This window comes from Petromyzon marinus, chromosome 37, assembly GCF_048934315.1.
Source record: "Petromyzon marinus isolate PM22_M1 ecotype Great Lakes invasive population chromosome 37, UKy_Petmar_22M1.pri1.0, whole genome shotgun sequence".
Classification (NCBI taxonomy): Eukaryota; Metazoa; Chordata; class Hyperoartia; order Petromyzontiformes; family Petromyzontidae; genus Petromyzon; species Petromyzon marinus.
The window spans coordinates 12,663,247-13,232,548 of record NC_133703.1 but is presented as its reverse complement, the minus strand read 5'-3'; the positions used below and the strand labels follow the sequence as shown (position 1 = coordinate 13,232,548).

The 569,302-nt window shown below is 50.3% G+C and overlaps 9 protein-coding genes across 23 annotated transcripts in view; 1 reads left to right on the top strand and 8 right to left on the bottom strand.

Moving 5' to 3' along the window:
- Window positions 1-2,593: 2,593 nt before the first annotated feature.
- Window positions 2,594-37,382, bottom strand: LOC116949738 (uncharacterized). 2 transcript variants are annotated; one of them, XM_032967369.2, is made up of 5 exons: window positions 36,765-37,382; window positions 14,015-14,581; window positions 10,372-10,533; window positions 8,629-8,793; window positions 2,594-7,302 (listed from the first exon to the last, which is right to left on the bottom strand). In XM_032967369.2, the coding sequence occupies exons 2-5, from the start codon at window positions 14,541-14,543 to the stop codon at window positions 6,485-6,487; spliced, it is 1,674 nt and encodes a 557-aa protein (XP_032823260.2). In that variant the 5' UTR covers window positions 14,544-14,581; window positions 36,765-37,382; the 3' UTR covers window positions 2,594-6,484. The 2 variants fall into 2 exon arrangements, with proteins under 2 accessions (XP_032823260.2, XP_075928424.1); XM_076072309.1 differs by lacking the exon at window positions 36,765-37,382 and adding an exon at window positions 22,186-23,915.
- A 17,019-nt stretch (window positions 37,383-54,401) lies between these two features.
- On the bottom strand, window positions 54,402-72,615 carry PIGQ (phosphatidylinositol glycan anchor biosynthesis class Q). 4 transcript variants are annotated; one of them, XM_032967372.2, is made up of 12 exons: window positions 72,513-72,615; window positions 70,406-70,751; window positions 67,665-68,570; window positions 66,805-66,936; window positions 65,634-65,754; window positions 64,732-64,858; window positions 63,466-63,619; window positions 62,306-62,417; window positions 61,108-61,188; window positions 60,230-60,344; window positions 57,379-57,440; window positions 54,402-56,338 (listed from the first exon to the last, which is right to left on the bottom strand). In XM_032967372.2, exons 2-12 carry the CDS (start codon window positions 70,705-70,707, stop codon window positions 56,186-56,188), a joined length of 2,265 nt encoding a protein of 754 aa, XP_032823263.2. In that variant the 5' UTR covers window positions 70,708-70,751; window positions 72,513-72,615; the 3' UTR covers window positions 54,402-56,185. The 4 variants fall into 4 exon arrangements, with proteins under 4 accessions (XP_032823263.2, XP_032823261.2, XP_032823262.2 ...); XM_032967370.2 differs by having other exon boundaries at window positions 72,393-72,608; XM_032967371.2 differs by having other exon boundaries at window positions 70,406-70,748; window positions 72,393-72,608.
- A 9,313-nt stretch (window positions 72,616-81,928) lies between these two features.
- Window positions 81,929-102,607, bottom strand: LOC116949742 (meteorin-like). Of its 2 annotated transcripts, XM_076072307.1 has the most exons (5): window positions 100,713-100,792; window positions 96,934-97,284; window positions 92,787-93,214; window positions 89,541-89,600; window positions 81,929-86,702 (listed from the first exon to the last, which is right to left on the bottom strand). In XM_076072307.1, exons 2-5 carry the CDS (start codon window positions 97,008-97,010, stop codon window positions 86,335-86,337), a joined length of 933 nt encoding a protein of 310 aa, XP_075928422.1. In that variant the 5' UTR covers window positions 97,011-97,284; window positions 100,713-100,792; the 3' UTR covers window positions 81,929-86,334. The 2 variants fall into 2 exon arrangements, with proteins under 2 accessions (XP_075928422.1, XP_032823265.2); XM_032967374.2 differs by lacking the exon at window positions 96,934-97,284 and having other exon boundaries at window positions 100,713-102,607.
- A 17,996-nt stretch (window positions 102,608-120,603) lies between these two features.
- Window positions 120,604-177,437, bottom strand: WDR90 (WD repeat domain 90). 3 transcript variants are annotated; one of them, XM_076072304.1, is made up of 43 exons: window positions 176,389-177,437; window positions 172,159-172,250; window positions 170,643-170,819; window positions 169,966-170,104; window positions 169,305-169,475; window positions 168,759-168,882; window positions 167,816-167,868; window positions 166,952-167,058; window positions 164,762-165,127; window positions 163,968-164,027; window positions 163,540-163,608; window positions 160,213-160,323; window positions 159,115-159,260; window positions 158,082-158,139; window positions 157,758-157,876; window positions 157,216-157,377; window positions 155,834-155,967; window positions 154,518-154,634; window positions 152,242-152,486; window positions 151,266-151,405; window positions 150,403-150,533; window positions 149,546-149,709; window positions 148,122-148,292; window positions 146,573-146,701; window positions 145,797-145,915; window positions 145,024-145,079; window positions 143,198-143,353; window positions 141,107-141,307; window positions 139,802-139,893; window positions 138,359-138,467; window positions 137,438-137,559; window positions 136,144-136,282; window positions 134,664-134,857; window positions 133,667-133,835; window positions 133,436-133,550; window positions 132,807-132,978; window positions 131,890-132,012; window positions 129,612-129,789; window positions 127,566-127,696; window positions 126,700-126,837; window positions 126,362-126,481; window positions 124,185-124,269; window positions 120,604-123,201 (listed from the first exon to the last, which is right to left on the bottom strand). In XM_076072304.1, the coding sequence occupies exons 1-43, from the start codon at window positions 176,396-176,398 to the stop codon at window positions 123,041-123,043; spliced, it is 5,775 nt and encodes a 1,924-aa protein (XP_075928419.1). In that variant the 5' UTR covers window positions 176,399-177,437; the 3' UTR covers window positions 120,604-123,040. The 3 variants fall into 3 exon arrangements, with proteins under 3 accessions (XP_075928419.1, XP_075928421.1, XP_075928420.1); XM_076072306.1 differs by having other exon boundaries at window positions 138,359-138,464; XM_076072305.1 differs by having other exon boundaries at window positions 166,952-167,055; window positions 176,389-177,436.
- Window positions 177,438-207,394: 29,957 nt separating this feature from the next.
- Window positions 207,395-214,322, bottom strand: LOC116949564 (noggin-2-like). Its single transcript, XM_032966988.2, has one exon. It carries the CDS (start codon window positions 214,255-214,257, stop codon window positions 213,517-213,519), a length of 741 nt encoding a protein of 246 aa, XP_032822879.1. The 5' UTR covers window positions 214,258-214,322; the 3' UTR covers window positions 207,395-213,516.
- Window positions 214,323-244,008: 29,686 nt separating this feature from the next.
- On the bottom strand, window positions 244,009-255,046 carry LOC116949510 (uncharacterized). Its single transcript, XM_076072452.1, has 3 exons — window positions 254,917-255,046; window positions 253,199-254,139; window positions 244,009-251,752 (listed from the first exon to the last, which is right to left on the bottom strand). The coding sequence occupies exons 1-3, from the start codon at window positions 255,044-255,046 to the stop codon at window positions 251,393-251,395; spliced, it is 1,431 nt and encodes a 476-aa protein (XP_075928567.1). The 3' UTR covers window positions 244,009-251,392.
- On the bottom strand, window positions 254,211-508,229 carry ANKFN1 (ankyrin repeat and fibronectin type III domain containing 1). 4 transcript variants are annotated; one of them, XM_076072300.1, is made up of 24 exons: window positions 507,464-508,229; window positions 487,707-487,800; window positions 486,169-486,292; window positions 484,563-484,754; window positions 470,168-470,358; window positions 456,645-456,976; window positions 396,984-397,024; window positions 326,160-326,279; window positions 305,176-305,497; window positions 304,426-304,672; window positions 302,497-302,691; window positions 297,060-297,173; window positions 278,878-278,978; window positions 272,112-272,202; window positions 269,992-270,099; window positions 266,790-266,889; window positions 266,507-266,639; window positions 265,321-265,440; window positions 264,640-264,861; window positions 263,772-263,938; window positions 259,387-259,540; window positions 258,180-258,345; window positions 256,384-256,550; window positions 254,211-256,047 (listed from the first exon to the last, which is right to left on the bottom strand). In XM_076072300.1, exons 3-24 carry the CDS (start codon window positions 486,279-486,281, stop codon window positions 255,517-255,519), a joined length of 3,927 nt encoding a protein of 1,308 aa, XP_075928415.1. In that variant the 5' UTR covers window positions 486,282-486,292; window positions 487,707-487,800; window positions 507,464-508,229; the 3' UTR covers window positions 254,211-255,516. The 4 variants fall into 4 exon arrangements, with proteins under 4 accessions (XP_075928415.1, XP_075928413.1, XP_075928414.1 ...); XM_076072298.1 differs by lacking the exon at window positions 487,707-487,800 and having other exon boundaries at window positions 507,464-508,228; XM_076072299.1 differs by lacking the exon at window positions 487,707-487,800 and having other exon boundaries at window positions 304,459-304,672; window positions 507,464-508,228.
- A 15,610-nt stretch (window positions 508,230-523,839) lies between these two features.
- TEDC2 (tubulin epsilon and delta complex 2) lies at window positions 523,840-556,853 on the top strand. 4 transcript variants are annotated; one of them, XM_032967380.2, is made up of 11 exons: window positions 523,840-524,312; window positions 525,415-525,513; window positions 526,774-526,838; window positions 530,479-531,044; window positions 534,945-535,057; window positions 535,744-535,797; window positions 538,129-538,207; window positions 541,554-541,680; window positions 549,680-549,781; window positions 551,672-551,830; window positions 552,490-552,632. In XM_032967380.2, exons 1-11 carry the CDS (start codon window positions 524,293-524,295, stop codon window positions 552,501-552,503), a joined length of 1,398 nt encoding a protein of 465 aa, XP_032823271.1. In that variant the 5' UTR covers window positions 523,840-524,292; the 3' UTR covers window positions 552,504-552,632. The 4 variants fall into 4 exon arrangements, with proteins under 4 accessions (XP_032823271.1, XP_032823269.1, XP_032823270.1 ...); XM_032967378.2 differs by having other exon boundaries at window positions 523,842-524,312; window positions 551,634-551,830; window positions 552,490-556,853; XM_032967379.2 differs by lacking the exon at window positions 523,840-524,312 and adding an exon at window positions 524,727-524,806 and having other exon boundaries at window positions 551,634-551,830; window positions 552,490-556,853.
- Window positions 556,854-561,302: 4,449 nt separating this feature from the next.
- The window catches only part of PCTP (phosphatidylcholine transfer protein), a 23,119-nt gene continuing 15,119 nt past the window's right edge, over window positions 561,303-569,302 (bottom strand). The window contains exons 5-6 of one of the 2 annotated variants that reach the window (XM_032967381.2): window positions 569,037-569,104; window positions 561,303-563,053 (exon numbers count right to left, since the gene is read on the bottom strand). In XM_032967381.2, the coding sequence (XP_032823272.1) occupies window positions 562,967-563,053; window positions 569,037-569,104 (155 nt within the window). In that variant the 3' untranslated portion in view covers window positions 561,303-562,966. Of the gene's footprint in view, window positions 563,054-569,036; window positions 569,105-569,302 lie in introns of those variants that run through there. The other variant, XM_076072295.1, reaches the window with a different exon arrangement.

The window sequence follows — 569,302 nt, the reverse complement described above, 5'->3', positions numbered from 1 at the left end:
AGCCCCGGGCTCGCGTGAACTTATCCAACTCTGTCACCTTGCACCACCACCAACACCACCACCCCTGGTGTCGGTCCACTGCTGGACGAGGGCCTCCCCCACCCCCCCCTCGTCTCGGTGGAGCGCGGCCCGGGGGGAGCGACTTGGCCGCACCGCTTCGTCGTGGCGGAGGTTCCCCGTGGCGGAGGTTCCCCGTGGCGGAGGTTCCTCGTGGCGGAGGCTCCCCGTGGCGGAGGTTCCCCGTGGCGGAGGAGGTTCGCGGCTTCGACACCAGAGAGGCCGTCCTGGTTATTCCTGTGGGCGGAACGACCGCGGGACTACGCGCCGTCTTGCTTCACCGTGGACGCGACGGATCGCTTCCACCTTGGCAGGACCCTCCTCCTGTTGGGATCGCCGAGCCGCCCGGTCGGGCCAAGAGAAACTTGGACGCAGTGGCCCACGTTTTGGCTTTTGTCAGTGACATAATAATGATGATAATAATTGTCATCGGTGACCACTTTCACGACGCATGGGCGCGCCTTTCACAAAAGCGCCCCGCGGCATTGCAGGGTGCAGCGGTTATCTGTGGGACCCTTTTTGCCATGATCCAAAATGATGACGAGACAATGCGTATATTAATTATAATCAGAGCATGTTTGTTTACGTGTTTTTTTTTACCACAAGTCCGTGTGGTGAATGCAGACTTCTTGATGCCTTGCAAAAGGTTTCTATTTGGTGTGAACATCCTAACACCCATATTCTTGGTTCTTTCGGTAAAGTCACATAGAAGGGAAAACAATAAAATAATAAAAATATAAAACAATAAAATTCTCACGACGTTTCGACTACAACACAAGCAATCATCATCAGGTGTGAAAATCACAAGAAAATTTGAAACGTCGTGAGAATTGTATTGTTTTATATTTTTATTATTTTATTGTTTCCCTTCTACGTGACTTTACCGAAAGAAACAAGTATATGAATCCCTGCAATCACGAAAGCTTTAAATCAAAAATCCTAACACCCGTTTTATTGCCATAAATGGGAAAACCTATTCTTCTTTTTCGTCAGAGTGCAGGAGGTTCCAAACTGCCACCTTGCTGCCAATGTTTATAATGCGCATTGAACTAAACTACTGGGACAATACCCGCAGCGGCAATTATTGCCTCTCTACTGGCAGACTAATGCCCCCCAGGGCACTCTTGCAAATGAGACTCATCCTGTTGTCTTGAGTCCTGGCCTGGTTAAACTTCTGAGTGGAACGCCCAACGGAGGACTATGATTTGGGTTTTGGGTTATTCCACGAAGCGCATTTATGGTCCACCCTAAACCGAATCCGCTGCACAAACCATGGCAGCAGATGCGGATACATGATGCACAAATGTAAAATTAAAAGCTCTCTCCAGGAGTGTGCGACTGTGGTCATCCAGAACAGACCGTACCACGTATAATGACGTAAAGCCCCGATCCACAAATACGAAGGAGACATCACAGCGATGATGATGATGCTGCTGCTGCACGACTCCGCTTGCCCCTGACGCGGTTGTCTGTGGCTTGACCACCTTGAATGTGAAGTCGTAGTCGTTACTCTGCATCGACATCAGCCGTACGAAAGTAGAAGACCTGGTTACGCAAAATCAAATCGCAAGATAGCAGGGCCGTTGTGAAGGTAACTAGATGACTCGGCAGGTGAATGTCAGCCCGGACTAAAACACAACGCCAACACTAAGAGAACACTTCAGACCTGCGCTGTGCCCGTACGCAGCGCTCAGACCACGAGGAGCCGTTTCCACTGCCGAGAAGCCCAAATGGGATGGGGCTTGGCGCGGACCCACATTTTACCCCACCGCGGCGATTCCACGAATTGTCGCCCTTTCAGGTTCGCGAGGCCGGAATGTTTGACACCGAGATGGGTGTATCTGCCTCGAGTGGCCGGCAGGGCTCACGTGATCTCATTGCATCGAACATTTACGAATAGAAAAACGTCGATCCTCACTGCACAGCTTGTATTATAATCGACATCAATGAATCAAAGCATGTTCACAGCTACGGTGTGCACGGTGCGACGCTCGCAAAGGGTGGAGGGATTCGTCGCCAAGTGACGATTGTCTCATCATCATCAGCCGTGATCTACCCACTGCTGGAATGGTGGCCTCCACAAGAATCTGGAGCCGTGAGGTCAGCTGGTGACGCGCATAACTTGGACGGATTCGAGTCCGCTGCACCAGTTGCTGGGGGAAACGCGAATCTGACCATCGTGTTCCGTGTTGCATGGAGACATTCACAGTGCACCACCGTGGCGAGGAGACGTGAACTTTCCTTGGTATACAACAGGTCGTGGGTTCGATCCCGACCCTGACGCCTGCACATTTGGAGTTTGCGTGTCTTTCTCACCCCGTGGTCGCGTAAAATGTTCTCTGGGCCCTCCGGGTTTAGAAACACGCGTTTAAATTATTTGGCTGCTGTACATTTCCACATGTGAGGCCACTTGCTTGGGCTATCATTTGTGGCCAGATCGTTTCTAAAGAAAATAGCTACAAAGCTCAGTGGGTCTCACACCTGGTAAAATAACATTTAAATAAAAGCATGCACACCAGATTAAAAAAAAACAGCCTCCGTTTTTGTTGATTTATTACAAACGTTTGGTACACCATGCAAATATAATTTAAAAACTGCAAAAAACGTATCAAGCTTGCTGTCCATAACTTACGCAAAATGCGCAGTGCTGCATTTCGAGTGACAAACACGGTGACGCGGCCGAAACGGGGGGGGGGGGGGGATCGTGAGGATCGCGGTGCCAGGCCCAACGGGAGGGGCGCTTCGACCAAGTCACCGACGACAACTTAATCGTGGCCAGACAGCGCGCGCGCTGGAGCACACAGTCACACACAGTCACACAGGACCACACATTCACACACAGGACCACAGTCACACACAGTCACACACAGTCACACACACAGTCACACACAGAGTCACACACAGTCACACACACAGTCACACAGGACCACACAGTCACAGTCAGTCACACAGGACCACAGTCACACACACAGTCACACAGGACCACACAGTCACACACACACAGTCACACACAGTCACACAGTCACACAGGACCACACAGTCACACAGTCACACAGGACCACACAGTCACACACACAGTCACACAGGACCACACAGTTACACAGTCACACACAGTTACACAGGACCACAGTCACACACACAGTCACACAGGACCACACAGTCACACACACAGTCACATAGGACCAAACACAGTCACACACAGCCACACAGGACCACACACAGTCACACAGGACCACACAGGACCACACAGTCACACAGGACCACACAGTCACACACAGTCACACACAATCACACAGGATCACACACAGTCACACAGTCGCACAGGACCACACAGTCACACACACAGTCACACAGGACCACACAGTCACACAGGACCACAGTCACACACACAGTCACACAGGACCACACAGTCACACAGGACCACAGTCACACACAGTCACACACACAGTCACACAGGACCACACAGTCACACAGTCACACAGTCACAGTCACGCAGGACCTAAACAGTCACACAATCACACACAGTCACATACAGTCACACAGGACCACACAGGACCATACAGTCACACACAGGACCACAGTCACACACAGTCACACACAGTCACACAGCCACACAGGAGCACACAAAGTCACACAGTCACACACAGTCACACACAGCCACACAGTCACAAAGCCACACAGCCACACAGTCACACAGCAACACAGCCACACACAGTCACACAGCAACACAGCCACACAGTCACACACAGTCACACAGAAGCACACAGTTGCACAGTCACACACAGTCACACAGCAGCACACAGCAGCACACAGTCACACACGGTCACACAAGGTCACAAAGTCACACACAGTCACACACAGTCACACACAGTCACAAAGTCGCACAGTCGCACACAGTCACACACAGTCGCACAGCCACACAGACTTGCAGAGGCATCAGCACGTGCGGCGTTCGCCCGTGAGCACCCAATGAGCCCATCACGGAGTCGCGTCAACCTACGCATGACTTGACTCGTTCGTCGGTGTGCAACTTCAGCAAACACGGCGCTGGCTCCGCTTCTGCAGTGGCGGGGTAAAAACCCAAAAACAAAACTACATGCCGCCTCCCGAGTCACGTTGGGCTGGCTCAGCGCAGCCCAGAGCGCGGCTCGCCTGTTGTTATTGTTGCGCAGTGGAACAAAGAGGTAATTTTGCTACGAGTGCATGCCATCATCACCAGCGATCGAAACGGAACCGGGGTACACTTGCAGTACGCCACGCCGGCACTTCTCACGAAAGCCGGACTCGCGCGCACGCGTGTGCGTGTGTATGTGTGTGTGCGTGTGCGTGTGTGTGCATGTGTGTGTGTGTGTGTGCAGGGGCGCTTAGCGGAACGGCTCCCCCGTCCCCGACGCTGCGATGTTCCACGCAGAGGGGAAAGGGAAATCAGAGCGTGCCGCAGGGCGATTAGGTTTCATCACCCGGCGGCGGGGATTCTACATTTCCATTTCGACCACTGGTCATCACTGCGAACAAGTTCAAGCACTGGGTCCATTGATTGTCAGCATTAATCGCAGCAAAAGCATCATATGCATTGCATGGCCAAACAGTGCAAATATCTAAGTAACATTCAGTGCCTATGGTATTTTTTTACTTCTTATCAATCTTTGGAATAACGTAATAAAAACAGTCTTGCTTGGGCGCCTGGAATAAATGAATGCGAGAGATTATATATTTGAATTGAACAGGCAAAACAAAAACACACACACACACACGGTTAATTTGTTGTTGTAAAGTTCAAAAAGAAAATGGACAACCACGATTAAGTTCAAACGAAGCCACCAGACGCAAGGTGAGCGGGCGGCCATAGCCATGCCGCGCGGCGCACAGAGGCGCACCTTTGACAAACCCGGCGACGAAACCAACGAACCGCGCGTTCCGTTAGTTTTTTTTGGGCCATTTGTGTGGCGCGAAAAAAACGAAATAAAATCGAGAAGCGAAGCTTTTCCCCGTAACGAAATCGACGGAACAAACCCCGCGCACCGGATCGGCTTCGACGGCACCGGCACAACGCCAATGTGCCGGTGCGCAAGTGCCGGGGAGCGTGCTCGCCCACCGCTATCGTCCAGGATAGTAAAACTGCTCTCCTCCCTCCTCCTGCCTCCACCTTCTCATCCCTCCTCGCAAAGGCGCAACTGCTGCCTACCAAAAAGAAAAACGGATCTTACACAGCGCGGAGAAATCCCTACGCAGTGCTGACGGATCCGCCTCACGGTAAAAAAAAAAAGCCCGCTTATTCAACAGCCGTTAAAAAAACGCTATTTATATCGATATGGGAGAAGAAAAAACGCAAAGGAGATTCACTGCAGTGCACAAGGCAGTACAGAAACTAGATTTCTTATCTACCTCGATTCGGGAGTTTGAGTGTTTCCCACTCAAGTTTTTTTCCATGAGATTTTGTTCATGGGAACTCCGTTTCCTTCCCACGGATAAAATCTCTCGAGGACATGGCTGAGCATCCCAAGAGAGGCCTTCATAGGTAAATAGTCACGTCTATTATACATCCTCAAGATGGCTGTTAACAGGCGACACGCAAACTCGGAAACCCGCACGCCAACACTCAGCGAGTCCATTTTTCTTTTGACACGACCCGGGTCGCCGGTCGCCTGGAGCAGGCGGCTCGTGAGAGCTAATCGCAGCCACAGCGAGAAATATACTGGATGCGGTGTGCCGCATGCGGAAATATTTTCCGAGCCACTAAACCAGGGCAGGCCTGGTTGAGATGAGGCCTTGCGTAGGCAACGCCGTTTCAGACTGGGCGCAGCGAAAAACACAACCAACGACTCTTTGGCACAATAGAGGTTTTTTTGGGTGAGATCGCGTAAACAAATAAATGTGTCATTAAACCCGCCACCACCCGACACAGCCAATAAGGTTTGTCACGTAAACAGAACATGCCAATTCGTCACTGGTACAGCACACCGGTGTGTTGGTGTGCTGTACTAGTAATGGCATGTTCTGTTAGCGTGACAAACCTTGCGAATTGGCTGTCAGGTGGTGACGGGTTTAACGACACATTTACATTTTTACGCGATCTAACCCAAAATAACCTGTATTATGGATGATATTGGTCGCGAAAGCCTACGTGTTAAACTAACTGCGTGGCACTGGACGTTTCAAAAGTCAGCCCTTTCTCCCTCGCTCGCTCATTCACTCATCCAGAATGCGGCTCACTCACTAGCCCACTCGTCCGCTCACAGGTTACTCGCTCGCTCAGCCACTCATTTACCTATTCATCACGAATCCCTCTTACTCACTTCCCACTCACTTGTTTGCCCGCTAACTGACTAATCCACTCACTCATCCTCTGACCCACTGGCTCACACCCTCTCATCCACGCCCTCAACCCATCCACCGGCTCGCTCGCTCCTCTCGCTTGCGAGACCGCTCACGGCGGACAGATGGGTGACTGGCTCGGAAAGGGCTGCGCATCGCCGGGGCCGTCGGGCACGCCGCCTCCGCCGCCTCCGCCGGCGCCGCCGTAGCCCATGACGGCGGTGAAGTCCTGTGCGAGGCGCTCGTGCGTGCGCCGGTGCCGCGCCAGGCTACAGGTGCGCGAAAAGCGCTTTCCGCACTCGTGGCACTCGAACGGCTTCTCGCCCGTGTGCCGCCGCTTGTGCCGGATCAGCACGTGCGAGTGCGTGAAGCGCATGCCGCACTGGTCGCACCAGAACCGTCGCGCCATCGCGTCCTCCGCCGAGCCCTCGGCCGCCATGGCCCCGAGCTGTGCCAGCTGCATGGCGGACACGTAGCTGCCGGGCGAGTAGCGCCCGTGCTCCTCCGCGTACGGCCTCTGGCCGCCGCCCCCGCCGGCGAGGCCGTAGGCCGGGTCACGCAGGCCGTACGCCGCCGTGTCCCCGCCCCCGGCCGCGGCCGCCTTGACGCCGGGCTCCGTCTCGGCCGCGACTTCCTCGCCGGGGGAACCGGCGAGACGCTGCGCCTCTCTCTTGTAGGGCTCGGGGGTCTCCCGGTGGGAGTACGCGGCTGGGTCGAGGCCGTTCCCGACGGCCCCCTGCGCCGCGGCCTCCTGGGCCTCACCCCAGGGGGCCTCGCCGTTCTTGTCGAGCGGCCTGTACTCGGCGGACGGCTGCTCGTAGGCGTCGTGCGCCGCCGGGGCTTTCCGATAGACGCCGCCGGCGGTGGCGCCGGCGATGGGAGGAGCGTGCTGCTGCTCGCCGGATTCGGGGAACCTCGCGCCGTGGTCGACTGCCGGGACACAGGGAGGAAGACTGAGCGCAGGCGGGCGCTTTGCGCCACGACGACGGGGGGTCGGTGCAGCTATGGGTTTGTGGGTAATTTATAAATGGTTTTAGTTACCGCGCTTGGCACGCGGTTGAATTACAGACCATGCAGCACAGATATAAAAACATTCACTTTTCCAGTACGAGTTGTCACAGGGCAACGTGGTGGGCAGTGGAGCGCAGAGCAAAACAACCCGACGTCGTACTGTACTGCCATACTACCACATTTAACCACCACACCTTCACCAACCCGCGCTGACGATGAAGCATGGTCAAATAACCCCCCACAGCCTGTACAGACATGAAGAGGAGGCCCTCAACCAGCAGTGGAGTGATAACAAAGGGGCCGTGCGCAGCTCTCCGATGCGTTTTCGGGTTGGAGCACGCGCGTCGCTGTTCTGCACGACGCTCCTCTCCCGAAGAAGGCCTCAAAGGCACGCGGAGCGAAACAACGCAAGGGACATCACGGACGAGAACAACACGCCGAACGACCCGAACGCACGCCGCGGAGAGGCGCGTGAATCACGGGCGGCCACGACGCTCGCAGGGCCTCGCCCGGGGGTTCCCCGTCGCTGCGCTGACCTCTCGTCTCTTTTCCCGATTTGTAAAGTAACACCCCGATTTACGCCGTCTCTCCTGCCGTGGGTACCTTCGCTGTAACGTCAACTCGTTGATGCCCAGTCTCATACTGCGTACCGTGGTACCACGCCACCACGTACTCGAGATTTTACGAACTTTACCATTAAGAGACGTTGGTTAACTGAGCATCAACTGTTTAGGTTCTGTAACCACGTTACGATCCACCATCCCATCTCTAGTAGTAGTAGTAGGCGTAGGTTCTGTACCACGTTACGATCCACCATCCCATCTCTAGTAGTAGTAGTAGGCGTAGGTTCTGTACCACGTTACGATCCACCATCCCATCTCTAGTAGTAGTAGTAGGCGTAGGTTCTGTACCACGTTACCATCCACCATTCCATCTGTCGTAGTACTAGTGATACTACTACCAGTCGTAGTAGGTCCTGTACCATGCTACTATCCGCCATCCCAACTTTCTGCTGCGATTTTAGTACTTTACAATAACGTTCTGGTTTCAGGAGAGCATCCTGGGCCTACACACCGGGGTACACATCTGCGCATTCACATTTTTCAGACGAACACAAAAGAGAAATCCGGCCCCACATCCCCCCCCAGCGGCGGATCTGTGCAGCGACGGAGGAGGAGACGCGCGGGGAGACGTGCGGGGAGACGCGCGGGGAGACGGCGGGGAGACGCGCGGGGAGACTCTCACCCGCGGCCTTGGCCCGGCGCTTGTTGGGGCTGGGCCCCTTCCACACGCGGCTCAGGTCGACCGACTCGTCTTCGCCGAAGGCGGCGGCCCTCCCCGCAGGGGACGCGCGGTGCCGCTCCCCCAACGCCGCCGCCGCCGCGTGCCGCGCCGAGCGGCTCGCCGGGTCTGCGAGGGGGACGAACGCAAAGTTCCACGCTTGGCACGGGCACCGTCGCGTTCTTTTGGCAGCGGGTGAATTGTGAATCGGTGATTTTTGCCGTGACGTCTGTCGCTCGTCGGCCCCATCGGCTTAAGAGAAGTGCTGGCGGATGACCCGCCAAACTGGCAAATGATTTGGTGATAACAAGAAAAGCAAAGCTTCACACTTTCCGGCATGAACACAGGTGTTGAGATGTTCACACGCCAAATATACACCTGTGACACCTCTTACAAATGAACCACACATACTTGTGCTAAAAAGAATGCAAACCATATATGATTTTATACTGTACTCACTGTCCTTGAAACTGTTAGGCCTGCACCAGACACTGCCTTTATATGGCTTTGCCTCACCAGTGCTATAGACCACCAAAAGGTGAATGTTATAAGGACAATGCAAACACCACAGTATTAACGTTTCATCATTGGACCTCCTTTGCCAGTACCAAAATATAATAATAGGGTTTTCCCCCGTTTTTTCCCCCTATTATTATATTTTGGTACTGGCAAAGGAGGTCCAATGATGTAGATGCTTAACCCGAGCCCTCATTACTTTGATAGTGCATTGTCTTTGAGCTGTACGCCTTTTGGCGTCATCTGGTCTAGCACCAATTGAGACCAGGCTCTAAAGAAAGCCGTCTCTGGTGTGGACCAATCAGTTTCAAGGACAATGCCACATATATTATCAGTGTGTGTTTTTTGTTTGCATTTTGACTGCTAGTATTGTGGTTAATGCAGTAACATGAATCCTTGTAAAAAATGTTTCAGTTTTGTTGCAAGAAAAAAGGGGAAAAACCCTATTATCATAGTATTAACGTTGATAACTGCTTCACCCAATCTATTAAAGCTTTGGTGTTTGAACATCTAAACATCGGTATTTATGCCAGAAATGGTAAAACGCCTTTTTTAACATTCGATATCTTGATAGTGGGAAAAGGGTCCCACAGATAAGCCAAATAGTTATCACGCGAACCATGCATGCTGAACTGTCGCACCGTACGTAGCCAGCCGTGCTAATCGGAGGGGTGGGGGAAGGACAACAAACTAAACACAAAAAGCAGTTTGAAAGAAATGTGAGTATACAATCTAGATTTAACAGTGCATAGCTGCAGTGGCTTCCTAATAGCACAGCTGATAGTTAATAATAATTCTGCAAACATCACAGTTGTCTATTATATAAATAATGTGCCGTTGATGTTGTAAACCATTCCAGTGAATTATAGTGGTTTTACGGTTACGGTATACGATACCATTCTTCCGAAGAGATCGGACCCAGTCCCAGAGATCGGACCAGACGCGTGCACGACGAACACAACAACTGCTTACTCGACACAACGCAACGCGCTCAGGGTCAAGGGTTACGGCCGGCGCGTGGGGGGCCCTGCTGGGCTCGCTCGATTCGGCGTAGGGTGGCCGTGGCCCGGCCGGCTAGCGTGCGGCGGCACGACCCCACCAGGGCTCTTTAGCTTCTCGCTCGTGGCCTTTTAGAGTTCGGCTCTCTCGGGACCCCCCACCCCCCACCCCGTCTCTCGCTCTGCCCCCTACCTTCGGGGGGATGTTCCGTCTTGACGTGCACGTGGTCCCACGGCCGTGCGGGCCGCCGCTTCTCCCGCCGCTCCGCCGCCGCCGCCGGCTCCAACGCCGCCACCTCCAGAAGTGTCACGTCCGGAGCGGCCTTGTACCCCCCCGGGGGGCCCTCGTCGGCTTCTGCAACCGGCACGGCGCGCATGGGTGGGGGGAGTGGGGGATCAACAAAGCGTTGCCTAATGGAAATAACAGCGTACTGTGAATATCAAGATGACATCGCCATTGTTGCGCACACTCTGCAGACAAGGTCGTGACGGCTACCAGCTGCAAAGCTAAACTAAATCGCTGTATAAACCATTTTTATTTACCAGGTAAGGACCACTGATGAAAGACAAAGCTCTTTTTCAGAAGCGACCTGACCACAAATGGTAGCTCAAGCAAGTGGCTTATCACGTTGGAGATTCAGAGCAGCCGAAGATCTCTAAACGCATCGTTTCTAAACATTAGCGTTGGGGGGGGGGGGATTTGGTCCCGGGCGTGACATTAAACCGCACTGAGCGATGGTGTCGCCAGCAAACCACCGCCGTTGAGGAAGGCACGGAGGGCAACCCCAACTCCCATCGTCGCTCCCCTCCTCCGGTGACAGCTCAAGAGCTCTCGGACACAAGAGGGGGGGGGGGCGTTGAGATGAGATGGCCCTCGGAGGTAGCTTGAGCTACGGTCCTGCCCTCGGGCGGGGAACTCGTTGGGGAAGAGGAGGGCGCCTTTGTGTCACGAACGCGTGAAGACAACCCGTTGGACTTAAAGGCGGCCGTGGCGTTTGCCGAGGCGCGTTTGCCGGGAGCGTAGAGGCTCTCCGTCTGGTTTCTAACCGGCATGGCCGTTGGGGACGGCGGCGTGTGGTGAGATGTATACGTGGTGATTGTTTTTTAATGCGCTGCTTGCTCTGGAACAATAAAAAAGGGGTCAAACAATTACAGTGCTATGGAAAACTCAAAATCCACAAGGATGGGAAGATTCATTCGAATTGAAAAACACTTTTAGACTTCCGCGATGTTGATTGCATTTAATTTCGTGGACCTTAGGGGGCGCCAATGTCCTGTCCAGACACTGCCCGGATTCGCCCGCACTCAGTCGCAGCGTCTTCACATTCACGCTGCACCCTCACGCTGCACGCTAACGCTGCACTCGCATACTGCACAATGCACTCTGCATTGCACACGCACGCTGCACATGCACGCTGCCCAGTGCAAAATCACTCAGCGTTGCACGCTAATGCTGCACGCATACACTACAAATGCACGTTGCACACGCACGCTGCACAGGCAGGCTGCACACTCACGCACGCTGCACTCTCACGCTGCACCCTGCACACTCACGCTGCACATTCACGCTGCACACGCACACTGTGCACTCACTCTGTACACTCAGCGGTGCACACTCACGCCGCACTCATGTATACCCAGCATTGCATATTCACGCTGCACTCACGCTGCACATTCAGCGTTGCGCACTCATGCTGCACACGCACGCTGCACTGGCACCCTGCACACTCACGCTGCATATGGATCATTACACACGCATGCTGCACCCGCAAGCTGCACCCTCACGCTGCACATGCACGCTGCCACTCAGCCGTCCATTAGCGGCGGCAAGCCAGCCGGGCCCGTCTCCCCGTGCGACAGGATTTATCGATCTCCCGCAAAAGCCGAGGGGAGAGACGCTGGGCTGAGCTGACCTCTGACCACAATTTGACCTCTGCCACATTGCGACTTTGAGGCAGGCACACGGCTACCGCACCAGTGTCCAGTCAGCAGACGGAAAGCTTGTTAAACAAATCTGGCTCCGACATGAGAAACGTCATTCTGAAAACAAAAATGTTGGTAAGACTCCCACGGGGTACGGCGCAGACTCCAAATATTAGTCACTCGCTCTCTCTGGACTGTCTCTCTCTACAATGCAGAGGGACTACTGCCCAAAATGTCACCTGTTATATATGTATTGTTTTTTTTAATCCTTTTAGGGCCACCGTGTTATTGACAGAAGTGTTGTTGACTCCTTGGTTCGGGCACTGGCACACGCCGGACACGGTCCGGTAGAGTTTGTGCCTCAGACGTAACAATAAACAACACAACGAGCGGAGGAGGAGCAATGTCCGCCCTGCGCAGGGGAAGACCGGTCGTGTCGCCGGCGCGATGCTGGCGGCTCGCCGCCTGGGGGTGGGGGTCTCCGAACAACTCCTCGGCCTCGACGCTGGGAGCCTGGCGGCGGACGTGGCCAGGCCACAAACCCGGCCCCGCTGCGACGGCTTCAGGGGCGGTTTGTGGTTCGCTAAAATGGTGCGGTGCAGCCAAATGGAAAAATGTTTCGTGGTCACCCACCGCATTTTCTGCCATTTCGAGCGCTCCACCTGAACCCCCCACCACCCCCCCCCCCGACTGCCATTAGCTGAAACCCGCGGCCCCCATTTGGAGGTTGCAGTCCGTTTGCAACCTCGGCTCGATCGCGGACGGCTGCGTTATTTGCGACTTCATTTTATTGAAACAAATACGTAACGACGTAAGTTTGTGGATGCCGGGAGTTAGGTGACACGCGCGTTTTAACATTTGCAACACTTTTAAATTTGCAACACTCAATTTGCAAATAGTGCCGGCTTACTCTTCCAACACACACGGTCACATGGCAGAGAGAAAGTCCAACCATCCACGGCACACCTCCAAAGATGTACGTTACACGTGCCCGAATTGCTTCATAATAACGGTAGATTCCCGTGACATAGCCAACTGCCGTACACCATCGGGCACGGTAATTCTGGAAAATCGCCTGACGAAACCTCACGGTACTCGAATGGTAAATGTTGTAGTGGGTTTACTCTCCAATACACCGGGTGGTGCTGAACCAGGAACGAATTTCCACGTTTTGTTTACGTGACAAACCTTACTCGTTGGCTGTGTCAGATGGTGGTGGGCTAACGACACATTTATACTCATGCAATCTAACCCAAAATAGCCTTGATTGTGATTGTGCAACACTTCACACGAACGCGCAAGGTGTCAAAGTTGCCAGATTGGTCGGTTCTGTCGCCCGAATCCGGTGCTCTCTGCGCCCAGAATTCCCTGCACTCAGATGCACCCTTCCCCACAACGCACAACACTTTACCGATGAGATCAAAATCCGAGCGGAAGAGCGCGATGACGATACCGCAGAGATTGCATCCGACCTCGTCACGCCTCACGAGGTTCGCTGGGCCGAGCTTTAACAACGCTTGGGTGGGCGACTATCCTTTGCGTAGCACGGGTGACGCAAAGCGGTTGTGGGGCTACGTTTTGGGGAGTGCGGCAAAAATCCATTGATGTACTCTGATTCTAAGCCCCGAGGTCTATGCTCCCTGCCTTCACCAACCGACCCTGACGAGCGAGGTGAAGTACGGGTAAGGGGAGGCCCTCATCCAGCAGTGGATTGACACACGGGCTGCCCGTGTCCATACAACGGTGGCACTTCAACCAATTTTAACCTCGCGTGACCGAGCGGCGGCAGGTGGCGGCACCGCGTCGTGCGACGGGCATTGTATCGGTCAACACCGTTTCGGGAAAAATTAACCGAGGTTCGATTCCGGGGAAGCGCGGTGAACACTGCGTCGCTCGGCCACTCGCTCCCGCACCTGAGCAGGCGGACTCCCGCGCGCCGCCGTCTCCATCGCCGTGCGCCGTCTCTCCTCCGTCATCCAGCAGCGGATAGAGCGCGGGCTCCAGGCAGCTGAACCTCTCGGCCGACTGGAGCAGCTCGTGACTCAGGCTGTTGAGCGTGAGGACGATGGCGTCCAGGAGGCCGCCGAGAAACGGCTGGAAGGCCGCGATGGCGGCGGCGACCTGCAGGCCCCCCCCGCCGGCGCCCCCCACCCCCGCCCCGTCGTGGCGCTTGGGGGACGAGGCCTCGGTGACGCGGCGCAGCACGGCGTAGAAGGCGAAGGGCAGCCGCTCCCTGGCGGCGGCGAACATCTCGGCCCTGACGTGGGGCTGCTCGGCGCACGCCAGGAAGGCCTCGTAGTCGCCAATGCCCAGCTCCCTGTCCACGGCCTCGGCCACGCTGAGGCTCACGCCGTGGGCGGCCAGCCACGCGGGGAAATCCTGCCGCGGGTCCACGCCGGGCAAGGCCACCGGCGCCGCCGCCGTCACTGCCGCGGCGGCCATAGCTGTGACGTCTGTTCAGATGTTGTCTCCGCGCGCACCTGGGAAGGGGAGAAAAATGGGCAAAACAAACAGAGATGTGAGCACTTCCCTCTTCTCCGCGGCGAGGCGGGAGGTCGACACCGTGGACCCCGTTATCAGCGAGGCTTTCTGCGAATTCGCTCCGCTCGTCCGCAAGTGGATTATTGAAATGGGGCGGGGGAAAATAGCGGCGCGCGCGCGTGTGTGCGCGCGTGCGTGTGGACCCTGTAGCTGTCGCGGAAAACAGGAGTCGCACACGGGATGATACAGTGAGGGAAAAAAGTATTTGAGCCCCTGCTGATTTTGTACGTTTGCCCACTGACAAAGAAATTATCAGTCTATAATTTTAATGGTAGGTTTATTTGAACAATGAGAGACAGAATAACAACAAAAAATCCAGAAAAACGCATGTAAAAAATGTTATAAATTGATTTGCATTTTAATGAGGGAAATAAGTATTTGACCCCTCTGCAAAACATGACTTAGTACTTGGTGGCAAAACCCTTATTGGCAATCACAGAGGTCAGACGTTTCTTGTAGTTGGCCACCAGGTTTGCACACATCTCAGGAGGGATTTTGTCCCACTCCTCTCTGCAAATTCTCTCCAAAGTCATTAAGGTTTCGAGGCTGACGTTTGGCAACTCGAACCTTCAGCTCCCTCCACAGATTTTCTATGGGATTAAGGTCTGGAGACTGGCTAGGCCACTCCAGGACCTTAATGTGCTTCTTCTTGAGCCACTCCTTTGTTGCCTTGGCCGTGTGTCTTGGGTCATTGTCATGCTGGAATACCCATCCACGACCCATTTTCAATGCCCTGGCTGAGGGAAGGAGGTTCTCACCCAAGATTTGACGGTACATGGCCCCGCCCATCGTCCCTTTGATGCGGTGAAGTTGTCCTGTCCCCTTAGCAGAAAAACACCCCCAAAGCATAATGTTTCCACCTCCATGTTTGACGGTGGGGATGGTGTTCTTGGGGTCATAGGCAGCATTCCTCCTCCTCCAAACACGGCGAGTTGAGTTGATGCCAGAGCTCCATTTTGGTCTCATCTGACCACAACACTTTCACCCAGTTGTCCTCTGAATCATTCAGATGTTAATTGGCAAACTTCAGACGGGCATGTATATGTGCTTTCTTGAGCAGGGGGACCTTGCGGGCGCTGCAGGATTTCAGTCCTTCACGGTGTAATGTGTTACCAATTGTTTTCATGGTGACTATGGTCCCAGCTGCCTTGAGATCCTTGACAAGATCATCCCGTGTAGTTCTGGGCTGATTCCTCACCGTTCTCATGATCATTGCAACTCCACGAGGTGAGATCTTGCATGGAGCCCCAGGCCGAGGGAGATTGACAGTTCTTTTGTGTTTCTTCCATTTGCGAATAATCGCACCACCTGTTGTCACCTTCTCACCAAGCTGCTTGGCAATGGTCTTGTAGCCCATTCCAGCCTTGTGTAGGTCTACAATCTTGTCCCTGACATCCTTTGAGAGCTCTTTGGTCTTGGCCATGGTGGAGAGTTTGGAATCTGATTGATTGCTTCTGTGGACAGGTGCCTTTTATACAGGTAACAAGCTGAGATTAGGAGCACTCCCTTTAAGAGTGTGCTCCTAATCTCAGCTCGTTACCTGTATAAAAGACACCTAGGAGCCAGAAATCTTTGTGATTGAGAGGGGGTCAAATACTTATTTCCCTCATTAAAATGCAAATCAATTTATAACATTTTCGACATGCTTTTTCTGGATTTTGTGGTTGTTATTCTGTCTCTCACTGTTCAAATAAACCTACCATTAAAATTATAGACTGATCATTTCTTTGTTAGTGGGCAAACGTACAAAATCAGCAGGGGATCAAATACTTTTTTTCCCTCACTGTAATTGCAAGGATAAGGGGAGTTCTCCTGCAGGGCGCGACGCTCTTTGCCCGTAGGGGGGAACGACGCGAATGCTACGCCGGTGCTACCGGAGCGAGCGGAACGCCGCCGGTTTTCAACCAGATTTACCGCACAACCCAATGTCGAAGCAAAAACCGCAGCAAATTTTTGTTCCACAAAATAGTATGGAGAGTGAACACTTAGTGGCGCAGAACACAGCAACAGGGTTTAGAGCTAACATCAATTCTCTCTTTGCACTGAGAAAACTTTCCAGTGGGCAATACAGTGGGTATCCAATGGGTCTTTATTGGTATGCTATTGAGTTTGTGATGAGTATGAAAAGGGTATGCAATGGATATGTGATGGTATGTAATGGTTACGTGATAAATATGCAACGAGTTTGTAATGCTTATACAATGAGTATATCTCGTAAAGCAGCATAAACCATCGAACAAAGACGGTCACTGCATCGCGCGCTTTCAGATGCCGCTCTGGGCCGTCTGGAATGCTCTTCCTTCCGATACCGGGAAGCCACTGGGAGTTATGCACTTTAAAACATCATCTAGATTGGCAAACTGATTTCTTTAGAGCTGCTTTTTGTGTTTAGTTTGTCCTCTCCCTCGCATTTCCGCGAAAGTAGTTCAACGTACATATGTATAACGAGTAAGCAATGTTATATTATGGGTATGTGATGAGTATATAATGGGTACATAATGGGTTTGTAATGAAATGTAATAAGTATATAATGGACATGTAATGGCAAATTGGAATTGTCGCTGGGAGATTGTCAATTTAACACATTTGGACTGTGCCCCATTCCACAGATAAACCGCATATCTTACGAACAAAGATATATATTTATGACCATTGTATTATTCAGACTGTTCATCTGTTTAGTATTAATGTACTGTGTATTGTTGTGTTGCTGTTATTCGATATTCGTACTTAATTCCTGGTTATTGATGTATGTACGTATGTCGAATGTCTTTCGCATACTAAATGCCTCTGTTGATGTGTAAACTTTGACTTTAACATAGCTATTTCCGTGACCAGTCACATGCTAATCCCTCACATTAACATCATGCTAATCTCCCAGTTACATGCTAATTTCTGACTTTAACACCCTGCTGATCCAACACTTTAACACAGCTATTTAAATGCTAAATTCTCCTGTTTGATATGTAAACTCCTTTGTCAAGGTGCTTTACCTCTCCCACCTAGCCTAAAAGACGCTGCGAATCTTAGCCGCGTTCATTGAAGTGCTCAGCTGATTGGAGAGTTTATAGAGTTTATTGATAACATTGATGTAGTTTATATTTTAGTTTTTTATTAGTTTACTATATGGCATTCATTATATACTGTAGTGTATACCCAGTTACTTTATGTTTATAGCTCAACTTATTGAAGAATATATTGAGTACATTTATTATATTGATGTAGTTTATACTTAGTTTTTTCACATCGGTTTATTGTATGATAGTTGGGTAGTTGCAGTCCTTTAGCGTCCATATACTAAATGCCTCTGTTGATATGTAAACTTTGACTTTAACAGAGCTATTTCTGTGACCAACACTTTATCACAGCTATTTCAATGCTAAATTCTCCTGTTTGATATGTAAACTCCTTTGTCAAAGCGCTTTACCTCTCCCACCTAGCTTAAAAGACGCTGCGAATCTTAGCAGTGTTCATTGAAGCGCTGTCGTCCCGACAGTTCTGTTCCTTCACCTGAAGAAGGCTACTTGTGTTGTGGCCGAAACGTCGTGAGAATTTTATTTTATTATGTTTTATTTTTATTATTTTATTTCCATTCTACGTGACTTTACCAAAAGAACCAAGAAGATGAATCCTTGCAGTCACGAAAGCTTTAAATCGAAATTTAACGGCACCTTATTTATATAATAGACAACTGCGATATTTACAGAGTTATTATTATTATTAACGATCAGCTGTGCTATTAGGAAGCCACTGGAGTTATGCACTGTGTTAAATCTAGATTGAAAACTCATTTCATTCAAAATGCTTTGTGCGTTTAGTTTGTTATCCTTCCCCCGCACCTCCGATTAGCACGGTTGGCTATGTATGATGCGAAAGAAGTTCAGCATACATACACAAACATAACCACACGTCCTCTTGAGTCACACACTTTGGTCACAAAGTGTTCTATATCGCTCTGCATCTTTGGCCAGTAAAGTCTGTCTCGGGTGAGGCGTAGTGTCTGCTCTTCCTCCAGGTGTCCCGTTTCTTGGTGAAGTTCTTAGAGCAGCGGTGAGTGGCACGGCCTCGGGCAGGGCTAGCTGGTCTCTACACGCGGCCTTCCGATACAATATCCCCCACCTTCGTCACGCAGGTGCAGTTTCTCCCATTGCCTCAGCAGTCCTATTATATTAATCATGCACGTTCAACCCCAATGAAGTTTGGAGAGGATGAATAGAGTTCAAAAGAAATCACAAACAAACACCTTGTAAAAGACCCAACGCAGAAAGTACCCAAATTTGTTTCTTCCAAGAGGCTCATGATCCACCCAAAACCACATCCACTGGACAAACCATGGCAGCAGATGCGGATACCCGATGTACAAATGGAAAATTCTAAACTCTCCAGTGTGCGACTGTGGTCATCCAGAACAGACCGTACAACGTATAACGGCGCAATGCCCCAATCTACAAAGACATCACAGTGATGATACGCTCCGCTTGCTCCTGACACGGTTATCTGGCTTGACCACCTGGAAGTGCATCTACATCTGCCGTACGACTCAAGCAGATCATGGCGTTCTCCACTTTGGAGAGTTCTGAATGGCCGTTGGTCCCTTGCCTTCTACTGTTGGACTTTCCCTATTATTGGGTCGTCCTCTTAAGCTCCCTCAATATGTTCTGGGGTCAGGGAGCGGCCTCGTGTTTTCGGAAGTTCCTTCTCCACCAGCTCCAACTCCTTCAGGTACATATAGGTCCTCTGAGCTGGTGCCCCATAGTTCAGTGTAATGTGCATGTTCGGAGATGCCGATGCGCCCGACATCAATGGCATCCCAGCTCTCTCTTGATCTCCAGCATGTCCCTGAGGGGCAGTCCTGGGCTCATAGCCTCGATTATTTCTTCCACAATTCTTGACTCCGAGTAGCCCTTCTGGAGTCCAGCTTCCATATGGTGGACCAAGCGTGTTCAGGTCAGTTTGTCTTTCTGTCCCCCTTCCCCAAACTGTCCACAGATCTGGAACTCTTTCCGGAGCGTTACTTCATTGAGCCTGGGCTGGCGGCGCGTTGTGGTCGGTTCTACTTCTCTCCCAGCCTTGCCAAGTGCGGCTTATACTTTGTCTTCGAGGGCTTTGATCTCTGCTTCAAGCACCCTGCTAGCTTCCTCTTGCTGTCCCCGCAGTTGGAGGTACTGGTCCTTGAGCTGCTTCAGCTGGGCGAGCCTTTCCAAGGGGGTCGCTGCGTTAGCGCCACCCTGCTCCGCTTCACTCATGAGCGACAGAAGGCTACGCAGAGATCTCGGCAGTCCCCCCGGCAGTCCTCAATTTCCTCCAGCACCTGCTCAGCTGACCGTATTACAGCTCCCCGGCTTCTTCCTGCAGACTTCTATGAGATGAGCCTTCTCCAGCTGCAGCCAGTCTCCTGGCTGATCCCATCGTGCAAGCGCACCATCTCTTCGCTCACTTTGGGTGTTTATCTTGGGCAGTTATTTTGAGTAGAAATGCTTTAGGCTCGTCTCCGTTTGAGCAGCTGCGCTTTCTTCAGTCGCGCTTGACTCTCCTGCCAGGTTCGGCAAAAAAATATGTAGCACTTCCGAACTGTAGAGCTTTTGTCGCTGCACGTTAGTTTTAAAGATGGTCTTATTTGATCACAACGTTGCTTTATACGGTCACTGTATAATTGTGAAAACATAATGCTTAATAATCGTTTGCAGTCGTTACAGGGCATTATTTTACTAATAAATCTATTTGCATAAAATATGAATAAATAACCATATACGCTATCGAATTCGTAACATATGCAATGAGATAATACAGTTATCCCTAGATTTATGAATGGGATGCACTCTTTAAAAAACACGCGTAAAACTAAAATTCGTAAATCTGAATGGCTTTTCCCATTGCTTTAACGCTAAACATTAGGGGTGTGTTTCGGACAGTCATAATAATAACGATGAACACAAATATTAAAATCGATTGAATAATTAATTTAAAACCAAAATATATTTTTTTCAGGGAACTCAACAAAACATCTGCTGCATGTTGGAATGACTGGCAAGGCCATGTGCAGGCGTTTCTGTTGCACTGCAGGGACACCGTGACGCTGTGGCGGATGGATGACGACACAGCGTCCCGGGTGGCTGCTTGTTTGATCTCACGGCGCGTGCCGCGTGAAATTTCATTGATGCGGAAATTCGATTTCGTCAATCGAAAAGCGTTCATAATTTGTCAATTGCGTCCACGTGAAATTTCGTAAACCGAACGTTCGTTTAATCGAGGGATGCCTGCAATTCTAAAATCTATTTGTGGATCTGGTCCAATCTCTTCAGAGGCACGGTAAAATCTCTTCATTCAGGGATTTTCCTTTCGCGAAATTTGACGATGCGCAATGTAATATTTGTATACCAGTTTAACTTCACACCTTCTTCCTTCAACTATCCAAATCGTGAATTGGCAACATCGCATCAGGGTGGACCGGGACTGTCCGTGCACTGTACAGCAGTGGATTGTGGGCCGTGTGTCGCCATCCACATGCTGAAGCTTTTCCTCTTTGACGTAACAATAGTTTTCAACGAAGTGCTTGACAAGTGTAAATGCTTTTTGAAGGTTCTTGAATTCAGAATTGGTTATATGTGTACATTGTGTATTGTACGGTATAGTACGGGTACTGCACATGTACAGTGCCTGGTTTTGGCTGCTAGGTATGAAACAGATCATTGCCCTAAGCTACGCTCCCTATCCCTACCTTATTCCATTGTTTCTTATGGGACAAATTGCCCTGCTTTGCGTCGCACTGGCAATGTTTACGCTGTTACGGTCCCAATCCCACCCCTATTGGCATGGAATTCTATGGGGGGGAAAAGTCCCCACTGGACATCTTTTCCTTATAAGTTGAAAATTTCCGGTCCCTAACCCCGTGGTATATCGAGGACCCCCCCGTATAAAAATGGTGATTGATTGACTTTCGCAAAAGAGAAATCCACGAATGAATACGTTTTACTGTATCTACATTCGCGAATTCTACTTTCGTGGAGATTTTCAAAAGCAGAGCCCTCGCGGATGTCGAGGAGTTACCGTACGTAATACAGTAACTGTGAAACCACTGTAATTCACTGTAATGCTTTACAACATTAACGGTACATTATTTATTGAATATACAATTGCATAGTTTACAACAATTTTTTAACACTCATCTGTGGTTTTGCTCATAACCACACTGTGAGAATATTCCTAGTTATGTAGCTGCATTACTCTAAAAACTGAAATATACATTAAATTAGTAAAGCATGATTTGAACCTTTCGTGACTGCAGGAATCCATACTCGTTGGTTCTTTCGGTAAAGTCATGTAGGTAGAAAATAAAATAAATCAAGACGTTTCGGTCACAACACAAGCGTCCATCATCAGGTGGCAAAGCACGGCCTGCTGCTGCTGCTGATGGATGCTTGTGTTGCGCCCGAAACATCGTTTTATTTTATTTTATACCTACGTGACTTTACCGAAAGAACCAAAGAGTATAGTGAAGCACGGGTTGGCTACGTACAGTGCAAAATACGTTAAACATACATACGTTATGTTTTTCCAACTTTTATCACCATGCAGCCGCCACCTTGACCGCGTAGGGGGGTTAACTCAGGTTAACGTCTAAATCGTGCCGCCTGAAACAAGATGGCGGCGGCGGCAGCAGCAGCAGCGCCACACAAGGTGGCAGCAGCAGCAGCCATCTGCTAGATCCCTACTCACCCTCTTCCATCCCTTACCTCCCCTATCTCGCTCGTTTCTCTCTCTTCCCATCCTTCACCACTATTATTTAGGAATAGGTGTTACCCTTTTAACTGGCACAAAAACTGACACCTTTATTCAAGGCATCATGTTTGCAAAAAACCACAATACAAGCAGTCAGAATGCAAACAAAAAAGACAACTCTGATAATAATATGCACTGTCCTTGAATTTGATTGGTCCACACCCGAGACAGCTTTTCTTAGAGCCTAGACTCCATTGGTGTTTTGTGCCAGTTAAAAGGGTAAAACCTATTCCTATATCTTGTTTCTGGCAAAGGAGGTCTCATAACGTAAATGCTCACCCCGAGCCCTCAATACTCTGATGGTGCGCTGTTTTTGAGTTGTACGCCTTTTGCCGTCTTCTGGTCCAACACCAATGGAGACTAGGCTCTAAGAAAAGCTGTCTCGGGTGTGGAACAATCAAATTCAAGGACAGTGCATATTATCAGAGTTGTCTTTTTTGTTTGCATTCTGACTGCTTGTGTTGTGGTTTTTGCAAACATGATGCCTTGAATAAAGGTGTCAGTTTTTGTGCCAGTTAAAAGGGTAAAACCTATTCCTATATCTTGTTTCTGGCAAAGGAGGTCTCATAATGTAAATGCTCACTCCGAGCCCTCAATACTCTGATGGTGCGCTGTTTTTGAGTTGTACGCCTTTTGGCGTCTTCTGGTCCAACACCAATGGAGACTAGGCTCTAAGAAAAGCTGTCTCGGGTGTGGACCAATCAAATTCAAGGACAGTGCATATTATCAGAGTTGTCTTTTTTGTTTGCATTCTGACTGCTTGTGTTGTGGTTTTTGCAAACATGATGCCTTGAATAAAGGTGTCAGTTTTTGTGCCAGTTAAAAGGGTAAAACCTATTCCTATATCTTGTTTCTGGCAAAGGAGGTCTCATAATGTAAACACTATTATTTGTTTTAGTTATTATTTTGGCGACCCGTTAGCTTTGTTGGCGGCGCCACTCCACAATGCCTGACTGCTCCTGCACCAATTGGGCATCTTCTCGGCAACCTGGCTGCCGGCGGTTCCTCGCCGAGCCGCACAGTCGCCCGCTTTGCGCGGCTTCCTCGCTGCTCCTTACAATCGGCGCTGTTCCCCTCCCGCGTCTCCTGCCTGCCCCCGTGACCACCGGGCGTCCTCTCAGTGGACCGTCTGCCGGCAGTTGGTCGCTGGGCGGCACCATCACCGGCGCCGTGCGACCTCCTCGTCGTCCCGTGTGACCGGTGGGCCGCTCCGTCACCCGCGTCGGGCGGCTCCTTTTCGGGGCCACGTGGCCGTCGAGGCATCGGCAGCACCAGGATATCGGCGCTGTGTGCGGTCCCCAGGATGGGAGGTCGAGCTTCTGCCCCTGGGGGAGTCTTCACCGTGTCAGCATGCCGGGAACAGACGGAAGCTTCGCGTCCCGTGGCAAGCGAGCCGGGCCAAGGCTTCGCATTCTTCCTCGTCGCGGGCCCGCCCGAGACTCCGCTGCACTGCGCGGACGTTGCGGGAACATCGTCGGTGGTGCGGGAAACTCGATCGCGGTGGTCCCCTTCTCCCTCCTGGCTCCAGCCCCTCGACGTCCCCCTTTGTCTTCCCAATGCAATGATGCCTCATTACTTTTCAGCCCCCCCCAGATTCCTGTCGCCCCCCAAATATGACCAGGCCTATCCCAACCCCTTCTTATCAATCCCTCTTGTTTTACTGCATCAAAACTACACCACCACTTACAATAATCTAATTATTCACTTCAAATTATTATCATGTTATGTACAATGTTAGAATTGATGTAAAGCGCCTTGGTAAAGGCGCTTTATAAATTTCATTTAGATAAGATAATAACCTAACTCGCTCGATAAATCTCTAAACCTTATCCTATCGATCCCTAACATCATAGGCACATCCATCCAATGCACACTACCAGCAACTTAATTTCACGTATCTGTACACAAGGAGCATGACAATAGGCTTCTTTAAAGTTCACGCCATCTACGCACGCGTGTGCACGTCTACCGTGCACCAGCCGCACGGCGGAGACCATGGGACGTGCATGCGCGTGGGGTGGTCAGAGCCTCAGTGTTCAATTGCCTGCATACGGCGTATTGACTCCTGAACAACTATATTGGCTAGGGATGGAACGAATCACACCCTGTGGATATTTAAAAGTGAGAGGAGTGGGGAGGGGGGCTTCTCTCAGACGCTTACCTATTGCCCTGTGCCAGCCAGCCTTACATCTGTAACATCCACATCAACATCCAACTCGGCGAAGTCTTGCGAAGTCTTGTGACTCACTAGCAGGCGGACACTGCTTTGTTGTGATCAGCTACATTCCTGAGCAATGATGCAAACCAACCTCCTCTTCCAACCATCAAAACTGACGGCGGTGTGGCTGTGTGGAAAGCCTCTTCCTCTTAGTTTACCCATTGGAGACTGCGCAATGCGAGGATGGCCCCGGTGGAGGCTAACACGCGCACGCAGCTCGGAAAACGACTCGCAAACGCCTACGACTCTCAGCCTCCGCACTGCGCATGTCGCGATGGTATGACCGACACACGCGCGCACACCGCCGGGGCCGTCGCTCTTGTGGGTGAGGGAGCACACAGGTGGGGTGCGTCTGCCAATCATCTCAGTTAACCCACGGCACCTGGGTCTGTCCCGTGACCTCCTGCCCAGTGAGCCTTTGACAGTGCACGTGGCCTCAGAACGTCACCGCCACTTAATGGCGAACGGTGGTTGTTGTTGCTGTGCATCCTGAAGCGGTGGCGCGGTGGCGCAGTGGTTAGCGTGCTACAAACCCAGCGACCCGGGTTCGATTCCCGCTCATGGCCAACACCAGTGACGAATATCTGAACTGGACCTGGGCCTCCCCTAGATCGACTCAAATGAGCACCTGATGCGGTGTCTAAACATCACCACTCGGGAGACAAAGGCGACCAGATTTGGTTTTTGGCCACCCACCCTCTCGCGTGCCATGCCGGCCATCATTGGTGCTCACTAACAGCACTTGCCCCAACAGTCTGTTAAGGCTATACGGGGGATCTTTATCTTTGTTTTTTTGCTGAAGAGCAATCACAGGGAGACCCAGCGCTGCTGCTGAAGAGGTCGTGCCACTTCTCCAGGTCACATCATGCCCTCTCAGGGGAGAAAATTCTCTGGCTGATTTGGCTGCTTTGGATTCTGGAGCTGTTGTTGGGGGGATGCCAAACGTTTTGCCATCCAACATTTGGTTATCCGTCAAATCAAGTGACCCAAACCAGTATCATTTGCACGAGCTGAATTTATCTCGCGAAAAAATATGCATCTTTCTCAAGAAGTCAAATTTGGCGCTCTTAGCCATTGACAGCGATGGAATTTCCACATTCCTACGACAGGGCCCGGTCTTCTCCGCAAGACAACCACCGTGTTGCCTTCCCACGCATTGGCAGTCACTTTATCAGATGCCCTGGGAGTTGATTGCGAGCTTGGTGCAACCACCCGCCCCACCACGCGTGGAAAAATATAAAAATACTGTGCGCTGCGTCTCAATCTGAAGCGGAGCGGTGACTTCCAACCACCCCACAACCGAACCCAACCACAGACAACAACAAGAAAATAATAAAAAATAAAATCAACACGTGCTGCCATGAACTCACTATGAGCAAACCATGCGACACAGACTACGCGCAATTCACGGTGTAGCTCAGGCTGGATACATTCTCTTCTGCTGTCCTCGTTGTCTCGAACTCCGTCACTTCCTTCCCCCAGACACTCGTGCTATCGACTCCCTGAATCTCCCCACTCCAGCCAAACGTCACGGTGTCTGTTATTTCTCCTCTGCCCATTCCTCTGACCGCCTCTCACTCTATATAATAAATACGCGCAGCGCCTGGAGGTGAGGTGGTATCTATACGACGATATATCCAAGTAGCGGTGCCAACTGTGTTTCACACACAACACTCGGGTGTATGGTGTGTGTGTGTAGAGAGAGGTACATCGTGTGTGTTTAGTGGTACATGGTGTGTGTGTGTTTAGTGGTACGTGGTGCGTGTGTGTGTGTAGGTACACGGCGTGTGTGTAGGTACACGGTGTGTGTGTGTAGTGGTACGTGGTGTGTGTGTGTAGTGGTACGTGGTGTGTGTGTGTAGTGGTACGTGGTGTGTGTGTGTGTTTAGTGGTACGTGGTGCGTGTGTGTAGTGGTACATGGTGTGTGTGTAGTGGTACGTGGTGTGTGTTTAGTGGTACGTGGTGTGTGTGTTTAGTGGTACGTGGTGTGTGTGTGTAGTGGTACGTGGTGTGTGTAGTGGTACGTGGTGCGTGTGTGTAGTGGTACATGGTGTGTGTGTGTGTGTAGGTACACGGTGTGTGTGTAGGTACACGGTATGTGTGTGTGTAGGTACACGGTGTGTGTGTGTGTAGGTACACGGTATGTGTGTGTGTAGGTACACGGTGTGTGTGTAGGTACACGGTGTGTGTGTAGGTACACGGTGTGTGTGTGTGTAGTGGTACACGGTGTGTGTGTGTAGGTACACGGTGTGTGTGTGTAGGTACACGGTATGTGTGTGTGTAGGTACACGGTGTGTGTGTGTAGGTACACGGTATGTGTGTGTGTAGGTACACGGTATGTGTGTGTGTAGGTACACGGTGTGTGTGTGTGTAGGTACACGGTGTGTGTGTAGGTACACGGTGTGTGTAGGTACACGGTGTGTGTGTGTAGGTACACGGTGTGTGTGTGTGTAGGTACACGGTGTGTGTGTGTAGGTACACGGTGTGTGTGTGTAGCTACACGGTGTGTGTGTAGGTACACGGTGTGTGTGTGTAGGTACACGGTGTGTGTGTGTGTAGGTACACGGTGTGTGTGTGTGTGTAGGTACACGGTGTGTGTGTGTAGGTACACGGTGTGTGTGTGTGTAGGTACACGGTGTGTGTATGTAGGTACACGGTGTGTATATGTGTGTGTAGGTACACGGTGTGTGTGTGTGTGTAGGTACTCGGTGTGTGTGTGTGTGTAGGTACACGGTGTGTGTGTGTAGGTACACGGTGTGTGTGTGTAGGTACACGATGTGTGTGTAGGTACACGGTGTGTGTGTGGCTACACGGTGTGTGTGTGTAGGTACACGGTGTGTGTGTGTAGGTACAAGGTGTGTGTGTGTAGGTACACGGTGTGTGTGTGTAGTGGTACACGGTATGTGTGTGTAGGTACACGGTGTGTGTGTGTGTAGTGGTACACGGTGTGTGTAGGTACACGGTGTGTGTGTGTGTAGGTACACGGTGTGTGTGTGTAGGTACACGGTGTGTGTGTGTAGGTACACGGTGTGTGTGTAGGTACACGGTGTGTGTGTGTAGGTACACGGTGTGTGTGTAGTGGTACACGGTGTGTGTGTGTAGGTACACGGTGTGTGTGTGTAGGTACACGGTGTGTGTGTGTGTAGGTACACGGTGTGTGTGTGTGTAGGTACACGGTGTGTGTGTGTAGGTACACGGTGTGTGTGTGTAGGTACACGGTGTGTGTGTGTAGGTACACGGTGTGTGTGTGTAGTGGTACACGGTGTGTGTGTGTAGGTACACGGTGTGTGTGTAGGTACACGGTGTGTGTGTAGGTACACGGTGTGTGTGTGTGTAGGTACACGGTGTGTGTGTGTAGTGGTACACGGGGTGTGTGTGTAGGTACACGGCGTGTGTGTGTAGGTACACGGTGTGTATGTGTAGTGGTACACGGGGTGTGTGTGTAGGTACACGGTGTGTGTGTGTGTGTAGGTACACGGTGTGTGTGTGTGTAGGTACACGGTATGTGTGTGTGTAGGTACATGGTGTGTGTGTAGGTACACGGTGTGTGTGTGTAGGTACACGGTGTGTGTGTGTGTGTAGTGGTACACGGTGTGTGTGTGTAGGTACACGGTGTGTGTGTGTGTAGGTACACGGTATGTGTGTGTGTAGGTACACGGTGTGTGTGTGTAGGTACACGGTATGTGTGTGTGTAGGTACACGGTATGTGTGTGTGTAGGTACACGGTATGTGTGTGTGTAGGTACACGGTGTGTGTGTGTGTAGGTACACGGTGTGTGTGTGTGTGTAGGTACACGGTGTGTGTAGGTACACGGTGTGTGTGTGTGTAGGTACACGGTGTGTGTGTGTGTGTAGGTACACGGTGTGTGTGTGTAGCTACACGGTGTGTGTGTAGGTACACGGTGTGTGTGTGTAGGTACACGGTGTGTGTGTGTGTAGGTACACGGTGTGTGTGTGTGTGTAGGTACACGGTGTGTGTGTGTAGGTACACGGTGTGTGTGTGTGTAGGTACACGGTGTGTGTGTGTAGGTACACGGTGTGTATATGTGTGTGTAGGTACACGGTGTGTGTGTGTGTGTAGGTACTCGGTGTGTGTGTGTGTGTGTAGGTACACGGTGTGTGTGTGTAGGTACACGGTGTGTGTGTGTGTAGGTACACGATGTGTGTGTAGGTACACGGTGTGTGTGTGGCTACACGGTGTGTGTGTGTAGGTACACGGTGTGTGTAGGTACAAGGTGTGTGTGTGTGTAGGTACACGGTGTGTGTGTGTAGTGGTACACGGTATGTGTGTGTAGGTACACGGTGTGTGTGTGTAGTGGTACACGGTATGTGTGTGTAGGTACACGGTGTGTGTGTGTAGTGGTACACGGTGTGTGTAGGTACACGGTGTGTGTGTGTGTAGGTACACGGTGTGTGTGTGTAGGTACACGGTGTGTGTGTGTAGGTACACGGTGTGTGTGTAGGTACACGGTGTGTGTGTAGGTACACGGTGTGTGTGTAGTGGTACACGGGATGTGTGTGTAGGTACACGGTGTGTGTGTGTGTAGGTACACGGTGTGTGTGTGTGTAGGTACACGGTGTGTGTGTGTGTAGGTACACGGTGTGTGTGTGTGTAGGTACACGGTGTGTGTGTAGGTACACGGTGTGTGTGTGTAGGTACACGGTGTGTGTGTGTAGGTACACGGTGTGTGTGTGTAGGTACACGGTGTGTGTGTGTAGGTACACGGTGTGTGTGTGTAGGTACACGGTGTGTGTGTGTAGTGGTACACGGTGTGTGTGTGTAGGTACACGGTGTGTGTGTAGGTACACGGTGTGTGTGTAGGTACACGGTGTGTGTGTAGGTACACGGTGTGTGTGTGTGTAGGTACACGGTGTGTGTGTGTAGTGGTACACGGGGTGTGTGTGTAGGTACACGGGGTGTGTGTGTAGGTACACGGCGTGTGTGTGTAGTGGTACACGGGGTGTGTGTGTAGGTACACGGTGTGTGTGTGTGTGTAGGTACACGGTGTGTGTGTGTGTAGGTACACGGTGTGTGTGTGTGTAGGTACACGGTGTGTGTAGGTACACGGTGTGTGTGTGTGTAGGTACACGGTGTGTGTGTGTAGGTACACGGTGTGTGTGTGTAGCTACACGGTGTGTGTGTAGGTACACGGTGTGTGTGTGTAGGTACACGGTGTGTGTGTGTGTAGGTACACGGTGTGTGTGTGTGTAGGTACACGGTGTGTGTGTGTAGGTACACGGTGTGTGTGTGTAGGTACACGGTGTGAGAGTCAAAAACAACCCCCCCCTGTACCTCCTCGACTGTGCCGGATGGTAATGCTGCCGTGGTTGTGAGCCATGACCTGGGGGAGGGCCAATTCCAATTGGTTGTTCCCCTGAAGGCACTCAAAGCCACCACAGCTGCAAACGGGGGCTCTGTACGGGTGCTAGGGGCTGGTGACCCCTCCACCTTAAATTCAATTACTATTAAACCACGAATTACAAGCACTCCACCCACTCCACAACTAACCCATTGGCCACTGGTCATGGGGTAGTTGTGGAGAGGTTTCCATGCCTGGGCAGTGTGCTTATGACCAGCTTCGGTTTGACAGCAGAGGTCTCACTCCGAATCAATTGAGTGGCATATTTTCATCGGCTGCGTAACGCTGTGTGGAAGCTCCCTTGTATGTCGCTCCACACGAAGCTTTGGGTCTTTTCAGCCATTATCATGCCTTCCCTTTTCTTTGCTGGCGAAACGTGAACCCCCCGGATGGAACATCTTCACCGGTTAGAAACATACTGGCTAGGCTGCCTCAGATCCATCCTGGGTTTAACCAGGATGGATTGTGTAAGGAGCTCACAAATCCTTGAAAGATATGTACAATGTCCCATTGGTGAGCTCCTCTGTCAGGCAAGGCTTCCCAGCCACTGCATGCCCAAACGTTTTTGTTAGGCCAGATAGAGAGGGCTAAACAGACGCAGCATAACCTGGAGAAGAGATGGAGTGCAGGATGATGTGGAGCTGAGTGGACTTGCCGATGACTGGTACCAGCGGTGTTAAGAGCGGCCTCTGTGGAGGAGGCTCGTGAAGGTCGCTACTGGACAGTTGGAGGCAGTCGCCTTCCAAAAATTGCAGAGGCCAGAGGAGCGACGCTCACAACAACGAGTGGAGGGCCGGGCGGCTAAAACACAGAAAGTTGGTACAGTAGGGGGCACAGGTGGTGCATCTGCCAGTAATCTCTGTCAGTCAACCCATGGCACCTGAGTCTTTCCCGTAACCTGCCAACAAGCCTTAGACACTTCATGTAGCCTATAAAGTGCACATGGAGCTGAGTGGACTTGCAGATCACTGGTACCAGCGGTGTCACTTAGTGGAAAATGGCGGTTGTTGTGTGCATAGGTACATTGTATGTGTATGGTACTTGGAATGTGTAGATACATGGTGTGTGTGTGTGTAAATACATGGTGTGTGTCTTTGTACATAGTGTATGAGAAGTCACCTGGTGTGGATGTATATCGTGTGTGGAGACACTATATATACACTTTACATTAAACACTTCACATTAAACCGACCATAATTGCTGTTTTGAGAAAATGCACGTGACAATATTAATTACTGGCCATGGCGACTATTGGATATCAAGATATCACCTGCTGATGAGTCTGCCCTACTTATAATGGTATAATTGTTGTGCGTGCTATGAATAATCAACATAGCCTGGTCCTACATAACCACAGCACACCATGAACCGTCACATACAGACCATGTACCACCACACACCATTTACCATCACACACCCACACCATTTACCATCACACAAACACCATGTACCATCACACACACACACCATGTACCATCACACACACACCATGTACCATCACACATCATGTACCACCACACACAAACACCATGTACCAACACACACAAACACCATGTACCATCACACACACACCATTTACCATCACACACACGCCATGTACCATCACACACACACACAATGTACCATCACACACACCATGTACCATCACACACACACCATCTACCATCACACACACACCATGTACCATCACACACACACCATGTACCATCACACACACCATGTACCATCACACACACCATGTACTATCACACACACATCATGTACCATCACACACACACCATGTACAATCACACACACACCATGTACCATTACACACCCCATGTAACATCACACACACCATGTACCATCACACACACCATGTACCATCACACACACCATGTAACATCACACACACCATGTACCATCACACACACACCATGTAACATCACACACCATGTACCATCACACACACCATGTACTATCACACACACCATGTACTATCACACACACATCATGTACCATCACACACACACCATGTACCATCACACACACACCATGTACCATCACACACACCATGTAACATCACACACACCATGTACCATCACACACACACCATGTACCATCACATACACCATGTACCATCACACACACCATGTACCATCACACACACACCATGTACCATCACACACACACCATGTAACATCACACACCATGCACCATCACACACACCATGTAACATCACACACACACCATGTAACATCACACACACCATGTAACATCACACACATCATGTACCATCACACACACACCATGTAACATCACACACCATGCACCATGTACCATCACACACCATGTAACATCACACACACACCATGTACCATCACACACACACCATGTACCATCACACACACGCCATGCACCATCACACACACACCATGTACCATCACACACATCATGTACCATCACACACACACCATGTACCATCACACACACCATGTAACATCACACACAAACATCATGCACCATCACACACACCATGTACCATCACACACACACCATGTACCATCACACACACACCATGTACCATCACACACACACCATGTACCATCACACACACACCATGTACCATCACACAAACAACATGTACCATCACACAAACATCATGTACCATCACACACACATCATGTGCCATCACACACCATGCACCATCACACACACAACATGTACCATCACACACCATGTAACATCACACACACCATGTAACATCACACACCATGCACCATGTACCATCACACACCATGTACCATCACACAAACACCATGTACCATCACACACATCATGTACCATCACACACACCATGTACCATCACACACACCATGTAACATCACACAAACATCATGTACCATCACATACACCATGTACCATCACACACACCATGTACCATCACACAAACATCATGTACCATCACACACACCATGTACCATCACACACACCATGTACCATCACACAACATCATGTACCATCACACACACCATGTACCATCACACACACACACACCATGTACCATCATACACACACCATGTACCATCACACACACACCATGTACCAACACACACAAACACCATGTACCATCACACACACACCATGTACCATCACACACCATGTAACATCACACACACCATGTACCATCACACACACACCATGTACCATCACATACACCATGTACCATCACACACACCATGTACCATCACACACACACCATGTACCATCACACACCATGTAACATCACACACCATGCACCATCACACACACACACCATGTAACATCACACACACACCATGTACCATCATACACACACCATGTACCATCACACACACATCATGTACCATCACACACACACCATGTAACATCACACACACACCATGTACCATCACACACCATGTAACATCACACACCATGCACCATCACACACACACCATGTAACATCACACACACACCATGTACCATCATACACACACCATGTACCATCACACACACACCATGTACCATCACACACACACCATGTACCATCACACACACACCATGTACCATCACACAAACAACATGTACCATCACACAAACATCATGTACCATCACACACACATCATGTGCCATCACACACCATGCACCATCACACACACAACATGTACCATCACACACCATGTAACATCACACACACCATGTACCATCACACACACACCATGTAACATCACACACCATGCACCATGTACCATCACACACCATGTACCATCACACAAACACCATGTACCATCACACACATCATGTACCATCACACACACCATGTACCATCACACACACCATGTAACATCACACAAACATCATGTACCATCACATACACCATGTACCATCACACACACCATGTACCATCACACAAACATCAGGTACCATCACACACACCATGCACCATCACACACACCATGTACCATCACACAACATCATGTACCATCACACACACCATGTACCATCACACACACACCATGTACCATCATACACACACCATGTACCATCACACACACACCATGTACCAACACACACACACCATGTAACATCACACACACACCATGTACCATCACACACACCATGTAACATCACACACCATGCACCATCACACACACACCATGTAACATCACACACACACCATGTACCATCATACACACACCATGTACCATCACACACACATCATGTACCATCACACACACACCATGTAACATCACACACACACCATGCACCATCACACAAACACCATGTACCATCACACACACACCATGTACCATCACACACACCATGTAACATCACACACACACACCATGTACCATCACACACACAATGTAACATCACACACACACCATGTACCATCACACATCATGTACCATCACACACACACCATGTACCATCACACACACCATGTAACATCACACACACACATCATGTAACATCACACACACACACCATGTACCATCACACACACACCATGTACCATCACACACCATGTAACATCACACACATCATGTACCATCACACACACACCATGTACCATCACACACACCATGTAACATCACACACACACCATGTACCATCACACAAACAACATGTACCATCACACACAACATGTACCATCACACACATCATGTACCATCACACACACCATGTAACATCACACACACACCATGTACCATCACACACACACACCATGTACCATCACACACACACACACCATGTACCATCACACACACACCATGTACCATCACACACACACACACCATGTAACATCACACACACCATGCACCATCACACACACACCATGCACCATCACACACACACCATGTACCATCACACACACACCATGTACCATCACACACAAACACCATGTACCATCATACACATACACCATGTAACATCACACACACACACCATGTACCATCACACACACACACACCATGTACCATCACACACACCATGTACCATAACACACACACCATGTACCATCACACACACACACCATGTAACATCAATGTAAGCTCAATCTTACACTGTATAAGGATCGGGTTGTCCTTTTAAATCCCAGTTCTAGTGAAGAGGCCAGTCTCAATCATTCATTCATTCACTCCCTCAATCACACATTCACTATCCTCATTCAATCACGAACGCATTCACTCCCTCAAATTACTCATCACTCCCTCATTCGTTATATTAGTCAATAATCCACTCACTAATTCACTCCCCTTATTCTTGACATCATTCATTCACTACCTCATTCTAGAAATAACTCATTCACTCCCTCATGCGTTTCCTTCATTCGCTCACTCATTCACTCACTCCCTTATTCCCTAAATCGCTCATTACTACTCCCTCAATCACACAATAAATCCCTCCCTCATTCTCAATCACTCACACCACCTTTCATTCAATCATTCACTCAATCACTCACTCATTCCCTCAATCACTCATTCCCTCAATCACTCACACACCACCTCTCCCTCATGCCTTCATTCACACTCATTCACTAACTCATTCACTCACTCATTCCCTCAATCACTCACTCATTCACTCAATCACTCACTCATTAATTCACTCACTCATTCACTCACTCATTCACTCCCTCATTCACTCACTCATTCCCTCAATCGCTCACTCAATCACTCACTCATTCATTCACTCAATCACTCACTCATTCACTCAATCACTCACTCACTCATTCACTCACACATTCACTCCCTCATTCACTCACACACCACCTCTCACTCATCCCCTCATTCACTCCCTCATTCACTCCCTCATTCACTCACACACCACCTCTCACTCATTCCCTCATTCACTCCCTCATTCACTCACACACCACCTCTCACTCATTCCCTCACTCACCCACTCATTCACTCACACACCACCTCTCACTCATTCCCTCACTCATTCACACACACACCACCTCTCACTCCCTCACTCACTCACACACCACCTCTCACTCATTCCCTCACTCATTCACACACACCACCTCTCACTCATTCCCTCACTCACCCACTCATTCACTCACTCATTCACTCACACACCACCTCTCACTCATTCACTTCCTCATTCACTCCCTCATTCACTCACACACCACCTCTCACTCACCCACTCATTCACTCACACACCACCTCTCACTCATTCCCTCACTCACCCACTCACTCATTCACTCACACACCACCTCTCACTCATTCCCTCACTCACCCACTCATTCACTCACTCATTCACTCACACACCACCTCTCACTCATTCCCTCACTCATTCACACACACACCACCTCTCACTCCCTCACTCACTCACACACCACCTCTCACTCACCCACTCATTCACTCACACACCACCTCTCACTCATTCCCTCACTCACCCACTCATCCACTCATTCACTCACTCACTCACACACCACGTCTCACTCACTCCCTCATTCACTCACTCACCACCTCTCACTCATTCACTCACTCACTCATTCCCTCACTCACCCACTCACTCACCACCTCTCACTCATTCCCTCACTCACCCACTCACTCACCACCTCTCACTCATTCCCTCACTCACTCATTCCCTCACTCACTCACTCATTCCCTCACCCACTCACTCACTCACCACCTCTCACTCATTCCCTCACTCACTCATTCCCTCACTCACCCACTCACTCACTCACCACCTCTCACTCATTCCCTCACTCACCCACTCACTCACTCACCACCTCTCACTCATTCCCTCACTCACCCAGGGCTCGGCAGTCACGGGAGTCGTCGTCGTCGTCTTCGCTCCTGCTGCGTTGTCCACCGAGCGCCGGGGCTGGAACCGGGAAGACAAAGACGGTGGCGCTGCCTCGCAGTGTGTGGGTGGTGAGTGCTGGGTGAGGAGGAGGAGGAGGAGTCGTGGCTGCTGCTGCTGCTACAGGAAGAAGGCTCAGCCACCACCACCACAACCACCACCACACCGCGGCGAGGCGCCCGGAAGCGCGGGACGAGCCGGGCGCGACTGCAGCGAAGACCCGGAGCGGAGTGACTCCACTCCAACACTATCACTACTATTACTATACTATTACTACTATTACTATACTACTATCACTACTACTATGCTACTATCACTACTACCACTCCACTCCAACACTACACCAACACTATCACTACTATTACTATACTATTACTATACTATTACTACTACTATCACTACTATTACTATACTACTATCACTACTACTATACTACTATCACTACTACCACTCCACTCCAACACTATCACTACTATTACTATACTATTACTATACTATTACTACTACTATCACTACTATTACTATACTACTATCACTACTACCACTCCACTCCAACACTATCACTACTATTACTATACTATTACTACTATACTACTATCACTACTACTATACTACTATCACTACTACCACTCCACTCCAACACTATCACTACTATTACTATACTATTACTATACTATTACTACTATTACTATACTACTATCACTACTACTATGCTACTATCACTACTACCACTCCACTCCAACACTACACCAACACTATCACTACTATTACTATACTATTACTATACTATTACTACTACTATCACTACTATTACTATACTACTATCACTACTACTATACTACTATCACTACTACCACACCACTCCAACACTATCACTACTATTACTATACTATTACTATACTATTACTACTATTACTATACTACTATCACTACTACTATGCTACTATCACTACTACCACTCCACTCCAACACTACACCAACACTATCACTACTATTACTATACTATTACTATACTATTACTACTACTATCACTACTATTACTATACTACTATCACTACTACTATACTACTATCACTACTACCACTCCACTCCAACACTATCACTACTATTACTATACTATTACTATACTATTACTACTACTATCACTACTATTACTATACTACTATCACTACTACCACTCCACTCCAACACTAACACTACTATTACTATACTATTACTATTCTATTACTACTATTACTATACTACTATCACTATACTACTATACTACTATCACTACTACCACTCCACTCCAACACTATCACTACTATTACTATACTATTACTACTACTATCACTACTATTACTATACTATTACTACTACTACTATTACTATACTATTACTATACTATTACTATACTACTATCACTACTACCACTCCACTCCAACACTATCACTCCAACACTACACCAACACTATCACTATACTAACACTACTATTACTACTATTACTATACTAACACTACTATTACTATACTACTATCACTACTACCACTCCACTCCAACACTATCACTCCAACACTACACCAACATTATCACTATACTAACACTACTATTACTACTATACTATTACTATACTATTACTATACTAACATTACTATACTACTATCACTACTACCACTCCACTCCAACACTATCACTCCAACACTACACCAACACTATCACTACTATTACTATACTACTATCACTACTACCACTCCACTCCAACACTATCACTACTATTACTATACTATTACTATACTAACACTACTATTACTATACTACTATCACTACTAGTATACTACTATCACTACTACCACTCCACTCCAACACTATCACTACTCTTACTACTATTACTATACTATTACTATACTAACACTACTATTACTATACTACTATCACTACTACCATACTACTATCACTACTACCACTCCACTCCAACACTATCACTACTATTACTATACTATTACTATACTACTGTCACTACTACTAGACTACTATCACTACTATACTACTACCACTACACTACTACCACTCCACTCCAACACTATCACTACTATTACTATACTATTACTATACTAACACTACTATTACTATACTACTATCACTACTACTATACTACTATCACTACTACCACTCCACTCCAACACTACACCAACACTATCACTACTATTACTATACTACTATCACTACTATTACTATACCACTATCACTACTAACACTACTATCACTACTATTATACTACTATCACTACTACTATCACTACTATACTACTACCACTACACTACTACCACTGCACTCCAACACTATCACTACTATTAATACTATTGCTATACTATTACTATACTAACACTACTATTACTATACTACTATCACTACTACTATCACTACTACCACTCCACACCAACACTATCACTACTATTACTATACTACTTTTACTACACTAACACTACTATTACTACTACTATACTACTATCACTACTATTACTACTATTACTACCAATCCAACACTACACCAACACTATCACTACTATTACTATACTACTATTACTACACTAACACTACTATTACTACTACTATACTACTATCACTACTATTACTACTACTACTACCACTCCAACACTACACCAACACTATCACTACTATTACTATACTAACACTACTATACTACTATTACTACTATACTACTACTACCACTCCACTCCAACACTACACCAACACTAACACTACTAAACTACTATTACTATACTACTATCACTACTATTACTACTACTATACTACTACCACTACACTACTACTACCACTCCAACACGACACCAACACTATCACTACTATTACTATACTAACACTACTATTACTATACTACTACTACCACTCCAACACTACACCAACACTGTCACTACTAACACTATACTAACACTACTATTATACTACTATCACTACTACTACTACTATACTATCACTACTATACTACTACCACTACTACTATACTACTACCACTACACTACTACTACCACTCCAACACTACACCAACACTATCACTACTAACACTACTATCACTATACTATTATACTACTACCACTACTACTACCACTCCACTCCAACACTACACCAACACTATCACTACTTACACTACACTAACACTACTATTACTATACTACTATTACTATACTATCACTACCATTATACTACTATCACTATACTACTACCACTACTACTACTACCACTCCACTCCAACACTACACCAACACTATCACTACTAACACTACACTAACACTACTATTACTACTATTATACTACTATCACTACTATACTACCACTCCACTCCAACACTATCACTACTAACACTACACTAACACTACTATTACTATACTACTATCACTACTATTATACTACTATCACTACTATACTACTACTACCACTACTACTACCACTCCACTCCAACACTACACCAACACTATCAATTCTAACACTACACTATCACTACACTAACACTACTATTACTACTACTATCACTACTATAATACTATTATACTACTATCACTACAATACTACTAACACTACTACTACTACCACTCCACTCCAACACTACACCAACACTATCACTACTAACACTACACTAACATGAGGCCATTCACATATACAAGCACAGAGACAATTTCAACCGAGAAGATGGATTCTGGCTTAGTAACCATTGGAAATATGTTTTAAACCATTTCTGTTCTTAATTAATTGTATTTTACGATGACCTTCAGACCGCAGCTCTTTCACCAGCATTGACTCTTAATACCTCTCACACCACGGTTAATGGTATGGTTTACAACATGGAGTATAACAGCGCCTCGCAGCTGTCTCTCTCCCCCTCCTCTGTTCTGACCATGGATGAACTCGTCCGTCTGAACGGGGGCCCGTAGCTATCCGTGTTGCTAAAGTTGAGGGTAAGAATCCACCCATTTTTTCGCCATATAGCATTGTGATATATAACGACTTATTGTTGGTAGCTTAGCTGATTGGAGAATATAGAGTTTATTGATAAAATTAAGGTAATTTATATTTTAGTTTTTTATTGGTTCACTATATAGTACTGTGAATAGCTCAGATGTGTAGGCCTTGACTTCAACATAGTCATTTCTGTGACCAGTCACTAGCTAATCACTCAGTTATTTCAATGCTAAATTCGCCTAGTTATTTCAGTGCTAAATTCTCCTGTTTGATTTGTACTAAGTGCCTCGGTGAATGTGTATGCTCTGACTTTAACGTAGCTATTTCTGTGACCAGTTACAAGCTAATCACTCAGCTATTTCAATGCTAAATTCTATGATAATTCCTTTGTCAAGGGGTGCCTCTGCGGATGTGTATGCTTTAACTTAGCTATTTCAATGCTAAATTCTATGCTAATTCCTTTGTCAAGGGGTGCCTCTGCGGATGTGTATGCTTTAACTTAGCTATTTCAATGCTAAATTCTATGCTAATTCCTTTATCAAGGGGTGCCTCTGCGGATGTGTATGCTTTAACTTTTAACATAGCTATTTCTGTGACTAGTCACAAGCTAATCACTCAGCCATTTCAATGCTAAATTATATGCTAATTCCTTTGTCAAGGCGCTTTGTTTCCTCTCACACAGCTTAAAGGTCGTGATCTGAACGTGGCTCTTTCACTCCAGCGCTGTCCTACCAGACAGTCTCGTCCCTTCACCTGATGAAGGCCGCTTGTGTTGTGGCCGAAACGTCGTGAGAATATTATTGTGTTATTTTATTTTATCAATTTATTATTTTATTCTCATTCTACGTGACTTTACCGAAAGAACCAAAGAAGACTAACACTACTATTACTATACTACCATCACTACTATACTACTATTATACTACTATCACTACTATACTACTACCACTACTACTACTACCACTCCACTCCAACACTACACCAACACTATCACTACTAACACTACACTATCACTACACTAACACTACTATTACTACTACTATCACTACTACCACTACTACTAACACTCCACTCCAACACTACACCAACACTATCACTACTAACACTACACTATCACTACACTAACACTACTATTACTACTACTCTAACTACTACCACTACTACTAACACTCCACTCCAACACTACACCAACACTATCACTACTAACACTACACTAACACTACTATTACTATACTAACACTACTATTACCACTACCACCACTCCACTCCAACACGACACCAACACTATTACTACGAACACTACACTAACACTACTATTACTATACTACTATCACTACTAACACTCCACTCCAACACGACACCAACACTATCACTACTATACTAACACTACTATTACTACTACTATACTACTAACACTACTATTACTATACTACTACCACTCCAACACTACACCAACACTATCACTACTATTACTATACTAACACTACTATTACTATACTACTATTACTACTATACTACTACTACCACTCCACTCCAACACTACACCAACACTAACACTACTAATACTACTAAACTACTATTACTATACTACTATCACTACTATTACTAAAACTATACTACTACCACTACACTACTACTACCACTACAACACTACACCAACACTATCACTACTATTACTATACTAACACTACTATTACTACTACTATACTATTAACACTACTATTACTATACTACTACCACTCCAACACTACACCAACACTATCACTACTATTACTATACTAACACTACTATTACTATACTACTATCACTACTATTACTATACTACTATCACTACTATACTACTACCACTCCACTCCAACACTACACCAACACTATCACTACTAACACTACACTAACACTACTATTACTACTACTATACTACTAACACTACTATTACTATACTACTACCACTCCACTCCAACACTACACCAACACTATCACTACTATTACTATACTAACACTACTATTACTATACTACTATCACTACTATTACTATACTACTATCACTACTATACTACTACCACTACACTACCACTCCACTCCAACACTACACCAACACTATCACTACTAACACTACACTAACACTACTATTACTACTACTATACTACTAACACTACTATTACTATACTACTACCACTCCACTCCAACACTACACCAACACTATCACTACTATTACTATACTAACACTACTATTACTATACTACTATCACTACTATTACTATACTACTATCACTACTATACTACTACCACTACACTACCACTCCACTCCAACACTACACCAACACTATCACTACTAACACTACACTAACACTACTATTACTATACTACTATCACTACTAACACTACTATTACTATACTACTACCACTCCACTCCAACACTACACCAACACTATCACTACTAACACTACACTAACACAATTTTACTATACTACTATCACTACTAACACTACACTAGCACTCCTATTACTACTACTATACTACTATCACTACTATTACTACTACCACTCCACTCCAACACTACACCAACACTATCACTACTATTACTATACTACTATCACTACTATACTACTACCACTACTACTACCACTCCACTCCAACACTACACCAACACTATCACTACTATACTACTATCACTACTATACTACTACCACTACTATTATACTACCACTCCAACACTATCACTACTATACTACTATCACTACTATACTACTACCACTACTATTATACTACCACTCCACTCCAACACTACACCAACACTATCACTACTATCACTATACTACTATCACTACTAACACTACTACTATACTACTATCACTACTACAATACTACTATCACTACTACTACCACTCCACTCCAACACGACACCAACACTATCACTACTAACACTATACTAACACTACTAACACTATACTACTATCACTATACTACTTTCACTACTACTATATTACTACCATTACTACTACTACCAATCCACTCCAACACTACACCAACACTATCACTACTAACACTACACTATCACTACTCTTACTATACTACTATCACTACTAGTATACTACTATCACTACTATACTACTACCACTACTACCACTCCACTCCAACACTACACCAACACTATCACTACTATTACTATACTAACACTACTATTACTATACTACTATCACTACTAACATTACTACTATTACTACTACTATCACTACTATACTACTACCACTACTACTATACTACTACCACTACTACTATACTACTACTATCACTACTATACTACTACTACCACTCCACTCCAACACTACACCAACACTATCACTACTAACACTACACTAACACTACTATTACTATACTACTATCACTACTATACTACTACCACTCCACTCCAACGCTACACCAACACTATCACTACTATTATTATACTAACACTACTATTACTATACTACTATCACTACTAACACTACTACTATTACTACTATACTACTATCACTACTACTATACTACTACTATCACTACTATACTACCACTCCACTCCAACACTACACCACACTATCACTACTAACACTACTACTATACTACTACTATCACAACTATTCTACTGTCACTACTATACTACTATCACTACTACTATACTACTACCACTACTACCACTCCACTCCAACACTACACCAACACTACCACTACTAACACTACACTAACACTACTATTACTATACTACTATACTACTAGTACTACTATACTACTATTACTACTACTATCACTACTATACTACTATCACTACTATACTACTACTATACTACTACCACTCCACTCCAACACTACACCAACACTATCACTACTAAGACTACACTATCACTACTATTACTACTACTATCACTACTAACACTGCTATGACTACTATACTACTACTATACTGCTATCACTACTACTATTACTACTACTATACTACTACTATACTACTACTACCACTCCACTCCAACACTACACCAACACTATCACTACTAACACTACACTAACACTACTATTGCTATACTACTATCATTACTATCACTTCTACTATACTACTATCACTACTATACTACTACCACTCAACTCCAACACTACACCAACCCTATCACTACTAATACTACACTAACACTATTATTACTATACTACTATCACTACTAACACTACAAACACTACTACTATTACTACTATACTACTACCACTACTTCTACTACCACTCCACTCCAACACTACACCAACACTATCACTACTAACACTACACTATCACTACTATTACTATACTACTATCACTACTACTATACTATTACTATACTACTATTACTACTACTATCACTACTATACTATCACTACTATACTACTACCACTCCACTCCAACACTACACCAACACTATAACTACTAACACTACACTAACACTATTATTACTATACTACTATCACTACTAACACTACTACTACTACTATACTACTATCACTACTATACTACTACCACTCCACTCCAACACTAGACCAACACTATCACTACTAATACTACACTAACACTACTATTACTATACTACTATCACTACTAACACTACACTAACACTACTATTACTATACTACTATACTACTAACACTACTATACTACTACTATCACTACTATACTACTATCACTACTATACTACTACTACCACTCCACTCCAACACTACACCAACACTATCACTACTAACACTACACTAACACTACTATTACTACTACTATACTATCACTATACTACTATCACTACTACTATACTACTATCACTACTATACTACTATCACTACTACTATACTACTATTACTACTATACTACTACTACCACTCCAAGACTACACCAACACTATCACTACTAACACTACACTAACACTACTATTACTATACTACTAACACTACAATAACACTACTATTACTATACTACTATACTACTATCACTACTATACTACTATCACTACTATACTACTACCACTCCACTCCAACACTACACCAACACTATCACTACTACACTACTATTACTACTACTATACTACTATCACTACTAACACTACTACTATACTACTACTATACTACTATCACTACTACTATACTACTATTACTACTATCACTACTATACTACTATCACTACTATACTACTATCACTACTACTATACTACTATTACTACTATGCTACTACTACCACTCCACTCCAACACCACCAACACTATCACTACTAACACTACACTAACACTACTACTATACTACTATCACTACTACTATACTACTACTATCACTACTTTACTACTACCATACTACTATCACTACTATACTACTACCACTACTACTACCACTCCACTCCAACACTACACCAACACTATCACTACTAACACTACACTAACACTACTATTACTATACTACTATCACTACTACTATACTACTATTACTACTATACTACTACCACTACCACTACTACCACTCCAACACTACACCAACACTATCACTACTAACACTACTATTACTATACTACTATCACTACTACTATACTATTACTATCACTACTTTACTACTACTATACTCCTATCACTACTATACTACTACCACTACTACTACCACTCCACTCCAACACTACAGTAACACTATCACTACTAACGCTACACTAACACTACTATTACTAATACTATGCTACTATTACTACTATACTACCACGACTACTACCACTCCACTCCAACACTACACCAACACTATCACTACTAACACTACACTAACACTACTATTACTACTACTATACTACTATCACTACTAACACTACTACTATACTACTACTATCACTACTATACTACTACTATACTACTATCACTACTATATACTACTATTACTACTATTATACTACTATCACTACTAACACTACTATACTACTACTATCACTACTATACTACTACTATACTACTATCACTACTACTTTACTACTTTTACTACTACTATCACTACTATACTACTATCACTGCTATACTACTATCACTACTACTATACTACTATTACTACTATGCTACTACTACCACTCCACTCCAACACCACCAACACTATCACTACTAACACTACACTAACACTACTACTATACTACTATCACTACTACTATACTACTATCACTACTTTACTACTACCATACTACTATCACTACTATACTACTACCACTACTATACTACTACCACTACTACTACCACTCCACTCCAACACTACACCAACACTATCACTACTAACACTACTATTACTATACTACTATCACTACTACTATCCTATCACTACTTTACTACTACTATACTACTATCACTACTATACTACTACCACTACTACTACCAATCCACTCCAACACTACACTAACACTACTATTACTACTACTATGCTACTATTACTACTATACTACTACTACTACCACTCCACTCCAACACTACACCAACACTATCACTACTAACACTACACTAACACTACTATTACTACTACTATACTACTATTACTACTACTATCACTGCTATACTGCTACTATCACTACTACTACTATCACTACTACCACTATTACTACTACCACTCCACTCCAACACTACACTACATCAACGCTATCACTACTAACACTACACTAACACTACTATTACTACTACTATGCTACTATCACTACTATTACTACTATCACTACTATTACTACTACTATCACTACACTATACTACTACTATACTACTATCACTACTACCACTACTACTACTACCACTCCACTCCAACACTACACTAACACTATTACTACTACACTAACACTACTATTAAGACTACACTACTATCACTACTATTACTACTATCACTACTACATTACTACTATACTACTACCACTACACTACTACTACCACTCCAAAACGACACTAACACTATCACTACTACTATCACTAACACTACTGCTATCACTGACACTATACTACTACCACTACACTACTACTATACTACTACCACCAACACTACACTAACACTACTATCACTACACTACCACTACTAACACTACACTACTACTATCACTACTACTACCACTACACAATAACAGTCCACTCTAACACAACTAGTACTATTACTACTACACTACCACTACTACCACTACACTACTACTACTCCACCACTACACTAACACTACTAACACTACTACTACCACCACTACACTACCACTATACTACCACTACTACACTCCTACTACCACCACCACCACTGCTGCTATACTCACAGTGCTGTTGACATCAACACCACCATCAACACCACCACTACTACACTCACAGTGCTGCTGACATCAACACCATCATCAACACCAACACCACCACTGTGACACTCACAGTGCTGCTGACATCATCACCACCATCAACACCAACACCACCACTGTTACACTCACACTGCTGCTGACATCAACACCACCATCAACAACAACACCACCACTGCTGCTATACTCACAGTGCTGCTGACATCAACACCACCATCAACACCAACACCACCACTGTGATACTCACAGTGCTGCTGACATCAACACCACCATCAACACCAACACCACCACTACTACACTCACAGTGCTGCTGACATCAACACCACCATCAACACCAACACCACCACTGTGATACTCACAGTGCTGCTGACATCAACACCACCATCAACACCAACACCACCACTGCTACACTCAGTGTTGCTGACATCAACACCACCATCAACACCAACACCACCACTGTTACACTCACAGTGCTGCTGACATCAACACCACCATCAACACCAACACCACCACTACTACACTCACAGTGCTGCTGACATCAACACCACCATCAACACCAACACCACCACTGTGATACTCACAGTGCTGCTGACATCAACACCACCATCAACACCAACACCACCACTGTGACACTCACAGTGCTGCTGACATCATCACCACCATCAACACCAACACCACCACTGTGACACTCACAGTGCTGCTGACATCATCACCACCATCAACATCAACACCACCACTGTTACACTCACAGTGCTGCTGACATCAACACCACCATCAACACCAACACCACCACTGTGACACTCACAGTGCTGCTGACATTAACACCACTATCAACACCAACACCACCACTGTGACACTCACAGTGCTGACATCAACACCACCATCAACACCAACATCAACACCACCACTGTGACACTCACAGTGCTGCTGACATCATCACCACCATCAACACCAACACCACCACTGTGACACTCACAGTGCTGCTGACATCAACACCACCATCAACACCAACACCACCACTGTGACACTCACAGTGCTGCTGACATCATCACCACCATCAACACCAACACCACCACTGTGACACTCACAGTGCTGCTGACATCATCACCACCATCAACACCAACACCACCACTGTTACACTCACAGTGCTGCTGACATCAACACCACCATCAACACCACCACTGTGACACTCACAGTGCTGCTGACATCATCACCACCATCAACACCAACACCACCACTGTGACACTCACAGTGCTGCTGACATCAACACCACCATCAACACCAACACCACCACTGTTACACTCACAGTGCTGCTGACATCAACACCACCATCAACACCAACACCACCACTGCTACACTCAGTGCTGCTGACATCAACACCACCATCAACACCAACACCACCACTGTGACACTCACAGTGCTGCTGACATCATCACCACCATCAACACCAACACCACCACTGCTACACTCGCACTGCTGCTGACATCAACACCACCATCAACACCAACACCACCACTCTGACACTCACTGTGCTGCTGACATCAACACCACCATCAACACCAACACCACCACTCTGACACTCACAGTGCTGCTGACATCAACACCACCATCAACATCAACACCACCACTGCTACACTCACAGTGCTGCTGACATCAACACCACCATCAACACCAACACCACCACTGTGACACTCACAGTGCTGCTGACATCATCACCACCATCAACACCAACACCACTGTGACACTCACAGTGCTGCCATTAACACCACCATCAACACCAACACCACCACTGTGACACTCACAGTGCTGACATCAACACCACCATCAACACCACCATCAACACCACCACTGTTACACTCACAGTGCTGCTGACATCATCACCACCATCAACACCAACACCACCACTGTGACACTCACAGTGGTGGTGACATCAACACCACCATCAACACCACCACTGTGACACTCACAGTGCTGCTGACATCATCACCACCATCAACACCAACACCACCACTGTGACACTCACAGTGCTGCTGACATCAACACCACCATCAACACCACCACCACTGTGACACTCACAGTGCTGCTGACATCAACACCACCATCAACACCAACACCACCACTGTGACACTCACAGTGCTGCTGACATCAACACCACCATCAACATCAACACCACCACTGTGACACTCACAGTGGTGGTGACATCAACACCACCATCAACACCAACACCACCACTGTGACACTCACAGTGCTGCTGACATCAACACCACCATCAACACCAACACCACCACTGTGACACTCACAGTGCTGCTGACATCAACACCACCATCAACATCAACACCACCACTGTGACACTCACAGTGGTGGTGACATCAACACCACCATCAACACCAACACCACCACTGTGACACAGTGCTGCTGACATCAACACCACCATCAACACCAACACCACTGCTGCTACACTCACAGCGCTGTTGACATCAACACCACCATCAACACCAACACCACCACTGTGACACTCACAGTGCTGCTGACATCAACACCACCATCAACACCAACACCACCACTGTGACACTCACAGTGCTGCTGACATCAACACCACCATCAACACCAACACCACCACTGTGACACTCACAGTGCTGCTGACATCAACACCACCATCAACACCAACACCACCACTGCTACACTCAGTGTTGCTGACATCAACACCACCATCAACACCAACACCACCACTGTTACACTCACAGTGCTGCTGACATCAACACCACCATCAACATCAACACCACCACTACTACACTCACAGTGCTGCTGACATCAACACCACCATCAACACCAACACCACCACTGTGATACTCACAGTGCTGCTGACATCAACACCACCATCAACACCAACACCACCACTGTGACACTCACAGTGCTGCTGACATCATCACCACCATCAACACCAACACCACCACTGTGACACTCACAGTGCTGCTGACATCATCACCACCATCAACATCAACACCACCACTGTTACACTCACAGTGCTGCTGACATCAACACCACCATCAACACCAACACCACCACTGTGACACTCACAGTGCTGCTGACATTAACACCACTATCAACACCAACACCACCACTGTGACACTCACAGTGCTGACATCAACACCACCATCAACACCAACATCAACACCACCACTGTGACACTCACAGTGCTGCTGACATCATCACCACCATCAACACCAACACCACCACTGTGACACTCACAGTGCTGCTGACATCAACACCACCATCAACACCAACACCACCACTGTGACACTCACAGTGCTGCTGACATCATCACCACCATCAACACCAACACCACCACTGTGACACTCACAGTGCTGCTGACATCATCACCACCATCAACACCAACACCACCACTGTTACACTCACAGTGCTGCTGACATCAACACCACCATCAACACCACCACTGTGACACTCACAGTGCTGCTGACATCATCACCACCATCAACACCAACACCACCACTGTGACACTCACAGTGCTGCTGACATCAACACCACCATCAACACCAACACCACCACTGTTACACTCACAGTGCTGCTGACATCAACACCACCATCAACACCAACACCACCACTGCTACACTCAGTGCTGCTGACATCAACACCACCATCAACACCAACACCACCACTGTGACACTCACAGTGCTGCTGACATCATCACCACCATCAACACCAACACCACCACTGCTACACTCGCACTGCTGCTGACATCAACACCACCATCAACACCAACACCACCACTCTGACACTCACAGTGCTGCTGACATCAACACCACCATCAACACCAACACCACCACTCTGACACTCACAGTGCTGCTGACATCAACACCACCATCAACATCAACACCACCACTGCTACACTCACAGTGCTGCTGACATCAACACCACCATCAACACCAACACCACCACTGTGACACTCACAGTGCTGCTGACATCATCACCACCATCAACACCAACACCACTGTGACACTCACAGTGCTGCCATTAACACCACCATCAACACCAACACCACCACTGTGACACTCACAGTGCTGACATCAACACCACCATCAACACCACCATCAACACCACCACTTTTACACTCACAGTGCTGCTGACATCATCACCACCATCAACACCAACACCACCACTGTGACACTCACAGTGGTGGTGACATCAACACCACCATCAACACCACCACTGTGACACTCACAGTGCTGCTGACATCATCACCACCATCAACACCAACACCACCACTGTGACACTCACAGTGCTGCTGACATCAACACCACCATCAACACCACCACCACTGTGACACTCACAGTGCTGCTGACATCAACACCACCATCAACACCAACACCACCACTGTGACACTCACAGTGCTGCTGACATCAACACCACCATCAACATCAACACCACCACTGTGACACTCACAGTGGTGGTGACATCAACACCACCATCAACACCAACACCACCACTGTGACACTCACAGTGCTGCTGACATCAACACCACCATCAACACCAACACCACCACTGTGACACTCACAGTGCTGCTGACATCAACACCACCATCAACATCAACACCACCACTGTGACACTCACAGTGGTGGTGACATCAACACCACCATCAACACCAACACCACCACTGTGACACTCACAGTGCTGCTGACATCAACACCACCATCAACACCAACACCACTGCTGCTACACTCACAGCGCTGTTGACATCAACACCACCATCAACACCAACACCACCACTGTGACACTCACAGTGCTGCTGACATCAACACCACCATCAACACCAACACCACCACTGTGACACTCACAGTGCTGCTGACATCAACACCACCATCAACACCAACACCACCACTGTGACACTCACAGTGCTGCTGACATCAACACCACCATCAACACCACTGCTGCTACACTCACAGCGCTGTTGACATCAACACCACCATCAACACCACCACCACCACTGTTACACTCACAGTGCTGTTGACATCAACACCACCATCAACACTGTGTGGTGACGTCACCACGGGGGTTTGTTGTTGGGTGGTAACGCGCTGCACTACTACTGACCTGGCGAGCCGAATTCGATTCCCACTCACGGTCAACACCGGTGACCACTTATCTGAACCGGTCCAGGGCCTCCCCCGAGGTCGACTCGATCTCAAGTGAGTACCTGGTGCGGTGTGTAAGCATCGCCACTAAGGGAGACAAAGGCGGCCGGGCGTGGTAGTGGCTACCCACCCCCTTGTGTGCCGTGACCGGCATGCATTGGTGCTCGCTAACAGCACTTCCCCTAAAAGTCTGTTCAGGCTATACGGGGGATCTTTGTCTGGGGGGGGGGCGGGTCACATTTGGGGGGCTACCTCCCCCTTTGAGCGGAGACAGACATTCGGGGTCTTAAATAACATTCCCTTAAACAGTGGGGTATAACAGCAAGAGACTTCAATTTAAGCGAAAACGTATTATAGGGGAAAAAAATCCTGCTCAAATAAGATCTAAATTACGTAAAAATGTTACATTTATAAATGACATCTTTTAATTTAGTTTATCCCCCCATCAATCCACCCGAACCGACCAGCGTGGTGAAGTATAACCCCTCCCCCCCCACTCTGAACCACATGACACTATTTCACGTTTAAATTAGAAGGGTGTTCACGTGTACAATCAGCACAAACGTGTTCAAAGTCAGTAATTGGACATTTACACATCTATTTGGAAATTCATCATTTTAATGAATTCACGTGGATTCACTGTAATATGTATCTCCACGGAGTGACATTGAACAAATTTAAGCTAAATACACACGTGAACGCCTTCCTAATGTCTGTCATTTTAGACTGGATTGGTTTTGTCTAAACACGGAGTAATGAAGGGCCGTTTAACTCACGGGCACTGACAAACGTTCACCGTTGTAACGAGTGCAAATTCAAGTTGCCTGGTTGGTAGTACAGGACCATGACAAAATACCTGGGGTGAGAAAATAAACCCCCCCCATCATCATCACGTGTGTTCAAATATAAGAATACGCCACGATAATCTGAAAGCATTTACAAATTACAGTAGGGAATTTTTTTTATTCTCTCTCTCTGAAATGTGGTGCGAGACAGAAACCAGGGCCAGTTTGGCTAAATCCAGTTCGTGGTTGAAGGATTTCTCGGCGGTTGTTATCACGTGGTTGCCGAAACCACAAACACGACACTGTTCCTGCGCTAAGCAGGATTTTTAGGATTCTTACGATTTTCAAGCGAGACATCGCTGCGCGCACACACACGAAGAAGATGAAGGAGAAGACGTTGCCACTCGTTTATTATTTTTTGTAAAATACAACATTAGGACGATGCTGTCGACAAAAAAAATCAATATAATAAAATACTGCTTAATTTTCATGCCAAGTCGTACAAACTTGAGAACATTTAAATCACCTAAAGATTGTTCATTTAGAGCGCAGATTTTTTATGTTTTTATACAAATATGTACTCCACACCAAAACAAAACTGGCCTTAAAAACACATTTTTTTTATTAACAGTTACATCGATCTGTTTATTAAGACGAGCACAATAACAGTTAAGGTCATAAACGTGCCATCATCATTATCTCTCCCATGATCTCAAAACGTCACTTTTACAAAATGGTCCCAAAAAGCAGACGAAAAATCAGCACATATACAGGATAGCCCATACTTTACAACGGTGTACAGTATGTATTCATATGCACGAGGCATGTAGAATAATTTTGATCGGGAGGGGGTGGTGGCGGCGGCTTGTGTATGTGTGTGCGCGACGTCTCGCTTCTCATTTTCTCAAGCGAAACGCGGTTCCGCAAAGCAACTACCGATAGGGGGTGGGAGGGCGGCGGGGGTCCCGGACTGGGTCGTGTCCCAAGGGCCCACCACCACCACCACCGCCACCACCCCAACCCCCGCGTCAAAAAAAAGATGCCCATAAGGGCATTATCTAATTTTACAGAGCAGACACGTTGGGTTTCATAAATCACAAGAGTGACACGTGGAACGACCATTTAAACAAGGTTCCGGCGATGGTGCGGGGGGGGCGGCAAAAGTAGGGCACACATCATCAAGGAATTAATAAACAGGAGGGGGAACACACGGGTGTAATAACGGTGACCGCCGCCAATGTGTTCTATCCACGTGTGAGCCCACTGAGAGATCTCTCTTGCAACTAAGACCTGAGTATTAGGGAATTATGTATATTTTTGTTTTGTTTTTGTACCAGCATGGCATCTAGGGAGTCAATGGGCACACAAGGAAGTATCCTTAATGGCAACGACAATCCGCTAGACAGGAGCACGTGGGGGCGGGGGATACGGGGAGAACGCGTAGGGTAAGAGAGGGAGCACAGGCACACGGACAGCGAGGCAAGTGGCCTCGTCCAAACCCAATAAATGCACAGGGGAGACTTAAGACGACACACGTTACTAAAGAAAAACGTCGATGCTGCCGGTGGAGGCTTTTTTATAAATTACGGGGCTCTCAGACACTCGTTCTCATTCCACCAGTCCAAATTGATCCATTTCCTGACAATCTCCACGTAACAATGTAGTAAGCATACTGTGTTGGCATATAACCAAATCACCTGGAATGCATGCCATCTCATCAGCTCAAAGAAGCTAAGCAAGGACGGATTGGCAATCGCCAAGCCAAAACGGGTGTTTTCAGGCACTGTGGGCAGCAGAGGGCAGTGCGGACAAAATACATTGTTGAACTGCATTTCTAAGCTCCCTGCCTTCGCAAACTAGAACTGACGAGCGTGGTGAAGTATGGTCAAATTACCTCCATTGCCTGCGTGGCGTAGGGAGGCAATCATCTAGTGGACCGACAAAAGGGGCTGTATATGTACACACTATGCCCACTTGTTTTAGGAATAAAAAAAAATGTGGACTGCTGCACTGTATGAGAACTAGGACCACAGAGATCCATTCTGCGTCATCATGGGCCCCACGCATCTGCCACCGACGCCACCGACGCCACCGACACCACCACGGCGTAAACTGCCTCCGAGAGACGGGCGGGTGCCCCTCCGTGCACGCTCGAGTGCACGTGACCTCTGGGGCGTCTACTCCACTTTCTCGTCCTTGTGCCGCCACGGGTAGATTAGGTCACCGGCGCACAGTTTGCCAAGCAGTGACAGCCACGAGTGCTGCGCCGAGCTGCTGTACGTCGGCAGGCGGTACCGCCGCAGGACACTCGTCAGTGACAGTGGCTGGATCTGCGAGCACACAAAAAGGTGCGGTGTTTAAATGAGCGGCGCGGTGTTTAAATGAGCGGCGCGGGGATCGGTCTTAGGTCGAAACAAGAACGCATGGGGGTGGCACTGCAACACTGACGGAGCAGGAATAGCGAGGGGTGGGCGAACCCCACCATCGTACTTGGACCATCAAAACACACACTTCGGTCGCTGAAGAAGCTCCCAGCGTGCGGAGGGAAACATCAAACAGCATGCCAAAACAACAAGTGGAAAAAACCCGGCAACAGGACGGAAAGCTACACTGTGAAAAATTAAGTAAAATAGATCAAGCTGAAAATTTAAGCAGTTATTTTGGAGATGTTCAGTTTTCAAAACGTGACTTAAGTGTTTTCAGTTGGGAAAATGTGCAACAGAGTTCGAGATTAAAGAGTGGTTACTCGCTATGGTAAATGCTGCACCGCTGGGTCGCAAACAAACTTGAAATTCTACTTCAGAAAGTTATAATTATGCCCTCATGTTATTTTGATTATCATAGCCTCCAGACAGGGGTGTTGTGTATTAAATACCCACCCACTGAGCTTATCCAGTGCAGTTAGGGAAAGCAACAAAATAAACTAGACAGCCACTACTACGATCTGCAATCAAAGTGGCTGCAATCATCTAAAGAACATAAGAATTAACCTCAATTTAAAGATGGAGTCCCCCCCCCCACCTCCTGCACTGTACAGGCTTAGTGGGGTGGGTGTGTGGTGCTTACGCACACACTGCAGAGACGAGATGAATTCCAACCCTGTGTTTCAGAGTGCCCACTTTGAGGTGTGGTTAAGAGTCATTTACCACATAGAGGAGGAAAAAAAACACAACAACCATTCAGTGTTGCCAAAAACACGGCCGGGACTTTTTATAATGTACGGAAGGGATCGTTGCTTTCCTAGCCGAAAGGGGATTCGATCTGTGCCTCATAGGGGTGCAACCAAAGAGTGCAGAAATTTGTAAACATTTTAGAAGACACATTCAAATGACATAACCATGAAAGAAAAGACGCATGACTCAGTTTTTACCTGCATGTCCAGATGCAGAATCCTGCTCGAGTTCTGTTCCAGAACCTCCATCGTGATACCGTCTGGTGAAAGCCAAAAGTATTTGGTTAATATATTTTATTGCTCAGTCTGTTTGCTCTGCTTCTGCATAAGGTGGCAATCATTGCATGAAAAGGAATGGCAATTATAATGCTTCACCACCCTAAGTCTTACTTGTAAAATATTTCAATGGTCAATCGCTCTGTTCTGAAGCATGCGACTGATTCAAACAGAGTCGGTGCATTATCTTGCTCAATCCAGAGCTCGGTTCGGAGATGCGGGCTACTTGTCCAGGCAGTGCACATCTCCCGGTTGCTTTTAAACTCTTCTGGACTCTTCTGTCCACAGGGCATATTTTGGGTTTCCTTGCCACAGTCGACTGCGCTGCGATAATGCGCACCAATGCATTCTGCATTGGTGCGATAATGCATTGATTCTGTGAACAAAATGCATTCTCACGCTCACGATATGTGTGCATCTATTCATGCCTGTGATAATGTTATAATGGGTCCATGTGACTCCTGCTAGCACTAGAGGCGCTACATTAACCAGCAATTAAAAAAAAAACATATAAAAGTTTATTGAATCAATTCACAACCCTAAATCGTGACAAATCATCGAATTGCAAGATGGCTGAATCGTTATAGGCCGAGTATCCTGTTCATATCATCAGTCATGATCTATTCACTGCTCGATTAAGATCATCGCCATCACGCCTACGATTAGCACGGTTGGCTATGTACGGTCCTAAGATGCGACAATCCATATAGCTCCTGCACGTGAGCTGGTGTCATCGCTCCATCTACACGCGTGTGCTCACTCCTTTGGCTGCCACTCTGTCATTAGTCTTGACCATCGGACATCACCCCATGGAGAGAAGTGGCCACTTTTCACAACATTCAATACGATTGCTATAACTTGTGTATGCAATATGCACACATATACATCACACTGTTAATAACTTTTTTTTTCGATTTAAAGCTTTCGTAACTGCAGGGATTCATCTTCTTGGTTCTTTCGGTAAAGTCACGTAGAAGGGAAATAATAAAATAATACAAACAAAACATAATAAAATACAATTCTCAGACAGCGCTCCGACAGTTCTGTTTCTTCACCTGAGGACGGCTGCTTGTGTTGTGGCCGAAAAGTCGTGAGAATTGTATTATGTTTTGTTTTTATTATTTCCCTTCCACTTTTTTTCTTAGAGCTGTTTAGCTATTTGCCCCAATGACTGTTTACTCCCATATACTTCCAACTGTGCTGGCCCTGTCGTGTTACAAAATGCAGAGGTTTCCATGCAGATATTTCTAGTGTGGGTGCCACGGTGGCGAGATGTTAATTGCTTCGCCTGGTATACAGTAGGTCGTGGGGTTCGATCCAGACCCTGATGCCTATATATTTGGAACTTGCATGTTCTCCCCGTGGATGCGTGGATTTTTCTTCAGATCCTCCGGTTTTTCTGTCCACATTTAGAATCAACATGCGTTTAGAGTATTTGGCTGCTGTAAATTTTCACTCCATAAGCCACTTCGTTGAGCTATTATTTGTGATAGCCAGGTCGTTTCTGAAAAAGATCTAGGTAGCTCAGTGGGCCTTACCTGGCGAAATAAAAAAAATAGTTCATAGTTTAGTTTGAGGGCAGCGTAACAACGTTGTTGTGTCTTTAAATGACGACTGAAGACGTCAGGGAAATTTCTCCCAGTCGCCCAATTTCTCTCAAGTACACCAGAGGGCGCCACCCTGTTCAAGAGAGTATTCAACGCAATAAATTCTGAACGTTATAGAAAAGTGACGCCAGTCATACTATTTACTTGTGCAGTCATTGTTGATCAGGCCGAGGCCCTCAACTTGCCACACTTGACAGCACAGTTTCATCACGGGTGAAAGCCTGCATACAAATCCAGGATCTGAGCTGCGACAGAGGAATTATGAGCGCTTAAGCCACCCAATACATCTCGTATTGTACATCTGTAAAACATCTTGGTGTACAATTTATTAAAGGTATATTACATTTAAAGACCCAGCATAACCAGTTTGAAGTATGCATGAAGCGAAATGAAAGCTAAAGAAAAAAAAACGACTTGATAAGCCAATAGCATAGGACACACCTGGGGACACCGATTCCAAACCTAATCACGCATTTCCATCAGTAAGCAGCTACGTAAGGGTTAAGTTCAACACAGATGCGCTTCTGCGCCCGTCTGGAACGCTCTTCCTTCCAATATTAGGAAGCCACTAGGAGCTATGCACTTTTAAATCATCTAGATTGAAAACTAATTTCTTTTGAACCGATTTTTGCGTTTAGTTTGTCGTCCTTCCACCACACCTCCGATTAGTGTGGTTGGCTACCGACGGTGCGAAAGAAGTTCAACATACATACAACACAGCTTTTTTTGATCAGGATCACAACTCAATAACTGTGGTCGCAAGTAGGACTGTAATGAGTCTCCCCACTTAATATTCGTGATGATTTGTGGCCATAACCATTTTAGTTTATTCACGTTAATATCATAATTTGTCTTGGGAATAGTATTGGTGCGACTGGTATTAAAACTGTGAAGAAAAGCAAATGGGCTTGAGCAGGACACGTTGCAGCAAGGGATGATCGCCGATGGACAAGCATAGTGGCCGAGTTTTTATTGGTTAAACATGACCGAGTTGTAGAGGGCAAGGCCTAACAAGGCTTCAGGTCACTCGTTCAATAACTCTGCAGTTTTATGCACGAGTGTAGTCGAGAGAAGGGGGTTTACCCCGCCGGTAGGACACGCTGGCACCGTCTAGCGTGAAATAACCACGCGAGGCGCTGTCGGTCGTTCACCAGCGAGACACGCACCTGCCAAGCGGTAGCCCCGGCAGATTCGGAGTCCCAGCGCGAAGGTGGGGACCGAATTGATGAGCTCCACCAGCTGGTGCAGGGCGCCCTGGACTACCACCACCGCCAGACGCAGCTGCCACGTGAGCACAGCGTGGGGGTGGAGGAAAGAGAGGGAGGAAGAGAGGTGGGATAGGAAGGATGGAGCGCGAGGGAGGCGGAGCGAGATGGAGGAAGGCGGGGAGAAGGCACGGAAGGGCACCGAGAAAAAGCAACAAGGGTGTAGAAAAACAGCGATAGTGGTGACAGAATGAATAAAAGAAAACACAAACGTTTGAGTTGTGGGGAAACACACGCAAATTAATGTTAATCATAATAATTCACAGCCCCTTGTCAATCTACGGCTAGACGAAGACCTCACGATTCCACGTGGGTCACGAGGGTTATATGACCATACTTCACAGTACTGGTTAGTCTAAACTGGTGAAGGGGGGGGGAGCCCAGAACCAGTTAAGACATACTCGCCACTGATGTTAGCCACGGTTGCGAGTCGAGCTCAGGTTGATGGGTTTAAAGCACTGTGCACGAAGCACTTCGTCACCGCTCACAGCGTACTATAAATTAAAATTCCCAAGTACACACCTTACAAAAATGTGCTATGCATTAATGAAACCACGAGTGTGACCATTTGGTTATCGTGACCGCACTAGGTGAGCAAAGGCAGATCTGAGTCAGAAAAAGCCCAAACCAGCCGCAGTGGACAATTACAACTGCAGATCGAGCGGCGAGAACTGATCCCTGAGGGCACTCAGCAGCCAGCTCTGGCCACGCCCTCAACTGCTCGCCCTGCACGGCCAGAAGAGTGCACACGCGGAGAGAGAGAGAGAGAGGGGCCTCACCAGCGAGAAGACGAGGTAATAAAGCGCCACCGTGGGCAGCAGGAACAGGAGGATTGTGAAGAGCAGGGTACCCAGGAAGAGCTGCACGGACAGAAAAGTGTGAGAAGTCCGTCTTTCTGGCATGTGCTCGATTAATATAAACGAAACAATTTATTTTATTTTATCATATAGCTCTTTTTCAGAAGTGACCTGGCTATCACAAATGATAGCTCAACGAAGTGGCTTTATCATCACGAGGACATTTATAGCAGCCAAATACTCAAAATGCGTAATGTTGATTCTAAAATGTGGAGGGAAAAACCAGAGGACCCAAAGAAAAATCCATGCAACCACGGGAAGAGAGACACGCAAACTCCAAATGTACAGCAGCAGGGGTCAGGGTCAGGATCGAACCCAAGACCTCCTGTATACCAGGCGAGGCAATTAACATCTCACCACCGTGGCACCCACACTAGACATATGGGCACATTACTGTTATGTCCATAGGTTTAAAATATACAAACATCTTTTCAATTAAAATTCACTTGCATAGGGTTATTAAATTACTGGTAATCTATATTCACGCGGTTGGGGCCAGGATTCTCAATAGAATAACCAAACCCGCAAAGTAGCACTCATTTTAACTCCCCTAGTGTATGGGTCACATTGATCCCAGACTTGGATGTGAACCCACATTCTTCTGATCGGCAGGCAAGTGCCCACACCACAGCCCCACCCAGGCCGACCTACACCAAATACCGCGACTTGGACAAATTAACCCTTGCACGTTCCGAGACGTCTGCAAGATGCAGGATGGGGTACCGTTCACCGCTGAATCTCAGAACGCGCGAGCGGCTCAGAGTTAATTTTATTTAGAGCAGCGCCGTTGTTTTTAAAGACAATGCACTGTACTCACCGCAGAGAACCGTAGCGACACGACCGCACTCTATGATAGCTGGCGCCAAACCGTGCCACACTCCCTCCCCCGCATGGCCTTGTGGGAGGATCGGTTCCAATAAAGTAATTTTATTTTAGTATTTCTTCCGGTTTCGTTTTGGTGACGTACACATACGAATGGCAGGAGGGTTTTAACATAATCCCCAGATTGTGGCAACGGAGTGCGGCTCCGCAAGGCTGGTGTAATTCTAAAGGAAAGCAATGGATGCGGCACGTGAAATAAAAACGGACGGACGGCCGTTGTCCCCTGGCCGAGCCCGACCTGATCGACGTCGTAGGAGCACGAGTCGACGCGGCGTCGCAGCACGTTCCACTTCTTGCCTCGGAACAGCCTCCAGAGGGAGGTGAGGCCGTACACCATGAGCTTGTAAAGCCTGGAGACCCGACAAATGCAGACGACGCAAAACAATGTACCTCAAACGATTACGACCGCATATCCTTTTGGCACGGCCGGCTACGTATGGTGCAAAAGAAGTTCAACGTACATCTCAGCACCATGGGTGTGTGCACAGGAAGGTTACTCTCTAAAAAGAGGGGCTTTACAAACAAAGCATTGAACATATCAATAGTAGTGGTGGGATAATGATGATTATCAAAGTATCTTCCAATAAATCAACAGTATCATGATGTCATTTAAAAAATAATTCTGCCATCCACCGATAGGTGTTTCTAGAGAGAAATCACCAAACCGATCTCTCCATTGAAACTGTTTCCCACCATCTCCTGGTCAGGTCACACACGCCTTTAGGGAAGGGGAACCGTTCGTTTGATGTCCGGTTTATTTCCCAACCGAGTAATAACTTTTGGTTAATGAGCCGTAAGTGTGAAGACGTCTAAATAGACCAATCTCGGGTTGGATTATACTGCTTGCTGTCGATAGAATGAGGCCACAGAATTTATGGGCACAGCATGTATCCCAGCTAGTCGTGCGCTTTCAATTCCTAACCTTGGTACTGTGTTAATAGTTGTGGACAATACTTATATTTTTTTGTATGGGAACAGGTGAAAAAAAGCATCTGTTTAACTGAAACATTTTTTTGTGATTGGAAAGCAAAAATCTGTGGGTACAGACTCCTTGAGTGTGACGTTACCTCGTCGTCATACTCATGACGTTAGTAACAGCATCGGTGTGACACTACCAATAACCACAATCTGTTAAACCTGTGAACAGGCACATCATTCATCAAAGTGCCAATTGCTCCCTTACTACTGCCAATGATACGAGGAACGAGGCCACATACGCACGGGTCATTACGTATCAATACAACAGACCCCCCATCTGTCCGAGCACATTGACCGACTGTAAACTGGCAGGCAGGGGACAGCGAGACATGCAGACGAGCGGACAGGCAGATGGCGGACAAGACGGTCAGTCGGACGAGGCGGCTACGTAGCCGCGCAGGCCGCGTGCGGTTAGAACACCTGGCGGCGTAGACGTAGAAGCAGTAGATGTGGAAGGTGAGCAGCGAGAGAATGTCAGACGCCACGGAGAGCAGGATGGAGGCGCCCAGGCAGGCAGAGAGCCCAGCGTGCCACAGCACGGGCCGCACCAGCGGCGCCAGCACTGACAGGTAGCCTGCGCACGCGCGCCGCCCAACGACACGTCCGTGCAGGGTGTGGCTCAAGAGTGCCTAGCAGGAACCGCTGAACGCCGCTTAGAAAGCCGATGGGACTGTCTGTAACTCTCCAGCAAGCATTACAAGTTAATAACGTACGATGTGTTGAGCCGGAAGGTATGGGAGGTGGAAGTTGTGTGTGATGGGGGGGGGGTGGCTTAGAGGGTGGGGGGGGGGTAGCTGCTCCACACCTGTGAGTGGCACGGAAGGTGCATCATAGAAGGAACCCAGAGGTTTTAGCCAATGACAATTGGACCTAATTGTACGTACATTACCTCGTTATTCGCGAGGGACATGTTCCGGAGATGCTCGTGAATAGCACATTTTGCAGGTAATGATACTCGCCTACGCAAACCTATATTTTTAATGAATTACCTTAAATAAATACATAAATAAGCTTTTAAATCATCATGGGACCCCATTTGCCAGTACCAAAATATGAGAATAGGTTTTCCCCTTTTTTCTGTCAAAAAAACAGCTGTGTTAAGACGTTAAAACACCAAACTGAACCTTTTACAAGGAATCATGTCTGCATCAACCACAATACTTGTGGTCAGAATGCAAACAAAAAACACACTCTGATAATGTATTCATTGTCCTTGAAACTGATTGGTCCACACCAGAGACAGCTTTCTTTTGAGCCTAGTCTCAAACAGTGTTAGACGCCAAAAGGCGTCCTCTGGTCTAAGTAAATACAAATACATATTAAAGTATACATTTTTAAAAAATAAATTCACTAACATTAAATTATGTTTGCGCATCATCATTTTCACGCATCGCATTCTCTCTCATCACTTTATCTCATCACTTTATCTCGTCACTCTCTCAATGCAGTCGTGTAGATTTCCAGATGCGATTCGCGGATAGCCAAAATCGCGGATTGCAAGTTTGTGAATGACGAGGGAATACTGTAGAATAATCAAGAGTGTGAGAGGGGCAATTCACACCCGGGGTGCACACACTTGGCACAAAGCCTTCTTGTCTCAGTGTTTACAGCTACATCTCTATTCATTAATGTTAATTCTACATTCTCGTGGTGGGGCCCAGAGTCTGCGTGTGTGCTGCCACTCACTGAGCCAGAGGTGGATGTGGTAGAGGAAGAATCTTCCGAGCGTTTGGTCGAGTGCGTTGTTCAACTTGAGGCCAGCGGGAACTCCCATGAGCCACTGCAGTAGGCTGCGTAGCTCCGAAGCAACATTCTGGGCAAAGGTTGCCTTTGTATTAAAACATTTTTTACATTTCCTGTGAACTAATATTTACTGCCATACTGCTCAAACGAAAGAAAACAACACACTTAAGGACATAAAAAAATTAAATGCTTTCTTAATTGTTTCGATACTTCCCTTGAGGTGTAGCAGGAATTTAAAATGTGGTTAATACGTTGAGAACTTATTGTGCAAGAGCACAGAGCACAACTCATTTATAATGCAGTTCATTCCTCTGGCCAAATCCCAAATGTTACACCTTTAGGAGTGTGTGGTATTTGCCATTTTATTTATAAGCAACATATCGTCCTTGAATTGAAGGCTAACGTTTTGAGGTGGAGCAGTGGTGCAGCAGTTAATGCACTGCCCTGTGAGCCTGGCTACCCGAATTGAATTTCCAATCATGGCCAACACGAGTTGCAAGTGACAAACGAACCAACTCTGTGACCACCCACCCCCCTACTGCCCCACATCACCAAACTTGCACTCACCCGTGTGGTGAAGTGTGGTAAAACAACTCCCATGACAGATAAATAGTGGGGGAGGCATTCACGCAGGAATGGATCATCAAAGGTCTACGGAATTAGTATAAAATATTCTATAGATATTGAAGAGCCACCCTCCCCCCCCCCCCGACCCCCGTTTTAAACAGGGCTCTTACAACAGCGGCAACGGAAGAAAGTATACACGTCCAATGCGCGTGACGCACATGAGGGCCGGGCCGGCCCACGGGGTCGTTTTCACGCGAGCGGCTGTCGGGATTCCTCACCTCCGCAAGGGGCAGAAGGGCATCGGCGATGAGCGAGATGCGGTCCTCCCGGTACAGCAGGGACACGATGAACAGGCCCAGCACAGCGTCGATCAGCAGGGAGCACAGCACGTTGGCTTTTCTGTTCGCATTGGGGCAGCAAGCAACCCCGGACACAACGTGGCCGATTTATCCCACGAGGTCAACGGCGCATCGCGGCGATTTTCAAACGAGGGCGAGGGGGCGCGTCCCTGGCGCAGGGTCACTCGCGGCTCTGATTGCCCATGCGGTGGTCACGTACGACGGGGTACCCACTGCGCGCCCGATCACGAGTCGCACGTCAGGACAGGGCAATGCCACGAGAAATAAACCTGCAACAGCCTAACCAGTTAAATAGATCACCGTTGACAAAGCATTCATCATTTGTCCAGTTAGAGGAATAAAATTGATTATATTTGTGCTAATTTCAGCTTTCTGGCTACTATCAAAACATCATGAGAATGTACATCTGCTCTCGATTATGTATTAGATTCGAGGAATTAAATGGCTCATAGAGAGGGATCATTTATAATCCATTAAGCGCCACATAAAAACATGATTTGGCGATGGCATCTGTTAGTATATTATATAGGACATTCATATGAGATGATTATTTTATTATATAACACTACTAACGGCAGTGGGGCATCAATGAAGGACCTCAATAAAATGAGGCGAGAATAGAATTGCACTGAGAAGCAGGAATGCATGGATCAGTGGACATACGAAAGGAAGAGACTCCGTACGGCCTCCTAGAAAAGGGTGCTTGAGCGGGGCGCGTTGCGAGAAGGGACGATGGCCGATGGTCGAGACTACCGGTGGGGAGTGGCAGCCGCAGAAGGGAACGTGCCCCGAGAATACATCCACCGCAGAGATGGAGCAGCGAGATCAGTTGCGGGTACTAGATGGGTGATTACATCACAAGACGGTGAGATGGCGACGCCTGGGAGAGGCCTTCATCCAACAGTGGATTGATCATGGCTGATGATGATGAGGATGATGACGTGGGGGGCGATTCGAACAACAAACGCACAACAGAGCAAACTAAAGACGCCCGTGCTGCACGGCAACGGGAGCCGTAGCGCAAGGAAGAGCTGCGACAAAGCTGGCGCCACGCTGCGCTCGGCAGTTCCACCCCGTCCCAAAGCTTCACCTCATGAAGGAGACGTGAGTGTCGGCCCTCTCGGTGCTGAAGACCTCCCGTAGGTGTGCGAGGCGGTGCCGCACCTGCAGACTCATGGAGAGCTTGTCCCACAGCCAGGACAGGGGCCAGAACCAGAACATCCTGCGAACACAAGATACAAACGCGTAAACCAACGTGACGAGGACACGGGCCAATGCAAGGGTGAACACAATTGACCTGCTTTACTGTCAAGTAATAACTACATGATTCAACAATCCTGCAGGCCTCCATGGTTCATCAGTCATTTGGTGGTCGGTGCGGTAACATTTATTGGACTGGCTCAGACTACTCTAAGCGTCTGACGAGAAATTTACTTCTCATTTTGTAACATCCACTGATAAGGGTGTTCGCACGTTCCGATAAACACGCTGTATAATACAAACACACCACTTATATCTGAAATGGATTTTCAAGTCACCAAAGTGTTAATTATGCTATAGAACAAGTGGAGGTACCAGGTGTTTAATTCTCCCATGAGTGGGTTAAAAAAGGGCTGATTCTATATAGTTTTTCTGCTATAAATGGCCATATTGTTGAGCTATCATCTGTGGCCAGGTAGCTTCTGATAAAGAGGCTAATAGCTCAGTAAGATGAACAAAATAGTTTAGTTTTATTTGTATATTGTTGTCACTGATGCGTTTAACTTCCCTATGCTCTGCACTCCGATCGTGTTTGTGTATTGTTTTGTTGCTGTAACATTCTGACCTGCCCCCTGCTGGACATCTGTGAAAAAGAGCTTAATAACTCTCATCGGATTCCTGCCATGTAAATAAAAATCCCGATTCCGATTCTGAAGCGCGAGGGGGGGGGTGCCTGCGCGGCGCACGGACCTGCTCCCAAACACGGAGGCGACGCCGGCGAGCAGGTACGTGAGCACGGCGCACGCGGGGCCCGACACGTGCTTCACCAGCTCAACGACGACGCTGCCCTCGCGCCCGCCCGACTGCCAGTGGCTGGTGCGCACGGGGCCCTCGTTGTACTCGTCCAGCTCGTACAGCTCGTGGCACGCCGACGCCGCGCCGAACACAAACGCCAGCTCAGACACCGGCTGCCCCACCGCGTCCCTCCTCCCGGCGCTCTCCGCCGCCACCTCCGCAGCCGCCGCATCTTCGCCGCCTCCGCTTCCGCCGCCGCTTCCGCCGCCGCCGCCGTTGCCGTCGTCGACGTCTTCAAGCGTCGGCTCGGCAGACGGAGTTGGACGAAGACGGGGGTCGTGCTCGCCTGCCTGCAGGTCCTCGGTCGCGTCCTTACGGGTGCCGGAGGATTTGGGATCTGGCCGTCTCAGGTGCAACCCTTCTGCGGTGAGGTTCCTCGAGTTGATTTTATCATCGTGCTTCGACTGTCCGACAACTTCGACTCTCTCCGCATCCCAACTGCCGAGGGAAGCGTTGGAGGTTTGTTCCGGATCGGGATCGGTGCAAGACCTCTCTTCAGGATCCTCGACTTCCGAACCCTCAGCCAGCCACTTGGCGAGCGAAACTTTCCGCTGGTCGTAGCGGATGAAGATGACGCTGCAGGAGTCGCCGTCTTCTGTCCAGGCACCCTCGGCAGGCGGGTAGGGGTGCGTGTCGCGCTCCAAACGGGCGAAGGCTCCCATCGTCACCGGGCCGGCCTTGCGAAACACTTGGCAGGAGCGGGGAAGCTGCTCGCTCGTCTGCTTGAAAATGTGGACCCAGACGTCACGGCCAAACACCTCGCGCAGATCTTTTAGGAAGTTTCCATCTTCTTTGGCCCTCCTGTAGCATTAGGAAATGCAGCCAAATTTACACCAATTTACTCACACTAATATACACATGAACATACTAATGAATTTGTTTTCAAAAAAGAACCAAACCAAAAAAAAATAATCCACAGTTTTAAAAGTTACCAAGTACTCTGGGACTAAGTATGACAAACCTAATTTTTCAATTAGTGGGTACGATCCACGCTGGTCTCAGAAGATGGCGCTCTCAGCTTTGGCCGTGAACTCAATAACGTTGCAGAATGGTGCACAGGGCCCACCCTCGCTTGTTGGAACATTCAACTAATCCACTGGGATCAGGTGAACAATGTAGACAGTAAGGAGCATGTGGCAAGCGCTCGAGCAGAGGTGGAAATCCCCAATTAGAACAAAAGACAGATCATCTCAGTTTTCACTGCAAAGTCAGTGCCTTCCTGATCAAATGGGTTAGGGTAAATGTTCATCTCCAGAAGATGCCAGGTGGACGTTGAGGATCTTCATGGGACCTCTACTGTTGGCCAGGCACAATGTCATGCTCATTTGATCAACTGTTAAGGGCTGGCGATTAGAGTTGTCCCTTGACTAGGATTTGAAATCACGTTCCCACTGCGAGTTTATTTCGGAAAAGTGACACGGGAATGCATACTAAGGTATAATGTTTTTTTTAAAGGCCTTTATGAATCCACTGCTGGATTAAGACCTCACGGCTGTGTTGGCCGCGCGAGTTGTTTGACTATACTTCACTTACACTGCTCAGTGGCAGTTGTTAAAGCGGGCACCCAAGATGGGTTCAGTTTTCACTTTCCACTGACATTAGCCCTGCTGGGGAATCGAATTCATGTTCACAACACAGTGTCACCATGTTCACAGTGCAGCATGCTGGCCATTGACATCACTATCCTACAGACCAGTAATTATTAAAGTCAAATACAGCAGACTCTCGATTATCCACGTGCGGTTTATCCTATTTGCGGATTAACCGTGCACCTGAGATTTTGACATAAATTAATAACTTGTGGAATTTCCCTTAAGGGCTTATTAATAATCAAAAAAGAGTTATACATTCTTATTCTTGGAAATGTTATTACAAGTCACGTGCTTAAACCGAATAAATACATGATCCGGTTAATCAGAAATCCACGTGATTGCCTCTACAGTACAGTAGCTGCATATCTTTACAACAGTGGGTGGCGGAGTTTGATTGATGGTGATTGGCGTGGCTCAGCAATCATTCACTTAGTGTGTCGAGTCTTCTGTGCGGGAGCAGGAAAGTGTTATCACTGCACGCGCATCGATCGGTCGATGGTTAGTGTTCCTTCTAAATCGAAAGGGTAACAATATAAATCATCAGTTGTGCTTCATTTTAATTTACAATGGCAGAAAAACGGAAGTGTGTTGTTTAAACTTTAAATTAGGATTTGTTATAAACCTGTTTGAGTGTGTGTTTTTGTATGGACTTTTGTAATAAAACAAGATCAATACATTCTTTATTACAAATGTTAGTTTTCTTCATGAAGTCAATTGTATTAACTTTAATTTTATTTATATCTACTCTATATTAGTGGTTTTTGGCTTAGTGATCCGTGGAAAATGTATATTATTGGATTATCCGCGATTTCGACTTATCCGAAGCCATCCTCCCCATAATTAGCGCGGATAATCGAGTCTACTATACATTTTCATAATACACATATCTCTACGCAGTGCACTTTCTTCTTAAATCCTGAAGCACATTGTTCTCCTAAGGTGGCCCAGGGCTCGCGCACGCGACATGTTCAACTTCACACCGTACGTAGCCAAACCATGCTAACAGGAGGTGCGGGACGCGAACGCGAACGCGTCGCCACTCACGCCGTGGCCTCGCTCCTGTCCCTGGTGGCGGCACCGGCGGCACCGGCGGCACCGGCGGCGGCGGCACCGGCGGCACCGGCGGCGGCACCGAGGGCCCCGTTGACCCAGGAGCCGAGGACGCGGAGGTCCTTCCCCGAGGAGACATGCAGCCCCTCGAGGTACGCACGCACGCGCGCCGGCACGAACGGGAAATGCAACACGGCGAGCACCAGCACGGAGCCCGATGCGGGGTCTCGGCAACCCAGCAGCAGCCCGCTCTCAGCCAGCAGGCAGCAGCCCGGGAAGTAGACCTTGGTGATCATGCCTGCAGCATCGCCTGCCAGCCCGGCTTCACCTCGCTCGCCTGCTGCAGAATGCAGGTATCAACATTAGCACGATAAGCATTCACGATGGCAACCTTGAACACCATCAACATCACCAATGTCACCATCACAATCATCGCTGTAACTGGACCACGCAGCCTTACACCACACTTCATCAAGAACAACTTCGATTATTCCACTGTCAGGCTGATTTGTGCTTAACGACCTCCAAAGTGCAGGTCTGCAATGTTTTTAATTTGCAGCTAAGCAATGTTTCATCATTAGCAGCAAATGGCAGGACTAGTTGCAAGACACTTTTTCAACCCCATACTTCACTTAAAACTGAGCTACTGCGTTGTAACAACGAGGATTGCGGGAAGAGGACATTATTTTATTGTATCTAATTAACCTGCGTTGCGACCCTTCCAATAATGAAATCGGTGCCTTCTATGTCCCCTTATCCCCCAGTAGGGGGGGAGAACGTTGACGTGACCGTAAAGTTGAGTGGCATGACAATCAAATAAAAATGTTAGGGTGCGCAGAGATTGGAATAAAAACTATTAATGAACAACCCTCTGCCAATGCATTGCTGGACGCAGACTTCTCCCAGGCCGTGCGAGTCACTGGGACTTGCCGAGTGATCATCCAAAACACCGTGGCGTTTGTGCGTTCATTAGCTGCCCGGCCTGAGAACGGTAACCTGTGGCTGGTTTGCATAGGGCACATCTTAAGGAGAAGCGACCATTAAAATATGTTTTGTAAAATAAATTAATGTAAACAACGGGTCGCAATGTCCCTTAAAACCATTGCTTTTAACGCATCAAGTGTCTCCGACAGGGCCGATTATTAAGAGGAGCACAGCAAAGACCCCTGGAGGGGGGGGGGCTTGAACCAAGGATTTGGTTGACAACGCCGCCTCAGCATCCGACACGGTCGCTGTGGCCCTCGAGTCAAGGAGGGTCGCGGGGATCGCCCCCCGTGGCTCGCGGGGATCGCCCCCCGTGGCTCGCGGGGATCGCCCCCCGTGGCTCGCGGGGATCGCCCCCCGTGGCTCGCGGGGATCGCCCCCCGTGGCTCGCGGGGATCGCCCCCCGTGGCTCGCGGGGATCGCCCCCCGTGGCTCGCGGGGATCGCCCCCCGTGGCTCGCGGGGATCGCCCCCCGTGGCTCGCGGGGATCGCCCCCCGTGGCTCGCGGGGATCGCCCCCCGTGGCTCGCGGGGATCGCCCCCCGTGGCTCGCGGGGATCGCCCCCCGTGGCTCGCGGGGATCGCCCCCCGTGGCTCGCGGGGATCGCCCCCCGTGGCTCGCGGGGATCGCCCCCCGTGGCTCGCGGGGATCGCCCCCCGTGGCTCGCGGGGATCGCCCCCCGTGGCTCGCGGGCTCCTGATCAAGGTCCACGACACGGCCATTGCGAAACCGTGGAATGACAACGAAACCAAACCCCTGAACGCCGCCGCGATCTCCGTGGTGCTCTCCTCGGCATTGCCGACACGGCCACCGTGAGCCCCAAGCTCACATGAGAGACACGGAGACAGAGAGACACGGAGACAGAGAGACACGGAGACAGAGAGACACGGAGACAGAGAGACACGGGGCCGTTTGCCTCGACGTTCTGCCCCCCACGACACGGCCATTGCGAGCCCTTGAGGGGGCCTCGCAGCCGCGCGTCGCGAGCGTCTCGCACCTTCCACCGCACTGACGATTCGCAACCACCCGCAGCGCGAGGCGCGAGACGTCGTCGACGACGTCGTCGTCGTCGTCGTCACCGTGAAATGCACACGCGGCACGAGCGTCCCGGGGTCACCTCGTCCACCTCGTCCGCCAACACCACCAACACAGGCGCCGCGTCCTCCTCTCTCCTCTGACCCCACGCGTGGATGGAGCCTCCTCGCCTCCCATTGGCTGAGGGCGGTGCGAAGCACGCGGCGCGGACCAATGGCGCGCGTCCCCCCCACCGTACCCCCCCCCCACCGTACCCCCCCCCACCGTACCCCCCCCCACCGTACCCCCCCCCACCGTACCCCCCCCGCACCGTACCCCCCCCCCCACCTTCCCCTCCAACAGCAATCGCAAATGTCCCCCCCCATTCCCATGCCCCCCGTGGCCCCTCCCACCTCACCCTACCACGGCGATCGCGAATGTCCCCCAGCCCCCATTCCCCCGCCCCCCAAATCCCCCCACCCCCCATTCCTCCACCCCCCATTCCCCCGCCCCCCAATTTCCCCCACCCCCCCAATTCCCCGCCCCCCATTCCCCCCACCCCCCCCCCCCCATTCCCCCACCCCCCAATTCCCCGCCTCCCATTCCTCCACCCCCCATTCCCCCGCCCCCCAATTCCCCCCACTCCCCAATTCCCCGCCCCCCATTCCTCCACCCCCCATTCCCCCCACCCCCCAATTCCCCCCACCCCCCAATTCCCCCCATTCCCCCCACCCCCCATTCCTCCACCCCCCAATTCCCCCGCCCCCCAATTTCCCCCACCCCCCCCAATTCCCCGCCCCCCATTCCCCCGCCCCCCAATTCCCCCCGCCCCCCAATTCCCCCCGCCCCCAATTCCCCCCGCCCCCCATTCCTCCACCCCCCATTCCCCCGCACCCCAATTCCGCCCACTCCCCAATTCCCCGCCCCCCATTCCTCCACCCCCCATTCCCCCCACCCCCAATTCCCCCCACCCCCCAATTCCCCCCATTCCCCCCGCCCTCCATTCCCCCGCCCCCCAATTTCCCCCACCCCCCCAATTCCCCGCCCCCCATTCCCCCCACCCCCCATTCCCCCGCCCCCCAATTCCCCCCGCCCCCCAATTCCCCCCGCCCCCAATTCCCCCCGCCCCCCATTCCTCCACCCCCCATTCCCCCGCCCCCCAATTCCCCCACTCCCCAATTCCCCGCCCCCCATTCCTCCACCCCCCATCCCCCCCATCCCCCATTCCCCCCACCCCCCAATTCCCCCCACCCCCCAATTCCCCCCATTCCCCCACCCCCCATTCCTCCACCCCCCATTCCCCCGCCCCCCAATTTCCCCCACCCCCCCCAATTCCCCGCCCCCCATTCCCCCCGCCCCCCAATTCCCCCCGCCCCCCAATTCCCCATGCCCCAAATTCCCCCCGCCCCCCATTCCTCCACCCCCCATTCCCCCGCCCCCCAATTCCCCCGTACTCCCCAATTCCCCGCCCCCCATTCCTCCACCCCCCATTCCCCCCACCCCCCAATTCCCCCCATTCCCCCCACCCCCCATTCCTCCGCCCCCCATTCCCCCGCCCCCCAATTTCCACCACCCCCCCCAATTCCCCGCCCTCCATTCCTCCCACCCCCCCATTCCCCCGCCCCCCAATTCCCCCCGCCCCCCATTCCTCCACCCCCCCATTCCCCCGCCCCCCAATTCCCCCCACTCCCCAATTCCCCACCCCCCATTCCCACCACCCCCCAATTCCCCCCACCCCCCAATTCCCGCCACCCCCCAATTCCCCCCACCCCCGTTCCCGCCACCCCCCAATTCCCCCCATTCCCCCCACCCCCCATTCCCCCGCCCCCAATTTCCCCCACCCGCCCCAATTCCCCGCCCCCCATTCCCCCCACCCCCCCATTCCCCCGCCCCCCCCCCATTCCCCCCGCCCCCCAATTCCCCCCGCCTCCCAATTCCCCCCGCCCCCAATTCCCCCCGCTCCCCAATTCCCCCCGCCCCCCAATTCCCCCCGCCCCCCAATTCCTCCCGCCCCCCAATTCCCCCGCCCCCTCCACCCGAGCGCGCTGGGAAATATAAACGTAAACAAGTCGCGAGGCGGGGTCCGGGGGGAAACGCGTAGGCCGCGTCGTTAAAAGGTGCCGGGCGAAAATGTTCCGGACTCCACTTTCTCCCCCCCCCCAACACTAGAGGCGCTATAACAACACTATGTAACACAATTTTAGTTCCTGGCTAGTAAGTGTTATTTCCTCATTACTTATGCCTAAAAAGTATAGAAAATGGCTATTATTCCTCACAAACTTCGCTTTTGTGACCAGGACATTGTAATTTTGATATTGACCTATTGTCAATGAGAAAAGGGGACGAATTTGTGTATTTTCGTTCACATAAAGTCAGAAAATAAACATGAATAAAAATGAACATGTATTTATACTAAAGTAATACAAAAATGACTACAAAAGATTTAGGAGTAGTTTTTCGAGAATTACGATTATACCGTAAATCACTTTGACGAATCAGCCCCCAGATGTAGTCTCCCATCGTGTTCTCGTTACAGTGAGGGAAAAAAGTATTTGATCCCCTGCTGATTTTATACGTTTGCCCACTGACAAAAAAATGATCAGTCTATAATTTTAATGGTAGGTTTATTTGAACAGTGAGAGACAGAATAACAACAAAAAAAAGCCAGGAAAACGCATGTCAAAAATGTTATGAATTTATTTGCATTTTAATGAGGGAAATAAGTATTTGACCCCTCTGCAAAACATGACTTAGTACTTGGTGGCAAAACCCTTGTTGGCAATCACAGAGGTCAGACGTTTCTTGTAGTTGGCCACCAGGTTTGCACACATCTCAGGAGGGATTTTGTCCCACTCCTCTTTGCAGATCTTCTCCAAGTTATTAAGGTTTCGAGACTGACGTTTGGCAACTCGAACCTTCAGCTCCCTCCACAGATTTTCTATGGGATTAAGGTCTGGAGACTGGCTAGGACACTCCAGGACCTTAATGTGCTTCTTCTTGAGCCACTCCTTTGTTGCCTTGGCCGTGTGTTTTGGGTCATTGTCATGCTGGAATACCCATCCACGACCCATTTTCAATGCCCTGGCTGAGGGAAGGAGGTTTTCACCCAAGATTTGACAGTACATGGTCTCGTCCATCGTCCCTTTGATGCGGTGAAGTTGTCCTGTCCCCTTAGCAGAAAACCACCCCCAAAGCATAATGTTTCCACCTCCATGTTTGACGGTGGGGATGGTGTTCTTGGGGTCATAGGCAGCATTCCTCCTCCTCCAAACACGGCGAGTTGAGTTGATGCCAAAGAGCTCCATTTTGGTCTCATCTGACCACAACACTTTCACCCAGTTGTCCTCTGAATCATTCAGATGTTCATTGGCAAACTTCAGACGGGCATGTATATGTGCTTTCTTGAGCAGGGGGACCTTGCGGGCGCTGCAGGATTTCAGTCCTTCACGGCGTAGTGTGTTACCAATTGTTTTCTTGGTGACTATGGTCCCAGCTGCCTTGAGATAATTGACAAGATCCTCCCGTGTAGTTCTGGGCTGATTCCTCACCGTTCTCATGATCATTGCAACTCCACGAGGTGAGATCTTACATGGAGCCCCAGGTCGAGGGAGATTGACATTTTTGTGTTTCTTCCATTTGCGAATAATCGCACCAACTGTTGTCACCTTCTCACCAAGCTGTTTGGCAATGGTCTTGTAGCCCATTCCAGCCTTGTGTAGGTCTACAATCTTGTCCCTGACATCCTTGGAGAGCTCTTTGGTCTTGGCCATGGTGGAAAGTTTGGAATCTGATTGATTGATTGATTGCTTCTGTGGACAGGTGTCTTTTATACAGGTAACAAGCTGAGATTAGGAGCACTCCCTTTAAGAGTGTGCTCCTAATCTCAGCTCGTTACCTGTATAAAAGACACATGGGAGCCAGAAATCTTTCTGATTGAGAGGGGGTCAAATACTTATTTCCCTCATTAAAATGCAAATAAATTTATAACATTTTTGACATGCGTTTTTCTGGATTTTGTTGTTGTTATTCTGTCTCTCACTGTTCAAATAAACCTACCATTAAAATTATAGACTGATAATTTCTTTGTCAGTGGGCAAACGTACAAAATCAGTAGGGGATCAAATACTTTTTTCCCTCACTGTATACTGTTATTGGTAGCGGTGCGGGGGCTGCTGCCCCTCGCCTGCACCGAATTGTCGGGGCCGCTGTCCCCCGACTCCCCCGCTACGACCTCGCTACTGTGGGGGCTGCTGCCCCCCGTCTCCACCGTCCTAATCCCACCATCACCAGGCTCCTCCGTCGCAGTTATGCTACTCCTCCCCGACTGCTCGGTCGGGTTCGGGCTATAGACTTCCAAATCCTCGCCCCCCTGTGCTCCCGCCTTTGCTGCTGCCCGCGTGCGCATGGTTCAATTGGTGGGGCCGACTGCTTCACACCTACGGCGCGCTGCGCGGCTCGGCGGCGGACCCGCTGCGGTGAGTACGCCCGTGCAGTAAAACCCCGTCTCGTGCGCGCACGAAAGGGTACAGCGCGCCAACGTGTGACTCCGCAGCCAGCGCTTAGCCCCCGGGATCCGTTCGTACACACGCTCTACGTACCCAGGCGCTAACAAACCCGACGCCGCTACCTGCCCGACTCCGTACACCAATCACACGCGAGGGACTTGGGGTCAGGGGTCAGAGGGCAGGGGCGCCCACCGTGCGTTCGTCGCCGATTGGCGGAGACACCTCTGAGCAGATTTAAAGGCTGTCTAAACAGCCGCACGTGCACGCGGACACTAGGCGCTTCACTCTCCTATTCGCCGTAAACAGCCGTGTATGCCCAGGAACATAAATCACTCTACCCCCCTTTCAACACTCACAGCGACCACACGACACAGTTTTATCCTCTACTGGCGGTTTTATTCCCCGCGAGTAACCCGCTAAACTACGTGTGTATGTGTGAGTCAGCAGACCATAACTGGCCTATACTTCGGGGATCCTGGACTCAATTTATTCTGCCTGGCGCTCCACTTTCTCCCCTCTGATTAATTAGCCCACACTCACCTTACTTCCACTCTGATGCGCCGAAAGCTTTAGAAGGGCGATGCTGTGGGTCGTCTCCATGGAGGATGGTGCCTGGCTGCGTTGAAGCTCCTCACACGGACGACTCGAACGGCTGACTCCAACACCCCGCTGCTCTCGATGTCTTGCAGAACTCCCCTTACTGCCTGAAATCCACCTCCTTATATCCTACCTATAACAAAGGCATTCCGTTGTTTTACCCCCTTGGCCTCCTGTCCAGTCAGAGGCCTGGATTTTCCCGCCCTTTCGATACTCGGATCCTACTCTGGTGACGTCACCGCGGTGGTTCCTTGGACGTCCGCTCTCCGTTCTTCCCGCTATCAGCCCATTGACTCGTGTTTGTGTGTGTGTGGTTCCACTCGCGGTGGTTCAACGGCCCCTGCCGTGACCACGCAACTTTAATATCAGGTCACGGCGCCGCGGTGCATGTCAGCCTCGGGGGTAGATCGCCCAATTTCCCGGCTGCAGGAAACCATGAAGCTTGATCCCATTAGGGGCTCCTGGATAAAAACCTGTCGGCCAGGTGACCTTCCCTCCCGGCTCTACGTGGGGTGTGCGTGCATTCATGTGGGGGGCGGCGAGGGGCGCGCAGCGTCGGCGCCGTCACTCCCCGGCGGCGGCGTCACGGCGGTGGGCACAGCTCCGACGGAGCGGCTCTGCTGTGACGGCACCACAGCGGCGTTTAAAGTCCAGTATATCCTGGTGGAAGCGCTCGCCTTGCTCCTCCGAGTACGCTTCCATGTTCTCCTTGAATTTATCAAGATGAGCATCAAGGATATGAACTTTGAGGGACATCCTCCAGCCCATTGTGCCATAGTTTGTGCACAGACTGCCCTACATGACATCATAACAACAGTCTGAACCACTGGACGGGTTCCGCAGGATTGGAAGGATGCCCTGGTGGTCGCCCTCTTTAAGAAGGGGGACCGCACAGACTGTAACAACTACATGGGAATCTCACTCCTCAGTGTGCCGGGAAAGGTTCCTGGCAAGGATTATTCAACATCACCTTGCCAGGCACATTGAGGAAAGGCTTGCGGAGCCCCAAATGTGGTTTCAGGAAAGGGCGGTCCTGCACAGATGCCATATTTTCCATCCGTCTGCTACAGTAGAGGTGTAGGAAATTCCAACAAGACCTACATCTCTGCTTTATTGACCTGGTCAAGGCACATGATACCTTCAGTAGACTTGGGCTCTGGGTTGTTTTTCATGCTTTTGGAGTCCCTGACCCTCTGCTCACGATCATTAAGGACCTTCATGATGGTGAGCGGGCCCGGGTAAAACGATGTGGCCGGGAGTCAGAGCCATTCTCTGTACACCTTGGGGTGCGACAGAGATCTCCTCTGGCTCCCACATTATTTAACATCTATTTCGACCACGTAGTTCGTGAAGCCTTCAATAGCTGTACCGGATGAATTTCCATCTGGTACAGATACAATGGGAGGTTGATCGATGCCCGAGTGTGGTCAACGGATGGCTCCCTATTGCTCAACCATGTTATGTATGCCGATGATCTGGTAATAGCTGCTTATTCAGAGGAGGAGTTGGAGGCGCTGCTGCTGAACCTGGAGCTTGCCACTAAGAGGTGGGGCCTTACCTTCAGCCCCACCAAAACTAAGCACCTGCCTGGGTATTTTGTACCATTGGACACTCCACCCCCACAACTCCCAATTGGTAGGGCAGTTGTGGAGAGTGGGGAGTGTTTCCCAAACCTGGGCATTGTGCTCATGACCGACTCCGGTTTGACAGCAGAGGTCTCACTCCGAATCAGTTGAGCGGCATTATCTTTTCATCGGTTGCGTAATGCTGTGCCTAAAATATGGCTCTAGATTTTAGTGTTATAATTTATTTATGTAATTTATTTTTAAAAATTCGGTCACAGTCCCTATGATCACTGTTACATTGCTTTTATGGCTTTTATTTTGGTGATTTCGAATACTTTTTTTTTGTTTTGGCCATGTTTTTGTTTATTGTATACGGAGTTAGACTGATGTCCGTTATCTTAGTTGTCTTGTGGTTGTTGTTGTAATTTTGACTTGCATCCCACTGGGATTTTTTGCACACAGCGTTGGTGTACGGTGCTATTTCAGGAATATTTTTGATGTTTTTTCCTGGATTTTCTGTTTGCACAGTCACATAATCACTTTAAGATGTTTTCTTGTTCATGTTTTTTTGTTTGTTGCGGTTGCACCCGATTCAAGAGCCGAATGGCTCACAGGGCTATACCAAATAAATGAACTATGAACTGTGTGGAAGCTACCTGGTCTGTCGCTCCGCACGAAGCTTCAGGTCTTCTCGGCCACAGTTATTCCCTCCCTTCTCTACGCTTGCGAAACGTGAACCCCCCTAATGGAACATCTTCGCCGGTTAGAAACATTTAGGTTGGCCTGCCTACGATCCATCCTGGGTTTAACCAGGCTGGATTGTGTGAGGAGCTCAGAAATCCTTGTAAGATCTGGACAAAGTCCCATCGGTGAGCTCCTCCGGCAGGCGAGGCTGTGTTGGCTGGGTCATATAGCCCGCATGCCCAGCGGAGCGCCGGGTGGCGAAAGCACAGCAAGTTGGCACAGTAGGGGGCACAGGTGGTGCATCAGCCACTCATCTCAAGTCAGTCAACCCGTGGTACCTGTTGGGTCTGTCCCGACACCTGTCAGCGAGCATTCGTCACTTCAAGCGGCCTCAAAGTGCACCTAGCCTGGCACAGGCGCCGTGGTGACGTGATCGTCACTTGGTGGCGAGTGGTGGGTATTGGTATTGGGGAAAGCAAGACACGACACGGGCATAGACGAGGGGGAAAGTGACGTTTCGGGCAAGGGCCCTTCGTCAGGTCAGAGCTTCACCCCACTCCGCACCCGCACTCCCCATCGACGTGAGCCCCCTGGCGGTCAACCCCCTGGGCTACAGCCCCATCGTGCAGGGTCACCCAGTGGCGCGACCCTTTGATGAAGTGCCAACCCATTTTCAGTGCTGCCCTACCTTATTACACACCAAGTGAGACCTTGTTGGTCACCCCGTGACCTTATACATCTCAACGTTCAGCCTACAAAGTCCCATCACGAGGGGAGAAACACAAAGACTTTTTTTGTATTGTTGCCCGCATTGAAACGGCTGTACGTCGTATGGAGCTGAAAACTCAATTTCCCTGTACAAGAATACGGGGTAAACCGTATGGGTTGACAGGTATGTGCCATTGCCTGAAACGTCGTCTATTATATACCCGCGTCCCCTCCCCCCCATTTAAGGTCACATGATGTCTAATTGACGTATCATTGTGTTCAGTATCATCTTCGCCGGATTGCTTTTGCTTTTAAGTTGCTTACGTTAGATTGTCTTCAAATATTCTATGTTTCGACTGTAATATCTGATTAAAAAGCCGTATCTGTGTACAATCTGATACGTCTCTGCTTTGTTGTGTTAACAAGAGACCTCGATTCAACCCATCGTCCCTCCGGGGTCGATAAAATATATACCCACTTTGTGAGGAAGTCAGAGGAGATTGTCCAATGAAAAGACTCGACCCCACCATAGGAATGTGGAATGAGCACCACTGGGCTGGCATGTAATGCTGAATTTAGCACCGCACACAATGGAGTGATGGGCAAACCAACGGGTCCGTAAGTGAAGCTAAAGGCGCAGCCCTGCAGTAGCTTGGGGCACCACGTCAGCGAGATGTTATCCATCTCGCCTGGTATACAGGAGGTCGTGAGTTTGACCCCAACCCCGATGCTTCGAAGTCTGCGTGTCCTCTCCACATTTAGAATCAACATTGTGCGTTCAGAGTATGTTGTCTGCTCTAAAATTCGACATGATGATACGCCACTTCGTTGAGCGAATCACTTGTGGCCAGGTCGCTTCTGAAACACATCTATATAGCCTCGGTTGGCCATACCTGGTAAAATTAAAAACAGTGTTATAGTGTGTGTAGCTTGCTCTTGCCACTGCTGGCTATCGGGGGCTCCACTCGAGGGTCGTTGTCCTCCTGGCCCAGATGTCTTGGAATCGGCGGGGAGTTCCCAAGCTCGACACCACCACGCACCACCTGCCGATGGACTCACCCAGTGGTGCCCCCACTTTCCAGACTGCTGGGTGTAAGAAGGCGCCAGTGCACTGCTCACCATGTGCGGCAGGAGGCAGCGAGCCCCTCAGTCTCCTCTATGGCCCTCAAGCCTGCACCTCCCCCCCCCCCCCAAGCCACCGTGCAATGTACCGTGCTTGTGTTACACTGTGCACGGCGATTTATTTGTAAAGGCCGTGTTCCAGTGATGCGGAGGAATCGCATGTCTCTGGCTGGTTTTCCCTGAAGGCCCAATTGTTTGGTTTTACGAGACCACGATAATAACGAACAAGCGATTTCCTTGTCTAAATATAATGCATGCAAATTAAATAGGTCTACCAGACAAGACCTACACGGTTTAATCAGTGACGGCACACACGTTTACTGCATGTGCAAAAGAAATATTACAAATCAGTTTGTTTTATTTCAACGAGAAGCTGTGTTAAAAAAAGCATATTAAAATACAAGTACGTCTTATTTTTAAAGAATGTATACAATACTTGCGTAACACCGATACCGATCGACATTAAAAAACTGTGGTTATTCTGTTCGCTTATTAGCGGATATACATCAGATGGTGATGACGGGTCAGATGGGCAGTTGAGAAAGACCTTCGCGTTCTGTCAGAAGACATTTACAGATGCCACTTGATCCTCACGTTCATAACCTGCAGGCAGGGGCAACGAAAAAGATCCCAGTTGCCAGAACCCTGCCGTGAGTGATGCTGGAAGGATATCATTCTCGTCGGTCTCGCTCACGAGTGGGGTTGTCATTAACGTTGTCATTCTTTTATTTACAAAAAAAATATTCTATTAGCATTTTTATCACGTGCGCATTTTTTTTTTATCCAGGGCTTTGCAAACTGCTCACCCCGTTCCATGTTCCAAAGTCTACCGGTCACTTTACAAATGCAAGCCGAACGTCGGTTGCTCTGTGAATTGGGGAATGTTATTACTATATATGCGAGTGCTTGTGCACAGCTGCGTTTTGCTGACTTCAGCTGAAGACAGGGCGCAGAATAAGACAAAACAGAGGATGGTGACACGGAGCCTGAGGGTAAATCTGCAGCCCTTCGATTGGTATTGCTCATCAAAGGGCCTCCACTCGAGGGGCATTTGGCCTACCCTTTCACGCTGGCCAGATGTCTTGGGAGTACCTACACTTCACCGCACATACGACCTGCCGAGCGACTAACTGTGGTGCACATAAATATAGAATTGAAGCTTTCGTGACTGCATAAATTACTATACTCATTGCTTTTTTTTCGGTAAAGTCACGTATGTAGAAAATTATATTAAAATAATAAATCACGACGTTTCGAACGCAACACAAGCGATCATCATCAGGTGTTTTACACAGGTGTTTTACACCTGATGATGATCGCTTGTGTTGCGTTCAACTTTACCGAAAAACAACAATGAGTGTGGTGCACATGTTTACTGCTGGGTGGACTAAGGCAAGAGGATATTAAGAAACGGCTCCATTGTTTCAACTGTCGTGCTTGGGAGATCGAACCGGCGACCTCTGGATTGCAAGTCCAGTGTGCTGACATCACACCGTGGCAGCATCCCGAGCATAATTGCAAGCTGACATAAACACATACACACATACACAACAGGTGAGCTTCTCCCACGTGAGAGAGTGCCCCTCATAGGCATCAGTGTTTTCAGGTAATACTGAATTACAAAACGTCCTTTTGACAGCATCGTGCTTGGCGTCACCATCGTCGATGTTGCGATGGCTATCAATATTCGGGTAACGATCAATCAATTCATCAATATCAAGTGGCGACGAAGTGCAGGTTCGTGCGCTGCGTTACGAACCCGACGGCCCCAGTTCGATTGCGTGCCAGGGCAGAACGCCACGCGTGAGGCTCCCTCATTCACTGGGGACAAAAAGACAGCCCCCCCCCTCCCCCCTGGCCCAAATCCCTGGGGGCCCTGGATCTCTCTTTTGGCACTTGCCCCCTCCATGAGCAATGTACCGACAATCATGCGGAAAACGCGGTCAAACAAACTCTTTGGGGACAGTGGTGATGTGTTTTTTGTTGTTGTTGTTGTTGTAGTAGGCACATGCAGAACCTGTTTGCGCACACTTCTAATACCCACACGCATTTATGGCACCAGTCATCGTGTACTTTGGTCCGGCTCAAGTGGATTAATTACTGCCCCAAATGAACTAACAAATGTCTAACAAGACCTAGTGGACTCGCTCACTATTTTACTATTTTTATTTTACCAGGTAAGGCCCGCTGAGCTATACAGCTCTTCAGAAGTGACCTGGCCACAAATGATAGCCCAATTAAGTGGCTTATCACGTGGAAAATTCTAGCAGCCAAATACAGTACTATAAGAACATGTTTCTAAATGTGGAGGGAAAAACCGGAGGACCCCAGAGAAAAATGGACGCAAACACGGGGAGAACATGCAAACTCCAAATATAGAGCAGGCATCAGGGTCGGGATTGAACCCCCAACCTACTGTATACCAGGCGAGGTAGTCAACATCTCGCCACCGCAGCGCCAAGTCGAACTCATATCCAGCAGCCAGCGCACAAGCAGTGTTCTGAATGAAACAACATGCTCGTAAGGTATTGCAGTTGAAATGTGTGATCATAGAGACACGGCGGCTTGGGAGACAATTGGGAAATCCGTCCTCAGAGGAGTGGCACCGTGTCTCCTGAAGTGACACCCACGCAAAAAATTAAGATAATTTCTCATGCCCAAACGACATATCATTGACACGAATGCCCAGCAAAGTGACAAATATGCGGCAAATGGCGAGGAGGCTTTTCTTCCTCCGATCGAGCTGGGAACAGTTCAGAGAATATTTATACTGGAAGAATCCGATGAACTATAAAGCTCTTTTTCACAGACGTCCAGCAGACGAACACGATGATGAAAGATGACACGGGCAGGAAGTAAGCGAGGCGAGGGGTGGTGAGGAGGTGAGGGAGAGGAGGCAATGGCTGGGAGGCACAATGGTGTTGAGGTAGAAGCCAAGAGAGATGCTGCTGCCTGTGGTGAATGTTTGGATCCTTGATTCTGAAGACTTGTTAATGTAACGTCCTGCTCTACATACGACATCATCACCGCTACCACCTTCATCATCATCACTATTGTTCGTCGTCATCACGACTAGGCATGCAACGACGCATTAATTCATAGATCAAAATCGATTGTTATGGTCATTATACATGCGTATGACTGTGCCTGTTTGATATTGGGTATTTTGCATTAATATATTTTTGCGTGTGATCGGCTCGTGGGACCCTTGCAGTCACTGGAGAGGCTACGTTCATTACGCTGTTAAACACATTATTGATTCTCGAATCAAACCGCGACCCTGCATCTGGGCAATTAAATTCGCTGCTGGGGGGAGGCGGGGGGGGGGGGAACGTTTTACTATCATCGCTGTCATCATCGTCATCATCGTCATTGTCTGCACCGCCAGCACTCGTGACACAAGTCCCGTGGTGCCGCCTCGATTCTCAAGAGTTGTACCACATTTTTTACATTCACCAACGCACATTGATTGACAGACCATTGAAAATCGTGGCCCAATTATTGAGTTTTATGTTTCAGATTCCCCATTAAACTCCTCTATCGTTTGTCAGTTATTAATGCCGTCGAAGCTTTCATGGCATTTTTCTTTTTGTGCATTGCTCCATTATGCTGCCGAGCAGGTTTTGCGAAACTTTAAGACGCCGTAACCGCCGCCGCAGCCGCAGCCCGGGTCACCCCTGTAAATAAAAATAAAATATATAGCCAAAACACAATAATCACGGCGCTCTTCTTGGAAAAGCTGTCGCTCGATTCCGATTTCTCCATTCGCTCAAAAATGTCAGCTGCGAGCACGGGCACAGCGCGTTCTTTAGGAGCCCTTCGCGCGCTATAAAAACCCCATCGCTCCCCCCCACAGCTACTCCCGTGGGTGCCCCCCCCCGCCTCCCTTTCTCCCCCCCCCCCCCACCGCCCTCCAACGAATTCGCCCTCTCCTTTGAGCTACTTTCCACCTCGGGGCTGAGCTGGCGATGACCGCAAACCGTCGTGCAGGGCGCGCCCTCTCCATCGCCCGAGTTGTTTGCACGATGCTCATCGCATGTGGCTCAATCATAGTTGGCGGCGGCGGTAGCAGCAGCGGCTTGCAGTCTCGTTTATATTGAATGCCAAGAAGACGCGAGTTGCTTTTGTTCGCGAAGAAAGTTGCATCGGCAGTCCCAATGCTGACCGTACTGTTCACAATGCAAAATAAAGTGAGAGGCGCAGTGTTAAATCGGAAGTTGGGCGATGCTTGCTTGTGTCCACTGATGGTCCCTGGCCAATCGCGGAAAATTCCACATTCCCATTAATGGCACAATCCTGTTATTCTGTCTTCCTCGCTACAAACGGTGTCTCTTTGCCGGGAAGCGTTCACGTTTCCTGCTGGAGCCGTAGCCCGGATATATACACACACACACACACAGGAGACGCCAAACCCATCGCGAACTTTGTCGATGGCAAACTCCGTATGGCGAGTCGGCGATTGCTCGCCACGTCGTGCGGCACGCGCACCGCGGCTCGCGAGCACCCAACGGTTCCGCACGGGCAGCGTCCACCGGGGGGGCGGGCAGCGTCCACCGGGGGGGCGGGCAGCGTCCACCGGGGGGGCGGGCAGCGTCTCGGCGTCGGCGGCAACTCCCCAGCAGGAGACGAGGGGGTGAGGCGCTCCGGTCGGCCGCTCAACAAAACCGAAGCTCACGCGCGGGGCGGACGATTACGAGGAGGAGGGGGGGCGACGGCGGCGACGGCGGCGGCGGCGCCGCGGGTCCTAGCCGACGTCGATCTCGCAGGGGCCGGCGCCGGCGGCGCGCTCGTACGCTCGGCGGAAGTCGGGGAGGCGCGGCGCGCAATCGAGCCGCGGCCGGCCGAAGTGCAGCGAGCCGGCGAGCAGGAACTCGCCGCGGCCGGCTCGCGCCCCGCAGCGCAGCGGGGTCCGCACCAGCAGCAGCGGCGGCGGCTCCCGGGCGCCGGTCGCGTTGCCGACGCCGAGATCTCCGGCGGGGGGGGGGAGGAGGAGACGGCGGAGGCGGTGGTCGACGTCCCCCCGGTGCCGGTAGACGCGCGCCACCCGCACGGCGATGACGGCCTCGTCGGCGTCGCGGTCCGGGTGCACGCTCTGGATGTGGCCCCCGATCACTGCCGGGGAGATGGACAATACCACCGTCGTCATCGTCCTCATCGTCATCATTGGCATTGCCGTGACAGCCATCAACAACAGTTTAAATAATCGTCATCAATAGCTTCAATAATCATTATTGTCATCATTACTGTTGCCGTGACAGCCATCATCAACAGCTTCAATAATCCTCGTCATCATCGTGATCTTCACATGGATTCTGCAGGCAGAATTTCGTCCTTTGACCCCCCCCCCCAGCCAGAGAAGCAACTCTTTCACGACTTGAATATCATCAGAACTTCGTCACCAACATCATGATCACACAGAGGAGGCTGCGGATAGCCCACGCACTCAACACGGAGCCTCACGGACACTCCAAAGTGCCAATGTGGGCGAGCAGCTCCACACGAGGGGCCATCTAGCAGTGGACAACTCTCCGCTGCCGACCCATTACATCTCTGAGATTCACTCCGCAGCTCTCTCTGGCTGGAATAAACTCTCCCGCTGCTATGCCTCTCAATGCGACATCATCGCTCGTACCGTCTTCGTCATCACTAAACTTCATCGTGATCATTAACATGATGAGGCACGCAATGACGCATGAATTCATCGCTTAGAATCCATCCTTATGGCCACGATACGTGCGTGTTAACATTGGTATTGTGTTCACGTTTGTCGCGCGCAATAGGCTCGTGCAGCCCTTGTGCAGCCACGAGAGGGGCTACGTTCATTACGCTGCTAAACAGATCATTGATTCTCGAATCAAACCGCGGCCCTGAATCTGGACAATTCAATTCACTGCTAGGGGGAGGGGGCGTGAACTCTAAACAACCCCGTTCATTACTCAACGTGTCATCGTCATCGTCGTCGTCATCGTCGTCGCCATCGTCGAACGCAGCTCCCGTGTGGCTCACGTGGAGGCCCCCCACTGAAGGTGGGAATTATATTTTTGGAATAAGTGACCTCTGCTCTCTTACTCACATCTCAACCTGACAGATAATCGTCCAAAACTGTCTTTTTGACCCTTTGTAAAAAGGAGTTTAAAAATATATATATATCGAAGAAGAAGAAAAACACAGAAAATGACTGATGACATGTCGAGCAAGCAAAAAAAAACCCCAGCAAATTAGAGGGGCGAGGCCCAGGTGTTGGGCCCCAGGGGGAAAGAACGCGGCCAACACTGCGGACAGCCTGCTCCCTGCGAGTCAACTGGCTCCATGCCCGATCCACCACAATGCACGCCCCCCCCCCCTTCTACTCCTCACTGTCATCGCCTCCTCTCGTTTGGGGCCCGAGAATAGTTTCGGCGGCGCGGGACGGGAGACGGTTCTCTCCGTACCCCTCCACCTCCACCCCCCCCCGCCCTCCTTTCCTCCCCACGTCGCCACCTCCCTCCGGCCACCGCGGGCAAATTATCGTCGGCAGTGAAAACAGCACGGCAATCGTTAACTGCGCTGAAAGCTCTCTCTATTACCGGCCCCCCACCGCCGAGTTATATTTAGTGCCTCGAATTATATCACCGATCTGAACGGCTTGTGCTTATCGGGCCGCTGAGCGCTAAATACTTTCAAATGCTTTCAACCCCCCCCCCCCCATCCTACCATTGCGCTCGACTCAAAACGCATCGACGATTTGGCCCCTGCGGAGCGCGATTTTTGAAGCGCGTTTTTCGAAGCGCGCTTTTTGTGAAGCGCCAAGGTTGCTGTCGGCCTGTCCAGTGTAACTCCTGACTTGCTCGCGCGTTTTGGAGCGTGTGAGCGCGCGAGAGAAAGAGAGGAACGGACTCCCCCCCCCACCTCCCCCCCCACCTCCCCCCACCAGTCCCGGAGCGACGGCGGACGAGCGGCCGGCACTTTCCCACACGTTCGGCGCGCATCGCCGTGACCTTCAAAGGTCGGGAGGGGGGAGGGGGTCGTAGTGGCGCTTCGGGGAGCAATCAAGAGGCTCCTGCCACAAATCCTCCCCCAGCCTCCGCTCCCTCGCGCTCGCTCTGCGAGAGGGAGGGAGCCAGCAGGGGTTAGGACATTAAAGAACCCCGCCGAGGGAGAACCACAGGTGAGAACGCAGGATGGTGACTTGCGATTCTGAACAAAACCATGTTTTTTTATTTTACAAAATAAGGCCCACTGATGCCATACGTCGCTCTTTTTCAGAAGCGACCTAGCCACAGATGAGAGCTCAAACGTAGCCAACCGTGCTGGTTAATGCTCCTTGACTCCAATGTCACGTTTCTAAATGTGGAGGGAATAACTGGAGGATCCGGAGAAAAATCCACGTGACCTCCTGTATACCAGGCAAAGCAGTTAACAACTCGCCATCGTGGCTGCCCCACTTGGCAATTAAACACCAAATAAAATAACTTTATTGGTACCGAGGCTCCCACAAGGCTGTGCGGGAGGGCATGTGGCACAGTTTTTGCGCCAGCTATCGTAGAGTGCTGCGGTCGTGTCGCTACAGCTGCCCGCGGTGAGTAACAATGACGTTAAAAACAATGGCGCGGCGGCTACGCCTCTCTAAATAAAAAAAACGCCGAGCTGCTCGTGCGTCCCGAGATTCAGCGGTGAACGGGACCCCGCCCTGCGATTCGCGGACGTCTCGGAATGGGAAAGGGCTAAAAAGCCTGGTTTAAGATATGGCCTAAACAAATAAAATAACACTTCACAAAATGTACAATGTACACCAATGTTATCAAGACATCATAATTATTTTTTTTCCCATCATAGGAACGTGGATTGTTTGTTTTATATTAATAAAAGGATAAAATAATTTATCGCGTGCTGGACAGAAAAGATTTCGAGCGACGCTCGTGGCGGATCGTGAGAGTGGTGGTGTGGGGGGGGGGCGGGGGATGCGCTCACCAAAGTCGCTGCTGCAAGCCGACCGCAGGATCTCGGCGTCCGTGCAGGGCCGGCACTCGTCTGAAAAATACACGGCGGGAAACAAAGAACAATTAGGGCAGAGATCACTGCGTCGGAGGTGTGCGAGCGTTCGCGAGACGCAAAGTGGGGGGGGTGTCGCTCCCTTCTCTTTTTGATCGACGCAATATTTCGTCCGCTCAGAGAGCCGCTCTCGTGCCAGCGCAAAAGCAACATCGGAATACCAGTGACGGTTTGGAGGCGGTGCTGTGCACCACGCTGGCAGTGAAATATTCAACAGCTGGCACGTGAATACCTCCCATGAGCAGATGTGGGTTACAACGGTCTTCACGAAGGCATTCGCAAAAGCGCAGTGTGTGTGTCAGTAGGCAGTGCGAAAAAATAATAATCCGAGTCAAAACGGCGAGTGCCCGCTATTGTCTGGGAGCGCTCCGGCTCCGCTGTCGACTCGCCGATTATTTGCGAGGCCCCGGCTCAGGCCCCGCCGGAGGAGCCGTCGGAGAGGGGGGGGGGGGGGGGCTGTGCAGTGACGACGCCGCGGAAGGTGGCCGGGGGTCTCCATTGTGCCGTCCTCAAAACATTTTGACTTCTCGTGAGCGACACGCTAATTTACCTCGGCCCGTTTCACCCGAGACGTCGGGAGGCGGTGAAAAATAAGCGCCCTCTTTTTCTATCCGTTTCACCCCCCGCCCCTCCCCCCCGCTCGCTTTGAGAGACAAAACGTCGCAACTGTCACTTGCGCTGGATCACTGCGAGGATTTATCACGGGAGACCCGAATCGGTGTTTTTCACCTCCGAGGCAGCGGAGCGCCATGCGCGGCGTGCCATCGGCGACAGCTTCAGAGGCATTACTGATGAGCGGAGGGGACTAAGGGGGGGGTTGGTGGTGGGAAAGTGGGGAAAAACCAGTTTATGTACCGGGGAAGAGAGCTGCGGCGAGTGATGGCCGCGGGCTGCTGGCGTGGGCGGACGAGCTAACAGAAGGCCGAGCGACGGCCTCAGGTGGGCGAGCGGCGGGCGTCGGCCAGAGAAGGTGACGTCGCTCGGAGATAGCCCGCGGCAACATTGCTCTCGTCGTTGAGGCCCTCGCCTCGAACGGGATTTGAAATTTGCACCCTCGTGACTGCGAGGCGAGGCCGCCGCCCCCCCGCCACGGCGTGCACGTGGCGACGTCACAGGCGGGACACGTTTGGTGTCCGTGAAGGGCAGCCGCCAGGGCGGCCGCCGCGGGAGCCACACTGCGGCCGCGTCCCCACCCACCCGAGTGCTGCCGTGCCGTCTATGCAAATGTGGCGAGATTCTTTTGCTGTTGTTGTTGCTGTTGATGTGGTGGAGGCGGCGGTGTGGCTCGTGGCGAGACCGTGGCAGCGCCGAGACTGAAAGCTTGGCCATGCTGTGAACGTATCGCTGGCAGCGAGGTACGGCGTGTCCAGAGATTAATTCAACTTAGGCTGGAGCCGAGAATGCGTGGAGGGGAGGGAAGTAGAGTGAGACGGGAGGGGAGAGGGAGGAGAGTGTACGGAGTGAGATAGGAGGGGAGAGGTAGGCTGGGACCAGTCCATGGAGGGTATCGAAATCTAGCGAGTGCTGCGATCTTTGAAGTTGATTGGATTGGGGGCCGGTGGAGGGATCGGAGGATCACAGTGATGTGATCTCGTTTTGCGGGTGCTTTATAACTTTAGAAATAACTTTGCTGGGGCAGTGCGAGGCTGAGGGAGGACGTTGGCATAGTGAGTGGGGGGGAAGTGGTGGAGTACTGCCATCGAGGCCACTCGAGCGGCCGAAAACCCAGAGGCATTGCCGATTCTGGCTCAGGGCCAGGTGATGTCGCCGTCCCGGGGAGATGCTTTTGCGCTCACGAGCGGTCTCACCGAATGCATTCGTTGCTTCCCGAGCGCGAGTATATTCACTCGGTAAAAATCCCACGTCTGGAGGATGCGTGCTCTCCGTCGTGCAACGGGGGTAACCCCGGTAGATGTTGCACGTCGGTCTCGCGCCGACCTGGATAAAACGACGGTTCAAAAACGGCGGAGGTTCACCACAAACCCGGGGACGTGAGCAGCAGCTTCCGTTTTTGTGCAGAGGCTGCGAGGCGTCGCGGGGCTGAGTGCAGCAGAGTGTGAATGACCTCAATCCAAAATTATAAAATGATGGGGCACAATTAAAGGGCGGTAATGACAGCCGTGACATCTTTGTCACGACTATTAATGGAAAGTAAGTGGGGCTTGGGAGGGCAAAAACACCACGGCTGGAGGGGATTTTTGTTGGCCCACGGACGGGACCGGCGGGGCGACGGAGCGACGAGATCGGCGCCTGTGCGGGGAAGTAGGACGGATTTCGGCACCGTAGCTCCGATTAGCACGGTTGGCTAAGTACGGGGAGTGAAAGAAGTTAAAAATGCATACGTACATCGCGGGACCGTGAGCGATGGCGAAATCTGTTCATAATTAATAATAATATCTGTTTGGCTTTTTGTGGGAGGAAACCCGAGAACTTGGAGACAAACTCGAGCGCTAATACGAGGAGGTGACCACTCACTGGTATGAACGGAGAGTTGAGTCATTCATCGGTGGACTGTCACCTTCTGGTCACCTCGCAGCCGATGCCTACAAAGAGCTGCGACATTCACCGGCAGTCTCCCATCCAGGTAGCAATCGCACTCGACTCAACCTCCGAAACGTGATGGTATCGGGTGGACTGGGCACCACAGTGGCGAGATGTTAACCACCTCGCCTGCTATACAATACGGGAGGTCGTGGGTTCAATCCCAACCATGTATATTTGGAGTTTGCATGTTTTCCTTATGGTCGTGTGGATTTTTCTCTGGGTCCTCAGGTTTTTACCTCTACATTTTTAAACACGTTGAAAGTATTTGTCTGCTATACATGTCCACATGATAAGCCACTTAGTTGAGCTATAATTTGTGGCCAGGTCGCTTCTGACAAAAAGCTGTGTAAGCTCAGTGGGCCTTACCTGGTCAAAATAAAAACAGTTCAAGATTACTTTGAATAGTTTTGGTCATCACGATTGGGCCCAACGGCTGAGACCCAACGACCCTGCCGACCTGCACCGTGACGCTGAAGCGTGGGGGGGGACCGGCATTGGGACGTGCCGTGCCTTTGTCCCAACTCTCTCGCTCCCCAGGACACACGTGGGCCCCCCCCCCCCGCCGCCGCTCCCCCGCCACTCCCCTCCCCCACCACCCCCCCGCCCTCCACCGCCGCTCACCGCGCCCGGCGTCCACGCCGTTGGCGTCTCCGGCGGCGCGCAGCTCGAAGCGGAAGCGCGCGACGTGGCGGCTGATGTCGGCCTGCGGCGCCGCCTGCACGTAGATCCGGCCCAGGGGCAGCGGCGTGCAGCGCACCCTCCCCGGGGCCTCCGCCTCCGCCAGCAGCAGCTCCAGGCCCCAGGGCCGCTCGGCGAACACGCTGGCGCCGCGGGAGCCTCGCGCCGCCCGCGCGCACAGCGACGCCTCGCCGGCGCCCGGGTCGCCCGGGTCGCCCGGCGCCGTCGCCGGCGCCGTCGCCGCCGGGGAAGGCGGCGGGGGCACGGGTAGCTGGATCTGCAGGGCTCCCTGCGGGTAGAGCCAGTCCACGGAGCCCTGGGTGCAGCGCAGGTAGATCTGCGAGACGGAGCGTGGATTCTGGGAGAGCCCGCTGCGCCACACGCAAAAGACAAAGATCCCCCGTGTCGGCTTAACAGACTGCTGTTGAATGCCGGCACAGCACACGAGGGGGTGGGTGGCCAGCGCCACGCCCGACCGCCTTTGTCTCCCCAGTGGCGATGATTTTACACGCCGCATCAGGTACTCAATTGAAGCCGAGTCGGCCTAGGGGAGGCCCGGGACCGGTTCAAATAATCGCCACTGGTGTTGGCCGTGAGCGGCAATCGAACTCGGGTCGCCGGGTTCATAGCGCAGTGCGCTAACCGGTGCACTGCCGCTCCCCATAGCACACACACGTGGATGCTGTCCGTTATTCAACAGGTTATGCACTGGCCCCCCCCCCCACCCCCCCTCCCGGAGGTGATGCACGCATTGAGCCACGTTCACCGCTGCCCTACAACAAGAGGCGCGGATCGACGCGGCAGAAGAGTTGCGCAGGGTGACCGGGGGGCGTGGGTCCTGGTGCAGGGAATTTAATGCCCCCCTCCCCGACAGTTTCCCCCACCTCTTTGTACCCCACAGCCTGGGCCCCTCTGGGTGTGCAACTGCACCGGGACAGACGCGGCTGTGTCCCAGTGCAGTTGCACCGCCTGCACACTATCGCTGCAGCACCACCGCAGTCGCAGGCAGACGATAAACTCGGGCGACGGGGCCTTCTTCTGGGCCGAGCTGTCATGCCAGTTAAGTTATTCAAGAAAACGCCTTTTACCGAGTCTCAAGACTCGCCTTACAGAGGGCCCTTCCGCACTTGGCGTGTTTGAGCAAATTCCATAACTTAGAACACTCAATTCTTGGCGTCTCAAAAAAATAATCAATGGTCCACGTTTGTTTCCGGGCGTTGGGGCCACACCGTGGCGATAGACCCAAGAGTCTCGTGATGAACCCTCCACCGCCCGGCGGGACTGTCCTGCTTTGGCGTGCCCCACGGATTCATCGAAATTCCGACCGACAAAGCTCCTCTCCTCAGCGGGCGGCAGCTGGAGACTCTTCGCGGTTGCGAATTCGCCATCGGAGAGTACGCACGCGGTGACGTTTCGCTGCTCAAACCTGAGCCCGAGCTTCATTGGGGAGCGAGCACGGGGGGTGTAATCAAAGTTAAAAAAAAAAGTTAAAAACAAAATCGACACCATGTGGCCCAATCCGCGCCTGGTCCTCGTCACCAACATTCCCTAAACCAGGGGGTCGCGATTGCGAATCCGTTCTCACGGGGATGCGACCGCGACCGTCAAATGGTGGGGGCACGGAGGGGGTGGGGGGGGGGGTGGCGAAGGGTAAAGAGAAACGAAGGGCTCTTGTAAGCGCTCCTTTATGAGACGTAATTAATGCAGGAGCCGTGTGGTGCTCGGTGGGAAAGTGCGGGTTGCGCGGTTTCGGGGGAGAAAGGGCGGCCAGTGAAAGGAGCCAGGCGACGCGTCACTGCCCACATTTGCATCTGAATGGGGGGATATTGGTAAACACGGCGACGGAGAGACGGCGGAGGAGAGCGGGGTCGCGCGGGGGCTCGGGCCAGAGCGCCGAGCTGCCGCCTCCCCAGAAACCTCGGCGGCGCGGGGGAGCGGCGGTCCCGCTCCGGACCGCCGGGTCGACGAGTTCGGATCCCCCGGGCCGATCGTCGGCAGGAGTCTCCGGTGTGGGCACATCTACAAGACGACATCGTCATTATCGGAAGGAACTTCCGATAATGACGATGTCGACTTGCGGATGTGCGCGCGTTATGCTCGCTCGCTCTTGCAGGGAGAGCCGCGAGTGGCAACCCACGACCCCCTCGAGTGCCGTGCCGGCCTTCGCGGGTGCTGCTTGCTAACAGCACTTGCCTCAACAGTCTGTTAAGGTTACACGGGGAGATCTTTGTCTTTTGATGTCAGGGTGCGGGCGGGGGTGGAGACACGTGGCACAGAATGTAAACGCACCGAGTCGGGTCCCCGAACCGACACTGCCGAGAGCGTGGGTCAGACTCCGGACAGCCACTCTTGATCAATAATTATAAACAATAATTTCTACTTGCAACGTGCGGCCGCACAGTCGTCACTCTCGCAGAGAGAGAACGACTCAGAGACGCGAGGAATCACAGGCCCAAGCTCTGCGGCCCTCCATGTATAAAGGAGTTGTCGGCCAATAACTCAGCGTTTACATGTGGGAGGAAACCGGAGCACCCGGTGAATATCCACGCATGCGAGGGGGCAACGCTCAATCCCATATAGAAGGGACAGGTGGACTCCACGCTTGCTGTGCCGGTTTCTCCTGGCGAGCCGGGGTATGGCGCCTCCCTTGATGCCCACAGGAAGGAGAGTTTCACAGCATTTCAGAATGGGAATGATATTTATTTACATTGGAGGAATCCGATGAGCTATCAAGCTCTTTTTCACAGATGTCCAGTCAGGGCGGGTCAGAGCGTCCCCGCATGCGGTGAGCCACCGACTGTTGGCTCCACGGCACTGGATTACGGGCAGCAGCAGCAGCAGCCACCTGACTCGTCCGCGTGGATTCTGGGCGCTGTCCCCCTGCTGCCCTCTGGACGCCCTCTGGGGTCTCCGGTTTACTCCCAATTGCAAAGCAATAAAAAAAAACTCATCGAGGAATTGGCTGGCATTGGCGCTCCTCAATCATCACCCCCCCTCCCTCCTCCTCTCCCCCCTTGTGAAATGCCCACCACCCGCCCCCCTCTTCGTAGCCCATTCCTGGGCCCCCTCTGGCACGAGGACCCCCGTGGTGCAGCAGCTGCACCACCTGCACGATCGAGCGCCACGCCACTGGTAGCGCACTCGACGGGACCTCCCGCTGCACAGCTCAAGGGGTTCCAATCTGCGAGTTGCCGAGAAAAACTCATCGCAGCGCAGGGCGGAAACACGACGACGACGACGACGACTCGCATACCCCGTGCTCTGCGTGTGCGCGAGCAGCTCTCGGCCTTGCGCAGGAAACCACTAGCTCCTGTAGAACTGCATTGAAGTTATCATGTCTTACAACCATTGGCGTAATGACTACATTATCAGCTCAGGGTGTGTGGCAATCAGTCAGGTGGGGGCCCCAATATTTGATTCGTCTCGCACGGTCGCACCGTAGGCTATTATGTATCGCGGCTCCTCTTGTCACGCTCACGGTCTCGACCATTCAACTCCGTCGGGGCGCTCCGTTTTAAATAAGTTCTTGTACACTGCTGTGGAAAACAAATCTCATGGTGGTTGTCAAACTCGTAGCTTTGGCCACCAGGGGGGAGGCCAAGGCACCCCCTGCCTGCTCCACGCAGCGAGGCGATGTGCACGCTACGTCGAGAGCAGGAGGGCTGGGACCCATCGCAGAATGAGTGGCGATGAGGTCACCGGAGGCGATGAGGTCACCGGAGGCGATGAGGTCAGTGGTGGCGATGAGGTCACCGGTGGTGATGAGGTCAACGGTGGCGGTGAGGTCAGTGGTGGCGATGAGGTCACCGGAGGCGATGAGGTCACCGGAGGCAATGAGGTCAGTGGTGGCGATGAGGTCACCGGAGGCGATGAGGTGCTGGGTGGCGATGAGGTGCTGGGTGGCGATGATGTGCTGGGTGGCGATGAGGTGCTGGGTGGCGATGAGGTGGTTACCAGTGGCTCAGGAGCCATCGACACAGAGCTGACACTTCTGAGTTCTCGCTCGGTTCCAATCTGAGATTCAGCTTCCCACAATTAAACCTACTTAGAATGAATGAAACCTACTAATTAAACTACTAATTAAACCTACTTCTCAAACGCAGTGCCACGAGGAAGGCTCACAGCCCAAATCGTCACCGGTTGTATTCGCTTTCCTTTAGGGTCCATGCATGCACGCACGCGGTGTCGTTCATTGGTGAACGTGTCCAGTTTTTGTTGTTGTTGTTTTTTGTGCCCGTGCACCGCTGCCCGTGCACAGCAGCAGCAGCATGGGCGGCGGCGGCGGCGTCGTCGCCAGGCAGTTTGTCTCAGCCCAGGCACCAATGACGACCACGCGGAGGCGTCCCATCGCGTGACATTTGGCTCGGCGCTGAATTCGGCTCAAGTCCGTGCAGCCGCTGCACCACCGAGGCCCATGGGCCAGAGGGGGCTCAGGAGGGGGCTACGAAGAGAGGGGGGGGGGGCGGTGGACATTTGACAAAGGGGGGCGGGGGGGGTGATGATTGAGGAGCGCCCATGCCAGCCAACGCTCTCTCTCTGCAGGGCACAAAGCGACCCTCAGACGTAGGTCTGCGACGGCCACTTCCGTGGCCGATCTCTGGCAACGGGGGGGGTGGTGTAACGCTCGCTGCTCGGAGCTCCACAAGTGCTGCCTCTTCCTCTCGCCGCACGGCGTCGATTTCCTCCACGATGCAGCTCTTCGGGAACTGTTGATGGTTGTTGTTGTTGTCGAGTGCATTCCTGAACACGTTCGAATCTCGTGGGGGTTTTCCCGGGACGCACTGCGCCGATTGTTCCGTGACAGTGTCGTGGGTTTCTGCCCATTTACAGGACTCGATGCTGTGGCATTGCAACAAAGCGGAATGCAAATTGGGCAATGAGATGCGGGGAGAGGAAAGTGACGTTACACTCGGCAGGGACGGGATCGTGCCAGGAGCCTCAAATCTGAAACGTGTACTCGGGGCCGCAATTCGCTTGAGGGCGTCTTAAATCGTGAGGATGACGATGAGTGTTCGGGCACAAAGGCAGAGAGACAAAGTTGCCATTGTGTTGGGTGGTTGTCTCCGCAGGAGGGCTGTCAATCCAGCACTGTGGAGGCAGCAGCGAGGGTTGGCGGTTTACCGCACGACGGTTGCAAAACTCCGTTCCCGTGTGCAACGAGGAGGTGCCGTACCCTGGCCCGCCAGGAGAAGGCGGAACAGCAAGCAGACTATTTTCCCATCCGTTTCCATCTGTACGGGGATCGAGCATTTCCCCCTCGTGCGCCTGGGTTTTCTCCGGGCGCTCCGGTTTCCTCCCACACGTATCATGAACACTCGTCAGTAATTACTTGAAAACATCTTAAAATAAAAACCCGAATGTAGGCCACTTCCTGACAAAGAGTCATACAATAAAACAGTGAATGATTGTTATGTTTGTAAGCTCCAACTAATCTCTGAAATTACAGCAGAAGGTGGCCGGCCCGTGTACAGAAGACACAGCAGTAGACAAAGTCGCCCTCATAGCTCTCCCACGCACACTCGAAACAAAGATCCCCCATGTAGCCTTCACAGACTATAGGGGAAAGTGCTGTTAGCGAGCACCTGTGAAGGCCGGCACGGTACACAAGGGGATGGGTGGCCTGAACCACGCCCGACCGCCTTTGTTTCCCAGGTGACGATGTTTACACATCACACCAGGTACTCATTTGAAGGCTGAGTCGACCTAGGGGGAGGCCCGGGTGTTGGCCGTGAGCAGGAATTGAACGCGGGTTGCCAGGTTCGTAGCGCGTAGCGCTAACCACTGCACTCCCGCTCCCCCACACACACTCATAGACACATACACACACATACCCTACACACACACCCTACACACACGCATACCCACATACACTCGCTCATACCCACACACACTCATCCACCCACACATACCCACACATACCCACACACACATACCCACACACACTCACCCTGACACACACTCACCCTGACACACACTCATCCACACATACACACACATATCCTACAAACACATACCCACATACACTCGCTCATACCCACACACGACACGTATCGGAATTAAGTGAACTGCAAACCCTGTCGTTAAAGAAGTGAACAGGACGGGTGCAAACCGCGACTCGCCCTCCGTCCCATAAACTCAACACAACTTGGCCCCAAATAGCGGCGTCCCGGACCCGCGGATCCTGCCCGACCCCAGCCGAGGCCGGCCCGGGTCGTCGCGATTGGGAAAGTCTGTGGAGCTTTATAGCCCATCGGGTGCCTCGGGCTCAAATGAAGAAGATTCTGACTCCCGTCCTGTCTCTCCCTCGCGGCTTCGTGGAAGGCGCGGACCCTTCAGCCTCAACCACGCTGGGGGCCTTAAATGGGGGGCCCGGCCACAGCCCCCCACAGGAACCTGGCGGGGCTGTCCGGGATATCTCCTCGTCTCATCCTCCTCATGTCTCTCTGTGACCGTGTCTATCTCTACGTGTCTCTCCATCCCTCCCTGTGTCTTCACGTATCTCTCTCGTCTCTCTCTCGTCTCTCTCCCCGTCTCCCCGTGCCTCGTGCTATGGGGATGATGCGCTTGGACCTAGGCGAGCTAAGTTGTCACGGCCCATCACACCTCGTGCTCACCGTCACTGACGCAAGCACCCCGGGCACAGAACGGTGGCGATGTTTTAACTACCTCGCCCTGCTGTTTATTTACAGCTTGCGGTGTCTCTCTTCCCGTTGTCGCGTCCTCATTCAGAAACACCGTCACGCGTTTAGCGTCTCTGGCTGCCATCAATGTCCACGCGTTTAGACGAGGACACACTTCACTCACTATTGAGGAGACACTTCGTTCAGCTGTCACTCATGGCCAGAGTCGCGTCTGATAAAGAGCTACGTGGCTCAGTGGGCCTTAAGTGGTAAACTATAAATCAGTTTATTAGTTTAGTTTAGAAGTCATCCATCGACATCCCCACGGTCAGAGACGCAAGTCACCCAAGCGTCAGAACATCAACAACATCAGCAACATCAACATCATGATCACACACAGGCTGCGGATAGCCCACGCACCCAACACGGAGCTTCACGGATACTCCAAAGTGCCAGTGTGGGTGAGCAGCTTCACACGAGGGGCCATCTAGCAGTGGACAACTCTCCGCTGTCGACCCATTACATCTCTGAGATTCACTCCTCAGCTCTCCGGCTGAATATACCACGACTTGCGTTGTGAATAAACCACGACTTGGCGTTGTGAATAAACCACGACTTGGCGTTGTGAATATACCACGACTTGTATTGTGAATAAACCACGACTTGGTGTTGTGACTATACCACGACTTGCGTTGTGAATAAACCACGACTTGCGTTGTGAATAAAACTCTCCCGCTGCTATGCCTCTTCATGCGACACCACCATCACCACCACCGCCATCACCATTCATCACCATTCATCACCAACCATCACCACCACCATTCATCATCACCACCATTCATCATCACTACCATTCATCACCACCATCATCATCACCACCATCATCATCATCACCACCATCACCACCATTCATCACCACCACCATCACCACCACCATCACCACCATTCATCACCACCACCATCACCACCATTCATCACCACCACCATCACCACCATTCATCACCATCCATCACCAACCACCACCATTCATCATCACCACCACCATTCATCATCACCACCACCATTCATCATCACCACCACCATTCATCATCACCACCATCACCACCATTCATCATCATCACCACCATCACCACCACCATCATCATCATCACCAGCACCATCACCACCATTCATCACCACTACCATCACCACCATCACCACCACCATCACCACAACCACCGCCTCCATCACCACGGATTGCGATGCTCACCTGCCTGTCCACGAGCACGGCTCCTCGGAGACGGGAGCCGCCTCGGCGCAGAGCCACGCGGAGCCCAGCAGCAGCAGCAGATCCATCGCTGACGACGACGATGGCTCGAAGCCAGCAGCGGAGAGAGAATGTCAGACACCAGAATCCAACACGGACACCGGCATCAGAGGTCCTCTCTCTCCACCCCGCCGCGTCCCCTTCGCCCTGCTCCGCCTAGGACTTCTCTTCGCGCCCTGCGTGGCCAGCCGTGCACGTCGGGAGGTCGCTCCGCGCTCGACTCCACCGCTTGGCACCAAGGCAGGCTGCTGCTGCTGCTGTGGGCTGGGGGAGGGAGGAGGAGGGAGGAGGAGGAGGGCCACAGCGGCAGCGGCGCCGCCACCAACGCGCGTGGCCCTTAATAGGCGCTCGCCGACAGCAGCTGCTGCTGTAGCTGCTGCGGGAGGATCTCCAATCGCCTGCGCAGAGTGGACCCCGCGACGATTCCTGACCCAGCGAGCAACTCCGCTTGGGGGGTCGTCCGAGACGCCCCGCGCACTGCGAAGTTGTCGGGCGGAGGAGGCGAAGCGCGCTGCGCACCGCGAGGGCAGCAGCGGCGAGGAGCGTCTGGAGGGGGCTGTGGGGATGGAGCTCGCGTCACGGGCGGGGGGAGATGCTGGCTGCTGCTGCCCGCGGCTAGGGAGGAGGAGGAGGCGTGGGGGAGGGGGTGGAGGGGACTGTGGTGGTGGGAGGATAATAAGTGGTAGTGGTGTTGTTCTTGGGAGACTGGGGGGTGGTGGTTGTGTTGGGAGGGATGATGATGAGTGTGTGTGGTTGGTGGTAGCGGTGTTGTTGTGCAGTCTTCATCGGTGATCCTCGCTAACAGCACTTGCCCCAACAGTCGGTTAAGGCTGCACGGGGGTTCTTTGTCTTTGGTTCTGTTGTTGTTGTTGCTCGCGGTTGGAGAATGATGGTGGTGGTGGGAAGGTGATTATAACTTATATAGTTGAGTGGTAACACGGATAAACTAATTACTGTACAAGAATGATGATGATGTTAGGTTGATGGCGATGTTGTTGAGGTGTGGTGGTGGTCGCGTGGGAAGATGATGCTGGTGGGAGGAAGGTGATGGGAGATGGTGATGGTGACTGGATGAAAGGATGATGGAGGATGGTGATGGTGGGGGATGGTGGCTGTGGGGGAGGATGGTGGCTGTGGTGATGGTGGGGGATGGTGAGTGGTGATGGTGGCTGTGGGGGAGGATAGTGAGTGGTGATGGTGAGTGATGGTGGCTGTGATGGAGGATGGTGAGTGGTGATGGTGGCTGTGGTGATAGTGAGTGGTGATAGTGGCTGTGATGGAGGATGGTGGCTGTGGTGATGGTGAGTGGTGATAGTGGCTGTGATGGAGGATGGTGAGTGGTGATGGTGAGTGGTGATAGTGGCTGTGATGGAGGATAGTGAGTGGTGATGGTGAGTGGTGATGGTGGCTGTGGTGATGGTGGGGGATGGTGGCTGTGATGGAGGATGGTGAGTGGTGATGGTGAGTGGTGATGGTGAGTGGTGAGTGGTGAGTGGTGATGGTGAGTGGTGATGGTGAGTGGTGATGGTGAGTGGTGATGGTGGCTGTGGTGATGGTGAGTGGTGATGGTGGCTGTGATGGAGGATGGTGAGTGGTGATGGTGAGTGGTGATGGTGACTGTGGAGGAGGATGGTGAGTGGTGATGGTGGCTGTGATGGAGGATGGTGAGTGGTGATGGTGGCTGTGATGGTGGGGGATGGTGAGTGGTGATGGTGGCTGTGGGGGATGACGGCCTGCGGAGTGGGGGGTGGTGCCGAGACGGAGGATGGTGAGTGGGAGCGAGAGGAATGTCTCCCTCTCGCTCCTTCTTTCTTTCTTCAGTTTTAGAGACAAAGCTCAAAGAATGAGGAGGAGGAGAGGGGTTCTGGGGGAGCGCGCAGCTTTAGAATTCCGAGGTGGCGGGGAGGGGGGTGGTGCTCAAAGCAGAGACGCACATGGCGATAGTGGTGGGGGATGGAGCCACGTGGGGGTTCCCATCGCAGTCTCCCTCGTCGTCGGTGCCGACTGTCGCGGGTTGGGATGGCCGGGCCCGAGGTCCAGGGTGCTGTTGGCGTCACTTTTAATGTCTGTTACCGAGCCATACTTTGGGTTCTGAGCGCGCAAGCCATGAAATACCAAGACAAAGATTCGCTCCCCCGTCCGATCCTGTATAGCCTTTAACAGACTGTTGGGGCAAGTGCTGTGAGCGAGCAATCTATGCCTCGCGAGCGGTAGAGATAACTCGCCACTGTTGTTGATCGCGAGCGGGAATCGAACTCGGGTGGTCCGGAGTTTGCGGCGCAGTGCGCCTACCACGGCGCCGCCGCCGCTCCCCGTGGTGGTGATGGTGATGCACCCAGGCCGGGCTGCACGTTGGTACACGCGGCTCTTGTCCGTGTCTGCACGCAGCGCGAGAGCTACGGGGTTGCAGCAACGAATTCAGACACCGAACTGAGCTCTGGGAGCAAACGCTCAGCGGTCTCGCGCACCGCGCAACGAAACCGGAATTCCTGAGTTCACGTCCCGTCCGCGGCTAACGTGCGTGGCGAGTGATGGGTACATGATGAGCCGGTCCTGATCCTCAACTCTCACACCGCCCCAGTCTACCCGAACCACCTTCACCAACCCGCAGTCACCAGTGCGGTGAAGTATGGCACAATGACCCCCCGCGGGGAGGGAGACCTTCATCCAGCAGTAGATTGACAAAGAGGCTGCGAATGATGAAATGCATCATCACTGTTATCGCATTATGCACGAATGGAAAATAAATAACAACTCTCCTCTAAGCGGTGTGGCTGCGGTCAATCCAGAACAGACCGTACCACGTGTCACGGACGCAATGCCCCGATCCACAAATAACGAAGGAGACATCACAGCGATGATGATGATGATGCACGACTCCGCTTGCTCCTGACGCGGTTGTCTGTGGCTTGACCACCTTGAATGTGAAGTCGTTGCACTGCATCTCCATCAACAGCCATACGACAAGAAGATGATGATGCTGATGATGAAGTCCATTGAGAACTAAGCAGGGCTCTGCGATTCACTTGGACAAAAGTGAAACACCACAAGGAGCACGCCCTCGGAGACACGCGCCCTGTCCAGGCCTCTCTCGGTGTTCATCTCTCGCCGCCGAACGCCTCCTCGAGTCTCGAGGCTCTCCGCTCAGGAGGGTCCTGCCACACTGCGTTGTTCGGCCGACATGAACACGTTTTGGCCTCGTGTGGAAGGAAACCGGAGAGCTCTGAGAAATTATGTTTTTATTTTAATCTTCATTTGAAGCTTTCGTGACTGTAGGGATCCATACTCTTTGGTTCTTTCGGTAAAGTCACGTAGGTAGAAAAATAAAACAAAATAAAAAATAATAAAATATCACGACTATTTTTATTTTGTTTAATTTTTCTACCTGCGTGACTTTACCGAAACAACCAAAGAGTATGTTTTAATTTTATTTAACCAGGTAAGGCTCACTGAGGCTATATATGGAGCTCTAGAAGCGACCTGGTTATCACAAATGATATCTCAACGAAAGTGGCTTATTCTCGCGTGGACATTTATAGCAGCCAAACATTCCAAACGCGATGTTGTTTCTAAATGTGGAGAGACAAAATAACCTGGAGAGGACCTGGAGAAAAATCCACGCGACCACGGGGAGAGAGACACCGCAAACTCCAAATATTACAGCAGCAGGCGTCAGGGTTTAGATCGAACCCACGACCTCCGGTATACAATGGGCGAGGTCGTTAACATCTCCTAGCCACCGTGATGATGATGAGAGAGAGAAACCCGCAGACTCCAAATATACAACAGCAGACGTCAGGGTCAAGATCGAACCCACGACCTCTTGTGTACCGGGCGAGGTAGTTAACATCTCCTAGCTACCGTGATGATGATGATGATGAGAGAGAGACACGCAAACTCCAAATATACAGCAGCATACATCAGAGTCAAGATCGAACCCACGACCTCCTGTATACCAGGCGAGGTAGTTAACATCTCCTAGCCACTGTGATGATGAGAGAGAGAGAAACCCGCAAACTCCAAATAAACAGCAGACGTCAGAGTCGGGATCGAACCCACGACCTCCTGTCTACCAGGCGAGGTCGTTAACATCTCCTAGCCACCTCTATACGGGCACTTCCACCTCCTGGCCGCGCATCCCGAACCCTGCACCTACAACACCTGGCAAGCCTCAGTGGCCACTCGGAGAGTGAGTCACCAGGCCTCCCGCCTGCTTCACCTTCGCCCATCCAGGGTGAGTTGGCGTGAAGACACAGAGGAATAAATGGACAGTCTTTGTTCACCGTCCCTGTGTGTCTACTTGCATCCACTGCTGGCTCGTTCGTGGGGTTGTTTGATCATACTTCACCCTGGAGAAGAGTTTGGGTTGAAGGCAGGTGGGAGGGGGGGGTGGAGAGAGAGGACCCAGTTCAAATATATCTCGACCATCATATTAGCCGCGGGTCGGAATCCAACTCGTGTGGCCGGGTTCATAGTTCACAGCAGAGCCCGAGCACGCTAACCGCTGCGCCACCGCTCCACCCACAGCGCAACCTCCTTCCTCCTCATCGTTACTTGGCGGGACCCTCCTGAAAACGAGACTCAGCGAGGCCTTCCTCGGTCAAACAGGCGGAGTAAATACTAAAAACAACAACAGCAGCAGCAGCTAAACAGGATCGCTCAAAGACCCAACTGACCCCTTTTAGGCTGCGCTCAACTTTGAGGCCACGCGACCTCTGTCACCTCGGCTGGCACCCCCCTCACACGGGGCCTGCGTTTGTCTCCGTGCCTGGGGCCTGACAACCAATGGCCCATCCACACGAAGACAGAGATCTCTCACCCCTCCGCCCCGTATCAGAATGTCTATTTATTCTGGAGGAATCCGATGAGCCACCACAAACGCTCTTCATATCACGGAGGATTCAGATTGTGACGGTCGAAAGTGTTCGCCCCCAGCAGCGTGATCGCTCGCTGCGGCTCCGCAGGTGCCAGGGACGGTGATCAGGAGCGTGACGGCGGTGGCTGTGCAGGATACGACCGTGGGACCGCGTTTCCCCCCAGCTCCTTTACTGAAATAGCTACGGATGTTTTACAACCCCGTCTACACCAGTACGTAGGCTATAACTATACATAACGATATAGATGTATTATTTTAGTTGCACCGTACGTTGGGTTTAGAGGAAGACACGCCTCACAGTGACAGTTTAATAACAAATATATTTGAAGGCACAATACTCACAATGAGGTTATCGCGCCACTTGCTGCTGCTGCTCTTGATGCGATAGCCACAGATGCCGCTAATCACCCAGCTCGGTCCATGTCGTTTTTAACGAGCACATTTATTTAAATATTTTTTCTCAACATTTTTGTTACCTCTTCATCTGTGGATTCTGCCCCCCCCCCCCCAACCTTGTGGCTGACCGGGCCCCTATGCGTCGCATAACGCTGCCACCCCCCCCCCAATCAAAGTTGCGACCTTCACAGTGAGATATCGCTGTCTGCGGGACGGTTGCAAGCGATTGTGCGTCGCGTGAAATGAAGTCGCGGGCCGGGTTTGGCCCGACGGGACCCACGTGGCGTGTCTACCCACGTGTGGTGTCTACCCACGTGGCGTCTACCCGCACGGCGTCTACCCACGTAGTCTACCCACGCGTGGTGTTTACCCACGTGGCGTCTACCCGCACGGCGTCTACCCGCACGGCGTCTACCCACGTAGTCTACCCACGTGGTCTTCCCGTGTAGTCTACCCACGTGGTCTTCCCGTGCAGTCTACCCACGCGGTCTTCCCGTGTAGTCTACCTGCGTGGTCTTCTCGTGTAGTCTACCCACGTGGTCTTCTCGTGTAGTCTACCCACGTGGTCTTCCCACGTAGTCTACCCACGTGGTCTTCCCGTGTAGTCTACCCACGTGGTCTTCCCGTGCAGTCTACCCACGCGGTCTTCCCGTGTTGTCTACCCACGTGGTCTTCCCGTGTAGTCTACCCGCGTGGTCTTCCCGTGTAGTCTACCCACGTGGTCTTCCCGTGTTGTCTACCCACGTGGTCTTCCCGTGTAGTCTACCTGCGCTGTTACTCGGCCGAGAGCGGCGGCGCTCCGTCGACTGACGCCACGACCCTCAAGGGCTGCTTGCACCCCCCCACCCCCAATTGTGGTGGCAATTTGAAGGATTCCGTAAAGCCGGCGTAAGCTCGAATTCCCCCGATAGTAATTATCCGACCTGTTCACGCGGCTTTAGCCTCTAATTGGGACGGTAATCAGGGCAGGGTGATGCATGGTACGGTGATAATAAAAAAAGCCCTTTCATTTTACCCAGGAAAGCCTCATTCAGTCTCAAGACTTCCTTTCAGGAGGGCCTCCGCTACAATTGAGAGTTTGCCTTCGTGCATGTTGCGCGAGGAGACGGGAGAAGCTGGAGGAGACCCACCACGCAATCGAGGGGGTGACCACGTGATGGCTTCTCGCACAGATCCACAGATTCACCCTTCTTGGGTCTCGTCGGCAGCAGAGTGACGCCGGTCAAAACCAAGGAGCTCTAATGTTGACAAAACGTTGTACGTGGGAGCCATACACGCAAGCTATGGGTCATGATAAGGGGCCGTCCATAAATGACGTCACGCACCTGGGGGGGGGTCAGATATTTGTGACGAGGGGGGGGTTTGAGAAATGTGACGTCACATCAAAATGCGCAACTTTAAATGAATATAGACAACACGTTCTACTTAATTAAATAGACTTTTTAATTAATGTTTTCTCCTACAGCATCAGAGTGCAGCGCCACATTAAATACGCACTACAATGACAATAGTTTAAAGCGATTTGAAGCATGTTCTATTTTTGGGGGGGAGGGGGCAGAGCTTTGTGACGTCATATTTGAGGGGGGGGTCTGACTTTTTGTGACGCCGTGTGACGAAGGGGGGGGGGGTCAAAAATCGTCGAAAATCGCGTGACGTCATTTATGGACGGCCCCTAAACACAATCGTGCTTTGAATTTTTGAGTCGATTATTAACTGTCCTTTTAGAGTCGGCTGTACAATTGTGAGTTCCTCCACCACAATCTTATACTCAATAATTCTATAGCATTTAGCCTGTGGGATCTTGTCCCTATTATCTGGGAGCAGCGGGTCACGGGCCGTTATCAGCAATGGTTTTTTTTCATCGTAAGGGGTTGAAGCTGATGCTGCTGCTGCTGCGTAATCCCACTCGAGTAATTTGCAGGTAAATACTCCGCATCTGAGACTCGCATTGTATGGGTTTGTATTTGTTGTTGAGCTACGGCAGGAAAGCGGAGCGACCCCGGAGGAAACACACGAACAAATACTCTGTGATGAAGACGAAACTCGGTGACACTTTGCTATTTCCAGAGCTCGCGACGGGCGGGGCCTGTCCAGGAAGAGGAGTGGGTGGTTGTCACTGTGTGGGTGGTTGTCATTGTGGGGGTGGTTGTCACTGTGTGGGTACGATCCGTGCGGATTGAAGACCCCTGGGGTTGAGTCTCACGGCGGCAGATTTTTGTTGTCGGCAGAAGAATTCGGGCGCCCTCGTCCTCGTCCACGCGCGTTCCCGACCATGGCAGCGGAGTCCACCTCCCCTGGCGTGTGCCCGTCTGGCCTGCAGGTCACGGCCCTAACCCAGGGTGATTCCCATCGCACACAGCCGGGGGGGGGGGGGGACCAGGCACCATGGTGTTCATAATGAGCTAATCATGACCTTTGACATTTGCAAATATCAAAACAAGTACAGACTAAATTTTGATTTAAAGCTTTCGTTACTGCAGTAATTCATATTCTTAGCTCTTTCGGTAAAGTCACGTTGAAGGAAAACAATAAAATAATAATATAATATATATATTTTATTACAATAAAATAATAATAACGTGACTTTACCGAAAGAGCTAAGAATATGAAGTATAAACTACTAATAATAAATTACTCATGCTAATCTAACGCGCTTTTCTCAATGCATGTTCAACTTCTTTTCCACTGTACGTAGTCGACCGCACTTATCGGTGGTGCTGTGGAAGGACAACAAACTAAAAACAAAAAGCGGTTCTACAGAAATGAGTTTGTCAATCTTTAAAACTGCCATAGCTCCCAGTTGCTTCCTAATATCGGAAGGAAGAGCGTTCCAGACGGCCGCAGAAGTGCATCTGAAAGCGCCGCGCGATGCGGTGAGCGTCTCCGTTTGATGGTCGCGTGACTAACGCGACCTGAAAATGCAAATGTGTGAAACTATCTCCTAATTTCGAGAATTTTCGTTGAGTACGGTCGTGGCGAGTTGGGAAAGTTTCCCTTTAATAAAACCACGATAAGAATCCGGGCAACGAGGAGAGGTGGGTGGGTGGGTGGGGGGGATGAACCGAGATATTTCGTGGCCAGTTTTCTGGCTCGTCTCGAGGCGACAACGCTGGAGCCCGCTCCGCTCAAACCCGCGGGCGGTCAAAGTTCATCACCCCGATCGTAAAACATCAGAGCCGTGTGGGGGGAGACGGTGTGGGGGAGATGGTGTGGGGGGAGACGGAGTGGGGGGAGACGGTGTGTGGGGGAGACGGTGTGGGGGGGGGAGACGGTGTGGGGGGGAGACGGTGTGGGGGAGACGGAGTGGGGGGAGACGGAGTGGGGGGAGAGCTGTCTATGTCTGTGTACAGACACAGAGACAGCTGTCTGTATGTGTGTGCACACACACATACAGCTGTCTGTGTCTGTGTACAGACACTGTCTGTGTACAGACACAGACAACTGTCTGCAGACAGCTGTGTCTGTGCAGACACGGGGACACAACGAGGACTCCCCGAGCCCCCGTCTGGAGTGTCACGAAGGCGACTCCCGTCAGCCGCAGCCTCCCTGTCTGCCTGTGTGTGTCAGTCTCTGTCTGTCTGTGTGTGTCAGTCTCTGTCTGCCTGTGTGTGTGTCAGTCTCTGTCTGCCTGTCTCCCTGTCTGTCTGTGTGTGTCAGTCTCTGTCTGCCTGTGTGTGTGTCAGTCTCTGTCTGCCTGTGTGTGTGTCAGTCTCTGTCTGCCTGTGTGTGTCAGTCTCTGTCTGCCTGTGTGTGTGTCAGTCTCTGTCTGCCTGTCTCCCTGTCTGTCTGTGTGTGTCAGTCTCTGTCTGCCTGTGTGTGTGTCAGTCTCTGTCTGCCTGTGTGTGTGTCAGTCTCTGTCTGCCTGTGTGTGTCAGTCTCTGTCTGCCTGTGTGTGCCAGTCTCTGTCTGCCTGTCTGCCTGTGTGTGTCAGTCTCTGTCTGCCTGTGTGTGTGTGTCAGTCTCTGTCTGCCTGTGTGTGTGTGTCTGTGTGTGTGCCGGTCTCTGTCTGCCTGTCTCCCTCCCTGCCTGTGTGTGTCAGTCTCTGTCTGCCTGTCTCCCTCCCTGCCTGTGTGTGTCAGTCTTTGTCTGCCTGTCTCCCTGTCTGCCTGTGTGTCAGTCTCTGTCTGCCTGTGCGTGTGTGTCAGTCTCTGTCTGCCTGTCTCCCTGCCTGCCTGTGTGTGTCAGTCTCTGTCTGCCTGTCTCCCTCCCTGCCTGTGTGTGTCAGTCTCTGTCTGCCTGTCTCCCTCCCTGCCTGTGTGTCAGTCTCTGTCTGCCTGTCTCCCTCCCTGCCTGTGTGTGTCAGTCTCTGTCTGCCTGTCTCCCTCCCTGCCTGTGTGTGTCAGTCTCTGTCTCCCTGTCTCCCTCCCTGCCTGTGTGTGTCAGTCTCTGTCTGCCTGTCTCCCTCCCTGCCTGTGTGTGTCAGTCTCTGTCTGCCTGTGCGTGTGCCGGTATCTGTCTGCATGTGTGTCTGTCTGCTTGTGTGTGTCAGTCTCTGTCTGCTTGTGTGTGTCAGTCTCTGTCTGCTTGTGTGTCAGTCTCTGTCTGCCTGTGCGTGTGTGTGTCTGTGTGTGTGCCAGTCTCTGTCTCCCTGTCTCCCTGCCTGCCTGTGTGTGTCAGTCTCTGTCTGCCTGTGCGTGTGTGTGCCGGTCTCTGTCTCCCTGTCTCCCTCCCTGTCTGTGTGTGTCAGTCTCTGTCTGCCTGTGTGTGTGTCTGTGTGTGTGCCAGTCTCTGTCGGCCTGTCTCCCTCCCTGCCTGTGTGCCAGTCTCTGTCTGCATGTGTGTGTCTGTCTGTCTGTGGGTGTGTGTGTCTGTCTGCCTGTCTCCCCGTCTGCCTGCGTGTGCCTGCCCGTGTCTGTCTGCCTGTCTCCCCGGTCCTGGGCCTCCCCTAAGTGGACTCAGCCTCAAATGAGTACCTGGTGCGATGTGTAAACATCGCCACCGGGGAGACAAAGGCGGTCGGGTGCAGTGCTGGCCCATCCGCTCCTTCGTGTGTAGCTGTGTGTGTAACTTGCTATGTGTGTAGCTGTGTGTGTAGCTTGCTAAGTATCTGCGTGCGTAGCTGTGTGTGTAGCTTGCTATGTGTGTAGCTATGTGTGTAGCTTGCTATGTGTGTAGCTTGCTAAGTATCTGCGTAGCTGTGTGTGTGGCTATGTGTGTAGCTTGCTAAGTATCTGCGTAGCTGCGCGTAGCGGTCAGTGCATCAGTGTGGACCTGCGTCCATAGCCGTGCAGCTGAGCGCGGAGCTTCGGGTGCAGCTGAGCGCATAGCTGCGGGTGTAGCTGAGCGCGGAGCTTCGGGTATAGCTGAGCGCATAGCTGCGTGTGCAGCTGAGCGCGGAGCTGCCGGTGCAGCTGAGCGCGGAGCTGCGGGTGCAGCTGAGCGCGGAGCTTCGGGTGCAGCTGAGCGCGGAGCTTCGGGTGCAGCTGAGCGCGGAGCTGCCGGTGCAGCTGAGCGCATAGCTGCGTGTGCAGCTGAGCGCATAGCTGCGTGTGCAGCTGAGCGCGGAGCTTCGGGTGCAGCTGAGCGCGGAGCTGCCGGTGCAGCTGAGCGCATAGCTGCGTGTGCAGCTGAGCGCGGAGCTGCCGGTGCAGCTGTGATCTATTCCGAGGAGCGGACGCGCGCAGCCGCGAGGCTATTTACGACTGCTTCAGGGAACAATTGAAACAACAAAGGGTGGGTGGGGGGGTGGCGTCACGCGTGTTTGGAGGAAAGGGCCTCTGGCATACTCCAGGCCCCGAGCACGGGGAGTGGGGGTGGAGGGCCGTGAACCGGGCCCTGCCCCAGTTCGACTCCCGGCCACGGCTTACGGTGGTGCAGAGTGATCGTTTCAAACGATCTCCCGAACGCCAACCCGCCCTGACGAGCGTGGCGAAGTTTGGTCACTTGACCGACACTGCGTTGGGGAGGGCGCTCATCCAGTAGTCGAGTGACATGGCAAAAGGTGCTGCGAGTTCGGTCTTTGTTTGGCGTTGATGCGAAAGCTTCAGAGGCTCGTTGTAGATGAACGAGGCTGTCGTTCGGCGATTGTGATATACCCACGTGATGAACCTGTGGTCATTTCAGACACGCATCTGCAGTGAACCACGTGGAGACTGTGCAGTAGGACAAGCGGGTTTTTTGACCACCGGCGTCTCTGTATACCAGGATGGGTGTTCTGTGCGCTCACATCGATACTCCCCACGCGTTCGCCAGGGTGGTGAAGTATGGTCGACGTATAAGCCCCAAGCCGCTCGGCGTGGGCAGGTCACGGCAGCCGGGACGCCACGGGCCCTTGCTGGGCGGTGGCGAGGCCTGACGGTACGCTTCTGCGTTCGCCGCTTGTCGTGCATGGGGAGGGTTCGCGGTTCGAATCCGGCAGGACACCCTGGTTAATACTGCGGGTGTATTCATAACAAAGTACGCGCAACCGGCTGCTTCGGAGGGGACGTTCGAAATCCCCGCGACAGTAATTCGGAAATCAGCAGGCCATCGTGTGCCGGCGTCACGGGCAAAACTTTGTCAACTTATAAAGTCACCGCGCAAATCACTCAGGTGGGATTCCACCTTTAGCAACGTCGTCCGCCTGACATGACCCTCCTGCGGTATGGTGTCTGCGAGAAAAGAAGAAACACGGCGCCTGCGTTTGCAGCCTTACACTGTGAGAATGAGAGCGCCTACACCAGGGTTCTTCAAACAACATAACAAGAAGAGTCATATATATATATTTTTTTAAAATTCAGCAAAAACAAAACCCCCCTCCAATATTTGCGAGAGCCGCGCCACGCAATGCGAGCAACGTCACGAATTGGTTCCATCGAGAGCCGCAATGCGGCAGGTTGCCGATCCCCTGGCCTGCGCCAAACGCGCGTCATTATTTTCGCTAAATGTTGAAGGAGCCGCTCGCCCGCGGAGGGCAAAACCGAAGTTCAGCACCGGTGATGGCCCGCCAGGGGAGATCGGAGCGAAGCAGGCCACCCGCTCTGGCTGCCGCTCTCCTGAAATACAAACATTTTATTTTTTTATTTAAAGCTTTCGTGACTGCAGTGATTCATATTCGTGGTTCTTTCGGTAAAGTCACGTTGAAGGGAAACAATAAATTAATAAAATATATATAAAACAATACAACAATATTATTTTATTGTTTCCCTTCGACGTGACTTTACCGAAAGAACCAAGAATATAAATTTTATTTTACCAAGTAATACCCACTGAGCTATATAAATATTTTTCATGCGTGACCTGGCTATCACAAATGAGAGCTCAACGAAGTGGCTTATCGGGTGGAAATAAAAAAAAACGGCCAAATAAAAATGCGGAGGGAAAAACCGGAGGACCCCGGAGAAAAAATCCACGCGGCCACGGGGAGAGAGGCACGCAAACTCCAAATATACAGCAGCAGCAGGCGTGAAGGTCTGGATTTAACCCATGACCTCCTGTACACCAGGCGAGGTAGTTAACATTTCCTAGCCACCGTGGCACCCCTGGCACGAACGCAAGGGGCGAGCCAACCCACCAGAGGTCTCATGCACAGTGTTACACGTCCACTCCACCGTGCTCCGTGACCTGCAAGGGCAGGAGTGACATCAGAGTGATATACCCCTAGGAGTGGGTCCATTCACTGCTGGTTGAAGGCCTCCACCGTGTCAGCATCGGGGTTGTCTGCTCACTTTTCACTACTCTGCCTCTGACATCACTCTCCAGCGATGTTAGCCGCGGCTGGGAATCAAACGGCTTCGCGTCGCTCACCACGATCCTACCAATCTCACCCCCCGGGGGCTGGGCTAGGATGAGTTCACTGACAAACCGCGTGTTGCATTGAGAAGCTCGGTGGCTAGGAAATGTTAACTACCTCGCCTGGTATGCAGGAGGTTAAGCGTTCGATCCCGACCCTGACGCCTGCTGTGTATTTAGAGTTTGCATGCCTCTGTCGCAGTGGTCACATGGATTTTCCTCAGGGTCCTCCGGTTTTCCCCTCCACATTAGAATCAACATCACCACGCGTTTAGAGTATTTGGCTGCTATACATTTCCACACGATAAGCGACTTCATTGGGCTGTCATTTGTGGCCAGGTCGCCACATAGCTCAGTGGACCTTACCTGGTAACATAAAAAGTTTAGTTTAAATATCCAGAAGTTATTTCGCACCAGATGTAGCCATCCATGCCGAGGCTGAACTACTCCCCCCCCCCCCACGTGACCACACAAATTGTCGGTGCCGCCAATTCCCTCCCACGGTGCGGGCTGCACGCGCGTGGAGCTGCGTTGGTCTCGTTTCGATCTGCGTGTCGCCACTTCAGAGTTCACGTGTAGTCACACTACAGAGTTCACGTGTAGTCACACTACAGAGTTCACGTGTAGTCACACTACAGAGTTCACGTGTAGTCACACTACAGAGTTGTGTTCACGTGTAGTCACACTACAGAGTTCACGTGTAGTCACACTACAGAGTTGTGTTCACACTACAGAGTTGTGTTCACGTATGACCACACTACAGAGTTGTGTTCACGTGTAGTCACACTACAGAGTTCACGTGTAGTCACACTACAGAGTTCACGTGTAGTCACACTACAGAGTTCACGTGTAGTCACACTACAGAGTTGTGTTCACGTATAATCACACTACAGAGTTGTGTTCACGTGTAGTCACACTACAGAGTTGTGTTCACGTGTAATCACACTACGGAGTTGTGTTCACGTGTAACCACACTACGGAGTTGTGTTCACGTGTAATCACGCTACAGAGTTGTGTTCACGTGTAATCACACTTCAGAGTTCACGTGTAATCACACTCCAGAGTTCACGTGTAATCACACTACAGAGTTGTGTTCACGTGAAATCACACTACAGAGTTGTGTTCACGTGTAATCACACTACAGAGTTGTGTTCACGTGTAATCACACTACAGAGTTGTGTTCACGTGTAGTCACACTACAGAGTTCACGTGTAATCACACTACGGAGTTGTAATTCGACCACTACTGAGTCTTGACATCGACAAGGCTCCATCACTGCAACTCACTACTCTACGGAACGTCTGCCAAAAGCATCACCAAGCTGCAGCGTGTACAACATTCTTTAGTGAGCGTCGTGCCGGGTACTGCAAGATGCGACCGTCCGTCCGCCCGGTGCTCGCCGAGACGCATTGGTTTCCGGTTGCCAAACGCATACACGATAAGGTCGCACTCATTTACACACAAAGTACCTGCCGCAAATGAACCACGATACTTTGCTGATCTCATCGAGGAACAAACTATCACGTGAACTCCGGTCATCCTCGCAGCGGCTTTTGGCTAGGAATGCTTTTCCTTACAATTTTCGGAAGCCCACTTTTAAATGAAGACGGAAAAATGATTTCTTTAGAACTGCTTCGTGTTTAGTTTGATGCCGTTCCCCCAACGGTTGGTTAACGCACGGTGCGAAATAAGTTCAACAAACGTGTGTCGATGCGCACTCACGCGCCGCCACCACATCAACTCACGCCCTGCAAGCGGAACGGGAGGGGGGGTGCACGGCTGCCCGTGTCCCTTATTGGAATGTCAGCGACGCCACGACGGCGGCGAGCCTCGCCGAGCCACCCAGGGTCCGTCCCGGACGAGGGTTCAATATTCGGCTGCCTGCACCTGCCGTGGTGCCCACGACAGCGGCACACGCCCACGTGGTCAAGAGGGCGCCCGGCGCGTGCGGCTACGCGCTGACCCCGGCGTCGCGCGCGCCGGGGTCAGCGCGGCACAAGCCACGCGTCACGCAGGGACGTGCGGCTTCTCAAATGGAGTGGACGGCAAGAGTGCCAAAGGCAGGTGCCGTGGTGGAAGAGGCCGCGTCCCTGAAACCCCGGGGAGCCAAGTCCCCCCCGGGGTCGCGCCCCTCTCGAGCGCGGAGCGGGACGGGGGCCCAGGGCGTTCGGCGGCCCCGGCGACGAGGGCGGCCGCGGTGGCGCCACGGTGGCCAGGAGATGTTAACTACCTCGCCTGGTACACAGGAGGTCGTGGTGTGTGCGTCTCTCTCATCATCATCACGGTGGCTAGTAGATGTTAACTACCTCGCCTGGTGTACAGGAGGTCGTGGTGTGTGCGTCTCTCTCTCATCATCATCACGGTGGCCAGGAGATGTTAACTACCTCGCCTGGTGCACAGGAGGTCGTGGTGTGTGCGTCTCTCTCATCATCATCACGGTGGCCAGGAGATGTTAACTACCTCGCCTGGTACACAGGAGGTCGTGGTGTGTGCGTCTCTCTCTCATCATCATCACGGTGGCTAGTAGATGTTAACTACCTCGCCCGGTGTACAGGAGGTCGTGGTGTGTGCGTCTCTCTCATCATCATCACGGTGGCTAGGAGATGTTAACTACCTCGCCTGGTGTACAGGAGGTCGTGGTGTGTGCGTCTCTCTCTCATCATCATCACGGTGGCTAGTAGATGTTAACTACCTCGCCCGGTGTACAGGAGGTCGTGGTGTGTGCGTCTCTCTCATCATCATCACGGTGGCTAGGAGATGTTAACTACCTCGCCTGGTGTACAGGAGGTCGTGGTGTGTGCGTCTCTCTCATCATCATCATGGTGGCTAGGAGATGTTAACTACCTCGCTTGGTGTACAGGAGGTCGTGGGTTCGACCCCGACGCCTGCTGCATATTTGGAGTCTGCGTCTCTCTCTCTCTCATCATCACGGTGGCTAGGAGATGTTAACTACCTCGCCTGGTGTACAGGAGGTCGTGGGTTCGACCCCTACGCCTGCTGTATATTTGGAGTTTGCGTCTCTCTCTCTCTCTCACCATCATTATGGTGGCTAGGAAATGTTAACTACCTCGCCTGGTGTACAGGAGGTCGTGGGTTCGATCCCCACCCTGACGCCTGCTGCTGTATATTTGGAGTTTGCGTGTCTCTCTCTCTCATCATCATCACGGTGGCTAGGAAATGTTAACTACCTCGCCTGGTGTACAGGAGGTCGTGGGTTCGACCTCGACGCCTGCTGTATATTTGGAGTTTGCGTCTCTCTCTCTCATCATCACGGTGGCTAGGAGATGTTAACTACCTCGCCTGGTATACAGGAGGTCGTGGGTTCGACCCCGACGCCTGCTGTATATTTGGAGTTTGCGTCTCTCTCTCATCATCATCATCATGGTGGCTAGGAAATGTTAACTACCTCGCCTGGTGTACAGGAGGTCGTGGGTTCGACCCCTACGCCTGCTGTATATTTGGAGTTTGCGTCTCTCTCTCTCTCACCATCATTATGGTGGCTAGGAAATGTTAACTACCTCGCCTGGTGTACAGGAGGTCGTGGGTTCGATCCCCACCCTGACGCCTGCTGCTGTATATTTGGAGTTTGCGTGTCTCTCTCTCTCATCATCATCACGGTGGCTAGGAAATGTTAACTACCTCGCCTGGTGTACAGGAGGTCGTGGGTCCGACCTCGACGCCTGCTGTATATTTGGAGTTTGCGTCTCTCTCTCTCATCATCACGGTGGCTAGGAGATGTTAACTACCTCGCCTGGTGTACAGGAGGTCGTGGGTTCGACCCCTACGCCTGCTGTATATTTGGAGTTTGCGTCTCTCTCTCTCTCATCATCATCATCACTCTGGCTAGGATATGTTAACTACATCGCCTGGTGTACAGGAGGTCGTGGGTTCGACCCCGACGCCTGCTGTATATTTGGAATTTGCGTGTCTTTCTCGCTCTCTCTCCGTGGCCGTGTGGATTTTTCTCTGGGGTCCTCCAGTTCTTCCCTTCGCATTTTTATTTGTCCGTTTTTTTTTATTTCGCACGACAAGTCGCTTCTTTGAGATATAATTTGTGATCGCCAGGTACGCCCTTGAAAATAACCAGCTACATCGTATCAGTGGGCCTTTACCCGGTAAAATAAAAAAATAGTTGAGTGTTATAGTTTGTAGTTTAAGAAGTTAGCGTCAACCTGGGAGAGACCCAGGCGCGCCGATTGGGTCTTCAGGGCTCCGTCCTGGAGGCGGTCGGCGCTCCCCCGTTGGACCGCTGAGTAGAACGCCGACCGCCCGCTCGACCCAATCGTGGGAGGCCTTAGCAAACAGAAATGTCAAGGCTTCCAAATATTTTTTTTTACCTTTTCCCCAATTTAATTTTCTAATGTGCTTATGTATCCAGGAGAGCCACACCGAGTCGTACAACTCCTTTTGAGGAGGGGCTCCTGCGTTGTTTTTGTTTTTTATTGGACGTGTTCAGCCAATTTACGAGGAGCCTTGCTGCGAGCGGCCGGGCACCGGAGCGCGCGGAGAAAACCCAACCGCCCGAGCGGGCAACGCTCAATCCACCGTACAGATGGAAACAGATTGCGATTAGTCCGCTTGCTGTGCCGCCTTCTCCTGGCGAGCCAGGGCACGGCACCTCGACGCCCACGGGAAGGGAGTTTCACGACATGCGTGTGCGATCTACCAACCCTCGCTGCTGCCTCCACAGCGCTGCATTACAGGGTTTGCGTGGCCACCACCGCCCCACATGGCACAGCATGCTGCACTGTGCACGTATCGTGACAGGATGCCGCTGTATTATTTATATTAAATATAGTTCTACATGATATTATTGTCATCAAGTGATTGGGGCCATAAGTCAGGGCTCGTACGTCGAGGAATAGTGGGGGATTGGGCTTTTATGGAGATTATTTGTGGTGACGAAGGCTAAAAGTGTCAGGTTCAGCTTCACCACTTCAGTCGGTACCGACGCCTGCCCTGGCCCATGAAACTGACGGAGGCAAATCCAAATAACCTGCTGCAGTAGCAGCATCATCATCATCATCAACATTCACCTGGGTTGTTTCAAACTAGAGACCGCTATTCCAGGCTAAATGCCATATCTAAGGACCTTGCGCTGCGTCGATCGATGAAGCCTTCTGCACGCGAGCCGATTTCATCGCTCCGTCTGAACTGCGAGTCGCAATGAGGCGCCGAGTTCAAATCCACGTCTTACGCATCGTCAGACGTGGAATTGTATAAAGCGAGTGCCGCTTTGTGAGATGCCAACGGTGTGTGTACTGTGGCCAGAGACCGGCCGCTTGTCAGAGGAATGCGAGGATTTCCCGCGCTTGGGCTCAGGGCCGGCAATAAAAGGCAACGGCCGCCCCGCCGCAGTCAATTGAAAAGCGAGACGTTTCGCGTCGCCTCTCTTGTTCCGCGCGAACGTTTCTCCCCCTCTCGCTGGAGCCGTAGCGAGTGAACGCAAGCGCGCGCTGCTCACCCGGAGATTAAATTAGGACGGGACAAAGGTTATGGGCGACGTCCCTCTCCAGGTTGTGCCATGCACCTCGCGTGTGCCGATGATCCCCCCCTACACGGCGGCGCACGCACTGCGGCGGCCGCAGTAAAATTCCCGATAGAATCTCTTTCACAGCTGTCCGGTTTGATATACATATATATTTATATATTTTTACTACGGCCGTTTGCGTCGTGACTCCGGAGGGTACGCGGGCACCGGAGCGACCGCCCTCGGCCACAACAGCGGCACGGCCCGACGCGGCCTCCTGTTCCCATGGCTCAACGGGAGGGAGGGGGGCGGGGGGCGGGGGGGCGCCCGCCTCCTTTAGGAACGCCTCGCCGAGACTGCGCCGGGAGCTCGATTGGGAGCACAAGGTCGCGGACGAAGTCGCGCACACCCACCCAGCCATCCATCACCCACACCGCCCCCGTGACCGCACGAGCAGCAGGGACGGACCGCTCCAACGTCGCGAAAACTTCAAACGGCGACGTCGTCGCGATGTCACGCGATGCAGCCCCAAGCCCCGACCCTCCGAAGAAGACGATCTGGGGCTCGCCTGGAGGAATAAGAAGAGAAGTCACAGTACATGGGCGCATTCAGACCTTTTGATACCTTCGGCCGGTCCACTGCTGGATGAGAGCGCCCACATGCCGTGCGAGTCGGCGGGGTCTCTCTGCCCAGACGTGACCGTGCTGCTGGTGAGGGCAGGTTGGCGAAGGCGGGGAGGGGAGACACGGAAGCGTAGAAGTACGGTACGATAGATCTTAACGCGCTACCCTCTTCTGCCCACGTAGCACCGCAGCAGCCTCTGCTGTTTGATCACTGTTGGTCACCCATCCAACCGCTATCCAGGCTCAAAACATGCTTAGCTTCTGACATGTGATGAGATCGGGGATCGTCTGCATGATCTGGTGATAGGATTAGAAGTCGTCGTGGTAGTAGGGGGTGACACTCAGCACTCACAGATTCCCACAACACCTGGCAAGCCCTGGTGGTCACTCATCCTCATTCTATAAGGTTCATTTCTACTCGGCTTCTTAGATCCGGTGGCATTGGTGCATCTCCGGCGATTTTGGTCATGGATGAGTACAGCATGAGTGGGATAATGCACCGGGGAGCACAAATTAACAGCTTAAAGATAATAAACGCGAAAGTTCAAACCGATGATTAATTCCGGTGAAGTGGTCCAGACAAGGATTTTGCGCCAGTTCCACATGCCGCTGAAATTAACGAGGTCACGGTGACTGGCGAGTGTCGGTGCTAACCGCAGTCTAGATTACTTGGCGGGCACGCACACCACACACACGCCACATACACGCCACACACACGCCACATACACACGCCACATACACACGCCACACACGCGCGTGTGCGGTGTCACATTGCCGGTTTTATTGGAATTGTCCTTGTCTTTACAACTCAGGTTTCACTCGATAAGCACGGAGATTCAATATCAAAGGCCTCTCATGGGCTTTCACAAAAAAAAATTCTACACATAGGAAAGACTATAAAACGCATTTACATTTCAATTAATATTGTGACGTTATTGTTTGGCTGTACAATAAACGTACGCTAACAGCCAGAGATACTGGCTAAGCCAGAGATACTGGCCTAAACTTGCTGATGAAACTTGGCAAAATCGAAACCATTGTAAAGTTACTTTACTTTGATTGTGAGACTTCGCTCAAATCGCCTGAGCGTGAATCGTTGCATGCCCGTGTTTAGATTTTGCGTTACCCACACGGCTAATTGAGCTTAAGTTGCCTTGCTGGACATTGCCAATGATGGCTTTAGGGCCTGTATAGTTTTTCTCACGTGCACACCCACCATAAGATGGCATGGGGCGGCCTTCATCCAGCAAAGGATGGATAAATAGCTCGTGATGATGAGGATGACGCCACGATTCGAGGGGATGAGGTGGGACACGGCTAGAATTGAATTTGTAATCGTCAGCAAGCAGCGCAGCAGCCTTGCACAACAGGGTTTTAATCTTCGCGAGCAAAATCAACCAAATGACATTCACATTAAATTAGGACAAACATAAATAAAACGTCAAAATCTACACCAACGCACAAAAGGAATGTTCGCACATTCACAGCTTCCACTTAAGAACAGCAACGTTGCAGCGCAGGATCTTGTTTACATTTTGATAGCACCGTTAATGCGTTTGGGGCAATACCAAACATCTGCTGCACAAGTATGTAATGTGAGAGGTGTATAGAGGAGGGGGAGGTGGGGAGGGGGACGACTTCAAGCTGGGAGAGCTCTCATCCAATTCAACAACAGTCCACGGCACCTTGAAGGCTATTTGGAATGTTTTCGTGCAACGCGACACCACTGCAAAGTGCACACGTCCACACGCTTGGCTCCTCACGCCCCGAGAGTTAACTCTCGGAGGCCTCCGTAGGCACATTAGCGGGGTTGGGGGATTAGCCGCGATTGCCAAAAAAAGACGTATATATACACACACACACACCCACACACGTGCGAAGTTTTACGCGATTGTGATTCAAACCAGTGGGCCGCATGGCCACGAGTGCATCGGCAAGTGAAGCGAGCGCGTTTGAGAAGCGCCGCAAACGAGCGGCGGGATTTCAACGTCTCCGACCCTCCTCTTCGCGCAAGCCGACGCTCCGAACGTTTCTACGGCCAAATTTACGCGTGTAAGTGTTTTGCATTGCCCGCGTTGTTTTGCTTTATCTGGGCTAACCAGATGCGGAGTTTGACTTATATATTTGGAGGGGGGGGGGGGGCAGGGGTTTGCTTTGTCCCTCACATGTATGTGTTGGAGTGATTTGTTTACCGTACTTGTACTTTGCACTACTATCATGTTTTCGTACCATTTGTTGTTGGAACTTTCTTACCCTCGCATACTGAACGTCTGAAAAATAGCTTTATAGCTCATCGGATTCCTCCAGTATAAATATTCTGATTCTGACATTAGGAATCGCGGGTGCATATAATTGTGTTTTAATTGTAAGCTACTGAAAATAAATGAATAAAGGTGCCCAGTTTTGGCTGGGCATCGCCCCCTCCGTGCCCCCCCCCACAAACTCCGCCCATCAGGCCAACCCCTCCGCCCATTAACTCTGACATTTAAGTTGAGCGTAGTTTGAAAAAAATAAACACTTACATCCGTTCAAACGCATACGGACCGTGTTGAATAATTTAGCATACAGGTTATCCCTCGACTCATGCAAGGGATGCGTTCTTCAAAGAAACACGCGCAAAACAACATTACGTGAAATCAGAACGGCTTTTCACCATTAATAAAAAAAATTAGGGACGTGTGTTCCGACAGTCATTCCAACTGTACTTCCAGCCTTCAAAATATACACCTCTATCGCTTGTCACAATGCAAAAAATAATAACAACGAACATACATATTTAAACGATTCAATAATTACGAATAAAAAATATAACATTTTCACGTTGGAATCACTGGCAAGGCCATGATGTGGAGGCGTTGCTGTTGCACTGCAGGAACACCGTGACGCTGTGGCGGATGGATGACGCAGCCTCCCGCGTGCTTGTCGTTCAATCTCACGGCGCGTGCCGTTTGAAATTTCGTTCACGTGCGCAAATTCGATTTCGTTAAGCGAAAAGAGGCCCATAATTTGTCAATTAAGATCACGCGAAATCTCGTAAACAGAACGATTTGTAAATCACGGGGGGGGGGGGGATACCTGTACTCGTAATTTTTTACGTCAATCCCCTTTTGACCCTCCGGTTCACGGTCGCGCGGGCCCACGCCGCTAAGTCTGGGCCGCATCATCATCGGTGGCGGCGGCGGCGGCGGCGCTGTCGTCACGCCGAGTTGCACACCTCCCACACGAAGATGGCACCGTGCGCCGCGGTGAAGAGGCGGCGGCCCGAGGGGGAGAAGCGGCACGCACGCACCGCATCCTCGTGGCCCCAGACACTCCGGAAGCGTCCGGACGCGGGATCCATGAGGCCAACGAGCCGCTCTGAATTAACCGAGCAAAAAAAAAAACGTCAGCAGCTGTAATGGGGCAGTTCGCCACCAGCGGCGATGCAAAGAATTGTCACAATCCGTGGCCACTATTTGATTCAACTAATTTCTTCAGAACTGCTTTTCCTGTTTGGTTTGTTGTCCTTCCCCCGCACCTCCGATTACGAAACGGTTGGCTATGTACAATGCGAAAGAAGCTCAACATACAATGTCTCATTACTATTGTCTTATTTGTATTGTTTTGTCTGGTTCATAATCATAAATGTAACATTAGGATATGATTTGCTAATGTTAGATAATAGCTCGCACAAGAAGGATATCACACTTGTAAACGGCGTGCTGCACTTTCCTACCAGCCATACTGTGGAAATGATCTTCACTTTAGAAATGAAACTGAAAACTTTTTTTAAAGCTAGAATTTATTGCCAAAGTAATAGAGAAACCAAATGTATTACGAGTTTTGCGCTGTCACTTGTTATCGGGCTGAGACAGCAGAAATAATGGTCCAAAATAAGTGCTACCAGCACAAGCCTTTTCTTTAGAACAACCGTTATTTGTGATGTAAAGCATCTTTAAAATGCACATTGTGTCATTAGCTGTATTGCATTTCATCTCAACCATCTCCACCTTGCAAAGATAAATATATTTAAAAAGGGAATAACTTTACTCTATAAGCTAAACTATGTTTTATTTTACACGGTGAGGCCCACTGAGCTAATTCTCTTTTACATAAGCGACCTGGCCACAAAGGATATCCCAACGAAGTGGCTTTTCACGTGGACATTTATAGCAGACAAATACTCCAAACGCGTGTTTCTAAATGTGGAGGGAAAAGCCGGAGGACCCGGACAAAAATCCACGCAACCGCGGTGAGAACATTCAAACTACAAATATACTGCAGGGGTTGAGATTGAACCCACGACCTCCCGTATACCAGGCGAGGTGGTTAACATCTCCTCGCGACCGTGGCGCCCTCACCATAGGTTCCCACTGCAATGAGTTCTCCGTTGCAGGACAGGTCCAGACTCAGGGCCCAGTTGTCGAGGGGCAGCTTACGCACAACCTGCGACAGCAAAGAGATGGACTTGAACGTAGCTCTCACACGCAGCCTCCACCAGTCTCTCCCCCCTTCAATAAAAGTTTCAAGAGTTATTTGGTTTGAGCGGATTGTGAGAACTCAATGAGACCAGGATAGGAGTCTCCTTTGCAAGAGTGACCTGGGTGCTCACCAATATGACAAACGAATACAAAGAAAATTCAAGTGCAGCAATGGAAGTAAATAGAAAACAGGACAAAAACGAATTTTTTTTTGGGTCTGATCGCGTAAATATAAATGTGTTGTTAAACCCGCCAGCACCCAACACAGCCAATTAGTAAGGTTTGTCACGTAAACAAAACATGACAATTAGTTACTAGTTCAGCACACCGCTGCGTTGGAAAGTAAACTCACAACATTTACAATTCGAGTAAGACGTTTTCGCCGGTAATTACAACCATCATCATCAGGTGATAACCAGAGTGGTGGAGAAATCCCCCTCTCTTGTTTCGGTTTTAAATAGAGGGATAAATGTCACATGGCGAATTGAATATATCTCTCGATGTGCCATGTCTTTTCTCAAAGTATTTGGTGATCATAGCCTTCCATTTAGCTCTATCCGTAATATTATTCAAGAACTTTGCATTTGATACTCCCAGTGGCATCCAACCAAATTGCTTCCGTCCTTAATTCGCTGCCAACCCCGGCTTCTTGTGCCTATAATTTTCCCAGCCAAAACACATTTACATCCAGTCAGAATGGAATATTTTGCAAGCATAATTCAACGTGAAATCAACGTTAACAGGATACGACACAGTGAACGACCGGGTTGCACGTTGTTACATGTACAACACTATGCAGATCCACCCCAAGTGCAGCAGCTGAATCTGTTCTGTGAAAAAAAATATATAGCGCCGATGAATTTCTCAACACTTGGCTTCCGGCTACAGCGTGTCAAGAAAATACAGCGTTAAAGAGGTTTTATATCCCGCCGCGTACGCAAGACTGTGTGGTAAATGCGCAGCCGCTCGCAATCAACGCAGCGGGCTGCAATCGTGGACAGGCTTATGGGGGGGGGGGGGGGCTCCCACCGTGAGAACTGACGAGACTCTCAGCGCAAACCGTACAAGTACAGCCCTCTTTGTCAATCCACGCCTGGTTATACTTAACCGTACTTTCAGCACGCTGATCCACACCGTGGGTTTGTGAAGATTGGGAGGATGGTACAGAACGGCACTTAATGTTTACTGCGCTGCCCTATTGCTGATTGCGGAGACCCACGCTGAGCGACGCAATTATTATGCCATACAATGCAAAGCGTTGCACGGCTGTGACTTGCAATTATTCATCTTGTGATGAAGAAGCTTTTACGCCTATATTTATTTTGTATGTATTTATTTTACCACGTAAGGCCCACTGAGAGACCTGGTCACAAATGATAGCTCAACAAAGTGGCTTATATCATCACGTGAACATTTATAGCAGCCATGTACTAAATGTGGAGGGAAAACCCAGAGAACCCGGAGAAAAATCCCAATTACCACAGGGAGAACGTGCAAACTCCAAATATAAAGCAGGAGTCAGGGTCGTGATCGAAAACGTTAACCTCTTGTACACCAAGCGTGATAGTTAACATCTCACCACAGCCCAAGACCCACGACCTAGGGTGGTGACACGTCCCAGTGGTGGCACATTCACCGCTTGTTGCAAAGGTTCATGGTTTGAATCTGGCCGGCCCGCCCTGGATATTACTATGGGTGTATCAACCATGACATACATGCCGTGTGCTTCAGAGTGGACGTTAAAGACCACCTGATTTCATTCATAATAAGTAGGCCACTGTGTGCCAGCATATTTGGTTTCAAATTCGAAAAATTCATCCCGAATCTCTCAAGTAGGATTATGCAGAGCAACATCGCCACCCCACTGTGAACTACTGAAGACTGTGTCTGTGAAACGCAATGCCTTACCTTCGTGATGATAGCCTTGTGCTCTAAACGTGGCTCCAATACCAAATGTACTCTCGTATAACTTTTTTTATGAACCTAAGCCTGCGGTAACAACACTCCCCGCTTTTTTTCGTGGGTTGCACCTTCCCAGAAGAGCGGGGGCCTCTCACCTGCTTGAGTCTCAGGCTGTAGAAGACGATCTCCCGCTGCAAACCGTAGCCCGCGTACACCACCGTGTCCACGTCGCCCGGGCAGAACACGGCCAGGCTCGGGGGTGTGGAGCGGCCAGACTAGAAACCATGGGCGCACGGTGGCAGCAGCAGTGACGACACGATGGATGCGTGCGTGCGCGCGCACACACACACACAAGCACTCGCAAAAGGCGTTCCAGCACGCACAACCCCGGCCGCTCACTGCCGCCGCTGATGCTGCTGCTTTTGATGACGATGGTGATGTCGCAGATGAGGTGGGGGGGGGGGGGGGGGGTAGCAGCGCTGACGCGTTGTACCTGCGTGTCATCGAGGCCGGCAGACAGGGCCGGGAACGTGAGCCAGTCCACCAGGTCGCAGCGATCGCGCAGCCAATCGCAGCTCCAGATGCTGACGCGGCTGTCCCGGCTCGCGGCCAACCACATCTCCCCGCCGTGCTGGGATGTGGGCGCGCCACCACGTTCCAATGGAGCATTGCGAGGGGGGTAGAAGAAGCGAAACTAGAATTATTCAACCGATCCATGGAGGGTTCTCCCCCCGCAGCCGGTCTCTGGAACTTCCTCCCCCCAGCCGTTCATGCAGTCGACTCCCTGCTCCTGTTCAAGAGCTGCCTATGACCAACCTCTCTATGTATGTATGTATGTTGAACTTCTTTCACACCGTGCATAGCCAACCGTGCTAACCGGAGGTGCGGGGGAAGGACAAAACACACAAAAAGCAGTTTTAAAGACATGAGCTTGCAATCTAGATTTTAAAGTGCATAGCTCCAGTGGCTTCCTAATATCGGAAGGAAGAGCGTTCCAGACGACCGCTGAAGCGCATCTGAAAGCACGCAATTGCCAAAAACCCAGCACAAAAATAACATCAATAACACTGTAGCGTTAAAAGGCCCTTCTTCACAGCACATAGAGATGCCAGAGAGGTGGGACTGTACGCGTGAAAAACCATCAACGGTTGAAGGACGTGGTGATTCACTTCACCAGGCTGTGCAGGAGTAGACAGATCATAGACGCGGTGGTGATGACGGTGATTCACTTTACCGGGCTGTGCAACAGTGGACATAGACCGTGGCTGTGATGATGATGATGATGATGATCACGATACGCTTCACCCGTCTGCGCAGCAGTGGATAGATCATGCGTGCGGCGACGGTGAGCCCCTTCACCTGGCTGTGCACGCAGTCGATGGCGGAGATGGGGGAGGGGCGGTGGTCAGTGACGACGCGTGCCGTCGCGCCCGTGTGGAGGCTGCTCACCACTACGAGCCCGTCCCGCGCACCCGACACGAGGAACTCGCCTGCTTGCCGACAGGAATCAACAACGGATGGTGTGGAGTGGGGGGGGGGGCGAGGGTGAAGGAGGGGGGTGGAGAGGGGGGATTTTTTTGCGTGAATTAAAAAAGCCCCCCCCCCATTCGATTTCACCGCAATGCGACGGACATTAATAATAATAATCTATTTTATAAAGCACCTTCCCATATGGAAGTATCTCAAAGCACTGTACGTAAAAATAAAACTTGACTCGAAAATATAGATACAATTTAAGTGAAATAGAAAGCTGCAAATAGAAATTCCAATAAAATTAAGCACTATGTCCATAGCGAATAATAATAATTGCAGAGTAATCCAATCAGACAACAAAATTATTTAAAAAAATATTAAGTTACAGGGGAAGACTGCAAGTACAAATAGGTGAGTTTTAAGACGCGATTTAAAAAGTGACACAGACTCGGAATCCCGAACGGACCGAGGAAAGGGAATTCCACATTACCCTCTGTAAGTTTGAACATTAGAATGTTGATGATCAACACACAGTAAGCTCTTTTTGCAAGAACACCGTTTTAAAGTCTGTTGCACCACTGGCTCAGACTCAGGGGATGGATCCTGAACATCTGCCGGTAACTGGGTCCAGCAATTCGGGCCGGAGACCCTGACAGTGCTGGCCGTGTAGCACAATGTTTGGGCTCGAGTGTAGCAGCAGGATCACTGTGGGCTCCACATCACGCAGTTGGCGTCGATTGGAGTCCGTTAATGCTGAAAAAAGAGCGCCACCTACTGTGCGGACTCGCAGTGACTTGAAGACATCTCACGTGTAATTTTTAAATTCGGAGCCACGTGATCACCTCTCAACCCGGGATTTCAGAGCCACCAGTTAAGTGGCATGACCTGGGTGTTATCCTCCTGTACCACACTTCACAGCTTGCAATCTTGGTTCATACAGGTACACAGTTGTACAAGACTTGGTATATAGGAAGAATAAAGTGTTATAGTTGCTTTGGTAACTGTGTTTCTAAGCTCACGTGTGCCGCTACCTACGTGCGGTGCTCTGTTAAATTGAGCTTCTTCATTCCATCCGACCTTCGGCAACGTTGTAAAATAATTTAATAACGTCAACTTGTAACGCGGCGTGCAGAGCGTCCGCTCGCTCTCGAAGAGACACAAGGAACCGCGGACAAGCGGAAAAGGCAGCCACGTGGTGAGCTTGAACTAAATTTCCTCCCAAGCTCTGCAGTCCTTTATATATATGGTGTTATCGGCCAATTAAGGCGCGCTTACATACGGGAGGAAACTGTAGCAAGGGGGCAACTCTCGATTCCATACAGATGGAACAGGCGGAATCAACATTTTCTGTACTGCCTTCTCCTGGCGAGCCAGGGAAAGGTACCTTCTCTACAGGGAAGGGAGTTTCACAACGTCGGTGTGATCCACCAACCAACACTGCTTCCACAGTGCTGTATTACGGGCGTGCCGAGCCACCACAGCCCATGATCAATGCTTGCGTGAGCGAAGCTTTGATTTCTATCTATCTCATTGTCATTTTATTTTAAGTTTAATTTTGCCATATTGGTGACCCAGGTCACTCTTGCAAGGACACTCAACCTGGTCTCTTAAGTTCTCACCTGGTTACACAAATTAATTTGAAGCTTGAACCTGATCTCAAGTCACACATGACAACAATGATGACGATGATGACAACAATAGGGTTGTTTCAGCAAACGCCATGGCCATATTTTCGTCGTTAAGTTTGTTGCCCTTCCCCCACACCTCCGATTAGCACGGTTGGCTACGTACAGTGCGAAAGAAGTTCAACATACATACATACATCTACTGGACATCTGTTAAAAAGAGCATTATAGCTCATCAGATTCCTCCACTATAAATGCATATTCTGATTCTGATACATACGGTGCCACCATCGGCGGCAGCTCTCACCGTCGGTGGAGAAGGCGAGGGCGGTGACGGCGCTGCCGTGCGACCGCATCTTGAGCACCATCTCCACCGAGCGCAGGCTGAAGAGCCGCACCGCGCCGTCGCCGTAGCCCGCCGCCACGAGCCGGGAGAACCGGCTGCGCCGGGCCGGTACACGGCTCCATGCCACACACTCGCATGTCTGCGCAACAAGGGGTCGCCGTGCCGTGTGCGTGCGCGTGGTACGCTAGTCACACCGCTGCTAGACAAGGGCCTCCCCACGCCACGCGCGAGACTTGGGGATTATTTTGCGAAGGGCGCCGGAGAGTGAAGGCTGGGAGCATCGACATTACAGAGTAAATGTTTAGCTCTGATACACCAAATCAAGCTGTGCACCACTTAAAAATGCAAACTGAAGCATTATGGGTGTAACAATGCGTTGATTCACTTGTGTAACATCAGTTTAGCCCGCCCGATCTACGAGCAGCGCCTCTAACCCCCGCTACACCCAGAGTGGCCCGCAGATGGCGATCGCGCCCCACCGGTGCACGAATGAATGGAGTTGGTGCCCCAAAGGGCCCCTTGCACGAGCTTCGCACCAGCAGCGCCGAACCTGCGTCTGCATCTACGAGCCCAGAGGGACCCCGTGGTCGCGTCGCGTTACCGGGGCGCGAGGATTTCTCACGGTGAGTAGTGGGAGCACAGCGCCGGGCCTTCTGCGTGTCCCTGGGTGTGGTGTCCACACGGGACCGGCGCTACGGTAACCTTTTCCCGTCCCGATGCCGTACGTGTAGGTCATCACAGTTTTCTTTCCAATTCCGAATCGATTCCAAACGGAATCAGAGGTAGAAGGCCGTGCTGGAGGGCGTGTGGCACAGTTTGGCGTCAGCTATCATAGAGTGCGGTTGCATCGCTACAGTTATCTGCGGTGAGGACAGTACAATGTCTTTGAAAACAGCGGTGCTATGCCTCTTTAATAATTAACACGAACCTTTTGCGCATTACGAGATTCACCGACGAACGGGACCCACCCTGCCACTTGCAGTCATCTCAGAACGGTAAAGGGTTAACCTCTCCCGCTTCCAATGTGTCTGCGCCAGCCGGAGCTTGTGGCTTAATCACTGGAGGCACCTGCAGACATCTGTGAGGGTGCCCAATCGCTACCTTACAGCGGTGGATGCTCGCTGGCCTGTCCAGGCAAGGTCCGAGTTGTAGGACTGTGCCACCAGCCTCTCAGGGGACCCAAGCAACAGTCAATCCATTCCACATGGCAGACTGATCCATTTTATGTAAATACAAGGAGGGCAAAAAGGGGCAGCAATGCCCTTTCTCTGCACGGCGGTTTGCACAGGAAAGAGTAGCGAATGTGGAGATGTCCCATCCCGAACGGACGTAGGGCTGGCGTTCAAGCACAGCACCTTCAATTGTGACTTTTATGCCTCTCAGAGATCGGTCGGTTTTACCGGTGTTTTATAGAGTGGCCTGGTTTGATGCTGGAATAGTGTTCCAGACGGTATGAGAACTGTTGATGACATTTATCGTGAAGTGAAATGGCTTCTTCAGCATCGTAGTCGTGGGGTTACATTAATACAGTGACATGCTAATCTCTAATCTCGAGCAATACAATGGCTTCTTCAGCACCGTAGTCGTGGTGTTACATTAACACATTGACATGCTAATCTCTAATCTCGAGCAATACAATGGCTTCTTCAGCACCGTAGTCGTGGTGTTACATTAACACATTGACATGCTCATCTCTAGCAACACAACAGCCGAGGTATACCTAGCTCTGCGATCTTACATTTACTTGCAAATTCCATCTCTAGCCCCGCCCACTTACCCTTGGGTTGTACCCATCTCAAACCAATATAACCTTTGGCTGCAGCAGCTCTCTCGCTAGATTTCCTCCTGCCTCAGCAGCCCGCCTGCTGTATTTTTTCACCTGAAGACGATTGCTTGTGTTGCGATCGAAACGTCGTGATTTTTTTTTCTATCTACGCAACTTTACCGAAAGACCCAAAGAGTATGAAATCTCTTTCCCATTTTTCTACATTGCATGTTTTTTTTTTAATTGCGCGTTCTTAAATGTCATTGTTGTCATAGTGATAAGGGAAGAAATATCGACGTCTGTGTGCTACGGTTGCCCGAGTGAAAAGTGGGCTACGTCCTTCACAAAATCCTGGAGCAGCTGGCTTTTCTGTGGTTATACCTGACGAAAACGGCTGGGCTAGTTACCTGTGGATGGAACGGGGGGCCACGCAGAAAGAACTCGCACGCGGGATTTGAAAATGCATCGACGCACCTGCTGGAGAACTTGGAACTGCACGGAGAGCTCGAGTGAGCGGGCGTCCCACACGCGCAGGCTCCCATCTGCCGCGCTGCTCGCAAACAGCGCCTCGTCCGGGCTGAACGCCAGCCCCGTGACCTACGGGAAGGAGGTCACGCGATAGAGCCGTTGCCCATCAGAGCCGTCGATACGTGATCAGTGTCGTCGTCGTCATCGCCGCCCGCAAATATGTGTGGAGGTAGTGTGCATAAGGCTATACTGGGGATCTTTGTCTTTGTACATAGCGGGGAGCGGTAGTATATCAGTTTTCGCACTGCCCTCCGAACCTGGCCACCTGCGTTTGATTCCCGCTGACGGCCAACACCAGTGACGATTATCTGAACCGGTCCTGGGCCTCCCCTAGGTGCACTCAGCCTTTATTAAGTACTAAGTCCGATGTGTAAAAACGTTGCCACTAGGGAGACAAAGATGGTTGGGCGAAGTGCTGGCCACAAACCCCCTCGTGTGCTGTTCTGGCCTTCATAGGTGCTAACAGCACTTGCCCCAACAGTCTGTTCAGGCTATATGGGGGATCTTTGTCTTTGTACATAGGTAACCTCGCGTTATGGGGGTGGGATTGGTGTCACGTGCCCAGTTGGAGTGATAAATCCATCTTTAACCCTTGCTAGAGTCTGAATCCCACACTAGTAGTCTGAATGGAACTGAAAATCCCAATATCAGTCATCTTTATGAGCTAGCCAAAAAAAATTATAAATGTGACAGCACTACAGTTGGCATGGGACGGCTGCTGTGTGGACTTTGGTAGCGGTGGGGCTGTAGTGGCTGGGTACTGTGGTTGGAAGGGTGCTCTAGCGGCAGAGTGCTGTGGTAGTAGTGGTACTGTAGCGGCAGGGTGCTGTGGTAGCGGCAGGGTGCGGGGCGCGTGTGCTCACCTGCTCGGCGTGACCACTCACGAGCCGCATGCTGCTGCACTCGGCCCAGCCGATGAACCACACGGTGCCGACGGCCGTGCCGACCACCCCCATGTCGAGGTCGTCGTCAAAGGCGGCGCTCACCGCCGACGCATCCAGCCGCAACTCGGCCTCCAGTACCACGCAATCCGCACTGGTGCAGAGGAGAGGTGTAGGGGAGAGGCGCAGGGAGAGGTGCAAGAGGAGATGTGTGGTGGACGCACGATGGTGGCCAGGAGATGTTAACTACCTCGCCTGCTATACAGGAGGCCATGGGTTCGATCCCGACCATGACGCATGTATATTTGGAGTTTGCATGTTCTCCCCGTGGTGGCATGAATTTTTCTCCGGGTCATCCGGTCTTTCCCTCCACATTTAGAAAAGTGCGCTTAGCGTATTTGGCTGCTATACATTTCCATAATGGTGATGAGCCACTTTCGTTGAGCTATCATTTGTGATCAGGTCGCTCCTAAAAAGAGCTATATAGCTCAGTGGGCCTTACCTGGTAAAATATAATATAGTTTTAAATACTTTGTAAGGTGATACGCATGGACGCATGGAGACAAGAGTAGAATAAACAGCCGGCCTGTTTCCAGGGTGTCCACTCCTACCCGCGCGTCCCTCTCTCCTGGACTCGTGCCGCGTCCACGCTGGCCACCGACCACCGGCGGAGCCGCCTTCCGGCGCCGGCAGTCACGAGGCTGTGCCCGCGACACTCGAGCACGCCTGCAACGAGACGTAAGAGGCACTTTCACTCCCGTCGTCTTCTCCTTCCCTCAGCGCGCACACACACGCGCCCCCCCTCTCTCTCTCTCGCCTCCGTGCCGTCCGCGACGTCTCACCGAGGGCGAGCGAGTCAGCCTCCCACGTGAGGAAGCAGCTTTTCCGCTCGCTGTCCCAGGCGCTCACGAGGCCGGAGCTCGTGCCGGCAAACACGACGCCTCCCGCACCGTAGCACACGCACGTCACCTCGGCGCCGCCCAGCTCCGGCGGCACGGCCACCATGTCCAACTGGGGAGGGGCGGGGCGGGGGGGGGGGGAGGCGGCACAGGTGTTGGGAAATGCTCACCCCCACGGCCCCGTAACCCTCAATCACGGTCAGTGTCCTGACCTGCCCCGACTGGTTATCTGTGAAAAAGAGGTTTTTTTGCTCATCGGATTTCTCCAGTTTAATTAAAATATTCGGATACAGTGTAGGGCGATATTTGAGCCAGGTGCCGATTTAACCCTCGGGAACGACACGAAGTGGATGGAGGAGCCTTTGTCCAGCAGTAGACTAACAACGGTGTGCCTCTCATGAGCAACTAACCCGCCAGAGCAGACAGATGTCATCATCCCTGCACCAAGCCTCCCCTCAGTTCGCAGGGAGTGGAGCATTGTGATCCCTTCTTAATTTGCTTGGACGGCTGGGGTCCGATGCGCTGATCCTCGTACAAAGTCAAATCACCCTCAGTTTAACATGCAGCAGGCTTTTGTGACCAATATAAGGATTCACAACTAAATTGTGTGCCATATCACATGGGTAAAATGCGTGTTGTACACCCTCCTCCACCGAACACAGCCAATGAATAACGTTGTTATGTGAACGTTACAATGTATTACTGCTTCAGCATTGCTGTCTGTTGGAGAGCAATCAACATTCAATAATTGGTTACAATTAATTGTTCAATGTTGTGGATTTAATTTGTTCACACGACGACTTTATTAATTGCCTGTGTCGACTGGAGGAGGGTTTTACGACGCAAAAAAAATCAATGACGCTTCACACTCAGCTGTTTAAATCGCTGGCAGGCAGGGGGGGGGGGGGGGGGGAGGGATGGAGAGGAGAGCGAGACTCACGCTGAGCCCAAACTCGCGTCCGCGCTGCTCCACGAGTCCAAACGCGATGTGGCCGCTTGTCGCGCACACAAATTCCCCCGCGCGGCCCGGGCGGAATGCCAGCGCGTGCGCTGGCACAGGGCAGCGCACGCTCGCCAGCAGAGACACGTCCTGCTGCACCGCCCACAGCGCCAGCGAGCCATCGCGCCCGTCTCCTGCCAGGCAGAGGCAGCGGAGCGGAGGGGATGCGATGGGGGGAGGGGCGAGAAGGTCACGACGGGAAGCCGGTAAACGGCATTCACACATTTGGTGGTCAGGACGTTCGGTCAAATGGTGTCCTCTCCAGGTTCACGGCTCAAGAAGAACCCTCGTGTGGAGTGTGCGTGTGTGGTGGTGTGAGGTGAGGAGGAGGAGTGGGATTGTATGGGAAGGAGGGAGCCTGAGCCATGGACCTGCCCTTGAGTGAGGAACTCAAGAAGACCTGTAACTTGTGCAAAACTAATTTTCTAAAACATTACTTCCAAACCACCACATCCAACCAAGTGTTGTGTACACACATGGGATGAGACGTTTTCGTTCTTCTTTCTGCGTGTAATTTGTTGTCCTTACCCTGCACAACCGATTACAATGGTTGGCTATGTACAGTGTGGAAGAAGTTCAACATACATACATACATTCACGCCATTCTGAACAATATTCTCCATGACCATTGATTCCCAGGTGCAATGTTAACAGCATTAACATTGGCAACGCATTTGGTGCCATTTCTCCACTGATACTATTAGTTCCAGAGTTATGCATGTTGAAATTATTTTGCACCGTAGGTAGTGGGATGACAAACACACAGCTTGCAAAAAATCAACAGCAGTGCGATGATAAAACATCGCTAGTCTCTCACTAGCACAAGGACATCACACGGGCGCTGCGCCCATCCCATGCACAAGTGGAAAATAAAGAATAGGTCCCAATTGTGACTGTGGCTCCACGCCACACACTGGACGCCCTTCTTCGCATGGCCGATGTTGCTGAAGAGCACAAGTATAATCTTACATTGAGATGGTTGAGCCAGATAATTGCTTCAAGTGTCGCAGAGTGTATTCTCCGTGGTGCCGCACCTCAGATTAGTGCAGTTGGCTAAGTACGGTGTGAAAAAAGTTCAACATATGTGCATGCCTCTTTCATATTTATCAATCGCGCATCCGGTCGTTATACGTTCCATGTTCTGTTCTGGGTGACCACAGTCGCACACTGCCAGAGCAATTTCAATATTCCATCTTTGCATCAAAGTATCTGCATCTGCTGCTGTCGTGGTTTATGGAGATGTGGATCCTAAACCACTGCCACCCACACAACATCGCTTAACGGAGGAACAGAGGAGCCCCAATGCTCGTTTGTGACTTTATACATTCGGCCGCACGGGAGAAGACGATGACAACGACGTTAATGTCCGTCCCCTGTGCGCACGATTGAGACGCGGCGCTCGCGCGCGGGGAGCACGCACCGAGCGAGAGGAGGAAGCGATCGTCGCGGGAGAAGGCCAGGGCCTGCACGTCGCCGCGGTGATGAGACGGGCCGCTCCGGCAGACGCCGCTGGCCACGTCCCACATGCACATTTGTCCACAGGAGGCGGACACCAGTGTCTGGGGACGAATACGGTGCTTGTCGTTCACACAAAAACAGACAAAGATCCTTCCTAGAGCCTTAACAGACTGTCGGGGGCTGTCAGCGAGGAACTATGAAGGCCGGCACGGCACACTCAAGGGTCAGTGGTCAACACCATCCCCGGCTGCCTTCGTCTCCCCAGTCTTGCTGATGCTAACACACTGCATTAGATACTCATTTAAGGCTGAGTCAACCTAGGGGAGAACCCGTACCAATTAAGATATTTGGCACTGTTATTAGTCGCGAGCGGGAATTTAACTTGCATCCCTGGGTCCGTAGTGCAGTGCGCTATCCACTAATCTACTGCTCCTCTGCTCATAGAAACCCATTCACATATGTGACTGTGTCAGACTGTCAGGCCAAATTAAAGGAATATAATGCAAGTATTAGGCATGTAAAATCAATGCTTACGATAATGATACGTGCATTTCATGTTGAATGTAATGGTTTCATGTGATTCCTACAGCCACTAGAGGCGCTATATTCAATAGGATGATTTTGAGTTTGCACTGAACACACCGATTAAATATTTTTTCAAATTATTTGGTGATACTACATTGGCAGTGAGTGCACAAGTATTGTGACGCACATCTATAATCCAGTACTTTGGAGACAAGGGTTAATGGATCACAAAGATGTGGAACTCCCAATCCTGCTGGGTTATGACGGCAGACAGGAGACAGCTGGCCTCTTACTCTGGGTGCTCTGATTTCCTCCGACATGCAAAACATTCCGACATGGAATAGGCCAAATATCGTTGTGCCGGTGGCAAGATGTTATCTACCTCGCCTGGTATGGAGGAGGTTGTGGGTTCGATCCTGACTCCGACGCCTGTATATTTTAATTTGCATGTCTCTCTCCCCATTGTCAGGTGGATTTTGTTCCGCATCCTCTGGTTTTTCCCTTCACATTTGAAAACACGGGTTTAGAGCATTTGGCTGCTGTAAATTTCCACACGATGAGCCACTTCGAGGCGCTATCAATTGTTGCCAGGTCGCTTCTGATAAAGAGCTATAATGTAGCTCAGTGGGCTTTCCCTGGTAAAATATTTGTAAAAAGTTTAGTTTACGAAGAGAGTCCCGATTGAACTGTTTACGCGTCTGGACAGAGGCTGGAAGAGGCGACTTTGAGACCTGAGCGTCGTGCGAGATGGCCAGAGTGGAGATTTCCCGCTGGTGGCCCAGAAGGTGCCTCTGGTCGCCGGAGCGCAGCTCCTCCACGACGACCACGCACCCGCTCGAGTAAGCCAGCAGACCTGAGAGTGCGCACGCATGCGGGAGAGGTGGACGCCGGTGGACACAGCAGCGGAGGCTTGTGCAGGGCACGAGGGGGGGGGGCCCAATTTGTCACGCGTCGGCGAACGTTGATTTTCATCAAATGTTCGCTGAAAAGAGTGCCGATGCCTCCGCCGCCAATGAAGTGACAAATCGCCGAGGCCAAAGGGGATTTGGCCCCTTTGTGAAGATGAGAATGTGGCACATTAGTAGCTGCTTTCTTAACCAAGTTTGTCTGTTTAGAAGAGTGGCGTTAGTGAACTCTACTGGCGTGAAACAGTGGTGGGGCGGTTAGTGCACTGTGCTATCAATCCAGTGACCGGTCTGACACAAAGATCCCCTATATAGCCTTGCCAGATTGTTGGCGCAAGTACTGTCAGCGAGCACCTATGAAGGCAAGCACCACGCCAGGCTGCCCTTGTCTCCGAGTGACGATGTTTATACACTGCACCAGGGACTCATTTGAGGCTGAGTCGACCAAGAGGAGAGGCCCAGGATTGGTTCAGATATTTGTCACCGATGTTGGTCGTGGACGGGAATCGAACTCGGATCGCAGGGTTTGTAGCCCAGCGTGCGAACCACTATGCTACCGCTCACCCCTAAACATACACAAGCACACACAAATATGCACTAAGTGGTAGTCCTCTAGTAAGGCTCACACCCGCGGCACAATCTCATACAGTGTGTGTATGCGCTCAAAGCGTTTGGCCGTGCAGTAGTCGCCACGGACGTGCGTGCGGACGTCACAGATCAGGGGGGTGCAGATGCCGCCCTCCATACCGTTGTCCGGCCGCCACACCAGGTTTCCGCGCCCGTTGCCGTTGTACCCGACGACAGCCTTCAGCCTCAGGCCTGGCAGTTCGCCAGCAGTTGTGGGCTGCTGCTGCTGCTAAGAGAAAATCCGCAGCGCCCCGATTGCATTTAAACCATTAGAAGTTTGTACAAGTATTTGTCAGGCGTGTTGCGAACCGGAATTGTAAACGCGTGAACTGCATAACACTTTTGTTTGTAGAGGCTTGCCACCTGTACAGGATTCGTAAGGGCAGCACAGATTTTAGATGGGCCCACCCAGCACTCTTTTGCCTCTTTGAATCACTTGTGTGATTGCCACCGTTGTCCCAAACACCTGTTTTCCAGGAAATTTGACTGAAGCAAAACATAATAATAGGGTTTTTCCCCTTTTTTCTAGCAACAAAACTGAAACCTTTTTACAAGGATTCATGTCTGCATTAGCCACTATACCTGCAGTCAAAATGCAAACAAAAAACATACTATGATAATATATGCATTGTCCTTGAAACTGATTTGTCCACACCAAGGGACGGCTTTCTTTTGAGCCTAATGATGTAGATGCTCACCCCGAGCCCTCATTACTTTGATAGTGCATTGTCTTTGAGCTGTACGCCTTTTGGCGTCATCCGGTCGAGCACCAATTGGGTCGAGGCTCAAAAGAAAGCCGTCCCTTGGTGTGGACAAATCAGTTTCAAGCACAATGCATATATTATCATAGTATGTTTTTTGTTTGCATTTTGACTGCAGGTATTGTGGTTAATGCAGACATGAATCCTTGTAAAAAGGTTTCAGTTTTGTTGCCAGAAAAAGGGGGGAAAACCCTATTATTATATTTTGGTACTGGCAAAGGAGGTCTAATGATGAAGCAAAACACTTTCCCGCATTTTCTTTCTACGTATTTTTACAAGTTCAAAGATAGTAACTCCATTTATTTATGCTTAAACCGGTTTGTCATGTATTTGCACAATGCATTTGAGATTGTAGATGTCAAATGAAAGTTTACTCTACAGTGGATCCCCGTTTATCCCGGTACGGATAAATCTGTGGTGCGGATTAATTCTTATGGCAACTTTACCAACTCGCGTCAGCGTGTGACCACAAACACAATCACAAAGATCCCCTGTATAGCTTTTAAAAGACTGTCGGGGCAAGTGCTCTCAGCGAGCACCTACAAAGGCCTGCACACCACACTAGAGGGTGGGTGGCTAGCACCATGTCCGGCAGCCTCGTCTCTCCCTCGTGGCGATATTTACACACTGCACCAATTGAGCCTGAGTCGATCTAGGGGAGGCTCGGGACATGTTCAGATAAATCCTCATTGGTGTAGGCTGCGAGCGGGAATGGAACTCAGGTCGCCGAGTTCGTAGCGCAGCGAGCTAATCGCTACACTACCGCCCCACACACAGACACACACGTAACCGGCTGCCATACCGGGGGGTGCTCGGTGACCCCGCGTCGCGCCTGGAAGTGGCAGTAGGGCAGCGCGGGCCCCCGGCCTTCCCCATCCGACGCTACCGTGACGTCTGTTATCAGACAACATGGCGGAGGGCTTCAGTGACAATGTAGACAGTAAGGGGGCAACAATTAAAGTAAAATAAACAAACATCAGCACCGCAGTTTAACATACTAACTACGATAACCAAACAAATTTGTTGAACCTATGACTGTGTACACAGGTCAAACTTTTGCCTAAATATGGTATCTAGATGTACACAGTGCCTTGTTCCAAGGCGCTTTAGAGCAATTGTAAAATTGTACATAAGATCACAGTGCTTAAGATAAAGACGGTGGTGTAAGTGTTTTTTTCAATATATATTTGAATGAAACTGGTGACAGAATGGGACCCAGAGGGGGGCGGGCGGGGGGATATCCTGAGAGCATGACCCCTGTGGGAATGAATCAACGAGATCAGCTTGTACAGGAGCTGGAGGCATTGTGGCATCGCAAGACCGTGAGAAATGGTGAGTAATGTGGACAGCAGTAAACAGATCATGGTTGATGGACGATGATGATAATGATAATTATGAGAATGATGTGTCTATGTGTGTGTCTCTCTCTGCTTGTGTGTTTGCCTATGTGTCTCCGTGTCTGTCTTTTGTCTCTCTCAAATTTAGCAATCTTTGGAAGAACGTAATCAACCAGGTAGGGTGTTGACTGTTGTGTTAGCCGTCTCTCTGTATTGTATTGCATTATATTTCTAAGTTTCATACTCTTTGTTTTTTTCGGTAAAGTCACATAGGTAAAATAAAATAAATGAAAACAACTAAATTAAATCACGACGTTTCGGAGGCGACACAAGCTTCCGTCTTCAGGTGGAAACCGTCACAGCAAAATTGCTGTATCAAGTGAAGAGAGCTCTTCAAAATTGCTGTATCAAGTGAAGAGCTCTCTTCACTTGATACAGCAATTTTGCTGTGACGGTTTCCACCTGAAGATGGAAGCTTGTGTTGCCTCCGAAACGTCGTGATTTAATTTAGTTGTTTTAATTTATTTTATTTTACCTACGTGATTTTACCGAAAAAAACAAAGAGTATGAATCCTTGCAGTCACGAAAGCTTCAAATCTAGAATTTCTAAGTTTGTTTTCTCATTAATTCTTACCTGATGACGGTTGCTTGTGCTGCATTCGAAGCGTCGTATTCTATTATTATTATTGAATTTATTTTCTTTCTACGTGACTTTACCGAAAGACCCATAGAGTAAAGAATGATGAAGACAATGATATCAAGCAACGGACCCTTGGCACCCTCCTCTTGCTGGGGCTTGCGCTTGCGCGGTGTGGCGATGAGCCGCGTCGCGACGCTGCGGTCGCCCGTCTTCTCGTTGACGATGACGACCGTGCGGCGACCCCCACGGGAGCGACAGCGGCCTCCGCTCCAGTCCATCTCCTCGCCCGACGCGCCCCCTCTCCTGGACACTTCGCCGGGGTGAATCACCACTAAAAGGCACACGCACACAGAATAAGAGTAAAAGGGACAAATATTTGACTTTTCGATATGCGCATTGTTAAATATCAATCTTTCTTTTAGTGCCAATATCGCCCCCAATAAAGGAGGCATCAGTGCATATTACAGCAAGACGGGAACGGTACAGGGGGCACAGAGCAATAAGAATGAGAGAAGAAACCCCTCACAACTCCAGCCTTAATCCTCAGCGGCTAACACATTGTTGTTTAAATAGAGAAAACATATTCTGCCTCAAACTCACGTGCTCCGCCGAGTGTGATTCCAATAATGCATCCTCCCCATGTGTATTTAGACACATCTAAACTTTTGCTTTGATTTGTTTTTGCAGGTTTTTTTTAGAGACATGGTGTTTACCGCAAATAAAAGTGGACTTGTGAAAAGATGCATCTCTAGAAAGGATAATGGCTGGCGCTTGGGGCTAATGATGGGAGTGACAGCCAGAGGAAGGAACACACCGGAGAGAATGTCCCCACTTCAGAGATGACCTTGTGTGTAGGTACGAGACGGATCGTTGCATCGCAAGAAACACGAGAGGTGACGAGGATCATGGCGGCGAGATGTTAACTACCTCGCCTGGTATGCAGAAGGATGGGGGTTTGATCCCGACCCTGACGCCTGTATATTTGGAGTTTGCATGTTCTCCCTGTGGTCGAGTGGATTTTTCTCCGGGTCCTCCGGTTTTACCTCCACATTTAGAAACGCGCGTTTAGTGTATTTGGCTGCTAGAAATATACACATGATAAGCCACTTCTTTGAGCTATCAGTTGTGGCCAGGTCACTTTTGAAAAAGACCTAGCTCAGTGAGCCTTACCTGGTTAAAATTGTTTTATTTTAATATGCGTCTCTATATGTGTATTGGTCTCTATGTGAGTTTACGTGCCTATGGGTCTCTACGTCGACTTGTTGGTCTCTCCGTGAGTTTAGTTTTTAATTCAGCAGTGGGGATTGATCATGGCCGATGATGATGATGACGATGACGGGATGATGAGAGGGATTTCCACAGTCGGGCAGTGCTTGACATCGGAGGAGGCATCGACGCATGGAGCTCATGGGAACGGTGACCTTGTGGGTAGCGATAAAATAGTGACAAGGAATTGCCTGTACGGCAGCGAGAGTGAATAGAGCGAATCAGTGAACGCAGGATCATCAGTTGTCCAATTTGTTTTACTATCAGAGACAAGGAGGAACTGGAAGCTTCCTTGCCAATGTATAGGCAATGTTCAAAGCTCAGCTGACCTTTATCCCTAAGCTCAAATATTTTAGGCGGCTTAAGTATGGACTATGTCTACGCTTAATTGATGTCATTGGTGAATTGTCACAAATATAAAGAAAATGCACAAGGACCAAACAAAGGGAGCGGGAACAATATAAAACATGTTACTTTTACAGACAGGCAGTGGAGTTGCGCAGTGGAAATACTCATGCCACACAGCAAGAAGGGCCTGGGTTTAGTTGTCCAATTTGTATGTTCTCCCCCTGTTCTGCATGAGTTTCCTCCCTTTGCTAAAAAAACATATACAATGTAAACAGTACAAGTCAAATATCCCAATGCTGAAACATTACCTGCACATTACTTAATTGGGATTGCACACAGCGACATCGCCGACTACTGTGAACGCCTGGGCAGGACCCTGCTGAAAAAGACACTTGAGACTGAGCGAGGCTTTCTTGGGTAAAAAAAATAATCAGAAGCTGGTGCAGCGTCAACATGTATGTATGTTGATCTTTTAATCGGAGGTGCAGAGGGAGTGCACCCGCAGCCCATCTTGTGACTACAGCAGCCACCACCTAGTGAGTAATGGCGATGTGTTGGAATGGTCGTTCGCACAAATACGGATCGGGAAGCAAATTGGCGGCGTCACCTTCGCGGCCCTGCGTGCCGTCTGGGCGGCGGGCTGCCCATGGGCTGGAGGCCTTGGTTGCGACGGGCCCTCGTATGGAGCTCACATCCAGGATGGGCAGGCTAGACACCAACGCAGAAGCTCCGGCGGCAACATCAGGGTCCACTCTGTGCACGGCTTGTCACGGAATACCGCACGACGTTCATGCAAATCACGCGCGACCGTATTTAAAAAGCAAACCAGATAACATTCTCCATAATAAAGTTTTTTTTGGGTTAGATCGCGTAAATATATGTCATTAAAACCCGCCCTTCAATAGGTACGGTTATTTTAATACACACAATAGACAGGAAGGACAAGTTGAAAGGGCATAATGTACGTTGCCTCAGTATTCCCTCGCCCCCCCCCCACGTGGCGCAAGAGCGCAGAAGCGTGGTCACCACATCTACGCCTCTATATAAGGAACGAAACAGGTGGACTTCCCACAAATCTGGCTGTCGCCTGATGAAGCTAGTTGTAATTACTGGCGAGACGTCGTACTCAGATTGTAAATGTTGTGGCTTGGCTCTCCAACACACCGGTGTGCTGCACTAGTGACGAATTGGCCACGTTCTGTTTACGTGATAACCCTTACTAGTTGGCTGTGTCGGGTGGTGGCGGGTTTAACGACACATTTATTTATTTCCGCGATCTAACCCAAAAAACCTCTATTATGGATGATATTGATATTGGTCACGAAAGCCTACGTGTTAAACCCGATAACATTCTGTCTAAATTTACCACCTCCCATTGCACTTCCACCGCCATTCCTAATTGTCACCCCTGCCATATTTTTCCCTGGTTTGAGGGATCGCCCTCCAGTTACACACGACTGCAGAATGCATAGTGAAATCTTTTGCACCGTACATAGCCGACCGTGCTAATAGGTGGTGTGGTCGTTGAGATGATGAGTGTCGCACCACTGTTCCATCTGCCCAACTCACACTTTTGTTTTGATCTGTTTTGCGTGTTTGTTTTGTCTAAATGTGCTCGTTTATTATTTATTTTGTCTAAATGTGCTGTTTATGTTTATATGGTCGCCATGTAAAGCGTCCTGTTGCTTTTAGTAACTAGAGGCTAGGAAACATCACGTCATTGCTGCGATAATGCGTATTAAAGTGTCTACCTGCTGCTCAAATTGGCCCTCAAGTCTGGTGCCAGCATTGAGCCATCAGTGGAAATGCCACGTTCTCATGGCAGGACCCTGTCTCTCCATAGGACAAATCCTGTGGGATTTCCACACACACAGATACTAATTTTACTGATCCCAAAGGGATGATGGGTTGGATTTCAATTAGCTACCTTCCATTGGAGAGTATGCTTATTTTACCAAAGGGCTTCCCTGGTTGGATTGATATAGACCCCTTGATGAAAAGGCACTTGTAAACTAAGTGATTATTAAAAAAAAGTATTTAAAACACATTATATTCTGATATCCTGTGATATATCGCTTAGAAAATACTTCTTATGTAATAACACTGAACACGTTTGTAATATAATTTCTCATTGCCATGTATTTTAATAGGATTTTTTTTTTATTTATACACAGGCTTTCTCAACCAACATCATGATTCGTAATTAGATTCCTTTGGGTTAGATCATCGTGTAGGTAAAATGCCAATGTTTATCTCTAACCCTCCACCACCTGACAGAACTGGGCTTTTGTGAACACCTGACCATGCTGGATGTAATATCCAGCGAAACGTCGATCATACGAAATTGTAAACATATTGCTTGGGCATTTCAACATTTTACAGACACAATCTAATCCAAAATAAATTATGAATCAAAAATGCAACACGCTTCACCTCTGCCGTGTAATTTCTTTGGGGATCCTTTAGGAGCTCTTCCATTCATTTTCTCCCTGGGAAAAAAAGCAAAACATAGTCGTTAAACAAAGCACAAACATTCAATTACCTCCGTAACAACACGCAACTGTGTATGTTACTCCGGGGAACCTCTCTTTCCTTGATAGAACACTCCACCAATTTAAACCCATGAGTGTTCATTGGAAAGCTTGTGATACCTAGTTTATGTGCACAAGCTCAATATCGTGAAAAATGATTTACCTTTGACCCAATCAATCGGCTAATTCGGTTTATTATTGGTCCGTGGTGTTGCTTATCCGATGTACCATTTGCAAATCGTAATGTGGGTGCCACTTCAAAACCATACAATGCATTGGTGTGGGCCACTGGGGAGGAAATTGTGAGGGAAGGGGACAGAGCTCGTTTTGGGGGGTTGGGGGGAGAGACCGGCAAGGGCTCAATATAAATTATTGTTGTTGCATCTCAATAAGCTTCATACTGAATTTATTACACAGGATGATCCATTTATAGATACTCCACTAAATACTATGTCTCCCACCAATCTCAAAATACGTATCAAATCTGGTGAAAAAAAAGCGCTCTTGGGTAAGATATCCAGCCATCTCTCGCACAAATATTCGGTCAAACTGTTCACAAGCAAGCAAGAGGGACGACATAATTCAGCGGGGTATCTGTAAATGTATTGCCCTGCGTATGCCACTGATTGAACCGAGCGGCAAGTTGTCACGGTGTATATGGGTTTGGGGCCCCACCTGAACGCGGGCAGAGCCAGGAAATCCCAGATGAGGATGGCGTCGCCCACGCTGACGAGCCCCAGCTGGTCCGGGGTGAACATCACGTGCCGCACGCTCTCCGAGTGCCCGATGAACGTCTGCGGAGACGGCGAGCGTTTCAGCCTCCCTCACTTGATACCGCAATAAGACGCGTAACGTCCACGCAACACACGCAGAGAGTGACTACACGGCTGCGTACGTTATTGTATGCATGTATATTGAACTTCTTTTGCAACGTACGTTCAACATACGCACATACATCATTGTATGCAAGTTGAACGTATTTCGCACCGTACGTAGCTAACTGTGCTAATCAGAGGTGCGGGGGGGGGGGGGAAGGACAACAAACTAAACACAAAAAAGTTGCCTGAAGCAGACCGTCAACCCACATGCACTGTGGCAGCGAGTTGATATGTTTATAGAGCGGCATTCAAATTCGATTCTGTTCTTGCGTATGATGGCAATATGTTCAGGAGCTGCGTACCAATGCTCTGGTCTGCTCGCCACAAGAGGGCTTCAGGAGAGAGCTTGTGTCGCTTTGCTATACTTGTCTACCACCCGCCTGTGCATCACTCACCTGTGTGCCACCCACCTGCCTACCACCCACGATGTGCATCACCCACCTGTGTGCCACCCACCTGCCTGCCACCCACGATGTGCGTGTTTACCCACCTGTGCTCTACAAACATCTATGGCACCCAACCTGCATAACGTGTCACGCAACCATCAGCCACGCGTGCACGAGCGCCTCCCACCTGCGCATCGGTGCGGTGCTGGGCGCGCGCGTCCCACACTTTCACCACGCGGTCTCCGGCCGTGGCGAAGAAGCGGCCGTCCTCGCTCACGTCCGTGGAGACGCAGCGCGTGTGGTGAGCCGCCGAAAGCTGCGCGTCCGGGAACGAGACGGCCAAGAGTGAGCGAGGGCTGTGCGCGTCCACACTCCACCTCCGGAGGAGAGGGGTCACCGTGCTTCTCGAGTGGAGCATGCAACAGCCAGGTGGCAGTTGTGTTGACTCGGAGCCTTACCCCTCAAACGAAAGACGTCACACGTGTTAAGAAGTCACACCTAAACAGAGGGTCACAGAGAGTTACGAGAGACAAAGAGTCAGTGAGCGACGGGTGCATGAGTGGGAGAACAGTTCGATCCTCAATGTGCAGGTACATCTGGAGATACCACGAGTGAAGTCACTGGTTGACTGGCACAGAGACCCGTAGACTTGCATAGAGACACATAGACTCGTAAAGACCCATATACGTCTGCAGATACCACACATGACGTTACAATTGACTCACAAAAAAAATCCAGACTCACAGAGAGACCAACAACTTGACAGAGAACCAATGACACGTCAAACTCGCATAGATAGAGACCAATAAACGTGTAGTGACATAGGGGATGTCACTGTATGGTGCCGGCCCGAGAGGGTCGTGGCGTGCGATGTCCCTACATCGCGGACAGCACCGGGTGGGTTGCTGTGTGAGGCCGGCTCTCGCAGAGCACGGCGTGCGATGCACCGTCATCGCGTACACCCCGTAGGCGGGTGTAGTACCAGCCCAAGCGGGGCTTTGTGTGCGCTGGGATAGCGCAGGCACCACGCATAGTGTGTAGTGCGGGCTCCCACAAGGGGGAGTGGGAGAGTGTCAGCCCAGGGGCAGAGTTGCCCAGGCCATGGCACTCTCGTTGACCCTGTAGACACGTGATCCAGAGTGTCCACAGAGAGAGACCTAGGTGGGGGGGCTTGGGGCTGACCACGTGTCCGGGGAGAGCTCTCGAGAGGGATCGGGAGGGAGCTAGAACGCTCGAGAAGGTGGGTGTTTGTTTTTTATCACTCATTCTTACCTGATGATGGCCGCTTGTGTTGCAACTGAAACGTTGTATTCTATTATTATTTTATTTTCGACGTGACTTTACCGAAAGAACCAAAGAGTAACTCTAAATGCATGTTTCGAAATGTGGAGGGAATAACCGGAGGACCTGGAGTAAAATCCACGCGATCACGGGGAGAACATGCAACTCCGAATATACAGGTGTAAGGGTTGGGATTGAACCCACGACCTCCTGCATACCAGGCGAGGTAGTTAACATCTCGCCACTGTGGTACCCCATATACTTAAGAGACCCACACAGCAAGCCAATCCTGCATGTGCAGGTCCGTCCGCGGACTCCGCAAGCAGAGTCACTGGTTAAGGGTTGTACAGCCTCCCATTTCTCCATGCCTCTCTCTCTGCGGAGCATCAGCTCGCTCACGCTCGGCCCCGCGAGTCCGCGGCCGCATTTCCGGCCGCGTCGTTTGCACGGCGCACCTCTCGGAGGTTGCGGCCCGTCGCCGCGTCGAGGACGACGATCCTGCGGGATCGCATGAGCACCAGCAGCCGGCTCGAGTTGGGAGGCGCGAAGCGGACTGCCAGCGCCCGCTCGGGCCCCGGGTCCTCGTGCCCCGTGGCAGTGCCGGCGCTCACGGAGACTCGCAGCACCTGCGGGCGGGCACCCACGGGGGTCGCGGAGGTGTGTGAGCACGCGCCAGCGGTTCTATACCGGTAGAGAGGAATGACTCTGCTCCGTCATCATAGTCATCAGCAGCAAAAGTCGTGATCAATTCACAGCTGGATGAAGGCCTTCTCCAAGCCGTCGTCACCTATCGTGGTTCGTTGACGCAACGATTCATCTAGTACCTGCGCATGAGCTGAGCTCATTGCTCCTATCTCCACGGTGGACAAACTCTCAGATGTGTTACTAACTCTTGACTACTTTGGCTCACTGAATCAAAAGTGGCTGGTTTGTAATAGGAGTTGCATAACTTATTTTCCCCAAAATGGAATATGTTTCTCGTTAACAGTCATTACTGGCGCCATGTGACAATAATGTTTGCGTATGTTTTAAATGAGTTATCTGATTAAAGCTGGAATTGGTTAGAATCCATCACGTATCCGATTAGCACGGTTGGCTATGTACGGTGCGAAATAAGTTCAACACACATACAAGCGTATACTTTATTAATATTGATATCCACCAGGATCCTCTTTACAGAATGTACACATTAATTCGTAAAGAAAAATGTACAAACCATGAAACCGCGGACTACCAGACTAATAGAGAGAAGTGCCGTGGTCCGGATAGCTTAAATATTCCGGGTTGCTGCGATTTCACTTAAAATCAATGTCGAAAAAGGTGTGCGTGCATCACATTTACACTACACATGGACTACTATACTGTGTACTGTATAGAGTATGCACGCATAAAAAAGTACAGTACTTGTGGTGTGTACCGTATAGTACTGCAATGAAGCTCGTAGGTGTGATGGTGCACAGCTCCATGCAGCACCCCTTCCCCATTCCCCTATCACTCCTCTCCCTGCCATCCTCCACCACTCCTACCTCACCCCCCCCCCCTTCCCCTATCACCCCTCAACACCCTTACCTCACCCTCCTTCTCCTGTCACCCCTCCCTGCCATCCTCCACCACCACTACCTCAACCCCCCTTCCCCTATCACCCCATCCCTGCCACAACCCAACACCCCTACCGCATCCCCCACCCTCTTGAGAATCATTGGTTCTTTCCTGGGTAAACAAACAAGCCTAGTATTAATAATACATTGCCAAGAGATGCTCTTTTTATGGTTTACAGTGAGACATGAGAGACAGGAGGGTGACGAAGTGAAGCTGACGCCGGTGAGAGTGGGGACACGGCAGGCGGAGCACACGAGGTGGGTGGGTAGTATAGCCTCACCTCCTCCAGTGACCGTGCGTCCATCACCGTCACCGCATCCTGGCTGGGCCCCACAAAGGCTAAGCGTCGTCCATCAGTTGACAGGGCCAGGACGCTCGGGGCGTCGTCTCCGTCGTCCTCCTCCTCATCGGCCGCCCGTCTGCCCCTTGTTGCGACAACGTTCCCTGCAGTAGCAGTTCGGAGGAGGTGAGGCCTCTCATCGCTAAAGCCCCTCAACCCGGCACACTCCCCATTAGGAGAGCAGTGTGGGGGGTGGGGGGGGAACTCATGAACTCGAGCGATTGTAAACTTTTCATGGCCACAATTATCATCATGGCCCGTGAGTGAAAAAGTCTAAGAAATGGGAGTCCCACAATCTTGGAACGGCAGGATGATAAGAGCTTTACCAACTTCATGCTGAATAAACACTGCATCAGTAAATAATTGATTACGGAAAAGCTTCACAAGCCTAAGTGAGGCTTTCTTGAAGATCCCGGGCTCTTTTGTCAGATGACAAATCCATTTATGGCACTGCCACCTACTGGCCAGCAACATAGTCGATGGAAAAAAGTAAACATTTATACACTTGAACCTTTTTAACATTAATGGGTGGGGCGAGTCCATGCAGGATCTTGAAGACAAATCCCAGTCGGCCCTTATTTCTATTACTGCCTGTATGTATGCAGAACTTTTTTCGCACATTACGTAGCCAACCGTGCTAATCGGAGATGTGGGGGAAGGACAACAAACTAAACTGCCTGAAACAGATTGTATCTTCCTGGTGGGAAACAAATAATTAAACTATACCTTCATTGACACCAGCGCCTGTGCAACCAGTAGCGAGACAGAGTTAAACACCCATTGGCACGCGGGCTCACCCAGCACCCGGAGCGCGGGCAGGTCGTCGTCGGACGCGTCGTACATCGCGAGGCTTCCGAGCGAGCAGGCGCTGTACATGAATTCTCCACTGCGTGAGAACGCCAGGGCAGTGATCTGGCCCCTGTGCTGCCTGTATCGTGGAAGCGGTGACACACCAAGTACAAAGATCCCGCCTGTACAGCCTTTAACAGACTGTTGGGGCAAGTGCTGTTAAGCGAGTAGCACCTATGAAGGCCGGCACGGCACACGAGGCGGTGGGTGGCCAGCACCATGCCCGGCCGCCTTTGTTTCCCTCACGGTGAAGTTTACACACCGTACTAGGTACTTATTTGAGGCCGAGTCGACTCAGGGGAGGCCCAGGACCGGTTCAGATAAACATCACTGGGGTTGGCCGTGAGCGGGAATCGAACGCGTGTTGCCGGGTTTGTAGTGCAGCGCGCTAACCACTACACCACCGCGGTGACACACCCCAGACGTTTACTACATATACGCAGACACTCACATTTGCAGCATTACCATACACCTCGATACAGTAAATTAGTTTACGGTCCCTTGCCAAGGCCCTGCTGGAAGGTCGTCTCGCCATGGCAGGCGATATGCAGTATATCGCTTGGTCAGTGCGGGAGTAATAAAGTGTGGGTGACACTGGGCACATGGTCAGATATCACTCGACCTCGAAGCCGTCAAGTTCGTAGCACAATGTGCCGTTTGTTATACCGTCACTTCACGGCCTATAAACACCTGACTATTATCAGCAGCAGGCATGCAAAAATGAACGGCACTGATTGAGTAAACTCGTTACACGCGGCCAATCATCATCATCATCATCATCGGTGGTGCACGGGTGTCTCCATCACTTTACTTGTGCTCCGCCAGGAGGGCGGTGCTGGCGACGCTGAACGCGCGCAACGAGCCGTCGCTGAAGCCGCACGCGAGCAGCTGGCGCACAGGGTGGCAGCACACGACACACGGCACCACCGCCAGCGTCGAGAAGTCCAGCAGCTGCCGCGCATGAGCACAGGGCAACAACACGGCGATGACACGGTAGCGACATGGTGATGACACTGCAATGACACGGCTACGACACGGCGACGACAGGATAACGACACTGCAATAAAACGGCCACCGTAACAGCACGGTAAGGACACTGCAAAGACATGGCAACGACACGGTAATGACACGGCAACATGATAACAACGGGGAAACAATACGGCAATGACATGGCAACACGACAATGACACAACAACAACAGAGTAACCACACGGCCATGACATGGTAACAAATCTAAATGAGTAAGCGACTTGCATAGCGCCCGTGTATCTTTATTAGGGTTGTTAGCCAATAACCGGTAACCGTTTTCAGAACTGGTTACCAGTTACGAAAGTCAGGAAGCAGTAAAGTTTTATTTTTTCTAGTGGAATGTGAGTAACGAATGCACTGACTGGTACACGCGTGCGAACAAAACGCATGGCAGCAAGCCACCGCGTGGAACATATGCCTTCTTGGCTAGGTTAAAAAGAAGATATCTTCATATGTTTAGTACTCAAGACATTTCTGTATGTGCGGCGAACTGGTAACCTTCATTTAATCGGTTTGATTCATGCGGTTTCTGATCATGCAAAAACATTGAGAGTGAAAAAGCAGACGTAGAAAATCTTGCTTATTGGGCGAATGGGGGCAAACTGATTAACCAACACAAAGTTAAGTAAACAGGGATGTGTGTGGCGTCCGCACACATTTGGAAGAGAAAGACGATGCTTCCTGCATCACTTCTAAAAAACGCGGCCTTTGGAGGCAACAGAGCTCTGAAAGAGGCAACACGCGAGAAGCACAGGTACCTGCTGGCCGTTGTCCGAGTCCCAAACGCGCACGCTCGCATCGCGCCCCACGGTGACCAGGTGGCGCCGCGCTCCGTCCGCCGAGCAGCCCAGCACGGGTCCAGCGTGCGAGCGCGCCAGCGTGGCGTAGTGCCGCGACGCCACCTCCAGGAAGCCGAGGCTGGCGCCCGCGGGCCCCGCCGTGGCGGCCAGCACACGCCGCCCATCTGCCGAGATCGCCACCGCCGACACCGGGGCCTCGTGCTCTGCATCAAAAGCAAGCAGGCATGGAACGCCATTGGCGTCAAGGGGGATGGCCGAGGGGCTGTCGCCATCACACCGGGCAGACTTGGGGTATGTGTGTATGTTGAACTTCATATTCTTGTGTCTTTTGGAAGCTGATCCCCCCCTTTTCCTGAAGACGACCGCTTGTGTTGCGATCGAAACGTCGTAGTTTTTTGTTATTTTCTTTGAACCTATCTCCGTGACTTTACCGAAAGACACAAGAATATGAATTCCTGCAGTCACGAAAGCTTTAAGTCAAAATATGTTCAACTTCTATCGCACCATAGGCAGCTAACCGTGCTAATCGGAGGTGCGGTGAAGGACAACAAACCAAACACAAAAGCAGTTCTAAACACAAGAAGGGGTGGCGAATAACAGTTTCTGGTACCCACCAATCTTGATTTGAAGCTTTCGTGACTGCAGGAATCCATTCTCTTTGGTTCTTTCGGTAAAGTCACGTAGTAGGTATAAAGAATAAAATAAATCACGACGTTTCGGGCGCAACACAAGCGTCCGTCATCAGGTGGGAAAGCATGGTCTGCTGCTCATGCAGACTGTTTTAAAGGTTTGAAATGGGTGTAGCCCAAGGGTTATAAAGGAGTGGCTGGGTCTAGTGATGTTAAAGTGAGAAATTAGCATGTAACTAGGCACGGAAGTAGCTATGATGTGAGAGATTAGCATGATGTTAACGTGAGGAATTAGCATGAAACTGGGCTATTCTCTCACTTTAACATCATGCTAATCTCTCACATTATCATAGCTACTTCCGTGCCTAGTTACATGATAATTTCTCACTTTAACATCACTAGACCCAGCCACTCCTTTATAACCCTTGGGCTACACCCATTTCAAACCTTTAAAACAGTCTGTATGAGCAGCAGGCCATGCTTTCCCACCTGATGACGGACGCTTGTGTTGCGCCCGAAACGTCGTGATTTATTTTATACCTACTACGTGACTTTACCGAAAGAAACAAAGAGTATGGTACCCACCACTTAAAATATTGCGAGTAAAAGTTTGAATTTGATAAATAAATTGTCACCAACACTGCGTGGGGAGGATATTTTTTTTACTTTTTTCGTGAAATGTACCTTTTACTGTTAAAATAACATTTGTGGCAGTCTCAGCTCCTGACGAAGGACAGATACGCTCGTGTTTAGCTTCTGTCCATAACGTGTAGAGCAATTTTAACCATCTTTTCTCACTGCAGAGGCATCTTGCCGTGCTATTCTTTAATCATATAAAATATGTATGGCTCATTCGGATGCTAACTTTTAAATGGTGTCGCTTATTGCACAATGCTGTAGCCGAGGGGACGGGCAAATTAACACGACTGAACCCACGCTTGCCACATGCCACATGAATCCACCACGTGCCCTATCCCACCGGCTACAGCTCTTCTACTAAACTAAACTTTTTTATTTTACCAGGAAAGGCCCACTGAGCTGTGTAGCTCTTTTTCAGAAGCTACTTGGCCACAAATGATTGTTCCACGAAGTGGCTCATCACGTGGAAATTTATAGCAGCCAAGTTCTGTCAATGCAGGTTTCTAAATGTGGAGAGGAAAAACAGAGGAGAGGAGAAACAGAGGAGAGGAGAAAAATCCACGCAACCACAGGGAGAGAGACATGCACACTCCAAATATACATTAGGTGTCAGGGTCGGAATCGAACCCACGACCTCCTGCATACTAGGCAAGGGAGTTAACGTCTCGCCACCGCGGCGCCCCCTGTGATAGACGCTCTGGTATTCCTATTTAACATCTGCGGCATTGCCTTACTCCTACCCCTCCAGCCTTCACTCCGTTGCCCCACCCCCTTCACAGTTAATTGAACCCTCCCCAACCCCCGCCACCCCCCGACTTGTGACGGCCATATTGAGCGGAGCATCACCTTGTAACTGGGCAATTTTGGGCCTGACGGATGTGCAGATCAGCATGGAGGGGATTGCTCCCAAAGAGCACTCTCTTTATCTTCAGTGCTGCTCCCCCCTCGCCCGTGCGCCAGTCTCACCGGCTTCCAGGAGCATGGTGGAGAAATCCAGCAGCCAGAGCCGCAGGAAGCCGTCGTCGGAGCCCGTTGCACACAGTCCCTCCGACACGGACATGCTGTTTATCCCGATGCCCGGTCCTGATGGGATCGAGTATTCACAGGGAGACAGTGTCATAATCTTTGGGACCTTTTTGGCCAGTATCAAAATGATGAAAAAATATAAGAGGGTTGACCCTTTGTGGTAATTAAACAGGTGTTAAATGTTCAAACACCTATTACAAAGGCATCAAGACTGCATTACCCAACATATACGTGGCAAAACATGCAAACAAACATGCTCGGATAAGAAATGCATTGTCTTTGAAACTGATTGGCCTACACCAGACAGCCTTCTTTGTGGCCTTGTCTCACCAGTTAGACCAGATACAGTGAGGGAAAAAAGTATTTGATCCCCTGCTGATTTTGTACGTTTGCCCACTGACAAATAAATGATCAGTCTATAATTTTAATGGTAGCTTTATTTGAACAGTGAGAGACAGTTGTATGCCCAGTTGCCTGTTCAGACCAAGAGTCGTAAGTTCAACCGCCACGCAATAGTGGTGGTGGCATCTACATCTACAGAAAGTGAACAACCGGTGGCATTTACGTCTACAGGAGATTATACAACTTTTAAAGCCATTCTCCGTGTTTAGTGTACACGCCGTACAACATGTTGGAATCGACAAGTTGGACTTACAAACAAATCTACTTACAAACAGACCTCTGGAACCTAACTCGATCGTAAGCAGAGGAGTCCCTGTATGAAAGTATAAATAGATCGGGACTTTTTTGCCAGTATAAAAATGATGAACAAAATTAGCCTTTTTTTTTGCTTGCCAGTGTCCATTACAGCAAATTACTTCTTGCGGTGACTATCCCACCTGATGACGGAGGCTTGTGTTGCTTCCGAAACGTCGTGATTTGATTAACTTTATTTTATACCTACGTGACTTTACCGAAAGAACCAAAGAGTAAGTGTCCATATAAATTGTCACGACTTATATATGGACACACTCACGACTAAAATATCTGGTTGTGAGCAGCCATGCGAGATGCATAATTTAATCAATTAAACTATCATCACAGTAGGGATACAATCATTGACATGGAGGCTATTTGTACCTATTCCTTCTCTTAAGAGCAAACACAGCCTGTAGTAGAGCAGTAGTGCAGAGGAACAAGGAGGAGCAGGGGGCAGGGAGTGCCAACAGACGCAGGGAAGAGAACGCAGGGGGATGGCCGTAGATGGCTCACGCAAGACACAGGTCATCGTTGGTGGCATAGCGATCCTCGCTCACCGGACGGGGGGGCACGCTTGCCAGCGTCGTAACTGGCCCGCACGCCCGGCGATGGCAGCAGGCGCCGCACATTGCGTATGGTCACGTTCTTGTAGTCGATCTCCAGGATGTGGCCCGACTTGCTGCAGGCAAAGCTGTGGGAGCACAAACGCAGGGGGTCGAGGGTCACCGTGTTTGAACTACGGCGATAATCTAACAAAAACAAGAGATGGGAACTCGTACAATAAATGAGCTGAGACCTGGCCAGGGCCGAGCAAGGGCTCTTTCTGACTGGAAGGGACGATGAACTTATGGTATTAATAATAATGATAAAACACTTCATAGTGAGCACAGATTTTGCAAATCGGCACAACTTTCGATCGAGAACTCGGGAGGCGTAGAGCCAAAGCTCAAAGTCTCTCATGCGATCCTGACCAGGTGAGAGCCTGAACAGGTGAGAAGCTGAACAGGTGAGTGCCTGAACAGGTGAGAGCTTGAACAGGTGAAGGTCTGAAGAGGGCCTGAACAGGTGAGAGCCTCAACTACTGCTTAATGGTGCAGAAAAGGCACAGAATAGAAGTAGACGGAGAAGGAAAACCCGAGCAGCCGACCCGATGCAATAATGGGACGTGTGGTTTAGAATAACTGTTTCTTGAAATGAACGTCGGCTATATAGTATTCCCTCGCTTCCGCAATGGATATGTTCCAGAGATGCTTGTGAAGGGCAAATTTCGCGAATGATATTAGCCTCAAATAAATAACAAAGCTATTAAATATATGACAATTACGTATTTCTCTCATCACTTTCTCTCGAATCACTTTCATCAGTTTATCGCATCACATTGCTCTCATCACTTTATCTCTCATCACTTTATCTCTTATCACTTTATCTGATCACTTTCTGGCATCACATTCTCTTTCATCTCTTCATCTCATCACTTTCTCTCTCTCTCGATGCAGTCATGTAGACTTCCAGATGTCATTCGTGGATAGCTAAAAAGTTCATGTATAACGAAGGAATACCATACAACCTGCCTCCCCCATATCTCTCATACCCCTTTGCCACTGGCACATCCGAGCCCTCACGGTACGGGTGGCTCTCCACTGGCTATTTGCTGAGCCGACTCGCATCCAAATCATCAAACTCTAGCCTCACAAGGCATCTTGAACGTGGCTCGGGGGCCAAGCAGGGCCACGGACATGGTGAATCATTTTCGTAATACGTCATCTCGCGCAATGCATGCGACGTCAGTGGCATGGCTCTGGTTCTGCAGTGGAAAAAATAACCCGGCGCCATCTGAGCCGTGCCGTGCCAGCTCGGCACTTGTGCTGGAGCGGCTCGGTCGTGCGGTGGAAAAAAGGTGCATCGGTGACATTTCGGGTAAAGGTGCGGCCGTGCATACAGCGTGCGGTCGTGTGGCTCGCGGTCGGCAGGCAGGCCCTCCTCGAAGGCCACGTCCGTGAAGTGCGCGGCGTGGAACTCGGCGAGGTCCACGGGGCAGGAGCGTAATGCCGAGCCGCGCACGCGCCATAGCCGCACACTACCCCGGCCACACGACACCATCCTGCGCGCGAAAAGCACGACCCATCAGTGGAGCGCGACGTGCGGTCAGCAACCACAACCTGGGCGTGCTAGGCTGGCATGGCAACTCAGAGGTCAGAGAGCCCAGTCGGCATCGCTGAGATGCTGGGTTACTGGACATCTGTGAAAAAAAGCTTTCGAGCTCATTAGATTCCTCCCATATAAATATACATATTTTGATTCTGTGTTCAAATCCAGGTTGCAGCTGGAACAAACTGTTATCAAAATGGGCTCCTTAAATGTCAAAATAAAGCATCACATTCAATGTTATTCTGCATTTTTGCCAACAACTACACCCCTGGCTCTCTCCATTCATGTGCAAAAAACGGAAGTGAACTGGTAGACTGCCAAGGCGCGTTTTACCTGGTGTCATCGAAGGAGGCGATTTTGATGGTGTGTAGGTCCACGTCGGTGTGCGTTCTGGCAACAACGGACACCAGGCCACCCGTCCGCAACCGAGACGTGTCCCACACCACCACCGTCTAGCTCGCACAAGAAGACACGCACGGGCACACGCATGCACGAGCAACGCAATCAAAACAGAAACCTCGGTTCATCAAACTCTAGGAGGCTTCTTGGTAAAGTGCAGATGCTTTCCATGCCCAAAGAAAGCATTTTCTACGAGTTTCTACACAAACTGTGGCTGCATGTAAACAGTAGGCGGCGAGGTCAATAAAACGGACTTACGTTTTTTTCATGGCTATCTTTCCCCACGCCGCAAAGCACAGCTCCGCTGTGAGAGAAACTGCAAAAAAACATAAACTTGTTCAATCGTGTCATAAAACAAAAACACTGCTGATGAAGGAAAGGGGAAATCATCTCAACTGTCTTACTATAAATACAGGTCAAGAACCCTGGTAGGAGGTGACCGAGTGGCTCAGTGATCAGAACACTCAGAATTCGGACGGCCATCCGTGATTAAACTTGATTCTCCAGCATAGCGAATTAATGGTCTTAGCCGGGTCCCTAAATTTAAATTATAGCTCTCAGAATAAAAAGCATAATTTAGTCTTTCAAACAGAGTACAGCTCTGACACAAGGAACACTATTTCCAACAAGGTTTACAAATGGGTTATTAATACGATGACATGTCAAGAGCACAATTCAAGTAAATTAGAATATAGTAAAAAAAAACCCTAGTAAGGAATTTGTTTTGTTGTGCGATGGGCAGTGGCTAGTGACAGCAGAGAGGATGCTGGGAGCTTGAGCCACAGCCCTGATTTAGGGCACAGCACGCAAGAGGCATATTAACGCTGGCGGTGGTGACGTTACTAAAAGTATAGTGAACGGAGCGGACGTTTGTATTAACCTAGCGCTGATAGCGCTGAGGTGGCACCACCAAGAATTTTGGTTCGAATTCGACTGGTCTTTCACACGAACTCGGCTCATCCTCACGGCGGGTTTTGGCTAGACATTGAACAAAGAAGGTCACTGCATCTCGTGCTTATAGATATGCTTCTGTGGCTGTCTGGAATGCTTTTCCTTTCCGATATTCGGAAGCCACTGGCTATTCGGAAGCCACTGGAGCTATGCACTTTTAAATCTATGTTTATTTAGTTATCCTTCCCTGCACCTCCGATTAGCACAGTTGGCGATGCACGGTGCGAAAGAAGTTCAACATACATACGTACATACCAACCGGGCTCTCAAGTGTAGCAAATCGATGTGTAACCACTGCTAACGTTACAGACAATGCAAACAGAGCAGACACCTGTGTCACCTGAGCGATGATAGAGCGTGCAGGTGCGGGGTGAAGACGGAGAGGCACTCGCCGCTGGAGAAGTCCCACACGCGCAGGAGGCTCACGGCGCCGGCCTGGGCGGAGGCCAGCAGCGTGCTGGCGCCGTTCATCGTCAGCGCCGTCACCTACAACGCACACGAGACCCGGCGATCACGTCCAAGGGCCTTGATGCACGTCTCCCATCTCATGTGACTGTGGGACGTTGCTCGTCTCCATTGATGGCCACGAGGCATTGGTAGATGCGGGAACACGTATGGCAAATGTATCCAGCAATTGTCACGGGCTACGTATTTACTGTAAGCGACCGGAACAAATTGCTATGGCAATGACACAGAGTAACGGAGTGATCTGTGGCTAATAAAAAAAGTATGTTTAAAGTGTGCCTGGTAAAGAAGGCACACTTGCTGATTTTGGTGTTTTTTTCTAATCATCAAGTATGAACAAATACAAATAGGTTTTACCCTAAGACATACTTTGATATTGGCAAAAAGGTCCCATTTTGTAGATGCTCACCCGGAGCTATAAATGCTCTGATAGTGCGTTGTCTTTGTGCTGTTCACCTTTTGGCGTTCTCTGGTCTAACACTAGTTGAGACTAGGCCCTACAGAAGGCTGTCCTATCTCTGGTGTAGGCCAATCAGTTTCAAAGACAATGCCCATAGATTATCAGAGCATGTTTGTCTGCATGTTCACCACAAGTACGTGTGGTTAATGCAGACTTGATTCCTTGCAAAAAAAGGTTTCTATTTGGTGTTTGAACATCTTAACACTTCCTGTTTCATTGCAAGAAAGGGTAAAACCTATTCTTATTTTTTCATACTTTGATATTGACAAAAAAGGTCCAATTTCATTGTCCTACTCTTGGCACTCGGGTTCAAAACAGAATGACGGACAAACATCTTTCAAGAAATCATTAGGAGTGCAGATGCAGTACTGAAACCAGCTCATAGGCAGGAACTGGTTGGTTTGTGCATCGCGAGACCAGGAAAACGACTTGGAGAGGTCCTCATCCAGTATAGATCATGGCTTGGTGATGTTGAAGATGAGTGCAGTGCCGATTCAGGGCAGCCGGACGCACCTTGTCACTGTGTCCCGTGAGGAACCTCTGGTTGCCTGTGGTGATCTCCACGGCAATGATGATGGCATGGCATGGGTACACGATCACATCGCCCTGCCTCGTCCACAACGCCTGAAGGGGAGCACAGTCCATGTGACACACAAGCAATGTGACACAGCCATGCGACACACGAGCCATGAGGACACGAGCCATGGGGACACGAGCCATGGGGACACGAGCCATGGGGACACGAGCAATGGGGACACGAGCCATGGGGACACGAGCCATGTGACACACGAGCCATGGGGACACGAGCCATGGGGACACGAGCCATGTGACACACGAGCCATGGGGACACGAGCCATGGGGACACGAGCCATGGGGACACGAGCCATGGGGACACGAGCCATGGGGACACACGAGCCATGGGGACACGAGCCATGGGGACACGAGCCATGGGGACACACGAGCAATGGGGACACACGAGCCATGGGGACACGAGCCATGGGGACACGAGCCATGGGGACACGAGCCATGAGGACACGAGCCATGGGGACACACGAGCCATGGGGACACACGAGCCATGAGGACACGAGCCATGGGGACACACGAGCCATGGGGACACACGAGCCATGGGGACACGAGCCATGGGGACACGAGCCATGGGGACACGAGCCATGGGGACACACGAGCCATGGGGACACGAGCCATGGGAACACGAGCCATGGGGACACACAAGCCATGGGTACACGAGCAATGGGGACACGAGCCATGGGGACACGAGCCATGGGGACACGAGCCATGGGGACACACGAGCCATGGGGACACGAGCCATGGGGACACGAGCCATGGGGACACACAAGCCATGAGGACACGAGCCATGGGGACACGAGCCATGGGGACACACGAGCCATGGGGACACGAGCCATGGGGACACGAGCCATGGGGACACGAGCAATGGGGACACACGAGCCATGGGGACACGAGCCATGGGGACACGAGCCATGGGGACACACGAGCCATGGGGACACACGAGCCATGGGGACACGAGCCATGGGGACACGAGCCATGGGGACACGAGCCATGTGACACACGAGCATATCACAAACATTATTTTGCTCAACGAATACAAATGATTTGTGTTTTCTTGTCAACCTCCACTGTCAGCAGTGTGGGTGTGTGGAGCGAGGTGCAATGCTTTGATTGGTGTAGACCTACTGCCGGTGTCGGAGCCCTATCCTACATTAATATTAGCTGCCCCGCCCATCTCTAAACCTTTATAAGCAGCTTGCCCTCAAAAGCTAACCTCCCTGTTCCTGATGACGACCGCTTGTGTTGCGATCGAAACGTCGTGATATTTTTTATTCACTTTCTTTTCAATATTTTATTGTTATCATTGTTTCTATCTACGTGACTTTACCGAAAGGACCATAGAATATGAACTCCTGCAGTCACAAAAGTTTTAAGTAAAAAATTTCTCCCCGTGGTCGGATGGATTTTTCTCCGGTGCATCTGGTTTTTTCCCTCCTCATTTAGGAACATGCGTTTAGAGTATTTGGCTACTATAAATGTTTCCAACATCAGCCACTTCGTTGAACTATCATTCGTGGCCAGATCACTTCTGAAAAAGAGCTAAATAGCTAAGTGGGCCTTACCTGGTAAAATAAAAATAGTTGGTTAACTGCAAGTAGCTGCCCGGATCCCAGCGGTGCCAGCTCGGTGATTTGACCGGCAATTAGCAGCCTGGGCCACCGGGCCACATCCGGATTATCTTCCAAAGAAAAGGAGTTTCTACTAACATCATGGACTTTTATACACTTTTTTTTACAACTGCAAAATATTGACCATTTCAATGTCAAATTCTGCAAATGAGCTATGAATATTAAACTCGTCAAACACGAGTAAATTTGTGCCAGACAAAATAATTAAACTGGAATTCATTAAAATACTCTTTGTGAAATGTACCACTTGGCATACACAAACGCTTCCAGCTTTTAACCAACTTTCACTTTGAAAGGGCTTTATAGTCAAATTTATGAATGCATTTAATAATAAAAAAAATGCATTTATAAACTGCCAATATTTTTTTCTCTCCCAACAAAAACTTCCACCAGTTCACATAGCATGTAGTAAAGGTAATACAAATCTAAAGTTCGTCTCCCGTTAGTTTTAAAGCTTCTTTTCACGTTGGAGCAACGTCATCGTGTTTTTTCGTGGCATTTTCCCTCTAATTTGTTTCCTTTTTTTCACATTTCGTTAAAGAGGGTGCCTCCCGTCTCCGTGAGCGAGCCGCTCGGCACAGAGGCACTTACCCTTTCACGTCGGCTCGGCGGAGGCCGCTTTCAAACAACCGTGTCTCCCACTACAAATGCCAGCCAGAGAAGTTTCCATGGAGCCAGCGCTGACTCAGATGCCAAGTTCGCAAGCGCTGCGTGCCACACGTGCCAACTGCCCCCGAAGCCCTGCGCTATTTCTTTCAATTAATACCATTTATTTAATTCGCTCATTTATTTTCCAATCACTTCGCTTTGTTTGTCCACTTGCAGTTGCTTTTTACGTGACCGATGCCAGTTGGGGTGGAGGAGGGGTTTATTTGCGAATGTCAGACGATTCACAGGCTTTGAATAGCGCGAGTGCCGGCGCTTAAAAGTGCGGGGCGCGCAGTTCAGCCGCTTCCTACGTCTTTGCTGTGAGTTTTGTCATTGCGAGCACATGGCTAATTGAGTGCATGAACAATTAATCAACTGTTGGTCTAAGCGATTGGGAATACGCATCCTGTGCTGTTCAGACCGGTTACGCGCTCACAACGACGCGTGTGTTTTTTGTTTAAAGGCCATGGCGGAAAGATCCTGCGAAAATAAATCTTAAACAAAGCCTTTAACCTGCTAGGTTCAGTTACCCTGTTGGGGCTCACTGCAAGTTTTAAACATCCCCTATAACAACCATTTTGCAAGGCCAATCTTTCAGTCCAGGTCACAAATGTCAGGACTATGGCCTAACACGTCATGACAGTAAACCTCAACCGTGTGCAGGTGATTAGGCAACACACGACGACAGCGACTATCGTTTTCCCCAGAGCGAATGCGTGATTGTCGTGGCAGAGAGTCAAAACAAAATTACCAATGCCGCTTTCTCATCTCACTAGCAGAGCCTCTGGGGCACCAAGGGCCGTCAAATGTTTTTGGAGGCCCGGGGCAAAATGTCAGATGAGAACCCCTTCTGCACTTTCTCAAGGCACCCTCAGATCTGAGGCTCACGGAAAAATTGGCACACCTGCACCCCCCTTTGCCTTCCCGTCCCCACTCCCCCCAAAGTCTGTCTCTACGGTCCTGACCACAGCCCACTCACGTGCCGGGTCGTGCCGCCACCGAAGCCAATGACCCTGCGCAGCGCGAGGATGGGGTCAGGCTGCAGAGGCTGGAACACAGAGCAGACACATTTCAAAAGCAAGGCTTGCCTAGTTCCCGCATGCCTGTGTATTCACTACAACTCTAGGCTGCTTCCAACACACACACTCGTACATCTGTTCACTGCAAGGCGAGGCTACTTCCCACTAATGTATTTAACACTCACAGTTTTATTGGCATGACATTTGTAAAAGTGGAATTAACAGAATTGTTTCTCTGTGATTCAGTGCCATATTCCCATTCCACGCATTTTTTGTTGACCAACGAGTCGGGAATAATGTTGAGTAACAAGCCAGGAACAAATTAAGTGTTGGGGAAGGGACTCGAACTGTGAAATTTCACGGATCTCGTTCACTTTGTATTACTCACAGAGCGCTCCTCATCGTAATACTCTGATAGCCTTTCAGGTGAGATGGTCTTGTCTCCAATCTGCAGGACGCAAAGGAAACGTCCATTGAAATAAGCAACACATATAATAAGGCAGCGCTCTCCCAGCTATATTCCTCACATACAAATGCTGAGAGCGAAAGTATAAACACGCACTGAAACGGGGCAAGCTCTTCATGCTGGAACGTTGGACACTACACGCAGCAAAACCCCAAATCCCATTTTGGAGCTACACAGCACACAACCACGATAACCTTCGCAATTGTACTAATTTACACGTGTTTTTCACGATCCATGTTGTGTTTTATCTGGGTAACCAATACCTCCCATTACCCTGCTTAATTTAGAGTTGACTGTTTATAAACTGCACTACATAATCAGTAACCTGCGCTATCGAGCTCTTTTACATTACAAGGTCTCCCGCCATACCTCTCCACCCTTTCTCACTCCAGCGACCACAGCAAACCATCGCGTCCTACGAAGTACACCCAACAAATTGCTCATCGTACCCACAACCAGGGCTGTCTTGGCTGAGTGGCGTTTCTCCGTAGCTGGACCAGCCATCTAGAATCCTCTCCCCACTGCGCATTCGCAGAATCCAAATCACCATCCACCTTCAAGCAACAGCTGCGGTCTCACCTGTTCAGGCTAGCATACGGGAACCTTTTAGCTCCGCACCTCCCGAGTTCTCAATGAAACATTTGCTTCCGATTCGCAAAATACGCGCATGCTATAAAGTGTTTATCATTATTATGATACTTTTCTGCTGACAGCACCTGGGCGAGTCGCTGGCTGTGGCGATGCACGGAAACGTCGCCGCTCCGGCTGGTGACCACATGCACGTCCCCACCACGTGAACGGAACACGCTCAGCTCCCCGGTGTCCTCCGCGGCACTCGAGCCGCCCCCGTCCTCCGCATCGTTACCGTCGCAGCGAGAGGGGGGGCTCCGCTGGGCCCCAGTCTTTCCGTTTGCCAGGCTGAAGCCGCTCTCTGGCCGATCCAGAGTGAGCTGGCTCTCAAATCTACCCATGCCGCCCGTCTCGGTAGCAAAGGTCGTCCCACTGGTGCTAAAAAGTTCTTGTTGTGAATGTGCTGCTGTTGCCGACGGGAAAGGCAGGGGTTTGGTGGGTGCGCGCTGGCCCTGTTGTCAAGGAAAAAAAAGTACAAATTAAGACAACATTTTAGGTAATAACGTAAGGCCTTCTGTCAATCCACCGCTGGATGAAGGCCTCGCCACGCCGCATCGATTGTGAATATTGTTAGGCCACACTTCACGACCTAGTGAGTGTGGTTCGTGAAGGGGAGGTGGCAGAACCAGTTCAGACATCACTCTCTATTGACGTGAACCATGGCCTGGAGTGGAACGCAGGTTCTTCGCTTCACCGCTCCACCCAGCAATTAATTACCATTTAAATAACTGGACGCATGCTTTACTAGTTCTATATGCCAAGCGAATCAGTTTTAGTCCAGATCATGAAGCTTACTTTTCCCGTAAACTCTTGTGTACAATGAAGACTTTAAAAAAAAAAACACCTCCGTGTGAACCCTATCGGTCCCCGTGGATACTTAATGCGCAGCAAGTAGCTGTGAGTGTCGCCGCTGCCGCCACCTCACAAGAGACGCCAGGGACACCCGGGCACAGCGCACGCACCCAGACGCAAGTGCCCGGCTAACGGCACTCCTCCATTGAGCCGCTGAAGGGCCTGAATGACAGGTCCATTTAAAGCAGATATTGGATAATCTCCAAATTCCCAGGGACGAGCATCAAGGCGCCTGTCTGGTTCTTAAGCTCCCTGACCCCTCGGCACCGCCCACTTGCCCTCATCGTAGCGGACGCGCTCCTCCGGAGTGGGCACTTCAGCAAGAGCTCGGCGAGCGGTTTGCTAAAGAGGCCTCCTCGTGGAAACGTCGGCCTCTGTGCTCAAGGGTTGCTCCCGTGGGGCAGCTGCCCTTTTTCCGCATTCCACTTGAGCGTGAATGTCTCCGCGAAACGAGCCCATTTGCATGGAGGGCTCTTACAGCTTCTGGCCCAATAATTGTCGCATGCTCGTCCGCGGGCTTTTGCGTTGACCCCTGGCCATCGTTTGAAGTTACGTAAATGTTAACAATGACGCTAGTGTGCTCACATAACAAACGGCTCACACAGCCGAATGGGCGCAAGCACTCTCTATCGGTGGATAACCTTTTGCAGGCTATTAATCATTCCCGAAGGTTGACTATGGCTCAACGCAGCAAAAGTTTAAATTCTAAAGCCACTCATCTGCATCAACGCTGCCCACTGACCGTGCGTGCGCGCCTCCTCACCGTGCCGTTCCATCAAGCAGCAATTACATCAGGCTGCAGAGTAGCCGTTACTTAGCCTCGATGTCAATCAATGCAACGATGAATACAGGTGACACATCACCAAGAACGATGATTTATTTCGCAAGGGCGATGTTGGTGACCATTTTGAGAAAAATTATTTTTACTGGCCCCTGCTCCCGGAAATGTCATATGGGCTGCAACGTTAACTTTACGTCGGACAGCGGCAAGGTATAGGGGTCAATCACTAGGCGAGGTTAGGAGAAGAAACATCGACTTAAGCGAACCGCCACTGCACAGAGAGTAAAAATCTATTTTCTCGATACTTTGAATCACTTTAACTGTCGATGTAGAATACAAATTTATATCATTGCCAAAGAAGTGAATCTTATAAAGAATCAAATGTAAGGAAACATTACTTACAAATAACAAGGAGCAAAGTATTTGATCATTGCGGGATGTCCTTTGAAACCAAAGATAATTTTGAAAAATTGTCGCCAGATTCAAACCGACTCAGGGTTAAATTTACTCAAGCCAACGACTGATGGTTCACATGACAGTGTGTGGTTAGTTTCTCTATCAAACACTTTTGACAGGTGAACAAAAACAGGTGAACAAGAGTTGCCCCTACGAAACACAACAGCTCACAAACAAAGCGCTTCACCTGGGGTGGGGACGTGAGCTGCTGGACGAGAGAGACTCTGTCTCTAACAGCACGCCTCACGCTCACCGGGCGTGGGAAGCCAGCAGACGTCTCGCTCTCCTCCCCTGCTGACGCACACAGACGGCGCCGTCAATTCCGCTCCACTGCATTGCCATGGCATGTTACGCACACGCTCGCTACAGTCATCCCTTCAAATAGCTTTGAGGCGTCCCGTGCCACCTCAAACATATTTTAGATTTACTTCATCCACATTTCTGATGCAGGGTGAATTCCAATAATAAACGTACAGTCCCGCATTACGGGTTGCAGGCTTCCTTATTTAGAGCTTGTTGTTGGGATTTTATAGGGTTGGATAATTTTTGTTCTTAAAATGAACACACGAGGAGTGGGAAAAGCCAAGGGGGCCGTTGGCGGCTAACACACGGGAGGGATAGGAGGTGCGCCTGTTGGCTGGGGAGGTGCAGCCTCAAATCTTAGCCACACTCATAGTGAAGGCTGTGAAACTCGACTGGTGTCCGTTCACCAGGAGTTCGTGAACCTCTCTTCACAAGGTCAAAAAACCGTGGCCATTTTGTTTGCGTCGGGACCTTGAACTCAATTCTAGATTTAAAGCTTTCGTGACTGCTAGGATCCATACTCTTTGGTTCTATTGGGTAAAGTCACGTAGGTGAAAATAAAATAACAAAAAATCACGACGTTTCGGCCAACTCAGTGGCGTATTGCTCTCTAGCCGGCAGCCAGTATTTTAGAGGAAAAATAAAACCTATTTATTTTAACATAAATTACTGTAAACTGCGTTGTAGATCCTTCAGGGAAATTACTTTTTGAGTTGCATCTTCCCGTAGGGCATTCAATCGCAGATACCTTTTGTTTCAGAAGAGGTTTTCTCTTTGTCTTGAAGACTCAAATCTGGAAATCTAAGGGTAGATGAACAAAAGGTGAGACCACTGGATAGAATTAAACAAAAATAATTCCCTGCCTTCATACAAATCGCTTATCATTTTTTTTCCTCCGCGTCATTCTGAAAAAGAGCTGTATCGCTCAGTGGGCCTTACCTGGTAAAATAAAAGTTTAGTTTAGCTTAGCTTACACTTTTAGTTTAGTTTGCACCAACGTGGCGAGTAGCCTTAAACAGTTGATGCTGTACAACAAGATGAATTTTGCTAGTAGAAAGAAAATGATTGTAAAATTGTGGTTAAAAATCAATGGAAAGATAATAAAGAAGTAAGCAGTTTCGCTACTGCATTCACGAGGATTCGAATGTGCAAATGAATCTGAGGTGGAACAATGACGCCAGCGGTTCGTACCACACCGCGAAATCGGCAATCTGAGTTCCAATTCTCGGCCATAGGTAACGTCAGTGCCGAGTTATATCCGACAAAGCGTGATAAGGCCATCATCCAGCGGTGGATCGTCAAAAGTGATTAAATCAATCGCAACTGTATTAAACAAGGCAGCTCCAATAAGCTGCATACAATACAATTTGGATATTTAAAGGATCTAAATACGACCACATCCCAAGATCCTGCGTAGAAACAGTGGGCATATTAATTTTATAGTGAGAGGTAGTCAGCCATAGGCAAATGAAAAGAGTAAGGTCTTGAGCCTGGACTTGAACAGGGGCAGGGAGTAGACAGCACAGATGGCTGGGGGATGAAAAGAGTTCCAGACAATGCGGGCAGTACAAAAGAATGAGCGAACTGAGCTGGTTGGGGTCTTCGGCAAATTAAGTGTTTGAGGGGTCTGATTTCTGAAACCCTGGGCAACCCTGGGCATAAGGACTGCACCCAAACCAGCGAGGGCGCACCGGATGAAGTCGTACACGTCGTGCCAGCTGGCACCCTTGGGCAGGTAGAACGCCATTTCACGCGGCATGGCACCTAAGCCCTGGGGCAGCTGCCCACTTCGCCCGCATGCCACCACCGGTGCTCCTGCGCAGCACAAAAATAAAGGCAAGTTAATAATTGTATTATTAAACATTAACCGGACGTTGAGTTAAGCTGGCACAGACGGAACGGAAAGCAGTGTTCACAGAGAATGAGCGAAGAGCTTCGAAAGAAAGCCTTGGTTGCTGAAGCAGAGTGCACGTAGAGGGAGGAGTGAAGCGAGCTGAAAGGGGGGAGGGGTAGGCAGGGGCGAGAGAGTTAGAGGAGGATCCTGAAGATGCTGATCGCGATCTTAAAATTGGGATTGGACTGGCAGCCAGTGGAGGGTAGGATCAGAGCAACTGAGGTGATGTGGTCCCGTTAACAATGACAGGGTAACCCCGCTGTCGGCAAAACGCTCGGGAAAACCTCCAAGTGGGACTCGCCGGGGGAAGCGCGGGCCGTGCGAGTCCGTGGCAGACGGGCACCTGGCTGGTAGAGCGTGTCGCTGGTGAAGAGGTTGCGCACGAGCATGCTGCAGCACAGCCTCACAGCCTTCAGGTGTGAGTAACGGCGGTTCAGGTAGATGGACAGGATGTAGTGCAGGTCCAGCACCAGGCACGTCCAGCGAGCGTCCATCGGTACTGGAGCACATTTACCTGCAGAGGACACACGGCTCTCTCAGGGACATGAAGCACTGCGAACATTTTATAGGGCCTATAGTGACCAGAAAAGCATTTACCATGAGCAACTATGGCCACTTGGAGCACCAATTACATAGTGATGGAGTTCTGCCTATAAAACAGCAAATGTTAGAGCTCTATTTCATCATCATCATCATGATCCATAGCGCGTAGGTGTCCACTGCAGGTGTCCATTTCGTAATGTTTCCACTTTCCTCTGCCTTGTGCCAATATGCTCAAGTAGTTGCCACATCTTTCTAGCACCAATCTCTTCTGTAACCATGACAATTCCCAGAGTTGCAAAGGCAGTGCCTTGTTACAAGCTTATTCACTGTAACAATGGCTTTCATCATATTAAAACAAAATGTTTATCTCATTACCGTTAAGATTTTGCGATCAGATGAATATAAACGTCTGGAGTGGTAACCGCAACTGGATGAAGCAACACTGCCAATACTTCGCTTGCCTCGGGTGGTGCTGTGCTCGCTGGGCTCGTGAAGGAGGCCCCTGGCCGAGCCGCAGACAAACGGGAACTGCAGCCACGTGGCTGTCACCTTGAACTCCCTGAAGAGGCTCGAGAAGGAAATGCGAACCACCTGATTTTCCTGTGACAAGACGGGAGCCGCACAAATCAAAACTTAAAATCGTCTGGCGTAATATCCACAACCAACAAGCCAGTGAGTTGGTTGTGAATATTGTGTTTAGTTTGTCCTTCCCCCCGCACCTCCGATAACTATGGTTGGCTATGTATGGTGCGAAAAAAAGTTCAAGATACACACATGCGTTATTTTTCCAAATTGTAAATTTCAGGGAATTGTGTAATGTGCTGGCTATCATATCAGCCCTTTTGGCTTGGTGGCCATCGATGAAGAGCATCTTAGCTTCATGGCCCTTACCCAGAATAGACCGACCAACACAGCTGCGTCGTTAACATAACTTTAAGTTTTTCTGTTGATGCTTTGTTTTTTTAAGTCATATAGTCACAAAAGCTATCGGGCCACTTGTTTGCCAGGGTCAACCAAAAAACATAGGTTTTCAGTATCACCAATTAAAGGCAAATCCATGTTGGCAACCCGCCAATTGATTTCTGCTCAGCGGTCCCAGTCGGAATCAAATGGGCCTTCTGTGGTTGGGGACGGTTACCTCCGTGCTGACGTCCAGGTGAACAATGAAGTGTTTCGTGGGGATGGGCTTGAACAGCAGGTAGAGGTAGCGTCCCGTGAGCCCCAGCGACTGCGTGCTTGTCTTCGGCAGCTGAATGTAGTTCGCCGCCGGAATGTGGCCCACGACCTTGTAGACCGTCGCCTTGATCGTCTTGTCCTGCGCGTTCGCGGGCGGGCGTACGAGGCCAATCTGTCAGGCCACTTCTGGGCGATGGTGCTCATGGATGAACCCTCTCGAAATAACATAATGCCCCGTACTGTATCACTGCAACCATGTCACGCTGAATGCGACCGATCTCATTGGACTTAGAAAATAAGCAGGATTCAGCTTGGTGAGTACTGTGCTTGGATGGGAAGAATACAAGTTTGTTGGAGGCTTCCGCTGGGAGATGGCAGCAGAGGTGTGGATTCGAAAATCTATTTGTGTGCAGCTTTGAGTGTCAAACTCATGTATGTGCGGGTTTTCTCTGGCCACTCTGGCTGCCTCCCACTCATTAATTGAATTGACAAAATCTTGAAATGCACGACACTCAAGAAAAAAAAGTCTTGAGCCTCAGTGAGGCTTTCCTGGGTAAAGGATATTATTATGAAACCATCATGCGAACTCCGGTCATCCTCACAGCGGCTTTTGGCGAGCCATCGAACAAAGACGGTCACTGCATTGTGCGCATTCGGATGCACTTCTGCGGCCGTCTGGAATGCTCTTCCTGCCGATGTTAGGAAGCCACAAGAGCAATGCGCTTTTAAATCATTTAGATTGAAATATATTTTTTTAGAACTGCTTTTTGGATTTAGTTTGTTGTCCTTCTCCCGCACCTCCGATTAGCATAGTTGGCCACTTACGGTGTGAAAGAAGTTCAATATACATACAATTATTATATATGCAATTTTTTTAAAACACTACTTACCGCCTTTTTCAGACCTACCATTGTCATGGCTTTTCAAGTCCACTGCAGCATTTTTCGCTTGTAAAGATGTACAACGATGAATGCTGCGTCATTTCTTACCAAGGAAGTTATCGGTCATCCACTTAGAATGCCAACTGATTTATGGCCAGAGGAAAGAGTTTAACATTTTCTTATGTCTGAGATCAATTCGGGAATGAGCGTCGTCATTCACTTTAACCCATGGATGGTTTTTAGGCGTGAGTGGGCGTCTGTGTGAGGAAGCGCACAGAGCGGTGGTGCAGATTATTATGTTAGCTGGGGGCACGCGTGCTCCTGAGCAGTCGTTTTAGTTCTGTTGAGACTCCTGTTGGGAATGCGCAGCCTACGTGTACCTCAGCAGGTTCCAGTTATGAAAACGGATGTTTCGTTTTGAAGAATTACACTGACAAACTGCCTGTTGAAAGCAATATTTGTTCTTATCCTACCGCTTAATCTCCACTCATACGTAGTTTTTCTAAACGGGCACCATATGAATCGAAAATTATTTTCATATATTATTGTAAGTTCAAAACCAGATAGCTGCAATTTTAGTCACAAGGCACAATTTACCATGGCGGAGGTGACCTCCCCTTCTTTTGACGCTTTTTTCCATTCGTCCACTTTGCAGTGCTTAAACACGTTGACATACGGGTGCTGCCATACTGCATGCACACACAGGCAGACAGCAATCAGGATAACCTAGTCACGTGTCGTGCAGGTCAAGGGGTCATCATGGCCAATGATGCCGATTCAACCTTACTATTGTTTCCATCCTAACCCACCCTCTAGCTTTCAGTCTGTTGGACGCCAACCACTGGATTTTCATTCAATTCGTGATGACGACGATAATCATGATGATAATCAATCAACTGCTGGATTAAAGCCTCCCCACAGGCCACCGCTATCTCCCATGGTTCCGTGTTGCAACATTCCAGCTGTCTCTGCGCCATATCCTCCGGTTTATGCGAACAACTAAAAACACTTATTGATAAACCATTTCAGGTCTTAATTGATTGTTCACGCTTACAGTGGCTTTCAGACAGCATACATTATAAAAAAATTCGTCTCCCCCCTCCTCTTTTCAGAATATAGATGGACTAGTCCTAAATAAACTGCCAAATCGTTGCGCGTGGCGCTAACGTTTTTTATAAATAAATAAATGCGCCGTTTAAAAATACATTTATGCGAACCAACACACCTGAAGACGACCGTTTGAGTTATGGTCGAAACGTCGTGAGAATTTTTTATTGTTTTATATATATTTTATTATTTTGATGTTTCTCTTCAACGAGACTTTACCGAAAAAACTAATAATACAACTAAAAACACATTCGCACCGCACGCACATAGCTGCTCAGTGTGCTTCCCAGTGTGTGTGCCGGCACGGGAAGTGCCTTCCAAAGAGACATTAATGCAGATGCCGTCCGGGGGTGGAGGCGTCCACACGGGAGAAATTGGTGAGGACATGACGCGCCCGGGAATTTCGATTGCCCATGTCTAGATACATTTCATGGGTTGCTCCCACACAGGTGGAACACTGGGACGGAAGCTTCCGATTCGATCGCGGACAGACGTCACGTGGCCATCCCAAGCATTGCCACTTTGGGAGAACACCGGTGATGAATCACACTTTAAGACTCTTTACTTTAATTTCCACGACCGTACCCAGTTGCCAAAGGCGTTCAGTGAATGCATCGGGTGTGACGGACTCTCCCAATGCAAAGTTCCACATTGACTGGGTCCACTTTAGCTTATAGCTTTCTCACGCGGTCAAGAGAATTAGGGGCCGTCCATAAATGACGTCACGCGATTTTGGACGATTTTTGACGCCCCCCCCCCTTCGTCACACGGCGTCACAAAAAGTCAGACCCCCCCCTCGAATATGACGTCACAAAGCTCTGCCCCCCCCCCAAAAAAAAAAAACATGCTTCAAATCGCTTAAAACTATTGTCATTGTAGTGCGTATTTAATGTGGCGCTGCACTCTGATGTTGTAGGATAAAACATTTATTAAAAAGTATATTTAATTAAGTAGAACGTGTTGACATTTCTCAAACCCCCCCCCCTCGTCACACATCGTCACAAATGTCTGACCACCCCTCCTCCCTAGGTGCGTGACGTCATTTATGGACGGCCCCTTATTCATTGGAGGTGTAACAATGATTTACACCCTTAAGGGCATTGAGGATTTAGGTTGCTTGTATGTTGACGCCGATTGACGTGTTATTTAAGCGAGAAGAACCCGACAAGCTATAAAGCTCTTTTTCACAGATGTCCAGCCCAAGCTGGTAGGGGCAATTGTGGTTGTAAACTGAGTGTACCAGTCTGCAATAGATTAATGTGTCCGTCCGTCCGTCCCCTTTCAATACTTTAACGAAGTGAAATCTCGTGCTGTTGGGTGTAAAATCAGCAATAGACAGCGCAGAGACTTGTCCTACCAGCCCACTCTGCAGGGACCTGTTATATAAACCCAATCGCACATAAACTCATGTCACACGTAAATTGTAACAAAACGACGTGCAGTCTGGTGGTGTACTGCACGTGTAGTCTGGTGGTGTACTGCACGTGCAGTCTGGTGGTGTACTGCACGTGCAGTCTGGTGGTGTACTGCACGTGCAGTCTGGTGGTGTACTGCACGTGTAGTCTGGTGGTGTACTGCACGTGTAGTCTGGTGGTGTACTGCACGTGTAGTCTGGTGGTGTACTGCACGTGCAGTCTGGTGGTGTCCTGCACGTGTAGTCTGGTGGTGTACTGCACGTGTAGTGTAGTGGTGTACTGCGCGTGTAGTCTGGTGGTGTACTGCACGTGCAGTCTGGTGGTGTACTGCACGTGTAGTCTGGTGGTGTACTGCACGTGTAGTCTGGTGGTGTACTGCACGTGCAGTCTGGTGGTGTACTGCGCATGTAGTCTAGTGGTGTACTGCACGTGTAGTGTAGTGATGTACTGCACGTGTAGTCTGGTGGTGTACTGCACGTGTAGTGTAGTGGTGTACTGCACGTGTAGTGTAGTGGTGTACTGCACGTGCAGTCTGGTGGTGTACTGCACGTGCAGTCTGGTGGTGTACTGCACGTGTAGTGTAGTGATGTACTGCACGTGTAGTGTAGTGGTGTACTGCACGTGTAGTGTAGTGGTGTACTGCACGTGTAGTCTGGTGGTGTACTGCACGTGTAGTGTAGTGGTGTACTGCACGAGTAGTGTAGTGGTGTACTGCACGTGTAGTCTGGTGGTGTACTGCACGTGTAGTGTAGTGGTGTACTGCACGTGTAGTCTAGTGGTGTACTGCACGTGTAGTCTGGTGGTGTACTGCACGTGTAGTCTAGTGGTGTACTGCACGTGTAGTCTGGTGGTGTACTGCACGTGTAGTCTGGTGGTGTACTGCACGTGTAGTCTGGTGGTGTACTGCACGTGCAGTGTAGTGGTGTACTGCACGTGCAGTCTGGTGGTGTACTGCACGTGTAGTCTGGTGGTGTACTGCACGTGCAGTGTAGTGGTGTACTGCACGTGTAGTCTGGTGGTGTACTGCACGTGCAGTCTGGTGGTGTACTGCACGTGCAGTCTGGTGGTGTACTGCACGTGTAGTGTAGTGGTGTACTGCACGTGTAGTCTGGTGGTGTACTGCACGTGCAGTCTGGTGGTGTACTGCACGTATAGTCTGGTGGTGTACTGCACGTGTAGTGTAGTGGTGTACTGCACGTGTAGTCTGGTGGTGTACTGCACGTGCAGTCTGGTGGTGTACTGCACGTGTAGTGTAGTGGTGTACTGCACGTGTAGTCTGGTGGTGTACTGCGCGTGTAGTCTAGTGGTGTACTGCACGTGTAGTGTAGTGGTGTACTGCACGTGTAGTCTGGTGGTGTACTGCACGTGTAGTCTGGTGGTGTACTGCACGTGTAGTCTGGTGGTGTACTGCACGTGTAGTCTGGTGGTGTACTGCACGCGCAGTCTGGTGGTGTACTGCACGCGCAGTCTGGTGGTGTAGTGCGCGTGCAGTCTGGTGGTGTACTGCACGTGTAGCCTGGTGGTGTACTGCACGTGTAGTCTGGTGGTGTACTGCACGTGCAGTCTGGTGGTGTACTGCACGTGTAGTCTGGTGGTGTACTGCATGTGTAGTGTAGTGGTGTACTGCACGTGTAGTCTGGTGGTGTACTGCACGTGTAGTGTAGTGGTGTACTGCACGTGTAGTGTAGTACTGCACGTGTAGCCTGGTGGTGTACTGCACGTGTAGTCTGGTGGTGTACTGCACGTGCAGTCTGGTGGTGTACTGCACGTGTAGTCTGGTGGTGTACTGCACGTGCAGTCTGGTGGTGTACTGCACGTGCAGTGTAGTGGTGTACTGCACTAGTAGTGTAGTGGTGTACTGCACGTGCAGTCTGGTGGTGTACTGCACGTGCAGTCTGGTGGTGTACTGCACGCGCAGTCTAGTGGTGTACTGCACGTGTAGTCTTGTGGTGTACTGCACGTGCAGTCTGGTGGTGTACTGCACGTGCAGTCTGGTGGTGTACTGCACGTGCAGCCTGGTGGTGTACTGCACGTGCAGTCTGGTGGTGTACTGCACGTGCAGTGTAGTGGTGTACTGCACGTGTAGTGTAGTGATGTACTGCACGTGTAGTGTAGTGGTGTACTGCACGTGCAGTCTGGTGGTGTACTGCACGTGTAGTCTGGTGGTGTACTGCATGTGCAGTGTAGTGGTGTACTGCACGTGTAGTGTAGTGGTGTACTGCACGTGTACTCCGTTAGTAATGAATGAACCGTCCAGGTCTCAACTCATAACAACCGCATGCCAGTAGCAGTCTCGAGTACTCACGGTACGCCATAGCCAGGCGGTAGCTCAGGGCTCGCCTGCCCCTCGTCTATCGCTCTCTAGATGAGGTGGTTACAGCTCTAGATGAGGTGGTTACAACTCTAGATGAGGTGATTACGACTCTAGATGAGGTGATTATGACTCTAGATGAGGTGGTTACGACTCTAGATGAGGTGGTTATGACTCTAGATGAGGTGGTTACAACTCTAGATGAGGTGGTTACAACTCTAGATGAGGTGGTTAGAGATGTGGATGAGGTGATTACAATTCTAGATGAGGTGGTTACAACTCTAGATGAGGTGATTACAACTAGATGAGGTGATTACAACTCTAGATGAGGTGATTGCAACTCTAGATGAGGTGATTACAACTCTAGATGAGGTGGTTACAACTCTAGATGAGGTGGTTACAACTCTAGATGAGGTGGTTACAACTCTAGACGAGGTGATTACAACTCTAGATGAGGTGATTACGACTCTAGATGAGGTGGTTACAGCTCTAGATGAGGTGGTTACAACTCTAGATGAGGTGGTCACAACTCTAGATGAGGTGGTTACAACTCTAGATGAGGTGATTACGACTCTAGATGAGGTGGTTACAACTCTAGATGAGGTGGTTACAACTCTAGATGAGGTGGTTACAACTCTAGATGAGGTGATTACAACTCTAGATGAGGTGATTACAACTCGAGATGAGGTGGTTACGACTCTAGATGAGGTGGTTACAACTCTAGATGAGGTGGTTAGAAATGTGGATGAGGTGATTACAACTCCAGACGAGGTGGTTAAAGTTCTAGACGAGGTGGCAAGAGCTGTGGATGAGGTGATTACAACTCCAGATTATGTTATTACAGCTGGAGATGAGGTGGTGAGAGCTGTGGTTATTACAACTCTAGACGAGGTGGACAGAGCTCTAGATGAGGTGATTACAGCTCCTGACGAGGTGGTTGGGAGCTCTTAACGAGGCCAACGCGATCTCTATGGAGCCGTTGCACGCGCACAGCTGACGAGCGCCGCCGCTTCTCTTTACATTCCCCACTCTGGATGCGCGCCTCCACCGCCGCGGGACCAATGGCAGGGCCCGAACGGTCGACTCGCCAACCAATCCGGAAGGCGCGCGAGCGCGTCGGCCAATCGCGAGGCGGGGATTGGCGCCCGCCGCTCCTAAGCGAGCTAGGGAATTTGACGGCGGGAGATTCCCCGCGCTTCGCCGGGGTGGAGGTAGGGGGTGGGGGAGTGGGGGCGGGGGTTAGGGGGTTCTTGGGTTTCAACCCCCGCCCCCCCCCAGAATAAAGTAAACACTACTACGATAATAGGGTTTCTTCTTATTTCTGGCAACAAAACAGCTGTATTAAGATGTTAAAACTCCAAACTGAAACATTTTACAAGGAACCATGTCTGCATTAACCACAATGCTTGTGGTCAGAATGCAAACAAAAACCATACTCTGATAATATATGTGGCATTGTCCTTGAAACTGATTGGTCCACACCAGAGACGGCTTTCTTTTGAGCCTCGTCTCAAACGGTGTTAGACCAGAGGACGCCAAAAGGCGTAAAATTTATATTCATTGAGAATTTCGGCAAAGTAACGTAGACAGATCTTGACTTAAAGCTTTCGTGACTGCAGGAATTCGAACGCTATCGGTAAAATTTTGATTTAAAGCTTTCGTGACTGCAGTAATTCATATTCTTAGTTCTTTCGGTAAAGTCACGTTGAAGGGAAACAATAAAATAATAAAATATATATAACAATAAATGTATGCAAACCGACACACCTGATGACGACCGTTTGTGTTATGGTCGAAACGAAGCTATCGGTAAATCAACGTAGATAGAAAAATAAATAAATAAATCACGACGTTTCGATCGTAACACAAGCAATCGTCTTCATATTCTTAGTTTTTTCGGTAAAGTCACATTGAAGAGAAACAACAAAAAATATATTATATATATTTTGTTATTTTGTTGTTTCTCTTCAACGTGACTTTACCGAAAAAAACTAAGAATATGAATTACTGCAGTCACGAAAGCTTTAAATCAAAATTCAATCGTCTTCAGTTGAGAACATTTAGCAAGAGAGCTGCTGAAGCAGGGTGTTATATAGGCCTGAGATGGGCGCAGCCCAAGGGTAAGTGGGCGGGGTTAGAGTCGGAAGATCGAGGGCATCCCAAAGCTGTTGGCCTGGCCATTGTATCGTGAGAAAAAAGCAGCGTGTCAATGTAGCCACCGCCACATCGAGGAATGCAACTCAGAGAGTCGGAAATAACTGCTAACATCGGCAGGTATGATGGAAACATCACAGCCAGTTATGACTTAAACTGGTTAATAACGTCCTTCCAATGATTGCTCAGTTTGTAGCCATATTATCGGTTGAAATTTTGTCTGTGTTTATATATCTGGGTGGCTTCATGAACGAATCTTTATTGATAGCCAGTAGGTTTGCAGAGTACCTTCGTCTTGGAGAAATCAATTTCGGGTGTGCCCACAGCGTTAGAACAATGATCAGCTACGGCCGTCATCACGTACACCCCGTAGATGGGTGTAGTACCAGCCCTAGCGGGGCTTGGTGAGCGATGGAATAGCGCGGGCACCACGCACAGCGTGTAGTGCGGGCTCCCACAAGGGGGAGCGGGAGAGTGTCAGCCCAGGGACAGGGTTTCCCTGGGCCATGGCACTCTGGTTGACCCTGTAGACACGTGATCTGGAGTTTCCACAGAGAAGGCCCCAGGTGGGGGGGGGGGGGGGTTAGGGGGTGATCACGTGTCCAGGGAGAGCTCTCAAGAGGGATCGAGAGGAAGCTAGAACACTCACGAAGGTGGGCAGGGCCGAGGCCAGAGCCGGCCACGACCCAGGAGGATATAAGGTGGGTCTCTGAGAGGGACCGGGGTCGCTTCGTTCTACAAGCTGGAAGCTCCACGTCCTACAAGCTGGAAGCTCCACGTCCTACGTCCTACAAGGCATCAACACGTGGCCGGGGACCCGAGTGAGGGTCCGACCTTTCGTAGCTGTAACTCCTACGTATAGTGTAGTTAGCTAGGTGGTCACCACCCCAGGCTGTATCAAATAAAAAAGCAGTTACCCCGTTGTATATACGTGTTATAATAAATGTGTTGCCTCTAAAGAATAACGTCTGCGACTCAGTGGGACTCACTACAGCTGGGTGTCGGAAGTGGCCAACACGCTAGTTTATAGAGCTAGCGGTAGACTATGTCTACCGCTAGCTCTATAAACAGACCACATACCAGGACGTCGGATAGCGAGGAAGAGGACTTCGTGCCACCTACAGCTCCGGAGGATGCGGGGGAGACGCTGCCATCAGTGGAGGCGACCCTCCAGGAGGCGCACGGTCGCCTCGCGGAGCTCCTCCATGCTGCAGCTTCGCTCCTCGTGGAGATCAGTCCCACGGTCGCGCCAGTGAAGGAGGGAGTGGCGATGCCGATGTGGCAACAGGCGGGACGGGCGGTGGTCCGGTCGCATGGGATGCGGTCATCGGCCTGGATTACGAGGAATGGGGACACCTTCAGACGCTTTGCTGCTCAAATTGCGGCGTCGCGTGAGGGAAGCTGATGGGGGCACGGATCGACGCGGCGTCGCCTCGGTCGTTCTGCGGGGTGGCTTACTCATGCATTGGGACGGGGGGCTGCACCGTTATACCAATGTTGTCCCCACTGCCCTGCGAGGCGAGGTTGTTTGGGCTGTGCATAACCATCTCTTGCACCCGGGCGTGCAGAAGACGCTGGCCATGCTCAAACTGGATTTCTATTGACCGGCCATGTCTGCGGATGTGGACAGTTTGCTCAAAGGGTGCGTGCAGTGTGCTCGGCGGAAGCCGCCAGCGAAACCCTGCCAGCCCCCCCCCCCCCCCCCCCTTGCAATCGGTTCAGGTATCGCGCGTCAATGAACTTGTTGCTCTGGACATCCTTGGTTCGTTCCCCACCACCGCTCGAGGGAACAATTACCTGCTTGTGGGGGTCAAGTCATTTTCACGATGGCCTGTCGCCTGGCCGCTCCCTAATCAATCGGCTGTGACTATTACGGAGGCATTCCTCAATGGTTATGTTATGGACAAGGGCGCTCCTAAACGCCTTTTGACCGATCAGGGCAAGAATTTATCTTCTAAATTGTTGCATGAGGTCTGCTCTTTGTTGGGAACAAAGAAGGTGCGCACGTCGCCATGCCTCCCGCAGATGGATGGCGTGGTCGAACGGCTACATAGGACTCTGACCTCCATGTTGAGCCACCAGGTCAGTGAGTCACAACTCGATTTGGACTTAAATATCCCTACAGTCCTCGCCGCTTACAGGATGGCCCCACGCGCGTCCACCGGCTGCTCACCGTTTTTTTATGTATTGATGTGCGGTTACAGGCCACGCCCAAAATGTATAAATCCAAGATTTCTGACTCCGTTCGTTTCACTCTTCTGAAGCTTTCCGAGGCACGGGAAGCTTCTAGGGTTAATTCCGAGTCGTGACAATTGGCCAACGAACGGCTTAAGGGAGTGCGTGCTTCTCTGTATGAATGGACAACTGGGGACAAGGCCTGGTTGCGCTGTCCGCAGGTGCCGGTGGGTACATCGCCTAAGTTATTCCAGCCCTGGCGGGGGCCGGTCGATGTTGTTCGGGTTGTTTGACCACAGTAGTGTGTCCAGATCAACCTGGGTTGGCAGAGTTGGTTCGTGCATCCCTCTCGCCTGAAACCGTTTATCGCGGCATGTGAATTCGTTTCATCTCCATATCGCAGGGGCCGAGCGTCGAATGTGTCCGACGAGCCGGGGTGTGTGCCCGCTGAGGTTGGTCCTCAGCGGAGCGATTCTGTTCCGCCCCCAGTTGCCACGCGACTGACGTCTCCTGAACGGCCACGCATGCGGGCTTCGTAGGCTTCGAGCGTGGAGGACCCGTCGACCCGACCTACTGCTCTCTGTGAGGAGCCGGGTTCGGTGGAACATTTGCACATTCCCCCTGGGACCTCCAAGTTGAGCGAGCCCACCTCCTCTGGGGGCCCGGCATCACGGACTCACTCAAGACTCGTTTTTCGTGATCCCCTTACACACGCTCCCACGCTGTCAGTTGCTTGTCGTGTTCGTTGAGTCGTGGCGGTTATTGGCTGATCCTTGCCGCCATTGAGCTCACGAGCGTCGTTACACGGTGAACGTGGGAGGTGTGGTGGAGGGGATCCCATGGGTTTCCACGTTTTCCTTGTTGTGTGCTTTTTTTGGGTTCGTTAGTTTATACCCTTCTCCATACGGGTTTTGTACATTTGTGGATAGTGTTAATTTTATACAGGTGGGTTAGGGTATTTATTGCTGTTCTTGTTATAGTTGAGGCACACTGTGTTTTTTTTTGCATTTCCTAATTTGTTTGTTTGGAGGGGGAGTTGACAGCCTGGACGGCTGAATGCTACGAAGGGGGGCATGATGTAGTGACATCGGGGATGTCACTGTATGGTGCTGGCCCGGGAGGGCCGTGGCGTGCGATGTCCCTACATCACGGACAGCACCGTGTGGGCTGCTGTGTGAGGCCGGCTCTAGCACAGCACGGCGTGCAATGCACCGTCATCGCGTACACCCCGTAGGTGGGTATAGTACCAGCCCTAGCGGGGCTTGGTGAGCGCTGGGATAGCGCGGGCACCACGCACAGCGTGCAGTGCGGGCTCCAACTCGAGGGAGCGGGAGAGTGTCAGCCCAGGGGCAGGGTTGCCCCGGGCCATGGCACTCTGGTTGACCCTGTAGACACGTGATCTGGAGTTTCCACAGAGAAGGCCCCAGGTGGGGGGGGGGGGGGGGGTTAGGGGGTGATCACGTGTCCAGGGAGAGCTCTCAAGAGGGATCGAGAGGAAGCTAGAACACTCACGAAGGTGGGCAGGGCCGAGGCCAGAGCCGGCCGCGACCCAGGAGGATATAAGGTGGGTCTCTGAGAGGGACCGGGGTCGCTTCGTTCTACAAGCTGGAAGCTCTAAGTCCTATGTCTGAAGAGGTATCAATACGTGGATGGGGACCCGAGTAAGGGTCCGACCTTTCGTAGCTGTAGCCAGGGCTGGAAATGGAGAGGCATTACTGGGTGAACTCATTATTCCCCCATCCTTGCTAGATCTGGACCGTACACTAGATCTGAGGAGGAGGAGGGGGATGTGGAGCGTCGCTCCGTGTGTGGATATCTGTACTCTGCTGTGGATCTCTGAGCGTGTCTGTGGGTATCTATGGGGGTATCTGTGGGGTTATGTGTGTCTCTCTGGGTCTCTGAGTGTGTCTGTGGGTCTCTGAGGGTGTCTGTGGGTCTCTGTGCGTGTGTTTGGGTGGCTGTGTGTGTCTGCGGCTCTCTGTGAGTGTCCGTGGGTCGCTGAGGGTGGCTGTCAGTTTATGAGCATGTCCGTGGGTCTCTGAGAGTGTCTGTGGGTCTCTGACCGTGTCGGTGGGTCTCTGTGCGTGTCTGTGGGTCTCTATGAGTGCCTGTCGGTCTCTGAGCGTGTCGGTGGGTCTCAGCATATGTCTGTGGGTTTATGTGCGTGTCTGTGGTCTTTTATCGTGTCTTGGGTCTCTGAGCGTGTCTGTGGTCTTTTATCGTGTCTTGGGTCTCTGTGCGTGTCTGTGGTCTTTTATCGTGTCTTGGGTCTCTGTGCGTGTCTCTGGGTCTCTGTGCGTGTCTGTGGGTCTCTGTGCATATATGTGGGTCTTTTATCGTGTATGTGGGTTTCTGTGCGTGTCTGTGGGTCTCTGAGCGTGTCTGTGGGTCTCTGACCGTGTCGGTGGGTCTCTGTGCGTGTCTGTGGGTCTCTATGAGTGCCTGTCGGTCTCTGAGCGTGTCGGTGGGTCTCAGCATATGTCTGTGGGTTTATGTGCGTGTCTGTGGTCTTTTATCGTGTCTTGGGTCTCTGAGCGTGTCTGTGGTCTTTTATCGTGTCTTGGGTCTCTGTGCGTGTCTGTGGTCTTTTATCGTGTCTTGGGTCTCTGTGCGTGTCTCTGGGTCTCTGTGCGTGTCTGTGGGTCTCTGTGCGTGTCTGTCGGTCTCTGACCGTGTTGGTGGATCTCTGTGCATGTCTGTGGGTCTTTTATCGTGTATGTGGGTCTTTGAGTGTGTCTGTGGGTCTTTGAGCGTGTCGTTGGGTCTCTGTGCATGCTTGTGGGTCTTTTATCATGTATGTGGGTCTCTAAGCGTGTCGGTGGGTCCCTGAGCGTGTCTGTGGGTCTCTGAGCGTGTCTGTGGGTCTCTGTGTATGTTTGTGGGTCTCTGTGCGTGTCTGTGGGTCTCTGTGCGTGACTCTGGGTCTCTGTGCGTGTCTGTGGATTTCTGTGCGTGTCTGTGGGTCTCTATGCGTGTCTGTGGGTCTCTGACCGTGTCGGTGGGACTCTATGCGTGTCTGTGGGTCTCTATGCGTGCCTGTCGGTCTCTGAGCGTGTCGGTGGGTCTCAGCACATGTCTGTGGGTTTATGTGCGTGTCTGTGGTCTTTTATCGTGTCTTGGGTCTCTGAGCGTGTCTGTGGTCTTTTATCGTGTCTTGGGTCTCTGTGCGTGTCTGTGGTCTTTTATCGTGTCTTGGGTCTCTGTGCGTGTCTCTGGGTCTCTGTGCGTGTCTGTGGGTCTCTGTGAGTGTCTGTCGGTCTCTGACCGTGTTGGTGGATCTCTGTGCATGTCTGTGGGTCTTTTATCGTGTATGTGGGTCTTTGAGTGTGTCTGTGGGTCTTTGAGCGTGTCGTTGGGTCTCTGTGCATGCTTGTGGGTCTTTTATCATGTATGTGGGTCTCTAAGCGTGTCGGTGGGTCCCTGAGCGTGTCTGTGGGTCTCTGAGCGTGTCTGTGGGTCTCTGTGTATGTTTGTGGGTCTCTGTGCGTGTCTGTGGGTCTCTGTGCGTGACTCTGGGTCTCTGTGCGTGTCTGTGGATTTCTGTGCGTGTCTGTGGGTCTCTATGCGTGTCTGTGGGTCTCTGACCGTGTCGGTGGGACTCTATGCGTGTCTGTGGGTCTCTATGCGTGCCTGTCGGTCTCTGAGCGTGTCGGTGGGTCTCAGCACATGTCTGTGGGTTTATGTGCGTGTCTGTGGTCTTTTATCGTGCCTTGGGTCGCTGTGCGTATCTGTGGGTCTCTATGCATGCCTTTGGGTCTCTGAGCATGTCTGTGGGTCTCTGAGCGTGTTGGTGGGTCTCTGTGCATGTCTGTGGGTCTTTTATCGTGTATGTGGGTTTCTGAGCGTATCTGTGGGTCTTTGTGCATGTCTGTGGTTCTCTGTGCGTGACTCTGGGTCTCTGTGCGTGTCTGTGAATTTCTGTGCGTGTCTGTGGGTCTCTATGCGTGTCTGTGGTTCTCTGACCGTGTCTGTGGGTCTCTGTGCGTGTCGGTGGGTCTCTGTGCATGTCTGTGGGTCTTTTATCGTGTATGTGGGTTTCTGAGCGTGTCTGTGGGTCGCTGTGCGTGTCTGTGGGTCTCTGAGCGTGTCGGTGGGTCTCTGATCGTGTCGGTGGGTCTCTAAGCGTGTCGGTGGGTCTCTGAGTGTGTCTGTCGGTCTCTGAGCGTGTCTGTGGGACTCTGACCGTGTCTGTGGATTTCTGTGCGTGTATGTGGGTCTCTATGCGTGTCTGTGGGTCTCAGCACATGTCTGTGGGTTTATGTGCGTGTCTGTGGTCTTTTATCGTGTCGGTGGGTCTCTGTGCGTGTCTCTAGGTCTATATGCATGCCTCTGGGTCTCTGAGCGTGTCGGTGGGTCTCTGTGCATGTTTGTGGGTCTCTGTGCGTGTCTGTGGGTCTCTGTTCGTGACTCTGGGTCTCTGTGCATATCTGTGGGTTTCTGTGCGTGTCTGTGGGTCTCTATGCGTGTCTGTGGGTCTCTGTGCGTGTCTGTCGGTCTCTGTGCGTTTCTGTGGGTCTCGGTGCGTGTGTGTGGGTGTCTGTGCGTGGGTTTGGGTTTCTATGCGTGTCTGTGGGTTTCTGTGCGTGTCTGTGGGTCTCTGAGCGTGTCTGTGGGTCTCTGTGCGTGTCTGTGGGTCTCTGAGCGTGCTTGTCGGTCTCTGTGCGTGTCTGTGGGTCTCTGTGCGTGTCTTTGGGTCTCTGTGCATGTGTCTGTGGGTTTCTGTGCGTGTCTGTGGGTCTCTAAGCGTGTCTATCGGTCTCTGTGCGTGTCTACGGGTTTCTGTGCGTGCTTGTCGGTCTCTGTGCGTGTCTGTGGGTCTCTGTGCGTGTCTGTGGGTCTCTGTGCATGTGTCTGTGGGTTTCTGTGCGTGTCTGTGGGTCTCTAAGCGTGTCTATCGGTCTCTGTGCGTGTCTGCGGGTTTCTGTGCGTGTCTGTCGGTCTCTATGCGTGTCTGGGTCTCTGTGCGTGTCTGTGGGTCCCTATGCGTGTCTGTGGGTCTCTGTGCGTGTCTGTGGGTCTCTGTGTGTGTCTGTGGGTCTCTGTGCGTGTCTGGGTCTTTGTGCGTGTCGGTGGGTCTCTTCGTGTGTGTGTGTGTCTCTGTGCGTGTATGTGGAGCTCTGTGCATGTCTGTGGGTTTCTGTGCGTGTCTGTGGGTCTCTGTGTATGTCTGTGGGTCTCTGTGCGTGTTTGTGGGTCTCTGAGCGTGTCTGTGGGTCTCTGAGCGTGTATGTGGGTCTCTGAGTGTGTCTGTGGGTCTCTGTGCGTGTATGTGGGTCTCTGTGCGTGTCTGTGGGTTTCTGTGCGTGTCTGTGGGTCTTTGAGCGTGTCTGTTGGTCTCTGTGCGTGTCGGTGGGTCTCTGTGCATGTATGTGGGTCTCTGTACGTATCTTTGGGTCTCTATGCGTGAATCTGTGTCTCTGAGCGTGTCTGTGGGTCTCTGTGCGTGTCGGTGGGTCTCTGTGCATGTATGTGGGTCTCTGTGCCTGTCTGTGGGTCTCTATGCGTGAATCTGTGTCTCTTAGCTTGTTGGTGGGTCTCTGTGCGTGTCTGTGGGTCTATGTGCGTGTCTGTGGGTCTTTGTGCGTGTCTCTGGGTCTCCATGCATGACTCTGGTCTCTGGGCGTGTTGGTGGGTATCTGTCCATGTCTTTGGGTCTTTTATTGTGTCGGTGGGTCTCTGAGCGTGTCTGTGGGTCTCTGTACGTGACTCTGGGCCTCTGAGCGTGTCAGTGGGTCTCTGTAGATGGCTGTGGGTCTTTTTTCGTGTATGTGCGTCTCTGAGTGTGTATGTTGGTCTCTGAGTGTGTCTGCGGTCTCTAAATGTGTGTGTGAGTCTTTGTGATTGTCTGTGCGTCTCTGAACGTGTTTATGGGTTTCTGAGTGTGTCTGTGGGTTTCTGAGCATGTCTGTTGATCTGTGACTGTGTCTGTGGTCTCTGAATGTGTGTGTGGGTTTATGTGCGTGTCCGTGGGTTTCTGAGCGTGTTTATGGGTATCTGTGCGTGTCTGTGGGTCTCTATGCGTGAATCTGTGTCTCTGAGCTTGTCGGTGGGTCTCTGTGCGTGTCAGTGGGTCTCTGTACATGTCTGTGGGTCTCTGAGCGTGTCTGTGGGTTTCTGAGCGTGTCTGTGGGTTTCTGTGCGTGTCTGTGGGTCTCTGTCCGTGTCTGTGGGTCTCTGTGCGTGTCGGTGGGTCTCTATGCGTGAATCTGTGTCTCTTAGCTTGTTGGTGGGTCTCTGTGCGTGTCTGTGGGTCTATGTGCGTGTCTGTGGGTCTTTGTGCGTGTCTCTGGGTCTCCATGCATGACTCTGGTCTCTGGGCGTGTTGGTGGGTATCTGTCCATGTCTTTGGGTCTTTTATTGTGTCGGTGGGTCTCTGAGCGTGTCTGTGGGTCTCTGTCCGTGTCTGTGGGTCTCTGTGCGTGTCGGTGGGTCTCTATGCGTGAATCTGTGTCTCTTAGCTTGTTGGTGGGTCTCTGTGCGTGTCTGTGGGTCTATGTGCGTGTCTGTGGGTCTTTGTGCGTGTCTCTGGGTCTCCATGCATGACTCTGGTCTCTGGGCGTGTTGGTGGGTATCTGTCCATGTCTTTGGGTCTTTTATTGTGTCGGTGGGTCTCTGAGCGTGTCTGTGGGTCTCTGTACGTGACTCTGGGCCTCTGAGCGTGTCAGTGGGTCTCTGTAGATGGCTGTGGGTCTTTTTTCGTGTATGTGCGTCTCTGAGTGTGTATGTTGGTCTCTGAGTGTGTCTGCGGTCTCTAAATGTGTGTGTGAGTCTTTGTGATTGTCTGTGCGTCTCTGAACGTGTTTATGGGTTTCTGAGTGTGTCTGTGGGTTTCTGAGCATGTCTGTTGATCTGTGACTGTGTCTGTGGTCTCTGAATGTGTGTGTGGGTTTATGTGCGTGTCCGTGGGTTTCTGAGCGTGTTTATGGGTATCTGTGCGTGTCTGTGGGTCTCTATGCGTGAATCTGTGTCTCTGAGCTTGTCGGTGGGTCTCTGTGCGTGTCAGTGGGTCTCTGTACATGTCTGTGGGTCTCTGAGCGTGTCTGTGGGTTTCTGAGCGTGTCTGTGGGTTTCTGTGCGTGTCTGTGGGTCTCTGTCCGTGTCTGTGGGTCTCTGTGCGTGTCGGTGGGTCTCTGTGCATGTATATGAGTCTCTGTGCGTGTCTGTGGGTCTCTATGCGTTAATCTTTGTCTCTGAGCTTGTCGTTGGGTCTCTGTGCGTGTCGGTGGGTCTTTGTACATGTCTGTGGGTCTCTGAGCGTGTCGATGGGTCTCTGTGCGTGTCTGTGAGTCTCTGTGCGTGTCTGTGGGTCTCTAGGCGTGACTCTGGGTCTCTGGGCGTGTTGGTGGGTCTCTGTACATGTCTGTGGGTCTTTTATTGTGTCGGTGGATCACTGAGTGTGTATGTTGGTCTCTGAGTGTGTCTGTGGTCTCTGAATGTGTGTGTGAGTCTTTGTGAGTATCTGTGCGTCTCTGAACGTGTGTATGGGTATCTGAGTGTGTCTGTGGGTCTCTGAGTGTGTATGTTGGTCTCTGAGTGTGTCTATGGTCTCTGAATGTGTGTGTGGGTTTATGTGCGTGTCCGTGGGTTTCTGAGCGTGTTTGTGGGTCTCTGTGTGTGTCCGTGGGTCTTTTTGCTCGTCTGTGGGTCTCTCTGTTAGAATAAGGATCTATCTCTGACTCAAATAAATACAAAAAGATGAATCCTTGATTCTTTCCGGAATGCAATCTTGTTATAAATGTCACTCCCACCTCGGTGTTCTGGCACATTTCCATCACTGGCAATGACTATGTCATTTTTACACGTTTTTGTGCATTGTTTGGAACGCATTGACGACACTCATTTTACATGTTCCACTTTTAATGAATACAATTTAAAGGAGTGTATGTAGCACATAGGCGTACATTGTGGACATGCACAATAGCGCACGGTGGGGGCATGATTTCTGGATTTTTTTTTTTAACTGCGGGTGTTTGTTTTAATGAGTGATAGGATGTGTTCATGAATGATGCGATCTTGCGTATGGAAATATATGTTTAGGAGGTAATTGCCAATGTCTAGGTCTGCTAGCCACGAGAGGGCTTCAGGAGAGAGTTTGTGTGCTTTTGATAATTCTGCTCCATTGAAGGAGCGCAGACTGCAGTGGTTTACGACATGGTCCATCGTTTTTGGTCACATGGCCACAGTTTCAATGCTGGGGCTTGTCTTAAATGGATCTCTGTGAGTCTCTATGTGTATCTTCGTCTTCACGGGTCCCTGTGTATTTCTAGGTGGCTTATGGTCCATAGTTTGGGTTGCATGGCCCCAGCATATCACTGTGGCTCCTGCTTTAACATTTTCATTTACAAAGGAGATGCGCGCATCAACCTGCAGTGGCGAGGAGATGTTAACGACCTCGTCTGGTATACAGGAGGTTGTGGCTTCGATCACAACCCTGACGATGCCTGCTGAATATTTGGAGTTTGCATGTACTCCCTGTGGTTTGCGTCGATTTTTCTCCAGGTCCTCCGGTTTTTCCCCTACACATTTAGAATCAACATTACGCGATTAGAGTATTTGGCTGCTGTACATTTCCACGTGATGAGCCGTTTCGTTGAGTTATCATTTGTGGCCAGGTCGCTTATGAAAAAAAAGCTACATGGCATCAGTGAAGGCTTTACCTGGTAAAATAAATGAGTTTACACAGCGGGTTAGTTTAGCTTTTGCAGCTGGTAGCCGCCACGACCTTGTCTACAGAGTGTGCTCAAGAATGGCGATGTCCTCTTCATATTCACAGCACGCCGTTATTTAAATTAGGTCACACTTTTGAAGACAATTTGTTTTGTTTTCATTGTTGTTGAATTTACGAGGAAACAAATCAAATCTACGCATATTGGCTGTGCCTCTTGCCCGGCGTAAAATCTTCGGGACTAACGATCGTTACAACATCACGAGCAGTAAACGACACAACGGCCTCGATCATCACCGACCAACTGGAAGCTGGACCGTGCCTCGGACCTTTCCTGCGCGTCCATTGTGACGTCACGCGACACCTCGCGGAGTCCCCCGGCACCGCCCGCCCGGCCGGCCGGCCGGCGGTGGCGACGACAATGCCGGGGAGACGGAGAGCGCCGCCAGCCATTGAGCGCCTATCACGTGGGACGTGTGCCAGCGGCACAATGCTCTGTCTGCCGTGGCCGCAGTAATGAGCGGGCAAGACGGGCGCAGGCGAGGCAATGCAGGCCGTGTGGTTAGGGGCAGCAGGAGAGGACTAGAGGTTAGGGGCAGCAGGAGAGGTCTAGAGGTTAGGGGCCGCAGGAGAGGACTAGAGGTTAGGGGCAGCAGTAGAGGTTTAGAGGTTAGCGGCAGCGGTAGAGGATTAGAGGTTAGGGGCAGCAGGAGAGGTCTAGAGGTTAGGGGCAGCAGGAGAGGTCTAGAGGTTAGGGGCAGTAGAGGACTAGAGGTTAGGGGCAGCGGTAGAGGACTAGAGGTTAGGGGCAGCAGGAGAGGACTAGAGGTTAGGGGCAGCAGGAGAGGTCTAGAGGTTAGGAGCAGCAGGAGAGGTCTAGAGGTTAGGGGCAGTAGAGGACTAGAGGTTAGGGGCAGTAGAGGACTAGAGGTTAGGGGCAGCAGGAGAGGTCTAGAGGTTAGGGGCAGCAGGAGAGGACTAGAGGTTAGGGGCAGTAGAGGACTAGAGGTTAGGGGCAGCAGTAGAGGACTAGAGGTTAGGGGCAGCGGTAGAGGACTAGAGGTTTGGGGCAGCAGGAGAGGACTAGATGTTAGGGGCAGTAGAGGACTAGAGGTTAGGGGCAGCGGTAGAGGACTAGAGGTTAGGGGCAGCAGTAGAGGTCTAGAGGTTAGGGGCAGCAGGAGAGGACTAGAGGTTAGGGGCAGCAGGAGAGGACTAGAGGTTAGGGGCAGCAGGAGAGGACTAGAGGTTAGGGGCAGCAGGAGAGGTCTAGAGGTTAGGGGCAGCAGGAGAGGTCTAGAGGTTAGGGGCAGCAGGAGAGGTCTAGAGGTTAGGGGCAGCAGGAGAGGTCTAGAGGTTAGGGGCAGCAGTAGAGGTCTAGAGGTTAGGGGCAGCAGTAAAGGTCTAGAGGTTAGGGGCAGCAGGAGAGGACTAGAGGTTAGGGGCAGCAGTAGAAGTCTAGAGGTTAGGGGCAGCAGGAGAGGTCTAGAGGTTAGGGGCAGCAGGAGAGGTCTAGAGGTTAGGGGCAGCAGGAGAGGTCTAGAGGTTAGGGGCAGCAGGAGAGGTCTAGAGGTTAGGGGCAGCAGGAGAGGTCTAGAGGTTAGGGGCAGCAGTAGAGGTCTAGAGGTTAGGGGCAGCAGTAGAGGGCTGGAGGTTAGGGGCAGCAGTAGAGGTCTAGAGGTTAGGGGCAGCAGTAGAAGTCTAGAGGTTAGGGGCAGCAGGAGAGGTCTGGGCTGTCTGCGTGCGCCGTGGTGCGTGGCTCTTGTCACCTAGGGGGGTCCCCCCCCCCCTCGATAAAGATCGCCTCTAGACCCCCACCCCCACTCCAGTGGAATGTTCACAACTGAACACCCCCCACGACCGATCTTTTCTCTGACCCGTGGGCGGCTGAGGGGGGGGGGGGGGGGTTGGGGGGGGGGGGGGATCTGCAGACAGAATAGGGGCCCCGGCTTTGTGTGCGGGGACGACTAGAGGCGTGAGGCTGGCCCCTCGGGGGGGCCCAGATTGGACCACCCTGGCCGGTGGCTCCAATTAGCCTCGGGCCGGGTCGCACAGAACCCCGCGTGCCGTGACCGGCGGGGGGGGCGGGGGGGGCAGGGGGGGGGGGGAGCCGCACTCTGCAGGGTGCGCCGCGTACCGGCTGGAGGGGGGGGGCGGGGGGGAAAAGAAATCCGTGAAAGCTTCCGGACGGGACCTTCATTGACACGGTCAGTTTGTTGTGGATGCCGGTGCCAGTCTGCTCATGCGCACGATGGCAGCAAAATATTCAGGAGATGAATGCCAACGTCGACGTTTGATGCCCTCGACAGAGATCCGGTGTAGATGTTTGCTGTGGTGTACTACACGGTACTCCGTTTGCATTCCATGGCCACCATCGCACTATTGTGGCTTGAGTTTAATGTCCATAATAACGGGGTTTTTTTTGGGGGGGGTTACATCGCATCAATATAAATGTGCCGTTAAACCCGCCACCACCCGACTAGTAACTCATTGGCATGTTTTGTTTACGTGACGAACCAAACTAATTGGGTGTCGAATAGTGGCGGATTTAACGACATATTTACGTGATCTAACCCACATTTTTTAAATTCAGGACATTATTGGTCGCCAAAGCCTCCGTGTGAAACTGATTTTAATGTGTCTATATCTCTATGGGTCTCTGTGTATTTATATTGGTCTCTGTGTATCTCTATGGGTCTCTATGTATGTATGTATGTGTCTTTATGGGCCTCTATGGATCTCTATGAGTCTCTGTGTATCTCTATGAGTCTCTGTGTATCTCTATGGGTCTCTATGTATACATGTGTCTTTATGAGTCTCTATGCATCTCTATGAGTCTCTATGCATCTCTATGGGTCTCTGTGTTTCTCTATGGGTCTCTGTGTATCTCTATGGGTCTCTATGTATGTATGTGTCTTCATGAGTCTCTATGCATCTTTATGGGTCTCTGTGTATCTCTATGAGTCTCTGTGTATCTCTATGGGTCTCTATGTATACATATGTCTTCATGAGTCTCTATGCATCTTTATGGGTCTCTGTGTATCTCTACGAGCCTCTGTGTATCTCTATGGGTCTCTATGTATGTATTATGTCTTTATGAGTCTCTATGCATCTCTATGGGTCTCTGTGTATCTCTATGGGTCTCTATATATGTATGTGTCTTCATGAGTCTCTATGCATCTCTATGGGTCTCTGTGTATCTCTATGAGTCTCTGTGTATCTCTATGGGTCTCTATGTATGTATGTGTCTTCATGAGTCTCTATGCATCTCTATGGGTCTCTGTGTATCTCTGAGTCTCTGTGTATCTCTATGGGTCTCTATGTATGTACTTGTCTTCATGAGTCTCTATGCATCTCTATGGGTCTCTGTGATCTCTATGAGTCTCTGTGTATCTCTACGGGTCTCTATGGGTTTACTATACGTTCTGTGGTCTGGGTTGCATGGCTTCAGTCGCACTGCAGTGGCATATCGTTAAATTTTCATTGACAAATGAGGTGGGCGCATCGGCCTGTTGATGTTCTGATGCAGTTGATGGTTACATCACCCACCGGTGTCTTCAATTAATATCAAAGCCAGGAGGAGTGATGTTTGGGTCTGGAGTGAGGTGTTTTTTTTTCTGGACGTCCGCGTTCCTTCGTTCTGTTCAGCAGCGTTCTTCTGGATCTGGGTGAGATTCTAGGATGGTGACAGAAGAGAGGAGATTGAGACTAGAGCCGACGGCGAGGAACATTGTTGAGGTATTGGTTGATGATGGGTCTGTGGCTGTCGTTGGCAATAAAAAGTGCCAACTCCCTTGCAATTTGCGCGATGTCTCTGTGGATATTTGGTGGCAAAATGTTCGCCAGAACAGGGAGCCAGGGGCTTAGTGTCGGTTTCAGGTTTCTGTTTAACTAGTAGGCTTTCGTGACCAATATTATTCATAATTAAGGTTTTTGGGTTAGATCGCGTAAGTATAAATGTGTCGTAATCCTCCACCACCCGACGCAGTTATGATGCGCATTGCGTTATTTTGTGTACGAGCTCCCTGACCAGGCTGGGACACAATCCTCTGCCACTGAGTGGATCAGTGGGAGGGAGGCAGTTCGCAGCACATCAGCTCAGTCGCCCCAGATCCTTCCTGTCATATTCTGTAGCAGGGCGATTCTTATTCTTTGGTTCTTTCGGTAAAGTCACGTAGAATGAGAGGACAGCGCTCCAGCGCTGTCCTCCAGCACTGTCCTCCAGACAGTCTCGTCCCTTCGCCTGATGAAGGCCGCTTGTGTTGTGGCCGAAACGTCGTGAGAATTTTATTGTGTTATTTTATCAATTTATTATTTTATTCTCATTCTACGTGACTTTACCGAAAGAGCCAAAGAATATGAATCATTGCAGTCACGAAAGCTTTAAATCGAAATTTAGGGCGATTCTTGATTTGGTCTTTTCACAGATCTGTTTTGTGTGGGGCTTGAAGGTGAGGCTGCTATCCGTGACAACTTCTAGACATCTTGGAGTGGGGTCATAGCGCACTGGGCTACCACAGGAGGACACATCGAGGTGGCTTTGAGGCAGCGGGGATTTCGGGTGGAGCTGTCAGGCTTCAGGGCCCGTGTGAGTCAATTCCGCATCTGCAGTGACGTCTTCCCAACGTGTTATTCGTGCAGAGCTCAGGGACTCCAGCAGTGCGGTGTCCTAATCTTGGTCACCAGTTCTGATCAACTCTTCTAACAGCTCTTCTATTCTGGTTACCACCGTGGTGCTGGAGGTTTTCCCAATAACTCATTTTTGTGGCAGATGTCAGAATTTGGCTTTAGCTTCCTTAAGTGGGCTTCGGGTTGCTTATCGTCACGGGGCCAGCGAGTCCGATATCGATGGAATAGGTGAATGTTCAGAGACAGACATACGCAAGGAGATGATGCCATTTAGAAGCAGATGAGAGCTCATTGAGCCATGGCATCAGCTCGCGTGCAAGTGGGTCAAGGCGGGTGAATGCTTGCATCGCAGCAACTGCGAGCCTTGGCAGTGCATGAGTGACGACCATGGCTGATGATGACTGATGATGATGATGATCGTGATGCTGACGCGAGCCCATTGAGACCTAACCTATCTCTTGCAAGGGAGACGTGGCTTACACAAAGCAGGTGAACAGGACAAAACTGGTACAATAACCGATTCGCAGTCATCAGCTACGAAATAGCCACTGCTGAACGAGGGCACCTGTGCACACGGTGCACTGTTTAAAGATGCAAAGTGAAAGCGCTTAATGTACATGCTACTAGTAAACGGCAGCTGTGCTACGTGGACTATCAGCATCGCAGAATCGCGAGAGGTGACCTTGGGGAGGTCGTCATCCAGCAGTGGATCGAGCATGGCTGATAACGATGACGATTCAGATTACCCAGTGCAAAGATAAATGCAACGTATTACTATGGCCTTAGCAGACTGTCGGGGCAAATGCTTTCAGTGAGCAGCACCTATGAAGGCCGGCACGGCGCACGACGAGTTGAATGACCAGCGCCACGCCAGACCGCCTTTATCTCCCAAGCGTACACGCTGCACTAGATACTCACTTGAGGCTGAGTCGACCTAGCGGAGGGCCCCAAGGACCGCCTCAAATACCCGCCACCGTCATTGCTTTGCGGAGTCGAACTCGGGTCGCCGGCACCCGCAGCGCAGCGTGAACCGCGAGCGCCACCGCCCCCCCCCCCTTCCTCCTGTCCCCCCTCCCCCTTCCTCCTGTCCCCCCCCCCCCTTCCTCCTGTCGCCCCCCCCCCCCTGCGCTCACACGCGCTCGCCCGCTGGCCCGGAGCGGCTGACCGCGCCCGTGACGGACACTCGCGCGGCTAAGGGCTAATTACGCAGTTTAGCGCACAAAGGGCGATTTCCCCCGTGCGAGGCGCGGCCTGGGGCTCGCTCACAATGGACTGGGATCGCGCATTGTGCTCCACTCCCTTCGTCTGCCTCCGCCTTCCTCGGGGCCCCGTGGCCTTACTCCTTCCCGTGCCCCCGGAGTGGGTCGCGACCTGCCTAACCATGCAACCCACCCCCACCCCCCCCCACAATGTTTAACCCCCCACTCCGCCCCCTACCGCCAGTCCCCCCCCCCCACACACCGTAGCTTACCCCCCCCCCGGAACCCTTTTTGTGGGCAGCACATCCGTAGGGCTGCCGGCTCTGAGTTACAAAAACAAAATCTCCGTGATATATCGTGGGGAGAAGAGGAGTTTCTGGCAACTTCCGAAGGCGGAAGAGCTCGCGTGCATTATGATGCTTCTCTAGTCCCTGAATCATAACGCACTCCGAGAGACACGGATACCCCCCGTACAGCCTTAACAGAGTTCTGGGGCAAGTGCTGTTAGCCAGCATCTCTGAAGGCTGCCACGGCAGACGAAGGGGTGGGTGGCCAAAACCACTACCGACCGCATTTGTCTCCACGGTGTCGATGTTTGCACACCGCACCTGGTACGCATTTAAGGCCTAGTCGACCCTGGGGGAGGCCCAGAACCGGTTCAGATAATCGTCACTAATGTTGGCCGTGATCGGGAGTCGAACTCGGGTGGCCGGGTTCGCAGCGCGATAACCAATGCACGACTGCTCCTTGTTAAGACACTCTGGTCTCACACACACACACCTACGGGATTACAAGACGCACCTCAAATTTGCGGATAATTCGGGGGTAATGCATTGCCCCGTGTGGCGTCTTCTCATCGCGCAAGTGACAAACACCGGGGAGGATTTGGAGATCTTCTCGGGACAGCAGCTGCCCCAACAAGAGGCCGAGCCGGAGAGAAAACGATCACAGGTGGCAACCCGCTCCCATCCCAGAGGCGCTTCGCTCACCAAACTCAGCAGCTCCACGCGAGCACGCGGGTGAACCTGCGGTGGCGTCCACATCATGGGACATGGTCGGCCCACATCAGCGTGGGCTGACCGCTCACATGGCATCGACATACATATGCATTTCGTCAATTGATCAGTCAATCAGCTCATTCATTATTATCCTTGTGTATCCGGTGCTACAACTGTGTAAAAGTCACGCGTAAAAGCATTCGTTTATATAAAATGGACACGGGACATGAGCAGGAATTAGATGCACCCCATCGGTCAAATTACACCATCCCCTTCACAACCCGGAGTGCCGCCCGTGTGTGTGCATGGATATGGGGTCTCTTTGTTAGAGGATACCACCTACCACTTCCTTAAAGGCCACCACCGGGTGCCACGGTGGCTAGGAGATGTTAACTACCTCGCCTGGTTTACAGGAGGTCGTGGGTTCGATCCCGACCCTGACGCCTGTACACTTGGAGTTTGCGTGTCCTTCTCCCCGTGGTCGCGTGGCTTTTTCTCCGGGTGCTCTGGGTTTTCCTTCCACATTTAGAATCAACGTCACCACACGTTTAGAGTATTTGGCTGCTAGACATGTACACGATGATAAGCCACTTCGTTGAGCTGTCATTTATGGCCAGGTCGCTTCTGAAAAATATCTATGCAGCTCAGTGGGCCTTACCTGCTAAAATAAAAATAAAAGTGTAAAGTATCGGCCTGTAGGGGCTGCAGGGATCCCGTGAACCCATGACATACAACACGTGTCAAGCCACTGCTATCCTACGCCGTGTTCGTAATGGGGGGGGGGGTTGTTTGACCATACTTCACCATCAATGCTATGCTAATCCAATGCATCGTTCGTTTATTTTGTGTCGGATCGTCGTGTAGACATGACGTTAAACATTTTTTAATCTAAAAAAACTGCCCCGCCCGAAAGAGCCAATGAAATTAAGTTGCCACATGATGGGTAAATATGCAAATAGATTTTTGGTTTATCATCAAAATATGAGCGTTGAAAAGCAACATTTGTAATTTTTGTTATACTAATTTGTCAACGTGTTTATCAAAAGATTGGTTCTGTCGGGTGGTGGAGGGTTATTGAAAAAATTAGCATCGTACCTTCACGATGACCTAACGCAAAAGACACGAATTAACAATCACGATATTGGTCGTAAAAAACAGAATCACCAAGTACAAAATGAACCATCATAATTACACAACCAACCCTTACACCGGACGTGCGTGGTCGAGAGCAGAGACGCCTCGTGATTGGTGGTTCGATACGCAGCACGTGGAGGGGGGTGGGGGGGGGTGCAACGTCGTTCCATAAATGGAGAAGAAGAAAACAAATCTAAGAATCGCCAAACTGCGACCGGGCCATCCACGCTCGCTCACCCTGGCGACATCGCCGCAAGCCGTACAGCGTCCACCGCCGCCTTGGATTGGTTGGAGGACTTTAACGTTCAACTGTGACGTCATCTACACAAACCGTTGCTCCCCCCCCGCCCCCTCCCCCCCTATGCCATACGACAGAAGAAGAAGATCGCAGTTCGATTGAACGACTGACGTCATCGATGATCCACAGGATCAGGTTGGGGGGGGATCTCTATCGTCCACGGCTCCAGCAGGTGGACTGAGGCCGGACACGTGGCGCGCCTCGGCGGAGACGCGGGAGGCGGAAGGGCCCCAAGTAGGAGGCGGAAGGGCCCCAAGTGGGAGGCGGAAGGGCCCCAAGTGGGAGGCAGAAGGGCCCCAAGTGGGAGGCTGAAGGGCCCCAAGTGAGAGGCGGAAGGGCCCCAAGTGGGAGGCGGAAGGGCCCCAAGTAGGAGGCGGAAGGGCCCCAAGTGGGAGACTGAAGGGCCCCAAGTGGGAGGCGGAAGGGCCCCAAGTAGGAGGCGGAAGGGCCCCAAGTGGGAGGCAGAAGGGCCCCAAGTGGGAGGCGGAAGGGCCCCAAGTGGGAGGCGGAAGGGCCCCAAGTGGGAGGCGGAAGGGCCCCAAGTGGGAGGCGGAAGGGCCCCAAGTGGGAGGCAGAAGGGCCCCAAGTGGGAGGCGGAAGGGCCCCAAGTGGGAGGCGGAAGGGCCCCAAGTGGGCGGTGGAAGGGCCCCAAGTGGGAGGCGGAAGGGCCCCAAGTGGGAGACGGAAGGGCCCCAAGTGGGAGACGGAAGGGCCCCAAGTGGGAGACGGAAGGGCCCCAAGTGGGAGACGGAAGGGCCCCAAGTGGGAGGCAGAAGGGCCCCAAGTGGGAGGCGGAAGGGCCCCAAGTGAGAGACAGAAGGGCCCCAATTGAGAGGCGGAAGGGCCCCAAGTGGGAGGCGGAAGGGCCCTGAGTGGGAGGCGGAAGGGCCCCACGTGGGAGGCGCCCAGCCGAGCTCAGTGGCACTCGAAAGGCAGGCGAGTGGGGTGGGGGGCTTGCAGGAAGGGGTGGCCTTTAAGAAAGAGGTGGCCTTTAAGAAAGAGGTGGCCTTTAAGAAAGAGGTGGCCTTTAAGAAAGAGGTGGCCTTTAAGAAAGAGGTGGCCTTTAAGAAAGAGGTGGCCTTTAAGAAAGAGGGGTTCTTTAAGAAAGAGGACCTTTAAGAAAGAGGTGACCTTTAAGAAAGAGGTGGCCTTTAAGAAAGAGGGGTTCTTTAAGAAAGAGGTGGCCTTTAAGAAAGAGGTGACCTTTAAGAAAGAGGTGGCCTTTAAGAAAGAGGGGTTCGTTAATAAAGAGGTGGCCTTTAAGAAAGAGGTGACCTTTAAGAAAGAGGTGGCCTTTAAGAAAGAGGTGGCCTTTAAGAAAGAGGTGACCTTTAAGAAAGAGGTGTTCTTTAAGAAAGAGGACCTTTAAGAAAGAGGTGACCTTTAAGAAAGAGGTGGCCTTGAAGGAAGAGGTGGCCTTTAAGAAAGAGGTGGCATTTAAGGAAGAGGTGGCATTTAAGAAAGAGGTGGCCTTTAAGAAAGAGGTGGCCTTTAAGAAAGAGGTGACCTTTAAGAAAGAGGTGGCCTTTAAGAAAGAGGTGGCCTTTAAGAAAGAGTTGACCTTTAAGAAAGAGGTGGCATTTAAGGAAGAGGTGGCATTTAAGAAAGAGGTGGCCTTTAAGAAAGAGGTGGCCTTTAAGAAAGAGGTGGCCTTCAAGAAAGAGGTGGCCTTTAAGAAAGAGGTGACCTTTAAGAAAGAGGTGGCCTTGAAGGAAAAGGTGGCCTTTAAGGAAGAGGTGGCCATTAAGAAAGAGGTGGCCTTTAAGAAAGAGGTAGTTAGCCCTTAAGGAAGAGGGTGGTCTTTAATTGTCTCTGAAGGGTCAGTGTAGAGTTCTGCTGTGAGCTGCAGTGGCGGGTTGATGGGAGAGCGCATTGGGGGGGGGGGGGGGGGGGGGACACGGGCTGCCCCCCCCCCCCGTCGCCGACTCGACAGGCGATGGAGGAATCCGGTGAAGGGGAGGAGGAGGGTGGTGGTGCAGAGAGGGAGGCCAGGGAACAATGACGTCTCTCTCTGTCCTCCTGAACACCATCGCTAGTGTTGTGATCGACACGTCGTGGTGTTCATTTCTATTCGCTTCATGATTACAGTATTTTTCTATCTACACGACTTTTACCGAAAAAAAAACAAAGACGGACACGTGGCTTTTTGCTTTGTCCCAGTAAATCTCACTCATCCGCACGCGTGAGGGCCGCGACCTACTTGCTGCGCTGCCTCACAGACAGGCACCGTCCAGATATGGGGGCGGAGCGAGGGACGAGCAGAATTTACGCTCTGCGTGGTTGATGCCAATTCTGGACCCATCTATACTGACGCGTTGGTCACGACGGGGTTTGTTATTGACCATACTTCACCACGATGGGCAGTGCGCGCTTCGCCTCGCCTCTCGCCGAGTACCTGGACCGGTGCGGGTGTCCCTATGGTGGCCCCGCGGTGGTGAGATGTTAACTAGCTCGCCTTATGTACAGGAGGTCGTGAGTTCGATCGCGACCCTGCGCCTGCTGCTGCTGATGATGTATTTTTGTAGTCTGCGTGTTCACATCTCTCGATTTGTCTCTCAGCCCTCCGGTTTTCCCCTCCACATTCAGAATCAACATCACGCGTTTAGAGCATTTGGCTGCTATAAATGTCCACACCATAATCCACTCCGGTGAGCTATCATTTGTGGCCAGGTCGCTTCTGAAGAAGATCGATATAGCATCAGTGGGCCTTACCTGGTAAAATATTTTTTAAAGTTTGTAGTTTTTATCTCAACTATAGCTCCTCAAGTCTCACACGGACCTCAAGATTCTTCGCCTTGGCAAGGCGTTGATGCCCCATTGAAGATGATGATGAAGATGATAATGGTGATGGTGTTGATGATGTTGTTGATGATGGTGATGATGGTGTTGATGATGGTGTATCTATGATGATGGTGTTGATGATGATGATGTGTCTATGATGATGATGGTGTCTATAATGATGGTGTTGATGATGGTGTGTCTATGGTGATGGTGTTGATGATGGTGTGTCTATGATGATGATTTGTCTATGGTGAAGGTGTTGATGATGATGGTGTTGATGATGGTGTGTCTATGGTGATGGTGTGTCAATGATGATGGTGTCGATGATGATGATGGTGTTGATGATGGTGTTGATGATGGTGTGTCTATGATGATGGTGTTGATGGTGATGATGGTGTTGATGATGGTGTATCTATGATGATGGTGTTGATGATGATGATGTGTCTATGATGATGATGGTATCTATGATGATGGTGTGTCTATGGTGATGGTGTTGATGATGGTGTGTCTATGATGATGATTTGTCTATGGTGATGGTGTTGATGATGATGTGTCTATGATGATGGTGTTGATGATGATGTGTCTATGATGATGGTGTATCTATGGTGATGGTGTTGATGATGGTGTATCTATGGTGATGGTGTTGATGATGGTGTGTCTATGATGATGATGTGTCCAAGATGATGGTGTGTCTATGATGATGGTGTTGATGATGATGTGTCCATGATGATGGTGTGTCTATGATGATGGTGTTGATGATGATGACGGTGTTGATGATGATGTGTCTATGATGATGGTGTTGATGATGATAATGGTGTTGATGATGGTGTGTCTATGGTGATGGTGTTGATAATGATGTGTCTATGATGGTGATGTGTCTATGGTGATGATGGTGTTGATGATGGTGTTGATGGTGTTGATGATGATGGTGTTGATGATAGTGTGTCCATGATGATGGTGTTGATGATGATGTGTCTATGATGATGATGATGTGTCTATGATGATGGTGTTGATGATGGTGTGTCCATGATGATGGTGTTGATGATGGTGTTGATGATGGTGTGTCCATGATGATGGTGTTGATGATGGTGTGTCTATGATGATGGTGTGTCTATGATGATGGTGTTGATGATGGTGTGTCTATGATGATGGTGTTGATGATGGTGTTGATGATGATGGTGTTGATGATGGTGCGTCTATGATGATGGTGTTGATGATGATGTGTCTATGATGATGGTGTTGATGATGATGATGGTGTTGATGGTGTTGATGATCATGGTGTTGATGGTGTGTCCATGATGATGGTGTTGATGATGATGTGTCTATGATGATGATGTGTCTATGATGATGGTGTTGATGATCATGTGTCCATGATGATGGTGTTGATGATGATGGTATTGGTGATGGTGTGTCCATGATGATGGTGTTGATGATGGTGTGTCTATGATGATGGTGTGTCTATGATGATGGTGTTGATGATGATGATGGTGTTTATGATGGTGTGCCTATAGTGATGGTGTTGATGATGATGATGTGTCTATGATGATGGTGTTGATGATGGTGCGTCTATGATGATGGTGTTGATGATGATGATGATGGTGTTGATGATGGTGTGCCTATAGTGATGGTGTTGATGATGATGATGTGTCTATGATGATGGTGGTGATGATGATGTGTCTATGATGATGGTGTTGATGATGATGTGTCTATGATGATGGTGTTGATGATGATGTGTCCACGATGATGGTGTGTCCATAATGATGGTGTTGATGATGGTGTTGATGATTATGTGTCTATGATGATGATGTGTCTATGATGATGATGTGTCTATGATGATGATGTATCTATGGTGATGGTGTTGATGATGATGTGTCTACCATGATGGTGTTGATGATGGTGTGTCTATGATGATGGTGTTGATGATGGTATGTCTATGATGATGGTTTGACTATGGTGATGGTGTTGATGAGGATGTGTCTATGATGATGATGTGTCTATGATGATGATGATGGTGTTGATGATGATGTGTCTATGATGATGGTGTTGATGATGATGATGGTGTTGATGATTGTGTGTCTATGGTGATGGTGTTGATGATGATGTGTCTATGATGATGATGTGTCTATCATGATGTATCTATGATGATGGTGTTAATGATGATGTGTCTATGATGATGATGTTGATGATGGTGTATTTGTGGTGACGGTGTTGATGATGATGTGTCTATGATGATGGTATTAATGATGATGTGTCTATGATAATGATGTGTCTATGATGATGATGTGTCTATGATGATGGTGTTGATGACGGTGCGTCTATGATGATGATGTGTCTATGATGATGGTATTAATAATGATGTGTCTATGATGATGATGTGTCTATGATGATGATGTTGATGATGGTATATCTATGGTGATGGTGTTGATGATGGTGTGTCTATGATGGTGTGTCTATGATGATGGTGTGTCTATGATGATGGTGTTGATGATGGTGTGTCTATGATGATGGTGTTGATGATGGTGTGTCTATGATGATGATATGTCTATGATGATGGTGTTGATGATGATGATGGTGTTGATAATGGTGTGTCTATGATGATGATGATATCTATGATGATGGCGTGTCCATGATGATGGTGTTGATGATGATGATGGTGTTGATGATGGTGTTTCTATGGTGATGGTGTGTCTATGATGATGGTATTGCTGATGGTGTGTCTATGATGATGATGTGTTGATGATGTTGATGATGATGGTGTTGATGATGGTGTGTCTATGATGATGATGATGTGTCTATGGTGATGGTGTGTCTATGATGATGGTGTTGATGATGATGGAGTTGATGATGGTGTGTCTATGATGATGATGATGTGTCTATGATGATGGCGTGTCTATGATGATGGTGTTGATGATGATGTGTCTATGATGATGGTGTTGATGATTGTGTGTCCATGATAATGGTATTGATGATGATGTGTCCACGATGATGGTGTGTCCATAATGATGGTGTTGATGATGGTGTTGATGATTATGTGTCTATGATGATGATGTGTCTATGATGATGATGTGTCTATGATGATGATGTATCTATGGTGATGGTGTTGATGATGATGTGTCTACCATGATGGTGTTGATGATGGTGTGTCTATGATGATGGTGTTGATGATGGTATGTCTATGATGATGGTTTGACTATGGTGATGGTGTTGATGAGGATGTGTCTATGATGATGATGTGTCTATGATGATGATGATGGTGTTGATGATGATGTGTCTATGATGATGGTGTTGATGATGATGATGGTGTTGATGATTGTGTGTCTATGGTGATGGTGTTGATGATGATGTGTCTATGATGATGATGTGTCTATCATTATGTATCTATGATGATGGTGTTAATGATGATGTGTCTATGATGATGATGTTGATGATGGTGTATTTGTGGTGACGGTGTTGATGATGATGTGTCTATGATGATGGTATTAATGATGATGTGTCTATGATAATGATGTGTCTATGATGATGATGTGTCTATGATGATGGTGTTGATGACGGTGCGTCTATGATGATGATGTGTCTATGATGATGGTATTAATAATGATGTGTCTATGATGATGATGTGTCTATGATGATGATGTTGATGATGGTATATCTATGGTGATGGTGTTGATGATGGTGTGTCTATGATGGTGTGTCTATGATGATGGTGTGTCTATGATGATGGTGTTGATGATGGTGTGTCTATGATGATGGTGTTGATGATGGTGTGTCTATGATGATGATATGTCTATGATGATGGTGTTGATGATGATGATGGTGTTGATAATGGTGTGTCTATGATGATGATGATGTCTATGATGATGGCGTGTCCATGATGATGGTGTTGATGATGATGATGGTGTTGATGATGGTGTTTCTATGGTGATGGTGTGTCTATGATGATGGTATTGCTGATGGTGTGTCTATGATGATGATGTGTTGATGATGTTGATGATGATGGTGTTGATGATGGTGTGTCTATGATGATGATGATGTGTCTATGGTGATGGTGTGTCTATGATGATGGTGTTGATGATGATGGAGTTGATGATGGTGTGTCTATGATGATGATGATGTGTCTATGATGATGGCGTGTCTATGATGATGGTGTTGATGATGATGTGTCTATGATGATGGTGTTGATGATTGTGTGTCCATGATAATGGTATTGATGATGATGATGGTGTTGATGATGGTGTCTGTGATGATGGTGTTGATGGTGATGTGTCCATGATGATGGCGTGTCTATGATGATGGTGTTGATGATGATGGTGTTGATGATGGTGTGTCTATGGTGATGGTGTTGATGATGGTGTGTCTATGATGATGGTGTTGATGATGATGTGTCTATGATGATGATGTGTCTATGGTGATGGTGTTGATGATGATGTGTCTATGATGATGGTGTTGATGATGGTGTGTCTATGATGATGATGTGTCTATGATGATGGTGTTGATGATGATGGTGTTGATGATGATGATGTGTCTATGATGATGGTGTTGATTGTGTGTCCATGATAATGTTGTTGATGATGATGATGGTGTTGATGATGGTGTCTGTGATGATGGTGTTGATGGTGATGTGTCCATGATGATGGCCTGTCTATAATGATGGCGTTGATGATGATGATGATGGTGTTGATGATGGTGTGTCTATGGTGATGGTGTTGATGATGGTGTGTCTATGATGATAGTGTTGATTATGGTGTATCTATGGTGATGGTGTTGATGATGGTGTGTCTATGATGATGGTGTGTCTATGATGATGGTGTTGATGATGGTGTGCCTATGATGATGGTGTGTCTATGATGATGATGTGTCTATGATGATGGTGTTGATGATGATGGTGTTGATGATAGTGTGTCTATGATGATGATAATGTGTCTATGATGATGGTGTTGATGATGGTGTTGATGATGATGGTGTTCATGATGGTGTTTCTATGGTGTTGATGATGGTGTGTCTATGATGATGGTGTTGATGATGATGATGTGTCTATGATGATGGTGTTGATGATTGTGTGTCCATGATAATGGTGTTGATGATGATGATGGTGTTAATGATGGTGTCTGTGATGATGGTGTTGATGGTGATGTGTCCATGATGATGGCGTGTCTATGATGATGGTGTTGATGATGATGGTGTTGATGATGATGTGTCTATGATGATGTGTCCATGATGATGGTGTTGATGATGATGTGTCCATGATGATGGTGTTGATGATGATGTGTCTATGATGATGGTGTGTCTATGATGATGGTGTTGATGATGATGTGTCTATGATGATGATGTGTCTATGATGATGATGTTGATGATGATGTGTCTATGATGATGGTGTTGATGATGATGATGAGTCTATGATGATGTTGTTGTTGATGATGATGGTGTCTCTATGATGATGGTGTTAATGATGATGTGTCTATGATGATGATGTGTCTATGATAATGATGTTGATGTGTCTATGATGATGATGTGTCTATGATGATGATGATATGTCTATGATGATGGTGTTGATGATGTGTCTATGATGATGATGTGTCTATGATGATGATGTTGATGATGGTGTATCTATGGTGATGGTGTTGATGATGGTGTATCTATGGTGATGGTGTTGATGATGATGTATGTATGATGATGATGTGTCTATGTTGATGGTGTTGATGATGGTGTATCTATGGTGATGGTGTTGATGTGTCGATGATGATGTGTCTATGATGATGATGATGTTGATGATGATGATGATTTGTCTATGATGATGGTGTTGATGATGATGTGTCTATGGTGATGGTGTGTCTATGATGATGATGTGTCTATGATGATGATGATGTTGATGATGATGATGATGATTTGTCTATGATGATGGTGTTGATGATGATGTGTCTATGGTGATGGTGTGTCTATGATGATGATGTGTCTATGATGATGATGTGTCTATGATGATGATGATGGTGTTGATGATGATGATGTGTCTATGATGATGGTGTTGATGATGATGTGTCTATGATTATGGTGTTGATGATGATGTGTCTATGGTGATGGTGTTGATGATGATGTGTCTATGATGATGGTGATGTGTCTATGATGATGATGGTGTTGATGATGATGTGTCTATGATGATGATGGTGTTGATGATGTGTCTATGATGATGTGTCTATGATGATGATGATGTGTATATGATAATTATAATGGTGTTGATGATGATGTGTCTATGATGATGATGTGTCTATGATGATAGTCTTGATGATGATGTGTCTATGATGATGATGTGTCTATGATGATGTGTCTATGATGATGATGGTGTTGATGATGATGTGTCTATGATGATGTGTCTATGATGATGATGATGTGTATATGATGATGGTGTTGATGATGATGTGTCTATGATGATGATGTGTCTATGATGATGATGATGTGTCTATGATGATGGTGTTGATGATGTGTCTATGATGATGATGTGTTTATGATGATGTGTCTATGATGATGATGGTGTTGATGATGATGTGTCTATGATGATGATGTGTCTATGATGATGATGATGTGTATATGATGGTGTTGATGATGATGTGTCTATGATGATGATGGTGTTGATGATGTGTCTATGATGATGGTGTTGATGATGATGTGTCTATGATGATGATGTGTATATGATAATTATAATGGTGTTGATGATGATGTGTCTATGATGATGATGTGTCTATGATGATGGTGTGTCTATAATGATGTGTCTATGATGATGTGTCTATGATGATGATGTGTCTATGATGATGTGTCTATGATGATGATGGTGTTGATGATGATGTTTCTATGATGATGATGATGTGTCTATGATGATGGCGTGTCTGTGCAGGGATAGTCACTCATTCGGCAAGGCTCACACCTTGCTCCGCATTCGCTCACTGACCGTGTCAGAAGAGTCCTCTAAAGCCGAGAGTAGCACACGAGGCAAGCTGCCTTTATTGACTCAGAAAGCTTAGAAGTTCCACTGGTTAATCAAAACAGCGACGTTACGCGTATACAGTCTCTACATTGGTAACGCCATTGTGAAGTTACTATTCTAATAATCATAATAAACAACACACACACAACCAAGGGATTCATTCCTTTCAGCCGGGGTCTGTCTGGGTCGGTGGGTCTGGAAATTACATCCGAGCCCGGAACACCACATCCAGTATATCCCCTCACTGTGAGCTGTGGCCACTATGATTAAGTGACAACACCTACTCAAGCCTTCTACAGAGCGAACCTCAAAAAAATATCCAGCGTGAAATGAAGTCCTCGTCTTGGCATCGTGTGATTCAATCGCACACCGGATGCATTCAATGAACACGCAGAGTCTATTTCACCTTCGTGCCGCTAAACCAGTGGTCGTACGTCCTTAAAACATGTATACAAGCTCTATGCACGTAATAATTCATTTTAATAGAATATAAACACGGACATAAATATTTAGAAAACACATCAAACATTCACGTGTTGTGTAGAGCACATCACCGGCACACACGGATATATTGCTCGAAACTTCATGTTGCTAACGCACGCGCACACGCAGCAGCAACACGTTTTATAATAACACACTTCCAGCGTGTGCGCTGGATGCATCCATCCCAAAGTGATTCATGAAGCCACGTGGTCACAGCGAGAGGCATTGTTATGCCAGGGACAGGTGCCACTCGTATAAGTGCGAGCAGTCAAAACAATGTACATTACCACCTCGCGTGTGTGTGTGCGTGTGTGTGTAGGCGCGTGTGTGTGTACGTGTGTGTGTGTACGTGTGTGTACGTGTGTGTGTAGGCGCGTGTGTGTGCGCGCGCGTGTGTGTATGTGTGTGTGCGTGTGTGTGTACGTGTGTATGTGTGTGTGCGCGCGTGTGTATGGGGAGCGGTGGTGTAGCGGTTAGCGCGCTGCTGTGCTACGAACCTGGCGACCCGGGTTCGATTCCCGCTCACGGCCAACACCGGTGGCGATTATCTTAATCCGTCCTAGGCCTCCTCCCTTAGGTCGACTCAGCCTCAACAAGAGTATCTAGGTGCGGTGTGTAAACATCGCCACTCGGAAGACAAAGGTGGCCGAGCGTGGTGCTGGGCACCCACCCCCTTTGTGTGCCTTTCCGCCTTCATAGGTGTTACGCGCGCATCGTGTGTGTCTTTGTGTGTGTGTGTGCGTGTGCGCGTGTGTGTGCGCTCACGCCTTTGCCAACCAGAGACACCGCAAGGTACACAACCCCAGACGTGTACGTTCCACACAGCGCCGAGATGCCTCTCCGATTGACGCATCACGGCACACGTGACAGACGCGACGCACTGAACCTGCGGGTAGGCGGAGCCTTGCCCCTTTAACTGCGGGCCCAATCAAAGACCTCCAATCCCCCCACCCCTCCCCCTTGCGTGGCCGTCTGGAACGCTCTTTTTTCCGATATTAGGAAGCCACAGCAGCTATGCACTTTGAAATCCTCTCGATTGGAAAGTCAATTATTTAAAACTGTCCTCCTCCCACCCCGCCACACCTCCGATTAGCACCGTTGGCTGGGTACGGTGCGAAAGAAGTTCAACGTGCATCCACCCGCACCTCGGTGGTCACTTCTGCCCCTTTGCTAGAGCGAGGGAGGGCGGCTTGCAGCGGCCCTCTCAAGTGACATTCAAACCCTGCGTCGTTGTGGTCACCTACGGAAGATACGCTCACCATCTAGGTCTCGATCAGTGCGGCTAAGCTGCCTGCGAACGACGGACAGACAGATGGTCGGTTTCCGAGCCGATTCGATCGCGGTGGTGGCGGGTAGTCAGGACCCGTGTCGTCGCGGGCCTGGATAACGCGAAGTCACGGGACGGACGTTCTACACCGCTGCTTGAGCGGAACGTTTCGAAATGCGAGCCCACCAGAATACTACAACGAGGAGCCACTGGCGGAGTGCGTTGATTGGCACACTAATTGGTAGTGCTGTAACACTGACTGGTACACTAATTGGTAGTGCTGTAACAATGACTGGTACACTAATTAGTAGTGCTGTAACACTGGTCCACTAATTAGTAGTGCTGTAACACTGGTACACTAATTAGTAGTGCTGTAACACTGCTGGTACACTAATTGGTAGTGCTGTAACACTGCTGGTACACTAATTGGTAGTGCTGTAACACTGGTACACTAATTGGTAGTGCTGTAACACTGACTGGTACACTTATTGGTAGTGCTGTAACACTGGTACACTAATTGGTAGTGCTGTAACACTGGTACACTAATTGGTAGTGCTGTAACACTGGTACACTAATTAGTAGTGTTGTAACACTGGTACACTAATTGGTAGTGCTGTAACACTGGTACACTAATTGGTAGTGCTGTAACACTGACTGGTACACTAATTAGTAGTGCTGTAACACTGGTACACTAATTGGTAGTGCTGTAATACTAACTGATACACTAATTGGTAGTGCTGTAACACTGGTACACTAATTGGTAGTGCTGTAACACTGACTGGTACACTAATTGGTAGTGCTGTAACACTGGTACACTAATTGGTAGTGCTGTAACACTGGTACACTAATTGGTAGTGCTGTAACACTGGTACACTAATTGGTAGTGCTGTAACATTGGTACACTAATTGGTAGTGCTGTAACACTGGTACACTAATTGCTAGTTGTGTAACACTGGTACACTAATTGGTAGTGCTGTAGCACTGACTGGTACACTAATTGGTAGTGCTGTAACACTGCTGGTACACTAATTGGTAGTGCTGTAACACTGACTGGTACACTAATTGGTAGTTGTGTAACACTGGTACACTAATTGGTAGTGTTGTAGCACTGACTGGTACACTAATTGGTAGTGCTGTAACACTAACTGGTACACTTATTGGTAGTGCTGTAACACTTGTACACTAATTGGTAGTGATGTAACACTGGTACACTAATTGGTAGTGCTGTAACACTGACTGGTACACTAATTAGTAGTGCTGTAACACTGGTACACTAATTGGTAGTGCTGTAACACTGGTACACTAATTGGTAGTGCTGTAACACTGGTACACTAATTGGTAGTGCTGTAACACTGGTACACTAATTGGTAGTGCTGTAACACTGGTACACTAATTTGCTAGTTGTGTAACACTGGTACACTAATTGGTAGTGCTGTAGCACTGACTGGTACACTAATTGGTAGTGCTGTAACACTGCTGGTACACTAATTGGTAGTGCTGTAACACTGACTGGTACACTAATTGGTAGTTGTGTAACACTGGTACACTAATTGGTAGTGCTGTAGCACTGACTGGTACACTAATTGGTAGTGCTGTAACACTAACTGGTACACTTATTGGTAGTGCTGTACCACTGGTACACTAATTGGTAGTGCTGTAACACTGGTACACTAATTGGTAGTGATGTAGCACTGACTGGTACACTAATTGGTAGTGCTGTAACACTAACTGGTACACTAATTGGTAGTGCTGTAACACTTACTGGTACACTAATTGGTAGTGCTGTAACACTGACTGGTACACTAATTGGTAGTGCTGTAACACTGGTACACTAATTTGTAGTGCTGTAACACTGGCACACTAATTGGTAGTGCTGTAACACTGGTATACTAATTGGTAGTGCTGTAACACTGGTACACTTATTAGTAGTGCAGTAACACTGACTGGTACACTAATTAGTAGTGCTGTAACACTGGTACACTAATTGGTAGTGCTGTAACACTGGTACACTAATTGGTAGTGCTGTAACACTTACTGGTACACTAATTGGTAGTGCTGTAACACTGACTGGTACACTAATTAGTAGTGCTGTAACACTGGCACACTAATTGGTAGTGCTGTAACACTGGTACACTAATTAGTAGTGCTGTAACACTGGTACACTAATTAGTAGTGCTGTAACACTGGTACACTAATTAGTAGTGCTGTAACACTGGTACACTAATTAGTAGTGCTGTAACACTGGTACACTAATTAGTAGTGCTGTAACACTGGCACACTAATTGGTAGTGCTGTAACACTGGTACACTAATTGGTAGTGCTGTAACACTGGTACACTATTTGGTAGTGCTGTAACACTGGTACACTAATTAGTAGTGCTGTAACAATGGTACACTAATTAGTAGTGCTGTAACACTGGTACACTAATTAGTAGTGCTGTAACACTGGTACACTAATTAGTAGTGCTGTAACACTGGCACACTAATTGGTAGTGCTGTAACAATGACTGGTACACTAATTGGTAGTGCTGTAACACTGGCACACTAATTGGTAGTGCTGTAACACTGGCACACTAATTGGTAGTGCTGTAACACTGGCACACTAATTGGTAGTGCTGTAACACTGGCACACTAATTGGTAGTGCTGTAACACTGACTGGCACACTAATTAGTAGTGCTGTAACACTGGCACACTAATTGGTAGTGCTGTAACACTGGTACACTAATTAGTAGTGCTGTACCATTGGTACACTAATTAGTAGTGCTGTAACACTGACTGGTACACTAATTGGTAGTGCTGTAACACTGGTACACTAATTAGTAGTGCTGTAACACTGGTACACTAATTGGTAGTGCTGTAACACTGGTACACTAATTGGTAGTGCTGTAACACTGGTACACTAATTGGTAGTGCTGTAACACTGACTGGTACACTAATTGGTAGTGCTGTAACACTGGCACACTAATTGGTAGTGCTGTAACACTGACTGGTACACTAATTGGTAGTGCTGTAACACTGACTGGTACACTAATTGGTAGTGCTGTAACACTGGTACACTAATTGGTAGTGCTGTAACACTGGTACACTAATTGGTAGTGCTGTAACACTGACTGGTACACTAATTGGTAGTGCTGTAACACTGGTACACTAATTGGTAGTGCTGTAACACTGACACACTAATTGGTAGTGCTGTAACACTGGCACACTAATTTGTAGTGCTGTAACACTGACTGGTACACTAATTGGTAGTGCTGTAACACTGGTACACTAATTGGTAGTGCTGTTACACTGGTACACTAATTGGTAGTGCTGTAACACTGACTGGTACACTAATTGGTAGTGCTGTAACACTGACTGGCACACTGTGACGCGTCCCTTTTAGCACACACATCGCCTTAATACTGAAACAATACGGTACTGTTCATGATATATATACAAACTATCTGTATATTTATATATTTCCAAATATATATATAAAACTCAACAGTATCATGTCAAAGCGCGTGTACACTTGTAACGGATTCAAGAGATGTTCATGGGACGCGGCTCACTTTCAATTTGCGGATCGTACACGCGGCGCTCCCCGTTGGCAGATACAAAGTCAAAGATCCCCCATGTAGCCTCAATAGACTGTTGGGGGAAGTGCTGTTCACGAGCACCTATGAAGGCCGGAACGGCGCACGGGGAGGTGGGTTGCCAGCGCCACGCCCGGAGTCGCCTTCTGTCTCCCGAGTGGCGATGTTTACACATCCCATCAGGTACTGAATTGAGACGGAGTCGACCTAAGGGAGGCTCAGATATTCGTCAACGATGTTGGCCGTGAGCGGGAATCGAAATCGGGTCACCGGGGTCGTAGCGCAGCGCGCTAACCGCTGCGCCACCGCTCTGTGTTGGCAGATTAAAGATCCCCCGTGTAGCCTCAACAGACTGTTGGGGCAAGTGCTGTTAGCGAGCACCTATGAAGGCCGGCACGGCACAAGAGGGGGTGGGTTGCCAGCGCCACGCCCGACCGCCTTTGCCTCCCTAGTGGCAATTCTTTTTACACACCGCACCAGGTACCCATTTGAGGCTGAGTCGACCTAGGGGAGGCCCAAGATTGGTTCAAATAGTGGTCACTGGTGTTGGCCGTTCGCGAGAGTCGAACTCGGCTCGCTCCGTGTTGGCAGACATACCACACACGCGCACGGTCGTAAGGGAATGTCCGGGACGACCAAAGCAGAGATGGAGCGACGAGCGAATTCCAGGCGGCATCCGGAGCGCGCGCGCCCGCACGTGCGACGTGGCACCCCGCGAGAGCGCGTGGCGCGGAGAGAGAGAGAGAGAGACGGGGAGATCTTCGTCATCCATTCATCCATCCAGAAGTGGCTCAGCAGGAGCATCTGCACTCGGCTATGATGGGATACTGGATCTTCAGCCACGTGCAGTTCCTGTGCGCGCCCCACCCACGGCAATACCAGCGCAGGATGGCCTTGCTGGTGGAGCGCTGCGCCTTGCAGCTCATGCCCGCGGGGATGGAGCACGAGCGACCGCTCTGGCAGCTGCCCTCGCGCACGTAGCGAGGCCAGAAGCGGCCTCCCAGATCCTTCCACGCGTAGGCCACGGGGCACTGGGTGTAGGCCCACAGGAAGAGCTGCATCTTGCGCCGCGCCTTCCTGCCCAGGGCGCCGGCTCGCGAGCCCCTGGGGTCCGGCCAAGCGGCACGCGCGAAGTCCATGTCCCTGATCTCGCTCGGCATCGCGCGCTCGCGCCGCGCGGCCGCTGCCCCTCGGCCGTGCTGCTCGCCGGGCTCGCTGGCGTTCTTGGCGAGTCCGCGGACTTCGCCCGGAGCCGCCACGGACATGAAGGTCGGATCGAAGTGGCTGCCCAGAAGCCTCCTCAGCACCCTCTCGTCCAGGTCCTTGGTCTTGGGGTCGAGCTCGGGGTCCGGGTACTCGATGAGGTCGGTGAGGGGCAGCTCCTCGCTGGGCACGGGGCGCAGGTGGAGGAAATGTTGCGCGGCGCTGCCCTGGATGCGCAGCAGCAGCAGGGGCAGCAGCAGCAGGGGCAGCAGCAGGAGCAGCGGCGCGCGCGTGGAGGACGCGGACTCCGCGCGCAGGGACTCCGGCATGATGGGCTCGGCGCGCCCATGCGTGACGCTGACGGGCGGTTGGCGACGGGGCTGCGGACGAGTCCCGCGCTCGCTTTTATATTCGCGGTGCGAGGATGGGAGCGCGGCGTGATTCGCGGCCAAAGTTGGTGGAGGCGCGGGTGGAAGGGGGTTGTGGGGGTGGCGGGGGCGGCGAGGCAGCGGGGGGACGAGGGGATGAAAAGGCTGGCCCCGCTGGTCGCATGTCGAGACCCTAATTAGGGCCCATTGTGCCGCGTCGCGTGAAACACACCAAGCTAATTCACTGGCGAAATTCAGAGCGGCCGCGCCGCAGTTTCTATAACAACCGCGGGCCGGCGGCGTCGGCGGCGGCGTCTGCGGGAGGCGCCTCTTGACGTTGGTGGCACGGTGGGGGAGGGAGGAGGAGGAGGGGGGGCCGGGGCCCGGGGCGCCCCGTCTAGACTCGCGGCTCTGCCGAGCGGCCCGCGGAACGGGGCCGCGCCAGCCACCGACCCCGCGCCCAGGCGCCTGGCCGCGGCGGTGGTGTTTTATGGCGGCGCTGGGATCGCATCTGCTGCCCGGTGCCGATCTCTTGCCGAGATGGGAGAGAGAGAGAGAGTGGTGGTGGTGGGGGCAGCTCGTGGGAGGAGGAGGAGGAGGTCAGCCCCTACCCTGTGCACGGGGGTAGAGTGCGAGTGTTGTTGTTGCTGCTGCTGCTGTGTGGGGGAGCGGTAGCGCGGTGGTCAGCGCGCTATACGCAAGCTCCGGGCACACGCGCTGGCCCGGCTTGTGCTGCGCGCATATTTGTGCCGCGTAGGGAGGGTTGCCGCTGGGGGGGGTCCCCCTTCACATTGCCATGGTTTAGATGAGATGCCATGCGTGGAAGGGTTTTAATTTGCCGAGACGTTCAAGCAAGCACCATATACATATCACATCCTTATCCTCATGATCCTGGCGACTCGAGTTCGATATCAGACCACGGCTAACATCAGCGGCACAGTAGGTGATATCTAAAGCGGTCTGCAGCTCAATCAAGCTTTGCGTCATTGCCAGCCGGTGCTGCGTGCACCTGGGATGTGTGCGATGACGCCCGCCCCACAAGAGTGTTGCGAGACGGTGGTACGGCACGTCCACCTCGCCTTAGCTTCGTGTTCACGTTGAACTTCTTTCGCACCGTACGTAGCCAACCGCGCGAATCGGAGGTGCCTCGTCTTCTTGCTACCGGGATCTACAAGGCACTGGCGCTCGTCTCCTGTTTGCAGCAGGGGGTGGACATTCCGCGTTCCTATGACGGGGCGAGTCTATCCATAAGTCCACCACGGTTAACTTCCCCACAAGGTGGTACCTACTTTATCGACCCCAGTGGTATGATGAGTGGACCCCTGGCCAGGATTTAAACTCGCAACAATTCCACTGAGAGCTATTCGCTCTGCCGTCACCTGGCCGGACAACTCAAGTAGGCTCAGCAATGAGACAACTCTCGCTATATAACGTAGGGTCATTACGGATAGGCGTGCCTTGCACTCTCGTGGTAGTGCCTTACGCCGAGGAGAATCCCGACTCCAAGCCGTGGCTCATTCAACGCGCGGCTCATCCATCGCCTGGCTCATTCAACACGCGGCTCATTCAACGCGCGGCTCATTCAACGCGTGGCTCATTCAACACGCGGCTCATTCAACACGCGGCTCATTCAACACGCGGCTCATTCAACACGCGGCTCATTCAACACGCGGCTCATTCAACACGCGGCTCATTCAACGCGTGGCTCATTCAACACGCGGCTCATTCAACGCGTGGCTCATTCAACGCGTGGCTCATTCAACGCGCGGCTCATTCATCGCGTGCCTCATTCATCGCGTGCCTCATTCATCGCCTGGCTCATTCAACGCGCGGCTCATCCATCGCGCGGCTCATTCATCGCGCGGCTCATCCAACGCGTGGCTCATCCATCGTCGTCGCCGCCGTCGTCTCGCCTCGTGTCCGCGGCCAGACCAGGGGCACAATTCCCTTCCCCCGTGGTTACATGCGGGAAGCACCGTGTGGGAAACACGTGCGTGGGGACGGCGTGGGGACGGCGGTCTATCCCCGGGGCCTGGTTTCTTGAGGGGTCTATCCCCGGGGCCTGGTTTCTTGAGGGGTCTATCCCCGGGGCCTGGTTTCTTGAGGGGTCTATCCCCGGGGCCTGGTTTCTTGAGGGGTCTATCCCTGGGGTCTGGTTTCTTGAGGGGTCTATCCCCGGGGTCTGGTTTCTTGAGGGGTCTATCCCTGGGGTCTGGTTTCTTGAGGGGTCTATCCCCGGGGCCTGGTTTCTTGAGGGGTCTATCCCCGGGGCCTGGTTTCTTGAGGGGTCTATCCCCGGGGCCTGGTTTCTTGAGAGGGTCTATCCCCGGGGCCTGGTTTCTTGAGGGGTCTATCCCCGGGGCCTGGTTTCTTGAGGGGTCTATCCCCGGGGCCTGGTTTCTTGAGGGGTCTATCCCTGGGGTCTGGTTTCTTGAGGGGTCTATCCCCGGGGTCTGGTTTCTTGAGGGGTCTATCCCTGGGGTCTGGTTTCTTGAGGGGTCTATCCCCGGGGCCTGGTTTCTTGAGGGGTCTATCCCCGGGGTCTGGTTTCTTGAGGGGTCTATCCCCGGGGTCTGGTTTCTTGAGGGGTCTATCCCCGGGGCCTGGTTTCTTGAGGGGTCTATCCCCGGGGCCTGGTTTCTTGAGGGGTCTATCCCCGGGGTCTGGTTTCTTGAGGGGTCTATCCCCGGGGTCTGGTTTCTTGAGGGGTCTATCCCCGGGGTCTGGTTTCTTGAGGGGTCTATCCCCGGGGTCTGGTTTCTTGAGGGGTCTATCCCCGGGGCCTGGTTTCTTGAGGGGTCTATCCCCGGGGTCTGGTTTCTTGAGGGGTCTATCCCCGGGGGCCTGGTTTCTTGAGGGGTCTATCCCCGGGGCCTGGTTTCTTGAGGGGTCTATCCCCGGGGTCTGGTTTCTTGAGGGGTCTATCCCCGGGGGCCTGGTTTCTTGAGGGGTCTATCACCGGGAGGTCTATCGTCAGGGAGTCTATCCCGAGGGGGTCTATCCTCGGGAGGGGGGTGGGCGGGGGGGGTCTATATTCGGGGGGGTCTATCCCTGCAGAGGCGAGGGCACGAGGCGGCCGTGGTGGCGCGCACGACGCCGCAGCAGTGGCGAGCTAATTGTTCAACAAGATTCCGCTTTGTCGCCGCAGCACTTGTGCGCAGCGAGCTGTCAGCAGGACCCCGGGGCGCCTCGCCACCCACTCCCTCCCTGACCCCCCCCCCCTGCCCCCACCAGGGCAGCGTGCAATGTGAAGTTCGTGGTCGTCTCGCTCGTGGGATCGGAGGTGCGGTCCCACACCGCGTGGGCCCCCAAAGCGCGGGGCCCGAGGCGCCCGACCCGCCCGCCCGCCCGCCGTGTACCCTCGGCACGGCTCTGGGTGTTGCTGCTGCTGCTGCGTTGGACAGGGCCTCGTGGTTTTGAGGCAGAGTGCGCTCGCCAGTAACGTCTCCCGGCAGGCGATGCTTGATGAGGGGGAGGGGGGGTGGGGGGGTTAAGGTGGTGACCCAGGCCCGGTTGGGATCTCTTTATATCACTCCCCACCTGAAATCGTCGCTTCAAGTGCCCAGGTGCGCCGCGGTATTGTCAAAATAACAGCGACGACGGACGCCACCGTTCGCCGGCTGGGACTAGAACAACTCTCTCTCTCTCCGTGCCGTTGTTCAGCGACCGATCCAGCCCCCAACACCCCTCAACATTGGTCTCGCGGTTGCGGTTACGACAGACGACCGCGAACCCGCAACCCGCGGGCCTGTCAACTTCCTCATGCGCTGTCGGGGATGAGCGAGCGATGGTGGATCGCGCGAGCTCGAAAGCGAAATTCCGTGGTGGGCGGACGACGGGATGGGCTGGAGTAGCCGCACCTGGCGCTGCAGGTCGACAAGATTCTCGATTTTGATTTAAAGCTTTCGTGACTGCAGTAATTCATATTCTTAGCTCTTTCGGTAAAGTCACGTTGAAGGGAAATAATAAAATAGTAAAATATATAAAATAATAAAATATAAATAATAAAATATATTTTGATTTAAAGCTTTCGTGACTGCAGTAATTCATATTCTTAGTTCTTTCGGTAAAGTCACGTTGAAGGGAAACAACAAAATAATAAAATATATATAAAACAATAAAAATTCTCACGACGTTTCGACCATAACACAAACGGTAGTCTTCAGGTGTGTTATGGTCGAAACGTCGTGAGAATTTTTATTGTTTTATATATATTTTATTATTTTGTTGTTTCCCTTCAACGTGACTTTACCGAAAGAACTAGAATAAATAAAATAAATAAAATATAAATAAAAAATATATAAGACATATATATTATTATTTTATTGTTCCCCTTCAACGTGACTTTACCGAAAGAGCCAAGAATAAGAGCTCGATTGGCGAGCGCTTCGGCTTCACACGAACCCCGCCCGGGTCCCCGCTCGTCCCGAGGAGGAGGACGACGACGAGGGCGACTCTCGCCTTCGGCATCGTTCTCGCGCGACGGATGGCAGCCGTCGATCAGCACGGGGCGGCTACGTAACGGTGCCAAGGGAATTCGACGGGCGGTACTTGACGTAGCGAGGGGAGGCGCCCCCGTCGGCTGTGTGTCCGGGACCAGTCCTGCGCAACTGCGTCGGCAAGTTTGACATCAGCGCAGTGTGGGGGTCCGGCAGGGGGGGGGGGTCCCTTGCCCGAGTTGGGGGCCCCCCTTGAAAGCCACCGTGAGATTTGTTTTCGACAACGGTGTACAAGAAGAACAACTACAACAACAACAACACTTATTTTGAGGCGCGGTTTAAGTTTTTTTTCTCATGAAAATGCTTTCATTTAAGTTCCACGTTTTGTTGTGACACGTCATATTGCAAGGAGGCATGATGGAGCTCTTTAGTGGCTGCATTATGCGGAGACGGGGGCGCCCCTACAGCGTTAAATGTTCGAGACAGTGAGCAAAAGGAGCCGTGATGTAGAATAGGCGACGGTGCGATAAAAATCAAATATTGGGGCCTCATCTGATCGATTGCCGCACCGCCTGAGCTGATAATGTAGTGACTACGCCACTGATAATGTAGTTACTACGTCACTAATAATGTAGTTACTACACCACTGATAATGTAGTCACTACGTAACTGATAATGTAGTTACTACGTCACTGATAATGTAGTTACTACGTCACTGATAATGTAGTTACTACGCCACTGATAATGTAGTTAGTACACCACTGATAATGTAGTTACTACACCACTGATAATGTAGTTACTACACCACTGATAATGTAGTTACTACACCACTGATAATGTAGTTACTACACCACTGATAATGTAGTTACTACACCACTGATAATGTAGTTACTACACCACTGATAATGTAGTTACTACACCACTGATAATGTGGTTACTACACCAGTGATAATGTAGTTACTACACCACTGATAATGTAGTTACTACACCACTGATAATGTAGTTACTACGCCACTGATAATGTAGTTACTACGCCACTGATAATGTAGTTACTACGCCACTGATAACGTAGTTACTACACCACTGATAATGTAGTTACTACACCACTGATAATGTAGTTACTACACCACTGATAATGTGGTTACTACACCACTGATAATGTAGTTAGTACACCACTGATAATGTAGTTAGTACACCACTGATAATGTAGTCACTACACCACTGATAATGTAGTTAGTACACCACTGATAATGTAGTCACTACGCCACTGATAATGTAGTTACTACGCCACTGATAATGTAGTTACTACACCACTGATAATGTAGTTACTACACCACTGATAATGTAGTTACTACACCACTGATAATGTAGTTACTACACCACTGATAATGTAGTTACTACGCCACTGATAATGTAGTTACTACGCCACTGATAATGTAGTTACTACACCACTGATAATGTAGTTACTACACCACTGATAATGTAGTTACTACACCACTGATAATGTGGTTACTACACCACTGATAATGTAGTTACTACACCACTGATAATGTAGTTACTACACCACTGATAATGTAGTTACTACACCACTGATAATGTAGTTACTACACCACTGATAATGTAGTTACTACACCACTGATAATGTAGTTACTACACCACTGATAATGTAGTTACTACACCACTGATAATGTAGTCACTACACCACTGATAATGTAGTCACTACACCACTGATAATGTAGTTACTACACCACTGATAATGTAGTCACTACGCCACTGATAATGTAGTTACTACACCACTGATAATGTAGTTACGACGCCACTGATAATGTAGTTACTACGTCACTGATAGTGTAGTCACTACACCACTAATAATGTAGTTACTACTCCATTGATAATGTAGTTACTACACCACTGATAATATAGTCACTACGTCACTGATAATGTAGTCACTACACCACTGATAATGTAGTCACTACGCCACTGATACTGTAGTTACTACGCTACTGATAATATAGTTACTACACCACTGTTAATGTAGTTACTACACCACTGATAATGTAGTTACTACACCACTGATAATGTAGTCACTACACCACTGATAATGTAGTCACTACACCATTGATAATGTAGTCACTACACCACTGATAATGTAGTTACTACACCACTGATAATGTAGTTACTACACCACTGATAATGTAGTTACTACACCACTGATAATGTAGTTACTACATCACTGATAATGTAGTTACTACACCACTGATAATGTAGTTACTACAGCACTGATAATGTAGTTACTACAGCACTGATAATGTAGTTACTACGCCACTGATAATGTAGTTACTACGCCACTGATAATGTAGTTACTACACCACTGGTAATGTAGTTTCTACACCACTGATAATGCAGTTACTACACCACTGATAATGTAGTTACTACACCACTGATAATGTAGTCATTACACCACTGATAATGTAGTTACTACACCACTGATAATGTAGTTACTACACCACTGATAATATAGTTACTACAGCACTGATAATGTAGTTACTACAGCACTGATAATGTAGTTACTACGCCACTGATAATGTAGTTACTACGCCACTGATAATGTAGTTACTACACCACTGGTAATGTAGTTTCTACACCACTGATAATGCAGTTACTACACCACTGATAATGTAGTTACTACACCACTGATAATGTAGTTACTACACCACTGATAATGTAGTTACTAGACCACTGATAATGTAGTCACTACGCCACTGATAATGTAGTTACTACGCCACTGATAATGTAGTTACTACACCACTGATAATGTAGTTACTACACCACTGAGAATGTAGTTACTACTCCACTGATAATGTAGTTACTACACCACTGATAATGTAGTCACTACACCACTGATAATGTAGTTACTACGCCACTGATGATGTAGTTACTACAACACTGATAATGTAGTTACTACACCACTGATAATGTAGTAACTACACCACTGATAATGTAGTTACTACACAACTGATAATGTAGTCACTACACCACTGATAATGTAGTTACTACGTCACTGATAATGTAGTTACTTCGTCACTGATAATGTTACTACGTCACTGATAATGTAGTCACTACGTCACTGATAATGTAGTCACTACACCACTGATAATGTAGTTACTACGTCACTGATAATGTAGTCACTACGTCACTGACAATGTAGTTACTACGTCACTGATAATGTAGTTACTACACCACTGGTAATGTAGTTACTACGTCACTGATAATGTAGTTACTTCGTCACTGATAATGTTACTACGTCACTGATAATGTAGTCACTACGTCACTGATAATGTAGTCACTACGTCACTGACAATGTAGTTACTACGTCACTGGCTCAGCATCATGTTCAGCACTTTTCAATTGACTCTTGGTGCAAGGCCTCCCCCATGCCGTGTCGGTCATGGGAATTGCTTGACCATACTTCACCACGCTGGTGAGTGCGGGGTTGGTGGGGGAAAGAGGCCGGTTCAGAAGTTACTCGAATCAAACCGATGCATTCATCGTGTTTCTAGCGCAGTGTGTTGAACTACCGCGCCACCGCTCCTCGCGGTGCTGAGGCGGCGGGGGGGGGGGAGTGCCAATCGTTGCTGGGAATCTATTAAACAAACCGAAGTGCCTCGCTCCCATGCGCTTATTTATCACTGAGAAAGAGGGCCTATAAATATTGCGTTGGTGAGAGACTGCACCGCCTCGCATATGTGCGAATAACCCCCACGACCACCACAACCACACAACAACAACAAAACCACAATCCCCCCGCATCATCATCATCGCATCCCACCCAGCTCAGCCACAGCCCCACTCACTACCCGGGGGAGCTGTGCAGCAGCAGGAGCAGCAGCAGGAGCAGCAGCAGGATCAGCAGCAGCAGGAGCAGCAGGATCAGCAGCAGCAGCAGGAGCAGCAGCAGCAGGATCAGCAGCAGCAGGAGCAGCAGGATCAGCAGCAGCAGCAGGAGCAGCAGCAGCAGGATAAGCAGCAGCAGGATAGGCAGCAGCAGCAGGATAGGCAGCAGCAGCAGGATCAGCAGGATCAGCAGCAGGATCAGCAGCAGCAGCAGGATCAGCAGCAGCAGCAGGATCAGCAGCAGCAGGATCAGCAGCAGCAGCAGGATCAGCAGCAGCAGGATCAGCAGCAGCAGGATCAGCAGCAGGATCAGCAGCAGCAGCAGGATCAGCAGTAGCAGCAGGATCAGCAGCAGCAGCAGGATCAGCAGCAGCAGCAGGATCAGCAGCAGCAGCAGGATCAGCAGCAGCAGCAGGATCAGCAGCAGCAGCAGGATCAGCAGCAGCAGCAGGATCAGCAGCAGCAGCAGGATCAGCAGCAGCAGCAGGATCAGCAGGATCAGCAGCAGCAGCAGGATCAGCAGGATCAGCAGCAAGAGCAGCAGCAGGATCAGCAGCAGCAGCAGGATAAGCAGGAGCAGCAGGATCAGCAGCAGCAACAGGATCAGCAGCAACAGTAGAAGCAGCAGGATCAGCAGCAGCAGGATAAGCAGCAGCAGGATCAGCAGTAGCAGCAGCAGGATCAGCAGCAGCAGGATCAGCAGCAGCAGCAGGAGGGGCGACAGGCCCCTCTCTCTCCGCCCGCCCGCCCTGTTCCCAGGCTGCGTCTCTGCGGCTGGCGCCAGCGCGCCCCGAGCCCGCGCGCCGCTTCAATCGGAGCCCTCCCGGCGGCCCGGCACCGTGCGCCCGCTGACGGCTTTGTCTTCACTCCCCTCCCACCACCACCTTGGCTAAGCGGGGGGTTCCCCCCGTTGCGGGGCCACGGAGGAGGAGGGATGAGAACCCAGGGAAGTCGGGGAGGTGGAGAGAGAGAGGGGGGTGGGTGGTGATAGAATTGGAAGTTGTTTGGGAAGCGTGGTGGTGGTGGTGGGGAGGGCGCGTGATGGTTTGGGAGGTGGTGGCGGCGATGAGGACGAAGGGGAGGGTGACGGTGGCGAGGGGACCGGCGGGCGACTTTGGCCAGCAGTGCCGCACGCGCCACCGGGTTGCCGCGAACGAGCAGGGCACGAACCGCGTGCCGCTGGTGCGAATCGAACTCGGATCTGGTTTCGATCGCCGTGGGGAGTCTGCCGGGATCTTCTCGCTCGCCGAACCAGCGGAGACCTCGCGCTCACTGCTCGCGCGACGGACCGGAGCGTGATCAGTGAACGCGTAAGCGACGTTTCGAGATCAGTCTGCCCGTCATCGCATGGAGATCCGCCACGTCTGGATAATTGTCACTTGAAAAAATAAAATAAAATCTGTCATTTCGGATGCCCGAGGCTAGGCGCGTTCAAAAAAAAAATGAAAATCTGCAGGAAGCCCACATTTCATTCTGCTCGGATTGGTTGTTGTTTCTCTTCTTCTTCTTCCGAAAGACGTGTACGGTACATTATCATTGATCCTGAACTCACAAACAACCACCTTGTTGTGAAAGCCTAACGCAGGAGATTCCCTGGCGTTTGAACTTCCGCGAAGCTGCTCATGGTCCACTCTAGCTCGCCCCCACTGCACAAACCACGGCAGTGGATGTGGATACCTGACGCACAGAAGAACAATTAAGAGCTCTCTCCAGTAGCAGTGCGACCGTGGTCATCCAGGACGGACCGTGCCACGTGTCGCGACGCAATGCCCCGATCCACAAATAACGAAGGAGACATCACACTGATGATGATGATGATGCTGCTGCCACTACTCCTGACGCGGTTGTCTGTGGCTTGACCACCTTGAATGTGAAGCCGTTGCTCTGCATCTACATCAGCAGCCACACGACGAGAATAAGTTGATGCTGTTAATATTCCCACACGCAAAGACAAAGGCACCCCGTCTAGTCATAACAAACTTTCGGGGCAAGTGCTGGAAGCGAGTCGCACCTATGAAGGCCGGCACGGCACGCGAGGGGGTGGGTGGCCACAGCACCACGCCCGGCCGCCTTTGTCTCCCCAGTGGCATTGTTTACACACCACACCGGGTACTCATTTGAGGCCGAGTCGACCTAGGGGAGGCCCGGGACCGGTTCAGATAATCGTCACCGGCTGTTGGCCGTGAGCGGGAATTGAACTCGGGTCGCCGGGTTCGTAGCGCAGCGTAGCGCTAACCGCCGAGCCACCGCTCCCCACACCCCCCACCCCTACCCAACCACCGCATTCTCCCCGTGTCCAGCCTCCTGCCCCCTCCCCTCCCCCCAATCCCATCCTACCACCCCCCACCGCCGGGCCGGCTCCAGCTAACGAGCCCCCCCACGGAGGAGCCCTTTGAGAGCTAAGTAAGCGTGGCCAATGCTCACGGTCCGGTCCGAGCACGACGCGCCACGGCTGACGCCGGCCGCTCAGCGCGGCGCGCGCAGCTCCCTGCTGTCGAGTGTGACTCTCTCACACTCACACTCTCACACTCACACTCTCACACTCACTCTCACACTCACACACTCACTCTCACACTCTCACACTCTCTCTCTCACTCTCACACTCTCTCACTCTCACACTCTCACTCACACTCACACACTCTCTCTCACTCTCACACTCTCACACTCACACACTCACTCTCACACTCTCACACTCACTCTCACACTCTCTCACTCTCACACTCTCACACTCACACTCTCACACTCTCACACTCTCACTCTCTCACACTCTCTCACTCACTCTCACACTCTCATTCTCACACTCTCACACTCTCACACTCTCACTCTCTCTCTCACACTCACTCTCTCACACTCACTCTCACACTCTCAGTCTCACACTCTCACACTCTCATTCTCACACTCTCTCACTCTTACACTCACACTCTCTCTCACACTCTCACACTCTCTCTCTCACTCTCTCACACTCTCACACTCTCACACTCACACACTCTCTCTCACACTCTCACACTCACACTCTCTCTCACACTCTCACACTCACACTCTCTCTCACACTCTCTCACTCTCACACTCTCACACTCACACTCTCACACTCTCACACTCTCACTCTCTCACACTCTCTCACTCTCACACTCTCACACTCTCTCTCTCACACTCTCTCACTCTCACACTCTCACACTCACACTCTCACACTCTCTCACTCTCTCACACTCTCTCACTCTCACACTCTCTCTCTCACACTCTCTCACTCTCACACACTCACACTCTCACTCACTCTCACACTCTCTCACTCTTACACTCTCACACTCACACTCTGTCTCACACTCACACTCTCACACTCTCTCACTCTCACACTCTCACTCTCTCACACTCTCTCACTTTCACACTCACACTCTCTCACACTCTCTCACTCTCACACACTCACACTCTCTCTCTCACTCTCACACTCTCACTCTCTCACACTCTCTCACACTCACACTCTCTCTCTCACACTCTCTCATTCTCACACACTCACACTCACTCTCACACTCTCTCACTCTCACACTCTCTCTCACTCTCACACTCACTCTCACACTCACTCTCACACTCTCTCTCACACTCTCACACTCACACACTCTCTCTCACACTCTCACACTCACACTCTCTCTCTCACACTCTCACACTCTCTCTCACACTCACACTCTCTCTCACACTCTCTCACTCTCACACTCTCACACTCACACTCTCTCACTCACACTCTCACACTCTCACACTCTCTCTCACACTCTCTCTCACACTCTCACACTCACACTCTCACACTCTCTCACACTCACACTCTCACACTCTCTCTCTCTCTCACACTCTCTCTCTCACTCTCTCTCACTCTCTCTCTCTCACACTCTCTCTATCTCACACTCACACTCTCACACTCTCTCTCATACACTCACTCTCACACTCTCTCTCTCACACTCACACACTCTCTCTCTCACACTCTCTCTCACTCTCACACTCACACTCTCTCTCACACTCTCTCACTCTCACACTCACACTCTCTCTCACACTCACACTCTCTCTCTCACACTCTCTCACTCTCACACTCTCACACTCACACTCTCTCACTCACACTCTCACACTCACACTCTCTCTCTCACACTCTCTCTCACACTCTCTCACTCTCACACTCTCACACTCACTCTCACACTCATACACTCACTCTCACACTCTCTCTCACACTCTCTCACACTCTCACACTCTCTCTCACTCTCTCACTCTCACACTCTCACACTCTCTCACACTCTCTCACACTCTCTCTCACACTCTCTCTCTCTCACACTCTCTCACTCTCACACTCTCTCTATCTCACACTCTCACACTCTCACACTCTCTCTCTCAGTCTCACACTCTCTTTCACACACACTCTCACACACTCTCTCTCACACTCTCACTCTCACACTCTATCTCACACTCTCAGTCTCACACACTCTCACTCTCTCTCACTCTCTCACACTCTCTCACATTCTCTCACACGCTCTCTCACACTCTCTCACACACTCTCACACTCTCACTCTCTCTCACACTCTCTCACTCTCTCACACTCTCTCACACTCTTTCTCACACTCTCTTTCTCTCAGTCTCACACTCTCTTTTTTTTGACATGCACATATTTCAGGACACTTTTCCATATTCTTTGTAAAACACGTTTTTTAAGCGAGTGAATCTCATGCCCAATGCGAACATATTTAACCGTTTATACAGAAAGGCGGAATCAACATCACGTGCCTGGCACTTCCCCCACTTTTATTACCAACCTAAACCCTATTTTATTATCAGGTAAAGCCCACTGAGCTTTATAGCAACATTTTTTTGAGAAGCGACACTGGCCACAAATGATAGCTCATCGAAGGTGGATAATCAACGTGGAAATTTATAGCAGTGAAACGTGGAGGGAGAAAAACAAAGCACGGAGGACCCGGAGAAAACTCGAAAATATGCAGGCGTCAGGTTCGGAGATGGAAACCACGCGCTCCTGCATGCGAGGGCGGTAACATCTCGCCCCCGTGGTGCTCCCTTCCCATCGTGTTTTAAAGCGACGGCCGGGTGTGCGTCTTATAATCCGGGAGATGTCTGCGTGACCAGATTCGCCTTTGACAGGCGTCTTGCAATCGGACGAATGTGTTATTGTCAATGCGATGGGTGCCCTGTGCCGCTGCAATTTGGTGTCGCGTCGCTTCAGCAGCGATAACTTACTTGAAATAGATGGGGAAGTTTGTGGAATAACCTTAGAAGAGATTCAATTATCGTTCTCTGGATGCGAACTCTATGCCCGGTTGGTGAAATTTGTATTCACGCTTTAGGGTCACATTGTGAATAGCTATTAGCAATTAGTGGTGTAAATCTTTTGCTGAGTAATTTAACGGCACGTCGATTGCATGTTATGTTCTGACAGGTGTCATGGATTTAAAAGTGCCAATGATAATACTTTTGGCAGGCTTGTGTTGTGTGAAATCCAGTTGAATTCACAGTTAAAACATCTTTATTCATATTTGAAGTACATCAAAGCCCATCGTGACGATATAATTGTGAAATTGAATTACAAAAGGATAATCATATATCGTGAAAACTTTGATCGTTGAGCGAAATCGGCGACAAATCTTAATGCATTCGGTGACGCTGCATTGGTGGTGGTACAAATGCACAAATAACAAACTCAACACGGTCGTCAATAACAGTGGCCTTAAAAAGTAAAAAACAAAATGTAACGGACGATATTTCGGACAATCGCCCTTTTTCAGGATATTTTTTTAAGTTACTCTTTCAGGTACGCATTTATTGGGTTAGGATTTGGTTTCAGGAAAAAACGCAAGCTCTCTCCCGTCAGGGGTCCGGTCTAGTCCCAGTCTTTACCTCTCAACCCATGGTTCGAAAGACCTAAACAATTTCATTAAAACACGATCTATCCACCGTTGGACGAAGGCATTCCCCCCCCAAGTCGTCGCCATCTCTCGCGATGATGCAAACGGCCACACAGTGGCTCTCTTCTATTTTGGGGGTTTGGTGGCCCCCCAATCAATCCGCGCTCCCCAACCGCCCCCTCTCGGGTTACCAAGTCTACGGGGTGGTCCAGATGTCTTGTGAGCACCCCCCCCCCCCCAATTAATTGCTCTCTCTCTCTCACACTCTCTCTCACTCACACTCTATCTGACACTCTCACTATCTCACACTCTCTCTCACACTCCCTCTCACACTCTCACTCACACACTCTCTCTCACACTCTCACACCCTCTCTCTCACACTCTATCTCACACTCTCACACTCTCTCTCTCACTCACACTCTATCTCACACTCTCACTCACACTCTCTCTATCTCACACTCTCACTCACACTCTCTATCTCACACTCTCTCTCACACTCTCACACTCTCTCTCACTCACACTATCTCACACAATCTCTCTCTCATACTCTCTCTCTCACTCACACTCTCTCTCACACACTTTCTCACACTCTCTCGATCTCACCCTCTCTCTCTCTCTCACACTCTCTCTCTCACACTCTCTCTCACTCACACTCTATCTCACACTCTCACTCACACTCTCCCGATCTCACCCTCTCTCTCTCTCACACTCTCTGCCGCTCACCCTCTATCTCACACACTCTCTGTCTATATCTCTCACACTCTATTAAACCCTCTCTCACACTCCCCACCTCTCTCTCTCATACTGCCTCTCTCTCACACTCTATCTCACACTCACACTCTCTCTATCTCACACTCTCTCGATCTCACACTCTCTCTCACACTCTCACTCACACTCTCTCTCACACTCTCTGCCGCTCACCCTCTATCTCACACACTCCCTGTCTATATCTCTCACACTCTATTAAACCCTCTCTCACACTCTCTCACACTCTCTCTCACTCACACTCTATCTCACACTCTCACTCACACTCTCTCTATCTCACACTCTCACTCACACTCTCTCGATCTCACACTCTCTCTTACACTCACACTCTCTCTCACTCACACTCTATCTCACACTCTCACTCACACTCTCTCGATCTCACACTCTCTCTCACACTCTATCACTCTCTCACACTCTCTGCCGCTCACCCTCTATCTCACACACTCTCTGTCTATATCTCTCACACTCTATTAAACCCTCTCTCACACTCTCTCTCACTCTCACACTCTCTCTCACTCACACTCTATCTCACACTCTCACTCACACTCTCTCTATCTCACACTCTCACTCACTCTCTATCTCACGCTCTCTCTCACACTCTCTCTCACTCACACTCTATCTCACGCTCTCTCTCACACTCTCTCTATCTCACACTCTCTCTCACACTCTATCACTCTCTCACACTCTCTGCCGCTCACCCTCTATCTCACACACTCTCTGTCTATATCTCTCACACTCTATTAAACCCTCTCTCACACTCCCCACCTCTCTCTCTCATACTCCCTCTCTTAAACCCTCTTTTTTACCTTCAGAGGAAACAAGAAGATGCTCGGTGTATTCGGCACTTTGTTTTACGTACCCCCCCCCCCTCCCCATTTTTAAATGAAAGATTTAACAAAATATTTTTCGCTCTGCTCTCCTTACCCCTTCCTCCTCTCGCTACCCCCCTCTCTCTACCCCCCTCTCTGCGCCCCCCCTCTCTCTCTACCCCCTCTCTCTACCCCCTTCTCTTCCTACTCCATGTCGCTCTCTCCCTCGCTCACTCTCTCACTCACTCGCTCGCTCTCCCTCTCGCTCTCCTTCTCTCACTATCTCGCTCTTTTTTTTTAACTACGACAAGTGCTGCATCTGCACGCAGCCCTTCTCGCAGTCAACCGGCCTCCGACGGGTAGCTCAGATCTGCACGCAGAGCTCTCCGTCATCTGCCACCGAGCACACGGCCTCCTCCAGCGCCCACGGCTCCTTGAAGGCCGGCACGGCGTGGGTCAGCCGCGCGTGGCGGAACTCCGGCCACACCCTGGCCCCGACCAGAGCGCGGAAGATGCCCAGGCTGCTGGCCGGACGTTTCCCCTCCAGGGCCACCTTAAATCCTCTCTCTCTCACGCAATCTCCTGTCTCTCTCACTCTCAAGCTTCCCCCTCTCCCTCACACACTATGTCACACTCACACACTCATTCGCTCTCTCGCTGTCACTCTACAAACTCACTCGCCTCTGCGCTCCCTCCCTCCCTCACACACTCTCTCACCCTCACTCTAGCAGCACTCTGCCTCCCCCCTCTCTCACACGACTCTTATTAATTAGCCTGGAGACCCCAGAGGAGGAAGGGATGAGGAGAGGGCGTGCGAGAGGGAGACGGAGAAGCACACATAAAGACAAAGACCACCCCCCCGCCCCCGTATAGCCTTATAGACCCTTTGGGGCAAGTGTCATTAGGGAGCACCTATGGAGGCCGGAAAGGCGAACAACCTATATGGTGGGCCACTTCTGTCTCCCCAGTGCTGATGGCAATGCGTAGCACCAGGTACCCATTTAAGTCGACATACGGGAGGCCCAGGGACTAGTGGAGACAGTCGCCACTGATGTTAGCTGTGGGCATTACTCGGGTTGCTGAGTGTGCTGGCCGCTACGACGCCACCGCCCCCCTACACGATAGCCAAAGATCCCCCGTATAGCCTGTAAGTGCTGTCAGCGAGTAACACATTTGAAGGCCCGTGAGGCACACGATGAGGTGGTGTGGTCAGCGCAATGCTCGGTCGCCTTTGTCTCCCCAGTGGCGATGTTCACACACCGCACCAAGTGCTCATTTGAGGCTGAGTCAACCTAGGGGAGGCCCAAGTACCCGTTCATATAATCATCACTGCCGCTTGCCGTGAGCGGGAATCGAACTCGGGGTTTGTAGCGCAGCGTAGCGCTTACCCGCTACACCACCCACAAGACACGCACACAGACACACAGCCATACATGGTGGATCCATGGCAGGCTAGTTTTATGACTACGTATCAATCAAGGGACTTTTAAACAGCGATTCCGTTGATCGTATCCAGAGAGGCCACGTTGAGTCTTGCGCCTCTCTAGCGGGAGCGTCGTTCGTCTTGGGATTTTTGGCAAAATTGCCATACGGGGAGGGGGCCGGGGTATTGGCAGGCAGTGTTGCCAACCAAAGCGCCGACAATTACCAGGCTCAACGGCCCGCTTTAGCTTCCGAGATGAGAAGCGACGATGACTCTGGCGTTCGGGGAGCCTTTTTGGATTTTTTTTTTACTGATTATTCGGGAACTCTTGTGAATCCACCGCTGGTTGAAGGCGCCCACGTGGGTTGTTTGACTATACCTCGCTACACTGGTCAGCGCGTGTTGGCGAAGGTAGCGGGGAGTGAGCGCAGGAATGGTTCCCACCTCCGATTAGCACGATTGGTTACGTATGGTGCAAAAGAAGTTCAACATACGTACATATCGCTCGCCTGTTATATTTGGAGTTTGCGTGTCTCTCTCCCCGTGGTCGCGTGGATTTTTCTCCGGGTCCCCCGGTTTTCCCTCTCCACATTTAGAACCAACGTCATGCGTTCAGAGTCTTTGGCCGCTATAAAATGTCCACGTGATAAGCCACTTCGTTAAGCTACCCATCTGTGGCCAGGTCGCTTCTGAAGAAAGAGCTATATAGCTCAGCGGGGGGGCCTGACCTGGTCGAATAATAAAAGATAAAATAGTTTTATTCGTTGATGAGAATCGGGCTCATGGTGCCGCACGTGCGCTGACCACCGCTCGGGAACACGTGATTTTAGGTAACCTCGAGAGCATGATGCAAACTATTGTTGATGCTGGCTTGGCAGCAGTGCACACGCACAGTGAACAACAACAACAACAACTCATCGCATTCGTGAATATAGCTGCAATTCGTCAACATCACTCGTGTGCTATGAAGATGGGCTATTGCCCGAAACGTCGCCTATTATATATGTTGTTTCCATGAAGGCCACAGTATCGCTAATAACGAGTGTGTCGATTGTTGCATCATAGGGATCACAGTTCGCCGCTTCGGCTACGTCGATGCTGCTACGGATGCTGAAATGGCTCGCAAATGATGCGGTCGGGCGCTTTTGTATCTCTCGCGCTCTGTCTACGCTGAGTCGACTGAGGGAGGTGATCTTGAAATCCCCGTTCGGATGGCGAGTGCGAGAAAGCGCGTGCAGCTTCTCGACGTCAACGATTATTGAGCGAATGCTGTTCACGTGGCTTCCCACAGTGAACACACGAGATACATTTACTAAATATATATTTAGATAAATAAATCGACGTTTTTTGAGTGGACGTCAGCCCACACGGAGACCACAGAGCCACTTTGAAGCCTCATCCTCCTCCTCCAGCATGTGCAGGGCAACCAGTCCGCCCGGCACGAGCCTGGCGCACTGCACAGCCACGGTCTCCCTGGCCCGGCCATGGTCTCCCAGGCCCGACCACGGTCTCCCTGGCACGGCCACGGTCTCCCAGGCCCGGTCACGGTCGCCCAGGCCCGGCCACGGTCTCCCTGGCCCGGCCACGGTCTCCTTGGCCCGGCCACGGTCCCCCTGGCCCGGCCACGGTCTCCCTGGCACGGCCACGGTCTCCCTGGCCCGGCCACGGTCCCCCTGGCCCGGCCACGGTCTCCCTGGCACGGCGACGGTCTCCCTGGCCCGGCTACGGTCTCCCTGGCATGGCCACGGTCTCCCTGGTCAGCCACAGTCTCCCTGGCACGGTCACGGTCTCCCAGGCCCGGCCACGGTCTCCCTGGCATGGCGACGGGCTCCCAGGCCTGGCCACGGTCTCCCTGGCCTGGCCACGGTCTTCCTGGCATGGCGACGGTCTCCCAGGCCTGGCCACGGTCTCCCTGGCCTGGCCACGGTCTCCCTGGCGCGGCCAGGCAGTTTCAATGCTCTTGTTATTTGATTTGGTTTTGGTATTCAATGCGCTGTTGATTTTTGCATCATTGTAATCGTTCATTTGCAGCGCTTCTTTAACATGTTGAATTTCACTTCTCAGACTGTCACCATCTGACAGTTTCTTAGCTCGATGAATGAGAGTCTTGATAAGTTCTAGATTTGATAAGATCAGATTTCTGTGCGGGGTGATGGTGTGACTGCATTCAGATTGGCGTCAGCATGCGTTTTCTTTCGGTAAACACTGTATTATTTTACCGTTTGATCCCCGTCCAAGCAGAATATCCAGAAATGGTAGAGTTCTGTCAGCTTCCACTTCCATGGTGAACTGTATGGATGGGTTTTGCGAGTTGAGATGATTTAGAAATGCGTTCAGTGTATCTTTGCCATGTGGCCAGACCACCAATGTGTCATTCACATATCTAAAACAAGCAGATGGTTTTAGTGTGCTTGAAGCTATTGCTTTTGTTTCAAAATCTTCCATGTACAAATTCGCTATCACGGGATATGAAGGAGAGCCCATTGCTGCTTCTTTCTTTTTTATAGCAGTCACCTTGCCACAAGAAGTAGGTGTTCTTTAGACAGTGTTCCGCTAGTCTTGGGATGTCTTTGGCTAAACCTTTGTTCGTTACCAGAGTGTCGAGTAATTTAATTGACTCGTTGACCAGAACCCTCGTGAACAGAGAGGTCACATCAAAACTTACGAGAATATCATTAGGATTAAGCTTAATATCTTTAATTATATTTACGAGATGTTCAGAGTTTTTTTTTTTATGAACGAATAGGTCCTACCGATGTAGGGCTGTATTTGTTTAATTATGTATTGTGCTAATTTGTACGTGGCAGAGCCTATTGTACTAATTATGGGTCTTAGTGGGACATCAGGTTTGTGAATGTTGGTAGCCCATAAAGTCTTGGTAGTTTTGATGCCCTTGGTTTGATCAGGTATTGCTCTTCCTTGGGAATTGATTACTTGGCAATTATTGCCGATGTTTTTCGCTTCCAAGGTGCTGGTTGGGTCTCGTTTAATATTAAGGTAGGTACCTTCCTCGAGTAAATCTTTGATTTTATTATCGTAGTCCTTACGGGGCATCACAACACTCGATCGACCTTTATCAGCGGCAAGAATTTGGATATCTTTATTTGCTCTCTCTTCTGCCTTACGGCAGGTGTTTGCCTCACGGCAGGTGTGTGGGTGTGTGTACACAGGAATTTCCTGTATGGAGGTTGAGATTGGTCACGTGACCAGGATGTTACGATTTAAGATTCCCTCTCAGCCACGCGGCAGGGTGTCAGCCATTATGCAGAGTACAAAATGGAGGCACAAATAGCGTCGCCGTGAAGACAGGTGTATCTGTTCATTGTGGGACTTCAAGAAGCATCGTCTGTAAGTTCGTTTATGCTCTTGTAATACTGGGAATGCTGTCATAATGTTAGAATGTGACTGAGACAAGTGCGCAGTGCGGGAAAGAGGCGCGGATGGAATTGGTAAATAATAAAATAATAATGGGCGGGCCACGCGCGGACTCACCGCTCTCACCTCCTGCTGCTGTGCGGCCTGGGGGTTGGGGACTGTTGTATATGCCGGGTATTGAAAATTTTGATGAAAATAATGAAAATTAAATGAAATTGAAAAAAAATGTGTAATTATCAAAAATATGCTATTTGATGTAATTGTGTACATAAATTATGCTAATTAGAGAGATAATCGTATTAATTTATGTGAATGTATGCGATTATGCCAATGTGGGCAGTTACGATAATTAGGCTTAGCTTCGATGCCCAGGGTCGTATCATCAATCGGGATAATACAATTAATTGTATCAAGTTATGCAGGTGTGCTGTAAGTATGCTGGATTAAGCTCAGCCTCGTTGTCTAGGTTCGCATTATCGATCGGTATAATACAAATTATTCTCGCTTTAACGTTTACTGATTATGTATTAGTGTGTTATGTCAGGTCTCCAAATTCAAATCTTACCGCAGGATACAGTTCTTATAATTAAGATTATTATGCATGAACTTAGGAAAGAAACACTCAAATACTTCTGTGTTAAGCAATTTTAATTTCTAAGCAAAACCTTAACACTCTAATATGCGAATTCTTATGCTTGAAATTGTCAACACAGTACTCCAGGAGATGTTCCCCTCATTGATCCATACATTTAACCCTCAATGATCACGTTTGTTAACTGGGTAACAGTACAATCGATTATTCCTCAGAGTACGCGAGCATACACGGCGAGAGGAAAAGTCCTTAAAAATTCATGCAACGATATTCAAGCGAAAGGCAATAAAAGCAAATTATTATACCCCAAAGGCAAAGTTTACGTCAATAGATTCATCGGCAAGATTATATAATTAACGAAATGTCTTGGAATAAGGGTGTGCGACGGGGTGCGTGCCCTCCTACGGGAGATTCTTATCTTTGGCTAAGTTTTAATTAATTCGTGGACAAGATTATATGATAACGAAACAGGTTTAACACGATATTCTCTCTGTGAGTGTGTAGATTCGTGACGAATGTTTCAAAAGTTTAGTTTGTATCGATGAATCTATTGGTAATTTATGCGATTGGAAGAAAAATCACATAAAACAAAATCAGAAGAAAAAAAACTATGTACTTATAAACGACGTATTCTTATCACTCGATGAGCCGCGATGCCTTCACGGCTAGCTGATGGTTCATGCACTTTTATTATTAGTCTTCTTATTGTGTGCGTGCTTGGATTGTCTCTTTGGTAAATTCTTGTGTGAGCAGACGCCGGGAGCGTCGTGGGTTTGTGAGGGTGGTGGAGGATATACGAACGACGGCTGGTTCCCCCTCTCTCGCTCGGCGTGTCTGACGTTAGCCGACGGTTCTCTTCGCCGCTGGATGATGAGCTGCGTCGGCACGACGTCCGTCCTGGAGATGCTCGGTCGCTCGTGTGCTGGCAAGCCGCCGGCACCCGTGCTCGGCGGCGTTGGCGGCACGACTGCGCGCCCTCCGGCTCCGGCTCTCTGGCGATGAACGATGCTTTCGCTCGTTGATGGCAGGCTCGGTCGACGTTTGGCGCTTTCCGCCCTCTCTCACGGATGATGCTGGAATTTTCGTCAGCTTAGCTCGAACCGCAGTGGCTCTTGTGAGTCGATGCCCAGAGCGGAATGATTTTCGAGCGACACTTCTTCTGATGGCGCTAAATTTGCACGGCGTAGCATGTCGCTACTCGGCGAGCCTCGCCATCCTGGATGAGTTGCGGATTCTTCTTCTGCTGGCAAGCTTCTTCTGTGTCGGTGGTGATCTCCTGCGTCGGTGGCTGGCTGTTATCTTCGGTAGCTGGTCATCTTCGGTAGCTGATGGTCGCCGTCTTCTGCCGCTGGTAGCTGCGATTGTGTGGTTCTGTCTCTCTTTTTATGCCAAAATTTCTTCCTCTGGCTCGCCTTCTCACAAAGGACCGGAACTTCCTTTGATCTCGCTCTGTGTTGCGGGGGGGGGGGGTTGTACGTGTGTCTGTGTGTGTCATATTTATTGAGTTAATGAGTTTCCTCAAGGCATGGTTCCCTGTCGCCTTCCTGAAGCCATCCCGCCATCAAAAGGAAACCGATGCTCCAGATTTCCCCCGAGTGCGTCCTTCTTTCTCACCCTCTGCACTAATTAATCTGGAAGGAGCGGGGTGCCCCCTGTCCGGTCGAGTCCTCACTCCCCTGCTCTTCCCTCCCGGTGTGACATTCTTTTGCCTCGCACAAAGGGTGTGTTGAGGCTTTTGAAGTTAAACATTTATTTTACCTCATAGTTTGATACCGTACCACTTGTAGTTATGATTATGTACGTGACTCAAGGTATGTTGTAGTAGTGTTGTTTTGATTTTAATTTTTAAGAGGAGATGCCCTCTGCCTGCGTAAGCAAATTCTTATCACGTGCTGCTGGAAGACAAAGGTGGCCGGGAGGCTCTCTTTCTCTCTGGGATACATTTATCTTGGTCACGTGATCGACCCACCTCGCCTCATCTCTTCTGGCTGGCCCCCCGGTTTAATACTGCATAATTATTATTTGGTTTATGTTTCCCCAGATTTGTGATTTAACATTATCATCACCACGTATTTCTTAGGGTTTATAATTTTTTGTTCCACCGCCTGTATCCTGGGTTTGTGCTGTTTGTTCTCGAGTTATTGTTATTTTCTGATATCCCGAGGTTAGAGAATTCGTTTTGGCTTAGGAATAACCCTGACTGCCAGAATTCTTCTTGATGCTTCGGTCAGGTCGCGTAGAAAATTATTTTAAAGGTGAAAATAACATTAGTATTGAATGAATGAATGAGGAGTAATGATCCACTGATGTAGATTGTAGCCGGGTTTTTAATTGGAGTGAGTGTGAGGATCGATAGTTCGCTAAGTTTTGGAATTTTTACCATTTGTTAGAAGACGCATGCAAAAGTTAACCAAAACGAAACGCCTGTTTGTTATCCTTCGTCCGGGGAGGGGGGGGGGTCGTGTGTGTGTGTTTTTTTATTTGACTTTATGAGTGACCCTTTCCGTTGGTGAGAGGGGAGGGTGTCATTATCTTTGTGAGAGTGACAAGGCAGCTGCTCGAAAAGGGGGGGGGGGGTCCGTTTGTTTGTGCTCCCAGCGACCCCGCGAGTGATTTTATATATATAAAAAGGCAAAATCATTAATATAAAAAACAAAAATGGAAAAAGGCCTATATATACAACAGGACCCCTGATTTAGACCATTTGCATTTAATCCTACTTAACACCAAATGTTTGTTTTATAAGCATACTAGCAGTTTTGCCCGTTCTTCGCACGGAAATTAATAGTTTAGACCTAGTTTTAAGTTCATTCAATGAACAAATATAGATGATGTTGCATGGTTCTTTGGCAACTCGGGAAGGGAATGATGTGGCGAGCTGAAAATAGTCGCGTTCACTTAGCAATTCCAGACAGCATCAGCTGTGCAAATTTCATGACGTCAGAGCTCAGCGTTGGAGAGTTTTTGCTGCAGGTTGACGCCACATACTTCATGGTCATTGCCCCCCCCCCCCCCTACAAAATACAAAAGTCTATTTGTATACTTTTTACATTGTGTACAGTATGGGAGCTACCCACATGCCAAATTTCTAGTTTGTAGCATGTTGAAAAGTATGCTAAACATTTCGAACAGACACACATATTCACAAATTCCCCTTTATATATAACGGTATGCATAATATAGTGAAACTGCTCTCTTATCTTCATTATTATTTGTGACTTACCAATGTCTGCAGCCAGGATCAATCGATGACAATCCTGTTACCTGCAGATATTTAACAGATGAGATGCGTTTCACCGTTAATTCCTCCTGTTTGATAATAAGACTTCTCTTGTCCGTATGCATCTGTACAGATAGGGTTTTTTTGTTGTTGCAGTTAAGCCATAGTCCCCACATACCGCTCGTATCAATGCGGATAAGAGGAGCGGCGACCCACTACTCTGTAGAGTAACATTGGTATAAACCAGGGGTGTCCAAACTACGGCCCGCGGGCCAACTGCGGCCCGCCATCCATTTTTAATTGGCCCGTATCAAAGTCTAAAAATATAATGGACTATGGCCCACTGTATTGCACTTGTTAGTTTAAAAACTAGGTGGCGCTATTGTCTTGAACCAGGCAGCGTCTCCACAAAGCAAGCAATCGAAGAAAACATTTGCTCAGGGTCACCAGAAATGCCGGAACCGAAGAGACGCAAGATTGCAAGCGAGTGCAGAAAATTTCAGACTCGGTGGAAAAATGAATATTTTTTCATAGAAATCAAGGGGAAGTGTGTTTGTTTGACTTGTAATGAGTGTTGCCGTGATGAAAGAGTACAATGTTACGACGGCATTATGAAACGAAACATCAGACCTTCACGTCCTACGCTGGCGCCGAGCGGAGAGAGAAGGTAAAGCAAATGGCAAGCTAGCCTGCTAACGCAGCAGCAGGGTTTTTTCCGTGCTAACAAAGCTCAAGAAAATGCAACAATAGCCAGTTATGAAGCAGCTCAACTCATTGCCCTACACGGGAAACTTTTCTCAGACGGTGACTTCATCAAACAGTGCCTCACTAAAGTCGTGGGAATAATGTGCCTGGAGAAAATGCAGGATTTTAACGATGTTAGTATGTCCAGAAATACGGTTGTGCGGCGAATTGAAGACTCGTCGGCTCACTTAAAACAGCAAGTGTCAGATAAAGCTTGTGCTTTCGATTTTTACTCGATTGCATGTGATGAGAGCACAGATGCCACGGACACTGCAAGGCTGTTAATTTTTTTGCGGGGAGTTGATGATAATTTTTGCATGACGGAGGAACTGCTCGATCTTCGGAGTCTAAAGGGGACAACAACTGGGAAGGACATGTTTTGAAGCTGTGTCAGATGCAATTGACCAGGCTGGACTTAAATGGGACAAGCTGTGTGGAATTACAACGGATGGGGCTCCAGCAATGACAGGCGGGCGCAAAGGAATGGCCTCTATGGTGAGTGCCAAGGTGCGGGAGAGCGGAGGTGAGGCTGTCAAAATGGACTGTATCATCCACCAAGAAGCCCTCTGTGCCAAGATAATCCAGCTTGGCGATGTGATGAACACACTTGTGTGAAAACTGTCAAGATAATGCGGGCACGAGGGCTTTACCACAGAGAATTGCAAGCGTTCCTCTCTGATGTCGACGCTGAATACGGGGACCTACTCTACCATTCTCAAGTGCGCTGGCTCAGTCGCGGCTCCGTGCTGCAGCGGTTTTATTCCCTGAGGTCAAATATGGACAAGTTTTTGAAAGAAAAGGGCAGACCTCTCCATGAGATCAGTGACCCTTTATGGTTGGCAGACCTGGCTTTTTTTAGTTGATCTCACTGATCATCTCAACACCCCGAACAAGAGACTACAAGGCAAAGAGCAGCTGGTACCACAGCTGTATTCGCACATGAAAGCATTCCGTGCGAAGCTCCGTCTATTCGAGTCACAACTGCGCAACTTCAATGTAGCGCACTTCCCCACGCAGACCGAAATCAAATGCGCGTTTCCAAATGCCAAGCTCTCTGCAAAAATGGGAGAATGTGTCTGTGATCACATCTCTCATGACAGAATTCAGTCGGCGCTTCCAAGATTTTTCTGTCATTGAGAAGGAAATCACACTGTTTGCGGCTCCGTTTTCAATGGATGCAAAAGAAGTGGAGGAGAGTCTGCAATTAGAACTGATCGAAATTCAGTGTGATGATTCTCTGAAGAATCAGCATCAGCTTCTCTCCCTACCTGACTTCTACCGGAGCTTGGAAAAGGCCAAGTTTCCTCTGATGAGACGCCACGCAAAACGAATGATGAGTTTGTTCGGCTCAACATACATCTGTGAGCAGACATTCTCTCTGTTAACGCTGAACAAAAGCAGGCTGAGAACCAGAACGACCGACAGCCATCTCCGTGACGTCCTTCGCATCTCAACCACCAAACTTACTCCTGACCTGCCAGCTATCCTTCACACCAAAGCGCAGCATCACTGCTCCCACTGAGCGTAACATTCTTCCCATTACAGGTGAGTTAAAATATACACGCGGTTTTCATTTGTCAATAAGCCCAATTACTTAATAAATTCAGTCAATTGAAGTTGATGACAATTTTTTTTAACAAACGTTAGTTGATGTGTTAACAAGTCCAATAATTTATTTGTGTAATAAGCTTGAAATATCCACATCCCCTATTTCTCTTCCTGTCTCTCCCTTCATACAGGACAATGAAGGGGGATCAGTACCCTAAGAACCAATCTGAGGCTGTCACTGAGAGAATGACCTGCCAACCTTTTCGTAAAAAATAAAATTAAAATCTACTAATGGAGAGCTATGATGGAGGCTTTTTTTCTTCAAACATGTTCAATTATCAAACGTAATTTACCTGCATTTGATTGATTTTGCCAATATTAGTGCATGAGAAGTGAGGCAGTATACCTCACGTCTGGTGAGTGGCCCAGTCCATCGTTTATTCTTCTGTATGTGGCCCTCGGGGAAAAAAAAGGTTTGGACACCCCTGGTATAAACGCTTGTTACAATATGAACAGCGCATTGAAAACGCGTCCTATTTTATGTACTGTTTACAAAGTGTGTTCACAAATCCACACTGAGAAACACGAAGATTGACAGAGGGGTGTAAAAAAAAATTTCGATAGTGTATTTAAATAGAGGTACTGCAGGTAAGTAGTTTTCAGTTTTAAAGGCATAGTTTAACAAGACAACACTTGCCACCATCCTTAAAACCCATTGGTGAAAAAGAGCAAAGTTTATGTTTACATTATAATATAATGTTTACAATATATATAATATAATGTTTACATTATAATATAATGTTTATGCGTGAGCCGGGGGCTTATGGGACCCCGGGGTCCCGCCATAAGGTTCATATATCCACAACAACGTGACATGCATGATGTGTGGATGCTCCGATGCCAGAGTTTTGGTGATTACCAGCGAATAGACTGCACAAAAGCCGAGCAGCCTCCTACCGTTGTTATTGAGCTGATCTGGCCCATGCCTACTAATCACTCCAACCCAGGTGCCTTCGGCATGACCCACTCGGGCATTAAAGTCACCCAACAAGATGATTCGAGGGGGAATTTTAGCCAACATCTGGGACAGGAGGTCACAGAAGGCATCTGCTTCATCAGCCTTGCCTGGAACCCTCCACTGATGTTCACCTTCAGTGGAGGCATAAACCACCACCTTCACCACCATTCCTCACCTGTTGATGGGGAGCAAGCTCAAACCTCGCCCCCATGCTCATGTGTGCCCTTCATTCTTTTGTTCAAAATAAGTGCCACTCCATGTTGTCTGGCAGTTTTCTGCCCCAAGTGGAGAACTGTCCACCCATTATCCTATGAGCTATGAAGCTCTTTTTTACACAGATGTCCAGTAGGGGCACAGGGTCAGAACGTGACAACAACAAACAATACACACGATAGGAGTGCAAAGTATAGGAAAGGTAAACAAATCACTTAAACATATGTACAAATACAACCAAACAATTTTTTTTTTAATCTTACTAGGTAAAGCCCACTGAGCTTTTCGCTGATTTTTCAGAACTGATCTGGCCACACATCATAGCTCAACAAAGTCGCGTAGTAGGGAAGCAATAAAATAATAAAAATATAAAACAATACAATTCTCACGACGTTTCTACTGCAACACAAGCAATCATCATCAGGTGTTGCAGTCGAAACGTTGTGAGAATTTTATTGTTTTATATTTTTTTATTATTTTGTTTCCCTTCTACGTGACTTTACCGAAAGAACCAAGAATATGAATCCCTGCAGTCATGAAAGCTTCAAATCAAAAGTGGCTTAGATCGCGTGGAAATTTACTGCAGAGAAATACTTTAAGCAATCTAAACGCACGTTGATTCTAAATGTGGAGGGAAAAACCGGAGGATCCGGAGAAAAAAAATCCATGTGACCAAAGCGAGAGAGAGAGAGACCGCAAACTCCAACATCAATCAGGGCTTGTCCCCGGGGTCATCTTCCATGACCCAATGATATATCTATAGCTCTTTTGCAGAAGCAACCTGGTCAAAACAATGATAGCTCAACGAAGTGGCTTATCACGTGGACTTTCATAGCAGCAGCAGCCAAATACAGTACTCGAAAAGTCTTCTGGCTCTGGCCGTGTCGGACACTGACGGCTCCCCCACCCACCTCCCTCCCCCGCCCGTGCGAGTGCGAACCTCGGCGTGAGCGACGTGCTCGCTCGTGTGAACGCGGAGCGTCCGTCACAGGCCACCACCTTCAGTCGCACGCGTCCAGCATCCGACTCCGCGACGCTGCCATTGGCTGTATCTCCGAGGCATGCAGGAGTAGTACGGGAAGGATGTTACACCGTTGTAGGGGCCGATCTCTGTTGCTGTTGTAACGCTGGAGCGCCGGACGTGTCTGTCGAGCTGTTTCACACTCGCGTGTAATTGAGATTCGTATTCGACAATTCGAGATTTACCTGCTGGTCAGGCACTCCATAAGTAGGGCCGTGTTATCCAATAGGTCACAGTAGCAACTGTGCCTCGGGCCCACGAAAAAAATAGCATGTTTTTTTGGTTTGTATGATAAAAAATGTAACCAAGATATCTTCTTGAATAAATATATTTATATGTATAGCAAGGATAGGCACAGTGTTTAAAATTAATTCTGCTTCTCTGTGGCACACAGCGCACTCCCATCAAATTAGGGCACAGACTCAATAATTAGTGCATCAGTAGTGACATCTGTCCAGCGGCTGGACGAAGTACCGAGTGAAACAAGCGGAGTGACAGCGGCGGTAGTAGTGACATGGGCAGGAGCAGTCGCGACTGAAGAAAGTTATCACTGAAGGCCTACGAAACAGAAGTGTCTAGGGCCGACGAGAACCTTCATCTGGTCCTGCTCATAAGAGCCTGGATTGTCCCATTTACCAAGTCCTTAACCTTTGCACGTGAACCCACAACACACACACAAGTTGATAGGCAAATACGTAAAGCTGGAATGTGAAGTAGTCGATATTGGGTAGAGGGTGAAGAACGCAAATCGAGGACCCACGGATTTCAGAAAACTGTTTTAATGGAGCGACACTTTGTGTTAAATCTGTCAAAGTGAAAAATGCCAAACGTATCTTACAACCGCAAGTGGGATACATTCATAGAACACAGCCCATGCGCGCGCACACACACACACACAAATAACGCATACACACACAGAAAGACGGATACGAACACGCAGACACGCGGACACGGGCGCCCTCGGCGAAGCCGCATTTGAATTTTTTGAGCAGCCAAACGGTGCAGCTACAGACACCATGGGTTCAAGTGATTAGCCATTCACAATCAGCAACGTGAAAGTGAGTAGCCATTCACAGTCAGCAACGTGAAGTGAGTAGCCATTCACAATCAGCAACGTGAAAGTGAGTAGCCATTCACAGTCAGCAACGTGAAGTGAGTAGCCATTCACAGTCAGCAACGTGAAAGTGAGTAGCCATTCACAGTCAGCAACGTGAAAGTGAGTAGCCATTCACAATCAGCAACGTGAAAGTGAGTAGCCATTCACAATCAGCAACGTGAAAGTGAGTAGCCATTCACAATCAGCAACGTGAAAGTGAGTAGCCATTCACAGTCAGCGACGTGAAGTGAGTAGCCATTCACAGTCAGCAACGTGAAGTGAGTAGCCATTCACAGTCAGCGACGTGAAAGTGAGTAGCCATTCACAGTCAGCAACGTGAAAGTGAGTAGCCATTCACAATCAGCAACGTGAAAGTGAGTAGCCATTCACAGTCAGCAACGTGAAGTGAGTAGCCATTCACAATCAGCAACGTGAAGTGAGTAGCCATTCACAATCAGCAACGTGAAAGTGAGTAGCCATTCACAATCAGCAACGTGAAAGTGAGTAGCCATTCACAATCAGCAACGTGAAAGTGAGTAGCCATTCACAATCAGCAACGTGAAAGTGAGTAGCCATTCACAATCAGCAACGTGAAAGTGAGTAGCCATTCACAATCAGCAACGCCGTGCCACAAAGTCAGCCGTGGAATGATCATCATCCTCACCCTCCCCTCGTCCACGAACCCAGGCTGGGTATCTAACTTGTCGGCACCACCCGGGGTGGTTATAACCCTGGCGAATTCGAGTGTCTCCACGTGGCCAATAACAGTGAATTGTGCGATTTAACCGCTTGAAATAAGTGTGGTCACGAAGCCTTTATTTTATTATATGCCGAATGACTAAATCGGGACGACTACATTTGTGTGACCTTGTGTGGTGCCAATGTCTGCCCTGGCCAATGGGCGAACCCTGGCGACTTGTCAAAATTGTCTCAATTGACGATAAACCAGCGCTGGTGGTGAACGGGAGCGCCTCAAGTGGCTGTGGCGGGGGAGAGGAGCGGGGGGAGGACATGGGACCCATTGCATGCAACGTCTGTGACTCGAAATACACCGATGTTCACGATTGGACGCTTGGAACTTGAGCTCGAGTCGATGCCGATCGACGCATCACTCCAGCCCTGTAGGAATTGAAGGAGGGTTGCGGTCACAAACCGGGTGGCACTGTGTGTGTGCACGTGCCGTGCCCTTCACCCTTACGCCGGTGAGGGTCGGGGTTACCCCCTCGCCACGGCGCGTCTCAACACCGCCGCTGGGTGCGGGGCCCTCCTGGCACACGCGGGGGCAGTCGCGCGATCCACCTTGAGGTGGCACTTTGCCTGGGTTTCATGCCGAACCTCGACCGCAGTCGTAAAACACGCCTCGACGTTCCACGCCACCGTGGCGAGGGCTGTAGCCGGCGTGACGCCGGCAGTGCTACCAGTGGGGGTGGGTGGGGGGGGGGGGGGGTGCTACCGATGGTCGCCAGGCCACTCCTAGGAGTCTGGACACATGTGCCCACATGCCACCGGGGGGTTAGGCCCAGCCCTGGTCACGCATGGGCACGGCTGTTTCAAGCGCAACGTACCCGGCGCCTGTGCGGGCGTGCCGTGCATCGCGGCAGAGGCGCGGGTGGGTTGGCACGCTGTTTTGCGAACCTGGAAGATTGGACAAATGAAACAAAAAACTCGACGCATTCGTCAATGACACTGTGGCCCTGAAATGGAGGACCGCCACCGTCTCGTATTCACCGCAGTGCATCGCGGCTCTTTAAATATCGGTTGTTTTTGTTTACCGAATTTTAAACAAAAAAATGGCTCTTCTTGTTACTTTTGGTTGCCGATCCCCTGATATGATAGGTGACGTCTTGCACAGTGGCCCTTCATTTGATAGCGGCCCATCCGCTATCAAATAAAGGGCCACTGCCTAACCTGTCAGCTACTTTTGGCTCTTGTGCACCACTGCAGGGACAATTGGGTTCCTTCCTGGCCACGCACGCTCGTGAGGATGGGCATCTGAACGGTGCGCGGGTGTACACAGTTAGGGTGCGTATCACCTTTACACGGCAAAACACGAGGTCACGTGGTGCCGACTACACCACTACCTCGAGCGCTGTGCCGACCTAAACAGGCGCTCCCTTACAATTCCTTTCCCGATGGGTCCAATTAGGCCGAGCGGATGCGCTGATCCACAACTTGAATATTTCCCCATGCTCGGTAGTGGAGGGTGAGCTACGCACACCAGCCGACGAAGGTTCCCCTTCCCGCTCCGCGGTGCAAGGGGGCGCGCGGCTGTCACAGACGTCACAATACATGGGGGGGGGGGGGCATCGCACGTGCGTCGCACCGTCGCGGGCGGTAGCACTGCGCAGATCCGAGGCACAAACAGGCGACAAAGGCAGGCGACAAACGGCGTCGTTTTCCCAACACCGACGATTCACAGGAAGGCATCCTTGCGAGACGAGCGAGGGGCCATGCGTTTCACCCTCCTCACGTTTATCGCTGCCTACGAGCATGGCGCGGGGGGCTGCATGCAACCGACTCCGCGTGTGGGAGCGCGCGAGAGATCGATGGACGCGAAACGCCGGAGTTGCGGATTGGAGTCCGGGCATCGATTGTCCTATCCTAGGGTATTCATTATTCAGCCCCGGTGTTAGCTCTGGTTGAAAAGACTTAAGTCCCACACCCCCACCCACCACCCCAAAGACGCGATGGCGATTTTTGAGGAAACAACGCGATGGCGGCGGTTCGCGAGTCTGCACGTCGACCGCACGTTGGCACTGCGGGCGCCTGGCTGGCCGAGGGTGAGAGTCGCACCTTTCCCGTTTCGTGGTCCCGCGGAGTTTCGGACCATCGCTCGCCACGGCCGCTGAGAGCGAAAAGGGAGCGCACGGCTCCGTCGCTTGCTACGGCAAAACACGAACGCTTGACTTAAAATGCAGCTCAATGCACATTCACCGTCTTAGTTTGGTCCTCCAGAAATATAAATATAGCATTGGGCAATGGAAATATAAGCGCACTCTCTTTGAAACATATATTATTCTCATTTATGTCTGCACTATATGAACACATTTTCAGGGCTATTTGCTTCTCTCGGCTATTGCTGTAAGGTTCGAGCCAATCCTAAATCCGCCAAAACACACCGGCCAGCTTGTTGATCAAATCAATGGCACGCGTCCGACTGCATGCCAAACGATTTCCTCAACAACCTTTGGCGTCGTAAACATTTGGAGCATTTAGACGCATGGACAATTTCTGACACAACCGTCCTGGAACAGAAATCGTGATCGATTGTGGAAGACCTGTACCCGAAATCATCGCTCCATGTGGACAAAGCCACGGCGCAACGCAGCCGGTGAATGCGGCCAAGTTAACGCGGCCGTGGTAACGCGGCCGTGGTAACGCGGCCGTGGTCACGTGGCCGTGGTGAAGCGGCCATGGTGAAGCGGCCGTGGTGAAGCGGCTATGGTAACGCGGCCGTGGTCATGAGAGCGTAGTAACGCAGCCATGGTCACGTGGCCGTGGTGAAGCGGCCGTTGTAACGCGGCCGTGGTCACGTGGCCGTGGTGAAGCGGCCGTTGTAACACGGCCGTGGTCACGTGGCCGTAGTGAAGCGGCCGTTGTAACGCGGCCGTGGTCACGTGGCCGTGGTGAAGCGGCCGTTGTAACGCGGCCGTGGTCACGTGGCCGTGGTGAAGCGGCCGTTGTAGCGTGGCTGTGGTAACGCGGCCGTGGTAGGGGGGAGCATAACGTGTCAGCGTCCACGCCGACCGCCGCCAAGGAGTTGGCTCGCGTGACCGAACGCACAGCGGCACGGCGCCCCGTGCTGTAATGCCGGCAGGTTGCCTGGGGAAAGTCTGCCTCTGGGTTTAAAAATTAAAACCAAAAATAAGAATAATCTTGTCGTCTACGCGAAACCAGATGGCGGACACTTACCAGATAAATACATCACTGAGCCGACTCCTTCCGCATGCAATCGAACGTGTAGCGTAAACGTTTAGAAAGTGTGTGCCTGAATGCGAGCGTAAAAAAAATACTGTGGTACAATATTTACACAGGCGCTCGCACGCGGAGCATAACAGTCATTCTTTGCATCACATCGATAACTTTTACGCCACTGAAGCGACGGACGATTGTAAATGAACGTGTAAATAAATATCAAAAGGTTACATTTGAACAGAAGCACTTCATGCTTTACACTGTAACAGCTTAGGCTCGGGTTCGTCCGTTGCACGTGCAATGCGAAAAAGCTCACTCGTAATCTCGGCAGGTCGGGCGCGCGTGTCAGGGCATGCCGACGCATTCCGCGCACGCAGCGCCGCTTGATCGGCACGTTCGCGCGAAAGACGCTAAAACCCAGCGAGACGGCCGCATCCACGCGTACGTCGCTCGTCCGCAAGGGGGTCACGCACAAACAAAACGGCTGGCGACGTGCAAGGCGGCGGCAGCGCCGTCTCGTCTCGGCGCGAGACGGACACCGGCGGTGGCGACGGAGCCGCCGTGTCGTGCGACGCTTGCAGGGATGCGAACCGGGCAGCCTCTCCGCACGGGCTGGGCAAGAGACAGGCCATGGCGACCGGAGACCGGGGGCCCCGCGAACACGTCGATCTGGCCGGCAAGCAGAGAGCGCTCTGCAGTGGGCGGGTGACGCTGGTGGATTTGCATGGAAACACGAAGGTCAAAGTAACGCAGCTACTTTACCGCCCCCACCCACTGCCACCGCACCGGTGACTTGGCCCCACTTGTTCTGTAATCCCTGATTTGTCAATGAACGGTATAAATATAAAATTAAACAACGACGACGATGATTCTAGTAGAGAACCGGTCTCTGTCACTGAGGTCGATCTTTTTCCCTTTTGGTAAAATCCACTGTGGCGTTGCGGTGGTTCTTGCGGCGAGCGTAAAAGCCCCTCAACAAAGTCTGCAACGGCAACCCTGCAACGCCACTCCAAGTAGAAAACGGAATCTTCCGGAGGGCGATTCGTCATTAACATCTCGTTCCGGCGCTCGGTCCCGAAAAGCCTCGCCCCCGCGTCATCCACGCATTTAGACAAGCTGGGGGGGGGGGTGGGGGCACGTCGTTAACGAGGGGGGGGAGAAGCCCTGTTGGGGAACGACGCGCGGATAGTGACATCGCAGCGAACGACCGATTTATCACAGTGATCCCGGCCTTGCCCTCGGCAACATCGGTGACGAATATTCTCCGCTTCGAGTGTGGCGACATCCGAAGGAAGGTCCTGCTGGGCCGCCGTGCCATCATGGGCACGCCGCTCCTGGACGATGTCGAGCGTCCACCTGGTGCCCAAGCACCTCGCCCGAAATTGATTTTGCTTGCAAATCGTAACTTGGTGGCAAACAAACAACAACAACAACAACAAAACATGTCCAACGGTGGCGACGGAGAGGCGGCCACCTGACGTGCCCCAACGTGTTCCCCAGGTCGTGACCCCCCTGAGGCGTGACCCCCAGGCCGAGTTCCCACGCGAACCCCGGTCATCGTCCTCGCAGCGGCAGTGGCTTTGGCTGTCCACCGAACAAAGACGGTCACCGCATCGCGCGCGTTCAGACGCGCTTCCGCGGCCGTCCGGAACGCTCCTCTTTCCGATATTAGGAAGCCACTGGGAGCTGTGCACCTTTAAATCATCATCGAGATTGAAAACTCGACTTCTTCAGAGCCGCTTCTTTGTGTTTCGTTTCATGTCCCTTCCCCCCGCACCACCGATCAGCGCGGCCGGCTATGCACGGCGCGATAGAGAAGTTCAACGTCCGTACAAACGTACATCGGAAGGAAAGTTACGGCAGATGGAAAGGACGGACGGCGCTGACAGCGACAGTGTTTCGCGGTGCACGTGCAAGAGGGGATGCTGCCGTAAAGTTACCGTAAGGTTCGCGCGTCTTGAAGATGATGATGCGGCAGAAAGTACGGAGTGGAGCGGATATTTTTTTTATAGTTTACCAGGCAAGGCCCACTGAGCTATGCAGATCTTTTTTTCAGAAAGCGACCTGGCCACAAATGATGACAGGGTGCCACGGAGGCTAGGAGATGTTAACTACCTGGGCTGGTACACAGGAAGTCGTGGGTTCAATCCCGACCCTGATGGCTGCTGCTGTATATTTTGAGTATGCATGGGTTTTCCCTCCATGAACATGCATTTAGTGTTTGGCTGCTATAAATGTCCACATGTCATTGAGCTGTCATTTGTGGCCAGGTCACTTACGTTACTCAGTGCGCCTTACCTGGTAATATATAGTTTCTAGCTCAACAAAGTGGCTAATCATGTGGAAATGCATCGCAGCTGAATACTCCAAACGCACGTTGTTTCTAAGTGTGGATATACACCTCAAAGTGCTCTGTCTTTAGCAGCAGCTGTAGCAGCGGCAGCAGCCGCAGCAGTGGCAGCAGCATCCGCAGCATCAGCTATCTGCACAGTCCACACTGCTGCGTCTTCGTTGAACGCGAGGCTAGACAAATCAAATAAATAAACAATCTCGACCTGTGTCTTGCGAGGTGACCCTTAATAAACGAGAGCCATTGAAATCCCTGCACGTTCAGGTGACCTTTACAAAGGTCATTCACTTCTTTCTAAAGCCTTCGAAAAGGCCTGCAGAGCAACGACGCAACAGGCGCCCGCGGTCAGCCCGTGTTCCAACGTCACGAAGGCCAACATCGAGATTGGAGAAAAAAATATCCGCTGAACACTGAAGCTCTCTCACTCTTCCCTCCCCAGGCAAAGCTTCAAATCTTGCTTCTTTGTTGTCATCGTCGTCTCGTAATTAGGTTTTTGGGGGTGCTCAACAGGCTTGCCAACCGTCCTGGTTCTTCCCACGATCGTCCTGGGACGGCAGCTGCCCTCCCGGAAAATGCTTCGCTCTCCTCAGGAAGACAAAAAAAGGTCCCCCCGCCCTTCGTCCACCGCGTAGTGACGCACCACTCGGGACAACGCGGTGCCACGCGGCTCTGCTCTTCCGGTATCCCGAGATATCCTCTCCCTCCTCCTCCGTCCCTCGACGTGTCCCCGGGCCCGCACCTCGAGAGGTGGCGACCGCCGCCCCCCCCCCCCTGCCCCGCGGGCTCTCACACGCGCGTGATGCGGTTCTGCTGCTCGCCGGCGGCGCCGAACGGCGCGAGCTCCCTGAGGCGCACGGAGAGCCGCCCCCCGCTCCACGGGCCCGGCAGTTCCAGAGGGCGCGCGTCGTCGGGTAGCCACCGCTCGCGACCGCCTGCCGACGCCACCAGCGCGAAGTTGCGCGTCTCCTCGGCGCAGCAGGGGGAGGCGGGGGAAGAGGAGACGCGAGCCGCCCCGGGGGTCCTCGTCGCCTCCGCCGCCGCCGGCGTCGCCGCCGCCGCCGCCGCCGCCGCCGCCGCGGCGCGACTCACCTCCCGCAGCACGAGCTGCGTCACCTCGCCGGCGGTCGTGCGCCGGCTCACCGCCAGCTGTGGGGGAGAGAAGCGCGGTGTCACGTTAAACTAAAACTAGTTTTTTTTATTTCACCAGGCAAGGCCCACTGATGCTGTATGGCTCTTTTTCAGAAGCGACCTGGCCACAAATGAAAGCTCAACGAAGTGGCTTAGCTTCACGTGGACATTTATAGCAGCCAAATACTCTAAACGCGTGTCGTCGACGCTAAATGTGGAGGGGAAAGCCGAAGGACCTGGAGAAAAATCCTTGCGACAAAAGGGAGAGAGACACCGCAAATTCCAAGTGTACAGCAGGTGTCGGTGCATGAGATCGAACCCACAACCTCCTGTATACCGGGCTAAAAAAATACAAAATAGTTAACGTATTCACTGGATGTGGTATCTTCTTCTTGGTTCTTTCGGTAAAGTCACGTAGAATGAGAATAAAACAATAAAACAAAATAAGACAATATGAGTTCTGTTAAATTGCATAGTGAATATACAGCAGTGTGGTATATAGTTGGGTCCATATAATAAGACAGTGTAATTATCACAAGTCAAATAGTTTATAATCTAAAGTATAGGGTAGTGTAAAGTAACGCATTGTATAATTCAAAGGTGGAATTTGTCTATGATATGATGTTATACCATGTAGTTTAGATGTGAAGATATAATATTGTACTGTATAGTAGTCCAGTTTATAGCATAGTCATGAAGCTGCTCAGGACACAACATCGTACCTTGCTGCACCTGCTTACTTTCTTTAGTCTTTTTCTTCCTCTCTGCCTGTGTTCCCAGCCCCCCCCTCCCTCCCCTTCTCTGCAGGTAATTGCTGGTAACGTACAGACTCATGTTTTAACTCCACCCACACAGCTTAATAAACGCTGTCCATACATGACGGCGTCCATTCGAGCTCTGTCTTCCGTACAGAGCTGTCTCTTCACCTGAAGAAGGCTACTTGTGTTGTGGCCGAAACGTCGTGAGAATTTTATTGTCTTATTTTGTTTTATTGTTTTATTCTCATTCTACATGGTGACTTTACCGAAAGAACCAAGAAGATGAATCCTTGCAGTCACGAAAGCTTTAAATCGAAATTGGATGTGGTATGCCGGGAGTTGAACTATTTTCTGGACACACCTGCCTCTGAAACTTAGCCCTGTCAGTGAAAACCTAACTGCTGTGTTCGAACGTATCCAGGTGGCAATGTGATTTGAGTGAATGCAAATGTGAGTCAGTGGTCTATTTAGAGGCCTCTGAGATCTTGCTGGGATTGAAAAAGTGAGTACCATCGGCTTTCACCTTAATTTACTTGCCATCACAACGGACGCGACCGCATGGTGGGGGGGGTGATGAATCGCTCGCAAGCGAGAGCGTGCGCAGAGAGTCAGCTTAACCCCCGTGTGGGCAATGCATTCATCCAGCAGCGGAAATAAGAGATAAAAATCCACTTAGGACGTTCGCATGCGGCTCTACTGTACTCACGTTGACGTAGGCCTCCCTGTGTAGTCCCGTCGGGTACTGGGGGTAGACCCTCAGTACGGTGGCCGCGGGGTTGGGGACCTCGTCCCTCGCCAGCTCCTCCGGCGGGGGCCCGCCAACCCTCGCGCGGTGACCTCCGCCCTCCGGCGACGCTCGAGTCCTGGCCCTGACGCCCCCGTGGGCCGTCGTGTCCGCGTGGGCAGCTCCTGACGCCGACTGCTCTCGAGGGCCCTGCTTGCTTCTGCTGCCCCGTCCCGTGGACCGATCCAAACCGTTGACCGGCTCGGTGACCGACAGGCTCGAGCTCCAGGCCATCCGCTGCCCGCCAGCTCCGCAGTGACCCCTCGACGAGCTCCCGGGCCCTCGGAAGCCGAGGCTTTGGCTTTTGGGGACGCGGTGTCCGCCTCCTGCTCCGCCTCTTCCACCCCACTTGGAACCGGGCGCCTCGGCGGCGGCGGCGGCCTCCACCAGGCCCCGGTCGACGGAGCGGCCCCTCCGGGAGGTCGCGCCGCCGTTGTGGCCCGCGGCCTCGGCGGCGGGCGAGGGGCGCGGCGCGGGGGGCGACGCGTCCCGAGCCGCCCCGGCGGGGCCGCTGCGCGTGCGCGACGGCCTCGGGCCCCCGCTCGGGAACACGCACGAGCGGGGCCGGCGCTCGTGGTCGCGCAGCACGTCCGGGCCTCCGCCGGCGCCGCCGTCTCCGCCGTCGCCGCCGTTCCCGCCGAACCCTCCGGTGCCGGCGACGCTGCCTCCGGCGCCCCCCGCACCGCCGGCACCCCTCCACGCGGCGTCGCCGGCGCCCCCCCCCGTGCCGCCGCCCCCCCCCGGCGAGCACTCGAGCACGAGGTCGAGCTCACGCGGGCTCAGCGCGCTGCTCGACTCGTAGTCGCTGTCCGTGGGGAGGAACACCTCCGAGGAGCTCTCCTCGTCCGAGAACACGTGGCGGTCTGCCGACACAAGCGCGTTCGTCGTTAGAGCGCTCGTCGTTAGAGCGCTCGTCGTTAGCGCGCTCGTCGTTAGAGCGTTCGTCGTTAGAGCGTTCGTCGTTAGAGCGTTCGTCGTTAGAGCGTTCGTAGTTAGAGCGTTCGTCGTTAGAGCGTTCGTCGTTAGAGCGTTCGTCATTAGGGCGTTCGTCGTTAGAGCGTTCATCGTTAGAGCGTTTGTCATTAGAGCGTTCGTCGTTAGAGCGTTCGTCGTTAGAGCGTTCGTCGTTAGAGCGTTCGTCATTAGAGCGTTCGTCGTTAGAGCGTTCGTCGTTAGAGCGCTCGTCGTTAGAGCGTTCGTCGTTAGAGCGTTCGTCGTTAGAGCGCTCGTCGTTAGAGCGTTCGTCATTAGCGCGCTAACGACGTTAGAGACACATTCGTACGCGGTGAGCGTTGCAAAAATTCGTTGCTGTGATTCGCACCAATTGTACGCAAAATTTAAAGTTTAGGATATTGGACCAGGTGAGAGACAAAATGTGTGATTGATTGAAAATGGGTGATTGAATGATGAGGCTCGGACACCGCATCGATCGATGCAACTCCCACCTGTAGATAGTAATCTCACGGTTCCTTCCTGGTCTCTAAACTAAAGACAGCTCATACCTCGGTGAACAAAGTAAATGCGTTCCATGATGTCACTTCGTTATCAGAAACGTCGTTACCAGAGGTGGATATTGCATGGGAGGCATGGGGAAGCGTTCCAGGACTTCAGTGAAGGGGGGGGCGCTACAATATCAAAACATTGGTGCACAGTCGCCTTCACTTTGTCTGCTTGGTTTAAAATTGTCTGCAGGGTGGACTGCGCCAACCCAAACGGAAGCGTCACTTCACTCTTCACCTCTCCCGCCTCTACCCTCCTTACGCTCGGCATTTTCCGTTCGCAAAGAGATTGATTCTACACTGCGCTTCTTGCCCAGTTAGGGCCTCTCGCGCTCGATTTTCGTCGGTTGGATGGCATAATGGGGGAAGTAAAATCACTTTATGATTGCAACAACAACAAAACACGGTAACATTTTACCAACACAAGGAGCTCAAGCAATGGCAGGTGGGAGAGGGAGACTCGAGAAGCTCTTCGCTGATTGTCTGCTGATGGCGTACGGTAAACAAACCCCACTCGGTGGCGTAAACAAATTGCCCTCTTTCTTCGTCATTTTTTTGGGCAAAAATAGTCGTGGCTGAAGGGCCAACATTGTAATAAAGGAGCGTCGTTATAACGGAGCTACGTTATAACGCAGCTTTGTTAAAAAGGAGCTTCGTTATATAGCAGCTTCGTTCCCAGAGGATTAGTCGACCGAGGTATTACTGTACATCATCAATGCTATTGTCATTTCTACGGCGTGACTAAATATCCTGCTCGGGAGTAGAACAAGAAGATGGCATCTCGGCTGCTGTGCTATTGGAGCTTCGACGGAACGAGCGTTGGCAGCCGGGGGAGTGGGGGCTGGGGGGACGGCGGCGGGGAGGAAAGCGTCGCTGTGGCGGCGAAGTGGCGAACGGCGACCGACCCGAGCGCTTGAGCCGACGCAGCGGCTCCGGCGACGGCGCCGGCGACGGCAAGAAGTCGAGGTGGAGCGACGATGAGGAGGAGGAGGAGGGCGGCGGCGGCGGCGGCTTGCCTCCGGGCGGAATCTTGGCGGTCGCCTCCTCCGCGTCGTCCTCGCCGCCGTCGCCGCCGGCCTCGCGGCCGTCTCCGTCGTCGCCGTCGTCCGCCGCGCCGCGGCGCCGCCGGTGCCCGTCCGGGGCGCCGCCGTCGCCAGGCCTGCGCAGCGCGAGCTGCAGGGGGACGCTGCCGCAGCCCGGCGGGTGCTTGTACCGCGCGTGCTGCAGCGCGTCCATCAGCCAGCGTGCCTCCCGCCACACCTCGTCCACCTGCTGCGCGGCCATCGATGACATGCGCACGCGCCAGAAATTCTCGCTCGTTCGCTCGCTCGTTCGTTCGCTCGTCCCACTCGCCTCGTGCGTCGCGAGTTCAAGAAGCTGAGAACCGCTCGCATGAGTCGTACGCGATCCGTCTTACGCGCGCGACTTGACGCGCGCGGAACGAGTAAATGCGTCGGGACGTCAGTTGGGCTGGCACTGACACGTGCATCATACAGACTTGTAGTGGTGGATTAATCATGGTCGACTGCACATATCCGGCACCACACCTCCCGTCCCCCTGCGTGGACCTCACCTGTGTGAGATCCCGTGTCCCCCTGCGGGCCTCACCTGCGTGAAGTCGGCCACCTGCTGCTGCCTCTGCTTGGCGACGAGCAGCTCGTCGTCGGACAGGGCCTCGCGCAGGGCCTGCTGCGACAGCAGCGACTCCAGCTCCAGCCGAGCCGACAGGCGGCAGTAGCGGCCCAGGAACGAGGGCGAGTAGCGCCAGAAGTGCACTGCACACGCAAGCACCGCGGTGGGGAATCGTTGCCCCTCGGGAATATCACGCCACCAAACCCGACCCTCCTGCACCGCCCCCTCCCCTTGCACGCGCAGCCACGCATGCACGCAAAGTTCTGAATGCGCTCCAGGGAAGGGTAGTATTGTTTTCGGTGTTCATATTTTAAACCTTTGCCGTTCCGATGATGTACATGTATGTCATCAGTTTTTTTTTCTTTCGATTCCGGAATAAAACTGAAAGTAAAACAACTATATCGGCACGTCTTCAGACTATCATGCCACGCATTTGAAGGCGTACCGAGACTCCCACAAGGCCATGTGGGAGGGCATGTGGCACGGTTTGGCACCAGCTATCATAGAGTGCAGTCGTATCACTATGGTTCTCTGCGGTGAGTACAATGCCTTTGAAAACAGCGGCGCTACGAAGCCTCTCAATAAAATTAATGCTGAGCCGCTCGCGTGCATTCTGAGATTTGGCAATGAACGGGACACCCACCCTGCAACTTGCAGTTGTCTTGGAACGGGAAAGGGAGTACAGGCTTAACAAGGCCAGCACGTCCGTGCAGTGCGCTTGCTCCAGCACTACATGTTCCAGTTCAGTTCCCGAAGAATCTCCCAGCACGTGGAGAGAAACATCCACACGCTCTACTATCACACCACACACTTCACTATCACGCCACACGCTTCACTATCCAGCCACACACTCCACTATCCAGCCACACACTCCACTATCCAGCCACACGCTCCACTATCCAACCACAGACTCCACTATCCACACACTCCACTATCCAGCCACACACTCCACTACCCAGCTACACACTCCACTATCCAGCCACACACTCCACTATCCAGCCACACACTCCACTATCCAGCCACACACTCCACTACCCAGCCACACGCTCCACTGTCCAGCCACATGCTCCACTATCCAGTCACACACTCCACTATCCAGCCACACACTCCACTATCCACACACTCCACTATCCAGCCACACTCTCCACTATCCAGCCACACGCTCCACTATCCACACACTCTACTATCCCCACACTCCACTATCCAGCCACACTCTCCACTATCCAGCCACACGCTCCACTATCTACACACTCCACTATCCAGCCACACACTTCACTATCCATCCACACGTTCCTCGACTGGGATCTCTGAGATCCACCAATTTTTCCATATTCAGCGTGGTAACCACGCTGCAGGTTTTGACCCTGGGATGACCATGTGCCTTTTGTCTGCACGGTGGCCAGGCTCTGGGATTCCCTGCCCCTACGAGGGACTCGCAGTCGATGGAGACTTCTAAGTCCCGGCTGTGACCCAACCACGTGTCTAACGCGGTGGCCTCCTCTCTCTCTCTAGCTCTCCATCTCTTTCAGTCTTTCTCTCCCCGGCTACGTCTCCATGATATTGCTCCTTTTACATGCACGGCGCTCTGAGATCCATTGTTTACGGGCGTCCCATACATCTGCATCTTGTTTGTTTTATTATCATAAACACGACCTGGACTCGTCCTCGCTCATCGTCCACGGTCTGACGACGTAAAGAAAAATCTGCGGTGTTTCCTCCCCCCTCCCCCCCTCCCCGGGTGGCGGTGAACCGCGGGAGCGAGGGGGTCGTACCGAGCTCGAAGATCTGCAGCGGCAGCGTGAGGAATCCGGCGTGCGGCGTGTACGGGTTCTGGCCCGGCGCGGTGCACACGGCGTGCGCCGGCGGCATGAGCAGCAGGAAGGAGACGCCGTGGCTCAGCTCCAGCACCTCCTGCGTGTAGACGCGGAAGTCCCTCGCCTGCGCAGAACCAACACGGACGCTGCGTTCCCACGACGGGAGAGTCGATTCGGCATCCCCCCGTGCCCAATGGCACAGAGTGATGGGAGTTGTGCCCAGACGGTGATTGTGATTGGAGATGTAAATATATATGTATGTTGAACTTCTTTCACACCGTAAATAGCCAACCGTGCTAATCAGGGGTGCGGGGGATGGACAACAAACTAAACACAGAAAGCAGTTCTCAATGAATCAGTTTTCAATCTAGATACTGATTTTAAAGTGCATAGCTCCCAGGGGCTTCCAAATATCGGAAGGAAGAGCGTTCCAGACGGCCGCAGAAGCGCATCTGAAAGCGCCGTGCGAAGCGGCGGTATTGGTGGAAGTCCGGGCCAGGAAGCTCAGCGGTTGGCCTATGGATAGACTCACTTCTGCCACGGGAAAGTGGAATTTCCACCATTGGCTCTGGAGGGCTGTCAACAGGAGGTGAGCACCACTTGAATCCTCATTTGAGCCGCAAGGAGACTGCTGTGACCTGGCGTGTGAGTGGAAAACTGGCCGTGGTGTTTCGAAGTGGCTGGATGTTAACAATTTCGTCTGGTATGCAGGAGGTCGTGGATTCGATCCCGACCCTGATGCCTGCTGTATATTTGGAGGTTGCGCGTCTCTGTCCCCGTGGTCGCGTGGATTTTTTTCTGGGTCCTCCCTGATTTTTACCTCCACATGTAGAATTAACATCACCACGTGTTCAGAGTATTTGGCTGCTAGAAATTTCCACGTGATAAGCCACTTCGTTGAGCTATCATTTGTGGCTACATAGCTCATTGGGCCTTACCTGGTATAATAAAAACAAATAGTTTAAAAAAAGTAGTTAAAAAGTTAACAGTCGGTGTCATGATTTAGGACTGTCGCTCGAAGCATCGATTTGTTTTCTCCTCTGGTGAAACAGCGGCCTCTGGTGGCGTGGAAGGCGACCATGCGCTCCCATTCACCGAGCAAGGTGCAAGCTCGTCCGAAAAAGCGGCCCCAACAAGGGAGTCTCGACTCGCACACCGCCCTCACCTGCTGCACGGACACGTTGATGCGCGCGAGCAGAGCCTGCACCGCCGCCGTCAGCTGCTGCTGGAAGACGCCCTGCGGACCCTCCTCGTGGCCCGCGGCCCTCCACACCACGGGGCCCGGCCCACCGACGCTGCGCAGCCACGCCCACTCCTCCCTGATTGGTGAACACCGCACGCACGCCCGCCCGCCCGCCCATTATAACGGCAGAGGGAGACGCGAGCCACGGGGGGTGGAAAAACCACTTCTACATTCACTGATCTGACATGATAAATCACTTCTACATTCACTGATCTGACATGATAAATCACTTCTACATTGCTGATCTGACATGATAAACCACTTCTACATTCACTGATCTGACATGATAAACCACTTCTACATTCACTGATCTGACATGATAAACCACTTCTACATTCACTGATCTGACATGATAAACCACTTCTACATTGCTGATCTGACATGATAAATCACTTCTACATTCACTGATCTGACATGATAAATCACTTCTACATTGCTGATCTGACATGATAAACCACTTCTACATTCACTGATCTGACATGATAAACCACTTCTACATTCACTGATCTGACATGATAAACCACTTCTACATTGCTGATCTGACATGATAAATCATTTCTACATTGCTGATCTGACATGATAAATCACTTCTACATTACTGATCTGACATGATAAATCACTTCTACATTCACTGATCTGACATGATAAATCACTTCTACATTGCTGATCTGACATGATAAATCACTTCTACATGGCTGATCTGACATGATAAACCACTTCTACATTACTGATCTGACATGATAAATCACTTCTACATTCACTGATCTGACATGATAAGCCACTTCTACATTCACTGATCTGACATGATAAACCACTTCTACATTCACTGATCTGACATGATAAACCACTTCTACATTCACTGATCTGACATGATAAATCACTTCTACATTCACTGATCTGACATGATAAACCACTTCTACATTCACTGATCTGACATGATAAACCACTTCTACATTCACTGATCTGACATGATAAACCACTTCTACATTCACTGATCTGACATGATAAACCACTTCTACATTCACTGATCTGACATGATAAATCACTTCTACATTCACTGATCTGACATGATAAACCACTTCTACAGTCACTGATCTGACATGATAAATCACTTCTACATTCACTGATCTGACATGATAAGCCACTTCTACATTGCTGATCTGACATGATAAATCACTTCTACATTGCTGATCTTACATGATAAACCACTTCTACATTCACTGATCTGACATGATAAACCACTTCTACATTACTGATCTGACATGATAAATCACTTCTACATTCACTGATCTGACATGATAAACCACTTCTACATTCACTGATCTGACATGATAAATCACTTCTACATTCACTGATCTGACATGATAAACCACTTCTACATTCACTGATCAGACATGATAAATCACTTCTACATTCACTGATCTGATGTGATAAACCACTTATACATTCACTGATCTGACGTGATAAATCACTTCTACATTCACTGATCTGACATGATAAACCACTTCTACATTCACTGATCTGACATGATAAACCACTTCTACATTCACTGATCTGACATGATGAACCACTTCTACATTCACTGATCTGACATGATAAACCACTTCTACATTCACTGATCTGACATGATAAACCACTTCTACATTGCTGATCTGACATGATAAATCACTTCTACATTGCTGATATGACATGATAAATCACTTCTACATTACTGATCTGACATGATAAACCACTTCTACATTCACTGATCTGACATGATAAATCACTTCTACATTGCTGATCTGACATGATAAATCACTTATACATTGCTGATCTGACATGATAAACCACTTCTACATTCACTGATCTGACATGATAAACCACTTCTACATTACTCATCTGACATGATAAATCACTTCTACATTCACTGATCTGACATGATAAGCCACTTCTACATTCACTGAGCTGACATGATAAACCACTTCTACATTCACTGATCTGACATGATAAACCACTTCTACATTACTGATCTGACATGATAAATCACTTCTACATTCACTGATCTGACATGATAAGCCACTTCTACATTCACTGATCTGACATGATAAACCACTTCTACATTCACTGATCTGACATGATAAATCACTTCTACATTCACTGATCTGACATGATGAACCACTTCTACATTCACTGATCTGACATGATAAACCACTTCTACATTCACTGATCTGACATGATAAACCACTTCTACATTGCTGATCTGACATGATAAATCACTTCTACATTGCTGATATGACATGATAAATCACTTCTACATTACTGATCTGACATGATAAACCACTTCTACATTCACTGATCTGACATGATAAATCACTTCTACATTGCTGATCTGACATGATAAATCACTTATACATTGCTGATCTGACATGATAAACCACTTCTACATTCACTGATCTGACATGATAAACCACTTCTACATTACTCATCTGACATGATAAATCACTTCTACATTCACTGATCTGACATGATAAGCCACTTCTACATTCACTGATCTGACATGATAAACCACTTCTACATTCACTGATCTGACATGATAAACCACTTCTACATTACTGATCTGACATGATAAATCACTTCTACATTCACTGATCTGACATGATAAGCCACTTCTACATTCACTGATCTGACATGATAAACCACTTCTACATTCACTGATCTGACATGATAAACCACTTCTACATTCACTGATCTGACATGATAAATCACTTCTACATTCACTGATCTGACATGATAAACCACTTCTACATTCACTGATCTGACATGATAAACCACTTCTACATTCACTGATCTGACATGATAAACCACTTCTACATTCACTGATCTGACGTGATAAACCACTTCTACATTCACTGATCTGACATGATAAACCACTTCTACATTCACTGATCTGACATGATAAATCACTTCTACATTCACTGATCTGACATGATAAACCACTTCTACATTCACTGATCTGACATGATAAATCACTTCTACATTCACTGATCTGACGTGATAAACCACTTCTACATTCACTGATCTGACGTGATAAATCACTTCTACATTCACTGATCTGACATGATAAACCACTTCTACATTCACTGATCTGACATGATAAACCACTTCTACATTCACTGATCTGACATGATGAACCACTTCTACATTCACTGATCTGACATGATAAACCACTTCTACATTCACTGATCTGACATGATAAACCACTTCTACATTGCTGATCTGACATGATAAATCACTTCTACATTGCTGATCTGACATGATAAATCACTTCTACATTGCTGATCTGACATGATAAACCACTTCTACATTCACTGATCTGACATGATAAATCACTTCTACATTGCTGATCTGACATGATAAATCACTTCTACATTGCTGATCTGACATGATAAACCACTTCTACATTCACTGATCTGACATGATAAACCACTTCTACATTCACTGATCTGACATGATAAGCCACTTCTACCTTGCTGATCTGACATGATAAACCACTTCTACCTTGCTGATCTAGTCGAGGAGTATAAACCACCATCACACAAACTCCGGTTATCCTCTCAACAACTTTTGGCGATCCATGGCACAAAGACGGCCACAGCACCGCGTGCTTTCAGCATGCCGCTTCTGCTGCCGTCTGGAACGCTCTTCCTTCCGATATTAGGAACGAATTTCTTCAGAACTCCTCGTTGTGTTTCGTTCTTCCACACCTCCAATTAGAAAAGTTGGCGTACGGAAGGGGACCCCCCCATTTAATTTCTTGCAGCAGGGCCCAGGCCAAACTCGCTACACCACTGCGTGTGAGTGGGAGTGTGCTGGAGGGGGTTCAACCACAGCGGCTGAAGTCTCCACTGCGGCTCAGTGGCGAGATGTTAACTCCCTCACCTGGTATACAGTAGGTCGCGGGTTCAATCCCGACCCTGACGCCTGCTGCTGTACATTTTGGAGGTTACAAGTCTCTCTCCCCGTGGTCGCGTGGATTTTTCTCTGGGTCCTCTGGGTTCATCCCTCCACATTTAGAATCAACATGACGCGTTTAGAGTGTTCGGCTGCTATCAATTTCCACTTCATTGGGCTGTCGTATGTGGCCAGGTCTCTTCTGAACAACAACTATACAGCTCAGTGGGCCTTACCTGGTAAAAAAAAAAACATATTTTTTTAGAATGGGTGAATATTAGCAAGCAATGCCTCACTGCCAGACAAATCCAAAAGCAGAGTGGCTCCCATTGCGGCAAAACGCAGCGCGACTGCACCACCACGCCGAGGTCACCCACCGTGACACGTTGGGGTTGTCGCGGATCTTGGAGTGGCAGAGCATGTTTGGCATCTTCTGCGTCACGAGCACCTTGATCTGCTCCACAGAGCTGCACAGCTTCAGGTAGCCCAGGTAAAGGCCCGGTTCCAGCAGCTGGCTGCTCATGCGCTGGTACGACACCTTCTCCTGTGGACGCATCGACGGGACGGAAGGATGAGTTCAGCTAGCCAAGGCAGACGCACGCTAGGGCTTTCCACAGGGGACTTGTGGCCAAATAGCTTCAAACTTCTCACATTTGCTCACCTGCCAGAGCTCTGCTGTCTCAGGTTAAGCGCTGAGCTCATTTCAAAATGACAGCAATCGGCAAACCCCTTTTCCGTTATGGTCACACACCAAGAGCAGGACGTTTCATGTGAGGTCGGCAGGGACCTGGGTATAAGGTGACAGGGCCCAAGCTATTTTCCTGACTTCACGTTGTCCCAAGACAACCATCATTTTCTCCCGGCTCAGAGAAAGGAAGGCCTGACTGATTCCGCGGCTCATCTCCGTGTAAATTAATATTCGGTTTTCCCAGGGAGGTGAATATTTGTTCCTGCCCACGAACAACCGTTCTGCTCAGTTCTCGTCATGGTAAGGACCCAAATGGTTGGCCAGAAAAAGTAAAATACCATTAAAACAAGCAACTGGGTCACGTAAGTCTATAAAGCGGTTTAAAAATTATGGCTTTTATTCGAAAATTCTTGGGTGTATTCATATACTTATATACACGTGACGAAAGATTACTCTCTTGCCATGCCAAGGTGGGGGGAACGAACGTTCACACCGCTGGGAGAACCGGCGTCGCTTGGCACGGCTAACGTTCCCGTAGCGACGGCGCTGGCGGCTACCTGCAGGGTGATGATGAGGGCCTCAAGCGCGGACGGCTCCTCGGGCGTGGAGAGCGACTTGCGCTGGCTGAGCAGGCGCGACACGGGCTGCCAGCGCAGGCCGCCGGGCGCGTGCTGCAGCGGCTCTGACACCTCGCGCAGCGTCAGCAGCACCGCGTTGCCGTGCCGATCCTTGAGCGGCTCCAAGTAGGCACGCCCGAGGTCGCTCACGCCCAGCGCCGCCTGCGGGGCACGGGCTCTCGCGTGTCAATCCTCAGCCTCCCTTCTCCCGAGCTTTCGCAAACGCGCCGACCGACTGAACCGCGACCGTGGCTGGGCGGTGAGATGCGCGGCCCTCCGTGCATCTCACCGAACACCGTCGGAACGGGATCGGAAGAAAAAACTGACGACGTACACGGGCGCACGTACAGTTGATGATGATTGCTGGTGTTGCAGTCGAAACGTCGTGAGAATTTTATTGTTTTATATTTTTATTATTTTATTGTTTCCCTTCTACGTGACTTTACCGAAAGAACCAAGAATATAGTTCGAAAGAAGTTCAACATAAGTGGTTTTTACTCTAAACAAAGATTTCCCCGTGGAGCCTACACAGACTGTTGGGGCAAGTGACGTTAACGAGCGGCACATACGCTAGCCAGCGATGACCCCTGATCCCACCACCCCCTCGCGCACGCCCCTCACCTGCATGTGCGAGACGGCCACGAGGATCTTCTGCCGTGCCTGCAGGGCGGAGGAGCACGACGAGAGCGACGACATCACCCTGTGGCGGAGCCAGTCCACGTCGTCCCACATGCACGAGACCTGCAAGTGGCACCGAGGCAGCAGGGCCGTGAGCCGAGCGTGAACGGGGTGGTAGGGCGACAGGGTGGCAGGGTGGCAAGGCGGTGGGGTGGCAGGGTGGCAAGGCGGTGGGATGGTGGGATGGCGGGGTGGCAAGGTGGTAAGGCGGCAGGGTGGCAAGGTGGTGCGGTGGAAGGGTGGCGGTGTGGCAGGGTGGCAAGGCAGCGAGGTGGCAGGGTGGCAAGGTGGAAAGGTGGTCAGGCGGCTGGGCGGCCACGCGGCTTGACGGCCGCCGAATTCGCATTCACATACACCGAGAGAGATCCCCCCCCCACGTCCAGCGGCTGAACAGCTTTGTTGTCGGCATAGGCCGTGATCTATCCACTGATGGATGAAGCCATCGGCCCACCTCTCACGGGCCTGCGATGCCGCAATCGATTTAGCGCTCGACGCGTGACCCAGTTTCGTTACTCTTTGTCCGTGGTGGAATCCCTCTTGGGAGCATTCCGCCCCTCCGTGGACTGCCGCTCCGTTTAAGACGGCTCGCCATCGTCCCTCCTAGCGATGTGTTTTTTTCACCCCAAGCTCGTGATCTCTCTACCGTTGAGTCTGTTCTCTATTCCGTGTGTTCCACTTCCACACTCGCTCACCTTTCAGCCTTATGTTCCCCTGTGTGAAGCACAAATTAAATGTGTACGCACGTCACCCGACACCCGTAGCGCAAGCTGGATCATCGATACGAATCGATACGACATTCCGCCCCTAGTGCAACGTTGTGCTTTTCGTTCGTGTTGCCATTTATTAATTTGTTTATTCTTTTGTTGATTTTGCTTGAGAGATGGGTTTTCATTCGCTTGGTAGTGGCTGTATATGAGATTTGGTCCCCTTATATATCAATGTACAGCATTGTGGGATGCTATTGGCATGACACTATATAAAATGAAAGTAGTATTATTATTATTGTTATTTGGACTGAACGATGTGGGGGAGCCATGGGTGAAACTAAGGGACATCTGTGCAAAAGAGCGTTATAGCTCATCGGATTCCTCCAGTATGAATAAATATTCTGACTCTGATTATCTCTCACCTTAGCGAACCAGAGGAAGTCCTGGGAGATGGAGCTGGAGCAGGAGTCGTCCACCTCCAGCACAGGCAGCTGATCCTCCTGGGTGACGAGGACGCTGTCCCCGTCGAAAAACACCGATGCCAGGTACAGCCCTCTGTCACACAGTCACACACACACACACAGACCAGGCACAGCCCTTCACGATCGTGAAGCGTAACTGATCCAGCCTGCTTCATCGCGACGAGACACGGTTAACGAAGAGGTGAGCTGCTGCGCACGCGGAAGAAAATCCTCGCGGCCTCACCTCTTCATGGTCTTCACGAACTTGGTGTTGGAGTGGAAGAGATGCTTGAGGCTCTTGGAGACGGAATGCTTGCGGCCGGCAGCCTGCAGTTTCGGGTTCGCTGTTGCGAGAGGCGGATTGATAAACAAACGGGACCGCAGACAACGACCCCCGCGTCGCCGCTCGAATGTTGTACCCCAGTGGGCGCGTGCCGACTGAAACTCATTCAAGCAGCATGGAGCGCGTGTGAGATCCATCGTATCGTTCAGCCACAGGGGACTGGCTTCGTGGCCGTTATTTATTAAGGAACCCCCGTCTCTCGTATTCACCAGCACAGTGCATCGCGGCTTTTGGAATATTGAAGGTTTTCTTTTTTTGCGAATTAGAAAACGATTATCTGCTTGTTAGTTTGGATGGCCGACCCCTGGTCTGCACTGACTCTGAAGAGACACTTGAAGGTTAACTCTCCTCCCTAAGGGCTACCTGGCGCTTTATTAAAGGCTTGTGAAATATCGAGGCTTTTTTTTGTCACCGAATTCTAAAAAAGTCGCTCTGGTTGTTATGTTGGGTGCTGACCCCTGCTTTAACGTGAAACAGTTTTTTTATTTTTTTTATTGTTAGATCACGTGAATTAAAATGTGTCGTAAACCCACCTCCACCCGACACAACCCATTTGCACAGGTTTGTCACGTGGAACAAAACGTGCCAATCAGTTGCTCCTTCAGCACCGCCGGTTGCGTGTTAGAGGGGTCGGTGTTTACGGCACATTTACAATCACGCGACCTACGTGCCTGTTAAATAGTCCCTTTTAATGGTTCATGCCAATTGGCAGGGGTGTGAGCCCAATCGTGCCCCCTTCCCTCCCCTTACCCCGTGGGTAGCAGGCCACTGTACCTCTCTCCCATACTGCCTGTGCTTCTACATCTTTAGACCTCCTTTGCCAGTACCAAAAAGGAATAATAGGGGTTTTCCCCTTTTTTTCTGGCAACAAAACTGAAACCTTTTTACGAGGATTCATGTTACTGCAATAACCACAATACCTGCAGTCAAAATGCATGAAGTCAAAATGCATAAAGAAAGCCATCCCTTGGTGCGGACCAATCAGTTTCAAGGACAATGCATATATTATCATAGTATGCTTTTTGTTTGCATTTTGACTGCAGGTATTGTGCTTAATGCAGACATGAATCCTCGTAAAAAGGTTTCAGTTTGGTTTCCAGAAAAAAGGGGAAAAACCCTGTTATCATGCCTGCGCTTTGTAATGGATTCTTGTTCAATCACAAACAACAAAAAGACTTCACGCAAATTGAATGAAAATGATATGCTAATGATACATTTAGGCTGCTCCCGAGCACCTATTGAGCTGGGCGTGACACACGCGGTGACTGCTGTACGGCCAGAAGCCACAAGTGGTCATCTTTACTCCGTTGGGGTTACACTGCAGAGCAGTAGCAGCAGCAGCAGCCACGGCTCTCCACTGGCACGCTACAGCCCTGGGTCATGCTCGCAACTGAGATTCATCCCCCACTGAGATTCATCCCGCACCTCTTGATCAGCACGGTTGGCTACGTACGATGCGAAAGAAGTTGGACGTACGTGCGTCCCGGCCTCCCGAGCCATCACGTGGTTCAATAAAGTCAACTTGAACCGCGTCTCCCCGGCGCCGATGCTGACACGGCTGGGTCACACCGAGCCCGGCAAATAGGGGTCGTGACCCCATCATCGCTCACGGGGACGGGCCAACGGGGGCTATAGACAATTGTTGGTGCAGGGAGCCCCCCCCTGTGTGTGTGTGTGTAGTGAGTCCCCTGTGTGTGTGTAGTGAGCCCCCTGTGTGTGTGTGTGTATAGTGAGCCCCCTGTGTGTGTGTGTAGTGTGTCCCCTGTGTGTGTGTGTAGTGAGCCCCCTGTGTGTGTGTGTAGTGAGCCCCCTGTGTGTGTGTAGTGAGTCCCCTGTGTGTGTAGTGAGTCCCCTGTGTGCGTGTGTAGTGTGTCCCCCTGTGTGTGTGTGTAGTGAGTCCCCTGTGTGTGTGTGTAGTGTGTCCCCTGTGTGTGTGTGTAGTGAGCCCCCTGTGTGTGTGTGTAGTGAGCCCCCTGTGTGTGTGTAGTGAGCCCCCTGTGTGTGTGGGGAGCCCCCTGTGTGTGTAGTGTGTAGTGAGCCCCCTGTGTGTGTGTATAGTGAGCCCCCTGTGTGTGTGGGGAGCCCCCTGTGTGTGTAGTGTGTAGTGAGTCACCTGTGTGTGTGGGGAGCCCCCTATGTGTGTGTGTGGGGAGCCCCCTGTGTGTGTAGTGTGTCCCCTGTGTGTGTAGTGAGCCCCCTGTGTGTGTGTGTGTAGTGAGTCCCCTGTGTGTGTGTAGTGAGCCCCCTGTGTGTGTGTGTTTAGTGAGTCCCCTGTGTGTGTAGTGTGTCCCCTGTGTGTGTAGTGAGTCCCCTGTGTGTGTGGGGAGCCCCCTGTGTGTGTAGTGAGTCCCCTGTGTGTGTGTGTAGTGAGCCTCCCTGTGTGTGTGTAGTGAGCCCCCTGTGTGTGTGTGTAGTGAGCTCCCTGTGTGTGTAGTGAGCCCCCTGTGTGTGTGTGTGTGTAGTGAGCCTCCCTGTGTGTGTGTGTAGTGAGTCCCCTGTGTGTGTGTAGTGAGCCCCTGTGTGTGTGTGTAGTGAGTCCCCTGTGTGTGTGTGTAGTGAGCCCCCTGTGTGTGTGTGTAGTGAGCCCCTGTGTGTGTGTGTAGTGAGCCCCCTGTGTGTGTGTGTAGTGAGCCCCCTGTGTGTGTGTGTGTAGTGAGTCCCCCTGTGTGTGTGTGTGTGTAGTGAGCCCCCTGTGTGTGTGTGTGTGTAGTGAGTCCCCCTGTGTGTGTGTGTAGTGTGTCCCCCTGTGTGTGTGTGTGTAGTGAGTCCCCCTGTGTGTGTGTGTAGTGAGCCCCCTGTGTGTAGTGAGTCCCCTGTGTGTGTGTGTAGTGAGTCCCCTGTGTGTGTGTGTAGTGAGCCCCCTGTGTGTGTGTGTGTAGTGAGCCCCCTGTGTGTGTGTGTAGTGAGTCCCCCTGTGTGTGTGTAGTGAGTCCCCTGTGTGTGTGTAGTGAGTCCCCTGTGTGTGTGTAGTGTGTCCCCTGTGTGTGTGTGTGTAGTGAGCCCCCTGTGTGTGTAGTGAGCCCCCTGTGTGTGTAGTGAGCCCCCTGTGTGTGGGGAGCCCCCTACGGCCCCCACTAAAGGGGGGGGGGCGCGTTGTTCTCACCCTGCGTGTCCCCCCACTGCCAGGTGAGCTTCAGCTGCCGCAGGAGCTGGTCCAGAGCTTCCGTGCGGTCCCGGCTTCGCGCCGGCAGGCATTCCAGCTCACGCCAATCTGAGTACAAAAAATATATATACACACGCACGTTAATATATATACACACACACACACGTTAATATACACCCACACACACGTTAATACACACACACACACGCACAGATAGAGATCAGTAAGCAGGGTGCAGTCTATACGCCCGCGCAACACTGGACAAACATTGCCAGCGACGGGCAAAGGTGGAGAGGGTCGACGGCCATTGCGGTTGAGGGATGGATGACGATGCTGAGGCAAGGGTGCAGAATTCTCTTCTCCGCCGCACCTCTGATCACCACGGTTGGCTACGTACGGTGCGAAAGAAAGAAGTTCAACGTCGCGCATCGCGCACGCAACGCGGCGCTGACAATTCCGCGTCCTCGGGCCTCGTCCTCGCGCGAGCGTTATCCCCCGACGGCGGCGTTCCCGGGCGACGGTCGCATCGCTCCGTCACGGCGCTCACCTCGGCGCGATCGTGAATTTCGCGCGACGGTGCGCTCCTCTGGCACGAGTGGAGCCAAGCTCCGCTCGTAAAAAAAAAAAAGTCTGCAATCGATGGCGGTGGAGCCGGGGCAGAGCGGTGACTTGTGTCGTCGCTCTTCCCTCCCGTGAGTCACTTCCGTAGCGACTGCCACAGCTGTCAGGAGAGACCGTCTCTCTCTGACAGGTGAATGCTCCAGCGATGAGCGGTTCACCGTCGCGAGCGGTGACGTGGCCCCCACGTAAGGCAATCGGCTTGAACTCTACTCACACCGGGAGGAAGGTTCCCCCGTTGAGCGCTGTGAGCGAGCGTTATATATTGTTGTTACCAGGGTCCTGCCAAGTTTTTGCAGTAAGGGGGGGCGGGCGATGGTCGCTCGGTCAAATTACCAAATGAGTCATTTGCGGTGTCATTTTTCAAATGTGGAACAATTTGGACCACGACGGCCGGCCCGTAATGGCCTGGCTCTCACATATTCGGTCTCCCCAATGGAACGTCTCCGCACCGACCGCCCCAAACGGGAACGGCACACGCCTGACGCGGTGCGAGCCGAAACCGCGCCCGGCCGCCCTCGCCTCCCCCGCTCGCTAACGCCGTGAGCGTGCGTGACATCGGGCACCCGGAGTCGACCTCGGGGGCATGGCCACGATAGGCATCGGATGGAGCCTACCGACGGGGTGGGTGTGCGTGTGCACCGTGGAATTCGGAAATGAACGCGCGTCGCTCGAACGGAATTGCATTGGGCCGACGCCTCGGCGGCCCCTGCTGCCCCACGCACGCACCGCTGAGGTTCGATCAGATTGACCTTTACAACTGTGCCACACGAAGGTCAGCACGGCAAAGGCCTCCGCTTTTAATTTGCTGTCATTTAAAATGACGGCGGTTAAGAAGGGCCGGAGGTGGTGCCACGGGGTGGGGGGGGAGGGGGGGGCCGGCGTGCGGGGGAGGGGATTGGCGATGTAATTGGAAGACGTGAGCTCAATTGCTCATTGGGCCAGTTTAATTTGACCTGTTTGGGTCAAAGGGCACGAGGTGGCCACTGGGCTAGGCGGCAGCAGGGCAGCCGAACCCAAGTTCCCGTCCCCTGCGTGTCACCCAGCGGGCAGATGAATGCCACGTAGTCACGCTCCGTGACTCAGGACCGGGCCTCGTCCCAGCGAGTGGCTCCGTGATCGCCACCTGCCCCCCCCCCTCCTCCCCCCACCATCATTTCCCTCTCCTCCCTTCCCTCTAAACTAAGCGCAAAAAGCAGTTCCAAAGAAATGGGGTTTCAACTTCGATTTAAAAGTACATGGCTCCCGGTGGCTTCCCAATATCAAAAGGAAGAGCGTTCCAGACGGCCGCATAAAGAGCATACTGAAGGTGCGGCGGTGCGGCGAGCGTCTTTGCTCGACGGCTCGCCAAAAGCCGCCGCGGCTGCAGCGAGGATGACCGGGAGTTGGCGTGACGGTTCGCGTGCCTCGACGAGGCCGTGCGAGGTGTCGTGGTTACGTCCGTGGCAAGCGAGCGGGCGGCGCCGCGATCGAGGCGGAGGGGGAGAGACGCGGGGACTCACTTGAGGGAATGGCGAAGGCGGGGACGGAGCACTGGGGGGGTCCCCAGCCCTTCATGTTGTAGGCAGAGACGCGCACGTAGCACGGGACGCCCTGTTGGGAGGAACGCGAGCGCGCACGGACACGTAAGCGCGTGAAACGTATGTGCGTATGCATGTTGAACTTCTTTCACACCGTACGTAGCCAATCGTGCTAATCGTGGGTGCGTCGGAAGGACAACAAACTAGATACAAAAGTCAGGACTTAATGTTCTATATTTAAAGCTTTCGTGACTGCTAGGATCCATACTCTTTGGTTCTATTGGGTAAAGTCACATAGGTGAAAATAAAATAACAAAAAATCACGACGTTTCGGCCACAACACAAGCGGCCTTCATCAGGTGAAGTGACGAGACTGTCTCCAGCGCTGTCCTCCAGACAGTCTCGTCCCTTCACCTGATGAAGGCCGCTTGTGTTGTGGCCGAAACGTCGTGATTTTTTGTTATTTTATTTTCACCTACGTGACTTTACCCAATAGAACCAAAGAGTATAGGACTTAATGTTGTTTTAATCCCCCAAAATATTGAGCAATAGTCAACTAAACTTTGTTAAAAAATTTTACTAGGTAAGGCTCACTGAGCTATGTAGATATTTTTTTCAGAAGCGACCTGGCCACAAATGATAGCTCAACGAAGTGACGAAGTGGCTTATCACGTGGAAATTTATAGCATCCAAATGCTCTAAACGCGTGTTGATTCTAAATGTGGAGGGAAAAACCGGAGGACCCCGAGGCAAATCCACGCGACCATGGGTAGAGAGACTCACAAACTCCACGGCCCCCTGTATACCAGGCGAGTTAGTTAACATCTCGCCAACGCGGTGATGAGATGTTAGGCGACGATGCAGGGCTCTTTAGTTGGGATCTTGGACCCCGGGGCCATCCCAGATTCTGTCAGTTTGAGGTGGTGATGCTGCAATCTGAGACCATGAATTGAGTTTTTGCTCAAAGACGAGTTGGTGGTCAGCATCGAAGCAAACCGTGCTCATGGGAGGCGCCAAACCACCGCCAGACACGATGGGGAAATGTCCCGGACTGTTTGTCGGCAACGCTGGGACTGAGCACAGAGCGAATTACCGCCACGAGCAATCCGCTCACTGACGCTGCCGAGAATTATCACGGACAAGTAGCCTGGGGTGGGCTCTGCGGGCTCCGTATTGGTGAAGCGTCACTCATCACTCGAGACGAAGAGAAGCTGACAAGTTGAGTTTTACTGCTGGACTGAGCGTCCGTCAAAAACTACAGCTTCAAAAACAAGAATGTCAACAAGTTGCCTGACCATTGTGGGGGGAAGTGGGCACGATATAAGACTCAGGTGTGTGAATATTTATTAGTTGTGTTATCCCCCCCCCCTATATGTAATATGGGGGGGGGGGGGGTAAAGCACAGTCTGTGATGACACGTGAGATTACGCATACAGGCCGAACAAACACTGAGGTTTGTGGGTAGCATCCGTGCAACCGCTTATTCCGACTCACGCGACGTCATTCAGTTCACTCGATTGCATCATATCCAATTCGCATCCGCAATGTATATTTAACAACAAATCCCTAATACATTCATCACATTGTATCCAATTTGCGATATGGAAAGATGCGGCGTTACGGGAGAACAGACTTAGCTGTGGTAAACATCATCTTTCAAGCCCTCTCTGGAGCACCGCTGGGATGTACACGAGATCCATGGAGTCACGCGTGCGTGCGGTGAATATGTATGTGAATCGGCGTTGCGGGGAGCAGTGTGGGATCAGCTGATCCACGGTCTGTGAATCGGCGTTGCGGGGAGCAGTGTGGGATCAGCTGATCCACGGTCTGTGAATCGGCGTTGCGGGGAGCAGTGTGGGATCAGCTGATCCACGGTCTGTGAATCGGCGTTGCGGGGAGCAGTGTGGGATCAGCTGATCCACGGTCTGTGAATCGGCGTTGCGGGGAGCAGTGTGGGATCAGCTGATCCACGGTCTGTGAATCGGCGTTGCGGGGAGCAGTGTGGGATCAGCTGATCCACGGTCTGTGAATCGGCGTTGCGGGGAGCAGTGTGGGATCAGCTGATCCACGGTCTGTGAATTGCCGGTGCAGGGTGCAGTGTGGGATCAGCTGATCCACGGTCTGTGAATTGCCGGTGCAGGGTGCAGTGTGGGATCAGCTGATCCACGGTCTGGCTCTGGTGAACCTCAGTCAGCACAGGTAACTGGAATGATCGTCTCGATTGTCACGTAGTTGCAGAATCCATGCCCTGCAAACTCGGGCACGATTGTAGAGGTGTGAAATGTGATCAGTTCCCCGTGAGTGGACACTGCACTGAGCGGCGATTAACGCCGTTCCCCGGTTGCGTCGCTCAGGGCATCCGCCTTCTCTCCCTGTTTACACATAATTTCCGCTTTGCGGCCGAGTTAATCTTCAAGCGCTACACGTGTATGGCCGACTCAACAGATTTATTTTAATTAACAAATCGCCGCATTGTTACACCTCGGGCGAACACCGCGGCACCGCGTGTACAATACGGCACTCTTATTCAAACGTCTTCGGTAATTTAATGGGTTGTAAAGATGCAAACGCTGGGGAGACGTATCGACCAGCCTCGCTTCAGCTAGCTCCCCGAGGTTTTAAACCATTCGGAGTTCGCCGTGCTGCATTACGACGAGGACGGCAGTGGGAACGTCGCGCTGTCTTCTCGAAATTATAATCCACTAACAGCCGCGGTGGCGAGATGTTATCCCCCTCGCCTGGTATGCAGGACGTCGTGGGTTCGATCCTTACCCTAACGCCTGCTGTATATTTGGAGTTTGCGTGTCTCTCTCTCTCCCCGTGGTCGTGTGGATTTTTCTCCAAGTCGTTCGGTTTTTCCCTCCACATATAGAATCAACATCGCGCGTTTGGAATGTTTCGCTGCATTTCCACGTGATAAGCTACTTCTTTGAGCTATCGTTTGTGGCCAGGTCACTTCTGAAAAACAGCTATATAGCTCAGTGGGCCTTACCTGGTAAAATAAAAAGTTTGTTTTGGTTTTTACATCATAGCCAAGCTGGTAGCTGCCCTAGCCCATAATCTCCAGCGACGTGTGTTTTCGTGTCTACGAGATTATTTTTTTGGTGGAAATTTCCGGAAACAATCGCTGCTACGACCGCCAACTTCTGTGAAACACGAACAAAAATGCAGGGTAATAATCGCGGCCACAGTCTCTAAACTTCTTTCTCACAACCCCCCGGCATCACATGCATTACAGGGTAAAATAAAAATAGCACGTACTTAGTTTAGTGTGCTTGCGTCAGACGTTTCCACTTGATTTTCCAACACAACACGTGACGTAAGAATGCGTCATTCTCATCAGAACCGTGCTTATACAAGGTGCATCACGATTTCGCGCGGGAGGATTCTCTCAGGATCCGCTTCCACTCCTCTACAGCGGTCGTGAGAACCTCCGACGAGCACGTGCGGCTACGTACGGTGCGAAATAATTTCCAACCGTACGTACACATGGCAAAGCAAGCCGGAGGATGTTTGGGGCGCTTGGCAAAACGGAGGGTGACGGCACAAGAGGGCGCTACCGGAGAGCGTGTGCACCGCACCGCTCGCTCTCTCTCCGTAGCTCGCAAGCCACGAGGAGCAGGAATCAAGGCAATTTAACAAATTAGTAGGCTTTCGCGACCAATATTATCCATAATAGTTTTTTTTTTTGGGTGACGCAGCCAATTAGTAAGGTTTGTCACGTAAACAAAACATGCCGATTTGTTACTAGTTCAGGACACCGGTGTGTTGGAGAGTTTGAATTGTAAAATGTTGTGGGTTCACTCAAACCGGTGTGGTGAACTTGTAACGAATTGGCATGTTGTGTTTACGTGACCATATTTACTAGTTGGCTGTGTCGGGTGGTGGTCGGTTTAACGACGCATTTATATTTTACGCGATCTAACCCAAAAACGTCTATTATGAGTAATCAAGGCGTTGCGGAGCGTGTCAGCGGGAGTGCTCTCAGTGTAACCAAGTCAATGAATGGGGAGCGTGGCGCTGGCGGTATAAGCCCACGGTTTCCAGAGCGCATCCAAATGTATGCATGTATGTACTGTACAGTGAGGGAAAAAAGTATTTGATCCCCTGCTGATTTTGTACGTTTGCCCACTGACAAAAGAAATTATCAGTCTATAATTTTAATGGTAGGTTTATTTGTGAACAGTGAGAGACAGAATAACAACAAAAAAATCCAGAAAAACGCATGCCAAATATGTTATAAATTGATTTGCATTTTAATGAGGGAAATAAGTATTTAACCCCCTCTCAATCAGAAAGATTTCTGGCTCCCAGGTGTCTTTTATACAGGTAACGAGCTGAGATTAGGAGCACACTCTTAAAGGGAGTGCTCCTAATTTCAGCTTGTTACCTGTATAAAAGACACCTGTCCACAGAAGCAATCAGTCAATCAGATACCAAACTCTCCACCATGGCCAAGACCAAAGAGCTCTCCAAGGATGTCAGGGACAAGATTGTAGACATACACAAGGCTGGAATGGGCTACACGACCATTGCCAAGCAGCTTGGTGAGAAGGTGACAACAGTTGATGCGATTATTCGCAAATGGAAGAAACACAAAAGAACTAAATTTTGATTTAAAGCTTTCGTGACTGCAGGGATTTATATTCTTGGTTCTTTCGGTAAAGTCACGTAGAAGGGAAACAATAAAATAATAAAAATATAAAACAATAAAATTATCACGAAGTTTCGACTGCAGCACAAGCAATAATCATCAGGTGTGAAAACCACAGCAAGAAAATTTGAAAAAAGTGGCGGTTTTTTTAACGTTAGCACCACGGAGAGCGATTTGGCAGTTATTCAGATGGACGAGTCCATCTATGTTCGGAAAAGAGGAGGGGGGAGACGAAAATAATGGATGCGGTCTGAAAGCCATCGTTAGCGTGAACAATCAATTAAGACCCGAAATGGTTTATCAAATCCTTCCAATGATTGCTAAGCCAGAATCCATTTTCTCGGTTGAAATTGTCTCTGTGTTTGTATATGTGGATAGCCTCATGAACGAATATCTCATGGTAGCCATCTGGATGGGTATTCCAGCATGACAATGACCCAAAACACACGGCCAAGGCAACAAAGGAGTGGCTCAAGAAGAAGCACATTAAGGTCCTGGAGTGGCCTAGCCAGTCTCCAGACCTTAATCCCATAGAAAATCTGTGGAGGGAGCTGAAGGTTCGAGTTGCCAAACGTCAGCCTCGAAACCTTAAAGACTTGGAGAAGATCTGCAAAGAGGAGTGGGACAAAATCCCTCCTGAGATGTGTGCAAACCTGGTGGCCAACTACAAGAAACGTCTGACCTCTGTGAATGCGAACAAGGGTTTTGCCACCAAGTACTAAGTCATGTTTTGCAGAGGGGTCAAATACTTATTTCCCTCATTAAAATGCAAATCAATTCATAACATTTTTGACATGCGTTTTTCTGATTGTGTTGTTGTTATTCTGTCTCTCACTGTTCAAATAAACCTACCATTAAAATTATAGACTGATCATTTCTTTGTCAGTGGGCAAACGTACAAAATCAGCAGGGGATCAAATACTTTTTTTTCCCTCACTGTATGTTGAACTTCTTTCGCACCGTACGTAAAATCAACAGTGCTAATAGGAGGTGCGGGGGAAAGACAACAAACTCCACACACGCGCAACAACAACAACAAAAACCGACAGTAGACTCATTTAAATTCTTGCACGTGGCAATAGACACCAATGTCGCGTAGAAGCGGAAGCGACGCACGGAACATTAGACGTGATGAATACAGCATCTAGATGATTTGTTTCCAAACGGATTTGTGTGCCAAGTTTTTTTTGTCCTTACCCCACACTTCTGATTAGCACGGTTGGCTACGTACGGTGCGAAAGAAGTCGAACATACACGCGTACGTATGTAACAATAATACCCGCCTTCCGCTTCACATTGGGTTTTAAAGATCCCGTGACGTCGTTCGCAAGAGCGCGCCGTTGTGTCACGGTGGCGAGATGCTGACTACCTCGCCTGGTATACAGGAGGTTGTGGGTTCAATTCAGACTCCGACACCTGCTGCTGTATATTTGAAGTTTGCATGTCTCTCTCCCCGTGGTCGTGTGGATTGTTCTTCGGGTCCTTCGGTTTTTCCTTCACCTTTAGAATCAACATCACTGCTATGCATTTGGTGGCAGTGTGGATAGTGGAGGTGATGGTGATAGTGTTGATGGTGGTGGTGGTAGTGTTGATCGTGGTAGTTTTGGTGCTGGTGGTGGTAGTGTTGATGATGATGGTGGTAGTGTTGATGGTGATGGTGTTGATGATGGTGGTAGTGTTGATGGTGGTGATAGTGGTGGTGATGATGGTGGTAGTGTTGATGGTGGTAGTGTTGATGGTGAAGGTGGTAGTGGTGATGGTGATGGTAGTAGTGGTAGTGTTCATGGTGGTAGTGTTGATCGTGAAGGTGGTAGTGGTGATGGTAGTAGTGGTAGTGTTGATGGTGGTAGTGTTGATCGTGAAGGTGGTAGTGGTGATGGTAGTAGTGGTAGTGTTGATGGTGGTGATAGTGGTGGTGATGATGGTGGTAGTGTTGATGGTGGAAGTGTTGATGGTGGTGGTGGTTCTGTTGAGGGTGATGGTGGCAGTGTTAATGGTGATGGTGGTGGTGCTGATCATGAAGGTGGTAGTGGTGATGGTGATGGTAGTAGTGGCAGTGTTGATGGTGGCGATGGTGGAGGGGGCGAGGCTCACGGAGGGGAGGTTGGAGATGCTGCACTTGAGCACGCGGAGATCCTCCAGCACGCAGTCCCCGCTCGGCGGCGCGAAGTTCTGGCTGCTGCTGCTCCACTCGACTGCACACAGCGGGACACGGCGAGCGGAGGCGGGGGGGGAGACATCGGCCCGTAGCTCTTAGCGGTAACTCTTAGCAGTAGATCTTAGCGGTAACTCTTAGTGGTAACTCTTAGCGGTAACTCTTAGCGGTAGCTCTTCATGGTAACTCTTAGTGGTAACTCTTAGCGGTAGATCTTAGCGGTAACTCTTAGCGGTAACTCTTAGTGGTAACTCTTAGCGGTAGATTTTAGTGGTAACTCTTAGCGTTAACTCTTAGCGGTAGCTCTTAGTGGTAACTCTTAGCGGTAGCTCTTAGCAGTAACTCTTAGTGGTAACTCTTAGTGATAGATCTTTGCGGTAACTCTTAGCGGTAACTCTTAGTGGTAACTCTTAGCGGTAACTCTTAGCGGTAGCTCTTCACGGTAACTCTTAGTGGTAACTCTTAGTGGTAACTCTTAGTGGTAACTCTTAGCGGTAGATCTTAGCGGTAACTCTTAGCGGTAACTCTTAGTGGTAATTCTTAGCGGTAACTCTTAGCGGTAACTCTTAGCGGTAACTCTTAGCGGAAGATTTTAGCGGTAGCTCTTAGCGGTAACTCTTAGGGGTAACTCTTAGAGGTAGATCTTAGTGGTAACTCTTAGCGGTAGCTCTTAGCGGTAACTCTTAGCGGTAACTCTTAACGGTAACTCTTAGTGGTAACTCTTAGCGGTAGCTCTTAGCGGTAACTCTTAGCGGTAACTCTTAGTGGTAACTCTTTGCGGTAACTCTTAGCGGTAGATCTTAGCGGTAACTCTTAGCGGTAACTTTTAGCGGTAACTCTTAGTGGTAACTCTTAGCGGTAGATTTTAGTGGTAACTCTTAGCGTTAACTCTTAGCGGTAGCTCTTAGCGGTAACTCTTAGCGGTAACTCTTAGCGGTAGATCTTAGTGGTAACTCTTAGCGGTAACTCTTAGCGGTAGCTCTTCACGGTAACTCTTAGTGGTAACTCTTAGTGGTAACTCTTAGTGGTAACTCTTAGTGGAAGATCTTTACGGTAACTCTTAGCGGTAACTCTTAGTGGTAACTCTTAGCGGTAACTCTTAGCGGTAGCTCTTCACGGTAACTCTTAGTGGTAACTCTTAGTGTAACTCTTAGTGGTAACTCTTAGCGGTAGATCTTAGCGGTAACTCTTAGCGGTAACTCTTAGCGGTAACTCTTAGCGGAAGATTTTAGTGGTAGCTCTTAGCGGTAACTCTTAGGGGTAACTCTTAGCGGTAGATCTTAGTGGTAACTCTTAGCAGTAGCTCTTAGCGGTAACTCTTAGCGGTAACTCTTAGTGGTAACTCTTAGCGGTAGATCTTAGCGGTAACTCTTAGCGGTAGCTCTTAGCGGTAGCTCTTAGCGGTAACTCTTAGCGGTATCTCTTAGCGGTAACTCTTAGCGGTAACTCTTAGGGGTAGATCTTAGCGGTAGCTCTTAGCGGTAACTTTTAGCAGTAACTCTTAGTGGTAACTCTTAGCGGTAGATCTTAGCGATAACTCTTAGCGGTAACTCTTAGCGGTAACTCTTAGCGGTAACTCTTAGCGGTAGATCTTAGCGATAACTCTTAGCGGTAACTCTTAGTGGTAACTCTTAGCGGTAACTCTTAGCGGTAACTCTTAGCGGTAACTCTTAGTGGTAACTCTTAGCGGTAGATTTTAGTGGTAACTCTTAGCGTTAACTCTTAGCGGTAGCTCTTAGTGGTAACTCTTAGCGGTAGCTCTTAGCGGTAACTCTTAGTGGTAACTCTTAGTGATAGATCTTTGCGGTAACTCTTAGCGGTAACTCTTAGTGGTAACTCTTAGCGGTAACTCTTAGCGGTAGCTCTTCACGGTAACTCTTAGTGGTAACTCTTAGTGGTAACTCTTAGTGGTAACTCTTAGCGGTAGATCTTAGCGGTAACTCTTAGCGGTAACTCTTAGTGGTAATTCTTAGCGGTAACTCTTAGCGGTAACTCTTAGCGGTAACTCTTAGCGGAAGATTTTAGCGGTAGCTCTTAGCGGTAACTCTTAGGGGTAACTCTTAGAGGTAGATCTTAGTGGTAACTCTTAGCGGTAGCTCTTAGCGGTACCTCTTAGCGGTAACTCTTAACGGTAACTCTTAGTGGTAACTCTTAGCGGTAGCTCTTAGCGGTAACTCTTAGCGGTAACTCTTAGTGGTAACTCTTTGCGGTAACTCTTAGCGGTAGATCTTAGCGGTAACTCTTAGCGGTAACTTTTAGCGGTAACTCTTAGTGGTAACTCTTAGCGGTAGATTTTAGTGGTAACTCTTAGCGTTAACTCTTAGCGGTAGCTCTTAGCGGTAACTCTTAGCGGTAACTCTTAGCGGTAGATCTTAGTGGTAACTCTTAGCGGTAACTCTTAGCGGTAGCTCTTCACGGTAACTCTTAGTGGTAACTCTTAGTGGTAACTCTTAGTGGTAACTCTTAGTGGAAGATCTTTACGGTAACTCTTAGCGGTAACTCTTAGTGGTAACTCTTAGCGGTAGCTCTTCACGGTAACTCTTAGTGGTAACTCTTAGTGTAACTCTTAGTGGTAACTCTTAGCGGTAGACCTTAGCGGTAACTCTTAGCGGTAACTCTTAGCGGTAACTCTTAGCGGAAGATTTTAGTGGTAGCTCTTAGCGGTAGCTCTTAGCGGTAACTCTTAGCGGTAACTCTTAGTGGTAACTCTTAGCGGTAGATCTTAGCGGTAACTCTTAGCGGTAGCTCTTAGCGGTAACTCTTAGCGGTATCTCTTAGCGGTAACTCTTAGCGGTAACTCTTAGCGGTAGATCTTAGCGGTAGCTCTTAGCGGTAACTTTTAGCAGTAACTCTTAGCGGTAACTCTTAGCGGTAGATCTTAGCGATAACTCTTAGCGGTAACTCTTAGCGGTAACTCTTAGCGGTAACTCTTAGCGGTAGATCTTAGCGATAACTCTTAGCGGTAACTCTTAGTGGTAACTCTTAGCGGTAACTCTTAGCGGTAACTCTTAGCGGTAACTCTTAGCGGTAACTCTTAGCGGTAGATCATAGTGGTAACTCTTCACGGTAACCCTTAGCGGTAACTCTTAGCGGTAGATCTTAGTGGTAGCTCTTCACGGTAACTCTTAGCGGTAACGCTTAGCGGTAGATCTTAGCGGTAACTCTTAGCGGTAACTCTTAGCGGTAGCTCTTCACGGTAACTCTTAGTGGTAGATCTTAGCGGTAATTCTTAGCGGTAGATCTTAGCGGTAGCTCTTAGCGGTAGATTTTAGCGGTAGCTCTTAGCGGTAGATTTTAGCGGTAGCTCTTAGCGGTAGATTTTAGCGGTAGCTCTTCACGGTAACTCTTAGCAGTAACTCTTAGTGGTAACTCTTAGCGGTAGATTTTAGCGGTAGCTCTTAGCGGTAACTCTTTGCGATAACTCTTAGTGGTAACTCCCACCAGCCCCACGATGCGCAAGTGCTTGTGTCCACCCTCAAGAGAGTTGCTCATCGGGTCTCTTGAGGGTGGACGAAGGTAACGTGACGAGGTGAGGAGCAGCTGGATTGACAGGCAGCGCTCACGGGCGGCTGCATTGAGCGAGTGGAGGAGGCTGTGGCAATCTTATCCGGGCCTGAGGGCAGTGTCTGGGACAAACAAAGACAAAGACCCCCTGCATAGCCTTTAATAGACTGTCGGGGCAAGAGTTGTTATCGAGCACCTATGCAGGCCGGTTGCCGCGAACGAAGGGGGTGGTTGTGATTGGCACCACGACCAGCCGCGTTTATCTCCCCAATGCCGATGTTTACACACCGCGGCAGGTACTCGGTTTAAGGCTGAGTCGACCTAGGGGAGGCAAAGGACAGCCTCAGGTATATGACTCGCCGCTCATGTTAGCCATGGTCGCGAATTAAACTCGGGTTGCTGGCTTTGGGATTGAGTGCGATAAGCACTCCACCATTCACTCATATCCACACTAATATACTGTGTAAACATACACAAAGATCCCCCATATAGCCTTTAACAGACGATTTGGGCAAGTTCTGCTTGCGAGCACCTATGAAGGCCGGCACAGCACACGGGAGGGTGGGTGGCCAGCACCACGCCTGGCCGCCTTTGTCTCCTAAGTGACGATGTTTACACACCACACCAGGTACTCATTTGAGGCTGAGTCGACCTAGGGGATGCTCAGGACCGTTTCAGATAATAATTTGTTTGTGTTGGCCATGAGCGGGAATCGAACTCGGGCCACCGGGTTTGTAGCGCAGCGTGTTAACCTGTCCACTACCGCTCCCTATGAACGCACTCGTATACACACATACAAATGTAAAAAACACGCACACATATGCACATACCAGTAGTCACGTGCACACACACTGCTGTACAAACACGTACCTATGTACTACGAAGCCATCTGTGGGGACAATGTTGCCCCTTGTGTGTGGCCCAAAAAGAGGGTGTGGCCCAAAAAGAGGGTGTGGCCCAAAAAGAGGGTGTGGCCCAAAAAGAAGGTGTGGCCCAAAAAGAGGGTGTGGCCCGACAGGGACAATCTAAACAAACTGTGACTGATGCTACCAACGTATTAAACACGAAGTCGGTGCACGCAGCGATAACCTAAGAAATGTCAGAACGTTAAAAAACACAAAAAAATTTAACTGCACGCATGGGCACACGTGTTTCATCGCGAGCGCGCTTTGTCGAGGCTGTGTGTCTCGCAGCGCCTTAAACCTAAATCTCTCATCTCAGGGCACACTCGAAAGGGCACCCCCAAGCGGCAGCTGTCCCTGTGTGGCCCCCAAGGTGGCTGATGGCTATGGATCATCACAACTGAGTGGTTTTGATCCAACACGGTGGTCCGCGAATTCCGGGGGCAAATGGATTTTCCACTCAGCTGCCCAGCGGCCGCGGAATCGTTCACACGCACGAGGGACACAGGGAGCCAGGGCTGCTGGGGACTGGGCGCCATGGTTTGTATGTATCACGTGTGTATGTTGGACGTCCTTCGCACCGTACGTAGCCGAACGTACTCACCGGAGGTGCGGGGGAAGGTAAAAAAAACTAAACACAAAAAGCACTTCTAAAGAAATGAGTTTTAAATCTGAATTTAAATCTAAATTTAAAAGTGGATAAGTTTAGGTTTAGGTGCACTGGGATGTGACTACACTTCGCCACACCCGTCAGTGCGGTTAGTCTTACCTCCTGCCGCGTAAATTACATGTACGGGTGCCAGTAAGGTACGCTCACACTTATTACACACAAAGTGCTTGCCACAAATGTATCACAATACCTTGCTGATCTCATCAAGGAACACAAACCGTCACGCGATCTCATCCTCACAACAGTGGCTGTTGGCTGGCTATCAAACAAAAATGGTCACTGCGTCGCGTGCTTTCGGATGCCCTTCTGCGGCCGTCTGGAACGCTCTTCCTTCCGATATTTGGAAGCCACTGGAGCTATGCACTTTTAAATCATCTCGATTGAAAACTCATTTCTTTAGAACCGCTTTTTGTGTTTAGTTTATCCTTCCCGCGCACCTCCCGTTAGCACGGTTGGCTACGTATGGTGCGAAAGAATTTCAACATACACACATATCCAGTGGTACGGCTGCTCAAGCCTACACGGCACTTAAGCCTATTCGCCCTGCCATGTAGTGTGCTCCGGGTGAAGAGGTAATATATTGCTTCCTCACAATAATTGACACACATGCATTTGTATGTATGTTGGACTTCTTTCTCACCGTACGTAGCCAACCGTGATTAATCGGAAATGAAAGTCCGTGTCCTGTGAATATCTCTACGTGCCGTTGTCCCTTCTCAAAGATGTTGGCGATCACGGCCCTCATCTCATTGAGCTCTGCGAGCTGGATATCTATTCACAGAATATAAATCCGCAAATACAGATTACAGAATCCTCCCCCCTCTTCCCGGGCAGTGCGAGGGTGCACACGAGTTGAACGCTGCGGTTCAGCTGGGCTGTATGCCGCCCCACTCACCCACGCAGCCCGGATCCGGCGCCATCACGAGATTTATCTGCTCGGCCCTTTTTTGACCAACGGCCAAGGCTGAGCAATGTTTGTGGAAATGACACCGAGGTTACAGAATGCTGTTTCCACAATGGTTACGTGACACCGAATGAATTCTCTCGTCGTGATGGAATGCGGGCTCTGCTTTCTCATTTCGTACACGAGTCCTTGGAAAAGCGATGCCGCCCGCGTTGAAATATATAACGGCGGCAATATTCGCGGCGTTCTCATGAACGAATATCTTATATTACAGTGCCGGGTGACTACAAGAGAGACATTCATATTATTTTCGGGGGCATCGCTGTAACCTTTGTGAATTTGAATTCCACGGAAAGAGACTGCAGATCTGAGGCGCATGTAAATAAACATGGCCCATCGCGAATCCACGATTAATGCCCTAAGCCAGAAGTGGAAATTCCACAATTTCCATGGTGGGCATCAGTTCATAGGATGAGCATTATGGACTTCCTTGAGGGACTCCCTTGAGCGCCCTCTTGTGGAGGCGCCTCCCAGCAGTGGTGTAAGCAAGGCATTGCAGGGCTGCACCTTGACCTTGTGTGGAGTGGCACGCAAGCCAGGAAGGGCGAGAGGCTCACTCAACTCCTAACTGGGATGTGAACCCTTGACCTTGCAACATGAAGCGGTTCACGAGCTGGAAACCACCACGGCGCCAGTTGCTGGAAGTTAGAACCGAGGGACGTGGAGTACCTTTATTTTTCACCTGAAGACGATTGCTTGTGTTGCGATAAAAACGTCGTGATTTTGATTTTATTATTTATTCTATCTTTGTGGCTTTACCGAAAGACCCAAAGAATATGAATTCCTGCAGTCACGAAAGCTTTAAGTCAAGTATATAGTCATGTATAGTAGTGTAGTGTATAGTGTAGTGTATAGTGATGTTATGCTGTAACTGTCCGAGAACCTCAATGTCCGAAGCAGATTTTCAGTGACGCTGCTGCGTAAGGTCCTACCATGAGGCTTCAGTGCAAGGTGAGAGTAGTGAGGCGAGGTTAAACACGCCACGTCGAATTTCCAAGCTTAGGTGGAGGCAGCCGGGGTGCCCCTCAGGGGGGGTTCAACAGACAACGGAAGCTGGCACTGCCACCCGCGATGTCACCAGTGTTCTCAAGTGCGGCGAGTTGATCGTCTCAATCTGGTTCCTAGCGCGGTTGGCTACGCGCGGAACAAAAGAAGTTCAACATACATAACCTTGGTTCTTTCGGTAAAGTCACGTAGAAGGGAAACAATAAAATAATAAAAATATGAAACAATAAAATTCTCACGACGTTTCGACTGCAACACAAGCAATCATCATCAGGTGTGAAAACCACAGCAAGAAAATTTGAAAAAAGTGGCAGTTTATTTTACGTTAGCACCACGGAGAGCGATTTGGCAGTTATTCAGATGGACGAGTCCATCTATGTTCGGAAAAGAGGAGGGGGGAGACGAAAATAATGGATGCGGTCTGAAAGCCACCTTAAGCGTGATCAATCAATTAAGACCCGAAATGGTTTATCAAATCCTTACAATGATTGCTAAGCCAGAATCCATCTTCTCGGTTGAAATTGTCTCTGTGTTTGTATATGTGGATAGCCTCATGAGGCTATATATGTGGATAGCCACATATATAGCCTCATGGATTCTGGCTTAGCAATCATTGGAAGGATTTGATCAACCATTTCGGGTCTTAATTGATTGATCATGCTTAAGGTGGCTTTCAGACTGCATCCATTATTTTCGTCTCCCCCCTCCTCTTTTCCGAACATAGATGGACTCGTCCATCCGAACAAACTGTCAAATCGCTCTCCGTGGTGCTAACGTTAAAATAACCGCCACTTTTTCCAAATTTTCTTGCTGTGGTTTCACACCTGATCATGATTGGTTGTGTTGCAGTCGAAACGTCGTGAGAATTTTATTGTTTTATATTTTTATTATTTTATTGTTTCCCTTCTACGTGACTTTACCGAAAGAACCAAGAATATGAATCCTTGCAGTCACGAAAGCTTTAAATCAAAAATACATACATTATTATATCTGAGATTTCATTTCCATTGTCTAAATTCCAGTTCTAAACATAATATGTTTTCGAGTGACTGCCGTACGACAACATTTCTGTGTGTAGTGACGTAAATGGAGTCACTATGGCGTTTAGCGCCAGCTACTGTCACAAGAGTGGAACTGTGCGTTTTGAGCCTCTCTCTGGCACCAGAGTAGGTATGGCATGGAAGGGGGCCCTAGGGGGAATGGTTCTGGTGATGGTCAGAGAGAGGGCAAGTAAGGACGTGACAGTCTGGGTGAACCCGAGAGGGCACGTGACCGGGACAGGGTGGCGAGGGGGCCCAAAGGGTGGCTTGAAGGACACGTGATGCTCAGTCGAGAACCTTCTGGTGAGATCCAGAAGGGGGCGTGGCCGAAGGCGGAGCGAGGCCATGCTCGGGAGTATAAAAGTGAGGTCGCGAGAGCAATCGCGGCTGTCTGCTGGAATGGAACCCTCGGTGCTACGTCTCTTCGGTCGTCACGTTCGGCATTGTGGGTCAGGCAGGGTGTCTCTGACATGACCTGGTTATGTAGTAACCCGTTGTAACGTTTAAGTAGTAGCCCTGTTGGGGCCGTGTAATAAACGTGTAGTGTGGTAAAATACACGGTGTGTACTGCTGCCCGAGGGCAACCGAGGACAGCAGTGCGCGTGTGCAACATAAGGTTGCACGTGCAAACCTCCACCTCTTTAACGGGAGATTCGGTTGCAGACGGGGTCGGTCTGGGGTCGTACGCTGGCACCAGAGGTGTCGCCTTGGAGACGTGCGATAAAGAGACACAAGGGAGGACCTGGATAATTTGGAGGAAAATATAAGGGGGTGTGTGAGAGCGGAGCGGGAGTTCAGGTTGCTGGGACCAAGGTGAAGACATCTCGCCGCTGCCGCTCAAGCCAGGGACGGACCTCAACCCTCACGAGTCGACGGGCGGGTGAGGGTTGATCCCCCCGCCCGGATTGGACGAGTGGGTGGGTCTGAGGGAACGTAGGCGAGGGCAGCGGTGCAGAGGGAGAGCAGCTGGGTGCAAGCTCTGTGTGAGCGAAGCTTCTGTGTGAGCGAAGCCTCTGGGCGAGTGAAACTTCTGTGTCAGCGCTGCTGCGTGCAAGCTCTGTGTGAGCACGGCTGTGTACAAGCTCTGTGTGAGCTGCTGTCTGTGTGCGGAGCTGTGAGTGCGGCGCTGCTGAGAGGAAGGAGCTGCCGCAGGCAGGTCAGCGAGGTGTAAAGTAGATAGGGGAAGTTGGTTAACCAAGTGACCTATAGACAGAGACAGGAGTGCCTACAACTGGTGCAAGAGTAGAGTAATAAAGTGTAAGCAGGTGACTTGGAACAACGTGTCCGACTGAGTGATTCTACGCGACACTACAAACGTGTTGCCTCCCAGCTCAAGTGTGTGCCTCCCTAGAACCCGCTGCACGTGTAGGTAGAGGAGTACCGGGTGAGTGGATAACGGAGGCTACTGGAAGGGATCTCAGTCGAAGTTCCGAAGGCCGTCCGTCAACAACCACTGCTCCGTGAGTTCCAAATGGATTCTTGCGTCTCATGACATGACACGGACAACATCATTTCTTTAGAACTGCTTTTTGTGTTTAGTGTTGTTGTCATTCCCCTGCATCTCCGATTAGCACGGTTGGCTGCGTACGGTGCAAAAGAAGTTCAACACAAGTACGTTTCCAATTTGTTTTCGGGGGAAAAAAAACGACAAAAAGACAAACCAAATTACGCAAAAAGCTTCGGCTGAGGCTGCCCAGTTCGAGGTCAGCCACCGTTTACTAAAAGTAGCATGGGGAGGGAATTGCACTGGCACCGTGGCGCTGAGCAGTGACAACCACGGTGGCCACTGGTGCCGGTGAGTGCCCACCCCCCACAGCGGACATGCGCCGCCGTCACTGCGAGACACCGAGACAGCGTGGAGGGGGAGGCCTCTCCGCATGACGCGATTCTCCTTCGAAGCGACAAGCCGTGTGAGAGCCACTCGCGCACGCACAAAGACACACACACGCAAAAACATGCACACACGCACGCACACACGCACGCACACACAAAGACAAAGATCCCCCGTATAGCCTTAATAGACTGTAGGGGCAAGTGCAGTTAGCGAGCACCTATAAAGGCCGGCACGGCACACAAGGGGGTGGGTGGTCAACACCACGCCTGGCCGCCTGTCTCCCTAGCGGCGATGTTTACACATCACACCAGGTACTGATTTGAGGCTGAATCGACCTATGAGAGGCCCGGGACCGGTTCAGATAATCGTCACTGGTGTTGGCGGTGACCGGGAATAGAACCCGGGTCGCCAGCCAGAGGACATCCCTGTCGCACTCCAAGGTGTACAGGGAATGGCCCCGACTCCCGGCCACGTAGTTTTACCCGGGCCTGCTCACCATCATGAAGGTCCTTAATGATCGTGAGCAGAGGGTCAGGGACTCCAAAAGCACGAAGAACAACCCAGAGCCCAGGCCTACTGATGGTATCATAGGCCTTGACCAGGTCAATAAAGCAGAGATGTAGGTCTTGCTGGAATTCCCTACACCTCTGCTGTAACAGACGGACAGAAAATATGGCATCTGTGAAGGACCGCCCTTTCCTGAAACCGCATTGGGGCTCCGCAAGCCTCTTCTCAGCGTGCCTGGCAAGGCGATGTTGAATAATCCTTGCCAGGACCTTTCCCGGCACACTGAGGAGTGAGATGCCCCTGTAGTTGTTACAGTCTGTGCGGTCCCCTTAAAGGGGGGACCACCAGGGCATCTTTCCAATCCTGCGGAACCCGTCCAGTGGTCCAGACTGTTGTTATGATGTCATATAGTGCAGTCTGTGCACAAACGCCACCCTCCCTCAACATTTTGCTTCGGAGATCATCTCTGCCCGCTGCCTTTCCTGGTCTCAGACTCCGGATCGCCTTCAGTACTTCCTCAACAGATGGCACTTCAGCCAGCCATTCACAGGGGGTGACTTCTTCCAATATTTGAGGCACCGCAGACTCAGCAGGGTCATCCTCACTTTGTGCCACGATGTTTTCCTGGCTGAGGGATTTTCCCTCCCCCAGAACCTCACAGAAATGCTCAGCAAATCTGCAAACCTGTTCCTGGGGGTCTGAGATTGGATCACCGTTTTTTTCCCTAATGATGGTAATAGGTGTGGCGCTGCAGGTTACTTTTTTGATGGAGTTAAATAGAGATTTGTGATCACGGGCCACTGAGGCAGACTCCATCTCCTCAGCAACCCGCGACCACCACCCATCCTTGCAGTGCCTCACGGCTCTCTGAACCTCCGAGCGAAGGCTGCGGTAAGCCTCCTCATTCTCGGACGTGGGATTCTGTAGCCAATGACAGTGGGCCTGTCGCTTTTTCTCAACCATCCTGAACACCTCCTCTGTCAGCCAGGGTCTCTGGGGAGGTCTGGACCGCGTACCCAAAGCAGCCATTGCAGCTGCATGAGTCACAGTCCTAAACCTCGCCCATTTATCCTCGACATCAGGAGGAGTGGGGAACGATGCCAACCCCAGCCGCAAGCGATGATGAAATTCTCACTTGCAACTTTCATCAGATAACTGAGACCAGGCCACTTTAGGTTGGAATGGGGTCCTGGGTGTACACCCACCACCGGAGTGGAAGAATGGCAGGCGCATCTTACACATGCACACACACAAAGATCCCCCGTATAGCCTTAACAGACTGTAGGGGCAAGTGTGTTAGCGAGCACCTATGAAGGCCAGAACGGTACACGAGGGGGTGGGTGGCCAGCACCACGCCCGACCGCCTTTGTCTCCCTAGTGGCGATATTTACACACCGCACCAGGTACTCATTTGAGGCTGAGTCGACCTCAGCACACACACACGCTCACACAGACACACACGCATACACATGCACACACACACACACGCTCACACACACACGCATACACATGCACACACACACGCTCACACACACACACACGCATACACATGCACACACACACGCCCGCGCGGCCACCGCTCGCTCTCCCCTGTTCGGCCTGGTGAGTGCCTCGTCCCGGTGAGTGAAGCGCGACACGCCGCGGCAAGCGTGGCCGGTGGCCACAGGCACATGAGAACAGAATCAGAATATTATAAATTATAACAGGATGAATCCGATGAGCTATAAAACTCTTTTTCACAGATGTCCAGTCGAGGCAGGTAAGACCGTTACAACAACAAACATTACAAACAACACGATAGTCCTGTAAATTACAAGAAACTTAACCAATCACCAAAAAACATACAAATACAACTAAACCATCCCCATCCTACCAGGCTAAGCCCATTGAGTTATTAACGTATTTTTCAGAAGCGACCCGACACTGGAATTATATAAAAAAAACATTGAATGAGGTAAGGGAATATAAAAAAAGACATTTGTGTAGATGAAGAGACAGCCATGAAAGCATCTGCCTGGAGACTTGCAAACAATGGCTAATGAATGGTCTTTCCCCATGCCGCCTCTTTAGTGTTTTCAAAAGCGCCGTAATGGAAGGTGAGAGCTTCCCTCTCCAGTGGGATTGCATGAGAGTGCTTGAAGCACTAACTTTCTTCCGAAGTCGCACGGTCTGGATTCGCGCTGACCCTCGACGCTCGAGCACGCTCGCTCGGCCGTGGCGGAGAGGAGCCGGGCGGCCTCTCTCACTCGGCACGCAGGGCCCACGTCTATGTGTGGCACATGAGGAATGGACCACTCTTTTAATTATTTCCTCGCGCAGCAAGGGAGTAAAGTGTGGTTTTGTGAAAGTCCTTATGTGCTGTGCAGTACATCAATGCACGTGTGTACACCAGCATGCGATAACTGAGTTGGGCCTGTCAGCGGCTGGCAGGGTTATTGATTAACCGGACTGGTGCACCAGTCACGTGGTTAATGGCGACTCGGTTGAGGATTGCTGTGTGTGACACGTGCTGTTGCATTTTACAGATTGACCACAATAAATGTGTTTGCCCTCGATTTGGAGCACCTGCCCACATTCTTAATTTCGAGTGCGCAACATATGGCACGCAGGGCCCACGTCTCTGGCACGCAGGGCCCACGTCCATGGCACGCAGGGCCCACGTCTCTGGCACGCAGGGCCCACGTCTCTGGCACGCAGGGCCCACGTCTCTGGCACGCAGGGCCCACGTCTCTGGCACGCAGGGCCCACGTCTCTGGCACGCAGGGCTCACGTCTCTGGCATGCAGGGCCCACGTCCATGGCACGCAGGGCACACGTCGACCGTTCTTGCGAAAAATACAAAAAGATAGAAAATGTGAATATGTACTTGATAGTTTAGTGCACTCGCTATTCGTGCCGTCATTCTTACAGGGCCAGGCTGTCACAAAGGCGCTTTGTTTCAGTGACATCGTAGGGGGGGGGAGGCGATGTTGCTCTTTGTGATATCCCAATTGAGTAATTAGTGGGTTCATTTTTCAAATTTGGAGCGTGACGCTGGCACACGATGGCCAGCTCGGTTTTGAGTGAGGTCGGGGGAGTACAGAGTATTCTGTTTTTATTGTTTACGGTGGAGCATCGCGCCATCTCTCCCGCTCCGCGCCTGCTTGCCACGGCTATTTAAAATAACATCGGCGCCATACAGTAACACAGTAGCCCACTTGGCTGAGATCCGTCGCTTTTCTCCACCAATAAATGTATCATTGTAAAGCAACGTTTTCCGAACCTTGGAGGGCGGCAGGTAATCACTGGCCCTGCTTTTACAATGCCTCGGCCTCTCGTCAACCTCAAAGGATGGTCAAATTTGTTGCCACCCTCGCCACCATCGCCACCACCACCACCATCATCATCATCGCTTGTCCACACAGATTTAATGACTGCACGGGTCGCGGGGCCAGCTGCCAATCAAGGGACGCGACACCCACGGGCATCATGCACTGAATCCGGAACCCCCCCCCCCCCCCCCCCCCCCAAGGTGGCAGAACGAATGGAGGCTCAGTTGGTTTACAGCACTGCCCCATGCGCCCGGCTACCCGAGCCTGATTCCCCGGTCACAGCTAACGTCAGTGGCGAGTGATATCTGAACGGGTCCTGGGATCCGCCCCCCCCTACCCTCCTCACCCCCCCACCCGTACGATTGAACAACCCCACAGATGGCACGGCAATGGAGAGGCCTTCATCCAGCAGTTGATTTACAAAGGGCTGCACGCAAGCCACCAGGAGCTACGTCCTATGGCCAACAATCCTCTCTGCCTCGTTGATCAACATACACCGTTATCGCCAAATTGTCAACTGATTATTAATGCGGCGACCTCGTGGATTTTATTGTAATGCTTTCCATCCCCTGGTTCTTTGTTTGCAATATTTCCTGCGAGGCAAGAATTCGCCGGCAAGAGGCACGCTCACGGAATGACTTGTAGAGAGATACTGAAGCCGCCTCTTCAAACACTTAATCCTTAATAACACCACCCTACAGAATCCCCCGCATGTCTCCCTGGCAGCTGCAGATTACATATCTGGGAGACGCATGCTTTGACAGTTGATTGCACCGATGTATGTGCCCCTGCCAACATGTTTTTCTCTCTCTCTCTCTCCCAAAGTTCCGGGGAACAAAAAAAATATACATCGCCGCGCGATTTGAGCCTTCGCAAACGGTAATTGACGTGGCGGTGGCGCGGTAATGACGTGGCTGTGAAATGGATGGCGCACAATACCTTTGCTCGATCATAGTGATTTCCTGCAAAATAATTTTCAATTATGTACAAACCTTACTTTTCTGGCACCTAAATTTCAAACAGTGTCGCTCTTAAAACCTGGGTTCGTACGAATAAAGACACGACAGAGATTAAAAACACAAACAACCGCTGCCTTCTTGGCTTTACAGATAGCATGATTACTATCAATTATAGTGAGACCGACAAAGAGCTCGATAGAAGGGCAAAATCACCGGGAATCCACCTGATCTCGGCAGACCTCAGAAGCCAAGCAGGCCTGAGCCTGGATAGCACTCAGATGGGGCCACCACCATCATGCGCAGAGGACAGGTGGGATAAGCGTTGTGGGTGGTTAGAGGGTACTGCTGTTCTGCACCACCATCGCAAACCAGCACTGACCCAGCATGGTGAAAGTACGGTAAAAATATCTCTCACCACTCACAAGGGCATGGGGAAGAACCTCATCCAGCAGCAGTGGATCGACAAAAGGGCTGTACCTTGTGACAGGGCCTGGTGAGGACAGGGGCAGCATCTACATTGGAGATCTGGGTTTTAATGCAGTACGGAAACAAAAAGGCAACTTACCAGATATTTAATCCTTGTCGTCATTGTCGTCAGCCACAAAATACACTGAATGGCTGGAGCACAAGTACACGCACAGAGGGCCTCATCCTGATGACAGCGGGACTAAGATAAACGTCTCCTGCAGCCGCTCCAAACGTCTTGGCTCGGTCAGTGGCAAAATCCGAACCGACAATCGCCCTAGATTTGGCCGAGAGCTCGTCCATGGTATGTCAGGCAGGAAAGCTGAGGAAGCATTCGCGGCTGAGCGGTCCGCACGGCAAAGAACTGACAGAGACGCGAACCGCTGAGGCATTACGATTTCTGCCTCATACACACTACAAACTTATCTCATCTTTAATCTGCGAAAGCTTCTCCGTGCCCCACAAGGAAACCCTTATTTACGTGTGACTAATCCATGTCTAGTGAGCAACACAGGGCCCTGATGCGGTTGGAAGCCTGGTTTATTATCAGTGAAGCAGGGCGTTAGGGGTATTGATGATCCGACCCCTCTATATGTATGTTGACTTTCTTTTGCACTGTGCGTAGCCAACCGCGTTAATCGGAGGTGCGGGAGAAGGACAAAACGCAGTCGTAAAGAAATTAGTTTTCAATCTCGATGGTTTAAAAGTGCATAGCTCCCAGTGGCTTCCTAATATAGGAAGGAAGAGCGTTCCCGATGGCCGCAGAAGCACATCTGAATTCGCACGATGCGGTGACCGTCTTTGTTTGATGGCCAGCCGCTGCTGTGTGGTTTACCGGAGTTCGTGTGACGGTGGTTCATGCTCCTCGCCCCTGCCTACCGTAGTCTCCTCTCTCATCTCACTCTACTCCCCTTCTCACATGCTCCCCTAAAACACCGTTGAATGAAAGTCAGGTTTTCAGTCCGTTTGGCCTCGTTCATCTCTAAGGGATAGACAGAAATGTATCTAAAAGCGCATGATGCAGTGACCATCTTCATCCATAAGAGGTTTTTTTGGGGCTAGATCGCATAAATATTAATGTGTCGTTAAACACGCCATCACCCGACACAGCCAATTAGTAAGGTTTGTCACGTAAACTCCGTAGGCTGAGAATATTTATGCGTTCTCGCGACAGATCTCAAACCGAGCTGGCCCTGTTCACTGGCTGGGCCCAAATTCCTAGGGCAGCATTAACTAGGCCAAATGAGCGCCAGAACAACTGCGTGGCCCACTGTTAGCGGGAAGGTGATGTTGGTGATGGCGACAACAATGAGGTGAATACATGAGCGTGACGATGAATAGTTTTAATGTCGATCGTCAACGAAAAATATGTTATTTATAGTTAGGATGCATACGATGATGTCAATCATTACAACGGATACGATATTCATGATGATTATGTTGATTGGAAAACGGAGGTGTATGCAATGAGGCACTCTAGATCCTTCACCCCTGCCTCTTATCACCATCAACATCTGACATGATCCCTCAACTGCCGGACGAAGGACTCTCCAAACCCATCACCATCTCAAGACACGGCTCTTTATCACTGCCACTCCAAATTCAATTCTAGCAAGCGGTCGACGTTGCCCGCCAATCCACGAGTGGGTTTCACGTGACCGCGCCCGCAACAACGCATGGATCGCTAGAGGTAACATGTGGATAAAATCTGGCGCAAACAAAGCGTGCGCGTGCGTGTTTGCGGCTCGTCAGATTCTAAATGGGTTTGACAAAGACGAGAGAAAAAAAATCAATGAGAACAAATGTTCAGGAGAGCGATGAGACTTCGTTAGGCTATAATTTCCAGCAGCTGTGCAGTGCCTGGAAGATGGGGACAATTGTTTATGATATAATCTAAAAGCCCCAGTAGTTTTATTGGGGTTATTTTCTTTCTTTCTCCAAATGAAGGAAGTTTTTTTAACATTCTTTCTTGCCATTGTCTCAAATTGGGAATGGACGGCGAAGAGAAGACCTGGGGCCTTCGAATTTCAAGCTGACTTTGTTTAACTCGGAGAGAACTCATTTGCAAGGGTGACCTGGGGCATTGGTCTGTGAGAAAGCGGACTATGAGCGCTGCTCCGTGTACAATCCCAATCAAGTCATTTGCGGTGTCATTTTTCGAATCAGGCAAATGCGTATCCTGACGCCGGCACACTGAACTAAAAATGATGTTTTTTTGTATATTGCCAGGCAAGGCCCACTGAGCTATATTGGCTACTTCCTCCAATATTTTAAGGTGCGGCAGGCCCCTGCAGGGTCAACTCCACCAAAACGAGTGCGCACGCACGCACGGCGTGTGATCTTCTAGCCTGGTGCTTCTCAACCGGCGGCGTTCACACAGCACTCACCATCGAGCTTTCTCGATCTTCACGACACAGAGAACCAAAACATCCCCGCTGCACCCGCGCGACCGAGGCAGCTGCGAGGGCCAGCGGCGATGGCTGACGGCCGTCTGCCGTACGGCGTCGCGACCGATGTGGAGAGAGGGGGAGGGCGGCAGGCGGTGGGTGGCGGGGGGGTGGTGGTGGGGCTGGATCGGCCGCTAAACGGCGCGGAGGAGGAGGAGAGTTCCGTCTGTCCCAGCTGGCAAACGGCGAGGTTCTATCCTCCACTATAATTTTATGAAAACATCACGGGGCACACCAGCTGGAACTCCGCCACACCGGTTGCGAAGCGACGCTCTTGGGACCGCGTTTGAGGAGCCTGCGCTCTTGCAATGGTGCCACAACGACCACCACCGCTACCACCACCCCCACCATCGCAGCCACCACCGTCACCGCCGTCACCACTGTCACCACTGCCACCACCTCCCCCACCGTCACCGCCACCACCGCAGCCGCCGCCGCCGCCGCCATCACCACCACAACCGTCACCACCGCCGCTACCGCCACCACCACCGTCACCACCGCCGCCGCCGCTCACCTTTGTACTTGGTGACGATGGCGGCGTTGATGAGCAGCGGCTCCTGGAACGAGACGGCCAGCGTGTGGCTCCCCGTCACGCACAGCTGCACGTGCGTGGGGGCATCTGGGGTTCCTGCACGCACGGCCATCACAACATTGCGAGATCGCGGTCACTCAATTTGTTGTTGTTGTTATTTTTATGTATTTATTATCGCGGTTGTTTGCCCAGCAAAGCCTGGCCGAGCCCCCTGCCTCTTTTCTCACGAGGGTCTGTAGGTGGGGTGGGGGGATGTGAGTGGGCCATGATTGCTGTGCGTTTTCCAACAGAGTAATTTGCGGGTGGTTTATAAAAATTGGAAAAAATTGGACCCATGACGTCGGCACTCAGGGAATTAAACGTCGCTGCAGGTCGGGAGTTGAATCGTCTGAACAGTGGCCGTCTGCAATGAGTGGTGAACTGTTGGGCCGCGTCACAGCCCCAGATCATAAACTAAACTATTTTTTTCATTTCACGAGGTAAGGCCCACTGATGCTATATCGCTCTTTTTTCTAGAAGCGGCCTGGGCTACCACAAATGATAGCTCAAACGAAGTGGCTTATCATCATGTGGAAATCTGGAGCAGTTAAATACTCTGAATGTGTGGTGATGTTGATTCTAAACGTGGAGGGAAAAACCCGAGGACCTGGAGACAAATTCACGCGACCACGGGGAGGGAGAGACACGCAAACTCCAAATATACAGCAGCAGGCGACATGGTCGGGATCGAACCCACGCCCTCCTGCACAACAGGCGAGGGAGTTAACATCTCGCCACCTTGGCGCCCCTTCATTCCCGCTACTGCCACCAAACCTCGCCGCTGCTCCTGCCACATGGACCGTCGGGGTTTCAAGCGGTCGCTGACCTCCGGGGCGACCTCTCCAATGCCCACCTCGGTTAGCTCCCCCCTATCTCCCCTTCAAGCTGCGCTCCTTGGCCCTGCTTTTGCACGACTATGTTCAGAACGCTCTGCCGTTGAGTTCCTTCGCAAACCTCCCAAGTTGCTTTCCCTATCCCGCCGCCCTCAAATTCTCCTCTTCTTCATCAGGCAAACGGGGCGTGAAGGATATTTTTTCCAGTTTCTCTGTTAAACGTCAGCTCTCTCGCTCGTAACGTCACCCGGATCATAAGTCAGCCGTATATATACCGAACTTTTAGTGTCACAAAGTCAACATCCTTCCCCTTCTTTAGTGGTCTATGCAGTCCACCGATAAAAACGCCGTGCAAACAGAATACGAGTCACATCCACCATGCTGGGACATCCTCCCGTTTACCGGCTTAGGCACAAAACCAGACTCTCATCCGCCATCCATATTCAGCCGGTCACGTCGATGGCACTTCTTCCGCACATTAACCACCAGCCAATCACATGAGGGGGTGGAGACAATTCGTGCGGTCGAGGCGTGATGTTAAGTGCCTCGCCCGGTGAACAGGTGGTCGTGGGTTCAATCTGAACCCTGATGCCTTGTATATTTGAAGTTGGCATGTTCTCCCCGTGGTCGTGAGGATTTTTCTCCAGCTCCTACGGGTTTTTCCCTCCACATTTATGATCAATATGTGTGTTTAGAGTCTTTGCTTTTTATAATATTTCCACGTGATACACCACTTTGTTGAGCTACTATTTGTGGCCAGGTCGCTTCTGAAAAAGAGCTATATAGTTTAGTGGGCCTTACCTGGTCAAAAAAATTTAAATTTGAATAAGTTTTACATCACAGCCAAGCTAGTAGCTGCACTGGCCCATAATTCCCAGCTACGTGTACTTTAGTGTCCATGAGATTATTGTTTTGGTGGAAACTGCCGGAAACAATCGCTGTTACGACCCCCAAAAATGCAGGGCAATAATCGCGGCCAGAGTCTATTGACGACTTCTCTCTCACACCACCCCCCGGCATCATGTACATTGCCACACAAAGTTCCACTTGCATCCACATTCCCAGTCTGTCCAGATATCTACGATGAATACCCCAGAACCACAATTCTTCTTCCACTTGTCGCGTTTGCTTCAATACCGACCGCCATCTCATCTTTTAGCAAACAACTCAATTTAAGGTTCCAGTCTGCTGCATCACGACCACAAACTGCCAGAATCGTAGATGGCCCCGGGGTCAAGGTTTGCCAGATGCAAGCCGGTCGCTTTTGACTTGATGATGGGCGCTGGCCAACGTTTGGCGCGAGAGGACACTCTGAGCTGGAGTGCGCACAACGGAGAGCTTGCAGGATACGCCGGTTGCCCTCCAAAGTTATTTTTGTTGGAGAAAAAAAAAAACCTTTTAAAGGCTACGCTGCCTCAAAACACGGAGAGTGGTTTGAGTTTTCAATGGCAAGGAATGTCAGCCGCTCATGAACGACTGCCGAGTCGAGGCAGAACCACCGGCCCGGTTCGTGATCGCAGCAGGGTGCCCGTTCTAGCGTGAAATTCCACCGCTGCTAACTTTCAAATCACTATTACAACAATGACGAAAACGATATTAACTCAATATTTGCAGTGATTTGTCAATCCGCCGCTAGATGAAGGCCTCTCCACGTCATGCCGGTCCTCGGGGTTTGTGACCGTACGTGAGCACGCTGGCAGTTCGTACGTTGAATAACGGAAGGCCCAGCACCGGCTCAAATACCACTCTGTCACTGATATTGGCCAGGGTCTGGAATCAAACTGTGGTGGCTGGAGTTTGTAATGAAGTAGACGAACCAGTGCGTCACTGCTCCACCCGGTAGCAATAATTCACGGAATCATCCAAGTGGGTGAATCTACAGTCCCCAGCCAACAGATGGCAGCTTCAGTGCAGGATCACCACGGTAACGCATCAGGGCGATAGCCTAGCACGGGTGGATCGCCACGGTAATGCATCAGGGCGATAGCCCAGCACGGGTGGATCACCACGGCGACGCATCAGGGCGATAGCCCAGCACGGGTGGATCACCACGGCAACGCTTCAGGGCAATAGCCCAGCACGGGTGGATCGCCACGGCGACGCATCAGGGCAATAGCCCAGCACGGGTGGATCACCACGGCAACGCATCAGGGCAATAGCCCAGCATGGGTGGATCGCCACGGCGACGCATCAGGGCAATAGCCCAGCACGGGTGGATCACCACGGCGACGCATCAGGGCGATAGCCCAGCACGGGTGGATCACCACGGCAACGCATCAGGGCAATAGCCCAGCACGGGTGGATCGCCACGGCGACGCATCAGGGCAATAGCCCAGCACGGGTGGATCACCACGGCAACGCATCAGGGCAATAGCCCAGCATGGGTGGATCGCCACGGTGACGCATCAAGGCGATAGCCCAGCACGGGTGGATCGCCACGGCAACGCATCAGGGCGATAGCCCAGCACGGGTGGATCGCCACGGCGACGCATCAAGGCGATAGCCCAGCACGGGTGGATCACCATGGCAACGCATCAGGGTGATAGCCCAGCACGGGTGGATCACCACGGCGATGCACCAGGGTGATAGCCCAGCACGGGTGGATCACCACGGCGACGCATCAGGGCGATAGCCCAGCACGGGTGGATCACCATGGCGACGCATCAGGGCGATAGCCCAGCACGGGTGGATCGCCACGGCAACGCATCAGGGCGATAGCCCAGCACGGGTGGATCGCCACGGCGACGCATCAAGGCGATAGCCCAGCACGGGTGGATCACCATGGCAACGCATCAAGGTGATAGCCCAGCACGGGTGGATCACCACGGCGATGCACCAGGGTGATAGCCCAGCACGGGTGGATCGCCACGGCGACGCATCAGGGCGATAGCCCAGCACGGGTGGATCACCATGGCGACGCATCAAGGCGATAGCCCAGCACGGGTGGATCACCATGGCGACGCATCAGGGCGATAGCCCAGCACGGGTGGATCACCATGGCGACGCATCAAGGCGATAGCCCAGCACGGGTGGATCACCACGGCGACGCATCAGGGCGATAGCCTAGCACGGGTGGATCACCATGGCGACGCATCAAGGCGATAGCCCAGCACGGGTGGATCACCATGGCAACGCATCAGGGTGATAGCCCAGCACGGGTGGATCTCCACGGCGACGCATCAGGGCGATAGCCCAGCACGGGTGGATCACCATGGCAACGCATCAGGGCGATAGCCCAGCACGGGTGGATCGCCACGGTGACGAATCAAGGCGATAGCCCAGCACGGGTGGATCACCACGGCGACGCATCAGGGCGATAGCCCAGCACGGGTGGATCGCCATGGCAACGCATCAAGGCGATAGCCCAGCACGGGTGGATCGCCACGGCGACGCATCAAGGCGATAGCCCAGCACGGGTGGATCACCATGGCAACGCATCAGGGCGATAGCCCAGCACGGGTGGATCACCACGGCGACGCACCAGGGCGATAGCCCAGCACGGGTGGATCACCACGGCAACGCATCAAGGCGATAGCCCAGCACGGGTGGATCGCCATGGCGACGCATCAGGGCGATAGCCCAGCACGGGTGGATCACCATGGCAACGCATCAAGGCGATAGCCCAGCACGGGTGGATTACCACGGCGACGCATCAGGGCGATAGCCCAGCACGGGTGGATCGCCACGGCGACGCATCAGGGCGATAGCCCAGCACGGGTGGATCACCATGGCAACGCATCAGGGCGATAGCCCAGCACGGGTGGATCACCACGGTGACGCATCAAGGCGATAGCCCAGCACGGGTGGATCACCAAGGCGACGCATCAGGGCGATAGCCCAGCACGGGTGGATCGCCATGGCAACGCATCAAGGCGATAGCCCAGCACGGGTGGATCGCCACGGCGATGCATCAAGGCGATAGCCCAGCACGGGTGGATCACCACGGCGACGCATCAGGGTGATAGCCCAGCACGGGTGGATCACCACGGCGACGCATCAGGGCGATAGCCCAGCACGGGTGGATCACCACGGCGACGCACCAAGGCGATAGCCCAGCACGGGTGGATCACCACGGTGACGCATCAAGGCGATAGCCCAGCACGGGTGGATCACCAAGGCGACGCATCAGGGCGATAGCCCAGCACGGGTGGATCGCCATGGCAACGCATCAAGGCGATAGCCCAGCACGGGTGGATCGCCACGGCGATGCATCAAGGCGATAGCCCAGCACGGGTGGATCACCACGGCGACGCACCAGGGCGATAGCCCAGCACGGGTGGTTCTCGATCCATCACGAGAGACGGTCAAAACCACCCACACGCGGCACGCGGCACCCGCGGGCGACAAAACCTCCGGCGCGCTCGGTCGCCTGCTGCTCCGCACTGATGGCACAAGCCACGGGGGACGCCACCTCGGACGCTCTCCCGCATCGCCCCGCGGACGCGAACGCGACGCGCCCCCCGTAGCAGGACGAGTTCCCCACCCTGCCCCCCGCCCCCCCCCCCCCCCCCCCGCGCGACCCATCGCGGCGCGGCAGGCATACTGACGCGCGTGCTCGAAGCCGGTCTGCATGCGCTTGTAGAGGCGGTGGCGCCACTCCCAGGCGGCGAGCTGGCGCTGGCGCTCGCACGCGTCGCAGCCGGCCGGCTCGTTGATGAGCTGCGCCGCCAGATCCCCGACACGCTGCTCCGCCTCGCGCGCCAGCGCGCTCAGGTGCTGTGCCCGGCTCTCCAGGCTCACGACTGCACACACGCAGGCACGCGCACGGTAGCCGTTAGCGGGCCGTCAGGAGCGAGCGCCGGTACCGCGCGCAGCCACGGAAGGCCGGCGCGGCACGCGGACAGGGTGGCTGGCCCTGCACCGTGGCCACTCCCTAGTGGCCACGGTGCAGGGCCAGCCACCCTGTTCGCGACACGCAAACAGGGTGGCTGGCCCTGCACCGTGGCCACTCCCTATTGGCCACGGTGCAGGGCCAGCCACCCTGTTCGCGACACGCAAACAGGGTGGCTGGCCCTGCACCGTGGCCACTCCCTAGTGGCCAGCGGCAATGTGAAATTGGGGCGCAGAGTCGCCAGTTAGAAATCTCGACGATTTGCCTATTCAGAGTTATAACACGTGACTCGTACTTGTTACGAAAGCAACTTGAAAGTTTACGAATGGAGCTTCCCCCTCCCTCGCACCCGAAGACTCCACGCCTCCACACACGGTTGTCTGATTCTCCTTTAATTTCCAAAACTATTCCCAACTCTCGACAAGAACATGTTAAAGAATATAAAGTTCTAAACCTTCTAAAAAAAAATCATAAGATCGGCGGAGTGAACAATTGAAGTGGTGATTTTAAAAAAAAAAACGAGATCAAAGGTTGCAACAGAGCTCTTCATCAATACCGCCGTAGCTACCCGGTTGCCTCTGCTCAGAAACAGCCCTTAGGGAATTCCGCACGATAATTGTCGGACGTGTGAGCGCGTCGGTCCGTCTGTCTGTACTCGGGCGACAAAAACTTCTCAGGGTGAGCGGCAGCCGGATGAGCAAAAAAGTTTCTCAATTTGTCGATGCATTATGGGTGTTGGAAGAGAGGAGTCAGAATCACAGGTCGGGTTCAGAGTCAGAATTTGGGTAGGAGTTATAGTGAGAGTTGTGGTTATGGGCAGAGTGAGATTTGGCATAACGGTGAGAGCACGTGTTGGGACTGATCCCTCAAGTAAGGTTGGCGAGATGTTAACTACCTGCCGTGGTATACAGAAGGCCAGGGGTTTCGATCGTGACCCTGATACCTGCTCTATATTTGAAGTTTGTGGTGTCTCTCTCCCCGTGGTCACGCGGATTTTCTCCGGGCCCTCCAGTTTTTCTCCATGCTCATTTAGAATAAACTTGGATTTAGAGTGTTTGACCGCGATACACTTCCACGTGATAAGCCACATTTGTGGCCAGGTCGCTTCTGAAAAAGAGTTCTATAGCTCAGTGGGCCTTACCTGGTAAAATATAAAATATAGTTTAGTTTTATTTCAATATTTATTTCGGTGATTTGTATAACATTCCCTATACTTGGCATTCCTATCGTGTTTTGTATTGTTTGTTGTTGTAACGTTCAGACCAGGCCCTACTGGACATCCTCCAGCATAAATATTCTGATTCTGATTTCAGGCCAAGTCACTTCTGACAAAGTGCTCTATAGCTCAGTGGGCACTACCGAGTAAAATATAAAAACGTAGTTGGGTTTATAGTTTAGTTACGGTTATGGGCAGTGTGAGAATTTGCATAACGGTGAGACTGCGTGTTAGACTGATGTCTCAAGTGAAGAGTTGGTGTCGAGCTGAAGAGTTCGGTTCGGGGCCACGGCTGTGCGCGTGCGTGCGAGTGTCGCGTGCGTGCGAGAGAGTGGCGCGTGCGTGCGAGTGGCGCGTGCGTGCGAGTGGCGCGTGCGTGCGAGTGGCGCGTGCGTGCGAGTGGCACGTGCGTGCGTGCGAGTGGCGCACGTTGCCGACGCGGCGTCGCGCCGGGGGCCTCACAGTGCGGGCTCTCGCGGGCGCCGGCACGCAGCAGCATGCGCGCCATGGGCACGTTGTTGGTCATGCTGGCGATGTCGAGCGGAACGAGGCCCTCGCTGTTGGGCGTGTTCAGGTCCAGCTCGTCGGGAGAGAAGCGGTCGAGCAGCAGCCGCACGCCCTCCATGTCCTGCTGCTCCACGGCCGCCAGCAGCGCCTCGCCACACTGCAGGTTCGGCTAGCGGCGCACGCCGCGGGGGGGACGGGGGGACGGGGGGGACGGGGGTCAAAGGGTCACGTGAAGGCAAAGGCGCAGATCTCCCGATTATTCGTCATGTAACTTTTCGGGCAAGTGCTGTTAGCGAGTACCAACTGTGAAGCCGGGCATGGCAAACAAGTCCAGAACACGAAGACAAAGATCCCCCGTATAGCCTACCCAGGCTGTAGGGGCAAGTACTGCTAACGGGCAGCACCTATGGAGGCCGTGGCACTGCACACGAGGGCCACCGGCCGGTGGCCAGCAACATGCCCCGGCCGCCTTTGTCTCCCCAGTGTTAACGTTTGTACGCATTTCACCGGGTAACATATTCGAGGCTCAGTCGACATAAGCGAGGCCCGGGAAGATCGTCACCGGCATGGGGCCCGAGCGGCCATGGCACTCGGGTGGCACAGCGCTTGTCGCGGCGCGGCGCGGCGTCCGTGGTTGCGCTCCAGCGGGATCTGTGCGCCGCACCCGCTCACCAGCGACGCCGACTTGCGCTGCTGCCGGTCCCTCTCGGACCGCGTGTGCACCGCGCACGCCTCATCCGAGCCGCCGCCGCCGCCGCCGGCGCCGCGCAGCTTGTCCGAGAGGTTGCGGTACAAGCGCTTGGCGGCGCTCGGGGAGGCTCCGTCGGAACGCCGCGCCGCCTGCGGCGCCAGGTTTAACGGGCCACCGGCGCCGCCGCCGCCGCCGCCGCCGCTCGTTGCCGGTGCCACGGTCGATGCCACTGGTCCACATCCCCCCGCCGGCGAGCTGAACTGCAGGTCGCGCATCTGCTGCGTCATCTCCTCCGGCGGAGGCCTGGGCCCGGGGAGAGGAGGCGTCGTGAGAATGAACGATGGTCAGAATGGAAGCGCGGCTCTTAACCGTTTCCCCTTCCGATGACGTACGTGTACGTGCACGTACTCGTTTAAGGCTGAGTCGACCTGGGGGAGGCCCGGGACAAGTTCACGTACGCGTATGTGTACGTGCGCGTACGTTATTCGTTTTTCTTGCCATTTCCGTTCCGATTGTGTACGTTTACGTCATCGGAACGGAATCGATTCCAAATGAAATCGGAAGTAAAAGGCCGTGCTAGAGGTCATGTGGAACAGTGTGGCGCCAACTATCATCGAGTGTGGTCGTGTCGCTCCGGCTCTCTGTGGTGAGTATAATATCTTTAAAAACAATGGCGCGGCTACACCTTGCTTAATAAAATTTACGCTAACCGCGTGCACGCGTTAGGAGATTCAGCGGTGAACGTGACCCACTCTGCAACTTGCAGACATCTCAGAACGGGGAAAGGGTCAATTGGCTTTAAGTGAAAATACACGGCGAGCACGGAGCGCAAACAACGAGCGGGCTCACGTCTCAGCCCACTCTCGCCAAAAGGCTCCACGCGCAAAACCATCGAGTCCAAGTTGGGGCTGTCGCTTCGTCTGGCATCACACTCCGGGTCCTGAGGATTGAAAGCGTTATTGTTTTTATTTTGACTGCCGTGCGGGAAAAATTTCCCACTCGCGGGGCCATAGGGGGATTGTGTGTTCACAACAAAGGTAATTTTGAAAGGATTTCAAAAGCAGTTCTGTGAAATCTGCTTCCACGGGAGCCGTTAGCGAACGCATCGTGATGCACTGCTTATTGCGAGAGTTCTGAATGGAAAAATACGTCTCCGTTATATTTACATTTAATGACCTGCATAGCTAGAATAGACAGATATAAAACATATTTTTGAGGCATGAATGTTTGGCACCATACCGCATGGCCAGTGGCTTAGATGGGATGGAGTGGCCGGTGCGGTGTTCTTGCAAAAGGCGGTACGGAAAATCTGATTCAGAAATAATTTCTTTGTAGCTGAATGCGTCGGGAATCTGAAATAAAGAAAATAAAAGTGACACCCGAGTTTGAAAGCCCTGCGACGGCTCCGCGCGAGGCTCGGCGAGCCACCGCCGAGGCCGCGGGCAGATTCAGATTCAACCGCGGTGAATTTGTCAACAGGCAAAGGTGCCCGGCGTCGCATTGTTTGAAGAGCTTACCAGCCTCATCCAGATCACCAGCTAAGATAATACCCAACTGAAACGCTTGGGGCCACTGTGTCGTTTAGAACCGCTGACTCAACATCATCAGGGCTCATCAGTACAATTCAGTTATCAACGTTTCACTGCTGCCACATGCCTCTGGGAGCCCCATGTATGGAGAGGGCTTGTGACCTATACACTCTGGGAACCCGTTGGGCCCTTGCCCAAAGGCGACGACAACGATTCTCACCAGAAATATTGCCGCTTGGGGCGGAAGAAAAACAAACAGATGTGACCACGAAATACACGCAGAGGCGGCACGCGCTCACACGTCGCGCCCACGACGTCGGCAACGTTCGGCGACTCTCGGGAGATTGCCTCGGCGGCACCGCCGATAGCGACCGGTGGCAGCCCCGTTTGTTTGCGGCGGCCTTCTCGTGGGAAGCGGCAAAATACGAAAGGGTCCGCGAGTGCCGAGCGCGGCCAGTGAGGTTAATCGAGAGAACGCCTGCGAGTGGGAAGAGGCTGTTTGAGACGTCTCAACAAATCGCCGTCAATAACGAGCCCCGAGCGGACGGCTCCTCCGTGGTCAGGGTGGCCGCATCGCTCGCTACGAGCGTGGCCCCAAGCCGGGACGGGAAGCGTCACGGCTGCTCTTCACACAAGACAAAGATCCCCGTGTAGCCTTAACAGACTTTTGGGGCAAGTGCTGTTAGCGAGCACCTACTCTTCACACAACAACCGCCATTCGCCACTGAGTGGCAGTGATGTCACCACGGCGTCTGTGCCAGGCTAAGTGCACGTTCAGGTCACGTGAAGTGTCGAACTCCCGCTGGCAGGAGGTCACGGGGCAGACCCAGAGGTGCCACGGGTCGACTGACTGAGACGACTGGCCGGTGCACCACCTGTGCCCACTACTGTGCCAACTCTTCACACGTACCCGCGCACGTGCACTGCGCGGCCGCATGGAATATTTGGAGTGATCGTTTCACCAAATCCGTAATTTTACACGTTGAGACAATTAGTGGCAGTGGTGTGGCACCATCCATCCTGCGCAGCACCCTCCAGGCTCCAGCAGGGCCCGCGTTCATGCTTCACCTGTCCGTCGCACAGCCCCGGGGTGCGGGGGCTGTCTCCTCCCCCCGCCTGCCTCACCCCCCGGGGACCCCAAGTGAACATTAGCCTCCCGCGTAGCCCACTCGCCGCCGTGATGTGCTTCTTCTCTCCGCATTTCCGCTACCTTAATGTCCCATCATCGCCGCCCACGTAAAAGCGGAACACCGCTGCAGTTGTCCCCAGGTGCCCGGCATCCGGGACGGCGGGAAATGGCCGCAGGCGACGGCGTTTTCCGCCCTCTCGCAATCCGAAGAATTGCGGCGATTAGCGGCCTTCCAGAGTCTACCGCTTTGTGTTTTTTTTTTAGTGGCCACTATATTCGTCACAATGTCAGTTTAGCACGTAGTAAGGCTTTTTAGCAAACCAATATTATCCATGATAACGTTTTTTTTTTGTGGGGGTAGATCGCGTCAATATAAATGTGTCGTTAACCCCGCCACCACTCGACACGGCTAAATTAAATTTTGATTTAAAGCTTTCGTGACTGCAGTAATTCATATTCTTAGTTTTTCGGTAAAGTCACGTTGAAGAGAAGCAACAAAATAATAAAATATATATAAAACAATAATTTTTATTGTTATATATATTTGATTATTTTGTTGTTTCTCTTCAACGTGACTTTACCGAAAAAACTAAGAATACGGCTAAATTAGTCATGTTTGTTGCGTAAACAAAACGTGCCAATTAGTTACTACTTCAGCCAGAGTTGTGGCAAGTCAACTCTGGCAAATCGCCTGATGAAGCTGGTTGCAATCACCAGCGAAAACGTCACGGTAGTAAAATGAAAAATTTCGTGAGTTTACTCTCAAACACAGCGGTGTCATGAAGGAGTAACAATTGTCACGTTTTGTTTGCGTGACAAATCTTACAAATTGTCTGTATCGGGCGGTGGTGGGTGAACGACATTTATATTTACGCGATCTAACCCAACAAAAAAAACCTTTATTATTGCCACAATGCAGTGGCCAAAATATAGCCGCAACTCCTGGCTTTGACGTTGCTCGAGAGACGCTGGTGGTTGAATCATCAACCACATCAGAACATCAACAGGCAGATGTACACACCTCCCTCATGCATGGAAAATTAATGGCGGAGGAGTGCTACTGTGGTCATGAATCCCAAACCATGGACGATTTAGTAGATCTATTCAGACAAATCAGAGACACAAAGAGATGCACAGAGACCCATAGGTGTACATAAATATACATTAAATACAAGCCACAGTGTGATTGTGTCCATGCAAGCCATACTATGAACTGTAGAGTAAACCACTGCAGTCTGCGTTCCCACAACGGAGGAGCAGGAGCTCAACTACACAAACTCCTTCTCTCCTGAAGCCCTAGAGAGCAAACCTGGATATCATTGGCATTCAGCTTCTGAACGCACTGCCATCACGTGCGGGAACAGGAATGGCTGTGTGCACTCGTGTGTCCGCGTGCAGCAGTGGCACATTGGTGAGTTAGCGGCGCTGCACTGCGGACCCAGCGGGCCTGAGTTTGATTGCCGGCCGATGCTAACGTTGGCGATATACGAACCGACCGTGAGCCTTAAACCGGCCACCCCATTCTAAGCCTTCGCCAACATGCGACTGAACGGAGTGGTGCAATTTGGTCACACAAAGCCCCGCAGCTTAAAAAGGCCTTTGTTCCACCGTAGATCAACAACAAGCTGTGAATCGGATTTCATGGTCATCGTCATTATTATTATTATTGTCCACAATTGAAAAAGAAATCAGACAGCAGACGGCAATGTATACCAATCATAAAGCCTCCCTCTCGTCACTGCTTCGGGTAATTTAAGAGCTGCTCTGTGATCACTGCAGGATTAAGGTTGTCAGAGTAATCCATAGCGGATTCGAGCATGCTCCTTGGTAGCAAGGGAGGAGGGGGGAGCGGGAAGGGGGGTGCATGGAGGGATGGGGGGGTGTGGAGGGATGGGGGGTGTGGAGAGATGGGGGGGGGGGGGTGTGGAGGGCTGGGTGGCCATGGAGAACAAGTTCAAGACCCATCCTGGAACCCCCACGGGGGCGTCACGAATGCTCGCTGGTCTGCGACGTTCACTAGAACGCACTACGATTCATGAATCTTGAACAGAAACTGTCCTTCGCTGGGTTTTGCAAGTGAATGGCGGCGTGATTAATGAGAAAATAACATAGTGGATTGAAACGAACCTCCCCCCCCCACCCCCACTGATATGACTGTGAACGTTGAGAAGCGCGGTTTAAAAAATTTCAGCGGCCGGGGCCGTGAACCGAGTCTACGCCGCATGAATGCGCTGAACCAACGAGCTCGACTCATTCACAACATTACTGAACAAAATAACGAATACACACATGAAGCTTGGGGCTGCTTTTGAATGTCCCACTCGCTCCGCTGATGAATCCGCGAATCTCTCTCGCTCGGCGAGAACTTAAATAAGCCAAATAAATTATTCATTCGGTCACGTTAGGTTAATCTCCGGCGCCCATTGTAGATGAACATCCGCGCGAGCGCTCGGGGCGCTGACGCCGCACGACAGTTGAGCGATGGCCGTGTGCCTCCACGGGGGGGGGGGGGCTCGGGGGGGCCCCGAGAGAAGTGCCCCCCCTGCCGCCCCCCCCTCCCCTCCCCCGCGCGTTACGTGCCGGTCAGAGAGGTCAACCAACACTGACGAACGTCTCCCTCTCTCTCGCTCTCTCGGCAGAGGTCCAGCCACGGTCGGGGGGTGACGTCCGAAATCGCCGACCCTCATTGTGTCACACTCAATGGTCCGACGAAATAAATAAAGAATTCCATAAACGGCCAGATAAATGAATGCAGGCAGTCCCCGACTTGCGAACATCCGCACTTACGGACGGGCTTCCATGAGACGTTTATTTTGTTAACAATCCGACTTGTAAACGTGAACTCGCACTGGCGAACCGAGCCGCGGAACTATTTGGTGCGGCGCGGCGATCCTCAGCAGGATGTCCGCAACCTTAACTCACGATATATCTTTTACAAGGCAAGGCCCACTGAGCTGTATGGCTCTTTTTCAGAAGGCGACCTGGCCACAAAATGATAGCTTAACGAAGTGGCTTATCATCACGTCGAAATGTATAGTGACCAAATACACTAAAGGCATGTTTCTAAATGTGGAGGGGAAAAAAACCAGGGGGCCCAGAGAAAAATCCATGCCAGCATGGGGAGAGACGCAAACTCGAAATATACAGCAGCAGCAGCAGGCATTAGGGTCGGGATTGAACCCACGACCTCCTGAACACCAGGCGAGCTAGTTAACATCACCACCGTGGCGCCGTGTATGCTGGAACTATTGTTCGCATTTCAATCCGACCTACGAACCGTTAAACTTTACGAACGGGTCGGGGACTGCCTGCGAATGTTAATAATGCCAAAGGCCATTTTAATTCGCGGATACAACACTCGGATCCTTTGTTCGGCGAGCGTACCGCGTCCGCATGCTGTGGCGCCTCCCCCCACCCACCACCACGCCGCGCGACACGGTAACGGGAGTTGTAAGGGCTTTGGAGCTAAGCGGGATTGGCTGGAGCTTTGTGAGTTGAATTCTTTTTCAGATTTTAAATCTTTTTTTTTAAATGCACCCATTCAGTAAAAAAAAACACTACATCTTCATGTCCGTTTAACAGTCGCCAACTATTAGCTGGAATTACATCACCGACGTTTTGAAACATCACGCAATTTTGAAAAGCCGACCATGACTATAAACCGTTCACCTCTTGTGTGCGTGCGTCTCTCTGTACTGCAGGTTAATCAGAATGTAATTGACATTGGTGAATTGCCTTGTCGATGACGATGATGGTAAGCGTACTGCAACCCTACGCTTACACACACCGCATTTGACCACGAGCAGAGTATACAACGCTCACATTTGTTTTTGGGTTAAGCAACGTGGCAGTGAAGCGTCGGACATCGCGCAGCACAGCACGTGGCACAACCCGAACTAAACGATTTGCCGTGCCGTACGTGGAACAAAGAAGAGTACCCTCTACACGACGTGTCGTGGAAGTCGCTTGTTACACGAGTAAGGAATTGCCATGTTTTGTTTTACGTGACAAACCTTACCCAATTGGCTGTACCGGGTGGTTGCGGGTTTAACGACACATTCATATCGACGCGATCGAACCCAAAAAACAACCTCGAGTGTGGATAATATTGGTCGCGAAAGCTCACGGGTTCAACCCACCAGGCGAGGTAGTGAACATCTCGTCACTGTGGCTCCCTTAAACGTGTTGCAAGGGGTACGCAGCAGCAGCAGCAGCACAACGGCAAGAAGCTGGTCCAAGGGTGTCGATTTGGGAGTAGATTAACATTCTTGGAGTCACCAATGCGTGCGCTTACAAAGGATATGGAATCACACCGATGGGGTTTCTGGGCCCACGGCTACAAAAACACCCGCCCGAGAATCCATCCTGGCGAAGCAAAGCTGTGCTGGTAGTCGTGTGTGTGTGTGCATCATGGGGAGTACCTACGTACTTGGAGACCCGGCTTCGATTCCCACTAATGGTCAACGCCAGTGAAGACTATCTGAATCGGACCATGAACCTCCCCTAGGTCAACTAAGCCTGAAATTCGTACCTGGTGCGGTGTGTAAAAACATCTAGAAAAACAGACAAAGGCGGTCGGGCGTGGTGCTTGCCACCCACCCCCTCGTGTGCCGTACCGGCCTTCATAAGTACTCGTTCACAGCACTTGTCCTCAACAGTCTGTTAAGGCTATATGGGGGGATATTTGTCTTTATTACATTGCATGCTATTGTGAGTGTGCTGTGTGTGCGTGTGTGCAAACGTGGGCAGTGGTGGTGCAGTGCATAGCGCACTGCGCTACGAACCACAGTAACTCAAATTCGATTCACGCTCACTGCCAACACTCGCGACGATTGTCTGAACCGGTTCTGGGCCTCCCCGAGGTCGACTCCGCCTCAAGCAAGTACTTGTTGCGGTATGTAAACATCAGCACTGACAGAGGTGGCTGGGAATGAGTGGTCACCCACCCCCTCGTGTGCCGTGCCGACCGCAATAAGTGCTCGCACTTGCCCCAACACTCTGTTAAAGATGCAGTGGGATCATTTTTGTCTTTTCTTGTGTGTGAGTAAAACTGTGAAAAATATAAAAAGTGTAAAAAAAAAATGTAAAAACCAGTCTCTTAACCTTTCATCAACGTTCATTTCCTGCTCACCTTTCTTACGCTATTCGTTGCGCAAGGTTGCAATTAACTTTGCTCAGTCGGTGTTAGCCGCTGATGATGTGACACGGGTATATCTGTCATTCCTGTTGCTCTATGCCCTGCGTTTTGTGTTTAGCCTGTGGTCCTTACCCGCACACCTCCGATGAGAACGTACGGTGCGAAAGAAGTTCAACACACTACACGCATGCATGCCCCCTGTACCCCTCCCGTCCTGCTGTGAGGTGCACTGATGCCTGCCTTATGGAGGGCGATTACTGGCACGTCAAATCGAGATCGATTGATTGATGCACCGCGAGTGTGGTGCGCATGTGTGTTGTGCATTAGTGTTGTGTGTGCATGAGTCACGTGTGCATGAGTGTGTCGTGCACGAGCGACGTGAGCGTGAGTGTCGTGTGAATGCGCGCGTGTGAATTTGGATCTCGCTGGCAGCAATGGGGAGTGACATGAGTTGGCTGCGCTGCCTGAAGTTCCACTGGCGACAAAAACAACACGTCCCGTTCGACCCCCCCCCCCCCCCCCCGCTTAACAAGTAAGCGCCGTCGATAGTTGTTGTAAGTGGCCACCCCCGGGCTCCGTGCAGACGCGGATTTAAGAAATACCTTGAGCTCTCCAAAGCAGCCGAGGGAACGCCAACAAGTTGCTTCTTTCGCCTCACATGCACGTATATATATGTTCTTTGAAAAGATCAAACAATGACTCCCAAAGAGTTTGCTTGAGAGGATTCAAATGTCCCGGGGCCCAGCGGTGGCGTTTGGCGAAGCTCACAGAGCGGACTGGTCGTCTCTGCACAGAGGCCAGAAAAGCCATCTCTCTCTCGCTCGCTCGCTCCGCGCGGAAACAAGCGGCACCCCTCCCCTACTGCCAACTGAACGGGCGCCACAGTGGCTATGAGATGTTAACTCCCTCGCCTGGTATACAGGAGGTCGTGGAGTTGATTCCCGACGCCTGCTGCTGTGTATTTAGAGTTTGCGAGTCTCTCTCCCCGTGGTCGCGTGGATTTTCTCCGGGTCCTCCGGGTTTTCCCTCCATGTTTAGAATCTACACTGCGCGTTTAACATATTTGGCTGCTACATATTTCCACATGATGAGCCACTTCGTTGAGCTATCATTTGTGAACAGGTCGCTTCTGAAAACGAGCTACATAGCTCAGTGGTTAAATAAATACATAAATTCAAGGTTATAAAACGCTTAAATATTTTCACGGGGAAAATTACATTAACTCTCACAATCTGTGTGTGTGTGATGCTGAGGCACGAAGACATCATCGTTATTCACGTCCAAGCGCGCTTGAGGGCATCCAGAGTGGACGTGTGGAGTGCCCGATTTCACGGAAACACTCCCTAGAGAGGTATTATTGTTCACAAATATGTTCCAGGAAAAACAAGGCTGAGCCTCCAAGACTGATGATGAAGGTTGTTTGGGTTAGATCACGTAAATATAAATGTTTCGTTAACCCACCACCACCACCACCCGACACAGCTAATTAGCAAAGTTTGTCACGTAAACAAAACGTGCCAATTATCGTAATCAAAATCAGAAGATTTATTTATCCTGGAGGTTACTAGTTACTACTTCAGTACACCAGTGTGTTGCACGTACATTTATGAGGAAGCCATTGGAGCTATGCACTTTAAAATCAATGATTGAAAACTCATTTCTTTGTCAAAGCATTGTGTGTTTAGTTTGCTGTCCTTCCCCTGCACCTCCGATTAGCACGGTCGGCTAAGTACGCTGCGACAGAAGTTCACGTACACGTACATACATACATACAGTCGCAGTCGCCAAGCCATCACCGGGCCATTTGGGATGTTCCTCCAGGAATCGCGATCCATCTCCCCCGGCCAGACCGACTGCTGGCTAGGCGGAGCGCGCGCCCGCTCGTGCCGTGAGTCCTCGCACGCTCGCGCCTCGCTTCCTCATCGACCGCGGGGCGCCGAGGCGAGTCGGAACGTCCGCTTGAAGACGTTCCGGCTTGGTGCCCGAATAGACCCGGACGGGCGGGCGGTGCCGTGCGAGGTTCTCCCCCCCCCCCCCCCCCCCCCCCGTGGTGACGTTCAGGACGAAGCGAACCCGGGTCCCAACGACGACGATGGCGGCGACGTCGCCGTCGTTGATGGCGCGCGCCGAGAGCCTCGAGGCGAGCGCTGTCGGACACGAGCGGTCTCTGAGCAATCAAGGGCTGATGTTAACGAGTCCTATTCAGCTTCCCCAAAGCGCTCCTCCGCCTCGCCCATGATCACCGCTGTAGTCCATTGTGACAATCCCCTTCGGTAACAAAGGCAAAGACAAACATCCAGCGTATAGCCTTCACAGAGCGTCGGGGCAAGTGGTGTTTGCGAGCACCTATGAAGGCCGGCACGGCACACACGAGGGGGTGTGTGGCCACCACTACGCCCGGCCGCATTTGTCTTCCGTGGCGATGTTTACACACCATGCCAGGTACTCATTTGAGGCTGAGTCGACCCAGGGGAGGCCTATGACCGGTTCAGATAATTGTCACCGGTGTTGGCCGTGAGCGGGAATCGAACTCGGGTCGCCGGGTTCGTAGCACAGCAGCGCAGCGCTAACCGCTACGCGACCGCTCCCCAGAATGCCGTCCCCTAATGTTAGCAGCCACTCTGCCGGGTGATCTCGTTGTGTCCTTCCAACAAACGTCCGCCATTTATTGTGCAACCTCGCTGCACATTGCCAGCCCTGTTCGCATTCACGTTGAACTCGAATTTGCAGCTCCCGCCCCCTCCCTGTGAAGCACCTTTAATCGACTGCCGCGATTTATCTTTCACGGTCGTTGTAATGACCGCGCCGTCGGCGCTTAATGCCGTCTCAAAGTTTATGTTCACGCCTTCGCTTTGCCCCAAACATTCGGACGTCTCTCGGGATTCTGACGAGGGCCCCGCGTCGGCGAGACCGCGTCTCCTGCTGCCGCTCCGCCCGTCGTGCGCTTCTTTGTAAACACCTCGAGTCACGTCCACGTATATGTTGTGCTCAGACCTTGGTTCTGCGAGCGCTCGAAATTAACGCCTCCACCCCCCGGCGAATCGCGCACCCTCAGTCCACAGGCGTGGCCTTTGTCGCCCACGCAAGCCCCGGACAAGGCTCTTTGATACCGGTTCGTCTTACCACACGGGATCTTATTGTCGACGGTGTCTACGTCGTCGATGGTAGGTAAAAAAAGAAAGCCCTTTCATAAATCCAACTTGCTCACGAGGTTCGGTTTGGTTGGCGGATCCAAGGGGAAAGCCACAGGGCAGTGCAGTTCATTGCAAGGCCCCGCGGGGGGGGGGGGCACTGGCGGCCTCTGGTGGCCTTTAGTGCGTCCCCCTTGACGTGCGGCCACCCCGAGAATACACAAAATGTGAAATCACCACCCCATCATCATCGTCGTCGTCGTGCTACTGTCAAACCCAGCAATGGGTTCAAATGTGTTTGCGGCCCTCGCAATGATGATGTATTACTGGCGACAGTGCCCCCCACCCCTCTGAAAAGGAGTGAAGACCACACTGTCAGAGGGGGTAATCGACCCCCCTCCCCCACTCAACCAAAAAATGTGGTATTGTAGCGATATTTACCAGCGAAAATACATTGCGTTTGTGTTATTAATGTCGGAATATATTATAAAAAGTTTTAAATGTTGGAGCCGCCAGCCCCGAGGAACGTTTCTCGATTCGTCTCTGGTTTTGGCTGGCTTTTTTAGAAGTTCCTAAAGTCAGTTCCCGAAGACATTTATCAAAAATTCACACGAATGCTAGCACGGTCGGTGGACGGAATTTGAATTTTTCAAATCAACATTTTTTTTCTCTCCCCTTTTTCAGAAACGAATCAAGAAACATTCCGCTTTTTGAGAAATTTCACGTCTGAGAAGATATTTCCAAAATTACTGAGATAATGTTGTTCTAACAGCCACCTTCCACTTCTCTTTCAATGCTGTTCACGGAATATTCCTGGCCCTGGAGATTTCCCACATCTCATACTGCGAAGGGAAGTGGTTGCTCCTTCCACTGTGGCGTCTGTGCCATCCTCCATTTACGAGACACGCTTTTTCTCCTGGGGTATAAGAATGTTTTTTTTACATATATTATTGTTATGATTTGAATCTGCATAAAATGTATCCGCCAGTTTTATGATTACGTCGCTTATCATGCACGACGTTTGCATTCCTGCGCTCCCCACTTTTGATACGGCAATCAGTAACTCCCGATTGCGATGGCATATTCAATCACCCTCTGTGTGTCGCGTTCCTTTGATTTATTCCGTATTATTTTCCTGATGGTTTCTCAGAGTTTCTGCATTTTCAGCCTTTTGTTCGTCATATCCATGGCAAACTCTCCGCTGTTGATTCAGGTAGCCGCGTATTTTGACACACAGGACTGTGTGTCAAAGAAGGACCCAGGGCACGACAGAGCAGACGAGAGGGGCTGACGCTTGCGCTCGAGATGGGTGTTCACATGTGTGGGGTCACTGAAATGAACCGGGGGAAAAAAAGCGGATGCAAAATTCGGGCGGTCAATCGTGTTGCTTCCTCGCTTGGGGGACGCTTTTGTAATTATTGTGGAAGGATACGGGGGGGGGGGGGGAGGTGGGGGAAACCACGCGTGAGTTTAGCATGGCAGGAAAAATCACTGAAGCGTGACCCAGGAATGGTCGGTTGCCATCGGGCCGGCAAATGTGCAGGACAGGGAAGGGGCAGCCCGCCGAGACGGGAATCGGAGTGAACGCCCGGAGGCCATCGTCGATCGGACGATGGGAAGGCCTCTCAAGCCGACGGGTCTGGACGTTGGCGCGACAAACACAACGGGTGGGGATCTGGCAAAGCGGGAGGTGGGAGGCCGTGGGATTGAACTCGGGCGGCGGAGTCCCAGGCCCGTCGTCGCACCCCACCCAGCGGCACCACCGCACGCGAGGCCGTGACCCATTCGATGTTGCAACGCCGCTCGTCCCGCTCTACCCACGTGGCCCCTTTTGTGGTCGCTTTCAACGCCCGGGAAATCGTGTTTGCTGTGTTTTGTTGAGTTGTGTTTTTTTCGTAGATGTTGACCGTGAACCTCTGGACAAACACCGGTGGTGATATATCAGGTTGACACGCATACAGGCACACACGCGCAACACACACATATTCCCCTTATAGCCTTAACAAACTGTTTGGGGACAAGTGCTGTCAGCGAGCACCTATGAAGGCCGGCCCAGCACATGAGGGGTTGGGTGACCAACACCATGCCCGGCCGCCTTTGTCTCCCCAGTGGCGATGTTTACACACCGTGCCAGGTACTCTTTTGAGGCTGAGTCGACCTAGGGGAGGCCTATGACCGGTTCAGATAATCGTCACTGGCGTTGGCCGTGAGCGGGAATCGAACCCGGGTCGCCGCGTTCGTAGCGCAGCGTAGCGTAGCGCTAACCGCTACACTGCCGCTCCCCACTCGCCTGGACCTTCCTCTTGTTGAGGCAGCCGTCCCGGGAACATTCCCGCTCATGCCGGTCGGTGTTTGTCAGTTGCGTGATAACGCTCCACTCGAGGACGATGCATTTGCACGTCGATGTGTCACGTGACACAGTTCGTCTTTCCTCTGATGTTCCATTTGCTCCATCGCTGCATTTTACTTGTTTTTATTTTGCCACCGTGGCGAAGCACTCACCCCCACCTCTCCAGTTCTCACCGGGGTTCAAGAAAAATAAACCTCGACTTGAAACTTAAACTGCGAATGTAACGCGCGGGCATGTCCGTTATAGAAAAGAGCTCCGTGAGCTCATCGGATTCATCTCGTCTCAATCGAGATTCTGAAGATACCGCCGGTTTTCCTTTGCTGGGCCACACATCGAGCATCGAGCTTCCACGCGCTACCACGGCAGCGTCAGGAGCCGAAGGCTCAAGTCGCAGCTCCATCCAAACTCCCAATGGAGTCCTTCAACCACCGGGGACGCTCGCCGGCATGCGTTGGGTGACAGCTCGAGAGAAGAGAGCGCTCGCGTGGCGGATCTTCCCCCCTCTTCCGCCATGGAGAGAACTTCTCTCCTTCGTGCCAGGGTAGGTCCCCTGTCCCTCGGAGGCGGCGAGACCCGCGATGGTGGCAGCGTGCGAGGCGGAGAGGGCGGCGGGGGGAGAGGGGCGTCGGTGGTACGTACGTACGTTGAACTTCTTTCGCGCCGTACGTAGCTAACCGTGCAAATCGGAGGTGCGGGGGAAAGACAAAAAACTAAACACCACAACAAGCAGTTCTAAGGAAATAGGTTTTTCAATGTAGATGATTTAAAAGTGCATAGCTCCCAGTCATTTCCTAATGTCCAAAGGAAGAGCATTCCAGACGGCCTTAGAAGCGCATCTGAAAGCGCGCAATGTGGTGGTGCTGGCTTAAGTGTTTTGGGCTCCCCCCCCCCCTTGTCATTTTATAAACTCCTCGTGAGACGACCGAAGAGACGTAGACACGAGAGATGGAGATGTTGCGAGGTGAGATGAACATGGACAAGATGTTGGAGCGTAGTCAGCTGTGTTTGGTGTGTTGTCCTTCCCCGGCACCTCCGGTTAGCACGGTTGGTCTACGTAAGGTGCGAAAGAAGTCCAACGTACATACATACAAGAGGGATGCAGGTGAGAATGACATGTAGTGAGATGAGAGATACAGACAGGAAACAGAGATGTGGTGGTGCCTATTTTTGTCATGGATCTCCGGGCCTCTGGAGCCGCGTGGGCTGCTGATGTCTGCACTCCCAACGCTGCCTCCTCTGTGAGGGAGGTGGGGGGTGGGTACGGTCGCTAGGGCCGCTTGTTGAGATTCGAGGATTTTTTTTATCCATTTAGTGGGAGCAGCTGTGCAGACAAACACAAAGATCCCCGGTATAGCCGACCCAGGCTGTAGGGGCAAGTGCTGTGAGCGAGCAGCGCCTATGAAGGCCGTGGCACGGCACACGAGGGGGTGGGTGGCCAGCACCACGCCCCGGCCGCCTTTGTCTCCCCAGTGGCGATGTTTTTCTATGCCGCACCACATACTCATTTGAGGCTGAGTCGACCTAGGGGATGCCCAGGGACCGGGTTAGATAACCGTCACCGATGTTGGCCGTGAGCGGGAATCTAACTTGGGTTGCCGGGTTCGTAGCGCGTGGTGCTGACACACACACACACGTGCACGTGCGCGCACGAGCAGGCTAAACAAACACAAACAAGCCACGTATAGCAGAGGGAGGGAGATCTCGCGACCCACAGGTCCGTTCAGAATGTTCAGTTGATAACAATAACAATGTACACAATTGATGAAGACACGCAATTGAATATTCACTGACTCGAAAGCCTCCTCGAGTGAGAGTTTTGCTCGGGGATGTTTGGCAAACAAAAAAGAAATGTTGAAAAAGAGAGAACTCCTAATTCCGCAGAGACAGCAATATCACAAACCCGCTTGCTGTACTCCCCCATACCACGCTACCGGGTGTGTTCACGCAATGTCCATCCATCTCTGGGCATCCCACCAAGCCCAACACTCCGAAGGGACGCTGTGGCTTACAAGGCGTGCGTTTTCCGCCGCACGGCTGATTTTTATTCCGCGGGGTTGATTGGTGTGGGTGGACGTAAGGCTTGGTACACAGAGTGCCTTCCCGAACTGGACGTGACAAAGTGGGTACGTACATTGAACTTCTTTCGCACCGTACGTAGCCAACCGCGCTAATCGGAGGAAGGACAACGAACTACGCACGCAAAAAGCAGTTCTTAAAGAAATTAGTCTTCAATCTAGAATTAAAAGTGCATAGCTACCAGTGGCTTCCTAATATCGGATGGAAAGCGCATTCCAGGCGGCCGCAGAAGCGCATCCGAAAGCGTGCGATGCGGTGACCCGTCTTTGTTCCAAGTGCTTTCCCCAAACCTCGCTCCCGTGAGACAAGGACCCCCCCCCCACTCCTCGAGGCTGCCCCGGCATGTGCTCCTCCAGCGCGGGTGACGTGCGATGGCTGCGGAACGCTCGCCCGCCCGCTCGCCCGCCCGCACGCCCGCTCGCCCGCCCGCTCGCCCGCCCGCACGCACGCCCGCTCGCTCGCCCGCAGGTGACGGCGGCGGCAACGACGATGACAACGGCCGGGGCAAGCGACTGACGTGGCACGGCATCGCGCATTTCTCTAGTCCACAAGCAAGAGGGGGCCATGCGCCCTTGCAAGCCGCAACGCTGCCCGAAATGTATCTTGTGCATTGACCAAAGTAAATATGTTGCATGATGATGAAAAATAAACTCGGGCAACAACAATCCTGTGAAGTGTCACGCTGCTGGTTTCAAGAATAAAAATGTTAATTTGCGATGGGGGGTTTTCATTATCTCTGCCACCACGAGGGAACTTCATTGCACAGAGAGCATCACTGGAAGATAATAGTAGCATCAGTGGTCCCTGGTGAGTGGTAGAGTGACACTGCAGGATGGTGAGTGGTAGAGTGTCACTGGAGGATGGTGAGTGGTAGAGTGACACTACAGGATGGTGAGTGGTAGAGTGACACTACAGGATGGTGAGTGGTAGAGTGACACTACAGGATGGTGAGTGGTAGAGTGACACTACAGGATGGTGAGTGGTAGAGTGACACTACAGGATGGTGAGTGGTAGAGTGACACTGCAGGATGGTGAGTGGTAGAGTGTCACTGCAGCATGGTGAGTGGTAGAGTGACACTACAGGATGGTGAGTGGTAGAGTGGCACTACAGGATGGTGAGTGGTAGAGTGACACTACAGGATGGTGAGTGGTAGAGTGACACTACAGGATGGTGAGTGGTAGAGTGTCACTGCAGGATGGTGAGTGGTAGAGTGACACTGCAGGATGGTGAGTGGTAGAGTGACACTACAGGATGGTGAGTGGTAGAGTGACACTACAGGATGGTGAGTGGTAGAGTGACACTACAGGATGGTGAGTGGTAGAGTGACACTACAGGATGGTGAGTGGTAGAGTGACACTACAGGATGGTGAGTGGTAGAGTGACACTACAGGATGGTGAGTGGTAGTGTCACTGCAGGATGGTGAGTGGTAGAGTGACACTACAGGATGGTGAGTGGTAGAGTGTCACTACAGGATGGTGAGTGGTAGAGTGTCACTACAGGATGGTGAGTGGTAGAGTGACACTGGAGGATGGTGAGTGGTAGAGTGACACTACAGGATGGTGAGTGGTAGAGTGTCACTACAGGATGGTGAGTGGTAGAGTGTCACTGCAGCATGGTGAGTGGTAGAGTGACACTACAGGATGGTGAGTGGTAGAGTGTCACTGTAGGATGGTGAGTGGTAGAGTGACACTACAGGATGGTGAGTGGTAGAGTGTCACTGCAGTATGGTGAGTGGTAGAGTGTCACTACAGGATGGTGAGTGGTAGAGTGACACTACAGGATGGTGAGTGGTAGAGTGACACTGCAGGATGGTGAGTGGTAGAGTGTCACTACAGGATGGTGAGTGGTAGAGTGACACTACAGGATGGTGAGTGGTAGAGTGTCACTACAGGATGGTGAGTGGTAGAGTGACACTACAGGATGGTGAGTGGTAGAGTGACACTACAGGATGGTGAGTGGTAGAGTGTCACTACAGGATGGTGAGTGGTAGAGTGACACTACAGGATGGTGAGTGGTAGAGTGTCACTGGAGGATGGTGAGTGATAGAGTGACACTGCAGGATGGTGAGTGGTAGAGTGACACTACAGGATGGTGAGTGGTAGAGTGTCACTGGAGGATGGTGAGTGGTAGAGTGACACTACAGGATGGTGAGTGGTAGAGTGTCACTGGAGGATGGTGAGTGGTAGAGTGACACTGGAGGATGGTCAGTGGTAGAGTGTCACTACAGGATGGTGAGTGGTAGAGTGACACTGCAGGATGGTGAGTGGTAGAGTGTCACTACAGGATGGTGAGTGGTAGAGTGTCACTACAGGATGGTGAGTGGTAGAGTGTCACTGCAGCATGGTGAGTGGTAGAGTGACACTACAGGATGGTGAGTGGTAGTGACACTGCAGGATGGTGAGTGGTAGAGTGTCACTACAGGATGGTGAGTGGTAGAGTGACACTACAGGATGGTGAGTGGTAGAGTGTCACTACAGGATGGTGAGTGGTAGAGTGACACTACAGGATGGTGAGTGGTAGAGTGTCACTACAGGATGGTGAGTGGTAGAGTGTCACTGCAGCATGGTGAGTGGTAGAGTGACACTGCAGCATGGTGAGTGGTAGAGTGTCACTGGAGGATGGTGAGTGGTAGAGTGACACTACAGGATGGTGAGTGGTAGAGTGACACTACAAGATGGTGAGTGGTAGAGTGACACTACATGATGGTGAGTGGTAGAGTGACACTACAGGATGGTGAGTGGTAGAGTGACACTACAGGATGGTGAGTGGTAGAGTGACACTACAGGATGGTGAGTGGTAGAGTGACACTACAGGATGGTGAGTGGTAGAGTGACACTACAGGATGGTGAGTGGTAGAGTGACACTACAGGATGGTGAGTGGTAGAGTGACACTACAGGATGGTGAGTGGTAGAGTGTCACTGCAGGATGGTGAGTGGTAGAGTGACACTACAGGATGGTGAGTGGTAGAGTGTCACTACAGGATGGTGAGTGGTAGAGTGACACTGCAGGATGGTGAGTGGTAGAGTGACACTACAGGATGGTGAGTGGTAGAGTTACACTGCAGGATGGTGAGTGGTAGAGTGTCACTACAGGATGGTGAGTGGTAGAGTGACACTGCAGGATGGTGAGTGGTAGAGTGTCACTACAGGATGGTGAGTGGTAGAGTGTCACTACAAGATGGTGAGTGGTAGAGTGACACTGCAGGATGGTGAGTGGTAGAGTGACACTACAGGATGGTGAGTGGTAGAGTGACACTACAGGATGGTGAGTGGTAGAGTGTCACTACAGGATGGTGAGTGGTAGAGTGTCACTACAAGATGGTGAGTGGTAGAGTGACACTACAAGATGGTGAGTGGTAGAGTGACACTACAGGATGGTGAGTGGTAGAGTGACACTACAGGATGGTGAGTGGTAGAGTGACACTACAAGATGGTGAGTGGTAGAGTGACACTACAAGATGGTGAGTGGTAGAGTGACACTACAAGATGGTGAGTGGTAGAGTGTCACTACAGGATGGTGAGTGGTAGAGTGACACTACAAGATGGTGAGTGGTAGAGTGTCACTACAGGATGGTGAGTGGTAGAGTGACACTACAAGATGGTGAGTGGTAGAGTGACACTACAGGATGGTGAGTGGTAGAGTGACACTACAGGATGGTGAGTGGTAGAGTGACACTACAAGATGGTGAGTGGTAGAGTGACACTACAAGATGGTGAGTGGTAGAGTGACACTACAGGATGGTGAGTGGTAGAGTGTCACTACAGGATGGTGAGTGGTAGAGTGACACTACAAGATGGTGAGTGGTAGAGTGACACTGCATGATGGTGAGTGGTAGAGTGTCACTATAGGATGGTGAGTGGTAGAGTGACACTACAGGATGGTGAGTGGTAGAGTGTCACTACAGGATGGTGAGTGGTAGAGTGACACTACAGGATGGTGAGTGGTAGAGTGACACTACAGGATGGTGAGTGGTAGAGTGTCACTACAGGATGGTGAGTGGTAGAGTGTCACTACAGGATGGTGAGTGGTAGAGTGACACTACAAGATGCTGAGTGGTAGTGTGTCACTACAAGATGGTGAGTGGTAGTGTGTCACTACAAGATGGTGAGTGGTAGAGTGACACTACAAGATGGTGAGTGGTAGAGTGTCACTACAGGATGGTGAGTGGTAGAGTGACACTACAGGATGGTGAGTGGTAGAGTGTCACTACAGGATGGTGAGTGGTAGAGTGACACTACAGGATGGTGAGTGGTAGAGTGACACTACAGGATGGTGAGTGGTAGAGTGTCACTACAGGATGGTGAGTGGTAGAGTGTCACTACAGGATGGTGAGTGGTAGAGTGACACTACAAGATGGTGAGTGGTAGTGTGTCACTACAAGATGGTGAGTGGTAGTGTGTCACTACAAGATGGTGAGTGGTAGAGTGTCACTACAGGATGGTGAGTGGTAGAGTGACACTACAAGATGGTGAGTGGTAGTGTGTCACTACAAGATGGTGAGTGGTAGTGTGTCACTACAAGATGGTGAGTGGTAGTGTGTCACTACAAGGTGGTGAGTGGTAGTGTGTCACTACAAGATGGTGAGTGGTAGTGTGTCACTACAAGATGGTGAGTGGTAGTGTGTCACTACAGGATGGTGAGTGGTAGAGTGACACTACAAGATGGTGAGTGGTAGAGTGTCACTACAGGATGGTGAGTGGTAGAGTGACACTACAAGATGGTGAGTGGTAGAGTGACACTACAGCATGGTGAGTGGTAGAGTGTCACTACAGGATGGTGAGTGGTAGAGTGACACTACAAGATGGTGAGTGGTAGAGTGACACTACAAGATGGTGAGTGGTAGAGTGACACTACAAGATGGTGAGTGGTAGAGTGACACTACAGGATGGTGAGTGGTAGAGTGTCACTACAAGATGGTGAGTGGTAGAGTGACACTAGAGGATGGTGAGTGGTAGAGTGACACTACAAGATGGTGAGTGGTAGAGTGACACTAGAGGATGGTGAGTGGTAGTGTGTCACTACAAGATGGTGAGTGGTAGAGTGTCACTACAGGATGGTGAGTGGTAGAGTGACACTACAGGATGGTGAGTCGTAGTGATCAAGGACCCATCTGTGAGGGTCACGCCCTGCCGACTGTAACTGATCCACACTGTGTGCAGGTCGTGACCTTTGGGGGGCCCTGCCAGAGAGGCTCTCGCGAGTGGCACCGTCCCGTGGCTGCTCGCCCAATAAAGTCACACGAACACTTCGGGTCGCACGTGCGTATGTACGCGCACGTGCGTGTACGTACATACGCACGTGCGCGTACATACGCACGTTAAAACTCTGGCTGTACGCCTGATGATGCTGGTTGTAACTACTGGCGAAACGTTATGCTCGATTCGTAAATTTCGTGGATTTTACTGTCCAACACACCGGCCTGCCGAACTAGTAACGATTTGTGACAAACCTTGCTAACGTGACGAACCTTGCTACTTGGCTGTGTCGGGTGGTGGCGGGTTTAACGACACATTCATATCTACGCGATCTATCCCAAAAACCTCTACTATGTACGTACGTTGAACTCCTTACGCACCGTTCGTCGCCAACCGCGCCTATCGGGGTGCTCACCAGTTGAGGGCGACCGAGCGAGGGCGAGCGGACGAGAGCGGGGAGGCTCCCGCGCTGCGGCTCCTGTGGCTCCTGTGGCTCAGTCGCTGCTGAGCCCAGCGCACGACATCACCCTCAAACCTGGGCAGAGGACGGCAACGGCAGGGGGGGAAGGGGGCACAGAAGGGGGGACACGGGAGGAGGGGGGGGGCACACAGAGGGGGGAGACACGGGGGGTCAGCGTCCACGCGGCGCCGCCAATCCCTCATCGTCGTCGGCGCTGCCTCGCGCGAGTGGATTTACCCAGCGGTCTGACGTTTCAGACAATGGTCCTTCTTCAGAGCAGGCAGAAATCGTTGTATTGTTTAGTCGCCGCGTTAATATTAACATCGAGGAGATGATAATGATGATGATGATGGCTGTCATCATGACGTCTTCCGTCTTCTGTTCCGGCAGCTGACGGCGAGTGCCGGCACCAACGCCTTCCCCTCGTCCTCGTGAAATAACGTGATAGGCAAAGACAAAGATCCCCCGCGTGGCCTTTAACAGGCTGTTGGGGCAAGTGCTGCGAGCGAGTGGCACCTATGAAGGCCGGCACGGCACACGACGGGTTGGGAGGCCAGCACCACCTTTGTCTCAGGCCCCTTTGTCTCCCCATTTAAGGCTGCATGGACCCAGAGTAGGCCCGGGACCGGTTCAGATATTCGTCACCGTTGTTGGCCGCGAGAGGAAATCGAACTCGGGTCGTCGGGTTTGTTGCAGCGACGCGCTAACCACGGCGCCACCGCTCACATTAGACAGCAAGACGATTGACAAGTGGACACTTCATCCTTCATGCTGTCTTCCCGAAGCAATGAGGATGCTGTAGGTTTTTGACGCGTCTGTTTGGTGACGGCACGCGTCTCAAACCCAGCTGACACTCGGTGGTTATGAACTCGCACTGCTGTGGCACCGCCTGCGCTTCTCTCTCTCTCTCTCTCGCTGATAATGATGACGATGATAATGACGATGATGATGATGACGACGATGATGACGCTGATGATTACGATGATAATTATGTTGACGATGATGACGATGATAATGACCACGATAATGACGACGATGATGACGATGATAATTATGATGATGACGATTATAATGACGATAATTATGACGATGATAATGACGACGATGATAACGATCGAATGGTGATGACGATAATGATGATAACGATGATAACGATGGTGACGACGACGACGATGATGACAATGATGACGATAATGATAATGACGAGCATGTGTGGGCTTCAGCGTCGACAGACGGTACTTTTATAATACAGCGAGGACGTGGCCGTGTGACTTGGGGGGTGGGGGGTCAGAGGGCAACTGAGTTCAAATCTGCTTTCCAGCCACCCGTGATTAAACCGGCTTCTCAAGCATATGTAGTTTTTGTTTTATATACGTCACAATTATCACACACTTGACTTGTACGTATGTATGTTGAACTTCGTTCGCACCGTACGCAGCCAACCGTGCTAATCGGAGGTGCGGGGGAAGGACAACAAACTACACACATTGTGAGCATTACTCGCTTATCCCAGTGCTTCTGAGCTCGTTGAATTGATTGGATTATCGTGGAAATCGGTTGCAACGTACCTGGTTGGATTGATGCGTGCCGCACATTACTTTTTTTTCGATGTTAAAGTAACAAAAATTAAAGGTGCCCTCGCTGATCGTCGCAACAAACGCCCGAACACGACAACATCAGGAGCTCAAAGGTGGAGAGACAATTCAGAACAACGCGGCCACCGAGCATCCTGGGAAGAGGTTCTCCCCGCAACACACAGACCGCCGTTCTCTTTCTCCGCCCGGCATTCTCCTACGCAACAAGTTCGCAGTTTTGCACGAGTATATTTTATGCTGGCGTATACAAAAAAAAACCTGTAAAAAAAATGGTTGCCCACTTTCTTTTCAATATTACCTCCATCCCTCCTCCCTACGCCGGTGTCGCAGGAAATAAACAACTCAGTCGGACACATTTGCCCATGGCGCATGACCTCTTGATTTGATTGGATGTCGCGTGGCGGAGGGCAACGGTCAAAAGTCTCGACATCGTACACGCACGGAGATGTGACCCAAAAGAATCCCACTCTGAATCCAACCGCTGCTCTCCTATCGGACAGAGATGTCACATTCCCCCGGGGACCCTGCTCTCTCTCCCCTGGTCCTGCCCCACCTCACCATCACAGACGCGTCACCAATTAACGAACGGACCTCACAAACTACGCCCCCGTCTGCTCCCCCGCAATCTAATGGCGCAAACGAGCGCGCGCCTCGCTCGTTTGCGCGGCGTCTCGAGGTGCCCTCGCCCGCCACAGCCACGGCCCAAAATCCGAACTGCGTTGCCGTCGCGAAGCCACGAAAACGCACGGGGCCCAACCGACGCGACGGAGGCTGCCGGCTCCTCCGCATTTTGGCGCCACTTTCTTGCGCCAAACTCACATCCCGAAGACTCGCACGGACGCAGAGCGGAGGAGTCGCGGTGGGCACGCTCGGCTCTCGGACGGGTCCCCGACAGACGGACGGACGGAGGGGGACGGACGGCGGGAACAGGCGAGGCGGCGGCGGTGGCGGCAGAGCCGGTTGATCCCGCGGGGAGGAGGTGGAGCAACAATTCCCAGAAGGTTCGAACTTCGCGGAGCGGAGGACGAGGACATTCCACGCTCGACGCAAGTGGCTCTGCCCACCGGCCGCGTCGTCCGTTCGCGTTTCAGCGGTGAGAGAGAGAGAGAAGATCCCTCGATCCCCACAGGCCCCTGTTTACGCTTCGACAACAACACCCTGGTGGGAGAATGCTGCCCCCCACCCCCCGCTCTGCTACTGTAAAAAAATTAGCGGCCACTAGTCGCTAATTGAGCAGAGAAACCTAAGGGTGCTCCAGAAGTCAGGCAAACAGACCGCGCCACTTCAGGATTAAGCACGGGGTGGAGAGTTAACAAGCAGAAAGTCTACACGATCAATCAATCACACCGACCTGCAGCTGCTGCTGCACAGAGATTGAAGACGAGTTGGCACTGCCGCCAGCTCCGGCTAACGTCAACGGCGCTCGTGGTTCTTCACCGCAATCAGCTAATATCGCCTGCGACGCGCTCAACGCCAAATGTACGTTTGCACTTTGGCAGCGGTCCTGCAGGACTGAACGAGCTTACAAAGCTCCCAACCGCTTAACGACTCGTGGGGAAACACAAATCGATCAACGGGCTAGAGGACGGCAAATATTGTTTCAGGGTAATCGCTGTGGCGCAACGGTTGACTTCCTGCGCCACAGAGCGTCACCACGTGGATCGTTATGGAGGCAGATCGTGGCAGGGTGGCAGCAGCTTGGGAGGCTTTCATCCAGCAGTGGATTGACCACGGCTGTTGCTGCTGGTGACGATGAAGGACGGACTTCATTCAAATGTTTGCCGGTTAGAGGTCGCGCGGATTGGTTGTAGGGGAGAAGAGAAAGGAGGTCTGCAAACAGCGAAGCGCTATCGGAGAGTTCACCTCCCGACCTCTTCGCGCGACGATTACTCCCGAGCTGTGGTATGTGCCCTTTTGGCCCGGCACAAGCGTGCGTCCTTCATTCAGCGCAATGTTGGCGTGACTCTGTCTACGTAACAAACGCACGGCGCGCGAGATGGTGTGGAGTGACGAGGTCCGAGCATCTTCCACGCTGACCGTGGCAGCTGCGGTTAAAACTAAACTGAAACTAAACTATTTATTGTATATTACAGGGTAAGGCCCACTGAGCTATGTAGCTCTTTTTCATATGCGACCTGGCTATCGCAAATGAGAGCTCAAGGGCGTGGCTGATCACGTGGAAATGTGTCGCAGCCAAACACTCTAAATGCGTGGTGACGTCGATTCTAAACGTGGAGGGAAAAACCAGAGGACGCAGAGAAAAATCCACGCGATTATGAGGAGACACGCAAACTCCAAATATACAGCAGCAGGCATCAGGGTTGGCATCGAACCCACAACCTCCTGCATACCGGGCGAGGTAGTTAACATCTCGACACCGCGGCGAGCCGATCCATCGGAGTGAAATCAATTCGTCGTGAGCCCTTAAAAGTTATGCGCGTCCGCCGCCTGAAACACAACGGAGCACCACCGCCAGCGAAGGAAAACCTCCGGCAACTGTGACACACGCCGCACGGAGATGAAATCGATGCGCTAAACTATTTTATGTGGGCACAAATATCACGGGGGAAGGGGCTTGAACGATGACACGGGCAAGCAGTGGCGCTGCTCTAATCGAGGGAAAGCCTCGATGGGTCGTTCTTTACGGTGCGGCGAAGGCAAGCGGATTGTGTGACGCGTTCCCGAGCACATCTTCAGAGCGGCTGCCACTCATCAGATCCAAAGTCACGGACGAGTGCGTATCAAGGCGAAAGACAAGCGATCTATACTGTCAACAGCGTAATGTCCTTGACAAAACACTCTGCTTGATTACACTACTGGCAGGCACCGCAGGTAAATTCAATTCCCCCTTCTCGTTAACCGAGGCCAGGGATTAAGTGGTCGGCGTGATTGCCAGTGGGATCGTTTGGTGCGGAGGCTCGCGGCTGCGGCGGAGGTACTTTTTGTTTTGGGACAATTTCCAAAAAGCACCCCGATCGGCGCGAAGAGCGCAACCAAGACGCTGCCTCGCGGTCCGCGAGCGTGAGCAGTCGCCTGCCGGAGTTCTCAAACAGGCAAAGATTCACCGCAGCAGAGTAAAAACTTGCGAAGAATTGATGTTTGAGAGAAGGAACGATGGGCGTTCGCAGCGTTTACCGCAAGGTGCGTCGGATCTTTTTACCAGCTCAAGTCTGCGCGGACCAAGGTCCACTTTGTCGAATGAGGGGTGGGAGACGTCCATAAATTGCGACTGCTGATGATTCAGCGTCGGTTCGCGGGCGGGCAACGCCGACCATTAACGCGCGTGCACACACGCGCGCGCGCTCGCTCGCGCACGCACACCCCAGCGCATCACGCCAAACTCATTTACCCAGCGTGGGAAGGCCCACGCGAGGTGATAATGCGACACCTCGCAGACAGGCGGAGGGTGCTTTGCCGCTCGCCGGAGGAGAGCGCCGCCGTGGAACAACGGGCAAGGTCCTCCAACTGACGAAAATGAAATAAAATGAAACGGTCACAGACAGATGATGACCGCTAACTCCACCCCCCCCCCTCCCCGCCTGATTTGAGTTGAACCAAAGGTCAAGTTAATCAATGGCTCTGCAGGAGAGTTTTGCCAGACCTCACCTCTATTTATGTGGCGATGCTGCTGCTGCGTTGGCAGGGCTACGCAAGAAGAGTTCACCAAAAATAAACTGAACGGAAATAATTCCCTAAATAACGGTGCGCTATGGAGAAGGGCCATTGCCCGAAACGTTGCCTTTTTATTTTTAGTTTTAAGGCCGCAGCGTTTAGTGATGAATGTTTAGATGTTGTCGATGTTGTTCTTGTCATTGTTGCTGTTAGTTGTGCTTGTGCACCGCTGCCACCACAGCATCAGCAGCAGCAATCACCAACTGAGCACGCGTTGGTTGCAATTGGTGTTTTACCAGACGGGGTCACGCGTGTGTGTTTGTATGTTCGCTATCAAAGGAGATATCTTAATTTTCCGCAGTGTGTGTGTGTGTGTTTATGGGTTAACTAGGGCAGCCGACGACAATGACAATGACAACGAATGGGATGCGGAACAAATGACGTCAGCAGCTGCTGAGGGGGCCCCAGTGGTCACAGACTAGTTTTTGAAAGACAGCTGCATGCCCTCGAGGGTGATTATTGCCGTCTCTCCGTGCTGTTTCCTGCCCGTTAACAACAACAACAAGAAATAGCAACAACAAAAGACAACCGCACGTTTAGTCAGAGCACCCAGCAATACATCTTTCGTGCCGATGCGCCGAGAAGGGCGGCCATCTAAATTCAAGAGCTGGGTGCCGTCGTCACATCTCGGGCAAAGTGCCCCAATTGCTTCCACTCCAGAGGCAAACTGCTGCAAACGGCTCTTCTCCACACATTCCTGCCCCCCCTCAACCCCTCGTGCCCCCCCCCCCCCACCAACGAAAGTTGATCGGATTATTTGCACAACGAATGTTGGGGCGGTTTTAATTTTACGTAACCAGGTAAGGCCCACTAGAGCTCTTTTGTCAGAAGCGACCTGGCTTGTCATCACGTGGACATTTACAGCAGCTACATACTCAAAACGCGTGATGTTCTAAATGTTGAGGGGAGAGAGAGCGAGAGAGAGAGAGACACCGCAGACTCCAAATATTCAGAAGGCGTCAGGGTGGACGACCTCCTGCGTGGCAGGCGAGGGAGTTGAAATCTCGCCACCGGCTCGGCACGAGGGTTCACAGTGCCACCGCCCTCTCCCGCGTGGGCCGTTCCACTCGAAGCTGAGCCCAGTGGAGCGGGGGCTCGCGGCTCCGGGCTGCCGCTTTGCGATGGGCCGTCACGACCCAACCGCTCCTTCTTTTTACCTGGCCCCCTGTCAGCGCCGGCACGCGGCAGCTGGCGAAAGTGCCCAACGGTGGTGGAATTCAAGGAACGGAACTAAATGAGATGAAAGTAAAACAAAAAAAATCAAGTAAACAACCGTGACTAATGCTGACCCGGTAGACATGCAACGTTGGGCTAACGTTGCCAGGTGGTTGAACGAACGTTGGCCCAACGTTCCACGGCGGCAAAGGGGTTAGCGCGCTGCGTCATGAACCCGCTGACCCGAACCAGTCCCTGGGTGCCCGTTAGCCAAGTGGCACTGACCAGCGTGGTGGGAGTGTGAGCGACAAGCCCGGGCACGGAATTTGTGGCTTAGAGGCCTTCACGTAGCGGTGGGTGGACAAAGGGCGGATTCAATAAATAGATGAAAGTGAATACGCTATCCGATATCTACCCACGCCGCGGTATTTATGTTGGTCTGACACCATTTTTGCAGTTTAGAGAAATCTGCGCATTGTGTTTGCTTGTCGGCTGCCATCGCACTGGCTCCCTGTGCAATCACGCACAGGGGGCCTCTCTTGCCAAACAGACTTCAAAAGCCTCACTGGAGCGCTCGGCTTATTTGAATAAAGGATTCCGCCTGCTTTAGAGAGACACGCGGCACAGCGTGATGTATTCACCAGGCAGAGAGACTCCGATTAATTCACAGGAAAAGAGACGCGAGGATGCTTAGCGAGTGAAGTGTCTACGGCGATTAGGTCTGGATGTCTCGCCGGTGTTGGTGCTGGCCGCTTCCCAGTGCCGCGTGGCGGCCCTGCGGCTCAGCGATCGCGCTCGAGTGCGGACACAGCGGCACCAGGAGCATCGCAGTGCGCAAATCTCCCGGACACCAGATGGCCGTTAGCTGCCGCACCGTGCAACAGCACTTCAGCATTAACACCACAACCACCACCGCCACCACCACCCCCACCGCCACCACCCACCCCACCACCATCACCCACACAACCACCACCACCCCGATCGCTACCACGCCTAGTGCTATCCCCACCACCTTCATCACCACCACCACCCCCACCACCCCCACCGCCACCACCCCCACCACCACCCGTGCACCCAATCATCCATTACAGTTTACAGCCCCGTGCCAATCCACTGCTGGATGAAGGTCTCCAAAATTGTGTGTCGGTCGTGGGGAGGTTGTTTCAAGAAAATGTCACCACGCTGGTCAGTGCGGGGGTTGGTGGAGAGGCCCAGGTTCGGCTCAGATATCACTCACCACCGACAATGGCCGTGAGCGGGAATCAAACTGGGGTCAGCGAGGTTTGTAGCGCAGTGCGCTGGGCTAACTACTGCACCACCCCTACCCATAATTTACACGCAAGACGAAGATTCTCCGTATTGCCTTGACAGACTGTTGGGACAAATGCTGTGGGCAAAAAAAAAACCTCGGAAGCCCGGCACGGCACACGAGGGGAACGGGGGTGGTCAGCACCATGCTCATTTGAGGTTGAGTCGACCTGGGGGAGACCCAGGACAAGTTCACCGATGTTGGCCGGGAGCAGGAATTGAACTTGGTTCAACGGATTCCGGGTGCAGTTTCCTAACCACTGTGCCACCGCTCTCCACAGAAATATAACTGCACAAAAAGCAAAGACAAAAATCCCCCGTATAGCCTGTAACAGACTGTTGGGGCAAGTGCTGTTAGTGAGCACCTATGAAGGCCGGTACGGCACACGATGGGGTGGGTGGCCAACACCACGCCAAACCCCATTTGTCTCCCCAGCGGCGATGTTTACACACCGCACCAGGTACTAATTTGAGGCTGAGTTGACCTAGGGGAGGCGCAGGACAAGTTCAGATAAGTGTCACTGGTGTTGGCCGTGAGCGGTCGCCAGGTTCGTAGCGCAGCGTGCTCACCGCTGCACTACCGCTCCCCACAACCGCGCACACACACATGTAATTTGTATCACCGCTTCCAATGAAAGTGTTGAGAATGTTGACGCAAGCCTTCAAAGCAACAGGAGGAGAAGGCAATCAACGTGGCTTTACTGGCAAGTCGATACAACAAAGCCAGGATTCCGCTTCCGGAGCTCGGGAATTCGGGGTCGCCACATTCGTGGCTTGGCAGAGTAGCGCACGGTGGCGAGATGTTAATTACCTCGCCTGGTATGCAGGATGGCGTGGGTGTATATTTGCAGGTCCTCCGGTTTTTACCTCCATATTTAGAATTAACATCACTCGTTTAGATAATTCGACTGCTATAAATTTCCACACACGACAAGCCACTTCGTTGGGCTATTATTCGTGGCCGGGTCACTTCGGACAAAGAGCTGTTTTGCTCATTGGGCCTTGTCTGGCAAAATAATAATACTTTATACTGATAATAATAGGGGTTTTCCCCTTTTTTCTGGCAACAAAACTGAAATCTTTTTACAAGGATTCATGTCTGCATTAACCACAATACCTGCAGTCAAAATGCAAACAAAAAACATACAATGATAATATATGCATTGTCCTTGAAACTGATTGGTCCACACCAAGGGACGGCTTTCTTTTGAGCCCTCATTACTTTGATAGCGCATTGTCTTTGAGCTGTACGCCTTTTGGCGTCATCTGGTCGAGCACCAATTGGGTCGAGGCCCGAAAGAAAGTCGGATGACATTTAAAAATGGGAAGAAAACTGATGAAAGACAAACTCGTTAAATTTGTTTTTTTTAATGTTTACTAAAAAAAAGGCAGCAGTAATTTTTCAAAAGAAAACTCCAGAATTAATTTCAAAAGAGAAAGCATGCACGCATTAATGTTAATAGCAGCCAATTTGAACATTTATAAAAAATATATATAATAAATACGGCCCTTTGTTTCCTGACTTTTTGGGCCAGCCTGCAAATTTACGGTACGCCGAACATTCTTCCCGCACCATTAATCACGCTGCTCTTCCATTTGTGCTTCTGAGATCACAAGCAGAGAGGTAAAGTTAAAGAGAGAGGGAAAAAAAACTATGAATAGCAGGATGTTATTTTCTTACCGGGAGGGAACGAAAAAACTCCTTAATTTCCCTGGGCCCCCCCTTCCCCTTCCTTCACCAGCTTAAAGTGAACCACCAACGGTACGGATGTAAAGGAGACATCCATCCAGAGGACGAGGCGCATTCTCAACTGTCAGTTAGCGGGAACAAAAGTAACTATCCTATCCCCCATTCACGTCATTAAATCGTGTTCGCAAAAATACTCTGGTTTGTTTCTACTTGACCCCGGGAAACGTGTCGGCCTTTCAACTGAACCCACGGCATGCAATTTACTCCGTGACCTCTTACCTGGCACGACTTTTCACCGTAGACCTTTGCTGTTGGCCTCCTCGGCGCTTCTGGGCCTCGGTTCGGGCACATGGTTATTCAAAAACAATCCCCGACCACCCGGCAGAGGCCCTCCCCTTTGTTGTGTGACCACGCGAATAGGTGTGGTGGGGGGGGGGCCCTGCGTGGCAGCCTCCGACACGCCCCCCTCCCCCCGCCATGAGCGGCCAAAATGCAACCGCAACTTGGGAAGGTTTGCGGTTTGAAAGCCAGCGGCTGCCCCCCGGTTGTCGGTAACCGCTGTAACAATTGCCGACACGCCGCTGCACCGCATCAATCGTGACGTCATTCCCATCGTGTGTACCCGTCAACACGAGGAGGGGGGAAAATTCTGAAATCGCCCTGCAAACGACTCAACTGTGGTTTAACACGGCAGCAGTCATCGCCCCCGCTCCCGGCAGACGAATAACCCGGGCCTCTCTTGCGAAACGAGTTCTCAGCTGGTCACGCGTCCGCATCACGGAAATCGAGGAGGAGGCTGCTATTCTTCCCGAGCTCATCCCCCGACTCACGCGGTGCCCCGCGTTGCTGCTCCTCTTGCTCCGCTCACTCCCCATTTCTGGGCCATCATCTCCACGTCCACTCCAAGGTCCTTCGCATCCTGATTCGCCGCTTCACACTCGCGCCTCCCTACGTCATCTCTCCGTGGCTATTCCTGTGCTCGGCCACCATGTCCACCACAGCGGTACACTCGGCTGCTCTTGACGCGGATGTCTGGCTCGACCACCTGAATGTGAAATTGGAGTTGTTGCTTGGCATTTAAATCAGCCGTACGAAAGAAGAAGATATCCACAATCCGCTCCACAGTGGACATGCGCAATCATTGACTTGTGTTTATATGTAAGGGATGAGACAATAGGTCGCATCGGCAGATGAGAAGAGAAGCGTCTTGAGCCTGAACTTGACTGGGGCTATGAGAGAGTGTGTTGGTGCGCCAGGGAATATAATGCATTGGCATTCCCGAGTGCCACGGAACAATGCCCCTATACCAGCCAGTCTCCTTGGATAACTTGGGACACCGACCACAAGCAAAGGAGGCAGACTTCAGCACAATATGGGAATTCATCTCTGAATAACTCTCTGAAACTGCGCCCACCCCCTCCCCCACCTGTGCCCCCAAAAACCCAATACCCCAAGGAATATAAAACTGTAAACTATTTTTTTATTTAATAGGTTAGGCCAACTGAGCACAGAAGCGACCTAGCCACAAATGATAGCTAAACGAAGTGGCATAGAGCGTATACTTTTCTCGCAATAAAATACTCTAAATGCATGATGTTGATTCTAAATGCCGAGGGAAACACCAGAAGACCTGGACAAAAATCCACGATACCACGGGGAGAGAAAGACACGTAAACTCCAAATGTACAGGCGTCAGGTTCGGGATCGAACCCACGACCTCCTGCATACCAGACGAGGCATACAGGCAGCTCACTACCCTTACATAACCACCATCACCACCGCCCCCCTCCTCCCTCTCCTCCCCCTTCTCCCCCACAAGGTAAAGACAAATAAACTGACGATGGACTCCGAGAGAGCGGCGTTCACGATGCATGTGCAATGAGCCGGGTTACCCTATGGTTTGAAACGGTCCCACGTTGTCAGAAAATTTGTAACACAAAATATTTCCAGCAACGAAAAAAACCATGATACATATATAACGTATTTTACAACTTTGCCACGGTATACGTCTGTACGGCTAAACTCTCTCTGCTATAAAGAAGGGTTGTTGCCGAAACGTTGTCGGTTATACATTGTCCTCTAAGGTCGGTGTAAGTGGTCAAACGTATTATTTTAGATTTAAAGCTTTCGTGACTGCTAGGATCCATACTCTTTGGTTCTATTGGGTAAAGTCACGTAGGTGAAAATAAAATAACAAAAAATCACGACGTTTCGGCCACAACACAAGCGGCCTTCATCAGGTGAAGGGACGAGACTGTCTGGAGGACAGCGCTGGAGTGGAAGAAGCCACGCTTAGATCACGACCTTTAAGCTGTGTGAGAAGAAAAAGACCAAGCGCCTTGACAAAGGAATTGGCATATAATTTAGCATTGAAATGGCTCATTGAAATAGCTAAGTTAAAGTATACACATCCGCAGAGGTACCCCTTGACAAAGAAATTAGCGCTGGAGTGGAAGAAGCCACGCTTAGATCACGACCTTTAAGCTGTGTGAGAAGAAAAAGACCAAGCGCCTTGACAAAGGAATTAGCATATAATTTAGCATTGAAATGGCTCATTGAAATAGCTAAGTTAAAGTATACACATCCGCAGAGGTACCCCTTGACAAAGGAATTAGCGCTGGAGTGGAAGGGGTACCTCTGCGGATGTGTATACTTTAACTTAGCTATTTCAATGAGCCATTTCAATGCTAAATTATATACTAATTCCTTTGTCAAGGCGCTTGGTCTTTTTCTTCTCACACAGCTTAAAGGTCGTGATCTAAGCGTGGCTTCTTCCACTCCAGCGCTGTCCTCCAGACAGTCTCGTCCCTTCACCTGATGAAGGCCGCTTGTGTTGTGGCCGAAACGTCGTGATTTTTTGTTATTTTATTTTCACCTACGTGACTTTACCCAATAGAACCAAAGAGTATAAACGTATTATTGTTTATTCATTTAGCTTTTTGTTTTGCTAGTCATGCAATCCTGTGGATTCCCTCGCATCTCCTCCATTTACGGAGCAACCGATGCGAGTTACCGCAGCGGACACGCGGTACATAGCCGGGCAGCATCACGCGGGGTGACTACAGCGTGGACTCTCTTCCAGCCGTGACCTTTCATCCCTGTTTTCCTTTTCCAAAGCGATCTTCACGACGTGCGACGGCGTGCGATGTGGACGCAGCCTACCCATTGACACAATCTTAGTTACTCGAATGTTCGCGTTGAAGCTTTAAAAGCTAAGAACTACGGTGAAATAATAAAATAATAATAACCAGGCGGCGACGATCGTAATTCGGCCAAAAATCATTCGTCTTGCTGCAGACGGCCCCACGGGCGCGAGATGTTTGGGATTACGAGGAATAGGATCTGTGCGTCGCGTTGTTTTGCAACGGTAATCAGCGGGTGCGAAAAATACAAAACGAGATGCAAACAATGGCTCTGCCAAGAATATTTTGAATCGTCCACGGAATTCGGTTTCCGCTCTCCTGCGCGATGTTTAACCTGGACGCCACAACAACGGCTTAGCCTCACACAAAAGCGAGGATATGCGCGGCTGCCAACGAGCGACGGACGTAGGCATGGACAATGTACGTACTCCGCGTACTTTAATACGGCGCGTAGGCACTCGCGGCAGGAGACGAACTCGGGCTTGTGTACCTGGACTGGCCGAGTCACGCTGTGGTCGGCACACTCACCTGCCAAGATGGCTCAAGGGTCAACCTTTTTGAACCCGGCGTGAGGCCTCGCACCATTGGCGCTGTACAAACATTGCCGTTGAAAAATAAAAAAAAATAAACCCCATGCGTGTCACAATGCTGACTTGTGAACGGTATCGTGAAACCGCTTGCGAGACTCGGTCCGTGCGCGGCTCGTGAAACCAAAAGTGAGCCGTGGAGAACTGGCATAGGTGAATCTTATCCATGATAAAAGTTAATTTTGGGTTACATCACATATATATAAACGTGTCGTTAAACCCGCCACCACCCGACAGCCAATTAGTAAGGTTTGTCATGCAAACAAAACGTATAAATTCGTGACTAATTTATACGTTTTGGAGAGTAAACCCACAACGTTTAAGAACGGAGGAGGACTTCTTCACAATTCTGGGTTATCGCCTGATGATGCTGGTTGTTGTAATCACCGGTGAAACGTCACGGTACACAAATAGTAAATGTTGTCGTGGGCTCACTCTTCAACACACAACCGGTGTGCTGAAGCAGTAGCCAATTGGCACGTTTTGTTTACGTGACGAACCTTACTAATTGGCTGTGTCGGGTGGTGGCGGGTTTAACGGCACATTTATTTTTACGCGATCAAACTCCAAAAAACCTTTATTATGGATAATGTTGGACGCGAAACCCTACTACTACTGCGTGTTAAACTGACAAATCTAATGTTTCCCCAAGTCGCTAATTTGCGTATGTTGCGGACGCCTTCATCGTCAGCCATCATCGATGCGCTGCCCGTTGCTAGCTCTCGCTGTTTTTTTGAGGGTGACAATAATCCTACATCGCCATTCTGCTCACGAAGCGATTTCATAGCTATGGATGACATAACGACTCCATTGCTATACCTGAACCGCCGGATATCACCCTCTCCAGCCAATTGACCGGCCCAAGCCCACTGACTCAAACGCCTTAATCGCTTTCAATGACACGTGTCTTGGCACTTGTTTCAATGGAGCTCACCTCTGATGACGATGGCGCGCATAACAACGATGATGATTTAAAAAAAAGAGATAAAGTAAGACAGTAGTCCCTCGGTTAATAGTGACATCGGTTGACGGTTTTTCGGTGAACGTTTCGCCTCCCATAGGACCCCCCATGTTTTCGGCAAAGGTTAAAATGTCGATGAACGGTACGTTTACGTTATGCAAGTGGGCGGCAATTTTGGCCAATCCGAGCGATTGCAAGTGGGGCTGAGCCTTGCCGTCAGCCAATCAGCGACGCCCATTTATGAGCATTTAGACCGCGACTGGATTTGTTTACATTACACGTTTTCTACTTATTGTCAAAAAGGTCAACTTCCGACCGTCTTGGAACTGAGCAATGCTTTTAATATGTAATTCCTACATTCGATTAACAGTTATTTCGGTTCACAGTAGTTTCCGTGGAACAGATCAAAAACGTTAACTGAGGGACTACTGCATAAAATACGCGCGTGCACAACATGTATCTCTACGGGCACCTTACTTCTGGACATCTGTGAAAAAGCGCTTCGTAGCTCATGGGATTTCTCCAGTCTAAATAAAGATTCTGATTCCATGTTCTGGGATATAAAACCGAGACACCCGTCCAAGGCAGTAAGGGGGACTTCTAACGGGCAGCACGTGGTTTTCACCGCTGCTCGCAATGGAAGAGCTCAGTTTATTTATTTTCAGTTTATTTATTTTGGTATAGCCCTGTGAGCCATTCGGCTATTGAATTGGGTGCAACCACAACAAACAAAAACAAAAACACGAACAAGAAAACATCTTAAAGTGACTATGTGACAGGGCAAACAGAAAATCCATGAAAAAAAACAGCTAAATATTCCTGAAAAAGCAAAAATCCCAGTGGGATGCAAGTCAAACAACAACAACCACAAGAAAACTCAGATTAAAGCCATCAGTCTAACTCTGTGCTACAACAAAACAAACATGTCCAAACCAAAAAAACGTTTTCGAATTCACCAAAAGATAAAGGCATAAATGAGCTGAAGATGCCCAGAGTAGTGTGTGGTGAAAGCTTGAGAGACGAGACGCTCGATTCGTGGACCAACCCGGAGAACCGCACGTTGTACGGCTCGGGGTCAGGAATTGTTCCAGATCTTTTAATTACAGCAACACCCCAGTTTACGTCGGGGGAGGGGGGGGGATGCGTTCATGAAATGATGAATATCGAAACGCCAATCGAAGCGGTTTACAGGGTTAGTAGTAGGTGGTGGTGGTGCAGGCAAAGGCTGAGAGGCGATGGATAAAGAGAAAGGACAGACGATGACGCTGTCAGCGATGCAAGTGTGGGGTTGAGGCGACGAAAATTAGACAGTGGTATTAATGCTCAAGTGATGAAGTATTTGCGAAAGCACACAAAAGGCGGAGACCTGAATCCGGGTTTTACTGTAATAAAAAAATATCATTGGGCCTAGATATGAACTACTAAACATTGCTCCGAATTGATCAAAAGTGTGGCGTCACGTGAAATGACATCACAATCCGTGTTACTTCCGTGCTTTTCCGGCCCAGGGTGATGTCACGTGGCGTACGTCCCTTTTGTGAGCGCGAGGCCACTGCTACGCTGTCACACAGTGCGAACGAACCTGAACATCTGAACAAACAGATCCAAACTCGTCCGTAAAATGCCAAAATTAAAAAAAAACGTTTAATTGGTTGAGAAGTTGGAATTCTGGCCTGGGATGTTGAGATCTAATGGACTAATTTCTCTGTTGCGCAATATTTTTCGTTTGTGCTTTTTGTTTTGGTGCCATTTCCTTATTTATTTACTTGTTTAAAAAATGTCCTCGGAGTGTTGGGGGTTTTCATTGGCTTGGTAGTAGCTGTATGTAGAATTTGGTCCCTTAAATATAATTAATGTACAGTGTGATGGGATGCAATTTGCACGAATGATGCAATAATACTCATAAAAGTATGATTATAATTAATGTAACGCATCACGGGATGCAAATGCGCATGAACGATGCAATAAAAATTAAAGTATTATAATCATTATTATTCTGGAGCTCAACTCCAATCTCGCCGCGCGTTGATACGGCGTCGTATCAACGTGCACGCTTCTTAATTTCACGCGTGCGCACCACCGGCCCCTGCGGAACCGCGAGGTCCCACGTGGACGGTAATTGACCGGCTCAAGCTCGCGCTTGGCAGCGTCCGCTCTCTTGGCGAACGCCGGGCCCTTTAACTCCGCGCCCGCGAGCAGATGGGAGGTGCGGGGATTACGGCTCTCGGAGGAGCCATCGCGCTCACTGTTTTCTGATGGGACACCAGGCTCGGCATCCTGTCGTTATTTCTCAAGGAGCGCAGCGAATGCCCCACGCAGAGATGTTTAGCTAATGAATCGGTAATGTCTCACCACGGGTACGGCTCGCTGCCGCCTGCCTCGGCTGTGCCGCAATGCGCGGCTCAACTGGTGGTGCCAGCCTCGGCCGCGCTGTCAGGCGCCACCAAACTGGTGATGCCAGCGTTGAATGCGCCACGAGGCGCCGCCAAAGATGGTGGTGCCAACCTCGGCTGTGCCCTCCACCAGTTGGGTGATACCACCAGATGAAACAAGCGACTTGGCACGACAACGGCTCCCACCGTTGTTTTTCGTTCTAGCTTGCGGCTTTAAAAAAATATATATCCATCGTGCAGGGGCATTGATCTGAGCGGCGTGGCGGTGAGCGCAACGCGCTTACAATCCCACAAGCCGAAGTTGAATTCCCAGCCATCAGTGGTGTACGGACGGATTCTAAGTCCCCTGGCTTCACCAACCCATACACACATATATGATCAATCCCGATAGCTTTTTTTCGGAACGTGATGAGTGTTGTTTCACGAGTTGAGAGCTTATAGAGGAACTGAGGCCCCCAGCTCCTGGAGCGAAACGTCGGATTTCGCGCCAAACAACGCGCGGCACAACTCCACTACGAAACAGCGATCGCCTCCCCGCGGCTGACACAGCGAGGGGGAGGCATTTCTCCTGCAGTGGGACTCGCCAACGGCTGCGAAATGCGTTATCTTTATTTGCACTGCCCTAAACATCCGCGGTCACGACACCCGGCAATAAGTGAACGCTAAAGGCAGCCAGCGGAGACGCCAGGTCAAAGGAGCGTGACCGGCCTCGGAATCTCATCGGCAAGGCGAGTAGTGTCTCATTGCTGGCGGTTTTGTCCGGAAGATATTTCCGTCAGCTGCGAACACGGCGCAATGCGTTCCCCAGGGAAGCGCTGCACACAAATGATGATGATGTCTTCGTCTGGAAACTGCCAGCATGTTCTATACAGCACTCGACAATGCCTGCCACGGATGGGCAATGCCACGGGGATTGTATTTCTCCACACACGCGCGCGCGCGCAGCCGGTCCCTGCCTATGGGCTGACGCCCAAGTCATCTCATAGCACAAATGGCGCAAGTCTGAGCTTGAGTTGAGCCTCGTAAAACGTTTTTAGCCGAGAGACGCAGGCTTGTCGCCAGGCTACAGGGGGACCCGACGCCATTGAACATACGCACACGGAGGGTGGTCGGTGTACTTTCCAGACATTCTCTCTCTCTCGACAAAAAGCAACAAAGCTGAACCGAGTTAAGTTTAATCCCTAGTTAAGAGCCACATCCTTCTTGCGTTCACCATTTACTAGGCAAGGGTCTCGGTCCCCCGTCCTTTTGTGTAACACCCTCCCACTGATATGTCCCCATCTAATCTGGAACCGAGGCTCACCTGTACGTGGACGAATGCTTCGGGAATGTATCTGAACAAAGGTGTGAGGGCGTTTGAAAGTTTCCGATGCCCTGAATCTTTTGCCAATCTGAGCGTAAAACGCACACCGTGCACTTTAATAAACGACATTGCGAATGATTTTCTTATTGTTATGAAGTTCCCCGTGCCTTATATTGGCGTGGCCGAAGGACCAAGTCTAAACTAAACGAGAATATATATTTTTTTATTTTACCAGATCTTTTTCAGAAGCGAGCTGGCCACAAATGATAACGCAACTAAGTGGCTTATCGTCGTGTGTAAATGTATAGCAGTCGAACACTCTAAACGCACGTTTATAAATGTGGAGGGAAAAACCGGAAGACCCAGAGAAAAATCAGCGCGACCACGAGGAGAACACGTAAACTCCAAATATACAGTAGGCATTGTCAGGGTCGGGATGGAACCCACGAACTGCTGCACACCAGGCGAAGGAGTTAACATCTCATAGCCACCGCGGCGCCCCAAGTCGCCGATCTGACCTGCACCTGGGGGTCGCACCGACTTCTGCTAAATCGCGATATCCAGCGCGCTCGCAGCACGTCGGAGCTGCAGCGAGAGCGAGAGGGAGAGAGAAGGAGAGCGAGAGATAAGGAGAGCGAGAGGGAGAGATAAGGAGAGCGAGAGAGAAGGAGAGCGAGAGGGAGAGAGAAGGAGAGCGAGAGGGAGAGAGAAGGAGAGCGAGAGGGAGAGAAAGGGAGAGCGAGAGGGAGAGATAAGGAGAGCGAGAGGGAGAGATAAGGAGAGAGAGAGGGAGAGAGAAGGAGAGCGAGAGGGAGAGAGAAGGAGAGCGAGAGGGAGAGAGAAGGAGAGCGAGAGGGAGAGATAAGGAGAGCGAGAGGGAGAGAGGAGAGCGAGAGGGAGAGATAAGAAGAGCGAGAGGGAGAGAGAAGGAGAGCGAGAGATAAGGAGAGCGAGAGGGAGAGATAAGGAGAGCGAGAGAGAAGGAGAGCGAGAGGGAGAGAGAAGGAGAGCGAGAGGGAGAGAGAAGGAGAGCGAGAGGGAGAGAAAGGGAGAGCGAGAGGGAGAGATAAGGAGAGCGAGAGGGAGAGATAAGGAGAGAGAGAGGGAGAGAGAAGGAGAGCGAGAGGGAGAGAGAAGGAGAGCGAGAGGGAGAGAGAAGGAGAGCGAGAGGGAGAGATAAGGAGAGCGAGAGGGAGAGAGGAGAGCGAGAGGGAGAGATAAGAAGAGCGAGAGGGAGAGAAAGGGAGAGCGAGAGGGAGAGATAAGGAGAGCGAGAGGGAGAGATAAGGAGAGCGAGAGGGAGAGAGAAGGAGAGCGAGAGGGAGAGAGAAGGAGAGAGAGAGGGAGAGAGAAGGAGAGCGAGAGGGAGAGAGAAGGAGAGCGAGAGGGAGAGAGAAGGAGAGCGAGAGGGAGAGATAAGGAGAGCGAGAGGGAGAGATAAGGAGAGCGAGAGGGAGAGATAAGAAGAGCGAGAGGGAGAGAGAAGGAGAGAGAGAGGGAGAGAAAGGGAGAGCGAGAGGGAGAGATAAGGAGAGCGAGAGGGAGAGAGGAGAGCGAGAGGGAGAGAGAAGGAGAGAGAGGGAGAGATAAGGAGAGCGAGAGGGAGAGATAAGTAAAAAAAGAGAGAGAAGGGGCAGAGAGGAGGGTAGAGAGAGAGAGGGAAGGAGTAAGGAGAGCAGAAAAAAGAAAAATATATTTTGTTGGGTCTTTCATTTAAAAGGGGGGGGGGCGGGGGTTTACATAAAGCAAAGCATAAAAAACAAAAAAAACCGAAATGATGAACGGAGCAAAGTGCCGACTACACCGAGCATCTTCTTGTTTCTTCTGATCGTAAAAAATAAAATAAAAAAAGAGATAAGGAGAGCGAGAGGGAGGGAGAAGCGAGAGGGAGAGAGAAGAAGAGAAAAGGAGAGCGAGAGAGAGGATCGACGCGACCGAGCGTCCCCTTGGCCGTTCTAGGAAAATGCACTTCCGCTCGTAACAACGGCTCCTCGCCGCTTAATGGATTTGGCAAATTACCCCTCTTAATTGTCCCACTTTCCATTTTTTCCCCCCTGTGCCTCGACTAAATTTTAAACACCGTCCCTTCAGGCGCACTGGGGCCACAACTGTTGCGTTGTGGGGGAGCGGCGGGCTGGGAGGGAGTTGGCGCTTTGCTCGTGACGCAGGGTCCCCTGGTTTCCGTGAGACGAAGTCCCGAGACCACTCTGGCAGCAGTTGACCCCCTTCGGTGGGGGGGGGGGAAATTTTGATGCGACGTAATTCGATGTAAACACCGCCCGAACCAGCCGATGGGGGGGGGGGGGGGGGGGGGGGCCCGTCGCCGTGGCAACGCGCGTTGCCACGATGCTCGCGTTGCCATGGCGCTCAGCGATACTTCAGTTCGCCCCCCCACCCCCACCTCCACCTCTTTGCGCGGTTTGCCGAGAAGTCTGCGGCCACTTTGGACACCACGCGTCGCCCCGCTAATTGGCGGAGGGGTTCGCTGATTGCTCGGCGTTGCCATGGCGACGGCAACCGCGGTTTTGGGGGGGGCGAGGGGGAGCCGAGTCAACAACTCCCGTTGTAAACAATCGCCCGGATGCACTCGAGTCCCAAGTTGCCTGCAACTCTGTGCTCTGTTGCCACCGTTATTCGATCTCCGACGAGTTTTTGATTCCCGTTATTATCGCGAATTCATCATCACGGTCCACGGGCAGGTAGCCCGTCGGTGTCCACTGCACATTTCGTCACTTGTCTCCAACTTTCCTCTGCCTCGTGCCAAGACGCTCAAGGAGCGGACACGTCTCCCTGGCACCAATCTCTTATGTTATCCTGGTCAAGCCATTCTCGGTGAGGTCTTCCTCTCTTCCATTTTTCCAAACAACAACAACACCAACACTTTGAATGTCCCTGTTGTTGTCCATCCTACACGCGTGTTAAAATAGCGCCACTTTCATTCTCATTACTGGCTGCATCATCAGGAAATCTTCTTCGATGTTGGTTTAACGCGAAGGCTTTCGCGACCAATGTTATTCATAATAAAGGTTTTCGGGTTGGACAACGTAAGAATGAATGAGTCATAACCCTCGAACACCCGACACAGCCAGTAAGGGTTCGTCACGTAAACAAAACGCGCCAATGAGTTACTACTTCAGCCCACCGGTGTGTTGGAGAGTACATTATATGTTGCAACCTTTATGTCCAGCTTAGACGCAGTATATCCTTCTGTAGCAATACTTTTAGAGCGCCAATATCCATACTCTTTGGTTCTATTGGGTAAAGTCACGTAGGTGATTTATTTTATTTTCACCTACGTGACTTTACCCAATAGAACCAAAGAGTATGGATCCTAGCAGTCACGAAAGCTTTAAATCTAGAAGTGCCAATATCCTCTTGTCAGTCGTTTGTAATATCCAAGTCCCCATTTGTCCATGAGTACATTGCTCAGATTGCCATCCCAGGCCATGTGCTCTTAAAAAAAAATTTCACACTTGTTCAAAACACCAAAACGACGAAGCGTCCAGCAACCAACAGCACTACTAAAGCTGTAAATAGCCGAGAGCTAAGACGCTTTGGTAGCGATGGGTGGGTTGGGCACGGTGGTGCAGCTGTGAGCGCTCTGCCCTCCGAACCCGGCGACCTGAGTTTGATTCCCGGCCATCGCTGGCTGGAATCAGCGGCGAGATGCATAGCGATGCCTTCATCCAGCGGTGGATAGATGACGGGAAGCTTTCTCTCCGTCAGGTGTGCCAGTGACAATGTCTGCCCGCACTCTGTGATGTACTCGACAGATGAGCATCCTCTATCGTTGGCGTGCGATGTTTGAGTGACGCTCGCGACTCCGCACAGCTGGATTCAAGAAATCCCATTGCTGCCATCTCGCGCCCACCCTCCGCAGTAGAATATCTCCGACAGCACCGAATGTGTTTTTTTGCTGTTTTTGACTCAATGCGCTCCTCGTGTAACAATCTATCCGGTCCTGGGCACTTCTAAACACGTCCTCACCTCGTAAAGTCCCTCTCCGATCACTCGAGCAGAGACTACGACCACAGTGGCTGACCGTAACCGCTGGGCACAAGTTTGTTGTTCACCCCCCCCCCCCGCCGCGGCACCTACGATTAGCACGGTTTGCTACGTACGGTGCGAAAGAAGTTGAACATTAAGTATACACACGCATACAAAGCGGCTCAAAAATGGTCCAATTCCGCTGAGACGTTTGTGCGAACGCTCACCCCGCACCCCTCCATTGCCTCTCAATCCACTGCTGAATGGGTGCCTCGCCAGCCAGCACACGTCTCTCAGCGTGACCCCCAAAACACAACACCCGGGAGACGGAGAGACGGAGCGAGCGAGAGAGAGAGACACACGCACGTATGTCGAACTCCGCACTCCCTATGAGGGCCGTTGGCTACGTACGGTGCGAAAGAAGTTGGACACACACACACGCGCACGGTACTTCATCGGAGAGGAAGCTCAAGAACCCTCGCACACAGAATGCGCGCACGCCAACGAGCCGAGGATTCCTTCCCGCGCGCCGTGGCCGCCTCGCGGATTTACCGGCTCGAGCGTGGGGAGGCCGCCGCCGCCGCCGCTGCTGCGCCCTGCTGGGCTACTCCTCCTGCTGCTGCTGCACCACCTCCTCCTCCACCTCGTTGCAGCGTCGGAGAGTAACTCGCTCCCGGCGAGAGGACGCGGGCCCCACGCGGGGACTCATGCTCCCCGGCTGAGCCGCTGTAAAGACGAAGCTGCCACCACCACCACCACCAACACCCCACGGCTCTTCCTCCGTGCGCGACGGAATTCGCGCTCGCTTCCCCCCACCAACCCCCCACCAACCCCCCACCTCCACTCCTGCCCCCTCGGAGATGAAGCTCAAACCCCGGTGACGCGGGGGGGGGGGGTCTCGTAAACCGCAGGATGTCAACCCTCCACCCCCCTCGCTTTGACCTCGCGAAGCAAGCAACGTCTTTCGTGCGCTGCACGTGAGCCCGCCCAATAGACGAACAAAAAACTCGGGGCACTCCGCTCTCGTCCTCCAAAAAGCTGCCTTCCGATAGTCCCCTCCCTCCCTCTCCCCTCCCTCCCTCCAGCAGAGGAAATTAAATAAATATGCACGACGTCCTCCTCCTCCTCCTCCTACCCCCCACCACCACCACCACCAACCACAAGCCCCTCAATGCTTCTCTGCATCTCTCTTCTCTACGCCTTGTTTGCTTTCAAAGGTTGCAGCCATGGCGACGCGAGTGAGCGTCAGGGTAAGGCGGGCGAGCTGTACGGAGGGGAACGCACGGACGGACACGCACGAGCACACACACACACACACGCACGTGCGCACGTGCGTGTGCGTGTGTGTGTGGAACTTCTTTCGCACCGTACGTAGTCAGCCGCGCTAATCCGGAGGTGCGAAAGGAGGGGGGGGGGGGGGGGAAACGATAACAAACTACTAAACACAAAAACTCGTCTAAAGAAATTAGTTCGTCAAGATTATTCAAAAGTGCATCAGAGCTCCCAATGGCGTCCTAAAATCGGAAGAGCGTTCCAGACGGCCACATCATCAAGATCACCATCATCGACGTTAACATCCCACACTTCCTCATCATGCAGATACCTCTTCAACATCATCACCACTATCAACATCATCACCATCATGTACTATGAACTTCTTTCGTACCGTACGTAGCCAAACCGTGCTAATCGGCGGTGCGGGGGGGGGGGGGGGGAATGACACCAAACTAAACACAAACATCAGTTCTAAAGAGATGTGTTTGTCAATCTAGACGATGATGTAAAACTGCCTTAGCTCCCAGTGGCCTTCCTAACATCGGACTGCAGAGCGTTCCAGACGGCCGCAGAAGCGCCGCATCTGGAAGCGCCGCGCGATGACGCGGTGACTACCGCCTTTGTTCGACGACTGGCGGTGGATGGGGGGGGGGGGTGGATTGGGGGGGGGGGGATTGGGGGTGGATGGGGGGGTGGATTGGGGAGGGGGGTTACACAAAGATTAAGCAACATTCTTTCACGCCGCAAAACTCGTGTGCGAAAGTCGCTAATTGTTTTACGGGACCTCGACTTGATTCTCGCTGCTCGCTCAGAATGTTTCATTCACAAGAGACCGCTGCCCTCCCGCGCGACTCGTGAAACACCAGCGGGCGGGGTGGGGGCGGGGTGGGGGGGGTGGAGCGATGCGGAGAAGCGCGCCCTCTAGTGGCGAGCAAGCGACGAAGGCGTCCCGCGACCACCACCGAGAGGCGACAGCGCCACTCTTGAGGTTGCTCTGACGTCGGTGCCTCTTAGCCCCCCCCCCCTTCTACCCCGGGGTCAATATTCCGATGCGACCCTTTGACCGGGAGGGAGACGACCCCCCCCGCCCCCCCCCCTCCTCTCGGATCTCGGCGCTGATCAGCACGAACTGGGCCAAATCCGGAGGAGATCTCTCGTGATGCCGGAACGCAAGGCGGGCAACCATCGCTCGTTTTGTACTGAGGTGACGCGGGGCCGGGATGTGAGCCGAGACCTCCATCAGAAACAACGTGAGTTTTCAATCTAAATGGTCTAAAAGTGCATAGCTCCAGTAGGTTCCTAATATCGGAAGGAAGAGCGTTCCAGACGGCCGCAGAAGCGCATCTGAAAGCGCGAGATGCGGTGACCACCGCCTTTGTCCAATGGTTAGCCAGCAGCTGCTTCTGCGAGGATGACTGCCGGAGTTTGCGTGATGGTTCTGTTCCTTGACGAGATCAGCAAGGTGTTGTGGTTCATTTGTGGCAAGCAAGGACTGTGTACAACATACAGAGCGTCCTTTGTTGCTGAAAGCCTCACTGAATTACAAAACACTTTTTTTCTGAAGGATCCTTAGTGTCGTGGTAGCGAGCTGTTAACTACCTCGCCTGGTATGCAGGAGGTCGTGGGTTCAATTCCGACATCTGTATATTTGGAGTTTGCGTGTCTCTCTGCCCGTGGTCTCGTGGATTTTTCTCCGGTTCCTCCGGTTTTCCCTTCCACATTTAGAAGCAACGTCACGCGTTAAGAGTATTTGACTGCTATACACTTCCACATGATCAGCCACTTTGTCGAGCTATCATTTGTGGCCTGGTCGCTTCTGAAAAAAGAGTTAACATAGCGCAGAGAGCCTTACCTGGAAACATAAAAAATAGTTCGTGGTTTAGTTTCAGTTTAATTTGAAAAAGTTTAAGTTATATGAGGAATGTTCCCATAAAGACATAACAGAGAGCACTTTGTTAACCTAGCGGGCAGGTCAAGGTAGTGGGTGTGGAGGGAGAGGCGTGGGGGGTGACGCAGGGCGAGTCGGGATTTCAATCTCGACAACGACCTTGGCCGTGGCCCGGAATCAAACAGCGCCACCGGGAATCCGAGGCATTTGTCCTCTATGGATGGGGCGACGCGATAGAGACGACACACACACTACGTCGACACACACACACGACGTTGACACACACGACGTTTACACGCACACACCACGTCGACACACACACACACGACGTTGACACACACGACGTTGACACACACACACTACGTCGACACACACACGACGTTGACACACACACGCAACGTTGACACACACACACTACGTCGACACACACACACGACGTTGACACACACACACGACGACACACACACACTACGTTGACACACACACACTACGTTGACACACACACGACGTTGACACACACACACTACGTCGACACACACACACACTACGTTGACACACACACACAACGTCGACACACACACACTACGTCGACACACACACACTACGTTGACACACACACACACAACGTCGACACACACACACACACTACGTTGACACACACACACGACGTTGACACACACACACTACGTCGACACACACACTACGTTGACACACACACACAACGTCGACACACACACACTACGTCGACACACACACACGACGTTGACACACACACACTACGTCGACACACACACACTACGTTGACACACACACACTACGTTGACACACACACACTACGTCGACACACACACACTACGACACACACACACGACGTTGACACACACACACTACGACACACACACGACGTCGTCACACACGACGGAAGTTGCTGCTGCTCACGTGTGAAAAATAACTTTGGAGTTAATCGGATTTCTCCTCCAGTGTAACACAGAAATTCTGATCGTGACACAAGCGGTCTCGCGTTGCCCCCCGGGGCGGAGTGGAGGCTGTTACCAAGAATGCCGTCACGTGCACACGTGGACATTTTAACAACAGCAACAAGAACAACATATACCCCTGAGAAGAAAAATAATCCCGTGACCCCAGCTGCCCATGAATAAGGGTGCTGCTGTTGTGTGCGTGGGTATGTCACCCACCCACAACAAATAATGAACTGTACGTCACCCAGACACTTAGGAGGCTACGCCTGCAGTAAACGCTGCCCAGTGTTGTGTCTGTCCCGAGCGTGAACGTAGAGATTTGCGGTGTTCCCTGCATACATTACCACTGCATCGCCGCTTACCCCCAGGGAATCCAGTGCCAAGCAACATTTGAATACGGACGAGCTCGAAAAGTCTGAGCGGGCCCATTGGGCAAATCTAATCACAAGAGGTGTAACGGATGCAGGATATTCCGGGTTGTTATTTTTTTTTGCAGCGTTGTGAATGCAGCGGCTGCCGATAGCTGCGAGGGCCCCACGTCGCACAGCGTACGGACAGCACACAAAGACAAAGATCCCCCTGCCCACCGTGTAGCCTTCACAGACTGCTGGGGCAAGTGCGGTCAGCGAGTAGCACCATGAAGGCCGGCACTGTGGCACACGAGGGGACGCGTGGCCAGCACCACGCCCGGCCGCACTTTGTCTCCCCAGTGGCGATGTATGCACACTTCACCAGATACTCGTTTGAGGCTGAGTCCACCTAGGGGAGGCCCAGAACCGGCTCAGATAGCGCGAACTGCGACACACACGCCGCGACTTACACGCGCGATTCGATGCAAGTTCGATGCATGTTCATGTTATCGCGGGCTCATGAGTCGATGTTGGAACGTCACCAGAAGCCGAGGAATCTTCGATGGATCGGTTAATGCGCAAGCGAGCTTCCCGGCGTCGTTGAGAGGTGGCGGCGACTTGGGGAGGCCTTCATCCAGCAGTGGATTGACCATTGACGGTGATGATGATGAATTGACGTTGGTGAATCGATGCATCCTGGCTTGTGCGAGGAGGAAGTTGGCAGTGCAAATCCGGAGGTGGTCAATGAGCGGGTGTCTGGTGTGATGAGCGAATATCGTAAGCCTCCCCTCGGTCAACTCAGCCTAAAACAAGCACCTGGTCGCGGTGTGTCAAAGGTCAGCATTGGGGAGACAAAGGCGGCCTTGGCGTGGTGCAGGCCACCCCACCGCCTCGTGTGCCATGGTGCCGGCCTTCATAGGTGCTCGCTGACAGCACTTGCCCCAAACGGTCTGTTAAAGGCTATACGTAGGATAATTTGTCTTTGGTGTGAGGAGTTGAGAGTTTGACCCGGTTAACACAGCAGCCCTCTGGTTGTCGTGCTGCAGACAGCCAACCCGGACAAGTTCGTGGCTTTTCGCCTGATTTCTGCACTCAATCATCCTGTCCGCGAGTCCTATTTAGCCCCGCTTAATTGATGTCATTGTGGTCATTGTCGTACAGTATTATGGATCGTACAGCAGTTCGAGATGCAATGGTATTAATGAGGCTAGGTAAAATGGTATTGCTGTTACACCTCCCACTGTTCAACATGAGCAGCACAGAGAGTGAGCAGTTGGTTGGCTCTCGGTCTGAAAGTTGCCAAGTTAAGTTCAGAGGGTGGGGGGCGTTGATGAGCTTCAGAGTGGAGCGGTATGGGGTGGGATGTGATGGATGAGACAGCAGCAGCAGCAGCAGAAGCCCCAGAAGCAAATGGCAAGTCCCGTGGCGAGAGGGCCGGATGAGTGCGGCGAGCGGCTTGGCAGGCAGGGGGAGACGGCGGAGAGGCGACGAGACGGGAGGGGTGGGCCGGACACAGACAGACGCAAGACGGGGGGTGGGTTTGGTTGGATTCTATCGGTGACTTTGAGCGTTATAGAGGCGACCAGGTTGGTGGACTCTGAGGGGCACCTAACCGGCAACGCGTAGAATTGCCGGGGTTCGAATGCAGGCAGCCGCTCTCAGGTTAAACTTGGCTCACGCGCGGAGCGGTAAGGACGGTCCTGTCATGTAAAAGTCAAAGTGATTTCCTGTCCCAAGTTAGCATTGGTGTTTATCTATTTGTAGACCTAAGCCAGTGGTGGAAATTACACAGTACTATGGCAAGGGGCGAGTCTACTCATGGGACAAGCGCTTTTGACTTCACATCAAAGTGGTGCCTGTTTTATCGGCCCCAAAGAGATGATGGGGTGATTCCATCCCTGACCAGTATCGAACTGGGAGCCATTCGCTCTACCGCGTGTTCTGGCCTAAAAAAAAAAACACTTTTATATTCGCCCACAACACAGTGTACAAAAATACGGTGCGGTAGATATCTGAATTGACTAATTAATATGATCATTCTTATTCCTATACAGTACAGTAATTCACACAAATGCCACGTGTGCAGTTGCTGCCGGTAGAACGAGAATCTTTGAACTCGCTCAACGACAGGCAGCACAAGAAAAGCAACACAAACACAGGTGCGGGTGTGCTCGAAGCAGCGGACGGGAGGGTTGTATGGGGGCTCTGTCCTTCTGCCGTGGCGAGAGAGCGAGCGCACGCACGTGGGCCACACGCCGTGAACGAAGCGCGCAGGCCGACATCCAGTCGCGTCCGCTCGCACGACCGCTCCGTGACCGCGCTTCGCACAACTAAGACGGGAGAGGAGAGGTCCTCATCCTTGCGGTCAAGAGCCTCCAAGAGCGGGCTGGTTGCGCGTGCACGGGAGGAACGTTCACGTGAACGAGGGTTTCACGTTGGCCCGACGTTTGTTTTGTGTTAAACACGACGACGACGACGCCGCCGCCGCCGCCGCCGTGGCCGTCGCAATCGCTCCCCTCGAGCCGCCGGCCGCCTCATTGCAATGCCGCCAGCCGTGCGATATTTCAATGAGCTCTCCGCTTTAAACACCTGCCTGACGCTACGTAACAGTAATTTTAAAAAAATAAACCAACGCACGCCACGCGCTGTTATAAAAGCGGGCGTCACCGTCACAGCTGGAGAAGCGTTGGGCCCCCGGGACGGGACGGGGGGCTCCTCCTGCGAGCGGAGGGGCTCCGGACCGCGAGCTCGGACGCTGCGTGGAGACCGCCGAACTAGAGGGAGCACCGTGCGTGGAGTCGGGGGGGGGGCCTTAACGATCCCCGCAACGAGCGCCGGGCGCATCGTGAAAGCGGCGACCGCAACCGTTCCGGGCCTTCCGACCGTGCATCTCCTGGCGTGGATATTTTTTTATTTCACCTTCATTTAACCAGGTAAAACCACGGCCACAGCGGTTTGTTTTGAGAGCTCGACCCAAACAAAGTTGGGAGCCTGGATTCGACTGCCACGAACACAAACGCTTGCTTCAAGAGTCACCTGTTGGCATAGACAAAGACCCCTCGTGTATCCTTAACAGACTGTCGGGGCAAGTGCTGTTGGCGAGCACCTATGAATACTGGCACGGCACACGAGGGGTTGGGTGGCCAGCACCACACCCGACCGCCTTTGTCTCTCCAGTGGCGATGTTTTTGTAGACACCGCCCCAGGTATTCATTGAGACTGACTCAACCAGCGTAGCGCTAACCGCTGCACCACCGCTCTCGTCAGAGCACCCGCGTGGCCAGACGTTTTACGACGAATCGCCGATTGCGCTTCGACGGTAAATCTTCCAACGTGCACTTGATCGACACGTGAAATGAACCGCACCCGTTGTGCATTTTGCACAACTCCACAGCGAAGAAATGTAGCCTCGCAAACGACAGTGTCCACCTGGAACAAGATGCAAAATATGAAACCCACGATGTCATCTGTTAACCCAGGAACGGCTCCGTCACAATCAAGCCGCACGCACGAGAGGGCTACGCTCGAGCGCTCGTGTCACGCCATGCAATTCCCAAGGGACAACCGCACGCTTTAAATCCTTTTTTTCCCCTCCCTTCATCTCACAAAGCTCTTCCAAACGTTTAACTCAAAGAGTTACGGGGCTAGGAAAAGAGAGTTCAGAAATGTCAAAGCTCCACAAGAAACAATCGGCACGATGAGATTCGTCAAGGGTTTTTTCTTTCTCTCTCCCCCTGACCTAGGACAAAGGTCACGTGACACACGGCAGCAGCTCGTTATTTATTCACACCCCGAGTCCCAATTTCTTTTCGGTCAGGATGAGCCCATCACTAAACTCATTGAGGCAAACATTACGCAAGTGCCCTCACTGACTGTCTCACAGAGGAACGGAGAGCGACACACGCCAGAAGGACAGGAGTTAGAATATTCCCCCCTCACGTATTGTCGTGCGTGGCCAAACATGCAAATCGGAGGTGCGGGGGAAAGGACGACAAACTGAACACACAAAACAGTTCTGCAGAAATTACTTTTCAATAGAGACGATTTGAAAGTGCATAGCTCCAGTGGCTTCCTCGTGTCGGAAGGAAGAGCGTTTCAGACGGCCGCAGAAGCGCAGACCGCCGCAGAGGCGCATGAGACCACACACGCGATGTTTGATTACTGGCAGAAAGCGAGGTCACGGTGCGCCGTGCGGACTGCAGGGCTTTGTTGGACATACTGCATTCTGCCATGGGAATGTGCATTTACACCACTGGCTCAGAGCCACGGGGATACGTTGCCATCACTTTGCTGATTCTGAGCAGAGAGACGTTTAGACTTTACCTGAACGTTCACAATCGACTTGTGTTGGGATGGAGCAGAGCGGTGAATTTGAGACAGAAATTCGGAAATCCCCGGACCTCTCTCATCTCCCCCTCGTATCTGATACCACGGTCCTATTGCACTGCACTAGTCGCTGCTACTCCCATCTATCACCGTATCCTCAGCAATATTACGGCTACAATGTTTCTTTACTATGTTTTATGTATAGACCCACTGAGCAATGTAGCTTTTTTTCAACAGTGACCTGGCCACAAATGATAGCTAAACGAAGTGGCTCATCATGTGGAAATGTATAGCAGCCAAATACCCTGAACGCGTAATGTTGATTCTGAATGCGGAGCGAAAAACCGGAGGACCCAGATATAAATCCACGCGAACTCCAAATATACAGCAGCAGGCGCCAGGGTCGGGATCGAACCCACAACCTCCTGGATACCAGGCGAGGCAGTTAACATCTCCTAGCCACCGTGGTCCGATTGCACTGCACTGGTGGCTGCTGTTCCCCATTTATCACTTAATCCCCATCAGTATAAAGAATGATGATATTCATAATAACACTATGCAACACAATTTTTGTTCCTGGATAGTAAGTATTATTTCCTAATTGCTTATGCCTAAAAAGTATAGAAAATGACTATTATTCTCCACAAATCAATTTATAACATTTTTGACATGCGTTTTTCTGGATTGTTTTGTTGTTATTCTGTCCCTCACTATTCAAATAAACCTACCATTAAATTATAGACTGATCATTTCTTTGTCAGTGGGCAACCGTACAAAATCAGCAGGGGATCAAATACTTTTTTCCCCTCACTGTATACTAAAGGAATACAATAAATTACTACAAAAGATTTAGAAGTGAGTCGTTTGTCGAGATTTACGATTATACTGTAAATAACTTTCACGAATCAGCCCCCAAATAAAGTCTCCCATCAAGTCATCGTGATACTGTCCTTGGTAGCGGCGTTAAAAGTCTCAGTATATCCTGGTGGAAGCGCTCGCCTTGCTCCTCCAATTACGCTCCCATGTTCTCCTTGAATTTATCAAGATGAGCATCAAGGATATGGACTTTGAGGGACACCAGAGTCTCAACCAGCTCCACGTAGTTTTCGACCTTGTGATTGCCCAGGAAGCCACGAACCACTGCGACAAAGTTGTTCCAAGCCGCTTTCCCCTTACTAGTGAGCTTATTGGGAAATTCATTGCACTCCAGGATCTTCTTTATCTGTGGTCCGATGAAGACACCGGCTTTGACCTTTACCTCAGACAGCTTAGGGAAGAAGTCTTGAAGGTACTTAAAGGCTGCGGACTCCTTATCTACAGCTCTGACAAATTGTTTCATGAGGCCCAATTTGATTTGCAGTGGTGGCATCAGCACCTTCCGGTGGTCCACCAGTGGCTCCCACTTGACGTTGCTCCTCCCCACAGAGAACTCGGTCTGCTGTGGGCAGTCCCGCCTGTGGTAGTGCGCCTTGGTGTCCCTGCTGTCCCAAAGGCAACGATAGCAGGGAAACTTGGTAAAACCACCTTGGAGACTCATGAGGAATGCCACCATTTTGAAGTCTCCGATGACCTCCCAGCCGTACTGATCATACTTCAAGGCGTCCAGCAAGGTCTTGATGCTGTTGTAATCCTCTTTGAGGTGCACCGAGTGAGCCAGGAGAAGAGACGGGTAGTTGTTACTATTATGGAGCAGCAGCACGGCTTTTAGGCTCCTGGATGAGTTGTAAATGAAGAGGCGCCACTCATTCTGGTTACAGGTGATTCTGATTGCCTCGAACAGACTGGTCACATTGTGGTAGAAGCAGAGCCCATCTTGACGGGTGAAAAAGCTGCAAAAAGGTTGGTGACGCTTCCTCTGATCTGCGACTTGCACACTTTCATCCAACAAGTTCCACTGCTTGAGCCTAGACGTCAAAAGCTCGGCATTGGACTTGGTGAGACCAAGATCTCTGATCAAGTCGTTGAGGTCTTTTTGGTTGGGGTAGTATGGGTTTCTCTCTTCAGCTCCAGCTCTGAAATTGTCATCTGGATCTACAACGTCTTCCTCGCTCTCTGACTTGCTGCTCTCTTCTAAAGACGGCTGCTCTCTCTCCGGAGGAGTGGGAATGGGGAGCTCATGGCAGTGTGGCACTGGGGCGATGGATGAAGGACGGTCCGGACACGTGATAGTAGGTGCATTCTTGCCAGTTCGACGTTTAGAAGGGTCCACCATGCAGAAGTAGCAGTTGCTTGAGTGGGCAGTGGGTTCCCGTGTGTAAGAGATTCTCGCAACATTTTTCATGTATGATCTATTTTTTCAATAACATTGAAAATTGTAAAACATTAAAAAAAAAAATTACAATTGTAATTTTTTTTAAAATTACAATTGTAATTTTTTTTACAAATTCTATAACATTAAATTCCGAGCAACAATTGAACATCTTACCTTCCAAAGTTTTTTTTTGCATTGCTCGCAGGTGAAGTGAGGTGCCCAGGATTGTCTTCATCCCCAACAGGTATGCCGAAATATGCCTTGTAGGCCTCACACATCTTAGCAGATGCTTCCACAGAGCACTTTGTCGCTCGTCTTAATAAATTGGCTGCAGCCAGAGCACGAGACGTCTGCCGGATGCTCGCAGCCTCTTGATGCCATCTCAGAAAAATGCAGATATGTATCCACTTAGGCAGCTGGAATTAAGTAATACTATTTATATTACTGGAAAGTTCTGGAATGTTCGAGAAGTTACTCCAAGTTTACTCAGCACTGAATCTATCTGGAATGTTCTGGAAAATAGGTAGATTTAAAAAAATATCACTGTCCTGGTCACAAAAGCAAAGTCTGTGGGGAATAATAGCAATTTTTCTGTACTTTTGAGGCATAAGCAATTAGGTAATAACACTTACTACCCAGGAACAAATTGTTTTTTTGTTACACAGTGTAATAATACGAGTTCTATCTCAATCCACTGCTGCTCGAAGTCCTCTACAGCACCACGGAGGCCCTGAGGGTTGTCTGACTATACTTCACGTCACTGGTCAGAGCATAGCGCAAAATAAACATCGGCGTCATTGTGGAGAGTACAAATAACGAACTATACGAGCAGGCAATTAAACTCGGTAATATGTTCATCTCCGTAACAAATATTAAAGCATGTTTTATACAGCCTCCACGGCCTTCTGGCAGTGCATAACATCAGCTGCATTGATTCAGTGCAAGCAAACTGTCGACCGAAGGAGATATTTTATACATTTTGTTTAAGGTATTCTCCACAATTATTATTTTTGCGTTAAGTATTTTTCTATTTTTTTGCATAATCTTAGAGCGAGAATCTTTTGCCTATAAACATATGGCAGTTCAGCGTCTGTTCAAGCAAGCCTGACTTTGTTGATGAGACGATCACGTGTTCAAATAATACAGGTTGGTGAAGGGGGGGGGGGGGGAAACCCAGGTGCTGGCTGTGTATATGTACGTACGTACGTTGAACTTCTTTCGCACCGTAGGCAACCCTGGTAAATCGGAGGTGCCAATTATGATACCACTCGCCACCAACGATACCCACGGCCGGGAATTGAACACAGGTCCGCAGGTTTCTAACGCGGTGTGAGCGTAATACGCGCTGCACCACCACTCGAAAGCCCAATCCTCGGTACAGATACGAAGAGAAATCTATATTTGTTTTGTTTGTAGGAAGTAAATAAATAATATGACAGCAGGGCGTGTGGAGTGTTCCAATTGGCACACTCTAACGTCGTCAAATGGAAGCATTTGGAAGACGGTTCAGCAACTCCGAGTTTGTCGCGCGCACGCGCGCTTTAAGTTGCAGTTCATTGGGTACGTTTTTTGCTCTCAATTTTGAAAATATTGTCTTCGTTTTGATGGTGTCGTTCGAGCGACCCGGCGAGACGAGCCCCTCGATTGATGGCCTTAGTCTAAGTTTTCTTGTGGTTGTTGTTGCTGTTGTTGTTTGACTTGCATCCCAACTGGGATTTTTGCACACAGCGTTGGTGTACGGTGCCATTTCAGGAATATTTTGATGTTTTTTTTCCTGGATTTTCTGTTTGCACATGCACAAAGTCACTTTAAGATGTTTTCTTGTTCATGTATTTGTTTTTTTTGTTTGTTGCGGTTGCACCTGACTCAAGAGCCGAATGGCTCACAGGGCTATACCAAAATAAATGAAACTATAAAACTATAAACTATGAAACCAATACTCCCCACGCGTCGTCGCCAATGGCGCGAGTGACACACAACTTTATTTATTTTTTCTTATGCGCGATATTTTTTTTTTATTTCTGATGTCGCGCTCAGGATGCGTCGTGTTTGTGGAGTGTACGTGGCGGTCTGGCGTCAGATCATCATAATCGAGATCCATGGGCATCATGAGCACAGCAGATTTCGTAATTTGTTTCCACTTTCCTCTGCCCTGTGCCAAAATGCTCACTTAGTGGCCGCATCTTTCTGGCACCAATCTCTTAAGTCGTCATCGTCAAGACGTTCTCTGTGAGGTCTTCTTCTCTTTACGGTTCCTCCCATTTTTCCCAACAACAACAAAAACAACAAGACTTTAAATCTTCCTGTTAATGTCCATCCTACATGTGTGTCCAAATATATGGCGTCGGATATTGCACGTGATATATTTCACCAATCTAGCACGCATGTATTTTAAAGGCGTTGAATACAACACCAAGACATGCATTTATTATTAATATTGCACTCGTATTTCCATTATCATCATCATGAGCAGTCATGATCAACCCACTGCTGGATGAAGGCCTCCCCCCAAGCCACGAGTCCTGCAAGGTAACAGTCTGGCTGGCGCCCTGCGCGCGAGCCGATTTGACCGCTCCATCTCTGCTATCCTCGTCCTCTCTGGTTATTATCACCCTCCTTGGGCTGCCACTCCGTCGCGATCCTTGACCATCGGCAGTCGTCGTCCCCATGCGGCGACGCGCCCCTCGCTGAGCCCACGTGCTTTGTTATTTTTCCCGTTCACGCTTCCAAACGTTAAACCTCTCCCCGTCCGTCGGCGCGTTTGCATCCTCGCGACCCGGTTGAATTCCCGCGTCCGCTGGTTACGCGCGCCGGGGCCGGCGCGGTCGAACGCGATCCCTGGCAGCCACGCAGAGCCGGCGGCGGCGGCAGAGAACACGACAAGACGGAGTGGAAACAAAAAGGTTGCTCGTGGGTAATGAGCCCGTGGCGTGGTAAAATTACCACGGCCTTCAGGAGCCCTCCATTAGTGTCACGGGAGGGACAATGGAGGCTGCGCCCTCCCAGGGCGCGCGTGATTACCGGAGACCACGATGCCTTGCCTAATTGCCGTGAATTGTTAAAAAATTGATATGTGACATCGGATAGGCGCAACGAAAAAGAACCTCCTGTTACAGGAACAGCAGCGGAGTGGCGGTGGGGGAGGGGGGGGGGTGTTTGAGATGGTGTGGCAGGGCAGAGGGGAGGAGGGAGGGAGCGAGCGAGCGACGTGTGGAGGAGCTAATCGTGTTTGCGTGCGTGCGTGCGTGCCGGGGATCACAGTCGCCACACTCGGTGCCCACGGCGCGAGCTGCTCGCTTGCACGCGCGAGCGCGTGCACGCTTTCATGTGCGCGCACGAGCGTCGATCTGCGAATGCATTTCGCCTGCAGCAGGTTACACGAAAAATGCACCGAGATTTCTTGCTCACACTTTTTCGCCGTGTTTCGCACGCATTCATTCGTGCGCAGAAAACGCGCGCAGCTATTTAGTTAGTTATTTATTTATATTATTTCGGGCATGGGGCCGCCGACACGCGACGACCTTGCGCTCGTGCGTGACGACGCAGGGGCCTGCAGCAGCGCAACAGCTGGCGCGCAGCTCCGGGACACGCCGACGCGCGAGTCCGCGGCCCTGTGGGAGTCTGAACCGTCAACTCCGCGCTCCGAGTGCCGGCCAGGATTACCCAACTGTCCGTGCGCGCGCGTGCGGGATGAATGTTTGTTTTGTTCCTAAGAGCCGTGACCTCACGCAGGAGTGCATTGCTGTAACCGCTCATTACGCAATGACCTCCGACCCCAACCCGCCCGCCCGGCCGCCCGCCCGCTAGCTTCGCAGGCACCCCGCGAACATCACGTGACGCGCTCGGGATCACGAATTCCAAAAATGTGGAAGTCTTGCGATAGATTTGCTCCAGAGGCGTTCGCTCATGCGAGCGTTTGTTTATTGTCGCGCCGCACTCCGCGCCCGTTGTTTTATTTCTTCCTGAGTTCGAGTCCCCGCTCAGGCTAACGTCCATTCACCGGGCAGCACACGCCAACAAACACCCCCCCCCCACCCACGAACGACAGGGCATGTGGAGGTCTCCATCCAGCAGTTGATTGCCAAAAGCTTGTAGAGTGTTATTACTGTCATTTTTATAATTATAGTTTTTTTAGACATATCGTTATGCCGCAAATAATCACGCAAGTGTATGCATTAGCCCTGCGCAATACGATTGCGCTGTGCACACAGTGGATAGTCCATCACCACCAAAGTATTCGTCGTCGTCGTCATCATAAGCAGCGGCCTCATTCAATCCACTGCTGCACAGAGGTCCAATCCACGTTTGTCGCCCAATCTCTCACGGCTCTGCGATGTAACGTTCCACCCAACACCCCAAAAACACGAGCTGATTTCATCATTACATCTCCCACCGGTGCGCGTCCGTTTAAAGACGTGTGGCCATGCCTTGGGTGCCAGTCTTTCTCGACCTCCAGCCAGTGGCGTGCGCTGCCCTACAGCTTGAATGACCTGTTTAACACGCGCATATTCCCCAACCAGTGAGTTGCTCTCAGCCTCTCACTGTAACTCCGCGCACGCGTGAGTAGCATTAGCATCGACATTAGTAATTTACAAAGGGTAACCTTGATGGTCCTAATTTGCTCGCAATATGCCTTTGGAAGAAAAGGCATATTAAAAAAAAAGTTAAACTTTTTTGAGCGCGGCATTTCTTAGCTCGGTAGTTTCATTGCCAATAGTTCAGCGGAGCGTGAATTTAATGGCGAAATTTAATGGCAGTTCAGCTGAAATGTGCACAACAAAGTGGAGTGTATTAATATCTTATTTCACACGGCGCAGCTCAGACGCTTCTGGTGAGCCGCACTTATTTATTTATTTAGCAATGGAACAAAACAAAAATCTCCCCCCGAGCGCATCACATTGGCGTATTTTGGGAATATTTTGTTGTAATTGCGAATATCGAGGCGAAAAACCCCAGAGTTCCCGGGGAAAATCTGCGCAGCTAAGGAGGAGGGGGGGTAGAGAAAAAATACCATCACACTCATAGGTGCACAGAGATGACACAACCTACTTTCTGTCATGCGTGCATGCCACAGGTCCACTGCCCTCGCAGTAACTCAACAATCCGTCCGACCGGCAGCTTTAGCCATCAATTGCTGGCATTCAAATGAACGACTTTCATTTTTCATCGATGACGGTACGGACCCCGATATTAAGCCCCTGCATTGCCGCGCTCCTTCAACGGAAGAGGAGGAGGAGCAGCAAAGCCACACCAACTCCCTCCCTCCCTCTCTCTCTGCTGAAGCCCTCTCGTCGTGGCCAGCAGCGGCGGTGGCGGACCTCCCCATTGGCACCGAGCTCAATGAACCCACTGCATTGCCGCCACCAACACACGCAAGGATAGAATTGGTACGAGGGATGAGGCGCCGTGCCAGCGTGGGCCGATGCTCAATAAAGCTCATGGAGATGTGTTGTTGTAGCCTACTGGGTGCTCCAGATGTCTTGTGACACCCCCACCCCCAATGGGTGCGAAAACAGAAAGGAATGAGCAAAGGAAGAAACGACAAAACCTTAAGTGGTCAATGAATTGGGGGTCACAAGACATCTGAACAACCCTGTAGAGATGTTTTTTTTTTAATATATCGGTAATACAGCAGTGTAATAACAACACGATACAACCCTTTGGTCAATCCACTGCTGGATGTGAACCTCCCCTTGCTATGTTGGTCACGGGGTGCTTGACCATACTTCATCAAGCCGATTAGCACAGGTTGAAACGTGTACTTAGATTATTGAGATTATTCGGCTGCTATAAATGTCCACGTGATGAGCCACTTCGTTGAGCTTTCAGTTGTGGCCAAGTCGCGTCTGGTAAAGAGCTACATAGCTCAGTGGGATTTTCCTGGTAAGATAGAAATATTTAAGTTTTATTTGAATATATTTTTAAGTGATTTATTTACCTTTCCTATACTTTGCACTGCTATCGTGTTTCTGCATTGTTTGTCGTTGGCACGTTCTGACCCCGTGCCTCGACTGGGCATCTGTAAAAAAAGAGCTTTACAGCTCATCGGATTCCCCCTACAGTATAAATAAAGATTCTGATTCTGCTTAAGGGGGTGGGGGGCTGGACCCAGGGAATTGTGTTCCAGACAGAATCTGTCACTGATGGTAGCCGTGGCCGGGAATTTAATTGGGCAGGCTCATACCACAGTGTCCTGGCCACAACTCTTCACCCAATACAGTGGTTGCCCTTTGGAGAGACTCGCCGCGTCATATCAATGTGGAATTTCCGCCACGGGCACAGGGCTGTAAACGGGAGCTGAGCGCTAAATGCCTCAATGCTCATTTGAGCTCCTACGTGTCCCGGAGGTCACGCTGACTGTGGCACATGGTGTGTGTGTGTGTGTGCGCACCGCGTAGCTCTCCACTGCAGCACACGAGACAATTGGCAATTATTATCTCACGCGGCCAATGTTGTGACGGTTATCGCGACGCTTCTGTGGAGGTGAATTAGCACTCGATGATGTGGAGGTGATTTAGCACTCGATTATGATGTGGAGGCGATTCAGCACTCGATGATGATGTGGAGGTGATTCAGCACTCGATGGATGATGTGGAGGTGATTCAGCACTCGATGGATGATGTGGAGGTGATTCAGCACTCGATGATGATGTGGAGGTGATTCAGCACTCGATGATGATGTGGAGGTGATTCAGCACTCGATGATGATGTGGAGGTGATTCAGCACTCGATGATGATGTGGAGGTGATTCAGCACTCGATGATGATGTGGAGGTGATTCAGCACTCGATGATGATGTGGAGGTGATTCAGCACTCGATGATGATGTGGAGGTGATTCAGCACTCGATGATGATGTGGAGGTGATTCAGCACTCGATGATGATGTGGAGGTGATTCAGCACTCGATGATGATGTGGAGGTGATTCAGCACTCGATGATGATGTCGCTGACGGCGTGGGGGGTCAACGACGATGAACCCCGACGCTCTGAGCGTTTCAATTACGCGCAGCACTGAGACAGGCGCCCATCCCAATGAGCTGGGTACATGGTGCGAACGGAAGACAAAGACGAACAATCTTGGGGGGGGGGGGGAGCGGACCAGCTCAGCACGGCGAACAGGATCCCGTTCGTTACGTCGCTTCTCGGCACGAAAAGTTTCGTTGACGGTTTTTTTTTCTTTTTTTGCGAGAGTTTACATCGCTTTTTGTGTGTGTGTGTGTACGAGACGATGGTTTACTTGTTTGGGTGCACTACGTGCCACGATCATTGCCGTCCCGCGTTGGTTTACTCACTGACTCGTGCCGCTCGCGTGCACTGTTTACAACTTACAACAAGAACAACAAAATACAACTTCACCTGCGACGACACCCCCCGTTTGAAACTGTTCGCTGGGACGCAACATCCTCCGTTGACGCAGGAATCCCGAATTTGGTGGCTCTCGAGCTCACCCCTCCCCCATCTCGCAGCAGCGATTGACGCAACGCGAGTCCATCACGTGAGCCGGCTCCTTACGGGGAGCGCTGCCACACCGCTGACCCCTGAACCCGGAGCCCAGACCGATCGACCTAGTTATTCAAATTCATTTGACCAGGTAAGGCCCACTTGAGGCTTATACAGCTCTTTTTTCAGAAGCGACCTGGTATCACAAGTGATAGCTCAACGAAGTGGCCTCATCGTCGTCATCATGGTCACGTGGTCATTCATAGCAGCAGCTAAACACTCTCAGCGCCGTGTGGATTCTAACTGTGGAGGCAACGCCGGAGGACCCGGAAATACATCCACACGACCATGGGGTGAGAGAGAGAACACACAAACCCCAAATATACAGCAGCAGCAGGCGTCAGGGCCGGGATCGAACCCACGACCTCCTCCATACCAGGCGAGGGACATGGCATCACACGACCGTGCGGCCCCTGGATGGATGGACATAGGGGCCCAGCATGGCGTGCGCACGGGGATTCCTTCCTCTGTGCGTGCCTGAGTCAGCTACCCAGGACACCTTTTTTCTGCACCCGGGCACGCCGCGTCCTGTATACCTCTCACTCGGGCGTCAGGGTGACAATAGGTGGTAACGCTCGTGTCTCGCAGCAAGAGAGGCCTGGGTTTGACTCCTGTATGGTGCGCACTTTTCGCTGTGGAGTGTGCATGTGCGCCTGCAGTTTACTCCCCAAAGCTCAGCCCACACACGAAGTATTGGCGTTGGCCAACTACCCGAATGTAACAGGACCCTCCTGACTCAGTGTGGCTCTTCTACGTAAATAAGTCATTATGATGATTGCATCAGCAGCAGCAGCAGCAGCGGTATTTTGGCTGTGGCTCCGAGCGACGTGTCTACTCCGCTCTACCGACAGACCCAGACAAAAATACATCCCCATCCGGGACACCACGTCCAGTATAAACCGCTCTCTACGGCCGTGGTCACTTGTCCACTCGCCTACTCCGTTCTGTCTATTGCCAACGACCTGCAGAGAATATTCGGTGAGAAAATAAAGCGCCGAATGAGGGCTGTACACACCCCCCCCCCTCTGCTCCACTATTGCCCCCCACCTCCGCCCCCCCCCCTATCCGGAGGGCAGAGGGGGTGGATCTGGCGCTCAGCGTCCTCGCTGAGCGCCAGCGGTGCCGGAGGATGAGCGTTGCCTGCAGGTGCCGAGGCATTCAGGGGCACGGGCAGGAATGGAGCTGGCACGGCTGTGCACGTGTGCGAGTGTGTGGCTATAGGGAAATGTAGGCTGTCGGGGAGACGCCGATGAAATATTACCCAATAAATAGCGGTGGTACAAGCGCGAAACCACATTTTCATTTAACACCAACAGGGTTCCTTGTAAAAGAATAATACGGAGCGATACGAGGCTACGCGGCATATTAATACTGTATATATACACACACACAGACATGGATGGGGCTTGCTGTCTCTGAGTAAAGCGGCTCAGGCAATTTAATGGGGCCACTGCGCGTTCAAATGTCAAGACATAACATGTGCAATAAATAGAAATATTGGCTGGTGCCGACCAGCCGCCGTCCAGCAGTGGAGAGAGAATGCTGCTGCCGGTAAAATTGACGATTATAACTGCGTCAACGATATTAGCACACGGAGTGCTTTCTCTGAGCTTGAAATGATAGTTAACAAAAAAAAACTACTGACCCGCAGATTGCCGAATCAGAGCAAAGCGAATAATCCCGAACAGAATGAGATTCGAATGGGCTTCACGCGGCCCCTACACCCAAGACAATCACATCGAGCAGCACCGCTTCCCGTCTGCGCTCAATCAGCAGGCCATCTCGAGACCATCACAATCACGAAATTAAGAGCTGAGCCGGAAGCCGCGAGAAAGAGGAGCAACAGTAACACAAACAACTCAGTAATACGCTCCAACGCGAAAATAAAATATAAAGAATGCACTCCAACGCAAAAAAAAAAATTAAGCCAAAGCGAAGAGGAAACAACACCGGCACGGACCTTTAAATAGCACGCGTTGACGAGGAGGAGGCCAAGCCGTCCACGCAGTGGGGAATGAGTGGCACTAATAGGGGCGCCGCATCCCCCCAGCCCCCACCAGCCCCGCGTGCGTGCCGGCGAGCGGATCGCGAGTCGCGGATTCAAGCGCGCAGCGGCGCTCGTTGAAGCGCCTCGCTCGGCAAAGCGACGGCGCTCGCGGGTTGTTAACTCGTCGCGCGGTTGTCAGCCTGCGCTCGGCGGCGCGAGTCGAGGGCGAGTCGAGGGCGAGTAAATACGCGGAGCTGCCTCGAGGAGCCCGGCGGGAGGAGCGGCTGCCGCGGCAAACACCAAACGTGGCTCAAGACGGCGGTTTCGAGACGCCGCCGTCGAGAACAACGCGACCGAGCGAGCATGCGATGCGTGTCACTTGCAGACGCGCGCTGCACGGTCGTCGTCACGTAGGAAATGCGCGTACCGCATGCGGACTCGATCAAACACGCACCTGTGGTTGTTTGAACGCGGGAGGTCGATTCATCAGCTGGAGATCGTGCCCGGCGTAGATTACTCTGCCTCCTCGTGCACACCTCCCCCCGCCGCTCACCTCGAACATGTGAGAATCGTCTCAGAACAAGTGGACTAACCTGTTCCCACTCGACGGGCATAACAATCGTCGCATTTTTTGTTTAAAGAACCCCCCCCCCCTCCTCCTCAAAGCGACTGCGAGGGTACGCGCGCCACAAAGTGACCCCCGGAACAGCCGCGGTGGCGCCCCGGTGGCGTTCGCCCCGAGAGCGGCGTCGTTCACGCGCCTCTCATCGTGGCGAGCTCGAACCTCGCGGGCATTGCGCGCAACGAAAACTCCGCGCGCGTGGCGACGAGGGGGCCCGTGGGCAGGAGGCTTGCGCAGGGCGCAGAGGGGGTCGGGGTGGAGGTGGGCGGGAGCGGGAGAGAGGAGCGGGTTGGTGCCGGGGTCGCGGGCGATAGTGGAGGTGGGAGTGATTTGGGGGGGGGGTGGGGGGCGGTGGTGGTGATGATGGCAGAGGATTGACGGGGTGGGTGGGCGGGCAGGCAGTCAGGGGGAGAGTCTGGAAGTAGCCGCCGCTGTGCCGTGACAGTGGCAGGGCTGGGCACAGCGGGGGAAGCGAGCAGGGGATCCGTGCTCTGTGCTCCGAGCCTCTGAGCTCCTCAAAATTCTGGAGTGGCAGCACGAAGCAAAATCCTTGAAAGGAGGTGGGGGTAGGGTGGAGGGGTGGTGCTGGTGGTGGCTTCCGCGGCAATGCAAGCTCCCGAGAAGAGCGGCTGGTGACATAACAACATCAGGGGCCGGGATCGTCGTGATAGTGGATCGTGGTGCAATATCCCTGTGCGTCAGTGTTGTTTTGCACGCGTGGCTTATTCCTCCGCTCATTAGGCACGGGCCTATGTCATCGATTGCGATCGCATGTTTACGCTAACGATGCAAACCGTCGAATCGCACGTCGTGAGAGTGGGAGAATTTGTACGATTTAGGTAAAATCGTTCGGGATTTTGTTATATTGACAAGGCGAGTGAGAATCAATGCGATCGAGTGTGAATGGAGATGTGTATTTATGTATTTATTTTTAAATACTGCACGTATTGGCTTCACTTATTCCGTGCCTTCCTAAGTCAGGAGAATTCTGGATCGGACCAAACCATCAAAACGCGATACGCGATGCACAGATGTAAAATGCATTTCAGCAAGAATATATACACTAACAATAATGATGTACAGCCCTTTGTCAACCAACAGCCGCATGAAGGCCCTCCGCCCCGTCCCTCAAACAATATTGTTATGTCGACCATACTTCACCACGCCGGTCAGTGCGAGCTGTCGAAGAATGCCCCCCCCCCCCTCCATCAAGGACAAGTTCAGATGTCGCTCGCCACCGATGCTGGCCTCGGCCGGACATCGAACTCAAGTGCGCCGAATTCACGTGGCAGCGCGCGCGCGTTCCAACCGTACAACGAACCCCGCTGCAAGATCAGTCGCTTGGCACAGCGCTCTCAAGCCGCTCTCCTCGCGAGGCGTCTTTAATTGCGAGCATTCACGCGTCGCTGCCGCGCAGTGTGAATCACGCAGCCTCAGTGGGGTTCATTGTCGCTGCTGCTTTACAATCGCGCGCGCCAGGCGGCGGCGGCGGCGGCCCTGTTAATCGTCTCCGCGCAACTGCGCGACCATCACATTTCCCTCCGTCAATGTGATGGTCGCACGCAGGCGCGGCTCAAGCACAATTATCATCGTCGTCGTCATCATCGTCATCATCGTCGTCATCATCGTCATTATCATCGTCGTCGTGATATCATCGTCATCATCATCGTCGTTGTCATTTTCATCGTCGTCGTCATCATTATCATCGTCATCATCATCGTCGTCGTGATCATCATCGTCATCATCATCGTCACCGTCGTTGTCATTTTCATCATCGTCGTCACTTCGTCGTCATCATCATCGTCGTCATCGTCGTCCCCGTCCCTGCTGCACCGATTCGGGCTCATGCGAAAACGGCGCCTCCCGTTGACGGCGATTTGACGGAGTGGAGCGGCGCGGACGCCGAGCGGCGTTTTGTAAATCAACGGAAGCGCACCGCCCTCAAACGCTTCAGCGCACCTTCATCGACGCCACCTGCTTAAGACCGAAAACGACGGCAATTTTGGGTTCTCGCCTGTGGCCACGATGTATACGAGCAACTCAAGCAGCCCGAGTGGCTCAGGCTGGAGAGCGGCTGAACCGGCGCCAGCTCTCGGTTTAAACCGGGCTTCTCTCATGCGGCGAGATGATGGTCTCAGTCCCTTTACCAATCCTTTACCAATGACTGCACAACCCCCCCCCCCCCCGCCATCACATTCAATTGTCTTCTGCAATGAATGTGGATAAATGACAGCTCTTGCCAATGCCAAGAGCGCGTGGCTCTCGTATGGCAGAGCGGGCAGGGTGAGCGTTGCACTCCACTGTGGCATCCAACTCATAATCGTAAGTGGCTGTGGAGCATTGTGGGGTAAAAGGAAATGCAGAACTTGGTTCTGTGTCTACACACGCAAGAATTAAAATATGTTTTTCTTCCATCAGCCACTTGGCTTTCCACGCCAATGCAATCAAGTGATATTCATACTTAATCGAGCAAACTCTGAACCGTCAGCTCTCTTAAACAAAATGCTGCTAGATTACCAGATGTTTCAGTGTGAGCATGACGAAAAAAACCCCATTGCAACAGAAACATTCACGCAGGCCGGAACAATACCGTGCACGAACTATAATGGTCCATGGCTTAGTTTTTTGTTGTTGCGTTGAAGAGGGGTACCATAGCTTAGACGGAGTGCTCTTGCCAACAACATCCGGTTACTCCAGCAGCATTTGTGTAACAAGTCTGACTCTTATTCTTAGTTTTTCGGTAAAGTCACGTTGAAGGGAAACAACAAAATAATAAAATATATATGGTCGAAACGTCGTGAGAATGTTTTATTTTTTTATTGTTATATATATATTATTATTTTGTTGTTTCCCTTCAACGTGACTTTACCGAAAAAACTAAGAATATGAATTACTGCAGTCACGAAAGCTTTAAATCAAAATTTAAGTCTGACTCTGCCGATGAGACTCAGAAGGTCCTTTAGTTTGCTTGCTTAAGCAAATGCTGCAGCTGGAGAATATTGCATTCTTACATCGGTCTGGAAATCCAAGGGGCTGCGTGAACGAGGTCACTCGCAGGGATCTCAGAAGAAGCTCCAATGATAGCCGCTTGCATGGGCTGACCTCGGGCACAGAGGACCGCACTGCCCTGCGAGAGATCCGCACGGACTCTCCGTCCAGTGCCGTGCGTTCAAAGCTCGGGCGACTAGACACGTGACGCTCTTCGAGGCTGCAATAACTCACGTAGGTGGTGTTCCTGCAGAGCGCCTGGGCTGACGGCGTTCTGCCCTGACAGGGAGAGGACACGAGAGTACGGACAGGTTTCTCCGGTCAGGTTTGGGTGCGGTGGGGGGCGGGGGGGGGCGGGGGGGGGTCAGCGTGCTTCCCCTTGCACAGCTGAATCTTGCCTCGCCGACGTAAGCCGCCGGGTGGGTGGTGGCTCGCCCCCATGGCACCACGAGGACTCTCAGAGTCGCAAGGAAGTCCCGGGGAATCACGATCGTAACGCTCGTCACGAGCAGTCATGCAAAGCGCGATCCTTCCCATGCTCCTGGAACATTTAGTTTTATAGTTTACATTGTATATACGTACTCCAGCAAGACTCCTATTTAAAAACTAAGGTTAACTATTGTTTTATTTTATTTGACCAGGTAAGGCCCACTGAGCTATATAGCTCTTTTTTTTTTAGAAGCGACTGGGTCACAAATGATAGCTCAACAAAGTGGCTTATCACGTGGACATCTATAGCAGCCGAATACTTTAAACTATAGCAGCCGAATACTTTAAACTATAGCAGCCAAATACTTTAAACGCGTGTTTCTAAACGTGGAGGGAAAACCCGAAGGACCCGTAGACAAATCCACGCGACCACGGGGTGAATATTAACCTGCAGGATTTGTTTAAACAAAAACTATTGACCAGTTTAGAGTTACTTTCATGACGAACGTTTGCTGATGTGTGTTGTGCAGGACTTTGAGATCCTTGATGAAATATGATGCATTATTATACTTGTGTGTGTGTGTGTATCTAACGCCAACTCACAATGTATAGGATGTGTACATTTCTACCCTGTTCGCGTATGGCCTTCGCTGCTCATCAAGACGTCGGTATTTTTACAGTGACACGGACTATCCAAATATATCCAATATCATGTGAGTGTCACTTACTCCGAGAGTGGTGAGATGTTAACTCCCTCGCCTGGTATACAAGAGGTCGTGGGTTCGATCCCAACCCTGATGCCTGCTGTATATTTGGAGTCTGCGTGTCTCTCTCTCTCTCTCCCTCCCGTGGTCGCGTGAATGTTTTTTTCTCTCCACATTTATCAACACGCGCTTCAGAGTATTTGGCTACTGCTAGACATTTCCGCACGATAAGCCACTTCCTTGCGCTTTCATTTGTCGTCGCCAGGTTGCTCCTGACAAAGAGCCATACAGTATAGCCTCAAGTGGACCTCACCTGGTAAAATAAAAAAAATACAAAGTTTAGTTTCGTAAATCGTGTCGGGAACTCGGTGATGGAGCCCAGAGAGTGGAGGCCATGTTCCCCGCAGTGTTTCCCGAAGCGAGTCTCTCTCCGTTTCCTCGCTCCCGCCCACAAGGTCTGCAGATTCCTTCTCACGGATCCCCACACAGCCGCAGAGAGCAGCTGACGGAGACGGGGCGCAGGCAGCCAGCACAGTGGGCGTCACCGCATCACTCCCCGAATCGTTAATTTGAGATGTCCCCTCGTGCAGACCCGCGCTATGTTTAGTTCCTCCCGCAGTGCCACAGGGCTCGTATGCGACTGTCGTGTGCACGCCGGCGCGGGCGTGATGGGCAACTCCCTCCTGAGCCAAGGACACGAGTCAGACCGTCTCCGATAACGCGGACAACGGCAGAGGTGCGTGATGATGATGACGATGATGATGGCGGCGACGACGATGTGCGATCATGATGAGCGATAGTGACGATGACGACGAGTGCGGTTGGCTGCGTACGGTGCATGAGAAGTTCAACATGCGTACATATAGTTCCTGCCCAGAAAAATCCAGACACGAGTGATACAATATGCTCATGAATGCCCGTTTAAAATTCTCCACATTCCGCGCCTGAGTTGTTGCGGTCAGGGCCACGCGATCCCTCGCTGCACCTCCGCGCGCACGGTCAGAGTACGCGCGACATGCCTGCAGGCGTACGAGCCTTTGTCAACGCGCCGCTGGATGACGGCTCAGGTGGTGCAAACGCACACGCACGTACACAGCGGGCAGACCAAACGAGACTCTCGGAGAGATTCCGCCCAGAGATGGAGGCCTGGGTGGCATGCCTCGTCGCTTCACAACGAATCGATCCGGGGAAGTGCCACACGTTAACGTACGCGAGTGGAGTTAAACGGCGTGGCCGCGCAGGCAATCGGGGGGGGGGGGGGGAGGGAGGGGAGGGGGGGGCGGTGTGCCCATATCGGGCGCACGGTCGGCCAGTTTTATATTGAACTAGCGTGGAACAAAAGAAAACAAAAAACCTACTAATTTAAAATGAATGAGCTCCGGCGAGTTGCAACGCCAGTCCGGATTCGTCTCGACGCAAGCGTCGCGCTCTTTTGTTGTTGCCGAGACGAAGCGACGCACTTCACGAGACGATGTGACGCACTTGAGAGGCAACGCACTTCACGAGGCAATGCGCTTCACGAGGCAATGCACTTCACGAGGCAATGCGCTTGAGAGGCAATGCGCTTGAGAGGCGTCCTGCTGCTCATCGTGCGCTCAGTGTTCAGCGTCGTGCGGGGAGACGCCGCGCGTCACCGGGGCGGCTTCGTCACGCGCCGCACGCCGCCCCGGGGGAAGTTTTTACCTGCGGCATCGGCTCCGTCCCCCCCCCCCCCTCCCCCACACGACCACGACGCTTCCACAGCGCGGTTAGCGACGGTCTGCCACCTTCTCGCGTCGTACCCCACGCGACCTCGGCTGAATTTGTACAAAGCTCTGAAAAGAAATTAAAACGTTTAAAAATCACAACGCAAGTCCGCGCAGCCAATGCCGGTGAGAAAAAGCCCGTCCCGCCGGCGATTGTACTGCAATCTAAACTAAACGAGGTAAGGCCAGCTGAGACTGATTGCTCGTTTTGTCAGAAGCAACCTGGTCACGAACCATAGCTCAGCGTAGTGGCTTATCGTCGTGTAGAAATTCATATTAAAAGGCAAAATACTCTAAGCGCGCGTTGATTCTAAATGTGGAGGGGGAAAAGTCAAGCGCCCGGAGACAAATCCACGGGACCACGGGGAGAGAGACACGCAAACGCCAAATATACAGCAGGGGAATTGAAGCCACGACCTGCTGTACACCAGGCGAGGTAGTTAACATCTCACCACGGGGAGAAGGACATGCAAACGCCAAATATACAGCAGGGGTATCGAAGCCACGACCTCCTGTACACCAGGTGAGGTAGTTAACATCTCACCACGGGAAGAAGGACATGCAAACTCCAAATATACAGCAGGGGTATCGAAGCCACGACCTCCTGTACACCAGGTGAGGTAGTTAACATCTCACCACGGGGAGAAGAACACGCAAACTCCAAATATACAGCAGGGGTATCGAACCCTCGACCTGCTGTCTACCAGGCGAGGTAGTTAACATCTCACCACGGGGAGAAGGACATGCAAATTCCAAATATACAGCAGGGGTATCGAACCCTCGACCTGCTGTCTACCAGGCGAGGTAGTTAACATCTCACCACGGGGAGAAGGACATGCAAACTCCAAATATACAGCAGGGGTATCGAACCCTCGACCTGCTGTCCACCAGGCGAGGTAGTTAACATCTCACCACGGGGAGAAGGACATGCAAACTCCAAATATACAGCAGGGGTATCGAACCCTCGACCTCCTGTACACCAGGCGAGGTAGTTAACATCTCCTAGCCACCGCCCCCTCGTTAAACTGAGATCCGAGTGGTGCAGCTGCTGCGGCTGAAACAACAAACCCTCATTCTGCACGCACACAAAGATAAAGGCCACCCGGATAGCATTTGGACTGTGTAGACAAAGTGCCGCCAGCGAGCACCTTTGAAGGCCGGCACGGCGTGCGAAGGGCTGGCGTGGCCTTCACCGCTCCTGGCCGGCTTTGTGTCTCCTGAGCGGTAATGTTTACAGGGCACACCGGGCGCTCATTTCAGAGACCACTGCACGAGGTACTAATTTACTCAGGACCGGTTCAGATTGTTTTCTTCTTGACGTTAGCCGTGACCGTGAATCGAGACTCGGGTCGCTGGGTTCGTAGCAGCAGTGTGAATACCGCTGCATGAACAACACCCGCTGAACACACAACGACCCCCCCGTGTAAAGTCACGTAGATAACCCCCCCCCCAATAACAATTAAATATTCTTTGGTTCTTTCGGTAAAGTCACGTAGAATGAGAATAAAATAATAAATTGATAAAATAAAATAACACAATAATATTATATTACAATAATATTATTGTGTTATTTTTGTGTGTAAAGTCACGTAGAATGAGAATAAAATAATAAATTGATAAAATAAAATAACACAAAAATAACACAATAATATTATTGTGTTATTTTATTTTATCAATTTATTATTTTATTCTCATTCTACGTGACTTTACCGAAAGAACCAAATAAGATGAATCATTGCAGTCACGAAAGCTTTAAATCGAAATAAAACAATTAAATAATAAAAAATAACGTGAATACAAATATCACGACATTTAGATCGCAACGCAAGCGGTCGTCATCAGGAACAGAAACGTCGTGATATTTTTTTCCTTTCATTTTTATTATTTTATTGTTTTTATTTTTTGCTATCTGCGTGACTTTAGCGAAAGAACCATAGAATATGAATTCCTGCAGTCACGAAAGTTTTAAGTGAAAACATTAACAGACTGTTGGGACAGGTGATGTTAGCGGGCACCTATGAAGGCCGACACTGCACACGAGGGGCTGGGTGGCCAGCACACTACACCCAGCCGCCTTTGTCTCTCTAGTGGCGATGATTACCCATCGTACCAGGTGCTCATTTGAGGCCGAGTCGAACCTAGGGGAAGCCCAACACCTGTTCAGACAATCGTCACTGTTTCTTGGTCGCGAGCAGGGTAGCGAACTCGGATTCTCTGGGTTCATCGCGTGGCGCGCTAACCGCTACGCCGCTACGCGCACACAGCCACCAACACGAACGCGCACACAGCCACCGACACGAACGCGCACACAGCCACCGACACGAACGCGCACACAGCCACCGACACGAACGCGCACACAGCCACCGACACGAACGCGCACACAGCCACCAACACGAACGCGCACACAGCCACCAACACGAACGCGCACAAAGCCACCGACACGAACGCGCACACAGCCACGGACACGAACGCGCACACAGCCACGGACACGAACGCGCATACAGCCACGGACACGAACGCGCACACAGCCACGGACACGAACGCGCACACAGCCACCAACACGAACGCGCACAAAGCCACCAACAGGAACGCGCACACAGCCACCAACACGAACGCGCACACAGCCACCGACACGAACGCGCACACAGCCACCAACACGAACGCGCACACAGCCACCAACACGAACGCGCACACAGCCACCGACACGAACGCGCACACAGCCACCGACACGAACGCGCACACAGCCACCGACACGAACGCGCACACAGCCACCAACACGAACGCGCACACAGCCACCAACACGAACGCGCACACAGCCACCAACACGAACGCGCACACAGCCACCGACACGAACGCGCACACAGCCACCAACACGAACGCGCACACAGCAACCAACACGAACACGCACACAGCCACCAACACGAACACGCACACAGCCACCAACACGAACACGCACACAGCCACCAACACGAACACGCACACAGCAACCAACACGAACACGCACACAGCCACCAACACGAACGCGCACACAGCCACCAACACGAACGCGCACACAGCCACCAACACGAACGCGCACAAAGCCACCAACACGAACGCGCACACAGCCACCGACACGAACGCGCACAAAGCCACCAACACGAACGCGCACAAAGCCACCAACAGGAACGCGCACACAGCCACCGACACGAACGCGCACACAGCCACCAACACGAACGCGCACACAGCCACGGACACGAACGCGCACACAGCCACCGACACGAACGCGCACACAGCCACCGACACGAACGCGCACACAGCCACGGACACGAACGCGCACACAGCCACCAACACGAACGCGCACACAGCCACCAACACGAACGCGCATGCACCAGCGACCCGCATTCTGCAAGCGCAGCGCACAGCAACGAAGCGGCCAGCTTCACTTTTACGGAACGGCGGCTAAAAGGGCAACAATTTACAGCGGGAGATTTGGCGACGCTGCTGAATTTGCGCTTCACGCAGAGAGTTTGGGGGGGGGGGAATGGGTGGGGTAGGGGGTCAGTGCCCCCCCCCCCCCTGCAGAGCTGAATCTTGCCTCGTCGACGCAGGCCGCAGGGTGAGTGGTGGCTCGCCCCATGCCACCGCGAGGACTCTCAGAGTCGCAAGGAAATCCCGCAGACTCACTACTGGGCTGCGTCGCAAGCACGAAGACGTAACGCTCATCACGAGGAAAGAGGGGACACTGCCCCCCCCCTCTTCCCCCCAAACGGAGTTATGCAAAGCGCAATCTTACCTCCGCTCCTGGAAAATTGTAAACACACACTCCAGCAAGAATCCTATTTTAAAACTAATAAATGTTAAGCGGCGACGGAAGCTCATTTCATGCTAACCTCTCTCCCTAATCTCTCTCTCCCTAACCTCCCCCATTAACACAACTGACGTGCATCATTAGGCCTCCTTTGCCAGTACTAAAATGTAATAATATAGTTTTTCCCCTTTTTTTCTGGCGACAAAACTGAAGTCTTTTTTACACGGATTCATGTCTGCATTAACCACAATATCTGCAGTCAAAATGCAAACAAAAAACATACTCTGATAATATATGCATTGTCCTTGAAACTGATTGGTCCACACCAAGGGACAGGTTTCTTTTGAGCCTCGACCCAATTGGCGTCATCTGGTCGAGCACCAATTGGGTCGAGGCTCAAAAGAAAGCCGTCTCTTGGTGTGGACCAATCAGTTTCAAGGACAATGCATGTATTATCATAGTATGTTTTTTGTTTGCATTTTGACCGCAGGTATTGTAGTTAATGCAGACATGCATCCTTGTAAAAAGGATTTCAGTTTTGTTGCCAGAAAAAAGGGGAAAAACCCTATTATTACAACTGACGTGCTTGCTTTAACACGTAGGCTTTCGCGACCAATATTATTCATAATAAAGGTTTTTGGGTTAGATCGCGTTATTTATAAATGTGTCGTAACCCTCCACCACCCGACACGGCCAAACAGTAAAAAATGTGTCACGTTTACAAAGGACAAATAGTTCACTACTTTAGCCCACCGGTGTGTTGAAGAGTGAATCAACATCATTTAAAATTTGAGTACGACGTTTCGCTGGTAATTACATCCAGCATCATCGGGTTACGACACATTTATAAATAACGCGATCTAACCCAAATACCTTGATTATGAATGACGTGCTTGCGTCCGGGGATGGAGTTCCTTTCCAGCTCAGACCTCGCTTGCTTACCCATCGCCACATATATTACCTCTTGTTGTAACAGCTCTCTCGCTGGTTCAGCAGTTCCACTACTGGATTATTATTTGTTTCTGCCTGAGGACGACCGCTTGTGTTGCGATCGAAACGTCGTGATATATTTTGTATTTTATTTTCTACCTACGTGACTTTACCGAAAGAACCAAAAAGTATGGATTCCTGCAGTCACGAAAACTTCAAATCAAGACTAATAAATGTTGTTTTATTTTACCGGGTAAGGCCCACTTAAGCTGTATAGCTCCTTTTTCAGAAGCGACCTGGCCACAAATGATATCTCAACGAAGTGGCTCATCGTCACGTGGAAATGTATAGCAGCCATAAATACTCTGAACGCATTGTTGATTCTAAATGTGGAGGGAAACACGTGGAGGACCTGGAGAAACATCCATGCGATCACAGGGAGAGAGAAAACACGCAAACTCCAAATATACAGCAGGAGTCAGGGTCGGGATCGAACCCAGGACCTCCTGTATACCATGCGAGGTAGTCAACATTTCCGCGCCACCGCGGCACCCTCTGTATTTACATTCAGGCAAGGAGGGACCACCGAGATCGCGCGTTTCCTGCTCTTCTTTTACCTCGGTCATAGAAAAAGAGTAAATGAACAGAGTTGATCATCAGTACGCACACGACCGTCTCGTTTAAAACGCGGATTTTGTTTCGTCTGAAGATTAGCGCGGAGCGGTGGGAGAGCGGTGAGTCACGCCGTGCGGGATGGACCCGGCGAGCCGAGTGGAATTCCCGGCCCACGGCTGCCAGCGGCGCCGAAGTTACATTCGCCCTGTTGTGCGGGTACCCTCTCTACCCACCACCTTCATCAAAACACGCTGGCCAGTACTGTGAAACCAGCAGCCACTCTCCCTAGAACAATATTGGGTGGGGAGGCCTTCAATCATTAGCTGTTGCCGGATCGACAAAGGGCTGCCAATTCATTGTAACTGCTATTATTATTATTATTCAACATCCAAATCACTCACTTGCCTTGCCTAGTACGGCATGTGGTGAACAGAGGCCAAGCTCTTCCCTTCGCACAGCTTGGTCACGTGGGTTAGCCTCCTTTAAAACTCCCATCATTCATCTTCCTATCATCTGCGCGAACGATTTACGTATGTGCACATGTACGATGTGTGATGTCGGCTAATGGGGTCCACAATTCTTCAATTCAGCTGTCTTCCTTTTGGAACGGAATAATGAGGCATCGTTCCACGTTTGATGCACTTGGGTTCTGTGTTAACATCTCATTCCTGTGTCAATAAGTCTGGTAATGTTGTTTCAACAGCTGGTCCCACTTCTCTGACGATGTCCACGGTTATTATTGATTACGAGTCAGTGGAAACTGAGGTCAATCATCCAAACTTTGCCAAAATCAAGGTCTTCACTGAAACGCACGCATACACGTATATGTAGGCATTCTTAAAACTATTTACTCATGAGGAATTGTTGCACTGAGATTCCATGACGAGATTAGCACACTTGGAATTGGGAGGCAGACAAGGAATCGTCAGGAGATATTTTAAAAAAAAAAACTGGATTCGGAGCAATAAGGGCGTAAACATAATAAACTCAGCACTTGCCATTGCAGATTGGTTAGCGACGTTCGTAATTTTAACAAAAAACCGGGGAATATTAACGACGTTAAACGAGAAACTTGAGAGCGAAGAAGCTTCACTGGAGATGAAACTAAAAACCGGCATGCGCGAAGTTTTCGCTCCAGTAATTGTTGTCGGGTACTCGCGGTGCAGTTTGAACACGCGGCAGAGTGCTCGTGGCTTTGGTGATTACCGAAGGTGGAACGGGATGTGAACAATGCGCGGCCGGGAGAGCTGAGGCTGGATAATGATTTGACGGCGCACCCGAGGGGTGCCGTTTGAATCAGCGCGCATTGCCAACGAAGACATCTGGATCACACCGCGTGGATGCACGGACGATGAGAGGGGAGCGATACGCTGAAAAGTGCAAGCACAGGAGCGTGGAGAGATGTACGCTTGCTTGTGTGAAACATACAAATCAAATTGTCTCAATATGTTTTTATGCCATTTTGTTATATAGCAATAATAACAATACTAAAAATAGGACCCAAGAAAGCCACAGTGAGGCTTAACAAACTTTTTTTTTCTTTAGAAGGCGCCTACAATGGGACATTTGGACAATTCCTTGAATGAGTGGTTGGTCACTGAAGAAAAAGCAGTTTTGCAGTAGAATGCAGAAGCCAGGATGAACGATGGTTGGTGGATGAGACTGGTAAAGGAGTGGAAGCCAAATTCGTTTGTTGTCCTTTCCCCGCGCCTCCGATTAGCACGGTTGGCTACGTACGGTGCGAAAGAAGTTCATCAAACGTACAGTAAACATTCCTAAAAAGGAAGACAATCGTGGAGTGCTGGGATCTGTTGATAAAGAAGAAGAGATGATGATGATAAAAAATATCCGAATTGTGGTGTTGGGGTGATAAAATGTGATGAGAAAATATTCCGGGGACTTCTTTGTTCAGCAGAACCCCCACCATCACAGCAGGGGACAGCTTCCTTCTGGGACTTCTTCAAGAGGCCTCGACTACCCGGGACCAGACTGTCGCCATTCACGCTGCGTACAAACGACAAGCTGGCTTGCTCCTTCAACAGCCTGGAAAGGGTTTCACCCCCACATAGTTCTTTTATTCATTTCAGCCTTCAGATCCGTGAGAAAAGTTATGCTTTTCAATGAGCGAAAGATATCAAAGAACCCTGTTAGATATTGGCACAATAGTCATTTGTGATTCTGTAGGGGAGTAGTGGGTGACGTCACGTCACGCTCGCCCTCGGAGAGTGGCGTCGCAGAACGTGACGTCAGGCGGACCCTGGGGGGATGGTGACGTCATGCCCCAGGGGGGGTATTTAAAGGTGGACCCGGGATGTAACGGGGGTCGTCGGGGGTAGGAGTGGGGACTCATGGGAGCTGATCCTCACCCGAGGCTAGGGGAGGCCACTCCGCCTGACCGGCCGAGGTTGGGGTTGTAGGGATCCTGGTACCCCTGTCCCCTGGGGAGTTATTGGCTAGGGGGGCGGGTTGGCGTAAGCCCCTAACACACTTTGGCGTAAGCCCCTAACACACTTTGGCGTAAGCCCCTAACACACTTTGGCGTAAGCCCCTAACACACTTTGGCGTAAGCCCTTAATAAACGTGGCGTGAGCCCCTAACCGCAACCCGCTTCGGAGTCGTGGATTGCGCCGCAACAATTATAATGTTATGCATGGCAATATGTTCGGGAGCCAAATGCCAACGTTGATGTTTGCAGGCCACGATGAGAGGGCTTCGAGCGAGAGCTCGTGGCATTCTGCCGTTCCTCTTTTTTTAAGCAGCAGAGACTGCAGTGGTTTCGCGACTTGGTCAACAGCAGGGGGTAGGCAACCAAACTAACAAGAAGAGACATTTTATTGTTCGAATTCGGTAAAAACAACAACTGTACACTTCAAGATCCGCAATGCACTGTGGTGTTGAATCCGAGACGGTGGCTCCTTAATCAACGACGTCACGAAGCAGTCACTTAAAGAGCCGCAAGCGGCTCCGGAAATGCAGGTTGTCGACCCCCTCCTGGTCACAAATTTCGGGTTGCATGGCCACGATCACACAGCTGTGGCTTGCCTTCAATTCCTTAATCACAATAATTGGTAAAGATACTTTGAAAACGTTGTTGTTGTTGCTGCTGCTGCACTGGCATAAACGTTCATAGATTGGGTCTAGTTTAGGCTTAGCTTAGGCCTAACGTAGGCCCACATTATGAGCACACAGCACGTGGCACCTAGAGACGAGGAGCTCCACGTTGGTGTGAGCACGTTTCACGGAGCGCGACGCAAAATCACATTTACTCGACACGAGTGTAAAAGCCTGCACGACCCTAATTTCAGGTGGGAACACGCGTGTCGCTGACTCGGAAGTGTGCATACCACCGCCAAGACCCCCCTCGAGGCATTTTCCACGGGCAGAATCGCTTCATTAAATGCTGTAGTTTATTAGCGGCCAGTTTCACATTCCTGTACACACAGCCACACAGGGCGCAACTCCAGCAGTGTGGACGTCAACTCTCCATCATCCGAAACCAACGTGTGACCCCAGTCAGATATCAAATGAACCGAATTGATTATGAAACACATTGTGGCAAGAGCAATTTAGGTACGACGTCCGATTAATGTGTTGGCGTAATATTGATTTCCTTGATAAAATGTTCAGCACAAAGTGGCCGAAATGGTAATAAATATTGTGACATGAGGCATTTGTTTCTGCCAAGTACTGTACTACTGTGCTCCGCTGTAACCTCTGATCACATCACCGGAATCCTCCAGAACTTCCCTCTGGCAAAAAAAAATTTGGACAAAAATCAAGCGACAAAGCTGCTGAATGGAGCCGACGAGGAATCACCTCCCAGCGAAGAGCTCTCGTCTGGGCTCCAATTACAAATAGTTCACGTGGCGGAGCCCAACGTGTGCTTGTCAGGAGAAGCGAGCCACATGGATCATCTCCTGAGATGCCCTGCAGCACCACGGTGGCACTCCACAAGACTTGGCAAAGCCAAACACCAAAAGCGGTGGCCTGTGCAAATTTATTGGGAAAAGACCGCCATTGTAGGTTGGACAGGAGACGCGATGCAGAAGAAGACCAACATATAAATATAACCTTGCGGAGGAGGCCTTCATCCAACAGTGGACTGATCATGGCTGATGATGATACAGTTGACAATGAGATCGTGGTATGATTACCAACACAAGAATGGGGGCAGCAGCTTGGGATGGCCTTCATCCAGCATGGGCCCAATATCCCGTATGCAAGAAAACTGCCATTGCTGTTTGCGATAAAATCTTCATGGTTGTCTATACATAATTTATGTTCTTCTTTTGCTCCGGGAGCTCTTAATAATGTCACAAGTGGCACGGTGTTGGCCTCCTGTTGTGAGATAACGCCACAGGTTATAAAACTGACGATAGTGATCTATGAGACAGCATGAGCCCCGTTTGGTTAGAGCAGTCAGCAGGTCTGTGCCAGGTATCCCGCCGTGATGATCTGCCGTCGACCGTCCGCGACCTTCTCAAGCCGAGCTGCGCATCGTAGGCGTTACACGCTTGGACCGCACGCAATGACTCCGCGAAGAGCGGCGGAGGCTGGAATGTTCACGAAAGCGAAGGCTGCTGTTGATAAGATCTTACGAAAGAATAAATTCCGGGGTACGAACGTGACAGACGATAGACAATCGCACCTCCGATTAGCACGGGTGGCAGCGTACGGTGCGAAATAACTTCAACGTCCGTACATGCACACAAAAGGAAAATGTGACAAATACAGGCTCTCAAATTCTAGATCCACGTCACAAGAGATCATCTATGTCTATGTGTTTTTAAATATATGTATGAAAAGCGTTGACTCAAGCTTGGAACCACCATCGTTCCTCTGTCGAAAGCTAGAACTTCACATTTCACCACCGGTCTTTAAAAATCTGCTAAGCAAAAACAAACAATAGATCTAGCTTCTAATAAGGGAAGGGGAGTCTTTACTCCCAATTTCCAGTAAAAGCATCCCCCTTTTATCCTCTCAGGAGGCGCGTGTGGAGCAATTACCGCTGATGATAATTATCCGAACGGCGTGGACGTGACTGGTGTTTTTATCGAGACTTTGGGGCGAATTCGTGAATAATTAATGGGGAGTGCGTGCGCGCCTGAGCTCACACCACGCCGGGGAGCCGCACTGCAAAGTTAAAACCGCTTGAGATGTTTACGAGAAAGTTTACTCTTCACTCGATCTCTCTCACTTTCACGTTTCGTCTGCATGTTAAAGCACGGGCCAAATTTACCGTACACCCATTCCGATTGATCGAGCTGTGTCTCACCCAAGCGATGAATTAACGACGGTTAATTCATCGCACCCTCCGTTGTTGCAAGACTTCCTGCAGCCTGATCCGCACGCAGCACCACGCTCCACGGCCCTTTCGGCGTGCAACCCATTCGCTCTGCTCGACTACACCGGAAATTTGCCAAATGACCTCGATTCTTGTTTGCGCACCACCGGTGGCGAGATGTTAACTCCCTCGCCTGGTATACAGGAGGTCGTGGGATCGATCCCAACCCTGACGCCTGCTGCATATTTGGAGTTTGCATGTCTCTCTCCCATGGTAGCTTGGATTTTTCTCTGTGTTTTCCCTGCTCAATTTAGAATCAACACGCACTTAGAGTATGTGGCTGCTATCAATTTCCACGTGATAAGGCCACTTCACTGAGCTATCATTTGTGGCCAGGTCGCTTCGGAAAAAGAGCTATATAGCTCAGTGGGCCTTACCTGGTAAAAATACAAAGAGCTTTGTTTAGTTTAGATTTGCAATAAAATCCAATCGAGAGTTTTTCGTTTCGTTTGTACCCTCTTGTATGTACTGTTTTTGGTATTTTTTTCGCGTTACTCGCCATCGCCAATTAACAAAGAACAACAAGAACAACAACAATATAAACACACCGCATCAATCAGTCTGCAAACGATGTACCCACTGGAGTTTGCGTGCCGTGGTAAAAACCGCGTCCCGTTACGGTCGGCGCTTGGGAATGTTCCTCCGCAAAGCCGAAGCCTTTGTGCCCTGCTTCTCGTGACCCCGAGGATCCTCAAGGTGACCCTAAGGCCGTAGGCGGAGTTTGACTTCTCTATTTGGGGGGAGGCGGGGCGGGGGGGGGTTCGCTTTGTCCCTCACATCAGGAATCGTGGGTGCAAATAATGATAATAATTGTTTTTTTTACTCTTTTATCTGGCAACAAAACTGACACCTTTTTTTACAAGGAGTCATGTTTGCATTGATCACAATACCTGCGGTCGGAATGCAAACAAAAAACATAACTCTGATAATGTATTGGCACTGTCCTTGAAATGTATTGGTCCACACCCGAGATAGCTTTCCTTAGAGCCTCGTCTCACATAGTGTTGGATCAGATGTCGCCAAAAGGCGCCTTATTCCAAGGCTCTTTTCAACAATTATAAAATGGCACGTCAGATGATAGTGGTTGAGATCAAGAGAGGGGTTATTATTAAAAGTGTCTGTGTAGTTACGGTGACAGGGGAACAAGTTGCATCGGTTAAGGAGAGGTTGGCGTAGTGATAGGGGTTGGGGTAGGAGTTGTAATTGGGGTCGGGGTAATGATAGGGTGAGTGATCGGGGTAGTGATAGTGGTAGGGGTTGGGCTAGGTGGTCGTGATAGTGGTAGGGATACTGATAGGGGTAGTGATAGGGGGTGGGCTAGGCCTGGTCGTAGCTGGGGGGGGTGGGGTGGGGTGCAGGCAGTAGCAGGATGGGCTAGGTAACAGATATACGTACAGTGTGTAAACAAATATATTTCAATTTCTCCTTAAATTTTGCTCATTAAGGAGTAATTTTCCGAAAAAAAAAATTCCAAACGGACCGGGAACTGCCCAAAGTTCCTCGAGGGACCTGGGCGAGACTGTTTTGTGGGCAGGCCAAGGCGCCCGCCGCCTGCTCTGCGTCCTCAGGCTTCTAAACGGCAGCAAAACGGCGTTCGCGCAAACACAACCCCCCCCCCCCCCCCGAAAGCACGGAGCGGATAACGGGCAGCGCGTAACTTCGCACCATCAGGCTCATCTGCATTTATATACTATTCTTGTTCTGCCGCTCGTTGACTGGCTCAGGCACACTCACGACCGAACATTTCTGCAGAAACGTCAAAAAGAATTCCTCTGCTTCACATTAAAAAAAAAAAAATTATCGTTGCACAGTCGTGGCAGAGCATCCGGAGGTGTCAATTGAGCGTCAAGACTTTCTCATCGCTCAAGCAGCAACTCGCTTGCAACAACCTCGACGCTCTCTCTCTCCGTCTCTCCGCCGTGCGCGCGGGAGCGACCTGAGCACTTGCGGCTATTTCCATCTCTGAAAATCCCGAACGACGGCCAGGTGCGAGCAGTCGGCGAAGCCGCACGGGCTCGCACAATTACGGGCGCATCGTTTAAAAAAAAAAAACCGTGTCCAAGAAGGAGACATCTCGCGGAGCGCTTACACAAGTTCTCTCGGACTGGGATGGTGTGGGACGCGTCGCAAGGGGCGGACGACGGCAGGACGGCCCAGGCCTCAGCGGCGGAGCGCCAGCCAGTAGGGGCAAGGAGCACGAGGGTCCCGTCCACCGCGGAGATGGTGCCATGAAACCAGCCCGTGCCGCCGCGTGCACGGGGGCACGACGCGGATCGTCGCGCCGCAAGGCCATGGGAGGTGGCGAAGGCTTGGAGGGGCCTTCATCCAGCAGTGGATAGATAATTGCTGCTGATGATCTGATGATGCCGCTTGGAATGAAATTCACTTGGAGAAAATAAATAACCAGCGACGTAAAAAGGAACTGATTTACATGGCCCCCACCATTGTCCACTTATTGCTCAGTAATTAACGTTTGTAAGCATATTGCCATGGAGGAGTGGACGGGAGGGGTGGGGGGGGGAGTGGGGTATTTTAGATGATTATTGAAAACGCATTTTCCTCCCAGCGACTGAGTGACGTGCGACACAACAATTAGCTAATGCACTCTAGTCCCGGTGACACGGCATGGTCCAGCATGCCAAGTGCATTCTATTCAAGTCTTGCGCACGAGGGCAACCATATGGTTTCAGGAGCTAAATGCCCATGTTGCGGGGTCTGCCGGCCGCGACGAGAGGGCTTCAGGAGAGAGTTCGCGTCGTTTTGAGGTTTCTCCTCTGTTGAAGGAGTGCAGACTGTCGTGGTTCACGATACGGCCCCTTGGTATGGGTTGCATGGACACAATCGCACTGCTACCGTGGCTTGCGTCTTTAATTTTACATTCATGAAGGGGATGTTGTGCATCGGCCTGGCGATGGTCTGATGTGGTCGATGGTTACAGCCAACCGGTGTCTTCCAGGAGTGTTGAAGCCAGGAGGTGTGCGATGTTTGCGTCTCGAATTAGGTGTTTATTCTGGACGTCCGCTTCGTTCCACTCTGAGCTAGCGAATTACTTCCCATAGCAAGGATTTTGCCACGTGCTCTATATCGTACACGTATAATGAATGATCGGCCTGCGTGTATGTCAGTGGAGAAAATGGCTGTTGAGCTTCTGTCGCACTGTCCGTAGCCAACTGTGCTGGTCAGCATTTGGATGGGTGACCATCACCACCAGGGCTCTCCAGGTGTTGTAGGCGTGGGGCTGCAGTGAGGTGTGGTGAGGAGATGGCCGTGCCGAGAGTATCCCCCATTTGCGAGGTCTCCCACACGAAGCCACAAACTCTCATTGATGGATTCAGATTTAAGTTTATTTTGGGTTCGATCATGTAGGTCTCATGTCATTTATTTTAACAATAACCCTCCAACAGAGCCAATCAAATCAAGCTGTTACGTCACGTGGGGGAAAATATACGCACTTATTTGGGTTTTTCAGCAAAACTGGAGGACCAAGAATGTTTGAAAGTGAGCGAAAGGTTGATAATGTCACTTGCGGAACTCATGGCCAAACATCCCAACGTAGCGGTACTCCCCTGGGAAAAGTCTTGCGGCTTATCGAGGCTTATCTGGGTACCGTGATTATTGGAAGCGACGTCTTGAGGGCTGGCGTTTGAGAACAAAATAAAACGGGTGCAGTTTCGCAGCCTGCGTGGATGATTTAGATTTTTTTTTAATGCTCGGTAGCAGAGTCCGGCGTGGGATCCGGGTGCGCGGAACCCACACGACCTGCGGCGCTTTCACCCCACGCAGTCCTCATCCGAGCATCTCGCTCTCTGGCACGCGTCGTGACGGGCACTGCAAGATCCGACCGTGTCCGTCCGGTGCTCGCCGAGCTGCATTGGCTTTTGGTTGCCGTACGAATACGTCGTGAGGTCGCACTCGTCACACACAGATTGCTTGCCACATATGAACCACAACACCTTGCTGATTTCATCAAGGGGCATAAGCCAACACCACGCGAACTCCGGGTCATCCCCGCAACTGCTTTTTGGCGGACCATCAAACAAAGATGGTCACTGCATCGTGCGATGCGCTTCTGCGCCCATCTGGAACGCTCTTTCTGCTCCGATTAGCACGGTTGGCTACGTGCGGTGCAAAATAAGTTCAACATGTGCACGTACACACAAATCTGGCTTAGCTGATCGGGTGCACAGAATGACGCGGGATCAACGAACCACACAAGCAACGATCGGCGCTTGGCATGAGGCCATCCACCTTCTTAGGCACAAGTATCGCTGACGCGCTTTGGAATGGGCCGGATGTTTGAAACCCCGTTCTATATTTCCCTGGTCACCTTCTTCGTTCGTACGGCTGCTGATGTCCATGCAGAGCAACAACTACAATTTAACATTCAGGCTGTCAAGCCAGACAACAGCGTCATGAGCAGCGGAGTGTAAAGCTCTAATGCCGCCTTCGTTTTTATTTCCTGGTGGTGACGGTGAAAGGAAACTTCTGCGACGAACTGCAGAAGGATTCCGGCAACGTGGAGCGAACAGTAGAACACTGCGCCAAACAGCAACGTGGAAGAACCCACACTCGGCTCGGAAAGGCGACTCGGCACGACTGGGAACCACTGCGCGCTCGTACGCCGTTTTGTTTTTATCTCTCACGGGATTTGTATGCAATACTTCACCGGGCTAATGTACGGTAGCAACGTAAAAATACAACGTACATAAATGATACCAATTTAACTTCACGCGAAGTCGTTTTCTCGCAGCCAATATTTATGATTTTTTGTGCTAGGCCACGGAGTAAAGATCTGGAGGGGGGGGGGTCAAATTTGTGTCGTAAAGAACCCTCCACCACCCGACACAGCCGAACAAATAGAATTGTCACGTGATGCGAGTGGCTAAAATAGCGCCGTTCGGTATCGCTTAATATCACTGATCAGCGTCAAGAAGAAGCCTCACGGCCGGATCTAGCAATGAGATACCACAGTAAACGTTCACCGTACACAAGTTCTGGATTCGCGAGATTCGCACACATATCGGGAGTTACTAAATGTATACCGATTCGCTATTCGCGAGCGTACGCAGTGCCAGACCACTGACATCGGGGAGGTGCGTGCAGAATGTTACCACATTTGGCACTGTCGGCGAAAATTAGGCACGGGCGCTCCCTGAAGCCCGCTTCGTCCTCCGCCTCGCAGTAATCCCGCTCTCAACTCGCTATCGTGCATTCTCACTTCATACGTACAGTACAGTACTTAGTCGACTCGTTTATGACATTTTGGTGCAAGCGAGTCGACTGTGAGGTCCGTCCAGGAGAACGCGACTGCAGTCGGGGAAAGCGTTGCGGCTCTTTGCGGACGTTGTCATCAAACACCCCGCATGTCCCCAGGAGTCGTCATCCTGAATTCCTCTTAGCACCACCACCACCACCACCACTGCCGTCGTCACATTATCATCATCATCATCATCCAAGGTAATAAAAAAACACATAATTCTTCACAATACGTTATTATTGTAGTCATTGCTATTTGACATTTACCATTTCCACACGATGTTCACTCGTGCCAGGAATGTAATCCCATTTACCCCCCATTGGAACGAGGTGTCAGCGCTCGCGAATTCTGCGCTCGCAAGCACTTTCAAGAAACGTGGCCCTGGCGGATAGAGAGGTGGTTAGCGTACTTAGATCGTGGCGCTTTGTTTGGTATATAAAACAAAAAAATGTGGAGCCAATGACGTTCATCGCACAGAGAATGAACACTCGTATATTCACTGGCTGAAAGGAAACATCTCAAAAAAAAAACCAAAACCCAATGGAGCAGTACGATCCTGAAAAAGCGTCCTTGGACTCGGCGTGACTCTCCTGAGAAAATAAATAAATACAGTCATTAATTATTAATCGATCAATATCGGCCCGCTTTTCCGAAGGCCTTCCATCCCGCACTGCCCTCCACACAGCGGCATCAACTGCGCCTGCCGGATCGCCGGTCTCTCCTCGGCCAGCCACACCACCTGGTCTGTGCAGCGCGGTAAATCTTAAATGAGGAGTAATGGCCCAGCCTCCGTTGGTTGGACCACCTCTAGCTCCACCCACCTACCTTGATGCACCCAGCTCAGGCCTATATAAGACCTTGTCTCAGCAGCTTTATCTCTCTCTCTCTCTCTCCTGAAGACGAGTGCTTGTGTTGCGATCGAAACGCCGTGACCGATTATTTTTTATTTACGTGACTTGACCGAAAGACCCAAAGAGAAATAATTCTCTGTGTAACAAAATAAAAAAAACGTTGTTCCTGGGTAGTACGTGTTATTTTCTAATTGATTATGCCTCAAAAGTACAGAAAATGGCTGTTTATTATTCCCCACGCGACGATGAACAACGTCGTGTGAGTGTGCGTCACCTCTCCCTCAGCAGGAGGCGGGGGGCATCGGAAAGCCGTGGCCCCGCGTCTGTACGACGGCGGAGCGTCAACACGGAGGGTTCACGGACACCGGTGAACCCGCTGTCTGTCTGCGATGAGCCGAGCCCCGGGCAACCGCACACCCCCCCCCCCCTCGACCGCACGGCGACGGGGGGTGATTGTGTGGCCAGAGCGGGAGGGCCAGGGGGGGCGGTGGCCGGGGTGACGATTCGTCGTCTCACCAACTCGTTCATCTCTTCTCTCAAGGCTCGCCCGGTCGCACGTGTCGCGGGGACGGATCGACCCGTTGCTGCCGCACGGCTGCGCCGGGGATGTTGCACGCGTCGTTGAATTTGGACAAAAGTGGGCGAAGGCGCGGCGAGATGCATGCAGCAACAAAACACAACGCGAGCGACACTGTGACACCGCCACGAGACTGTCGGAGATATTAAATAAACTCGGAAGTACAAACGAGACGGTACAAGTGCGACGACATGTTCTAACACAATGGGCGAAATTGACTTACACAGGTTCTCGTCGCTGGTACATTAGCTGCAACATAAAAAAAAAATCAATCCATTTTTTTTTCCCTAACCGCTCGCTCACCCACCCAGAGGACACAACCCACACATCGCTCCTTCCGGCCGAGCGTTCTCTCGCCTGTCACCGTCGCATATGCAACGGGTTCAATGTAAAAAAATATATATCTGTACGTTGAACTTCTTTCTCGGCGTACGTAGCCAACCGTGCCAATCGGAGGTGCGGGGGATGAATGGGAAACAAAACTGAACACAAAAACGCATTTCCAGAGGAAGGTAATTGTATCCTCAAATCAGATCGAGATGTTGAACTGTGAGCATTGAACCGACTTGCCAGAGGAGAGGTGAAGCCGTTACACCCCCACCCCCTACCCCCCTCTACCCCCTACCCCCCCTACCCCCCTACACCCCTCGTCCACCTCCCTCCACCCCCTCCACCCCTCTCCACCCCACCTCCTCCACCCCCTCCACCCCCTCCACCCCTCTCCACCCCCTCCACCCCTCTCCACCCCACCTCCACCACCCCTCCACCCCACCTCCACCACCCCTCCACCCCCTCCACCCCACCTCCACCACCCCTCCACCCCACCTCCACCCCCTCCACCCCACCTCCACCACCCCCTCCACCCCACCTCCACCACCCCCTCCACCCCACCTCCACCACCCCTCCACCACCCCTCCACCCCCTCCACCACCCCTCCACCCCCCTCCACCCCACCTCCTCCACCCCCCTACCCCCCTACCCCCCTCCACCCCCCTACCCCCCTCCACCCCCTACCCCCTCCACCCCTCGTCCACCTCCCTCCACCCCCTCCACCCCTCTCCACCCCACCTCCACCACCCCTCCACCACCCTCCACCACCCCTCCACCCCACCTCCTCCACCCCCTCCACTCCCTCCACCTCCCCTTCCACCTCCCTCCACCCCCTCCACCCCACCTCCACCCCTCTCCACCCCCTCCACCCCACCTCCACCCCTCTCCACCCCCTCCACCCCACCTCCACCCCACCTCCTCCACCCCCCTACCCCCCTACCCCCCTCCACCCCCCTACCCCCCTCCACCCCCCTACCCCCTCCACCCCTCGTCCACCTCCCTCCACCCCCTCCACCCCTCTCCACCCCCTCCACCCCACCTCCACCACCCCTCCACCCCCCTCCACCCCACCTCCTCCACCCCCCTCCACCCCCTCCACCTCCCCTTCCACCTCCCTCCACCCCCCCCAGCGAACAGCGCGCGTGTCACGTCCAGGGGCGCAGCGCCCGATTTAAACAATGTGGTGGAGGTGGTGGCTATGCAAGGTCTCACTTTCTCTCGACTCCCTTTCACTGAAATAGCTACGGATGTTGTTTTTTAACCCCGTATGCAATAATATGTATGCGATGTATTATTGTTCATGGTACCCTGGTACCGGTTTGTTTTGGGTTAGATCGCGTAAATATAAATATGTGACGTTAAACCCGCCACGACACGACACAGACAATTAGTAAGGTTTGTCACGTAAACAGAACGTGACAATTTTCGTGACGAACCTTACGAATTGGCTGCGTCGGGTGGTGGTGGGTTTTAACGACACATTTATATATGTACGCGATCTAACCCCCCCCCAAAAAAAACTGTATTATGGTTAATATTGGTCGCGAAAACCTACGTGTTAAGCTAAATATTATTTTAGTCGCACCGTGTATATTGGGTTTAGAGGAAGACTCACAGTGACAGTTATTAATAATAAAAAAAATATATGGAATGGAAAGAATACTCACAATGAGTTAATCGTGCGACTTGCTGCTGCTGTTGCTCTCTTGATGCGATAGCCACAGATGGCGTTAATCACCGGGCTTGGTCCATGGCAGACCGCAGGTAATTTTGTGATTAATAAAAAAAAACGTCTTGACAATTTGTGTGGCTTCTTTATCCGTTGGTTCGGGGGCCCCTTGCGGCCGACTGGGCCCTATGTGCGTCGCCACACAACGCTGCCACCCCCCCGCCGCCCCTCTATAGCTGCGCCTCAGGTCGCGCCGCCTCGACCGTGACACTGCCAGAAGAAAAACAACTTGTGGGGGGGGGGGGGGGGGGCTCGCCTCGACTCCTTACGTGGCCCCCCGCCTCCACCCAACTCCCTCCGCAACCTTCGGCCCGGTCTCCAACCCCGTCCCCTGGCCTCGCCGGCAAGGACAAGCACCCTCCCGAGAGAGTCCGTCTCCCCGGCGACCAAGCCAGCGACCGCCCTCGGCCTGGGCTCGTTGCTGAGAGGCTGCGACTCGCGCGTGGAGCCTGCGGGACTCCGAAGCGAGGGCCCGAAATAAACCGGGCAGCGAGAACGCGGTGACGGCAGCGGCCTCGCGGGGCACGGCGCGGCGAGCGATCGAGTCAGCCGCCGACCAGTGCCGGATTATCCTGGCAGCGAAAGTGGCTGCACACGTAGCCACGGGCCCCGCACTTTCAAAGGCCCCGCGCTAAACGCTTGCAAGCTGTCAATTCCGATTCAGTGATTCTGCACTTGCTCTATTAATTTAGTACTATACCGCCTTCAACTTTTATGAACGATGTGTCGTATTATCTGGCTGTGTAGCAAACGAAAATATCATTACTTTACCATGCAAGTAAAAAAATACGTGTTTTAATATTAAAGTGTGTTTTTTATTTTATTTACGGCCCCTTTATAACATCGTATGCTACAGGCCCCACGTGAACGTGGATATTAAAATGAACGAGCGGCACGTGAAAATGGAGGAGGTCTACGCGCGTGTGATTTTACCTCATGCGGCTGCGGTATAATTGGAGGGGGGGGGGGGGGGAAGCTTCTTTACAACAACAGAGAAATGCCCAGGATCAACTAAATGAGTAATCAGAACGATGGAAGACGAAACGGTGAAAGTTGCTCCAAGCACGGGGCGGAGTTGAACTCGTTTGCCTTCAACCTGCCACAACGCGGAATCATCGGCGCCACTCAATGAGAGGCTTCGACCGCTTTCTCATTTTCTTACCCCTGGGCACGGCGGCTTCTGCGGCCGTGGAAATGACAAGAGGGGAACGCAGCGAGAGAACATTACGGGCTGCTGAATGTATTAATAGGAGGGTCGGTGTCTCAAAACATGTTCACGCGGGCTGCACGATACCTCTGGGATTCAAAGCGGCGTCACTAATTGTCCTGTCAAGGCAGGGGTCTGTGTGCATCATCGATCGGGCAAGGAGTGGTGATGGCCACTTTGTGGTTATGAAAATGTTAACTGCCTCGCCCGATATACAGGATGTTGGTTCGATCCCGACCCTGACATCTGTATATTTGGAGTTTGCGCGTCTCTCTCCCCTTGGCAGCATGGATTGTTCTCTGGGCCCTTCTGTTTTTTTCCCCCACATTCACAATCAACATCAGGCGTTTAGAGTATCTGGCTGCTATTAACTTCCACAAGATCAGCTATCATTTGTGATAGGCAGGTCGCTTCTGAAATACAGCTATATATCTCAGCGGGCCTTACCTGTCAAACTCAAATTTAAAAAAAGTTTCAGTTTTTATATCTGAGCTGCAGAATGTGTGGGATTTATGTGCCAGCCAGAAAACGCATCATTGGCGCACGCACTTCGTTGGCGAGCTTGCATGCACGTCATCTCTCCCCCGTCGCAATAATCCGCGCCACTGCGCGCTCAGGATTTCCGCGACACTCTGCCAGCATTTCAATTTGTCATTCCAAAAAAAAAAACTAAAAAAAGTTTCCCCCCACCACTTAAAGGAGCATGGGGTGTGGTGCTCATCACAGAGGGCGGCTCTGAGACAGTGGAAATTCCAAGTTCCTATAGCGGGGATCCGTTTTTTTTATTTTACGTATGACAAACCACTTTTCTCTTCCCCACAAAGTGCTACGCACCTCGAGAGCGCCACAGGCAGGAGTTTAACTTGAAACCGTCTGACTTCAAGTCGAGTGCTTTGTGCCACGCCGCCATTTATCACAATTAAATGACGTTCTGAGATACAGTTATGTCTGCACTAAAATCGACACAATAACTTCGTCGTCGTCAACCATCGCTCATTTAATGTTCTTCCCCAACGAATAAATCGCTGGGAATTGCGTCAGGATTCGGGGGTGAGCAGCGTCGAGCTCGGATAGTGCTTGGATGGGCGACAACCTTGCACAAGAGGTTGATGGGGGGGTTGCCTCGCGTGCAGCGATTCAAAGTTCGCCGTTGTACCGTACATCTACGCTCCCACGTCTGTGCCCCCGCCCCCTCTCCCGCTTTCGCCCAAACCCCCACCGAGCAGCGTGGTGAAGTGCGGTGAAATAACCCGCGCGCGGGGCCACTGTCCGGCCGGCCCCGGGCGCGCGCGGCAGGGGGCGCACCGCGGCTCACCTTTTGGCTTGGCAGTGCCTCTTGTCCGCGGCTCCCCAGCTCTGCGGAAGGAGAGCGAGAGAGGCGCAGCGTGAGCGAGCGGAGCCGCGACGGCGCCGTAGACCACGGCCACGTGTACCGGCGGGGGGGGGGGGTGCTGTGGTTATGTAAACCACCACTGTCACCACCACTACCACTGTCGCTGCCACCACAACCGCCGCTTGCCGCCGTGCAAAAGCACGCGCGCGCGCGCGCACGGAGCGACGCGTGCCTTGTGCATCCGCTGTTTAAAACAAAAAGAAAAGTGGAGCGTGCAAAAAGCCAAAAAAAACTAATCTGGAGACGTCAGCCGCCCGGGCCGCGACGGCTCCACCACGCGGCGCGCCTTGAGTTCGTTGCGCGCGTCCCTCCTGTGCAATCGCGCCGCCAGGACCATCACCTGGGGCCAGGGCTGCTCGGACAATAAAATAGACGCTGCCGCATCGGTCCACTGAGGCAGTCCACACGCAGAACCGTGGACAGCTCCTGGTGGCAACCGCGCCGGCGGCGCGCACCATTTGATGCGTGCGTGCGCGATGGCCCTGCGCGCTTGCCTCCGCTCTCTCGTTCCTCGTTCCGTCGCTGGAGTAATCCCACTCGATGTTGTGGACACACGAAATGCACTCTGATATAAGTTGTGGATTTAAAAAGAGAAAAAAAAGTCGTACAACTTTCGTACGCGCGATCATGACGTGTTCGCTCCGTTTCTCATTTGTTTTGAACCGGCTCTTGTTTGTGTTTGGTTTGTTGTCCTTCCCCGGTTGGCTACGTACGGTGCGAAAGAAGTTCAACATACGTACATGCGTGTTACGCGTCACGCCACGGACACCCTTGCACATGAGAAGTTCCATCTCAACGGATGACCTCAGCTAACATATATCAGTAAGTAAAGTAATAGCATCAACAACAATGCTGCCGTACTGAGCAGCCCGAGTGCGGTCATAGTTGAGAGAACAAGGCGCGACTCGCTTCTGGCAGACAAGAATTGCGCGCTCGCTCCGTGAGGTCCCTCTGAGAGCCCACCGGGGCGAGCAGGGGGGGGTCGACCACCCCTCGAACGTCGACGGCGTCCGCCCCGCCTCGCCCGGCCGGCGTCGACGCCAAGTGAGGGCATCGTAAGTCAAGACTGGTTTGGGGAAGTTAATTACAAAAATCCATCGGCCGCAGCGTTTCGGCGCGAACAATGAGCGTCCGAGGTTTCCACGGCCACTATAACGATTCGTGACTCGTGATCGATGTCAACGCACGGCTCGCTTTTGCAACAATCACCGCCCTTGCAGCCCGCCCTCCCCTCCGGCCAAATCAATCGGCACATTTCCCCCACCTGTCAACTCGGTTTGATTGGCTGTCGGTTGGCGGAGGGCGACGTGTCAACGTTGGCCATTAAACTAACACGACAAACTAATTGTGAATCGCGGCGCTGAGTTAATCGCTCACCCACTCACACCACTCGCTCGCCTCGCGTCTCGAATGTGTGAACCCTCGGAAGCCGGAGTCACACCGCACGTCTCTGCGCGTGCGGTGTTTGTTTTATGTTACGGCACGACGCGAGAGACTTGCGTCTGCGACATTTGGCCCACGGTGACGAGATGTTAGTTCCCTCGCCTGGTATACAGGAGGTCGTGGGTTCGATCCCGACGCCTGTTGTTTATTTGGAGTTTGCGTGTCTCTCTCTCTCCCCGTGGTGAGATGTTAACTACCTCGCCTGGTATACAGGAGGTCGTGGGTTCGATCCCGACGCCTGTTGTGTATGTGGAGTTTGCGTGTCTCTCTCTCCCCGTGGTGAGATGTTAACTACCTCGCCCGATATGCAGGAGGTCGTGTGTTGGATCCCGACCCCGACGCCTGCTGTATATTTGGAGTTTGTGTCTCTCTCCCCGTGGCCGCGTGGATTTTTCTCTGGTTCCTCCAGATTTCCCCCCCACATTTAGAATCAACATCATGCGTTTAGACTATTTGGCTGCTACTATGAATTTACACACGATAAGCCACTGCGTTGAGCTACCATTTGTGGCCAGGTGTCTTCTGAAAAAGAAGCTAATAGCATAGTGGGCCTTGCCTGGAAAAATACGAATAGGTTCATAGGTTCTGGTGGATGTCAGAAAGTAGTAATCGACTATCACCACGAAAGAGTACGGACATAAAGCACTGGCACTGCTTACTGGCAGAATTATAAGTAGTAGTATTTAATATATATTTGCCATCAGCCATCGTAACGATAATTGTCGCATGCTTGCTTACGTGTTTGTCCTGACTTGTCCTGAGATCCACAACCAATATTCAGCGGTGTACCTGCAGCTCGCGATGTCACACGTATTGCCCACCGCTGCCCTAACCCGTGCAGCCACTCGGCTCTCGCCGGGCGCTCAGATTCAGAATCTGCATTCATAGTGGAGGAATTCGATGAGCTGTGAAGCTCCTTGTCACAGACGTCGCCCCGGTGTGGGTGGTCCCCCCCCCCAGTCCCTTGTCCTCCGCGCCTCCCATCGCGGTCGATGTCGTCAGGAGCATGAAGCATGCGCGACGAGCACGTTCGGCTGTGAGGCGCGCGCGGCGCAGGGGACCTCGCCCTCAGTGAATGTCACCGCGCGAGGGCTCGGGGGAGGCGGGGGAAGAGTCCCCGGGCGAGGCCGCTGGCTGCTCGCGGGCGCCTGCGGTGTGCGCCGGGTCCCCCCGTACGCAGGGTGCCCCGCGGTGGCGGAGCGCCCCATTAATGAAAAGGTCAAAGGGCGAATGCGAACGTCGCGACCGCGCCGGTGCTGAGTGGACAGCCGTGGACGGCGGCGGTGCAAAGAGCTTCACGAGCAAGGCCGATCGGGGTAGCAGCGCTCTGGAAAGCCAAACAGGTCGACGGACTGCACCGTGTCCATTTGATTGTTTTAGTTTTTTTTTAGTATTACACGCTTTTATTTAACTCACTCTGTCTGTTGTTGTTGTTGTTGTCGTTGTATCCTCAAATCTTGCAACTCTAATTTTACCCACTTCCCAATGTGGTATCGACTGTAAACTTGGTATACTTATGTCATACAATACTAAATTCTATCATTAAAAAAATCAACATGATTTTGTATATGATATGTTTCGGCTTGGGTCTAATTGTCCACGGTCAACTGACGTTGGCTGTACATGACCACGGTCCCCTTACGTTGTGGCAAGCTTCGGGCCCACTTCCTGGAGTCGTGGAGTTCTTCCATTACAAGTACATTTCATGAAAGCGTGTTTAAAAAAAAAGTTTTTTTTCATGTATATTTGTATTGTTAACGCGACGATTCAGGTGCACAACACAGATGGGCATGAAAGGAGGTTGACACCAGCACAACCGCACATTACGGATTGCAGTTGCAATGAAAACCTGTCTATAACCGTCTTCTTCCTAAGCTCTGATAGCCCTGGAGGAGAAAAAAAGGGATGGAGGAGAAAGGAGGGGGGTGTCTAAATGCCCTCATGATTGCTCTTAATATCAATGCCCACCGGAGGAGGGCCGTGTTCATAATTGACGTTTGGAGACGCAGATGTGAGTAGCTGGAGCTCTGCCCGCGTGTTTGTTTTCATGAACACCGAGCGTCTTTCCGGTGGAAAATAAAATAAAAGGTAGCCCTCCGCTCTCTGCAACCTGTGCGTCGCTGGCAAGAAGCACGCTGGTGGTCACGCGCTGTTGCCAGCACCGTTGCCCTCCGCACTGCCTACAGCAGCACTCTTGCCCGCACTGTTGCTAGCACTGTTGCCGGCCCATGACATGCAAGCAGTGGTGTCTACAGAGAGATTCAGCAGAGGCGACGACACTCACGTTCTACCCCACGACGTTCGGAAAGAACAGAGTCTGCGCCGTGTTTTGGCTGCTATGCAAACTTTGCTCACAAAAAAAAACGTTCCAACTAGTTTAGGTCAGACTACGAATAAAAAATATGGCAAGAGTTTAAGTTTCTTTTTTTAATCAACTGAGCATTGAAGCATCGGTGCCTCGATGCCCCAATGAGCAATGCCTCAATGCTCATTTGTGGCATTGGTGCTCATTACCCATTTATAGCCCTGATCCGGTGGTTTAAATTCCACCTTCGTATGGCAGGGACAAGTCTATGCGCAGGACTTGCGCGCACAGTGGTACTAATTGTATCCACCCCCAGAGAGATGATGGACTGAGTCAACTTCCATCCAGCAGATTCTGATCCAGCAAACCTCTCTCCAACCGCGATCTGAAGACGCGATCTGAACACACGCGTAGACAGAGGCGTAAGAGTTGGTCTGCCTACTAGGAATGAGAGAATGCATCCATTCCTTGGTTAACACCGATTCCTAAGCTCGCGACACACACGTGGCAATTTCGATTGGCACGGTTGGGTACGTACGGTGCGAAAGAAGTTCAACGCACATACATAAGTACGTACATGCAACGTGTGTTTTAATAATCGATGTTGTTTCGATTAGTAATCGTCGCTCCAGCAGCCATGCAACGCAATCATCACCCTGAATCGCGACCATTTACTGCATCACCTCTGCAAGTGAAGCGTCTGTTCTGGACGCCTGCATTGTTCCACGCTGGCGAACACAGTGGGACAACGCAGATGTCCAGAAAAAGACGCTTCACTTGAGAATCGATCGTCACACCTCCTGGCGTTGACATCCTTCGACGAACAACAATGGGCTGATGCGCATGTCTCTCCTTCACGAATTGAATATTAAAGACACGGCATTGGGAGTGTGGCCATGCAACCCACACTGTGGACCATGCAGTGAACCCACAGACACACGAAAATTTTACATCGAGACCCATAGAGATACACAGAGGCCCATGAAGACACGTAAATACATCGAGACCCAGAGAGATACACAGACCCACAGAGACCCATAGAGATACACAGACCCACAGAGACCCATAGAGATACACAGACCCACAGAGACCCATAGAGATACACAGACCCACAGAGACCCATAGAGATACACAGACCCACAGAGACCCAGAGAGATACACAGACCCACAGAGACCCATAGAGATACACAGACCCACAGAGACCCAGAGAGATACACAGACCCACAGAGACCCATAGAGATACACAGACCCACAGAGACCCATAGAGATACACAGACCCACAGAGACCCATAGAGATACACAGACCCACAGAGACCCATAGAGATACACAGACCCACAGAGACCCATAGAGATACACAGACCCACAGAGACCCATAGAGATACACAGACCCACAGAGACCCACAGAGATACACAGACCCACAGAGACCCAGAGAGATACACAGACCCACAGAGACCCACAGAGACCCATAGAGATACACAGATCCACAGAGACCCATAGAGATACACAGACCCACAAAGACCCATAGAGATACACAGACCCACAGAGACCCATAGAGATACACAGACCCACAGAGACCCACAGAGATACACAGACCCACAGAGACCCACAGAGACCCAGAGAGAAGCATGCAATGCCAGCTGCAGCAGTGGGATCGTGGCAATGGAGCCCAAACAATGGACCGCGGAGTCGTCCACCGCGACCTGTGCTCATTCAGCGGAGGAGGAGGGGTGGGGGGGGGGATGAAATATCAAACGTTGCACGAACTCTCTCCTGCAGCCCTCTCGCGGCTATGTCAGACCATCGACGTTGGCTTCCAGCCCCGGAAGCGTAGTGCAGCAATACGCAGGAAGGAACGGGTTGAATTGCCGGGGGGGGGGGGTGAGAGGGGGCGAATCTCTTCCCCGACTTGGCGTGGAGAGACGAGTTACGCACGAGCGTAACGGCATACATATGAAGATAAGAAAAACAACAGAGATTGCCGTGCTCACGATTATCACGTCACAATGTTTCGGGAGATGGCCCTTCTTCAGAGAAGAGAGAGAGAGAGAGTCGAGGGGTGGGTGGCCTGGCGAGTAATTTGGAGATGGCGCTCGACACCGGGGCGCCCCGAGACGCCGGCTGAATCGGAACAGAAGTTTAGATTTGCGCCGTTTTGACTTCGCATGGGGAACATTTCCCGACAAAGGGGTTGGTTGTTGTTTTTCTTATTCTTGTTCTCCTGTATCCGTACATGAGCCACACACGTGCCTCGTGCACTTGCTGTGTTTATCGCTAAATGGTTTAGACAAAGCACGCGATATATTGAACGACTGCTGATGGAGTGTCGCCGGGTCCTGGCTTGAAGACCAAAGAGATGTCTCTCCTCCTACGCCCGCTGACCTTCGCCCCGCCAGCCACTGCGTTCCAGACACTTGTTAAAGAACTGCACCGATACGGGTGCTGTACCAGTGCAGAGCCTGAGGCTCTTAGATACACACAGCTCCGCTAAGCGCCGGTTCTTAAGCTGTGGTGAGTGATGGATGGGTGTGGATGGGTGATGGATGGGTGTGGATGGGTGTGGATGGGTGATGGATGGGTGTGGATGGGTGGTGGATGGGTGTGGATGGGTGATGGATGGGTGGTGGATGGGTGTGCATGGGTGTGGATGGGTGGTGGATGGGTGTGGATGGGTGATGGATGGGTGTGGATGGGTGATGGATGGGTGTGGATGGGTGGTGGATGGGTGGTGGATGGGTGGTGGATGAGTGTGGATGAGTGTGGATGGGTGGTGGATGGGTGGTGGATGGGTGATGGATGACTGTGGATGAGTGTGGATGGGTGGTGGATGGGTGTGAATGGGTGATGGATGGGTGGTGGATGAGTGTGGATGGGTGATGGATGGGTGTGGATGGGTGTGGATGGGTGTGGATGGGTGATGGATGGGTGATAGATGAGTGTGGATGGGTGATGGATGGGTGATGGATGAGTGATGGATGAGTGATGGAAGGGTGGTGGATGAGTGATGGATGAGTGATGGAAGGGTGGTGGATGAGTTATGGATGGGTGTGGATGGGTGGTGGATGGGTGATGGATGGGTGATGAACGAGAGATGGATGAGTGATGGATGGGTGGTGGATGAGAGATGGATGAATGATGGATGGGTGGTGGATGAGAGATGGATGAGTGATGGATGGGTGGTGGATGAGTGATGGATGGGTGGTGGATGGGTGTGGATGGTAACCACACGACACTCTTTCTGGTAACCGCATGCCACGCGTTCTGGTAACTGTGGCCCCGAGCACAGGCTCTCCCTGCTCCACCGCGTTCATTTGCAGCTTTCCATCTCTCTACACCCGCGTGACCTTTCCGAGGACTAACCGCTGTCTCATCGCATCATCACATGCGTCCTGCACCTGCGTGTGTGTGCACGCGTGCGTGCAGAATATCGGTGGGGCAGCGGTTAGCGCGTTGAGCGATGAACCAGGCGCTCGGGCTTAACTGTCGAAAATAACCCGGAAAAAAAAAATCCCCACCCGACACACCACGCCAAGTATGCCCTTTGCTACGGCCGTGCCTACTAATCGCGTGCCACTCATTCTAGTCTACCAGCGATATTGAAAACATCAAGCGAGAACTAACCCCTGCTTGGTCGTGTCCTTGTCTTTGGGGATCTACGACGAGGGAAGCGACCTTATGACCGGTAGATCACAAATTTGCGATTTTTTCCTTAACTTATTCACAACAAAAACCCTAACGCTCGCGGATCGTTGATAGACCACAAGCGGGGAAGAATACCAGCCCAGCGGCACGCGTTCAATTCCTGGCCAAGGCCAACATCCGGGACGACGTATTTGATCCGCTCCTGGTCCTCCCTCTGGGTCAGGGTGTCGCCAAACAAAAACATAACGAATTCGTTAACAAACTAAACATAAAACGCTCACTATTCCAATTGCACTTCGGTGAATACGCGAGACGGCGGGTTTCTAGATAAACACCGTCAACGCAGCAGCTCCTTGGAGAGCCGTGTACCCCTCTGGCTGACGACCCCCCAAGTTCGCTGATCACCGGGTCACGACCTGTGAGTAGGCTCCCATCTCTTTCAAGACGGGCCGGTCCGCGTGGAAGAGTAGGCCTAATACCGCTCACCTGAGCGGCTCTCGAGAGCTCCGTCGAGTGGACGGAGCCTTCCGCCGGCAGTGGCGTGAGTGAATCCTTTCATGGCTGGCGCTAGTAAACGCTACGCCAGCGGCACACCGTATTGCCACGCTTTAATTTAACGGCGTTAGTTTTATAGTTCGCGGGGCAATAACTGCCGGATATTAAAAAAAAAAACAAGCAAAACAAATGAGTTATTTCCTTGCTGAACGAGTGCGGCATTTGTAACATTGTTGAGTGAAATTCACCTTTGATTTATGTTGCAACATTAAGCGGAGAGCACGGGGCGAGCGAGCGAGCGAGGGTACAACGAGGGAGGTTTCCTGCGGAGACCATCGCAGCTGCGTTCGAATGGAGTCGATTATGAACTCGTGCTGCACTTCACCTGTGAAGACTGGGGTGAGGTGGGGTGAGGGTCGGGGCGGTGTGGGACCACGCCCGGCCACCTTCATCTCGCCCCGGTGCTGATGGTTACCGTGCGCAGTCGGCGCCAATTTGAGGCTGCATTGACCTGGGGGCAGGGGTCGGCAAACGTGCGGCTGCAGGGCCACGTGCGACTATTTGAGGAACGGCTTCGCGACGTCATTTTTCAAGGACCACCGCCGTCTCTCATTGCGGCTCTTGAAATATTAAGGTTGTTTTTTTTGTCTTATCGATTTCGACAACTGAAATGGCTCTTCTTGTTATTTTGGTTGCTGACCTCCTCCTCCCCCCCCCCCCCGCCCCCCCGCGACAGCGCCAGGGGCCCACATTCGAGAGAGAGAGAGCCAGGACGTGAAGCAGCGGGCCCAGGGACAACGCACCGCAAGCTGGCACGGTCGGCCAACGCGTGGCCGTGCCATCCTAAAGATGCACAACGGACTGAGGAGTGGCAACTCAACAACTCTGAAGCTATTTTTATTTTACGAGGTAAGACGCGACCTGGGCACAAAATGATAGTTCAACGAAGCGGCTTATTGCGTGGAAATGTGTAGCAGAAGCCACATGCTCTAAACACGTGATGCCGATTCTAAATGTGGCGGAAAAAAAAGGGGAGGACCCGGTGAAAAATCCACGTGACCATGCAGAGAGAGAACTACAAATATACAGCAGCAGCAGACGTCAGGGTCAGGATCGAACTCACGACCTCCTGCATACCAGGCGAGGCAGTTAGCATCTCGCCACCGCGGCGGCTTGAGATCGTTGTTTTGAGCGAAATGAATAGAATGTACTCCTGAAAAACGCCAATTATTAACAAGCGTACACGATTGATGATTAATGAATTATATTGTTAGTTCTTTCGGTAAAGTCACGTAGAAGGGAAACAATAAAATAATAAAACAATAAAATTATCACGACGTTTCGACTGCAACACAAGCAATCATCATCAGGTGTGAAAACCACAGCAAGAACATTTGAAAAAAGTTGCTGTGGTTTTCACACCTGATGATGATTGCTTGTGTTGCAGTAGAAACGTCGTGATAATTTTATTGTTTTAGAATTGTATTCTTTAATTGTTTCCCTTCTACGTGACGTTACCGAAAGAACCAAGTATATGAATCCCTGCAGTCACGAAAGCTTTAAATCAAAATTAATGAATTGTTGGGTCAGATCACCATGCAAGTAAAATGTTGCATCGTAAACCCTTCTCCGCCCGACACAGCCAATGAATAAGTTTGGCCTGAACCAACCTGACAACGCACCACTGCTTCAGCTCACCAGTGTTGTTGGACCTTTCGTTGATAGTTACAACCAGCATTATCAGGCGTTTGCCAAAATTGTGAAAATGCCCTCCAACCTTATATAGGCGGGTGTGATGTCATCACAGTGCCCAACAAGAAAGCAGAAAGTGGCTGTAAGCGATGGTCAGAGGTTAACGTGCTCACATTAGTTATGCTGTTGATACATGCAAATCTTCGTGCCCAATTATTCAACGTTTTGCGACATTGCTATCCAGCACACCGGTACTCTGAAACAGTAACACACTAGGATGTTCGTTTACGTGACATCTTTATACATTTCCCGTGCCGGGTGGTGCAGGGCTTATGACACGCATTTGTTTCGCCCGGTGATCTGACCCAAACGTCAATTATGAATCGTGATATTTCTCGCGAATGCCTGTGTTCTAATTTAACACGCATACATTCACAACTAATACACGTTTATGAGTTAAGCATTGGTTCGTATGGGGTGGAGCAGTAGCGTAGTGATGCCTACACTGTGCTATGACCCTGGTGACCTGAGTTCAATTCCCGGTCACGGTTAACATCACTGGCTAGTGTAACTCACTGATCTGGCTCCTATGCCCCCTGCCTTCACAAACCTGCACTCAAGAACTTGGTTTAGTATGACAACAAAACTAAAAACACAATGACCAAGACAGCGTGGGGAACATGTATTTTTGTCCAGCAGTGGATTGACAAATGGTTGTAATATTATGAGTATTGTAACGACCGAAAAATGACCCCAAGACAATATGCAGCCTAACGACTATTTGAAAATCAACAAAGGTCTCCGATTGGTCAACAAAGGCCTCCACGGTGATTGGTCGGGAGGCAGACTTTTAAAGGAGATCAATCGTAAAACAGAGAGAGTGTCCGTTAGAGGGGAAGGACAGGGATTGGCTAAAGGAGAAAAACGAGGAGAAGAAGGTTCGAGAAAGGGGGCTGAGGAATATAAAAGGGGACAGCACGAGGAGTGAGGACGTTGGGAGGACGTTACAAGCTGGAAGACAAAGTCATGGAGCCTAGGGTCCTTTCATATGGCTGTGTCCCAAATAAAAGTGGCTCTTACTACTTCGTCGTCAGAGTCGTGACAGTGTTATTAAGTTAACACAAGCACAGGTGTAGTTGCCTTATTGACGTCGGAGACTGTTCATTGGAGGCAACACGTATTTATTACAGACGCTTCAATTACAGTGGCGAATCTGATACTTGAAGAGGTAACGGCCTCTTAAACCCGTACTCTATAGAGGGAACGTTCCCCGAGCCTTAGCCCACGCCAGCTCCCTGGTTCCCTCTATCCTGGTCCTCTCTCAGGAGGCTGTCTGACCTGGCCCAGCTTCGGCGCAGGTCCCGATCACCAGCCACACGAGCCCGGCCCTCAGAAGGACATCGGCCCACGCGGCTCTGGTGCCGCACCCTGGCTTGCCTTGCCCGGCCCTCAGAAGGGCAGCGGGCCAAAGGAGTTCCAGGGTCTAGCTAGTCGATCTTCTTTCTTCACTGGCTCTTCATCTTGCTTGAGTCGAACTGCCCCTCAGCTCTCCGGGTTCCACCTTTTATACAGTCCCTCAATGAGGTTTGGGGCTGGGAGGGATCACAGCGTCCCCCATAACCCCCCAGGGTGGTGGCCGTAGCGGACGTGTTTGTGGCCACCGCCCTACAACCGCGTGTCACCCTCCCGTAACACCTCGACACAGGTAAGGCCCCGGGTATATGAATGCAGAATGTCGTATTTCAGCGTGACGCCAATAACAACACTTTACGTGAGGAAATTCTGCTGCAGCAGCAGTGGAGATATTGCATTGTTATCACCTCTTGACTTAGCAACAAAAGGTTGTAAGAGGATTTTTTGTTTTTTTTTAACACCGATGGTTAAAAGAGAATTTGCACACCGGGATTTACGGACTTCTGGGTCAATCGCTCACGACGTGAAACTGCTGGCTTAGCCACCAGATGCATGCGTGGGTGGCAAAAAAATCCACAGCTTTTAGTACTTACATTAAATCAGGTTTTCATTTGCGGCCACCAGCATGCTCCGGACATTCCAGTGCCCAGTACACAGGGAACTTGGCTCATGTGCAACATTTAGCATACGCGTTAATACGATAGAGGCGTTCAGGAGTGCCCGTACCTTCCCGAGTCCCCACCCATGTGACCTCCCCAGGGGCATCTTCCTCGGTGCTAAAATAAAAATGGCCCTGCTCAGCGCGACGGGAACTTTTTTTTGTTTGTCAGCATCGCGAAATAACGGCGATAGCCAGCGAGTACGCTGTGAGCCCTCCTCGTGAGGCCGAGCAGGTGGTGTTGTAAACAGAGTGGGAAGCGCAGAGACACTGTTGTTTAAGGTTTTAGCGGGCGCATTTTTCACATCGGTTTTGTCAATGTCTGATTGTGCGGGTGACTGATTAAACTAACGAAACTAAACTATTTTTTTTATTTACCAGGTAAGGCCCACGAGCTATACAGATATATTTCAGAAGCGACCTGGCTATCACAAACTATAGCTCAACTAAGTGGCTTTCCACGTGGAAATTTATATCAGACAAATACCCTAAACGCATGTTCATTCTAAATGCGGAGGGAAAACCCGGAGGACCCGGAGAAAAATCCACGCGACCACGTGGAGAGAGGCACGCAGACTCCAATTATACAACAGGTGTCAAGGTCGGGATCGAACCCTCGACCAGGCGAGATAGTTAACATCTCCTAGCCACCATAGCGAGATGATTAACCAAACCTACTGTGGGTCACGAAAAGAGAAAGCTTCATGCCACGAGTGACCCAACCTTCTCAAGCCATTAATATTATTTTTCAAGAATATACTACAACACGGGACAACGGCGCGTTGGGTCGTTGTCCCACCCCCTCGCCTCCGGTCATTGTGCGCAACAAGTTGCAGAGGGCAAGGCAGCACAATGCATTGTTGTGCTGTACTTCTACGCACCAATGTTTACGCACAACAACATCACCCGCCCCGCACTAACCAAGCGTGGCGAATGTGGGGCCCACTCAAAATAAAAATGTCATTGTGAAGGTCACGCCTCCTGGTTTTATTAATCCGCCTGCCAAACTGAAGCACTGTGAATCGCGAGATAATCCCTCAATTATTTACCGGGTGCTCGACGGAGTTGGAACACCTCTGACAGTCAATGCATAGGGTCATAGCGTAGGCATAGGTCAGGGGTCGGTAACCTGCTGCTCGGGAGCCGCACGCGGCTCTTGAAGGACTGCTTCGTGACGTTGTTTATTCAGGGCCGCCACCGTCTCGTATTCACCACCGCAGTGCATCGCGCCTCTTGACATAATGCGTTTTTTTTCTTGTTATTTTGGTTGCCGACCCCGTGCGGCATAGATGGAGAGAGGAGGAGGAGGGGTTCCTGAACAACCTCTAAATATCAACCAGATCACAATGGGCAGTGGCGGATCGTGACATCTACACTAGGTGGGGCTGTTGTGAGTGACCTCTGAAAAGGCGGTGTTCTAATTAAGAAAAACCTCGTCGTGATATTGGCCTTGCCGTGAAAGTGATATATAACTGTCTCATCTACCGACGGTGAGGCGTTTATAAACAATAAGAAACAAACAACAAAGCACTAAAATGTTGTTCCCGTGACCCTCAAGTCCACACTAAACAACCCCTTTGACACGGCCTCCTAGAGCGTGTGGGACCGTGAGCCGCTGTACCTGCACAGTGCAACTTCGCGCTGTGACATCGTCTCTCATTACAGACTTTTTCACCACTGTGAATGGGTCTCAAACGGCGTGGCTACAAGCAAAGCTCATCGCAGTGAATGAAGGGAAATCTCTCACTCGGACGCCTTCGCAGCCACCGCGAAACCTCCCCGATGCACAAATCATTGCAGCGGTTTCTAATATGAGCAACTTAAAATGTTATCTTCATTAGGCAATTCACATTGAAATAATTGTTATATTTAAAAAAAAATAAACACAACAAAACAATGTATAGAAAAGTATTTTTTTATTATACAAATACGTCTTCATCTCCAGCTGCTTGGTGGAGCGGCGCCAACGTATCTAGTGGACGAACCGCCCCTGTCAGAATGGCAATCCCAGCCGATGACTTTTACACAATGCTGAGCGGCACCCGAGCGATTCAGTGCGGCGAAATAACCGCCACGACTCGTACGGCGTGGAGAGCCCCTCATCCAGCAGTAGATTTATAGGAAAAGGGCGGTACGTAGAAAAGTGACTCCGTGCGAGGCCGGCGTCCAAATTCTCTCGATGAGCGTTCGGTAAGCGGCCCGATGGTGCCCATCGCAAGGCCCCCACCAGCACTGTGAGCGGGCACTGCCGAGATCCCTGGGGCGTGAACCTGCCCAGGCCTCTTTCTGTCCCCGAGGCCTCCAACGGCCGCCGTCCCCGTCGACAGTTCGGCCTCCACAGCTCGACCGTGGGCATTGAACCTCGCGGAGGGATGGGGGGAAAGCTGCGCATCGCACGGCAGGTGGAGAGGAAGGCCGCCGCCGTGGCCGCAACCTTCGGATTCGAGTTGTTTTCGTGGCTGCGTGCGCAACCCTGGGGGAGCGGTGGTGTCGCCAACACCAGTGACGAATATCTGAAACGGTCCCGGGCTTCCCCTAGGTAGACTCAGCCTCAAGTGAGTACGCGGTGCGTTGTGTAAACGTCGCCATTGGGGAGATAAAGGCGGCCGGCCGTGGCGTTGGCCATCCCCCCCCCCCCCCACCATGTGCCATTCCGGCCTTCATAGTTGCTTGCTAACAGCTCTTTCCCCAAGTCTGTTAAGGCTAGACGGGGGGGGATCCTTGTCTTTGTGTGCGGAACTTTTTGATGGCATGACATGCAACAGGAACACTAGCACCCTGCTGTGTCGGTGAGAACATTCGACCAGTGGGTGTTGGGAGTTGTGCCATGGGGTCCTAACGCGCGGCTGCATTTGCAGACCCTCCGTTAATCCGAAGCGTCTCGTTTGATTGTATCGCAAGTGAAACCCCCGGCAGCGTATGCAGTGTATTGCAATTCCATTCGGCTTCACCGTAATTGATGAGCGCTCCGTTACAGGGCGGGGGAAGGATCCCTGATGCGTTTGTTCGTTCACCACGTGAAGTCGCGGATCCACTTTGTCATCCGTAAACGAGAGCTCACTGCCAGCACGCAGCGGCTGCGGGGTCTTCATTAGTAGCAGGTAAACTCTTCGTTAACTCTTAGGGGGTGCGGTAGTGTAGCGGTTAGCGCGCTGCGCTATGAACCTGGCGCACCGGGTTCGATTCCCGCTCACGGCCAACACCAGTGATGATTATTTGAACCGTTCCTGGGCCTCCCCTAGGTCGACAAAGGCGGTCGGGCCACCCACCCCCTCGTGTACCGTTCCGGCCTTCATAGGTGCTCGCTAACAGCACTTGCCCCTACAGTCTGTTACAGGCTATACGGGGGATCTTTGTCTTTGTGTATGTGACTCGGACGTTTGGTTGATTCGCTGCGCATTGTAAGCGAGTCGGCTCGCGCAACCCCTGCAGTCGTTTCTGCGTTTCTCCAAAGTTGTGAGCGAACAAAAGAATCGCCTCTTGAATCGAATCAGGGACTAGAGATCATAACGCCACCACTCCCCATACGCCTGGCTGATAGGCGCACTCACACTCACAACCTGGCTGGCTTGAAGCCCTCTCTCACACACACTGTGGATTGCACGCTGCAGTATGGCAAGTGATATTCGAACCTGTCCTGGACCTCGCCCTTTCACCAACCAGCGCTGACAGGCATGGTGAAACAACCCCCGCAATCGACATGGCGTGAGGGAGGCCGTCATCCAGCAGTGGATTGACAAAGGGCTGTACACACGCGCTCTGAACGTGAACCTTTACAGCTCGATGCTAATGTACAAACTGGTTCCAGAATGGAGCAATTAAATCCCAACTCAAAATGGGCAGCATGCGAGCAAGAGAACAGTCGAGAAAGAGATCAATCTTCCTTATGCAAATTAACCAGACATAAATATGAACCCAACGGACTGCACACATGAGGTCCATTATCTTGCACTGTTGGGGCATATATTTAAAACAAAAAAACAGGGTTTTACGATGGCATGCATGGGATTTATGGTGGATAATGAAAGCAGTGGTAAAAACACGTTATTTATTCGTACATTGAACAAAGTTTGCATAGTCTTTTGCACGTCCACATTGAAACGCATGTTTAATAGACTGAACAGAGACAGAACAGGACTGCAACCATGTGGCATTATGTAAACATTTCAGTCTAACAAAAAATGATTCTCTCCCACATGGCCACACATAACATGACGAAGATTCTAGAAAAGACTTAAATAATAACGAATGCTATTAGTCCTAGCTTTTGATGACCATGAAAGAACATGTGACCCAGCGGAGAAATAAAGGCGTTCACGTAAAGAAGCGACTTGTTTTACCCCATCTCAGATGTGCCGATGACACAGTCATTATAGCAACCAATAGAAAGGCATTTCGGGAAATGATTGAGGAATTCAATAAAGAAGGCTGCAAAGTTGGGCTCAAGATAAATGCGAGCACAACAAAAGTCGCGTCCGTTACGTTCACTGAACAAGTGAAGATGTCTGCGGGAGCGGCACACGTGGGCAGGCATTGGAGCATGCGTGTGTATTCTATGGGGAGTGGTATTGGTTAGTGCACTGCGCTATAAACCCGGCGACCTGGGTTCGATTGCCGCTCACGGCCACCATCAGTGACAATTATCTGAACCGGTCCTGGGCTTCCCCTAGTACTTAGTGTGTTGCGTAAAACATCGCCATTAGGGAGGCAAAGGCGGACGGGCGTGGTGCTGGCTACCCACCCCCTTGTGTGCCGTGCCGGCCTTCAATAGCTGCTCACTACAGCACTTGCCCAACGGTCTGTTAAGGCTATATATGGGGGGGGGGGGTCTTTGTTATCGAATGTAGATTCTGGATTTTAAAAATCATGAAATTAAGAGGCGGACGAGAGCAAGCTGGAGTGCTTTTGGAAAAACTGACATTGATCAGGAAACGCAGCACAACAATCTCCATGAAGAACGACACATATCCTCAGTCCGAACTGCCCACTATGACGTATGGATCGGGCACATGAGGATTGAAAAGCCGATTGAATGAACACACGGAGAGGGTGCGTACTTGGAATTACACCGAGAGCCAGAAAAAGGAAAACATTGAACAGAGAACAAACGCGAATTAGAGGAGACATCTTATTGAGTTATTGGGCTTCAAAGGACACAAAACAACGGCCGATGGCCAAGACTAATGATGGAGTAGCAGCGGTGAAAGATGGAACGTGTCCAAGAGGATGTCCACCGCGGAGACAAAGCTATGAGATCATTTCGTGCGCAGGAGCTCGACTGATCACACTGCCAAAACCTCCCGATGGAGGGCCTCCTCAAAGAAGAGACATGAAGACTCTGCGAGGCTCTTCTTGGTAGATCATTGGCACTGAACTCGGCAAACTATAGTATTACAGAGTCGATCAAAACAAATCACAGATAACCATGAAGGGTTTGCATGATAAAACAAACAAATACAATGGTGTGCGTGAGGCAGACGCGTGCTTAGGCCCACCGCGTTGCTCTGCCACAGTGCGCGTGAAGCGTGTGTGGGCAATGTTTTAATTGTGTTTCTCCTGTTGAGCGGTGCGCGCATGCATGTGCGCACGGGAGGGAATGAGGCATCACTCAAACGAAGCGCTGCTCCCTGCAGCACCCCCAAGGCACGTCTGAAATGCACGTTATATTGAAACCATTCGTTCTGATGTGAAGGCCTGGGCCCCTGCGGGCATCCAGCACCGGCAGTGCCCGGTAAAGATGACCACCATCACAATGAGCGCTTCTGTCCGCAGTACTGACCGTGATTACAATAGGCACTGCGTCCTGTGGTGCTGACCCCTAAAGCATTGGGTGCTGCTGTCCGTGATGCTGACCGCGATAGCAATGGGTGCTGCTGTCCATGGTGCTGACCGCGATTGAAATCTGCGCTGCTGTCCGTGGTGCTGACCGTGATAGCATTGGGGCGCTGCTGTCCGTGGTGCTGACCGTGATAGCAATGAGCGCTGCTTACTGTCTGTGATGCTCACCGAGAAAGCAATAGGCACTGCTTCCCGTGGTGCTGACCCCGATAACAATGAGCTCTGCTGTGTTCGGTGCTGGCCGTGGGACATTTGTCATTTTACAATGCTTCTTGTCGGCAGATTGATGGGTCTAGTTTAACCACTACGTGCATTATGGTTGGGCTTTATAAAGAAGACTGCCGCTCACTGTCATCCAAGAAAATGTTTAGCATGACGTAGAAGCGCAGGCTTAATATGATTATACATAATGGTATAATCACCTTTCCAACGCAGTGATCGAGGAATAAAGGAATCTTTGCAATGTTTTTAAAATAGCTTTTAATACTGGTAATTGTAGCAGCGTTGGGTGCCACGCGTGGGTGCTGGACTTATGTGTGTCTATCACACACACACACAATACACACTCATTAAAAGCATCGATTTCTACACACGCAATTCGATGCATGGATCGCAAGATCAAGAACCAATATTCGTTTAAACAGTCTATGATTGTGCTGCTAATTATTTAAACACGTGACAAATGTGCATTTGCAAATTTTCTAACCAGCCGAGAGCTCCGTATGACACAAAAGTCAGTTTCCAAGCGAGGCCTGGGATAAAAAAAGAAAGAATGTAGAGTACAAAAATGAAGGTCAGTGTTGGAAACGAAAAAAACAACTGTAAAAAAATGAGCCACAATTAACTCTTCACCGCCTCACTGCCCCCCCCCACCCCCCCCCCCACTTTCTCCCTCCCCACACCTCCACATCTCCCAACCACCTAAGCCTCAAGCAAGCAAACTCATTTGGCTCCGCGTTGTCCAGAAGGTGGTTAAGATGAATGATGTTGGCAGCCGAGGGAGGAAAAGCACCCCAGAGGATGTTCAAGGAGGGCGTCTGCCACAGAGACAGGGCGATTGAATCGGCTTTGGGAGGCCTCCATCCAGTAGTGAATTGCTCATTGGTGCTGATGATACTTTTTTATAGACTGGTTTATGGAATGCAGTATATCGGATTGTACGTTAAGCTGTACACGTGACTACTTTATGCCTGTCACCCACCGCCTCCCCTCATCGTTGTCTACTCGAGCCGACCGTGGTGTTGCGGTCAATTTCAGACTCATAATTTCACCAAATGTGATGGAGCGCATGAAATCGGCTCGCGCGCAAGAGCAAGTGGATCGTTGCATCCCAAAGCAGTCGGAGATGGTGGCCAGCGTGGGGAGGCCTAAATCCGGGAGTGAATTAACCATTACCAATGATGATGATGATGATGATATTGACTACGATCTTTTCACTGAAGTGAACACGCCACACCCGTCAGAAGAGACGGTGGGGAAAGTGCCTCCCGGCATTTGGCCACGCACGCAGAGCGGCGCTGGCGTGGCACTGGGTCAAAGAAACTGCGATACCGAGTGACAGGCAATGGCGGCTGGAAAGACGTGGGCTGCAGATCTGTTTCTACAGCCAGAAATTTGGCACAACGGGCATGTTGCAAGCTACAGCGCGGTGCGTTTGTCAACACCTAGCACCGGCGTATAGACGTGCCACATGCTTTAATTGCACTGCACTAACAGAGCAAAGGTTTTTTTTGTTATTGCTTTATAGCATGCCATCGCCAATTATATCAAAGCAATGCCACTGAAGTCCTTTAATTAGACGAATAAACTCGTTTTTTTAACTCTCAAAGCCAGCCAATCAACTTAAAATATGCACACAGCCACTCCGTCAGTCGCAAGAAAGGGCTTCTAGACGGGACCCATAGATTGCTCCTCCCTGTTTCTAAAAGACCAAATGCTATCAGTCAATTTAGCTTTGTGTAAATGTGATCAACTTATTTTAACACGTATTATGAGTAATCAACTTAAATTTAGACTGTGCTGAGATTATGAAATACAATGCACCTGAACACCTGGTTTCATCACCGATGGCTCCGACTGTGCTGGTGCTGGCCCAGAGAGCACCCAGTCACATTTACGGACACAATCATCATCATCATCATCCTCAGATATGGTCAATCCACCGCTGTGATTCAATGATTTATTGAACACCATTGTGTTCACTCGAAGGTGGAATCCAGCCAAAATACGATTCATTCACCAACTGGTCACAACCAGCAATGGTAGTGGGAAGGAAACCGGCATGCACAGAGAAAACCCATGCATAACAAGGTACAGCGTAGCGAAGTGCACATAGATGGGCTCATGAACCCAGTTGCTTTCACACCGTTTTCTGACCACCTCGTAGCCCTGAACGCTTGGAAGACGGACAAATCAATGTCATCCGCCATCCCTCGAGAGCACGACAGACGGAAAAGGCGTGGAGGAGGCATACATTCACGATGAGAATGGTGATATCACATCTAATAATGGAGCTGTTTTGAAATTACTAAAGTCATTTAATAAGAAAGGCTTTCGCGAACCGATATTACAATTCATAATTTACATGTGTGTGTAACATCTGACGCAAACATCATTTGTTAAGGCGGCCAGTGGCTTGAGGGTGGCAGCTGATTCTCAATGGCATCCGCAGATGCATTCCTTTCCATTCACAAAACGCATTGAGGCAGGCTCACGTGAGACGAAAGGGGGGGCTCACGGGAGACGAAGAGGGGCTCACGGGAGATGGGAGACGAAGGGTCTATTCCGTTGACTCTCGGCGCCTAACTTTCTCGTCCCAGGAGATGAGCAAAGCACTTTTTTTTTTGCATCGTTAAAAAAGCGGAACAACAAATAGAAAAGGAGAGGCGGGCTCGGCGTGGCCGAGCGCAGGATAATTGCGAGAGATTGGGGCTGCCAGCAGTCAGCTGCTGCTCGCGAAGTTTTTGCCAATTTAATTTCATTTCACTTATTTATATCTTCAATTTAACAAATGAAAGCAATACATTTTCTCTCTGCAGTCTGCTCAAATGCAATTTGTGAGTTTAAATACCAAATAAAATACGCAAGGTTGTTATTTTTCAAACTCGTATGGTAAAAATAACGGCAGTCGGTGGGGGGGGGGGTGAATCTTAAAAATTATCCATTGAATTGCATTGAACGACAAACCGAGACGCAAGACTGAATGGTACAATTGGCACTGATTTGGATATACACAAAGTCTCTTGAAAATACGAGGGGGCTGTTTGAAAGCAAGAAAAAAACCACAGAGACTTTTAAGAATTATTTAAACCCTATCGGTTGAATTCGGTGACGCTTTTATGCCCTTCAGAGCATTCTCTGGCCCGGTGCTTCTCAACCGGCGTCCTCCTTCCGCGGCTCTCGCGTTCGAGCTTTCTCGATTCGTCGCGGCACAATGAACCAAAGCATCCCGACTTTTGCCTGCGTGACTAAGGGAGTTGAGAGGGCTCGGGGTGGCGGCTGACAGCCGTCTTCCGTACGGCGCTAAGACCGTCTTGCTGTACGGGGCCACGGCCGTACTGCGTTTGGGGCACGGTTGGCTTGAGGTTCGTTACCGATCATTTTGAAAACACTACGGCACACCGGCGATTTTACTTTGTCGGCCCCGTTTTGCGAATCGCTGTTCGAGAGGCTGAACGATTAATCGATTTGCAGATTAAATTAGATTATTTGTATTTTAATCGCACGATTTGTGCATGCAATCCAACTGCGTGAGTAATAATCCATATGTGCAATTGCTTGGAAGATAAAAGGTTTCACGTGACTCCCGCTGCCACTGCGTGCCGCAGTATTTATCGCTAAATTCATGAAATAATTGGAAGCATCAAATTGCGATCATAACTTCTAACGAAGCGAGGAGGGGATGGAGAGGGGGGGGGGGGTGAATAATTGGATATCAAATATTCACATCAGAACGTAGAATGTGGCTTCAATATTTAAATTATTATAAAACTACGTTTTTTTCATGGATTCCTCTATCCACCGATTGCGTGGTCCACTTAACAAATTAGTTTCCGATTTCTAGTTCGACAAAACAATAATAATGATTGTGTTTTATACGGCGTCATTCACGCTGATAGTATCTGAAAACACTGAGCAATGCGAATCCCATGAACATCGAGAATGGCACGAGACACAGAAGGGACACAACACCAACACGAATAAGGGTATGGAGGTGAACACAACGAGAACCAGAGACAACGCAACAGAGACACAAAACGGACACAATCCAGGGTATGGAGGTGAACACAACGCGAACCAGAGAGAACACAACAGAGACACCACAAGAACCAGGCGGGGAGACAGTAAACACTTCCAACACCTGACATCAAGAAAGTCCATAATCATAATAACAACAACAATAGTTTATGAATGGGTCAAGTATCCATTTATAAAACACTCCCGACATTCTCTATGTGCCGTGTTGTTTCTGAAAGACGTTGGCGATCGTGACCCCCTTCCATTTACCTCTGTCCACGATGCTTACTCAAGAATTTGGCAAACTCTCAGTTGCATACAATCGCTGAAATTCCTCATGGTGTTACGTTATTGTCTGTTTTCCCCGGCTTCTTGTAGTACCCCAGTTAAAAAAACATTGACATTTAGACTGTTGTTTTCTCATTGACATGTCCAAGAAATCTAACTCAGCCTTTCTCTACTGACTCCTTGTTAATTGTCTCGACGTGTGCACTTCTGCTATCCGTTATTCATTTACTGCCACTCGTATTGTCTGGCCATGCGCATTTAAACTCCGTCTACGTGAAATATGGGTGGAAAGAAGACTGGTGGTTCGATGGTCTGTCTCAGTCTGTTTGTTTCCCACATCATTGCTGCGAGGGGTTAACGTTATAACGCATTATCAGGAAGACATTTGGTATTGCACGCCAATTTCAATGAATGCATCCCTGAGGTTAAGAATCGATATTAGTCAATTAGGTAATGCGCCTAGGCACAGCTTGCATGTTCGTAACAATATGGTGAATTAAATTGACCTGAAACAAATCAGTGATTAAACTATTACATTATATTTGATTTGATAAAGTAAGGTCCACTGAGCCGTATAGCTCCTTTACAGAAGCGACCTGTCCACAAATGATAGCCCAACGAAGCGGCTTAACACGTGGAAAATGTCGAGCAGCCAAATACTCCAAACGCGTGACGTTGATTCTAAATGTGGAGAGAAAAAAAGTTGGAGGACCCGGAGAAAAATCCACGTGACGATGGGGGGAGAGAGAGAAAGACACGCAAACTCCAAATATATACAGCTGGTGTCACGATTGGGATCGAACCCAAGGCCTCCTGTATACCAGGAGAGGTAGTTAACATCTCACCACCGCAGATCGCTGCATGACAACGTGGATTGCTGTATGATAATGCGGATCACTGTATGATAATTCACTTGTACAGGAACTTAATGATGAGACCATGGCCTGGAAACCGGGACAACTGAGGTTTTCTGCATCCATGTGAGAGCAACATTGACGCAAACCACCGAGTCTCTCTTGAAGTAAAGACGTGGGGCAGCTGAAGATAAGGCGCAGATTTAAATGCAGGACCGGCGCAATCATCGCGAAGCAAATTAAAACCCCAGTCCCACACGCCGCTGCGCCGTGTACTCACAACCGCACACCGCCTCTGCGTGTTTATCGCTTTGTTTGATAATGATAAAGAATAATTAGCATAATAACAACACCAAAAACAACATATTCAATATTTATCTCGCTGTTTAATGACAAGTACAGTTTGTAGTGCGTTAGCAAATATGCAAAAATCATATGACATTATTAAGATTCCGTACTAGCTCGTTCTCCCCGCCCCCTCTACTTCCTTACTTCAGTTTATTTTCCTCTCCCATCTACCCCTGCCCACGTGAACGCGCAACAGACATCCCGCTCACGGTTCCCACTTTGGTGGGTCACTGAGCCCAATTTCCATCTTCCCTCTAAACTCAGGAGCACGGAGTTCGGGTCCCACGTCGGCAGAGTTTCTGTAAACCCCCACCCCCTTTGTCGCGGTTCGTGCTCTCTTCCGGGCTCTTATTGAAATACAATAAATACAATTTAAAACAGAGATTCCGCACTGGACAGAGTGCAGGGGTAAACGCAACCGTTTATATATTCCATCAAGCACTTTGATGGAATATATAAACGTATTAGATCCTGCAGGTAATGTGGAGTGAGCCCTTTTATAGCCAATAAAGAGATAAGAGGAGTGGTGTGATGTGCTCACGTAGTGGTGTACGTGGTGTAAGCACTCGAGCAGCTGCATTTTGAACAAGCCGGAGTCTGCCCACTACTTTTCTCGGTATGCCAACCAGTAAGGCGTTGGAGTAGCCGAGTCGCAATAACACACAAGCTCTCCAAGTCAGCAAGGGATTCATTCTGGCAATATTTCTTAGGTGGGAAAATGATATTTTAACCACCTTAGATATATGTGCCACAAAGGTCAATGACTGGTCATACTGAGCACCAAGGTGTCTGACCTCCCGTGTGGGACTGACATCGTGACCCATCAATCAGCAAACGTACGGTTCATATTCTTGGTTCTTTCGGTAAAGTCACGCTAAACTTACGGTTTTTTCTAAATGCGGAGGGATAAACCGGAGGACCCGGAGAAAAATGCACACGACCACGGGGAGAGAGACATGCAAACTCTAAATATCCATGGGTCAGTGTCAGGATCAAACTCACGACCTCCTGTATACCCGGCGAGGTAGTTAACATCTCCTAGCCACCGTGACGCCCGCAACGAGGGAACAGCCAAGGCTGGGAAGGCCTCGTTTCCACAGAACCAATCAACCCCGGGGATGGCTAAAAGGAAGTAGGAGAAGTTCCTAAGGCTTGGTTTACTCATATCATATTTGAACCGATCCAGGCCACCACCGCCCTCCTCCCCAGCCTTTACCGAACTTTGATGACCAGTGTGGTGAAGTATGGCCAAACATTTCGATATAAAGCTTTCGTGACTGCAGGGATTCATCTTCTTGGTTCTTTTGGTAAAGTCACCACGTAGAAGGGAAACAAACAACCCCCATGACCGACGGTATGGGGAAGACTTTCAACCATACGCAGATTGACAAAGGGGCTAGTATCAGTTTAATGTACGTCTGAAAATTACATTCCACGGCACTTATAACTGGAGGCCCATTTTTTTTTTTTGGAGCGAAGATGCTTTGTGGCCATTCACTCCCGCCCCGTTCCGGGACGTCTTCAAGTTGCAAGGTGGGGTGTCGCCGTTCATCGCCGAAGCTCGGAACGCGCACCCGGATCGGCGTTAATTTCATTCAGAGAGGCGTGGCGCAGGCTGTTTTTAAAGACACTGCGCTGAGCCGCAGAGAACCGTAGGGACACGACCGCCGCTCTCTACGATAGCCGGCGTCGTCGCAATGGGAAAGGGGTTAAGAAAGTCTCACAGGTGCCGTCACAGTGGGCGGTGGCCGCACAGCCATAACTTTGACACGGGTAGAGCGTGACGGCACCGCCTTTGCTCGCTTAGGGAGCCCGGCCGTGGGGAGCGTGCGAGCCGTGTGCCACTAAAACAAGGGGCCCGTGGCTTCGTCCAAAGTCACCATACGCAGACAGATTGCACGAATGTGCTAGCGGTATCGATTCCCTCCACTCTACACCGTCCTTCCCAAACCTGTCATTGCCAACCTCTGGAAAAGTTGCGCTGCTCCTGTCAAAGCTCTTCGCCTGCGCCCACTCGTAAACGACACCACCACCACCACCACTGCCTCAATCCTCGCAGGCTTCTTATGGTTCTCAATCCAAGCCGAGACCAGCTACGAATTTCACCCTCGTTGACTTCACGATCCTCCTCCGTGGACTTGTTTCCCGTGGGAGATGGCGATGCCTTTCCTGAGTCACATCTCTCCACTCTGCGGCGCCTGGGATCTTCTGCCGGGCCCTCCAACCAACGAGCCGGCCAGCGCTTGCAGGCTGATTCAGGAGAGATTTCTTACCCATATACTCATATATTTCCTTATCATATTTGTTAACTTGGCATAGCAATATCTACGGGACCTTTTTTGCCAGTATCAATCTATGAAAAGTAAGAATACTTTTACCCTTTCTGGCAATAAAACAGGAGGTGTTAAGATGTTCAAACACCAAATAGATATATTTTTGCAAGGAATCATGTCTGCATTAACCACACGTACTTGTGGTAAAACATGCAAACAAACATGCTCTGATAATAATCTATGCATTGTCTTTGAAACTGATTGCCCTACCCCAGAGACCACCTACTTTGTGGCCGAGTCTCACCAGTATCAGGCCAGAGAACGCCAAAATGCGAACAGAACAGAGAGGGAAAAACATATTTGATCCCCTGCTGATTTTGTACGTTTGCCCACTGACAAAGAAATGATCAGTCTATAATTTTAATGGTAGGTTTATTTGAACAGTGAGAGACAGAATAACAACAACAAAATCTAGAAAAACGCATGTCAAAAATGTTATAAATTTATTTGCATTTTAATGAGGGAAATAAGTATTTGACCCCCTCTCAATCAGAAAGATTTCTGGCTCCCAGATGTATTTTATACAGGTAACGAGCTGAGATTAGGAGCACACTCTTAAAGGGAGTGCTCCTAATCTCAGCTTGTTACCTGTATAAAAGACATCTGTCCACAGGAGCAATCAATCAATAAGATTCCAAACTCTAACACCATGGACAAGACCAAAGAGCTCTCCAAGGATGTCAGGGACAAGATTGTAGACCTACACAATGCTGGAATGGGCTACAAGACCATTGCCAAGCAGCTTGGTGAGAAGGTGACAACAGTTGGTGCGATTATTCGCAAATGGAAGAAACACAAAAGAACCGTCAATCTCCCTCGGCCTCGGGCTCCATGCAAGATCTCACCTCGTGGAGTTGCAATGATCAGGTGAACGGTGAGGAATCAGCCCAGAACTATACGGGAGAATCTTGTCAATGATCTCAAGGCAGCTGGGACCATAGTCACCAAGAAAACAATTGGTAACACACTACGCCGTGAAGGACTGAAATCCTGCAGCGCCCGCAAGGTCCCCCTGCTCAAGAAAGCACATACACATGCCCGTCTGAAGTTTGCCAATGCACATCTGAATGATTCAGAGGACAACTGGGTGAAGTGGTCAGATGAGACCAAAATGGAGCTCTTTGGCATCAACTCAACTCGCCGTGTTTGGAGGAGGAATGCTGCCTATGACCCCAAGAACACCATCCCCACCGTCAAACATGTACGTGGAAACATTATGCTTTGGGGGTGTTTTTCTGCTAAGGGGACAGGACAACTTCACCGCATCAAAGGGACGATGCACGGGGCCATGTACCGTCAAATCTTGGGTGAGAACCTCCTTCCCTCAGCCTGGGCATTGAAAATGGGTCGTGGATGGGTATTCCAGCATGACAATGACCCAAAACACACGGCCAAGGCAACAAAGGAGTGGCTCAAGAAGAAGCACATTAAGGTCCTGGAGTGGCCTAGCCAGTCTCCAGACCTTAATCCCATAGAAAATCTGTGGAGGGAGCTGAAGGTTCGAGTTGCCAAACGTCAGCCTCGAAACCTGAGATGTGTGGAAACCTGGTGGCCAACTACAAGAAACGTCTGACCTCTGTGATTGCCAACAAGGGTTTTGCCACCAAGTACTAAGTCATGTTTTGCAGAGGGGTCAAATACTTATTTCCCTCATTAAAATGCAAATCAATTTATAACATTTTTGACATGCGTTTTTCTGGATTTTGTTGTTGTTATTCTGTCTCTCACTGTTCAAATAAACCTACCATTAAAATTATAGACTGATCATTTCTTTGTCAGTTGGCAAACGTACAAAATCAGCAGGGGATCAAATACTTTTTTTCCCTCACTGTATATAAAGTGTCATTAACCCGCCACCACCCGACACAGTAAGGGTTGTAACATAAACAGAACATGCCAATTCGTCACTAGTACAGCACACCGGTGTTTTATATATTCACGTGATCTAACCCAAAAAACCTCTATTATGGATTATATTGGTCGCGAAAGCCTACATGTTAAACCGAACGAAATAAAGTTAATCGAGGCAAAAACATGTAATTGCTCAAAAAATGTTTTTCATCGAATCGCAAAGCCTGAATTCTGACCATTCAACGAATCACTGGGAGAGTGGATTGCTCCACTTCCACCACTTAAAGAAGATTGCTCCACCTCCACCACCGCATTCAGCCTTGTGTCACAATACAAATGCACGTCCATTCGGAGCTCTTACAGTGAGCAGTGCACCACTCTGCGACACAAAGTGGCCCCAGAAGAGGACACCACAGAACTACTTTCAAAGTACAGGGTGCTTCAAAAAACATGTTAACGCTTCTGAGACTGTGCAACAACACCACAAGCAATGTGCAGCCTCCGGGCCTCTGGAGACCACCTGGGGAAGACTCCAGGCACGTGTTGACAATTATAGCGAACAAGTGGAGACTTTGACTTATTGAAGCTATTAACATACATTTGTTATCATGTTACAGTATATTATCCGTTATTTTCCCATTAAAAACGATAGTTGCATTTAAGTGTTAACATTTTTTTAAGCACTCTGTATTTTAATGTAACAGCAGGGACGCACATTTGCGTGCAAATTTTTACGCACATTTGCGTGCAAATGTGCGTAAATGAAATGGATTTTTTTTTGTATCTGAGAGTTAAGTCTGAGAGCGGGAATAAATCCCAACCAAATGTAACATCTTAGTTTAAGTATGAAAAATAAGAATAGTTTTACCCTTTCTGGCAATAAAACACGTGGTATGATGTTCAAACACCAAATATATACCTCTTACAAGGAATGAATTCCGCATTAACCACACGTACAGAGACAGGCAAGCAGCCAGCCTGCCTCGAGTGTAGGCCAATCAGTTTCAAAGACAATGCATACATTTTTATGAGAGCATGTTAATTTGCATGTTCACCCCACAAGTACGTGTGGTTAATGCAGAAACTTGATTCTTTGCGAAAGGTTTCTATTTGGTGTTTGAACATCTTAACACCTCCTGTTTCGTTGCCAGAAAGGGTAAAACCTATTCTTAAATTTCATACTTGGATACTGGAGCAAAAAAAAAACATGTCCCGTAGATATTGTTTACCAGTGTGCAATAATCGAGGAACTGTGCTTGAGGACACACCGTCTCATTGCGGGCGGCTGTCTGCGTGCAATCGTTAAGAATTTCAATCTCCGAGCACTGATTAATCATCAACAGCCATGATCTGATCATCAGAACTGAATTCAGTAACTTACATTTTGCTCTCACGCAATTTTTGTCGATGGGGATTTGTACTTTGGTGGAACTCGCGATACCAAATCGTGGTATTTCCACCTCTTTCACAACGTCTCCGTATAGACTCCAACGAAGTCTCGGGGCAAGTGCTGTAAGTGAACCGCAATGAGGCCGGCACAGCACACGAGGGGGGTGGACGGTCAGCTCCACGCCCTGCCACCTTTGTCTCCCCAGTCTTGAAGTTTAGTACACACCACACCAGTACCCATTTAAAGGCTGAGTTGAGCCTAGGGAGGCCCACAACCGGTTACAACATCAGCCACTGTTATTGGCCATCATGAGATGGTCGCCTGGTTTGTAACGGAGTGTGCTAAGGAGCCGTCCATAAATGACGTCACGCGATTTTGGACGATTTTTGACCCCCCCCCCTCCCTCGTCACACGGCGTCACAAAAAGTCAGACCTCCCCCCCTCAAATATGACGTCACAAAGCTCTGCCCCCCCCCCAAAAAAAACATATTTCCATTTTGAAAATAAAACATGCTTCAAATCGCTTTAAACTATTGTCATTGTCGTGCGTATTTAATGTGGCGCTGCACTCTGATGTTGTAGGGGTGTTGTTGTAACAATTAGTGTTGTTATAACAATCCTCGCATTTTGATGTGACGTCACATTTCTCAAACCCCTCCCCCCCTCGTCACACATCGTCACAAATGTCTGACCCCCCCCCAGGTGCGTGACGTCATTTATGGACGGCCCCTTACCACTGCGCCACAGGACCCCCCACCTGTTACACTACTGTACAATTGTTTTTTTTAATTTAAAACCATATTTGTATTTGGTCAGGTAACGTCCACTGAGCTATTTAGCGTTTTTTCAGAAGTGATTTGGCCACAAATGATAGTTCAACGAAGTGGCTAATAACGTGTAAATGTACAGCAGCAGCCAAAAACTCTAAACGCGTGATGCTGATTCTAAATGTGGAGGGGAAAACCGGAGGACCCAGATAAAAATCCACGCGGGAGAAGATGTAGACTGCAAATATAGAGGCCTCAGGGTTGGGATCAATCCCACAACCTCCTCTATACCAGGTGCGGTAGTTAACACCGTATCACCACGGCACCCTGTACAGCACACATACTCACGTGGAATCTAAGCACATGCTCCATTGTAATACATGCATAACAATTAGAGCATCAATGGGATTGTGCCATATGTATATTATGGCTCATGATTACGATTTTCTTTTTATTCATGTATTCATTCATCGGCTCTTCATGTCCTTCAGAAATAAACTTGACCAATATAAGCTAAAGAGTTTTTCAGTCAAATAAACAATAGTGGTGAGGGTCATCTAAGGCACTGGTGAAGATTCCACATTCATATGACAGGGCCCAGTCTATCCATAGAACAACTGTTTTTGGCAACACTGTGGTGAGATGTTAACTACCTTCCCTAGTATACAAGAGGACGTGGGTTCGATCCCGACCCTGGTGCCTGTATATTTGGAGTTTGCATGTCTCTCTCCCCGTGTTCACGTGGATTTTTCTTCCGGGTTCTCCGGTTTTTCCCTCCCAATCTAGAAACACGCGTGTCGAGTATTAGGCCCTGCGATGGGAGAACGCGCACTCTCTCAAAAGAGCACGTTGCCTTGGAGCAACAGGGGCCATTTGCGTCTGCAGGCGCTTAACAAAAGAAATCCCCTTTGGGTGTTAACGGACAAACGAAGGATACCGGTGCCTTTGATGTCATCCTCACAGTTCATGAATCCGTGGCGGGGGAACATTTTGATTTCCAAGCGACGAAGCAGGCGACCCGAGGTGCCGTGCGCGAGAGGAGCCGTGCCCGGGAGCGAGCAACAAGAGTTCTCCCGGGCGGGGATTACAGTCCTGGGACACGGACGTCGCTGCTGCTGTTGGCGACAACGACGACGGTTGGCAGAGAAAGAGCATGGATGGCCGTTCGGTGCCGGGCCACAGGCTCGCGATCGTCATCGGCCCTCCTGCGGCCGCGGACGCCGAGTCGTCAACGGGCCGTTCGGAACGTTCCTCCGGCAGATTGACGCGTAGCGATCCGATATTGTCCGTAACGAAGGTTCTTGTTGGGAGTGAGATCGTGCGAGTATAAATGTGTCGTCACAACCGCAACAAACCGACACAGCCAATTAGTAAGGTTTGTCACGTAAACAAAACGTGCCAATACGTTACTATGTAAACACACCGGGGTGGTGGAGAGCAAACCCCCAGGATTTACAATTCGAGTGCGACGTTTCGCTGGTGATTGCAACGACCAGCTTCGTCAAGCGACGAGCCTTGAATCGAGTCCAGGTGATGTCACCACCGCCAGCCACGTGGGCCGTCCATCGCCCAGACCGACTCCTGGTGAGGTGCGATGGGCGGCGACGTTCCGTGAGCAGCGAGCGGAGCGCCTCGTCAACGCTCGGCTGCGGGGCGCCGAGGCGAGCCGGGGACGTCCGCTTGGTGTCCGGGGACGTTTAGGACGAAGCGAGACCGCGCTGTAGGACGTGAGCGGCTCGAGGTGCGCGGCGTATCAAGCGCACGTTGCGATGTGTCCGTTTGCACGTGAGGAAATTAAGGTTAAAAGTAGAATCATTTACGGAGAATTGGCGTGCTTAAATATCTGAGGTTCGCGCGAATTGTAATCGGCCCGTGTAAATTGCAGGCTGTCAGCACCGTGTGCCACACTTTACGCAGACTGCCGAAGGAGTCCCTCTTGAAGGTATTGTGACTTGAAAATTACACGATGCCCAGACATGCACAAGCACACGTGAGGATGCATGGGTGCATAAGCACGTGCATAAGCACGCACATTGACAAAGTGCTGTTAACGAGAAACTATGAGGGCCGGCACGGCACACGAGGGGGTGGGTGGCCAGCACCACGCCCGGCCGCCTTTGTGTCCCCAGTGGAGATGTTTACGCACCGCACCAGGTACTAATTTGAGGCTGAGTCGACCCAGGAGAAGCCCAGGACCGGTTCAAATAATCGGCACCGGTGTTGACCGTAAGCGGGAATCGAACTCGAGGACGCCGGATTCGCAGCGCAAGCGCGCTAACCGCTGCGCCACCGCTCCCCACAATAGGCACGCACGCACACTCGCACGAGCTCGCACTTGTCCATTGTTTTCCGAAGCGAAATATTTATTTATTTTAGTTCAGCTTATTTATTTTGGTATAGCCCTGTGAGCCATTCGGCTCTTGAATCGGGTGCTACCACAACAAACAAAAAAACTAAAACACGAACAAGAAAAACATCTTAAAGTGACTTTGTGTGACTGTGAAAACAGAAAATCCATGGAAAAAAAAAACAGCAAAATATTCCTGAAAAAAGCACCGTACACCAACGCTGTGTGCAAAACAATCCCAGTGGGATGCAAGTCAAACAACAACAACAACAACCACAAGAAAACTTAGATTAAGGCCATCAACAAAACAAACATGTCCAAACCAAAAAAGCATTTTAAACGAAATATGGACGGCACTGTACATTAATGAGGGTCTGTGAAAAGTTTTTTTTGGAATGGGAGCCTCTGGCAACTCGCGGAGACTGTCAGTTGGCACGGATGCGCAGCTTTCGGCGGTGTGCATTGATCGTCAAAAATGCGCGCGCGTTGCACCGACGATGGTAGTAGGTTCGCTCAATAATTTACAGCCCCTTGAGTCGGTCCACTGCTGGATGAAGGCATCTCCACACTGCGCCTATCATGGGGGGAGGGGGGGGGGGGTTGTTCGACCTCTAGTAGGGAGCGGTGTTGTAGTGGTTTTATCACGAACTATCACGCATCTATAGCCCAATACTATTAATGGTGTAATTGCTACGTACGTATTGTCATGGGGTATGTGCTTAGATTCCACGTGCTTGTATGTGTTGAGAAAGAGGTGGGGAACGGCGGCATAGTAGTCATCACACTGCGTTACAAAACACAGCCGCCCAAGTTCGATGCCCGCTCACGGCCAATAACAGTGGCGAATGTTGAACTGGTCCTGGGCCTCCCCTAGGTTGACTCAGCCATAAATTATTACCTTGTGGAGTGTGTAAACAACTCCACTTGGGGTACAAAGGTAGCCACTCACCCCCCTCGTGTGTCGTTCTGATTTACATCGGTGCTTGTTACCAGCACTTGCTCTAAACGTCTGTTGAGGCTATATGGGGAAGTTTGTCTTTGTTTGACCAAGCTGGGTACATGAGTGGGGAGGGTGGCCCAGGGCTAGTCCACATTTCACACTCAGCAATGATCTCAGTAATTTGCTGGGAACCAAACTCAAATCCGCCAGCCAGGTTTGTAGCGCAGTGCATCCAAACAAATGATAAAACTACGAAGTATTATTGTTACCAGCTAAGGCCCACTGAGCCGTGTAGCTCTTTACAGAAGCAACCTGGCCACAAATGACAGCTCAACGAAGTGGCTCATCATCGCGTGGACATTTGTAGCAGAAAAAAAAGACTCGAAACGGATGTTGGTTATCAATGTGGAGGGAAAAACTGGAGAAAAATCCACACGACCACAGGCAGAGAGAACATACAAACTCCAAATATACAGGCATCAGGGTCGGGATCGAACCCACAACCTTCTACGTACCAGGCGAGGAAGATCGCGACACCGTAGCGCCTCCGTGACCCAACCGCATAAATCACCGAGACCACTCTGCCTCGTATCTTTATTAAAATAATGTTTTGTACGTTTCTAAAATAACTATGCAGACAACACGCTCAACTGTTTTGCATTGACATCAAACCGCGATCATGTGTTACATCCGTATATGGATATTCCGTGACAACACGGAAATATGTGATTCACTATAAAACAGTGGGTTAATTTATTACAGCACTGCGCATATATTGGTCAAGCATGGCCAACATAGCCCAGCAGTGGATTACTATATATGCGCATGCTCCTCCGATTACCACGGCTGGCTACGTACGGCGTGAAAGAAGTGTAACGTGCTGTGTGGTAGACCACAAGTGGAAACGTGCACACTGCGCTATGAACCCAGGCGCCCTGAGTTCGATTGCCGATCTCTGTTGACGTGAGTGCCGACCGGTCGACCACGTGGCACCTGCGTCTCGCCAAACCACACCGACAAGCGTGGTAAAGTATGGTCATTCAGCCCTCACGACCGACACACAGCATAAGGAGGCCCTTGTAATCAGAAGTGGCCTGGCTTGTAAATTATAATTATTGTACATTAATTACGTGTGCTTTAAACAAATGATTTGTGTACGAGTGAAATTGTGGTTGTTGTGAGCCAGTGAACAGAGTCTGCGTTGTAATAGTGTTTAGTGCTAAGCATGGGTTCATTGTGATTCGCTTTAGGATTTATTATCGGCATAAACAAGTACTGTCACGCCGCCTGTTTGAAGAGGCACAGCCGGTTTATTGTATCTTTTATTATATTTTCTTCATTTTATATTTTATTCTATATCTTTTACAGCCGCGATTTCTATTCCGTGGAGTGGGCCCAGAGTGCACGAGCGAACCCGAGGCACAGGGAACGTGCGAGACACACACACACACGCACACACACACACATGTACACACACACACACGTACACACACACACACGTACACACACACACGTACACACACACACGTACACACACACACGTACACACACACACACACGTACACACACACACGTACACACACACACACGTACACACACACACGTACACACACACGTACACACACACACACACGTACACACACACACGTACACACACACACGTACACACACACACGTACACACACACATGTACACACACATACACACACACGTACACACACACACACATACGTACACACACACACACGTACACACACACGTACACACACACACGTACACACACACACACACGTACACACACCCACATGTACACACACACACGTACACACACACACGTACACCCACACACATACGTACACACACACACACACGTACACACACACGTACACACACACGTACACACACACACGCACACACACACACACGTACACACACACACACGTACACACACACACGTACACACACACACACGTACACACACACACACGTACACACACACACACGTACACACACACACACGTACACACACACACGTACACACACACACGTACACACACGTACACACACACACACACGTACACACACGTACGCACACACACACGTACACACACACACTTACACACACGTACACACACACACGTACACACACACACGTACACACGTACACACGTGTACACACGCACGTACGCACGAAACTCGCGTGTCGCCACGCGTTTTGCCGCGACTGTGCGGCGCCGCCCGCCCGGTCGATCGCTCATCATCTCACGGCGACCTCCTCATGGAAACCGCGCAACATTTTTGCCGTCAATTCCGAATCGGTGTTTTCCCGTTAATTTCTCGGGCGACAGCTTCTAATCGCCGCGGCATTTTACGCGCGGCTGTCGTGAACGTCGCCACGTCAACCCCCACCACCCCCCCCACCCCCGGTGGCACGTTCGCTGCACGAATCGGTCTCGAGAAGAAACAAAATTCGCGGTTTTATCAAAGTCGCCCGCTGCTGGAGCACAGAGACGATCTAATGCGCCTTCCGTGCCGGGGTCGCCACGGGCAATCATTATGAGGCCACCTTTCAAAAGGTTCCCATCGGCCTGCCGCACTCACACGGAGTCGCCACTCTGCACTCCGGCACGAACGCCGTGGGTACATGGGCACGCCAGTCACGACACCGTCCCTCCGCACTTAGCGGTGCAATTTCTCTCGCCTTCTCGCCGGGCCAAGTTGGACACGTTTTAAACAACAACAACAACAAAACAAAGAGCCTTGCCCGCGACGTGATCCGTGAGGTTGCAGCGGGCCAAGGAAGCGATCGGGTGTTTTTTTTTCTCTCTTTCCGGGAATGCTCGACGACTTGAAACCTCCTCCTCAAAGACAGCGCAGGTAACAATTCCACCACGCGATCGCGTTCCGTCTCCCCGTTGAGCACTTCGTGTATCCGGGGAGACGCCGTTGGAGGCACGTTCACGAATACACACGTGCGTGCGTGCCTGCCTTGAAACCCCTTGAGCAACGTACGTAGCCAACGGTGCTGACCGGAGGTGCGGGAGAAATACGAGCCAAGTAACGTAACAAATGAATGGCAGAGGCACTTGGCTGTGAGGGGATGGCGATGGTGTGGTGAGGCCTTCGTCAGCCAGCAGTGTGAGCGTGATGAGACGTGCATCGAGTGGGCGTCGCGGTGGCGAGATGTTGACTCCCTCGCCTGGTATACAGGAGGTCCTGGGTTCGACCCTGACGCCTAAATGTTTGGAGTTTAGATGCTTCTCTCCCCGTGGTCGCGTGCGTCAACGTCACGCGTTGCGAGTATTTGGCTGCTATAGATGTCCACGCGACAATAAGCCAATTCGTTCGAGCTATCATTTGTGGCCAGGTCGCTTCTGAAAGAGAGAGCTACGCAGGTCAGTGGGCCTTACCTGGTAACATAAAATGTTAGTCTAAAGCTTAGTTTACTGGAAAGAAAACTAACGGTGTTTATTTGTTTACATTTTGTTTCGTCTCACGACTCATACACCACTCATATACCACTCATATACCACTCATATACCACTCATACACCACTCATACACCACTCATATACCACTCATACACCACTCATATACCACTCATATACCTCTCATACACGACTCATACACCACTCATACACCACTCATACACCACTCATATACCACTCATATACCACTCATATACCTATCATACACGACTCATACACCACTCATACACCACTCATATACCACTCATACACCACTCATATACCACTCATCCACGACTCATACACGACTCATACACCACTCATACACCACTCATACACCACTCATATACCTATCATACACGACTCAAACACGACTCATACACGACTCATACACGACTCATACACCACTCATATACCACTCATATACCACTCATACACGACTCATACACCACTCATACACCACTCATATACCACTCATACACCACTCATATACCTATCATACACGACTCAAACACGACTCATATACCACTCATACACCACTCATACACCACTCATACACCACTCATACACCACTCATATACCACTCATCCACGACTCATACACGACTCATACACCACTCATACACCACTCATACACCACTCATATACCACTCATACACAACTCATACACCACTCATACACCACTCATATACCACTCATACACCACTCATATACCTATCATACACGACTCAAACACGACTCATACACCACTCATACACCACTCATACACCACTCATATACCACTCATATACCTATCATACACGACTCATACACCACTCATACACCACTCATATACCACTCATACACCACTCATATACCACTCATACACGACTCATACACGACTCATACACCACTCATACACCACTCATACACCACTCATATACCACTCATACACCACTCATATACCACTCATACACGACTCATACACCACTCATACACCACTCATACACCACTCATACACCACTCATACACGACTCATACACCACTCATATACCACTCATACACCACTCATACACCACTCATATACCACTCATACACCACTCATACACCACTCATATACCACTCATATACCACTCATACACCACTCATATACCACTCATACACCACTCATATACCACGCTCGCAACCGGCGGTTATTAAACACGTGGGACCCCCCCCCCGGGGGTCATGGGGGGTGGGGGGGCGGCAGTGGGGGGGGGGGCACAGAAGTCTTTCAGAGGGTGGCGTGGAAGCTGCGGCGGCATGGGCCCCGTGCAGGAGAAGTTTGGAAGTCGAGCGGGGGGAGTGGGAGAAGGCAGGAATGTAGACCACGTGACACAATAAATGACTCGCGCCAAGGGGCGCATCGTCTCTCCGTGATTTGTCGCCGCGGTCGGCTTGCTTGTGTTTCATGGGGCTGGTGTGGGGAGCGAGGATTATTGATTAGGGGGAGGGGGGGGGCAATACCTAAAGGGTTGTGGGACCGCTGTTTCGGTGTGTTCCTTTCTCTCGTCTCGGTGGAAATCGAACGCGGCTTCTTGACTTCCAACAATCGCTCTTTTTGTCGTTGTTTTTGTGCGGCATTGATTCTCACGAGGTTTCCCGCGCCGACCACGAAGCGAAAATACGGCAGAGGCGGAGAGAGCGGATTGATCGCGAGGCACTCGACCGGCATCGCGCGAACGCTCCGGAGATGCGGTCGTGGTTAAGATTTGTGGCGTGCTCGCTCATGGCCATTGCGATGGGCAACGTTGGCGTCGCCGCGGTCCGTGGCTTGCGCCACGAACCCAACGACCCCGAATTTAGATTCCCGACCACGGCAAACATCAGTGGCGAGTGAAATCTGAACCAGTCCTGGGCCATTCCTGTTCACTGACCCGCATTGACCAACGTGGCGAAGCACGGTTGGACAACCCCCTCCCCACCCCCACGATTGACACAGGATGTGGTGGCCTTCATCCAGCAGTGGATTGACAAAGGACTTTCCGTTCACGTAAATAATTTAACTACTTAACCGCAAGTATAATGGCGCTACGGTGCGCCGTGTAAACATGACCTCTCTTGGAGGTACAGCGACTGGGAGTGGTGAAGGCCACGCCAGCCCTTTAAACGCCGTGCCGGCCTTCAAAGGTCCTCGCTAACGGCACTTTGTCTAGACACTCCATACTGCTATCCGGGTGGCCTTTATCTTTGTGTGCGTGCAGAATAAGGTTTGTTGTTTCGGCCGCAGCAGCTGCACCACTCGGATCCCAGTTGAACGAGGGGGTGGTGGCTAGGAGATGTTAACTACCTCGCCTGGTAGACAGCAGGTCGAGGGTTCGATCCCGACCATGACGCCTGCTGCTGCTGTATATTTGGAGTTTGCGTGTCTCTCTCTCTCTCTCTCATCATCATCATCACGGTGGCTAGGAGATGTTAACTACCTCGCCTGGTGTACAGGATGTCGTGGTGTGTGCGTCTCTCTCATCATCATCACGGTGGCTATGAGATGTTAACTACCTCGCCTGGTGTACACGAGGTCGAGGGTTCGATCCCGACCCTGACGCATGCTGTATATTTGGAATTTGCGTGTCTCTCTCCCCGTGGTTGCCTGGATTTTTCTCTGGGTCCTCCGGTTTTTCCCCCTCCACGTTTAGAATCAACATTACGCGTTTAGATTATTTGGCCACTGTACATTTGCACGCGATAAGCCACTTCGTTGAGCTATCGTTTGTGGCCCGGTCGCTTCTGAAAAACAAGCTACATAGCTCAGTGGGGGCCTCACCTGGCCTAGCCTATCTTAAACAAATCCGCGCGGCCACTCCTGAAGCAGTCGAATGGATATGAAATCTCGACATGAATTTGTAATCTGTTGCAATCCCCATACATGCCATACGAAATAAGAAGACGAAGTAGAAGAATCGGCCACCCCGCACCACCACACACACTCTGCAGGGGGAAGAAAAAAACCGATCCTGTTATAAAGCAGTATAGCAAGTAGGCGTCTGGCAGGCCGTCTACGCGATTAGTGTTATTGATCGCCTTGAATGCATGGCTTTCCCCCTCGGGACACTGTTGTCCTCTGACACACACACACGCTCACTAGGCCCAGAATCTATGAGACGTCCCAGCGCGGCGCTCCCCCGGGGACCTTTCCAGGGTAAACAAAGAACTCGCTACGAAACGCGGAGGACGGACTCCCTGCGCAGAGCTGGGGACGTCTCGGGGGGCCGCGGCGCTGTGGCGTCCATCGCCTCGCTCTGCGACGTCGCCGGGAGCCTCTGCAGGAACCCAATGGAGCGAACTCACGCGTTCTCCCTCTGCTACGTAAAGTTTGCCCGCTGCTGCTGCTGCTGCCGCTCGTGTGTGACCTCCGATGAACACGGTTGGCGACGTATGGGGCGAAAGAAGTTCAGCGTACGGTACGTACATAAGAGGTCGGTGGATTGTTCTTTATATGTATATACTTTTTACCAGCTCCATCGCTCGTCCACAAGCGGCCTGCATCAAAACGCCAGAAGCAGCGGCGGCGGCGGCAGCCGGTGGCATTAAAGGACCGCGAGGGAACGCGAGCTGCCCCTCTCTGTAGGTTCCCGGAAGGAGCTCCCAGCAACTGTGGCAGGGAAACGTCGGACATTCGCACACCGAGCGACTCGCGGGCGGAGCCGCAGCGGCACGAACTCTCGCTGGTTCACGCAAGACGCACGCCCCCCCCCCCCCCCCCCGTCGCTCGCTGTCTGTCCGTCAAGCCGCTGTCCGTCAAGACGTGAGAGTGGCGTCAACAACAGTTGACCGTCGTGTCCCCGCGTGACAGCGGCCTCCACTGCTGTGCACGGGGGGCTCAATCCTCGCCTTTGCCATTGCTCACGAACGGACAAACGAGCGTGCCCTTCTTGTTGCTGAGATTATTGACGCGCCTCGTACGCAGGCGGACTCCACTTGCAGCCAAGAGGCCGTTCCCAGGGGTCACGGCTGTCCCCGCTCTTGGACCCCCGCGACGAGGCGGCGCCGTTTGAGGGGCTCAGTGACGGCCGCACGCTCCACGGCCCCCGCTCGCTTTTGGGAGGTCGAATGTCGAGGCGCCATGCATCCCGACTCGCGAGCATCTCGACAAAGGGGTCGTCCGTAAATGACGTCACGCGATTTTGGACGATTTTTGACCCCCCCCTTCCCCTCGTCACACGGCGTCACAAAAAGTCAGACCCCCCCCCCCTCAAATATGACGTCACAAAGCTCTGCCCCTCCCACCCCCCCACAAAAAAATAAAACATGCTGCAAATCGCTTTAAACTATTGCCATTGTAGTGCGTATTCAATGTGGCGCTGCGCTCTGATGTTGTAGGAGTGTTGTTATAACAATTAGTGTTGTTATAACTATCTTCTTTGGTTCTTTCGGTAAAGTCACGTAGAATGAGAATAAAATAATAAATTGATAAAATAAAATAACACAATAATAATATTATAATAACAATAATAATAATATTATAATAACAATAATAATATTATAATATTATTGTGTTATTTTATTTTATCAATTTATTATTTTATTCTCATTCTACGTGACTTTACCGAAAGAACCAAAGAAGATGAATCATTGCAGTCACGAAAGCTTTAAATTGTTATAACTACTCTATGTTTATTTAAAGTTGCGCATTTTGATGTGACATCACATTTCTCCACCCCCCCCCTGTCCCTCGTCACACATCGTCATAAATGTCTGACCCCCCCCCCCCCCAGGTGCGTGACGTCATTTATGGACGGCCCCTAAGGCACCGGCGCGGTGGCGAGATGTTAACTCCCTCGCCTGGTATGCAGGAGGTCGTAGGTTCGATCCCGACCTTGATGCCTGCTGCTGCTGTATATTTGGACTTTGCGTGTTCTCCCCGACTCTTCCGGTTTCTCCCTCCACATTTAGAATCAACATTACGCGTTCAGAGTACTTGGCTGCAACACATTTCCACATGATGATAAGCCACTTCGTTGAGCTGTCATTTGTGGCGAAGTCGTTTCTGCAACAGAGCTACATAGCTCAGTGGGCATTAGCTGGTAAAATAAAAATAAAAATATTTTGTAGTTTTATATAGTCCGGGGAGCGTGGGAACGTGCGGGTTTATGTCCTTTTTTAGGTTATTTTACAAGAGAGAGACAGGAGGCAAACCGGGCAGAGAGGAAGGTGACAAGAGCGGTGCCGTGTGGGTGGGAACGAGACACGTTGCTGGGAGAGAGGGGTTCACCCTCGGTTGTCACGGTGGGGGGTGCGGGCAGGAAGCAGAGTGAGGCTAAATGTGAACGGCAGAGGAGGGCAAGTCCGTGATCTTGAAGTCTGTGGCAGCGGCCTTGCGCTTGATCCAGGACAGAACCGCTTGGCATTCTTCCGTCAAAAGCCTCGTGCATCGCAACGTGTCAAGATTGCAGTCGTGAGCTATTTAGCCATTCCGTTGCTTTGTCAGAATTGCAGATATACCCACCGACTCACCCACATTTATCGCCTACTCAGTCACTCACCCACCCACTCATCCACTTACTCACTTACTCAGTCACGCACCCACCCACTCATCCACTTACTCACCTACTCAGTCACTCACCCACCCACTCACCCACTTACTCACCTACTCAGTCACTCACCCACCCGGTCACCCGCCCATCGCCTTCACATGAACATTTGGGGCAGTGTGAAGTTCTTTGGTCCGTGCTTTGGTGTTCATAGCCGCAGTTGTACACAAAGAGAGTCTTTTATACTCAACAGGTGTCCGACGCACCTTCCGTGGTGTGTACGTTGAACTTCTTTCGCACCATACGTAGCCAACCGCGCTAATCGGAGGTGGGGGTTTGTGCAGAGACCGGTTAGGCACTGCCAATTGTTTCCGTGGAAGATCAAAGGCAGGCAAGTTAGGTGACGGGCTTGCTGGTCAGGGGAGCCACTGGCGGTGCTTCGAGTCTTGCGGTATTCTGGGCCAATTATTATTATTGACCAAACGATTCAGGTACACAACGAGGGCATGCATGGAAATTGACACCACTGTAGGCACAATGCCAAGTACAATGAGTGTTACCAGCGCTTTATTCAGAGTGCTTCAAAACATTGTTACACCACGAGAGATGTGTCTCTGGGCACTGTAGACCACCTGGAGAAGATTCCAGGCACGCGTTGACAACGATGGCGAACAAGTGGAGACTCTTTGACGTTCTGAAGCTATTTAACACACATTTTTTTTGTATCATGTTACAGTGTATTATCCGTTCCTTTGACCATTGAAAACGATAGTCACATGTAAGTGTTAACATGTTTTTTAAGCGTCCTGTATTTGGAAAGCTGTCCATGGCGTGTGTTCCAAGAAACGCTACATCCCTGGCGTCTACTTCCTCAACTCAGATAACTCTCTAGGGGGGGAGGGGCGGCGGGGGGGGTCCTAAATGCCCGAATGAATGATCTAAAAAAATCAATGGACACTAGAAAAAGCCGTGAAGGCGTCCCAGGTTTAGTGATTCGCTTCTTCCCTGCCCCTTAATTTTGCACTCAGATGGTTCTTGAGCGGCTATTTTTGACAATTTATTGACCACTACCTCCACGGATTTTTTTGTTGTTTGTTTACCAAGTAAGGACCACTGAGCTCTTTTTGAGAAGCGGTCTGGCCACACATAAGTGGCCAATCAGCATCATCATGTGGACATGTATTGCAGCCAAATGCTCTAAACGCGTGACGTTGATTCTAAATGTGGAGGGGGAAAAAAACTGCAGAACCCGGAGTAAGGCAATCCACGTGACGATGGGGAGAGAAACACGCAAATTTCACACGTATAGCAGGCGTCTGGGTCGGGATCGAACCCACGACCTCCTGTATACCAGGCGAGGTAGTTAACATCTCCTAGCCACCGTGACGATGATGATGATGATGATGAGAGAGAGACACGCAAACTCCAAATATACAGCAGGCATCAGGGTCGGGATCGAACCCACGACCTCCTGTATACCAGGCGAGGTAGTTAACATCTCCTAGCCACCGTGATGATGATGATGAGAGAGAGAGAGAGACACGCAAACTCCAAATATACAGCAGGCATCAGGGTCGGGATCTAACCCACGACCTCCTGTATACCAGGCGAGGTAGTTAACATCTCCTAGCCACCGTGACGATGATGATGATGAGAGAGAGACACGCAAACTCCAAATATACAGCAGGCATCAGGGTCGGGATCTAACCCACGACCTCCTGTATACCAGGCGAGGTAGTTAACATCTCATAGCCACCGCGGTGGCCATGGGTGGGGGGGGGGGGGGGTTGGCCCGGGTCCTCAGTTAGCTGTGACGCTGCGTTTCGCGGTGACGTTAAATATTCGCATTAACGCGTCTGACCTCCCCCCCCCGCCCCCCCCCCCCCGGACAAGACCGTTTTGGTCAATTTAAAATTTTGGAGGCCAATGGAGGCCACCGATGAGAGGTGAGCCGACGCAGGCGAGGATCGGTGAGTGGGGGGGGGGGGGGGGTCTCAGCAGTGGAGCGAGCGCGGAGGGGTCACGACGAGCAAGTCCAGAAGATTTGAGAGACGTCAGGGGAACAAAGGGAGCCCTGGAGATGCGATGACACGAATGTGTCGCAACGCGGCTTTGTCAAACGCGCGGGAAGTAACAACGAGGCGCATCGATGGTGGTCGGTCGTGGGATTTTTGTCGTTGCGACGTTTTTATCGCGCGTAACTTTAATCCACGACACCACTATTTAATCCACGACACCACTGTTTAATCCACGACACCACTATTTAATCCACGACACCACTATTTAATCCACGACACCACTGTTTAATCCACGACACCACTGTTTAATCCACGACACCACTGTTTAATCCACGACACCACTATTTAATCCACAACACCACTGTTTAATCCACGACACCACTGTTTAATCCACGACACCACTATTTAATCCACGACACCACTGTTTAATCCACGACACCACTATTTAATCCACGACACCACTATTTAATCCACGACACCACTATTTAATCCACGACACCACTGTTTAATCCACGACACCACTGTTTAATCCACGACACCACTGTTTAATCCACGACACCACTGTTTAATCCACGACACCACTGTTTAATCCACGACACCACTGTTTAATCCACGACACCACTGTTTAATCCACGACACCACTGTTTAATCCACGACACCACTATTTAATCCACGACACCACTATTTAATCCACGACACCACTATTTAATCCACGACACCACTATTTAATCCACGACACCACTATTTAATCCACGACACCACTATTTAATCCACGACACCACTGTTTAATCCACGACACCACTATTTAATCCACGACACCACTATTTAATCCACGACACCACTGTTTAATCCACGACACCACTATTTAATCCACGACACCACTATTTAATCCACGACACCACTATTTAATCCACGACACCACTATTTAATCCACGACACCACTGTTTAATCCACGACACCACTGTTTAATCCACGACACCACTGTTTGCGAAGCTACGCAGCCGCCCCCCGTATTTATTAATTGGGCCATGGCGGGGGGGGGGGGGGGGTGAGTAAGGGGGAGGGCACACGACCTCCACTTGGCAGGCCCGGAATTCACTTAAGAATTAGTTGAAAAGCTGCTGATTCAATGCTGCATCCAGCCGGCAAGCAGTCAACGAGCAGCAAGAAGCCTGCAAGGAGTTATTTGTTACACGAAGGGTGCACACTGACTAATCAAAGACAAAGATCCCCCATTATGGCCTAAACAGACCGTTGGGGCAAGTGCTGTTAGCGAGCACCTATGAAGGCTGACACGACACACGAGGGGCTGGGTGGCCAGCACCACGCCCGTCCGCCTTTGTCTCCCTAGTGGCAATGATTACACACCGCATCAGGTACTTATTTGAGGCTGGGTCGACCTAGGGGAGGCTCAGGGCCGGTTCAGATAATCGTCACTGTTGTTGGCCGCGAGGGGGAATTGAACCTGGGTCGCCGGGTTCAAAGCACAGCGCGCTAACCGCTACACTGCCGCTGTTCCCCACATATACACTAATCACACACACACTCGACTAAAACCCGGGGCTGATTGCAGTACGGAACAACAACGAGGGAACGCGCAGTTTGTTTATTGCATGAGTAGTTTCATTTTGGAGTGTATTGCCTTGTTTATTGACAACGAGCGGTTAATTTGACTATGGTGTCAGCATGCAGGAGCAGCAGCAACAACAACAACAACAACAGCAGCTCTGGAACGTAATGTAGCGAAACGATAGGGGGTCACGAACACTGCGGATAAACGTGACATGTTAAGAACGTGCGATGTTCAGCTTGCGAGTGCTGCTGGTGAAGCCAGGATGGGCGCCATTGCCTGGGGACGTATGGGTGGGCGCCTCGTTCGCTGACGCAACGCTAGCAGCTGGCATCACGCGCCGACCGAGAAGACGTGAACTAAGTGGTCCTCCTCCTCCTCCTACTCCAGGATGTCTGCTTTCCATGATTACGTTCGGTTTGCCAAAATGCACCGCAACCTCTATTTTGCACCCACATTTAGTTCGTCACTAAAAAAAAGGCATAGATCCCACCGTGGAGGTCTTAGCAGACCGTCGGGGTGAGTGCTGTTAGCGAGCAGCACTTATGAAGGCCAGCAAGGCACACGAGGGGCTGGGTGGACAGCACCACGCCCCCCTCCCCCCTTTGTCTCCCCAGTGGCGATGTTTACACACCTCACCAGGTACTCAATTTTAGGCTGAGTAGACCTAAGGGAGGCCCAGAACCGGTTCAGATAATTGTCACTGGTGTTGGCCGTCGAGCGGAAAATCGAACTCGGGTCGCCGTGTTCGTAGCGCAGCGTAGCGCTAAATCCGCTACGCCGCCACCACTCCCCCACTAGTTCATCACCACCACCACTACCAAAATCATCATCACCACGTTGTTGCTGTTAAATATTTTTTTGTTCGCACGGTTGCTGAGCACAGCCCCAAACGCCTACGACGCCAAGCGGCCAGCACTTGATGTTCTTTTGCGCTGCTGCTGCATTGGCAGCGGTGCACGTGCACGTTCATCAACAACAACAACACTCAGCGCAGTCGTCAGCAACACTGCGGCCGCTAAAAGACACAACCAAAAAGGCGTCTCTTTCAAACAGCTTCTCCTCGAGTACGCTTTGTTCCTCTCTGGCTCTTCGTTTTACCATCCGACTCTCCATTGTTTCTTTATTACCAAGCCATTTTAATGCACGGCGCCTTGAGACCGCGTGAAAGGGGGCCTTCGTAAGTGTAAATAATTACGTGCAGGGCACATGCACAGGCAGACGGACAAACCGACAGAGGACAGAGAGAGAGATCGCTCAAAGAAGACGGACCAAACATCCCGACCAACAATGACCATCGTTAAAAAACAAACAGAAGCAGCCCCGAGGCTTTAGCGAAGATTGCCGAGGTGAGACGCACAAAAAAAGCGTCGCGCAGACCGGCGAGCAAACAGGAAGGAAGACTCGGAGGGAGTTGGCGGGGGGGGGGGTGGAGACATCAGACGCAAGCGGCGAGACAACCGGTGGACAATCGACCCGAGTCACGTAGAATGAGAATAAAATAAGAAATTGATAAAATAAAATAAAATAACACACTGATGAAGGCCGCTTGTGTTGTGGCCGAAACGTCGTGAGAATATTATTGTGTTATTTTATTTTATCAATTTATTATTTCATTCTCATTCTACGTGACTTTACCGAAAGAACCAAAGAAGATGAATCCTTGCAGTCACGAAAGCTTTAAATCGAAATCGACCCGAGGTCAGAGGTCACCGCCGTGGGTTTGTACCGGCCGGGGAGCGGGTGGTGGTTGTGTCGGTGGTTGGAGGCGGCGCGTGTGGAGGACAACAGCGGCGGTGCGGCCAAGCCTTGCACAAACTTGCGAGCAGGCGTGAATGTTTGTGTGTACACACGTAGCCAGCCGTGCTAATTGGAGGTGCGGGGAAAGCACCAACAAACTAAACACAAGAAGCAGTTCTGAAGAAAATCGTTTTCACTTTCGATTTAATAGTGCTATAGCTCCCCGTGCGTTCCTAATATCGGAAAGGGAGAGCGTTCCAGACGGCCGCAGAAGTGCCGCATCCGAAAGCGCCACGCGATGATGCGGTGACCGCCGTCTTCGTTGGAAGGGGGCCGCGTGGGTGACACAGAGGGCCTCTGAGACGCGAGCGTGAGTCGCCCAGTGGGACAGCGACGGGGCCTTCCGTCAAAGAATCGTGACTCCCATTCTCTCCCCGAGATTTTGACGCGTGCGTATTCGTTACACGCTGATGCATTCATGAATGTTCCCACTGAGATGCCGATGCCATCAGCCTACGTATTACTGGATGTTTTAAAACAAATCACATAAGTCCCACTATGTTGGACTAAGTGCATCAGCAGGATAATTATATTTTTTTACATATTGTTCCTATTGAATCCGGGGGCGGTGGAGGAGGTGGGGGCGGTGGGGGCGGTGGAGGAGGAGGTGGGGGAGGTGGGGGACGTGGGGGCGGTGGGGGAGGTGGAGGAGGTGGGGGAGGTGGGGGCGGTGGGGGAGGTGGGGGACGTGGGGGCGGTGGGGGACGTGGGGGCGGTGGGGGAGGTGGAGGAGGTGGGGGAGGTGGGGGCGGTGAGGGAGGTGGGGGCGGTGGGGGACGTGGGGGCGGTGGGGGAGGTGGAGGAGGTGGGGGAGGTGGGGGCGGTGGGGGAGGTGGGGGCGGTGGGGAGGTGGGGGCGGTGGGGGAGGTGGGGGCGGTGGGGGACGTGGGGGCGGTGGGGGAGGTGGAGGAGGTGGGGGAGGTGGGGGCGGTGGGGGAGGTGGGGGCGGTGGGGGCGGTGGAGGAGGTGGGGGCGGTGGGGGCTGTGGAGGAGGTGGGGGTGGTGGGAGAGGTGGGGGCGGTGGGGGACGTGGGGGCGGTGAGGGAGGTGGGGGCGGTGGAGGAGGTGGGGGCGGTGGAGGAGGTGAGGGCGGTGGGGGCGGTGGGGGACGTGGGGGCGGTGGGAGAGGTGGGGGCGGTGGGGGCGGTGGGGAAGGCGGGGGCGGTGGGGGACGGTGGGGGCGGTGGGGGCCGGTGGGGGCGGGGGGCAGCAGAGCTGTTGTGTGGGGGGCCACCGAATCAGTGATTCGCCACTCACAAGGGGTGAACTTGAGGGTACAGGTTGTGGTGCTGCACGACCCACTACGAGGAGCGCCCCGGCGACGACGCCGGCGCGGTGCATTGTGGCTGGGTGGGCGACGCGTCGAGGCCGCGGATTGCAACGTTGTTTTCTCCCCGCGGCGTTATTTATTTACGTATTTGAGTGAGGTGTCTATAAACGGATCACCCATTTGAAATTCGAGCGCCAAACTTTAACATCTTGTCGAACGACAGTCGTCTGTGAATTTGTCCGTTTCAATCGAGAACTTGACCACCCTCATTTCTGTTAACGTAGCAATGAGAATATCCTCATCCATGGCACTGGCCGAGCTGACACCGAATCTACCCCACCCCCCCCTCTCTTATGGCCGTCACGGTCCACAATTTTCAGGAATTTTATGGAAGAGCACAAACACAACCTGCTCTCGGCAACACAGAAAGGGGGGGGGAGGAGGGGGGGGCAAAGGTGGCAACTCGGATTCACGAACGCACGTGACGCTGTAGCCAGAGGCCTGATATCGACCCCGCACTCTTCAACAACATGCGCACGTGATCAACGCGCAGTGCGCGGGCCCTGAGTGGATTGTTACATCGCAGAGGTGACAGTCGGTTGGGGAGGCCTTCATCCAGCAGTGGATTGACCATGGCTAATGATAATGATGATGAATCCGCGATGAGGAGGCGGTGACGCAGTGGCCCGGTGGCAGCGCATTCCCCGCTTGTCACAGAGGGCTCGCGGTTCAAATCCAGCGGCTACCCTAGTTGTTATTTGAGCCACGACACCTCGCTGATCTCGTCAAGGAGCATAAAACCATCATCACGTGAACTCCCCCGGTCATCCTCGCAGCAGCAGCAGCAGCAGCGACTTTTGGCTATCCATTGAACAAAGGCGGTGGTCACCGCATCGTGCGGCACTTTCAGATGCGCTTCTGCGACCATCTGGAACGCTCTTCCTTCCGATATTAGGAAGTCACAGGAGCTATGCGCTTTTAAATAATCTACGTTGAAAACGTATTTCTTTGAAACTGCTTTTCGTGTTTAGTTTGTTGTCCTTCCCCTCGCACCTCCGATGAGCACGGTTAGCTACGGTGCGAAAGAAGTTCAACATACATATATACATAACTACGAGCATACTAACCATGAAAATACCACAAAGCCGTTTGCGTCACAGCGGATGTTAAAGATCCCCTGACATCGTTCAGAAGAGTAGGCCAATGCGTGACAGCGTCATGGTCCAAAAATTGCCAAATTCTAAACATTAACAGCAAATTTCTCAATTGCCATTATGCACAGCGACATTATCTCTGGACTGTGAAGCTACTGCAGACTGCATCTGTGCGGCATAGCGCATTCATTAGTGATAGTCTTGCACTATGACAATTATGTAAATAGCATATTGTCAAAATTTATTAAATCATTATTTTAATTCGCGAAAGAAAGATCAAAAGTGCTCTTATTAAAAAAAACATCTGTTGAAAATCTCCAGGTCGAAACAAAAATTTACGCAACACTATCTGGCATGCATAATTCATGGGTGGCGTGGTGACAACTTCAAAGGCAGTGACTGCGAGTTATATAACAAGAAAGTTGGTGGAATTTTATTTTCCATTTGAGCCTCGTGATAAACTCGAACAGGTGGTGGACCGAGCATTAGGCGACCGCAATATCAAGTTCGCAGTTTGACCAGGGTTCAATATTTATTTGTCTAACCCTTCGTGTATGTCCCAGGATGTTGCTTTTCACAGGGACGGCTTTGAACGGCCGTGTTCCGTGAGGATAACACAAACTCGCCGTGACGTCAACCGCCGAGCGTCCACACGGGGAATGAGCAAGTGGAGAGGCACAACGCAGACTCCCCGTTCGCCGCATGGATCCGCGTGCACCCGCGTTGGCTACGTACGGTGCGAAAGATGTTTAACAGTCATACACACATACATACAACAAGAACTAGAGCCAACAATCGTCCAAGCTCCTGTGGCCCGGCATTCACATGTGTTTAAGATCAGATCCGAAACACGGTAGGACCAATACCTCAGCCGTGGCTGATCATTATTTTAATGCTGTGGGCACACACGAAATTGATGTTGCCATGACGAAGGTACTCTGCAAACCCACTGGCTATCAATAAAGATTCGTTCATGAAGCCATCCAGATATATAACCACACAGATACAATTTCAACCAAGAAGATGGGTACAAACTGAGTAATCATTGGAAGGACGTTATTAACTAGTTTAGGTCATAACTGGCTGTGATGTTCCTATCCTACCCAGCAGTTATTTTCGACTCTCTGAGTTACATTCACTAATACAGCCACGGTTAGCTGTGTTAGTAAATGGCGGCTTGCCATTCTTTTCCACCTCCATGTGGCCACTGCGCTGTCTTACATTGACATGCTAATCTCTTACAATACAATGGCTGCCCCCCACAGCTCCGTAGTACCTCCCCCACATTGGCATTAGCTGCCCCGCCCATCTCTAAACCATTTGTAAACTACTCGTTGATTTGTGTAGACCGACTGCAGGTTACGGAGACCTTTCCGCATTAACATCAGCTGCCTCGCCCATCTCTAAACCTTCATAAACAGCCTACCTCGGCAGATTTCCCCCTCTTTTTTCACATGAAGACGATTGCTTGTGTTGCGATCGAAACGTCGTGATATTGTTATCATTTTGATTATTTTTTCTATCTACGTGGCTTTACCGAAACACCCAAAGAATATGAATTCCTGCAGTTACAAAAGCTTTAAGTTAGGAAGTAATGATGTTGTACGTAATAAGGGTTTTTTTGTGGGTTAGATCTCATAAATATAAATCTGTTGTTAACCCACCACCATCTGGCACAGCCAATTAGTGAGATTTGCCACAAACGATTCTGCAATCACCAGCAACACGTCGTACTCAAATTGTAAATGTTGTGGATTTACTTTCGAACTCACCAGTGTGCTGAACTAGTAACTAATTTGCACTTTTTGTTCACGTGAAAACCTTAGTAATCGGCTGCATTGGGTGGCAGTGGCATGTATAACAACACATTTATATTTACAGGATGTGACCAAAAAGAAAACCTTTATTACGAATAATATTGGTCCTAAAAGCCTACTTCCTGCTAAAATGAAGCTGCAATTCCGAGATCATCTGCAGCTATCGCTGCCTCACAAAGGGCCAGCCAGCGACACCATTTGAGCGGTAGGATAGAGACATTGACAACGGTGAGATGGAGACATTGAGAAGGGTGGGATGGAGACATTGAGAAGGGTGGGATGGAGACATTGAGAAGGGTGAGATGGAGTAATTGAGAATAGTGGGATGGAAATATTGAGAGGGGTGGAATGGAGACATTGAGAGGGGTGGGATGGAGACATTGAGAGGGGTGGGATGGAGACATTGAGAGGGGTGGGATGGAGACATTGAGAAGGGTGGGATGGAGACATTGACAACGGTGGGATGGAGACATTGAGAGGTGGAATGGAGGCATTGAGAGGGGTGGGATGGAGAAATTGAAAGGGGTGGGATGGAGACATTGAGAGGGGTGGGATGGAGACATTGAGAGGGGTGGAATGGAGACATTGAGAGGGGTGGAATGGAGACATTGAAAGGGGTGGGATGGAGATATTGAGGGGGGTGGGATGGAGACATTGAGAAGGGTGGGATGGAGACATTGAGAAGGGTGGGATGGAGACATTGAGAAGGGTGGGATGGAGACATTGAGAATGGTGGGATGGAAATATTTAGAGGGATGGAATGGAGACATTGAGAGGGGTGGGATGGAGACATTGAGAGGGGTGGGATGGAGACATTGAGAGGGGTGGGATGTAGGCATTGAGAGGGGTGGGATGGAGACATTGACAACGGTGGGGATGGAGACATTGAGGTGGTGGAATGGAGACATTGAGAAGGGTAGGATGGAGACATTGACAACGGTGGGGATGGAGACATTGAGAGGGGTGGAATGTAGGCATTGAGAGGGGTGGAATGGAGACATTGCGAGGGGGGGAATGTAGACATTGAAAGGGGTGGGCTGGAGATATTGAGGGTGGTGGGATGGAGACATTGAGAAGGGTGGGATGGAGACATTGAGAAGGGTGGGATGGTGACATTAACAACGGTGGGATGGAGACATTGAGAGGGGTGGGATGGAGACATTGAGAGGGGTGGGATGGAGACATTGAGGGGGTGGGATGGAGACATTGAGAAGGGTGGGATGGAGACATTGAGAAGGGTGGGATGGTGACACTGAGAGGGGTGGAATGGAAACATTGAGAGGGATGGGATGAAGACATTGAGAGGGGTGGGATGGAGACATTGAGAGGGGTGGAATGGAGACATTGAGAGGGGTGGGATGAAGACATTGAGAAGGGTGGGATGGAGACATTGAGAAGGGGTAGAATGGAGACATTGAGAAGTGGTGGGATGGAGACATTGAGAGGGGTGGGATGGAGACATCGAGAAGGGTGGGATGGAGACATTGAGAGGGGTATGATGGAGACATTGAGAAGGGTGGGATGGATACATTGAGAAGGGTGGGATGGTGACATTCAGAGGGGTGGGATGGTGACACTGAGCAGGGTGGGATGGAGACATTGATAGGGGTGGGATGGTGACATTGAGGGTGGTGGGATGGAGACATTGAGAAGGGTGGGATGGAGACATTGAGGTGGTGGGATGGAGACATTGATAGGGGTGGGATGGTGACATTGAGGGTGGTGGGATAGTGACATTGAGAGGGGTGGGATGGAGACATTGAGAGGGGTGGGATGGTGACACTGAGAGGGGTGGGATGGAGACATTGAGGGTGGTGGGATGGTGACATTGAGAGGGGTGGGATGGAGACATTGAGAAGGGTGGGATGGTGACACTGAGAGGGGTGGAATGGAGACATTGAGAGGGGTGGGATGGAGACATTGAGAGGGGTGGGATGGAGACATTGAGAGGGGTGGAATGGAGACATTGAGAGGGGTGGGATGAAGACATTGAGAGGGGTGGGATGGGGACATTGAGAGGGGTAGGATGGAGACATTGAGGTGGTGGGATGGAGACATTGATTGGGGTGGGATGGTGACATTGAGAGGGGTGGGATCGAGACATAGAGAGGGGTAGGATGGTGACATTGAGGAGGGTGGAATGGTGACACTGAGAGGGGTGGGATGGTGACATTGAGAGGGGTGGGATGGTGACATTGAGAGGGGTGGGATGGAGACACTGAGAGGTGTAGGATGGTGACATTGAGGGTGGTGGGATGGAGACATTGAGAGGTGCCATGGAAAGGGGCAATGCTACATTCATCAGTGAAGCTGCCAGGGGCAGAAATCAATGGCACCTTCAGTTGTGGAGGAGCTGTAGCTGAGGGGGACTGTGACTTCAGCTTCAATACATCATCAGGCGCGCAGCTTTTGAACCTGTGCCTCGGCTCACATGGCACTCTCATTAACTCAGCCCCTCAGCTAAAGGCTTTCTCCACCGTTTTCAGCCGAAGTCATCGACAGTGACCGTTAACGCTAATGTTCTTATCGATTTAATTTTAACAGACGATGAAACGCCAGTGTTGCTGCGCATATCACGAACTTTTTGTCGTCGTTGTTGTTTCTTGAGTAATTTTTTTGTTGTTTGGTGGGGTCCAACACTGACTGGTGGGGGTAAGGGGGGATGGGGGTAGGGCCAGATTAGGGTTCTTGTAGGCCCGAGGCACTTCTGTTTCGTAGGCATTCAGTGCTAACTTTCTTCAGTCGCTACTGCTGCTGCCCTATGTCACTACTACCGCCGCTGTCACTCCGCTTGTTTCACGCGGTACTTCGTCCAGCCGCTGGACAGATGTCGTTACCGATACGTTCGCTATTTAGTCTGTGCACTTAGTTGATGGGAGCGTGTTGTGTGCCGCAGATACGCAGATTTAATATGTATTTTTTTAGAAACTAAACAAGTTTAGCCTAATAATATTACAAGCGACAATTTCTTCAACTATTTTTTTACGTCAATTAATTATATTTGATATCTCGTTTACATTTGGTATCATACAAACAACAACTAAAACATGCTCAAATCGTTTCTTCGTTGGTCCTTTAGGTTTCATAGGCCCGAGACACAATGTCTACTCTACCTATTGGGTAATACGAATCTGAATGCAGAGGTGGGGGGGGGGGGGGGGGGCGACAGTGCCCTGATGCCAAGCCACCGTCATGGTGCCACTCATACGATCTCGGCCACTGACCAGTGGCTTTGACCAGCGTGACCGGGGGATTGGACAGAGGTTTTAGCCACGGCTTGGCCAGGATTTTACCAGAGTTAGGCCAGGGTTAGGCGAGCCTTCAGCAGGGCCCCGGGGTGTGTGTGAGTGTGAGTGTGCGTGCACGCTCCACGCTGGCGGACGTGACTGCCGCGAGTCTCCATTGAGGAGCGGCACAAAGGCATGGAATGCGCTCGCAGCAGAGGCCTTGATGTCAGGCTTTTTGAAGCACGTTCCGTTTTTCACATCCGGCCTTGACAATGCGAATGCTATTATTAAATTATATTGATGTCACAGACATTCGATGGCAAAAGCCACTCTAGGTACAGCACCCCCCCCTCCCCCGCTTATCGGCCACGGCTCTTATTATTTTTGGAGAGAAAAAAAATCAATGGAAGAGCAAATACCACATTCAAATATCCATACACAGATATAATTAAAAATTAAAAATTGATGCAAAGCTCTTTTTGCTATCTTGCGGGTGTTAAAGACCTTCGTTCGGGGAGGCAAACACTCCGCTGTAATGTTGACAATGCGTTCCCGAGAGTGTATAGAGTGGGAGGCCGAGGGTTTGTATGCATGTGCCTACTGAAAAATTAAAGGTTTTTTTTTTATCAGAAACCAACCGCTGTGATATTGCTGCATAGGCAGAATCGCAAAAACAAATTGTCCAAACCATTATTTATTTTAATGCCAAAGCAATAAAACGGAATTCTGTTGTGCTCGGCGAATGCCTAATTTAATCATTCAGGGCGTGAGATATTTAAATTTTAGCGCGCCAGGTTGGAAAACGCTCGTTCCAAGATAGTCCTACATTGGATAAACAATTTGGGGGCTAAAAATTGGATTACGAAATGACAAAGCCTCTGCAAATAATGTGCTTTCACACGGAGCACATTAGGCTTGCAAAGACGCCCACAGCAAAGCGGAACATTAAAATAAAATCAAACTGATTCCTATTAAAAAAAAACTCATTTTTATGGTCCTGGAGCATATGAGATGATAGATTTGTGAAAGACAAGAATGTACTTTGACGGTCTAAATGTTCGCTCATAGCACTCGTCGGTTGATGTCTTTGCTGAAAGCCCTCCGGTTAACAGAGGTCACTTGTATTTGTAATTATTTACGTCACAAGTTTCGTAAATGTATGCAATGATGACGATGACATCACGAAAAGCATAGCGAGGAGGCACATACAATATCCTTAAGACGTCTGAGCATTCCGCGTACGCGAATGACGTCAACTGTTCTTTTGCTTTTCCAATAAAAATTAATTGCCGAGGCCGAAGGATCTCGTTTGGGTGTGTGCCTTGCTCTGGGTTATTCGGCCATTTCATTTAAAGGCCACAATTGTGCAAGAGACCAAAGTGGTGGCAGAAAATCCGTCACGCGTTTGACAAAACTGACACAGTGCAACTGCCCTGAACTCTACTCGGATCTTGCAAGTTGATGGATTACAGTCATTCATTGATGGATTCATTGGTGGATTCATTGATAGATTACAGTCATTCATTGGCACCATACCCAACTAAAATGAAGTTAAACTGTCGACTGTGGTGATCACTCCAGCAGTTAATTACTTTTTAAAATAGTTTTTGTTGTCATATTGTTTGTTATAACATGCTGACCCGCCTCTCCTGGACATCCAGCAGTGGATTGACAATGGCGCTGCTGCGCCTGTTGCTGCTATATGTGTGCTGTGCTGGCTGTCCTTGCTGACCGCCGTGCCCCTACTGGATGTCTGTGGAAAAAAAAGAGCTTTAAAGCTCATCGGATTCCTCCTCCAGCGTGAATGAAGATTCTCATTGTCAAGAGGGTGAGAAAAGTGCGGATTCCAATTCCGGCAGGGCTTTGGTGTGCTCCTTTTGAGAGGTCCGGGAGAGGCTTGAAATCGCGGCACAACGCGAACGGAACAGTTGGTGCTGGAACTCCCAGGTCTGAGAAACTGTCGGGTGTTAGAACACGAACCGCCAGCCCATTGAGACCCACCCACCAGCCCATTGAGACCCCCCCACCCACCAGCCCATTGAGACCCCCCCTACCAGCCCATTGAGACCCCCCCCACCAGCCTATTGAGACCCCCCCCACCAGCCCATTGAGAACCCCCCACCAGCCCATTGAGAACCCCCCACCAGCCCATTGAGACCCCCCCCCCCCACCAGCCCAACTCCCCATGTGGAGAGAGTGGAGAAGCTTCCATATTTGGTCTGCGTGTTCATGGCCAGCTCTTGTTTGGCAGCCGAGGTCTCAAGCCGAATCAGTCAAGTGGTGTTGTCGTTTCATCAGCTGCGTAACGCTGTGTAGAAGCTCCCTGCCATGTCACTCCATACAAAACCTCGGGTCGTCTCGGCCACGGTTATGCCCTCCCTTCTCTGTGCGTGTAAAATGTGGAGCTCTCTAAAGGAACACCAGCGCTGGTTTCCAACATTCAGGCCAGCCTGCCTATGATCTATCCAAGGTTTAACCAGGCTGGATTGCGTGCGGAGTTCACAGATCCTTGAAATATCTGGACACAGTCCAATCAGTGAACTCCTCTGGCAAGCAAAGCTGCACTGGCTGGGTCATGTAGCTGGGTCATGTAGCCTCCATGTCCAGCCACAGCATGCCCAAGCAGCTTCTGTTCGGCCAGATAGATGGGGCAAAATGGCATGGCACGGGCTACAGAAGAAATGGAGCTGATGTGGTACGGGAGGATGTGGAGTTGATTGGACTTGCTGATCGCTGGTAACAGCAGTGACAAGATTGGCCTCTGTAGAAGAGGTTCGTGAAAGACGCTGCTCACTCCAGCAACAAGGAAGAGCAGAGGAGCAATGCTCACAAGAACGAACGGAGCGCCGGGTGGATAAAACGCAACAAGTTGGCACAGGGGGCACAGCTGGGTGCATCTGCCAGTCAGTCAACCCATGGTACCTGGGTCTGTTCCGTGACCTCCTGCCACGCGGCCTCAAAGTGCACCTGGCCTGGCACAATCGCCGTGGGGACGCCACTACAACTTAGTGGTGAACGTCGGTTGTTGTTGTTGGTGCAGCAGTTAATGTGCTGTGCTACAAAACCGGTGACCCGAGTTTGATTTCCGCATCACGGCAAAGACCAGCAACGATTATCTGAACAAGTCCTGGACCTCGCCTAGGTCGACTCACCCTCACAAACCAGTACCTGGAGTGGCGTGTGTAAACATCGCCACAAGGGAGACAACGGCGGCCCTCGTGTAACGTGTCGACCTTCATAGGTGCTCGCGAACGCCACCTGCCGCAAATGACTGTTGTGGCTATAGGGGGGGATCTTTGTTTTTGTGTATATGGTGGGTGGACAGAGTTCAATTCCCCTCTCGCAGCCAACATCCGAACGGGTTCTGGACCTCTCCTCGGTCAACTCAGCCCTTAAATGGGTCCCGGGTGCGGTGCGTAAACGTCAGCACTGAGTGAGCGGCTGGGTTGCGGCCGCATGAACACCTCGAGCTCGCGCAGTGCGGGGATCGTGCCGAGGTAACCTCTGGCCGGACTCCCAGATTGTACGTGAACTGAGGTTCCCGTAGGAAGCGGCACAGCGATGTGCGTGCGTACGTTGAACTTTCGCACCGTACGTAGCCAAACGTGCTAATCGGGGGCACGTGGGGGGTGGGGGGGTGGGGGGAAGGGGCGACAACAAACTACACACAAAAAGAAAGTCGGTTGCTAAAACTACCTCTGAACTGCCTGTGCCAAGCATGCCTCGTGAAAGTCTCGAAAGCGGAAAGCGGCATTTTAGACTCTGCGAACGAATACCAGTTCTTATGGAATGCACGCTACAGTTATAGGTTCAGTTTGCAACGCGCCGCACGGTATTTTCACTCTCCCTCGCCGAGAGAGAGAGAGCACGACCCACGATAGGTGAGGAGGAACCACAGACAAGCGGGAAGGCAGCAGCCACCCAGCGAACCGGCGCCAACAGTTCTCCAAGCTCTGCCGTCCCCTAGATATGAAGATATTTTCAGCCAATTAACGAGTAGTTACACGTGGGAAGAAACTGCAGCACTCAGAGAAAACCCACGCGTGCGAGGGGGCAACGCTGTATCCTATACAGACAAAACAGGTGCAGGCAAACATCTGTGCCGTACTGCCTTTTCCGTGCAAGCCATGGTATGGCACCGCGACACTCAGGGCAAGGGACTTTTGCGACATCCGTGCGGTGATCCACCAACCCTGGCCACCTCCACAGCGCCGAGTTACAGGCCACGTACATAGCCACCACCGCCTGATCAATAGTGCGTTATATTAATACGGTGTCTCATTGTTACTGCGGTTAATGACAGCCGCATATAATAATAATTTACATTTATTTTTAAGGCGCCTTCCACTAATGTGTCAGTGCACCTTGTTAGAATAAGGTTAAGGAAAGGCCAATAGAGACGGTGAATGCAAATGGAATGCACTGACTTTAGAATATGTGGTTTCAGACGAGATGAGAACGAAATAACAGGCAGAAGAAAGAAACAGAGCAGGAGTGGAAGAAGCGCGTGAATTGTTTGAAGACGAAAAGACGATAAAGAGAAGGAAGGAGAAGGAGAAAGACAAAAACTCCAACCATAAAACCAACTAAGGCGGCCAGGCCTACGCGGTGCCATCACGCTTGCGAGATAAAGAGTGGGACACTGATTTTTGTTAAAAAACATCGACAGTCAGTCTCGAGTCTCCACGCGAGTCGACGGGTCTCCGTGTGAGTCGATACAATAGAACGTGAATGTACATTTCAAAATACCGGAGAAAAGCATTCGGCATATTTTGTTTTACAGAGACGGAACGAAAGAGGTCATCAGTCAGTCGCGGGCAGAGGAGAAGAGGAACGTCCGGAGCTTGGACTTAAACAGGGGCAGGTAGTCGGCATCATGGACAGCTGGGGATGTAAGCCTGGTGGAGGTGTGGGACCGGCTTTGAGCGGCTTACCACTTTGCGCTTGAGCTTCGGCTTGCCGGCTTCCCCGTACCCTCCGTGCGAGTCCGCCGCCACCCGGCACAGGCTGCTGTCCAGCGACGAGCTCTTACGCAGCCAGCCGCATCCATCCGGGTCGAGGCTGTCCCCGGCACTTCTTCCACCTCCTCCCCCACCCATGTCGGCGCCACCACTGCCGCAGCCGGCACCGCCTCCACCTCCGTCTTGGTGCCAGCAAGGCTCCCGCTGTGGTCGCCAGCCACCGCGTCCACCGTCACCACGGTGGGCGACGTCCCCACCAGATGCACAGCCCCGGAGTGGGCCCCCCGCCTGTGCGATCGCACCGGCTGGAAGAGAACGTGCGTGCGAGTTGAGTACGCACCGTGTCACTCACAAAGCCGGACTTCAAAGTGGACTTCACCAGCCATAGGTGGCGCTTTGCCGGCCGGCCGTACATGCAGTACATATATAGCGATCATTATTTAACCAGGACATGCGATCCACATCCCATACCTGTCAACCCCTTATCAGTGCCCCCTACCTTATTACAGACCAATTCCTGACCTCATGGGTCACCCCGTGCCCTTATAAATATCAACGTTCATCCTACAAAGTCCCATCACAAGGGAGAAACACAAACAAATCTATATTTATTTTGCCCGTATTGAAACGGGTGTACGACGTATGGACCTGAACACTCAATGTCCCTGTACAAGAATACGGGTAAACCTTTATGGGTTGACACGGTATGAGATCCGTTCAGACACACGGTACATTGTTTGTGCCCCTTTTGCACGGGCGACCTAGGTTCGTCAAGTCGAGGAGTGCCACGGTGGCGAGATGTTAACTCCCTTGCCTGGTATGCGGGAGGTCGTGGGTTCGATCCCGACCCTGACGCCTGGAGTTTGCGTGTTCTCCCCGTGGTCGCGTGGATTTCTCTCTGCATTTAGAATCAACATCGCGCGTTTAGAATATTTGGCTGCTACAAGTTTTACACGTAAAAAGCCGCTTCGTTGAGCCATAGCGCGTGTGGCTAAAGAGCTGTACAGCTCAGTGAGGCATTGAATGGTTAAAAGTCCATGTAGTTTTAGTTGAATAGTTTCAGAGCGTGCAAGTCGCAAGCTGTGGTTGGCGCCTGCGGGTGAGGATGAGAAGAAGTTTGACGATGGGGAGACGCCGTTTACTCGGTGCCAGCATACGGCAGACACGCTCACTCGAATATTCCGCTCGTGCACACATTTCATCAGCATATATATTTGTCGGACAATGTATTCGCGCATTGAAATGTAGCACCGGTGCTGCCAAATGGCCCAATTATACACGTGCGAGAGACAATATGCCACCGCCGTTTGTGCACATGGTCCATAAAGATTAGTGTGGACGACTCTGTGCGGAGTAGATTAGTGGTCGTCTCATGTAAAGACTCACCCCCGTTATAGGAACGTGGAATCGTATGCGAATGAATGCACGTTGCGATGTTACAGATATTTAAAACGGTTTTCGCGAAATGGTTCAAAGTCTCAATGGAAAGACGCAAACGTTCTCAATTAGCTTGCGTGAATGTTGGAGGCCACATGAATGACAAACACGCAGTACGTGTAGCCACACTGACGTTAACAGTGCTCGATATCTATGGGACATTTTTGCCAGTATCAAATGATGGGAAAGAAAATGTATAGGCTTTGAAATGTTTTGATTGGCCTGGTGTAGGCCAATTAGTTTCAAAGGCAACGCATATGTTATCAGAGCATGTGTGTCTGCATGTTTTCCCGCAAGTATGTGTAGTTAATGCAGACTTGATGGCTTGTCATAGGAATCTATTTGGTGTTTGGGCATCTTAGCACCTCCTGTGTTCTATTTGTTTCACCAATGGATGCGTATCATTAATTTCGATTAACTCTGCAAACGGGTCAGGCGGTGACCATTTTAAACACCAGCACGAGAGCAAAGCCTCCCCGCCCTGGGCCTTTCATTATCAAAGCAAGTTTATCCACGCGACGAATTGCTTCATCTGCGACCAAAACCCCGTGACTGTGAAGGTGAACTCGCTGCGTGCATCGCATACCAAGGATAGAGAGAGAGAGAGACGCGACGTTCAACGTCGCGGAAACGTCGTTTTTTTGCCAGTTAAATGCCGACGAATTAAAAAAGAGGTCTGTATGTATGTATCAATGTGTGTTGAACTTCTATCGCACGGTACGTATGCAACCGTGCTAATTTGAGGTGCGTGTGAAGGACAACGAGCTACACACAAAAAGCGGTTCTTAAGAAATGAGTATTTAATCTGGATTTAATAGTGGATAGCTTCAGTGGCTTCATAATATCTGTGGCACATTCATTCATGCGATTCCTGCCAATGTGCGTTTTCAATTCGGTCAGGTAGATCGATGAGACGGATGGCAGAGATGGCAGGGATTGGAGGGATAGGATGGATGAGTCTGATGGGATGGTTGGGATGGATGGAATATATGTGAGGGATGGAATGGATGGGCAAGACGAGAGAGATGGGACGGATGGGAGGAATGGATGGAAAGGAATGGAAGGGATGGGAGGGATGGAATTGATGGGTTGAATGCGATGGATGAGATGGATGGGATGGATGGGATCGGATGGATGGGATGGATGGGAGGGATGAAATGCATGGGATGGATGGGATGGAGGAGGCCACTACCCCACGTACCATGGGGGGCGGGGCGGGGGGGGTGAGGGGGGGGGGTGTGCGGTTCACACCCTGGCACCGTTGGGAGGAGGAAGCGATTTCTATTCCGTGCGTACGTACCTCTCCGCCACACTCACGCTGGTTAAGTTTAACAGCCAGCGTATGTTCAGGTATATTTCAATGTTATAATGACCACATCAATCAGAAAATCCGAGATAGACATCATGCTGACTGTTATAAGCAAGTGGGCTTCAGTTTGCATTGCTCAATTGGGACATGCATAGCTATAGATCATCGCCGCACGTCGTAAAAAAAACTTGGCAGGATCCTGCTGAAGACGAATCATGAGACTCAGTGAGACTTCACTGGGTAAACAAACGTCCTCGTAGTAGTAATAATAATAATTAAAAGGTGGACTTGGGCAGGATACGTCACGAGAGGAGACGGTGGCCGAAACTCACGACGGAGTGGGAGTCAAAAGGAGTGAGCACGTGCCTGGGAGGACTGTGGAGATGGAGCGATGAAATCAGTTCATGCGCAGGAGCGAGATGGATTGTTGCGTCGCAAGACGGTGAGGGCTGGGCGGCCTTCATCCAGCAGTGGATAATAACAATCGTAGTTTCAGATAATGTCAGGCCGATAGTAAAATCCCAAGGAGATATGTATTTGGATTCGGAGGGGCTTGAAATTCCCAGTGGAACCGGACTCCCTGCCGGCCGTCGGCAGAGAGTTCCACGGTGCGGGTGCCCGAGTAGCAAAGTCCCCAAAGATCGCCCACCGTGGACTTGAGCGCCGTGGTGGCTAGGAGATGTTGACTTCCTCGCCTGGTATGCAGGAGGTCAGGGGTTCGATCCCGATCCTGACGCCTGCTGCTGCTGTATATTTGGAGTTTGGATGTTCTCCTCGTGGTGGCGTGGAATTTTTTCCGAGTCCTCCCCCGGTTTTCCCCTCCACATTTAGAGTCAACATCACGCGTTTGGAGTATTTGGCTGCTATAAATTCACACACATGATAAGTCGCTTTGTTGAGCTGTCATTTGTGGTCAGGTCGCTTTTGAAAACGAGCTGTAAAGCATCAGTGGACCTTACGTGGTGAAATAAAAAAAAAGTTGAGTAATAGTTTGGATTATAGTTCTGGGTATGCTGAGGAGATACAAAGTCCACCGGACCTGAGAGTTCTTGTTGTTGGAACGTAGGGGATGCGAGATCATGCAGGGCCATGGAAATGAGGAAAGAGGAGGAGGGAGGGAAAGGGGGGAGGAGGGGGAAGAAAGGGGGAGGAGGGGGAGGAGGAGGGAGAGGGGAGGAGGACCTTGAATTCAGAAGGGAATGTAACAGGCAGTCAGTAGTGATGGGATGCCAGCAGAGAGTTCATTTGTTTTGAATGAGGAGTTCGGTTCTGAATGGAACGATCGTGGCTGTTAATGATGATGACGACGACGACGTTAGCGAGCTTGATAATTTTGTGTAAGGAAAGCAACGGGTTTACTGCCTTCTGTGCACGTGACTGTTTTGTCCATCTGAGGACACCTCCCCTGTTTTAAGTGAACCCCCCCTCCCCCCAGGAGTAGTCATGATGCAACGCAGCGCACAGACTGCCAGCGATTGCCGTTGCCCAGTGCTGTGGGCAAGGCTGTCAGCTGCCCCGTGGCTAAACGGGGCTCTCGAGGGTGATGATTGCATAGTTGCAGCCTAGTAAGAAAAAAACTGCACAAAAACAAAGATCATATTTTAAATAAATATAAATAGTTGGAGATGCTGCTGCTGCTGCTGCTGCGTTGAAAGTGTTACACAAGCAGCAGCAACAACAACAACAACAGCCATCGAACAAAGACGGCCACCGCATCGCGCGGCGCTTTCAGATGCACTTCTGCGGCCGTCTGGAACGCTCTTCCTTCCGATATTAGGAAGCAACTGGGAGCTATGCACTTTGAAATAATTGAAAACTAATTTCTTTAGAGCTCCTTTTTGTGTTTAGTTTGTTGTCCTTCCGCCCACACCTCCGATTAGCACGGTTGGCTACGTACGGTGAGAAAGAAGTTCAACATACATGCAACAAACTCAACACCCTAATCAATAGCGACACTGTGTGGCCCGAGAAGGAAAATCACAATATGCGACGTTTTGGGCAATTTCCCTTCTTCAAAGCGCGTTCATGATCGCCGTGTTAGAATGCCGTTTTTCTCACTTAACTTTGACGAAAAAAAGCCGACTCGTACAAGTTACAAAGTATTCGCTTTCACTTTTGTCGCCACGCGATGATGCGTCGACCTCGACGCAGCGCGTGCGGGAGAGCGAGCCCCCTGTTGTGTCGAGGTAGAGGCCACTTGGAGGAGTAGGAGGGGGATTTTAAAAAATAATCTCCAGAGAGCGTGAAATATCCGTGGGAATCCCTTCAGCAGACATTCATGGAAAAGCCGGTTGCGCTGCCTGTGGGCGATTTTCCGAAAGCTCTTTTTGGGAGTGAAACAGTGAAGGCAAATAATAGAGAGGCATATGAAACAGTATGTTTTAAAGCACACTTAAGAACGGACGTTCTGCTCCGTATCATCAGTGCATACCAGTCCAAATGCTGCACGTGTGTTGTAAAATATGTGGGCGTAAGCGTGCTTACATAATCATGAGCCTCGCAGCGAGCATGCATCAATAACCCACAGCACCCATAAATACACAGCTCGTACTCTGCGTGGGTACTGTGTGTGCCTCCGTTTGGGGGAGCGGCGACGCAGTGGTTAGCGCAACGCGCCATTGACCCGGCGACCCAAGTTATATTCCGGTTCACGACCGAATAACGAGTGGCTTTGATATCTCAACCGGTCCAGGGACTCCTCTAGGTCAATTCAGCCTTAAATTAGTAACTATTGCGGTGAGTGAACATCGACGCTGGGGACACAAAGGCGGCCGGGCGTGGTGCTGGCCACCCACCCCTCTCGTGTGCGGTGCCGGCCTTCATAGGTGCTAACAGCACTTGCCCCTACAAGTCTGTTAATGGCAATGCCAATTCGTCACTAGTGCAGCACACCGGTGTGTTGGAGAGCCAAGCCACAACTTTTACCATCTGAGTACGACGTTTCGCCAGTAATTACAATCAGCTTCATCAGCGACGGCCAGATTTGTGGAAAAGTCTTACTGTTTCGTTCCTTATATAGAGGCGTAGATGTGATGACGTCACTTCTTGCGCAAAGTGGGGGAGGGGGGGGATTAATGAATGCATCTAAATGACGATCGGTATCTACTGCCGCTAGGGTTATTTATATGGTAATCAACGTACATTATACAAACCGATTCCTCTTGTACCTCCTGTCGATTGTGTGCAACGGTAATCCCTATTGAAGTATGGTGCCCTGTAAAGGCATGCATTTGAACAATGTATTCTTTGATGATTCTCTTCCAATCAGCGCTACGTCTGTAGCTATCCGAACGGTTGAAATTATTTTTTATTTCTTTCAATTTCGATAGATTCTCTAATTAGTCTTGGCCAGTAGAACAGTGAGGGAAAAAAGCATTTGATTTCCTGCTGATTTTGTACGTTTGTCCACTGACAAAGAAACGATCAGTCTATAATTTTAATCGTAGGTTTATTTGAACAGTGAGAGACAGAATAGCAACAAAATCCAGAAAAACGCATGTCAAAAATGTTATAAATTGATTTGCATCTTAATGAGGGAAATAAGTATTTGACCCCTCTGCAAAACATGACTTAGTACTTGGTGACAAAACCCTTGTTGGCAATCACAGAGGTCAGACGTTTCTTGTAGTTGGCCACCAGGTTTGCACACATCTCAGGAGGGATTTTGTCCCACTCCTCTTTGCAGATCTTCTCCAAGTCATTAAGGTTTCGAGGCTGACGTTTGGCAACTCGAACCTTCAGCTCCCTCCACAGATTTTCTATGGGATTAAGGTCTGGAGACTGGCTAGGCCACTCCAGGACCTTAATGTGCTTCTTCTTGAGCCACTCCTTTGTTGCCTTGGCCGTGTGTTTTGGGTCATTGTCATGCTGGAATACCCATCCACGACCCATTTTCAATGCCCTGGCTGAGGGAAGGAGGTTCTCACCTAAGATTTGACGGTACATGGCCCCGTCCATCGTCCCTTTGATGCGGTGAAGTTGTCCTGTCCCCTTAGCAGAAAAACACACCCAAAGCATAATGTTTCCACCTCCATGTTTGACGGTGGGGATGGTGTTCTTGGGGTCATAGGCAGCATTCCTCCTCCTCCAAACACGGCGAGTTGAGTTGATGCCAAAGAGCTCCATTTTGGTCTCATCTGACCACAACACTTTCACCCAGTTGTCCTCTGAATCATTCAGATGTTCATTGGCAAACTTCAGACGGGCATGTATATGTGCTTTCTTGAGCAGGGGGACCTTGCGGGCGCTGCAGGATTTCAGTCCTTCACGGCGTAGTGTGTTACCAATTGTTTTCTTGGTGACTATGATCCCAGCTGCCTTGAGATCATTGACAAGATCCTCCCGTGTAGTTCTGGGCTGATTCCTCACCGCTCTCATGATCATTGCAACTCCACGAGGTGAGATCTTGCATGGAGCACCAGGCCGAGGGAGATTGACAGTTCTTTTGTGTTTCTTCCATTTGAGAATAATCGCACCAACTGTTGTCACCTTCTCACCAAGCTGCTTGGCAATGGTCTTGTAGCCCATTCCAGCATTGTGTAGGTCTACAATCTTGTCCCTGACATCCTTGGAGAGCTCTTTGGTCTTGGCCATGGTGGAGAGTTTGGAATCTAATTGATTGATTGCTTCTGTGGACAGGTGTCTTTTATACAGGTAACAAGCTGAGATTAGGAGCACTCCCTTTAAGAGTGTGCTCCTAATCTCAGCTCGTTACCTGTATAAAAGACACCTGGGAGCCATAAATCTTTCTGATTGAGAGGGGGTTAAATACTCATTAAAATGCAAATAAATTTATAACATTTTGACATGCGTTTTTCAGCATTTTTTTGTTGTTATTCTGTCTCTCACTGTTCAAATAAACCTACCATTAAAATTATAGACTGATCATTTCTTTGTCAGTGGGCGAACGTACAAAATCAGCAGGGGATTAAATACTTTTTTTCTCTCACTGTAACTAGTTTTGCACAGAACTTCTACATTATCGACATCAACTGAGTATCCTTGTTGGCACGCGTGTTCTTCCACTGCCGACAGCTGTATTTGCGAGTATTTAATATTTCATTGGTGTTCTTTTACTCTCGTTCTGATCATTCTTACTGTTTGCCCAACATAGCATCTGCCACACGTGCACTTAATCCGGTACACACCTTCTGTTGATAGCTTCGGTAATGCATCTTTTGTACCAGATATTAACTTATGTATTTTACGTGCCATGCCAAATCTGACTCGGATGTTTTTTTTCCCCAAACCTCAGGCTAGTTTATCAGTTACTCCTGCAATGTACGGTACTTTAATAGTGTTAATAACTTGGTCAGTTTCAATGCTCGTGTTATTTGATTTAGTTTTGGCATTCAGTGCCCTGTTGATTTGTGCGTCATTGTAACCGTCCAATTGCAGCGCATCTATAACACTTCTCAGACTGTCACCATCTGACACTTTCTTATCCCGATGTATGAGCATCTTGGCTGTGTCGGGTGATTGCGGGTTTAACGACACATTTATATATTTACGAAATCTATCCCAAGAAAACCTGTATAATGGATGATATTGGTCGCGAAAGCCTACGCGTTAAATAAACTACGTATACTTAGTTTGCGTCTCACCTTAGTTATTTGCTACCAACTCCGTTTCTACATTTGGTCGTCACCAAAGACATTCCACAGTGGCCCATTCCCTGCCATTTTTTTTAGGATAATTATCTTCGCGTAAAAATTATGTTCAACGCTAAAGTTTTATTATTTCTTTAAAAAAAATAAAACAAAAACGGCCGCTTGCAAAGGGGTCAGCCAATGAGCGGCAAGGCGGAAGCCAAAGAGCCACCGCATGCGGCTCCAGAGTCACAGGTTACCGAGCCATTGAGCGACCGTCTTGCAGCAAGCGGCGAACTCGCCACCTGCAGGGCTGCGTCACCGGCTTCCGTGCAAAGTGTGTGAATGGCGTGGCAATGTTATGGTGAGGCCAATGGAATGTAAGAAAGTGCACACGGATGGGAATATAGACAAGAAACAATACATATGGGATGGAAAATTGAGGTCGGGCGAGGTGACCGGGTTGGCTGGCGAGGTCAGAGCACTCCGCTGGGTTGAAAAGAAAAAAAACCATTAGGGTAAATTATAATTGTGCACTTAATTGAGCAAGCTTAAGGATTCTTTACACACGTATAGTCGGGCTGAGACCATCGATGGACTACACTTGAGAAACCCAGCTGAAATCTCAGGCGGTTGCCTGAGATTTGAACCAGGTGCCTCAACGCTCTCGACCTCTGACAACCGCCCAGCCACCTCGTTACGAAGTCGTGAACGCCGCGCCAAATCGTCGAGAAGGGGGGCTGCGTTTTCTTTACGTGTTCCTCAAGCGTGTCGTCTGCGTGCGTGGGTCGCCCCCCAAAAGCACGTCAACCCCTTGAGCTAAATCTCGCCGCTTCTCAGCGGGGAGCCGGAGTCAGTCGCGACCTGCAGCAAGAGCCGGAAAGGCGCTCTTGCGGAACGTAACGGTCAATAATTTAACATTCGTGAAGGCGCATTTCATCCGAGGATTCCCCAATGCGCCGTGCATGGAACATCAGGGAAATAAGGCAGAGCCAGCAGCAGCAGCGTAGATCACCGAAACTATGGGGGAAAGGGCCACGTTAACGTGGCCTGGTCGGTATCCGCACTGCGCCTGCTGAACCCGAACCAGAGGGGTCGGCGGCTGAAATTAACAAGAGGAGGCGATTCTTTTCGAATTCGGTTTTAAACGAATAGAAGAAGAAAAACAGCAACCCCTCAATATTTCAAGAGCAGCAGTGCACTGCGGTGAATACGAGATGGCGGTCATTAAAAAATAACGCCCTTCAAGAGCCGCACACGCAGAGCTACGGAGCCGCAGGTTTCTGCCGACCCCCTGACCTAGACGAATGTACGTGTGGGATTACATCTGCCACCCGGCTTCCCGACTGCGAGCAGACCTACCCCAACTCCTCTTTAACCCCCCCCCCCCCACCACCTCACCATCCTAACCTCCCACCTGTTATAGTAACCGTCGCCCAAACTCCACCACCACTTGCAACAATAACCCCACCGTTTTTCTCAACCACTATATCTGCTTGCGTGCAAATTGTTTAATTGCTGCAAAGCGCCTTGGATGAAGGCGCTTTATGAATCTAAGAGAAGAGAGAAAAGAGCACAGCAGCCAATCATCTATTTTACACGGCAGTGAATGTAGCGCCTGTAGTGGCCGCACCTTACGCAATCCAACCACGCTGATCAGAGGTGCCGGGACACAGAACAAATCAATTGGACTTGATGCATCTACATGAGTGGAGCTTAAGAATCCGATGTCAGTGCGGTCCCGTCATGCGCCGAAGTCGAATTTCTCGCGGAGTTTGCTGTTCCCCTCCGAACGTGAGAGGCGTCGTAGAGAGCGATCATAGAGAGACATCGTAGAGAAGAAAGACACCGCACGTGAGATACATTGTAGAGAGACATCGTAGAGAGGAGTGGCATCGTAGAGAGATATCATAGAGAGACATCGTAGAGAAGAGAGACACCGCACGTGAGATACATTGTAGAGAGACATCGTAGAGAGGAGAGGCATCATAGAGAGACATCATAGAGAGACATAGAGAAGAGAGACACTGCACGTGAGATACATTGTAGAGAGACATCGTAGAGAAGAGAGACATCATAGAGAGCGATCATAGAGAGACATCGTAGAGAAGAGAGACACCGCATGTGAGATACATTGTAGAGAGACATCGTAGAGAGGAGAGGCATCATAGAGAGACATCATAGAGAGACATAGAGAAGAGAGACACCGCACGTGAGATACATTGTAGAGAGACATCGTAGAGAAGAGAGACATCATAGAGAGCGATCATAGAGAGACATCGTAGAGAAGAGAGACACCGCACGTGAGATACATTGTAGAGAGAAATCGTATAGAGGAGCGACATCGTAGAGAGATATCATACAGAGGCCCTGGCCTGGATGCGTAGCCTGACGGGGCGATCGCCCGGGCGTTGACGAGACTAAACGATGGAGCGGCAGCCAATAATTGAACATTTTTTGACCCAAAAACGGTAGAATGTACGTACATAATGTACATACATTTGTATGTTGATGAACTGTGAATCAGCCAACCAATAATTATATATAATCGATATCCATTGTAATTTTATGAAGACATTAACCCCCTCCCCTCCTCTGGTCTTCGCACCTGATTGGCTCACAAGTGACGATGTCACATTTCTCTCTCGATTTAAGACCGAAACAGAAGGAGGATTTCTCCATAACTCTGTGGCTGTCGCCTGATGATGCTGGTTGTTGTAATGATATACCGGCGAAACGTCACGGTACTCGAATCGTAAATGTTGTAGTGGGTTTACACTCCAACACACCGGTGTGCTGATGTAGTTAACTAATTGGCATGTTTTAATTGCGTGACAAACCTTACTAATTGGCTGTGTCTGGTGGTGGCGGGTTTAATGACACATTTATATATTTACGCAATCTAACTCAATACTACTACGTCTACTACTACAACTACTAACTATTATGACTACAAACTACTATGACCACTACTACTACGACTACAACTACTCTGACTACTTCGAATACTACTACAACTATTACGACTACTATGACTACTGCTACAACTACTACCACTACAACTACTAATAAGACTACCACGACTACTACTACGATGACTATGACGACTACTATGACTACAACTACTATTGCTACTACGACTACTACTACTATGACTACGACTATTACGACTACTGCTACAACTACTACCACTACTAATATGACTACTACGACTACTACTAGGACTACTACTACGATGACTACGACGGCTACTACTAATATGACCACTACTACTACAAACACGACTACTACGACTACTACGACCACTACTACTACTACGACTATTACTACGACTACTACTACTAACTACTTCGACTATGACTACTACGACTACTACTACTAAGTCTATGGCCACTACTATGACCGCTACTACTATAACTACTACTACTATGACTACTACTACGACTACTATGACTAATACTAGGACTACTACTATGACGACTACTACGACCACTACGACCACTACTACTACGACTACTACTACGACCACTGCTACTACGACTACTACTTCTCAGACCACTACTACTATAACCACTACTACTACGACCATTACTACTACGACTACTAACTACTACGACCACTACTACTATGACCGCTACTACTATTACTGCGACCACTACTACAACCACTACTACGACTACAACTACTAACTACTACAACTACTAACTACAACGACTACTACTACTACGTCTATGACTACTACTACGACAACTACTACTACTACTACTGCGACCACTACTACTACAACTACTACGACCACTACTACAAACTACTACGACTACTACTAACTACTACGATTACTAACAACTACGGCGACTACTAACTAACTACCACGTGTTAAACTGAAAGGAGGGAGACGCGCCCGAGAGGACTTCGATTAAGATCCAGCTCTCCGCTGGATTTTAATTAAGCGGAGCTGAATTAAGCAGAGCTGGATTAAAATCCAGCTCCGCTTAGTGCAGCTACCACACGGAGCGTTGCATCACGGCGATCGTAAGAGGTGGCGACAGATTTGGGAGGCTTTCACCCAGCGGCGAATAGATGATGGTCATGGCTGGCGATGAACGACTTTTTTAATCGAGATTCGAAACTCATTTTTTCAGAACTGATTGTTGTGTTTCGTTTGTTGTTCTTAAGCCCGCACCTCCGATTAGCCCGGTTGTCTATGTACGGTGTGACAGAGGTATAATATACAGGGTGTTTAAAAAAGATAGACCCAATTTGATATTGCTATATCTCTGCAATCACGAACCGCTCATGAATGAAACTCTTTCCACTTGAAAAGGCGGGGTATAGAGTTTCAAATGATTACCGCGAGATGCCTCTCCCAGCGCACAAACAGCCCCTAGCCTCAGTCATTCCCAAGACAACACTGCCTCAACGTTGGATAGGTCGCACGGAACCCCAAGACTTAGCGCTACACTCTTGGCCACCAAGATCCCCAGACATCACCACACCCTGCGACTTTGTCTTGTGGGGATAGATCAAAGACCGTGGTGTTTTTGTGCCACCATTAGCGACTAATCTGTATGACCTCAAAAACAGAATCAGTGACTTCAGTGGAAGAAGATACTTTGAGAGGCGTTTGGGACAAATTAAACTATCGTCTCGATGTTGTCCGTACAGCAGGTGGAGGGCACATAGAGCATTTTTAAAATGGTTCGTAAAACTTGATAACTCATTAAATCGTTTGTAACTTTTTTGGGTAATTGTAACATGTTGCCATCGTGAAATATCCTGCTTTGAAATTGGGTCCAAACTTTTAAAACACCCTGTACATGCGTATGTACTCATCATTAATCTGTAAGCCCCGAGTGAGCAGGGATTATACTATATTTCAAAGTTCATGTGTAATATTCCCACATTTTTGGTACTTTACAATCACGCGAATTTATTAGATTCCTTCGATCAAGTAAACACACATAAAACTCCTGGACCCGAAACACCGCTGCTTGACGGGAGACCTCGTTATCTCCGCAATTTAATGCGGTTATTTTTCTTCCAATTGCTGTTTCACGGAAGAACAAAAATAAACAACGCAAAAGTGACAGTCGTTTCTCCGATTGTAACTCGTCGTCGTCTCGGGCTTCACCAACAACAACAAGACCCCACGCCCCATTTACCTGGTGGCGCGGAGCAGCGGGCCGTCACCTGGGGACACGTGACCACCGGGGCCCTGTCGACCCCCTTGCAGCCGACCGCGTCCCCTCGGAGGGGCCGCGGGAGCGGCCATGGCGCCGCCAGGGGCTGGTACGGATCCGGCAGCACGCGGGACCGTGACAGCGCCATATGCACGACCCTCTTGTCCAGGGACCTGGGACGCAAAAAAGACAAAGATCCCCGCCCTTCTGTGTAGCCTTAACAAACTGTTGGGGCAAGTGCTGTGATAGGCCGACATGGCGCACGAGGGGCTGGGTGGCTGGCACCACCACGGCCGCCTTCGTCTGCCCAGTGGCGATGGTTACACACCGCACCGGGTACTCATTTGCGGCTGAGTCGACCTAGAGGAGGCTCAGAACCGGTTCAGATAATCGTCCCCGTGAGCAGAAATATTTAATTTGGGTCGCCGGGTTGGCAGCGCGCTAACCGCCACCCTGCCGCTCCCCACCGAGACACACGTCCCCGGTGCGTACACACGAACACGTGGGCACAATCACAGCTGGGCACCCGCCACATCAACGCGATGCCGGTGCACGCGCGCGCGCGGATCGATACGCTCGTGCCGTATTTGGGATCTATTTTTCATTCTCCACGGCGTGCGAAATGTCACGGCGTCGTCGACTCCCGGCGCTCCACAGGTACCGTGGCAAGTACCGCGCTGCGTAGGTGGGTTGTTACGGCACGTGTCTAAATGCCAGTGGCCCTTCCTCAACCCCCTTCCTCCCAAGCCCCCACCAGGGAAAGGAAGACGCCTTTGGGAAAATAGCGGAGGGACAACAGTGTTCTCTGGTGCAGCCGAATTTACGAGATTCATTACGCGGACAAAAAAAAAAGGCACAAAGATCCCCCCTATAGACTTTTGGGGCAAGTGCCGTTAGCGAACACCTATGAAGGTCGGCAGGGCACACGACAGGGTGGGTGGCCGCCTTAGTCTGCCTCGTGGCGAGGATTACACACCGCACCAGGTACTCAGTCAAGGCCGAGTCAACCTAGGGGAGGCACAGGATCGTTTCAGATAACCGTCACCGGTGTTGGTGGCCGTGAGCGGGAGTCGAACTCGGGTCGCCGTGTTTGTCGCACGGCGAGCTCACCAACACAAATACAAAGACGCACGTGTGCACGCAGACACCCACGGAGACAAAGCGCTCACGTTGAGCCTGAGAAGAGTTTTTCAAAAATGAGATTTTACTTTATTTAAGGTGCATTTATTCAGATTTTAATTCATTCAGCAAAATGGATCTTTGCACTTGTTTGTTTGTGGAGCATTTCTTAGGTTTTTTTTCGTAAGTTATTGGCATGCTGAGTGTCTGCTGCGTCTTGTGCAGCGCTTCAAAATCATTTGATAAAAGGCAGTTTATGCATACAATTGTTATCATTATTATATTTAGTTAGGAAAAAATCCAGACTAATCCCGGGTGATATGTCAAATACAAGCAAAACTCCACTCTGTATCTCCACTCATAGATATCCAGATATTTTAGTCCATCAGTCTGTTGACTTTCTATGCAAAATATTATGCAGCGTTTTTTTTAAGCAAGTCAGGATCGTAAAACAAATGTGACTGGCTTATGAGACGTTACGAGCAAGAGTGCTCCATCTACACTATGGGGCCCTCACTGCGGGGTTTGGAGATCAGTCAGCGGGGCGAAGCTGTCTGCTGGCCAGCAGCACTTGCCCCCAAAATTGTGTCAAGGATACACGGGGGACCTTTGCCTTTGCACTGGGGAAATCGGCGGTGCAGTCCTTGTCCACGCTGCTCTGCGAGCACGGTGGCCCAAGTTCAATTCCCACCCACGGCTTACATCAGTGACAAGCGATATCCAAAATCTGTCGTTGGCCCTCCCACCTTCACCGACCGGCAGGAAAGGTCAAACAACTCACGTGACTGGCGAGGGGGCAGGCTTTCATCCAGCAGTGGATCGAGAAAGGGGCGTAAGTCCAAGTCATTGTCCGTCTACACATTTTTTGTAACGCAATATTTTATACAAAGTGCGTGCAGTCGCCGGTTTGGGACTGCTTTTTCAAAATTGCAGCTGCTAAGTTATTCTTAAAATTATTTTTCTTTCGCGACCAGCAGCGTTTTAAATATCCCCGACGCGCCATGCCACGCGGACCCCGTGCCCGCTGGGGTGAGGGCGCGAGAGAGCGATCGTGACCATGAAGAGTGCCGCGCGTGCACGCAGCAGAACCGATGGCACACACCGCGCTGTGAGTCCTTTTCATACATTTCCGCGGGCGTCACGCCGTCTTCTTCCTCTTCCTCTTCTTCCTCTTCTTCCTCTTCTTCCTCTTCTTCTTCTACCTCTTCTACCTCTTCTTCTTCATCGTCTTCTTCTACCTCTTCTTCTTCATCGTCTTCTTCTTCATCGTCTTCTTCTTCTTCATCGTCTTCTTCATCGTCTTCCTCTTCTACCTCTTCTTCATCTTCTTCTTCATCATCATCTTCCTCTTCTTCTTCTACCTCTTCTTCATCATCTTCTTCATCATCATCTTCCTCTTCTTCTTCCTCCTTCCTCTTCCCTCTTCGTCTTCTTCTTCATCGTCTTCTTCATCGTCTCCTTGTTATTAATAAATTATTTTTATTTAATGATTTTATTTTTTACACTCCCGACATTGCTCCAACGCGCCACCGTTCACAACCGTCAACGTCCTCCTGCCGCCCTGATTGCCCCCTTCAATCTCCACCGCCTCTTCACAGTGCTCGCTCGCCGCGGCGCCCGAGGTGCGACCTGGGACCATCGTTCACCTTCAGCTACGACCCACGGCGATGACAACTCGAGAGCGATTCACTCCCACTATCTCCCCCCCCCCCCCACAACCGAAAACCTCAATGCGGCTGTTGTTCAATCGCCGCCTTGTGCGATGTGGCCGCGCGAGTTCTCCGTTGCGCTCCACGGCTCTCCGATTGTGGGGTTTTGTTGGGGGGGGGGGGGGGGGGGGTAGTGCCGGCGTGTTAATTCGGGCTGCCATGGTGGCGAGATGTTAACTCCTTCGTCTGGTGTACAGGAGGTCGTGGCTTCGATCCCAACCCCGACGCCTGCTGCTGTATATTTGGAGTTTGCGTGCCTCTCTCCCCGTGATCGTGTGGGATTTTCTCCAGGTCCTCCAAGTTTCTACCTCCACATTCAGAATCAACGTACGTTTAGGACATTTGGCTGATAATATGTCCACATGATAAGCCACTGAATTGGGCTATCATTTGTGGCCAGGTCGCTTCTGAAAAAGAGCTATATAGCTCGGTGAGCCTTTGCTGGTAAAATAAAAAAAGTAGTTTACCGTTAGTTTCTTCGGGAGATATTGGGACGTTTCGCTCCGCGCGTTGGGAGCTGTTCCCTCTTTGTGAATGACGTTGAACCGAATTGAGTTCCTCAAAGTCACTGAAGACGCTTGCAGCACATGGCGCTAAAACGTCTGACGTCACCGCACAAACAACACGCAGTATTGCCCGACATGCTTTGCGCGTTTAGATGTTGTCCCTCCCCATCGCCTCTGATTAGCCTGGCTGGCTACGTGCGGTGCGAAAGAAGTTCAACATACAGTACACACGTACACAGCGGAGAGCTACACGGCAGCATAAAAGTTCTACATTTGTCTTCAGAAACAAACTGCAAAAGCAACGCAATGCGACTTAAGGTAATGTTTAAATTTGAGGGCGTCTCGGTACACCGTACAGAGCACAGTGGCGATATTTACGTTGAAGAGAGAGGCAGTCAGTCTGGATGGGATCAATGGAAAACAAAATTAAAGGCAGGAAGTCAACAGCACGGAGGGCTGGAGGAAATGAGATCCAGACGGCAGGGGATAGCGAGTGACCCACCACTGCACTGCTGGAGTTCCACAAAGTGGTACCCACTTTATCTACCCGGGGGGCTCGATCAAACCCCGGCTGCGTTTGTGACTCACAACACCGTGGGTCAGAGGCCCTTCCGCGGCACCGCCCAACCGGACACGATTCAGCGTAAACAAAATTAGCTGCAACGCACCGTCAACTAAATTCCAGCCATGCCATGGACGCCCCGCTTTGCATTCCCACCAGCGTGTGCATTTTGGGCCAGATTCACATCTCGACAAAATGCCTCCAACTCATAAACCTCGGTGGTGATTCCCCCCCCCTGCCCGCACCCCCACCGTTGGCAAAACGAGACGTCCAGGACGTTTGCTCCAAAACAAAAAAAAGGAACCCTCCCGGCGGAGAAAGATGAAAAATTCCGACGCCGAGAGGTGGGGAATCGAGCTCATCGTGTAAACATGGGCAGAGAGTAATTCCCACGTGCACCGATGCTGGAAGCAAACGCACGCGGGGCCTGTCTGCGTTACTAATAAATCAATAAATAAACGAGCGAGGCCCAACATGGAGAGGCGACTTGACACCCAAGGGGAGTCGTGTTACGTGTGACTGCCGGATGTTTAAAGGGCGCACAGATGTTAACTACCTCGCCTGGTATACGGGAGGTCGTGGGTTCGGTCCCGACACCGACGCTTGCTGCTGTATATTTGGAGTTGCGTGTCTCCTTGCCCGTGGTCACGTGGGGTTTTCTCTGGGTCCTGAGGTTTTTTTTGTACCTCCACATTTAGAATCAACATCACGCGTTTAGAGTATTTGGCTGCTATAAATTTCCACGCGATGAGACATTTGGTTGGACTGTCATTCGTGGGCGGGTCACTTCTGAAAAAGAGCTATCTAGCTCTGCCGGCCTAACCTGGTGAAATAAAAAATTATAGTAAAAAAATAGTTAAAAGATAGTTAAATAGTTAATGCCGGTGAGGAACCAATCCCTCGATTGCCCCGTGTCCCACTCGATCCTATCTCGCCAAACACGCTCAATTTTATCCTCCGGGCATATTTTGCCATCGCTCATCGCCGCCGCCACACGGCGCAACATTCAGACGCGAAACTCGACGCATATCATCAAGAACACTGCGGCCTCAAAAGGGGGGGGGGATAAAGTGTACGATGGGCGACGTTTCGAGCATTGGCCCTTCTTCATGGGACACGACGTTTCGATCGCAACACAAGCGATCGAAACGTCGTAGTTTTTTTTGTTAGTTTTTGTTCTTTTCTTTGAACCTATCTACGTCACTTTAGCGAAAGACACAAGAATATACTTGTGACAATTTGCAACAATACCACGTGACATGTGCTGCTGCCTCCGGAGTGCACCTGGAGAAGGTTCCAGGCCACGCGTTGACAACGATGGCGAACAAGTGGGAGACTCTTTGACTTTTTTAAGCTATTAACGTTACATTTGTTATCATGTTACAGTGTAGTATTATCCGCTCTTTTTCCATTAAAAACGATAGTCTCATGTAAGTGTTAACATTTTTTAAGCACCCTGCATTATGAGAGCCATGGGATATCGAATGAGTTTTGAAAAACGCGTTTGCCTTCGCCCTCAAAACGTGTGGACGAGAGTAGCGAGTAACCATTGAGCGACGCGCCGACGAGAATAAAAAACTAGTTGTGAATTACGGTGGCAATTCGAATCGAGGACTCAACGTTCCAAACTCACGGCAGCGACGTTTCGAGCAATGGCCCTTCTTCATGGCACACGGCTGCAGCGGGGAGGGTCGCGTCAACCCGTTGCACGTGCGAGGGATGTGACGGGTAGGAATGGAAATGGACGGTGGGTTAAGGGGCATGGAGAGGGAGACAGTGGGGCGGGAATAGTGGCAGAGGGGACAGGAGGGGGGGCACCCGGGGGCATTCTGGCGGGGAACGGCTTGGGAGAGGGCTGTGGGCAAGTGTGGGCTCGGTGTAAAGGGCCGAACCCCAACCTCGTGTCGGCTCTACCACGACTACTACCACTACTACACGTGTGTTGAGAGTGGAGCGGTCCCAAGGCGGGTGAGCACTCCGGTCTTTTATTGGTGCCGCTCTCACGCGGAACACCTCCACCTCCTCCACCACCACATCCACCACCTCCTCCACCTCCTCCTCCTCCACCTCCTCACTCCCATCCCCGCCGAGAAACGCCCCGAGCCCCTCCCCCCCCCGCGCCCCCCCCTTTTCGGGGAGTTCCCTCCCCCCTCGCCTTCTCGCTCTTTTCCCTCGTGATGTCACCCTCTCGTGGGGGACCTCCACTCAAGGAAGCGCAACTCGTCAACTCGCACGGTTCACCACCCCGTGTTCTTGGACAGGGAGATTTATTTTTTGAGGTCCATACGGCGTGCAGCCGTTTCAATACGGGCAACAAAAATCCGCAATTGTTGTCTATTTGTTTGTGTTTCTCTCCCTTGTGATGGGACTTTGTAGAATGAACGTTGAGATTTATAAGAGGCACGGGGTGACCGGTAAGGTCTGCCTTTGGTCTGTAATGAGGTAGGCACTGATAAGGGGTTGGCTGGTATGCGATGAATCCAACAGCGGCGCTTCCCAATGCACGCGACTTGAGGCGTGAAGCGTGTAACGCGAGCCGAAGGATCGGGCGATCCCAGCGATGACTCAACACATCATTCGCCGTGAGGAGTGAATGGTCCCGTCCTTTGGACAGATTGAAGAGGTCTTCCTCCTCACATGAAAATAAGAAGAATACTCGGAAGTCCACGGCAATGGGCCAACATCCTACTCGCTATGCCTTCACCTAGAGTCGCCTCGCTATTCCAGCAGGTGGGACGCCATGCACATTCGATCGGAGCGGGTCACCAATGTTGCCTCCGAGGGCAGACAATTGCATTGTCCACAGCACGCCTCCCATGCTTTCTCTAGACAGCAATGGTTTAAGCAAGCCGGACTCGACTGATCAGATGATGAATGTCAAAACCATCCAGAGTTTTGCTCGCCTTGTGGAAATTATGTTCTCCCAGAAGGCCGTGTGGATGACGGTATGCATTAAAAAAAAGCTACTTTAAAAAAAAAATTGTGGAGGGGCAGATATATGGAGGGGGCATTCTGCTTAGTTGCTTAGTTCCTGATCGTTTTACACTCGGGGTCATGAAACTCGAGAGTAGAGCTACTATAGCGACCACTTTGAAGAAAAAAAAATCTCCTCCCGATGTCGCCCATCTCCCACGACAAGGCCAGCTGGGTTTGTGGCGGCATCAAGGGCATCGGCCTCCCTGCCACTGTCGATGTCACCTGGCCACGGGGACCACGTGAGAAGCGGACAAACAGCCTGGACCACCGTCTCCACGCCTCAGAGTTACGGCCATTTATGTCTCCCCCACCCCCCCCCCCTTCAAACATTGCGCCGGGTTATGAATTGCGTTCTTATTATAACTATATCACACACCTCCAACGTCACCAAAGAGGGCATTTTACATCGTGACCCGTAATTAGTTGCTCCGTATTTGCTCCACACGCTGCAATTTTCAACACCAAACCGTGCCGACCACTTCATGGGGCCCGATATGGTGATAACCCCCCCCCACCTCCCACTCGGTAAATTTGTATTTTCTTGACATTCACCAGAGAAAATACACCGCACGTATTTTTTGTGCCTTATGACCATGGAGCCCGATGTTAAAGGCTCGCGATTTCAGGGGCCTTATCGTACCGTGCATAGATGTATATAATTCAGCGCCTTACTCCCGGGCGCTTTGCGACAACTCCAACATCGCACGCGCGATAACAGCGCTCGCACCGACGGTTCACGCGGCCGCCGTGCCGGAAGAGCGAGCGAGCGAGCGAGGGAGCCGCTCACCCCCGCGGTGTTTCGGGGGGTACGCGACGCGCACGGCTCGCGAGCCCTCCTCCTCATCCTCATCCACCTCATCCTCCTCAAACGTTTCCCCCTTGACAATCTGCCCGCAAACTCATTAGGGGTGGGGGGGGATGCTTGTGAACAGCGCACTGTCGCGGTTAAAGGTCACCTAAAAATAATGATCCCACGCAACACGCCGGGGTGTTTACATTACTTAATTAGACACGGTGAACGGGCAAAGCGGTGTGCGCATGGTGACGATGTAAGTCGTGAACTGATTTCTTTAGAACTGCTTCCTGTGTTTAGTTTGTTGTCCTTCCCCCCGCACCTACGATTGGCACGGTCGGATACATACGGTGCAAAAGAAGTTCCACACACAAACAAGTCGTGCAGATTTCTTCAAACTGTTAAGAAAAGTGCGTGAGGCTTGGCCAGGACACGTGGTGGCGAGTAGGGACGACGGCCTGATGGTCAAGTATGGGGCGCCACGGTGACTGGGAGATGTTGACTCCCTCGCCTGGTGTACAGGAGGTTGTGGTGTGTGCGTCTCTCTCATCATCATCACGGTGGCTAGGAGATGTTAACTCCCTCGCCTGGTGTACAGGAGGTCGTGGTGTGTGCGTCTCTCTCATCATCATCACGGTGGCTAGGAGATGTTAACTCCCTCGCCTTGTATACAGGAGGTCGTGGTGTGTGCGTCTCTCTCATCATCATCACCACGGTGGCTATGAGATGTTAACTCCCTCGTCTGGTATACAGGAGGTCGTGGTGTGTGCGTCTCTCTCATCATCACCACGGTGGCTATGAGATGTTAACTCCCTCGCCTGGTATACAGGAGGTCGCGGTGTGTGCGTCTCTCTCATCATCATCACGGTGGCTAGGAGATGTTAACTCCCTCGCCCGGCATACAGGAGGTCGTGGGTTCGATCCCGAGCCTGACGCCTGCTGCTGCTGTATATTTGGAGTTTGCGTGACTCTCTCTCCCCCCGTGGTCGCGTGGATTTTTCTTCAGGTTTTTCACTCCACATTTAGAAACAACACCACGCGTTTAGAGTATTCGGCTGCTATCAATGTCCACATGATGATAGGCCACTTCCTTGGGCTATTGTTTGTGGCCGGGTCGCGTCTGAAAAAAGCGCTATGATGTAGGTCAGTGGGCCTTGCCTGGTAAAATAAAAATGTAAGCTTTAGAATCAACGACGGAGTCTCAGCCAAGGAACGCAACGCGTCCGAGGGGACGTCAAGCGAGGAGACAGAGCGATTAAATGAGCCGCGTGCAAGCGCCGGGTGGTGGATTGTTACATCGCGGCCTCGTGAGAAGGGGCAGCGGCGGCATGGGAAACCCTTCATCCAGCAGTGGATTGACCACGGCTGATGATGACGATGATGACGCCAGTACAGATGTGAGAGATGATGAAGATGATGACGATGCTCACTGTGATTGATTGAGTTATGCGAACAGAAATGATGATGATGATGGCGACTCAAACTAACTTCCTCTGTGGGTACTTCCTGAACGGGCGATGCATTAATTATTTAACAAGTGTCTACACATCTGTATGAATGGAAGTAAAGGGATACAGTAAATAAATAACTTTACCTGCACTTGGACGATAGCTCCTTGGTCAACTCACTCGTGGTAATCGGAGTGATTCCTCATCGTTTGGCGTGACGGTTGGCTACGTACGTGTGTTGAATTTCTCTTGCACCGTACGTAGCCAACCGCGCTAATCAGAGGGTTGGTGAATCACGCAGATTTACAAAACTCCCATAAGCCACTGGGCTGCTCGGCGTGGCCCAGAGATGGCAACGCCAATGCTTGGATCCATCTGTGCAGAGCTCAGAGTGCTATCCCACGATTGGCTTTCTCCGAGTCATCCAGTGTCCCTCCCAGGCAAAAGCCAACCACTAATTGTATGTGCGTGTGTGTATGTTGAACTTCCTTCGCACCGTACATACCCAACGGTGCTAATCGGAGGTGAGAGGAATTAAATGGAACTGACGAAATATTGCAATGCAAGACACTCAGTGAATACATATTGGATAAGTAAGGGCATCGTTATTATTATTACTAACATATCATATTAGAACGCAACGTTTTGCTGGCTGGACTGCTTGCCTGCCTGGCTGGCACGCGGGTGACGTCACCCCCCCCCCCTACCGCCCCCCACCCCAGCTGTGGATCCCGGGCAATTAAACTAAAACAAAACTACTTTTGATTGTTACCAGATAAGGCTCACTGAGCTGTGTAGCACAACGCAGTGGCTTAGCACGTGGAAATGTATAGAGGCAAAATACTCTTAACACACTTATAGAACCTAAATGTGGAGGGGAAAATCAGAGGACCCGGAGAAAAATCCACGCGTCCACGAAGAAAGAGACACGCAAATTCCAAATATACAGCAGCAGCAGGCGTCAGGTCGGGGTCGAACTCACGACCTCGTGCATACCAAGCGAGGAAGTTAACATCTCCTAGCCACCGAGGCGTGCTGGTTGTGATAAAAATACCTTGTGGGAAATAAAACTTCCCATGAGAGACAAACAAAAACCACACGCAATCATTATCATCATCATCGTCGTCGTTCAAAATAAGCAAAGCAGGACTTGGCCAAACATACAAACTTCAGGACCCTCCCAAAAACATCGTTGTTAAACCGAGTGAGGTTTTTTTTTTATTTCCCCTAGATACGGTGAAGACGGCACAGCGCCGCAAAATTATTTCTCACGCCACCGCTGTCGGAAGCTTCCTCCACTGCAGGCAGCTCTTCTTACAGGAGCCTCTCTCGTCCGGATAAATGAACGGATTTTAATCGTGGAATATTCGTATTACTCTTTGTCATTTCCTAAAACTCAACCCGCTTGTCCTTACTTTTGTACTTGGGCTTTCGCGATCAATACTTACGATTCGTAATTCGTTTATCTTGCGTTAGATCGCCGTGCAGGTGTAATGCGCATTTACTTTAATCCTTGCACTGCCCGACAGAGCCAATCAAATCAAGTTGTCACGTTACCAAATATACGCATTGATTTGTTTTTTTTCTGAAACCCGCAATGTAAAATTCTATGTATGTTGAACTTCGTTTGCACCGTACGTAGCCAACCGTGCTAATTGGAGGTGCGGGGGAATGGCAAACTAAACACACAAAGCAGTTATAAAGAAATTAGTTTTCAATCTAGATGATTTAAAAATGTAAAAAAAAAACTCGCTTACACCTGGCGACGCTGGGCTGTAAATCTCCAGCGAAACGTGGAGTCAAAATGCACCAAACTTTTGCTGCTTTTCAACATTCCTCCTCCTCCTCTGCTGTGCTGTGCTGTAACGCCAAGTCAAGCTGCACTAATCGACCACGGGACAACTCGACCTGATCCCTCCCTGTCCTTGCCGTGGGAGATGGGCAAACATGGCGAGCGGGAGTCCGCTGAGTGCCCTGGCTAAAGGGGCCTCCGGTCTCCACGGGCGGAAGGAACCTCCCCGCTCGTGATGAAGGAGCCTTCACCGCGGAGAGGAGCGGCGATGAGAGGGCAAACGATGAGCTGTGGCCTAGCGCCGAGGCCCTGTGTGATGAGCTTCATCGTTAGCGAACCGTCACAGGGAGACATTGGATCCTTGTTGGTTGGCAAAAGTTCATGCGGCCAAAAATTCACCTCTCGTCCTCAACTCTGACTTCGCAGTTTCCCCAGCGCCAGGAGGACATCGTCCGGTGAACCCCACCGCTGTCTCCCCCCCCCCCCACTCCCGTTTTCCCATCCGGAGCCGACGCAGCCCGATGTCGCCGCCAATGCCGTTCCCCGCGGTGCTATTTTGGACGTGAATCAAACACCCTAAACCCTAAAATAATGCGCACTGAGAGACGCTAATTACAAGTTGGTGTTCTCGCGATGCACGCGTATTCAGGTAATCGGAGTTATTCTTTTGAACGCTTACAAACTAAAAATAGAATACATTTTTGCTTCCTTATTTTAAGCTATTTCACGTTTTGAAATGACACCTGTCAGTATATTTTTAAAAGGAGCGCCCCGCCCCCGGAACGACAAACCTCCTGAAGCGTACGGAATGCACAGAGACCGCAGTCCCTTCGTAAAGTACGAGGGGGGGACATGGTTATACAACATGGTTGTACAACATGGTTATACAACACAGTTATACAAAACACTCGAGCTGGAGACGTGAGCCCCCACACGATCGCTCGTCATCAACGGCAATGATAGCGGAAGCAGTGAGAGCGCAAATGTCATCATCGTATGTCACCATGAATGTCATCGTCATTAATGTCATAATTAATGATGATGATGAAATGATGACATTAATGTCGTCATCATGAATGTCATCAACATCAATGTCAACATTAATGTCATCATTTGTCATCATTAATGTCATTATTAAATGTCACCATCCATGTCAACATTAATGTCATCATTAATGTCGTCATTATCATTTATGTCATCATTAATGTCATTATTAAATGTCATCATCTATGTCAACATTAATGCCATTATTAAATGTCATCATTAATGATGATGATGACATGAATGTCATCATCATCATGAATGTCATCAACATCAATGTAAACATTCATGTCATAATGAATGTCATCATCAATGTAAACATTAATGTCATCATGAATGCCATCATCAATGTAAACATTAATGTCATCATGAATGTCATCATCAATGTAAACATTCATGTCATAATGAATGTCATCATCAATGTAAACATTAATGTCATCATGAATGTCATCATCAATGTAAACATTAATGTCATCATGAATGTCATCATTATATCTCCGACATCGTGCCGCGCGTCCTTCGGCGCGACGTGCGACCCTTCACTCCTCGTGCTGGGAGAATTTTCAGGGACTCGGTTCTGCGCGCAATTCGTATCGCTGCCTTTCCAGCAACTCAGCTGCTGAAAGAAGCTACCCAGCACACGGGGCAGTAGAAACATCGCAGATCGCGCTGAAACATTGACACGGAGTGACCCAACAAAAAACCCTTGCAGCACAACCGCACCTCCGATTGGCACGGTTGGCTGCGTGCGGTGCGAAAGAAGTTCAACATACGCACATACAAGCGCAAAATCCTACCCTCTGCCATCATCACTAGAACAGAGACGATAGCCTCCAGAGAGAGAGAGAACCAGCACAAGGATAGGGGCGACATTTGCCTGCGCTGATTAAGAACCATGGACGTGAAAATAGCGATGGCATGAGATTCACTGTCTAGCGGCAGCGCGAGGTTTATTAACAAAGAATGGGAAGCGAGTTGATCGCGGCGAAGTTTCTTGCCAAATATTTTCGGGGTGCCTGGTGGACTGTTATTCAGTGGTAGTAGGTGGCACGTGACCAGTAAGCCACAGCCACAATAGTGAGAAATACGATGGATGTCGTGTGCAGGGAGCGGATATATTTTCTCGGTTGTTGACAGACCCGGCTGAAACGAAGCCACCATCGTTAGGCTTGATGATGTGGCGTCAAGGTGGCTATGAGATATGAACTTCCTCGCCTGGTATACAGGAGGTCGTGGGTTTGATCCCGACCTTGAAGCTTGTATATCTGGAGTTTGCGTGTCTTTCTTCCCATGGTCGCGAGGATTTTTCTCCGCGTCCTCCGGTTTTCCCCTCCACGTTTAGAATGAACGTCACGCGTTCAGAGTACTTGGCTGCGGTACATTTTCACGCGATAAGCCACTTCGTTGAGCTGTCATTTGTGGCCAAGCCCCTTCTGAAAAATAGCTTTACGGCTCAGTGGGCCTTATTTGGTAAAAAAAAAAATCGTTTAGTTTGAATTTCGTGCACACGAAACCAGTCAACGTCGACTAAAAATAACAAAGCAAAGAATCATTGAGTCGATAAATATTGTTTTTCCGTCGCCAATATCATAGAACGACATCGCGCACCGCCGTTGGCAACGTGCCACCCCCCCCGCCCCCGAGCGCGTGCACACTCGCGCAGGCTGTGCCCGCGCGTCCACGTGTAGTGACATCGGGGATGTCACTGTATGGTGCCGGCCCGGGAGGGTCGTGGCGTGCGATGTCCCTACGTCGCGGACCGCACTGGCTGGGTTGCTGTGTGATGCCGGCTTTACTATAGCACGGCGTGCGATGCACCGTCATCGCGTACACCCCGTAGGTGGGGGTGGTACCAGCCCTAGCGGGGCATGGTGAGCGCTGGGATAGCGCGTGCACCACGCACAGCGTGTAGTGTGGGCTCCCACAAGGGGGAGCTAGAGAGTGTCAGCCCATGGACAGGGTTGCCCCGTAGACACGTGATCCAGAGTGTCCACAGAGAGAGCCCCAGGTGGGGGGGCTAGGGGGTGATCACGTGTTCGGGGAGAGCTCTCGAGAGGGATCGGGAGGGAGCTCGAACGCTCGCGAAGGTGGGCGGGGCCGAGGGCGGAGCCAGCCCCGACCCGGGAGGATATAAGGTGGGTCTCTGAGAGGGACCGGGGTCGCTTCGTTTTAAAAGCTGGAAGCTCCGCGTCCTACAAGCTGGAAGCTCCACGTCCTACGAGGCATCAACACGTGGTCGGGGGCCCGAGTGAGGGTCCGACCCTTCGTAGCTGTAACTCCTCCGTGTAGTGTAGCTAGCTGGGTGTTCACCACCCTCGGCTGTATCTGGTAAAGGGGCAGTTACCCCTTTGTGTATTACGTGTTGCTATAACAAATGTGTTGCCGCTAAAGCATAGCGTCTGCGACTCGGTTGGACTCACTACACACGCACCGTGGCGCCGCGCGCGCTGTGCCCGCCCCGCACGGCGGCCTGTGAGCCCACACGCTGACGTCGCCGCCGCCGCCGCCGCCGCCGTCGTCGCGATGCAGCTCCCCGCCGCCGCCGCCGCCACGCGGTGCCCGCTCCCACAGCAGCCACGACTCGAGCTCGCCCAGCGTGAGGCCGCCCAGCAGCTCTGCCAGCCTGCAGCACAAGTGGCAAGACAAAGGACCCACACACACATGGAGCCTTTAACAGACTTTTGGGGGCAAGTTGAAGGTGCTGTTAGTAGCGAGTGGGCACCTTGATGAAGGCTGGCACACGTGGGGGGGGGTGTGTGGCTAGCACCACGCCCGGCCGCTTTTTTTTTTCCTAGTGGCGATGTTTACACACCGCACCAGGTGCTCAATTGAGGCCGAGTCGACCTAGGGGAGGCCCAGGACTGCTTTAGATAATCGTCGCACACGGAGCACATGTGTGGGTACACACCCACACGGGGCACACGCCCACACGGGACACATGCGTGGACATGCACATACTGGGCACGCACACGCGCAGACACACGCGCATCAATGGATGCATCATTGATTCATGCCCAACGTTTGCAGTGTACAGAGAGAGGCGTCGCGCTCTGGCTCTGTGATGAACGGCGCGGTGATCATAGTTGCAATTAGCACGGTGCGTTTGCGCCGAGCCAGGCAGCAGCTTCATCATTCACTGAACGCAGGCGGCAGTGGCGCCATCCTGGGCCCGCCGCTCGACTTGGTTTTTATAGCTTCACAGCTCATCGGATTGCTACAGTATAAATACTGATTCTGATTTGATTCTCATTCTGGTTTGGCGTCATCGTCCGTCTTGCACCACAGCCACGGTCCAGGTTGTAGCGTGAGCCCAAAAGGATTTAAACTGAAGGATGATGATGATGATGGTGGTGATGGCAGGCAAAGTGGTCAAGCAGCTTCTGTTTGTCCGGATAGAGGGGGCTAAACGGGCACGCCACGGGCAGGAGAAGAGATGGAGTGATGCGGTATGGGAGGATGTGGAGCTGAGTGGACTTGCCGGAGACCGGTACCAGCGGTGTCAAGATCGGCCTCTGTGGAGGAGGCTCGTGAAGGACGCTGCTGCTGGGCAGTTGGAGGCAGTCGCCCTCCAGCAACAATGGAGGTCAGAGGAGCGACGCTCACAACAACGGGCGAAGCGGCGGGTGGTTAAAATGCAGCAAGTTGGCACAGTAAGGGGGAACAGCTGGGTGCATCTGCCAGTCATGTCAGTCAGTCAACCTTTGGCACCTGGGTCTGTCCCGTGATCTCCTGTCAACGAGCCTTTGACACTTGACGTGGCCTCAAAGTGCACCAGTGGCCAATGGCGGACACTGGCATTGGTATTGGCTGGCAAGCCACGATGCGGCTACCTGTTATGGTAATAGGTTTTTACCCTTTTATCTGGCACACAAACTGACACCTTTACACAAGGGATCATGTTTGCATTTTGACTACTTGTGTTGTGGTTATCGCAAACATGATCCCTTGTATAAAGGTGTCAGTTTTTGTGCCATATAAAAGGGTAAAAACCTATTACTATATCTTGTTACCGACAAAGGAGGTCTCATAATGGCTACCTGTTGTCTGGGAGCGTGGCTGGACCAACGGGGAGCGTGCTTCTCTTGCGGCCGTCGATGATGACCGGGTGAATGTCCATCGCGGGACGAGGCTCGGTCAATTCTCGCTGCATCGCCTCGAGATCTGTTTACGAAAAGAGACAAAAGCAATCTCGGGTGTAATTCATCCCTCCGCAGAGCATGAATACAAATGGGCACTGCAGGAAAGTCCTGCCGGTTAAAAGAGCGTCTTCAAAGCCCGCTTTCCGCTGTCCCATGTGCACCTTCCACACATTTAATTTTTTCCTCCTGCGAATTTGGCAGGGCACTTGCGCGCGCACATACACACACACACACTCTCTCGTAAGTGCCATCATCCAACAGTGGATAGAACATCGCCGATGATGATGATAATGAAAGGAGGAGGGTGAGAAATATTTGTTGTGACAGAGCCATCATCGTGGTGAGGCGTTTTGCCGCTCACCCGGCCACCGCAGCGATCCGAGAAATTGTCACAAGTCATGGTGCGAAAGAAGTTCAACAAACATAGATTGGTATTGTGTCTACCTTTTTCTCCCTCCCCCCACCCCCCCATCTCATTTGTAGATTTGGTTGCTCCCTTTGCCTCAATGTACCAGGTGAACACTGCCGTGTGTATGAACCATAATAAATACAGCATCTCGTCAGCTTCACAGCGGACGTTGAAGATCCCGTGACGTTATTTTCGCAAGAGTAGGGCCTTGTTGCGTCCCCCAGCGCCACGGTCAGAAGTTGGCAAATTTTAAAATTACACGAAAATTACTCAATTTGGATTATACAGACACACACGTGGAGCAACATCGCCACCTCCTGGCAGACCACAGGGCTTGGGCAATTGGTGTTGGTCGTGTCGGTTTTCTGGCTGCCTCCCTGTTTGTCTTCCTCATGTTCTGATCGGGGTATAAGAATAATGATGATGATTTGGAGTCCATCAATGCATGGACGCATCGTTGGACCCAGTTTAAGTGCGATCCGTGTTATAGCTCCATATATATAAAAGGCAAAGTGGTGATTATGTGTGTCTGTTCAAAATGTTTAGAGTACTTCCCGACATGCAACAAACTTGAAATTTGCCATGTGGGTACTTTCCAGACTGTACACCATGCAAACATTATAAAAATACACTTTTGCATTTTTGGAGGGGGGGGGGGGGAGCTCAATAATGCTTATTTTTTTTGCACGTAAAGTGAGCTGTGACGTCAAATATGTCACGTGACCCTCGCATGTGGAAGCGTAACGCATTGTAGTGTAGCGGTTAGCGTGCCGCGCTACGAACCTGGCGACCCGAGTTCGATTCCCGCTCACGGCCACCACCGGTGAAGATTAATTTAACCGGTCCTGGGCCTCCCCTAGGTCGACTCAGCCTCAAACGAGTAACTGGTGCGGTGTGTGAACATCGCCACTGGGGAGACAAAGGCGGCCGCCCGTGGTGAATCCAAGTCCCGGGCGAAGCCGGATAGCACAGCTAGTATTGTACAATTAGGAGGTACCACAGGCAACCAACAAGCAAATGAACTCACCGCCGTATTCATTGACGCGACACTACTAACGAGCAAGGCAATGTGTTGAGCAGCTGGATGCCAACGTCGTGGTCTACTTGCCACGACGAGAGGGCTGGAGGAGAGAGAGAGAGTTCCTGTTATTTTGCTGTTCCTCCTCCGTCGAAAGGGTGCAGACTCAAACATCGGTGTATGACGTGATCCCTCGTTTTCCGTTGCCATGGCCACAATTGCACTGCTGTGGCTTGTGTCTTTAACTTTACATCCATGAAGGACGAACCATAGCCTACTTTAGTCAGGGATAGATTCACACTTCTGCGAAAACACAATACATCTCACGAAATAATACATTAATCTCACTGTTTAAAAAGGCAAGACCTAGCCATGTCAGATACCAAAGGTCACGTTTCAATATTTTTTGTATGTTTCTCAAAGTACCATATTATGAACTTCACAGCCACCACATTATGTAGCCTATGACACAATGTGAAACACTGAAAGCTCTTAAAGTGACAAGATGCGTTTTTTATTTTACCAGGTAAGGCCCACAGAGCTGCATAGTTATTTTTCAGATGCGATCTGGCCATCACCCACAACCATTACAAATGATAGCTCAACAAAGTGGCTTTTCACGTGGACATTTATAACAGCCAAATACTCGAAACGCATGTTTCTACATGTGGAGGGAAAAACCGGGGGACCCGGAGAAAAATCCATGCGACCATGGGGAGAGAGGCACGCAAACTCCAAATATACAACAGGCATCAGGGTCGAGATCGAACCCACAACCTCCTGCATACCAGGCGAGGTAGTTAACATCTCGCCATCGTGACTCCCCTACATGCAACGGGGACCGTGTGTCATTGTGGTCTGCCGAGACACCCGTGTGGTGATGATGATGTCACGGGTGATGGATCAGGTTTTCAGGAAGCACAGTCATCGATCTCGGAGACACCGCTCGTTACAGGAATTCAAAACGCATTCCCGGCCCAGATGCCCCAGACAGTTTTGCCCATGGCGTCGTAACGAGAACCATATATTTTTTAAAGCCCTGCTTTAGACCCTCCTGTCCCCCCCCCATCAGAGCAGAGCAGAGTATCACAAAATCCTTCCGAAAAAACGCGGCGATCGCTTGCTGTGCCATCGTCGGCGAGGAGCGGCGGCACGAGTAATGAGTGCGCTGCCCCCATCATCCAGCCACGCGAGTTTTATTCTGGGCTGTGGGTAACATTAGGGACGAACGACGTCCAAACTGGACCAGGGCCAGCCCATCCCCCCCACTCATCAATTTAATCAACCCGCAATGGCCAGTTATCCCGATACAACTCGCACACTCTGTTGGAACTAGCGGACTCCACTCAGCTACCACGATCCACCACGCGTACTCTGGTGGAACTAGCGGACTCCACTCAGCTACCCCGATACACCACGCGTACTCTGGTGGAACTAGCGGACTCCACTCAGCTACCCTGATACACCACGTGTACTCTGGTGGAACTAGCGGACTCCACTCAGCTACCCTGATACACCACGTGTACTCTGGTGGAACTAGCCGACTCCACTCAGCTACCCTGATACACCACTTGTACTCTGGTGGAACTAGCAGACTCCACTCAGCTACCCCGATACACCACGTGTACTCTGGTGGAACTAGCGGACTCCACTCAGCTACCCTGATACACCACGTGTACTCTGGTGGAACTAGCGAACTCCACTCAGCTACCCTGATACACCACGTGTACTCTGGTGGAACTAGCCGACTCCACTCAGCTACCCTGATACACCACTTGTACTCTGGTGGAACTAGCAGACTCCACTCAGCTACCCTGATACACCACGTGTACTCTGGTGGAACTAGCCGACTCCACTCAGCTACCCTGATACACCACGTGTACTCTGGTGGAACTAGCCGACTCCACTCAGCTACCTGATACACCACGTGTACTCTGGTGGAACTAGCAGACTCCACTCAGCTACCCCGATACACCACGTGTACTCTGGTGGAACTAGCGGACTCCACTCAGCTACCCTGATACACCACGTGTACTCTGGTGGAACTAGCAGACTCCACTCAGCTACCCTGATACACCACGTGTACTCTGGTGGAACTAGCCGACTCCACTCAGCTACCCCGATACACCACGTGTACTCTGGTGGAACTAGCCGACTCCACTCAGCTACCCTGATACACCACGTGTACTCTGGTGGAACTAGCCGACTCCACTCAGCTACCCTGATACACCACGTGTACTCTGGTGGAACTAGCGGACTCCACTCAGCTACCCTGATACACCACGTGTACTCTGGTGGAACTAGCCGACTCCACTCAGCTACCCCGATACACCACGTGTACTCTGGTGGAACTAGCGGACTCCACTCAGCTACCCTGATACACCACGTGTACTCTGGTGGAACTAGCCGACTCCACTCAGCTACCCTGATACACCACGTGTACTCTGGTGGAACTAGCGGACTCCACTCAGCTACCCTGATACACCACGTGTACTCTGGTGGAACTAGCCGACTCCACTCAGCTACCCCGATACACCACGTGTACTCTGGTGGAACTAGCCGACTCCACTCAGCTACCCTGATACACCACGTGTACTCTGGTGGAACTAGCCGACTCCACTCAGCTACCTGATACACCACGTGTACTCTGGTGGAACTAGCGGACTCCACTCAGCTACCCCGTTACACCACGTGTACTCTGGTGGAACTAGCCGACTCCACTCAGCTACCCTGATACACCACGTGTACTCTGGTGGAACTAGCAGACTCCACTCAGCTACCCCGATACAACACGTGTACTCTGGTGGAACTACCCGACTACACTCAGCTACCTGATACACCACGTGTACTCTGGTGGAACTAGCGGACTCCACTCAGCTACCCCGATACACCACGTGTACTCTGGTGGAACTAGCGGACTCCACTCAGCTACCCCGTTACACCACATGTACTCTGGTGGAACTAGCCTACTCCACTCAGCTACCCTGATACACCACGTGTACTCTGGTGGAACTAGCCGACTCCACTCAGCTACCCTGATACACCACGTGTACTCTGGTGGAACTAGCCGACTCCACTCAGCTACCCCGATACACCACGTGTACTCTGGTGGAACTAGCCGACTCCACTCAGCTACCCCGATACACCACGTGTACTCTGGTGGAACTAGCCGACTCCACTCAGCTACCCTGATACACCACGTGTACTCTGGTGGAACTAGCCGACTCCACTCAGCTACCCCGATACACCACGTGTACTCTGGTGGAACTAGCAGACTCCACTCAGCTACCCTGATACACCACGTGTACTCTGGTGGAACTAGCCGACTCCACTCAGCTACCCTGATACACCACATGTACTCTGGTGGAACTAGCCGACTCCACTCAGCTACCCTGATACACCACGTGCACTCTGGTGGAACTAGCCGACTCCACTCAGCTACCCTGATACACCACGTGTACTCTGGTGGAACTAGCCGACTCCACTCAGCTACCCTGATACACCACGTGTACTCTGGTGGAACTAGCAGACTCCACTCAGCTACCCCGATACAGCACGTGTACTCTGGTGGAACTAGCATACTCCACTCAGCTACCCTGATACAACACTCGTACTCTGGTGGAACTAGCGGACTCCACTCAGCTACCCCGTTACACCACGTGTACTCTGGTGGAACTAGCGGACTCCACTCAGCTACCCTGATACACCACGTGTACTCTGGTGGAACTAGCCGACTCCACTCAGCTACCCTGATACACCACGTGTACTCTGGTGGAACTAGCAGACTCCACTCAGCTACCCCGATACACCACGTGTACTCTGGTGTAACTAGCGGACTCCACTCAGCTACCCCGATACACCACGTGTACTCTGGTGGAACTAGCGGACTCCACTCAGCTACCCCGATACACCACGTGTACTCTGGTGGAACTAGCGGACTCCACTCAGCTACCCCGATACACCACGTGTACTCTGGTGGAACTAGCCGACTCCACTCAGCTACCCCCATACACCACGTGTACTCTGGTGGAACTAGCCGACTCCACTCAGCTACCTGATACACCATGTGCACTCTGGTGGAACTAGCGGACTCCACTCAGCTACCCCGATACATCACGTGTACTCTGGTGGAACTAGCGGACTCCACTCAGCTACCCCGATACATCACGTGTACTCTGGTGGAACTAGCGGACTCCACTCAGCTACCCCGATACATCACGTGTACTCTGGTGGAACTAGCGGACTGGATGCCGTGGAATGGTGTACGACATTAAAACATACAATAGTCGTAAATCTTGACTTAAAGCGTTCGTGACTGCAAGAATTCATATTCTTTTGGTCTTTCGGTAAAGCCACGTAGATAGAAAAAATATAATAAAATAATAAAAAGTAATAACAATATCACGACTTTTCAATCGCAACACAAGCAATCGTCATCAGGCGAGAGCTGCTGAGGTAGGAAAAAATATATGGCGGGAGCGCTGCTAAGGCAAGGATTTATAAGGTTTGAGATGGGTGTAGCCCAAGGGTCAGTGGGCGGGGCTAGAGATGAAATTTGCATGTAAATGTAAGATAGGATAAATCTTTATAAACGAAGTTGTGGGGGTGTGCCATTGTATTGTGAGAGATTAGCATGTCAATGTAAGAAATTTGCTTGTAAATGTAAGCTCGGAGAGAGCTCGGACACAGTTACAAAGCGCAGATAACAAAGCACAGATAACAGAGTACAGATAACAAGCACAGATAACAAAGCACAGGTAACAAAGCACAGTTACAAAGCGCAGATAACAAAGCGCAGATAACAAAGCGCAGATAACAAAACACAGATAACAAAGCACAGATAACAAAGCACAGTTACAAACCACAGGTATTCTTGAGTCTTTCGGTAAAGTCACGTAAAGTCACATAGCCAATTATGACTTAAACTGGTTGATAACGTCCTTCCAATGATTGCTCAGTTTGTACATCATCTCGGTTGAAATTGTGTCTGTGTCTATATACATGGATGGCTTCATGAACGAATCTTTAATGATAGCCAGTGGGCTTGCAAAGTACCTTTGTCTTAGAGAAATCAATTTCGTGGGAGCCCACCGCATTCAAACAATGATCAGCCACGGCCGAGGTATTGGTCCTATCGTGTTTCAGATCTGCCTTATGTTCACGAACACGGTCAGTGACATGTCGCTTAGTTTCCCCAATGTCACTACTGCCGCAAAGACAGCTTAGTTTGTAGACACCGGGGTATTGCATGTCAGGGACCACATCCTTCACAGATGGGATCAGATCACAAATTGTATGTACTGTGTTAAATCGAACCTGGATCTTGTGTTTGCTCATGATTTTTAAAATATTTTTAGTGACCCCTGCTATGTATGGCAAGGTGATGGTTTTTATTGGGTCCTCAGATGGTTCTTTCCCAACGGTTGGGGTGATAGCTTTATGTATTGCGTAGTCTGCATATCCATTCATTTTGAGAGCTTGGTGTACGTGTTCCAGTTCACTGGCTAGGTGATTACGGTCAGAAATACATCGAGCTCTATGGTGTAGAGTTTTGATGAGGGAATTCTTCTGGGATGGATGGTGGTGGGAGTCATGTTTTAGGTAGGCATCAGTATGGGTGGCTTGCCTGTAGACAGTGTCCCCTTGAGCCATCTGGTCTCTTTTCGATTAAAACATCCAAGAATGGTAACTTACCATCCTTTTCCATCTCCATGGTGAATATGATGGCTGGGTGTATGGAATTGATGTGGTTGAGGAATTGGTTCAGAGCTGGTCGGCCAGGTAACAAAGCACAGATAACAAAGCACAGGTAACAAAGCGCAGATTATAAATAACGGATAACAAAGCACAGATACCCAAGCACAGATAACAAATCACGGATAACAAAGCACAGATAACAAATCACAGATAACAAATCACAGGTAACAAAGCACAGATAAGAAAGCACAGATAACAAATCAAGGTAAAAAAGCACGTAACAAATCACAGACAAAGCACAGTTACAATGCGCAGATAATAAATTACAGGTAATAAATCACAGACAAATCACAGGTAACAAAGCACAGACAACACAGCACAGATAACAAAGCACGGGTAACAAAACCTGGATAACAAAAGCAAAAAATAACTAAGCACAAATAACAACGAAACTCAATACATTATTTACTAAATACATAGCAGGCGACATTCTAAGCAGTAGCCCATTCATGTGCTGTAAAAAAAGGGCCATTGCCAAAAGCGTTCCAGATTAAATATTTAAACTTTTAAGGCCACAGTGCTATTGGCGAACGCGGTGAGTTTGTGATTTCCTTCAGCAGTGTATTGTGGTGGGTCGAAAGTGGCCCGGAGCTTGCTCGAACTGAGTCAAGTGCTGCTGAAATGTTTGCATCAGACCGGTGGGCTTGATGGTGTTGTCAGAAATTTCAAGTTTTACGTTGTTATGTGCAGAGACTGACACACGAATGAGACGTTGTCAGCCTATCTGCCTTGCTTTAACCACGGAACGATCGCGCGCACACGCTGAAACGTGCCCTGGTATCGACTCGTTCAAATATTGAATGTAAACACTCGCACGCACGCTGGCACGACATCTGAAAGTGCTGCGGGTTCGGTTACATTCCACATGAACCGGCGGGCTTGTTCTATTCTCAGCACGTGCAGTCAGGTATGTGTTCATTATGTGGGTGTGATATTACGGGTGTACATGTACACTATATAAGTTAAAGATTTTTTAAATGTTTGTACACGTGGTGTTGTTACGTGGCATGTGCGTGGAACCCGACACCCTTTCAAACGAGAGATTCCATCTCAAGGGATTATATCCAGGTAAAATAGTTTAAGAAATACAATTCGCCTTCTCTTTCAAACCTTGCGATGCTGGTTGTGATCGCCAGTGAAACACAATTCCTACTAAAAAAAATGCTTGCTTTTCAACATACTTTGCATTTAAACCAAATCAATTGGCGAATGTGCCCACGTATGTTGAACTCCTTTCGCACCGAACGTAGCCAATCGCGCTAAGTGTTGGGGTGGGGGGGACAACAAACTAAACACAGAAAGGAGTTCTCAAGAAATGAATTTTCATGAGAAAACAAACCTAGTAAACTTGGAAATGCAATGCAATACAACACAGAGAGTCGGCCAACACAACAGTCAACACCCCACCTGGTTGATTACGTTCTTCCAAAGATCGCTAAATTTGAGAGAGAGACAAAACACGGACACGGAGGCACACAGACAGACACACAAGCACAGAGAGACTCAAACAGACATACAGAGAGAGACACACACATAGGAACAAAGAAAGACAACGTCTCTGTGTCGAGGCCTTAAATAGAGAGAGAGCGAGGGGGGGGGCAGAGGGGTAGTTGTGTGGAATTCCTGCCCATAGGGGACGGACTGTGTGCTAACTGGCTCTCTGTGTTGCATTGCATTACACTTCCTAATTTTACTAAATTTGCTTTCTACCGTGCTTGTTCATAAGTCCATTCTCGCATCCGGCCGCTATGTGCAGGAATTCCACACAACTCCTCCTCTGCCCCCCCCCCCCTCTCTATATTTAAGGCCTCGACACAGAGACGTTGTCTTTCTGTGTGCCTATGTTGTGTGTCTCTCTCTCTGTTTGTCTCTGTGTGAGTCTCTCTCTCTGCGTGTGTGTCTGTCTGTGTGTCTCCGTGTCTGTGTTTTGTCTCTCTCTCAAATTTAGCAATCTTTGGACGAATGTAATCAACCAGGTGGGGTGTTGACTGTTGTGTTGGCCGACTCTCTGTGTTGTATTGCATTATATTTCTAAGTTTACTAGGTTTAAATTTTGATTTAAAGCTTTCGTGACTGCAATAATTCATATTCTTAGTTCTTTCGGTAAAGTCACGTTGAAGGGAAACAATAAAATAATAAAATATATATAAAACAATAAAAATTCTCACGACGTTTCGACCATAACACAAACGGTCGTCATCAGGTGTGTCGGTTTGCATAAATTTATTTATTTTTAAACGGTGTATTTATTTACACATTACTTATTTACACATTTATTTACACATTACATAAAATCCGTGATCTGGTTCCGTCTGTAAAAGATGTGATTCCGGACATACAGTACCCTGGTGTCTACAAACTAAGTTGCCTCTGTGGTAGTAGTTACATTGGAGAAACCAAACGCCATGTCTCGGACCGCATTCGTGAACATAAAGCAGACCTTAAACACGGTAGGACCAACACCTCGGCCGTGGCAGATCATTGTTATAATTCAGTAGGCTCACATGACATTGACTTTTCCAAGACAGAGATTCTTTGTAAGCCATCTGGCTACCATGAGAGATTCTTTCATGAGGCTATTCACATATACAAGCACAGAGACAATTTCAGCCGAGAAGATGGATTCTGGCTTAGTAATCATTGGAAAGATTTGATAAACCATTTCAGGTCTTAATTGATTGTTCACGCTTACAGTGGCTTTCAGACAGCATACATTACATTTTTCGTCTCCCCCCTCCTCTTTTCAGAACATAGATGGACTAGTCCTTCTAAATAAACTGCCAAATCGCTGCGCGTGGCGCTAACGGTTTTTTTAAATAAATAAATAAACCGTTTAAAAATAAATAAATTTATGCAAACCGACACACCTGATGACGACCGTTTGTGTTATGGTCGAAACGTCGTGAGAATTTTTATTGTTTTATATATATTTTATTATTTTATTGTTTCCCTTCAACGTGACTTTACCGAAAGAACTAAGAATATGAATTATTGCAGTCACGAAAGCTTTAAATCAAAATTTAACCGCCTCTACGGGGAGGGTTTTCACATAACTTTAAGATCCTTCAACAAACTCCGGGATAAGAAGGCTCAGCTGATTGAGTCTCTCACCTTCCTGAAGAGATGCCGCGACTCTGGGGTAGTACCAATCGCATTTACACTGACCTCTGCTGCTGTAACTTCTTCTAATGCGAAACGAATTATTTTCAAAACTAGCTTAGCTCTTATCTCAGAAAAAATCAGACTTATACGCACCGAACTAGATCAGTTAGACAAGACACTCTACAAATTACACTTATCATTGACGGCAACAATGTCCACATCGGATTGGGAACATGTAAACAATATGACTGCCTCTTCAGCTGCTACTATGTCGACCAAATGTAAGGTCAACCTGATTTCCAAATTTAACCTCCTCTTCAACAAAAGACCGGACCCACACACCAAAAAGTTAGACGTTAACAAAGTCGTAATTAATCGCAGTAACAGTTCTATTTCCGATGGTCTGAAATCCGTTTTAGCTAAAGGTCTAAACTTTGCAGTCACACCTAAACACATACCAGTTAATGATATAATTGCCCAAGTAGACGTTGCTCTCAGGGGGCTGGGTCACATCGCTGCAGACGTAACAAGATCTGAAATCGCTGCAACCCTCAAAAACGCTAAGATGCCAGCTAGCAACCTCAGCAAAGATGAGCGTTTTGAATTATATAAATAAAAAAAGAGGGATGATATTTTAGGCCTCTCAGCTGACAAGGGCAATGCTACTGTCATCATGGATAAAATAGAATACAACAACAAAATTAAAGAATTACTCGACGATGGTAGTTATACAAAAATAAAAAGAGATCCCACCAACAGCCTCGTCACACAAACCAACAAAATAATTTCTGATTCAACCGCATTAATTGATCAATCTAAACAGTTTTCGTTGAAACCTTCTGCTACCAGGCCACCAAGATTATACGGCTTACCAAAAGTACATAAAGTAGATACACCCCTTCGTCCCATCGTCTCTACTATCAACTCCCCCACCTACAAACTGGCTAGTTTTTTGTCTGAAATCCTGCGTCCTTTCACTGGAAAAACCACCTCTGCGGTACAAAATTCTACTCACCTGGTATCGACAATCAAGGGTATTTCCCTGTCCCCAGACGACCTGCTTGTCAGTTTTGATGTAGTTTCCTTATTCACCAAGGTTCCTGTACCTGACACCATCGCAATCATTGAAGACTTGGTTCATCAAGGACTAAACACTGAGGTACCCCCCTTGGTGAGACACTGTTTAACCAATACATACTTCACTTGGAATGGAACCTTCTACAAACAAACTGAGGGCACCCCAATGGGCTCCCCCCTATCTCCGGTTATAGCTAACATTTTCATGGAGAAATTTGAGACTGACGCCATCCAGACTGCCACTCTGCGCCCAACCTTATGGAATAGGTACGTGGATGACACTTTTCTCATCTGGCCACATGGCCGGCCTGCTCTAGACCAATTCTTCGACCACATCAATTCCATACACCCAGCCATCAGATTTACTATGGAAGTCGAAAAAGATGGCAAGCTACCTTTTTTGGATGTCCTAATTAAAAAGAGACCTGATGGTTCAATGAGCCACTCTGTCTACAGGAAAGCTACCCATACGGATGCTTATCTGAAACCGGATTCCCACCACCATCCATCAGAAGAATTCTCTCATCAAGACTCTGTATCATAGAGCCCAATGCATATCCGACCAGGAACACATAGGCAGTGAACTCAAGCACGTACACCAAGCTCTTAAGGCTAATGGTTACTCCAACTATACAATCCGCAAAGCTATCACTCAAACCATGAAGAAGGACCCTCTTGAGGAGCCTTTCAAAACCATCACTTTACCCTACATTGCGGGGATCACAAAAAAGATCTCCAAAATCTTGAATAAACACAAGATCCAGGTCCGTTTCAACACATTACATAAAATCCGTGATCTGGTTCCGTCTGTAAAAGATGTGATGCCGGACATACAATACCCTGGTGTCTACAAACTAAGTTGCCTCTGTGGTAGTAGTTACATTGGAGAAACCAAACGCCATGTCTCGGACCGCATTCGTGAACACAAAGCAGACCTTAAACACGGTAGGACCAACACCTCGGCCGTGGCAGATCATTGTTATAATTCAGTAGGCTCACATGACATTGACTTTTCCAAGACAGAGGTTCTTTGTAAGCCATCTGGCTACCATGAGAGATCCGTTCATGAGGCTATTCACATATACAAGCACAGAGACAATTTCAACCGAGAAGATGGATTCTGGCTTAGCAATCATTGGAAATATTTGATAAACCATTTCAGGTCTTAATTGATTGTTCACGCTTACAGTGGCTTTCAGACAGCATACATTAAATTTTTCGTCTCCCCCCTCCTCTTTTCAGAACATAGATGGACTAGTCCTTCTAAATAAACTGTCAAATCGCTGCGCGTGGCGCTAACGTTTTTTTTTTGTAAGTAAATAAATAAATACACCGTTTTAAAATAAATACATTTATGCAAACCGACACACCTGATGACGACCGTTTGTTTTATGGTCGAAACGTCGTGAGAATTTTTATTGTTTTATATATTTTATTATTTTATTGTTTCCCTTCAACGTGACTTTACCGAAAGAACTAAGAATATTTACTAGGTTTGTTTCCTCATTCATTGGTACCTGATGACGGTTGCTTGTGTTGCAATTATTATTTAACTTAATTTATTTTTACGTGACTTTACTGAAAGAACCAAAGAGTTATTCCTGCAGTCACGAAAGCTTCGAATCTAGTTTAAATGAATTTTCTATTTACAACTTGATGTGATTGATTCATGTCGGGTGGTGAAGGGCGATAGTAGTTAAACAAATAAATGGCATTAAGCCTGCACGATAAAATCCCAAAATAAACTAATTGTGGATCGAACAGCACTCCTCGTGACACCACTCGGAGAACGATTGAGCGGGGGCGAGGTTCAGGTGGAGAAAAGCAATTGCAGAATAAAATTCACCGACATTCGGGGGCATGGCCACGGGTAGAAGCACTGAGAATGCGCGGTGACCCATTCCGCCGTACAGGGACTCCTCTACTTGTGAACATTTGACTTACGAACTTTCAGAGATACTAGCAAACCTGTCCGTATGTCCAGTTGCCTGTTCGGACCGAGAGCCGTAAGTTCATCCGCCGCGCAATAGATGGCAGCGGTGGTGGCATCTACGTCTTCAGAACATGAAGAACTAGTGGCATTTACATCTGTAGAACGTGAAGAACCAGTGGCATCTACATCTGCAGAACGTGAAGCACCAGTGGCATCTACATCTGCATAACGTGAAGAACCAATGGCATCTTCATCTCCAGGAGTGTCTATAAATTTTAAAGCCATTCCCTATGTTTAGTGTACATGCAGTACATTATATGTTTGGAATCGACGGGAGTAAAGTTGGACTTACGAACAAATCGACTCACAGACCTGGAGTGAGAGAAGCCACGCTTAGATCACAACCTTTAAGCTTCACCTGATGAAGGCCGTTTGTGTTGTGGTCAAAACGTCGTGAGTTTTTGTTATTTTATTTTCACCTACGTGACTTTACCCAATAGAACCAAAGAGTATGGATCCTAGCAGTCACGAAAGCTTTAAATCTAGAATAAATAACAAATCACTCCAATTACCACGAGTGAGTTTACCCAGGAGCTATCGTCCAAGTGCAAGTAAAGTTGTTCATTTACTGTATCCCTTAACTTACATTCATACGACACATTGTAACAAGTCACCTGCTTACACTTTATTCACCTGTTCTCGCGCCAGTTGTAGGCACTCCTATAACTATCTGAACGAACACATACACTTGACTCTGCACCTCACTTATCCTGCACTCAGCACCTCCGCACACAGCAACTCCGCACTTAGCGACTCTGCACACAGCGACTCTGCACTCAGCGACTCCGCACTCAGCAACTTCGCACTCAGCGATTCTGCACACAGCAACTCCGCACTCAGCGACTCTGCACACAGCAGCTCTTAGAACTCTGCATCTTCACCACTGCCCTCACCTACGTTGACTCATACCCGCTCACCCGTCTGTCCCTGGCGGGGGGTTCAGCCAACATCCGCCCGACGACGGTGTGAGGGTTGAGGCTTCGTTGACGGCTTGAGCGGCAGCGGCGAGATGTCTTCACTTTTGGTTCCCGGGCCACTCCCTCCGCTTACGCACACTCCCCTTATATATCCCTCCTCATTCCGAGTCCTCACGTGCTCGCCCTCTATGCGTTCTAACCCTGTGTGTGTTGTGTTCTCTATGCATTCTAACACAATAGTGTGCTGTGTTCTCTATGCGTTCTAACCCTGTGTGTGTTACTTCTCGAGCTAACCCTGTCTGTGTTGTGTTCTCTATGCATTCTAACCCTGTGTGTGTTGTGTTCTATTTGCATTCTCACCCTGTGTGTGTTGTGTTCTCTTTGCTTTCTAACCCGGTATGTGTTGTATTGTGTTCTCTATGCATTCTAAGCCTGTGCGTGTTGTGTTATATTTGCATTCTAACCCTGTGTGTTGTGTTCTCTATGCGTTCTAACACAGTATGTGTTGTGTTCTCTATGCGTTCTAACTCTGTGTGTTGTGTTCTCTATGCATTCTAACACAGTATGTGTTGTGTTCTCTATGCATTCTAACACAGTATGTGTTGTGTTCTCTATGCGTTCTAACCCCGTGTGTGTTGTGTTGTCTATGCATTCTAACACAGTATGTGTTGTGTTCTCTATGCGTTCTAACCCTGTGTGTGTTGTGTTCTCTATCCGTTGTAACACAGTATGTGTTGTGTTCTCTATGTGTTCTAACCCTGTGTGTGTTGTGTTCTCTATGAGTTCTAACCCTGTGTTGTGTTCTCTATGCGTTCTAACCCTGTGTGTGTTGTGTTTTCTATGCGTTCTAACACAGTATGTGGTGTGTTTTATATGTGTTCTAACCCTGTGTGTGTTGTGTTTTCTATGCGTTCTAACCCTGTGTTGTGTTCTCTATGTGTTCTAACCCTGTGTGTGTTGTGTTCTCTATGCATTTTAACACAATAGTGTGCTGTGTTCTCTATGCGTTCTAACCCTGTGTGTGTTGTGTTTTCTATGCGTTCTAACACAGTATGTGTTGTGTTTTATATGTGTTCTAACCCTGTGTGTGTTGTGTTTTCTATGCGCTCTAACCCTGTGTTGTGTTCTCTATGCATTCTAACACAGTATGTGTTGTGTTCTCTATGCATTTTAACACAGTATGAGTTGTGTTCTATTTGTGTTCTAACCCTGTGTGTTGTGTTCTCTATGCATTCTAACACAGTATGTGTTTTGTTCTCTATGCGTTTTAACCTTGTGTGTGTTGTCTTCTCTAGGCATGCTAACACAGTATGTGTTGTGTTCTCTATGCATTCTACCTCCGTGTGTTGTGTTCTATATGGGTTCTAACCCTTTCTGTGTTGTGTTCTGTTCTCTATGCATTCTAACCCTGTTTGTTGCGTGTTCTATGCATTCTAAGCCTGTGTGTGTTGCGTTCTCTATGCGTTCGAACCCTGTGTGGTGTTCTCTATGCGTTCTAACCCTGTGTGTGTTGTGTTCTCTATGCGTTCTAACCCTGTGTGTGTTCTGTTCTCTATGCGTTCTAACTCTGTGTGTGTTGTGTTCTCTATGCATTCTAACACAGTATGTGTTGTGTTCTATTTGTGTTCTAACCCGGTGTGTTGTGTTCTCTATGCATTCTAACACAGTATGAGTTGTGTTCTCTATGTGTTTGAACCCTCTGTGTGTTGTGTTCTCTATGCATTCTAACTCCGTGGGTTGTGTTCTTTATGCATTTTAACCCTGTGTGTATTGTGTTCTCTATGGGTTCTAACCATGTGTGTGTTGTGTTCTCTATGCATTCTAACCCTGTTTGTTGTGTTCTCTACGTGTTCTAACCCTGTGTGTGTTGTGTTCTCTATGCATTCTAACTCCGTGGGTTGTGTTCTTTATGCATTTTAACCCTGTGTGTATTGTGTTCTCTACGTGTTCTAACCCTGTGTGTGTTGTGTTCTCTATGCGTTCTAACACAGTATGTTTTGTGTTCTCTATGCATTCTAACCCTGTGTGTTGTGTTCTCTATGTGTTCTAACCCTGCGTGTGTTGTGTTCTCTATGCATTCTAACACGGTATGTGTTGTGTTCTCTATGCGTTCTAACCCTGTGTTGTGTTGTGTTCTCTATGCGTTCTAACGCTATATGTGTTGTGTTCTCTATGCGTTCTAACCCTGTGTGTGTTGTGTTCTCTATGCGTTCTAACCCTGTGTGTGTTGTGTTCTCTATGGGTTCTAACACTGTGTGTGTTGTGTTTTCTATGCGTTCTAACCCTATATGTGTTGTGTTCTCTATGCATTCTAAGCCTATGTTTGTTGCGTTCTCTATGCGTTCTAACTCTGTGTTCTGTCCTCTATGCATTCTAACCCTGTGTGTGTTGTGTCCTCTATGCATTCTAACACAGTATGTGCTGTGTTCTCTATGCGTTCTAACCCTGTGTGTTGTGTTCTCTATGCATTCTAACACAGTATGTGTTGTGTTCTCTCTGCGTTTTAACCCTGTGTGTGTTCTGTTCTCTATACATTCTAACGCTGTGTGTGTTGTCTTCTCTAGGCATGCTAACACAGTATGTGTTGTGTTCTCTATGCATTCTATCTCCGTGTGTTGTGTTCTATATGGGTTCTAACCTTGTGTGTGTTGTGTTGTGTTCTCTATGCATTCTAACCCTCTGTGTGTTGTGTTCTCTATGCGGTCTAACCTTTGTGTTTCTTGTGTTCTTATGCGTTCTAACACTGTGTGTGTTGTGTTCTCTATGCGTTCGAACCCTGTGTTGTGTTCTCTATGCATTCTGACCCTGTGTGTTGTGTTCTCTACGTGTTCTCACCCTGTGTGTGTTGTGTTCTCTATGCGTTCTAACCCTGTGTGTGTTGTGTTCTCTATGCGTTCTAACCCTGTGTGTGTTGTGTTCTCTATGCGTTCTAACCCTGTGTTGTGTTCTCTATGCATTCTAACACGGTATGTGTTGTGTTCTCTCTGCGTTCTAACCATGTGTGTATTGTGTTCTATTTGCATTCTAAGCCTGTGCGTGTTGTATTCTCTATGCGTTCTAACCCTGTGTGTGTTGTGTTCTCTATGCATTCTAACCCTCTGTGTTGTGTTCTCTATTAGTTATAACCCTGTTGTGTTGTGTTCTCTGTGAGTTCTCACCCTGTGTGTGTTGTGTTCTCTATGCGTTCTAAGCCTGTGTTTGTTGTGTTCTCTATGCGTTTTAACCTTGTGTGTGTTGTCTTCTCTAGGCATGCTAACACAGTATGTGTTGTGTTCTCTATGCATTTTAACACAGTATGAGTTGTGTTCTCTACGTGTTTGAACCCTGTGTGTGTTGCGTTCTCTATGCGTTCGAACCCTGTGTGGTGTTCTCTATGCGTTCTAACCCTGTGTGTGTTGTGTTCTCTGTGGGTTCTAACACTGTGTGTGTTGTGTTCTCTATGCGTTCTAACACAGTATGTGTTGTGTTCTCTATGCGTTCTAACCCTGTATGTGTTGTGTTCTCTACGTGTCCTAACCCTTTGTGTGTTGTGTTCTCTATGCGTTCTAACCCTGTGTGTATTGTGTTCTATTTGCATTCTAAGCCTGTGCGTGTTGTATTCTCTATGCGTTCTAACCCTGTGTGTGTTGTGTTCTCGATGCGTTCTAACACAGTATGTGTTGTGTTCTCTATGCATTCTAACCCTCTGTGTTGTGTTTTCTATGTGTTCTAACCCTGTTGTGTTGTGTTCTCTGTGAGTTCTCAACCTGTGTGTGTTGTGTTCTCTATGCGTTCTAAGCCTGTGTTTGTTGTGTTCTCTATGCATTCTAACACGGTATGTGTTGTGTTCTCTATGCATTCTAACACAGTATGTGTTGTGTTCTATTTGTGTTCTAACCCTGTGTGTGTTGTGTTCTCTATGCATTCTAACACAGTATGTGTTTTGTTCTCTATGCGTTTTAACCCTCTGTGTGTTGTCTTCTCTAGGCATGCTAACACAGTATGTGTTGTGTTCTCTATGCATTTTAACACAGTATGAGTTGTGTTCTCTACGTGTTTGAACCCTGTGTGTGTTGCGTTCTCTATGCGTTCGATCCCTGTTTGTTGTGTTCTCTGTGCATTCTGACACAGTATGTGTTGTGTTCTCTATGCGTTCTAACTCTGTGTGTGTTGTCTTCTCTAGGCATGCTAACACAGTAGGTGTTGTGTTCTCTATGCTTTCTAACACAGTATGTGTTGTGTTCTCTATGCATTCTAACACAGTATGTGTTGTGTTCTCTCTGCGTTCTAACCCTGTGTGTGTTCTGTTCTCTATGCATTCTAACCCTGTGTGTGTTGTGTTCTCTATGCATTCTAACACAGTATGTGTTGTGTTCTCTATGCGTTTTAACCTTGTGTGTGTTGTCTTCTCTAGGCATGTTAACACAGTATGTGTTGTGTTCTCTATGCATTCTAACACAGTATGTGTTGTGTTCTCTATGCATTCTAACCCTGTGTGTGTTGTGTTCTCTATGCATTCTAACACAGTATGTGTTGTGTTCTCTATGCATTCTAAACCTCTGTGTTGTGTTTTCTATGTGTTCTAACCCTATTGTGTTGTGTTCTCTAGGCATTTTTACTCCGTGAGTTGTGTTCTCTACGTGTTCTAACTCTGTGTGTGTTGTGTTCTCTATGCATTCTAACACAGTATGTGTTGTGTTCTCTATGCATTCTAACACAGTATGTGTTGTGTTCTATTTGTGTTCTAACCCGGTGTGTTGTGTTCTCTATGCGTTCTAACTCTGTGTGTGTTGTCTTCTCTAGGCATGTTAACACAGTATGTGTTGTGTTCTCTATGAGTTCTAACCCTCTGTGTGTTGTGTTCTCTATGCATTCTAACACAGTATGTGTTGTGTTCTCTATGCATTTTAACACAGTATGAGTTGTGTTCTCTATGTGTTTGAACCCTGTGTGTGTTGTGTTCTCTATGCATTCTAACACAGTATGTGTTGTGTTCTCTATGCATTCTAACCCTCTGTGTTGTGTTTTCTATGTGTTCTAACCCTGTTGTGTTGTGTTCTCTATGCATTTTAACTCCGTGAGTTGTGTTCTCTATGCATTCTCACCCTGTGTATGTTGTGTTCTCTATGCATTCTAACCCTGTGTTGTGTTCTCTATGCGTTCTAACCTTTGTGTTTCTTGTGTTCTTATGCGTTCTAACCCTGTGTGTGTTGTGTTCTCTATGCATTCTAACACAGTATGTGTTGTGTTCTCTATGAGTTCGAACCCTGTGTTGTGTTCTCTATGCATTCTAACACAGTATGTGTTGTGTTCTCTATGCATTCTAACCCTCTGTGTTGTGTTTTCTATGTGTTCTAACCCTGTTGTGTTGTGTTCTCTATGCATTTTAACTCCGTGAGTTGTGTTCTCTATGCATTCTCACCCTGTGTATGTTGTGTTCTCTATGCATTCTAACCCTGTGTTGTGTTCTCTATGCGTTCTAACCTTTGTGTTTCTTGTGTTCTTATGCGTTCTAACCCTGTGTGTGTTGTGTTCTCTATGCATTCTAACACAGTATGTGTTGTGTTCTCTATGAGTTCGAACCCTGTGTTGTGTTCTCTATGCATTCTAACACAGTATGTGTTGTGTTCTCTATGCATTCTAACACAGTATGTGTTGTGTTCTCTATGCATTCTAACACAGTATGTGTTGTGTTCTCTATGCATTCTAACACGGTATGTGTTGTGTTCTCTATGCGTTCTAACCCTGTGTTGTGTTCTCTCCGTTTGCCGATACGCTCCAGAGGTTCGTTTAAAGTCCAGTGCTGTAGTTACGCTATAAACAGCGTAACGCGTACCAGATGACACACGGATGGTTAAACAAAAAAGACAGCTCGACACCCACACACCCAGTCTTCGACATACCGACAGCAGAGATTGCATGCCAACGGCACTTGCATAAATGACCTCTGCGCATCCGCAAGAGATCCTTGATTCAATCCAGATTTGAAGTTTTCGTGACTGCAGGGATCCATACTCTTTGGTTCTTTCGGTAAAGTCACGTAGGTATAAAATGTATTAACTTACGACGTTTCGGGCGCAACACAAGCGTCCGTCATCAGGTGGGACAACCACTGCAAGAAACAATTGCAGATCCTTGATTGCCCGCTGGGTACGTTGTTATCTTTCGGGTTCACTGCCTCTTTTGTTCGTTGTAAATTGGCAAATTGATTTCAAACAAAGTCTCGAGAGCAGCGTGCGTGTGCGTGCGCGTGCGCGTGCGGCGCTCACACCAAGTGGCTTTCTCCCGTCCGCGAGACAACTTTGACTCGCAGCGGACGTCTCGAGCCCCAGTCCTCACCGTGTCCCCCACGCCTCCAGAAGTTTACGCCTGAGTAGCGGGGAGTCGCATCCCTCGGCTCTCTCGAGCAGAAAGACTTTTAGAGTGGGGGGGGGGAAAAATAACTGGCAGTAACCACAAAGGCGGACAAAAATCTCCCCACCCACCCTGTAGCTTTAACAGACTGTTGGGGCCAGTGCTGTTCGCGAGTAGCAGCACCTACGTATGAAGGATGGCACGGCACACGAGGGGATGGGTGGCCAGCAACACGCCCAGCCGCCTTTGTCTCCCTAGTGGCGATCTTTACACACCGCACCAGGTGTTCATTTTAGGCTGACCTAGGGGAGGGCCAGCAACGGTTCTGATAATTATAATCACCGGTGTTGACCGTGAGCGGGAATCGAACTCGTGTCGCCGGGCTCATAGCGCAGCGCGCTAACCGCCACACTGCCGCTCCCACACAACAACGACAAAGATGCCCTCCGTGTAGCCTTAACAGACTGTTGGGGCAAGTGCTGTTAGCGAGCACCCTATGAAAGCACGCGAGGGGGTGGGTGGCCGCCAACAACAACAACAACACTCACTCTTGGTGCAGATAACTCTTGCCCAAACTCTCTCCTTACCTTCCAAGTCTTCAAAGTGCTGCCGTCCTAAATCGGCTGTTGATTCTCCGATCATCCGTCAACTCCCAACAACAACAACGACACTCATCGTCGTCGTCCACGGGTCCGCTCCCTCCACGATCGCCCAGGAATTGAGCTACGAAACGAGCTCGAGGGAGACGCCTGAAGGCTCCTAGCAGGCTCCAGCGAATGCAGCAGCAGCAACAACAAAAAGAGCCCTGACAATTGCTCTCGCCTTGCTGCCCGGGATTGGCCAAGCGCCTCTGACTCGGGCAGATTGGTATTTCCTCCCACGTCCCCGGGGAATGAGCGGGATGGGGGGGGAGTGGGCCCATGCGCGTGTGTGCCTCTGTCCCGTTTCCTTCGACGGAGGGCAACATTCCTTCTTTCCTTCCTCCTCCTAACACCATCAAATGAGTAGCCGGTGTAGACGTGGCCGCGGGGAAGACAAAGGCGGCCGGGCGTGGTGGTGCTGTCCACACCACCCCCTCGCGTGGCGCGCTGGCGGCCTTCATAGGTGCTCGCTAACAGCATTTCCCCCAACAGTCTGCCATAAGGCTATACGGAGGGGTGTCGATCTTCGTCTGTCATGTTGAATAGCGCACATCAATCACAGACAATCATGTGGTGCTGCTTGCAACTGCGTTGTTGGCTAATGGTGCGCAAACAAAACGCGCACTTACAATAACAAACACAGAGACACACGCTCAACGCGTTCGTCCACAACACACATCGATTTGCGGGGCAACCCTGATAATTAGTTACGCTGAACTCCCACAAGACGCGGAGTGGAGGAGGGGGGGGGCACAGGGGGAGGGGGGCCGCGAGGGGGAGGGGTGGCATTTAAATTCCAGTCACATGGCAAAGCGGCCCAGCACCGCAAACGAGATTGCGCTCTGACCACGCACATTTATTTGGGGCAATTCCCCCACTTTCTACAGAGAACGCAAACAAAAATCGGCCGTTCTTGAATATCGCTGCTTGCACCTTCTACGAAAGGTGCGCAATCGAACGTGAGGGCCCTGCGTTGGCAGCGGTGTGAGAGTAACGAGGGACATTGACCAATTGTTATCGCCTCGCGTTGTTTTGTTTTATTGTGTCGTCAATTCATTGACTGCTGGATGACGGAGGGCCGTCCGCGTGCCGTGTTGGTCACGTGTGGTTGTGGCAACCACACTTCGCCACGATGTTCGGTCGTGGTTGATGAACGGGGGGGTTCCCTCCCCCAGGGACTCGTCCAGATGTTATCACTCGCCACCGATAGCAGTCGTGCCCAGGAACTGATCTGAGCCAACAGGGCTCAGATCGCTCCAGACGTCGCACTCCTTATTCGCCCACTCCGATGCAGCACTGCCCGGCAGCGTGAGGAGCAGCGTGGGGGACAGGCAGGGGGGTGCCTTGCCCCCACGAGTTGGGGGCATGCCCCTGACAACCACCATCAGTTTTGTTTTCAACAACAGCGTGCAAGAACAACAACGCACTTTTTTAAAAAACGCAGTTTAAGTTTATATTCATGGAAATGCTTCCATACACGTTCCACGTTTGGTTTTAGTTTCATTAGAGCAGTGAACGTCATATTGCAAAGAGGTATGATGGAGCTCTTTAGTGGCTGCATTTTGCGGAGACGGGGGGCGTCCCTACAGCGTTAAATGTTCGAGACCGTGAGCGTAGTAACGAGCACGCGATTCGGATTTACTTTTGCACTTTACAAAAGAAATGAGGTTTACGTTGAATATCGTCAGCTTGGCACTTCCCACTGCTGGGAAGCCTCCTACCCCTGTCCCCCGCCTCTACCCCACCCCTCCACCCGCCCCAAGTGACTATTACCAACCACAGACTGGGACACACAGCACGAGTGTAAGGAGAGATTAATAGCGCGTGGCAGGCAACGATTGAACGTGATTCTGCGTGCGAGGAGTTGAATGGGCGGGGCGTTCATGAATAATGAAATGATAGGAACGTGATGATGATGTAATTGCAATGGGTGACAATGTAAATGGTGATGAATAGAATTGATGATGGGCAGTGTGTTTGATGGCGATGTTAATGCACGTGTATGTTATCAATGTGTTCATCTTCTTGTGTTTCGTATGGCTGACATAGGATGCAGTGCAACGACCACGACTTCACATTCAAGGTGGTCAAGCCACAGACAACCGCGTCAGGGGGAAGCGGAGTCGTGCAGCATCATCAGCATCATCATCGCTGTGATGTCTCCTTCGTTATTTGTGGATCGGGGCATTGCGTCGATATTTGGTGTACGATCTGTTCTGGGTGACCACAGTCGCACCACTACTGGAGAGTTTTTATTCATTGTATTTCCCATTTGTGCATCAGGTGTCCGAATCTGCTGCCATGGTTTGTGCAGTGGATGGGGTTTCGGGTGGACCATGCGCTTGGTGGAAGATCAAACTCAGGGATCTGAGTTAACGAGTGCAGAGTTTAGTGCGTGAATGCTAATGACGACGATGATGAGGGTATCGCGGCGGGGCGGATAGGAGTGATGAGAATGTAAAACTGGTGTAGAGGTGGGAGCGACGAGTACCATCCTTAATTTGTTTATTCACATATATTTATTTTGTATGTTGCTGGGTAGACGGGTTTTCATGCGCTTGGTAGTGGCTTTATATGGGATTTGGCTCCCTGATATATATAATGCATGTACAGCGTTGTGGGATGCTATTAGCATGGACGACGCTTTTAACAATAAAGTATTCGTATTATTATAACAGGAAGAAGCAGGGGCGGAACTTTGGAGGGGTTTGTGGCAGCGATATCTCATTGTCAAGGGCGCAACTATGGTTGGGGGCATGTGGCAGCGTTATGAGACACGGTAGTGAGACACGCTCTTGACACACCGTAGTGAAACACGCTAGTGAGACACGGTAGTGAGACACGGTAGTGAGACACTCATGTGAGACACGGTCTTGAGACACGGTAGTGAGACACGGTAGTGAGACACGGTAGTGAGACACTCACGTGAGACACGGTCTTGAGACACGGTAGTGAGACACGGTAGTGAGACACGGTAGTGAGACATTGTAAAGAGAGGTTTGGTGCCACCGCTGTAATGGGGAGTGGGGGGAGGGGGAGATCAGCCCCCACGTAATGGGGTAGTGGGGGGCACTAGCCCTCACGTAATGGGGTGGAGGGGGGCACTAGCCCCCCACAAGGTCTCTCTGTTGTCGGCCTTCGCTGTTCGCTGAAGCGAACGGAGCTGGCGTCCACAGGGGGGGGGGGTGGTGCAGAGCAGGGGGGGGGGTGGTGCAGACCAGGGGGGGTGGGGGTGCAGACCAGGGGGGGTGGGGGTGCAGACCAGGGGGGTTGCCGAGGTTGTCGAGGGCAATGTGAAGAGAAGAAGGAGTGAAGCTGGATTCGTCTTCAGAGATGTTTAACGATGAGCTTGGCAATCGAGACATCGCGTGCGCCCAATGTTAGACTTTTTCAACGGGATGATCCAGATGTCTTGTGACCCCCCCCCCCCTCCATCATTTAATTCTCTTAAACTTAATGTTTTTGCACGCAAATTGTTGCGTCATGTCACGTAAGCAAAATAAACAAAATTTAAAACATTTTTACGGGGCAACCAATTAATGACTTAAGACATGTGGACGAGCCTGTACACCGTACTGGTGTACTCATCTCGAGTGTTCGTGTGGTTGTGTAGACAGTGATGCTACGTCGCCGATCGTATTCCGAGGCAGCACCGACAGAAGCCGACCCCCCCCCTCCCTTTCTACCCCCCCCCCCCACCTCTTCACGTGTTCGCAACACTGGCATGGCGTGAACGTCAACCTCGCCCTGCGTGAACAAAGGTTAGCACTCCTTGAACGTGCCGTGGTTCTTGCGCAATAACCTTGCCGTTAATTGGCACTTCGAGTTTCATCTTTGTTTAACCAGGGACCAGGTTAGGGTCTCATTTGCGAGAGTGACCTGCGTCGCAAAAATGACAAAATCAATCCGTTGTAACCTATTACCACGTCCTGTGACTAAGTATCCATTATATATGTGTAGTGACATCGCGGGATCTCACTGTGCTGAGGCAGCCCAAAAGGTGAACGGCGTGCGATGTAACGACATCGTGGACACCACTATGGTGTGGGTGTAGTACCGTCCCTAGAGAGTCACGGCATGGAGTGTAACAACATCACAGACACCACTATGGTGTGGGTGTAGTACCGTCCCTAGAGAGTCACGGCGTGTGATGTAACGACATCGCGGACACCACTATGGTGTGGGTGTAGTACCGTCCCTAGAGGGGCACGGCGTGTGATGTAACAACATCACGGACACCACTATGGTGTGGGTGTAGTACCGTCCCTAGAGGGGCACGGCGTGTGATGTAACGACATCACGAACACCACTATGGTGTGGGTGTAGTACTGGCCCTAGAGAGTCACGGCGTGCGGTGTAACAACATCACGGACACCACTATGGTGTGGGTGTAGTACCGTCCCTAGAGAGTCACGGCGTGTGATGTAACAACATCACAGACACCACTATGGTGTGGGTGTAGTACCGGCCCTTGAGAGTCACGGCGTGTGATGTAACGACATCGTGGACACCACAATGGTGTGGGTGTAGTACCGGCCCTAGAGAGTCCCGGCGTGTGATGTAACGACATCACAGACACCACTATGGTGTGGGTGTAGTATCGGCCCTAGAGGGGCTCGGTGAGCGCTGGTTGATAGCGCTGGGTGGCACCACGCTTGGTGTGCAGTGCCCGCCCTACAGGATAGGGTGTGGGTGTGCCGGGGTTACTAAAGGACATGGCATGCTGGTTGACCCGAGAGGACACGTGACCGATGAAGTCTACAAAGGGGCCCCAAGTGGGGGCTAGAGTTGGCCACGTGGTCCGGGTCCAGATCCTGCTCGAGGATTCTGGAAGGTGGTCGTAGCCAAGGGCGGAGCCAACCACGTCGCAGAGAATATAAGCCGGGTCCCCCAGAGGGACCGGCGTTGTTGTTCATCTTAAAGAAGCCTTCGTCTACGTTCTACCGAGTCTCCAACACGTGGACCTGGACCCGAGCTGTGGTCTGGTCCGTAGTAGCTAGTTACGTTGTAATTAGTGTAGTTAGCCTGGTGGTGACCACCATAGGTTGTTATTCTGTTAAGGGGCAGTTACCCCGTGTGTTGGTGTTAAATAAATGTGTTTCCTCCAAGAGTACGTCTGCGACTCAGTTTAACTCACTACATATAGACAAAGACCCCCATATAGCCTTAACGTACTGTTGAGGAAAGTTCTGTCAGCGAGCACCCATGAAGGCCGGAACGGCACAAGAGGGGTGGGTGGCCTGTATCACGCCCGACTGCCTTTGTCTCCCTAGTGGCGATGTTTAGTCTCTACACAAGGTACTCATTTGAGGCTGAGTAGACCTATGGGGAGGCCTCGGACCGGTTCAGATAATCGTCACTGGTGTTGGCCATGAACGGAATTCAAACTCAGGCCATCGGGTTAGTAGTGCTACCTTATATAAACATACACACATCACGATAAGACTTAAAATTGATACCAAACCTTTAGTGACTCGCAGCTTTGCGTACTAGGCGACTGCCGTGATGGCCCACTCTGAATGCCAGGCACGATTCCACCTGTGCAGACGTTATGATATAACAGCACAAATCTTGAAACTAATCTAAACATATTCTTAGTTTTTTCGGTAAAGTCACGTTGAAGAGAAACAACAAAATAATAAAATATATATAAAACAATAAAAACACACCTGAAGATGACCGTTTGAGTTATGGTCAAAACGTCGTGAGAATTTTTTTATTGTTTTATATATATTTTATTATTTTGTTGTTTCTCTTCAACGTGACTTTACCGAAAAAACTAAGAATATGAATTACTGCAGTCACGAAAGCTTTAAATCAAAATTTAATCTAAACATGTTTTTATTATACCAGGTAAGGCCCACTGAGCTATGTAGCTCTTTTTCAGAAGCGACCTGGCCGAAAACAATTGCTCAACGCAGTGGCTTACCACGCAGATGGAGAAGTGTTTTGCAGCCAAATACTCAAAACGCATGTTTCTAAATGTAGAGGGGAAAAAACCGGAGGACCCGGAGAATAATCCCTGCGACCACAGAGAGAACACGCAAACTTCAAATAAATGTAATGAGTGGTCTTCGACACGGTAAGTAACTTTTGTAGTTTTATTCAATAAAGCTTGGGATAGCCACAAGTCTCCGTCTCCTTCTTTCTTTGCGGACTCCACCCTTCCGGTGGCTACGCAGCCCCCTGCCACGTGGCGCTCACCCCACGCTCTCCGACACACTGCTGGCTGACGGTGCGCCAGGGAGCGGCTGGAGGACGAGCCGCCACGTGGTCGATGGAGATGGCCGGGGGGCAGCAGCGGCGGCGGCGGGGAGCTCCTCTTCAGTCTTCAACACCGCCGACCCTTTGCGTTGCTCTTATATCCCCCTCCCCGGGACCAAGCCCCGCCTCTGGCCACACCCCTCCTGGAACCTACCGAACATTCCGGAGGCTTCCCTGTTGGAACCGTCTCTCACCTTTCCCCCGGATGTAAACCCCACTATGGATAAGCATGGACTGAAGAATTCATATATGCCCACTGATAATCCAGGCGATGGCGTTCTCATTACATATACAACAGGCGTCATGTCGGGATTGAACCCACAACCTCCTGCATACCAGACGAGGTATTTAACATCTCACCACCGGTATTGGCTTCAGGAGAGAGTTTGTGTAGTTTTGCTGTTGCCCCATTGAAGGAGTGCAGCCCACAGTGGTTTACTATACGGTCCATAACAGTTTGGCTTGCATGGCCACAATCGCACTGAAATTTACCATCTCCCAGCCGTTGGCGTTTAGTTCCTAAACAAAATTTTCACGCGCAAGAATATCACAGCGTGTATATATTTAAACGCAGTTGATAATATTTACGTCATATCACAATCAGACTTTAACGAAATCGGCATGAACTCGCATCTCTCTCCAGGTCAGACATCAAAGTGTCCCTTTGTTTCTAGATTTGAAGCTTTCGTGACTGCAAGGATCCATACTCTTTGGTTCTATTCGGTAAAGTCACGTAGGTAAAAAAAACAAAACAACAAAAAATCACGACGTTTCGGCCACAACACAAGTGGCCTTCATCAGGTGAAGGGACCAAACTGTCCAGAGGACAGCGTTGGCGTGAAGAAAGCCAAGCGCAGGTCGCCTCCTTTAAGCTGTGAGGGGGTAAACAGAAAACGCCTTGACAAAGGAATCAGCATAAAATGTAAAGCTGTGCAAGCTTGGAATTAGCATAAAAAGACATTACACCACCGTGAGAGTTTGGGATGCCACTAATTGAATAAATATACTGTACCATTGAAAATTAGTTTAATGTTTGGTTCGATTTAGAACATCTTTCCAATGGTTGCTTAATTTGAAACCATCTTCTCAGTTGAAATTGTGTCTGTGTTTGTAAATCTGAATTGCCTCGTGGACAAATCTCTGATAGAAACCCGTGGGTTTGCAGAGAACCTTGGTATCGGAGAAAACTATATCGTGATCACCCACAGCGTTGTAACGGTGATCAGCTACGGCCGCTGTGTGGGCGTCACGGTGGCTAGGAGATGTTAAATATCTTGCCTGGCATACAGGAGCTCGTGGGTCCGATTCCCGACCATGACGTCTGTTGTTTATTTTGAGTTTGCATGTCGCTCTCTCCAAGGTCACGTGGATTTTTCTCCGGCCCGTCCGGTTTTTCCCTCCGCATTATATAAACACGCGTTTAGAGTATTTTGGCTATTATACATTTCCACGTGATGACAAGCCACTTCGTTCAGCTGTCATCTGTAGCCAGGTCGCTTATGAAAAAGAGCCACACAGCTCAGTGGGCCTTAGCTGGTAAAATAAAACAAAATTCGTTTAGTTTCAGTGTGGCAGGGGTACTCGTACGCTAGATGGCTGCCCCCTGCCGGCTGCGTCTGTCCCCTGCTCGTCTGCTCACTGCTCTCCAGTCCTGAACGTTGCCCTCTAATGCTGCGGTTAACTCTGTTCACTTCCCCAAATTGCCTTGGCAAGCATGATGGTGATATAGAATGTCCACTCAGCCTTATCAGTGGGTACTAGTGAGTAGTTAGAGTCGATCGGTAGGTCGCGTGTGGTTGGGGTAACCTATGGATATTCCCACCTCTTCCAAAATGTCTCGCCAGCCAGTGTGAAAGAGTAGGCCAATGTACCCTCGCGACTCGAGCGTTCCCCTCTAGTACAGGCCCTTATCCCAGCAGCAGCAGTAGTAGTAGCATGAGCAAGTAATTGCAGGGCTGTCCGCACCTTTAACCCTTCGTGATGGCCGCTTCGCTTGCTGCTACATTCATCATTTGTGTCAACGCTCTTTCGGCTTCTTCAGAACGTCGTGGCTCAGTGGAATGCAGGGGGGGGGGGGGGGTGCAGGGACGGGGGGATGGAAGGCGGGGGGGGGGCTGCCCACACATGTAGCCATGGGCCAGGCGAGATGAGAAGAAGCACGTGTTTGTGATGATCAGAAGCTGGAGCATGACCGGCCACGCATGTCAAGTTAGCGAGGCGTCGTACACGTGCGCGCGCAGCCACGCCGGGAGATCGAGTGGCACCGGCGGCCTGTGTATTGCAAGCCCGGTGGGCGAAACATTACACCACAAGACCTTGCTGATCGCGTCAAGGAACGTAAACCATCATCAAGCGAACTCCCGGTCATCCTCGCAGCGGCGGCTTTTCAGATGCACTTCCGTGGCTGTCTAGAACGCTCTTCCTTCCGATATTAGGAAGCCATGACCAGAGCGATGCACTTTTAAATCATCTGGATTGATAACTAATTTCTTTAGGACTGATTTTTGCAGTAATCTTGTTGTCCTTCTACCGCACCTCCGATCAACACGGTTGGCTTCGCAGCTCAACAAACATACGAACGTACCGTATTCAATTCTTGAGCGCTCTGCATGTTGTGATACGCATCCGATAGCCCGCATCTGTCTTTTGTTTCCAACAAACTTCATCCCGTTTGCAGTCGAGTGACGTGAGGTCATGAAACAAAGCATCGATTCGGGTCTCTTGCAGAGCAGTAAGTGCAATATACTTTATTTCACGACGGATCGCGGAAGCCGAGGTCACAGATCGAGCTTCCTCTGAGGTCCCTTCGGCTGACCTCTGCTCCACGCACCCTTCCTCTCACTTCGGCGAGATGTAAATGCTCGTCGCTTGACAGTCGAACCACTACGGTAATATCAGAGCCGGAATCTTAACCAAATTCAGCGCAGAGCCAAATTGAATGTGATGGGGGGGGGGGGGCTTTTTTGTACAATCATATTAATATGTGCGCTAAGACCATCAAATCACCACGCTGGAGAACCCGGTTTATTCGCGGGCGGCTGAATTTTACGTCGTGTTAACGGTAATAATCTAAATTTTGATTTAAAGCTTTCGTGACTGCAGTAATTCATATTCTTAGCTCTGTCGGTAAAGTCACGTTGAAGGGAAACAATAAAAAAATAAAATATATATAAAACAATAAAAATTCTCACGACGTTTCGACCATAACACAAATGGTCGAAACGTCGTGAGAATTTTTATTGTTTTATATATATTTTATTATTTTACCGAAAGAGCTAAGAATATGGTAATAATCTCGTTAAACAGGCCAGATTCATGACTTTAGTTGGGGGATGGAAGGAAGAAGAGCAAGGAAAATAAGAATAGGTTTTACCCTTTCTGGCATTAAAACAGGCGTTAAGATGTTCAAACACCAAATTCATACATTTTGAGAATCAAGTCTGCATTAACCACACGTACTTGTGGTGAACATGCAAACCAACATGATCTGAAAATATATACATTGTCTTTGAAACTGATTATCTTATACCAGAGACAGCATTCTTAATGATCTTGTCTCACCAGTGTTAAGATTAAAGAATGCTTAAAGGTGAACAGTTCAAAGGCAATGCAAGTATCAAAGTATGAATTTCGATTTAAAGCTTTCGTGACTGCAAGGATTCATCTTCTTTGGTTCTTTCGGTAAAGTCACGTAGAATGAGAATAAAATAATAAATTGATAAAATAACACGATAATATTCTCACGACGTTTCGGCCACAACACAAGCAGCCTTCATCAGGTGAAGGGAACGAGACTGTCTGGAGGACAGCGCTGGAGTGAGAAAGCCACGCTGAGATCACGACCTTTAAGCTGTGTGAGAAGAAACATTGACAAGGCGCTTTGTTTCTTCTCACACAGCTTAAAGGTCGTGATCTCAGCGTGGCTTTCTCACTGCAGCGCTGTCCTCCAGACAGTCTCGTCCCCTTCACCTAATGAAGGCCGCTTGTGTTGTGGCCGAAACGTCGTGAGAAATATTGTGTTATTTTATTTTATTAATTTATTATTTTATTCTCATTCTACGTGACTTTACCGAAAGAACCAAAGAAGATGATATCAAAGTATGAATAAATAGCTCAGGTTGAGCAGTTATATCTATGGAACCTTTTTTTTTGCCAGTATCGTGGAGGTGTTGTGATCGATGGGAAAAAAAGACTGGAGAGGGATGAAAGGACATGGGCGCATGGAGAGACAGCCAATAAGTGTCTAGCAGCGCAATATCGAGTGAAAACGACAGCGACGATGGCGACGAGATGACAACGACGATGGCAGCGATCTTCAACAGCACGACGGGGATCCCACTCCACACAACAGCCCCGAGTTCTCGCTCAGGGCCCCCTTTTACGCTCCCAGCATGGCCTCGCTCCGCCCCGGCCACGCCCCCTCTCTAGAACCTACCAGCGGGTTTCCCAGGGCTTCCCCAATGTGCCCCTTCTGTGACCTTTCCCCCAGATATCCCCCTCTGGTGTATCACGTGGCCTGCTGATGTCAGGGCTGCTGTAAGCCGCAGATCCCCATCCCCGCCAGCAGCCAGCGCTATGCTGCTACATTACTTATTCTATGCCACTACACCTTTATAAACTCAGCGATGGTACACGATGTCGTTTACAGGAGTAACCAGCGAGAGCGAGCAGATCACGTCACGCATGCAGAGCATCCGCTGAAGTTTTTTTTATTTGCTTGCAGTTACTCGCTAAGTTTGTATACCTCACAAAATGGACAATTGGTTAAAATATTGATGTTCGTTGTTCATACATTTATTTCTCAGAACCATGTTGGGTCAGAAAAAATAAATTCAACAAGAGCGGTACAGCAGTAGCCAAACAAAAGGTTGAGAACCACTGCTGTCGACAATGCTTTAGTCGCTGTCAGCAGTTTATATTGTTCCTCTGCCTACAACTGGACCGACTTTTCGTTAATAATGTTCCCTGGTATTTAAATGAAACCCACCTCCAGATGCGTAATTTGCTTTTCAGGCGTGACGGGTAATGAAATACTTTCAAAATGTGTCTATTAAAATGTAATTTAAAGTTGGGTTCCAGGTAATGTGCACACACACACACAGGACTCTGTAGTCGGATCCCCACACACAATGGATGAGAGACACTTCATGCTGAAGCTGGTTCAGAGTTTTGCTTGCGCTGAATCAATGATGCTGAAATTATGCTCACTCCCCAGAAGGACGTGAGGCCAATGGGTTACATAGTAAATATGTTTTCAATTTTCCACGGGTAGAGTTAGATATACGTACCCAGTACGTAAATGTCAACGTTGGAATGTGGTTGGGCCGACTTTGGCGCAATGTTTCATGTTTACTGGGTATATGGAGACGTTTATTGTCTGCTTATCTCTGATTTGGGAGGCTCTATTGCTGGATTGGCTTGTCAGCTTCTTATTCTCTCCATTGTTTAAACTATTTTGAAATAAAACATTTATTTATATATTGTAGTGACATCGCGGATATCACTGTGTCATGCCGGCCCTAGACAGGCACGGCGTGGGATGTAGTGACATCGCAGACACCACTACGTATGTGGGTGCAGTACCGGCCCTAGAGGGGCTCGGTGAGCACTGACTGCCAGTGCTGGATGGCACCACGCTCTGCGTGCAGTGCCGACCCCTACAGGATAGGGTGTGAGAGTGCCGGCCATGGGAATGGGGTTGCTAAGGGCCATGGCACTCTGGTTGACCCCGAAGGACACATGACCGGTAAAGTCTACACAGGGCCCCCAGGTGGGGGCTAGGGGTGGTCACGTGTCAAGGCCGAGATCCTGTTCGAGGGATCTCGAAGGTGGTCGTGGCTAAGGGCAGAGCCAGCCCCACCACGGAGGATATAAGCCGGGTCCCCGAGAGGGACCGCCTGCTGTGGTTATCCTGAAGAATCTACGTTCTACGTTCGACGTCAAAGAAGAGTCACCAACACGTGGACCTGGACCCAAGCTGGGGTCGTGTTCGTTGTAGCTACTTCCAGTGTAATTAGTGTAGTTAGCCTGGTAGTCACGTAGCTAGTTACGGTGTAATTAGTGTAGTTAGCCTGGTGGTCACGTTGCTAGTTATGGTGTAATTAGTGTAGTTAGCTTGGTGGTCACGTAGCTAGTAACGGTGTAATTAGTGTAGTTAGCCTGGTAGTCACGTAGCTAGTTACGGTGTAATTAGTGTAGTTAGCTTGGTGGTCACGTAGCTAGTTACGGTGTAATTAGTGTAGTTAGCCTGGTAGTCACGTAGCTAGTTACGGTGTAATTAGTGTAGTTAGCTTGGTGGTCACGTAGCTAGTTAAGGTGTAATTAGTGTAGTTAGCCTGGTGGTCATGTAGCTAGTTACAGTGTAATTAGTGTAGTTAGCCTGGTGGTCATGTAGCTAGTTACGGTGTAATTAGTGTAGTTAGCCTGGTGGCCACGTCGATAGTTACGGTGTAACTAGTGTGGTTAGCCTGGTGGTCACGTAGCTAGTTACGGTGTAATTAGTGTAGATAGCCTGGTGGTCACGTAGCTAGTTACGGTGTAATAAGTGTAGTTAGCCTGGTGGTCATGTAGCTAGTTACGGTGTAATTAGTGTAGATAGCCTGGTGGTCACGTAGCTAGTTACGGTGTAATTAGTGTAGTTAGCCTGGTGGTCATGTAGCTAGTTACGGTGTAATTAGTGTAGTTAGCCTGGTGGTCACGTAGCTAGTTACGGTGTAATTAGTGTAGTTAGCCTGGTGGTCATGTAGCTAGTTATGGTGTAATTAGTATAGTTAGTCTGGTGGTCACGTAGCTAGTTACGGTGTAATTAGTGTAGTTAGCCTGGTGGTCATGTAGCTAGTTACGGTGTAATTAGTGTAGTTAGCCTGGTAGTCATGTAGCTACTCCCAGTGTAACTAGTGTAGTTAGCCTGGTGGTCATGTAGCTAGTTACGGTGTAACTAGTGTAGTTAGCCTGGTGGTCACGTAGCTAGTTACGGTGTAATTAGTGTAGTTAGCCTGGTGGTCACGTAGCTAGTTACGGTGTAACTAGTGTAGTTAGCCTGGTGGTCACGTAGCTAGTTACGGTGTAACTAGTGTTGTTAGCCTGGTGGTCACGTAGCTAGTTATGGTGTAACTAGTGTAGTTAGCCTGGTGGTCACGTAGCTAGTTACGGTGTAACTAGTGTAGTTAGCCTGGTGGTCACATAGCTAGTTACGGTGTAATTAGTGTAGTTAGCCTGGTGGTCACGTAGTTAGTTACGGTGTAACTCGTGTTGTTAGCCTGGTGGTCACGTAGCTAGTTACGGTGTAACTAGTGTAGTTAGCCTGTTGGTCACGTAGCTAGTTACGGTGTAATTAGTGTAGTTAGCCTGGTGGTCACGTAGCTAGTTACGGTGTAATTAGTGTAGTTAGCCTGGTGGTCATGTAGCTAGTTATGGTGTAATTAGTATAGTTAGCCTGGTGGTCACGTAGCTAGTTACAGTGTAATTAGTATAGTTAGCCTGGTGGTCATGTAGCTAGTTACGGTGTAATTAGTGTAGTTAGCCTGGTAGTCATGTAGCTACTCCCAGTGTAACTAGTGTAGTTAGCCTGGTGGTCATGTAGCTAGCTACGGTGTAACTAGTGTAGTTAGTCTGGTGGTCACGTAGCTAGTTACGGTATAATTAGTGTAGTTAGCCTGGTGGTCACGTAGCTAGTTACGGTGTAACTAGTGTAGTTAGCCTGGTGGTCACGTAGCTAGTTACGGTGTAACTAGTGTAGTTAGCCTGGTGGTCACGTAGCTAGTTACGGTGTAACTAGTGTAGTTAGCCTGGTGGTCACGTAGCTAGTTACGGTGTAACTAGTGTAGTTAGCCTGGTGGTCACGTAGCTAGTTACGGTGTAATTAGTGTAGTTAGCCTGGTGGTCACGTAGCTAGTTACGGTGTAATTAGTGTATTTAGCCTGGTGGTTGCGTAGCTAGTTACGGTGTAACTAGTGTAGTTAGCCTGGTGGTCGCGTAGCTAGTTACGGTGTAACTCGTGTTGTTAGCCTGTTGGTCACGTAGCTAGTTACAGTGTAATTAGTGTAGTTAGCCTGGTGGTTACGTAGCTAGTTACGGTGTAATTAGTGTAGTTAGCCTGGTGGTCACGTCGCTAGTTACGGTGTAATTAGTGTAGTTAGCCTGGTAGTCACGTAGCTAGTTACGGTGTAATTAGTGTGGTTAGCATGGTGGTCACGTAGCTAGTTACGGTGTAACTAGTGTAGTTAGCCTGGTGGTCACATCGCTAGTTACGGTGTAACTAGTGTAGTTATCCTGGTGGTCACGTAGCTAGTCACGGTGTAACTAGTGTGGTTAACCTGGTGGTCACGTAGCTAGTTACGGTATAATTAGTGTAGTTAGCGTGGTGGTCACGTAGCTAGTTACGGTGTAACTAGTGTAGTTAGCCTGGTGGTCACATAGCTAGTTACGGTGCAACTAGTGTAGTTAGCCTGGTGGTCACGTCGCTAGTTACGGTGTAATTAGTGTAGTTAGCCTGGTGGTCACGTAGCTAGTTACGGTGTAATTAGTGTAGTTAGCCTGGTGGTCACGTAGCTAGTTACGGTGTAATTAGTGTAGTTAGCCAGGTGGTCACGTAGCTAGTTACGGTGTAATTAGTGTAGTTAGCCTGGTGGTTACGTAGCTAGTTACGGTGTAACTAGTGTAGTTAGCCTGGTGGTCACGTAGCTAGTTGCGGTGTAACTAGTGTGGTTAGCCTGGTGGTCACGTAGCTAGTTACGGTGTAACTAGTGTGGTTAGCCTGGTGGTCACGTAGCTAGTTACGGTGTAACTAGTGTAGTTAGCTTGGTGGTCATGTAGCTAGTTACGGTGTAATTAGTGTAGTTAGCCTGGTGGTCACGTAGCTAGTTACGGTGTAACTAGTGTAATTAGCCTGGTGGTCACGTAGCTAGTTACGGTGTAACTAGTGTAGTTAGCCTAGTGGTCACGTAGCTAGTTACGGTGTAATTAGTGCAGTTAGCCTGGTGGTCACGTAGCTAGTTACGGTGTAATTAGTGTAGTTAGCCTGGTGGTCACGTAGCTAGTTACGGTGTAACTAGTGTAGTTAGCCTGGTGGTCACGTAGCTAGTTACGGTGTAACTAGTGTAGTTAGCCTAGTGGTCACGTAGCTAGTCACGGTGTAATTAGTGTAGTTAGCCTGGTGGTAACGTAGCTAGTTACGGTGTAACTAGTGTGGTTAGCCTGGTGGTCACGTAGCTAGTTACGGTGTAACTAGTGTGGTTAGCCTGGTGGTCACGTAGCTTGTTACGGTGTACTTAGTGAAGTTAGCCTGGTGGTCACGTAGCTAGTTACGGTGTAACTAGTGTAGTTAGCCTGGTGGTCACGTCGCTAGTTACGGTGTAATTAGTGTAGTTAGCCTGGTGGTCACGTAGCTAGTTACGGTGTAACTAGTGTAGTTAGCCTGGTGGTCACGTAGCTAGTTACGGTGTAACTAGTGTAGTTAGCCTGGTGGTCATGTAGCTAGTTACGGTGTAACTCGTGTTGTTAGCCTGGTGGTCACGTAGCTAGTTACGGTGTAACTAGTGTGGTTAGCCTGTTGGTCATGTAGCTAGTTACGGTGTAATTAGTGTAGTTATCCTGGTGGTCACGTAGCTAGTTACGGTGTAACTAGTGTGGTTAGCCTGGTGGTCACGTAGCTAGTTACGGTGTAACTAGTGTAGTTAGCCTGGTGGTCCACCACCGGAGGTTGTTATCTGGCAAAGGGGCAGTTACCCCTTTGTGATGGTTATCAATAAATGTGTGTGCCTCCAAAGGGTACGTCTGCGGCTCGGTTGAACTCGCTCCAATATTACACAGCTCAGGCCCACTGAGCAGTCTAACTCCTCTTTCAGAAGCGGCTTGGCCACAAATGACAGCTCAACGAAGTGGACCATCATCACGTCGATATTTAGATCAGCCAGACGTCGATTCCGGGCGCGCTCCTGCAAAGGCACACGAGGGGGTGGACGGCACCACGCCCGGCCGCCTTTGTCTCCCCCAGCGGCGATGCCACACACCGCAGCGGGTTACTCGTTTGATGCCGAGTCGACCCAGGGGAGGCCCGGGTTCCGGCTCAGATAATCGTCAGCGGTGTTTGTTGGCCGCGAGCGGGGATCGAACCCGGGACGGCAGCGCTGCGCTAACCGCTGCGCCACCGCTCACAAGGGAGCCTAAGAAACCTACACGCGAGCCCACGTGGGCGGGGTGGAGAGCGCGCAAGCGATAACTTTGTTAACATTTTTATAAACTGTTATTGGCGGGGATTTTTTGTATTATTATTATATACAAGCACAGCAAAATATTAACGTCGGCACCTTTGTGTGACGTCGATTTTTGGGTAAAATTAAAACGTTTATAAGTGAACAATAAAGAAGCTTGAACGTTGTTTTTTTTAGGGGGGGTTGCTTTGTGGGTCGTCCTGAGTGGCGTGGCGCCTGAGGCCTCCTCCTCGTCCTCTTCCTCCTCCTCCTTCTCGTCGTCTGGTGAGGGTGAGGAGGTGCTGCTGCTGCTGGGTGGACATGCAGCTACCGTCTGAAAGGTAAACAGAGAGAGAGAGAGGCCACACGCGTTAGAAGCTCGTCACAGATCGTCAAGCGAGGGGGTTGCCCGTTGCCAAGGCGTTTGAGAGGCCCACCCCACCCCGCCATGGACACACGCATCGCTGTTCACTGTAGCCTGGAGGAATCCGATGAGCTACGAAGCGCTTTACTTCACACATGTCCGGTGTGGGCGGGCCAGCAAGCTACAGCCAACACTCCACTGCTGGATAACCCCTCTCCCGACAGCACCGTGTGTTAATCACGGGGGTTGTTTGACCACGGTTGTTAGTGGGAGAGTGATCACTGAGCAGCCACTGATGTTAGCCGTGACCGGGAATCGAACTCAGGTGGTGGTGGTGGGTGGTGGTGGTGGGTGGTGGTGGTGGGTGGTGGTGGGTGGGTGGGTGGTGGGGGGCAGTTCGCTCACCACCACTGACAGTGACTCGACGTTTGCTGAGACTTCGGCCGTGACCTCGGGCCTAATGAGCTGCAGGTGGGTCCATTGCCATTAGAATCTCGTGATATGCTGCTGAATGTGTGTGGCTGTTGTTGTGGCTGTTGTTGTGGTTGTTTCACATGAGGGTGGTTGTTGTTGTTGTTTCACATGAAGGTGGTTGTTGTGGTGGTTGTTTCACATGAGGGTGGTTGTGGTGGTTGTTGTTTCACATGAGGGTGGTTGTTGTTGTTTCACATGAAGGTTGTTGTTGTGGTGGTTGTTTCACATGAGGGTGGTTGTTGTTGTTTCACATGAGGGTGGTTGTTGTTTCACATGAGGGTGGTTGTTGTTGTTTCACATGAGGGTGGTTGTTGTTGTTTCACATGAGGGTGGTTGTTGTGGTTGTTGTTTCACATGAAGGTGGTTGTTGTGGTGGTTGTTTCACATGAGGGTGACTTGTGGTTGTTTCACATGAAGGTGGTTGTTGTGGTGGTTGTTGTTTCACATGAGGGTGGTGGTTGTGGTTGTTGTTTCACATGAGGGTGGTTGTTGTGGTGGTTGTTTCACATGAGGGTGGTTGTTGTGGTGGTTGTTTCACATGAGGGTGGTTGTTGTTGTTGTAGTTTCACATGAGGGTGGTTGTTGTGGTGGTTGTTTGACATTAGGGTGGTTGATCTCTTGCTGCAAGCCATGGAGGACTGCCTCCGGGAGCAAACGCAGCTGGAGCAAGAGATAGTGGCTTACAGGCAGATCCTGCAGCCACGGTGAGAACACACCAGGGCTCATGTATGAAGAAGAGAATCGCACACACACCATACTTCACCAAAATACGTCACGCTTGCCCCGATAACCGGACGTAAAGTGGTACTCTTTACAGTTTCGTTTATTGAGTTTGCATGTCTACGGCACAAACATGCCACCAGCATTGCAAAAGCTCCATTACACATCACATCTCGTGTCGACTCTTCCATTGCTATATTCTCAGCTCTTTCGGTAAAGTCACATTGAAGGGAAACAATAAAATATATAAAACAATTAAAGTTCTCACGACGTTTCAACCATAACACAAACGGTCGTCATCAGGTTGGTTTTTTCACACCTGATGACGACCGTTTGTGTTATGGTCGAAACGTCGTGAGAATTTTAATTGTTTTATATATTTTTATTATTTTATTATTTCCCTTCAACGTGACTTTACCGAAAGAGCTAAGAATATGAATTACTGCAGTCACGAAAGCTTTAAATCAAAATTCTTCCATTGCTCTCAGAGGTAGTCCACCCCGGTGCTTCTCAACCTGTTTCACTTCACGGCACTCGCCCGGGTAGGTGGCCGGGGATGAGGGCCGACGGCTGCCTGCCGTGCGGCGCCGTGGCCAATGGAGAGGGGAGGGCGGGAGGTGGGGGCTGGACTGGCCACTGAACAGCATGGAGGGATTCGTCTGACCGAGCTTACGAACAGTGAGATTCTTTGCCGTAATTCTGAAAATAGCACGGCACACCAGGGACATGCCGTGGCACACCAGTTTGCGAAGCTCTGGTCTGGCCAAGGGGACACTCATTGGGTAATCGGCACCTCCTATTAGCACAGTTGGCTGTGAAAGAGGTTCAACATGCACACCAGGTGCACACAGTATTCGTCCTGCGATCGCGTATAATCTCCCGAGTACAACAGTTTGATTTTTCACTTGTGTTTGCAAGCTACCAACATAACACTGGCCATTTTATGGGGGAGATTATTGCTCATCTAAGTGTGGAATTGAATGAGAATGTGTCCAAAAGGAAAGTTGTCGATGTAAATTTGTGAATACTGATATGTTTACGATTGCCATTCTTGGCTACCTACCATGCGAAAGAAGTTCAAAATGCATGCGTAGTGCAAGTGCTGAATTAAAACGAGGTTTTTACAATAGCTGTGCTCTTATGCAACCATAACCACTGAATGTCACTACCACTTCCTGTTTAGAGAAGACTAATTGCTTTAAATAGAGCTATTAATGGTGTTCTCGTGTATTCTTTAATTGTAGGGTAAATGTGACTGAGGAATGTGAACCTACACGCATCTCTGCGGGAGGAGACGTGCAAGAAGCAGGTAAAATGCAGTTTTTTTACATCCACTTCAAATTGAACAATTTTACCTTTTCAATCCAGCAGGCAGGATTTCTAAAAATGCGGTCAATGAGTTCTCTTGAGTTGCATTTTTGTCGAGGGGGTTGTAAGTGAGGACGAAACTACTTATATAAAAAGAGAATATATTTGATTCACGTCGTGCAAAACAGTAATACCTCAGTGAACGAATCTGGGAACGTAAAGATGCCAGCCATGGAGGGCCCCTTGGCCCCCCTATTTTATGGAAAAAAGATGTATCATGCAAAGTGATTCAACAGAGTAAAATGTTTACCGCAGCACCCATGCGTGTGCTCTGTAAACACGACCGAGTGGAGTTTATATTCTTGGTTCTTTCGGTAAAGTCACGTAGAAGGGAGTTTGTTTACCGTACATTATCAGCAGTCAATCAATGAAGGAAGAGCTTCCAAAGTCTCCCTTTCCAGCCTGCCATTGCTTGAGCCCCTTGCATTGGTAACATTTAGTATCGCGTTTTTTCGTTTTGTTGCAGTGATAGTTGTGATCTTATTACCCCCATTAAGTCATCCAAGCAACCGCTGAGTGCCGGTGGCTCTTACTGGGAAAAGCGTGCAATGTAAATCCATTTCCCTGGAAACGGAAAATGCCGAGCGTAAGGAGGGTAGGGGCGGGAGAGGTGGAGAGTGAAGTGACGCTTCCGTTTGGGTTGGCACAGTCCACCCTGCAGACCATTTTAAACCAAGCAGACAAAGTGAAGGCGACTGTGCAGCAATGTTTTGATATTGTAGCGCCCCCCCTTCACTGAAGTCCTGGAACGCTTCCCCATGCCTCCCATGCAATATCCACCTCTGGTAACGACGTTTCTGATAACGAAGTGACATCATGGAACGCATTTACTTTGTTAACCGAGGTATAGCTGTAGTTAGTCCCTCAACCAATCTGCCTATGCGTAGAATAAGTGGTGTTCCAAAAAATGTTACCACTGATCAAAAAAAGAATTGTTGTGAAGAAGGGACATTACCCAGAATGTTGCACGTGACACGTTTTTTCTTTTAAAGCCGCAGCATTCTTAACGAATGTGTTGGGGTTTTTTGTTTGTTATTTTTGCTTTTTGCCACCACTGCCAACAATTATCACCATCAATTAATTTGAAATAGGAACGCGGTGGTAACGTCCATCAGAGGGCGCCAAAATACCTTGTTGGTTTTGTCCTCGACTACCTGTCAAGCCGTGGCTGTCACTCTCAACCTGAGTGGGTAGTCTTGGTAATATGCAGACACTTATGTCGAAATAGCATAAAACACCCAGTTGCTGCTGCCATACTAAACAAAACAAATTTTTTCTATTTTATTTACCATCAAACTAAACAATTTGTATTTTACCAGGTAAGGCCCACTGAACTATGTGGCTCTTTTTCAGAAGTGACCTGGCCACAAATGAAAGCTCTACGAAGTGGCTTATCACGTGGAAATTGATAGCAGCCGGATACTCTGAATGCGTGTTGTTTAAATGGGGAGGGGAAAAACCGGAGGACACGGAGAATAATCTACGCAAACCATTGGGAGAGAGACCACGTGAACTCCAAATATACAGGCGTCAGGGTCAAGATCAAACCCACGACCTGTATTGCAGGCGAGGTAGTTCACATCTCACTACTATGGCACTCTAGGAAACAATTCGCTACCAGTGGAAGCAGGGTGCTGTTTACCTGTTGTGCTGATCTGAGAGCTGCACATTTAGCCATCAAATTTCTCAAGCGACGATTTTTCAGTGAAACGCGAGAAAATTTGAACAGATTAAGCTATATGCTTTGGGTCTTTCGGTAAAGTCACGTAAATAGGTTCAAAGAAAATAACCAAAAAACTACGACATAGTAAATAGAGGACTTAGTGGTATTGTATGGCTGTCACCTTTTTAAAATTAGTTTGTCAAATCAGTATGTTGACCGACAGCAATACAGTTGTTGGTCACTCATCGATATGCTCCTTTAAAACACATTTAGGTCTCGGACAAGGATTTATTTGTATTTAGCAAGAAGACAGCATCACGCAACTTCTTGCGTAATTACCACGCTCATGCCCAATTCACGACACAAGATGTACCAAAACAGCACTGACACAGCTTTATCTCGACTTAAAGCTTTCGTGACTGCAGGAATTCATATTATTTGGGTCTTTCGGTAAAGTCACGTAGATAGATTCAAAGAAAATAACAAAAAAAACTGCGACGTTTCGATCGCAGCACAAGCGGTCGTCATCAGGAAAAGGGATGAAGACCGCTTTTGTTGCGATCGTAACGTCGTAGTTTTTTGCAATATCATCCGCAAAATTTGCTCATCACGAGCATCTCCGTAACGTGTCCCTCATTGCGAATAATGAAGTAATACAGGCAGTCCCTGGGTTACGGAAGACCCGACTTACGGAACTCCGACTTTAAGGAAGTGCTCCCGTAAATCATGTAACAAAGCATTTCCATACTGTATGTGTAACTGTTTGCATTCGTTACTTGAGCGCAAATAGTGCAGCGCCGTGAAGTTGCGGATGAATGCAGCGGAGCGAGGCGTAAGGCGGGGCCGCATATTCCCCATGGTGGTGGTGTCCTGTATAGGACAGAGCCACGCTGTTACATTGTTACCCTGAGCAGACTCTACCCGCCACATCGTCTCTTTTCCTTTTGTAGAATGACGTAATTGTTTGTTTTCTATACTTGTTGGTGTTCATAAACAATTGAACACAGTACAGTATATGTTCCATTAGTTTAATTATGGGTAGTGTGTTTAGGTTAGATATTCGATCAAATGAAAGAATCATAGGAAGTGCAGAGCGTATGTACAGCAATACGATACAGGTAGCAATGGAATACGGATGATAGCGTGACACAGTACGGAGAGAAAACGGTAGGGGAGGCACAACTATTTCTGGCTATGGGATTATTTTATCGTTGATTTTGGGGGGAGATTGTTCAGTTTCTGACGTACGGAAAATTCGGGTTACGGATATTTCTCGGGAACCTAACCCCTTCCGTAACCCGGGGACTGCCTGTACTGTTGTAGCGAATCAATGCATTTTTACATTCCCTAATTCATTCACGACGTTATAGTGAAACAATGTGAATAGGAGCAACATAGAGGACTATAATTATGTTATGGCAGTGGTTCTTAACCTTGACTGCGGCCTTGCACCCCTTTGGTTCTCCATCGTTAAAACAATTTCAATGTTAATAAATAGATAGGTTTGATGAAACAAAGTAGTTGTATTCTTAGTTTTTTCGGTAAAGTCACGTTTATATATATTTTGTTATTTTGTTGTTTCTCTTCAACGTGACTTTACCGAAAAAACTAAGAATATGAATTACTGCAGTCACGAAAGCTTTAAATCAAAAGTAGTTGTACTTACGTGCCCATGCTTAATTTGCGTTTCCATGATTTACCTTCTAAACAAAATTTGCTTGTCTTGCACCCCACAAAGGGCATCTCGCACCCCTAGGGGGCGCGTGCACTCCAGGTTAAGAACCGCTGTATTATGGCATTTGTTTGTTTATGGTCATCTGTGGGGAAATTCGGCCTATTTGACGGTCACCTTATCCTTTCAATGCAGTTTGCTATGAAATAAACTTGTTTTCCCGATGTCACCCGGATGTCAACCCAGCCAAACCTAGTGCTCAAGAGATGGAGGATTTGGAGCTGCTCAACAAAGCTTTGGCAAAGGCCCTGAAGGTCCGAGAGTCTGGCAGAAACTTCCTCAAGGAGCTGGACAGTGCTGGCAGCGTCGGCACAAACGACCAAGCCCCACAAGTCGACGGCTTTTACGTGCAGGACAAACGGGGCCCTGCACCACCCAGGAAACATCAAGCTGTGAAAGAGAAAAGCCGAGCGAGAGGCCCTCCAACCACGGCCGCCGCTAGCACGAGGGCGACCTCTGCCACAAAGGCTGCGCCCAGAGCCTCGTCTCTCTCCCGCAGGCGGGTGGACTCCTGCGGTGCCGAGCGGCCTCCGTCTACGCAAGCTGCCCGAGCCAGGACGTCCAGTGCTTCGCGAGCACCTGCGGTGGACAGTAGGGTTCCAAAGGTGGCTGCAGTTGACAAGCAGGGCAAGCGATCCAGCGCACCGGGCGGTCGGAAATCTGCAGCGACAGCAGCGACAGCAGTGACAGCAGGGGCATCACATGTCTCAAACGCGAAGGGCCTGCGCGCTTCTACAGCTCACACCGCAGGGGTAAGCGGTGTGTCTTAATCTGGGCTTTTACTTGATGCTTTCTCCCGGTGGAGCTGTGTGTGTGTGTGTCTATATATATTTGTGGGGCCTTTCCATCAGCCCCACCAAAACTAAGCACCTTCCTGGGTATTTTCTACCATCGGACACTCCACCCCCACAACTCCCAATTGGTGATTGGGGCAGTTGTGGAGAGAGTAGAGAGCTTCCAAAAATCTGGGCAGTGTGCTCATGAACGGCTCCGGTTTGACAGCAGAGGTCTCCGAATCAGTCGAGCGACTATATCTTTTCATCGGTTGCGTAACACTGTGTGGAAGCTTACCTGGTATGTTGCTCCACACGAAGCTTCAGGTCTTCTTGGCCACAGTCATGCCCTCCCTTCTCTACGCTTGCGAAACGTGGACCCCCCTAATGGAACATCTTCGCCGGTTAGAACATTTAGGCTGGCCTGCCTACGATCCATCCTGGGTTTAACCAGGCTGAATTGCGTGAGGAGCTCACAAATCCTTGAAAGATCTGGACAAAGTCCCATCGGCGAACTCCTCTGGCAGGCAAGGCTGCGTTGGCTAGGTAATGTAGCCTGCATGCCCAGCCACCGCATGCCTAAACAGCTTTTGTTCAGCTGGATAGAGGATGTGGTGCTGAGTGGACTTGCCAATGACTGGTACCAGCGGTGTCAAGATCGGCCTTTGTGGAGGAGGCTCGTGAAGGACGTTGCTGCTGCTACTGGGCAGTTGGAGGCAGTTTCCCTCCAACAACAACGGAGGGCGGAGGAGCGACGCTCACAACAATGAGCAGAGCGCCGGGTGGCTAAAGCATAGCAAGTTGGCACAGTAGGGGGCACAGGTGGAGCATCGGCCACTCATCTCAGTCAGTCGACCCCTGGCACCTGGGTCTGCCCCATGACCTCCTGCTAGCAGGCGTTCGACACTTCACGTGGCCTCAACGTGCACATAGCCTGGCACAAGCGCCGTGGTGACGTCACCGCCACTTAGTGGCATATGGCGGTTATACTGGTAGGAACGAAGTTGTAAACTGAGTGTACCAGCCTGCAATAGATTAACGTGTCCGTCCGTCCGTCCCCTTTCAATGCTTTAACGAAGTGAAATCTCGTGCTGTTGGGTGTAATAAAATTGCGCAAAATTCCAATGTTCCTACCAGCCCACCCTGCAGGGACCTGTTATATTTGTGTAGGCACTTTTCTCCAGGCTAGTGTCACATTGCGTATATTTTTGATGACACCTGTGCCGCTTATGAAGGCTGTTCTATTCTTGCAAATGATGGCAGCAATGGGTGGGGAGGGGCTGGGTGGGGTGGGGCTGGGTGGGGTGGGTTGGAGTGGGGCGGGGTGGGGTGGGGCTGGGTGGGGAGGGGCTGGTCACCCCGTGGTGCCCTTATAAAACTCAACGTTTAACCTACTCACGCCGGCTTGTGCCCGCCCTCACAGTCGGGCATATTTGCGGAATACACCACGTGGTGCCGCCGTTGACCCTGGCCACTGACCGAGCAACCAACGTTCCTACCAGCCCCCTCTGCAGGAGAATGTGTTTTGTCATACAGTTGATCATCGATTATCCGGCTTCCAAAATAATCCGACGGTTGCAAGCCGATCCGGAGAAACCGGCAAAACCGCTCCAAAGACTGTACCAGTACGGGGATAGGCACTGTGTGTGTGTGACGAAAAAAAGTAGCTGTGCTTGATTTGTGTTAAATATATGAAATAGAGTATTTTATACATTACACACAACTTAAACAATGAAAATACTGAATGTAAATACATCACCCCATGCAGAGTCTTCGAGATTGGAGTTGTAAGTCCTGTAGAATAAATACATTAACTTTTTTAAGTAGGTTAAGTTATTATTGTCTATTTGTATGTTTCTTTATGCCAATTTCACATAGAAAACGAACTTAAAACCAAAAATATGACAACTAAAAAACAATATACAAGAATGTGCAAAAATAATATTTTTTTAATGTGTGATTATCCGGCGTTTTTTTTTAATCCAGCGCCCTGTCCCCCCCCGAAGCTGCCGGATAATCGGTGACCTACTGTATTGCCATTCCTCTATTTAAGGATGACAGTGGTTTACTATATGGTCCATAATTTGAGGTGCATTGTGGCCATGCAAGCCAAACTTATGGATCATATAGTAAACCACTGTAGGCTGTAGTGTGCATGTAAGAAAGGCAGTGTATGTATGTAGGTGAGAGTGGAGTGGAGAGTATTATGGATCATATAGTAAACCACTGTATGCTGTAGTGTGCATGTAAGAAAGGCAGTGTATGTATGTAGGTGAGAGTGGAGTGGAGAGTTTTATGGATTATATAGTACACCACTGTAGGCTGTAGTGTGCATGTAAGAAAGGCAGTGTATGTATGTAGGTGAGAGTGGAGTGGAGAGTATTATGGATCATATAGTAAACCACTGTAGGCTGTAGTGTGCATGTAAGAAAGGCAGTGTATGTATGTAGGTGAGAGTGGAGTGGAGAGTTTTATGGATCATATAGTACACCACTGTAGGCTGTAGTGTGCATGTAAGAAAGGCAGTGTATGTATGTAGGTGAGAGTGGAGTGGAGAGTATTATGGATCATATAGTAAACCACTGTAGGCTGTAGTGTGCATGTAAGAAAGGCAGTGTATGTATGTAGGTGAGAGTGGAGTGGAGAGTTTTATGGATCATATAGTACACCACTGTAGGCTGTAGTGTGCATGTAAGAAAGGCAGTGTATGTATGTAGGTGAGAGTGGAGTGGAGAGTATTATGGATCATATAGTAAACCACTGTAGGCTGTAGTGTGCATGTAAGAAAGGCAGTGTATGTATGTAGGTGAGAGTGGAGTGGAGAGTATTGATTTTACAAAAATACTATTACGGTATATATCATATTTAACTGGAAAAAGCTAAAATATTTAGTTTCTTCGAAAATTAACATTGCAGAGTACAGTCTGTTCTATAACGTGGCAAATGCATTCCTACAGAACACCGCGTTATGGGACAATTGCGTTATGATGAATAATATCTAAAATAGGGTAAAGCACAGTCCGCGATAACACGTGAGATTCGTATGCAGGCTGAATAAAGAATGAGGCGTCTGGGTAGCATCTAGAAGCATCCAGCAGTATTCCAATGCCTTGTGTGATGCTATGCCGAGGCAGCCGTACAACTGCTTATTCCTACTCGCGTGACATAGTTCTGTTTACTCAATCGCGTTATATCCAATTCGTATCCACGGTATAAAAATGTTCCCGAATACATCATTCTTCACCGATGTTAGCCATGGCCAGGAATCAAACACAGGTGATCGCGTTCAAACGATTTGCACTAACAACTGCACCACCGCTTTAACGCTACACCCCTTAATTTCATATTTTTTACATCAGCTAAATAACAACAAACACCACTATTAATATGTTACTTTTGTGTAAATGTAACGGTTTGTTCCGGTTTGTACACCGTTCTAGCATTTGTTTGATGATTCCTCCCCACGACCCTCGCGTGCACTGGAGGTTATTAATCTGACCCCATTCCCGGGCAATGAAGTGGGATAGCGTTGACATGGAGTGACCCTGAGTTCCGTTATTTTCCGCAAACAGAAAGCCGCCTGTGTTCTAACATAAAACACGTTCGCAGGCATATTTTTTCGTGTTGTTTGCACATGTACTCATTCAAAGGCACTTAACTATCAAAGACAAGTCAGCATGACGCAGCAGCAGCAGCAGCATTTTCTTTTTTATCTCAACGTGGAACATTTTTCTTTGGAGCTACAGTTTCAGCGGCCGTACCCGCGGGCGACGGCGAGCGACTTAACAATGTGAGGCGAACTGTTTGGGGGAGAGGATAACAATCGTGCGCCTTGTAGGCGGCGGTGACGTTAAAGGCGCGCTTGTTTGTAATGCTCAGATGGGTGCGGCCTTCCCGGAGGATGAGCCCACCGGGGCCGGATCGGCGGCCGTGCTGGACGGCCCACCAGCGTGCTCGCGGGAGGCGGATGAGTTCACTGCGCGACACAAAGGGTAGTCTCGCGCGAACCAGCTTGCGGCCATCGTCTGCCCAACTGGAACGTGGGAACTGATTTGATGTCGGGATTATTTGACTGGCGGCGACGTCTTACCCCCAACAGTGTAATCGTTTCAACGTAAACATGCGTTGCTCCCCCCCCCCCCCCCCACCGCGAGCCGGCCGTGCGGTTTTCGTTTGGCGAAACGTTCTCCTCTCGCGCTAGCGGGTCACGCAACGCACTTTGCTCTGTGGTACTGCGCCAGAGCGAGATGGGAGTTGTTGCTGTGTAATGACGTGGTTTCATACGCTCGCGATTTAATTAATTGTCGTGATTCAGGGTCATAGTATTGACTCGAATCGATCATTTTTTTGTGTCGTTCGCCCTATTTACAAATATCATTCCGTGAATCGGTCCTTTTCGTTGAATTTTTTATTTGAGCCGGCAGTACACCGCCACGCTTGACATTCTGTGTGTTAGTGGCATTGCGGTTATTAAAACAAATTTTTAAGCGTGCCTGAGAAATGTATCTGTCGAAGTTTGGATTCATATGAAGAAGCTTGTGCAGTAGTTAACTCTGGTTGGATCAAGGTCAGGGTGTTTATAATGCACAATCATCAGCAACACATATTTTTTTACGGTGATTATGCTGCTTATGCGCAAAGTGTCCTGGAAATGAACTCTGTGTTTTTATTGTGGCAGCTCAAACCTGGAATTTCCTGAAAAGTGGAAGAGACAGCAGGCAAAAAACCACCGGTAAGAGCTTTCTGCCATGTGTTTCTCAAATCTCTTTCATTGGCCAGTGATTAATGTATTCCACGTGCATTTTGTCCCAGAATGAAATGTATTTTTTTTATATATATAATACAAAACTGGCAAAACTGGCATTGGAGTAATTAATTGAGGAAAGATTGCACCTTTCCACTTTGTGTGATGACAGGATTTTGTAAAGTGCACTTAATTGTCGTGCAGAAATACTGCTCAAGTGATGAAGGTGATTGGGACTGGAAGTTCATAAAGGGCACCACGGTGGCGAGATGTTAACTACCTAGCCTGGTATGCGGGACATCGTGAGTTCGATCCCGACCCTGACGCCCGTATATTCTCAGTTTGCATGTTCTCCCTGAGGTCACGTGGATTTTTGTCCGGCTCCTCCAGTTTTTCCCTCCACATTTAGAATCAACATCACGCGTTTAGAGTATTTGGCCGCTATAAATGTCCACATGATAAGCCACTTCGTTGAGCTATCATTTGTGGCCAAGTTGCTTCGGAAATGGAGATATATTGCTCCAGTGGGCCTTACCTGGTAAAATAAGATTTAGTTTAAATAGTTTAAATAGTAATGAAGAGTAATGATATCATCTTGTGTATCCATGCCACTATGTTGAACCTCTTTCGCACCGCACGGCACATGATGTGGAACGTGGTGGGCACACTCATTTTTTGCGTCTCATTTCCCAGATTCGCTAGAACGTGAGATTTTGTGAATTAATTGGCCAACTTTGCTGTGTGAGTGAATCCATGCTCACAGTGTGCATGATGACCATACCGAGCCCACAGTTTGCATTATGACCGTACCGAGCCCACAGTGTACGTGATGACTGTACCGAACCCACAGTGTGCATGATGACCCTACCGAGCCCACAGTGTGCGTGTTGACCGTACCCGAGCCCACGGTGTGCGTGGTGACCCTACCGAGCCCACAGTGTGTGTGTTGACCGTACCCGAGCCCACAGTGTGCATGATGATCCTACCGAGCCCAGGTGTGCATGATGATTGTACCGAGCCCACAGTGTGCGTGGTGACCCTACTCAGCTCACAGTGTGCGTGGTGACCGTACCGAGCCCACGTTGGCAGCTCCACCCCCTAAAACTATTGATTTTGAGGAAGCATCTGTGCAAACTGCCATTTTTATCCATTTGTGCCGTCCAGACGTAATATAACAAATCCTAAATGGTATTTTGATTTATAAAATAGCATCTGTGGCTATTGATCTAAATCCACAGTGTAATCAATTTTGTTGGTGACAAGGCAGGTGGGGAGCGGTGCTCTCTGGTGGTGATGCAAGGGCACGGTTTGGTCTGTGCATGCCAATGCTCTCCATAACGGTGATTGTTTTGGCAATGTGCTTGCTGGCTGTGGTGCAACACCGATTTTGAGGAGTTTTTTTGGGAAAGAGCGTTGCACAAAAATTGTAATTATGTTTATGTGCGCTGCGTGTGAAGCTTCAAATGCATGAATGATATCAACTCAAAAGTAATTCATCACACCCTTGTGGGTGGAATCAAGCAGATATTACTTCACCTAAATATAGAGCGTTTTATTTACTCTATCAAACTGGATTGGTTTCAAGGCACCTTTCACCAAACCAAGGACCCTGCACAGAAATTATTTATCCTCCGTTAAAACTTTAAAACCATGCAATTACAGTCATAACTAGGTTAATCTACAGTCGTATAATTTCATTCAGTTTTCATCTTTATTGCTAGGATGAACAGGTATGTTTAAAAAAAAAAATACATATTAAACATCCTGTGTTTTATTTTTATGGGAAATGCAGACACTTGCTGAGAAATTATAATGTAAACAATGAATAACACAGGTACATTGGATCCCAGTTACTCTATCAATATTGTAGAGTTGCCAAAAGCACCATGCCTATTTGTATCAACTGTTGCTCACTAAAGATGTAATGCCTGAAAGCCACGATACACGAGAGTCATTTTAGGGCAATTCTTTCCAGCAGTTGTCGACAATATTTTACTGCACCTTTTTCTGTTGAAAAAAAAATAGTGGCTGAATATCTGACCAAATTTAATAGCTGCAACTGGGCATGGAAACGTCCAAATCAGATCATTGGCTAGACACAACTCCGTCACTCTACGCCATTGACGTGCCAAGTCGCCATAATTGTTCACAGTAAATGCATTGCCAGAGGCGATTGCCATGAAATTTCCCAAGCGCATCATGGCTGATTATTTTTGCCGGTCGAACGGCCAGCACTCGTAGCTGCCACTGCGAGGCCTCTTGTGAGTGCGATCTGCAGGACTTAAAGAAATCTCTGTTTTGTGTTTGTGTTGTTCCCAGCCTCTGGCAGAAAGTGGGCCTACTGCAGGGCAGCTGCACGCCAGAGGAAGAGGCGTACGCCCTGAAGTTGCGGTCTACTGTATCCTTAAGAAGTGGTGCGATGCTGGCAAGCACACAGAGCCAAAGGACTCCGGGCTGGAACAAGGAGGTCCGTGTGAAGCACCGTCTGGATAGGGTCACGCATTGGTTTTTGCGTCTCTCTTACTGATGGTTGGCGCAGTTTCCACTGCACCGTGCAGTGGCAGTGTGGGAGTGGAGTTCAGTCCCATCAGAAACAGAACCTTTAGTTAGACTGGAGGAATCTGATGAGCTATGAAACTCTTTTTTCACAGATGTCTAGTAGTGGTGATTCTGCAGCATTGAGTGAGTTCTGTATACGTTTTATGTGCATGGCTTTAGTTTGACAATACTGGGACATTGTACTCCGAGTTAAGTAACACGAAGGGACCGTGGTTGCTCTTTAGTGTTTTAGGGTCCGCTTAATAAAACTTTTTTAACTAAACAATTTCTTATTTTTACTAGGTAAGGCCCACTGAGCTATATAGCTCTTTTTGCTGAAACGACCTGGGCACAAATGATAGCTCAACCATGTGGCTTATCATGTGGATCTTTTAACGGAGCCCTCGTTGCACAAGACGCTGCGTTGACAAGTTGAGCGCAGCCGGGCCTGCCTGGCCGCTGTTTTGGAGAAAGGAAGTTTGCCCCCCCCCCCCCCCCCCCCCGTTGCAAGCGCACGCTTTTGGACTGGGTGTGGAACCTGGCAAGCGGCAAGGAAGAGATGTTTCACGCAAGGTCTCCCCAGGACAAATAAATGTTAGTGATTTGTCCTGCCTGCTTCCACGTCCTGGAACAGGGAGCAAACACGGGAGCGCATCCGATGCAAATCCACTCGCATCGCCGAGGAGGACAAATAAGCTTTAGCCGACAATGCTTTCTTTTACCCAAGGCCAAAATTAACACAGCTGCCCATTTGGTTTATTTTTCGTTCTCACCTTCCGTGACACACCCCTGGGAATATGCGTCAAAGTGATTGTCAAGGTTTGGGAAACTGCGTCTTTTTCCGTGAGAGAAAGAGCAACGTTCCTGTCAGAAGGTGCCCTCTGCTGGATCGATCCGGCCTCACTTTTTCTTGCTAAAGGAATGCCTTGATCTGCTGTCAGTGCCCTGAAGAATCGATGGGAGAAAACGCGACCGCTCGTAATTTTTTCCATCGCATAAAAAAAACTATTATAAAGTTATTTCTTTTACCAAGTGAGTCCCATTGAGCTATATAGCTCTTTTTTTCAGAAGCAACCTGGCCACAAATGATGGCTCACCAAAGTGGCTTATCATGTGTGGATTTATAGCAGCCAAATACTCGAAATGCATGTTTATAAATGTGGAGGGAAAAACCGGAGGACTCCGAGAAAAATCCACACGACCACGGGGAGAATATGCAAACTCCAAATATACAGGCTCCTGTATACCAGGCGAGGTAGTTAACATCTCCTAGCCACCGTGGCATATTCGGATGACGTACAACAACGCATGTATTTGCAGTTGCCGAAGACCAAATTGCCCACAGTGTGCCAGGCCTGAGAAACTGCGCCGGTTAACCCTGCGTGGAGTGCTGGCATGGTTGGCCACCGTTCACCAACATGGGGATTGTGAGACTACCTTGGTGAGCGGTAAAGGGCAATGCAGAGCAAAAACTATTGTCCTGTGCACTTCTGTGCCTCTGCCACCAATGCGTTGCGCACGTCCAACAGCGAGGCATTGCACACGTGCGTACAGCATCCGCAAAGACAACGTGTACCTCGTTGATCTCGTCAAGGGGCACAAACCATCACGCGAACTCCAGTCATCCTCGGAGCGGTGGCTTTTGGCTTAGCCGTCGAACAAAGGCGGTCACCGCATCGCGCGCTTTCAAATATGCGTATGCGGCCGTCTGGAACGCTCTTCCCTCCGATATTAGAAAGCTACTGGGGTTATCAACTTTTAAGTCTAGATTGAAAGCTCATTTCTTTCTAATTGATTTTTCGTGATTAGTTGTCCTTCCGCCGCACCTCCGATTGGCACAGTTGGCTGCGTACGGTGTGAAAGAAGTTCAGCATACATACGTACATACCAAACCTCACTGTTCCAGCTTGCTAAAGCATGGTCAAACAACCGTCATAACTCGCTCAGGAACGGGGATGCCCTCATTCGGCAGTGGATTTTAACAAAGGGCTCTCTGCATGACCATTGTTTAGAATCCTAGATTGCCATTCGAGTTTGAGTTGATCTAGTCCTCGTAGGGTGCAGAGGCTCGAGTTGAGTTGGTAAGGAATTATTCTTGTGCTTGACACCAAATTCCCCTTGAACTCCAACCCACATGCCATTCGAGAGAGCTGTTCCACTTAGTGAGTAAGGCTGATTTGTGCTGTGGATTAGTGTCCATGGGAAACCAATTCCAACACCATAAGGGAAAGATTGCTCTGGTTGCGATGGATCGGTGAGTGTTAAGAGTGTTTATTTATTTCATTTTAAAATTGACCTTCAATGCACGTGTGCCCGTATTCAACTTGCAGTGCATTGGTTGATTTTTTAAGGCTTGTAGCAATATTCCATTTACCTGTAAGCAATATTTTTTTTTATCGTATGACTGCAATTATCTGTTGAAATATGGGATTAATATACTGATTATTTTTTTGATCAAAGTAAAGTAAAATATGAGCATACAATTTGTGAGTGTGGATCGATGACATCATCACTCACCGTCAGTGTTGACTGGCAAGTTTTCCTGATTTTGGATTCTGATTATCGTTTTGTTCATTGCTTTCATTGGCTTAAAATTATTACAATTTTCGCACTACATTAATGTTATAAAAAAAGTTGGGTAGACACTACGTCCCCTTTGTAGTTCTCTCCCCGTAAATAAAAGTATTTATTACACAACCCATAAGCCCCACGGCTTTCTGGGAGTGCATAAATTCATCAGCAGTCAGGCTTGATGGAATGAATGCAGGCGACCTGCCAGACATTATAGACAAGGTCCCGCTATTTAAGATATGGGTCGTAGTTTGACATAATTACGTATTCCATAATTGTATAATAATCGCCAGCGAAGCGTCATAACATACAAAGTTTTCAATTTTGCTCACTTATCAACGCAAATCAATTGGCACATTTGCCCTTGGGACAAATTGATTTGATTGGCTGTGTCGGGCGGCTAAGGGTTATAACAAAAAAACACACCTACCGCAATCTAACCCAAAGAAACTAATTATGAACCTGACCGTTTATCATTGTCATCACTCGTTGCGTGTTATCGCGCCTCGCACGAGTAAACCAAGGGCCCGAAACACCTTCGGCGCGTGAACCCACTCCCGTGTGTGTATGCGTGTGTGTGTGCGCGCGCACTCGCCTGCATCCGACCGGTGTGTTTGCCCTTGACCGAGGCACAGTTTCTCGACGGTGGGGTGGCCGCGTTGAGCCGCCACGATGTGGCACAGCGGCTTGAGGAAGTGGACCTTGTCGCGAGCAGTATGGATCACCTGCTGTGGAAGGAGATGGAAGGCCGTGCCGCGGACGGTGAGTAGGTGACAAACGCCCCGCTTGCAGACACTATGTATGGATGTTGAAACTTCTTTCGTACCGTCCAGCCAACCATGCTAATCAGAGGCGCACTCCTTTCTATCTGTGTAACTTTAGACAAGCTTGCACTCCATCATGAAGAGTTTATTACGATACGATTAAATGCACACTCCTTAAATGTGTGACCAATTTATTTATAAATGTAAACACGTTTTACACACTGTAACCCCCTTTATACCTCGTGGCCCATGGTTTGTGTAATGGGACTTATTGTGATCTTATTGTACACACAGCATTCTATTGCTTTCTTACCAGCTCTGCAAAGTGGGCAAGACGTAGTGTCCTTGTGCGCAATAATCATTTCAAACAAACCACGGCCCATGTGCTGGGACCTTGCGCTCAAGAGTTTTGTATAAAAGCGATTGCACGAAACGTTTAAATTTTACAACGTTATTTTAAAATTGCTTTCATAGAATACCGCCAGAATGGCAATTTTCTCTTTAGAGTGTTCTTGGTTTAATTTCATAAACATTTGTCGAATGGGAAATCTAATTACGGCAAGGAAAATTGCGAAGAGCGCGCAGATTTTCTCCCCGTTGCCCCTTTTGTCAGCTGTAATCGCTCAGGGAGACTCGCGCCCTGCTCCCGCTCGTTTGCACGCCGCTTTACCCCGTCCCAGCGCCGGTCTCTTCCTACGGAAAGCAATGAAAGGTGACTCCCACTATCCACTTAATTACGTCCCCCGCCCGGTCAAGTTTGGCAGGACAGTTTGCCCCGACTACAAGCGACTTGTACAGATTCCGGTGGGGAATAAATATTTTTTTTTAAAACTGTGCAGAACCGCGTGCATAAGGGGCAGCACCCGCCGCCGTTCCACCGCGCATCACAACGATGCCTCCCAGACGACCAGTGGTTCTAACTGCCCGCTATTATCTAGTAATGCGCCCGGATGGGCAGAAGGCAAGAGCTGGGACGACAGGCCGGTGTTTGCACGCGCACGCAGCACCTTTGCGCTCACTCGCGTGCATACGTACGTAAGTGAATGCCGGCGATGTCCTTGTTGGTTTGCAGCCAGGATGTTATGCAAGTGAATGTGCACGTGTTCAAACATTAAAGCTGCAGAGGCGAACTCTGACCTGGGAAGGTCATCGGTAATGTTAAACGTCTACGTAAAGAGCATTGTTGCACGCCCTTCACACGCCGTCGCGAATTCCCACTACTGCAGTTTTTTTTTCTTTCTAATTTTATAGGGCTCACAAGCTCGGCCTTGCACTCAACCGCAGTTTACAAGTACGACGTAAAATCATTAGCGAATCTGGCAGGCTGCCATTTCAGCCAGTGTCCCCGCATCCCTCCCTCCCTTGCTCCCCACCCGACCTCCTCCAGCAGGGTGTTGTCTTTGGCCCCTTGTGAGCACCACCGCTTTCCCATGCTTGAGTGGCAGTGAACGGGGACACGGCACAGGGGTGGGGGAGAACAGGAGCGCAGCTGCTTCACACACACCTTATTTTCCAGCGCTCGCCATCGCACCGTGCCCCCCCCACCCGGCCTGGCCCCCTTCCAGACACGCACGGCCGCGCGCTTAACGTGATCTCTGCGCTCCCAAGACCGTCTCGTTCTCCCCTTGTCCTATTCCTATAGGTTGTGCAGTCTCATCATTGTCGTTTTCTATCATTGTCGGTTTATGTGCTGAAGTTTATACTGTGGAGGCTTGGAATCTACAAAGTTACCTTTCATAATATTGACAATGGACGATTTTTACTGATAGAGTGTTAACCCGTTATCAGGTTGGTCCCTTGGAGGGATTGTAATGCTAGCCATTGTTTGCAGTCCCGTTAATGCTGGCGTTACATAATTTAACAATATCGCAATAAATCCATGGTTTGTGGTGAATTGCCATTACATTTTCAACTCAGGTGCTGATAGATTAGGTGTGTGCACGTGTAGTGTTGTTTGCACAGCAGATTTACAGTAGTTGAGCTTGAGAAAAGATGAGTCCTTGATTTTCAATGTATTTTTGGGATCATGGGGAAAGCAATCGGTAATGTGCATTAGTCCCTCTTCTCGCTTCCTATATGAAGTGAATTGGGCTCATCGGGATCTCAATAGATGCTTGTTTCTTCTCCAGAAACTCTTCTGAACCTTCAAGAAAGATATAACTGGCAAATACATGACACAATGGGTATCGCATGATCAGCCACATTTTCCCACCGCACCTTGTGTTGTTTGGACACGATTAAAATTTTTCTAATACTTCCCATTCTATTGCGACTTGTAATTTCCCCCTGTTGTAAGTGAAGACGTCTTTTCAAGTTGAATTCACAAGGAATGAACGAAGGCAACTGCAGCTCATTTTCAACGGATGTCTGATCGCCATCGCTCCACGGATGAGCTGTGTTGTGCGCGCTAGTTCAATTTACTGTGACAGCGCAGTAATTTTTGTCCGTTGGATCTGCATGCCGCTGGATTTGGTGGCGATGCCACGGCCCTGTAGGCAGCAGCTCGGAGGTGGCCGTTGGTTGACGTTGCAGAAATGGAGGCGTCGTGCACTTTAGATCGCCTGCTGATGGTGCGGCGGCGGCGGCAGGCATATGGAGGCTTTTGGACGACGGGGTATCCCTGTGCAGAGTTGGAATATTTTGCTCAACCGTACGTGGGGTTTTCACCCGGCGTTTTGGTATTCCTTAAACATTTAAATTTAAAAGTAATGGGCCATGGTGCATCCACTGTTGGATGGACCGCTCCCCTCCCAATCAAGCCACCACTTTCTCTCACTGATACGTGTTAACATTACCAAAACAAAAAAAGAATTGACCAACCGTTTGAAAACGGGGCTCTCCATAAAAACCACGCAGAGACTTGGTGATGCTTTTCTTCAGGATTATTGGTTTGGTACGATAAACTGCTACTAGAGAAGATTCGATCTGGATACAGCCACATTTGCTCATGTGATTTGTAACTTTGATCCTTACCTGTTTAACAATAGTTACATTTTAATGGGGCGCCAAGGTGGCGAGACGTTAAATACCTCACCTGGTATACAGGAGGTTGTGGGTTCAATTCCGACCATGATGTCTATATATTTGGCATTTGCGTCTTCTCGCCATAGTCGTGTGGATGTACCTCCAGCTCCTCGGGTCTTTTTTTCTCAACATTTAAAATCATGTGTTTCGAGTATTCGGCTGCAATAATTTTCCACACGATAAGCCACTTTGTTGAGCTATCATTTGTGACCAGGTCGCTTCTCAAAAAGAGCTATATGGCTCAGTTGGCCTTACCTGTAAAGTAAGAATAGTCTATCGTTTATAGTGTAATTTTATTGAGGGACTATGTTATCTTGGTGTGGTCTGGGACTGCTTTTGTTCTTGTTTTTGCTGCCTTGCCCAAGCTTGCATTTAGTGTTGAAAATGCGGACTTTTGTAATTAAGCTATGTTTAATTTGTTTATATTTAGTGACTTGCTTAAATTTTTCTCTATTTTGCACTCCCATCGTTTTGCTGACCCGGCCCTACTACACATCTGTAAAATAGAGCTTCATAGCTCATCGGATTCCTCCAGTCGAAATAAAGATTCCGATTTTGATACTACAGGGTTACAGGAAGATGTGTCGTAGAATTAGATTGGAGTATTGAATGTGCAAATTAAAGGTAAGCTACGCAATTCTATGGCTATGAATTTGTATTTTGTTCCGCATTCACCGTGTCCAGTGCCATTGATTTGGAAGCCGTTAATGAATGGTGATAGCATTTTTGTTGTTGTTGTCTATTGGAACATTTCACGAGATGTTGCTGCACTCAGGAGAATAATGGCGCGTTTCACATTTGTTAACTTTGCAGTGCGTCAACTCGGCGACGAATGAGTTAATGGGGCCTCTGGCATGTCACCGCCGATTGAAATGAGGAGCACGGGGTTCCGTGAGTTCAGCGCGTCACGTGCAGAGCATCCAGCATTGCATTTGCCGTGGACGATAAGCAGGCCTGCCTTATCTTTGGTACGATGGGGCACCCCATCACAGGTGACATTCGCCCTTCGACTCGCGACGAATGCGTGGTTTCGCTGTTGCGGCACACCTATTAATAGGCCAATTAAACAAAAAAACGTGCAAAACCGCTGCCAAGAATAGGTCGAGTTACAGCGCCATGCGGACCCTGGCTAACGACGTGAGATTATTAATCTGCCAAGCCCCCCCCCCCCCCTCACTCTTGTTCCTGTGCCGGTTCTCCCAGCAGAGGTTAGGGAGATAGGCTGGAGTCGGATGCGCGCCGTCCCACCCAGGAGCCTTCCTGTCGACTTTCATTACCAAGTTCCCAGCACAGCTTGATTACAAAAAAAAAAAGTTTTACTCCAGGCCTATGCGTCAGAACGGGAGGGTGAGGCCTAAAAACGCGCGCACTTCTGGCACATCCGTTTGTGTCGTAAGAGATGTTATCTGAAAGGCGTACACCACAGCGTGAGCATGGCCGGCACAGTGGCGGCGGCGTATTAGCGAGAAACCGAGCAGGAATAAGAATAGCGGTTGTGGTTCTGTCGGCCGCAGGTAACTCGTCAACAATGCGTTTCCAGCGAGGTTTTTTTTTTAATTCCGAGAACTTTGAAGGCTCGCACAAATTCAAGCGGCTTTCGTGAAACGAGAAGCGAAAATATTTTCGGCAAGAGTGTGAACTGGAATAAGTTTGATAGCGGTGACCTAATTGAGCAGATTCGGTCTTTTCCGCGGTGCTGGGCAGGGCACTTTTCTCGTCCATCTGTAAAAACCCCTGAAGTGATAAAAAAAAAAAATCTTTGAAAGAAGCAGGTCACACGAACTTCAAACGCGCGAGGAAGGAAATGAGGCGTGTTGACGCAGCGAGCTTTCGTGCGCGACCGCGGTTTAATGGGCGACCGGGCCACGCCACCGCTCTGTGCTGCAGTGCCGCACTCTTGCCCCGCTGCCCTTCCTGAAGCCGGGCCTTTCCCTGGTGTTCCCTCCCCGCCGCATGCCTCTCTCCACCCGCCCTCCACGCTCCCATCCTCCCCTCCGCCCTTACCGGGCGAAACGCGGACACGAGTTTTCCCCCCGCCCCCCCCCCCACCCAGCCCCGCTGAGATACAGCCAAAGTATCGCACGTCAAGGGTTGCACGATGAGGTGAAGCGATTGTTCCGCCTGGCCTCGTGGGTAGAACTTCCACGGTATTTTGCAGGCCACGCAAGAGCAATGTATCCAGTATGCTATTTACTCGATCTCTGTGACCTGCCATGAAGAAGGCCTTTCGCCTGAAACATCACCCATTTTATATATACGCATTTTACTCTTTTTAGCAGTGATATTGACAAATGCGTTTTATCTATATATTTGTGCTTGTACACCACTGCCAACAGGATCACATTTTTTTAAAGTATTTATCTGCACAGTATTTGCACAATACTTGATGCAGCTGTAAAATTGTGTCCCACCTGATGTCATGGCTTGAGCTTGTTATACAGTGACTAGAAATGTTGTTTTCAGAATGAGTACATCCATGAAATTCCCCATCTTAGGCCTTCTTGGTGCCTTTAAGATGCAGTATACCAAGTGGATCACGAGACTTTGCAGAGCGCATCAGTGTTATCCCCCCAAACATGCGTGTATTTTTCTCCACGTGCTCCATTTTCCTTCCACTTGCAAAAAAATACTCCAACACACATTCTACTTGAAAACATTCTCAAGCAGAGAGGGCCTTTTTGGAAAAAAAAGTCTGGAGAGTCAGCAAGGCTTTTCTGGGAAACACAACTACAATAAATTATTCCTCCTCATCCACACGCATTTCTTTCCAGCTGAGAATTTTCGGCAGTTCCAGAAGATAATATTGCAGCAGCTAGTTGTTAATTCGCCTCTGTCCCGCTCCCGTGGGCTCCCAGGTGGTCACAACCGACGTCCTGCGGTGTTAAGTACATACAGTGAGGGAAAAAAGTATTTGATCCCCTGCTGATTTTGTACGTTTGCCCACTGACAAAGAAATGATCAGTCTATAATTTTAATGGTAGGCTTATTTGAACAGTGAGAGACAGAATGACAACAACAAAAATCCAGAAAAACGCATGTCAAAGATGTTATACATTTATTTGCATTTTAATGAGGGAAATAAGTAGTTGACCCCCTCTCAATCAGATTTCTTGCTCCCAGGTGTCTTTTATACAGGTAACGAGCTGAGATTAGGAGCACACTCTTAAAGGGAGTGCTCCTAAGCTCTCCAAGGATGTCAGGGACAAGATTGTAGACCTACACAAGGCTGGAATGGGCTACAAGACCATTGCCAAGCAGCTTTGTGAGAAGGTGACAACAGTTGGTGCAATTATTCGCAAATGGAAGAAACACAAAATAACTGTCAATCTCCCTCGGCCTGGGGCTCCATGCAAGATCTCACCTCGTGGAGTTGCAATGATCATGAGAACGGTGAGGAATCAGCCCAGAACTACATGGGATGATCTTGTCAATGATCTCAAGGCAGCTGGGACGATAGTCACCAAGAAAACAATTGGTAACACACTACGCCGTGAAGGACTGAAATCCTGCAGCGCCCGCAAGGTCCCCCTGCTTAAGAAAGCACATATACATGCCCGTCTGAAGTTTGCCAATGAACATCTGAATGATTCAGAGGACAACTGGGTGAAAGTGTTGTGGTCAGATGAGACCAAAATGGAGCTCTTTGGCATCAACTGAACTCGCCGTGTTTGGAGGAGGAGGAATGCTGCCTATGACCCCAAGAACACCATCCCCACCGTCAAACATGAAGGTGGAAACATTATGCTTTGGGGGTGTTTTTCTGCTAAGGGGACAGGACAACTTCACCGCATCAAAGGGACGATGGACGGGGCCATGTACCGTCAAATCTTGGGTTAGAACCTCCTTCCCTCAGCCAGGGCATTGAAAATGGGTCGTGGATGGGTATTCCAGGATGACAATGACCCAAAACACACGGCCAAGGCAACAAAGGAGTGGCTCAAGAAGAAGCACATGAAGGTCCTGGAGTGGCCTAGCCAGTCTCCAGACCTTAATCCCATAGAAAATCTGTGGAGGGAGCTGAAGGTTCGAGTTGCCAAACGTCAGCCTCGAAACCTTAATGACTTGGAGAAGATCTGCAAAGAGGAGTGGGACAAAATCCCTCCTGAGATGTGTGCAAACCTGGTGGCCAACTACAAGAAACGTCTGACCTCTGTGATTGCCAACAAGGGTTTTACCACCAAGTACTAAGTCATGTTTTGCAGAGGGGTCAAATACTTATAACATTTTTGACATGCGTTTTTTGGATTTTTTTTTGTTATTCTGTCTCTCACTGTTCAAATAAACCTACCATTAAAATTATAGACTGATCATTTCTTTGTCAGTGGGCAAACGTACAAAATCAGCAGGGGATCAAATACTTTTTTCCCTCACTGTACGCACATTTTCTTCATGGAAAGCCAGGAGTTTTACTGCCACACTGGTCTTCTCTGACTTGTACCACATGCTAACCCAAGCCAGGGGTTTTACTGCCAACACTGGTCTTCTCTGACTTGTACCACATGCTAACCCCAGCCAGGGGTTTTACTACCAACACGGGGTTCTCTGACTTGCACCACATGCTAACCCCAGCCAGAGGTTTTACTACCAACACTGGGTTTCTCTGACTTGTACCACATGCCTACTCAAGACAGGGGTTTACTACCAACACTGGGGTTCTCTGACTTGTACCACATGCTAACCCCAGCTAGGGGTTTTACTACTAACACAGGGTTTCTCTGACTTGTACCACATGCTAACCCAAGCCAGGGGTTTTACTACCAACACTGGGTTTCTCTGACCTGCACCACATACTAACTCAAGCCAGGGGTTTTACTACCAACACTGGGTTTCTCTGACTTGTACCACCTGCTAACTGAAGCCAGGGGTTTACTACCAACACTGGGGTTCTCTGACCTGCACCACACGCTCACCCCAGCCAGGATGCTTCACGGTTCAACGTCGCCGCTTGTGTCCCGCGTGTCCTTCACTCCCAGAGTCCCTTGGCTGGGAAGCGCTGTGCAAGAGGACGAAGCTTCTGGAAGAGTGCCAGCTGCTCATCTCCAGGCTCCAGGAGGAGGTCGCCCAGCTGCAGCAAGGTATGCGGAAGATCTCTGCATTGAATCTTCTCTGTCACTGTTGAGACTAAAATAGAGAGTTTACTTGCACATGTACCTAACTTTCTCCCCGACGCATTGTGCTCTCATATTCGCACTGTTTTCTTTTTTTTATTCGGCTGTGTTCCACTTGCGGCCATTAGTTATATTCCTAGTTTGTTGGTTGTACATTATTTCTGAATCCGCTCTCTGCGATATTCCATGTTGTTGTCTTGGCTTTGCTGCTGCTGCTGCTGCTGTGCTCACACACCATGGATCTCCGTTGTAAAATACCTGGGCAACTTGGCTAAAACGGGATCATCCGTGTAACAAATAAAACAAATTCAAACTGATGAAAGTGTCTCGACAGTGAAGTCATGCCCCTCAAATGCACCCGCACCCTTTTCCCCTAGTCTTGTAGGTATGTTGAACTTCTTTCCCACCATACATAGCGAACCTTGCTATTCGGCCATTTCTTTGGGCATCTTCTCAACTGTGCTCTTGTGTCTTGAATCCATTGCCAATTCCTTAATTTGTCCAACAATTCTAAGAGTAATGATTTCAACTTGTAAAGGCATGAGAAGGAACCACAGACAAGCAGGAAGGCAGCCACGACATGAGCTGGTTCCAACAATTTCCCAAGCTCTGCAGTCCCCTATACAGTGAAACCTTGGATTGCGAGTACCTTGGTCTGCGAGTGTTTTGCAGGACGAGCAAACATTTTAAATAAATATTAATTTGATAAACGAGCGAGGTCTTGCAATACGAGTAGTAGTACGTATACACGCTTTGTCTGCCGAGCGTCACGTGATCACAACTGATACACGAGTGCTTTGATATGCGAGTGCTTTGGATTACGAACACCTTTCCGGAGCGAATTATGCTCGCAATACAAGGTTTTACTGCATATACAAAGGTGTTATTGGCCAAGAAATGAGTGTTTACACGTGGGAGAAATCCTGTTCACCCTGAGAAAGCCCATGTGTGCGAGGAGGGCGCACTTTTGTCGCATAAAGATGGAACAGGTGGTTGTCGACATTTTTTCTGCAATTCCTTCACCTTGCGAGCCAGGGTATAACTCGGGGGTCGGCAGCCTGCAGCTCCGGAGCCGCATGCTGCTCCTTAAGGACTGCTTATTGACATTATTCACACGCATTGCGGCTCTTGAAATATTGACCTTTTCTACCGAATTGGGGAAAAAAAACGGCTCTTCTTGTCATTTTTGGTTGCTGGCCACCAGTATAAATTCCTCCTCGACGTCCATGGGAAGGAAAGGAGATTCACAACCCTCAGTGCCGCCACAGCGCTGCATAGCCACCGCCCAGATAACTGTCACCCCTGTCGAGTGTTTGTGGCTTAGGCCAGTTATTGTCATCCACTGGTTAACGCTGACAGTTTCTGAGACTTTTCTGGGTGAATACGGTACAAGATTGCGTGTCATGCGGTGACGCAGTTGTGAACTCGCTGACCCGAGTTCTGTTCCCAGCCACGGCTAACATCAGTGGTGAATGATGTTTGAATCGGTCCTGGGTGCCCTCTTCACCAACCCCGCAATTACCAGCACAGCGACGTTTGAACAAACAACCCCAATGACTGTTATGGCTCGGGCAGGCCTTGATCCACACCTCCGATTAACGCCGTGTTTGTCTACGTACTGTGCGAAACAATTTGAGCACGCATACATCCATCAGTCGATTGACTGTATTATATTATTTGTGTACAAAACAATTGTGCTATTATTTTATAGGAAAACTCATTCTAGTCCACGTGAGACTTTGTCCCCTGCGTGTAAGCTCAAGTTTTCCCCTCCCCGTCCCGCGACATCTGTGGACGGCCGTGGCGGCCCCTGATTTAGTGGCCGAGCGGTGGTCTGCGACGGGCCACCGTCTGCAGGTGCCGAGTGCGGGCTTGCCCCACGGAAGGCCGGGGACCCGCTTTGCCGAGCAGCTGATGAGGCCCGTGGTGACGTACAGCTCCGCGGAGGAGCTGAAGGAAATGGCGAGCATGCAGCACGACATGGCGTGGCTGCAGTTGCTTCAGCGTGTACAGCAGGTGATTGTTGCTTATGTTGATGACGGTGATTCGCAGGAATGGGAGGTACATCGTTTAGGACATTATGTACGATGGAGGTGGCCCAGTGGCTCGGGAAGCTCGTGTGATTTCAGAGCTGGTACCGCTGAGAGCCTGAGTGTGTGCACCTGTGATCAGATCGGGTTCAGCAAGGTGAATGGTAGATTGTATCGGTCAAGTCACCAATGATACACGTTGCCCTGTGTGGGCATTACCGTGTCGACGTAATGCCTGCACGCGTGGTGCGCACCGCAGGAAAATTTGCTTAAATCTGTACAGGCAAATCTGTTACAAACGGCACTTGCTGCAAAGCTTGAGTAAAATAAGGTGCACCGAGATTACGTGCTCATCGGTATGGGCAAAGGGCACGGACTCTGCGGGATGTGTGCGATTGAGCAAGGGGAGAATGACAGTGCGGCTGCATTCAGGAGCTACGCACGCCAGCCACTGCTACCGCGAACAAAGTGAGCGCCTCCCAGCGTTATGCCGCAGTACCCGGGAAAGAGTGGATCCACCCTTGGCAAATCACGCGAACGTGACGTCGTTTATTCCATTTTTTTACCGACCCCCTCCGCCCCGATGTCTCCCCTCCCCCACTTCTGCCCCCTCCCCTCCCATGCGGGCTCCCTGGGAACGGGCAGGCGATCGCCGATGAGTTCCTTCCCTTCCTCAGCACGCTGGACCCCGCCCGGCCTCCCTTCCCCGCCGTGTACCGAGCCGTGTACTCCATCCTATGCGAGGGCGCGGAGGCGTTCCCCTCCCTGGTGCGCGACGCCTCTTTGTGAAGGCTGTTTACACGGGCGTGTGCGTGCGTGTGTCTGGGTGCGCGCGTGCGTGTCTGTGTGCGTGTCTGTGTGCGTGTCTGTGTGCGTGTCTGTGTGCGCGTGTGCGAGCGTCTCCGCGTGCGTGTGTGCATGCGTGGGGGGACCGGTGGCGCAGTGGTTGGGGCACTGCGCTACAAAATCCAACAATCTGCAATCGATTCCTGATGTCGAGCATCTGAACCGGTCGTGGGCCTCCGCTCGGTCATCTCGTCTTTAAAATGAACTCCTCGTCGCACCATGATGCTTGGCCACACCACCGCCCCCCCCCCCCCCAACTTGTGCGCCGTACTCACCGCCGTAGATGTTTCAAACGGCACTACCCCACAACAGCCTGTGTGGGCTACGCGGGGGATCTTTGTCTTTGTGCTTGCGTGCGCACGCGCGACCCTTTCTCGTCTCCCATCGTCACCGCAGCAGCAGCAGCAGCAGCAGCGTCTGTGTCCAATTACATAATTGCGTCCAAATGTGAGGCCATTACGCTTGTCAGCGTCCCTTTATATATATATATTTTTTTAGAGTGTAATTATGATCATTACCGCTGTCACGCGTTCCTTCGCCAGCCGCATCTGGGCTGGCGGGCCGCTGATAGTCGCGCGTTTACGTTTGAACGCGGGCGAGCGCCTTCGCCACCGCTAATGTGCCCGTCGGTGCTCTTACATCACAAACGTGCATCGGTCGCGTGAAAGATTGAGAACACATTTGTCTACAATTACCATGTATAGCACGATACCTCGTGCACCAGTAAACGTTTTTGGAAAAATGTGAAAGTAAAAAGAACTTTCGAAATCGGTCTGCTTTTGTTGTGGTTCTTATCCGCTTACAATTTGGGATGAATGCAGAATTTTCTCGGAATTATCTTTTTGTTTTTATTGCAGATGTTTCAGAATTTTATGGAGTTTGATTAGATCGGTGTAAAGAGTCATTTTCGATTGCAAATGTCAAGTCTGCATGGAAGTAAAGTTTAATAGGAGGGACGTCTGCTCACAGGTTGGTTAGTTGGTTGCTTTGCCCGGCAGTGGGGACACTGAATATTGGAGCAGAATTGTGAAGGACACGGGGAAGGAAACGCCGCACCGAGCAGCCACACAAACCATTGGCACTGCACCGATACACGGATGCCTACAATTAATATCAATCATCTTAAGATTTTCTATTGAATGCGTGAGCATTTGATGCCACGTAATTTTTTTTTTTTTTAAATTAATGAACAGAGGCTAATCTGACTCGACCACAGTGTGTGAAGAGTACGCGATGAACCACGGCCGAGTGCTCCACCGTGATACAACCAAACACCGCACACTCGCGGCTCAAGTAATCGTGTGCCCTGAAGGTGTAGGGCACCGCTGTGAGTGAGGGCACCGCTTGCCAGTCGTACGTGGCGAGAGCTCTCAAGTCAGAACCAACCCAAGTGCGAGCCAACACAATTGCAAACGCGACCAATCGGCGTTTTTCTCTCGTCCCATTACACAGCACGGCACTACGGGCGCCACGGTGGCCAGGAGATGTTAATTACCTCGCCCGGTATACAGGAGGTCGTGGGTTCGATCCCGACTCTTGACGCCTGCTGTATATTTGGAGTTTGCGTGGCTGCCAGAAATTTCCATATAAGCCGCTTCTGAAAAAGAGCAATCTAGCTCAATGGGCCACACCTGGTAACATTAATTACAAATAGCTTATTTTAAATGTGAATGTTTTACCTTCAGTTCCATGAGCAGGCGCTGGGTGGCCTGTGGAGAGGGAATAATCCAGCAGTGGATTAACCATGGCTGCTGCTGATATATTTCTATTGTAATTATGTAAAAGTCGAAGGATACACAAACGGTTAAATGCTGCGCATGTGCCGTGTCGCATAAGGAAATCGACAAATCGATGGTGACTTTCAGCTATGTGGTGTTGGGGAATGCGTGGCGATCACATTGGTGCCAGGCTCTGTTGAGGGGAGGCGCAACCCTGATTGCACATTCAACCCGGCATTCATCTTCTGGGAGTGAAGCGTCTGCAGAGCGGTTAGCGCAAATGCACTACTCGCCTGGAAACCCAAGTTTGACTCTCGCCAATGTCTTAACGTCGGTTGTGAACGATATTTGAACCGGGTCCATCAACCCGCACTTGCCAGCATGATGAAGTATGGTCATTGTCATAACCAGCATGGCAAGAGGGGGTCATTGTCATAACCAGCATGGCAAGAGGGGGTCATTGTCATAACCAACATGGCAAGAGGGGGCCAATTGTCATAACCAACATGGAAAGAGGGGGTCATTGTCATAACCAGCATGGTGAAGTATGGTCATTGTCATAACCAACATGGCAAGAGAGGGCCATCTCACAGTGGCGAGATGTTATCACCTTTGCCTGGTATACAGGAGGTCGAGGGTTCGATCTCAACTATGACGCCTGGATATATGGAGTTGGCATATTCTCCACGGTGGTTGCGTGGAGTCTTCTCTCGGTTCTCCGGTTTTCCCCTCCACATTTAGAATCAACAACACGCGTTTAGAGTATTTGGCTGCTATAAATGTCCGTGATAAGCCATTTCGTTGACCTGTCATTTGTGACCAGGTCGCTTCTGAAAAAGGGTTAATAGCCGAGTGGACTTTATCTGGTTAATAAAAGTGTTTCGTTTAATTCTGCAGTGAATGGACAAAGGGCCTTAATAGTTATAATTTAGCCTGCGGCCAAAGCCAAGGGCACCGTTGGTGTGTGGATTTTTCGAGCATTATGCAACCTGGAAACCGGACGACTTGCCATCGAATAAAAAAAAAATTCCACCCAATTCACTCCCAACTATGAACAAGGACTTGCTAAAATAAGTTGGCGGATATCCGCGGGCTTGTCATTTTATTGCACCTGGTGATGTGCCAGTCAGGCCGCTCCTTGGTTGGCGTGTCATTGTTTACGGGTAGATTGCACCAGGGATGGGATGGGGGGGGGGAGAACATGCCACGGGGATTGTTGCACGGTGGATTTTTTGCTTGTATCAATAATCCGTACGGCAGGAGCGAGGTCACCAGTTGGGTCTTCATTCTGGAATTCGAGGTGATGGAGCACCAATGACGCAATGCCCGCCGCGTATGTATTCCCTCCGGTTTGAGTTCGTTTCGAGCGATTTTACTTTCGCGATCACCGCTGCGTTGGTCGTCGGGCTGATTCCACTTTTTAAATGCCTGCAGTTGGATGTAACTAGACGTCGCCTGCGTGGTGTCCCATTATTAAACGCTGGCTCTCGGGTTGTTTTCATGTCACCGTGGTTGCTCCTTTGCACACACAAGAACATCGTTTCACTCGCTGTTAACAAGTTGTTGCTTCCCAGTGTGAGCTTTGAGTGGACAAATTTGATCCCGAGCTCGGCCATCATCGGCGAATTGTGATCTGCGAATGAAATGCGCATTACAAATGTAAATTATTATATTGCTTTTTGGGCAGAAACCGTACATAATTTTACAACTGAAATGTACCTCGCTGGAAAGTAAGTTCTACAGGTGTGCTTTTGTATCGTTTATAAATGCATCTTTTGGAGTTAATGTTTTGCCGATTGTCGTAAAAATATATTTGCTCACTTGGAAGTATTTCTGCCAGAAATTTATTTTCAGGTTTTTTGTTCATGTGATGCTGTTATTGTTAACGTGTTCTGGTGTGGACATGTGTTATTGGTCACATGTTGTCGTTTCAATGTTTTTATATTCGCGTTTTGTTGACATGTATTGTTGTTGGGCATCTGTGAAAACTGCTGTACATCTCTGAAAACGAGCTTTATAGCCCATCGAATTCCTCTAGCCTAAATAAATATTCTCATTGTAAAGATTCACGTTTTATTATTTACATGTTCTGTCTGCATGTTTGCTTATTTACATTCACATTTTGTTACTGTTTACATGTTATTTACATTATTTGTTACATGTCTTATGGCTTCCATGCATTTATTTTGGTATTGGTTACGTGATATTTAGTTTTTACATTTTTTGTCATCGTTTTCGTGCGTTGTTATTGCTCAACGTGTTTTGCAGTTCTTGGTTTACGTGTCGCTTTGTTGTATTGCTGCTGCGTTGACGAATCGTTGAGTTGATCCGCTGTGCCCGTTGCCGGACCCGTCTCCTCCTGGGCGTTGATCTTGAGAAAAAGCTCGCGGGCTCAACGGGCCTTCCCCCGTGATATTACAAATAAAATTTGCTCCTTCGCACGTTCATTTTTCTGCCAGGGGCTACGACGTTCGACATTGCGACCGAATGTTTCCGGGGTGTGTAGCTTTGTAGCCCGGGTCACTGAAAACGAGGCTTATTGGTCGCCGTGGTTTGCTACTCGGTATAAATCAAGGAGATATTCGTCTCAGAAAAAAACCCCATAATGGTAGGTAGCATACCAAACCAACGAAATCCCGCGTGAAATGACCGACATTGCCCCACTGTCCTCTTAAGAACTTGAGAGACGGGAAGGAACTGAAAGTGTTGAGTCGACGTCTGGATTAACTCCGCATCGCTGGTCACCGAAGAACATTTGGCCAGGTGTTCGTATCCAGCCGTATTTAGACGTTACCAGTGGTGGTGGTGTCGTGTCGTGCTCTCTAAATTATGATGCCTCGCAGGAACGTGGCTCGGTTTCAGAGTGGAATAGCAAACGCACGGGTCTTGCAGGACAACGCTTTGGCAGCCTATCCCAACACTTCTAAATCCTGCTCTCCGCTTTATCGCAGATTCTTCCCAAGTTTACCAATCGTCGTGATTCGCGCTTGAACGTCGGAGACTGGAAACCTGGTGGGCTGAAATTACTTGACATTTGGATTCCAGGACTAAATTGTTATCTGTTTTGCCAACCACTTAACAAGTATCGTAAACTCTGTGGACAATCTGAAACCAACTATGATCCATCAAAGTTAAATTCTAAGGTAGAGTTTAGAGAACACTGATTATCTATCGTTCTCGCTGTTCACCGTAGCGTCACATAATTCCTGCATCGCCTTTAGAAGCGGGTTCTTAGAAATGTATTAGTATTGCCAGTATCCAAAATCATGAAAAATAAGAATAGGCTTTACCCTATCTGGCAATAAAACGGGTATTAAGATGTTCAAACACCTACATACCTTTTGCAAGACATGAAGTCTGAATTAACCATACATACTTGTGGCAAAACATGCAAACAAACATGCTCTGATATTCGCGAGCACAAATCAGATTTGAAACACGGCAGAATTCAGATTTGAAACACGGCAGAATTATTCTGCTGTAGCTGATCACTGTTACAACGCTGCGGGTGATCATGATATAATTTTCTCCGATACCAAGGTTCTTTGCAAACCCACGGGTTTTTATCAGAGATTTGTTCACGAGGCAATTCAGATCTACAAACACAGACACAATTTCAACCGAGAAGATGGTTTCAAATTAAGCAACCATTGGAAAGATATTCTAAATCGAACCAAACATTAAACTAATTTTTCAATGGTACAGTATATTTTTCAAGTAGTGGTACCCCAAACTTTCACAGCTTAAAATCCCCTTTTCACACCACCAGCATGTGGACGCTGCCGTGCCCCCTCGCCAGCCTGCACAGGTCGACCCCTCCCCACCTTTCATCATGCTAAGTCCGCCTATTAAAATGCTAATTTTTATGCTAAGTCCTTTGTCAAGGCACCTTAATTACTCTCATACAGCTTAAAGGTCGCGGTCTGAGCTTGGCTGTGTTGTAGCCGAAACGTCGTGATTTTTGTTGTTTTATTTTTTACCTACGTGACTTTATCGAATAGAACCAAAGAGTGTATACATTGTCTTGGCTAATGTAGACTATAACATGCAAAATGTATCTGTTTGGTGTTTGAACATCTTAACACATTTTATTGCCAGATAGGGTAAAGCCGTCTTATTTTTTCACGATTGTATGGCGGTTGTTCAATGGGGTTGGCTCTAGCATGGCTCTAAAGGTACACCTTATCACACACAGCTGGCAACAGGGCACCTTCTGGATTTCGCACGTGTGGGCTTTCACAATTAATATTTCTTCAAAATAAAAATCTGGGTCAGATGGCGCAAGTAAAATGTGTGTCGTAAACTCTCCTCCACCCGACACAGCCAAGAAACAAAGCTGTCGCGTGAACTAACGTGCCAGTGTGTCACTGCTTCAGCAGCACCGGTGCGTTGGAGAGCAGTCCACAAACATTTAACAATTTGGCATATTTCTGGCATCTGCCTGATGATGCGAAACGCCCGCACCCTGCTAAATGTGTAGTGCCATAGCGCCGACTGCTGTCCAGCCACGGCAACTGCGGTGGACGAGCAGTACACACGCCGGTGAGCATAGACGCAGGTGTGTGTCGGCAGGGCGGAGGAACTGGGGCAAGGGTGATGAAAGACCCCATCTGGAAGCCCCTGGAACCCGCTCGTGGGTTCGAGAAGGGAGGTGCGGCCTGGCTCCTCCCTGGCATAAAAGCAGCGGAGAACGGGAGCTCAGGGCTGCCGGTTCTGGGAAGTGGACTCGTCTCGTCGTCCCTGCCGTCTTCGCTGGATATTGCGCGGCCGGATAGTTGTTGGCCGCCTCGGTCGGCACCGTCGGTGTAACACGGTCAGGGTTGTGTCAGGGCTCGGCTCGACGACTTGGGAGAAGCAAGGGCGAACCTGTGAACCTGAATTGTTGAATAAAGAAGGCGCCTCCTTAAGAACCTTGTCTCCCGCTCCGCTAACACGACAAATGTGTGTGGAACAACGTTTAGGACCAATCCTGTTTCCCCCCTTAAAATTGTACATCTTCAAAAAATATCCCGAAGCAGGAGATCAGTTCTGAATACAACTGCATTTGCAAATGTGATTAAAACTTTGATCCTCATTCATGTATCAATAGTACAAAATTTACGTCCAATTTTATTTGGGGACTGTGTGTCATTGTCTAAGTGTGGTCTGGGACTGTTCTTGCTGTTTTGCCATCTTGCCCAAGCTTAGGAATTGGTGTACTTATGCAATGTTACCACATACACTTTATCTATTTTACGTATTTAGTTTCAGTGATTTGTTTTCATTTCCTATACTTTTGCACTCCGATCGTTTTTTTGTATTGAGTTGTTTTAACTTTCTGACCCCGATTAGCGATGAAAAATAGCTTAATCGCTAATCGAATTCCTCCAGGATAAATTAAAATCCTGATTCTGACATCGTTATTAAATGGTAGTGCCAGGTGTAGGAAGTTTTCTACGACCACACATCATACTTGCACCACCTGACCCAAAAACCCATTACGAATCATTTTTTGGATAACGGTGGAAATTGGACCTGAAGCCGTTTCACTGAAACCTCTGATTTACCCTCCATCCTTCCCCGCGCTCGGCATGGCATGCGAGTTCCTCGACTCTTTTTATTTTTCTCTTTGGTTTATGGAAGGCATTGGGGGGTGGTGTGTGGAGGGCCGGAGCAAACGGCTGCGAGGTGAAGGCGAAAGGGCCACGGGCGTTCCGTACGCAGGAAACCAACGGCAGGCTTTGGGCGGACTGTCGTAATGACATGTTTACATACAGTGCTGGGTGTGGCTGGGCCATCTCTTTACCGTGAGCTCGCATGCCATTATAAATTGACGACACGAGACAAACGCGCGTATTGTTGTAGTCACACGCGCGGAGATTGATGCGCGCTCGGCGATCCCCGCCATCCGATTGCCGCGTGCAGACAATCTCCGCTTACACGCGAGCGCAGCGCGAGTCCTTGAATTATACAGGGAGCGGTGATGTGTCGCCGAACTGAAGTTAGGGGGCCGTTTTTAATGACGTCACGCGATTTTGGACGATTTTTGACCCCCCCCCCTCAAATATGACGTCACAAAGCTTTGCCCCCCCCCCCAAAAAAACATTTCCATTTTGAAAAAAAAAACATGCTTCAAATCGCTTTAAACTATTGTTGTCATTGTAGTGCGTATTTAAATGTGGCGCTGCACTCTGATGTTGCAGGAGCGTTGTTATAACAATTAGTGTTGTTATAACAATTCTATATTTATTTAAAGTTGCGCATTTTGATGTGACGTCACATTTTTCACCCCTCCCCCCCCCCCCGTCGTCACACATCGTCACAAAAATCTGACCCCCCCCCAGGTGCGCGACGTCATTCATGGACGGCCCCTTACGGAATGTTTCAAAATATATACGGGCCAATTCGTGTTTTAAAGAGAGGTGCCTTAAATTGTGCCAACGTGCAGCAGCGCGCATACGAGAGGCGCTCAGCCTGATGCAGGCCACCGGCTCGAGAGATAACTCAATGTGTGGTGGCGCTGCTGTTGCTTACGACTACGGACTCGAGGGAGTCGAGAAAATGTGGCCATCCCAACGACAGGCCGCGGCGACACAAAGACGCAACAATAGACCGGTTTCACCCTCATTATGGAATCATCAGTACGGTCATGGCTTTGAGTTGGTGGTCTGGGCAAGGCTGAGTGTTTTTCGAACTCGTGCAATGCTGCTCATTGTGTGTCGTTTGCTATATTTTTTTCGGCCCGCAGTATTTTTGTTTACTCCGATGTGATGGATTTCCCTCGTCATTCACAGACGTGAATTATCGTGGGATGCATTGGGTGCATCACCCCGCATTCATAAACCACTTCCCAAATGTTTTATACGCGCCGTGGTGACCTTGCGCGCGCAGATGCAGACGAGTATTTACGCGTGCCACGGCACAGGACACCTTTATTGCCTTGACTTGTGGTTGTCGCAGTCACATTTATGTCAATGTACACCCGGGGAGAAAAAAAAAAGACACTGCATTTTCATTCGAAAGCAATTCACGTCTTGTTGTCAACGTGCGACGCGGTTTTTTATTTTTGTTTTGTTTTTTCTTTGAGCGTTCAAGCCGATGCAACCTGAAGTGTTTGCGACACTCCGTCCGCGGTGTCGCGGCGTTCGGCATGGGCCGAAGTGGCCACGCTCGTATCGAGCAGCTGCGGTGATCTTGCCGCCGATGCCGGCCGGGGGAGGGGGGGGGGGCATCCCATCGGTCAGGAATCTCAACGAATCACGACGGCACGGCTCGTTGTCCGAGATCGACGGGGCCACGTGCGGAGGCGAGTGACGTCACCTCGCAACAATAACGTCGACGTCATCCTGCAACGCGGTGACGACATTGCAAACACGCCGGCGCGACTTGCCCAACGGTGCTCCTGATTGGTACGCCGGCCACGAGACCTGGCGCTGTAACGGAGCGATACAATTGTACACCCGATGGAATCACCGATCAGAGATTTGCCCATACATGCATGGTATTGTGGATCGTTAATCGAGTTTAATTATATCGATTCCGCTCAGTCGATCCGTAATTCACAAACATAAAAAAAATACCGGGTGTAATCGTAATATGCGGATTAATTGCCGTGTCGATTCATTGCCAAATTGATCCGTCGATCGAGTGATGATGCGACACGCCTACCCCCCCCCCCCCCCCTTCATTTGGTTGACTAATATCAGCAAGATGGGTGATTCTGTCGCAGTCCGCTCTCATTGGAACCACAGCGTGCCTCATTCGGTTGCCTTCATTGAAGCTTCGCGAGCCAGCGGATCGCGAACGAGAGAGCCATAACAACAACAACAACCGCCATTCGCCACTAAGTGGCGGCGACGTCACCACGACGCTTGTGCCAGGCTATGTGCACCTTGAGGCCACGTGAAGTGTCGAACGCCCACTGGCAGGAGGTCACAGGGCAGACCCAGGTGCCACGGGTCGACTGAGACGACTGGCTGATGCACCACCTGTGCCCCCTACTGTGCCAACATGCTGGGCTTTATCCACCCGGCACTCCGCTCGTTGTTGTGAGCGTCGCTCCTCCGCCCTCCGTTGTTGTTGGAGGGCGACTGCTTCCAACTGCCCAGTAGCCTCAAGGTGCACCTAGCCTGGCTCTAGCCCAGTAGCGTCCTTCACGAGCCTCCTCCATAGAGGCCGATCTTGACACCGCTGGTACCGGTCGTCGGCAAGTCCACTCAGCTCCACGTCCTCCTGTACCACATCACTCCATCTCTTCTCAAGCCCGTGCCACGCCCGTTTAGCTCCCTCGATCCGGGCGAACAAAACCTGTTTAGGCATGCGGTGGCTGGGCATGCGGGCTACAGCCTTGGCTGCCGGAGGAGCCGTAACACGCACACGCACGCACGCGCACGTTTATTGGGACGGGAACACTTCAGCCGCCGTTTGAAAAAAAAACCGTGCACTAATGGAAAAAAACAAAAATCTACACGCGCCGTGCACGCACACAAAAAGCCGCCCCCCGGATTCGTCTTCCGCGGTAAACGGGAGACGCAGAGAGCGGTGGCAGAGCCGGTGGAGAAATCCCGCACCCGGCCACGTCAGAGAGGCTTCCCCGCCTTCTGGCAGTAGTCCCTGTAGCCCCGGCAGGCCTTCTGCATGTCCGTCAGGAACGCCGGCACGCCGGACTGAAAGGGAACGGGCGACGTTTTGTTAAGTGACGAATGCGCTGAGTTTTTGTCGTTATCTGTGCTCGTGTACCACTTCCCTCCTCCTCCTCCTCCTCCCCCCTTGTCCGTTCTCAAAGGCGTCGTCCATGTAGCTATGTCCATGATATTTACTCAACGACTTGTTACATTATCGGCAATGTAAGTCTATGGGCCATGTTAGTCTTTGGGAAATGTAAGTCTTTAGGTAATGTAAGTCTATGGGCAACGTTAGTATATGTGTAGTGGAGTAGGAAGGTGTGCTGGGAAAACTGCACGAATGTATTGATCACACGGACAGTGTGGGGTTTATCTGGGGTCAGCCCGAGGAGACGGCGGAAACAGTGGGGTCGTGTGAGGACAGCCAGGTGAAGAGGCTGGGGTGATGACGTAACGGTCGGGCCAATTAAGCCAGAAGGGCTGTGATTGGTTGGTGCTGTTGCTGGGGCCGAGGAGGCGTCGAGGTGTCTGGAAAAAGGCAGGTGGTTGAAGACGCGAGGCGTGCGGGAGGCACGCGGACCAATTAATTAGCGATAATGAGAATGGGGATAAATTGGGGGGAGACAGAGAGAGAGAGAGGGGGAGATTGGAGTTGGGAGCTGTGCGGTGAAGACGTGGAGTTCGGAAACAGAGTTTAGAAGAGAGTTGGAGCATAGTGATAGCGAAGCTGAAGCAAGACGAAGCAGTTAGCAGTTGAGTAAGCATAGTGATAGCGAAGCTGAAGAAGACGGAGCAGTTAGCAGTGGAGAGAGCATAGTGATAGCGAAGCTGAAGAAGGCGGAGCAGTTAGCAGTGGAGTGAGCGTAGTGATAGAGGAGCTGGAGACGAGGTGTGCGGAGACAGAGAAGCGAGATTGGGTTTCGCTGTGTGTGCGACGACGCTGTATAGCGGAGGAGCGGAGGAGCTGAGGAGGATAGCCAGCAGTGGAGAGCGCGTAGGAATAGAAGAGTTGAAGACGTGTGTGCGGAGCAAAGCGACGTGATACTGGGAACCAAGGTGGGGAGCGAGACGGGCGAAGCACGGCGAGCGAGCCGTGGTGTCCAGGATACGGTGGAGTGTGGAGGACGTGTTAAACGATGAAAATAAAGAAGTGGTTGAAGAAAGACCAAAGTTGTTCGTGTAAAGTTCAACCACTAGATATGGACAATGTAAGTTAATGGGCAATATGAGTCTACATCTCTCTATGTGCCGTGTCCTTTGTAAAATACGCCTGAGATCATGGCCTTCCTTCCATTCAGCTCTCTATATTTACTCAAGAACTTTGCACTATATTCTCCCAATTGCATCCAGCTACTCAAATTCTTTATGGAGTAACTGAATTTCTGTCTTTCCCGGCTTATCGTACCTACAATTTCCCCAGTAAAAACACATTTATGTTCAGTCTCTTCTTTTATAATATCCAAAAAAATCTACCTCGCCTTTCTCTAATCATTCTTACGAATCTTCACTTTGCACGTGTTCTCCGCAATGCACGTGTTGTTTAGTAGAACCACGCGAAAATGGAGTTTACTGTAAGGGTGATTGCCGTTTATTAGCACTATCATGTTCAGCACTCAAGCTCACACCAGGAGTAGGTGCTCTCTATTCTTGGTCCTTACCGTGGACCCCCGAACTCCATGCCGTCCTACCCTCGGCTATCCCTTGGGCTCTCTCACTCGGGCCGGGGCAGGGGCTCATCCAAAACCGCCCGGCAACGAGGAGAGAAGAACCCCACGCTCTCTCAGCCGATCCTCACTGAATACTTGGAGCCCCGCTCTCGGCCATCCCCCTTGGCTCTCCCAATCATCTGCCCCGGACGGGGGTTCCGCCAACACCGTCCGGCGACGAGCGGGAGAGACCTCCTGCAGCCGATCCTTGCTCCGGGCTCCCACAACGACCACGCCTTCGTCACGGGGTCCCCCTTAAGTACCCCTTGCATGGCTCCTCCCCCTAACTCGGACCCGCCTCTGTTCCCGAAGGTGTACCCCCTTACAGCACCCGTGTCGTGACGTCATCCTCCGCTGTCAACTCGCTCGCACCTCCCTCTGTACGCCCCCTCATGGTTGCTCACACTACTCCTCTACACACGTATTACGCGTACCACTGCCAACGCAGTATCATGGAAAACGATGTTGAAAAAATATTTAAAGAATTTAACTTTCACTTTGTCAATGACGCAACTAAAATATTACCAATAACAAAAATAGCAGGGTCTTGCGATTAAGTATCATCTTCCCATAGCTGTAAGGGGTCCTTCATGTCAGAAGTTCTCATTGCTGCTGAGTCGGTGTGTGTGGGCCAGAGGGCGGTTCTGATGGAGACCACGATTAGAATCCTTATTTTAGACTGCAGGAGGAATCCGATGAGCTATGAAGCTCTTCCTCACAGATGTCCAGTAGGGGCGAGGGGGCAGCGGGTTACAATAGCAAACGATACCAAACACGATAGGAGCGCAAAATAGAGAAAATGGTAAGTTCTTTCATAAAAAATAAATGTCATATATGTAAGTCAGATTTATCAAGATTGGGCAAATGCAGCAAATCAACAACAAAACAGTCCCAGACCACACGAAGATAATACGATCCCTCAATAAAATGGCACATTAACATTGAACTATTGATACACAGGTCATGCTCCAATATACAAATCACATCTGCAAATGTGACTGTATACCAACACGAATCTTCTGCATCAGAATATTATTTTTTTTAAAAATAAAGATTCACTACGTAAAGGGAGGACACGAGATTGCTCCGAAATGTTGGTGCTGCAACGGCAAAGGCTTTGTCACCTATTACAATTCTTGGCCTCGGGATATCTTAAAAGGCAATTAGGCGGACGCCTTATGCTTCTTGGGTTTGACAACAATGTGAGGATGCACGCGACCGATGCCAGGATTACTGCGGTGCTCGCTGAAGGCTTCTGCTTGGCAGGGCTGACCACGGCAATTGCCCACCCCGAGCGGCCTCTTGCGACGCTATTTTGGATAGCGCACTCAAGCCACACGAGGCCACGGGGCACTTCGCTTCGACTGTGAATCAAAGGGTGACAACCGCCTTCGAATGCCACGGTTGGCCCCCGGCAGTGGCCTAGTGACGACACAATCAGCTTGGGTGGGGGGGGGGGGGGGTATGGCGATCGGTCAAAGTGGGGGCCCCAATCTTTGATTTGCCTCGCACGGTCGCACCTATCTATGTTGAACTTCTTTCGCACCGCACAGCTATTATATATCGCGGCTCCCCTTGCCTGCCTAATCACATCATCGTTACGCTCACGGTCTCGGATATTTAACGCTGTAGGGGCGCTCCGTGTTTAGTGTTGTTGTTCTTTGACACTTGTTGACAACTTATCTCATGGTGCTTGTCAAGGAGGCCCCAAACTCGTAGCTTTGGCCCCCACGTTAGTTATGCCGCTGGTCCCCTGGATTACGGTAGTTACATAAAGTTGGAAGCAATTGTGAATAAATTACTCACGAGGGACAATGCACCATCCGGGGCCACCGGCGAGATGGTACGTGGGTGCGCTACGTGGATTATTGCATCATGTGCTGGAGACCATCACGTAAGGTTAATCAACACACCGTTCGAACGGTTAAGGAAAGTAACGTTCAATGTGGGACAGGACACATCGCTCGGAGGGACGACGGTCAAGGGTAATGACGGAGTGGCAGTCAAAGGAGGGGAAAGATGGAATGCGCCTGAGAACGAGGCCGCCAAGGGAGATGGAGCGATGGAATCGGCCCGGGTGCGGATACCAGAGTGGATTATGAATCACATCGCACGATCGTGAGAGGAGGCGACGGCGGCTTGGGGCGGCCTTCATCCAACAGTGGATTGGCTATGATGATGACGATTCCATCTCTTACAGATACAATTTATCTCCGTACCACGTCGGGGTGCGGTTTGTTATCGGGACTTGAGGGTTGGTGAACGCGAGAGCACGCCCGCGTCGTTGGCAGGGCAGGGCGGGCGGGCGGGCGGGCGGAGGATTGATGGATGGGTGTTTACTGGGAAAAAAAATATTTAATATTCTAAGCATTCTCTTTTGTTAACAGGAACAAAGGCCTGCTTGCGAGATGGGCTGGGGTGATTTAGCCGGTCGAAGGGCGAGCTACTTTTCACTTTCAAGTGGCGCCAATTGCGCTTCTTTCCGTGCTTGTCGTACTCCGCCGCCGCCGTGTTATTTGTCCGGCGACCCCCCCCCCCAACTTCCGCCCCCCGTGATGAATGACGAGCGTGTCGCCGGAGGGGGGGAGGGGGGCGGTTTTCCGCGCTGACAAAAAAAAGAAGGCGGGGGGGGGTGGGCAACGTTGTCCACTCGGCGATTCTGGCCAAAAATTCCGTGGGAGTTCCGGACGGCTCCTTTTTTATTTTGTTCCTCCTCGCTCCTCGGCGCGCCGGGCGAGTGCGAGCACGCAGGGGGTGGTGGTGGGGGGGGGTCCAGGGGGACGACGACGACTTCGCTCGGGATTCTCGCCGCGGATGAAGGCATTTTTTTAAGAAACATCCCACGTGCAGGTCGTCAGCGCCAGACGGGGGGGGAGCCTTGTTGTACCGGTACCTCTCTAGCTCTCTGCCGCCCGCATCCACCGACCCCCAACTGGCTTTGGTGAAGTATGGCAAAATAGCAAAATAGCCACCCCCCCCCCCTCTTCCCCCCGTGAACGACACACTGCCGGGAGGATCTCGTCCAACAGTGGATTTACAAACCGGCTGGACAATCGTCCAAATGATTCAATGGACGAGGCATTATTATTATTATTGCATTTGGCGAGTAACCTGGAAACACTTCGTCGATCCATTGCTGGATGAAGGTCTGCCGATGCCGTGCCGGTCACGGGGGGTTTCATGACCGGACATCACGACGCTGGTCAGCGTGCAGGTTCGGCGAAGGGCTTGGTGAGGAGGGTGGGGGGCAGGACTGGTTCAGCAAAAAAGACAAAGATCCCCCGTATAGCCTTAACAGACTGTAGGGGCAAGTGCTGTTAGCGAGCACCTATGAAGGCCGGAACGGTACACGAGGGGGTGGGTGGCCAGCACCACGCCCGGCCGCCTTTGTTTCCCCGGTGGCGATGTTTACACATCGCACCAGGTACTCATTTGAGGCTGAGTCAACCTAGGGGAGGCCCGGGACCGGTTCAGATAATCGTCACTGGTGTTGGCCGTGAGCGGAAATCGAACCCGGGTCGCCAGGTTCATAGCGCAGCGTAGCGCTAACCGCTACCCACTCTGCCACCGACGGTAGCCGTGGCTGGGAACTCAATTCTGCCCCTCCAGCTTCGTGCGGCACCGCTCTAAACGCTGTGACGCCCGCCTCCACCAAACGCCATTGACAAGTCCAAAATGCATTCCGATTGTGCGACGCAAAGCATTGGGCACTGGAGCTTCAATTATCTTGCTCCCATTCCAGCCGCAGCATTTTTTTTTGACCGAGATTGATAGAACGCGTGACGTCCTCCCGTCTCTATCCAGTCATCCACACGAGGAGGAAGGTGGCGGGGTGGAGGCGGCGGTGGGTGGTTGGGAAATAATTCTTGGCACCGTCCACATTTCAACACACATGCAGAAAGTTTAACACGCAGGTTTCCGTGACCAATATCCATAACATAAATCTGTCGTTAAAGCCGCCGCCACCACCAGATCCAGCCAATTAGTCATGTTTGTCACGTAAACAAAACGTGCCAATTTAGCTCACAGTAACGTGCCAATTAGTTACTACTTTAGCTCACAGTAGTAACTAATTGCCACGTTTTCTTAAAGTGATAAACTAATTGGCCCTGTCTGGAAGTGGAGGAGTTTAATGACACATTTATATTTGCATGATCTAACCCAAAAAAAACCCGTTTACACTGCATAAATTCTGCCTTTCGCAAGCCAGCCGTGGTGCGAAGGAGCCATCCGTTGCAGACACAGAGCACGTTTATGAATCGCGGTCACGCAGAGGCGTTCCCGCTGGCCCCGGGTGGCCCCAGCACGAGAGCCCTCACCTTGGCGGCCCAGTTGATGAGCCAGCTCGGGATCATCCCTCCGGGGTTGTCGTAGTAGTGCATGAACACTGCACCCACCCGCAGGCACGCAAGGCACGCACGGGAGGGAGGGACACAGGAGACGGAAGAGTTATCTTTGTTGTCCGTGCTGATAGAAATTGCAGTTGTGGCGAAGGGGAAATGATAAAAGAGAAGGGCGACTGGAAGAGAGTGAGTTCAGAATGGGATAGGGAGGCGTCGGGGGATGCAGCGAGAGAAATGAATGG

Bases quoted from the DNA above. Each gene is read 5' to 3' on its own strand.
- LOC116949510 (XM_076072452.1), bottom strand. From the start codon at position 255,046: ATGCCGAGCGTAAGGAGGGTAGAGGCGGGAGAGGTGAAGAGTGAAGTG. The intron at 254,140-254,916 runs GTTTTGATATTG...TTGTGTCGGCAG, and splicing joins GAAGGCGACTGTGCACCAAT to ACCGCCACGTGTTCTCGGAC. The intron at 251,753-253,198 runs GTGAGTACAGTA...TCTCCCCCACAG, and splicing joins ACAGGGAGGCCTACGTCAAC to CTGGCGGTGAGCCGGCGCAC.
- LOC116949742 (XM_032967374.2), bottom strand. From the start codon at position 100,798: ATGGATCTGCTGCTGCTGCTGGGCTCCGCGTGGCTCTGCGCCGAGGCG. The intron at 93,215-100,712 runs GTGAGCATCGCA...CGTGTGGCGCAG, and splicing joins CCGTGCTCGTGGACAGGCAG to CGGGCTCTCCCAGAATCCAC. The intron at 86,703-89,540 runs GTGAGCGCATCC...TCTCCCCGGCAG, and splicing joins GGCTTGCAGCAGCGACTTTG to TGATCGGGGGCCACATCCAG.
- LOC116949738 (XM_032967369.2), bottom strand. From the start codon at position 14,543: ATGGCCGCCGCGGCAGTGACGGCGGCGGCGCCGGTGGCCTTGCCCGGC. The intron at 10,534-14,014 runs GTGCGGGAGCGA...TGCCGGTTGCAG, and splicing joins GCGGGAGTCCGCCTGCTCAG to AAGCCGACGAGGGCCCCCCG. The intron at 7,303-8,628 runs GTGAGAGTCTCC...GTGTCCCGGCAG, and splicing joins GCGCCGGGCCAAGGCCGCGG to TCGACCACGGCGCGAGGTTC.
- ANKFN1 (XM_076072298.1), bottom strand. From the start codon at position 507,518: ATGATCGGAGAATCAACAGCCGATTTAGGACGGCAGCACTTTGAAGAC. The intron at 263,939-264,639 runs GTAGCCGCCAGC...ATGCGTCCACAG, and splicing joins CCCTCATCATCACCCTGCAG to GAGAAGGTGTCGTACCAGCG. The intron at 258,346-259,386 runs GTGAGGGCGGTG...GGTTCTGCGCAG, and splicing joins TCAACGTGTCCGTGCAGCAG to GCGAGGGACTTCCGCGTCTA.
- LOC116949564 (XM_032966988.2), bottom strand. From the start codon at position 214,257: ATGCCGGAGTCCCTGCGCGCGGAGTCCGCGTCCTCCACGCGCGCGCCG.
- WDR90 (XM_076072304.1), bottom strand. The intron at 167,059-167,815 runs GTATCTGCGATT...TGTGTGCGTCAG, and splicing joins AACCTCTTCTGAAACAAAAG to CAGGGGAGGAGAGCGAGACG. The intron at 145,916-146,572 runs GTGGGAGGCGCT...CCGTCTCCGCAG, and splicing joins AGCACCGCACCGATGCGCAG to ACGTTCATCGGGCACTCGGA.
- PIGQ (XM_032967372.2), bottom strand. From the start codon at position 70,707: ATGATCACCAAGGTCTACTTCCCGGGCTGCTGCCTGCTGGCTGAGAGC. The intron at 57,441-60,229 runs GTGCGTGTCTCG...GGCTTTCACCAG, and splicing joins CCGGGGCTACCGCTTGGCAG to ACGGTATCACGATGGAGGTT. The intron at 56,339-57,378 runs GTAAAAACTGAG...GTGTGCTCGCAG, and splicing joins TTCTGCATCTGGACATGCAG to ATCCAGCCACTGTCACTGAC.
- TEDC2 (XM_032967378.2), top strand. From the start codon at position 524,293: ATGCAGCTACCGTCTGAAAG. The intron at 535,798-538,128 runs GTAAGAGCTTTC...TGTTGTTCCCAG, and splicing joins CAGCAGGCAAAAAACCACCG to CCTCTGGCAGAAAGTGGGCC. The intron at 551,831-552,489 runs GTGATTGTTGCT...GGGAACGGGCAG, and splicing joins TGCTTCAGCGTGTACAGCAG to GCGATCGCCGATGAGTTCCT.